This window comes from Heptranchias perlo, chromosome 3 (assembly GCF_035084215.1).
Source record: "Heptranchias perlo isolate sHepPer1 chromosome 3, sHepPer1.hap1, whole genome shotgun sequence".
NCBI classification, from domain to species: Eukaryota; Metazoa; Chordata; class Chondrichthyes; order Hexanchiformes; family Hexanchidae; genus Heptranchias; species Heptranchias perlo.
This window is the reverse complement of record NC_090327.1, coordinates 141,042,312-141,604,812: the sequence shown is the minus strand read 5'-3', so window position 1 is coordinate 141,604,812 and position 562,501 is coordinate 141,042,312. Positions and strand designations below refer to the sequence as shown.

The window sequence follows — 562,501 nt, the reverse complement described above, 5'->3', positions numbered from 1 at the left end:
AGACAGATTCAGACTGAATCCCACACTCGCATACAGTACGAGAGATGCACATATAGAATTAATCCCACATTCGTACACAGCACCAGTGACTGATATACAAACTGAATCCCACACTCACATACAGTACGATAGACTACACATATAGAATTAATCCCACATTGATACACAGTACCAGTGACTGACAGATACAGTTTGAATCCCACACTCACACACAGTACAAGAGATTGACAGAAACAGAATGAACCCCGAATTCAGAGACAGTACAAGAGATTGACAGATACAGAATGAATCCCACACTCACACACAGTACCAGAGACTGAGAGATAGAGAATGAATCTCACACGCTCTTGTCCTTTCCACCGAGACACGTTTTTTGGACAGTGATCTTGCGATGAGGGCCTGACGAATGATGGAACCAAAAGTACATAAAGGGCAAAAGAGTAACTAGGGAGAGAGTAGGGCCTCTTAAGGATCAACAAGGTCATCTATGTGCGGAACCACAAGAGATGGGTGAGATCCTGAATGAATATTTCACATCGGTATTTATGGTTGAGAAAGGCATGGATGTTAGGGAACTTGAGAAATAAATAGCGATGTCTTGAGGAGTGTACATATTACAGAGAGGGGGGTGCTGGAAGTCTTAACACGCATCAAGGTAGATAAATCTCCGGGACCTGATGAAATGTATCCCAGGACGTTATGGGAGGTTAGGGAGGAAATTGCGGGTCCCCTAGCAGAGATATTTGAATCATCGACAGCGACAGGGGAGGTGCCTGAAGATTGGAGGGCAGCAAATGTTGTGCCTTTGTTTAAGAAGGGCGGCAGGGAAAAGCCTGGGAACTACAGACCGGTGAGCCTGACATCTGTAGTGGGTAAGTTGTTAGAGGGTATTCTGAGAGACAGGACTTACAGGCATTTGGAGAGGCAGGGACTGATTAGGAACAGTCAGCTTGGTTTTGTGAGAGGAAAATCATGTCTCACGAATTTGATTGAGTTTTTTGAAGCGTTAACCAAGAAGATAGATGAGGGCTGTGCAGTAGACGTGGTCTACATGGAGTTTAGCAAAGCCTTTGACAAGGTACCGCATGGTAGGTTGTTACGTAAGGTTAAATCTCACGGGATCCAAGGTGAGGTAGCCAATTGGATACAAAATTGGATTGACGACAGAAGACAGAGGGTGGTTGTAGAGGGTTGTTTTTCAGATTGGAGGCCTGTGACCAGCGGTGTGCCTCAGGGATCGGTGCTGGGTCCGCTGTTATTTGTTATTTATATTAATGATTTGGATGAGAATTTAGGAGGAATGGTTAGTAAGTTTGCAGATGACACCAAGATTGGTGGCATTGTGGACAGTGAAGAAGGTTATCTAGGATTGCAACGGGATCTTGATAAATTGGGCCAGTGGGCCGATGAATGGCAGATGGAGTTTAATTTAGATAAATGTGAGGTGATGCATTTTGGTAGATTGAATCAGACCAGGACCTACTCCGTTAATGGTAGGGCGTTGGAGAGAGTTATAGAACAAAGAGATCTAGGAGTACAGGTTCATAGCTCCTTGAAAGTGGAGTCACAGGTGGATAGGGTGTTGAAGAAGGCATTCGGCATGCTTGGTTTCATTGGTCAGAACATTGAATACAGGAGTTGGGATGTCTTGTTGAAGTTGTACAGGACATTAGTAAGGCCACACTTGGAATACTGTGTACAGTTCTGGTCACCCTATTATAGAAAGGATATTATTAAACTAGAAAGAGTGCAGAAAAGATTTACTAGGATGCTACCGGGACTTGATAGTTTGACTTATAGGGAGAGGTTAGATAGACTGGGACTTTTTTTCCCTGGAGAGTAGGAGGTTTAGGGGTGATCTTATAGAAGCCTATAAAATAATGAGGGGCATAGGTAAGGTAGATAGTCAAAATCTTTTCCCAAAGGTAGGGGAGTCTATAACGAGGGGGCATAGATTTAAGGTGAGAGGGGAGAGATACAAAAGGGTCCAGAGGGGCAATTTTTTCACTCAAAGGGTGGTGAGTGTCTGGAACGAGCTGCCAGAGGCAATAGTAGAGGCGGGTACAATTTTGTCTTTTAAAAAGCATTTGGACAGTTACATGGGTAAGATGGGTATAGAGGGATATGGGCCAAGTGCAGGCAATTGGGACTAGCTTAGAGGTATAAACTGGGCGACATGGACATGTTGGGCCGAAGGGCCTGTTTCCATGTTGTAAGCTTCTATGATTCTATGATTCTAAGCTGCGAGATTCAATTATGCAGCAGTGGAGATTTGGTGGAGCAGGTGAGGTCCCGCAAAGAGGTCTTTTTCCTCTCTGATGAAAGGAAGATGCCCAGGCAGAAACTACGCCAGGCCTGGAAGGAGGTGGCGCTCAATGTTAATGCCGGGAGTGAGGTTCTTAGGACAGGAGCGCAGTGTCGCAAGAAGTTCAATGACCTCACCCAAACTGCAATGATGAGTATGATGTCCTGCTACCTCCGGCTGTGCCTCCTCCTGCCAGTACTGAGAGACCGCTGCACGGTCCGAGATGCATTCTTTTGGATGAGACATTAAACCAAGCTCCCTGTCTGCCTTCTCCAGTGGATGTAAAAGATCCCACTACACTTTTCGAAGAAGAGTAGGGGGAAACAGTCCCTCCTTATTTTCTCAATCACAACCCCTCATAAATTTGAACACCTACATTAAATCTCCCCTAAAATGTCCTGCTCCAAAGAGAACAATCCCAGCTTCTCCAGTCTCTCCACAGAACTGAAGTCTCTGATCCCTGGTGCCATTCTAGTAAGTCTCCCCTTACCTTCTCTAATCCATAGAATCATAGAATGATAGAAATGTTACTGCACGGGGAAGGAGGCCATTCAGCCCATCAAGTCCATGCCGGCTCTACGCAAGAGCAATACAGCAAGTCCCACTCCCCCGCTCTATCCCCATAGCCCTGCAGTTTGTTTTCCTCTCAAGTGCTTATCCAGTTCCCTTTTAAAGGCCATGATTGAATTTGTCCCGACCACTCCTTCGAGCAGTGCATTCCAGATCCTAACAACTCACTGTGTAATTTTTTTTACTCATGTCACCTTTGGTTCTTCTGTCAATCAGCTCAAATCTATGACCTTTGGTTCTTGACCCTTCCACCAATGGGAACAGTTTCTCTCTACCTACTCTGTCTAGACCCTTCCTGATTTTGAATACCTCGATCAAATCTCCTCGCAACCTTCTCTCTTCCAAGGAGAACAACCCCGCCTTCTCCATTCTATCCACGTAACTAAATACCCTCATCCCTGGAATCATTCCAGTAAATTTCTTCTGCATCATCCCTAAGGCCTTCACATCATTCGTAAAGTGCGGTGCCCAGAACTGGATACAACACTCCAGTAGTGGCCGAGCCAGTGTTTTATGAATTTTCATCATGACTTCCTTACTTTTGTACTCTATGCCTCTATTTATAAAGCCCAGGACCCCATATGCTTTTTTAACCACTTTCACAACCTGCCCTGCCACCTTTAACGATTTGTGCACATATACCACCAGATCTCTCTGTTCCTTTACCCCTTTTACTATTGTGCTCTAGTTTATATTGCTTCGCCTCATTCTTCCTCCCGAAATGTATCACTTTGTATTTTTCTACATTAAATTTCATCTGCCTCGTGTCCGCCATTCCACCAGCCTGTCTATATCCTCTTGAAATCTATCACTATCCTCCTCACTGTTCACTACACTTCCAAGTTTTGTGTCATCCGCAAATTTGAAAATTGTGCCCTGTACCCAAGACAAGTCATTAATAAATATCAAGAACCAACCCCTGGGCTACACCACTGTACACTTCCCTCCAGTCTGAAAAAAGAGCCGTTCACCATTACTTTCTGTTTCCTGTTACTTAGCCAATTCTGTATCCATGCTGCTACTGCCCCTTTTATTCCATGGGGTTCAATCTTAATGACAAGTCTATTATGCGGTGCTTAATCAAATGCCTTTTGAAAGTCCATATACACATCAACTGCATTGCCCTCATCTACCCTCTCTGTTACCTCATCAAAAAATTCTATCAAGTTGGTTAAACACAATTTGCCTTGAACAAATCCGTGCTGGCTTTCCCTAATCAATCCACACTTGTCCAAGTGCCTGCTAACTCTGTCCTGGATTATCATTTCTAAAAGTTTTCCCACCACTGAGGTTAAACTGACTGGCTGATCGTTGCTGGGTTTATCCTTACACCCTTTTTTGAACAAGGGTGTAACATTTGCAATTCTCCTGTCCTCTGGCACCACCTCCACATATAAGGATGTTTGGCAGATTATGGCCAGTACCTCCACAATATCCGTGCTAACTTCCCTCAGCAACCTAGGATGCATCCCATCCGGACTGGGTGACTTATCAACTTTAACTACAGCTAGCCTTTACTGTACCTCCTCTTTACCAATTTTTAGCCCATCCAGTATCTCAACTACATCTTCCTTTACTGAGACTCTGGCATTATCTCCTTCCTTGGTAAAGACAGATGCAAAATATTCATTTAATACATCGGCTATGCCCTCTGCCTCAATGAGCAGACTTCCTTTTTGGTCTCTAATCGGCCCCACCCCTCCTCTTACCCGTTTACTTTTTACATGCCTATAGATGACTTTCGGATTCCATTTTATATTGGCCGCCAGTCTATTCTCATACTCTCTCTTTGATCCTCTTATTTCCTTTTTCACTTCCCCTCTGAACTTTCTATATTCAGCCTGGTTCTCACTTGTGTTATCATCCTGACATCTGTCATACGCCCCTTTTTTCTGCTTTATCTTACTCTCTATCTCTTTTGTCATCCAGGGAGCTCTGGCTTTAGTTGTCCTACCTTTCTCCCTCGTGGGAATGTAACTAGACTATACCTGAACAATCTCCTCCTTAATTCAGCCGATTGTTCGATTACTGATTTTCCTGCCAATCTTTGATTCCAATTTAGCCGGGTCAGATCTGTTCTCATCCCACTGAAATTGGCCCTCCTCCAATCGAGTATTTTTACTTTAGCGTGGTTCATGTCCTTTTCTATAGCTATTCTAAACCTCATGATACTATGATCGCTGTTCCCTACATATTCCCCCACTGGCACTTGTCCACTTGGCCCGTCTCATTCCTCAGAACCAAATCCAGCAATGCCTCCATCTTCATCGGGTTGGAAACATACTGGTCAAGAAAGTTCTCCTGAACACGCTTCAAAAATTCCTCCCCCTCTTTTCCCCTTATATTATTACTATCCCAGTCTACATTACGATAGTTGAAGTCCCCTGTTCTCACCACTCTATGACTGTTGCACCTTTCGGTAATTTCCCTGCAAATTTGCTCCGCTCTATCCTTCCCACTAGTTGGTGGCCTATAGAATACACCCAATAGTGTAATGGCACCTCTATTGTTTCGTAACTCTAACCAAATAGATTCTGTCCTTGACCCCTCCAGGACACCCTTTCTCTCCAGTACTGCAATATTCTCCTTAATCAATTCTGTCACCCATTCCTACCCCCTCCTTTCCTTCCTTCCCTGAACAACTTGTATCTAGGAATATGTACCCAATCCTGCCCTTTTTTGAGCCAGGTCTCCGTTATCGTCATGAGACCATATTGCCATGTGGCTTTTTGCGGCCTGCAGCTCACCAATCTTGTTTACCGTGCTTCGTGCACTGCACAAAGTGCGGTAAACACACACATGTACTATAAACCAATCTTAGACTTTCCTGAAAATCGTTTAGCCTTTTCCCACCTAATACCGTGCTTTTTCTTATTCTAGTGCTGTTTTTCTCTCCCAATCCTTTGTGCACCTTTTTTCTCCATTCCAATGCTACATCCTGGTGCCCATCCCCCCGCCAAACTAGTTTAACCCCTCCCTCACCACCCTGCCCCACCCCCCACAGCCCTAGTGAGCCTCTTCGCCAGGACTTTGGTCCCAGCTCCATTGAGGCTTGTACAGGTCCCACCTCCACCAGAACAGGTCCCAATGCCCCAGGAATCTGAAGACCTCACTCCTGCACCATCTCTCCAGCTACGCATTCAGCTGCTCTGTCCCCCTGTTTCTATACTCATTAACACTTGGCACCGGAGTAATCGGTAGATTACTACCTTTGAGGTCCTGCTTGGTAATCTATTTCCTAACTACTTAAAATCTGCCTGCAGGACCTCATCCCTCTTTCTAGCTAATTTGTTGGTCGCGAAATGGACCACGACCTATGGCTGTTCACCCGCCCCCTCCAGAAGGTTCTGCAGCCGCTTAGTAAAATCCTTGACCCTGGCACCCTGGACTCATGTCTGCGGCCACAGAAACGCTTGTATGTTCCTCCATCTATTGAAACCCCTATCATTATCGCTCTCCTGACCTTTCTCCTCCCCTCCTGTGCAGCTGAGCCATCCATAAAGACGGGTCTGATGTGCCCTGCCATGCCTCGATTTATTAGATTACCAACTCACTGAACAGAAATAAACTAAAGACTTAAAAAAACACTCACCAATCAGCTGCTCACCAATCCAAGGAGAACAATTCCAGCTTCTCAAGTCTCTCCTCATATCTGAATTCCTTATCCATGGTATCATTCTGGTACCTCTGCCGTTTGGTCAGTGGGCAGCACTCTCGCCTCTGATTGTAGGAGGTTCTGGGTTCAAGTCCACACTTCAGAGACTTGAGCATAAAATCTAGTCAGTCGCTCCCAGTGCAGTACTGAGTGGAGCACTGCACTGCTCGAGGTACTATCTTTCAGATGAAGCGTTAAATCGAAGCCCCGTCTCTCCTCCCAGGTGCAAGTAAATGACACTATTTCATGGAACAGCAGGGTAGTTCTCCCCGGTGCCCTGGCCAATATTTTTCTCTCAGCCAAAATCACTGAAACACAGTCGGAGCTTGCTATGGATAAATAGGCTGCCGCGTTTCCGACTTTGCAACATTAACGACATTTAAAAAGTACTTCATCGGTTGGGAAACACATTGGGAAGTCCTGAGGTCATAAAAGGCACTCTATAAATTTAAGTTCTTCCTATCTTTATATTTGAAGTCTAGTCACTGTCGTGGTGAATGGATTGTGGCAGCCAATTCGGACACAGCAAGCTCCCAAAAACAACAATGAGATGACGTTTCAATGGTATTGGTTCAGGCAAAAATATTGGCCAGGACACCACGAAGAACTCCTCTGCTCCTCTTCGAAATAATGGCCAATGGATCTTTTTCGTCAAACTGAATTTAACGTCTCGCCCGAAAGACGGCACCCCCGACAATGCAGCACTCACTCAGCACTGTACTGAGAGCTTCTGCCTAGATAATGGGATGAAATCTCTGGAGTGGGGCATGAACCCACCACCTTCTGAATCAGATGGGACTCACGGACTCTGTTTTTATCGCCGGATTTTCTTAGGATGATGATTATTAACAGAGAGGTTAAATTGATCGCTTTTGTATTTTCTACCTCATTTGTTCTTGAATTACAAGAGATACTTTTTCTTCCTACAGGCAAGCACTTGAAGAAACCTGAAGAAATGTGAAGTTTCCTCCACCCTAGGCTCAAGGAACAGTGCAGCCAGCTCCTTCTCACACACAGTAGGTACATTATCACCCACAGAGCACGGAGACACAGGCAGTTCATCAGTTCCACAGTCGCAGACAGCAAAAGCAGTCAGTCCCACACTGATCCCAAGCTCCGGAGACACATTTTCAACCCAACAGTCAAACAGAGCAGGAGAGATAGACATTGTTTTCATTTCACTCCATCTCAGTACCACTGACAGGTAGATACAAAAATCCCAGTCCAAAATCATGCCCACTATCAGGTGAAATACACTGTGCCAATCTCGCAATAGTGCAGCCTTAGATATATATTAAATACCAGACAGAACTGACACACGGTGCGGGATTCAAAGTTATAGAATGAATCCAATAATGCACCCCGACATTAAAATTAAATAACAACTAGTAACTCATACACATTACAAATATAAAAGATGCAATATCCATCCCAATAGTATATCCTGAGATACCAATTACATACTAGTCTAAAACTCACGAACAGTATCAGATTGAGAGATGCTGGAAGAAAGTGTAATCTGTGAAACATATTAGATACCAGTTGAGCACTCACCCTTATTATGAAACATATGAAAAGATCCAGTGTCAATTCCATTAGTGCAGACTGAGCTTCACATTACACACTAATCCAAAAATCTCATATAGCGTCAGACTGAGATAGATTATCAAATCCATTAGTTTTCACCGTGATACAGATTTAATACTGGTCCAAAAGGAGCACAGATTGTCTCATTAAAATCTACAGTAAGAAATATTGAAATCCATCCATATTTACAAATTAATTACTAGGCAGAAAACTATTTATACATTAATATATTAAAGATAGTTTCAAATACCATTCTATAAACTGAGATGCAAATTAAGTACAGATACAGAATGAATCCAGACTTGTGCACTGTCCCAGAGACTGGCAGATACAGAATGAATCCCACACTCACACACAGCACCAGAGGCTGACGGATACAGAATGAATCTCACACTCATATACAGTACCAGAGACTGACAGATACAGAATGAATCCCACACTCACACACAGCACCAGATACAGAATGAATCTCGCACTCGCATGCAGTACCAGAGATGGTTTTAAAAGGTAGTTAGAAAAGCCTATGAGGGAGAAAGGATTAGAAGGATATATTGATAGGGTGAGATGAATTCAGGTGGCAGGAGGCACGTGTGGAACCTATAACTGAACGCAGTACTCTACTGGGGACTAACCAGATCTCTGTATAACTGTGACATGACTTCCACTCCGTTTTATTCCAGGTCCCTTGAGATAAAGATCAAAATTCATTACCATTTTAACTTACTTTGTTGTACCTATCTGTTAGCTTTTACTGATTTCTGTACTTAGAACCCGAAATCTCTCTGTTCCCCTATAATTCCTATCTTCTCGCCATTCAGAAAATACTCTGATCTATCTTTTTGGGTCCAAAATGGATGACATCACACTTTCCTATATTGAACTCCATCTGCCACAATTTTGCCCACTCCCTTAAACTATCGATGTCACTGTTCCAATCTACGCTATATAGTGTGCCACCTAACTTAGTGTCATCATTCCTTCTATAGGGAAAAGAAATGAAGATTGAAAGTATTCTTTTATAAATTCTACCTGTTTATGTTTTGGAAACAAAATCCATCTGAACTGCATCAAATTCGATTTCAATCTTGTCCTTTCTGAAGTAAATGTATTAAAACGGATGAAATTGCAATGGCTGGGAATCAAACCTGGATCAATTAGCGTGGAAAGTAACTATGCTCACCACTATACCAACATCGCTCACTACCGAAGAAACTGAACCATAAGACCATAAGAGATGGGAGCAGGAGTAGGACATTCGGCCCCTCGAGCCTGCTCATCCATTTAATGAGATCATGGCTGATCTGATTTTTACCTCAACTCCAGTTTCCGCCCTTTCCCGTATCCTTTGACTCCCTTGCTGATCAAAAATGTGTCTAACTCAGCCTTGAATGTATTCAATGACTCAGCCTCCACAGCTTTTGGGGTAAAGAATTCCAAAGATTCACAACCCTCTGAGAGAAGAAATTCCTCCTCATTTCCATCTTAAACGGGCGACCCCTTATTCTGACCACTGGCTTTCATAGAATCTTAGAATGGTTACAGCACAGGAGGAGGCAATTCGGCCCATCGAGCCCGTGCGACTTTAACGACAGACAATAAAATAGTTGCCAAACATCAGACCCTGAACAGACACAGCAGACTGTTGGATTTTGTCCTTCATGATTTCTGACGGATCCTTTCTCGCTCTGTTGCAGTTCCCGTTTCCACACAGTAGATGTCGCCAACCCACGATCAACGGAAATCACACAACAGCCAATCATATTTCACCTTATAGTCGAGCAGAAATTGATAGCCAAGTTCCGCACCAATGAGGACGGCCTCAACCGGGATCTTGGGTTCATGTCACGCTCCACGTAACCCCACCAGCGGGAAAAAATAGTTATCTGTTTTTAATACAACTGGACATTCTCTCCCTCTGCCTTTCGGGTCTCTTTCTCTCCTTGCCTGTGTAATTTCACCCTTGTGTATTCAGCATACTGGGACATACTGTTTTCCGTGGCTAACCTGTCTGAACACCAACGACACCTTTGATTCCCAGCCGAATATAAGATATGCGATTTGAGAAACTCTCATTCACTCACTCACCTAACGAAGGAGATAATCTCCGAAAGCTTGTGATTTTCAAATAAAACCGTTGGACTATAACCTGGTGTTATAAGATTCCTTACATTCCTCCAGAAGGTATAAGAAAGTGTTTGTGAGATTGTGCAAATGTCTGGAAGAGAAAAAAAACGGCGGTAAAGCTCGGGCCAAGGCCAAGTCTCGCTCATCCCGGGCCGGACTGCAGTTCCCTGTGGGCTGTGTTTACAGGCTCCTGCGAAAGGGGAACTATGCTGAACGTGTGGGTGCCGGAGCCCCGGTCTATCTGGCTGCTGTGCTCGAGTATCTGACGGCTGAAATCCTCGAGCTGGTCGGTAACGCGGCCCGCGACAAGAAAAAGACCCGCATCATCCCCAGACACCTGCAGCTGGCCGTCCGCAACGACGAGGAGCTCAACAAGCTGCTGGGAGGGGTGACCATCGCTCAGGGCGGGGTGCTGCCTAATATCCAGGCCGTGCTGCTATGGAAGGAAAGCGCTGGGAGCACCAAGAGCAAGTAAAGCGACCAAGATCAAATCACTGACAGGAAGAGGACAGGACCAACCTTATTGAAATAAATGATGAAGTAACTGAAAGGGTAGACAAGATTAATGCAGCAAATGTAATATATTTGGATTTTCACAAGGCCTTCGATAAGGTACCGCATTTTAGACTGATGGCTAAGTTCAAAGCATGTGGAGTCAGGGTCAGGTGGCAGAATGGATAGCAAGCTGGCTCCAAAACAGGAAACAGAGAATAGGGGTTAATGGTAGTTACTCAGACTGGAAAGGACTGGGAAGTGGTGTTCCACAGGAAATGTTGCTGGGACCACTGTTGTTCACAGTTTACATTAACGGTTTGCATCCGTGAATCGGAAATACAATTTCAAAATTAGCTTACGACACCACATTGGGCGGTGTAGTTAATAGAAAGGAAGAATGTGTCAAAATGCAAGAGGATATTAATAAACTTACAGAATAAGAAGATCACTTACTGCTTGGATAATAAGAGTCGAAACGGGATAGAAGAGCAAAGGGATCTAGGGGTAAAGATACACAAACCACTGAAAGTAGCGACGCAGGTTAACAAGGCCATAAAAAGGCAAATCATGCACTGCGGTTCATTTCTAGAGGGATAGAATTGAAAAGCAAAGAAGTTATGTTAAACTTGTATAGAACATTTTTTAGGCCACAGTATTGCTTTAAGCTGCCTTTCTTTGGCTTGTTGCAGACGAGGGGGTATTAATGGGACTGGAGTCGGGCAGCGACCACAGACCGCTACTTTAAACAGTAACTTATGCACCCCAGTCCACACGTTACCACATTCATTGTATTTATTTACACTACTTACCATGTTGGGCTCTCAAAGCATCTCGATAACTGCTCGACTAACCTTTATACATCTGTGGAATTCAGCGCTTTGCTCCATTTCTGTTGAATTTTGTTGGATTATTTATATAATGCATCAAACACACTGGGGAATCACTGAAAAGTAACTCTGTACAGAAACAAGTAACAGTAAATTGCCTGATGCCCAGGAGATCAGAAATATTACTCGCCTTTCGTCTTGTTAACAAGTAAACCGTATTTAAAGTCCACCTGCCCGCTTTGGTTCCAGATGGGAGAAGAATCAGGGAGAGCAGGAAGGGAGGAGTCAGAGTGACGGACAGAGCGGAGAGCGGCCTCTGATCTTCCAGCTCCATCTCCAGCATTCTCCACCCGCCATTCCCTCTGACCTTTCCCCCAGACCCACTTCCTTTGCTCAGACTGAAAAATTCCAACTGGGGAAAGTTTCCATCGATTTTTGTATTCTGAATTAAACCTGATATCTGCGCATGCGTCCTTCAGCCCCGCCCCCAGCGCTCATTATAAGTGAACAGAAGAGCGCATGCGCGCTCCCCTCCCCCTGCTCGGCCTGTGGGGCCATTCCCTCAGTGAGTGGAAGAAGATGGTTTAAAACAGGCGGGAATGGAGAGATCACGGCCCCGGGGTAAGGGAGCAAACAGCAGCCTCGTTACAGCAGCTCATCGCTCCGGGACCGTGTCCGCAGATGGGCTCAGAGATCGGCATTGAGACCGGGGTAAGTTCAGGGGGAGTCCGGGGGCTGTTTGTAAGAGGCGGAGTGGATCAGGAACTGGTCCCGGAACATGGAGTGAGCGGGGAAGGGAGAGACCATTCTGGGGCTGTGTGTGTACAGGGTGTGTCCAGGGGAAGGGAGACAGAATGGGAAGAACCTGCTATTTAAAATCATTGCTGCTTTCTCTCCCCAAACCAGTAGTGAATGTTCCTGGTTTAGGTCCAGTCTCACCCTGTTTGTTGTTATTGGACAGTGAACAGTGGAAACAGAGCCGGACAGTAAGGATGTGGGGAGTTATACAAAGAGCATCTATTGCAGGCATCAGGTGAGAAGTGTGAAGGACACATTTTAAACAGCGGCTGTTTGGTTTTGGTTGAACGGTTAGTCCAATTGGAGAGGGGATTAGAAACCTGAAATGCACAAAGGTCACTGCCCCATCGGGTCGTCCCATTTATGGACCAGGACAGGGGGTTGCTTGTGTCTGGATGTCACTACATTGTTGTAAAACAGCCCAGCACACCTGGTATGCAGAAGCTGAGTGCTGCAGTACAGCAGTGGAGTCAGACACTGACACTGTATCGCTGGTTTTCATTTGTGAATATGAAAAATGATTATTAATAGATATTAAACTGATCACTTTTGTATTTTCTACCTCACCTGTTCTTGAGTTACAAGAGATACTTTTCTCCCTGCAGGCAAATCCTTGAATGACCCAGAATAAATGTGAAGTTTCCTCCACCTGAGGCACAAGGAACAGTGCAGCCAGCTCCTCCTCACACACAGTAGGTACATTATCACCCACAGAGCACGGAGACACAGACAGGTCATCAGTTCCACAGTCTCAGACAGCAGAAGTAGTCAGTCCCACGCTGATCCCAAATTCCAGAGACACATTTTCAATCCAATGGTCAAGCAGAGCAGGTGAGGCAGACACTGTTTCCAGTTCATCCCAACTCAGTACTGCTGACAGGTAGATAAAAAAAATCCCATTCCAAAATCACGCTTTCATGTTGAAAGACACTGTGTCAATCTCACAATAGGGCAACTTTAGCTACGAATTAAATACCTGATATAAATCACACATGGCACCTGATTGAAAGGTATAGAATGAATCCCAATAATGTACCTGGAGATTCCAATTGAATGCTAGCCCAAAACTCTCAAACATGTGAGTTTAATACATGCAGTATCGATCTGAATAGTGTATGCAATTTGAATGCCATTGCACAAGACAAAAATTCATGCAGAGTATCAAATTGAGAAATGCTGAAAGACAGTGTAACCTGAGAAACAAATTTGATACCAATTTCGAATGCACTCATAGCATGAGATTGTAAGATAGAATATCAGTTCTATTAGAACAGACTGAGATATACATTAAATACCAGACAAAAGTCTCATACAATATTGGATTGAAAGATACAGTATCAATTCCATTTGTAAAGATTGAGCTACACATTTTTGATCAATTCAAAAATATTACCCTAGTTTGAAAGATATATTATCATTCACAATAGTATTCACAGAGGTACAGATTTAATACTAGTCCAAAAAACACAGAAATTACCTGATTAAAACCTACAGCTTCAAATCCTAATGTGTATCCATATTTACCTATTAAATATTGAGAAAAACAATTTAAATGTTCAGATATTAAAGCTACAGTATTGAGTGCCATAATGTAGTCTGAGAGAATAATTACATACAATGAATCTCACACTCAGATACAGTACCAGAGACACACAGACACTGAATGAATTCCACAATCACATACCGTACCAGAAACTGACAGATGCAGAAGGAATCCCAAACTCTCATACAGTACTAGAGACTGACAGACGCAGAGTGAATCCCACATTCACGTATGGTACCAGAGATGACAAATACAGCATGAATCCCACACTGACATATAGTAACAAGGAGTGACACATACTGATTAAAACCCACAGTCTCATAAAGTATCAGAGATGAAAGGTAAAGTATGAAGCCCACACTAACACAGTACCAGAGACTGACAGATACAGAATGAATACTACCCTATCAGTATGAGAAACTGCATATATAGAATGAATTCAACACCCACACACTATTAAATACTGAATGATATGGAATGAATCCCACACTCACATGGAGTACCAGAGAGTGACAGATATAGAATGAATCCCACACTCATACAGTATAAGAGTCTGACAGATACAGAATGAATCCCACAATAACAGTACGAGAAACTGCATATATAGAATGAATTCAACACCCATATACAGTGTTAGTGACGAACAGACACATAAAAAACCTACACTCACAGTGTCAGAGACTGCCTATATAGAATGAATCGCAAACTCGCACACACACTACTGACAAGATACAGAATGAATCCCACGCTCACACACAATACCAGAGTCTGACAGATACAGAATGAATCCCACATTTAAACGCAGTACCAGAGACTGAGAGATACAAAATGAATCTCACAGTCACCTACATTAATGCTGGCTGAGTTACACATTACGTAGCAGTCCAAAAATCTCATCCTGTCAGATTTAAAGATACAGTATGAAGTCCATTAATGCAGACTGAGCTACACATTATATACTACTACAAAAAACTGATACAGATTCAGACTGAAATATGCAGTATTCCATTCATGCAGACTGAGCTACACTCCAAATACAAGTTCAAAAATGTCGTCATGACAGTTGGGTTCACTAAGATACAGATTTAATAGTACTCCAAAAGTGCACATGTTCTCTGATTATAAACTACAGCATTACATTTTCAAGTATATCATTACCAATTAAACACAGGGAAAAATTATTCATACATTAAGGAATTAAAGATACAGTTTTGAATGCCGTACTGTAAACAGAGGTACAAATTACATAGAGATAAAGAATGAATCTCTCCACTCAGAGTGCCAGAGTCTGACATATAGAATGAATCCCACACTCACACAATGTACCAGTGACTGACAGATACAGAATGAATCCCACAGTCACACAATATACCAGTGACTGACAGATACAGAATGAATCCCACACTCACACAATGTACCTGTGACTGACAGATTGAGAATGAATCACACACTTAAACAATGTACCAGTGACTGACAGATACAGAATTTATATCACTCACATACATCAGAGATTGAAGATCGATACATATGGAATGAATGTCTCACTCACGTACAGCAACAGGGACTGACAGGAACAGAATTAATCCCTCACTCACCCACAGTACCAGGGACTGACAGATAAAGAATAAATCTCAAATTTACACACGGTGCCAGAGACTGACAGGAACAGAATGAATCCCACACTCACACACAGTACCAGAGACTGACAGATACAGAATGAATCCCACACCCACACACAGTACCACATACTGACAGATACAGAATGAATCACACAGTACCACAGTCAGACAGATACATAATGAATCTCACAGTCACATTACTGCAGACAGTGTTACACATTACATAATAGTCCAAAAATCTCATGGCATCAGATTGAATGATACAATATCAATTCCATTAGTGCAGACTGAGCTACACATTGTTTACATTCCTAAATATTCATATCGTATAATACTGAAATATTTAGTATCAATTCTATTGGTACAGACTGAGCTACACCATTCATACGAGTCCAAAAATCTCATAAATGATCAGACTGGAAGATACAGTAGCAATTCTATTTGCACAGACTGTGTTACACATTACATACCAGTCCGAATATCTCATACAATGTTAGTCTGAGAGATACAGTATCAATTCCATTAGTGCAGACTGAGCCACACATTATATAGCAGTCCAACAATCTCATACGAAAAAAGACTCAATGACACAATACCAATTCCATTAGTACAGACTGAGCTACATGTTACACACCAGTCCAAAAATCTCATAAATGATCATAATGGAAGATACAGTATTAGCACAGCCTGAGCTACACATCACATTCCAATCCAAAAATCTCATACCATGTCAGACTGATAGATACAGTATCAATTCCATTAGAGCACAGTGAGCTACACATTACATATTATTCCAAAAATCTCATTAAGTATCAGACTGATAGATACATTATCAATTCCAATAGTGCAGACTGAGCTACATATTGCGAACCAGTCCAAAAATTTCACCGCGAACAGATTGAAAGGTACTGTCATTCACAATAGAGTTCAGCGATTAAGATGTAATACTACTCCAAAACTCACACGTTGTTTGATTAAAGAAAATCGAAAAGTGTATCCATATTTACAAATTAAATACTCGACGAAAAACTGTATATACGTTAAAATATTAAAGATACAGTTTCAAATACGATACTGTAAACTGAAATAAAAATACAGAATGAATCCAGCCTTTCACACTGTCTCAGAGACTTAATTACAGAATGAATCCCACACTGAGATAAAGTAGCAGAGAATGGCAGATACAGAATGAATCCCACACTCAGATGCAGCACCAGAGACTTACAGATACAGGATGAATCCCAAACTCAGACATGGTACCAGAGACTGACAGATACAGAATAAACCCCACTTTCATACACAGTACCAGAGACTGACTTCAACTGGACGTTAGCGAGAACTGTAAAAGAGCGGAACAAATTCACATTATCCGTCGTGGTTACAGAAACAGGACAATGTGCAATGTGAGGAAAGTTTCTGTCTGCAACTTTTACAATCGCATTTTTGCACATTTTGATAGTGAAAATAAAGACAATTGATTCATAATAAAGTTTATGTTTTGCTCATTCGATAGTTGTGAATTTGCTCCATTATATTTTACTGTACATTGCACAGTATTTCTCTCTGATTTCTCAGGACACGGTTTACATTGCTCCTCTACCCCATTTAGACTCTTATTTTCCAAGCAGTATGTGGCCTCCTTAGATATATTATCAAAGGCAAAATGCACCACCTCACACTTTTCTATACTAAAATTCAATGGACATTTACACGGCCATCCTGCAAATTTATTTTGTCGCAGTCTTCCTCAGTATTCATGATGTGGAGATGCCGGTGATGGACTGGGGTGGACAAATGTAAGGAATCTTACAACACCAGGTTATAGTCCAACAGTTTTATTTGAAAATCACAAGCTTTCGGAGATTATCTCCTTCGTCAGGTGAGTGAGTGAAAGGTTCTCAAATCGCATATCTTATATTACGCTGGGACACGATCACACCAATCAAATGTGTCGTTGGTGTTCAGACAGGTTAGCCACGGAAAACAGTACATCCCAGTATACTGATTACACAATGGGTCAGATTACACAGACAAAGAGAGAAAGAGACCCGAAAGGCTGAGAGAGAGAGAGAATGTCCAGTTGTATTAAAAACAGATGACTTTTTTTTTCCTGCTGGTGGGGTTACGTGTAGCGTGACATGAACCCAAGTACCCGGTTGAGGCCGTCCTCATGGGTGTGGAACTTGGCTATCAATTTCTGCTCGATGATTTTGCGTTGTCGTGTGTCTCGAAGACCGTCTTGGATAACGCCTACCCGAAGATCGGTGGCTGAATGTCCTTGACTGCTGAAGTGTTCCCCGACTGGGAGGGAACCCTCCTGTCTGGTGATTGTTGCGCGGTGTCCGTTCATCTGTTGTCGCAGTGTCTGCATGGTCTCGCCAATGTACCATGCTCCTGGGCAGGAAAGGATGCTCCCAGTTGGGTGTTGTAAGATTCCTTACATTCCTCCGTATTGACTATATACCCTAAATCAATTACTAGAATTTTAAACAATGTTACAACTAATGCTTGGTCTAACAAAATGTACTTGCAGCTCGTCTCCATTCGCATTTTTTTCTAATCCCACTCGTGCAATATCATGTGAAGAATTCGTTTCTCTTCTGTCCCTCCCTCATCTGCAAACTTCAGTGTCCCGGGGTTTGGGGACATCTACTGGCCTGAAGCAGAACTGCAACAGTTCAGAACAAATTGCTCAAACCGGACAATGTGCAGCGTGAGCGTGTTTGTGATTGGCGGCAGGTACTAAATCTGATTGGATATCGTCAGAAACCAATCGGACCGTTTAATGAAACAGTATTGTGACGTCACTCGCGCTCGTCCAATCACAATCATTGCCTTCACCCATCCCTCATTAGCATGGGGCGATGACGTCAGCCTATTTAATCCGAGCTCGGAGCGGATTTGGTTCATTTCTGGATCTGAAATTGAGTTTGGAAAATGCCTGAGGACAAGAAAGCAGCTCCCAAGAAGGGCGCCAAGAAAACCCTGAATAAAGCACCAGCCAAGGGCGGCAAGAAGCGGAGAAAGTCGAGGAAGGAGAGTTATGGCATCTACATCTACAAAGTGATGAAGCAGGTTCACCCCGACACCGGCATCTCCTCCAAGGCCATGAGCATCATGAACTCCTTTGTGAACGATATTTTCGAGCGTATCGCGGGTGAGGCTTCCCGCCTGGCCCATTATAATAAACGCCACACCATCAGTTCCCGGGAGATCCAGACGGCCGTGCGCCTGCTGCTGCCCGGAGAACTGGCCAAGCACGCCGTGTCGGAAGGGACAAAGGCGGTGACCAAGTACACCAGCTCCAAGTAAAACTCCACCATCAACTGATAAAAACCCTGAACACAAAGGCTCTTTTAAGAGCCACCCACAGTCTCTCTGAAGACGCTGTATCGATATCTGTATGGAAACATTTTGCTTTAGATAGTTTGATACTAACTGTCTTATTACAACCCTCGTGCTTTTGTCATTGGTGTTGATATATGGAAGATTCTCATAATCACTGTCTGGTTTAATGTATGTGTCGCTGTTCAATTGAGTCCCAATAACAAAGACGTGGCCCTGATCCTCTCATTCCCGTTCGTATTGCGCCCATCCTCCGCATCTGCGCCTTCAGAGCCGCCTTATGGGCGGTGGATTAGACATCAGTCATTTCTTTCTCCTTTTCACGTTTGTTTGTTCATTATTCAGGAATATCAGTTTATGAACCGCAACCCTGTGTAATATAGCAACACCGAAAGTGAGTTCATAACGAGAACAGAATAGTTTAAAGACTGTCTCTGTTCGACTATTACACCTGGAGTCTCGGCTCCGACTTAAAACCCGCAGCAATTCCTGTGAACTGGGATCAATCCACTATCTGTGTTTATTTTTTTTACAAAGATATATCAGGAATCTGACCCTCTACTAATTGGGGCTTTATTCCCGCCCGATTGAAAGCAAAGGGAGAATGATGCCGAATTTTAACCAGGTTGTGAAAGAGTATCAAAGTTGTGACAGGAAATGTGGAATAACAGATTAAAAGGAGAGAGATTTTTAAACCTTTGCATTAACGCGACATTATTTACTAAATCTGCTTCTTGTGTTACAAATATATTGGCGGGCTTTTTAGATTTCAAAAACCGTTTCAGGTCTGATAATTGGGGCCAGTATTTCCGCCCTTTTCTCATTGTCGTCGATGGATTGGCGAATTCAACAGCTCTCTGGTTGAACGAAGGGCCCAATGAAATTGAAAACAGATGGGCCAATCACAATTGCTCCCACTGTATTCCTCCAGAAGGTATAAGAAGGGCGAGTGCGGACGATTTTTTTTCATTCTTTGTAAAAGTGTTCGTGGTGTTTGTGCAAATGTTTGGAAGAGGAAAAACCGGCGGTAAAGCTCGGGCCAAGGCCAAGTCTCGCTCATTCCGGGCCGGACTGCAGTTCTCTGTGGGCCGTGTTCACAGCCTCCTGCGAAAGGATAACGATGCTGAATGTGTGGGTGCTGTGCTCGAGTATCGAACGGCTGAAATCCTCGAGTTGGTCGGTAACGCGGCCCGCGACAAGAAGACCCGCATCATTCCCAGACACCTGCAGCTGGCCGTCCGCAACGACGAGGAGCTCAACAAGCTGCTGGGAGGGGTGCTGCTGAATATCCAGGTCGTGCTGCTGCCGAAGAAGTCCAGCACTGAGCTCCAAGAGCAAGTAAAGCGACCAAAATCTGATAACACACAGGCTCTTTTTAGGGCCACCCACTGTATCTATGAAAGGGCTTCAATTTGACAATAAGACGACATGTTTCAGATCTGGACATTTCACTCTCCCTGTCTCGATTTCATGCCCCTGTGACTCAGAAGACCTGATTCCAATTCTGGAACTAACTGCCTCCCGTCAGTTCGAAACGAACAATAAATACCTTGTTAAACATGACTAATCCATATCGGTCTGTTACAGTACTCGTTTCCTGACACTAGATGTCGCCAACCTCCAATAGTTTGAAATTTGCAGCTTTTACAGGAAATGAGGCCAAAATAATCATAATTGTCAGTGAACTGGGCGGGTGGGATACAGAAATACCAGGGACGTTTGACCATCGTCTATAAGATGCTTTCTATTGTGTTCTGGCCATTTTCGTTAGTGTTATTTACAGTAACATCATCGGACAACACTCACTCGGTGTGTCTTCTGTTACCCAGATTTGTATAACAGAAGCTGGTTGTCTCAGCGATTGCTGAATCAGGGTGAGTGAAATGTGTCTGTTATTGGATGTGAGTGAGGGATTTATTCTGTCCCTGAGCCTGTTCCTGTGTCAGTTCCGAGTACCGCAGTGAATGTGACACTAATGTGTCCCACTGCTTCTGATTCTGGCGCTGAGTGAAAGAACCAAACACTTTAAACGGATTTCTCAGGCTTTAATATCTCATGGAATATAGGTTTTAATCATCAGCCTTTGGATCTATTATTGCGAGTTCCAGTGAAACAGTCTCTGTGAGTACAGCTGGAGAGTGACAATGAACTGAAACTTCATTTGATCCGCGTGAGCATTACATCCACCCTGGGTTTTACATCCCACCGATTGAGGCTCACCCTCAGTGCTGGAGTTAGTTAAATGCACTGTTAGTGCCTCGGACATCAATGGTAGAACGGCCAGTGTCCATCACACTACGCTCATACAGCTAAAAACCGTTCGATCTTAATCTGTGATTGAGTGTTTCACTCTGATTAAATTAATCTGGGACTGTTGCTGTCTGATATTAATCCTACACTGTCCTAGTAAACACACCCGACTCCACTTCCCAACGTTTCTCCGGGATTGGGTTGAGAACACCCCTCTCCATTTCGGAGTCACACGTTCAGTTTATCAGTAAAGGTGCCATTAATGAACAGAACCCATTGGCTCATTTTACAGCCGCCCACTTTATCATCAAAAGATACCGAGAGAAACAGCAGGGATGGAAACATCTGATTTAATAGTTACAGATTGTAAAGTCAGTCTGGATTACAGCGTTAGGCACTGGTGGAGTCCCATCTATTTTACAATCCCTGACCTGTTCCTGGGTCAGAAATGAGTTCCCCATTCTCTCTCCAGTCGCACCGACTCCCTCTGCTGCCCTCGGTTTCTGTAGGATCGGTTCAGTCCGGATCAGAGCAATTACAAAAATCCCACGAGCCAACAAACCAGTCTGATCTAGACGGCTTCCTGGCGCGGGGCAGTCTGGTCAAACTGGCTTGCTGGCCTTGGGACCAGTCTGGTCCAGCCGTCGTCCTGGCCTCTGGGCAGTCTGGTCTAGCCGGCTTCCTGGCCCCTGAGCAGCCTTGTTTTGGCGACTTCTTGGCCCCGGGGCAGACTGGTCTAACCGCTTCCTGGCCCCGGGGCAGTCTGGTCTCGTCGACTTCTTGAACTCGAGGCAGACTGGTCGAGCCGCTTCTTGGCCCCGGAGCAGACTGGTTCAGTCGACTTCCTGGCTCCGGGGCAATCTGGTCTAGCCGCTTCTTGGCCCCGGGGCAATCTGGTTCAGTCGACTTCCTGGCCCCGGAGCAATCTGGTCGAGCCGCTTCCTGGCTCCGGAGCAATCTGGTCGAGCCGCTTCCTGGCTCCGGGGCAATCTGGTCGAGCCGCTTCTTGGCCCCTGGGCAGACTGCTCTAGTCGACTTCTTGGCACCTGGGCTGTCGGGTCTTGCTGGCTTCCTGGCCCTGGAGCAGTCGGAGTTTGAGGGGGTTGGGACGGAGCAGATGTGTTGTCGTGCTGAGAGAGGGCAGCATGTGCCACTCCCGCTGTGCCACTGCCACCTGGCCGTGACTCGGCGCTGTCACTCAGCTGTGGGAGAGCAGATTGTAGGAGGTCTGAGACATGACTGAAGCCCCTATCAATACATCACCCCAGCCTTTCCAAGCCGGATGAGATGGTACGGGCCAGGGCCTGAATGGCAGCAGTCTGAGCCTCCATCAATGATGCCAGTGCTGGTGCCACAGGCTCCTGAACAGAGGCCCTGATTGCAGTGTCCGGAGTGCTGCCCACACGCTCCATGGTAGAATGCACATTGGTGAGGCCTTGAGGCAGAACGCCCAGCAATATGGAAGCGGACTCTTCCATACTTTCAGACAGGGTGAGGCAGCTCCCAGACAGGCTGTCCAATGACTCGAGCAATTGATGATGCACATGGAAGATCTTCCATTTAAAGGCTGGGCCGTTGAAATCTCCATCTTTGTCTTCTTCGGCACAGCTAGAATCTGAACTGGCCCTTTGGTCATCCATCTCCGGCACTGTCCTTTCCTAAATGGCCAGCTCCTGCTCTCTATTGGTGAATGATTCACCCTGTGTCGATCCTTCGAACTGAACATCTCTCCCACCGCACATGCTGATTCCTGTGCTGTGCATTGGAAGGATGGACTTGGTGACGAAACATCGTCTGTACGGTGGTCCCCCTCCATCACTTGCAGAGCAGGGCCCAAGTAATGAGATAGACCTGGAAAAAAGTGTGAGTGACAATCAAGTACTGGGACGGTTAGGCAGTAGCAGGCGAGTGGCAGCGCAATACAGCTCCAGGGTGCCACACTGCCTATGTGATTGCTTAAAGAAAGAGAGGATAAGAGAAATAGGCCTCCATTTTGTGGTATTTGGCCTCGAGCCTTGTCATTCTTCATTCTTCTCCTGCGGGCTATTCCAATGATATCCAGGACATCCTGCTCCATCTGGGTGAGGTCTTGAGTGCAGGTCCTCTTCCGTGGTTTGTGTGCAGACTTGTCCTGCACAAAGAGTGGGAATGAGTTAATGTGTAGTTGCTGTAATGGCATTGTGCAGATGGAGTGAGGCAGCTCCATATAAAGAAAAGAAGAACGAACGCATTTTACAATCTTAAGACATCCCAAAGTGCTTCACGGTAAATGAAGTGCTTTCTAACTGTTGTAACGTCCGAATATATTATTAAGGGCGTAGTAACAGGGCGCTTAGAAAATCAGAACATGATTAAGCCGAATCAACACGGTTTTACGTAAGGGAAATCGTGTTGGAAAATCTAATAGAGGTTTTTGAGGGCCTAACGAGCAGGGTAGATTATGGGGAACCAGTGGATGTAGTATGTTTGGATTTTCTAAAGACATTGGATAAGGTGCCACACAAGAGGTTGTTACACAAGATTAGGGCTCATGGGATTAGGGGTAATATATTGGCATGGATTAAGGATTGCTAAACAGATATAAAACAGAGAGTAGGGATAAACGGGTCATTTTCGGGTTGGCAGGTTGTAACTAGGAGGGTGCCACAGGGATTGGTGGTTGGGCCTCAGCTATTTCCAATCTATTTTAATGATTAGATGATGGGACCAATTGCATGTGTCCAAGTTTGCTGACGATACATCGCCACATGCGAAAGTAAGTTGTGAGGTGGACACAAAGAGTCTGCAAAGGAATTTTGACAGATTACGTGAGTGGGCAAGAAGGTGGCAGATGGAGTATAATATGGGAAATGTGAGGTTATTCACTTTGATAGGAAAAATAGAACAACAGTATATTTTTAAATGGTGAGTAACTATTGGTGTTCAGTGGCATTTAGGTGTCCTTGTACATGAAAAAGAAAATGATAACATGCAGGTACAGCAAGCAATTAGGAAGGTAAATGACATGTTGGCTTTTATTGCAATGGGTGGGGGGCGGGGGGTGGAGTATAAAAGTAGGGAATTCGCTCTGCAATTGTACAGGGTTTTGGTGAGGCCTCACCAAGAGTACTATGTACAGTTTTGGTCTCCTTATCTATGGAATTATATACTTCCATTGGAGGTGGTACAATGAAGGTTCACTAGATTGATTCCTGGGATGAGAGGATTGAACTATGAGGGACGATTGAGTAGAATGGGGCTATACTCTCTGGAGTTTAGAAGAATGAGAGGTGATCTCATTGAAAGATATAAGATTCTGAGGGGGCTTGACAGGGTAGATGCTGAAAGGGGACATAGAGAGGGGAACTAGGGGATAAGGGGTCGGATATTTAGGACTGAGTTGAGGAGGAATTTCTTCACTAAGAGGGTTGTGAATCTTTGGAATTCTTTGCACCAGAGGGTTGTGAATGCTGAGTCGTTGAGTATATTCAAGACTGACTTAGACAGATTTTTGGACTCTAGGGGAATCAAGGGATATGGGGATCGGGAGAGAAAGTGGACTTAAGGTCGATGATCAGCCACGATCATATTGAATGGCAGAGCAGGCTCGAGGGAATGCATGGCCTACTCCTGCTCCTATTTCTTATGTTCTTATGTAGCAAACCCCACAGCCAGTTGTCACCTAGCCATCTCCTACTATGTTTTAGTGGTGTTGGTTGATAGATAAATATTGGCCGGAAAACCTGCTCTTCTTTGAAATACTGTGATGGGATCATTTATGTCCACCTGAGAGGGCAGATGGGGTCTTGATTTGACATCTCATCAAAAAGATGTCTCCTCCGACAGTCCAGCGCTCCCTCAGTGCTGCAATGGGAGCATCAGCCTAGATTTTATGCTCAAGTCCATGGAGTGGGGATTTGAAACCACATCCCTCTGACTCAGAGGTGAGAATGCTACCACTGACCAACGGCAGATATACCAGAATGATCCCAGGGATGAGGGACTTCAGTTATGTGGAGAAACCAAGAAACCTGGAATTCTTCTCCTCAGAGCAGAGAAGGATAAGGGGAAATTTGCAAGAATGGTACCACGAATGAGGGACTTCAGTTATGTGGAGAGACCAGAGAAGCTGGGATTGTTCTTCTTGGAGCAGAGAAGGTTAAGAGGAGATTTACTAGAGGTGTTGATAGGGGATTTGATAGAGTAAATAAGGATAAAATGTTTCCACTGTTCATTTTCCAATTGTGCTGTGGGATCTTTTATATCCATTGGAGAGGGCAGATGGGAGCTGGGTTCAATGTCTCATCCGAAAGATGGCACCTCAGATCGTGCAGCGGTCCCTCAGTGCAGGCAGCGGGAGTCACAGTCCAGAGGTAGCAGGACACCATACTCACTTTTGCAGTCCGAGTAAGGTCGTTGGACTTCTTGCGACACTGCACTCCTGTCCTGAGAACCTGACTCCCGGCATTCACATTGAGTGCCACCACCTGGCCTGGCGTAGTGTCTACCTGGGCATCTTCCTTCCATCCGAGGGAAAAAGACCTCCTTGCGGGTCCTCACCCAAAACCTCCACTGCTGCATCACTGAATCTCAGATCTTTTGGTTCTGACATTCCTCAGGGTCAAGTCCCAAAATCGCCATCCAAAAAATGTGTCTCGGTGGAAAGTACAAGAGGGCGGTTTAAAAAGCGCTGGGCCCGCCGGAAATCCCGGCCGCCTGAAATTGCCGGCCTTACAAATCGGCGAGCCGCCCATCAATGATGCAATACACATGGGAAGCCCAGCAATCAGATTCGAAGTTGGCCGGTCCATCAAAAAGATTCGGGCCTATCACGACTCTTCCGATTCTCCCGCACAAGATCCGCCGGCAGTGAAAATGTCCCCTTAGGCTGACCGCAAACCGTGGCGTTAGACCGAGTGGAGGCACAGAGAAATACCAGGAATGTTTGAAATGCAACCACCAGCTATTATTTAATATGGAATTCATTGTTTTAATATTTACAGTTCATCAATCAGACAACGTTCTCTCAGCCTGCATTTCTGTTACACGGGTCAATCTCCAACACAAGCTGACTGATTGATTGTTACTTCAATAGTTGCTAAATGCACTATACAGAGTGTGGGATTCATTTTGTAACTGTAAGTATTTGGTACTTAAAGGGAGTGTGGGATTATTTAAATATATACAGTCTCTGGTATTGTGTGTGAATGAGATTAATTCTGTATCTGTCAGTCCCTCGTACTGTCTGTGAGTGTGGGATTCATTCTGTATCTGTCAGTCTCTGGTACTGTGTGTGAGTGTGGGATTCATTCTGTATCTGTCAGTCTCTGGTACTGTGTGTGAGTGTGGGATTCATTCTGTATCTGTCAGTCTCTGGTACTGTGTGTGAGTGTGGGATTCATTCTGTATCTGTCAGTCCCTCGCACTGTGTGTGAGTGTGGGATTCATTCTGTATCTGTCTGTCTCTGGTACTGTGTGTGAGTGTGGGATTCATTCCGTATCTGTCAGTCCCTCGTACTGTGTGTGAGTGTGGGATTCAATCTGTATCTGTCTGTCTCTGGTATTGTGTGTGAGTGTGTGATTCATTCTGTATCTGTCTGTCTCTGGTACTGTGTGTGAGTGTGGGATTCAATCTGTATCTGTCAGTTGCTGGTGCTGTGTCAGTGTGGGAATCATTATGTACCTGTCAGCCTCTGGTACCGTATATGCATTTGGGATTAAATACTTATCTGTCACCCTCTGGTACTGTGTGAGTGTGATATTCATTCTGCACCTAAGAATCTTTGGTACTGTATGTGGGTTTTGGATTCATTGTCCATCTGTGAACATCTCATACTGTGTGAGAATGTGGGATTCATTCTGCATCTATCAGTCCCTGGTGCTGTGGTGAGAATGGGATTCATTGTGTTCATATCAGTCTCCAGTGCTGTGTGTGTGTGTGGGTTTCATTCCGCATCATGTGAGTGTGAGATTCATTCTGTATCTGTCAGTCTCTGGATCTTTGTTAGCGTTGTATTCATACTGTATCTGTCAGCCCCTGGTACTGCATGTGTGTGTGAGGTTCTCACTATATCCGTCAGTCTCTGATACTGTGTGTGAGCATAGGATTCAATCCATAAATGCAGTCTCTCATACTGAGTGACCGTGTGATTCATTCTGCATCTGCCAGTCTCCAGTGCTGTGTATGTGTGTGGGGTTCATTCCGCATCTGTCAGTCTCTGGTACTGTGTGTGAGTGTGGGATTGATTCTGTATCTGTCACTCTCTGGTACTGTGTGTGAGTGTGGGATTGATTCTGTATCTGTCAGTCTCTGGTTCTGTGTGTGAGTGTGGGATTGATTCTGTATCTGTCAGTCTCTGGTTCTGTGTGTGAGTGTGGGATTGATTCTGCATCTGTCAGTCTCTGGTACTTTATCTCAGTGTGGGATTGATTCTGCATCTGTCAGTCTCTGGTACTTTATCTCAGTGTGGAATTCATTCTGTATCTGTCAGTCTTCGGCACTGTCTGTGAGTGTGGGGTTCATTCTGTATCTGTCAGTACCTGGATCCGTGTGAGGATGGGAGTCATTCTGCATCTATCAGTCTCTGGAACAGTATGTGTGTGTGTGAGGTTCTTACAATATCTGTCAGTCTCTGATATTGTGTGTGTGTGTAGGATTCAATCAATAAATGCAGTCTCTCATACTGTGTGAGTGTGTGATTCATTCTGCGTCTGTCTGTTTCTGGCACTGTGTGTGAGTGTGGAATTCATTCTGTTTCTATAAATCTCTGGTGTTTTGTGTGAGTGTGGGATTCAATCTGTTTCTGTCAGTCTCTGTTGCTGTGTGTCAGTGTGGGGCTCGTTCTGTATCTATCAGCCTCTAGTGCTCTGTGTGAGTGTGGGATTCATTGTATTGCTGTCAGTCACCAGTACTGTGTATGAGTGTGAGATTGATTCTGCATCTCTCAGTCTCTAGTGCTGTGTGAGTGTGGGATACATTCTCAATCTGTCAGTCTCTGGTACTGTGTGTGAGTGTGGGATTCATTGTGTTTCTGTCAGTCTCTGGAACAGTGCACAAGTCAGGAATAATTCCATATCTGAGTTTTAATTGGAACTCAGTTTACAATTTTGTGTTTGAAACTCTATCTTTAATATATGAACGTATAAGTGGTTTTCCACCTTGTAATTAATTTGTAAATATGATGCACTTCAGAATTTCTTGCTGTAGGTTTTAATGAGACAACCTGTGTGCCTTTTGTACCAGTATTAAACCTGTTGAAGGCTAAAAAGGCAAGGGAGTACACAAAAAATGGGAGGATACTGAGGGGTGTAGAGGAAGTGAGGGACCTTGGAGTGCATGTCCACAGATCCCTGAAGGTAGCAGGACAGGTAGATAAGGTGGTTAAGAAGGCATATGAAATACTTTCCTTTATTAGCTGAGGCATAGAATATAGAATATATGTATAAATGCGTAGGCTTCAAGGAGATCTTGAAACATTTGCCTGAGGAAGGAGAAAATCTCCGAAAGCTTGTGAATTTAAAATAAAATTGCTGGACTATAACTTGGTGTTGTAAAATTGTTTACAATAGAATATAAGAGCAGGGAGGTTATGCTGGAACTGTATAAAACACGAGTTATGTCACAGCTTGAGTACTGTGGACAGTTCGGGTCATCACATTACAGGAAGGATGTAATTGCACTAGACAGGATACAGAGGAGATTGATGAAGATGTTGCCAGGACTGGAGGAATTTAGCTATATGGAAAGATTGCATAGGCTGCAGTTGTTCTCTTTGGAACAGAGGGGTGATTCAATTGAGGTGTACAAAATTATGAGGTGGGGAGATGGAATGGATAGGAAGAACCTATTTCCCTTAGCAGAGAGGTCAATAACCAGGGGGCATAGATTTAAAGTGATTGGTAGAAGGATTAGAGGGGAGCTGAGGAGAATTGTTTTCACCCAGAGGGTGGTGGTGGTCTGGAACTCACTGCCTGAAAGGGTGGTAGAGGCAGAAACCCTCATCGCATTTAAAAAGTACCTGGATGTTCACCTGAAGTGCTGTGACTTACAAGGCTACGGACCAAATGCTGGAAAGTGGAATTAGGCTGGGTCACTCATTTTCGGGCTGAGTGGACATGGTGGGCCGAATGGCCTCCTTCTGTGCCATAAATTTTCTATGATGTTATGTATCACAGTGAACACGAATGGAATTGATGCTGTAGCTCAGTCTGATGCTGTATGAGATTATTGGACCGGTATGTAATGTGTAGTTCAGTCTCCACTAATGGAACTGATAGTGTATCTTTCAGGTGTCACTGTACGAGATGTTTGCAGTTATGTAATGTGTTGCTCTGGGTCTAATCGAAAAGATATTGTAACTTTCATTTTCATAATATGAGTGATTTCTGAACTGGTATCTAATTTTGTATCTTAGGTTATACTATCTTTCAGCATCTCTCACTGATACTGTACGTGAATTTTGAACTGGTATGTAATTTGTATCTCAGGTTACAGAATTGGGATGAATTCAGCATCTTTTAAACTCATAACGTGTGTAAGGTCTGCTCGCTATTTAAGTTGAATCTCGGGTTATATTATTGGGGCTAATGCTGTATCTTTCAATCGGGTGCCGCGTGTCAGTTCCATCTACGATTTTGTTTGTAGCTAAGGCTGCAATATTTTGAGATTGACGCAGTGCATTTCAAGCAACAGTGGGTGTGATTTTGGACTGGGATTTATGTATCTACCTGTCGGTGGTACTGAGTTGAGGTGAAATGGAATCATCTGGATCTCCGCCTCTGACCATTGAATTGATTGTGCATATTTGGTACTTGGGATCAGTATTGGAGTGACTACTTCTGCTGTCTGAGATTGTGGAATTGATGACCTGTCTGTGTCTCTGTGCTCTGCGAGTGACAATGTACATACTGTGAGTGAGAAGGAGCTGGCTGCACTGTTCCTCGTGCCTCGAGTGGAGGAAGCATCACATTTATTCTGGGTCCTTCAAGTATTTGCCTGTAGGAAGAAAAGTATCTCTTGTAACTCAAGAACAGGTCATGTAGAAAATACAAAAGTGATCAGTTTAATATCTCTGTTAATGATCATTTTGAATATCCACAAATGAAAACCAGCGATACAGTGTCAGTGTTTGACTCAACTGCAGTGCTGCAGCACTCAGTTTCAGCATACCAGGTGTGTAGGGCAGTTTTACAACAATTTAGTGACATCCAGACACAACCCAACCCTGTCCTGGTCCATGAATGGGACTACCCGATGGGGCAGGGACCTTTGTACAGGTCAGATTTCTAATCCCCACTCCTATTGGACTAACCGTTCAAAGGAAACCAAACAGCCGCTGTTTAAAATGTGTCCTTCACACTTCTCAGCAATAGATGATCTTTGTATAACTCCCCACATCCTTACTGTCCGGCTCTGTTTCCACTGTTCACTGTCCAATAACAACAAACAAGGTGAGACTGGACCTAAACCAGGAACATTCACTACTGGTTTGGGGAGAGAAAGCAGCAATGATTTTAAATAGCAGGTTCTTCCCATTCTGTCTCCCTTACCCTGGACACACCCTGTACACACACAGCCCCAGAATGGTCTCTCCCTTCCCCGCTCACTCCATGTTCCGGGACCAGTTCCTGATCCACTCCGCCTCTTACAAACAGCCCCCGGACTCCCCCTGAACTTACCCCGGTCTCAATGCCGATCTCTGAGCCCATCTGCGGACACGGTCCCGGAGCGATGAGCTGCTGTAACGAGGCTGCTGTTTGCTCCCTTACCCCGGGGCCGTGATCTCTCCATTCCCGCCTGTTTTAAACCATCTTCTTCCACTCACTGAGGGAATGGCCCCACAGGCCGAGCAGGGGGAGGGGAGCGCGCATGCGCTCTTCTGCTCACCAACAATCCGCGCTGGTGCAGGGCTGAATGACGCATGCGCAGATATCAGGTTTAATTCTGAATACAAAAATCGATGGAAACTTTCCCCAGTTGGAATTTTTCAGTCTGAGCAAAGGAAGTGGGTCTGGGGGAAAGGTCAGAGGGAATGGGGTCTACAGGCAGAGCAGGAACAGGCACCAGAATGGAAAACAGATGGGATTCCACCAGTGCCTAACGCTGGAATCCAGACTGACTTTAAAATCTCCAACTATTAAACCAGATGTTTCCATCCCTGCTGTTTCTCTCGGTATGTTTTGATGGTAAAGAGTCTTTCACAGATAAAGTGGACGGCTGTGAAATGAGCCAATGTACTCTGTTCATTCTTGGTCCCTTCACTGATAAAGTAACGTGTGACTCCGAAACTGGAGTGTGGATTACTCAAACTAATCCCGGAGAAACGTGGGAGGAAAGTGGGAGTCGGTGTATTTGCTGGGACCGTGTAGGATTAATATCTGACAGCAACAGTCCCAGTTTATTTCAATCGGAGTGAAACTCTCGGTCACTGAGAATAATACCGAACGGCCCTGAGCTGCAAGATTGCAGCGGGTATAACATGCAAAACAGGGTTACATCTGTGACACTGTCCCTGAGAGTGTGATTAATAACGTATCTGTCTCTGAAATAATATCAGTGAGAGATGAGACTGTATCTTCTGTCACTCCAATGTGGAATATCAATTGGAACGGAATAATTCCCATTTGTTACTGGGCGAAAACGGGACATTACAGGTCAGTTTCTCGCTCTCCTTTGTACTGTATATGAAGGTGGGATACTGTTATTGAGCGTGATACAGACACACTGATAGGAATTGTAAGGCTGATACTGTGCCTGTCTGTATCTCTCTATCCATGTACATGAAGGTGGTATACTGTATACGGAATGTGCATCGGACACACAGATCGGAATTGTGAGACTGATACTGTGTCCGTCTGTTTGTGTCTCTGTCTATCTGTCTGTCTGTATCTCTCTCCAGCGCTGCACATGACAGTGGGATACTGTTACTTAGCGTTAAACGGTCATACGGTCAACGGCCAGCGTGAGATTGATACTCTGTGTCACTGTCTGTGTGTTTTTCTGTATCTCTCGCTCTCTCTCTCTCTAGTCTGTACACGAAGACGAGATACTGTTACTCAGCGTAATATGGACACACTGATAGATAGTGAAAGACTGATTCTGTGTCTGTGTGCTGTTGGTGAGACGGTCACTGTCCCTTCTATTATGAATGAGCCGGTCTGACGGTGCGTTTATCTGTCTCCAGTCCTGAAAGGAAAGGTTGACAAAAACAGTCTGTAACTCTCTGACACTGTCTGTGTGTTGAATTTATTCAGTAACCAGCCGTCTCTGGGTGTTGAGAATGGGATCGATAGGACACCAGTTACTGTTATCTGTCAGTTAGTTTAGGAGGAGAGAGAAACACAAAGAGACTGGAGGAACCCAGAGCGGATAATTTGAATTTTAATCTTAACTAAACATATTTCAGTGTGCGAACAATATAATAATTTAAAACCAGATATGGATTATCACAGCCACAGCTGGGATTGACTCCTGTCCCTGAATGTGGGACCAGACACTGTGAGGAGCGCCGGCCTCAGAGTGTTTAACAGTTACTGAGCTGGGAAACTACAACTAACCCCCGAGAATCCGCAGCACAGGCCGAGCGGGGAGGAAAGCCTGTCCCGGGAATTGTCAATCAGGCGAACAGTTTATCCCGTAAATGTGCGGATGTGAACTTTGTGTCAGAGAGAGTGTTAAAGGGGCGGGCGGGTGAGATTGATGTCACTGTGTTTGTGTGTCCGGCCTCATCGCCGGATTTCCGAGTCCGTTTTGAGCAAACTTTTTAAAAACCCTGTCAAACAATCGCCCTCCTCCCCTGCCGAGCTCAGGAGTCGAAATTTAACGTAAAGTTTTAGTTCACTTCAAGATTTCAGCAGAAAAACAGAGATCAGGTCAGCGATCGGGTGAGAATGGGATGTCCGGGCCGGGTCTCACTGTATCTCGTGGTTTGTTCGGCTCCAGTCCCAGTTCATTCTTTTTCCACAGATTCGGGGCCAGAGTCTCTGTGAGACGGTAAAACTGGCGGAGATCCGCCGCTATCACAATTTAAACTCCAACACACGAGATTCTCCAAATCAGCTGGAATAAGGTGTTTGTGAACTGCTGAACCGGTCTGGGAGGGGATACAATCGAGTCTGGGATTGAAATGGAAGGTGGCGGGTTGACTTGTTACAGAAGGGACTGTGTAGGTCACGAATATTACTGACTGTTCATTGTAACGGGGCTTATTTAAAACTCCGGCTTTCTGGAAATCCTTGAATATGAAGCCCGAGTGTGTAAGGTTTTGTGCGGAGCGCTGTGTTTCGGTTTTATTATCGATAAACGGTTTGAAATTGGCGGGTGGAGAGGACTGGAGGTGGAGCTGGAAGATCAGAGGCCGCTCTCCGCTCTGTCCGTCACTCTGACTGTCTCCTCCCCTCTCTGTTTAATATCTCACTCTGTCTCCTCCCCTCTCTGTTTAATATCTCACTCTATCTCCTCCCCTCTCTGTTTAATATCTCACTCTGTCTCTTCCCCTCTCTGTTTAATATCTCACTCTGTCTCCTCCCCTCTCTGTTTAATGTCTCACTCAGTCTCCTCCCCTCTCTGTTTAATATCTCACTCTGTCTCCTCCCCTCTCTGTTTAATGTCTCACTCAGTCTCCTCCCCTCTGTTTAATATCTCACTCTGTCTCCTCCCCTCTCTGTTTAATATCTCACTCTATCTCCTCCCCTCTCTGTTTAATATCTCACTATGTCTCCTCCCCTCTGTTTAATATTTCACTCTGTCTCCTCCCCTCTCTGTTTAATATCTCACTCTGTCTCCTCCCCTCTCTGTTTAATATCTCACTCTGTCTCCTCCCCTCTCTGTTTAATATCTCACTCTGTCTCCTCCCCTCTGTTTAATATTTCACTCTGTCTCCTCCCCTCTCTGTTTAATATCTCACTCTGTCTCCTCCCCTCTCTGTTTAATATCACACTCTGTCTCCTCCCCTCTCTGTTTAATATCTCACTCTATCTCCTCCCCTCTCTGTTTAATATCTCACTCTGTCTCCTCCCCTCTCTGTTTAATATCACACTCTGTCTCCTCCCCTCTCTGTTTAATATCTCACTCTGTCTCCTCCCCTCTCTGTTTACTATCTCACTCTGTCTCCTCCCCTCTCTGTTTAATATCTCACTCTGTCTCCTCCCCTCTCTGTTTAATATCTCACTCTGTCTCCTCCCTTCTGTTTAATATCTCACTCTGTCTCCTCCCCTCTCTGTTTAATATCTCACTCTATCTCCTCTCCTCTCTGTTTAATATCTCACTCCGTCTCCTCCCCTCTGAGGGAGATCCGCCGCTACCAGAAATCCACCGAGCTGCTGATCCGCAAACTGCCCTTCCAGCGCCTGGTGCGAGAGATCGCTCAGGACTTCAGGACAGACCTGCGCTTCCAGAGCTCGGCCGTCATGGCCCTGCAGGAGGCCAGCGAGGCTTACCTGGTGGGGCTGTTTGAGGACACCAACCTGTGCGCCATCCACGCCAAGCGAGTCACTATCATGCCCAAAGACATCCAGCTGGCCCGCCGCATCCGCGGGGAGCGCGCCTAAACCCGACCCGGCTTCAGCATCAAGTGCAACAAAGGCTCTTTTCAGAGCCACCAAATCGGCGATGGAAAGAGCTCTGATCTCGCGCGCAGTTCATAGTAACGTATTTACACGGGAAATTCATAAAGAGAAGTTAGCTGTTAATTTTACACTGAGAATCAATCTCCGGGGTTGAAATCGCGCTATCGCGCAGTTCTCAGACATTTACTTAAACTGGAAATTTAGAAAGGGAGGGAGTGGCTGTCAGGCGGGGCAGGACTCATAGAATCATAGAATCATAGAAGTTACAACATGGAAACAGGCCCTTCGGCCCAACATGTCCATGTCGCCCAGTTTATACCACTAAGCTAGTCCCAATTTCCTGCACTTGGCCCATATCCCTCTATACCCATCTTACCCATGTAACTGTCTAAAATAGACTCATGTTTATAAACTATCCATTTCAACACCGGGAGATGGGAGTAGTTCTGAGCTGTACATCTTATGGCAGAAACAGTAGCTGTTAATTTTACACTAAGAATCAACAGCAGACAGACAAGCGTACCAATTCCAGACTAACCAATATGAGGAATTTGAAACAGAGACAGTTTCATTTCCATACGCAAGAATGGAGGGAATTGAATTCCACCAGACTGACTCTCTTCGCCTTCATTGCCATACCCGGACAGAGAAAGTACAAACAGGTACAGAAATTTCGGATTTCGATCCCACTCTTTCACATGAGGTACGTACACCCCAGTATCAATTTAACTGGACGTATTTCCAGAGATGGGTTCGCGCACCCGCGGAAAGTGCAAGAGATACAAGCTCTTATTTCCAATATAGTGTCAGCTTGGCTCGGTTGGAAACACTCGAATCAGGGTCAGGGTTTTTAGGTTCGAGCCTCACTCCAACACTTTACCGGATATTTGAATCTCGCACTGGTGCAATCGGACGGGAGCTGAAACCTATGCTGGATGTGAAGAACCAGACTCGGATGAAGTGAATTTTCAGTCTATTTTCCCTCTACAGGTATAGTGAAAGGCCCTTTCAATGCAACTCGCACTAATAGATCCAAAGGCAAAGTGTGTCTTGCTCTTTCACTCAGCGCTAGAATCAGAAGCAGAATCAGAAGCAGTGTAAAACATTAGTATCACATTCACTGCGGTACTCGGAACTGACACAGGAACAGACTGACAGAGGCAGAATAAATCACTCACTCATCCAATAATACAGGCACATTTCACTCACCTGATTCAGCAATCGTTGACACAATAATCAACACATCGAATCATAGAAAGGCTACAGCACGGAAGGAGGCCATTCGCCCCATCGAATCCGTGCCGGCTCTATGCATTCCTTCTATAGGGAAAAGAAATGAAGTTTGAAAGTATTCTTTTATAAATTCTACCTGTTTATGTTTTGGAAACAAAATCCATCTGAACTGCATCAAATTCGATTTCAATCTTGTCCTTTCTGAAGTAAATGTATTAAAACGGATTAAATTGCAATGGCTGGGAATCAAACCTGGGTCAATTAGCGTGGAAAGTAACTATGCTCACCACTATACCAACATCGCTCACTACTGAAGAAACTGAACCATAAGACCATAAGAGATGGGAGCAGGAGTAGGCCTTTCGGCCCCTCGAGCCTGCTCCGCCATTTAATGAGACCATGGCTGATCTGATTTTTACCTCAACTCCACTTTCCGCCCTTTCCCCATATCCTTTGACTCCCTTGCTGATCAAAAATGTGTCTAACTCAGCCTTGAATGTATTCAATGACTCAGCCTCCACAGCTTTTAGGGTAAAGAATTCCAAAGATTCACAACCCTCTGAGAGAAGAAATTCCTCCTCATTTCCATCTTAAACGGGCGACCCCTTATTCTGACCACTGGCTTTCATAGAATCTTAGAATGGTTACAGCACAGGAGGAGGCAATTCGGCCCATCGAGCCCGTGCGACTTTAACTACAGACAATAAAATAGTTGCCAAACATCAGACCCTGAACAGACAAAGCAGACTGTTGGATTTTGGCCTTCATGATTTCTGACGGATCCTTTCTCGCTCTGTTGCAGTTCCAGTTACCACACAGTAGATGTCACCAACCCACGATCAACGGAAATGACACAACAGCCAATCATATTTCACCTTATAGTCGAGCAGAAATTGATAGCCAAGTTCTGCACCAATGAGGACGGCCTCAACCGGGATCTTGGGTTCATGTCACGCTCCACGTAACCCCACCAGCGGGAAAAAAAAGTTATCTGTTTTTAATACAACTGGACATTCTCTCCCTCTGCCTTTCGGGTCTCTTTCTCTCCTTGCCTGTGTAATTTGACCCTTGTGTATTCAGCATACTGGGACATACTGTTTTCCGAGGCTAACCTGTCTGAACACCAACGACACCTTTGATTCCCAGCCTAATATAAGATATGCGATTTGAGAACCTTTCATTCACTCACTCACCTGACGAAGGAGATAATCTCCGAAAGCTTGTGATTTTCAAATAAAACCGTTGGACTATAACCTGGTGTTGTAAGATTCCTTACATTCCTCCAGAAGGTATAAGAAGGGCGAGTGCGGGAAGATTTCTTCATTCTTTGTGAAAGTGTTTCTGAGATTGTGGAAATGTCTGGAAGAGAAAAAAACCAGCGGTAAAGCTCGGGCCAAGGTCAAGTCTCGCTCATCCCGGGCCAGACTGCAGTTCCCTGTGGGCCGTGTTTACAGGCTCCTGCGAAAGGGGAACTATGCTGAACGTGTGGGTGCCGGAGCCCCGGTCTATCTGGCTGCTGTGCTCGAGTATCTGACGGCTGAAATCCTCGAGCTGGCCGGTAACGCGGCCCGTGACAACAAGAAGACCCGCATCATCCCCAGACACCTGCAGCTGGCCGTCCGCAACGACGAGGAGCTCAACAAGCTGCTGGGGGGGGTGACCATCGCTCAGGGCGGGGGGCTGCCTAATATCCAGGCCGTGCTGCTATGGAAGGAAAGCGCTGGGAGCACCAAGAGCAAGTAAAGCGACCAAGATCAAATCACTAACAGGAAGAGGACAGGACCAACCTTATTGAAATAAATGATGAAGTAACTGAAAGGGTAGACAAGATTAATGCAGCAAATGTAATATATTTGGATTTTCATAAGGCCTTCGATAAGGTACCGCATTTTAGACTGATGGCTAAGTTCAAAGCATGTGGAGTCAGGGTCAGGTGGCAGAATGGATAGCAAGCTGGCTCCAAAACATAAAACAGGGAATAGGGGTTAAGGGAAGGTACTCAGACTGGAAAGGACTTGGAAGTGGTTTACCACAAGGATCGTGCTGGGACCACTGTTGTTCACAGTTTACATTAACGGTTTGCATCCGTGAATCGGAAATACAATTTCAAAATTAGCTTACGACACCACATTGGGCGGTGTAGTTAATAGAAAGGAAGAATGTGTCAAAATGCAAGAGGATATTAATAAACTTGCAGAATAAGAAGATCACTTACTGCTTGGATAATAAGAGTCGAAACGGGATAGAAGAGCAAAGGGATCTTGGGGTAAAGATACACAAACCACTGAAAGTAGCGACGCAGGTTAACAAGGCCATAAAAAGGCAAATCATGCACTGCGGTTCATTTCTAGAGGGATAGAATTGAAAAGCAAAGAAGTTATGTTAAACTTGTATAGAACATTTTTTAGGCCACAGTGTTGCTTTAAGCTGCCTTTCTTTGGCTTGTTGCAGACGTGGGGGTATTAATAGGACTGGAGTCGGGCAGCGACCACAGACCGGTACTTTAAACGGGAACTTCTGCACCCCAGTCCACACGTTACCACATTCATTGTATTTATTTACACTACTTACCATGTTGGGCTCTCAAAGCATCTCGATAACTGCTCGACTAACCTTTATACATCTGTGGAATTCAGCGCTTTGCTCCATTTCTGTTGAATTTTGTTGGATTATTTACATAACGCATCAAACACACTGGGGAATCACTGAAAAGTAACTCTGTACAGAAACAAGTAACAGTAAATTGCCTGATGCCCAGGAGATCAGAAATATTACTCGCCTTTCGCCTTGTTAACAAGTAAACCGTATTTAAAGTCCACCTGCCCGCTTTGGTTCCAGATGGGAGAAGAATCAGGGAGAGCAGGAAGGGAGGAGTCAGAGTGACGGACAGAGCGGAGAGCGGCCTCTGATCTTCCAGCTCCATCTCCAGCATTCTCCACCCGCCATTCCCTCTGACCTTTCCCCCAGACCCACTTCCTTTGCTCAGACTGAAAAATTCCAACTGGGGAAAGTTTCCATCGATTTTTGTATTCAGAATTAAACCTGATATCTGCGCATGCGTCCTTCAGCCCCGCCCCCAGCGCTCATTATAAGTGAACAGAAGAGCGCATGCGCGCTCCCCTCCCCCTGCTCGGCCTGTGGGGCCATTCCCTCAGTGAGTGGAAGAAGATGGTTTAAAACAGGCGGGAATGGAGAGATCACGGCCCCGGGGTAAGGGAGCAAACAGCAGCCTCGTTACAGCAGCTCATCGCTCCGGGACCGTGTCCGCAGATGGGCTCAGAGATCGGCATTGAGACCGGGGTAAGTTCAGGGGGAGTCCGGGGGCTGTTTGTAAGAGGCGGAGTGGATCAGAAACTGGTCCCGGAACATGGAGTGAGGGGGGAAGGGAGAGACCATTCTGGGGCTGTGTGTGTACAGGGTGTGTCCAGGGTAAGGGAGACAGAATGGGAAGAACCTGCTATTTAAAATCATTGCTGCTTTCTCTCCCCAAACCAGTAGTGAATGTTCCTGGTTTAGGTCCAGTCTCACCCTGTTTGTTGTTATTGGACAGTGAACAGTGGAAACAGAGCCGGACAGTGAGGATGTGGGGAGTTATACAAAGATCATCTATTGCAGGCATCAGGTGAGACATACGGAGGACACATTTTAAACAGCGACTGTTTGGTTTTGGTTGAACGGTTAGTCCAATTGGAGAGGGGATTAGAAACCTGAAATGCACAAAGGTCACTGCCCCATCGGGTTGTCACATTTATGGACCAGGACAGGGGGTTGCTTGTGTCTGGATGTCACTACATTGTTGTAGAACAGCCCAGCACACCTGGTATGCAGAAGCTGAGTGCTGCAGTACAGCAGTGGAGTCAGACACTGACACTGTATCGCTGGTTTTCATTTGTGAATATTAAAAATGATTATTAAACTGATCACTTTTGTATTTTCTACCTCACCTGTTCTTGAGTTACAAGAGATACTTTTCTCCCTGCAGGCAAATCCTTGAATGACCCAGAATAAATGTGATGTTTCCTCCACCTGAGGCACAAGGAACAGTGCAGCCAGCTCCTTCTCACTCACAGTAGGTACATTATCACCCACAGAGCACGGAGACACAGACAGGTCATCAGTTCCACAGTCTCAGACAGTAGAAGTAGTCAGTCCCACACTGATCCCAAATTCCAGAGACACATTTTCAATCCAATGGTCAAGCAGAGCAGGTGAGGCAGACACTGTTTCTATTTCACCCCAACTCAGTACTGCTGACAGGTAGATAAAAAAAATCCCAGTCCAAAATCACGCTTTCATGTTGAAAGACACTGTGTCAATCTCACAATAGGGCAACTTTAGCTATGAATTAGATACCAGATTTAAATCACACATGGCACCTGATTGAAAGGTACAGAATGAATCCCAATAATGTACCTGGAGATTCCAATTGAATGCTAGCCCAAAACTCTCAAACATGTGAGTTTAATACATGCAGTATCGATCTGAATAGTGTATGCAATTTGAATGTCATTGTACAAGTCAAAAATTCATGTAGAGTATCAAATTGAGAAATGCTGAAAGACAGTGTAACCTGAGAAACAAATTTGATACCAGTTTAGAATGCACTCATAGCATGAGATTGTAAGATAGAATATCAATTCTATTAGAACAGACTGAGATATACATTAAATACCAAACAAAAGTCTCATACAATATTGGATGGAATGATACAGTATCAATTCCATTTGTACAGATTGAGCTACACATTTTTGATCAATTCAAAAATATTACCCTAGTTTGAAAGATATATTATCATTCACAATAGTATTCACAGAGGTACAGATTTAATACTAGTCCAAAAAACACAGAAATTACCTGATTAAAACCTACAGCTTCAAATCCTAATGTGTATCCATATTTACCTATTAAATATTGAGAAAAACAATTTAAATGTTCATATATTAAAGCTACAGTATTGAGCGCCATAATGTAGTCTGAGAGAATAATTACATACAATGAATCTCACACTCAGATACAGTACCAGAGACACACAGACACTGAATGAATTCCACAATCACATACCGTACCAGAAACTGACAGATGCAGAAGGAATCCCAAACTCTCATACAGTACTAGAGACTGACAGACGCAGAGTGAATCCCACATTCACGTATGGTACCAGAGATGACAAATACAGCATGAATCCCACACTGACATATAGTAACAAGGAGTGACACATACTGATTAAATCCCACAGTCTCATAAAGTATCAGAGATGAAAGGTAAAGTATGAAGCCCACACTAACACAGTACCAGAGACTGACAGATACAGAATGAATACTACCCTATCAGTATGAGAAACTGCATATATAGAATGAATTCAACACCCACACACTATTAAATACTGAATGATATAGAATGAATCCCACACTCACATGGAGTACCAGAGAGTGACAGATATAGAATGAATCCCACACTCATACAGTATCAGAGTCTGACAGATACAGAATGAATCCCACAATAACAGTACGAGAAACTGCATATATAGAATGAATTCAACACCCATATACAGTATTAGTGACTAACAGACACATAAAAAACCTACACTCACAGTGTCAGAGACTGCATATATAGAATGAATCGCAAACTCGCACACACACTACTGACAAGATACAGAATGAATCCCACGCTCACACACAATACCAGAGTCTGACAGATACAGAATGAATCCCACATTTAAATGCAGTACCAGAGACTGAGAGATACAAAATGAATCTCACAGTCACCTACATTAATGCAGGCTGAGTTACACATTACGTACCAGTCCAAAAATCTCATCCTGTCAGATTTAAAGATACAGTATGAAGTCCATTAATGCAGACTGAGCTACACATTATATACTACTACAAAAAACTGATACAGATTCAGACTGAAATATGCAGTATTCCATTCATGCAGACTGAGCTACACTCTAAATACAAGTTCAAAAATGTCATCATGACAGTTGGGTTCACTAAGATACAGATTTAATAGTACTCCAAAAGTGCACATGTTCTCTGATTATAAACTACAGCATTACATTTTCAAGTATATCATTACCAATTAAACACAGGGAAAAATTATTTCTACATTAAGGAATTAAAGATACAGTTTTGAATGCCATACTGTAAACAGGGGTACAAATTACATAGAGATAAAGAATGAATCTCTCCACTCAGAGTGCCAGAGTCTGACATACAGAATGAATCCCACAGTCATAAAATATACCAGTGACTGACAGATACAGAATGAATCCCACACTCACACAATGTACCTGTGACTGACAGATACAGAATGAATCACACACTTAAACAATGTACCAGTGACTGACAGATACAGAATTTATATCACTCACATACATCAGAGATTGAAGATCGATACATATGGAATGAATGTCTCACTCACATACAGCAACAGGGACTGACAGGAACAGAATTAATCCCACACTCACACACAGTACCAGAGACTGACAGATGCAGAATGAATCCCACACCCACACACAGTACCACATACTGACAGATACAGAATGAATCACACAGTACCACAGTCAGACAGATACATAATGAATCTCACAGTCACATTACTGCAGACAGTGTTACACATTACATAATAGTCCAAAAATCTCATAGCATCAGATTGAATGATACAATATCAATTCCATTAGTGCAGACTGAGCTACACATTGTTTACATTCCTAAATATTCATATCGTATAATACTGAAATATTTAGTATCAATTCTATTGGTACAGACTGAGCTACACAATTCATACGAGTCCAAAAATCTCATAAATGATCAGACTGGAAGATACAGTAGCAATTCTATTAGCACAGACTGTGTTACACATTACATACCAGTCCGAATATCTCATACAATGTTAGTCTGAGAGATACAGTATCAATTCCATTAGTGCAGACTGAGCCACACATTATATAGCAGTCCAACAATCTCATATGATAAAAGACTCAATGACACAATACCAATTCCATTAGTACAGACTGAGCTACATGTTACACACCAGTCCAAAAATCTCATAAATGATCATAATGGAAGATACAGTATTAGCACAGCCTGAGCGACACATCACATTCCAATCCAAAAATCTCATACCATGTCAGACTGATAGATACAGTATCAATTCCATTAGAGCACAGTGAGCTACACATTACATATTATTCCAAAATTCTCATTAAGTATCAGACTGATAGATACATTATAGAATCATAGAATCATAGAAGTTACAACATGGAAACAGGCCCTTCGGCCCAACATGTCCATGTCGCCCAGTTTATACCTCTAAGCTAGTCCCAATTGCCTGCACTTGGCCCATATCCCTCGATACCCATCTTCCCCATGTAACTGTCCAAATGCTTTTTAAAAGACAAAATTGTACCCGCCTCTACTACTGCCTCTGGCAGCTCGTTCCAGACACTCACCACCCTTTGAGTGAAAAAATTGCCCCTCTGGATCCTTTTGTATCTCTCCCCTCTCACCTTAAATCTGTGCCCCCTCGTTATAGACTCCCCTACCTTTGGGAAAAGATTTTGACTATCGACCTTATCTATGCCCCTCATTATTTTATAGACTTCTATAAGATCACCCCTTAACCTCCTACTCTCCAGGGAATAAAGTCCCAGTCTGTCTAACCTCTCCCTGTAAGTCAAACCATCAAGTCCCGGTAGCATCCTAGTAAATCTTTTCTGCACTCTTTCTAGTTTAATAATATCCTTTCTATAATAGGGTGACCAGAACTGTACACAGTACTCCAAGTGTGGCCTCACCAATGCCCTGTACAACTTCAACAAGACATCCCAACTCCTGCATTCAATGTTCTGACCAATGAAACCAAGCATGCTGAATGCCTTCTTCACCACCCTATCCACCTGTGACTCCACTTTCAAGGAGCTATGAATCTGTACTCCTAGATCTCTTTGTTCTATAACTCTCCCCAATGCCCTACCATTAACGGAGTAGGTCCTGGCCCGATTTGATCTACCAAAATGCATCACCTCACATTTATCTAAATTAAACTCCATCTGCCATTCATCGGCCCACTGGCCCAATTTATCAAGATCCCGTTGCAATCCTAGATAACCTTCTTCACTGTCCACAATGCCACCAATCTTGGTGTCATCTGCAAACTTACTAACCATGCCTCCTAAATTCTCATCCAAATCATTAATATAAATAACAAATAACAGCGGACCCAGCACCGATCCCTGAGGCACACCGCTGGACACAGGCATCCAGTTTGAAAAACAACCCTCGACAACCACCCTCTGTCTTCTGTCGTCAAGCCAATTTTGTATCCAATTGGCTACCTCACCTTGGATCCCATGAGATTTAACCTTATGTAACAACCTACCATGCGGTACCTTGTCAAATGCTTTGCTGAAGTCCATGTAGACCATGTCTACTGCACAGCCCTCATCTATCTTCTTGGTTACCCCTTCAAAAAACTCAATCAAATTCGTGAGACATGATTTTCCTCTCACAAAACCATGCTGACTGTTCCTAATTAGTCCCTGCCTCTCCAAATGCCTGTAGATTCTGTCCCTCAGAATACCCTCTAACAACTTACCCACTACAGATGTCAGGCTCACTGGTCTGTAGTTCCCAGGCTTTTCCCTGCCGCCCTTCTTAAACAAAGGCACAACATTTGCTACCCTCCAATCTTCAGGCACCTCACCTGTAGCGGTGGATGATTCAAATATCTCTGCTAGGGGACCCGCAATTTCCTCCCTAACCTCCCATAACGTCCTGGGATACATTTCATCAGGTCCCGGAGATTTATCTACCTTGATGCGCGTTAAGACTTCCAGCACCTCCCTCTCTGTAATATGTACACTCCTCAAGACATCACTATTTATTTCCCCAAGTTCCCTAACATCCATGCCTTTCTCAACCGTAAATACCGATGTGAAATATTCATTCAGGATCTCACCCATCTCTTGTGGTTCCGCACATAGATGACCTTGTTGATCCTTAAGAGGCCCTACTCTCTCCCTAGTTACCCTTTTGCCCTTTATGTATTTGTAGAAGCTCTTTGGATTCACCTTTGCCTGATCTGCCAAAGCAATCTCATATCCCCTTTTTGCCCTCCTGATTTCTCTCTTAACTCTACTCCGGCAATCTCTATACTCTTCAAGGGATCCACTTGATCCCAGCTGCCTATGCATGTCATATGCCTCCTTCTTATTTTTGACTAGTGCCTCAATCTCCCGAGTCATCCAAGGTTCCCTACTTCTACCAGCCTTGCCCTTCACTTTATAAGGAATGTGCTTACACTGAACCCTGGTTAACACACTTTTGAAAGCCTCCCACTTACCAGACGTCCCTTTGCCTGCCAACAGACTCTCCCAATCAACTTCTGAAAGTTCCTGTCTAATACCATCAAAATTGGCCTTTCCCCAATTTAGAATTTTAACTTTTGGGCCAGACCTATCCTTCTCCATAGCTATCTTAAAACTAATGGAATTATGATCACTGGTCCCAAAGTGATCCCTCACTAACACTTCTGTCACCTGCCCTTCCTTATTTCCCAAGAGGAGGTCAAGTTTTGCCCCCTCTCTAGTCGGGCCATCCACATACTGAATGAGAAATTCCTCCTGAATACACTCAACAAATTTCTCTCCATCCAAGCCCCTAATGCTATGGCTGTCCCAGTCAATGTTGGGAAAGTTAAAGTCCCCTACTATTACCACCCTATTTTTCTTGCAGCTGTCTGTAATCTCCTTACATATTTGCTCCTCAATTTCCCGTTGACTATTTGGGGGTCTGTAGTACAATCCTATCAAAGTGATCTCTCCCTTCTTATTTTTCAGTTCTACCCATATGGACTCAGTGGGCGAACCCTCGGATATATCCCCTCTCACTACTGCCGTGATGTTCTCCCTAATCAAGAACGCAACTCCCCCTCCTCTCTTACCTCCTGCTCTATCTTTCCTATAGCATCTGTACCCTGGAACATTGAGCTGCCAGTCCTGCCCCTCCCTTAGCCATGTTTCAGTAATAGCTATAACATCCCAGTCCCATGTACCCATCCATGCCCTGAGTTCATCTGCCTTGCCCATCAGACTTCTTGCATTGAAATAAATGCAGTTTAATCTAGTCTTCCCTTGGTCTTTGCCCTGCTTTCTCAGACCATCTGTCCGGTCATGTTCTGTACACTCTCCCTTACTGCCTTTTGTTTCTGTCACCACTTTATTTCCCACTGACTTCCTGCATCGGTTCCCATCCCCCTGCCACATTAGTTTAAACCCTCCCCAACAGCACTGGCAAACACTCCCCCTAGGACATTGGTTCCAGTCCTGCCCAGATGCAGACCGTCCAATTTGTACTGGTCCCACCTCCCCCAGAACCGGTTCCAATGGCCCAGGAATTTGAATCCCTCCCTCTTGCACCATCTCTCAAGCCACGTATTCATCTTAGCTATCCTGTCATTCCTACTCTGACTAGCCCGTGGCACTGGTAGCAATCCTGAGATTACTACCTTTGAGGTCCTACTCTTTAGTTTAACTCCTAACTCCCTAAATTCAGCTTGTAGGACCTCATCCTGTTTTTTACCTATATCGTTGGTGCCTATATGCACCACGACAACTGGCTGTTCACCCTCCCCCTCCAGAATGTCCTGCAGCCGCTCCGAGACATCCTTGACCCTTGCACCAGGGAGGCAACATACCATCCTGGAGTCTCGGTTGCGTCCGCAGAAACGCCTGTCTATTCCCCTTACAATCGAGTCCCCTATCACTATAGCTCTGCCACTCTTTTTCCTGCCCTCCTGTGCAGCAGAGCCAGCCACGGTGCCATGAACCTGGCCACTGCCACCTTCCCCTGGTGAGCCATCTCCGCCAACAGTATCCAAAACGGTATACCTGTTTTGGAGGGAGATGACCGCAGGGGACCTCTGCACTGCCTTCCTACTCTTCTTCTGTCTGTTGGTCACCCATTCACTATCTCCCTCAGTAATTTTTATCTGCGGTGTGACCAACTCACTGAACGTGCTATCCACGACTTTCTCAGCATCGCGGATGCTCCAAAGTGAGTCCATCCGCAGCTCCAGAGCCGTCAAGCGGTCAAACAATAGCTGCAGCTGGACACACTTCCCGCAGGTGAAGGAATCAGGGATACAGGAAGGAGCCCTGAATTCCCACATCCCACAAGAGGAACATGACACGGCGCTGGGATCTCCTGCCATGACTTAACCCTTAAATTAGCTTAAAAACAACTACAATGTCAAGAGAAAAAAAAAGGAAAGAAAAACTACTTACCACTCCCTTTAAGGAGTTTACTCCTTTAAATTGTTCTCAATTTGGAGAATGTTAACTACACTAGGGACCTTGATTCACTAAAAAATAAACGCTACTTCCTATAAGACCTGCAGACCTTCCCTTTCCTTTTACTTCAGTTACTGTCGATAAGTAGAAATACTCACCTGAACCTACTCACCAATCAGGTGCCTCCCCTGTGTCGCGTCCCGATCTGATTCCTGACGTCACTTCGAACTCGGTCGCAGCTCCGCTCAGCTCGGCTCCTCTCAGCTGTTCTCAGCGCTCTGAAATCCCGCCTTTTATCGGACGCTCCCTCCGCTCCGCTCGGCTCCTCTCAGCTGTCTCAGCGCTCTGAAATCCCGCCTTTTATCGGACGCTCCCTCCGCTCCGCTCGGCTCCTCTCAGCTGTTCTCAGCGCTCTGAAATCCCGCCTTTTATCGGACGCTCCCTCCGCTCAGCTCGGCTCCTCTCAGCTGTTCTCAGCGCTCTGAAATCCCGCCTTTTATCGGACGCTCCCTCCGCTCGGCTCGGCTCCTCTCAGCTGTTCTCAGCGCTCTGAAATCCCGCCTTTTATGGGACGCTCCCTCCGCTCGGCTCGGCTCCTCTCAGCTGTTCTCAGCGCTCTGAAATCCCGCCTTTTATCGGACGCTCCCTCCGCTCGGCTCGGCTCCTCTCAGCTGTTCTCAGCGCTCTGAAATCCCGCCTTTTATGGGACGCTCCCTCCGCTCGGCTCGGCTCCTCTCAGCTGTTCTCAGCGCTCTGAAATCCCGCCTTTTATGGGACGCTCCCTCCGCTCGGCTCGGCTCCTCACAGCTGTTCTCAGCGCTCTGAAATCCCGCCTTTTATGGGACGCTCCCTCCGCTCGGCTCGGCTCCTCTCAGCTGTTCTCAGCGCTCTGAAATCCCGCCTTTTATCGGACGCTCCCTCCGCAGACTGAGCTACATATTGCGAACCAGTCCAAAAATTTCACCGCGAACAGATTGAAAGGTACTGTCATTCACAATAGAGTTCAGCGATTAAGATGTAATACTACTCCAAAACTCACACACATTGTTTGATTAAAGAAAATCGAAAAGTGTATCCATATTTACAAATTAAATACTCGACGAAAAACTGTATATACGTTAAAATATTAAAGATACAGTTTCAAATACGATACCGTAAACTGAAATAAAAATACAGAATGAATCCAGCCTTTCACACTGTCTCAGAGACTTAATTACAGATTGAATCCCACACTGAGATAAAGTAGCAGAGAATGGCAGATACAGAATGAATCCCACACTCAGATGCAGCACCAGAGACTTACAGATACAGATGAATCCCAAACTCAGACATAGTACCAGAGACTGACAGATACAGAATAAACCCCACTTTCATACACAGTACCAGAGACTGACTTCAACTGGACGTTAGCGAGAACTGTAAAAGAGCGGAACAAATTCACATTATCCGTCGTGGTTACAGAAACAGGACAATGTGCAATGTGAGGAAAGTTTCTGTCTGCAACTTTTACAATCGCATTTTTGCACATTTTGATAGTGAAAATAAAGACAATTGATTCATAATAAAGTTTATGTTTTGCTCATTCGATAGTTGTGAATTTGCTCCATTATATTTTACTGTACATTGCACAGTATTTCTCTCTGATTTCTCAGGACATGGTTTACATTGCTCCTCTACCCCATTTAGACTCTTATTTTCCAAGCAGTATGTGGCCTCCTTAGATACATTATCAAAGGCAAAATGCACCACCTCACACTTTTCTATACTAAAATTCAATGGACATTTACACGGCCATCCTGCAAATTTATTTTGTCGCAGTCTTCCTCAGTATTCATGATGTGGAGATGCCGGTGATGGACTGGGGTGGACAAATGTAAGGAATCTTACAACACCAGGTTATAGTCCAACAGTTTTATTTGAAAATCACAAGCTTTCGGAGATTATCTCCTTCGTCAGGTGAGTGAGTGAAAGGTTCTCAAATCGCATATCTTATATTACGCTGGGACACGATCACACCAATCAAATGTGTCGTTGGTGTTCAGACAGGTTAGCCACGGAAAACAGTACATCCCAGTATACTGATTACACAATGGGTCAGATTACACAGACAAAGAGAGAAAGAGACCCGAAAGGCTGAGAGAGAGAGAAAATGTCCAGTTGTATTAAAAACAGATGACTTTTTTTTTCCTGCTGGTGGGGTTACGTGTAGCGTGACATGAAACCAAGTTCCCGGTTGAGGACGTCCTCATGGGTGTGGAACTTGGCTATCAATTTCTGCTCGATGATTTTGCGTTGTCGTGTGTCTCGAAGGCCGCCTTGGAGAACGCCTACCCGAAGATCGGTGGCTGAATGTCCTTGACTGCTGAAGTGTTCCCCGACTGGGAGGGAACCCTCCTGTCTGGCGATTGTTGCGCGGTGTCCGTTCATCTGTTGTCGCAGTGTCTGCATGGTCTCGCCAATGTACCATGCTCCTGGGCAGGAAAGGATGCTCCCAATTGGGGAGCACTTTAGCAGTCAAGTGCATTCAGCCACCGATCTTCGGGTGAGCGTTCTCCAAGGTGGCCTTTGAGACACACGACAACACAAAATCGTCGAGCAGAAATTGATAGCCAAGTTCCGCACCCATGAGGATGGCCTCAACTGGGATCTTGGGTTCATGTCACGCTACACATAACCCCACCAGCAGGAAAAAAAATTTAATCTGTTTTTAATACAACTGGACATTCTCTCTCTCTCTCTGCCTTTCAGGTCTCTTTCTCTCTTTGTCTGTGTAATCCGACCCATTGTGTATTCAGTATACTGGGATGTACTGTTTTCCGTGGCTAACCTGTCTGATTGGTGTGATCGTGTCCCAGCCTAATATAAGATATGCGACTTGAGAACCTTTCACACATCTGACGAAAGAGATAATCTCCGAAAGCTTGTGATTTTCAAATGTGTTGAACTATAACCTGGTGTTGTACGATTCCTTACATTCCTCAGTATTGACTATATACCCTAAATCAATTACTAGAATTTTAAAATTGTAAACAATTTTACAACACCAAGTTGTAGTCCAACAATTTTTATTTGAAATCTACAAGCTTTCGGAGGCTTCCTCCTTCGTCAGGTAATTTTAAACAATGTTACAACTAATGCTTGGTCTAACAAAATGTATTTGCAGCTCGTCTCCATTCGCATTTTTTTCTGATCCCACTCGTGCAATATCATGTGAAGAATTCGTTTCTCTTCTGTCCCTCCCTCATCTGCAAACTTCAGTGTCCCAGGGTTTGGGGACATCTACTGGCCTGAAGCAGAACTGCAACAGTTCAGAACAAATTGCTCAAACCGGACAATGTGCAGCGTGAGCGTGTTTGTGATTGGCGGCAGGTACTAAATCTGATTGGATATCGTCAGAAACCAATCGGACCGTTTAATGAAACAGTATTGTGACGTCACTCGCGCTCGTCCAATCACAATCATTGCCTTCACCCATTCCTCATTAGCATGGGGCGATGACGTCAGCCTATTTAATCCGAGCTCGGAGCGGATTTGGTTCATTTCTGGATCTGAAATTGAGTTTGGAAAATGCCTGAGGACAAGAAAGCAGCTCCCAAGAAGGGCGCCAAGAAAACCCTGAATAAAGCACCAGCCAAGGGCGGGAAGAAGCGGAGAAAGTCGAGGAAGGAGAGTTATGGCATCTACATCTACAAAGTGATGAAGCAGGTTCACCCCGACACCGGCATCTCCTCCAAGGCCATGAGCATCATGAACTCCTTTGTGAACGATATTTTCGAGCGTATCGCGGGAGAGGCTTCCCGCCTGGCCCATTATAATAAACGCCACACCATCAGTTCCCGGGAGATCCAGACCGCCGTGCGCCTGCTGCTGCCCGGAGAACTGGCCAAGCACGCCGTGTCGGAAGGGACAAAGGCGGTGACCAAGTACACCAGCTCCAAGTAAAGCTCCACCGTCAACTGATAAAAACCCTGAACACAAAGGCTCTTTTAAGAGCCACCCACAGTCTCTCTGAAGACGCTGTACCGACATCTGTATGGAATCATTTTGCTGCAGATCGTTTGATACTAACTGTCTTATTACAACTCTCGTACTTTTGTCATTGGTGTTGAAATATGGAAGATTCTCATAATCACTGTCTGGTTTAATGTATGTGTCGCTGTTCAATTGAGTCCCAATAACAAAAAACGTGGCCCTGATCCCCTCATTCCCGTTCGTATTGCGCCCATCCCCCGCATCTGCGCCTTCAGAGCCGCTTTATGGGCGGTGGATTAGACATCAGTCATTTCTTTCTCCTTTTCACGTTTGTTTGTTCATTATTCAGGAATATCAGTTTATGAATCGCAATCCTGTGTAATATAGCAACACCGAAAGGGAGTTCATAACGAGAACAGAATAGTTTAAAGACTGTCTCTGTTCGACTATTACACCTGGAGTCTCGGCTCCGACTTAAAACCCGCAGCAATTCATGTGAACTGGGATCAATCCACTATCTGTTTATTTTTTTTACAAAGATAGATCAGGAATCTGACCCTCTACTAATTGGGGCTTTATTCCCGCCCGATTGAAAGCAAAGGGAGAATGATGCCGAATTTTAACCAGGTTGTGAAAGAGTATCAAAGTTGTGACAGGAAATGTGGAATAACAGATTAAAAGGAGAGAGATTTTTAAATATTTGTTTTAACGCGACATTATTTAATAAACCCGCTTATTGTGTTACAAATATATTGGCGGGCTTTTTAGATTTCAAAAACCGTTTCAGGTCTGATAATTGGGGCCAGTATTTCCGCCCTTTTCTCATTGTCGTCTATGGATTGGCGAATTCAACAGCTCTCTGGTTGAACGAAGGGCCCAATGAAATTGAAAACAGATGGGCCAATCACAATTGCTCCCACTGTATTCCTCCAGAAGGTATAAGAAGGGCGAGTGCGGACGATTTTTTTTCATTCTTTGTAAAAGTGTTCGTGGTGTTTGTGCAAATGTTTGGAAGAGGAAAAACCGGCGGTAAAGCTCGGGCCAAGGCCAAGTCTCGCTCATTCTGGGTCGGACTGCAGTTCTCTGTGGGCCGTGTTCACAGCCTCCTGCGAAAGGGGAACGATGCTGAATGTGTGGGTGCTGTGCTCGAGTATCGAACGGCTGAAATCCTCGAGTTGGCGGGTAACGCGGCCCGCGACAAGAAGACCCGCATCATCCCCAGACACCTGCAGCTGGCCCTCCGCAACGACGAGGAGCTCAACAAGCTGCTGGGAGGGGTGCTGCCCAATATCCAGGTCGTGCTGCTGCCGAAGAAGTCCAGCACTGAGCTCCAAGAGCAAGTAAAGCGACCAAAATCTGATAACACACAGGCTCTTTTTAGGGCCACCCACTGTATCTATGAAAGGGCTTCAATTTGACAATAAGACGACATGTTTCAGATCTGGACATTTCACTCTCCCTGTCTCGATTTCATGCCCCTGTGACTCAGAAGACCTGATTCCAATTCTGGAACTAACTGCCTCCCGTCAGTTCGAAACGAACAATAAATACCTTGTTAAACATGACTAATCCATATCGGTCTGTTACAGTACTCGTTTCCTGACACCAGATGTCGCCAACCTCCAATAGTTTGAAATTTGCAGCTTGTGCAGGAAATGAGGCCAAAATAATCATAATTGTCAGTGAACTGGGCGGGTGGGATACAGAAATACCAGGGACGTTTGACCATCGTCTATAAGATGCTTTCTATTGTGTTCTGGCCATTTTCGTAAGTGTTATTTACAGTAACATCATCGGACAACACTCACTCGGTGTGTCTTCTGTTACCCAGATTTGTATAACAGAAGCTGGTTGTCTCAGCGATTGCTGAATCAGGGTGAGTGAAATGTGTCTGTTATTGGATGTGAGTGAGGGATTTATTCTGTCCCTGAGCCTGTTCCTGTGTCAGTTCCGAGTACCGCAGTGAATGTGACACTAATGTGTCCCACTGCTTCTGATTCTGGCGCTGAGTGAAAGAACCAAACACTTTAAACGGATTTCTCAGGCTTTAATATCTCATGGAATATAGGTTTTAATCATCAGCCTTTGGATCTATTATTGCGAGTTCCAGTGAAACAGTCTCTGTGAGTACAGCTGGAGAGGGACAATGAACTGAAACTTCATTTGATCCGAGTGAGCATTACATCCACCCTGGGTTTTACATCCCACCGATTGAGGCTCAGCCTCAGTGCTGGAGTTAGTTAAATGCACTGTTAGTGCCTCGGACATCAATGATAGAACGGCCAGTGTCCATCACACTACGCTCTTACAGCTAAAAACCGTTCGATCTTAATCTGTGATTGAGTGTTTCACTATGATTAAATTAATCTGGGACTGTTGCTGTCTGATATTAATCCTACACTGTCCTAGTAAACACACCCGACTCCACTTCCCAACGTTTCTCCGGGATTGGGTTGAGAACACCCCTCTCCATTTCGGAGTCACACGTTCAGTTTATCAGTAAAGGTGCCATTAATGAACAGAATCCATTGGCACATTTTACAGCCGCCCACTTCATCATCAAAAGATAGCGAGAGAAACAGCAGGGATGGAAACATCTGATTTAATAGTTACAGATTGTAAAGTCAGACTGGATTACAGCTTTAGGCACTGGTGGAGTCCCATCTATTTTACAATCCCTGACCTGTTCCTGGGTCAGAAATGAGTTCCCCATTCTCTCTCCAGTTGCACCGACTCATTCTGCTGCCCTCGGTTTCTGCAGGATCGGTTCAGTCAGGATCAGAGCAATTACAAAAATCCCACTAGCCAACAAACCAGTCTGATCTAGACGGCTTCCTGGCGCGGGGCAGTCTGGTCAAACTGGCTTGCTGGCCTTGGGACCAGTCTGGTCCAGCCGTCGTCCTGGCCTCTGGGCAGTCTGGTCCAGCCGGCTTCCTGGCCCCTGAGCAGCCTTGTTTTGGCGACTTCTTGGCCCCGGAGCAGACTGGTCTAGCCGCTTCCTGGCCCCGGGGCAGTCTGGTCTCGTCGACTTCTTGACCTCGGGGCAGACTGGTCTAGCCGCTTCTTGGCCCCGGAGCAGACTGGTCGAGCCACTTCCTGGCTCCGGGGCAATCTGGTCGAGCCGCTTCTTGGCCTTGGGGCAATCTGGTTCAGTCGACTTCCTGGCCCCGGAGCAATCTGGTCCAGCCGCTTCCTGGCTCCGGAGCAATCTGGTCGAGCCGCTTCCTGGCTCCGGGGCAATCTGGTCTAGCCGCTTCTTGGCCCCTGGGCAGACTGCTCTCGTCGACTTCTTGGCACCTGGGCTGTCGGGTCTTGCTGGCTTCCTGGCCCTGGAGCAGTCGGAGTTTGAGGGGGTTGGGACGGAGCAGATGTGTTGTCGTGCTGAGAGAGGGCAGCATGTGCCACTCCCGCTGTGCCACTGCCACCTGGCCGTGACTCGGCGCTGTCACTCAGCTGTGGGAGAGCAGATTGTAGGAGGTCTGAGACATGACTGAAGCCCCTATCAATACATCACCCCAACCTTTCCAAGCCGGATGAGATGGTACGGGCCAGGGCCTGAATGGCAGCAGTCTGAGTCTCGATCAGTGATGCCAGTGCTGGTGCCACAGGCTCCTGAACAGAGGGCCTGATTGCAGTGTCCGGAATGCTGCCCACACGCTCCATGGTAGAATGCACATTGGTGAGGCCTTGAGGCAGAGCGCCCAACAATATGGAAGCGGACTCTTCCATACTTTCAGACAGGGTGAGGCAGCTCCCAGACAGGCTGTCCAATGACTCGAGCAATTGATGATGCACATGCAAGATCTTCCTTTTAAAGGCTGGGCCGTTGAAATCTCCATCTTTGTCTTCTTCGGCACAGCTAGAATCTGAGCTGGCCCTTTGGTCATCCATCTCCGGCACTGTCCTTTCCTAAATGGCCAGCTCCTGCTCTCTATTGGTGAATGATTCACTCTGTGTAGATCCTTCGAACTGAACATCTCTCCCACCGCACATGCTGATTCCTGTGCTGTGCATTGGAAGGATGGACTTGGTGACGGTGCATCGTCTGTACGGTGGTCCCCCTCCATCACTTGCAGAGCAGGGCCCAAGTAATGAGATAGACCTGGAAAAAAGTGTGAGTGACAATCAAGTACTGGGACGGTTAGGCAGTAGCAGGCGAGTGGCAGCGCAATACAGCTCCAGGGTGCCACACTGCCTATGTGATTGCTTAAAGAAAGAGAGGATAAGAGAAATAGGCCTCCATTTTGTGGTATTTGGCCTCGAGCCTTGTCATTCTTCATTCTTCTCCTGCGGGCTATTCCAATGATATCCAGGACATCCTGCTCCATCTGGGTGAGGTCGTGAGTGCAGGTCCTCTTCCGTGGTTTGTGTGCAGACTTGCCCTGCACAAAGAGTGGGAATGAATTAATGTGTAGTTGCTGTAATGGCATTGTGCAGATGGAGTGAGGCAGCTCCATATAAAGAAAAGAAGAACGAACGCATTTTACAATCTCAAGACATCCCAAAGTGCTTCACGGTAAATGAAGTGCTTTCTAACTGTTGTAACGTCCGAATATATTATTAAGGGCGTAGTAACAGGGCGCTTAGAAAATCAGAACATGATTAAGCCGAATCAACACGGTTTTACGTAAGGGAAATCGTGTTGGAAAATCTAATAGAGGTTTTTGAGGGCCTAACGAGCAGGGTAGATTATGGGGAACCAGTGGATGTAGTATGTTTGGATTTTCTAAAGACATTGGATAAGGTGCCACACAAGAGGTTGTTACACGAGATTAGGGCTCATGGGATTAGGGGTAATATATTGGCATGGATTAAGGATTGCTAAACAGACAGAAAACAGAGAGTAGGGATAAACGGGTCATTTTCGGGTTGGCAGGTTGTAACTAGTAGGGTGCCACAGGGATTGGTGGTTGGGCCTCAGCTATTTACAATCTATTTTAATGACTTAGATGAAGGGACCAATTGTATGTGTCCAAGTTTGCTGACGATACAACGCCACATGCGAAAGTAAGTTGTGAGGTGGACACAAAGAGTCTGCAAAGGAATTTTGACAGATTACGTGAGTGGGCAAGAAGGTGGCAGATGGAGTATAATATGGGAAATGTGAGGTTATTCACTTTGATAGGAAAAATAGAACAACAGTATATTTTTAAATGGTGAGTAACTATTGGTGTTCAGTGGCATTTAGGTGTCCTTGTACATGAAACAGAAAATGATAACATGCAGGTACAGCAAGCAATTAGGAAGGTAAATGACATGTTGGCTTTTATTGCAATGGGTGGGGGGCGGGGGTGGAGTATAAAAGTAGGGAATTCGCTCTGCAATTGTACAGGGTTTTGGTGAGGCCTCACCAAGAGTACTATGTACACTTTTGGTCTCCTTATCTAAGGAATGATATACTTCCATTGGAGGTGGTACAATGAAGGTTCACTAGATTGATTCCTGGGATGAGAGGATTGAACTATGAGGGACGATTGAGTAGAATGGGGCTATACTCTCTGGAGTTTAGAAGAATGAGAGGTGATCTCATTGAAAGATATAAGATTCTGAGGGGGCTTGACAGGGTAGATGCTGAAAGGGGACATAGAGAGGGGAACTAGGGGATAAGGGGTCGGATATTTAGGACTGAGTTGAGGAGGAATTTCTTCACTAAGAGGGTTGTGAATCTTTGGAATTCTTTGCACCAGAGGGTTGTGAATGCTGAGTCGTTGAGTATATTCAAGACTGACTTAGACAGATTTTTGGACGCATGGGGAATCAAGGGATATGGGGATCGGGAGAGAAAGTGGACTTAAGGTCGATGATCAGCCACGATCATATTGAATGGCGGAGCAGGCTCGAGGGAATGCATGGCCTACTCCTGCTCCTATTTCTTATGTTCTTATGTAGCAAACCCCACAGCCAGTTGTCACCTAGCCATCTCCTACTATGTTTTAGTGGTGTTGGTTGATAGATAAATATTGACCGGAAAACCTGCTCTTCTTTGAAATACTGTGATGGGATCATTTATGTCCACCTGAGAGGGCAGATGGGGTCTTGATTTGACATCTCATCAAAAAGATGTCTCCTCCGACAGTCCAGCACTCCCTCAGTGCTGCAATGGGAGCAACAGCCTAGATTTTATGCTCAAGTCCCTGGAGTGGGGATTTGAAACCACATCCCTCTGACTCAGAGGTGAGAATGCTACCACTGACCAACGGCAGATATACCAGAATGATCCCAGGGATGAGGGACTTCAGTTATGTGGAGAAACCAAGAAACCTGGAATTCTTCTCCTCAGAGCAGAGAAGGATAAGGGGAAATTTGCAAGAATGGTACCACGAATGAGGGACTTCAGTTATGTGGAGAGACCAGAGAAGCTGGGATTGTTCTTCTTGGAGCAGAGAAGGTTAAGAGGAGATTTACTAGAGGTGTTGATAGGGGATTTGATAGAGTAAATAAGGATAAAATGTTTCCACTGTTCATTTTCCAATTGTGCTGTGGGATCTTTTATATCCATTGGAGAGGGCAGATGGGAGCTGGGTTCAATGTCTCATCCGAAAGATGGCACCTCAGATCGTGCAGCGGTCCCTCAGTGCTGGCAGCGGGAGTCACAGTCCAGAGGTAGCAGGACACCATACTCACTTTTGCAGTCCGAGTAAGGTCGTTGGACTTCTTGCGACACTGCACTCCTGTCCTGAGAACCTCACTCCCGGCATTCACATTGAGTGCCACCACCTGGCCTGGCGTAGTGTCTACCTGGGCATCTTCCTTCCATCCGAGGGAAAAAGACCTCCTTGCGGGTCCTCACCCAAAACCTCCACTGCTGCATCACTGAATCTCAGATCTTTTGGTTCTGACATTCCTCAGGGTCAAGTCCCAAAATCGCCATCCAAAAAATGTGTCTCGGTGGAAAGTACAAGAGGGCGGTTTAAAAAGCGCTGGGCCCGCCGGAAATCCCGGCCGCCTGAAATTGCCGGCCTTACAAATCGGCGAGCCGCCCATCAATGATGCAATACACATGGGAAGCCCAGCAATCAGATTCGAAGTTGGCCGGTCCATCAAAAAGATTCGGGCCTATCACGACTCTTCCGATTCTCCCGCACAAGATCCGCCGGCAGTGAAAATGTCCCCTTAGGCTGACCGCAAACCGTGGCGTTAGACGGAGTGGAGGCACAGAGAAATACCAGGAATGTTTGAAATGCAACCACCAGCTATTATTTAATATGGAATTCATTGTTTTAATATTTACAGTTCATCAATCAGACAACGTTCTCTCAGCCTGCATTTCTGTTACACGGGTCAATCTCCAACACAAGCTGACTGATTGATTGTTACTTCAATAGTTGCTAAATGCACGATACAGAGTGTGGGATTCATTTTGTAACTGTAAGTAATTGGTACTTAAAGGGAGTGTGGGATTATTTAAATATATACAGTCTCTGGTATTGTGTGTGAATGAGATTAATTCTGTATCTGTCAGTCCCTCGTACTGTATGCGAGTGTGGGATTCATTCTGTATCTGTCAGTCTCTGGTACTGTGTGTGAGTGTGGGATTCATTCTGTATCCGTCAGTCTCTGGTACTGTGTGTGAGTGTGGGATTCATTCTGTATCTGTCAGTCTCTGGTACTGTGTGTGAGTGTGGGATTCATTCTGTATCTGTCAGTCTCTGGTACTGTGTGTGAGTGTGGGATTCATTCTGTATCTGTCAGTCCCGCGTACTGTGTGTGAGTGTGGGATTCATTCTGTATCTGTCTGTCTCTGGTATTGTGTGTGAGTGTGGGATTCATTCTGTATCTGTCAGTCCCTCGTACTGTATGCGGGTGTGGGATTCAATCTGTATCTATCAGTTGCTGGTGCTGTGTCAGTGTGGGAATCATTATGTACCTGTCAGCCTCTGGTACCGTATATGCATTTGGGATTAAATACTTATCTGTCAGCCTCTGGTACTGTGTGAGTGTGATATTCATTCTGCACCTAAGAATCTTTGGTACTGTATGTGGGTTTTGGATTCATTGTCCATCTGTGAACATCTCGTACTGTGTGAGAATGTGGGATTCATTCTGCATCTATCAGTCCCTGGTGCTGTGGTGAGAATGGGATTCATTGTGTTCATATCAGTCTGCAGTGCTGTGTGTGTGTGTGTGGGTTTCATTCCGCATCATGTGAGTGTGAGATTCATTCTGTATCTGTCAGTCTCTGGATCTTTGTTCGCGTTGTATTCATACTGTATCTGTCAGCCCCTGGTACTGCATGTGTGTGTGAGGTTCTCGCTATATCCGTCAGTCTCTGATACTGTGTGTGAGCATAGGATTCAATCTATAAATGCAGTCTCTCATACTGAGTGACCGTGTGATTCATTCTGCATCTGCCAGTCTCCAGTGCTGTGTATGTGTGTGGGGTTCATTCCGCATCTGTCAGTCTCTGGTACTGTGTGTGAGTGTGGGATTGATTCTGTATCTGTCACTCTCTGGTACTGTGTGTGAGTGTGGGATTGATTCTGTATCTGTCACTCTCTGGTACTGTGTGTGAGTGTGGGATTGATTCTGTATCTGTCACTCTCTAGTACTGTGTGTGAGTGTGGGATTGATTCTGTATCTGTCACTCTCTGGTACTGTGTGTGAGTGTGGGATTGATTCTGTATCTGTCAGTCTCTGGTACTTTATCTCAGTGTGGAATTCATTCTGTATCTGTCAGTCTTCGGCACTGTCTGTGAGTGTGGGGTTCATTCTGTATCTGTCAGTACCTGGATCCGTGTGAGGATGGGAGTCATTCTGCATCTATCAGTCTCTGGAACAGTATGTGTGTGTGTGAGGTTCTTACAATATCTGTCAGTCTCTGATACTGTGTGTGTGTGTGGGATTCAATCAATAAATGCAGTCTCTCGTACTGTGTGAGTGTGTGATTCATTCTGCATCTGTCTGTTTCTGGCACTGTGTGTGAGTGTGGAATTAATTCTGTTTCTATAAATCTCTGGTGTTTTGTGTGAGTGTGGGATTCAATCTGTTTCTGTCAGTCTCTGTTACTGTGTGTCAGTGTGGGGCTCGTTCTGTATCTATCAGCCTCTAGTGCTCTGTGTGAGTGTGGGATTCATTGCATTGCTGTCAGTCACCAGTACTGTGTATGAGTGTGAGATTGATTCTGCATCTCTCAGTCTCTAGTGCTGTGTGAGTGTGGGATACATTTTCAATTCTGTCAGTCTCTGGTACTGTGTGTGAGTGTGGGATTCATTCTGTATCTGTTAGTCCCTCGCACTGTGTGTGAGTGTGGGATTCATTCTGTATCTGTCTGTCTCTGGTACTGTGTGTGAGTGTGGGATTCATTCCGTATCTGTCAGTCCCTCGTACTGTGTGTGAGTGTGGGATGCAATCTGTATCTGTCTGTCTCTGGTATTGTGTGTGAGTGTGGGATTCATTCTGTATCTGTCTGTCTCTGGTACTGTGTGTGAGTGTGGGATTCAATCTGTATCTGTCAGTTGCTGGTGCTGTGTCAGTGTGGGGATCATTATGTACCTGTCAGCCTCTGGTACCGTATATGCATTTGGGATTAAATACTTATCTGTCAGCCTCTGGTACTGTGTGAGTGTGATATTCATTCTGCACCTAAGAATCTTTGGTACTGTATGTGGGTTTTGGATTCATTGTCCATCTGTGAACATCCCGTACTGTGTGAGAATGTGGGATTCATTCTGCATCTATCAGTCCCTGGTGCTGTGGTGAGAATGGGATTCATTGTGTTCATATCAGTCTCCAGTGCTGTGTGTGTGTGTGTGGGTTTCATTCCGCATCATGTGAGTGTGAGATTCATTCTGTATCTGTCAGTCTCTGGATCTTTGTTAGCGTTGTATTCATACTGTATCTGTCAGACCCTGGTACTGCATGTGTGTGTGAGGTTCTCACTATATCCGTCAGTCTCTGATACTGTGTGTGAGCATCGGATTCAATCTATAAATGCAGTCTCTCATACTGAGTGACCGTGTGATTCATTCTGCATCTGTCAGTCTCCAGTGCTGTGTATGTGTGTGGGGTTCATTCCGCATCTGTCAGTCTCTGGTACTGTGTGTGAGTGTGGGATTGATTCTGTATCTGTCACTCTCTGGTACTGTGTGTGAGTGTGGGATTGATTCTGTATCTGTCAGTCTCTGGTTCTGTGTGTGAGTGTGGGATTGATTCTGTATCTGTCAGTCTCTGGTTCTGTGTGTGAGTGTGGGATTGATTCTGCATCTGTCAGTCTCTGGTACTTTATCTCAGTGTGGGATTGATTCTGCATCTGTCAGTCTCTGGTACTTTATCTCAGTGTGGAATTCATTCTGTATCTGTCAGTCTTCGGCACTGTCTGTGAGTGTGGGGTTCATTCTGTATCTGTCAGTACCTGGATCCGTGTGAGGATGGGAGTCATTCTGCATCTATCAGTCTCTGGAACAGTATGTGTGTGTGTGAGGTTCTTACAATATCTGTCAGTCTCTGATATTGTGTGTGTGTGTAGGATTCAATCAATAAATGCAGTCTCTCATACTGTGTGAGTGTGTGATTCATTCTGCATCTGTCTGTTTCTGGCACTGTGTGAGTGTGGAATTCATTCTCTTTCTATAAATCTCTGGTACTATGTGTGAGTTTGGGATTCGTTCTGTTTCTGTCTTTCTTTCGTACAGTGTATGATTGTGGGATTCATTGTTACGTGCCAGTCTCTTCTACTGTGTGAGCATGTGATTCATTCTGCACCTGTCTGTTTCTGGCACTGTGTGTGAATGTAGAATTAATTCTGTTTCTATAAATCTCTGGTGTTTTGTGTGAGTGTGGGATTCAATCTGTTTCTGTCAGTCTCTGTTACTGTGTGTCAGTGTGGGGCTCGTTCTGTATCTATCAGCCTCTAGTGCTCTGTGCGAGTGTGGGATTCATTGTATTGCTGTCAGTCACCAGTACTGTGTATGAGTGTGAGATTGATTCTGCATCTCTCAGTCTCTAGTGCTGTGTGAGTGTGGGATACATTCTCAATCTGTCAGTCTCTGGTACTGTGTGTGAGTGTGGGATTCATTGTGTTTCTGTCAGTCTCTGGAACAGTGCACAAGTCAGGAATAATTCCATATCTGAGTTTTAATTGGAACTCAGTTTACAATTTTGTGTTTGAAACTCTATCTTTAATATATGAACGTATAATTGGTTTTCCACCTTGTAATTAATTTGTAAATATGATGCACTTTAGAATTTCTTGCTGTAGGTTTTAATGAGACAACCTGTGTGCCTTTTGTACCAGTATTAAACCTGGTGAAGGCTAAAAAGGCAAGGGAGTACATTAAAAATGGGAGGATACTGAGGGGTGTAGAGGAAGTGAGGGACCTTGGAGTGCATGTCCACAGATCCCTGAAGGTAGCAGGACAGGTAGATAAGGTGGTTAAGAAGGCATATGAAATACTTTCCTTTATTAGCTGAGGCATAGAATATAAGAGCAGGGAGGTTATGCTGGAACTGTATAAAACACGAGTTATGTCACAGCTTGAGTACTGTGGACAGTTCGGGTCATCACATTGCAGGAAGGATGTAATTGCACTAGAGAGGATACAGAGGAGATTGATGAAGATGTTGCCAGGACTGGAGGAATTTAGCTATATGGAAAGATTGCATAGGCTGCAGTTGTTCTCTTTGGAACAGAGGGGTGATTCAATTGATGTGTACAAAATTATGAGGTGGGGAGATAGAATGGATAGGAAGAACCGAGATCCCTCAGCAGAGAGGTCAATAACCAGGGGGCATAGATTTAAAGTGATTGGTAGAAGGATTAGAGGGGAGCTGAGGAGAATTGTTTTCACCCAGAGGGTGGTGGGGGTCTGGAACTCACTGCCTGAAAGGGTGGTAGAGGCAGAAACCCTCATCGCATTTAAAAAGTACTTGGATGTTCACCTGAAGTGCTGTGACCTACAAGGCTACGGACCAAATGCTGGAAAGTGGAATTAGGCTGGGTCACTCACTTTCGGGCTGAGTGGACATGGTGGGCCGAATGGCCACCTTCTGTGCCATAAATTTTCTATGATGTTATGTATCACAGTGAACACGAATGGAATTGATGCTGTAGCTCAGTCTGATGCTGTATGAGATTATTGGACCGGTATGTAATGTGTCGTTCAGTCTCCACTAATGGAATTGATAGTGTATCTTTCAGGTGTCACTGTACGAGATGTTTGCAGTTATGTAATGTGTTGCTCTGGGTCTAATCGAAAAGATATTGTAACTTTCATTTTCATAATATGAGTGAGTTCTGAACTGGTATCTAATTTTGTATCTTAGGTTATACTATCTTTCAGCATCTCTCACTGATACTCTACGTGAATTTTGAACTGGTATGTAATTTGTATCTCAGGTTACAGAATTGGGATGAATTCAGCATCTTTTAAACTCATAACGTGTGTGAGGTCTGCTCGCTATTTAAGTTGAATCTCGGGTTATATTATTGGGGCTAATGCTGTATCTTTCAATCGGGTGCCGCGTGTCAGTTCCATCTGCGATTTTGTTTGTAGCTAAGGCTGCAATATTTTGAGATTGACGCAGTGCATTTCAAGCAACAGTGGGTGTGATTTTGGACTGGGATTTATGTATCTACCTGTCGGTGGTACTGAGTTGAGGTGAAATGGAATCATCTGGATCTCCGCCTCTGACCATTAAATTGATCGTGCATCTTTGGTACTTGGGATCAGTATTGGAGTGACTACTTCTGCTGTCTGAGATTGTGGAATTGATGACCTGTCTGTGTCTCTGTGCTCTGCGAGTGACAATGTACGTACTGTGAGTGAGAAGGAGCTGGCTGCACTGTTCCTCGTGCCTCGAGTGGAGGAAACTTCACATTTATTCTGGGTCCTTCAAGTATTTGCCTGTAGGAAAAAAAGTATCTCTTGTAACTCAAGAGCAGGTCATGTAGAAAATACAAAAGTGATCAGTTTAATATCTCTGTTAATGATCATTTTGAATATCCACAAATGAAAACCAGCGATACAGTGTCAGTGTTTGACTCAACTGCAGTGCTGCAGCACTCAGTTTCAGCATAGCAGGTGTGTAGGGCAGTTTTACAACAATTTAGTGACATCCAGACACAACCCAACCCTGTCCTGGTCCATGAATGGGACTACCCGATGGGGCAGGGAACTTTGTACAGGTCAGGTTTCTAATCCCCTCTCCCATGGGACTAACCGTTCAAACAAAACCAAACAGTCGCTGTTTAAAATGTGTCCTTCACACTTCTCACCTGATGCCTGCAATAGATGATCTTTGTATAACTCCCCACATCCTTACTGTCCGGCTCTGTTTCCACTGTTCACTGTCCAATAACAACAAACAGGGTGAGACTGGACCTAAACCAGGAACATTCACTACTGGTTTGGGGAGAGAAAGCAGCAATGATTTTCAATAGCAGGTTCTTCTCATTCTGTCTCCCTTACCCTGGACACACCCTGTGCACACTCAGCCTGACAATGGCCTCTCCCTTCCCCCCTCACTCCATGTTCCGGGACCAGTTTCTGATCCACTCCGCCTCTTACAAATCACTGGATTGGGGGTAATATTCTGGCATGGGTGGAGGATTGGTTATCTAACAGGAAGCAGACAGTTGGGATCAATGGTTCATTCTCGGACTGGCAACCAGTGGCCTGTGGTGTTCCGCAGGGGTTGCTGCTGAGTCCCCAACTCTTTACAATCTATATTAACGATTTGGAGGAGGGGACCGAGTGTAACGTATCAAAGTTTGGAGATGATACAAAGATGGGAGGGAAAGTGGAAAGTGAGGAGGATATAAAAAATCTACAGGGGGATATAGACAGGCTGGGTGAGTGGGCGGTGGTTTGGCAGATGCAATACAATATTGGAAAATGTGAGGTTATGCACTTTGGCAGGAAAAATCAGAGAGCAAGTTATTATCTTAAAGGCGAGAAACTGGAAAGTACTGCAGTACAAAGGGATCTGGGGGTCCTAGTGCAAGAAGATCAAAAAGTTAGTATGCAGGTGCAGCAGGTGATCAAGAAGGCCAACGGAATGTTGGCTTTTATTGCTAGGGGGATAGAATATAAAAACAGGGAGGTATTGCTGCAGTTATATAAGGTATTGGTGAGACCGCACCTGGAATACTGCATACAGTTTTGGTCTCCATACTTAAGAAAAGACATACTTGCTCTCGAGGCAGTACAAAGAAGGTTCACTCGGTTAATCCCGGGGATGAGGGGGTGGACATATGAGGAGAGGTTGAGTAGATTGGGACTCTACTCATTGGAGTTCAGAAGAATGAGAGGCGATCTTATTGAAACATATAAGATTGTGAAGGGGCTTGATCGGGTGGATGCGGTAAGGATGTTCCCAAGGATGGGTGAAACTAGAACTAGGGGGCATAATCTTAGAATAAGGGGCTGCTCTTTCAAAACTGAGATGAGGAGAAACTTCTTCACTCAGAGGGTAGTAGGTCTGTGGAATTTGCTGCCCCAGGAAGCTGTGGAAGCTACATCATTAGATAAATTTAAAACAGAAATAGACAGTTTCCTAGAAGTAAAGGGAATTAGGGGTTACGGGGAGCGGGCAGGAAATTGGACATGAATTTAGATTTGAGGTTAGGATCAGATCAGCCATGATCTTATTGAATGGCGGAGCAGGCTCGAGGGGCCGATTGGCCTACTCCTGCTCCTATTTCTTATGTTCTTATGTTTACAAACAGCCCCCGGACTCCCCCTGAACTTACCCCGGTCTCAATGCCGATCTCTGAGCCCATCTGCGGACACGGTCCCGGAGCGATGAGCTGCTGTAACGAGGCTGCTGTTTGCTCCCTTACCCCGGGGCCGTGATCTCTCCATTCCCGCCTGTTTTAAACCATCTTCTTCCACTCACTGAGGGAATGGCCCCACAGGCCGAGCAGGGGGAGGGGAGCGCGCATGCGCTCTTCTGCTCACCAACAACCAGCTCTGGGGGCGGGGCTGAATGACGCATGCGCAGATATCAGGTTTAATTCAGAATAAAAAAATCGATGGAAACTTTCCCCAGTTGGAATTTTTCAGTCTGAGCAAAGGAAGTGGGTCTGGGGGAAAGGTCAGAGGGAATGGGGTCTACAGGCAGAGCAGGAACAGGCACCAGAATGGAAAACAGATGGGATTCCACCAGTGCCTAACGCTGGAATCCAGACTGACTTTACAATCTCCAACTATTAAACCAGATGTTTCCATCCCTGCTGTTTCTCTCGGTATGGTTTGATGGTAAAGAGTCTTTCATAGATAAAGTGGACGGCTGTGAAATGAGCCAATGTACTCTGTTCATTCTTGGTCCCTTCACTGATAAAGTAACGTGTGACATCGAAACTGGAGTGTGGATTACTCAAACTAATCCTGGAGAAACGTGGGAGTGAAGTGGGAGTCGGTGTATTTGCTGGGACCGTGTAGGATTAATATCTGACAGCAACAGTCCCAGTTTATTTCAATCGGAGTGAAACTCTCGGTCACTGAGAATAATACCGAACGGCCCTGAGCTGCAAGATTGCAGCGGGTATAACATGCAAAACAGGGTTACATATGTGACACTGTCCCTGAGAGTGTGATTAATAACGTGTCTGTCGCTGAAATAATATCAGTGAGAGATGAGACTGTATCTTCTGTCACTCCAATGTGGAATATCAATTGGAACGGAATAATTCCCATTTGTTACTGGGCGAAAACAGGACATTACAGGTCAGTTTCTCGCTCTCCTTTGTACTGTATATGAAGGTGGGATACTGTTATTGAGCGTGATACAGACACACTGATAGGAATTGTAAGGCTGATACTGTGCCTGTCTGTATCTCTCTATCCATGTACATGAAGGTGGGATACTGTATACGGAATGTGCATCGGACACACAGATCGGAATTGTGAGACTGATACTGTGTCCGTCTGTTTGTGTCTCTGTCTATCTGTCTGTCTGTATCTCTCTCCAGCGCTGCACATGAAAGTGGGATACTGTTACTTAGCGTTAAACGGTCATACGGTCAACGGCCAGTGTGAGATTGATACTCTGTGTCACTGTCTGTGTGTTTTTCTGTATCTCTCGCTCTCTCTCTCTCTAGTCTGTACATGAAGACGAGATACTGTTACTGAGCGTAATATGGACACACTGATAGAAAGTGAAAGACTGATTCTGTGTCTGTGTGCTGTTGGTGAGACGGTCACTGTCCCTTCTATTATGTATGAGCCGGTCTGACGGTGCGTTTATCTGTCTCCAGTCCTGAAAGGAAAGGTTGACAAAAACAGTCTGTAACTCTCTGACACTGTCTGTGTGTTGAATTTATTCAGTAACCAGCCGTCTCTGGTTGTTGAGAATGGGATCGATAGGACACCAGTTACTGTTATCTGTCAGTTAGTTTAGGAGGAGAGAGAAACACAAAGAGACTGGAGGAACCCAGAGCGGATAATTTGAATTTTAATCTTAACTAAACATATTTCTGTGTGCGAACAATATAATAATTTAAAACCAGATATGGATTATCACAGCCACAGCTGGGATTGGCTCCTCCCCCTGAATGTGGGACCAGACACTGTGAGGAGCGCCGGCCTCAGAGTGTTTAACAGTTACTGAGCTGGGAAACTACAACTAACCCCCGAGAATCCGCAGCACAGGCCGAGCGGGGAGGAAAGCCTGTCCCGGGAATTGTCAATCAGGCGAACAGTTTATCCCGTAAATGTGCGGATGTGAACTTTGTGTCAGAGAGAGTGTTAAAGGGGCGGGCGGGTGAGATTAATGTCACTGTGTTTGTGTGTCCGGCCTCATCGCCGGATTTCCGAGTCCGTTTTGAGCAAACTTTTTAAAAACCCTGTCAAACAATCGCCCTCCTCCCCTGCCGAGCTCAGGAGTCGAAATTTAACGTAAAGTTTTAGTTCACTTCAAGATTTCAGCAGAAAAACAGAGATCAGGTCAGCGATCGGGTGAGAATGGGATGTCCGGGCCGGGCCTCACTGTATCTCGTGGTTTGTTCGGCTCCAGTCCCAGTTCATTCTTTTTCCACAGATTCGGGGCCAGAGTCTCTGTGAGACGGTAAAACTGGCGGAGATCCGCCGCTATCACAATTTAAACTCCAACACACGAGATTCTCCAAATCAGCTGGAATAAGGTGTTTGTAAACTGCTGAACCGGTCTGGGAGGGGATAGAATCGAGTCTGGGATTGAAATGGAAGGTGGCGGGTTGACTTGTTAGAGAAGGGACTGAATAGGACAGGAATATTACTGACTGTTCATTGTAACGGGGCTTATTTAAAAGTCCGGCTTTCTGGAAATCCTTGAATATGAAGCCCGAGTGTGTAAGGTTTTGTGCGGAGCGCTGTGTTTCGGTTTTGTTATCGATAAACGGTTTGAAATTGGCGGGTGGAGAGGACTGGAGGTGGAGCTGGAAGATCAGAGGCCGCTCTCCGCTCTGTCCGTCACTCTGACTGTCTCCTCCCCTCTCTGTTTAATATCTCACTCTGTCTCCTCCCCTCTCTGTTTAATATCTCACTCTGTCTCCTCCCCTCTCTGTTTAATATCTCACTCTATCTCCTCCCCTCTCTGTTTAATATCTCACTCTGTCTCCTCCCCTCTCTGTTTAATATCTCACTCTGTCTCCTCCCCTCTCTGTTTAATATCTCATTCTGTCTCCTCCCCTCTATGTTTAATATCTCACTGTGTCTCCTCTCCTCTGTTTAATATCTCACTCGGTCTCCTCCCCTCTCTGTTTAATGTCTCACTCTGTCTCCTCCCCTCTCTGTTTAATATCTCACTCTGTCTCCTCTCCTCTCTGTTTAATATCTCACTCTGTCTCCTCCCCTCTCTGTTTAATATCTCACTCTATCTCCTCCCCTCTCTGTTCAATATCTCACTCTGTCTCCTCCCCTCTCTGTTTAACATCTCACTCTGTCTCCTCCCCTCTCTGTTTAATATCTCACTCTGTCTCCTCCCCTCTCTGTTTAATATCTCACTCTGTCTCCTCTCCTCTCTGTTTAATATCTCACTCTGTCTCCTCCCCTCTCTGTTTAATATCTCACTCTATCTCCTCCCCTCTCTGTTTAATATCTCACTCTATCTCCTCCCCTCTATGTGTAATATCTCACTCTGTCTCCTCCCCTCTCTGTTTAATATCTCACTCTGTCTCCTCTCCACTCTGTTTAATATCTCACTCTGTCTCCACCCCTCTGTTTAATATCTCACTCTGTCTCCTCCCCTCTCTGTTTAACATCACACTCTGTCTCCTCCCCTCTCTGTTTAATATCTCACTCTGTCTCCTCCCCTCTGTTTAATATCTCACTCTGTCTCCTCCCCTCTCTGTTTAACATCACACTCTGTCTCCTCCCCTCTCTGTTTAATATCTCACTCTGTCCCCTCCCCTCTCTGTTTAATATCTCACTCTGTCTCCTCCCCTCTGTTTAATATTTCACTCTGTCTCCTCCCCTCTCTGTTTAATATCTCACTCTGTCTCCTCTCCTCTCTGTTTAATATCTCACTCTGTCTCCTCTCCTCTCTGTTTAATATTTCACTCTGTCTCCTCCCCTCTCTGTTTAATATCTCACTCTGTCTCCTCTCCTCTCTGTTTAATATCTCACTCTGTCTCCTCTCCTCTCTGTTTAATATCTCACTCTGTCTCCTCCCCTCTGTTTAATATCTCACTCTGTCTCCTCCCCTCTCTGTTTAATATCTCACTCTGTCTCCTCCCCTCTCTGTTTAATATCTCACTTTGTCTCCTCCCCTCTCTGTTTAACATCACACTCTGTCTCCTCCCCTCTCTGTTTAATATCTCACTCTGTCTCCTCTCCACTCTGTTTAATATCTCACTCTGTCCCCTCCACTCTCTGTTTAACATCACACTCTGTCTCCTCCCCTCTCTGTTTAATATCTCACTCTGTCTCCTCTCCACTCTGTTTAATATCTCACTCTGTCTCCTCCCCTCTCTGTTTAATATCTCACTCTGTCTCCTCTCCACTCTGTTTAATATCTCACTCTGTCTCCTCCCCTCTCTGTTTAATATCTCACTCTGTCTCCTCTCCACTCTGTTTAATATCTCACTCTGTCTCCTCCCCTCTCTGTTTAACATCACACTCTGTCTCCTCTCCTCTCTGTTTAATATCTCACTCTGTCTCCTCCCCTCTCTGTTTAATATCTCACTCCGTCTCCTCCCCTCTGAGCTTCCAGAGCTCGGCCGTCATGGCCCTGCAGGAGGCCAGCGAGGCTTACCTGGTGGGGCTGTTTGAGGACACCAACCTGTGCGACATCCACGCCAAGGGAGTCACTATCATGCCCAAAGACATCCAGCTGGCCCGCCGCATCCGCGGGGAGCGCGCCTAAACCCGACCCGGCTTCAGCATCAAGTGCAACAAAGGCTCTTTTCAGAACCACCAAATCGGCAATGGAAAGAGCTCTGATCTCGCGCGCAGTTCATAGTAACGTATTTACACGGGAAATTCATAAAGAGAAGTTAGCTGTTAATTTTACACTGAGAATCAATCTCCGGGGTTGAAATCGCGCTGTCGCGCAGTTCTCAGACATTTACTTAAACTGGAAATTTAGAAAGGGAGGGAGTGGCTGTCAGGCGGGGCAGGACTCATAGAATCATAGAATCATAGAAGTTACAACATGGAAACAGGCCCTTCGGCCCAACATGTCCATGTTGCCCAGTTTATACCACTAAGCTAGTCCCAATTTCCTGCACTTGGCCCATATCCCTCTATACCCATCTTACCCATGTAACTGTCTAAAATAGACTCATGTTTATAAACTATCCATTTCAACAGCGGGGAGATGGGAGTAGTTCTGAGCTGTACGTCTTATGGCAGAAACAGCAGCTGTTAATTTTACACTAAGAATCAACAGCAGACAGACAAGCGTCCCAATTCCAGACTAACCAATATGAGGAATTTGAAACAGAGACAGTTTCATTTCCATACGCAAGAATGGAGGGAATTTAATTCCACCAGACTGACTCTCTTCGCCTTCATTGCCATACCCGGACAGAGAAAGTACAAACAGGTACAGAAATTTCGGATTTCGATCCCACTCTTTCACATGAGGTACGTACACCCCAGTATCAATTTAACTGGACGTATTTCCAGAGAGGGGTTCGCGCACCCGCGGAAAGTGCAAGAGATACAAGCTCTTATTTCCAATATAGTGTCAGCTTGGCTCGGTTGGAAACACTCGAATCAGGGTCAGGGTTTTTAGGTTCGAGCCTCACTCCAACACTTTACCGGATATTTGAATCTAGCACTGGTGCAATCGGACGGGAGCTGAAACCTATGCTGGATGTGAAGAACCAGACTCGGATGAAGTGAATTTTCAGTCTATTTTCCGTCTACAGGTATAGTGAAAGGCCCTTTCAATGTAACTCGCACTAATAGATCCAAAGGCAAAGTGTGTCTTGCTCTTTCACTCAGCGCTAGAATCAGAAGCAGTGTAAAACATTAGTATCACATTCACTGCGGTACTCGGAACTGACACAGGAACAGACTGACAGAGGCAGAATAAATCACTCACTCATCCAATAATACAGGCACATTTCACTCACCTGATTCAGCAATCGTTGACACAATAATCAACACATCGAATCATAGAAAGGCTACAGCACGGAAGGAGGCCATTCGCCCCATCGAATCCGTGCCGGCTCTATGCATTCCTTCTATAGGGAAAAGAAATGAAGTTTGAAAGTATTCTTTTATAAATTCTACCTGTTTATGTTTTGGAAACAAAATCCATCTGAACTGCATCAAATTCGATTTCAATCTTGTCCTTTCTGAAGTAAATGTATTAAAACGGATTAAATTGCAATGGCTGGGAATCAAACCTGGGTCAATTAGCGTGGAAAGTAACTATGCTCACCACTATACCAACATCGCTCACTACTGAAGAAACTGAACCATAAGACCATAAGAGATGGGAGCAGGAGTAGGACATTCGGCCCCTCGAGCCTGCTCCGCCATTTAATGAGACCATGGCTGATCTGATTTTTACCTCAACTCCACTTTCCGCCCTTTCCCCATATCCTTTGACTCCCTTGCTGATCAAAAATGTGTCTAACTCAGCCTTGAATGTATTCAATGACTCAGCCTCCACAGCTTTTGAGGGTAAAGAATTCCAAAGATTCACAACCCTCTGAGAGAAGAAATTCCTCCTCATTTCCATCTTAAACGGGCGACCCCTTATTCTGACCACTGGCTTTCATAGAATCTTAGAATGGTTACAGCACAGGAGGAGGCAATTCGGCCCATCGAGCCCGTGCGACTTTAACTACAGACAATAAAATAGTTGCCAAACATCAGACCCTGAACAGACACAGCAGACTGTTGGATTTTGGCCTTCATGATTTCTGACGGATCCTTTCTCGCTCTGTTGCAGTTCCCGTTTCCACACAGTAGATGTCACCAACCCACGATCAACGGAAATGACACAACAGCCAATCATATTTCACCTTATAGTCGAGCAGAAATTGATAGCCAAGTTCCGCACCAATGAGGACGGCCTCAACCGGGATCTTGGGTTCATGTCACGCTCCACGTCACCCCACCAGCGGGAAAAAAAAGTTATCTGTTTTTAATACAACTGGACATTCTCTCCCTCTGCCTTTCGGGTCTCTTTCTCTCCTTGCCTGTGTAATTTGACCCTTGTGTATTCAGCATACTGGGACATACTGTTTTCCGAGGCTAACCTGTCTGAACACCAACGACACCTTTGATTCCCAGCCTAATATAAGATATGCGATTTGAGAACCTTTCATTCACTCACTCACCTGACGAAGGAGATAATCTCCGAAAGCTTGTGATTTTCAAATAAAACCGTTGGACTATAACCTGGTGTTGTAAGATTCCTTACATTCCTCCAGAAGGTATAAGAAGGGCGAGTGCGGGACGATTTCTTCATTCTTTTTGAAAGTGTTTCTGAGATTGTGGAAATGTCTGGAAGAGAAAAAAACCGGCGGTAAAGCTCGGGCCAAGGCCAAGTCTCGCTCATCCCGGGCCGGAGTGCAGTTCCCTGTGGGCCGTGTTTACAGGCTCCTGCGAAAGGGGAAATATGCTGAACGTGTGGGTGCCGGAGCCCCGGTCTATCTGGCTGCTGTGCTCGAGTATCTGACGGCTGAAATCCTCGAGCTGGCCGGTAACGCGGCCCGTGACAACAAGAAGACCCGCATCATCCCCAGACACCTGCAGCTGGCCGTCCGCAACGACGAGGAGCTCAACAAGCTGCTGGGAGGGGTGACCATCGCTCAGGGCGGGGTGCTGCCTAATATCCAGGCCGTGCTGCTATGGAAGGAAAGCGCTGGGAGCACCAAGAGCAAGTAAAGCGACCAAGATCAAATCACTAACAGGAAGAGGACAGGACCAACCTTATTGAAATAAATGATGAAGTAACTGAAAGGGTAGACAAGATTAATGCAGCAAATGTAATATATTTGGATTTTCATAAGGCCTTCGATAAGGTACCGCATTTTAGACTGATGGCTAAGTTCAAAGCATGTGGAGTCAGGGTCAGGTGGCAGAATGGATAGCAAGCTGGCTCCAAAACATAAAACAGGGAATAGGGGTTAAGGGAAGTTACTCAGACTGGAAAGGACTTGGAAGTGGTTTACCACAAGGATCGTGCTGGGACCACTGTTGTTCACAGTTTACATTAACGGTTTGCATCCGTGAATCGGAAATACAATTTCAAAATTAGCTTACGACACCACATTGGGCGGTGTAGTTAATAGAAAGGAAGAATGTGTCAAAATGCAAGAGGATATTAATAAACTTGCAGAATAAGAAGATCACTTACTGCTTGGATAATAAGAGTCGAAACGGGATGGAAGAGCAAAGGGATCTAGGGGTAAAGATACACAAACCACTGAAAGTAGCGACGCAGGTTAACAAGGCCATAAAAAGGCAAATCATGCACTGCGGTTCATTTCTAGAGGGATAGAGTTGAAAAGCAAAGAAGTTATGTTAAACTTGTATAGAACATTTTTTAGGCCACAGTGTTGCTTTAAGCTGCCTTTCTTTGGCTTGTTGCAGACGAGGGGGTATTAATGGGACTGGAGTCGGGCAGCGACCACAGACCGGTACTTTAAACGGGAACTTATGCACCCCAGTCCACACGTTACCACATTCATTGTATTTATTTACACTACTTACCATGTTGGGCTCTCAAAGCATCTCGATAACTGCTCGACTAACCTTTATACATCTGTGGAATTCAGCGCTTTGCTCCATTTCTGTTGAATTTTGTTGGATTATTTACATAACGCATCAAACACACTGGGGAATCACTGAAAAGTAACTCTGTACAGAAACAAGTAACAGTAAATTGCCTGATGCCCAGGAGATCAGAAATATTACTCGCCTTTCGTCTTGTTAACAAGTAAACCGTATTTAAAGTCCACCTGCCCGCTTTGGTTCCAGATGGGAGAAAAATCAGGGAGAGCAGGAAGGGAGGAGTCAGAGTGACGGACAGAGCGGAGAGCGGCCTCTGATCTTCCAGCTCCATCTCCAGCATTCTCCACCCGCCATTCCCTCTGACCTTTCCCCCAGACCCACTTCCTTTGCTCAGACTGAAAAATTCCAACTGGGGAAAGTTTCCATCGATTTTTGTATTCTGAATTAAACCTGATATCTGCGCATGCGTCCTTCAGCCCCGCCCCCAGCGCTCATTATAAGTGAACAGAAGAGCGCATGCGCGCTCCCCTCCCCCTGCTCGGCCTGTGGGGCCATTCCCTCAGTGAGTGGAAGAAGATGGTTTAAAACAGGCGGGAATGGAGAGATCACGGCCCCGGGGTAAGGGAGCAAACAGCAGCCTCGTTACAGCAGCTCATCGCTCCGGGACCGTGTCCGCAGATGGGCTCAGAGATCGGCATTGAGACCGGGGTAAGTTCAGGGGGAGTCCGGGGGCTGTTTGTAAGAGGCGGAGTGGATCAGAAACTGGTCCCGGAACATGGAGTGAGGGGGGAAGGGAGAGACCATTCTGGGGCTGTGTGTGTACAGGGTGTGTCCAGGGTAAGGGGGACAGAATGGGAAGAACCTGCTATTTAAAATCATTGCTGCTTTCTCTCCCCAAACCAGTAGTGAATGTTCCTGGTTTAGGTCCAGTCTCACCCTGTTTGTTGTTATTGGACAGTGAACAGTGGAAACAGAGCCGGACAGTAAGGATGTGGGGAGTTATACAAAGATCATCTATTGCAGGCATCAGGTGAGACGTGCGGAGGACACATTTTAAACAGCGACTGTTTGGTTTTGGTTGAACGGTTAGTCCAATTGGAGAGGGGATTAGAAACCTGAAATGCACAAAGGTCACTGCCCCATCGGGTCGTCCCATTTATGGACCAGGACAGGGGGTTGCTTGTGTCTGGATGTCACGACATTGTTGTAAAACAGCCCAGCACACCTGGTATGCAGAAGCTGAGTGCTGCAGTACAGCAGTGGAGTCAGACACTGACACTGTATCGCTGGTTTTCATTTGTGAATATGAAAAATGATTATTAAACTGATCACTTTTGTATTTTCTACCTCACCTGTTCTTGAGTTACAAGAGATACTTTTCTCCCTGCAGGCAATTCCTTGAATGACCCAGAATAAATGTGATGTTTCCTCCACCTGAGGCACAAGGAACAGTGCAGCCAGCTCCTTCTCATACACAGTAGGTACATTATCACCCACTGAGCACGGAGACACAGACAGGTCATCAGTTCCACAGTCTCAGACAGCAGAAGTAGTCAGTCCCACACTGATCCCAAATTCCAGAGACACATTTTCAATCCAATGGTCAAGCAGAGCAGGTGAGGCAGACACTGTTTCCAGTTCATCCCAACTCAGTACTGCTGACAGGTAGATAAAAAAAATCCCAGTCCAAAATCACGCTTTCATGTTGAAAGACACTGTGTCAATCTCACAATAGGGCAACTTTAGCTATGAATTAGATACCAGATTTAAATCACACATGGCACCTGATTGAAAGGTACAGAATGAATCCCAATAATGTACCTGGAGATTCCAATTGAATGCTAGCCCAAAACTCTCAAACATGTGAGTTTAATACATGCAGTATCGATCTGAATAGTGTATGCAATTTGAATGTCATTGTACAAGTCAAAAATTCATGTAGAGTATCAAATTGAGAAATGCTGAAAGAAAGTGTAACCTGAGAAACAAATTTGATACCAGTTTAGAATGCACTCATAGCATGAGATTGTAAGATAGAATATCAATTCTATTAGAACAGACTGAGATATACATTAAATACCAAACAAAAGTCTCATACAATATTGGATGGAATGATACAGTATCAATTCCATTTGTACAGATTGAGCTACACATTTTTGATCAATTCAAAAATATTACCCTAGTTTGAAAGATATATTATCATTCACAATAGTATTCACAGAGGTACAGATTTAATACTAGTCCAAAAAACACAGAAATTACCTGATTAAAACCTACAGCTTCAAATCCTAATGTGTATCCATATTTACCTATTAAATATTGAGAAAAACAATTTAAATGTTCATATATTAAAGCTACAGTATTGAGCGCCATAATGTAGTCTGAGAGAATAATTACATACAATGAATCTCACACTCAGATACAGTACCAGAGACACACAGACACTGAATGAATTCCACAATCACATACCGTACCAGAAACTGACAGATGCAGAAGGAATCCCAAACTCTCATACAGTACTAGAGACTGACAGACGTAGAGTGAATCCCACATTCACGTATGGTACCAGAGATGACAAATACAGCATGTATTTGTCATCTCTGACATATAGTAACAAGGAGTGACACATACTGATTAAATCCCACAGTCTCATAAAGTATCAGAGATGAAAGGTAAAGTATGAAGCCCACACTAACACAGTACCAGAGACTGACAGATACAGAATGAATACTACCCTATCAGTATGAGAAACTGCATATATAGAATGAATTCAACACCCACACACTATTAAATACTGAATGATATAGAATGAATCCCACACTCACATGGAGTACCAGAGAGTGACAGATATAGAATGAATCCCACACTCATACAGTATCAGAGTCTGACAGATACAGAATGAATCCCACAATAACAGTACGAGAAACTGCATATATAGAATGAATTCAACACCCATATACAGTATTAGTGACTAACAGACACATAAAAAACCTACACTCACAGTGTCAGAGACTGCATATATAGAATGAATCGCAAACTCGCACACACACTACTGACAAGATACAGAATGAATCCCACGCTCACACACAATACCAGAGTCTGACAGATACAGAATGAATCCCACATTTAAATGCAGTACCAGAGACTGAGAGATACAAAATGAATCTCACAGTCACCTACATTAATGCTGGCTGAGTTACACATTACGTAGCAGTCCAAAAATCTCATCCTGTCAGATTTAAAGATACAGTATGAAGTCCATTAATGCAGACTGAGCTACACATTATATACTACTACAAAAAACTGATACAGATTCAGACTGAAATATGCAGTATTCCATTCATGCAGACTGAGCTACACTCTAAATACAAGTTCAAAAATGTCATCATGACAGTTGGGTTCACTAAGATACAGATTTAATAGTACTCCAAAAGTGCACATGTTCTCTGATTATAAACTACAGCATTACATTTTCAAGTATATCATTACCAATTAAACACAGGGAAAAATTATTTCTACATTAAGGAATTAAAGATACAGTTTTGAATGCCATACTGTAAACAGGGGTACAAATTACATAGAGATAAAGAATGAATCTCTCCACTCAGAGTGCCAGAGTCTGACATATAGAATGAATCCCACACTCACACAATGTACCAGTGACTGACAGATACAGAATGAATCCCACAGTCATAAAATATACCAGTGACTGACAGATACAGAATGAATCCCACACTCACACAATGTACCTGTGACTGACAGATTGAGAATGAATCACACACTTAAACAATGTACCAGTGACTGACAGATACAGAATTTATATCACTCACATACATCAGAGATTGAAGATCGATACATATGGAATGAATGTCTCACTCACGTACAGCAACAGGGACTGACAGGAACAGAATGAATCCCACACTCACACACAGTACCAGAGACTGACAGATGCAGAATGAATCCCACACCCACACACAGTACCACATACTGACAGATACAGAATGAATCACACAGTACCACAGTCAGACAGATACATAATGAATCTCACAGTCACATTACTGCAGACAGTGTTACACATTACATAATAGTCCAAAAATCTCATAGCATCAGATTGAATGATACAATATCAATTCCATTAGTGCAGACTGAGCTACACATTGTTTACATTCCTAAATATTCATATCGTATAATACTGAAATATTTAGTATCAATTCTATTGGTACAGACTGAGCTACACAATTCATACGAGTCCAAAAATCTCATAAATGATCAGACTGGAAGATACAGTAGCAATTCTATTAGCACAGACTGTGTTACACATTACATACCAGTCCGAATATCTCATACAATGTTAGTCTGAGAGATACAGTATCAATTCCATTAGTGCAGACTGAGCCACACATTATATAGCAGTCCAACAATCTCATACGATAAAAGACTCAATGACACAATACCAATTCCATTAGTACAGACTGAGCTACATGTTACACACCAGTCCAAAAATCTCATAAATGATCATAATGGAAGATACAGTATTAGCACAGCCTGAGCTACACATCACATTCCAATCCAAAAATCTCATACCATGTCAGACTGATAGATACAGTATCAATTCCATTAGAGCACAGTGAGCTACACATTACATATTATTCCAAAAATCTCATTAAGTATCAGACTGATAGATACATTATCAATTCCAATAGTACAGACTGAGCTACATATTGCGAACCAGTCCAAAAATTTCACCGCGAACAGATTGAAAGGTACTGTCATTCACAATAGAGTTCAGCGATTAAGATGTAATACTACTCCAAAACTCACACACGTTGTTTGATTAAAGAAAATCGAAAAGTGTATCCATATTTACAAATTAAATACTCGACGAAAAACTGTATATACGTTAAAATATTAAAGATACAGTTTCAAATACGATACTGTAAACTGAAATAAAAATACAGAATGAATCCAGCCTTTCACACTGTCTCAGAGACTTAATTACAGAATGAATCCCACACTGAGATAAAGTAGCAGAGAATGGCAGATACAGAATGAATCCCACACTCAGATGCAGCACCAGAGACTTACAGATACAGGATGAATCCCAAACTCAGACATAGTACGAGAGACTGACAGATACAGAATAAACCCCACTTTCATACACAGTACCAGAGACTGACTTCAACTGGACGTTAGCGAGAACTGTAAAAGAGCGGAACAAATTCACATTATCCGTCGTGGTTACAGAAACAGGACAATGTGCAATGTGAGGAAAGTTTCTGTCTGCAACTTTTACAATCGCATTTTTGCACATTTTGATAGTGAAAATAAAGACAATTGATTCATAATAAAGTTTATGTTTTGCTCATTCGATAGTTGTGAATTTGCTCCATTATATTTTACTGTACATTGCACAGTATTTCTCTCTGATTTCTCAGGACACGGTTTACATTGCTCCTCTACCCCATTTAGACTCTTATTTTCCAAGCAGTATGTGGCCTCCTTAGATACATTATCAAAGGCAAAATGCACCACCTCACACTTTTCTTTACTAAAATTCAATGGACATTTACACGGCCATCCTGCAAATTTATTTTGTCGCAGTCTTCCTCAGTATTCATGATGTGGAGATGCCGGTGATGGACTGGGGTGGACAAATGTAAGGAATCTTACAACACCAGGTTATAGTCCAACAGTTTTATTTGAAAATCACAAGCTTTCGGAGATTATCTCCTTCGTCAGGTGAGTGAGTGAAAGGTTCTCAAATCGCATATCTTATATTACGCTGGGACAAGATCACACCAATCAAATGTGTCGTTGGTGTTCAGACAGGTTAGCCACGGAAAACAGTACATCCCAGTATACTGATTACACAATGGGTCAGATTACACAGACAAAGAGAGAAAGAGACCCGAAAGGCTGAGAGAGAGAGAATGTCCAGTTGTATTAAAAACAGATGACTTTTTTTTCCCCTGCTGGTGGGGTTACATGTAGCGTGACATGAAAACAAGTTCCCGGTTGAGGACGTCGTCATGGGTATGGAACTTGGCTATCAATTTCTGCTCGATGATTTTGCGTTGTCGTGTGTCTCGAAGGCCGCCTTGGAGAACGCCTACCCGAAGATCGGTGGCTGAATGTCCTTGACTGCTGAAGTGTTCCCCGACTGGGAGGGAACCCTCCTGCCTGGCGATTGTTGCGCGGTGTCCGTTCATCTGTTGTCGCAGTGTCTGCATGGTCTCGCCAATGTACCATGCTCCTGGGCAGGAAAGGATGCTCCCAATTGGGGAGCACTTTAGCAGTCAAGTACATTCAGCCACCGATCTTCGGGTAAGCGTTCTCCAAGGTGGCCTTTGAGACACACGACAACACAAAATCGTCGAGCAGAAATTGATAGCCAAGTTCCGCACCCATGAGGATGGCCTCAACTGGGATCTTGGGTTCATGTCACGCTACACATAACCCCACCAGCAGGAAAAAATTTTTAATCTGTTTTTAATACAACTGGACATTCTCTCTCTCTCTCTGCCTTTCAGGTGTCTTTCTCTCTTTGTCTGTGTAATCCGACCCATTGTGTATTCAGTATACTGGGATGTACTGTTTTCCGTGGCTAACCTGTCTGATTGGTGTGATCGTGTCCCAGCCTAATATAAGATATGCGACTTGAGAACCTTTCACACATCTGACGAAAGAGATAATCTCCGAAAGCTTGTGATTTTCAAATGTGTTGAACTATAACCTGGTGTTGTCCGATTCCTTACATTCCTCAGTATTGACTATATACCCTAAATCAATTGCTAGAATTTTAAAATTGTAAACAATTTTACAACACCAAGTTGTAGTCCAACAATTTTTATTTGAAATCTACAAGCTTTCGGAGGCTTCCTCCTTCGTCAGGTAATTTTAAACAATGTTACAACTAATGCTTGGTCTAACAAAATGTACTTGCAGCTCGTCTCCATTCGCATTTTTTTCTAATCCCACTCGTGCAATATCATGTGAAGAATTCGTTTCTCTTCTGTCCCTCCCTCATCTGCAAACTTCAGTGTCCCGGGGTTTGGGGACATCTACTGGCCTGAAGCAGAACTGCAACAGTTCAGAACAAATTGCTCAAACCGGACAATGTGCAGCGTGAGCGTGTTTGTGATTGGCGGCAGGTACTAAATCTGATTGGATATCGTCAGAAACCAATCGGACCGTTTAATGAAACAGTATTGTGACGTCACTCGCGCTCGTCCAATCACAATCATTGCCTTCACCCATTCCTCATTAGCATGGGGCGATGACGTCAGCCTATTTAATCCGAGCTCGGAGCGGATTCGGTTCATTTCTGGATCTGAAATTGAGTTTGGAAAATGCCTGAGGACAAGAAAGCAGCTCCCAAGAAGGGCGCCAAGAAAACCCTGAATAAAGCACCAGCCAAGAGCGGGAAGAAGCGGAGAAAGTCGAGGAAGGAGAGTTATGGCATCTACATCTACAAAGTGATGAAGCAGGTTCACCCCGACACCGGCATCTCCTCCAAGGCCATGAGCATCATGAACTCCTTTGTGAACGATATTTTCGAGCGTATCGCGGGAGAGGCTTCCCGCCTGGCTCATTATAATAAACGCCACACCATCAGTTCCCGGGAGATCCAGACCGCCGTGCGCCTGCTGCTGCCCGGAGAACTGGCCAAGCACGCCGTGTCGGAAGGGACAAAGGCGGTGACCAAGTACACCAGCTCCAAGTAAAGCTCCACCGTCAACTGATAAAAACCCTGAACACAAAGGCTCTTTTAAGAGCCACCCACAGTCTCTCTGAAGACGCTGTACCGACATCTGTATGGAATCATTTTGCTGCAGATCGTTTGATACTAACTGTCTTATTACAACTCTCGTACTTTTGTCATTGGTGTTGATATATGGAAGATTCTCATAATCACTGTCTGGTTTAATGTATGTGTCGCTGTTCAATTGAGTCCCAATAACAAAAAACGTGGCCCTGATCCCCTCATTCCCGTTCGTATTGCGCCCATCCCCCGCATCTGCGCCTTCAGAGCCGCTTTATGGGCGGTGGATTAGACATCAGTCATTTCTTTCTCCTTTTCACGTTTGTTTGTTCATTATTCAGGAATATCAGTTTATGAACCGCAATCCTGTGTAATATAGCAACACCGAAAGGGAGTTCATAACGAGAACAGAATAGTTTAAAGACTGTCTCTGTTCGACTATTACACCTGGAGTCTCGGCTCCGACTTAAAACCCGCAGCAATTCCTGTGAACTGGGATCAATCCACTATCTGTTTATTTTTTTTACAAAGATATATCAGGAATCTGACCCTCTACTAATTGGGGCTTTATTCCCACCCGATTGAAAGCAAAGGGAGAATGATGCCGAATTTTAACCAGGTTGTGAAAGAGTATCAAAGTTGTGACAGGAAATGTGGAATAACAGATTAAAAGGAGAGAGATTTTTAAATATTTGTTTTAACGCGACATTACTTACTAAACCCGCTTATTGTGTTACAAATATATTGGCGGGCTTTTTAGATTTCAAAAACCGTTTCAGGTCTGATAATTGGGGCCAGTATTTCCGCCCTTTTCTCATTGTCGTCTATGGATTGGCGAATTCAACAGCTCTCTGGTTGAACGAAGGGCCCAATGAAATTGAAAACAGATGGGCCAATCACAATTGCTCCCACTGTATTCCTCCAGAAGGTATAAGAAGGGCGAGTGCGGACGATTTTTTTTCATTCTTTGTAAAAGTGTTCGTGGTGTTTGTGCAAATGTTTGGAAGAGGAAAAACCGGCGGTAAAGCTCGTCCAAGGCCAAGTCTCGCTCATTCCGGGCCGGACTGCAGTTCTCTGTGGGCCGTGTTAACAGGCTCCTGTGAAAGGGGAACCATGCTGAACGTGTGGGTGCCGGAGTCCCGGTCAAACGGCTGAAATCCTCGAGTTGGCCGGTAACGCGGCCCGCGGCAACAAGAAGACCTGCATCATCCCCAGACACCTGCAGCTGGCCGTCCGCAACGACGAGGAGCTCAACAAGCTGCTGGGAGGGGTGACCATCGCTCAGGTCGGGGTGCTGCCTAATATCCAGGCCGTGCTGCTGACGAAGAAGTCCAGCACTGAGCTCCAAGAGCAAGTAAAGCGACCAAAATCTGATAACACACAGGCTCTTTTTAGGGCCACCCACTGTATCTATGAAAGGGCTTCAATTTGACAATAAGACGACATGTTTCAGATCTGGACATTTCACTCTCCCGGTCTCGATTTCATGCCCCTGTGACTCAGAAGACCTGATTCCAATTCTGGAACTAACTGCCTCCCGTCAGTTCGAAACGAACAATAAATACCTTGTTAAACATGACTAATCCATATCGGTCTGTTACAGTACTCGTTTCCTGACACTAGATGTCGCCAACCTCCAATAGTTTGAAATTTGCAGCTTTTACAGGAAAATAATCATAATTGTCAGTGAACTGGGCGGGTGGGATACAGAAATACCAGGGACGTTTGACCATCGTCTATAAGATGCTTTCTATTGTGTTCTGGCCATTTTCGTTAGTGTTATTTACAGTAACATCATCGGACAACACTCACTCGGTGTGTCTTCTGTTACCCAGATTTGTATAACAGAAGCTGGTTGTCTCAGCGATTGCTGAATCAGGGTGAGTGAAATGTGTCTGTTATTGGATGTGAGTGAGGGATTTATTCTGTCCCTGAGCCTGTTCCTGTGTCAGTTCCGAGTACCGCAGTGAATGTGACACTAATGTGTCCCACTGCTTCTGATTCTGGCGCTGACTGAAAGAACCAAACACTTTAAACGGATTTCTCAGGCTTTAATATCTCATGGAATATAGGTTTTAATCATCAGCCTTTGGATCTATTATTGCGAGTTCCAGTGAAACAGTCTCTGCGAGTACAGCTGGAGAGGGACAATGAACTGAAACTTCATTTGATCCGCGTGAGCATTACATCCACCCTGGGTTTTACATCCCACCGATTGAGGCTCACCCTCAGTGCTGGAGTTAGTTAAATGCACTGTTAGTGCCTCGGACATCAATGATAGAACGGCCAGTGTCCATCACACTACGCTCATACAGCTAAAAACCGTTCGATCTTAATCTGTGATTGAGTGTTTCACTCTGATTAAATTAATCTGGGACTGTTGCTGTCTGATATTAATCCTACACTGTCCTAGTAAACACACCCGACTCCACTTCCCAACGTTTCTCCGGGATTGGGTTGAGAACACCCCTCTCCATTTCGGAGTCACACGTTCAGTTTATCAGTAAAGGTGCCATTAATGAACAGAACCCATTGGCTCATTTTACAGCCGCCCACTTTATCATCAAAAGATAGCGAGAGAAACAGCAGGGATGGAAACATCTGATTTAATAGTTACAGATTGTAAAGTCAGTCTGGATTACAGCGTTAGGCACTGGTGGAGTCCCATCTATTTTACAATCCCTGACCTGTTCCTGGGTCAGAAATGAGTTCCCCATTCTCTCTCCAGTAGCACCGACTCCCTCTGCTGCCCTCGGTTTCTGCAGGATCGGTTCAGTCAGGATCAGAGCAATTACAAAAATCCCACTAGCCAACAAACCAGTCTGATCTAGACGGCTTCCTGGCGCGGGGCAGTCTGGTCAAACTGGCTTGCTGGCCTTGGGACCAGTCTGGTCCAGCCGTCGTCCTGGCCTCTGGGCAGTCTGGTCCAGCCGGCTTCCTGGCCCCTGAGCAGCCTTGTTTTGGCGACTTCTTGGCCCCGGAGCAGACTGGTCTAGCCGCTTCCTGGCCCCGGGGCAGTCTGGTCTCGTCGACTTCTTGAACTCGAGGCAGACTGGTCTAGCCGCTTCTTGGCCCCGGAGCAGACTGGTCTAGCCGCTTCCTGGCTCCGGGGCAATCTGATTCAGTCGACTTCCTGGCCCCGGAGCAATCTGGTCGAGCCGCTTCCTGGCTCCGGGGCAATCTGGTCTAGCCGCTTCTTGGTCCCTGGGCAGACTGCTCTAGTCGACTTCTTGGCACCTGGGCTGTCGGGTCTTGCTGGCTTCCTGGCCCTGGAGCAGTCGGAGTTTGAGGGGGTTGGGACGGAGCAGATGTGTTGTCGTGCTGAGAGAGGGCAGCATGTGCCACTCCCGCTGTGCCACTGCCACCTGGCCGTGACTCGGCGCTGTCACTCAGCTGTGGGAGAGCAGATTGTAGGAGGTCTGAGACATGACTGAAGCCCCTATCAATACATCACCCCAGCCTTTCCAAGCCGGATGAGATGGTACGGGCCAGGGCCTGAATGGCAGCAGTCTGAGCCTCCATCAATGATGCCAGTGCTGGTGCCACAGGCTCCTGAACAGAGGGCCTGATTGCAGTGTCCGGAGTGCTGCCCACACGCTCCATGGTAGAATGCACATTGGTGAGGCCTTGAGGCAGAACGCCCAGCAATATGGAAGCGGACTCTTCCATACTTTCAGACAGGGTGAGGCAGCTCCCAGACAGGCTGTCCAATGACTCGAGCAATTGATGATGCACATGGAAGATCTTCCTTTTAAAGGCTGGGCCGTTGAAATCTCCATCTTTGTCTTCTTCGGCACAGCTAGAATCTGAGCTGGCCCTTTGGTCATCCATCTCCGGCACTGTCCTTTCCTAAATGGCCAGCTCCTGCTCTCTATTGGTGAATGATTCACCCTGTGTCGATCCTTCGAACTGAACATCTCTCCCACCGCACATGCTGATTCCTGTGCTGGTGCATTGGAAGGATGGACTTGGTGACGAAACATCGTCTGTACGGTGGTCCCCCTCCATCACTTGCAGAGCAGGGCCCAAGTAATGAGATAGACCTGGAAAAAAGTGTGAGTGACAATCAAGTACTGGGACGGTTAGGCAGTAGCAGGCGAGTGGCAGCGCAATACAGCTCTAGGGTGCCACACTGCCTATGTGATTGCTTAAAGAAAGAGAGGATAAGAGAAATAGGCCTCCATTTTGTGGTATTTGGCCTCGAGCCTTGTCATTCTTCATTCTTCTCCTGCGGGCTATTCCAATGATATCCAGGACATCCTGCTCCATCTGGGTGAGGTCTTGAGTGCAGGTCCTCTTCCGTGGTTTGTGTGCAGACTTGTCCTGCACAAAGAGTGGGAATGAGTTAATGTGTAGTTGCTGTAATGGCATTGTGCAGATGGAGTGAGGCAGCTCCATATAAAGAAAAGAAGAACGAACGCATTTTACAATCTCAAGACATCCCAAAGTGCTTCACGGTAAATGAAGTGCTTTCTAACTGTTGTAACGTCCGAATATATTATTAAGGGCGTAGTAACAGGGCGCTTAGAAAATCAGAACATGATTAAGCCGAATCAACACGGTTTTACGTAAGGGAAATCGTGTTGGAAAATCTAATGGAGGTTTTTGAGGGCCTAACGAGCAGGGTAGATTATGGGGAACCAGTGGATGTAGTATGTTTGGATTTTCTAAAGACATTGGATAAGGTGCCACACAAGAGGTTGTTACACAAGATTAGGGCTCATGGGATTAGGGGTAATATATTGGCATGGATTAAGGATTGCTAAACAGACAGAAAACAGAGAGTAGGGATAAACGGGTCATTTTCGGGTTGGCAGGTTGTAACTAGTAGGGTGCCACAGGGATTGGTGGTTGGGCCTCAGCTATTTACAATCTATTTTAATGACTTAGATGAAGGGACCAATTGTATGTGTCCAAGTTTGCTGATGATACAACGCCACATGCGAAAGTAAGTTGTGAGGTGGACACAAAGAGTCTCCAAAGGAATTTTGACAGATTACGTGAGTGGGCAAGAAGGTGGCAGATGGAGTATAATATGGGAAATGTGAGGTTATTCACTTTGATAGGAAAAATAGAACAACAGTATATTTTTAAATGGTGAGAAACTATTGGTGTTCAGTGGCATTTAGGTGTCCTTGTACATGAAACAGAAAATGATAACATGCAGGTACAGCAAGCAATTAGGAAGGTAAATGACATGTTGGCTTTTATTGCAATGGGTGGGGGGCGGGGGGTGGAGTATAAAAGTAGGGAATTCGCTCTGCAATTGTACAGGGTTTTGGTGAGGCCTCACCAAGAGTACTATGTACAGTTTTGGTCTCCTTATCTATGGAATTATATACTTCCATTGGAGGTGGTACAATGAAGGTTCACGAGATTGATTCCTGGGATGAGAGGATTGAACTATGAGGGACGATTGAGTAGAATGGGGCTATACTCTCTGGAGTTTAGAAGAATGAGAGGTGATCTCATTGAAAGATACAAGATTCTGAGGGGGCTTGACAGGGGAGATGCTGAAAGGGGACATAGAGAGGGGAACTAGGGGATAAGGGGTCGGATATTTAGGACTGAGTTGAGGAGGAATTTCTTCACTAACAGGGTTGTGAATCTTTGGAATTCTTTGCACCAGAGGGTTGTGAATGCTGAGTCGTTGAGTATATTCAAGACTGACTTAGACAGATTTTTGGACGCTAGGGGAATCAAGGGATATGGGGATCGAGAGAGAAAGTGGACTTAAGGTCGATGATCAGCCACGATCATATTGAACGGCGGAGCAGGCTCGAGGGAATGCATGGCCTACTCCTGCTCCTATTTCTTATGTTCTTATGTAGCAAACCCCACAGCCAGTTGTCACCTAGCCATCTCCTACTATGTTTTAGTGGTGTTGGTTGATGGATAAATATTGGCCAGGACACCGGGGAGGAAAACCTGCTTCTTTGAAATACTGTGATGGGATCATTTATGTCCACCTGAGAGGGCAGATGGGGTCTTGATTTAACATCTCATCGAAAAGATGTCTCCTCCAACAGTCCAGCACTCCCTCAGTGCTGCAATGGGAGCATCAGCCTAGATTTTATGCTCAAGTCCCTGGAGTGGGGATTTGAAACCACATCCCTCTGACTCAGAGGTGAGAATGCTACCACTGACCAACGGCAGATATACCAGAATGATCCCAGGGATGAGGGACTTCAGTTATGTGGAGAAACCAAGAAACCTGGAATTCTTCTCCTCAGAGCAGAGAAGGATAAGGGGAAATTTGCAAGAATGGTACCACGAATGAGGGACTTCAGTTATGTGGAGAGACCAGAGAAGCTGGGATTGTTCTTCTTGGAGCAGAGAAGGTTAAGAGGAGATTTACTAGAGGTGTTGATAGGGGATTTGATAGAGTAAATAAGGATAAAATGTTTCCACTGTTCATTTTCCAATTGTGCTGTGGGAACTTTTATATCCATTGGAGAGGGCAGATGGGAGCTGGGTTCAATGTCTCATCCGAAAGATGGCACCTCAGATCGTGCAGCGGCCCCTCAGTGCTGGCAGCGGGAGTCACAGTCCAGAGGTAGCAGGACACCATACTCACTTTTGCAGTCCGAGTAAGGTCGTTGGACTTCTTGCGACACTGCACTCCTGTCCTGAGAACCTGACTCCCGGCATTCACATTGAGTGCCACCACCTGGCCTGGCGTAGTGTCTACCTGGGCATCTTCCTTCCATCCGAGGGAAAAAGACCTCCTTGCGGGTCCTCACCCAAAACCTCCACTGCTGCATCACTGAATCTCAGATCTTTTGGTTCTGACATTCCTCAGGGTCAAGTCCCAAAATCGCCATCCAAAAAATGTGTCTCGGTGGAAAGTACAAGAGGGCGGTTTAAAAAGCGCTGGGCCCGCCGGAAATCCCGGCCGCCTGAAATTGCCGGCCTTACAAATCGGCGAGCCGCCCATCAATGATGCAATACACATGGGAAGCCCAGCAATCAGATTCGAAGTTGGCCGGTCCATCAAAAAGATTCGGGCCTATCACGACTCTTCCGATTCTCCCGCACAAGATCCGCCGGCAGTGAAAATGTCCCCTTAGGCTGACCGCAAACCGTGGCGTTAGACGGAGTGGAGGCACAGAGAAATACCAGGAATGTTTGAAATGCAACCACCAGCTATTATTTAATATGGAATTCATTGTTTTAATATTTACAGTTCATCAATCAGACAACGTTCTCTCAGCCTGCATTTCTGTTACACGGGTCAATCTCCAACACAAGCTGACTGATTGATTGTTACTTCAATAGTTGCTAAATGCACTATACAGAGTGTGGGATTCATTTTGTAACCGTAAGTATTTGGTACTTAAAGGGAGTGTGGGATTATTTAAATATATACAGTCTCTGGTATTGTGTGTGAATGAGATTAATTCTGTATCTGTCAGTCCCTCGTACTGTCTGTGAGTGTGGGATTCATTCTGTATCTGTCAGTCTCTGGTACTGTGTGTGAGTGTGGGATTCATTCTGTATCCGTCAGTCTCTGGTACTGTGTGTGAGTGTGGGATTCATTCTGTATCTGTCAGTCCCTCGTACTGTATGCGAGTGTGGGATTAAATCTGTATCTGTCTGTCTCTGGTACTGTGTGTGAGTGTGGGATTCAATCTGTATCTATCAGTTGCTGGTGCTGTGTCAGTGTGGGAATCATTATGTACCTGTCAGCCTCTGGTACCGTATATGCATTTTGGATTAAATACTTATCTGTCACCCTCTGGTACTGTGTGAGTGTGATATTCATTCTGCACGAAAGAATCTTTGGTACTGTATGTGGGTTTTGGATTCATTGTCCATCTGTGAACATCTCGTACTGTGTGAGAATGTGGGATTCATTCTGCATCTATCAGTCCCTGGTGCTGTCTGTGAGAATGGGATTCATTGTGTTCATGTCAGTGTGTGAGTGTGGGATTCATTCTCCGTCTGTCTGTTTCTGGCACTGTGTGAGTGTGGAATTAATTCTGTTTCTATAAATCTCTGGTACTATGTGTGAGTTTGGGATTCGTTCTGTTTCTGTCTTTCTTTCATACAGTGTATGATTGTGGGATTCATTGTTACGTGTCAGTCTCTTCTACTGTGTGAGCATGTGATTCATTCTGCACCTGTCTGTTTCTGGCACTGTGTGTGAATGTAGAATTAATTCTGTTTCTATAAATCTCTGGTGTTTTGTGTGAGTGTGGGATTCAATCTGTTTCTGTCAGTCTCTGTTACTGTGTGTCAGTGTGGGGCTCGTTCTGTATCTATCAGCCTCTAGTGCTCTGTGTGAGTGTGGGATTCATTGTATTGCTGTCAGTCACCAGTACTGTGTATGAGTGTGAGATTGATTCTGCATCTCTCAGTCTCTAGTGCTGTGTGAGTGTGGGATACATTCTCAATCTGTCAGTCTCTGGTACTGTGTGTGAGTGTGGGATTCATTGTGTTTCTGTCAGTCTCTGGAACAGTGCACAAGTCAGGAATAATTCCATATCTGAGTTTTAATTGGAACTCAGTTTACAATTTTGTGTTTGAAACTCTGTCTTTCATATATGAACGTAGAAGTGGTTTTCCACTTTGTAATTCATTTGTAAATATGATGCACTTCAGAATTTCTTGCTGTAGGTTTTAATGAGACAAACTGTGTGCCTTTTGTACCAGTATTAAACCTGGTGAAGGCAAAAAAGGCAAGGGAGCACACATAAAATGGGAGCAAACTGAGGGGTGTAGAGAACTTAAAAGAACATAAGAAATACGAGCAGGAGTATGCCAATCGGCCCCTCGAGCCTGCTCCGCCATTCAATAAGATCATGGCTGATCTGATCCTAATCTCAAATCTAAATTCATGTCCAATTTCCTGCCCACTCCCCATAACCCCTAATTCCCTTTACTTCTAGGAAACTGTCTATTTCTGTTTCAAATTTATTTAATGATGTAGCTTCCACAGCTTCCTGGGGCAGCAAATTCCACAGACCTACTACCCTCTGAGTGAAGAAGTTTCTCCTCATCTCAGTTTTGAAAGAGCAGCCCCTTATTCTAAGATTATGCCCCCTAGTTCTAGTTTCACCCATCCTTGGGAACATCCTTACCGCATCCACCCGATCAAGCCCCTTCACAATCTGAAATGTTTCAAGTAGATCGCCTCTCATTCTTCTGAACTCCAATGAGTAGAGTCCCAATCTACTCAACCTCTCCTCATATGTCCACCCTCTCATCCCCGGGATTAACCGAGTGAACCTTCTTTGTACTGCCTCGAGAGCAAGTATGTCTTTTCTTAAGTATGGAGACCAAAACTGTATGCAGTATTCCAGGTGCGGTCTCACCAATACCTTATATAACTGCAGCAATACCTCCCTGTTTTTATATTCTATCCCCCTAGCAATAAAAGCCAACATTCCGTTGGCCTTCTTGATCACCTGCTGCACCTGCATACTAACTTTTAGATTTTCTTGCACTAGGACCCCCAGATCCCTTTGTACTGCAGTACTTTCCAGTTTCTCGCCATTAAGATAATAACTTGCTCTCTGATTTTTCCTGCCAAAGTGCATAACCTCACATTTTCCAATATTGTATTGCATCTGCCAAATCTCCGCCCACTCACCCAGCCTGTCTATAGCCCCTGTAGGTTTTTATGTCCTCCTCACTCTCTACTTTCACTCCCATCTTTGTATCATCTGCAAACTTTGATATGTTACACTCGGTCCCCTCCTCCAAATCGTTAATATAGATTGTAAAGAGTTGGGGACCCAGCACCGACCCCTGCGGAACACCACTGGCGACTGGTTGCGAGTCCGAGAATGAACCATTTATCCCAACTCTCTGCTTCCTGTTAGATAACCAATCCTCCACCCATGCCAGAATATTACCCCCAATCCAGTGATTCTTTATCTTGAGCAATAATCTTTTATGTGGCAGCTTGTCGAATGTCTTCTGGAAGTCTAAGTACACTACGTCCACTGGTTCCCCTTTATCCACCTTGTACGTTATATCCTCAAAGAACTCAAGCAAATTTGTCAGACATGACTTCCCCTTTGTAAAGCCATGCTGACTTTGTCCTATTAAATTATGCTTATCTAAATGTTCCGCTGCTGTCTCCTTAATAATAGACTCCAAAATTTTACCCACCACAGATGTTAGGCGAACTGGTCTATAATTTCCAGCCTTCTGCCAACGACCCTTTTTAAATAAGGGTGTTACATTAGCAGTTTTCCAATCTGCCAGGACCTTTGCCGAGTCCAGAGAATTTTGGAAAATTATTACCAAAGCATCCACAATCCCTACTGCCACTTCACTCAAGACCCTAGGATGTAAGCCATCAGGTCCAGGGGATTTATCCGCCTTGAGTCCCATCAATTTACTGAGTACCAATTCCTTCGTGATTTTAATTGTATTTAGCTCCTCCCCCCCTAGAGCCCCCTGTTTGTCCAGTGTTGGGATATTCTTAGTGTCCTCTACCGTAAAGACTGAAACAAAATATTTGTTCAGCATTTTTGCCATCTCCATGTTGCCCACCATTAATTTCCCGGTCTCATCCTCTAAGGGACCTACGTTTGCATTAGCCACCCTTTTTCTTTTTATATAACTACAGAATCTCTTGCTATCTGATTTTATATTTTTTGGTAATTTATTTTCATAATCTATCTTCCCTTTCTTAATCAAGGAAGTGAGGGACCTTGGAGTGCATGTCCACAGATCCCTGAAGGTAGCAGGACAGGTAGATAAGATGGTTAAGAAGGCATATGAAATACTTTCCTTTATCAGCTGAGGCATAGAATATAAGAGCAGGGAGGTTATGCTGGAACTGTATAAAACACTAGTTATGTCACAGCTTGAGTACTGTGGACAGTTCGGGTCATCACATTGCAGGAAGGATGTAATTGCACTCGAGAGGATACAGAGGAGATTGATGAAGATGTTGCCAGGACTGGAGGAATTTAGCTATATGGAAAGATTGCATAGGCTGCAGTTGTTCTCTTTGGAACAGAGGGGTGATTCAATTGAGGTGTACAAAATTATGAGGTGGGGAGATGGAATGGATAGGAAGAACCTTTTTCCCTTAGCAGAGAGGTCAATAACCAGGGGGCATAGATTTAAAGTGATTGGTAGAAGGATTAGAGGGGAGCTGAGGAGAATTGTTTTCACCCAGAGGGTGGTGGGGGTCTGGAACTCACTGCCTGAAAGGGTGGTAGAGGCAGAAACCCTCATCGCATTTAAAAAGTACCTGGATGTTCACCTGAAGTGCTGTGACCTACAAGGCTACGGACCAAATGCTGGAAAGTGGAATTAGGCTGGGTCACTCACTTTCGGGCTGAGTGGACATGGTGGGCCGAATGGCCACCTTCTGTGCCATAAATTTTCTATGATGTTATGTATCACAGTGAACACGAATGGAATTGATGCTGTAGCTCAGTCTGATGCTGTATGAGATTATTGGACCGGTATATAATGTGTAGTTCAGTCTCCACTAATGGAATTGATAGTGTATCTTTCAGGTGTCACTGTACGAGATGTTTGCAGTTATGTAATGTGTTGCTCTGGGTCTAATCGAAAAGATATTGTAACTTTCATTTTCATAATATGAGTGAGTTCTGAACTGGTATCTAATTTTGTATCTTAGGTTATACTATCTTTCAGCATCTCTCACTGATACTGTACGTGAATTTTGAACTGGTATGTAATTTGTATCTCAGGTTACAGAATTGGGATGAATTCAGCAACTTTTAAACTCATAACGTGTGTGAGGTCTGCTCGCTATTTAAGTTGAATCTCGGGTTATATTATTGGGGCTAATGCTGTATCTTTCAATCGGGTGCCGCGTGTCAGTTCCATCTGCGATTTTGTTTGTAGCTAAGGCTGCAATATTTTGAGATTGACGCAGTGCATTTCAAGCAATAGTGGGTGTGATTTTGGACTGGGATTTATGTATCTACCTGTCAGTGGTACTGAGTTGAGGTGAAATTGAATCATCTGGATCTCCGCCTCTGACCATTGAATTGATCGTGCATATTTGGTACTTGGGATCAGTATTGGAGTGACTACTTCTGCTGTCTGAGATTGTGGAATTGATGACCTGTCTGTGTCTCTGTGCTCTGCGAGTGACAATGTACATACTGTGAGTGAGAAGGAGCTGGCTGCACTGTTCCTCGTGCCTCGAGTGGAGGAAGCATCACATTTATTCTGGGTCCTTCAAGTATTTGCCTGTAGGAAGAAAAGTATCTCTTGTAACTCAAGAACAGGTCATGTCGAAAATACAAAAGTGATCAGTTTAATATCTCTGTTAATGATCATTTTGAATATCCACAAATGAAAACCAGCGATACAGTGTCAGTGTTTGACTGAACTGCAGTGCTGCAGCACTCAGTTTCAGCATACCAGGTGTGTAGGGCAGTTTTACAACAATTTAGTGACATCCACACACAACACAACCCCTGTCCTGGTCCATGAATAGGACTACCCATGGGACTAACCGTTCAAACAAAACCAAACAGCCGCTGTTTAAAATGTGTCCTTCACACTTCTCACCTGATGCCTGCAATAGATGCTCTTTGTATAACTCCCCACATCCTTACTCTCCGGCTCTGTTTCCACTGTTCACTGTCCAATAACAACAAACAGGGTGAGACTGGACCTAAACCAGGAACATTCACTACTGGTTTGGGGAGAGAAAGCAGCAATGATTTTCAATAGCAGGTTCTTCTCATTCTGTCTCCCTTATCCTGGACACACCCTGTACACACTCAGCCCGACAATGGCCTCTCCCTTCCCCCCTCACTCCATGTTCCGGGACCAGTTTCTGATCCACTCCGCCTCTTACAAATCACTGGATTGGGGGTAATATTCTGGCATGGGTGGAGGATTGGTTATCAAACAGGAAGCAGAGATTTGGGATAAATGGTTCAATCTCGGACTGGCAACCAGTGGCCTGTGGTGTTCCGCAGGGGTCGGTGCTGAGTCCCCAACTCTTAATAATCTATATTAACGATTTGGAGGAGGGGACCGAGTGTAACGTATCAAAGTTTGCAGATGATGCAAAGATGGGAGGGAAAGTGGAGAGTGAGGAGGACATAAAAAACCTACAAGGGGATATAGACAGGCTGGGTGAGTGGGCGGAGATTTGGCAGATGCAATACAATCTTGGAAAATGTGAGGTTATGCACTTTGGCAGGAAAAATCAGAGAGCAAGTTATTATCTTAATGGCGAGAAACTGGAAAGTACTGCAGTACAAAGGGATCTGGGGGTCCTTGTGCAATAAGATCAAAAAGTTAGTATGCATGTGCAGCAGGTGATCAAGATGGCCAACGGAATGTTGGCTTTTATTGCTCAGGGGATAGAATATAAAAACAGGGAGGTATTGCTGCAGTTATATAAGGTATTGGTGAGACCACACCTGGAATACTGCATACAGTTTTGGTCTCCATACTTAAGAAAAGACTTACTTACTCTTGAGGCAGTACAAAGAAGGTTCACTCGGTTAATCCCGGGGATGAGGGGGCGGACATATGAGGAGAGGTTGAGTAGATTGGGACTCTACTCATTGGAGTTCAGAAGAATGAGAGGCGATCTTATTGAAACATATAAGATTGTGAAGGGACGTGATCGGGTGGATGCGGTAAGGATGTTCCCAAGGATGGGTGAAACTAGAACTAGGGGGCATAATCTTAGAATAAGGGGCTGCTCTTTCAAAACTGAGATGAGGAGAAACTTCTTCACTCAGAGGGTGGTCGGTCTGTGGAATTTGCTGCCCCAGGAAGCTGTGGAAGCTACATCATTAAATGAATTTAAAATAGAAATCGACAGTTTCCTAGAAGTAAAGGGAATTAGGGGTTACGGGGAGCGGGCAGGAAATTGGACATGAATTTAGATTTGAGGTTAGGATCAGATCAGCCATGATCTTATTGAATGGCGGAGCAGGCTCGAGGGGCCGATTGGCCGACTCCTGCTCCTATTTCTTATGTTCTTATGTTTACAAACAGCCCCCGGACTCCCCCTGAACTTACCCCGGTCTCAATGCCGATCTCTGAGCCCATCTGCGGACACGGTCCCGGAGCGATGAGCTGCTGTAACGAGGCTGCTGTTTGCTCCCTTACCCCGGGGCCGTGATCTCTCCATTCCCGCCTGTTTTAAACCATCTTCTTCCACTCACTGAGGGAATGGCCCCACAGGCCGAGCAGGGGGAGGGGAGCGCGCATGCGCTCTTCTGCTCACCAACAACCAGCTATGGGGGCAGGGCTGAATGACGCATGCGCAGATATCAGGTTTAATTCTGAATACAAAAATCGATGGAAACTTTCCCCAGTTGGAATTTTTCAGTCTGAGCAAAGGAAGTGGGTCTGGGGGAAAGGTCAGAGGGAATGGGGTCTACAGGCAGAGCAGGAACAGGCACCAGAATGGAAAACAGATGGGATTCCACCAGTGCCTAACGCTGGAATCCAGACTGACTTTACAATCTCCAACTATTAAACCAGATGTTTCCATCCCTGCTGTTTCTCTCGGTATGGTTTGATGGTAAAGAGTCTTTCATAGATAAAGTGGACGGCTGTGAAATGAGCCAATGTACTCTGTTCATTCTTGGTCCCTTCACTGATAAAGTAACGTGTGACATCGAAACTGGAGTGTGGATTTCTCAAACCAATCCTGGAGAAACGTGGGAGGAAAGTGGGAGTCGGTGTATTTGCTGGGACCGTGTAGGATTAATATCTGACAGAACAGTCCCAGTTTATGTCAATCGGAGTGAAACTCTCGGTCACTGAGAGAAATACCGAACGGCCCTGAGCTGCAAGATTACCGAGGGTACAACATGCAAAAGCAGTCTGACACTGTCCCTGAGAGTGTGATTAATAACGTGTCTGACTCTGAAATAATATCAGTTAGTGATGAGACTGTATCTTCTGACACTCCAATGTGGAATATCAATTGGAACGGAATAATTCCCATTTGTTACTGGGTGAAAACGGGACATTACAGGTCAGTTTCTCGCTCTCCTTTGTACTGTATATGAAGGTGGGATACTGTTATTGAGCGTGATACAGACACACTGATAGGAATTGTAAGGCTGATACTGTGCCTGTCTGTATCTCTCTATCCATGTACATGAAGGTGGGATACTGTATACGGAATGTGCATCGGACACAGATCGGAATTGTGAGACTGATACTGTGTCCGTCTGTTTGTGTCTCTGTCTCTCTGTCTGTCTGTATCTCTCTCCAGCGCTGCACATGAAAGTGGGATACTGTTACTTAGCGTTAAACGGTCATACGGTCAACGGCCAGTGTGAGATTGATACTCTGTGTCACTGTCTGTGTGTTTTTCTGTATCTCTCGCTCTCTCTCTCTCCAGTCTGTACACGAAGACGAGATACTGTTACTCAGCGTAATATGGACACACTGATAGATAGTGAAAGACTGATTCTGTGTCTGTGTGCTGTTGGTGAGACGGTCACTGTCCCTTCTATTATGTATGAGCCGGTCTGACGGTGCGTTTATCTGTCTCCAGCCCTGTAAGGAAAGGTTGACAAAAACAGTCTGTAACTCTCTGACACTGTCTGTGAGTGTTGACTTTATTCAGTAACCAGCCGTCTCTGGTTGTTGAGAATGGGATCGATAGGACACCAGTTACTGTTATCTGTCAGTTAGTTTAGGAGGAGAGAGAAACACAAAGAGACTGGAGGAACCCAGAGCGGATAATTTGAATTTTAATCTTAACTAAACATATTTCAGTGTGCGAACAATATAATAATATAAAATCAGATATGGATTATCGCAGCCACAGCTGGGATTGACTCCTGTCCCTGAATGCGGGACCAGACACTGTGAGGAGCGCCGGCCTCAGAGTGTTTAACAGTTACTGAGCTGGGAAACTACAACTAACCCCCGAGAATCCGCAGCACAGGCCGAGCGGGGAGGAAAGCCTGTCCCGGGAATTGTCAATCAGGCGAACAGTTTATCCCGTAAATGTGCGGATGTGAACTTTGTGTCAGAGAGAGTGTTAAAGGGGCGGGCGGGTGAGATTAATGTCACTGTGTTTGTGTGTCCGGCCTCATCGCCGGATTTCCGAGTCCGTTTTGAGCAAACTTTTTAAAAACCCTGTCAAACAATCGCCCTCCTCCCCTGCCGAGCTCAGGAGTCGAAATTTAACGTAAATTTTTAGTTCAATTCAAGATTTCAGCAGAAAAACAGAGATCAGGTCAGCGATCGGGTGAGAATGGGATGTCCGGGCCGGGTCTCACTGTATCTCGTGGTTTGTTCGGCTCCAGTCCCAGTTCATTCTTTTTCCACAGATTCGGGGCCAGAGTCTCCGTGAGACGGTAAAACTGGCGGAGATCCGCCGCTATCACAATTTAAACTCCAACACACGAGATTCTCCAAATCAGCAGGAATAAGGTGTTTGTGAACTGCTGAACCGGTCTGAGAGGGGATAGAATCGAGTCTGGGACTGAAATGGAAGGTGGCGGGTTGACTCTGTCCAAAAGGGACTGTGTAGGACAGGAATATTACTGACTGTTCATTGTAACGGGGCTTATTTAAAACTCCGGCTTTCTGGAAATCCTTGAATATGAAGCCCGAGTCTGTAAGGGGTTTGTGCGGAGCGATGTGTTTCGGTTCTATTATCGATAAACGGTTTGAAATTGGCGGGTGGAGAGGACTGGAGGTGGAGCTGGAAGATCAAAGGCCGCTCTCCGCTCTGTCCGTCAATCTGACTGTCTCCTCCCCTCTCTGTTTAATATCTCACTCTGTCTCCTCCCGCCTCTGTTGAATGTCTCACTCTGTCTCCTCCCCTCTCTGTTTAATATCTCACTCTGTCTCCTCCCCTCTCTGTTTAATATCTCACTCTGTCTCCTCCCCTCTCTGTTTAATATCTCACTCTCTCTCCTCCCCTCTCTGTTTAATATCTCACTCTGTCTCCTCCCCTCTCTGTTTAATATCTCACTCTGTCTCCTCCCCTCTCTGTTGAATATCTCACACTGTCTCCTCCCCTCTGTTTAATATCTCACTCTGTCTCCTCCCCTCTGTTTAATGTCTCACTCTGTCTCCTCCCCTCTCTGTTTAATATCTCACTCTGTCTCCTCCCCTCTGTTTAATATCTCACTCTGTCTCCTCCCCTCTCTGTTTAATGTCTCACTCTGTCTCCTCCCCTCTCTATTTAATATCTCACTCTGTCTCCTCCCCTCACCGTTTAATATCTCACTCTGTCTCCTCCCCTCTCTTTAATATCTCACTCTGTCTCCTCCCCTCTGTTTAATATCTCACTCTGTCTCCTCCCCTCTCTGTTTAATATCTCACTCTGTCTCCTCCCCTCTCTGTTTAATATCTCACTCTATCTCCTCCCCTCTCTGTTTAATGTCTCACTCTGTCTCCTCCCCTCTGTGTTTAATATCTCACTCTCTCTCCTCCCCTCTCTGTTTAATGTCTCACTCTGTCTCCTCCCCTCTGTTTAATATCTCACTCTGTCTCCTCCCCTCTCTGTTTAATGTCTCACTCTGTCTCCTCCCCTCTCTGTTTAATATCTCACTCTGTCTCCTCCCCTCTGTTTAATATCTCACTCAGTCTCCTCCCCTCTCTGTTTAATATCTCACCCTGTCTCCTCCCCTCTGTTTAATATCTCACTCTGTCTCCTCCCCTCTCTCTTTAATATCTCACTCTGTCTCCTCCCCTCTCTGTTTAATATCTCACTCTGTCTCCTCCCCTCTCTGTTTAATATCTCACTCCGTCTCCTCCCCTCTGTTTAATATCTCACTCTATCTCCTCCCCTCTCTGTTTAATATCTCACTCTGTCTCCTCCCCTCTGTTTAATATCTCACTCCGTCTCCTCCCCTCTGAGCTTCCAGAGCTCGGCCGTCATGGCCCTGCAGGAGGCCAGCGAGGCTTACCTGGTGGGGCTGTTTGAGGACACCAACCTGTGCGACATCCACGCCAAGCGAGTCACTATCATGCCCAAAGACATCCAGCTGGCCCGCCGCATCCGCGGGGAGCGCGCCTAAACCCGACCCGGCTTCAGCACCAAGTGCAACAAAGGCTCTTTTCAGAACCACCAAATCGGCGATGGAAAGAGCTCTGATCTCGCGCGCAGTTCATAGTAACGTATTTACACGGGAAATTCATAAAGAGAAGTTAGCTGTTAATTTTACACTGAGAATCAATCTCCGGGGTTGAAATCGCGCTGCCGCGCAGTTCTCAGACATTTACTTAAACTGGAAATTTAGAAAGGGAGGGAGTGGCTGTCAGGCGGGACAGGACTCATAGAATCATAGAATCATAGAAGTTACAACATGGAAACAGGCCCTTCGGCCCAACATGTCCATGTCGCCCAGTTTATACCACGAAGCTAGTCCCAATTTCCTGCACTTGGCCCATATCCCTCTATATCCATCTTACCCATGTAACTGTCTAAAATAGACTCATGTTTATAAACTATCCATTTCAACAGCGGGGAGATGGGAGTAGTTCTGAGCTGTACGTCTTATGGCAGAAACAGCAGCTGTTAATTTTACACTAAGAATCAACAGCAGACAGACAAGCGTACCAATTCCAGACTAACCAATATGAGGAATTTGAAACAGAGACAGTTTCATTTCCATACGCAAGAATGGAGGGAATTGAATTCCACCAGACTGACTCTCTTCGCCTTCATTGCCATACCCGGACAGAGAAAGTACAAACAGGTACAGAAATTTCGGATTTCGATCCCACTCTTTCACATGAGGTACGTACACCCCAGTATCAATTTAACTGGACGTATTTCCAGAGAGGGGTTCGCGCACCCGCGGAAAGTGCAAGAGATACAAGCTCTTATTTCCAATATAGTGTCAGCTTGGCTCGGTTGGAAACACTCGAATCAGGGTCAGGGTTTTTAGGTTCGAGCCTCACTCCAACACTTTACCGGATATTTGAATCTAGCACTGGTGCAATCGGACGGGAGCTGAAACCTATGCTGGATGTGAAGAACCAGTCTCGGATGAAGTGAATTTTCAGTCTATTTTCCCTCTACAGGTATAGTGAAAGGCCCTTTCAATGTAACTCGCACTAATAGATCCAAAGGCAAAGTGTGTCTTGCTCTTTCACTCAGCGCTAGAATCAGAAGCAGAATCAGAAGCAGTGTAAAACATTAGTATCACATTCACTGCGGTACTCGGAACTGACACAGGAACAGACTGACAGAGGCAGAATAAATCACTCACTCATCCAATAATACAGGCACATTTCACTCACCTGATTCAGCAATCGTTGACACAATAATCAACACATCGAATCATAGAAAGGCTACAGCACGGAAGGAGGCCATTCGCCCCATCGAATCTGCGCCGGCTCTATGCAAGAGCAATCCAGCTCGTCCCACACCCCAGCCCTATTCCCGTAGCACTGCATTTTTTTTCCTTTCAAGTACTTATCCAGTTCCTTTTTGAAGGCCAGGATTGAATCTGCCTCCACCTCCCCCTCGGGCAGTGCATTCCAGATCCTAACCACTCGCTATGTAAAAAAGTTTTTCCTCATGTCAACTTTGGTTCTTTTGCCAATCACCTTAAGTCTATGTCCTCTGGTCCTTGACCCTTCCATCAATGGGAACAGTTTCTCTCTATCTACTCTGTCTAGGCCCTTCATGATTTTGAACACCTCTAACAAATCTCTTCTCAACCTTCTCTGCTCTTAGGAGAACAAACCCAGCTTCTCCAGTCTATCCATGTAACTAAAGTCCCTAATCTCTGGAATCATTCTCGTGAATCTTTTCTGCACCCTTTCTAAGGCCTTTACATCCTTCTTAAAGTGCGGTGCCTAGAACTGGACACAATGCTCCAGTTGTGGCTGAACCAGTGTTTTATAAAGGTTCATCATGACTTCCATACTTTTGTACCCTATTTATAAAGCCCAGGATCCTGTATGCTTTTTTAACCACCCTCTCAACCTGCCCTGTCACCTTCAACGATTTGTGCATATATACCCCCAGATCTCTTTGTTTCTGTACCCCTTTTAGAGTTGTGCCCTTTAGTTATTTATTGCCTCTCCTCATTCTTCCTACCGATATGTATCACTTCACATTTTTCTGTATTAAATTTCACCTGACTCGTGTCCGCCCATTCCAACAGCCTGTCTATATCCTCTTGAAATCTATCACTATCCTCCTCACTGTTTACTCCACCTCCAAATTTTGCATCATCTGCAAATTTTGAAATTGTGCCCTGTACACCCAAGTCTAAGTCATTAATACATATCAAGAAAAGCAGTGGTCCCAGCACTGACCCCTGGGAAACACCACTGTACACCTCCCTCCAGTCCGAAAAACAACCGTTCACCACTGCTCTCTGTTTCCTGTCATTTAGCCAAATCTGTATCCATGTTGCTACTGCCCCCTTTATTTGAAGGGCCACCATCTTGATGAAAAACCTATTATGCGGCACGTTATCAAGCGCCTTTTGAAAGTCCATATACACCACATCAACTGCATTGCTCTCATCTACTCTCTATGTTACCTCATCACAAAATCTATCAGGTTAGCTAAACACGATATGCCTTTAACAAATCCGTGCTGGCTTTCCCTAATCAATCCAAACTCATCCAAGTGACTGTTAATTCTGTCCCGGATTATTGTCTCTAAAAGTTTCCCTGCCACTGAGGTGAAACTGACTGGCCTATAGTTGTTGGTTTATCCTTACACCATTTTTTGAACAAGGGTTTGCAATTCTCCAGTCCTCTGACTGCCGTATCTACGGATGTTTGCAAGATAATGGCCAGTAGCTCCACAACTTCTACCTTCAGCAACCTAGGATGCACCCCATTCAGATCGAGTGACTTATCTACTTTAAGTACAGCTAGCCTTTCAAGTATCTCTTCTTTATAATTTTATAGCCCATCCAGTTTCTCAACTAAATCTTCCTTTATGGAGACTCTGGCAGCATCTTCTTCTTTGGTAAAGATAGATTCAAAGTACTCATTTGGTACCTGGGCCATCCCCTATGCCTCAATGAGTAGATCTCCTTCATGGTCGCTAATTGGCCCCACCCCTCCTCTTACTACCTGTTTACATGCCTGTAGAAGACTTTCAGATTCCCTTTATATTGATGGCCAATCTACTCTCATATTCTCTTTGCCCCTCTTATTCCTTTTTCACTTCCCCTCTGAACTTTCTATATTCTGCCTAGTTCTCAGTTGTGTTACCAACCTGACATCTGTCATACGGCCCTTTTTTTCCATATCATCTTACTCGCTATCTCTTTTGTTATTCAGGGGGCTCTGGCTTTATTTGCCCTACCTTTCTGCTTCGTGGGAATGTACTTAGACTGTACCGGAACCGTTTCATCCTTAAAGGCTTCCCGCTGTTCAATTACAGTTTTTCCTGCCAATCTTTGATTCCAATTTACCCAGCCCAGATCTGTTCTCATCCCACTGAAATTGGCCCTCCTCCAATTGAGTATTTTTACTTTAGAGTGGTCTGTGTCCTTTTCCATAGCTATTCTAAACCTTATGATATTATGATCTCTGCTCCCTAAATGTTCCCCCACTGATGCTTCCTTCACTTGGCCTGAGAATACCTACGAGGTGCCCCTCTAATGAAATGCATATGTAGTAAGCTTTCAGTAGCTCAATAAGATGCCTCCATAACAAAATGGCAGTATGGTAAACCAGGGGTTAATATAAGTGGCCCATTTTGCTAGCTAGAATTAGAACAATGAGCTTTTCAATGAGCTTTTCTTTGATCATTCGTTTATGTTATTAATTTCCTGTATGAAAATGTATGCTTTATGATGAATCAAGCAAAGCGATATGATAAGCTGAATTCTGGGGTAAGCAGGTGTAGGGAGTGTTGTTTTGCAGCTACCTAATGAATGGATCCTTATTTCGGACAAGGTCGAAAAACATCCCAGGCCTGAGATAAGCGAGACTCCCTTTCCTGTGACCGACGCATAAACAGGTATCACCTGTGAGTGGTCGGTCATTATGTCAGTTCGTATGGCTTGCCCAGACTCAGCTTATGATTGGTTTTAACCCCTTGCTAATCATGTCCCTCCCCACTCTGAAAATGTATAATTGTGTGAACTTTGACTGTGTAATTTGCCTGCTCTATGTGATTGACCAGACTCTGTCAAGAGTTGAAATCAATTCTATAGATAGGTCAGCTGCAGCTAATAAAATTGTGTTAAACTCTCAAGTGTATTCTCTTTCAGTTTTTGCTGAACCAGACTAAGAGTAAAGAAATCCGGTATCGTCAGGCCCACCTCATTCGCTAGAACCAAGTCCACCAATGCCTCCTTCCTCGTTGGGCCGGAAACGTACTGATTAAGAAAGTTATCCTGAATGCATTTAATAAATTCCTCCCCCTCTGTGCCCCCTTTATTATTATTGTTATCGCAGTCTATATTCGGATAGTTGATGTCCCCATTTATCACTAGATTATTGCTTTCCATCTCTCTTTAATTTCCCTGCAAATTTGCTCCTCTATCTCCTTCCCACTAATTGGTGGCCTATAGAATACACCCAGTAGTGTAATGGCACCTGTTTTATTTCTTAACTCTAAACAAATAGATTCTGTCCTTGACCCCTCCAGGACATCCTCTCTCTCCATTACTGCAATATTCTCCATAATCAATAATGCCATCTCCTCCTTTCTTTACATCCCTATCTTTCCTGAACAACTTGTATCCAAGAATATTTAGTACCCAATCCTGCCCTTTTTTGAGCCAGGTCTCCGTTATCGCCACATCGTATTCCCATGTGACTATTTGTGCCTGCAGCTCACCAACCTTATTTACCACATTTCGTGTGTTTACACACTTGCACTGTAAACCAGTCTTAGACGTTCTTGTAATCTCTCTCAGTCTGATCCCACATAATACTGTACTATTACTTGCTCTAGTGCTATCATTCTCCCCCGATCCTTTGTATCCCTTGTTTCTCCTTTCTATGTCTATACCCTGGTGCCCATCCCCCTGACAAGTTAATTTAACCCCCCACAGCACTAGTGAACCTCCCCGCGAGGGCATTGGTCCCAGCTCCATTCAGGTGCAAACCAGCCAGCCTGTACAGTTCCCTTCCCCAGAACTGGTCCCAATGTCCCAGAAATCTAAAGCCGATGCCCCTGCACCATCTCTCCATCCACACATTCATCTGCTCTATCCTCCTATTTCTATATTCACTAGCGCATGGCACCGGGAGTAATCCAGAGAATATTACGTTTGAGGTCCTGCTTCTTAATCTCTTTCCTAATTACTTAAAATCTGCCTGCAGGACCTCATCCCTCTTTCTACCTATGTTGTTGCTACCGATATAGACCACGACCCCTGGCTGTTCACCCTACCTCCCCCCCCCCCCCGAATGTTCTGCAGCCGGTCAGCGACATCCTTCACCCTGGCACGAGGGAGGCAACATATCATCCTGGAATCACGTCTGCAGCCGCAGAAACGCTTGTCTGCTCATTAACTATAGAATCCCTGATCACTTTTGCTCTCCTGAGCTTACTTTCTCCTCCCTCCCCGCACCCCCCCCCCCCCCTCCACAACTGAGCCATCCACCATGCTGTGGACTTGGCTCTGGCTGCACTCCACAGAGGAACCCTTTTCCTCACCAGTATTCAGAACGGAATTATGGTTAGAGAGTGAGGTGCACACAAGGCACTCCTGCACTACCTGCCCGGTCCTCCTTGTCTGTATGGCGGTCACCCAGTCCCTCTCTGCCTCCACTCTCAAGCTGCGGGGTGACGACCTCCTGAAACGTAGCTCTCAGCCTCCCGGATGCACTGCAGTGACGCCAGCTGATGCTCAAGCTCCGAAATCCGGAGCTGACGATTCTTCCTGCACCTGTGGTTGTCTAGGCATTAGTGGTCGTTCCTTCAACTGTCTAAGCTCTGGAATTCCCTCCCTAAGCCTCTCCATCGCTTCACGCTGTGATCTCCTGGGTTGAAATGGTGGTACTGTTGAAAAATTTAATTCCACGGGAAATTCATAAAGGGAGGGAGCGGATGTCAGTTGGGGCAAGACTAGAATTTAGAAACTCTCCATCTCATCGCCCATCATAATACAAGAGAGAGTTTGAGTAGAGCTGATCTGTGAAGTTTAGGGCAGATCCAGTAGCAGTGTTAATTTTACACTAACACCAGACACAGGCTGACAAAAGGTGTCAATTCCAGTCAAACCAACATCAGGTATTTGAAACGGAGTCAGTTTAATTTCCACACCCATGATTGGAGAGAGGCGAATTGCACTCATACAGCGCAGACTGAGTGCCATCTCACATGCAGTGCCACATTCGGACAGAGAAAGTACAGGCAAACAGATACGGAAAGATCTGATTTCGATCCCACTCGCACTAATAGATCTAAAAACTCTCATTCAGCGCTAGAATCAGAAGCAGTGTAAAACATTAGTGTCACATTCACATCGCTACTTGTGACTGACACAGGAACAGACTGACAGGGACAGAATAAATGCCCCCACTCACCTACAATAAGAGACTAATTTAATTCACTGATTCAGCAATCGCTAATACAATAATCAACACATCAGTCACCTTCTGGCGTACAAATTTGGGTAATGGAAGACAGACCGAGTAAGTGTTGATGTGGCGATGCCGGTGATGGACTGGGGTTGACAATTGTAAACAATTTTACAACACCAAGTTATAGTCCAACAATTTTATTTGAAATTCACAAGCTTTCGGAGGCTTCCTCCTTCCTCAGGTGAATGTTGTGGAAATGAAATCCTCGAATCCTTCGAGTAAGTGTTGTGAGAGGATGAGACTGTAATAATAATAGCCGGGTCAGAAATAAACGTCTCTTGTGCCGATGATCAAATATCACTGGTGTTTCTGTATCCCACCCGCCCAGTTTAATGACCTGATTATTTTGGCCTCATTTCCTCGACAATCTGTAAAATTTCAACCTATTGACGATTGGCGCCATCTACTGTCCGGAAGCGAGTATTGTAACAGACCGATATGGATCATTTGTATTTCACAAATTATTGTTCACTCTAGTATCTGAATCAGGTCCATATTCCCCCACCCCCACCCATTCTTATAAAAGGGGGGCCTAAAACACAAAAAAAAGAAAAAGTCCTTATTGAATTAGTTTCTGACTCCCTTCAGACAGTAACCAGCCCTTTCATCGATACAGTGGGTGGTTCTGAAAAGTGCCTTTGGATTATCAGATTCAGTCTTGGAGCTCACAGTGCTGGATTTCTTCGGCAACACCCCGCCCTGAGCGATGGTCACCCCTCCCAGCAGCTTGTTGAGCTCCTCGTCGTTGCGGACGGCCAGCTGCAGGTGTCTGGGGATGATGCGGGTCTTCTTGTTGTCGCGGGTCGCGTTACCGACCAGCTCGAGGATTTCAGCCGTCAGATGCTCGAGCACAGCAGCCAGATAGACCGGGGCTCCTGCACACACACGTTCAGCATAGTTCCCCTTTCGCAGGAGCCTGTGAACACGGCCCACAGGGAACTGCAGTCCGGCCCGGATGAGCGAGACTTGGCCTTGGCCCGAGCTTCACCGCCGGTTTTTCCTCTTCCAGACATTTCCACAATCTCACAAACACTTTCACAAAGAATGAAGAAATCCTCCCGCACTCGCCCTTATTCCTTCTGGAGGAATACAGTGGGGGCAATTGTGATTGGTCCATCTGTTCTCAATCTTATTTGGCTGTTCGTTGAACCACTGAATAGTCGGAAATGAGAAAAGGGCGGAAAATACAGGCCTCAATTATCAGACATTACACGGTTTTTGAAATTTGAAAAGCCCGCCAATATATTTGTAACACAAGAATCGGATTTAGTAAATAATGTCACTTTAAGACAAAGATTTAAAATTCTCTCTCCTTATATTCTGTTATTCCACATTTTCCCATCACACATTCGAGATTCTTATAAATTCCGTATCATTCTCCGTTCGCTTTCAAACGGGCGGGAATGAAGCCCCATTCACAGCATTTTGTAACGGGACAGATTCCAGCTCAATCTTTGTAAAAGAACAAGCCACAGATTGTAGATTGATCCCTGGTCACAGGAGCTGCTGCCGGATCTATACCGGAGCCGAGACTTCTGGTTTATGAAGTCGAACAGTGACAGGGCCTTTAGACTATTCTGTCCTCGGTGTGAAGTCCCTTTCAAGTTTGGCACATTACAAAGGGTTTCGGTTCATAAACTGATACTGAATAGTATAGAAACAAACGTGAAAAGGAGAGAAAGAAATGACTGATGTCTGATCCACCACCTTTAAAACTGCTCTGAAGGGGCAGATGTGGGGGAGGACGCAGCGCGATCAGGAATGAGGGGATCAGGGACACGTTTCTGGTTACTGGGACAACATTCAACAGCGACACACAGATTATACCTGGCAGTGATTATGAGAATTTTCAGATTTCAAGAGAAATTATAAAATAAATAGTTACTGAAAAAGTTATCTATTAAAATGATCCGATGGAGCGAGGTCGGTACAGCGTCTTCAGAGAGACTGTGGGTGGCTCTTAAAAGAGCCTTTGTGTTCAGGGGTTTCTTCAGTTGATGGTGGAGCTTTACTTGGAGCTGGTGTACTTGGTCACCGCCTTTGTCCCTTCCGACACGGCGTGCTTGGCCAGTTCTCCGGGCAGCAGCAGGCGCACGGCGGTCTGGATCTCCCGGGAACTGATGGTCGCCCGCTTGTTGTAATGGGCCAGGCGAGAAGCCTCACCCGCGATGCGCTCGAAAATATCGTTCACAAAGGAGTTCATGATGCCCATGGCCTTGGAGGAGATGCCGGTGTCGGGGTGAACCTGCTTCATCACTTTGTAGATGTAGATGGAATAACTCTCCTTCCTCGACTTTCTCCGCTTCTTCCCGCCCTTGGCTGGTGCTTTATTCAGGGTTTTCTTGGCGCCCTTCTTGGCAGCTGCTTTCTTGTCCTCAGGCATTTTCCAAACTCAATTTCAGATCCAGAAATGAACCAAATCCGCTCCGAGCTCGGATTAAATAGGCTGACGTCATCGCCCCATGCTAATGAGGAATGGGTGAAGACAATGATTGTGATTGGACCGCGAGTAATGTCACGATATTTTTTTCATTTAACGCTCTAATTGGATGCCTGCCACCAATCACAAACATGCTCACACTGCACCGCCCCACTGCGCTATGCTAATGAGGGATGGGTGAAAGCAATGATTGTGATTGGGTCAGTGGGAGTGATGTCACAATGCTTTTTAATTCTAACTCTCTGATTGGTGCCGTTATATATCCAATCAGATTTAGTGTCTGCCACCAATCACGCGCCCCCTCCCTGTAATCCGGAAGTTCATTTCCCAAAGCCTCTCTCCAGCCCCAGTTTATATTGAAAGAGCCGCTCACTGTGTAAAGATCCACCGGGAAATGTCACCTGTCTGGCGGTGAGAAGGGCCCTTCTTCTCAGGGGATTCCCACACACATGGGATTACCCCGAGCTTTGATTTTGTCCCTTTCTATTGATAATTATTATTTACTCTGATCTGTACCGTGGAGCGGGACAAAATTACTCGGATTCAGTGAAATTCATTGATTTTCTGAAGCTTTTCCCTCTGCTGATTCCTGCTCCTTATTTAAACGTCTATTTAAGCCTATTGTTATGATTGTCCGATTTGTTGAATGGTTGGATTTGAACCCTGATATTCTTGTCCAATCGAATAACCACTATAGTCCCGTGTTCGGCATTAAACGCTTTGTTAGGCAGTAATCTTCAGTCTGGTGGCTTCAACAGCTCAGAGCCGGCACTGAACTCGAAACCAGAAATGGGAGAGCATTTCAGGGGATTCAGAAACCGTCTTCTAGCTTGATTGAGTTCTTCCATGAAATAACGTTAATGAAGATAGTGCAGTTGATATGTGTATGGATTTTCAAAAGGAGTTTCATAAAGTACCTCATAATAGACTGCTTAGCAAAATTGAATTCCCTTTTCGATTAAAGGGGCAGTGGCAGCGTGGATACAAAGTCTGCTCAGGGACAGAAAGCAGAGTGTGGTGGTGAACGAATGTTTTTCAGACTGAGTGAAGTTTGCAGTGGTGTCCCCCAGGAGTCGGTATTAGGACCACTGCTTTTGTTGATACATATTAACGACATGGACTCGGATATGCTAGGCATAATTTCAAAGTTTGCAGAGGAAACAAACTTTAAAATGTAGCAAAAAGTGAGGATTGTAGCAGAATTCAGGATGACATAGACAGACATGTGAGATGGACAAACACATGGCAGCTGAAATTTAATGCAGAAAAATGTAAAGTAATGCAATTTAGAAGGAAGAACGAGAAGAGGCAATATAAAATATATTGCACAATTTTAACGATGGTGCAGGAACAGAGATTTGGGGTTTCACATCTACAATTTTGACAGAACAATGTGATAAAGCTGTTAAAAAAGCTTACCGAATCATTGGCTTTAGAAGCATAGAGTACAAAAGCTCAATCTTTATAAATTACTGATTAGGCCTAAACTGCAGTATTGGTTCCCATTCTGGGCACCACATTTTAAGAAGGATGTCAAGGCCTTGGAGAGATTGTAGAGGAGATCTACTAGAATGGTACCAGAGATGAGGGACTTCAGTTATGTGGCGGGACTTGAAAAAAATTCCGTCAGAGACTAGTTCAAATAAAGGACAAAATCCAACAGCCCGCTGTGTCTGTTCAGGGGTTGATGTTCGGGAACTGTTATATTGAGGATGATTAAAGCGGTTCAGTCCCCAAATCCAGAGAAACGCTCCATTTCTCTCCTGCAATGAGCAATGGTGGTAAATTGGTGAGAATAGCTGACTTTGATTCCTGGCGATCGCAGTTTGGTGCTTTTAATTCTAATCTATTTACTTCAGAGTCCCCAGGATTGAATACTGAATTTGATGATCAGGGGTATTTTGATTCCAAAACAAAAAGGGAAATCAGTTACATAAAAAATACTTTCAACATTAATTTCTTTTCCCTATACCGGCGAATTTAACTCCAATTTTGTTCCTTTTTATTGATAATTATTACTTGCCCTGAATTGCGTGGATCCGAGACAGAATTAGTAGAATTTCAATGGCAGCGCAGGAACAGAGAGACCTGGGAGTTTACGTACTCAGATGTTTGAAGGTGACAAGTGGATCAGACTGTTAAAAAAGCAGACGGGATCCTTGGTTTTATAAACAGGTATGGAGTGAATTAACAAGGAGGTTATGCTAAACCTTTACAAATGGCTAGTTCGGTCCCAGCTGGAGTATTGTGTCCAATTCCGGGCACCACAGTTTAGGAAGAATATCAAGGCCTTAGAGAGAGTGCAGAGGGGAGTTTACTAGAATGAAACCAAGGATGTGGAACTTCAGTTAGGTGGAGAGACCGGAGAAGCTGGGATGGTTTTCCTTCGAGCAGAGAAGGATATGGGAAGATTTAATAGAGATGTTCAAAATCAGGAAAGAGTAAATAAGGAGAAACTGTTTCCAGAGGCAGAAGGTTTGGAAACTAAAGGACACAGATTTAAGATAATTGGCAAAAGAACCAGATGTGAGATAAGAACTTTTCAATGCAGCGAGTTGTTATGATCTGCAATGGTGGTTGAAGCAGATTCAATAATAACTTTCAAAAGGGAATTGGATAAATATTGAAGGGGAAAAATTGGAGGATTATGGGGAAAGAGCAGGGGAATGGGACTAATTGGATAGATCTTTCAAATAGCCAGCAGACAGAAGGGCCAAATGGCTTCCTCTGTTTTGTATCAGTATTTGATTCAGTGAAATTTCTGAATCTTTTCCCTCCGCTGCTTCCGGTTCCTTATTCAAATTTCAATTCCCTTCAGTGAATTAATTTATTGTTTCAAAGAGGAACATCCTGTAGATGCTGAAAATCGGAAATATAAAACGAAAATGCTGGAAAGCCTCAACAGGTCGGGCAGCATCTGTGGAGAGAGGGAGGTAGGATTAACCTTTCAGGTCTACAGAAGGGTCATTGACCTGAACTGTTAAACCGAGCTTCCCTTCTCCATAGATGCTGCCGGACCTGCTGAGTCTTTCCAGCATTTTCGGGTTTTATTTTTGCTTTATTCCTTCTGTATTCCATCCATTTCCCTTTCGGTTGTTTCCTGTGAAACTTTCAGCATTGTGCTCAGTATTTATCCGTATTTTTGTTTGGTTTATTTGAAGTAATGTAAATAGTGTCCAGAGAAATCAGGCAGAAATACTGCTTAATGTACAGTGAAATATTGGGGGGACTATTGATAACAATCGAATGAGTAAAAAAAAACGTTAATGTGAACCCTTTTTTTTCATTCTCAAAATGTGAAACAATACGAGAGTGGAACTTACAGACAAACTATTTCCTCACATTGCTCACTGTCCTGTTTCTGTCACCCTGACACAGAATGTGAATTTGTTCCGCTCTGTTCCAGTTCTCGCTTCCAGCCAGCAGATGTCACCACATTCCGGTCCATTGAAGTTTACCGATCACAGAGGGTCACAGCGGACAATAATGTTCATATTATATTGGACAGTGGGATCTAGAAATAGTGGGAATGGAGACGAGTTGTAAGCACATTTTGTTAAACGGAACAACGGTTGTCAAGTTGTATTAAACTCCTCCCACTGATTTACATTATTTTCCTCTCTGTCTCTCTTGTTACACAATTTTGTACAACAAAATCGGACTGATTCAGAGATTATGATTTCAATCAATATTGAATAATGTTAATACAGATTGTCTGTGTGAGCAACATTCGTTCAGTCTGTGTGTGAGATGCAATCTGTTTCTGTCAGTCTCTGGTACTGTGTGTGAGTTTGGGATTCAATCTGTACTTGTCAGTCTCTGGTACTGTGTGTGAGTGTGATGTGCATTCTGTATCTCTCAGTCTCTGGTACCGTGTGTGTGAGGGATTCATTCTGTATCTGTCAGTTTCTAGTACCGTGTGTAAGTGAAGGATTCATTCTGTATCTGTCAGTCTCTGGTAATGTGTGCGACTGTGGGATTCATTCTGTATCTGCCAGTCTGTGGCACTGTATCTGAGTGTGGGTTTGATTCTGTATCTGTCAGTTTCTGGTACCCTGTGTGAGTGTGGGATTAATTCTATATCTATGATTCCCTGGTACTGTGTGTCTGTTTGGGATTCATTCTGTATCTGTCAGTATCTGCTGCTGTGTGTAAGTTTGGGATTCATTCTAGAGCTGTCAGTCCCTGGTGCTATATGTGAGGGAGAGATTCATTCTGCATCTGTCAGTTTCTGGTACTGTGTATCAATGTGAGATTCATTCTGTATCTATCAGTCTCGGGTACTGTGTGTGAGTCTGGGCTTCTGTCCGTGTCTCTCTGTCTCTGGTACTGTATCTGATTGTGGGATTCATTCTGGGTCTAAATTTGATTTGTATCTCAGGTGACAGCATGGTGTTCACAACTGTATCGTTGGTATATTAATGTAAAAATAGATTTTGCTGACCATTTAATTGCTAAAAATGGATAAACTTTAGGATTTGGTACTCTAGATTTTATTCGGATAATGTGTGTGCTTTTATCTCTTAACACAATTTTGAATAATAATGTATCTGTCAAAATGATATGGTGACATTTTGAACTGGTATATAAGGTTTATCTCAGTCTGCAATAATGAAATTGATACTGTATCTTTCAGTCTCATACTATGAGTGAGTTATGAACTGGTATCTAATTTGTTTCTCAGGTTACAGCTTCTTTTAGCATCTTTAATCTGATATTGTACGTGAGGGATTTTGATACAGCGACGATGAAGGAACGGCGATATATTTCCAAGTCGGGATGGTGTGTGACTTGGAGGGGAACGTGCAGGTGGTGTTGTTCCCATGTGCCTGCTGCCCTTGTCCTTCTAGGTAGTAGAGGTCGTGGGTTTGGGAGGTGCTGTCGAAGAAGCCTTGGCGAGTTGCTGCAGTGCATCCTGTGGATGGTACACACTGCAGCCACAGTGCACTGGTGGTGAAGGGAGTGAATGTTTAGGGTGGTGGATGGGGTGCCAATCAAACGGGCTGCTTTGTCCTGGATGGTGTCGAGCTTCTTGAGTGTTGTTGGGGCTGCACTCATCCAGGCAAGTGGAGAGTATTCCATCACACTCCTGACTTGTGCCTTGCAGATGGTGGAAAGGCTTTGGGGAGTCAGGAGGTGAGTTACTCGCCGCAAAATAACCAGCCTCTGACCTGCTCTTGTAGCCACATTATTTATGTGGCTGGTCCAGTTAAGTTTCTGGTCAATGATGACCCCCACGATGTTGATGGTGGGGGATTGATGGTAATGTTGTTGAATGTCAAAGGGAGGTGGTTAGACTCTCTCTTGTTGGAGATGGTCATTGCCTGGCACTTGTCTGGCACGAATGTTACTTGCCATTTATCAGCCCAAGCCTGGATGTTGTCCAGTTCTTGCTGCATGCGGGCATGGACTGCTTCGTTATCTGAGGGGTTGCGAATGCAACTGAACACTGTGCAATCATCAGCGAACACCCCCATTTCTGACCTTATGATGGAGGGAAGGTCATTGATGAAGCAGCTCAAGATGGTTGGGTCTAGGGCACTGCCCTGAGGAAATCCTGCAGCAATGTCCTGGGGCTGAGATGATTGGCCTCCAACAACCACTACCTTTGTGCTAGGTACAATTCCACCACTGGAGAGTTTTCCCCCTGATTCCCATTGACTTCAATTTTACTAGGGCTCCTTGGTGCCACACTCGGTCAAATGCTGCCATGATGGCAAGGGCAGTCACTCCCTCCTCACCTCTGGAATTCAGCTCTTTTGGCCATATTTTGACCAAGGCTGTACTGAGGTCTGTAGCCCAGTGGTCCTGGCAGAACACAAATTGAGCATCAGTGAGCAGGTTATTGGTGAGTAAGTGCCACTTGATAGCACTGTCGACAACACCTTCCATCACTTTGCTGATTATTGAGAGTAGTGTGATGGGGCAGTAACTGGCCAGATTGGATTTGTCCTGCTTTTTGTGGACTGGATATACATGGGCAATTTTCCACATTGTCGGTTGATGCCAGTGTTCAAGCTGTACTGGAACAGTTTGGCTAGAGGCGTGGCTAGTTCTGGAACACAAGTCTTTAGACTATTGCCGGGATGTTGTCAGGGTCCTTACGTTTTGCTGTATTCAGTGCACTCAGCCGTTTCTTGGTATCACGTGGAGTGAATCGGCTTGGCTGAAGACTGACTTCTACGATGGTGGGGATATCGGGAGGAGGCCGAGATGGATCATCCACTCGGCACTTCTGGCTGAAGATGGTTGCAAACGCTTCAGCCTTGTCTTTTGCGCTCACGTGCTGGACTCCGCCATCATTGAGGATGGGAATGTTTACAGAGCCTCCTCCTCCCGTTATTTGCTTAATTGTCCACCACCATTCACGACTGGATGTGGCAGGACAGCAGAGCTTTGATCTGATCCGTTGGTTCTTGAATTGCTTAGCTGTCTATAGCATGTTGCTTCCACTGTTTAGCATGCATGTAGTCCTGTGTTGTAGCTTCACCAGGTTTGCACCTCATTTTTAGGTACGCCTGGTGCTGCTCCTGGCATGCTCTTCAACACACCTCATTGAACCAGGGTTGATCTTCTGCTTTGTTGGTAATGGTAGAGTGAGGAATATGCCGGGCCATGAGGTTACAGATTGTGCTGGAATACAATTCTGCTGCTGCTGATGGCCCACAGCACCTCATGGATGCCCAGTTTTGAGCTGCTAGTTCTGTTCTGAATCTATCCCATTTAGCACGGTGGTAGTGCCACACAACACGTTGGATGATGCCCTCAGTGTGAAGATGGGACTTCGTCTCCACGAGGACTGTGTGATGGTCACTCCTACCAATACTGTCATGGACAGATGCTTCTGCGACAGGTAGATTGGTGAGGACGAGGTCAAGTAGATTGTTCCCTTGTGTTGGTTCGCTCACTACCTGCCGCAGGCCCAGTTTGGCAGCTATATCCTTCAGGACTCGGCCAGCTCGGTCAGTAGTGGTGCTACCGAGCCACTCTTGGTGATGGACATTGAAATCCCCCACCCAGAGTACATTCTGTGCCCTTGTTCCAAGTGGTGCTCAAGATGGAGGACGACTGATTGACTGTAATTTGTATCTCATAGTACTCTATTGGGATGGATACTGCATCTTTTAAACTCACATGTGTGAGAGTTCTGGTCCAGTATTTAATTTTAGTCTTTGGGTAAATTATTGGTAATAATTCTATACCTTTCAAACGGGTACCATGTGTGACTTCTATTCTGGCATTTAATTTGTAGCAAAGCAGCACAATTGTGAGATTGACACAGGGCCTTTCAATCTGATAGTGGGTGTGATTTTGGACTTGGATTTACATATCTACCTGTCAGTGGTACTGAGCTGTGGTGATCTGGAAATAACGGCTGTCTCTCCTGCTCTGTTTGAATGTTGGAGTGAACATGTATTTCTGGAACTTGGGATCAGTGTGGGATTGACTGCTTCTGCTTTCTGAGATTGTGGAACTGATGACCTGTCTGTGTCTCTGTGCTCTGTGGGTGATAATGTACCTACTGTGAGTGAGAAGGAGCTGGCTGCACTGTCCCTCGTGCCTCGAGTGGAGGAAGCATCACATTTATTCTGGTTTCTTCAAGTATTTGCCTGTAGGAAGAAAACATATCTCTCATACCTCAAGAACCAGTGAGGTAGAAAAGACAAGTGGTCAGTTTAATATCTCTGTTAATAATCATTGTAACATCTGCAAATTAAAACAAGCGATACAAACAGTTTCAGCATTTTACACAACTGCAGCACTCAGCTTCTGCATACCAGGGGTGTTGGATGGTATAAAACAACTCAATGACACCCAAACACAACCCAATCCCTGAACTGATCCATAAATGGGACTATCCGATTGGGAGGGGACCTTTGCAGGGGTCAGGTTTCTAATCCACTCTCTCATGGGACTAACTGTTCAAACGAAACCAAACAGCCGCTGTTTAAAATGTGTCCTTCACACTTCTCAGCAATAGATGATCTTTGTATAACTCCCCACATCCTTACTGTCCGGCTCTGTTTCCACTGTTCACTGTCCAATAACAACAAACAGGGTGAGACTGGACCTAAACCAGGAACATTCACTACTGGTTTGGGGAGAGAAAGCAGCAATGATTTTAAATAGCAGGTTCTTCCCATTCTGTCTCCCTTCCCCTGGACACACCCTGTACACACACAGCCCCAGAATGGTCTCTCCCTTCCCCGCTCACTCCATGTTCCGGGACCAGTTTCTGATCCACTCCGCCTCTTACAAACAGCCCCCGGACTCCCCCTGAACTTACCCCGGTCTCAATGCCGATCTCTGAGCCCATCTGCGGACACGGTCCCGGAGCGATGAGCTGCTGTAACGAGGCTGCTGTTTGCTCCCTTACCCCGGGGCCGTGATCTCTCCATTCCCGGATGTTTTAAACCAACTTCTTTCCCTCACTGAGGGAATTGTGCCCAGCGGAAGAGCTGGTGTGTGTGTGTGGTGGGGGGAGGGGGCGACGTGTGGGGGGTCGCACATGCGCTGTGTTGCTCATTAAGTAACTGAACTGGGGGCGGGACTGAATCACTCATGCGCAGATTTCGGCCTTAATTCAGAACACAAAAATCAATGGCAACTTTCCTCAATTCACTTTTATCAGAGTGTGAACACGGGAATGGTAGCTGGGGAAAAGGACAGACGACATTTAAAGATGGGGGTTTGTCCCTTTAAGAAGCTCCATTTGGGAAATAATGTGAGAATGTATTTGAGAATGAATCAGAGACTGACACACAGCACCAGAGACTGACAGATTCAGAATGATTCCCACACTCACACACAGTACCAGAGACCGACAGATACAGAATGAATCCCACACTCGCATACAGTACCAGAGGGTGACAGATACAGAATGAATCCCACACTCACACACAGTACCAGAGGGTGACAGATACAGAATGAATCCCACACTCACACACAGCACCAGAGGGTGACAGATTCAGAATGATTCCCACACTCACACACAGTACCAGAGACCGACAGATACAGAATGAATCCCACACTCGCATACAGTACCAGAGGGTGACAGATACAGAATGAATCCCACACTCACACACAGTACCAGAGGGTGACAGATACAGAATGAATCCCACACTCACACACAGTACCAGAGACTGACAGATACAGAATGAATCCCACACTCACACACAGTACCAGAGACCGACAGATTCAGAATGATTCCCACACTCACACACAGTACCAGAGACTGACAGATACAGAATGAAACATTGAAACATAGAAAATAGGAGCAAGAGTCGGCCATTCGGCCCTTCGGGCCTGCTCCGCCATTCAAAATGATCATGGCTGATCGTCTAACTCAGTACCCTGTTCTCGCTTTCCCCCATATCCCTTGATTCCTTTAGCATTAAGAAATATATCTATCGCCTTCTTGAATACATCTAATGACTCGGCCTCCACTGCCTTCTGTGGTAGAGAATTCCACGGGTTCACCACCTTCTGAGTGAAGAAATTTCTCCTCATCTCGGTTCTAAATGGCATACCCCGTATCCTGAGACTGTGACCCTTGGTTCTGGACTCCCCAGCCATTGAGAACATCTTGATGGCCGGCGTGGACACGATGGGCCGAAGGGCCTCTATCCGTGCTGTATAACTCTATGACTCTATGACTCTATAACATCCTCCCTGCATCTAGTCTGTCTCGTCCTGTTAGAATTTTATATGTTTCGATGAGATCACCTCTCATTCTTCAGAACTCGAGTGAATATCGGCCTCGTCGACCCAATCTCTCCTCATACGTCAGGCCTGCCATCCAAGGAATCAGTCTGGTAAACCTTTGTTGCACTCCCTCCATGGCTAGGACATCCTTCCTCAGATAAGCAGACCAAAACTGCACACAGTACTCCAGATGTGGTCTCACCAAGGCCCTGTATAACTGCAGTAAAATCTTGACATATTCATAGAAGCTTGTGCTCAAGCTTGCAATGAAGGCCAACATTCCATTCGCCTTCCTAACTGCTTGCTGCACCTGAATGCTTACTTTCAGCGACTGGTGTACAAGGACACCCAGGTCTCGTTGCACCTCCCCTTTTCCCAATCTATCACCATTCAGGTAATAATCTGCCTTTCTGTTTTTACAACCAAAGTGGATAACCTCACATTTATCCACATTATACTGCATCTGCCATGTTCTTGCCCACTCACCCAACTTGTCTAAATCACATTGGAGCCTCTTTGCATCCTCCTCACAGCTCGCATTCCACCCCAGCTTTGTGTCGTCTGCAAACTTGGAAATGTTACATCTAGTTCCCTCATGCAAATCATTGATATATATTGTGAATAGCTGGGGCCCAAGCACTGACCCCTACAGTACCCCACGAGTCACTGCCTGCCACCCATAAAAAGATCCGTTTATTCCTACTCACTGTTTCCTGTCTGTCAACCAATTCTCAATCCATGCCAGTGTATTCCCCCCAATCCCATGTGCTTTAATTTTGCACACTAACCTCTTGTGTGGGACCTTATCAAAAGCCTTCTGAAAATCCAAATGCACCACATCCACTGGTTCTCCCCTATCTATTCTCCTAGTTACATCTTCAAAAAACTCCAGTAGATTTGTTAAGCATGATTTCCCTTTCATAAACCCAAGCTGACTTTGCCCAATCCCGTCACATATTTTATAATAGACTCGAGCATTTTCCCCACTACTGATGTTAGGGTAACTGGTCTGTAATTCTCTGTTTTTTTCTCTCCCTCCTTTTTTAAATAGTGGGGTTACATTTGCCACCCTCCAATCTGTCGGAACTGTTCCAGATTCTATAGAATTTTGGAAGATGATCACCAATGCATCCATTATTTCCAGGGCCACTTCCTTTAGTACTCTGGGGTGTAGATTATCAGGCCCTGGGGATTTGTCAGCCTTTAGCCCCATTAATTTCCCTAGCACTATTTTCTTACTAATACTGGTTTCCTTCAGTTCCTCCCTCTCACTGGATCCTTGGTTTCCTAACATTTCTGGGAGGTTATTTGTGTCCTCCTTTGTGAAGACAGAACCAAAATATGTGTTTAATTGTTCTGCCATTTCCTTGTTCCCTATTATAATTTCCACCATTTCTGTCTGTAAGGGACCTACATTTGTCTTCACTAATCTTTTTCTCTTGACATATTTATAGAAGCTTTTACAGTCAGTTTTTATGTTCCCTGCTAGTTTACTCTCATACTCTATTTTTCCCCTCTTAATCAATCTCTTTGTCCTCCTTTACTGAATTCTGAACTGTTCCCAATCCTCAGGTTTGCCGCTTTTTCTGGCAATTTTATATGTCCCCTCTTTGGATCTAATACTATCCCTAATTTCTTTTGTGAGCCACGGTTGAGCCACCTTACCTGTTTTCTTTTTGCGCCAGACAGGAATGAATAATTGTTGTAATTCCTGCACACATTCTTTAAATATTAGCCATTGCCCATCCACCGTCATCACTTTTAGTAAAGTTGCCCAATCTATCATAGCCAATTCACACCTCATACTTTCATAATTTCCTTTTGAACCCCTCACTCACACACAGTACCAGAGAGGGAGAGAGATGGAATATATCCCACATTCACTTACAGTACAAGAGATTGACAGACACAGGATGAAACTCATATCGCGCTCTTGTCCTTTCCACAGAGAAACGTTTTTTGGACAGTGATCTCATGATGTGGGCCTGAGGAATGACGGAATCACAAGCTGCAAATTGAATTATGCAGCAGTGGAGATTTGGTGGAGCAGGTGAGGTCCCGCAAGGAGGTCTTTTTCCTTTCTGATGGAAGGAAGATGCCCAGGCGGAAACTACGCCAGGCCTGGAAGGAGGTGGCGCTCAATGCGAATGCCGGGAGTGAGGTTCTCAGGACAGGAGCGCAGTGTCGCAAGAAGTTCAACGACCTCACTCGGACTGCAACACCTCCTGCCAGCACTGAGAGACTGCTGCACGGTCCGAGATGCCTTCTTTCGGATAAGACATTTAACCAAGCTCCCTGTCTGCCTTCTCCAGTCGATGTCAAAGATCCCACTGCACTTTTCGAAGAAGAGTAGGGGGAAACAGTTGCTGTTTATTTTCTCAATCAAAACCCCCACTAATTTTGAACACCTACATTACATCTCCCCTAAAATGCCCTGCTCCAAAGAGAACAATCCCAGCTTCTCAAGTCTCTCCACATAACTGAAGTCCTTTATCCCTGATGCCATTCTAGTAATTCTCCCCTTAACCTTCTCTGCTCCATAGAATCATAGAACGATAGAAAGGCTACAGCACGGAAGGAGGACATTCGGCCCATCGAGTCCAATACAGCTCGTCCCACTCCCATGCCCCATCCTTGTAGCCCTGCATTTTCTCCGTTCAAGAGTACAGTAGCATAGTGGTTATGTTACTGGACTAGTAATCCAGAGGCCTGGCCTAACAATCGGGAGCTTCATGAGTTCAAATCCCACCACAGCAGCTGGGGAATTGAAATTCAATAAATTAAATTAAATCTGGAATAATAAAAACTAGTATCAGTAATGATGGCCATGAACCTACCGGATCGTCGTAAAAACCCATCTGGTTCACTAATGTCATTTGGGGAAGGAAACCTGCCGACCTTACCTGGTCTGGCCTATATATGACTCCAGACACACAGCAATGTGGTTGATTCTTAATCGCCCTCTGAGATGGCCTAGCAAGACACTCAGTTGTAAAATCTCGCTTAAAAATAAGAATAAAACCAGACGGACCACTAGGCACCGGACACGACAAAGGAAAACCAAGCCCAGTCGACCCTGCAAAGTCCTCCTCACTAATATCTGGGGGCTTGTGCCAAAATTGGGAGAGCTGTCCCATAGACGAGTCAAGCAACAACCTGACATAGCCATACTCACAGAATCATACCTTTCAGCCAACATCCCAGACTCTCCCATCACCATCCCTGGGTATGTCCTGTCCCGCCTGCAGCGCAGATCGACCAGAGGTGGTGGTACAGTGATATACAGTCAGGAGGGAGTGGACCTGGGAGTCCTCAACATTGACTCCAGGCCCCATGAAATCTCATGACATCAGGTCAAACATGGGTAAGGTAACCTCCTGCTGATGATTCATGTTGAGGAAGCACTGAGGGCAGCAAGGGCACCGAATGTACTCTGGGTGGGGGACTTCAATGTCCATCACCATGAACCAAGAATGGCTCGGTAGCACCACTACTGGCCGAGTCCTGAAGGACATAGCTGCCAGACTGGGCTTGAGTGAAACAACACGAGGAAAAAACCTACTTGACCTCCTCCTCACCAATTTAGCTGTTGCAGATGCATCATTCCACGACAGTATTGGTAGGAGTGACCACCGCACAGTCCTCGTGGAGATGAAGTCCCGTCTTCGCACTGAGGACACCATCCAACGTGTTGTGTGGCACTACCACCGTGCTAAATGGGATAGATTCAGAACAGATCTAGCAGCTCAAAACTGGGCATCCATGAGGTGATGTGGGCCATCAGCAGCAGCAGTATTGTATTCCAGCACAATCTGTAACCTCATGGCCCGGCATATTCCTCACTCTAACATTACCAACAAACCAGAAGATCAATCCTGGTTCAATGAGGTGCGTTGAAGAGCATGTCAGGAGCAGCACCAGGCGTACCTAAAAATACCAACCTGGTGAAGCTACAACACAGGACGACATGCATGCTAAACAGTGGAAGCAACATGCTATAGACAGAGCTAAGCGATTCCACAACCAACAGATCAGATCAAAGCTCTGCAGTCCTGCCACATCCAGTCGTGAATGGTAGTGGACAATTAAACAACTAACGGGAGAAGGAGGCTCTGCAAACATCCCCATCCTCAATGATGGTGGAGTGCAGCACGTGAGTGCAAAAGACAAGGCTGAATCATTTGCAACCATCTTCAGCCAGAAGTGCCGAGTGGATGATCCATCTCGGCCTCCTCCACGATATCCCCGCTATCATAGAAGCCAGTCTTCAGCCAATTCGATTCACTCCACATGATATCAAGAAACGGCTGAGTTCACTGAATACAGCAAAGGCTATGGGCCCCTGAACTAGCAGCACCACTAGCCAAACTATTCCAGTAGAGAGGCAACACTGGCATCTACCCGACAATGTGGACAATTTCCCAGATATGTCCTGTGCACAAAAAGCAGGACAAATCGAATCCAGCCAATTACCACCCCATCAGTCTACTCTCAATCATCAGCAAAGTGATGTAAGGTGTCGTCGACAGTGCTATCAATGGGCACTTACTCACCAATAACCTGCTCACCGATGCTCAGTTTGGGTTCCACCAGGACCACTCGGCTCCAGACCTCATTACAGCCTTGGTCCAAACATGAACAAAAGAGCTGAATTCCAGATGTGAGGTGAGAGTGACTTCCCTTGATATCAAGGCAGCATTTGACCGAGTGTGGCACCAAGGAGCCCTAGTAAAATTGAAGTCAATGGGAATCAGAGGGAAAACTCTCCAGTGGCTGGAGTCATACCTCGCACAATGGAAGATGGTAGTGGCTGTTGGAGGCCAGTCATCTCAGCCCCAGGACATTGATGCAGGAGTTCCTCAGGGCTGTGTCCTAGGCCCAACCATCTTCAGCAGCTTCATCAATGACATCCCCTCCATCTTAAGGTCAAAAATGGGGATGTTCGCTGATGATTGCACAGTGTTCAGTTCCATTCGCAACCCCTCAGATAATGAAGCAGTCCATGCCCACACGCAGCAAGACCTGGACAACATACAGGCTTGGGCTGATAAGTGGCAAGTTACATTCGTGCTAGACAAGTGCCAGGCAATGACCATCTCCAACAAGAGAGAGCCTAACCACTTCCCCTTGACATTCTACTGCATTACCATCGCCGAATCCCTCACCATCAACATCCTGGGTGTCATCTTTGACCAGAAACTTAACTGGACCAGCCACATAAATACTGTGGCTAAAAGAGCAGGTCAGAGGCTGGGTATTCTGCGGTGAATGACTCATCTCCTGACTCCCCGAAGCCTTTCCACCACCTGCAAGGCACAAATCAAGAGTGTGATGGAATACTCTCCACTTGCCTGGATGAATGCAGCTCCAACAACAATCAAGAAGGTCGACACCATCCAGGACAAAGCAGCCCGCTTGATTGGCACCCCATCCACCACCCTAAACATTCACTCCCTTCACCACCGGCGCACCATGGCTGCATTGTGTACTGACCACAGGATGCACTGCAGCAACTCGCCAAGACTTCTCCGATAGCATCTCCCAAACCCACGACCTCTACCACCTAGATGGACAACGGCAGCAGGCACATGGGAACAACACCACCTGCATGTTCCCCTTCAAATCACACACCATCCCGACTTGGAAATATATCGCCGTTCCTTCATCGTCGCTGGGTCAAAATCCTGGAACTCCCTGTTGAACAGCACTGTGGGAGAACCTTCACCACACGGACTGCAGCGGTTCAAGAAGGTGGCTCACCACCACCTTCTCAAGGGCAATAAATGCTGGCCTTGCCAGCGACGCCTACATCCCATGAACAAATTAATAAGAACTTATCCGGTTCCCTTTTGAAAGCCATGATTGAGTCTGCCTCCACTATCCCCTCGGGCAATGCATTCCAGATCCTAACCACTCGCTGTTTTAAAAAGTTTTTCCTTATATCACCTTTGGTTCTTTTTTTCAATCACGTTAAATCTATGTACTTTGGTTCTTCAACCTTCCGCCAACCTTATCTACTCTGTCTAGACCCTTCCTGATTTTGAAAACGTCTATCAAATATCCTCTCAACGTCCTCTATTCTACGTAGATCAAACCCAACGTCTTCAGTCTATCCACCTAACTAACGTCCCTCATCCCTGGAATCATGATAGTAAGTCTCTTCTGCATCCTCTCTAACGCCTTCACATCTTTCCTAAAGTTCAGTTCCCAGAATTAGACACAATGCTCCAGTTGTAGCCGAACCAGTGTTTTATAAAGGTTCGTCATGACTTCTTTGCTTTTGTACACTATGCCTCCACTTATAAAGCCAATGATCCCAAGTGTTTTTTTAACCAAATTCTAAACCTTCCCTGACACCTTCAGCGAATTGTGTACATATACCCACAGATCTCTCTGTTCCTTTACCACCTTTTAGAATTGTGTTCTTTAGCTTATATTGCCTTACCTCATTCTTCCTACCGTAATGTATTACCTCGCATTTTTCTGCGTTAAATTTCATCTGCTGCATGTCCGCCCATGCATCGAGCCTGTCTATATCCTCTTCAAGTCTATCACTATGCTCCTCACTGTTCACTACCAAGTTTTATGTCATCCGCAAAATTAGAAAGTGTGCCCTGTACACCCAAGTCCCCGGTCATTAATATGTATCAATAAAAGCAGTTGTCCTACTACCGACCCCTGGGGAACACCGCTGTACACCCCATTACAGTCCAAAAAACAGCCGTTCACCAATACTGCCTGTTTCCTGTTACTTAGCCAATTCTATATCCATGTTGTTACTGCCCCTTTTATTCCATGAGCTTCAATCTTGATGACAAGCCTATTATGCGGCACTTGAAACAGCTTTTGGAAGTCCATATACGCCACATCAACTGCATTGTCCTCATATACCCTCTCTATTACCTCGTCAAAAAAATCTATCAAGTTGGTTAAACACGATTTGCCTTTTAGAAATCCGTGCTGGCTTTCCCTAATCAATCCACACTTGTTCAAGTGACTGTTAATTCTGTCCCGGATTATAGTTTCTAAAAGTTTCTCCAACACCGAGGTTAAATTGACTGGCCTGTACTTGCTGGGTTTATCCTTACACACTTTTTTGAACAAGGGTGTAACACTTTCAGTTCTCCAGTCCTCTGGCACCACCCCTGTATCTATGGATGTTTGGAAGATTATGGCCAGTACCTCTGCAATTTCCACCCTTACTTCTTCCAGCAACCTAGATATATCCCATCCGGACCAGGTGACTTATCTACTTTAACTACAGCTATCCTTTCCTGTACCTTCTCTTCATCAACTTTTAGCCCATCTTGTATCACAACAACATCTTCCTTTACTGAAACTCTGGCAGCATCTCCTCCCTTGATAAGGACAGATGCAAAGTACTCATTTAGTACCTCCGCCATGCCCTCTGCCTCAATGAGTAGATCCCCTTTTTGGTCCCTAATTGTCCCCAACCCTCCTCTTACCCATTTACTGTTTACATCCCTATAGAAGACTTTTGGATTCCCTTTTATGCCAATCTACTCTCATACTCTCTCTTTGCCCATCTTATTTACGTTTTCACTTCCCCTCTGAACTTTCTATATTCAGCCTGGTTCTCACTTGTATTATCAACCTGACATCGGTCATACGCCACTTTTTCTGCTTCATCTTACTGTATATTTCTTTTGTCATCCAAGGAGCTCTGGCTCCAGTTGCCCTACCCTTCTCTCTCGTAGGAATGTACCTTGACTACACCTGAACAATCTCCTTCTTAATGGCCACCCATTGTTCAATTAAGGTTTTGCCTCCCAAGCTTTGATTCCAATTTACCCGGGCCAGATCTGTTCTCGTCCCAGCGAAATTGGTCCTCCTCGAATTGGGTATTTTTACTTTAGAATCGTCCATGTCCTCTTCCATAGCTATTCTAAAACTCATGACACTATGATCGTTGTTCCTTAAATATTCCCCCACTGACACTTATCCACTTGACCCGCCTCATTCCCCAGAAGCAAATCCTGCAATGCTTCATTCCTTGTTGTGTTGGAAACATACTGGTCAAGAAAGTTATCCTGAACAAACTTCAAAAATTCCTCCCCCTTTTTGCCCCTTATATTTTTAGTAACCCAGTCTATATTAGGATAAAGTCCCCCATTATCACTACTCTATGGCTGTTGCACCTCTCTGTAATTTCACTGAAAATTTGTTCCTCTCCATCCTTCCCCCTCGTTGGTGGCCTATAGAATACATCCAGTAGTGTAATGGCACCTCTATTGTTTCTTAACTCAAAGCAAATAGATTCTGCCCTTGTCCCCTTCAGGATATCCTCTCTCTCCAGCACTGCAATGTTCTCCTTAATCAATACTGGCACCCCACCCCCATGCCCCTCCTCTCCTTCGTTCCCTATCTTTCCTGAACACCTTGTATCCAGGAATATTTAGTACCCAATCCTGCCCTTTTTTGAGCCAGTTCTCCGTTATCGTCACGACATCATATTCCCATATGGCTATTTGCGCCTGCAACTCACCGACCTTGTTTACCAGGCTTTGTGTGTTTACACACATGCACTGTAAACCAATCTTAGACGTTCTTGTACTCTCTCTCAGTCTTATCCCACCTAATACCATACTATTTCTTATTCTAGTGCTATCTTTCTCTCCCAATCCTTTGTGCACATTTCTTCACCTTTGCAATGCTACATCCTGGCTCCCATCACCCTGCCAAATTAGTTTAAACACCCTCCCCAACCCATAGCCCTAGTGAACCTACCTGCCAGGACTTTGGTCCCAGCTCCGTTGAGCTGCAACCCGTCTGGCTTTTACGGGTCCCACCTCCCCCAGAACTGGTCCCAATGCCACAGGAATCTAAAGTCCTCCCTCCTGCACCCTCTCCTGCCACCCATTCATCTGCTCTATCCTCCTATTTCTATACTTACAAATGTGTGACACTGGGAGTAATCCGAAGATTACTACCTTTGAGGGCCTGCTTGATTATCTCTTTCCTAACTCCTCAATATCTACCTGCATTACCTCATCCCTCTTGCTACCTATGTTGTTGGTACCGATATGGACCATGACATCTCGCTGCTCATGTTCCCTCTCCAGAATGTTCTGCAGCTGCTCAGTGACATCCTTGATCCTGGCACCAAGTAAGCAACATGCCATCCAGGAATCACATCTGCGGCGGAAGAAATACCTGTCTGTTCCCCTAACTATTGAAACACTGATCACTACTGCACTTCTGACCTTTCTCCACCCCTCCTGTTAGCTGAACCACCCATGGTGCTATGGTCTTGGCTCTGGCTGCATTCCGCAGGTGAACCCCTCCCTCACCAGTATTCAGAACTGGATACCAGTTAGAGAGTGAGGTGCACTCAGGGGTCTCCTGCACTACCTGCCTGGTCCTCCTTGTCTGTCTAGCGGTCACCCGGTCCCTCTATGCCTGCACTCTCTTTAACTGTGGGATGACCACTTCCTGAAACGTGTTATGCACGTAGATCTAAGCCTGGCGGATTCACTACAGTGACGTCAACTGCTGCTGAAGCTCCGAAACCCAGAGCTCGAGTTCCTCCAGCTGGCGACACTTTCTCCACCTTTGGTTGTCCAGGACACAGGAAGCACCTTAGAGTCCCTGCATGGCACAGGCCGTGCATTCGATGGGTCTGATGTGCCCTACCATGCCTCGATTTATTAGATTACTCACTCACTTAACAGAAATAAACTAACGACTTAAAAAAACACTCACCAATTAGCTAGTCAACAATCAGCTGCTCACCAATCCAAGGAGAACAATTCCAGCTTCTCAAGTCTCTCCACATAACTGAATTCCATAACCCTGGTGTCATTCTGGTACCTCTGCCCGTTGGTCAGTGGGCAGCACTCTCGCTTCTCAAGCAGGGGCTGTGGTTTCAAGTCCCCACATCAGAAACTTGAGCATAAAACCTAGTCAGTCACTCCCAGTGCAGTACTGAGGAAGTGCTGCACTGCTCGAGGTACTATCTTTCACATAAGACGTTAAACCGAAGCCCCGTCTATCCTCTCAGGTGCACGTAAATGACACTATTTCATGGAACAGCAGAGTAGTTCTCCCTAGTGTCCTGGCCAATACTTATCCCTAAACCAAAATCACTAAAACGTTGTAGGAGCTTGCTGTGCACAAATAGGCTGCCGCGTTTCCTACTTTGCAACATTAAATTCATTTTAAAAATACTTCATCGGTTGTGAAACATACTGGGAAGTCCTGAGGTCATAAAAGGCGCTCTATAAATGCAAGTTCTTCCTATCTTTATATTTGAAGTGTAGTCACTATTGTAATGAATGAATAGTGGCAGCCAATTCGCATTAAACAAGCTCCCAAAAACAACAATGTGATGATGTTTTAGCGGTATTGGTTCAGACATAAATATTGGCCAGGACACCGGGAAGAACTCTCCTGCTGTTCTTCGAAATAATGGCCAATGAATCTTTTTTGTCTAACTGAATTTAACGTCTAGACCAAAAGACGGCACCTCCGACAATGCAGCACTCCCTCAGCACTGTACTGAGAGCGTCTGCCTAGATAATGGGATGAAATCTCAGGAGTGGGCATGAACCCACCACCTTCTGACTCAGATGGGACTCACGGACTCTGTTTTTATCGCTGGATTTTCTTAGGATGATGATTATTAACAGAGAGATTAAATTGATCGCTTTTGTATTTTCTACCTCAACTGTTCTTGAATTACAAGAGATACTTTTTCTTCTTACAGGCAAATACTTGAAGAAACCATTTACTAGAATGATTCCAGGGATGAGGGACTTTATTTACGTGGGTAGACTGGAAAAGTTGGGGTTGTCCTCCCTGAAACAGTGACGGGGGCGAGGAGATTTGATTGAGGTGTCCAAAATCAAGAAGGCTCCAGGCAGAGTAGATAGAGAGAAACGGATCCCATTGGCGGAATGGTCAAGGACCAGAGGACATAGATTTAAGGTGATTGGCAAAAGAACCAAAGGTGACATGAGGATAAACCTTTTTACACAGCGAGTAGTTATGATTTGGAATGCACTGCCCGAGGGGATGGTGGAAGCAGATTCAATCATGGCCTTCAAAAGAGAAATGGATAGGTACTTGGAAGGAAGAAAATTTGCAGGGCTACGGGGTAAGAGTGGGGGAGTGGGACTAGCTGGATTATCCTTGCATAGAGCAGGTGCGGACTTGATGGGCCGAATGGCCTCCTTCCATGCTGTAACCTTACTATGATTCTATGATTCTAACCAGAATAAATGTGATGTTTCCTCCACTCGAGACACAAGGAACAGTGCAGCCAGCTCCTTCTCACACACAGTAGGTACATTATCACCCACAGAGCACGGAGACACAAGCAGTTCATCAGTTCCACAGTCGCAGACAGCAAAAGCAGTCAGTCCCACACTGATCCCAAGCTCCACAGACACATTTTCAATTCAACAGTCAAACAGAGCAGGAGAGATAGACGTTATATCCATTTCACTCCATCTCAGTACCGCTGACAGGTAGATACAAAAATCCCAGTCCAAAATCATGCCCACTATCAGGTGAAATACACTGTGCCAATCTCGCAATAGTGCAGCCTTAAATATATATTAAATACCAGACAGAACTGACACACGGTGCGGGATTAAAAGTTATAGAATGAATCCAATAATGCACCCCGACATTAAAATTAAATAACAACTAGTAACTCATACACATTACGAATATAAAAGATGCAATATCCATCCCAATAGTATATCCTGAGATATCAATTACATACTAGTCTAAAACTCACGAACAGTATCAGATTGAGAGATGCTGGAAGAAAGTGTAATCTGTGAAACATATTAGATACCAGTTGAGCACTCACCCTTATTATGAAACATATGAAAAGATCCAGTGTCAATTCCATTAGTGCAGACTGAGCTTCACATTACACACTAATCCAAAAATCTCATATAGCGTCAGACTGAGATAGATTATCAAATCCATTAGTTTTCACCGTGATACAGATTTAATACTGGTCCAAAAGGAGCACATATTGTCTCATTAAAATCTACAGCAAGAAATACTGAAGTCCATCCATATTTACAAATTAATTACTAGGCAGAAAACTATTTATACATTAATATATTAAAGATAGTTTCAAACACCATTCTATAAACTGAGGTGCAAATTAAATGCAGATACAGAATGAATCCTGACTTGTGCACTGTCCCAGAGACTGACAGATACAGAATGAATCCCACACTGACACACAGCACCAGAGACTGACAGATACAGAATGAATCCCACACTGACACACAGCACCAGAGGCTGACGGATACAGAATGAACCTCGCACTCGCATGCGGTACCAGAGATGGATTTAAACGTTAGTTAGATAAGGGCATGAGGGAGAAAGGATTAGAAGGATATATTGATAGGGTGAGATGAATTCAGGTGGGAGGAGACTCGTGCGGCACCCATAACCGAACCCAATACTCTACTGTGGACCAACCAGAAATCTGTATAACTGTGACATGACTTCCACTCCTTTTTATTCCAGTTCCCTTAAGATAAAAATCAAAATTCCATTACCATTTTAGCTTTTGTTTAGCTATCTATTAGCTTTTACTGATTTCTGTACTTCGACCCCAAAATCTCTCCGTCCCCTACAGTTCCTAGCTTCTCAACATTTTGAAAATACTCTGATCTATCTGTTTTAGGTCCAAAGTGGATGACCTCATAATTTCCTACATTGAACGCCATCTGCCACAGTGTTGCCCACTCACTTAATCTCTTCAGCCGGATATCAGGTGAAGAATTACTTTCTGTTGTGTAATATCCATTCATTGTGGGTTGGCGACTTCTACTGGGCGGAAACGGGAACTGCAACAGAGCGAGACAGGATCCGTCAGAAACCAGTTTAAGTGAAGGACAAAATCCAACAGCCTGCTGTGTCCATTCAGGGTCTGATCAATGTCACTTTGCAACTTTCTGCTCCCATCTAAACGATTTAGTGTGCCACTTAACTTAGTGTCGTCAGCAAACTTGGATATATGGCTCATTATTCCTGCTATAGAGCTCCCAATAAGGAAAATGTAGGTTGAAAGGATTCTTTTATAAGTTATACAAAGCTATTTTTTTTGAAACAAAATCCACTTTAACTGTATCAAATTAGATTCCAATCTTGCAGTTTCTGAAAGAAGTGGATTCAAACTGAATTGCGATGGCCGGGAATCGAACCCGGGTCAACTGCTTGGAAGGCAGCTAGGCTCACCACTATACCACCATCGCTAACCGCTGATTATATGCTATTTCCTTGAAATTGGTAACTGAACCAATTTCAAACGCATTCATAGAATCTTAGAATAGTTATTGCACAGAATGAGGCTATTTGGCCCATCGAGCCCGTGCCGGGATGACTGCGACTTTAATTACTGACAATAAAATAGTTGCCAAACATCAGACCCTGAAGGGACACAGCAGACTGTTGGATTTTGTCCTTCATTTAAACTGGTTTCTAACGGATCCTTTCTCGCTCTGTTGTAGTTCCCGTTTCTGCCCAATAGATGTCGCCAACCCACAATCAATGGAAATTACACAACAGCCAATCATTCTTCACCTTATATCGGACTGAAGAGACAGTCGATACCTGAAATACTTGACCAGCTGGAAATACATTTTGCCGCAGCTCACATCAGCCATTGAGTAAAGTTAAATAATTACATTAAATCATTACAGAGACCTGACTACCAGCTGGGCACGAATGGCAGATTAATATCCAAGTCTATAAGATCTGTAGAAAGGACAGGGAAATAGAGAAAGGAGGAGGAGTAGCAGTATTACTAAAGGGTAATATTACAGCAGTGGAAAGATAGAATATCAGTGAGAGTAAGCGGGCAATGCGAACAATCTGAGTGTGACCAATCACAATTGGCCCCACTGTATTCCTCCAGAAGGAATAAGGGCGAGTGCGGGACGATTTCTTCATTCTTTGTGAAAGTGTTTGTGAGATTGTAGAAATGTCTGGAAGAGGAAAAACCGGCGGTAAAGCTCGGGCCAAGGCCAAGTCTCGCTCATCCCGGGCCGGACTGCAATTCCCTGTGGGCCGTGTTCACAGGCTCCTGTGAAAGGGGAACTATGCTGAACGCATGGGTGCCGGAGCCCCGGTCTATCTGGCTGCTGTGCTCGAGTATCTGACGGCTGAAATCCTCGAGCTGGTCGGTAACGCGGCCCGCGACAACAAGAAGACCCGCATCATCCCCAGACACCTGCAGCTGGCCGTCCGCAACGACGAGGAGCTCAATAACCTGCTGGGAGGGGTGACCATCGCTCAGGGCGGGGTGCTGCCTAATATCCAGGCCATGCTGCTGCCGAAGAAACAGGAAAAGGACAGGACCAACTTGATTAAATCCTGTGAAGAAGTAACAGCAAGAATAGACAAGGTTAATGTGGTGGATGTAATATATTTGCATTTTCAGAAAGTCCGCATTTTAGACTGATGGCTAAGTTCAAAGCATGTGGAATCAGGGTCAGGTGGCAGAATGGATAGCAAGCTGGCTCCAAAACATAAAACAGGGAATAGGGGTTAAGGGTAGTTACTCAGACTGGAATGGACTGGGAAGTGGTGTTCCACAGGGAATGGTGCTGGGACCACTGTTGTTCACAGTTTACATTAACGGTTTGCATCCAGGAATCGGAAATACAATTTCAAAATTAGCTTACGACACCACATTGGGCGGTGTAGTTAATAGAAAGGAAGAATGTGTCAAAATGCAAGAGGATATTAATAAACTTGAAGAATAAGAAGATCACTTACTGCTTGGATAATAAGAGTCTCAACGGGATAGAAGAGCAAAGGGATCTCGGGGTAAAGACACACAAACCACTGAAAGTAGCGACGCAGGTTAACAAGGCCATAAAAAGGCAGATCAAGCACTGGGGTTCATTTCTAGAGGGATAGAATCGAAAAGCAAAAAAGTTATGTTAAACTTGTATAGAACCTTGTTTAGACCACACTTGGAGTATTGTGCACAGTTCCAGTCTCCACATTATAGAAGGAGAATGTGCAAAAAAAGATTCACAGGGATGATATCAGAAATGAAAGAATATTCTTATCAGGAAAGGCTGAAAAAGTTGCGGCACTTTTCTCGAGAAAAGAGAAGGCTGTGGGGTGACCTGATAGAGGTCTTTAAGATAATGATAGACTTTGATAGGGTAGATGTAGGGAAAATGTTTCTTCATGTGGGGAGTTCAAAGCTACAGGGAACAAATATAAAATAGTCGCCAATAGGGAATTCGGGAGAAACATATTTACCCAATATTAGAATGTTGAACGCGCTACCACAGGATTAGTTGAGGCAAATAGCACAGCTGCGTTTAAGGAATAGAAGGATATCCTGATAGGGTTAGATGAAATAGGGTGGGAGGAGTCTCGTGTGGAGTATAAATGCCGGCACAGAACAGTTGGGCCGAAAGGTCTGTTTCTGTGCTGTAGTTTTGATGTAATTCGATGTAAAGGCTCTTTTCTGAGCCACCCGCTGTATGTGTGACAGGGCTGGTTACCGTATGAAGAGAGACGCTGATATCATGCTACCAGTGTTGCTTTGAGCTGCCTTTGGCTCGTTGTAGACGAGGGGGTATTAATGGGACTGGAGTCGGGCAGCGACCAAGACCAGTACTTTAAAAGGTGACTTATGGACCCCAGTCCACACATCACCAGATTTCTTATATTTATTTACACTACTTGCCATGCTGGGCTCAAAAAGCATCTCGATAACTGCTCGACTTTATACATCTGTGGAATTCAGCGCTTTGCTCCATTTCTGTTCTATTTTGTTGGATTATTTACATAACGCATCAAACACACTGGGGAATCACTGAAATGTAACTCTGTAGAGAAATGAAAAACAGTGAATTGCCTGATGCCCAGGAGATCAGAAATATTACTCGTCTTTCGTCTTGTTAACAAGTAAACCGTATTTAAAGTCCACCTGCCCGCTTTGGTTCCACATGGGAGATTAATCAGGGAGAGCAGGAAGGGAGGAGTCAGAGTGACGGACAGAGCGGAGAGCGGCCTCTGATCTTCCAGCTCCATCTCCAGTTCTCTCCAACCGCCAATTCCAAACCGTTTATCGATAATGAAACCGGAACACAGCGCTCCCTACAAACCCTTACAGACTCGGCCTTCATATTCAAGGTATTACAGAAATCCGAAACTTTCAAATAAGAGAGGGAGACAGACACGGTGACGGAGAGAGTGGAGAGACACAGTGACAGACGTACGCAGTAGCAGTTCCAGACTGACCTGTAAAGTTCGTTTTTATCCAGAAAGATCTCCTTGAAGAAACAGAAGATGCAATCTCATCTCTCACTGATATTGTACCAGAGACAAACACACTCAGGGACAGTGTAGAGTGACAAAAACAATGGGCCACATTTAACCCTCTCTTGCCTGTTGTACTATATTCGGGTTTGCAGCTCTGGCCCATTCGGTATTACGTTTAGTGATCAAGAGTTTAACTCTGATTAAATTATTCTGGGACGGTTCTGTCAGATATTAATCCTACACGGTCCCAACAAACACACCGACTCCCACTTCCCTCCCACCTTTCTCCAGGATTGGTTTGAGAAATCCGCTCTCCAGTTTCTTCCTCACGCGTCAGTTTTATCAGTAAAGGTTCCAAGAATGAACAGAATCTATTGGCTCATTTCAGAGCCGTCCACTTTATCTATGAAAGAATCTTTACGCCAAAAGATACCGCGAGAAACAGCAGGGATGGAAACATCTGGTTTAATAGTTGGAGATTGTAAAGTCAGTCTGGATTCCAGCGTTAGGCACTGGTGGAATCCCATCTGTTTTCCATTCTGGTGCCTGTTCCTGCTCTGCCTGTAGACCCCATTCCCTCTGACCTTTCCCCCAGACCCACTTCCTTTGCTCAGACTGAAAAATTCCAACTGGGGAAAGTTTCCATCGATTTTTGTATTCAGAATTAAACCTGATATCTGCGCATGCGTCATTCAGCCCCGCCCCCAGAGCTGGTTGTTGGTGAGCAGAAGAGCGCATGCGCGCTCCCCTCCCCCTGCTCGGCCTGTGGGGCCATTCCCTCAGTGAGTGGAAGAAGATGGTTTAAAACAGGCGGGAATGGAGAGATCACGGCCCCGGGGTAAGGGAGCAAACAGCAGCCTCGTTACAGCAGCTCATCGCTCCGGGACCGTGTCCGCAGATGGGCTCAGAGATCGGCATTGAGACCGGGGTAAGTTCAGGGGGAGTCCGGGGGCTGTTTGTAAGAGGCGGAGTGGATCAGGAACTGGTCCCGGAACATGGAGTGAGCGGGGAAGGGAGAGACCATTCTGGGGCTGTGTGTGTACAGGGTGTGTCCAGGGTAAGGGAGACAGAATGAGAAGAACCTGCTATTTAAAATCATTGCTGCTTTCTCTCCCCAAACCAGTAGTGAATGTTCCTGGTTTAGTTCCAGTCTCACCCTGTTTGTTGTTATTGGACAGTGAACAGTGGAAACAGAGCCGGACAGTAAGGATGTGGGGAGTTATACAAAGATCATCTATTGCAGGCATCAGGTGAGAAGCGTGAAGGCCACATTTTAAACAGCGACTGTTTGGTATTGGATGAACGGTTCGTCCAATGGGAGTGGGGATTAGAAAACTGACCTGCACAAAGGTCCCTGCCCCATCGGGTAGTCCCATTTATGGACCAGGACAGGGTTGGGTTGTGTCTGGATGTCACTAAATTGTTATGTAACAGCCCAACACCCCTGGTATGCAGAAGCTGAGTGCTGCAGCACTGCAGTGGAGTCAGACACTGACACTGTATCGCTGGTTTTCATTTATGGATATTCAAAATGATGATTAACAGAGATATTAAACTGATCACTTTTGTATTTTCTACCTCACCTGTTCTTGAGTTACAAGAGATATTTTTTCTTCCTACAGGCGAATCCTTGAACGACCAGAATAAATGTGAAGTTTCCTCCACTCGAGGCACAAGGAACAGTGCAGCCAGCTCCTTCTCACACACAGTAGGTACATTATCACTCACAGAGCACAGAGACACAGACAGGTCATCAGTTCCACAGTTTCAGGCAGCAGATGTCGTCAGTCCCAAACTGATCTTAAGTTCCAGAGACACACAGAATCATAGAAAGGTTACAGCACGGAAGGTCCATTGAGTCCGCGCCAGCTCCTCGCAAGAGCAATCCAGCTAGACCCTATCCACGTAGCCTTGCAATTTTTCTTTCCTTTCAAGTACTTATCCAATTCGCTTTTGAAGGCCATGATTGAATCTGCCTCCACCACCCCCTTGGGCAGATCCTTACCACTCCCTTTGTAAAAACGTTTTTCCTCATATGTCAACTTTGGTTCTTTTGCCAATCACCTTAAATCTATGTCCTCTGGTCCTTGACCCTTCCGCCAATGGGAAACAGTTTCTCTCTATCTCCTCTGTCTAGACCCTTCATGATTTTGAATACCTCTATCAAATCTCCTCTCAACATTCTCTGTTCCAAGGAGAACAATCCCAGCTTCTCCAGTCTATCCACCGTCAGAGGGAATGGCATCTACAGGCAGTGCAGGAACAGGCACCAGAATCTAAAACAGATGGGATTCCACCAGTGCCTAATGCTGTAATCCAGACTGACTTTACAATCTATAACTATTAAAGTCCCTCATCCATGGAATCATTCCAGTAAATCTCTTCTGCACCATTTCTAAGGCCTTCACATGTTTCCTGAAGTGTGGTGCCCAGAACTGGAGACAATCCTCCAATTGTGGCTGAACCAGTGTTTTATAAATGTTCATCATGACTTCCATACTTTTGTACTCTATGCCTCTATTTACAAAGCCCTGGATCCTGTATGCTTTTTTAACCACGTTCTCAACCTGCCCTGCCAACTTCAATGATTTGTGCATATATACCCCCAGATCTCTCTGTTCCTGTACCCCTTTTAGAGTTGCACCCTCTAGTTTCTATTGCCTCTCCTTGTCCTTTCTAGCAAAATATATTACTTCGCATTTTTCTGCGTTAAATTTCACCTGCCATGTGTCCGCCCATGCCAGCAGCCTGTATATATCCTCTTGAAGCCTATCACTAACCTCCTTACTGTTTACTGCCCTTCCAAGAAAAGCAGTGGTCCGAGCACTGACCCCTGGGGAACACCACTGTACACCTCCCTCCAGTCGGAAAAACAACCGTTCACCCCTACACTCTATTTCCTGTCCCTTAGCCAATTCAATATCCATGGGCCATAATCTTGGTGATCAGCTTACCAGGCGGCACTTTATCAAATGGCATTTGAAAATCGATATACACCACATCAACTGCATTGCCCTCATCTATCCTCTCTGTTACCTCTCAAATAACTCTATCAAGTTAGTTAAACATGATTTGCCTTTAACAAATCCATGCTGGCTTTCCCTAATCAATGCACCCTCGTCCATTTTCAATCCAACAGTCCAACAGACCAAGTGAGGCAGACGCTGTTTCCAATTCACCCTAATTAAGTGCCGCTAACAGGTAGTTACAAAAATCCCAGCCCAAAATCACGCTTTCAGATTGAAAGCTACAGTGTCAATCTCACAAGAGGGAAACATTAGCTATGAATTAAATACCAGATAGAAATACATATGGTACCCAGTTGCAAGGTATAGAATAAATCCCAATAATGTACCTCGAGATTCAAATTGTATACTAGCCCAGAATGCACACAGATGTGAGTTTAATACATACAGCAGCCATCCAAATAGTGTACTATGAGATACAAATTGCATATAAGTCCAAAACCCATGTACAGTAACGGAAACGTCGAAAGATAGTGTAACCCAAGAAACAAATTAAATACCAGTTCAGGATGCACTCATAGTATGAGGTTTAATGATGCAGTATCAATTCTATTAGTGCAGACTAAGCTACACATTACATACCAGACAAAAATCTAATAGTGTCACACTGAAAGATACAGAATCAATCAGTTTCAAAGAAACATTATCATTCAGAATTGTATTCACAGAGATGCAGATTTAATAGTAGTCCAAAAAGTGTGCACATTGTCTGATTAAAACTTACAGCATCATATTGTAGATTGTATTCATATTTCCCAAATAAATAATAAGAAACTATGTAAACATTAAGATATTAAAGCTACAGATTTGAACAACATAACATGAGAGAAAAATTACAGACAGATACCGAGTGAATCTCACAGACAGATACAGATTGATTGATACAGAATAATTCCCACACTGGCATACATTATCAGGGACTGACAAATACCAAGTTAATTCCACACTCACATAAAGTACCAGGGTTGGAAAGATACAGAATGAATCCCACACTCACATAAATTACCAGAGACTGAAAGATACAGAATAAATCTTACAGTTACCTACATTAATGCAGACTGAGTTACATACTAAATAACACTCCAAAAATCTCAGTGTCAGATTGAAAGATAGTGTGTTAATTCTGAGACAAATTCAGCCTGAAATAAACAGTAGTCCATTAGTACAGACTGAACTACACATTACATACCAATTCAAAAATGTCACCATATCAGTTTGAAAGATAACTTAGCATTCAAAATTGTACTCACAGCAATACTGATTTAATACTAGTCCAAAAAGTGCACACTTCATCTGATTAAAACCTACAGCATCAAATCCAAAATTGTATCCATATTTACCAATTTAAGCTATTTAAACATTAAGATAATAAAGCTACAGTTTCAAATGTCATAATGTAATCTGAAAGAAACATTACATAAAGATACAGAATGTATCTCACTCTCAGATACAGTACTAGACAGTGACAGATGCAGAATGAACCCCACACTCACATACAGTATCAGGGACTGACAGATTCTAAATTAATCCCACTCCCCTATAAAGTACCAAAGACGGAAAGATACAGAATGAATCCCACAATCACACAATGTCAGGGACTGCATATTTTGATGAATCCCACACTCTAATAAAGTACCAGAGACTGACAGGTAAAGTATGAATCCCACACACACACACACAGTACAAGAGACATTGTGTACAGAATGAATCCTACACTCACATAGAGTACCAGAGACTGACAGATACAGAATGAATCCCACACTATCATACAGTATGAGAAACTGCATATACAGAATGAATCCCACAGTCACACCCAGTAACAAAGTCTGACAGGTACATGATGAATTCCACAGTCACATATTACTGGAGACTGCATGTACAAAATGAATCTCAGACTCACATAGAGTACCATGAATCCCACATTCACACACAGTACCAGAGACAGAGCTACAGGATGAATCTCACAGTCACCTACAGTAGTGCAGACTGAGCTACACATTATATACAAGTCCAAAAAACTGATACAGAATCAGACTGAAATATACAATACTCCATTCATGCAGACTGAGCTACACATTATATAAAAGTTCAAAAATGTCACCATGTCAGTTTGAAAGATAAATTGTAATGCACAATTGTGTTCACAGAGATACAGATTTAGTACTAGTCCAAAAAGCACACACATTATCTGATTCAAAGTTACAGCATCAAGTTTTAAATTTTATACATATCTACCAATTAAGCACTTGGAAAAAAATTAATACATTAAGGTATTAAACATACATTTTTGAATGTCATACTATAAACTGAGATACAAATTACATACAGGTAAAGAATGAATCTCACACTCAGATACAGTGCCAGAGACTGACAGGTATAGAATGAATCCCACACTCACACAATGTAACAGAGACTGACAGATACAAAATGAATTCCAAACTCACATATAGTACCAGAGAATGACAGATAAAGAATGAATCTCACACTCTCACACAGTACCAGGGACTAACATATGAACATAAGAAATAGTAGCAGGACTAGGTCATATGGCCGTTCGAGCCTGCTCTGCCATTCAATAAGATCATGGCTGATCTTCGACCTCAACTGACAGATACGGAATGAATCTCATATTCACATACAGTACCAGAGACTGACAGATACAGAATGAATCCCACACTCACACACAGTACCAGAGACTGACAGATACAGAATGAATCCCACACTCACACACAGTACCAGAGACTGACAGATACAGAATGAATCCCACACTCACATAGAGTATCAAAGACTGACAGGTACAGATTGTATCTCACTCACACACAGTAATACAGACTGAACGAATGTTGCTCACATACAGTAACACAGACAATCTGTATTAACATTATTCAATATTGATTGAAATCATAATCTCTAAATCAGTCCGATTTTGTGGTACTAAATTGTGTAACAAGAGAGACAGAGAGGAAAATACTGTAAAATAGTGAGAGGAATTTAATACAACTTGACAACCGTTGTTTGGTCTAATGAAATGTACTCAAAGCTCGTCTCCATTCCCACTATTTCTAGATCCCACCGTCCAATATAATATGAACATTATTGTCCGCTGTGACCCTCTGTGATCGGTAAACTTCAATGGACCGAAATGTGGTGACATCTGCTGGCAGGAAGCGAGAACTGGAACAGAGCGGAACAAATTCACATTCTGTGTCAGGGTGACAGAAACAGGACAGTGAGCAATGTGAGGAAATAGTTTGTCTGTAAGTTCCACTCTCGTATTGTTTCACATTTTGAGAGTTGAAAATTAAAATAATCGGTTCTTAATAACATATTTTTCTACTCATTCGATTCTTGTAAATATTCCCCCCGATATTTCACTGTACATTGAGCAGTATTTTTGCCTGATTTCTCAGGACACTATTTACATTACTTCAAATAAACCAAACAAAAATGTGGAAAAATAGTGAGCGCCATGTTGAAAATTTCACAGGAAAGAATCGAAAGGGAAAGTGATGGAATACAGAAAGAATAAACATAAGAAAATAAGAAATAGGAGCAGGAGTAGGCCACACGTCTCCTCGATCCTGCGTTCGATAAGATCATGCCTCATCTTCGACCTCAACTCCACTTTCCTGCCCTATCCCAATATCCTATCCTTCGCCTAGAGTCCAAAAAATTATCTCAGCTTTGAATATACTCAACGATCATCATCCACAGCCCTCTGTGGTAGAGAATTCCAAAGATTGACAGCCCTCTGAGTTAAGAAATTCCTTCTCCTCTCTGTCTCAAACGGCAGGCCCGTTATCTTGAGACTACACCCCAACTTCCAGACTCTCCAGCCAGGGGAAACAACCTCTCAGCATCTACCCTGAGAAGCCCCCTCAGAATCTTGTATGTTTCAATGAGATTATTTCAGTCTTCTAAACACCAGAGAGTATAGGCCCATTCTATTCAATCTACCAGAGCAAAAATAAAACCCGGAAATGCTGGAAAGACTCTACAGGTCCGGCAGCATCTGTGGAGAAGGGAAGCTCGGGATAACGGTTCAGGTCAATGACTCTTCTGTAGACCTGAAAGGTTAATCCTACCTCCCTCTCTCCACAGATGCTTCCGGGCCTGTTGAGGCTTTCCAGCATTTTCTATTTATATTTCCGATTTCCAGCATTTACTTACTCTTTGAAGGGAATCGAAATTTAAATAAGAAACTGGAAGCAGTGGAGGGAAAAAGCTTCAGCAAGTTAATGAATTTCACTGAATCAAAGACTGATACAGCGCAGAGAAAGCCATTCGGCCCATCATTTATTAGAAAGATCTATCCAATTAGTCCCACTCCCCTGCTCTTTCCCCAAAGTCCTGCAATTTTCCCCTTCAAGTATTTATCCAATTCCATTTGAAAGTTATTATTCAATCTGCTTCCACCACCATTCCTAGTCGTAACAACTCACTGTGTAAAAAAGTTCTGCTTATCTCACCTCTAGTTTTTTTGCCAATTACCTTAAATCTGTGTCCTCTGGTTACCAAACCTTCTGCCTCTGGAAACTGTTTCTCCGTATTTACTCTATCAAAACTTTTCCTCATTTTGAACACGTCTATTAAATCTTCCTATAACCTTCTCCGCTCTAAGGGAAGCATTCCAGATTCACTAGTCTCTCCACCTAACTGAAGTTCCACATCCCTGGTTCCATTCTAGTAAATCTCCTCTGCAATCTCTCTACTGCCTTGATATTCTGCTGCCCAGAATTGGACTCAATACTCCAGCTGGGACCTAACCAGTTATTTATGAAGGTTTAGCATAACTTCCTTGTTAACTAATTTACTCAATGCCTCTATTTTCTGTTGTGCACTCTGCCTCGATTTATAAAACCTTAGATCTGGTAAGCTTTTTAACAGCTTTATCAAATTGTCCTGTCAAATTGTATATGTGAACTCCCAAATCTCTCTGTTCCTGCAGCATCGTTAAAATTGTACCGTTTAGTTTATATTGTCTCTCCTCGTTCTTCCTTGCTTCCAAATTGCATCTCTGCATTAAATTTCATTCGCCATGTGTCCGTCCATCTCACCAGTCTGTTTATGTCCTCCTGACAACTACTATCATCCTCCTCACTACTTACTGCATTTCCAAGTTTTGTTTCATCTGCAAACTTTGAAATTATGCTCGGTGTACCCAAGTCCAAGTCATTAATATATATCAACAAGAGCAGTGATCCCAAGACCTACACTGATGGACACCACTGCACACTTCCTTGCAGCCTGAAAAATAACGGTTCATCACTAATCTCTGCTATCTGTCCCTTCGCCAATTTCGTGTTCACGATGCCACTGCCCCTTTAATCCCACGGGTTTCAATTTTGCGAACCAGTCTATTACCTGGCAGTTTATCAAATGACATTTGAAAATCCTTATACATAACATCAACTGCACTACCTCCATCGGCTTTCTCCATTATTTTATCGAAGAACTCAATCAAGTTAGATGGAAGTTTCTGAGCCTCCCATTTCTGGTTTCTAGTTCAGTGCGGGTTCTGAGCTGTGGAAGCCACCAGACTGAAGATTGCTGCCTAACAAAGTGTTTAAAGGCCGAGTAAGGGACTTTAGTTGTTATTAGGCTGGACAAGAATCCTCGGGATCTAATCCCACCATTCACCAAATCTAGCAATGATAATGGTCGGCATAAATATACATTCAAATGAGGAGCAGGAATCAGCAGAGGGAAAAGCTTCAGAAAATCAATGAATTTCACTGAATCCGGGTAATTCTGTCCCGGATCCACGATACAGATCAGAGTAAATAATAATTATTAATAGAAAGGGGCAAAATCAAAGCTCGGGGTAATCCCATGTGTGTGGGAATCCCCTGAGAAGAAGGGCCCTTCTCACCGCCAGACAGGCGACATTTCCCGGTGGATCTTTACACAGTGAGCGGCTCTTTCAATATAAACTGGAGACAGACAGGTGTTACCTGCAAGGTCACCTGTCTGTCTGCACACTGATTGCCTTGGCAACGGGCAGTTGAAAAAACTGTCTGTAATCACCGAGCATTGTTCTGTGAATTATAAATGCGATTTCATTTCGAGGATTTCATTTCGTTCACCTGAGGAAGGAGGTAGCCTCCGAAAGCTTGTGAATTTAAAATAAAATTGCTGGACTATAACTTGGTGTTGTAAAATTGTTTACAATTGTCAACCCCAGTCCATCACCGGCATCTCCACAATATAAACTGGGGCTGGAGAGAGGCTTTGGGAAATGAACTGCAGGGAGGGGGCCTTCTTAAAGTGTGGTGCCCGAATGGGCCTAACCAGTAATTTATAAAGATTGAGCAGAACTTCCTTGCTTTTGTACTCTATGCCTCTATTTATAAAGCCAATGATCTGGTAAGCTTTTTAACAGCGTTATCAAATTGTCCTGTCACAATTGTATATGTGAACCCCCCAATATCTCTGTTCCTGCACCATCGTTAAAATTGTACCATTTTGTTTATATTGCCTCCCCTCGTTCTTCCTTCCAAATTACATTACTTTACACTTTTTTGCACTAAATTTCACCTGCCATGTGTCTCCCCATCTCACCAGTCGGTCTATGTCGTGCTGAAATCTGCTACCAATGTCCTCACTGTTTAATTCATTTCCAAGCTTTGTTCACTTTGCAAGCTTTGAAATTATGCCTAGTATACCCAAGTCCTGTTCATTAATATATATTAACAAGAGCAGTGGTCTTACTACCAACCCTTGGGGGACAGCACTGCACACTTCCCTCAGTCTGAAAAACAACTTTTCACCACTGCTCTCTGCTCTGTCCCTGAGCCAATCTCGTATCCTCGCTGCCACTGCCCTTTAATCTTCAATTTTGCGAACCAGTGGCTCTTTATCAAACGCCTTTTGAAAATACATATAGGTAACATTAACTGCACTACCTTCATCAACTTTTTCCGTTATTTCATCCAAGAACTCAATTAAGTTAGAAGGAGGTTTCTGAGCTTCAGTGGGCCACACTCACATTTCTGGTTTATAATTCAGTGGCGGCTCTGAGCTGGTGAAGCCGCCAGACTGAAGATTATGAACTAACAATGTGTTCAAAGGCCGAGTACGGGATTGGTTATGGGATTGGACAAGAATCCTAGGGTTCAAATCCCATCATTCACCAAATCTGGCAATGATAATGATAGTTAATGATAGCATAATGATAATATACATTTAAATAAGGAGCAGAGGGAAAAGCTTCAGAAAATCAATGGCTTTCACTGAATCCGGGTAATTCTGTCCTGGATCCACGATACAGATCAGAGTAAATAATAATTATCAATAGAAAGGGGCAAAATCAAAGCTCGGGGTAATCCCATGTGTGTGGGAATCCCCTGAGAAGAAGGGCCCTTCTCACCGCCAGACAGGTGACATTTCCCGGTGGATCTTTACACAGTGAGCGGCTCTTTCAATATAAACTGGGGCTGGAGAGAGGCTTTGGGAAATGAACTTCCGGATTACAGGGAGGGGGCGCGTGATTGGTGGCAGACACTAAATCTGATTGGATATTTAAAGGGACCAGAGAGTTCGAGTTAAAAACTATTGTGACATCACTCCCACTGACCCAATCACAATGATCGCCTTCACCCATCCCTCATTAGCATAGGGCTAATTCAACGGCTCTTTGAAGAATCACCCACAACATCTCGGAAAGAGCTGCATTTCCTACTTATTTGCTTCGAATAATTTTAATGCAGCAATATTATTCCAATCTAATAATAAACCGGTAACTGCCCCTTGAAATCCCTGGCCCACAAAATGAACACGAGTTTCTCATCCGCTCCTTCCCTTTCCCTTTGATCTTAAAGCGTTGCTATTCTGTCCTCTTCTTCCCTAAATGACCCATTCAGCAGTTCCTTTCTCTTTATGAATCCAATCTCCTAATAGGTTGAAATTTGCAGATTGTATAGGAAATGAGACAAAATAATCAGGTCATTAAACTGGGCGGGTGGGATACAGAAACACCAGGGGCGTTTGATCATCGGCAACAAGAGGCATTCTGTTGTGTTCCGGCCATTACTGTAAGTTTTATTTACAGCCTCATTCTCCGACAACACTTACTCTGTCCCAGTTTTGTACGCCAGAAGGTGACTGATGTGTTGATTATCGTCTCACTACAGCTCGAGAGGGACAATAGACTGAAACTGGTTCTTTAGAGATTATAGCATCTCCAACCCAGCCAAGTTAACCCTATATTGGAAATGAGAACTTGCATCTCTTGTACTTGTATATATGTCCGAGGTAGATACCTCATGTAAAAAAATAGGGTCCCAATCAGATCGTTCTGTGACTATTTGCCAGATCTTTGTCCAAATGTGGCACTGGATGTGATGATTGGACTCAGTCCGCGCTGTATGAGTCGAATTCACCTCCCTCCAGTCCAGGCTGTGGTGTGGAAATTAAGTTGCCTCCGTTCAAATACATGACATTGGTTAGTCTGGAATTGACACCCTAGTCTGTCTGTGTCTGGTGTTTGTGTAAAATTAACGCTGCTACTGTACCTACCCTAAACTTCACACATCAGCTCTACTCCGAACTCTGTCTGGTGTTATGAAGGGCTACGATATGGACAGTTTATAAATTCTAAGTTGTGCCCCGCCTGACATCCACTCCCTCCCCTTATGAATTTCCTGTTTAAGTAAAGTTTGCAACTGCACAGTACCACCATTTCAACCCACGACATCAGAGCTCTTTCCATTGCCGATTTGGTGGCTCTGAAAAGAGCCTTTGTTGCACTTGTTGCTGAAGCCGGGTCGGGTTTAGGCGCGCTCCCCGCGGATGCGGCGCGCCAGCTGGATGTCTTTGGGCATGATAGTGACTCGCTTGGCGTGGATAGCGCACAGGTTGGTGTCCTCAAACAGCCCCACCAGGTAAGCCTCGCTGGCCTCCTGCAGGGCCATGACGGCCGAGCTCTGGAAGCGCAGGTCTGTCTTGAAATCCTGAGCGATCTCTCGCACCAAGCGCTGGAAGGGCAGTTTGCGGATGAGCAGCTCGGTGGATTTCTGGTAGCGGCGGATCTCCCTCAGAGCCACAGTGCCGGGTCTGTAGCGATGAGGCTTCTTCACTCCGCCCGTGGCTGGAGCGCTCTTCCGGGCCGCTTTGGTAGCCAGCTGTTTGCGAGGAGCTTTCCCTCCGGTCGACTTGCGCGCTGTCTGCTTGGTCCTGGCCATTTTCTGAACTAATCCAAACACAATTTCGGATTCAGAGAGTCTTGATACGGAGCCGGTGCTGGGTCCGTCTTTTAAAAGGTCTGTGAGGGACCGCCCCGGGCCTGTGATTGGCTGCAGTCCGTTCACAATTCAGGGGCCGACCGCCCCGGGCCTGTTGGTTTGAACCGATCTGACAGTCAGAACGAAACGGCGGGAAATTTTGCCCCCCGATTGGCTGAGCTGAAATTATTCATCAATTTGAAAAAGCCCGCCAATTTTAGAGCATCAAGTAACAGTAAAAATCTAATTTCCCTCCAGCAATTTAATAATCCCTCTCTTTATCATCTCTATTTCGTACCGAGCTCAAATCCCGGGCTGTTTCACATTCCGCTTCATTCTCTGATCTATCTGTTAGCGGGCGGGAATAAAGCCTCGGTCATTCCTTTCCGGAAAGGGACAAATCCCGCTTCAATTTCAAAAATCCCGCCAGTTCCGACCCGGTGAACCGCTCCTCACACAGAAACCTCACTTCTAACTGAGAATTGAATGAGGGCAGGAAATGAACACCGAGCAGAGAGGACACAGCAGGAGAGGGAGTGAGGCGGGATTTTACTCTGAGGGGAGAATGTAATGTCTGGGGAAAGACTCTGTATCCCCGCTTGTTCATTTATACCGTGAAACCGCAATAGGCGAGAACACAGGCCGTTATTTTTGATCTCCCTGTATGGAGTGTTGGGGAAATCTCCCCATATCAATTAAATATCTGAAACTAATTCCCCACCACCATATGTTTCCTCCCCCGTTCCCAGGTCAGTGTTCTCTCTGTGAGACGGTGGGTGGCTCTTAGAAGAGCCTTTGTTTTGTGTTTGGTTCGAGTGGGTCGAGTTGTTCAGCCGCCAAATCCATAGAGAGTGCGGCCCTGCCGTTTCAGAGCGTAAACCACATCCATGGCAGTGACTGTCTTGCGCTTGGCGTGTTCAGTGTAGGTGACCGCGTCCCTGATCACATTCTCCAGGAAGACCTTCAGCACCCCGCGGGTTTCCTCGTAGATCAGACCCGAGATCCGCTTAACACCGCCACGGCGAGCCAGGCGGCGGATGGCTGGTTTAGTGATTCCCTGGATATTGTCACGAAGCACTTTACGGTGCCGCTTCGCTCCGCCTTTGCCCAGTCCCTTACCGCCTTTACCTCTTCCAGACATGATGGTTCTTCACTCAGATCGCTGCTAAATGAAAAACGAAGTTATGCTTGTTCCCTTTTTATGCAGCTCAGCCCGACCTGACTGAGAAAGCCACAGGGTGAGAGAGAGGGGAGGAGACAAAGTGAGATATTAAACAGAGAGGAGAGGAGACAGAGTGAGATATAAACAGAGAGGAGAGGAGACAGAGTGAGATATTAAACAGAGAGGGGAGGAGACAGAGTGAGATACTAAACAGAGAGGAGAGGAGACAGAGTGAGATATTACACAGAGAGGGGAGGAGACAGAGTGAGATACTAAACAGAGAGGAGAGGAGACAGAGTGAGACATTACACAGAGAGGAGAGGAGACAGTCAGAGTGACGGACAGAGCGGAGAGCGGCCTCTGATCTTCCAGCTCCACCTCCAGTCCTCTCCACCCGCCAATTTCAAACCGTTTATCGATAATAGAACCGAAACACAGCGCTCCGCACAAAACCTTACAGACTCGGGCTTCATATTCAAGGATTTCCAGAAAGCCGGAGTTTTAAATAAGCCCCGTTACAATGAACAGTCAGTAATATTCCTGTCCATACACAGTCCCTTCTGTACCGAGTCAACCCGCCACCTTCCATTTCAGTCCAAGACTCGATTCTATCCCCTCCCAGACCGGTTCAGCAGTTTACAAACACCTTATTCCAGCTGATTTGGAGAATCTCATGTGTTGGTGTGCGGCGGATCTCCGCCAGTTTTACCGTCTCACAGAGACTCTGGCCCCGAATCTGTGGAAAAAGCTTGAACTGGGACTGGAGCCGAACAAACCACGAGATACAGTGAGACCCGGCCCGGACATCCCATTCTCTCTATTTTATTGCAGACAGTGGGGAATGTCAGCGAGTCACCAGGAACCCTGGGTTTACTTTAAATTATTTCTATCAAATGAGCGCGGCCCCGGGACAGGAATCATGATTCCGGGATCAGCTCTTTCCTGAGAGACGTGGTGGCTCTGAGAAGAGCCGTTGGGTTCAGATGTTTACAAATTCCACTTGATTTTTTACTTCTTTTTGCCCGCTGCTTTCTTTGGCTTTGCTGACTTCAGCTTGGGCTTGGCCCTCGGATTTTGTACCTTCTTCGCCTTCACCTTTACGGCTTTGGCTGAGTTGGGGGTCTTGGGCTTCTTAACAGCCGCTTTCTTTTTAATAAGTGGTGATTTCACCGCCTTGGTGGTCGATTTCTTGGTCGCTGATTTCTTGACGGCAGTTTTTTTGACCGCTGGTTTCTTGTCGAAAGATTTCTTGATGTGGAGATGCCGGTGATGGACTGGGGTTGACAATTGTAAACAATTTTACAACACCAAGTTATAGTCCAGCAATTTTATTTTAAATTCACAAGCTTTCGGAGGCTTCCTCCTTCGTCAGGTGAACGTCACATCGTTCACCTGACGAAGGGGGAAGCCTCCGAAAGCTTGTGAATTTAAAATAAAATTGCTGGACTATAACTTGGTGTTGTAAAATTGTTTACGGAAGATTTCTTGGTTGCTTGTTTCTTCACCTTCTTCACCACTTTTGTCTGTGCTTCCTTCTTAGCGACTTTGAAGGAGCCCGAGGCGCCCGTGCCCTTGATCTGGACCAGGGAGCCTTTTTCCACATGTTTGTTGATATTTAATTTGATCGGGGTCCGGAGCTTCTCCACATCCAGGCCGTTGGTGGCCAGAACCTTCTTTATCGCGGCCAGGGAGATCCCCTTGCGATCCTTACAATCCGCCACAATCTTGAGGATCTGTTCGCCCAACCTGGGACCGGATGTCTTGGGTCGGGGAACCGCCTTCTTCTTCTTGGGAGCATTGGTTTGAGCGGCGGCGGCGGTAGGAGGGGCCGTTTCGGCGGCTGCAGTGTCTGTCATGTCCCGGACTCTGTAAAAAAAATTATCTCCGATAGCCAGAGCTGGGTCAGAAATGAAACGAGAGGCGGCGGCACAGAGCAACTTAAAGGCACAGAGCGGATCGGGAGGAGATATCCTGCTGTCAGCTCCCGGCCCCTCCAGCCTCTCTGTGTTTCTCTCTCCTCTTAAACTCCCCGATTCCAATTAAAATCGGGCACTCCAGAGTCCCAGACTAGCCCCTTCCTACTTCTAAGACCGGAATGTTTGCTGTCGAAAAACTTTGACCGGAATTAAAAGCACCAGTTTCGATTTAAAACCATTTCATCGGGCTCTCTCACCCTGTCGCAGAAATTATCTACATTTTTCGGCTGAAATCTTGAATTGAACTCAAACTTTATGTTAAATTTCCACTCCTGAGCTTGGCAGGGGAGGAGGGCGATCCTTTGACCGGGATTTTTTTTTTAAATAGTCAAAAACGGACTCGGAAATCCGGCGATGAGGCCGGACACACAAACACAGTGACATTAATCTAACCCGCCCGCCCCTTTAACACATTCTCTCTGACACAAAGTTCACATCTGTACATTGACAGGACAAACTGTTCGCCAGGTTGACAATTCCCGGGACAGGCTTTCCTCCCTCTCGGCCTGTGCTGCGGATTCTCGGGGGTTAGTTGTAGTTTCCCAGCTCAGTAACTGTTAAACACTCTGAGGCCGGCGCTCCTCACAGTGTCTGGTCCCACATTCAGGGACAGGAGCCAATCACAGCTGTGGCTGTGATAATCCATATCTCGTTTTAAATTATTATATTGTTCGCAGAAATATGTTTAGTTAAGATGAAAATTCAGATTATCCGCTCCAGGTTTCTCCAGTCTCTCTGTGTTCCTCTCTCCTCCTAAACTGACTGACAGATAATAGTAACTGGTGTCCTATCGATCCCATTCTCAACACCCAGAGACGGCTGGTGACTGAATACACTTACAGACAGTGTCAGACTGTTTTTGTCAACCTTTCCTTACAGATAAACGCACCGTCAGACCGGCATAATAGAAGGGACAGTGACCGTCTCACCAACAGCACACAGACACAGAATCAGTCTTTCACTTTCTATCAGTGAGTCCGTATTCCGCTCAGTAACAGTATCCTGCCTTCACGTACAGACGAGAGAAACAAACAGACAGACAGACAGACAGATAAACAGACAGACAGAGACGCACAGACACACAGTATTACCTCACATTTCCCATCAATGAGTCCGTTTCACGCTCAGTAACACTATTCCGCCTTCAGAAATAGACAGTTTCCTCGAAGTAAAGGGAATTAGGGGTTATGGGGAGCGGGCAGGAAATTGGACATGAAGCTGAGTTCGGATCGGTCAATGCCCTGTGGGTGGCGGAGAGGGCCCAGGGGCTATGTGGCCGGGTCCTGCTCCGACTTCTTGTGTTCTTTAGATTTGTGGTTGGGATCAGATCAGCCATGATCTTATTAAATGGCGGAGCAGGCTCGAGGGGCCGATTGGCCTACTCCTGCTCCAATTTCTTATGTTCTTATGTTCTTATGTTCATGTACAGGGCCAGAGAGAGATAGATACAAGCAGACAGACAGGCAGAGACACAGTATCAGTCTCACAGCTTATCTGTGTGTCCGTTTCACGCTCAGAAACAGTATCCCACCTTCATGTACATGGATAGAGAGATACAGACAGGCACAGTATCAGCCTTACAATTCCTATCAGTGTGTCTGTATCACGCTCAATAACAGTATCCCACCTTCATATACAGTACAAAGGAGAGCGAGAAACTGACCTGTAATGTCCCGTTTTCACCCAGTAACAAATCGGGAAACATTCCAATCCAATTGGTATTGTGGAGTGAAAGAAGATACAGTCTCATCTCTCACTGATATTATTTCAGAGACAGACACGTTATTAATCCCACTCTCAGGGACAGTGTCACACATTTAACCCTCTTTTGCATGTTGTACCCTCTACAATCTTGCAGCTCAGTGACCGAGAGTTTAGCTCCGATTGAAATAAACTGGGACTGTTGCTGTCAGATATTAATCCTACACGGTCCCAGCAAATACACCGACTCCCACTTCCCTCCCACGTTTCTCCAGGATTAGTTTGAGAAATCCGCCCTCCAGTTTCGGAGTCACACGTTACTTTATCAGTGAAGGGACCAAGAATGAACAGAGGACATTGGCTCATTTCACAGCCGTCCACTTTATCTATGAAAGACTCTTTACCATCAAAACATACCGAGAGAAACAGCAGGGATGGAAACATCTGGTTTAATAGTTGGAGATTGTAAAGTCAGTCTGGATTCCAGCGTTAGGCACTGGTGGAATCCCATCTGTTTTCCATTCTGGTGCCTGTTCCTGCTCTGCCTGTAGACCCCATTCCCTCTGACCTTTCCCCCAGACCCACTTCCTTTGCTCAGACTGAAAAATTCCAACTGGGGAAAGTTTCCATCGATTTTTGTATTCAGAATTAAACCTGATATCTGCGCATGCGTCCTTCAGCCCCGCCCCCATAGCTGGTTGTTGGTGAGCAGAAGAGCGCATGCGCGCTCCCCTCCCCCTGCTCGGCCTGTGGGGCCATTCCCTCAGTGAGTGGAAGAAGATGGTTTAAAACAGGCGGGAATGGAGAGATCACGGCCCCGGGGTAAGGGAGCAAACAGCAGCCTCGTTACAGCAGCTCATCGCTCCGGGACCGTGTCCGCAGATGGGCTCAGAGATCGGCATTGAGACCGGGGTAAGTTCAGGGGGAGTCCGGGGGCTGTTTGTAAGAGGCGGAGTGGATCAGGAACTGGTCCCGGAACATGGAGTGAGGGGGGAAGGGAGAGACCATTCTGGGGCTGTGTGTGTACAGGGTGTGTCCAGGGTAAGGGAGACAGAATGGGAAGAACCTGCTATTTAAAATCATTGCTGCTTTCTCTCCCCAAACCAGTAGTGAATGTTCCTGGTTTAGTTCCAGTCTCACTGTGTTTAGGAACATAATTAGGTCATTCAGCCCCTCAAGCCCGTTCCGCCATTCAATTAGACTACGCCTGATCTTGTATCTTAACTCTGTTTACACGCCATGTTTCTGTAACCCTTAATACCCTTGCCTAACACAAATCTATCAATCTCAATTTTGAAATTTTCAATTAATCCCCAGCCTCAACAACATTTTGGGAGGAGATTTCCTGATTTCCACTACCCATTGTATGAAGAAGTGCTTCTTGATCTCATCCCTGAAAGGCCTAGCTCTAATTTCAAGATAACGCCCTCTTGTTCTCGATTCTCCCACCAGATTAAATAGTTTATTTCTACCTATCAAATCCTATAGTTATCTTAAATACCTCAATTTGGTCACCAATTAATCTTCTATATTCAAAATAATACCAGCCTCGTCTATTCAACGTGTCCTCATAATTTAACCCCTTTAGGCCCGTTATCATACTGGTGAATCTACGCTGCAACCCCTCCAAGGCCAGTATATTCTTCCAAAGGTGCCTTGTCCAGAACTGAACACAGTACTCCAGATGAGGTCTAATTAGGGATCTGTACAGCTGTAACATAACTTTCACCCATTTGTATTCCAGCCCTCTTGAGACAAAGGCCGACATTCCATTAACCATTTAAATTATTTCTTGTCCCTGTCCACTAACTTTTAGTAATTGTTATGGAACAGTGGAAACAGAGCCGGACAGTAAGGATGTGGGGAGTTATACAAAGAGCATCTGTTGCAGGCATCAGGTGAGAAGTGCGAAGGACACAATTTAAACAGCGGCACTTTGGTTTCGGTTGAACGGTTAGGAGAGGAAAATAGAAATCTGATCCGTGCAGATGTCCCTGATCCACCGGGTAGTCCTATTCATGGTCCAGTGCAGGGGTTGGGTTTTGTCTGGATGTCACTAAATTGTTGTAAAACAGCCCAACACACCTGGTATGCAGAAGCTGAGTGCTGCAGCACTGCAGTGGAGTCAGACACTGACACTGCTTGTATCGCTGGTTTTCATTTGTGGATATTCAAAATGATCATTAACAGAGATATTAAACTGATCACTTTTGAATTTTCTACCTGACCTGTTCTTGAGTTACAGAAGATCCTTTTTTGTCCTACAGGCAAATACTTGAAGGACCCAGAATAAATGTGATGTTTCCTCCACTCAAGGCACGAGGAACAGTGCAGCCAGCTCCTTCTCACTCACAGTATGTACATTGTCACTCGCAGAGCACAGAGACACAGACAGGTCATCAGTTCCACAGTCTCAGACAGCAGAAATAGTCAGTCCCACACTGATCCCAATCCAACAGTCAAACAGAGCACGAGAGACAGACGGAATTTCCATTTCACCATGACTCAGTACCACTGACCGGCAGATAAATAAATGCCCATCCAAAATCACACCCACTATCAGATTGAAAGACACTGTGTCAATCTCACATTAGTTCAGCCTTAGCTACAAATTAGATTCCAGATAGAACTGACACGTGGTACTGATTGAAAGGTACAGAATGATTCCTAATAATATACCCCAAGATTCAAGTTAAATACCAGCCCACTACTCACACACATTGTGAGTGTAAAAGATGCAGTATCCATGCCAATAGTGCAAGCTGAGATTAGATACCAGTTCCGAAGTTACCTGTATTTGACTCACATATCCAAAAACAATTTAGTTTCAGAATAAAATATACAGCTTGAATTTAATTACTGCGGACTGAGGTCCACATTAAATACCAGTCCAAAAAACTCATAAATCAGGCTGAAAGATATATCAACTCCCTGAGTGCAGACTGAACTACATATTATATACAGTCCAAACTTCGCATACAGGAACATACTGAAAGATACTGTGTCAATTCCATTAGTGCAGAGTGAGCGACACATTACATACCAGTCCAGAAAAATCACAGTGTCAGCTTAAAAGATACAACATCAATTCTATTTGTGCAGACTGAGCTATACCTTACACACCAGTCCAAATATATCGCACAGTATCAGAGTGAAAGGCACAGTATCAATTCCATTAGCACTGACTGAGCTACACATTACATACCAGTCCAAACATCGCATACACTGTCAGACTGGAAGATACAGTTCAATTCCATTAATTCAGATTGTGTTACATAGGAATAAAGGACCAGGAGTAGGCCATTCAGCCTCTCGTGCCTGCTCTGCCATTTGATAAGATCATGGCTGATCTGTGATCTAACTCCATATACCTGCCTTTGGCCCATATCCCTTAATACTTTTGGTTGCCAAAAAGCTATCTATCTCAGATTTGAATTTAGCAATTGAGCTGGTATCAATTGCCATTTGCGGAAGAGAGTTCCAAACTTCTACCACCCTTTGTGTGTAGAAATGTTTTCTAATCTCACTCCTGAAAGTTCTGGCTCTAATTTTTCGACTGTGCCCCCTACTCCTAGAATCCCCAACCAGCGGAAATAGTTTCTCTCTATCCACCCTATCCGTTCCCCTTAATATCTTATAAACTTCGATCAGATCATCCCTTAACCTTCCAAACTCAAGAGAGTACAACCTCAATTTGTGTAATCTCTCCTCGTAACTTAACCCTTGAAGTCCGGGTATCATTCTAGTAAACCTACGCTGCACTCCCTCCAAGGCCAATATGTCCTTCCGAAGGTGCGGTGCCCAGAACTGCTCACAGTACTCCAGGTGTGGTCTGACCAGGGTTTTGTATAGCTGCAGCATAACTTCTGCCCCCTTGTACTCTAGTCCTCTAGTTATAAACGCCAGCATTCCATTAGCCTTATTGATTATTTTCTGCACCTGTTCATGACACATCAATGATCTATGTACCAGAACCCCTAGGTCCCTTTGGACATCCACTGTTTTTAATTTTTTACCATTTAGAAAGTGCCCTGTTCTATCCTTTTTTGAACCAAAGTGGATGACACATTACATACCAGTCCAAAAATCTCATACAGTATCATACTAAAAGATATATCAATTCCATTAGTGCAGGATGAGCGACAAATCATATAAAATCCAAAATTCACATGCCATATCAGAATGAAAGATGCACTATCAATTTCGTTAGTACAGGCAGACCTACGCATTACATACAGTCCAAAAATCTCACACAGTATCAGGCTGACAGATACAGCATCGATTCCATTCATGCAGACTGAGGAACACATTACAATGCAGTCAAATAATCTCATACAGTATCTGACTGAAAGATAAAGTATCAATTCCATTAGTGTAGAGTGAGCTACACATTGCATTCAAAAATCTCACAGTGTCAGATTGAAAGGTAGGGTATGAATTCCATGGGTGTAGGCTGAGCTACATTACAGTCCCAAACTCACTCACTGTACCAGAGACTGACAGACACTGATTGAATCTCACAATCACAGACAGTACCGAGGACTGACAGATACAGAATGGATCCCACACTCTCATACAGTACCGGAGACTGACAGATACAGAATGGATCCCACACTCTAATAAGAACATAAGAACATAAGAAATAGGAGCAGGAGTAGGCCAATCGGCCCCTCGAGCTGCTCCGCCATTCAATAAGATCATGGATGATCTGATCCTAACCTCAAATCTAAATTCATGTCCAATTTCCTGCCCGCTCCCCGTAACCCCTAATTCCCTTTACTTCTAGGAAACTGTCTATTTCTGTTTTAAATTTATTTAATGATGTAGCTTCCACAGCTTCCTGGGGCAGCAAATTCCACAGACCTACTACCCTCTGAGTGAAGAAGTTTCTCCTCATCTCAGTTTTGAAAGAGCAGCCCCTTATTCTAAGATTATGCCCCCTAGTTCTAGTTTCACCCATCCTTGGGAACATCCTTACCGCATCCACCCGATCAAGCCCCTTCACAATCTTATATGTTTCAAGTAGATCGCCTCTCATTCTTCTGAACTCCAATGAGTAGAGTCCCAATCTACTCAACCTCTCCTCATATGTCCACCCCCTCATCCCCGGGATTAACCGAGTGAACCTTCTTTGTACTGCCTCGAGAGCAAGTATGTTTTTTCTTAAGTATGGAGACCAAAACTGTATGCAGTATTCCAGGTGCAGTCTCACCAATACCTTATATAACTGCAGCAATACCTCCCTGTTTTTATATTCTATCCCCCTAGCAATAAAAGTCAACATTCCGTTGGCCTTCTTGATCACCTGCTGCACCTGCAAACTAACTTTTTGATTTTCTTGCACTAGGACCCCCAGATCCCTTTGTACTGCAGTACTTTCCAGTTTCTCACCATTAAGATAATAACTTGCTCTCCGATTTTTCCTGCCAAAGTGCATAACCTCACATTTTCCAATATTGCATTGCATCTGCCAAATTTCCACCCACTCACCCAGCCTGTCTATATCCCCTTGTAGGTTTTTTATGTCCTCCTCACTCTCTACTTTCCCTCCCATCTTTGTATCATCTGCAAACTTTGATATGTTACACTCGGTCCCCTCCTCCAAATCGTTAATATAGATTGTAAAGAGTTGGGGACCCAGCACCGACCCCTGCGGAACACCACTGGCTACAGGTTGCCAGTCCGAGAATGTACCATTTATCCCAACTCTCTGCTTCCTGTTAGATAACCAATCCTCCACCCATGCCAGAATATTACCCCCAATCCAGTGATTCTTTATCTTGAGCAATAATCTTTTATGTGGCACCTTGTCGAATGCCTTCTGGAAGTCCAAATACACTACGTCCACTGGTTCCCCTTTATCCACCCTGTACGTTATATCCTCAAAGAACTCAAGCAAATTTGTCAGACATGACTTCCCCTTTATAAAGCCATGCTGACTTTGTCCTATTAAATTATGTTTATCCAAATGTTCTGCTACTGTCTCTTTAATAATAGACTCCAAAATTTTACCCACCACAGATGTTAAGCTAACTGGTCTATAATTTCCAGCCTTCTGCCTACTACCCTTTTTAAATAAGGGTGTTACATTGGCAGTTTTCCAATCTGCCGGGACCTTTGCCGAGTCCAGAGAATTTTGGAAAATTATTACCAAAGCATCCACAATCCCTACTGCCACTTCCCTCAAGACCCTAGGATGTAAGCCATCAGGTCCAGGGGATTTATCCGCCTTGAGTCCCATCAATTTACTGAGTACCAATTCCTTAGTGATTTTAATCGTATTTAGCTCCTCCCCCCCGAGAGCCCCCTGTTTGTCCAGTGTTGGGATATTCTTAGTGTCCTCTACCATAAAGACTGAAACAAAATATTTGTTCAGCATTTTTGCCATCTCCATGTTTCCCACCATTAATTTCCCGGTCTCATCCTCTAAAGGACCTACGTTTGCCTTAGCCACCCTTTTTCTCTTTATATAACTGTAGAAACTCTTGCTATCTGTTTTTATATTTTTTGCTAATTTATTTTCATAATCTATCTTCCCTTTCTTAATCAATCCTTTCGTTACTTTTTGCTGTCTTTTGAAGACTTCCCCATCTTCTATCCTCCCACTAAGTTTGGCTACCTTATATGTCCTTGTTTTTAGTCGGATACTATCCTTAATTTCTTTACTTAGCCACGGATGGCTGTCATTTCCTTTACACCCTTTTTTCCTCAGTGGAATATATATTTTTTGAAAGTTGTAAAATAACTCCTTGAATGAACACCACTGCTCATGTACCGTCTTACCCTTTAATCTATTTTCCCAGTCCACTTTAATCAATTCTGCTCTCATACCATCATAGTCTCCTTTATTCAAGCTCAGTACGCTTGTTTGAGAACCAATCTTCTCACCCTCTAATTGGATGTGGAATGTAACCATGTTATGGTCACTCATTCCAAGGGGATCCTTAACTAGGACATTATTAATTAATCCTGGCTCATTACACAGGACCAGGTCCAAGGTTGCTTGCCCCCTTGTAGGTTCAGTTACATACTGCTCAAGAAATCCATCCCTAATACACTCAATGAACTCTTCCTCAAGGCTACCCTGCCCAATTTGATTTGTCCAGTTAATATGATAGTTAAAATCCCCCATAATTATAGCTGTTCCCTTATTACATGCCCCGACTATTTCCTGATTAATACTTCTTCCAGCAGAGTTGCAACTATTAGGAGGCCTATATACTACGCCCACGAGTGTTTTTTGCCCCTTATTATTCCTTATCTCTACCCAAACTGTTTCATTATCCTGATCCTTTGTCCCAATATCTTTTCTCTGTATTACAGTGATTCCTTCCCTTATTAACATAGCCACCCCACCTCCCCTTCCTTCCTGCCTGTCCTTCCTGATTGTTAAATACCCTGGCATATTTAATTCCCAGTCGTTGTCACCCTGCAGCCATGTTTCTGTAATGGCCACAAGATCATACCCATACGTTGTTATTTGTGCCGTTAACTCATCCATTTTGTTACGAATGCTACGTGCATTCAGATAAAGAACTTTCAAATATGTTTTGTGACACTTAGTTCCTGCTTTTTCCTTTTTTAACACTTTACCTTTTTCTCCATACCTTCTGTCACTTCCTGATACGCTTTCCTCTGTCTCCCTGCTCAGGTTCCCAACCCCCTGCCACAGCTTTGATGCTGGGTTAATCGCCTTACGCCTTCTAGTTTTCATTTTATCTCTCGTACCTAAAGTACACTTTCTTTCTACTGCTCTATGCTTTTCCCTTTCACTTGTTCTTGAACAACTGTTTGTAATATTTGTATTGTAAATTTCCCCTGGGTCTTCCCCTCTCTTGCTGCTCTCAACTTTATTCCCTTCTGACTCCCCGCTCAGGTTCCCATTCCCCTGCCACTCTAGTTTAAACCTTCCCCAACGGTACTTGCAAACACCCCCGCGAGGACATTTGTCCCGGTCCTGCTCGGGTGTAACCCGTCACGCTTGTACAGGTCCCACCTTCCCCAGAACCGGTCCCAATGTCCCAGGAATCTAAATCCCTCCCTCCTACACCATCCCTGCAGCCACGCATTCATCCTGTCTATTCTCCTGTTCCTATACTCACTAGCACGTGGCACCGGTAGTAATCCTGAGATCACTACCTTTGAAGTCCTGCTTTTTAATTTATCTCCTAACTCCTTAAATTCACCTTGCAGGACCTCATCCCTTTTCTTACCGATGTCGTTGGTACCGATATGGACCACGACTACTGGCTGTTCACCCTCCCCCTCCAGAATGCCCTGCAGCCGCTCCGTGACATCCTTGACCCAAGCACCAGGGAGGCAACATACCATCCTGGAGTCACGTTTGCGGCCGCAGAAACGCCTATCTGTTCCCCCTACAATGGAATCCCCTATCACTATAGCCCTGCCACTCTTCTTCCTCCCCTCCTGTGCAGCAGAGCCACCCGTGGTGCCCCGAACCTGGCTCTTGCTGCTTTCTCCTGATGAACCATCTCCCCCAACAGTATCCAAAGCAGAATATCTGTTTGAGAGGGAGATGGCCCCAGGGGACTCCTGCTCTACCTGCCTAGTCCTTTTACTCTGCCTGGCGGTCACCCATTTCCTTTCTGCCTGCATATTCTTTACCTGCAGTGTGACCACCTCACTGAACATGCTATCCACGATAATCTCAGCATCGCGGATGCTCCACAGTGAATCCACCCGCAGCTCCAGCTCCGAAATACGGTTAGCCAATAGCTGCAGCTGGACACACCTCCTGCACACATGGTCGCCAGGGACACTGGTAGTGTCCATGACTTCCCACATAGTGCAGGAGGCGCATATCACGGGTGCGAGCAGTGCTGCCATGACTTGCCTTCGACTCTGAGACTCTCTTCCCGCTCTAGGTCTCTCCTTTTATACTCTGCTCACCTCTCGGACTCTCCTGCCTCACCTGTGACGTCACACAGTAGTTGTCTCTTGTTGCAGGTCTGCTGCTGCTTTTATTCCACAATCTCAGTCTTCTACTCTCAGGTCCACTGCCGCTCTGGGGAAAAGTTTGGAAAAGCAAGGCAAAGCAGCACCTCCTTCCCCCACTTCACCGAACTCCCACACTTACCGAACTCTCCGTTCACACTCTCATACAGTACCGGAGACTGACAGATACAGAATGGATCTCACACTCTCCTATAGTACCGGGGAATGACAGATACAGAATGGATCTCACACTCTCCTATAGTACCGGGGAATGACAGATACAGAATGGATCTCACACTCTCCTATAGTACCGGGGAATGACAGATACAGAATGGATCTCACACTCTCCTATAGTACCGGGCAATGACAGATACAGAATGGATCTCACACTCTCCTATAGTACCGGGGAATGACAGATACAGAATGGATCTCACACTCTCATACAGTACCGGAGACTGACAGATACAGAATGGATCTCACACTCTCCTATAGTACCGGGGAATGACAGATACAGAATGGATCTCACACTCTCCTATAGTACCGGGGAATGACAGATACAGAATGGATCTCACACTCTCCTATAGTACCGGGGAATGACAGATACAGAATGGATCTCACACTCTGCTATAGTACCGGAGACTGACAGATAAAGAATGGATCTCACACTCTCCTATCGTACCGGGGACTGACAGATACAGAATGGATCCCGCACTCACGTACAGTACCGGGGACTGACAGATACAGAATGGATCCCGCACTCACAGACAGTACCGGGGACTGACAGATACAGAATGGATCCCACACTCACATACAGTACCAGAGACTGACTCTATTGGCAGGAAGAGAGACCTGTAACAGAGCGGAACAAATTCACATTGTGTACCAGGGTTACAGAAACAGGACACTGAGCAATATGAGTAAATAGTTTCTGTCTGTAAGTTCTACTCTCGTATTTTTTTATATTTTGACAGTGAAAAATTAAGACAATTGATTCATAATAAAGCTTGATTTATTCATTCGATAGTCGTGAGTTTATATTTCACTGTACATTGCACGGTATTTCTGTCTGATTTCTCAGGACACGACTTACATTACTTCAAATAAATCGAACTAAAACACAAATAAAAACCGAGCGCAAAGCTGAAAGTTTCAATGACAATCGTCAAAAGGCAAGCGGATAAAATACAGAAAGAATTAAAACCGAAAATGCTGGAAAGACTCAGCATCTGTGGAGAAGAGAAGCTCGAGTTAACAGTTCAGGTCAATGTCTCATCTGCAAATTTCAATGTCCCGGGGTTTGGGGACATCTACTGGCCGTAAGCAGAACTGCAACAAATTGCTGAAACCGGACAATGTTTGTGATTGGTGGCAGTACTAAATCTGATTGGATATCTGAAGTAACCAATCAGAGCGTTAAAGGAAAATGTAATATGAAATTACTCCCACTGACCCAATCACAATCATTGCCTTCACCCATTCCTCATTAGCATGGGGCGATGACGTCTGCCTATTTAATCCGAGCTCGGAGCGGATTTGGTTCATTTCTGGATCTGAAATTGAGTTTGGAAAATGCCTGAGGACAAGAAAGCAGCTCCCAAGAAGGGCGCCAAGAAAACCCTGAATAAAGCACCAGCCAAGGGCGGGAAGAAGCGGAGAAAGTCGAGGAAGGAGAGTTATTCCATCTACATCTACAAAGTGATGAAGCAGGTTCACCCCGACACCGGCATCTCCTCCAAGGCCATGGGCATCATGAACTCCTTTGTGAACGATATTTTCGAGCGCATCGCGAGTGAGGCTTCCCGCCTGGCCCATTACAACAAGCGGGCGACCATCAGTTCCCGGGAGATCCAGACCTCCGTGCGCCTGCTGCTGCCCGGAGAACTGGCCAAGCACGCCGTGTCGGAAGGGACAAAGGCGGTGACCAAGTACACCAGCTCCAAGTAAAGCTCCACCATCAACTGAAAAAACTAAACACAAAGGCTCTTTTAAGAGCCACCCACAGTCTCTCTGAAGACGCTGTACCAACACCGCTGTATGGAAACGGTTTAATGTAGAAAATGTTATACTGTTTCTGTAACTAATTGTTATGAAATATCTCGAAATCTGGAAGATTCTCTTGATCACTGCCCGGTATAATGTGTGTGTCGCTGTTCAGTTTAGTCCCAATGACCAAGAACGTGTCTCTGACCCTCATTCCTGTGTATATTCCGCCCTTTCCCCCACTTCTGCCCCTTCAGAGCCGTTTTAAAGGCGATGGGTCAGACTTCAAACATTTCTTCCTCCTTTTCACATTCGTTTATTCACTTTTCGGGAATATCAGTTTATGAACCGCAACCCTTTGTAATATGGCAAATCTGAAAGGGACTTCAAACCGAGGACAGAATAGTTCTAAAAGTTTTGTCACTGTTCGACTTCTTACACTTGGAGTCTCGGCTCCGGTTTAGATCCCGCAGCAGCTCCTGTGAACAGGGATCAATCCACAATCTGTGGTTTGTTATTTTTGCAAAGATTGAGCTGGAATCTGGACCCGTTACCAAATGCTGTGAATGGGGCTTCATTCCCGCCCGTTTGAAAGCGAACGGAGAATGATACGGAATTTAAGAATGTCAAATTTGTGACGGGAAATGTGGAATAACAGAATATAAGGAGAGAGAATTTTAAATCTTTGTCTTGAGGTGAAACTATTTACTAAATCCTTTTCTCATGTTACAAATACATTGGCGGGCTTTTCAAATTTCAATAAAACGATTCGGTTCTGACTATTGATTGGTGAATGAAACCGTTCTCTGGTTCAACGAACAGCCCAATGAGATTGAGAACAGATGGGCCAATCACAATTGCCCCCACTGTATTCCTCCAAGAGGTATAAGGGCGAGTGCTGGAGGATTTCTTCATTCTTTGTAAACAATTTTACAACACCAAGTTATAGTCCAGCAATTTTATTTTAAATTCACAAGCTTTCAGAGGCTTCCCCCTTCGTCAGGTGAACGATGTGAAATGAAATCCTCGAAATGAAATCGCATTTATAATTCACAGAACAATGCTTGGTGAGTACAGACAGTTTTTTCAACTGCCCGTTGCCAAGGCAATCAGTGTGCAGACAGACAGGTGTTACCTGCCAGGTCTCACAGAATATACAAATCACCAAAAAAAAAACAACAAACAAAAAGAAACAGAGATAGAGAGGTAGAAACATAGAAAAGACAGCAACTGACCCGTTATATTAAAAACAGATAACATTTGTTCGCTGGTGGGGTAACGTGTAGTGTGACATGAACCCAAGATCCCGGTTGAGGCCGTCCTCATGGGTGCGGAACTTGGCTATCAATTTCTGCTCGACGATTTTGCGTTGTCGTGTGTCTCGAAGGCCGCCTTGGAGAACGCTTACCCGAAGGTCGGTGGATGAATGTCCATGACTGCTGAAGTGTTCCCCGACTGGGAGGGAACCCTCCTGTTTGGCGATTGTTGCGCGGTGTCCGTTCATCCGTTGTCGCAGCGTCTGCATGGTCTCGCCAATGTACCATGCTCTGGGGCATCCTTTCCTGCAACGTATGAGGTAGACAACGTTGGCCGAGTCACAGGAGTATGAACCATGCACCTGGTGGGTGGTGTCCTCTCGTGTGATGGTGGTATCTGTGTCGATGATCTGGCATGTCTTGCAGAGGTTACCGTGGCAGGGTTGTGTGGTGTCGTGGATGCTGTTCTCTTGAAAGCTAGGTAATTTGCTGCGAACGATGGTCTGTTTGAGGTTGGGTGGCTGTTTAAAGGCGAGTAGTCGAGGTGTGGGGATGGCCATAGCGAGGTGTTTGTCCTCATTGATGACATGTTGAAGGCTGCAGAGAACATGGCGTAGTTTCTCCGCTCCGGGGAAGTACTGGACGACAAAGGGTACTCTGTTGGTTGCGTCCCGTGTTAGTCTCCTGAGGAGGTCTATGCGATTTTTTGCTGTGGCCCGTCGGAACTGTCGATCGATGAGTCGAGCGTCATATCCCGTTCTTACTAGGGCGTCTTTCAGCGTCTGTAGGTGTCCATCGCGTTCCTCCTCGTCTGAGCAGACCCTGTGTATTCGCAGGGCCTGTCCATAGGGGATGGCCTCTTTGACGTGGTTAGGGTGGAAGCTGGAAAAGTGGAGCATCGTGAGGTTGTCCGTGGGCTTGCGGTAGAGTGAGGTGCTGAGGTGCCCGTCTTTGATGGAGATTCGTGTGTCCAAGAAAGAAACTGATTCTGAGGAGTAGTCCATGGTGAGCTTGATGGTGGGATGGAACTTGTTGATGTTATCGTGTAGTCTCTTTAGTGATTCCTTGCCGTGGGTCCATAGAAAGAAAATGTCGTCGATGTATCTGGTGTATAGTGTTGGTTGGAGGTCTTGTGCAGTGAAGAAGTCCTGCTCGAACTTGTGCATGAAAATGTTGGCGTATTGGGGTGCGAATTTGGTCCCCATGGCTGTTCCGTGTGTTTGGGTAAAGAACTGGTTATCGAAGGTGAAGACATTGTGATCCAGGATGAAACGGATGAGTTGTAGGATGGCGTCTGTAGATTGGCTGTTGTTGGTGTTGAGTATTGATGCTGTCGCAGCGATGCCGTCATCGTGGGGGATACTGGTGTAGAGTGCCGAGACGTCCATCGTGGTGAGAAGTGTTCCTGGTTCAACTGGTCCGTGGGTACTGAGTTTTTGTAGGAAGTCTGTAGTGTCGCAACAGAAGCTGGGGGTTCCCTGTACGATGGGTTTCAGGATGCCCTCGATGTATCCAGAGAGGTTCTCACACAGGGTTCCGTTGCCTGATACGATAGGACGTCCGGGTGTGTTGGCTTTGTGTATCTTTGGGAGGCAGTAGAAGTCTCCCACGCGGGGAGTACGTGGGATGAGAGTGCGTAGGATGTTTTGAAGGTCTGGATCGAAGGTCTTGATCAGTTTGTTGAGCTGGTGGGTGTGTTCTTTGGTCGGGTCTGCGGGTAACCGTCTGTAGTGTTCCTGGTTGTCCAGTTGTCGGTATGCTTCTTTGCAATAGTCCGTTCTGTTCTGTATGACGATGGCTCCTCCTTTGTCCGCTGGTTTGATGACGATGTTGCGGTTGGTCTTGAGAGCGTTGATGGCGTTGCGTTGTGCTCGGGTGACATTCTGGACTGTCTTCTGAGTGCGGCTGATGAATCTGGCATTGACGCATTTCCTGATAGCTTGAGCATACATGTCAAGCTGAGGGCAGCGACCCTCCGGAGGAGTCCAGTTTGACTCTTTCCTCTTCGGTTGCTGTACCGCGGATCCCTCTGTCTGCTGTTCCGGATCGTCGATTGTCTCATTGGGTTCGCTGCTGAAATCTTGGGGTTTGTGGTAGAATTCCCGGAGCCTCATTCTCCTGATGAATTCCTCTGTGTCAGTTGCTGTCTTTTCTATGTTTCTACCTCTCTATCTCTGTTTTTTTTTGTTTGTTGTTTTTTTTTTGGTGATTTGTATATTCTGTGAGACCCGGCAGGTAACACCTGTCTGTCTGCACACTGATTGCCTTGGCAACGGGCAGTTGAAAAAACTGTCTGTACTCACCAAGCATTGTTCTGTGAATTATAAATGCGATTTCATTTCGAGGATTTCATTTCACATTGTTCACCTGATGAAGGGGGAAGCCTCCGAAAGCTTGTGAATTTAAAATAAAATTGCTGGACTATAACTTGGTGTTGTAAAATTGTTTACAATTGTCAACCCCAGTCCATCACCGGCATCTCCACTTCATTCTTTGTGAAAGTGTTTGTCAGATTGTGGAATTGTCTGGAAGAGGAAAAATCGGCGGTAAAACTCGGGCCAAGGCCAAGTCTCGCTCATCCCGGGCTGGATTGCAGTTCCTGCTATTGTATACCGAGGGGCTGCAACCAGGGAAACCCACCCCTGGCAAAATGTAAAATTCAAACTGATGTAATGTAGCTGTAATGTACCTGTAACGAATCTGTAATCAATAATCTGTATTGAGTGTCATGCAATGAGACACCCCAGAGTGTCATGAACTGTAATTATGTACAATGTGTTCATTGAACTGTACTTGATGTAACCTGCAAATTGTATAATCTGTATTGGGTATGTTTTGCTGCAAATTTTATGAATGAAGTATATTTTATGAAAAAAAATGTCTGGATGAGGAAAAACCGGCGCTGAAGCTCGGGGCAAGGCCAAGTCCGGACTGCAGTTCCCTGTGGGCCGTGTTCACAGGCTCCTGCGAAAGGGGAACTACAGGGGAACGATGCTGAACGTGTGGGTGCCGGAGCCCCGGTCTATCTGGCTGCTGTGCTCGAGTATCTGACGGCTGAAATCCTCGAGCTGGCCGGTAACGCGGCCCGGGACAACAAGAAGACCCGCATCATCCCCAGACACCTGCAGCTGGCCGTCCGCAACGACGAGGGGTGACCATCGCTCAGGGCGGGGGGCTGCCTAATATCCAGGCCGTGCTGCTGCCGAAGAAATCCAGCACTGTGAGCTCCAAGAGCAAGTAAAGTGACCAGGATTTAAGCTAATAATCCAAAGGCTCTTTTCAGAGCCCCCCACTGTATCCATGAAAGGGCTGGTTACTGTCTGCAGGGAGTCAGAAATTCATTTACTAAGGACTTGATTCCGATTCTAGAACTAAAAATAACTTGTTAAATACAAATGATCCATATCGGTCTGTTGCAGTACTCGCTTCCGGACAGTAGATGTCACCAACCTCCAATAGGTTGAAATTTACAATTTGTGTGGGAAATGAGACAAAATATCATAATTTTCGTTAAATTGGGTGGGCGGGGTACAGAAATACCAGGGGCGTTTGATTATCGGCCTCAAGATGCATTTTGTTGTGTTCCACCCATTATTATTTAACAGTCTCATCATCCGACAACACTTGCTCGGTCTATTATTTTACCCAGATTTGAATAACAGAAGCTGACTGATTAATAAGATAAAGAGAGAATGGTCATTCACATAAGAACAGAGGATTTGCTGGATGAAAAATAGACCAAGGTCCATCTAGTTCGCCTTCTACCATCGTGGTAGTCACAGGATCCAATGATAACGGCGCTGTTCACTAATCATAGCAAAGATTTCTTGTTCGTCAAGAGCCAGTGAGGCCATTCACTCAACTGCCACGTTTTCCTTACTTACCAAGCCAAAGCTTCCATCGTCCCCACTCTTCGCCCTGAACTCCTTCTGGCTAGTTTATTTCCAATTCACTCTCCTCACTCAACGTATCCATCAGAATCACCTCCTGCTCACTTAATCTCATTCCCACTAACCTCTGCCGATCCAACTTCTCTTCCTGCTCTCATGCTCACATTCATTGTAAATGGTTCCATTTCGAGGCTTCAAACAGCATCCCTCTCCCGAAAACACCCTCCTTTGGCCCTTCTGCCCTTAAAGGACGAGAGAGATGTGAAGCAATGGAGAGGCTGAGGGAAGGAATTCCAGAGCTTAGGAACGAGACAGTTGAAGGCATGACCACCAATGACTGGATGACCACTGGAAGTGTCGCCAGCTGGAGGAGCTCGAGCTCAGGATTTCAGAGCTTGAGCAGCAGCTGGTGTCACTGCAGTGTATCCGCGAGGCTGAGAGCTACGTGGATAGCACGTTTCAGGAGGTGGTCAGCCCACAGTTTAAGAGAGTGCAGGCAGACAGGGACTGGGTGACCACCAGACAGACAAGGAGGACCAGGCAGGTCGTGCAGAAGTCCCCTGAGTGCATCTCGCTCTCTAACCTGGTGAGGAAGACACTTCCTCTGCGGAGTGCAGCCAGAACCGAGTCCACTGCATCATGGATGGCTCAGCTGTACGGGGCGGGGGGAGGGAGAGGAGAAAGGTCAGCAGAGTGATAGTGATAGGGGATTCTATAGTTAGGGGAACAGACAGGCATGTCTGCGGCCGCAGATGTGATTCCAGGATGGTATGTTGCCTTCCTGGTGCCAGGTTCTAGGATGTCACTGACCGGCTGCAGAACAGTCTGGGGGTGGATGTGGGAAGGGAGAACATCCAGAGGTTGTGGTCCATTTTGGTACCAAAGACATAGGTAGAAAGAGGGATGAGGTACTACAGGCAGATCTTAAGGAGTTAGGAAAGAGATTAAGATGCAGAATCTCAAAGGTAGTAATCTCCAGATTACTCCTGGTGCCATGCGCTAGCGAATATAGAAATAGGGGGAAAGAGCAGATAAACGCAGGGTTAGAGAGATGATGCAGGGGGGAGGGCTTTAGATTCCTGGGGCATTGGGGCCTGTACAAGCCGGACAGGTTGCACCTCAATGGAGCTGGGACCAATATCCTCGTGGGGAAGTTCGCCAGTGCTGTGGGGGGGGGTTTAAGCTAATTTGTCAGGGGGATGGGCACCAGGATGTATCATTAGAAAGGAGAAACAAGGGATACAAAGTATCGGGGGAGAATGATAGCACTAGAGCAAGTAATAGTACAGTAGTAGGTGGGATCAGACTAAAAGATATTACAAGATCATCTAAAACTGGTTTGCGGTGCATGTGTGTAAACGCACGAAGTGTGGTAAACAGGGTTGGTGAGCTGAAGGTGCAAATAGTCACATGGGAATACGACGTCCTGGCGATAATGGAGGTCTGGCTCAAAAAAGGGCAGAATTGGGTTGTAAATATTCCTGGATACAAGATGTTCAGGAAAGATAGGGAGGGAAAGAAAGGAGGGGGTGACAGTATTAAGGAGAATATTGCAGCACTGGAAAGAGAGGATGTCCTGGAGGGGTCAAGGACAGAATCTTTTTGGTTAGAGTTAAGAAATAAAAGAGGTGCCATTACACTACTGGGTGTATTCTATAGGCCACCAACAAGTCGGAAGGATATAGAGGAACAAATTTGCCGGGTAATTACAGGGAGGCGCAAAAGCTGTATAGTAGTGATAGCTGGAGACTTCAACTATCCGAATATAGACTGGGATAATAATAATAATAAAGGGGGCACAGAGGGGGAGGAATTTATGAAATGCATTCAGGATAACTTTCTTAATCAGTACGTTTCCGGCCCAACGAGGAAGGAGGCATTGGTGGACTTGGTTCTAGGGAATGAGATGGGCCAAGTGTCAGCGGAGGAACATTTAGGGAGCAGCGATCATAGAGTCATAAGGTTTAGAAGAGCTATGGAAAAGGACACAGATCATTCTAAGGTAAAAATATTCAATTGGAGGAGGGCCAATTTCAATGGGATGAGAGCAGATCTCGGCCTGGGTAAATTGGAATCAAAGATTCGCAGGCAAAACTGTAATTGGACAGTGGGCGTCTTTTAAGGATGAGATGGTTCAGGTACATTCCCACGAGGCAGAAAGGTAGGGCAACTAAAGCCAGAGCTCCCTTGACAAAAAAAGAGATTGTAAATAAGATGAAACAGAATAAAAAGGGGCATATAACAGATGTCAGGTTGATAACACAAGTGAGAACCAGGCAAAATATAGAAAGTTCAGAGGGGAAGTGAAAAAGGAAATAAGAGGGGCAAAGAGAGAATAGGAGAATAGACTGGCGGTTAACATAAAAGGGAATCTAGAAGTCTTCTACAGGCATGTAAACAACAAACGGGTAGTAAGAAGAGGAGGGGTGGGGCCAATTAGCGACTATGAAGGAGATCTACCCATGGAGGCAGAGGGCATGGCTGAGTTACTAAATGAGTACTTTGCATCGGTCTTTACCAAGGAAGAAGTTGCTACCAGAGTCTCAGTAAAGGAAGATATAGTTGAGATACTGGATGTGCTAAAAATTGATAAAGAGGAGGCACTTGAAAGGCGAGTTGTATTTAAATTGGTAAGTTACCCGATCCAGATGGGATGCATCCTAGGTTGCTGAAGGAAGTAAGGGTGGAAATTGCAGAGGTACTTTCTGTAATCTTCCAAACATCCATAGATGTGGGGGTCAGAGGACTGGAGAATTGCAAACCCTTGTTCAAAGAAGGGTGTAAGGATAAACCTAGCAACCACAGGCCAATCAGTTTAACCTCACTGGTGGGGAAACTTATAATGTGGAGATGCCGGTGATGGACTGGGGTGGACAAATGCAAGGAATCTTACAACACCAGGTTATAGTCCAACAATTTTATTTTAAAATCACAAGCTTTCGGAGATTATCCCCTAAATAAAATTGTTGGACTATAACCTGGTGTTGTGGGAAACTTATAGACACAATAATCCAGGACAGAATTAACAATCACTTGGACGAGTTTGGATTGATTAGGGAAAGCCAGCACGGATTTGTCAAAGGCAAATGGTGTTTAACTAATCTGAGCGTTTTTGAGTAACATTAAGAGGGTCGATGAGGGCAATGCAGTTAATGTGGTGTATATGGACTTTCAAAAGGTGTTTGATAAAGTGCCGCATGGTAGGCTTATTTTCAAGATTGCAGCACATGGAATAAATGGGACAGTAGCAACATGGATACAGAATTGGCTAAGGGACAGGGAACAGAGATTAGTGGTGAACGGTTGTTTTATGGACTGGAGGGAGGTGTACAGTGGTGTTCCCCAGGGGTCAGTGCTGGGACCACTGCTTGTCTTGATATATATTAATGACTTGGACTTGAGTGTACAGGGCACAATTTCAAAATTTGCTGATGACACAAAACGTGGAAGGGGAATAAACAGTGAGGAGGATAGTGATAGATTTCAAGAGGATAGAAACAGACTGGTGGAATGGGCGGACACGTGGCAGATGAAATTTAACGCAGAAAAATGCGAAATGATACATTTCGGTAGGAAGAACTAGGAGAAGCAATATAAACTAGAGGGCACAACTCTAAAAATGGTACAGGAACAGAGAGATCTGGGTGTAATGTGCACAAATCGTTGAAGGTGGCAGGGCAGGTTGAGAAAGCGGTTAATAAAAGCATACAGGATCCTGGGCTTTATAAATAGAGGCACAGAGTACAAAAGCAAGGAAGTTATGATGAACCTTTATAAAGCATTGGTTCATCCACAACTGGAGTATTGTGTCCAGTTCTGGGCACCGCACTTTAGGAAAGATGTGAAGGCCTTTGAGAGGGTGCAGAGGAGATTTACTAGAATGATTCCAGGGATGAGGGACTTTAGTTACGTGGATAGACGGGAGAAGCTGGAGTTGTTCTCCTTGGGACAGAGACTGTTGCGAGGAGATTTGATCGAGGTATTCAAAATCATGAAGGGTCTAGACAGAATAGATAGAGAGAAACTGTTCCCATTGGCGGAAGGGTCAAGGACCAGAGGACATAGATTTAAGGTGATTGGCAAAAGAACAAAAGGTGATATGAGGAAAAACTTTTTTATACAGCGAGTGGTTAGGATCTGGAATGTACTGCCCGAGGGGGTGGTGGAGGCAGATTCAATCATGGCCTTCAAAAGGGAATAAGTACTTGAAAGGAAAAAAATTACAGGGCTACGGGGATAGGGCGGGAGAATGATTTGGTGGTTCTGAAAAGAGCCTTTGTTGCACTTGGTGCTGAAGCCGGGTTGGGTTTAGGCGCGCTCCCCGCGGATGCGGCGCGCCAGCTCGATGTCTTTGGGCATGATAGTGACTCGCTTGGCGTGGATGGCGCACAGGTTGGTGTCCTCAAACAGCCCCACCAGGTAAGCCTCGCTGGCCTCCTGCAGGGCCATGACGGCCGAGCTCTGGAAGCGCAGGTCTGTCCTGAAGTCCTGAGCGATCTCTCGCACCAGGCGCTGGAAGGGCAGTTTGCGGATGAGCAGCTCGGTGGATTTCTGGTAGCGGCGGATCTCCCTCAGAGCCACAGTGCCGGGTCTGTAGCGATGAGGCTTCTTCACTCCGCCCGCCGCTGGAGCGCTTTTCCCGCTTTGGTAGCCAGCTGTTTGCGAGGAGCTTTCCCTCGCGTCGACTTGCGCGCTGTCTGCTTGGTCCTGGCCATTTTCTGGAGCGCTTCTCAGCTCAATGTGGAACACACAGACTATTAATACGGAGTCTGCTGTACGGCCGCCTATTTAAGCCCTGTGAGAGACCGGCCCGAGCATTAATTGTCTGGAGCCCGACACCCAGTCAGTTTTAAACTGAACACTGGGAACTGCTGATTCCGATTGGCTGAGCTGTAATTAATGCTCAATTTCAAGAAGTCCGCTAATTATTTCAGGAGAGGAAATAACCGATTTGTCAAAAGAAAATCTGCTTTCTTTCTTTACATTTTAAAATGATCCTTACCAGACACATTTAACATTTTGATCCCTATTTCCCTCCGCACCCGTTCCCCAGTTATCTCACACACAACAGGTACTCTCTCAAACACAGAGAGCGGAGACATAGACTTGTCATTAATTTAACAATTGTAAACAATTTTACAACACCAAGTTATAGTCCAACAATTTTATTTGAAATTCACAAGCTTTCGGAGGCTTCCTCCTTCCTCAGGTGAATGCTGTGGAAATGAAATCCTCGAACCTCTCCCATTTATAAATCACAGAACAATGCCTGGTGATTACAGACAGTCTTTCCAACTGCCCGTTGCCACGGCAATCACAGTGTGCAGGCAGAGAGGTGTTACCTAAAAGGCCACCGAATATACAAACCACCAAAAAAAAACAGAGAGAGGCAGAGACATAGAAAAGACAGCAAATTACCCGTTATATTAAAAACAGATAACATATGTTCGCTGGTGGGGTTACGTGTATCGTGACATGAACCCAAGATCCCGGTTGAGGCCGTCCACATCATTAATTTAACAGCAGGAGTCGTCAGTCCCGCGGTGATCCGAGCTCCCCAATGGATTTTCAATCCCACCGTCATATCGAACAGTGGAGACAAAGGCTGTTTCCATTCCTCAATCAGTCCTTTACCGTTAACAATTCGATACAATTCTCACTCTCATTGAAAACTTATTAAACTCAAGCGGATACAAGTTTATGCCACCTGCCCGCTGAATTTAACCCTTTAAGCCCGATGTATTTTTGGTGAACCTGCTCACTTATTTGGGGAGCAAACTTCAATCTGCTGTTTGAACTGCTCAACGTCATCACTGCCTGAGGCCTGTAACTGTTAACAGAATGAAACCGGTGTTTGATGTTTTAGGCCCCTTCCCATTCCCCGCACTCTGCTAACAAGAGCGGGGAAAGGGACCCACGCGAATCTCCCGCTGTTTCACTCAATTCCTTGCCCGTTCATATCTCCCCTCCCTTTTCCGATTGTGACATTAGCACCGCTTTCAGGGAGAAGATCAGAAATCAGTCGCTTCTCTCTGTCGCAGTGAAGTCGGTTAGAAGGGGTTGGCCGATAATGTGTCATTTGTTACTTTTACAGAGTAAGCTGATAATTTTTTTTTATTCGTTCATGGGATGTGGGCGTCGCTGGCAAGGCCGGCATTTATTGCCCATCCCTAATTGCCCTCGGGAAGGTGGTGGTGAGCCGCCTTCTTGAACCGCTGCAGTCCGTGTGGTGAAGGTTCTCCCACAGTGCTGTTAGGAAGGGAGTTCCAGGATTTTGTCCTGTTTGAAGATTGATGAATTGGGTCTTATTGCCGTCCGTCACAGATCATTATAGTCTGTCACAGATCATTGAATCATTGCAGTCCGTCACAGATCATTAAAGTCTGTCACAGATCATTAAAGTCTGTCACAGATCATTGAATCATTGCAGTCCGTTACAGGTAAGTTGTTAAGTTGTTCCTAAAATCGCACCACGAATTTGTGACGGCAAATATAGACTAAAACAAGGGGAGAGATTTTAATATCGTTACCTGGAAAAGAGGCTTTCGATTAATTCGCTCCTTTCCTACTCTGAAATTGGCGGGTCTTTTCAATATCAACACAGGAAATAAGCGTCGGGTGAAATAGTATCAGAAGATGCACTCTTCACAATGACCTATTCAATGGCTCTTTGCACATAAAGCGCCGGATACCGTTATTCCAGCTGACTAATTATTACATTATAACAAGACAATGAACGAACGTGTAGGAGTGATGTGGCTTTTCACTTTGAGGGGAGAATATACAGTCTCGGAAAATAGGTAACTGCGTAACTTAACCTGCGCATTTACTCTGTCGGCTGCGTTTAGGAATTCTCTCCCCCACAAAAAGATGGCTCCCTCCACGCACGGCTGTAAACAGGTTTAATCTCAGTCACTCCCTCCAGGCACGGCTGTAAACAGGTTTAATCTCAGTCACTCCCTCCAGGCACGGCTGTAAACAGGTTTAATCTCAGTCACTCCCTCCAGGCACGGCTGTAAACAGGTTTAATCTCAGTCACTCCCTCCAGGCACGGCAATAAACAGGTTTAATCTCAGTCGCTCCCTCCAGGCACGGCTGTAAACAGGTTTAATCTCGGTAGCTCTGTCCAGGCACGGCGGTAAACAGGTTTAATCTCGGTAGCTCTGTCCAGGCACGGTAGTAAACAGGTTTAATCTCAGTCGCTCCCTCCAGGCACGGCAGTAAACAGGTTTAATCTCAGTCGCTCCCTCCAGGCACGGCTGTAAACAAGTTTAATCTCAGTCGCTCTGTCCAGGCACGGCTGTGAACAGGTTTAATCTCAGAACACCAGGTTATAGTCCAACAGCTTTATTTTAAATCACAAGCTTTCGGAGCTTAGCTCGTTCTTCAGGTGAGTGAAGAAGGATTTCCATAAAAGCATCGCATATATAGTCAGAGAACAATGTCTGGTGATTACAGATAATCTTTCCAACTGCCCGTTATCACCCCTCGGCAGAGACATAATCACAGCAATCAAAGGAGTGGATGGTGTTCAGACAGGTTTAGTCTGGGACACCTGACATTCAAGAATACTGAATACAGACGGGGTCAGATAACAAAGGCAGAGAGAGAGAGAGGAACCCGAAAGGCAGAGAGAGAATGACCCGTTGTATTAAAAACAGATAACTTTTTTTCGCTGGTGGGGTTACATGCAGCGTGACATGAACCCAAGATCCCGGTTGAGGCCGTCCTCATGGGTGCGGAACTTGGCTATCAATTTCTGCTCGACGATTTTGCGTTGTCGTGTGTCTCGAAGGCCGCCTTGGAGAACACTTACCCGAAGATCGGAGGCTGAATGTCCTTGACTGCTGAAGTGTTCCCTGACTGGGAGGGAACCCTCCTGTCTGACGATTGTTGTACGGTGTCCGTTCATCCATTGTCGCAGTGTCTGCATGGTCTCGCCAATGTACCATGCTCTGGGGCATCCTTTCCTGCAACGTATGAGGTAGACAACGTTGGCCGAGTCACAGGAGTATGAACCATGTACCTGGTGGGTGGTGTCCGCTCGTGTGATGGTGGTATCTGTGTCGATGATCTGGCCTGTCTTGCAGAGGTTACCGTGGCAGGGTTGTGTGGTGTCGTGGACGCTGTTCTCCTGAAAGCTGGGTAATTTGCTGCGAACGATGGTCTGTTTGACGTTAGGTGGCTGTTTGAAAGCGAGTAGTGGAGGTGTGGGGATGGCGTTAGCGAGGTGTTCGTCGTCATTGATGAGTGATAATGGGCAGTTGGAAAGATTATCTGTAATCACCAGACATTGTTCTCTGACTATATATGCGCTGCTTTTATGGAAACCCTTCTTCACTCACCTGACGAAGGAGGAAAGCTCCGAAAGGTTGTGATTTAAAATAAAGCTGTTGGACTATAACCTGGTGTTGTACGACTCTGTACATTTGTCCACCCCAGTCCATCACCGGCATCTCCACATTAGGTTTAATCTCAGTCGCTCTGTCCAGGCACGGCACGCTTCCAGCGGCGGTGATACAACCGCGCATGCGCGAACCAAGGCCGCCAGTCCTGGGTCTGCAGTGTGAGCATGCGCAGTGAGATATGGACTCTGTGTTCATCACTGTGACCCAATTCACAGTGTTGTTGGTGAACAGAAGAGCGCATGCGTGCTCCTCTCCCTCCCCCTGCTCGGCCTGTGGGGCCATTCCCTCAGTGAGTGGAAGAAGATGGTTTAAAACAGGCGGGAATGGAGAGATCACGGCCCCGGGGTAAGGGAGCAAACAGCAGCCTTGTTACAGCAGCTCATCGCTCCGGGACCGTGTCCGCAGATGGGCTCAGAGATCGGCATTGAGACCGGGGTAAGTTCAGGGGGAGTCCGGGGGCTGTTTGTAAGAGGCGGAGTGGATCAGAAACTGGTCCCGGAACATGGAGTGAGGGGGGAAGGGAGAGACCATTCTGGGGCTGTGTGTGTACAGGGTGTGTCCAGGGGAAGGGAGACAGAATGGGAAGAACCTGCTATTTAAAATCATTGCTGCTTTCTCTCCCCAAACCAGTAGTGAATGTTCCTGGTTTAGGTCCAGTCTCACCCTGTTTGTTGTTATTGGACAGTGAACAGTGGAAACAGAGCCGGACAGTAAGGATGTGGGGAGTTATACAAAGAGCATCTATTGCAGGCATCAGGTGAGAAGTGTGAAGGACACATTTTAAACAGCGACTGTTTGGTTTTGGTTGATCGGTTAGTCCCATGAGAGAGTGGATTAGAAACCTGACCTGTACAAAGGTCCCTGCCCCATCGGGTAGTCCCATTCATGGACCAGAACAGGGGTTGGGTTGTGTCTGGATGTCACTAAATTGTAGTAAAACTGCCGAACACACCTGGTATGCAGAAGCTGAGTGTTGCAGTGGAGTCAGACACTGACACTGTTTGCATCGCTGGTTTTCATTTGTGGATATTCAAAATGATGATTAACAGAGATATTGAACTGATCACTTTTGTATTTTCTACCTCACCTATTCTTGAGTTACAAGAGATACTTTTCTTCCTACAGGCAAATCCTTGAAGGACTCAGGAGAAATGTGATGTTTCCTCCACTCGAGACACACAGTAGGTACATTATCACTCACAGAGCACAGAGACACAGACAGGTCATCAGTTCCATAGTCTCAGACTGCAGAAGTAGTCAGTCCCACACTGATCCCAAGTTCCAGAGACACACTTTCAATCCAACAGTCATGCAGAGCAGGTGAGACAGACACTGTTTCCAGTTCACCCTAACTCAGTACTGCTGACAGGTAGATACAAAATCCCAGTCCAAAATTACACTTTCAGGTTGAAAGCCACTGTGTTAATCTCACAATAGTGCAACATACAAATTAAGTACCAGATAGAAATCACACATGGTACCTGAATGAAAGGTTATAAATGAATCCCATTAATGTCATGTACCCTGAGATTCAAATTCAATACTAGCCCAGAAGTCTCACACAAAATGAATTACAAACTCACATATAGTTCCTGAGACTGACAGTTACACAATGAATACTTGCAGTATCCATCTGAAACTTTACAATGAGATACAAATTGCATTACAAGTCCAAAGCTCATATACAATATCAGATTCAGAGATGCTGAAAGATAGTGTACTCTGAGAAACAAATTAGATACCAGTTCAGAACGCACTCATAGTATGAGATTGAAAGATGCAGATTCAATTCTGTTCGTGCAGACTGAGATACACATTACGTACCAGACAAAAATCTAATAGTGTCACACTGAAAGATACAGTATCAATTCTATTAGTATAGACCGAGGTATACGTTATATATTAATTCAAAAAGGTCACCATTTCAGTTTGAAAGATACATTATCATTCACAGAGATACAGGTTCAAGAGTAGCCCTAAAAGCGCATACATTATCTGATTAAAACCTACAGCATCAAATCCTTAAGTGTATCCATATTTACCAATTAAATAATGAGAAAAACTATTTAAACATTCAGATATTAAAGCGACAGTTTCAAACACTGAAAGGAATCAGAGAAAAATTACATAAAGATACAGAATGACTCTTAGACTCAGATACAGTACCAGAGACAGAGACACGGAATGAATCCCACACTGACATACAGTGTCGGGGCGGAAACATACAGAATGAATCCCACACTCACACAATGTCAGAGACTGCATATTTGAATGAATCCCACTCCCACACCAGAGACTGACAAGTAACATATGAATCCCACACACACACGACCAGAGACAGGATATACAGAATGAACACCACACTCACATAGAATACTGGAGAATGACAGATACAGAATTAATCCCACACTGACACCGTATCAGAGACTGACAGGTACAGAATGAATTATAAACTCACATACAGTACCAGAGACTGATAGTTACACAATGAATTCTACACTCACAGAGCACTAGAGACTGCATGCAGATAATGAATTGCATAGTCACGTACAGTACCAGAGAATGCATATATAATATGAATCGCACACGCACACACCGTACTGACAAGATAGAGAAAGAATGAATCCCACACTCCCATACATTACCAGAGACTGACAGATATAGAATGAACCCCACACTCAAAATGTACCAGTGACTGACAGATACAGAATGAATCCTACACTCTGACACTGTACCACAGACTGACAGATACAGAATTTATATCACTCATATATAGTATCAGTGATTGACAGATACGGAATGAATACCACACTCACATACACTACCACAGACTGACAGACACAGATTGAATCCCACACTCATATATAGTACCAGAGAGTGAAAGATACAGAATTAATCCCACACCCACAGAAAGTACCAGATGGATAGATACAGAATGTATCACAAACTCACATACAGTACCAGAGAATGACAGATATAGAATGAATCCCACACTCATATAGTACTGGAGACTGACAGATACACAATTAATTTCACTCACATACATTACCAGAGACTGACAGATACAGAATGAATCTCACAGTCACCTACATTCGTGCAGTCCGAGTTACACTTTATATACCCATCCAAAAATCTCATGCAGTGTCAGTCTGAAAGATTAAGTATCAATTCCAGTAGTGCAGACTGAGCTAAACATTACAAAGCAATCCAAAAATCACCTGTAGTATTAGACTGAAATTATACAGCATTCCATTAGACTGAGTACACATTACATACCAGACCAAAAATCTAATAGTGCCAGACTGAAAGGTACAGTATCAATTCCATTAGTATGGAATAAACGACACATCATAGACCAACTCAAAAATATCACCATATCAATTTGAAAGATGCATTATCATTCACAATTGTGTTCACAGAGATACAGATTTAACAATAATTTAAAGAGTGTTACCTTATTAAAACCAACAGCATCATATCCTAAAGTGTATCCATATTTATCAATTAAACACTGAGCAAAAAACTATTTATATATTAAGAAATTAAAGCTGCAGTTCCAACACGATAATGTAGCCTTAGAGAAAAATTACATACAGATGTGGAATGGATCTCAAACTCAGATAAAGTACCAGAGACAGAAAGACATAGAACAAATCCAACAATCTTATGGTACCAGAGACACAGACACAGAAAGTATCCAAGAATCACACAGTACCAGCGACTGAAAGATGCTGAATTTATATCTCTCACATACTGAACCAGAGATTGAGAGATACAGTGCAAATCCCACACTCACATATTGTATCAGAGATTGAGAGAGAAAGAGTAAACCCCACAATCACATATTGTACCAGAGATTGAGAGATACAGAGTAAATCCCACACTCACATATTGTACCAGAGATTGAGAGAGAAAGAGTAAACCCCACAATCACATATTGTACCTGAGATTGAGAGATACAGAGTAAATCCCACAATCACATATTGTACCAGAGATTGAGAGATACAGAGTAAATCCCACACTCTCACACTGTACCAGAGATTGAGAGATACAGAGTAAATTCCACACTCACATACTGTACCAGTGATTGAAAGATACAGAGTAAATCCCAAAATCACATATTGTACGAGAGAATGAAAGATACAGAGTAATTCCCACCCTCACATATTGTACCAGAGATTGAGATACAGAGTAAATCCCACACTCACATATTGTACCAGAGATTGAGATACAGAGTAAATCCCACCCTCACATATTGTACCAGATATTGAGAGATACAGAGTAAATTCCACACTCACATATTGTACCAGAGATTGAGAGATACAGAGTAATTCCCACACTCACATATTGTACCAGAGATTGAAAGATACAGAGTGAATCGCACACTCACATATTGTACCAGAGAATGAGAGATACAGAGTAAATCCCACCCTCACATATTGTACCAGAGATTTAAAGATACAGAGTAAATCCCACACTCGCATATTGTACCAGAGATTGAAAGATACAGAGTGAATCCCACACTCATATATTGTACCAGAGATTGAGAGATACTGAGTAAATCCCACACTCACATATTGTACCAGAGATTTAAAGATCCAGAGTAAATCCCACAATCACATATTGTACCAGAGATTGAGAGATACAGAGTAAATCCCACACTTACATATTGTACCAGAGATTTAAAGATACAGAGTAAATCCCACACTCGCATATTGTACCAGAGATTTAAAGATAGAGAGTAAATCCCACACTCTTATATTGTATCAGATATTGAGAGATACAGAATAAATCCCACACTCACGTACTGTACCACAGATTGAAAGACAGAGTAAATCCCACACTCACATATTGTACCAGAGATTGAAAGATACAGAGTGAATCCCACACTCACATACTGTACTGGAGATTGAAAGATACAGAGTAAATCCCACCCTCACATATTGTACCAGAGATTGAGAGATACAGAGTAAATCCCACACTCACATACTGTACTGGAGATTGAAAGATACAGATTAATTCCCACACTCACATATTGTACCAGAGATTGAAAGATACAGAGTAAATCCCACACTCACATATTGTACCAGACATTGAAAGATACAGAGTAAATCCCACACTCACATATTGTACCGGAGATTGAGAGATACAGAGTAAATCCCACACTCACATATTGTACCAGAGATTGAAAGATACAGAGTAAATCCCACACTCACATATTGTACCGGGGATTGAGAGATACAGAGTAAATCCCACACTCACATATTGTACCGGAGATTGAAAGATACAGAGTGAATCGCACACTCACATATTGTACCAGAGATTGAGAGATACAGAGTAAATCCCACACTCACATATTGTACCGGAGATTGAAAGATACAGAGTGAATCGCACACTCACATATTGTACCAGAGATTCAAAGATACAGATTAAATCCCAGACTCACATACTCTACCAGAAATTGAGAGATATAAAGTAAATCCCACACTCACATCCTATACCACAGATTGAGAGAAACAGAGTACTAAAGAAGTAGCCCTGGAAATAGTGGATACATTGGTGATCATCTTCCAAAATTCTATAGACTCTGGAACAGTTCCTACGGATTGGAGGGTGGCAAATGTAACTCCACTATTTAAAAAAGGAGGGAGAGAAAAAACAGGGAATTACAGACCAGGTAGCCTAACATCAGTAGTGGGGAAAATGCTGGAGTCTGTTATAAAAGATGTGATAACAAAACACTTGGAGGGCATTAATGGTATTGGACAAAGTTAGCATGGGTTTATGAAAGGGAAATCATGCTTAACAAATTTACTGGAGTTTTTTGAGGATGTAACTGTCGAATAGATAGGGGAGAACCAATGGATGAGGTGTATTTGGATTTTGAGAAGGCTTTTGATAAGGTCCTACAGAAGAGATTAGTGTGCAAAATTAAAGCACGTGGGATTGGGTGGAATATACTGGCATGGATTGAGAATTGGTTGACAGACAGGAAACAGAGAGTAGGAATAAATGGGTCTTTTTCTGGGCGGCAGGCAGTGACTAGTGGGGTACCGCAGGGATCAGTGCTTGGGCCCCAGCTATTCACAATATATATCAATGATTTGGATGAGGGAACTGAATGCAACATTTCCAAGTTTGCAGACGACATAAAGCTGGGGTGGAATGTGAGCTGTGAGGAGGATGCAAAGAGGCTGCAATGTGACTTGGACAAGTTGGGTGAGTGGGCAATAACTTGGCAGATGCAGTATAACGTGGATAAATGTGAGGTTATCCACTTTGGTTGTAAAAGCAGAAAGGCAGATTATTATCTGAATGGTGATAGATTGGGAAAAGGGGAGGTGCAACAAGACCTGGGTGTCCTTGTACACCAGTCACTGAAAGCGAGCATTCAGGTGCAGCAAGCAGTTTGGAAGGCGAATGGTATGTTGGCCTTCATTGCAAGTGGATTTGAGTACAGGAGCAGGGATGTCTTACTGCAGTTATACAGGGCCTTGGTGAGACCACATCTGGAGTATTGTGTGCAGTTTTGGTCTCCATGGAGTGAGTGCAACGAAGGTTCACCAGACTGATTCCTGGGATGGCAGGACTGACGTATGAGGAGAGATTGGGTCGACTAGGCCTATATTCACTGGAGTTTAGAATAATGAGAGGCGATCTCATCAAAACATATAAAATTCTAACAGGACTGGACAGACTAGATGCAGGGAGGATGTTCCCGATGGCTGGGGAGTCCAGAATCAGGGGTCACAGTCTCAGGATACGGGGTATGCCATTTAGAACCGAGATGAGGAGAAATTTCTTCACTCAGATGGTGGTGAACCTGTGGAATTTTCTACCAAAGAAGGCAGTGGAGGCCAAGTCATTAGATGTATTCAAGAAGGAGATAGATATATTTCTTAATGCTAAAGGGATCAAGGGATATGGGGAAAAAGCGGGAACAGGGTACTGAGTTAGACGATCAGCCATGATCATTTTGAATGGTACAGCAGGCCCGAAGGGCCGAATGGCCTACTCTTGCTCCTATTTTCTATGTTTCTATGTAAATCCCACACTCACATATACATCAGAGACTGAGATACAGAATGAATCACAGACACATACATTCGTGCAGACTGAATGACACATTACATGCCAGTCCAAAAATCACTTACCCTATCAGTTTGCAATAAACTGTCTCAATTCCATTTGTGTAGACTGAGCTGCACATTATATACCAGTAGAAAAATGTCACCATAACAATGCAAAAGATACAGTGTAATTCAAATTTTTGGTCACAGAGATAGAGACTTAATAGTAGTCCAAAAAGCACTAACATTACCTGACTAAAACCTACAGCATCAAATTTTAAATTATATCTACCAATTAAATACTGTGTGAAAAATAATTTATACATTAAGATATTAATAACGTTTTGAACGCCATACTATAAATGGAGATAAAAATTACATACAGATACAGAATGAATTCCACACTGAGATAAAGTACCAGAGACTGACAGATACAGAATGAATCCCACACTCACATACAGTACGAGACACTGACGCATACAGATTGAATCCCACACTCACATAGAATATCAGAGACTGACAGATACAGAATGAATCCGACACTCACTCACAGTACCTCAGACAGACAGATTCAGAAATTTATATCACTCACATACATTACCAGACACTAACAAATACAGTACCAGGGAATGACAGATACAGAATGAATCGGACAGTACCACAGTCTGACAGATACATAATTAATCCCACACCCACACATTAGACCAGAGGCTGACAGATACAGAATGAATCTCAGTCACAGAGAGCACCAGAGAAGGACATAAAAAGAATGAATTCCACACTGAGATAAAGTACCAGAGATTGGAAGATACTGATTGAATTCCAGCTAGAGATAATGCACCAGAGACCAGGAGATACAGAATGAATCCTACACTCACAGACAGTACCAGAGACTGACAGATACAGAATGAATCTCAGTCACATTATGGCAGACTGAGCTACATATTATATACCTGTCCAAAAATCTCATGCAATATCAGACTGAGATATAGAATTAATTTTGCTTTTGCAGACTGAGCTACAGATTATAAACCAGTCCAATAATTTCACCATGAACTGACTGAAAGATACATTATCATTCACAACAGTGTTCAGAGATTAAGATGTAATGCTACTCCAAAACTCTCACACATTGTTTGAATAGATAAAGTCCAAAAGTGTATCCATACTTACAAACTAAATACTCGACAGAAAACTATTTATACTTTTTAGTATTAAAGATAGTTTCAAATATGATACTGTAAACTGAAATATGAATCCAGAATGAATCCTAGACTTGCACATTGTCTCAGAGATTGAGTTACAGAATGAATCCCACACTCAGATAAATTTCAAGAGACTGGCAGATACAGAATGAATCCCACAGTCACAGACAGCACCAGACACTGATGCAAAATTAAACCAACACTGAGTTAAAGTACCAGAGAATGATAGATACAGAATGAATTCCACACTGAGACTGGCAGATAAGGAACGTACCAGAGACTGGCAGATGAGGAATGAATTCCATACTGAGCAAAAGTACCAGAGAACAGCAGATACAAAATGAATCCCACACTGACATAAAGTACCATAGAACGGCAGGTACAGAATGAATTCCACACTGAGACAAAGTACCAGGGACTGACAGATATAGAATGAATCCCACACTGAGATAAAGTACCAGAGACTGGCAGATGCTGAATGAATCAAACAATGAGATAAAGTTTCAGAGACAGGCAGATATAGAATGAATCCCACACTGAGATAAATTACCAGAGACTGGCAGATGCTGAATGAATCCGACACTGAGATAAATTACCAGAGACTGGCAGATGCTGAATGAATCCGACGTTCACTGACAGCACCGGAGACTGCCAGAAACAGAAGGAATCACACGGTCATGTATGGAACCAGCGGCTGGCAGAAACGGAATGAATCTCAGTCACAGAGAGCACCAGAGATGGACATAAAAATAATGTGTCCCAAACTGAGATAAATTACCAGAAACTGACAGATACTGAATGAATTCCACACTGAGATAAAGTACCAGAGACTGACAGGTACAGAATCAATCCCACACTCACACACAGTACCAGAGAGTGACAGATACAGAATGAATCCCTCACTCACACACAGTACCAGAGAGTGACAGATACAGAATGAATTCCACACTGAGATAATGTACAGAGACTGGCAGATACAGAATGAATCCCACACTCACACACAGTACCAGAGACTGACAGATACAGAATCAATCGCACACTCACAGACAGTACCAGAGACTGACATAAAAGGAATGAATTCCACACTGAGATAAAGTACCAGAGAGTGGAAGATACTGATTGAATTCCAGCTAGTGATAAAGTACCAGAGACCAGGAGATACAGAATGAATGCGACACTCACAGGCAGTACCAGAGACTGACAGATAGGGAATGAATCTCAGTCACATTATTTCAGACTGAGCTACATATTACATACCAGTCCAAAAATCTCAAGCAATGTCAGACTGAGATACAGAATTAATTTCACTTTTGTAGACTGAGCTACAGATTACAAACCAGTCCAATAATTTCACCATGAACTGACTGAAAGATACATTATCATTCACAACAGTGTTCAGAGATTAAGATGTAATGCTACTCCAAAACTCACACACGTTGTTTGAATAGATAAAGTCCAAAAGTGTATCCATATTTACAGACTAAATACTCGGCGGAAAACTATTTATTCTTTAAAGTATTAAAGATAGTTTCAAATACGATACTGTAACAACACCACCTGCACGTTCCCCTCCAAGTCACACACCGTCCCGATTTGGAAATATATCGCCGTTCCTTCATCGTCGCTGGGTCAAAATCCTGGAACTCCCTTCCTAACAGCACTATGGGAGAACCGTCACCACACGGACTGCAGCGGTTCAAGAAGGCGGCTCACCACCACCTTCTAAATGGCGAATAGGGATGGGTAATTAATGCTGGCCTTGCCGGCGACGCCCACATCCCATGAACGAATAAAAAAAGACTAAATTACAGAATTAATCCCACACTGAGATAAAGTACCAGAGAATGGCAGTTACAGAATGAATCCCACACTCACAGGCAGCACCAGAGATTGGCAGATACAGAATGAACCCCACATTGAGATAAAATGCCATAGACTGGCAGATACAGAATGGATCCCACACTCACGCACAGTACCAGGGCCTGACAAATACAGAATGAATCCCACAGTACCACAGTTTGACAGATACATAATTAATCCCACACTCACACATTGTACCTGAGATTGACAGATTAAGAATGAGTCTAACTCACACACATTACTGAGACTTACAGATATAGAATGAATCCTACACTCACAGACAGTACCAGAGACTGACAGATACAGAATGAATCTCGCAGTCACATTATTGCAGAATGAGCTACATATTACATACCAGTCCAAAAATCTCATTCAATGTCAGACTGAGATACAGAATTAATTCCACTTTTGCAGACTGAGCTACACATTACAAACCAGTCCAATAATTTCACCATGAACTGATTGAAAGATACATTATCATTCACAATAGTGTTCAGAGATTAAGATGTAATGCTACTCCAAAACTCACACACATTGTTTGATTAGAAAAAATCCAAAAGTGTATCCATATTTACAAACCAAATACTCGATGAAAAACTATTTATACTTAATAGTATTAAAGGTAGTTTCAAATATGATACTGTAAACTGAAATAATCCAGGCTTGCACATTTTCTCAGAGTTTCAGTTTACAGAATGAATCCCACACTGAGATAAAGTACCAGAGACTGGCAGTTACAGAATGAATCCCACACTGAGATAAAGTACCAGAGACTGGCAGATACAGAAAGAATTCCGTACTCACAGACAATACCAGAGACTAGCAGATTCAGAATGAATCTCACACTGAATTAAAGTAGCAGAGACTGGGAGAGAAAGAATGAATCCCACACTGAGATAAAGTACCGGAGACTGGCCGATACTGAATGAATCCCATACTGGGATAAAGAACTAGAGATGGGCAGATACTGAATGAACCCAACACTCACACACAGTACCAGAAACTAACAGGCACAGAATGAATCCCACAGTCACATACAGCACCAGAGACTAACAGGCACAGAATGAGTCCCACACTCATACAGTACAAGAGAGTGACAGTCACAGATTGATTCCCACACACATACATGACCAGAGAATGAGAGATGCAGAAAGACTTCCACCCTGAGATAAAGTGCCAGAAACTGGCAGATACAGAATGAATTCCACACTGAGATAAAGTAGCAGAGACTGGCAGATACAGAATGAATCCCATACCCACAGATAGTACCAGAGACTGGCAGATACAGAATGAATCCTACACTAAGATAAAGCACCAGAGATTGGCAGATATGGAATGAATTCCGCACTCAGACAATACCAGAGACTAGCAGATACAGAATGAATCCCACACTGACATAAATACCAGAGACTGGCCGATACTGAATGAATCCCATACCCACAGATAGTACCAGAGACTGACAGATACAGAATGAATCCCAAACTGTGATAAAGTACCAGAGCTTGCCAGAAACAGAATGAAATCCAAACTGAGATAAATTACCAGCGACTGGCAGATACAGAATGAATCCAACACTCACACACAGTACCAGAGACTGGCCGATACTGAATGAATCCCATATTCACAGATAGTACCAGAGACCATAAGTAAAACAACAGTAATGAAGAAAATTATAGCTCCATAGAGTGACCAGATGGTTTCCATCCCAGGGTTTTAAAGGAAGTAGGTGAGCACATTGCAGATGCCCTAACTATAATCTTTCAAAGTTCTCTAGATTCAGGAACTGTCCCTCCAGATTAGAAAATTGCACATGTCACTCTGCTTTTTAAGAAAGGAGAGAGAGGGAAACCAGGGAATTATAGACCAGTCAGCCTAACATCTGTTGTGGGGAAAATGCTGGAGTCTATAATTAAGGATAGGGTGACTGAACACCTCGAGAATTTTCAGTTAATCAGAGAGAGCCAGCATGGATTTGTGAAAGGTAGGTCGTACCTGACAAACCTGATTGAATTTTTTGAAGAGGTGACTAAAGTAGTGGACAGGGGAATGTCAATGGATGTTATTTATATGGACTTCCAGAAGGCATTTGATAAGGTCCCACATGAGAGACTGTTAGCTAAGATAGAAGCCCATGGAATCGAGGGAAAAGTACGGACTTGGTTAGGAAGTTGGCTGAGCGAAAGGCGAAAGAGAGTAGGGATAATGGGTAAGTATTCACATTTGCAGGATGTGACTAGTGGAGTCCCACAGGGATCTGTCTTGGGGCCTCAATTATTCACAATATTTATTAACGACTTAGATGAAGGCATAGAAAGTCTCATATCTAAGTTTGCCAATGACACAAAGATTGGTGGCATTGTAAGCAGTGTAGATGAAAACATAAAATTACAAAGGGATATTGATAGATTAGGTGAATGGGCAAAACTGTGGCAAATGGAATTCAATGTAGACAAATGTGAGGTCATCCACTTTGGATCAAAAAAGGATCGAACAGGGTACTTTCAAAATGGTAAAAAGTTAAAAACAGTGGATATCCAAAGGGACTTAGGGGTTCAGGTACATCGATCATTGAAGTGTCATGAACAGGTGCAGAAAATAATCAAGAAGGCTAATGGAATGCTGGCCTTTATATCTAGAGGATTAGAGTACAAGGGGGCAGAAGTTATGCTGCAGCTATACAAAACCCTGGTTAGACTGCACCTGGACTACTGTGAGCAGTTCTGGGCACCGCACCTTCGGAAGGACATATTGGCCTTGGAGGGAGTGCAGCGTAGGTTTACTAGAATGATACCCGGACTTCAAGGGTTAAGGTACGAGGAGAGATTACACAAATTGGGGTTGTATTCTCTAGAGTTTGGAAGGTTAAGGGGTGATCTGATGGAAGTTTATAAGATATTAAGGGGAACAGATAGGGTGGATAGAGAGAAACTATTTCCACTGGTTAGGGATTCTAGGAGTAGGGGGCACAGTCTAAAAATTAGAGCCAGACCTTTCAGGAGTGAGATTAGAAAACATTTCTACACACAAAGGGTGGTAGAAGTTTGGAACTCTCTTCTGCAAACGGCAGTTGATACTAACTCAATTGCTAAATTTAAATCTGAGATAGATAGCTTTTTGGCAACCAAAGGTATTAAGGGATATGGGCCAAAGGCAGGTATATGGAGTTAGATCACAGATCAGCCATGATCTTATCAAATGGCGGAGCAGGCACGAGGGGCTGAATGGCCTACTCCTGTTCCTATATTCCTATGTTCTTATGAGACAGACAGATTCAGAATGAATCCCAAACTGTGATAAAGTACCAGAGACTGGCCGATACTGAATGAATCCGATACTCACAGATAGTACCAGAGACTGACAGATACAGAACGAATCCCACACTGAGATAAAGTACAAGGGACTGCCAGAAACAGAATGAAATCCAAACTGAGATAAATTACCAGCGACTGGCAGATACAGAATGAATCCAACACTCACACACAATACCGGAGACTGACAGATACAGAATGAATCCAACACTCACACACAGTACCGGAGACTGACAGATACAGAATGAATCCTTCACTCACACACTTTCAGAGACTGACAAATACCGAATGAATCCCACACTCGCACACAGAATCAGGGATGGACAGATACAGAATTAATCCCACACTCGCACACAGAATCAGGGATGGACAGATACAGAATTAATCCCACACTCGCACACAGTGATAGAGACTGACAGATGAAGAATGTATCCCACATTCGCACACAGTACCAGACAGTGACAGACACAGAATGAGACCGACACTAACACAGTACCAAAGATTGACAGACAGAACAAATCCCACACTCATACAGTACCAGAGAGCGACAGACACAAAATGAGACCCACACTCATACAGTTTTAGAGAGTGACATAGAAACATAGAAAATAGGAGCAAGCGTAGGCCATTCGGCCCTTCGGGCCTGCTGTGCCATTCAAAATGATCATGGCTGATCGTCTAACTCAGTACCCTGTTCCCACTTTTTCCCCATATCCGTTGATCCCTTTAGCATTAAGAAATATATCTATCTCCTTCAAATGACTTGGCCTCCACTGCCTTCTGTGGTAGAGAATTCCACAGGTTCACCACCCTCTGAGTGAAGAAATTTCTCCTCATCTCCGTTCTAAATGGCATACCCCGTATCCTGAGACTGTGACCCCTGGTTCTGGACTCCCCAGCCATCGGGAACATCCTCCCTGCATCTACTCTGTCTAGTCCTGTTAGAATTTTATATGTTTCAATGAGATTACCTCACATTCTTCTAAACTGTAGTGAATATAATAGTGAATATAACTCTAGTGATAGACACAGAATGTGTCCCGAACTCTCATACTGCACCAGAGAGTGACAGACACAGACTGAGTCCCACATTCATACAGTACAAGAGTGTGACAGACACAGAATGAGTTCCACACTTATACAATATCAGAGAATGACAGATACACAATGAACCCCACACTCACAGACAGTGCCGAAGATTGACAGATACAGAATGAATTCCACATTGAGATAAAGTTCCAGAGACTGACAGATACAGAATGAATTCCACACTGAGATAAAGTTCCAGAGACTGACAGATACAGAATGAATTCCACACTGAGAGAAAGTACCAGAGGCTGACAGAAACAGAATGAAATCCACACTGAGATAAAGTTCCAGCGACTGATGGATACAGAATGAATCCCTCATTCACGCACAGTACCAGGGACTGACAAATACAGAATTAATCCCACATTCACATACACTACCAGAGACTTTCAAATACAGAATGAGTTCCTCGTTTACACAGAACCAGACAAATCACAGCTAAAGAATGAATCTCACACTCAGGTACAGTGTCAGAGACTGAGAGGTACAGAATGAATCCCACACTCACAAACAGTACGCCAATCTGGCAGGTACAAAATTCATATCAGGCACATACAAATCCATATACGCACATATGGTACCAGAGACTGACAGATACAGAATGAATCCCACACTCACACACAGTACCAGAGACTGACAGATACAGAATGAATCCCACACTCACACGCAGTACCAGAGACTGACAGATACAGAATGAATCCCACACTCACACACAGTACCAGGGACTGTCAAATACAGTATTAATCCCACTCTCGAACATGGAACCAGAGACTGACAGATGAAGAATGGATCACACACTCACACTCAGTACCACTGAGAGACAGATACAGAATGAATCCCACACTGACACAATAGAAGAGATTAACTGATAAAGAATGAATCCCACTCTCACATACAATACCAGACACTGACAGATACACAATGAATCCTATACTCAGACAGTACCAGAGACTGACAGATGCAGACTGAATCTCACAGTCACATTATGGCAGACTGAGCCACATATTACATACCAGACCAAAAATCTCATGTAATATCAGACTGAGATACAGAATTAATTCCACTTTTGCAGACTGAGCTACATATTACAAACCAGTCTGATAATTTCACCATGAACTGATTGAAATATACATTATCATTCACCATAGAGTACAGAGATTAAGATGTAATGTTACTCCAAAACCCACACACGTTGTTTGGTTAGAAAAAGTCCAAAAGTGTATCCATACTTACAAACTAAGTGCTCGATGGAAAACTATTTATTCTTTAAAGTATTAAAGTCAGTTTCGAATACAATACTGTAAACTGAAATATGAATCCTGACTTGCACATTGTCTCAGAGATTGAGTTACAGAATGAATCCCATACTGAGATAAAGTATCAGAGAATGGCAGATACAGAATGAATCCCACACTCACAGCCAGCACCAGAGGCTGACAGATACAGAATGAATTCCACGCTGAGATAAAGTACCAGAGACCAGCAGATTCAGAATGAATCCGACACACACACACAGTACCAGAGACTGCTGGATACAGAATGAATCTCAGTCACATTATTGCAGACTGAGCTACATATTACATAATGTATACCACACTGATACATATTACATAATTCATAATGAATTCCACACTGAGACAAATTTCCAGAGACTAGCAGATACATAATGAATCCCACACTCACAGACAGCACCAGACACTGGCATATGCAGAATTGAACCCACACTGAGATAAAGTATCAGAGACTGACATAAACAGAATGAATTCCACATTGAAAAAAGTACCAGCGACTGGCAGATAAAGAATGAATTCCACACTGAACAAAAGTTCCAGAGAACAGCAGATACAGAATGAAACCCACACTCACACAGTACCAGACACTGACAGATACAGAATGAATCTCACAGTCACATTATGGCAGACTGATCGACATATTACAAACCAGTCCAAAAATCTCATGCAATGTCAGACTGAGATACAGAATCAATTTCACTTTTGCAGACTGAACTACACATTACAAACCAGTCCGATAATTTCACCATGAACTGATTGAAAGATACATTATCATTCACAATAGTGTTCAGAGATTAAGATGTAATGCTACTCCAAAACTCACACACGTTGTTTGAATAGATAAAGTCCAAAAGTGTATCCATACTTACAAACTAAATACTCGATGGAAAACTATTTATACTTTAAAGTATTAAAGATAGTTTCAAATACAATACTGTAAACTGAAATATGAATCCAGAATGAATCCCAGACTTGCACATTGTCTCAGAGATTGAGTTACAGAATGAATCCCACACTCAGATAAAGTACCAGAGACTGACAGATACAGAATGAATCCCACACTCACAGCCAGCACCAGAAACTGACAGATGCAGAATGAATCCCACACTCACACATTGTACCAGAGACTGGCAGATACAGAATGAATCCCACACTCACACACAGTACCAGAGACTGGCAGATACAGAATGAATCCCACACTCACACACAGTACCAGAGACTGGCAGATACAGAATGAATCCCACACTCACACACAGTACCAGAGACTGGCAGATACAGAATGAATCCCACACTCACACACAGTACCAGAGACTGACAGATACAGAATGAATCCCACACTCACACACAGTACCAGAGACTGCTGGATACAGAATGAATCTGACAGTCACGTTATTGCAGACTGAGCTATATATTACATGGTGTAAAATGGTTCTGTATCACGTTCAATTCTTTTTTGAACACCTCCCACTGATCTTCTGCCCATTAACAGTTTTGCCCAGTTTACTGTGGACAGTCTCTATCTCATCCCGTTGAAATCAGCCTTACCCGAATTTAGAACCTTAGTAGCTGATATGTGTTTCTCCCTTTAAACACAAGGTCGAACTCGATCATATTATGACCGGTATTAGATAAATGTTCATGCACCGTTAGGGTGTTAACTAAATCTGGCTCATTACTCATTATTAAATCTAATGTAGCCTGCCCACTGTTGGTTCTAGGACATATTGTTGCAGAAAGCTGTCCTTAACATACCAAAGAAATTCGCTACCTTTCTGACATGAGCTGTTCTGCTTATCCCAATCAATATGGAAGTTAAAATCCCCCATTAAAACCACTCTGCCTTCGCTACATGCTTCTCTAATCACTGCATTTATACATTGTGCCATTTCACAGTTGCTACCAGGGGAGTGGGACCTATACACAACTCCCACTACAGACTTAAATCCTTTTCTATTTCTTAATTCTACCCATTAAATCTCGACTGCCTGCTTACCTCTCGTTATATCCACTATTATCATTGAAGTAATTTCATACTTAATTAGTAAGGTTATTCCTCCCCCTCTACCAGTTTTCCTATCCTTCCTGTAGATCTTATAACCTGGTTTATTCCGTTCCCAGTCCTGACCATCTTGCAGCCATGTCTCAGTAATGGCTACCAAGTCGTACCCTTTAAGTTGAATTTGCGCCTGCAATTCATTAAATTTGTTCCTTTATACTCCGTACATTCGTATAAAGAACGCTTATTTGGGCCACACATCCTAATCTGCCCTCCTAATTTTTTTCTCACACATTTCTTATTTCTCTCGCCTAATTTAATTAATTTACATCTTTTAGTTTTCTCTTTACAATGTAGTGCCTAAAGCATAATTTCTGACTCTACTCGCTTCCTGTTCGGTTGTCCTGGAATTATTATTTATACAACCTTTTCCACCTGAGCCCTCACCCCTCACATTTAGTTTGAAGTCCTTGTGACCGATCGTTCGGGGTCAGAGAGGGGAAGGTCAGGGAGCCTGGTGAAATCACGACAAAGGGTGAGATTGGAGGGAGGGTTGGGTCAGAGGAAAGTGATGGGGAAGAAGGATTAGAAGAGTCGCTGGTATCTAAGAGTTGTTGCAGCTTGCGATCCCGGATACCTGAAAGGAAGAAAACAAGTTTTTTTGTTAAAACGCCAGAGGAGGCGAAGGATGAAATGGAACTGTGGACCAGGACAGTTCTGAAATAGAATGAGTCGGTGCTGCTGGAGAGAGAGGTCGAGAGCGTGCATGACATGGAGAGTTGGTCACAGGAAGCGGCTAGAGCAGTGTTTGGAGGAACGCTGAATATCATGGAGAGATCTGTAATCGCGGGTGGATCCGAAATATGACGGGTGGAATTTAAATTGGAAACCATGTGGAATAACTCGGAGCCGGAGATAGTTGATGAGTAAAGAAATGTGGCTGTGAAAGTGAGTTTTCGTATAAACCTGACGCCGCTTCTAATGTTTGGCCACTGAACTGAGTTTACTGCTGACTCTTTCACATCTCCTTCTCTGCTTCACCGTGGATAAATTCACTGTCACTGGACTTCATTGTAAAATGAAATGTTTTGATGTTATGTTGTTTCAGTTTGCACTGTATCTGTTGGAATCAGGAACCCTTCTATTTATCTGTAGATTATAAGTATAAAGAATCTTACAACACCAGGTTATAGTCCAACAATTTTATTTGAAAATAAAATTATAAGTATGACTTTAGCATTTTGTTAATTGGACAGTCCCGCCATCTGTCGCTTTATTTTTAATTACAGGAGAAGGAATCTCAATTATTGTGAGATCTGTCTGGAATAGGCTTTTGATTCTGTTTATTCCATGATTTGTAGATGAAGTGAACAGTGTCGGTGAACAGGTGGAGACTTGGATGATCTGTAGAAACATTAAACTATTCCACAGAGGCTTCACTATTTAACAAACTGACACTGAGAATAGGATCGGTGGGACACGGGTCTGGTGAACAGAATGCAGGCGCAGGATGATAGGATTTAATCAGATATAAAAATGGACTTGAGAAAGAGAGTAGAGTGAGTGATAGAGAGGGTGAGTGAGAGGGAAAGCGAGAGGCTGTGGTGTGAATAATTCATCAGAATGAACTGCTGAACCTTCCAGTACAATTAAACATAGAAAATGTGATTTGAAGGTTTTATTATGATGTGGTCAGATTGGGGGAGTTTTTATTGTGGGACTCACTCCTCATGTTTATATCCTGTCAGGTCCTCAGTCTGTTTTTGTGAATGTTCCTTGTTTTCCAACTAAAACTAAATATAAATAAAATTTACTTAAACAATAGAATAAGTAATTTCTTGATCGTGAAGAATTATTCGGATATTGTACTTTTAAAATTCGGCTGAATTCAATAACTAGGAGGTTGATTTAATTAACACTTAAAATTAATTTTAATTGAATGAGCGAAGTAAATTTATTGAACACATTTTATACCGACCACAGGTTCCCTGACACCAAGAACCCCAGAAATGAACTATTGAGTGTATCAGTTGGATTGTGTTAGTGGGACCGAGAGATTAGATTCCCTCTAACACTCTGCTGCATTCTCTCCCTGTGAATCCCAGCCTCTCCTCCCACTGCATTGAATCCTCTGTCTCATCATCCCTTGCTTCAGTTTGTCTGTTTTCCCAAACCATCTGCTCCTGACGCCCCTCCAGCTACTACGTGTCCTTTTCCATATCTCCCTCCTAATCTCATTCACTGGCTCAGCCTCCAGCTGCCTTTCCTGTTTTTTTTTCCAAAAAGTATACTTTATTCATAAAATTTCTAGCAAAACATACATTACAGTTGTCATATCACATTTCAAATGTACACAATACAGATTATACAATTTGCAGGTTACATCAAGTACAGTTCAATGAACACATTGTACATAATTACAGTTCATGACACTCTGGGGTGTCTCATTGCATTATACTCAATACAGATTATTGATTACAGATTCATTACAGGTACATTACAGATTCATTACAGGTACATTACAGCAATTTGAATTTTACATTCTGCCCGAGGGGGTTTTTCCCTGATTGCAGGAAGGCTCTAAACGGTTGCCTTTCCCCACAGAGCCTTTGCGGCGGCTGCACCCATCCTCAGTGCGTCCCTGAGCACGTAGTCCTGGACCTTGGAATGTGCCAGTCTGCAACACTCGGTCGAGGACAGCTCCTTGCACTGGAAGACCAGCAGGTTTCGGGCAGACCAAAGGGCGTCTTTCACCGAGTTAATGGTCTTCCAGCAGCAGTTGATGTCTGTCTCAGTGTGCGTCCCCGGGAACAGCCCACAAAGCACAGAGTCCTGTGTTACGGAACTGCTCGGGACGAACCTCGACAGATACCACTGCATCTCTCTCCAGACCTTCCTTGCAAAGGCGCATTCCAGAAGGAGATGGGTGATGGTCTCGTCTGCACCGCAGCTTCCTTGGGGACAATGTGCGGTGGCGCTGAGAGTCCGGGTGTGCATGAAGGACCTGACAGGAAGGGCCCTTCTCACCACCGGCCAAGTTGTGTCTTGGTGCTTGTTTGAAAGTTCTGGCGATGAGGCGTTCTGCCAAATGACATTGACAGTCTGCTCGGGGAACCAACTAACAGGATCATTTGCTGTGAGATACTGAAAACTAAATATTGCATGGAAAAAACGGTGGTTCTAGGAACAATGAGTGTGTTGGGCTGTTTCCAGAGTGTCCGCTTGTACTTTGTACATGAACCTGGATATGCAAGTGATAACGTTCCCTGGGGTTGAAGCACTAAACCGAGCTTCTTTACTTCCCCCACATGGACCGCATTTGAGATATTTCACCACATTTTAACACCTTATGTCCCATTCTTCCTGATTTTATTGTTCAATATTCTGACGGTCAGGCATACTTTAGTGTGTAATCGAGTCCGGAGGGGACTCCAGTGCCGCAGCAATGGAGAGAATCACAAGGACCCAGAGATGGAGAACAGAAAGAAATCCATCATTTTACTCTTCAGTATATCGGGCAGTTTTATATTGTTATGGGTGACACATGTTGTATTTATCTGTATCTGCGAATTACAGACATTCGGTATTATTACTGTTACACTGACCCTCGTTATATCACACAACAAACATCAAAGATGCTGCAGCTTCTCAGTTCCTGCACAAACACGTGTATTTATGTCCTGAACCAGACTAAATTCAGAGAGGAGCTGAAGAACGGGGTGAAATACCCACTCAATCTAATTATTAAATTAGTGAAATCATAAAAAGAGCGGAAGGGTTTCAAGCACTGGAACTAAATCCAATTTCATTCCTACACTTCCCCGGGGACAGAAAGTAAATTTTATATTAGCAACAGGGAACCCAAAAATGATCAGGGAACCCAAAAATGATCGTAAATCTCGTTCTCGTGTTATTTTTATTGATAGTCTGACCTATTGAGGCAGGACTGCAGACGTCACGTAAATTGTTGCTCAAAAAGGCAGAACTAAAGAGCTCAGCCGGATTTCAATTTAATGGCTGCCCTGCAAAATAGGCAAACCTGCCAATCAAAGTAGCTGTTGTGGGCCTGATCAGAATGGGTGCACTCCACATAAGTGGAGAGCGACAGAGAGTGAGACAGAGAGAGATACAGACATTCAGATAGAGGGAGAGAAACACGCACAGAGGGAGGGAGAGAGAGAGACAGACAGACAGACAGACAGATAAAGAAAGAGAGGCAGAGTCAGAGAGAGAAACCGACACACACACACAGAGAAAGGAAGGAAGAAAGGACGAGAAAGAGACAGTGAAACAAAAAGCGAAAAACAGAAGAAAGCAGAGCTAGAATGAGAGAGAGAGGGGAAGAGCAATAAACAGCGAGATAGTGAGAGAGGTGGGAGAGAAAGAAATAATTAAACCAAGAGCGAAATCAGAGTTAGAGAAGAGAGAGAGAAAAAAACCCAGAGGGGCAGAGGCGGAGGCCAAAAGAGAAATGAAGAGTTCCAGGTATTGCATAATTCTTCCAAGTATAATCACTGTTATAATCTCCCGATATAGAATTCCCCTTCTATAATTTTCACTCTAAATTTCCCCGACCAGTGTATGGTGAGGTGGACTGCGTACGGTGAGGTGGACAGCGTACGGTGAGGTGGACAGCGTATGGTGAGGTGGACAGCGTATGGTGAGGTGGACAGCGTACGGTGAGGTGGACAGCGTACGGTGAGGTGGACTGCGTACGGTGAGGTGGACAGCGTACGGTGAGGTGGACAGCGTACGGTGAGGTGGACAGCGTACGGTGAGGTGGACAGCGTACGGTGAGGTGGACTGCGTACGGTGAGGTGGACTGTGTACGGTGAGGTGGACTGTGTACGGTGAGGTGGACAGCGTACGGTGAGGTGGACAGCGTACGGTGAGGTAGACAGCGTACGGTGAGGTGGACTGTGTACGGTGAGGTGGACTGTGTACGGTGAGGTGGACAGCGTACGGTGAGGTGGACAGCGTACGGTGAGGTGGACAGCGTACGGTGAGGTGGACTGCGTACGGTGAGGTGGACAGCGTACGGTGAGGTGGACAGCGTACGGTGAGGTGGACAGCGTACGGTGAGGTGGACTGCGTACGGTGAGGTGGACAGCGTACGGTGAGGTGGACAGCGTACGGTGAGGTGGACAGCGTACGGTGAGGTGGACAGCGTACGGTGAGGTGGACAGCGTACGGTGAGGTGGACAGCGTACGGTGAGGTGGACTGTGTACGGTGAGGTGGACAGCGTACGGTGAGGTGGACAGCGTACGGTGAGGTGGACAGCGTACGGTGAGGTGGACTGTGTACGGTGAGGTGGACTGCGTACGGTGAGGTGGACAGCGTACGGTGAGGTGGACAGCGTACGGTGAGGTGGACAGCGTACGGTGAGGTGGACAGCGTACGGTGAGGTGGACTGCGTACGGTGAGGTGGACAGCGTACGGTGAGGTGGACAGCGTACGGTGAGGTGGACAGCGTACGGTGAGGTGGACTGCGTACGGTGAGGTGGACTGCGTACGGTGAGGTGGACAGCGTACGGTGAGGTGGACAGCGTACGGTGAGGTGGACAGCGTACGGTGAGGTGGACAGCGTACGGTGAGGTGGAAAGCGTACGGTGAGGTGGACTGCGTACGGTGAGGTGGACTGTGTACGGTGAGGTGGACTGTGTACGGTGAGGTGGACAGCGTACGGTGAGGTGGACAGCGTACGGTGAGGTGGACAGCGTACGGTGAGGTGGACTGCGTACGGTGAGGTGGACTGTGTACGGTGAGGTGGACTGTGTACGGTGAGGTGGACAGCGTACGGTGAGGTGGACAGCGTACGGTGAGGTGGACAGCGTACGGTGAGGTGGACAGCGTACGGTGAGGTGGACAGCGTACGGTGAGGTGGACAGCGTACGGTGAGGTGGACTGCGTACGGTGAGGTGGACTGTGTACGGTGAGGTGGACTGTGTACGGTGAGGTGGACTGTGTACGGTGAGGTGGACAGCGTACGGTGAGGTGGACAGCGTACGGTGAGGTGGACAGCGTACGGTGAGGTGGACAGCGTACGGTGAGGTGGACTGCGTACGGTGAGGTGGACAGCGTACGGTGAGGTGGACAGCGTACGGTGAGGTGGACTGTGTACGGTGAGGTGGACAGCGTACGGTGAGGTGGACAGCGTACGGTGAGGTGGACAGCGTACGGTGAGGTGGACAGCGTACGGTGAGGTGGACTGTGTACGGTGAGGTGGACAGCGTACGGTGAGGTGGACAGCGTACGGTGAGGTGGACAGCGTACGGTGAGGTGGACAGCGTACGGTGAGGTGGACAGCGTACGGTGAGGTGGACAGCGTACGGTGAGGTGGACAGCGTACGGTGAGGTGGACTGGGTACGGTGAGGTGGACAGCGTACGGTGAGGTGGACAGCGTACGGTGAGGTGGACTGCGTACGGTGAGGTGGACAGCGTACGGTGAGGTAGACAGCGTACGGTGAGGTGGACAGCGTACGGTGAGGTGGACTGCGTACGGTGAGGTGGACAGCGTACGGTGAGGTGGACAGCGTACGGTGAGGTGGACAGCGTACGGTGAGGTGGACAGCGTACGGTGAGGTGGACTGCGTACGGTGAGGTGGACAGCGTACGGTGAGGTGGACAGCGTACGGTGAGGTGGACAGCGTACGGTGAGGTGGACAGCGTACGGTGAGGTGGACAGCGTACGGTGAGGTGGACAGCGTACGGTGAGGTGGACTGCGTACGGTGAGGTGGACAGCGTACGGTGAGGTGGACAGCGTACGGTGAGGTGGACAGCGTACGGTGAGGTGGACAGCGTACGGTGAGGTGGACAGCGTACGGTGAGGTGGACTGCGTACGGTGAGGTGGACTGTGTACGGTGAGGTGGACTGTGTACGGTGAGGTGGACAGCGTACGGTGAGGTGGACTGTGTACGGTGAGGTGGACAGCGTACGGTGAGGTGGACAGCGTACGGTGAGGTGGACAGCGTACGGTGAGGTGGACTGCGTACGGTGAGGTGGACTGCGTACGGTGAGGTGGACTGCGTACGGTGAGGTGGACTGCGTACGGTGAGGTGGACTGCGTACGGTGAGGTGGACTGCGTACGGTGAGGTGGACAGCGTACGGTGAGGTGGACAGCGTACGGTGAGGTGGACAGCGTACGGTGAGGTGGACAGCGTACGGTGAGGTGGACAGCGTACGGTGAGGTGGACTGCGTACGGTGAGGTGGACAGCGTACGGTGAGGTGGACAGCGTACGGTGAGGTGGACAGCGTACGGTGAGGTGGACAGCGTACGGTGAGGTGGACAGCGTACGGTGAGGTGGACAGCGTACGGTGAGGTGGACTGTGTACGGTGAGGTGGACTGTGTACGGTGAGGTGGACTGTGTACGGTGAGGTGGACTGTGTACGGTGAGGTGGACAGCGTACGGTGAGGTGGACAGCGTACGGTGAGGTGGACTGCGTACGGTGAGGTGGACAGCGTACGGTGAGGTGGACAGCGTACGGTGAGGTGGACAGCGTACGGTGAGGTGGACAGCGTACGGTGAGGTGGACAGCGTACGGTGAGGTGGACAGCGTACGGTGAGGTGGACTGTGTACGGTGAGGTGGACAGCGTACGGTGAGGTGGACAGCGTACGGTGAGGTGGACTGCGTACGGTGAGGTGGACAGCGTACGGTGAGGTGGACAGCGTACGGTGAGGTGGACAGCGTACGGTGAGGTGGACTGTGTACGGTGAGGTGGACAGCGTACGGTGAGGTGGACAGCGTACGGTGAGGTGGACTGTGTACGGTGAGGTGGACAGCGTACGGTGAGGTGGACAGCGTACGGTGAGGTGGACAGCGTACGGTGAGGTGGACTGCGTACGGTGAGGTGGACTGCGTACGGTGAGGTGGACTGTGTACGGTGAGGTGGACAGTGTACGGTGAGGTGGACAGCGTACGGTGAGGTGGACAGCGTACGGTGAGGTGGACAGCGTACGGTGAGGTGGACAGCGTACGGTGAGGTGGACTGCGTACGGTGAGGTGGACTGTGTACGGTGAGGTGGACAGCGTACGGTGAGGTGGACAGCGTACGGTGAGGTGGACTGCGTACGGTGAGGTGGACAGCGTACGGTGAGGTGGACAGCGTACGGTGAGGTGGACAGCGTACGGTGAGGTGGACTGTGTACGGTGAGGTGGACAGCGTACGGTGAGGTGGACAGCGTACGGTGAGGTGGACTGTGTACGGTGAGGTGGACTGTGTATGGTGAGGTGGACAGTGTACGGTGAGGTGGACTGCGTACGGTGAGGTGGACAGCGTACGGTGAGGTGGACAGCGTACGGTGAGGTGGACAGCGTACGGTGAGGTGGACTGTGTACGGTGAGGTGGACTGTGTACGGTGAGGTGGACTGTGTACGGTGAGGTGGACTGTGTACGGTGAGGTGGACAGCGTACGGTGAGGTGGACTGTGTACGGTGAGGTGGACAGCGTACGGTGAGGTGGACTGTGTACGGTGAGGTGGACAGTGTACGGTGAGGTGGACTGTGTACGGTGAGGTGGACTGCGTACGGTGAGGTGGACTGTGTACGGTGAGGTGGACTGTGTACGGTGAGGTGGACTGTGTACGGTGAGGTGGACTGTGTACGGTGAGGTGGACAGCGTACGGTGAGGTGGACTGCGTACGGTGAGGTGGACTGTGTACGGTGAGGTGGACAGCGTACGGTGAGGTGGACTGTGTACGGTGAGGTGGACAGCGTACGGTGAGGTGGACTGTGTACGGTGAGGTGGACAGCGTACGGTGAGGTGGACTGTGTACGGTGAGGTGGACAGCGTACGGTGAGGTGGACAGCGTACGGTGAGGTGGACTGTGTACGGTGAGGTGGACAGCGTACGGTGAGGTGGACAGCGTACGGTGAGGTGGACAGCGTACGGTGAGGTGGACTGTGTACGGTGAGGTGGACAGCGTACGGTGAGGTGGACAGCGTACGGTGAGGTGGACTGTGTACGGTGAGGTGGACTGTGTACGGTGAGGTGGACAGCGTACGGTGAGGTGGACAGCGTACGGTGAGGTGGACTGCGTACGGTGAGGTGGACAGCGTACGGTGAGGTGGACTGTGTACGGTGAGGTGGACAGCGTACGGTGAGGTGGACTGTGTACGGTGAGGTGGACAGCGTACGGTGAGGTGGACTGTGTACGGTGAGGTGGACAGCGTACGGTGAGGTGGACTGTGTACGGTGAGGTGGACAGCGTACGGTGAGGTGGACTGTGTACGGTGAGGTGGACAGCGTACGGTGAGGTGGACAGCGTACGGTGAGGTTGACAGCGTACGGTGAGGTGGACTGTGTACGGTGAGGTGGACAGCGTACGGTGAGGTGGACTGTGTACGGTGAGGTGGACAGCGTACGGTGAGGTGGACTGCGTACGGTGAGGTGGACAGCGTACGGTGAGGTGGACTGTGTACGGTGAGGTGGACAGCGTACGGTGAGGTGGACTGTGTACGGTGAGGTGGACAGCGTACGGTGAGGTGGACTGTGTACGGTGAGGTGGACAGCGTACGGTGAGGTGGACTGTGTACGGTGAGGTGGACAGCGTACGGTGAGGTGGACAGCGTACGGTGAGGTGGACTGTGTACGGTGAGGTGGACAGCGTACGGTGAGGTGGACAGTGTACGGTGAGGTGGACTGTGTACGGTGAGGTGGACAGCGTACGGTGAGGTGGACTGTGTACGGTGAGGTGGACTGTGTACGGTGAGGTGGACAGCGTACGGTGAGGTGGACTGTGTACGGTGAGGTGGACAGCGTACGGTGAGGTGGACAGCGTACGGTGAGGTGGACTGCGTACGGTGAGGTGGACTGTGTACGGTGAGGTGGACTGCGTACGGTGAGGTGGACTGTGTACGGTGAGGTGGACTGTGTACGGTGAGGTGGACTGTGTACGGTGAGGTGGACTGTGTACGGTGAGGTGGACTGTGTATATACAGTACAGGCTTCAGTTGCTCTTCTGACAGTTGGGTCAACGACATTATCTTCTCCTTTACCCAGGGCAGCAAAGGGTTAACATGATGATCAGTAACAGGATCTACGAGGTCACGATGCAAATGATTGGTTGCAAAACAATATTCCAAACTCCAGTGTGGACTGATTGTGACCACAGTAGCAACGGCTCCCACCCTAGCAACGGCTCCCACCCTAGCAACGGCTCCCACCCTAGCAACGGCTCCCACCCTAGCAACGGCTCCCACCCTAGTAACGGCTCCCACCCTAGCAACGGCTCCCACCCTAGTAATGACTCACACCAACAATGCTTAAAGTCACCTCCCATCCTCCATTGGTTCACCTGTATCTAATCCAGGTAGCCTTCAGTTTCCAAATGTAACTTCAAATTACTATCTTTCAACATAATCAAATACCTCTTCACATGCTCATTATCTATTAATTGTCCACTTTTCTTGATATTAAGTCCTATATCAATATTACTAATGGAATAGTTAAACTCTCCGACAGTCCTATCTCAGTTATACCATTGTGAAGCAGTTAATGAAGAACCCTCACAAATAGACATCGATCGAGCACCGTGTACACAAAACAATATCTGCGATATAGTCTGACAATCGATCACAACAATAGTTACATCCTTACACTTATTTCTAAAACATAACAGTCCACGTTCAGCATAAAATAACATGGGCCTCACACGTTTCCGAGCATGGGTTACAATCACCCGAGTTAGGTTCTTTCTAGTAGGCTGAATGAGTGGAAAGTATATCCATCTAAACTCATTATCCAAGCAAATTGTTACATGATACTGCAGGAAGCTGCCTGTTGTGGTATCAAAGTTTGATCCCCAGCCTTTTTGGTCAGTAGAAACAATTTGGAAACCCTCTATCATCAGTCCCACATCAAAGTATGGGTAAAGTAATACCCGTGTATCATTCATTGGGATTCACCAGAACTATTGGTAACCTGTTTCAGTGCACATTCCGGACAGTAGGACCCAGGAACGTGAGTTATCATTAACAAACTGGCTAAGATTACTGAAAAGTTGACTCCGAGCCCAATAGGGTAGGTGAGTGTTTATGGTCTGTTGTAGCAACATTTTGCAGCCATCCATGACAGCTTGAACATCGAGACAAACCACAGTCCAAGATACCTTTAAAGAATCTGGAGTAAATGATCTCCATTTTATCCCATAAAACCCTGTGATTCAGTAATTGCCATTTTTACAAGCTCATGAGCCAATCCTGATTCAGCCCCGAGCTCATCTTCAATGCGGGGGTGGGGGGCGTTGCTTGTACATCTTTACCCAATGCTTGTAGTTTGTTCACTAGGACCTCATTACTCTGCATTAAGGGAGGCCGCTCCCATTCCTACTCCAGCCGCTTGGGTATCTAGAAGGTCACATTTTACCCTAATTTGGAAACTGGACAAGAACGGTGAACAATTATTATACTTCCACAACACATCAAACAAAGAAGATGGATTAGAAACATGCATTACTTTCCAACTCATAATCTGATCCAATGTACGATTCAGGTGGAGCATCGGAACAATAGGACCTGCCCTGATCTGGGGCAGCGCACACATCATGCAGTGATATTGTGGTGTCACTTCCTGGTACAGGAGTGGTTTCGGTCTCCACAATGGGGCAGGGCAAAGGGGTTCATCCTTTTCGAATCCGACATCCTTTAACCTGCTGCCCCACACAACGCGTCAGGACGGTGGGAGCGTTAAATATAACCTCCCGATATTGCCTGCGCGCGTATGTGAAGTATGTACACAGATGTTCACGGCAATTTTTTGTTCAAAAAGGTTTAGGTGTAAGAGCTTTCATTATCATGCCAACAGGATGGTTCCATCATCAGCCAGTCATCCCAGACCACTGATTTTTTTTTAAAATATTCTTTACTCATAAAATTTGCAGCAAAACATACAATACAGTTGTCATATCACATTCCAAACATACACAATACAGATTATACAATTTGAAGGTTACATCAAGTACAGTTCAATGAACACATTGTACATAATTACAGTTTATGACACTCTAGAGTGCCTAATTGCATTACACTCAATACAGATGTTTGATTACAGATTCATTACAGGTACATTACAGATTCATTACAGGTACATTACATAAGTTTGAATTTTACATTCTGCCCGGGGCGGGGGGTTTCCCGGATTGCAGCCCCTCGGTATACAATGGCGAGAAGGCTCTAAACGGTTGCCTTTCCCCACAGAACCTTTGCGGCGGCCGCACCCATCCTCAGTGCGTCCCTGAGCACGTAGTCCTGGACCTTGGAATGTGCCAGTCTGCAACACTCGGTCGAGGACAACTCCTTGCACTGGAAGACCAGCAAGTTTCGGGAAGACCAAAGAGCGTCTTTCACCGAGATACCACTGCATCTCTCTCCAGACCTTCTTTGCAAAGGCACATTCCAGAAGGAGATGGGAGACGGTCTCGTCTCCACCGCAGCCTCCTCTGGGACAGCGCGCGGTGGCGCTGAGAGTCCGGGAGTACATGAAGGATCTGACGGGAAGGGCCCTTCTCACCACCGGCCAAGCTAGGTCTTGATGCTTGTTTGAAAGCTCTGGCGATGAGGCGTTCTGCCAAATGACATTGACAGTCTGTTCGGGGAACCAACCGACAGGATCCACCATCTCCTTTTCCCGCAGGGTCTCGAGGACGTTACGTGCGGACCACTTGCTGATCGCCTTGTGGTCAAAGGTGTTTTTCTGCACAAACCTTTCCACGAAGGACAGGTGGGGCGGAACGGTCCAACTGGACGGAGCGTTCCGTGGCAGCGTGGCCAGGCCCATCCTTCTCAACACCGGGGACAGGTAGAACCTCAGCACGTAGTGACACTTTTTGTTTGTGTACCGAGGGTCCATCCACAGCTTGATGCAGCCGCACACAAAGGTGGCCATCAGGATGAGGGCCACGTTGGGCACGCCTTTTCCCCCCTTTCTCCAGAGATTTGTACATCGTGTCCCTGCAGACACGGTCCATTTTTGATCTCCAGATAAAGCGGAAGATGGCTCGGGTGACTGTCACGGCGCAGGAGCGAGGTATGGGCCAGACCTGTGCCACGTACAGCAACACCGAGAGCACCCCGCACCTGATGACCAGGTTCTTGCCCACGATCGAGAGGGATCATCGATCCCACAGTCCCAATTTCTGCTTCACCTTGGAAATACGTTCCCCCCAGTTTTTGGTGCACGCACCAGCCCCCCCGAACCAGATCCCCAGCACCTTCAGGTAATCCGACCTGACGGTGAAGGGGACAAAGGATCGGTCGGTCCTGTTCCCAAAGAACATGGCCTCGCTCTTGCTACGATTTACCCTGGCCCCCGAGGCCAGTTTGAACTGGTCGCAGATGCTCATCAATCTGCGGACCGAGAGCTGATCCGAGCAAAAGACAGCGACGTCGTCCATGTACAGGGAGGCCTTGACCTGAGTGCCTCCGCTGCCTGGGATCGTCACCCCTCTTATGCCCGCATCCCTCCTGATGGACTCAACAAACCCCATTGTGGAAAGCACGTCCATCATGTACGTGTGGGATATTCTGTCAAAGGCCTTCTCCTGGTCCAGGCTGATCAGGCAGGTGTTCATCCCCCTGTCCTGTACGTAGGCGATCATATCTCTGAGTAGCGCCAGGCTGTCGGAGATCTTCCTGCCAGGTACGGCGCAGGTCTGATCGGGGTGGATCACCACCTCCAGGGCTGACTTGACCCGATTGGCGATGACCTTGGACAGAATTTTGTAGTCCACCGGTAAGCCGTCGCTTCCGGGAGACTTACTCTTCTCAAAGGAACGGACGGCCTTTGTCAGTTCGTCCAGAGTTAGCGGGTGATCCAGACTCTCCCGCTTGCTGTCGTCTAGAACCTCCGTGATAGACGACAAGAAGGAGTGGGAGGCCGCGCTGTCTGTGGGCTTCGCGTCGTACAGTCCGGCTTAAAAGGATTTGCAGATCCTCAGTATGTCGGGCTGCGAGGACGTGACCGAGCCGTCCTCTTCCTTCAGGCTGCTGATCACAGAGCTCTCTCTGTGCACCTTTTGGAAGAAGAAGTGCGAGCAAGTCTCGTCCTGCTCCACGGAGCGGACTCTGGACCAGAAGATGATCTTGGAGGCCTCGGAGGCAAAGAGCGAGGCTTGCTGGTCCTTCACCTCTCTGAGTTCCTCCCCGACATCGATCCCCATCGACTGCAGCAGGAGAAGATTCTGCATGCTTTTCTGGAGTGGGCCGTTTCCCTCTGCCTCTCTCTCACCTTCTGAACACCTTTGAGGATGACGAACCTCTTGATGTTCGCCTTGATGGCTTCCCACCAGTGCACTGGGGAATCAAAGAGGGGCTTTACGGTTCTCCAACCTTTGTAATCCCTCTTCAGTTCCTCAATGTTTCCCGGGGTCAATAGTTTCACCTTCAGCTTCCATGTGCCCCTGCCCACTCTCTGATCGTCCTGTAGGTGACAGTCGGCCAGGAGGAGGCAGTGGTCAGAGAAGAACACCGGTGTGACCTTGGTGGATCTGACCTTGAGCTTCGGGGATACAAACAGGAAGTCTATCCTGGAACGGACGGACCCGTCTGGTCTGGACCAGGTGTATTGACACACCGCTCCGTCTGCAGGGTTGCTGAAGACGTCGCACAGCTTGGCGTCTTTCACCACTTCCATCAGGAGTTTGGACGTGGCGTCCAGTTTGCTGTCGGCTCTGCCGGATCGTCCAGCCGCATCGATGATGCAGTTGAAGTCATCGCCGAGAATGAGCGGCCTGGACGTCGCCAGCAGCAGTGGGAGCTGCTGGAAGACGGCCAGCCGCTCGCCCTTCAGAGCCGGGGCGTACACGTTGATCAGCCGGAGCGGAGCGTTTTTGTACATTACGTCTGCTACGAGGAGGCGGCCCCCCACCACCTCCTTTACTTCAGTGATGGTGACGTTGCCTCCTCGCAGCAGAATCCCCAGGCCAGAGGCACGGCTGTGATTGCCTCCCGACCAGTTCGACGGCCCGTGAGCCCACAGCTGCGACCATTGCCGGTAGTTGATGAGGTGCGGCAAGAAGAGCAGGTCGCTCTTGACCTTGGCCAGGTCGTCCAAGGTCGACACACATCGCGTAGTGCATTTAATGCTACGCACGTTAATGGATGCGACTTTCAGACCCATTTTAACAACAGTTTAAAGTCTCACCCGACAGTCCGTTTGCTGTTTCCAGCTCTTGGTCATGTCCCTGCATCCCGGTGATCTGTGCAAAGTGTTCCACGCTCCCTGAGCTGAGGTACGAGTTCTGTTCTGCCTCAGAGAGGGGGTCGTCGTTCCGCCGGGGTGACATCAGTGGCGTGGTGTCGGGTGAAGAGTCCGTGCGATCCTCGATCGGTTGGGGCTCCTCGTTGTTGCTGCTCCCGGTTTCCCGGAGCTGTTCTTCGCTCTCTGCGGTGCTGCTCCCGGTTTCCCGGAGCTGTTCGTCGCTCTCTGCGGTGCTGCTCCCGGTTTCCCGGAGCTGTTCGTCGCTCTCTGCGGTGCTGCTCCCGGTTTCCCGGAGCTGTTCGTCGCTCTCTGCGGTGCTGCTCCCGGTTTCCCGGAGCCATTCTTCGCTCTCTGCGGTGCTGCTCCCGGTTTCCCGGAGCTGTTCGTCGCTCTCTGCGGTGCTGCTCCCGGTTTCCCGGAGCCATTCTTCGCTCTCTGCGGTGCTGCTCCCGGTTTCCCGGAGCTGTTCGTCGCTCTCTGCGGTGCTGCTCCCGGTTTCCCGGAGCTGTTCGTCGCTCTCTGCGGTGCTGCTCCCGGTTTCCCGGAGCTGTTCGTCGCTCTCTGCGGTGCTGCTCCCGGTTTCCCGGAGCCGTTCTTCGCTCTCTGCGGTGCTGCTCCCGGTTTCCCGGAGCTGTTCGTCGCTCTCTGCGGTGCTGCTCCCGGTTTCCCGGAGCTGTTCGTCGCTCTCTGCGGTGCTGCTCCCGGTTTCCCGGAGCTGTTCGTCGCTCTCTGCGGTGCTGCTCCCGGTTTCCCGGAGCTGTTCGTCGCTCTCTGCGGTGCTGCTCCCGGTTTCCTGGAGCCGTTCTTCGCTCTCTGCGGTGCTGCTCCCGGTTTCCCGGAGCCGTTCTTCGCTCTCTGCGGTGCTGCTCCCGGTTTCCTGGAGCCGTTCTTCGCTCTCTGCGGTGCTGCTCCCGGTTTCCCGGAGCTGTTCGTCGCTCTCTGCGGTGCTGCTCCCGGTTTCCTGGAGCCATTCTTCGCTCTCTGCGGTGCTGCTCCCGGTTTCCTGGAGCTGTTCGTCGCTCTCTGCGGTGCTGCTCCCGGTTTCCTGGAGCCATTCTTCGCTCTCTGCGGTGCTGCTCCCGGTTTCCTGGAGCTGTTCGTCGCTCTCTGCGGTGCTGCTCCCGGTTTCCCGGAGCTGTTCGTCGCTCTCTGCGGTGCTGCTCCCGGTTTCCCGGAGCTGGTGTGCGCTGGGCACTACGATGCTGCCGGTGTCCCGGAGCTGGAGGGTGCTGGAGGCGTTGTCGCTCCCAGTGTTCTGGAGATGGGGGCTGTCGATCGCGTCGGTGTCACCTTGGGTATTTTGACGCTTTCGGTGGGACGTCTGACCGCTTCGCTCCTGTCGTCCCTCCTCGTCAGACGCGGGGTAGTCGCTGCAGTCCGACTGCGACTCGAGCGCTCTTTTACCCCTGGTTGCAGTGTTGGCAGGAGCTCGTTTGCTTTTCTCTGGCTTCCTCTTTCTGTTTTTTTTTGCTCACCAGCTGCCATTCTCCCTCTGCTGCCTCCTCGTCCATGGACTCTGTCGTCTGGTGGGGAGGCTCGGAGCTGGGTGTCGGGGTCTGGCAGTTTTCGGCTTGACCCTTTCCTCGCTCTTTGTCTTCCTGGGTCAGGGTCTTCTCGGGGGGGAGGCCGCGGCCGGGCGAGGACTCTTGGCCTTCTTTGGGGCGGCCTTGCTTGTTGCACCCTCCTCCTCCGCTGAGTTGCTCTTGGCCGCCTGGGCGTAGCTGAAGCTGCGTTCGGGGCAGACCCTGTAGAGATGACCATCCTCCCCGCACAGGTTGCAGCGCTTGCTCTCCTTGCAGTCCTTAGTCTGGTGTCCTTCCTGCTTGCAGTTCTTGCAGACGGTTGCAGTGCAGGAGGCCGCCACGTGGCCGGATTTGCCGCAGGTGCAACAGACTCTGGGTTGCCCCACGTACATGATGTACCCTCGACTTCCTCCGATGGCGAAGCTGGAGGATGTTGCCTTGGGCATCCACTCTCAACGTTGCCGTGACCTCCCTCTTGCTGGTCCAGATCCCGAACTGGTCGGCTACGTCCACGCTGTTCTCCGCCCCGTTGTCATATCTGGCGAGGAACGACAGCACATCGGCGACTGGGACGTGTGGGTTGTACATGTGGACAATCAGCTTCCGATTCCTCTGCGTTGGGAGGGTGAAGAGCGGCTCCGCAGTGAGGATCGCCAGCGGTCCTTCACTCCCCTTCTCCTTGAACACCTGAAGAAACTTCAGGCATCCAGCGACGGTCTTAAAGGTGACGTCAAAGTATCCGCTTCGAGGGAAATCCTGTAGGCAGAAGATGTCCGCTGCTTTGAATCCACAGCACTCGACCAAAACTCGTCTCCCAAAAACCGCACGATCCATCGGCGTAACACATTGAACCGTCGTTACCGTCACTCTGACGGTGTTTGGCACGCCATGGCCGAGTGCCCGGGTGCCCTTCCCTGCCATTGCAGTATTGATGTTGTCCCTATGCAAATTTAGGGGCGGAGCCAGCACACGAATCGACCAATCGCAGCAAAGTCCGCACTTTGCGAGCGCATGAGGTCACAGCCAGCGTTCCAATCCGCTCAGATCCAAATAAGTCCGAATAGGAACACACTTGATCTTAGCCAAAAGGCCGAGAAGCGATCAAATACCACTATTGAATTACCCTGTAACCTCCTCTCCTCGAAAACAAACCCAATTTTTCAAGTCTTCTTATTTCTATTTCCTCACACCTGGCAGCATCCGAGTGAATCTGGGATATTACCTCAACTTCCTTCCTATAGTCAGGAGTAGATCCTTTAATCGTGAGGGGAAAAACAGAGCGACAGCCAATAGCTTCGAAACATTGACACCGGCTTTTTGAAGAGACAGGACCATTCATGCAGACTTTTTATAGAGGAAGTACACTGAAAGCAAAAGATCTTCTGCCATAGATTATATCCCAAATGGTTTACTTGCGTTACATGCTTCCATCAGGCGCCCGATTACCCCATGTTGACAGCGTATAAAGAGGGGCCCAGTCTGTCACGGATCTTTCCATTTTGTGGAACCAAAAGGTGCCATGGGCCCTGGATCCAGGACCATAACCTTCAGAATAACTCCCATTTCAGAAATACCTGACCGATCACCGCACCATCCAAACCTACGGACAAGGTTAGTCTCACCTAAGGATACCTTTTACCGCAGCCCCGACAATGAGGATCTATTATCAGAATCCACTATCCGAGGGATCCCACCCAGTAATGACACCATAAACAAGTTTAGTAGCGGTAGTTTCAGCTGTCTGATTGCGGGTAGGAAAAGCCTGAACTCATAGAATCATAGAATTATAGAAATGTTATAGCACGGAAGGAGGCCATTCAGCCCATCGAGTCCATGCCGGCTCTATGCAAGAGCAATCCAGCTAATCCCACTCTCCCGCCCTATCACCGTAGCCTTGCAAATGTTTTCCTTTCAAGTACTTATCCAGTTCCCTTTTGAAGGCCATGATTGAATCTGCCTCCACCACCCCCTCAGGCAGTGCATCCCAGATCCTAACCACTCGCTGTGTAAAAAAGTTTTTCCTCATATCACCTTTGGTTCTTTTGCCAATCACCTTAAATCTATGCCCTCTGGTTCTTGACCCTTCCACCAATGGGAACAGTTTCTCTCTATCTACTCTGTCTAGACCCTTCATGATTTTGAATACCTCGATCAAATCTCCTCGCAACCTTCTCTGTCCCAAGGAGAACAACCCCAGCTTCTCCCATCTATCCACGTAACTAAAGTCCCTCATCCCTGGAATCATTCTAGTAAATCTCTTCTGCACCCTCTCTAAGGCTTTCACATCATAGCTCCCCCCCTCCCCTGCTGTTTGTTTTTCCTTACCAGGTCAAATCTAGAAATCTAGTGCAAATCACACAACCTGCCACAAAATCTTTAATATCCTGTCTCATACCAGGCCACCATCCATTTTTTCATAAATTTTCCCCATTATCTTCCCATTTACGGTGTTCCATCTGCGTTCGAGCCATGGATCCACCTCATTCAATCTTTCCCAATTGAATTGGAAACCACCCACAATGTAACTCCATCCTGTACATGGAAAAGGTGGTTCATTTATACGTTGATTAATAGACATCAGAGGCATCAGCAGCTCATCCTGACATTAAGTCACGGAGTAAACCGGGCGGAGCAGACAATTTACTCTCTTTTTAATTCGTCCATGGGATGTGGGCGTCGCTGGTGAGGCCGGCATTTATTGCCCATCCCTAATTGCCCTTGAGAAGGTGGTGGTGAGCCGCCTTCTTGAACCGCTGCAGTCCGTGTGGTGAAGGTTCTCCCACAGTGCTGTTCGGTAGAGAATTCCAGAGCGACGATGAAGGAACGGCGATATATTTCCAAGTCGGGATGATGTGTGACTTGGAGGGGAACGTGCAGGTGGTGTTGTTCCTATCTGCCTGCTGCCCTTGTCCTTCTTTGTTCGAGTCACCACACAGCCACAGGTAACGCTGCAAAAGTGGGGCACGGAGGGGCTTCCAGAGCTGCTGTTTTGTTGCCTTGTCTGCCAACTTATTCCCCATGCCAGCCACCTTTTTGTCCTATGTAAATCGCCCTTCACAGTTCCCATTTCACACTCACCTCCAGGCAACGCCACGACCAGCAGAGAAATCTTGCCTTGGATTGGCCCCTCCCTGAATACAGTCAATACTTTGCTCCAATCGGCGATATCGAGCATCAGCAAGTGAGCAACAACAGGCGGGAAGCCACAGTAATCATGAATGATGCTGAGAGGAGCCTGAGCCTGGGGAAGGCAGACGAGGTCATCAGAAAGGAACAGTCGCCCCGAGCTTGAGGGAGCAGCGAGAGCCCTGACTGATGACTGATAGAAGACTGTGCCTGAAAGTGAGTGCGGCTTGAAGTGTTGTTCTCAAAGGCACTCCCTGCCTGTGAGCAGAGAGCAATACTCGAGCAAAACAGTCGTGTTCGGTCAGACACAGAAAGATTTAAGGTTTGAGAAAGGCAACATGTTAAGCTGTAGGTAAAGTTAAGAGAACGACCTTGAGCTAACTGCTGTTTACACTAACAGCACGCTCGCTCCTTCGAGCCCAAAGTGAACGAACGACCTAAGAATGACTTTGCTTTGTTTTGACCACTACAGTCCTCTGCTCTAGCTGTGCTATCAAAGGGAAGCAGTAAAGGTGCCTCTCCTTGACGATTGCTCAGCGTGCACCTTTTGACTCTCCCGGGCTGGTGGAGTTGCGTGGGCGTGACGGAGACGGACTCAATACCTACTCATAACGTAACGCTGTGGGACTGTGAGCTACTGCTTACTCTAAGCAACCTGGATTACTGGAGCAATGGCTGACATGTCTGATGACGCATCAGACGATTTTAGGTTCGATTCCTACCTGGTGGGGTGGTTTTGGCAAACTGTGCATTGCTTTATGACTTTAGATGCTTACAAACTGTCCTATTTGTCAGTGCTGCCTGGTTACTTTTTGGCAAGTGCCATCTAAGCGCAGCAGGCAGCGTGTCAGACTGATAGTCTGAAGACCCATTCCTCAGAAAAAACATCAAGACTTGCGAAGCTATTTTTCCACCGCTCACCTCATCTTTCGATCTTTGCTGGATTCTAAAATCAAGAAATTTTGCTTCCTGCAGTGCACCAAAAGATTTGCTGCCCCTTAACATCTCTGTACCATAGCGAAGCTTAGGAAGTACGTGGGTTATGGACTGGCTGACAACTGACGCCACTTCTGCCCCTGGACAATTGCCCCAAGGCAAAAGGTGAGTGGAGAAGACAGGCATGGATCCCCTCTCGCTCGCACATGCTACGCAAGCACTGCACCATTTGAGCTACCTCTCCAGTTACTGCCTGTTAATTCACAGATAAGCCACTTCACACTCGCCTCTAAGCTGCTCCAGGACCAGCAGAGAAATCTTGCCTTGGGATGGCCCACTCCCTAAATACATTAAATCATTTGCTTCAATCATCGGTACCGAGTAAGCGAGCAACAGCAGAACGGGAAGCCACAGTAATCATGGATGATGCTGTGAAGAACCCGAGCCTACAGAAGGCAGACGAGGTAACAAGAAATAAGAGCAGGAGTAGGCCATATGGCCCCTCGAGCCTGCTCCGCCATTCAACAAGATCATGGCTGATCATCGACGTTAACTCCACTTTCCTGTCCAATCCCCATATCTCTTGATTCCCCTAGAGTCCAAAAATCTATCAATCTCAGCCTTGAATATACTCAATGACTGAGCATCCACAGCCCTCTGGGGTAGAGAATTCCAAAGATTCACAACCCTCTGAGTGAAGAAATTCATCCTCATCTCAGTCTTAAATGGCCGACCCCTTACCCTGAGACTATACCCCTTAGTTCTAGACTCTCCTGCCAGGGGAAACAGCCTCTCAGCATCTACCCTGTCAAGCCCCCTCAGTATCTTACGTGTTTCAATGAGATCACCTCTCATTCTACTAAACTCCAGAGAGTATAGGCCCATTCTACTCAACCTCTCTTCATAGGACAACCCTCTGATCCCAGGAATCAATCTAATGAACCTTCGCTGGACTGCCTCTAAGGCAACTATATCCATTCTTAGATAAGGAAACCAAAGCTGTATGCAGCATTCCAGGTGATGTCTCACCAAAGCCCTGTACAATTGTAGTAAGACTTCCTTACTCTTGTACTCCAGCTCCCTTGCAACAAAGGCCAAAATGTCATTTGCTTTCCTAATTGCTTGTTTTATCCACATGCTAACTTTTTGTGTTTCTTGTACGAGTATACCCAAGTCTCTCTGAACACCAACATTTAATAGTTTCTCATCATTTAAAAGTATTCTGTTTTTCTATTCCTCCAACCAAAGTGAATAACCTCACATTTCCCCATATTATACTCCATCTGCCACCTTCTTGCCCATTCACTTAACCCGTCGATATCCCTTTGCAGACTCTTAGTGTCCTCATTACAACTTATTTTCCCACCTAGCTTTGTATCATCAGCAAACATTACACTTGGTCCTTTCATCTAAGTTATTAATATAGATTGTAACTAGCTGAAGCCCAAGTACTGATCCTTGCAGCACACCACTAATTACAGCCTGTCAACCTAAAAATGACCCGTTTATCCCTACTCTCTGTTTCCTGTCCGTTAACCAATCCTCTATTGATCCTAATATATTACCCCCAACACCATGAGCCTTTTGAAAATCCAAATGTACGACATTCACTGGTTCCCCTTTATCCACCCTGCTAGTTACATCCGCAAAAAAACTCTTAGAAATTTGTCAAACACAATTTCCCTTTCATAAAACCATGTTAACTCTGCCTAATCACATTATGATGTTCTAAGTGTCCTGTTACCACTTCCATAATAATGGATTCGAGCATTTTCCCGACGGAAAGGAACAGCTGCTTGAAGGAGCAGCGAGAGCCCTGATTGACTTCAAGAAGATGTTTTTGCCTCTGAATGAGTGCAGTTTGAAGTGTTGTTGTTCAAAAGCACTCCCTGCCGGTGAGCAGAGGCAAATGCTTAAACAGCCGTGTTCGGAGAGACACGGAAAGCTTTACGGTTTGAGAAAGGAAAAGTGGTGCCCTATGCCAACATGTTAAGCTGTTTGTAAAGTTATGAGAGCGGCCTTGAGCTAATTGTTGTTCACTCCTATAACACACTCACCCATTCCAGCCAGAATTGAACCAGCAACCTGACTTTGATTTGTTTTGTCTTATGTTTTCTACTCTTAACAGCTGAGCTTTCGAAGGGAAGCAGCGAAGGTGCTGCTCTTTGGTGATTGCTCACCATGCGTCTTTTGACACTCCTGGACTCGTGGAGTCGCGTGGGCATGACCGAGACTGACTCGGTACCTGCTCATACCGCAGTACTGTAAGAGGGTGGGCTGCTACTTGTGTACCATAATCTGGGCCAGTGGTACAATGGATAATGTGTCTGATTACAGATTAAATGATTGCAATTTGATTCATACCTGGCTCAAAAATTTCTGTAAACTTTCTTTTAAAATTCAAAGTATAATTTATTCCATAAACTATCACAATTTCAAAGCAATACAACTCAAAACAATACAATACAGGTCATACACAATACGATCCCATTATTACAATTCAAACACAGTACATATATTATAATACATTGTGAGCAATACAATGAAGGAATGGCCTTACGCGGTGGCCTTTCCCCATAGAGCCTTTGTGGAGACCACACCTCGTTTCAGTGTGTCCCGCAGCACGTGCTCCTGGACCTTGGAGTGTGCCAGTCGGCAAAACTCGGTCGTGGACAGCTCCTGCAGCTGGAAGACCAGTAGGCTTCGGGAGGACCAAAGGGCCTCCTTCACCCAGTTGATGGTCTTCCAGCAGCAGTTGATATCTGTCTTGGTGTGTGTCCCGGGGAATAGCCCGTAAAGCACAGCGCCCTGTATTACCGAGGTGTTGGGGATGTATTAGAACAAATGCCAACCCATCTCTCTCCACATCTTCTGTATGAAGGGGCAGTCCACCAGGAGATGGACGATGGTCTCCTCTCCACAAGAGCCTCGAGGCCAGCTCGCGGTGGTGCTGAGATTCCGTGCATGTTGGAAAGACCGCACTGGGAGGGCCCTTCTCGTCACCATCCGGGCTACATCCTGGTGTCTGTTGGTCAGTTCCGGTGACGAGACGTTCTGCCAAATGATTTCAACCATCTCTTCAGGGAACCGCCCAATCGGATCCACCCTCTCCGTTCCCTGCAGGACTCCTAGAATGTTCCATGTCGACCACTGTCGACAGCATTTTGGTTGAAAGGGTTCCTCTTCAGGAATTTCTCCGCCTGGGACAGGTGGGGGAGGCGATAGTCCAGCTGGTCGGGATGTCCGCGTCTGCTCAGCCAGTGTAGTCATAACCAACCTTCTCAATGTGATGGACAGGTAGAAACTCAGCACGCAGTGATTTCTCTGCAGGCTCGAGCTCTTCTCCGCGTCATTCACGATTATTTTAGCTTCCTGTTCTGCTATTCTGGGGAATGAGGTGTGTCAAGTGGAACAAATGTCAGTAGGGGAACATTTAGTGAACAGTGATCATAGTATGATAAGGATTAGATTAATTATAGAAAAGGGAAAGGAGCAATCTAGAGTTAAAATACTTAATTGGAGGAGGGCCAATTTCAGTTGGTTGAGAACAGATCTGGCCCGGGTAAATTGGAATCAAAGATTGGCAGGCAAAACTGTAATCAAACACTGGGCGGCCTTTAAAGAGGAGATGGTTCAGGTACAGTCTTGGTACATTCCCAGGAGGGGCAACCAAAGCCAGAGCTCCCTGGATAATGAAAGAGATAGTGAGTAAGATGAAGTAGAAAAAGGGGGCGTATGACAGAACTCAGGTTGATAATACAAGTAAGAACTAAGCTGGATATAGAATGTACAGAGGAGAAGTGAAAAAGGAAATGAGAGGATCAAAGAGAGAGTATGGGAATAGACTGATGGCTAACACAAAAGGAAATACAATAGTCTTCTATAGACGCGGGTAGTAAGAGGAGGGGTGGGGCCGACTAGGGACCTAAAAGGAGATCTACTCATGGAGGCAGAGGGCCTTGCTGAGGTACTAAATGAGTACTTTGCATCTGTCTTTACCAAGGAAGAAGATGGTGCTAAAGTCACAGTAAAAGAGCATAATTGAGATGCTGGATGGGCTGGATGTGGACTTTCAAAAGGCGTTTGATAAAGTACCACATAAAAGGCTTGTCAGCAAAATTGAAGCCCATGGAATAAAAGGGGCAGTGGCAGTTTGCATATAAAATTGGCTAAGTGACAGGAAACAGAGAGTAATGGAGAATGGCTGTTTCTCAGACTGGAGGGAGGTGTACAGTGGTGTTCCCCAGGGGTCGGTACAAGGACCACTGCTTGTCTTGATATATATTAATGACATGGACTTGGGTGTACAGGGCACAATTTCAAAATTTGCAAATTAAACAAAACTTGGAAGTGTGGTAAACAGTGAGGAGGATAGAGGATATAAACAGGCAGCTGGAATGGGCGGACACATGGCAGATGAAATTTAACGCACAGAAATGCGAAGTAATACATTTTGGCAGGAAGGTCGAGGGGAGGCATTATAAATTAAATGGTAAAATTCTAAAGGGGGGAGGTGCAGGAGCAGAGAGATCTGGGGGTATATGTGCACAAATCTTTGAAGGTGACAGGACAGGCTGAGAAAGCGGTTAAAAATCATACAGAATCCTGGGCTGTATAAATAGAGGCATGGAGTACAAAAGCAAGGAAGTTATGTTGAACCTTCATAAAACACTGGTTCAGCCACGACTGGTGCATTGTGTCCAGTTCTGGGCACCGCACTTTAGGAAGGATGTGAAGGCCTTAGAGAGGGTGCAGAAAAGGTTTAATGGTTCCAGGGATGAGGGACTTTAGTTACATCGATAGACTGCAGAAGTTGGTATTGTTCTCCTTAGAGCAGAGGAGGTTGAGAGGAGATTTGATAGAAATGTTCAAAATCATGAAGGGTTTAGATAAAGTAAATAAAGAGAAATTGTTCCCATTGGCGGAAGGGTCGTGAATCTGCAGGCACAGATTTAAGGTGATTGGCAAAAGAACCAAAGGCGACATGAGGAAAAGCTTTTTAAGCAGATCTAGTTATGATCAGGAATGCGCTGATTGAAAGGATGGTGGAAGCAGATTCAATCGTGGCTTTCAAAAAGGAATTTTATAGATACTTGAAGGGAAAAAATTTCAGTGCTGTGGGGAAAGAGCGTGGGAATGGGACTAACTGGATTTCTCGTACAAAGAGCCAGCAGGGGGTCGGTGGGCCGAATGGCACCTTCTGTGCTGTAACCATTCTATGACTCTGTGATCCCATGTTCTTTAATGGCATGTTCTTAACAACATTGGCTTATCAGAGCACTGCTTTCGGCGAATTGAATCCTGTGAGAAAAAAATATACAATTTCAAAGCTAAGCGACATGTTCAAGATTGGAAGGAGAGTGCGACTGGAGATATTGGGCCGGGGGCAGTGAGAACATCTCTTGAGCAGTAAGATATTCAGTATCTGAAAGAAGCTGGAAGATGGGATCGCTGTATCTATTTATCCTGCTACCCGCAAAATCCATTGTCTCCCCCTGCTTTCCAGGTAAGGCGTGGTTTCATTAAGCCGCTGTGTTTGCATCAAGCAGCTCATCCATGATGGCACGTGATGGCAGAATCTTGTGTGCCAGTTGCTTCAAATGAGATATAACAGCCCTGCGTTCCTTCACCTTTCCAATGTGCTGCATTGATCAGGTGCGTACGTTTTGGAAATGGAAAGAGTTACACCAGCAGTTTGTGGTAGTATTTCCCCTCGCTGTCCATTTCATGTGCCTGCCGACCCGCACTTGGTGCTGACATTGTCTGAATGAGTCTTTCGTGTTGGTGCTGGGTCCGCTGTTATTTGTTATTTATATTAATGATTTGGATGAGAATTTAGGAGGCATGGTTAGTAAGTTTGCAGATGACACCAAGATTGGTGGCATTGTGGACAGTGAAGAAGGTTATCTAGGATTGCAACGGGATCTTGATAAATTGGGCCAGTGGGCTGATGAATGGCAGATGGAGTTTAATTTAGATAAATGTGAGGTGATGCATTTTGGTAGATCAAATCGGGCCAGGACCTACTCCGTTAATGGTAGGGCGTTGGGGAGAGTTATAGAACAAAGAGTTCTGGGAGTACAGGTTCATAGCTCCTTGAAAGTGGAGTCACAGGTGGATAGGGTAGTGAAGAAGGCATTCAGCATGCTTGGTTTCATTGGTCAGAACGTTGAATACAGGAGTTGGGATGTCTTGTTGAAGTTGTACAAGACATGAGTTAGGCCACACTTGGAATACTGTGTACAGTTCTGGTCACCCTATTATAGAAAGGATATTATTAAACTAGAAAGAGTGCAGAAAAGATTTACTAGGATGCTACCGGGACTTGATGGTTTGACTTATAGGGAGAGGTTGGATAGACTGAGACTTTTTTCCCTGGAGAGTAGGAGGTTTAGGGGTGATCTTATACAAGTCTATAAAATAATGAGGGGCATAGATAAGGTAGATAGTCAAAATCTTTTCCCAAAGGTAGGGGAGTCTATAACGAGGGGGCATAGATTTAAGGTGAGAGGGGAGAGATACAAAAGGGTCCAGAGGGGCAATTTTTTCACTCAAAGGGTGGTGAGTGTCTGGAACGAGCTGCCAGAGGCAGTAGTAGAGGCGGGTACAATTTTGTCTTTTAAAAAGCATTTGGACAGTTACATGGGTAAGATGGGTATAGAGGGATATGGGCCAAGTGCAGGCAATTGGGACTAGCTTAGTGGTATAAACTGGGCGACATGGACATGTTGGGCCGAAGGGCCTGTTTCCATGTTGTAAACTTCTATGATTCTATGATTCTATAAGAGAAAATGCCATTTTGTGCGAACAGCTTGACTGGGGTGAAAGTGACCTGAATTTCAATGGAACAAGTAGCACTGGTCTACTTGCTTGTAGAAGAATTGCAGCAGATCCCTGGTGGTCTAATGGTTCAGATTCAGTGCTTTCACTCCTGCGGCTTGGGTTTGATGCCCTTTCAGGAAACGTGACTTTCTTGGCGCTGTTCGAACTGGCACCAACCAAAATCCACCTCCTGAAAGCAAACTGGCTCCCGATCAACATCAGCCTTTTCACTACCACTGCTCCTGCCTGAACAGCGGGCAGCCCATCATTCTTTAATCTTACAGCCCATTATAGCGATACACAATGCACTTGCTTGCCTTTTGTAAGATGCCTGTTTTTTTAAAGCCGTGACGCTAATCAAAGTCTGCGTGAAATTTTCTTTCCATTTCTGTGAAGATTTTGAAAATATCTGCTGCCTGACACTTTAAATATTACCAACCTTGAACTGTAGCTCACAGTGTCCGAACCGTCACTGTTATCATTTGCCTTTTATGTATCATCTTGTACTCCATCTCCTTAACAAAACTAGCTTATCACAACATCACTTTCTTCAAATTGAATCCCAGTGTGAAAAATGCACAATTTCAAAGCGAAGCAATGTGTGCAGGATTGGAAGGAAAGTGTGAGTGGGGATATTGTACCTGGACAGTGAGAACACCTCCTGAACATTAAGACATTCAGTATCTGAAAGATGCAGGGAGATGAGATCTTTGAGTCTATTTATTCTGGTATCTGCAAAATCCATCATCTCTCAATGCCCAGCATCTTTCTTCCCCTCTCCTGCTTTCCAAGTAAGGTTTTTTTTTGGTTAAGTCGTATATTTGCATTGAACATCTAATTCACCGGCATCTGGAGGAGCAGAGAAAGCTGGAGGAAAAATGCAGAAACAGAACGAGATGGCCCATGAAACTGTAAGAATCTCGTGTGTACCAGTTGCTTAAAATGAGACATGACAGCCCTGCGTTGCCTTGCACCATTTGGAGGTGCTGCATTGATCAGGTGCGTGCGTTTTGGAAATGGAAACAGTTTACACCAGCAGCTTGTGGTAGTATTTCCCTCACTGCCCATTTCATGTGCCTGCCGACCTGCACTTGGTGCTGTCATTGTCTGAACGAGTCATTCGTGTTCTAACAGAAAATGTCATTTTGTGCCAGCCGCTTGTCTGGGGTGAAAGTGAATTTCAATGAGACAAGTAGGAAGGGCAGCGTTGGTCTGCTTGCTTACAGGAAACTTGCAGCAGATTCCCTGGTGGTCTAATGTTTAGGATTCAGTGCTTTCACTGTCGCGGCCTGGGTTCTCACAGAAACTCTGAACCCGCCCCCTCAACACTGCCCTCTTGATAAATGTCTGGGGCGCTATGTGAGCAAAGCAAGATGGGATACTTGACGATCTCTAGTTGAAAACCACATTCTTACAAGGGGTATGATTCTCGCTTAGGGGGTTTCATGTATGATATGTGAGAAATCCCGGCTTCAAATCCCGGACGAGCTCCGCTGTGTCACCGCTTTTAGTGAAAAATCACCAAATGGCTTATAACATCTTTCAGTGTTGCAGCTGGTGGAATTGAATCAGATCCGGAGCATGTTTGAGATCCAGAGGACAGAATGCAGAATTTTCTACTGCGCAACACACGCGGAGTAAATAAAATGTCTCAAGATGGTGTGGAGATTGAAGCTTAATGTGAATTTATCCCCATTTAGACGATCTGATTGGTACAGAATGTACAGAGAGCCTGCATTGAGCCAGGAACCAAACACCAGATCGCCTACACGGTAAACGAGAATTCCACCCCTGAAGCGTCAATACTCACATTGCTGTTGGCTGCATGTGTCCATTTGGAATTCTGTCTGAAAGAACATGCGGTCTGACAGAGCTCCTGTGATAAACACACAGTCTGGTTGAGGACCGTGTAGGAAATGCGATGGCCGAGTCATTAAAGCAATGGAGTCGAAATTCAACTGGGTTTTTTCTGCACAGATTCAAATTCTGCTCGCTGAACTATTGTTTAAAGATCTGTTCAGTGCTCAAATGAATAAACTGGAATGAATTGAATGCATTTACCAATCTCAGAGCATGAGAGATTCTCCAGCGCGGGCGGCACTTTAAGTTGGGCGCCCAATGTTCTTTTGCAAAGATTTCAAGACAGGAGAAGGAATCTCTTCCAATCTGCAACTTAAATTCTGCTAGTTTGTGGGACCTTACATTTGTACTCTTCCTGTTCTCTGACATTTATACTCTTTGATTTATTTGCATCCCTCTATCTCTCCCTGTCTCTGTTTCTTGTCTCTCTGTGCTGTCCTCTTGTGGGCTGCTCAGGCTCCCTTGAACGGCGAAGGCTGATCGAACCTGCAACATCAGCAGAGAAAGGTAAAGAAAGAAAGGACTGAGGCGGTAGGAAAAGTAAAGTTGCAGCCCAGCTGATGAATTCGCAGCCAATCTCTTCACATTTATGCAGCCTCGGAGCAATACATCCTGCAAAGTGTTTCTTCATAATGCAAGTCGTTCATTCAAAACGAATTTGGTAAAGAGAGGCTCATATTGTTGAGTTGAAATAATTAGTGTAGAACCTGATATTGCTTTCACCTTACACTGTACAAGAAAACGAGATTGGATGGACATAGCGTTCTGAAATTTGACAGTGGCTGCACGGCTCTGTTGCCAGTTGGTCTTTGGGTCTGATTCTTGCTCAGGAAGTTTCACTGATTGAAATCCCAGATGAGCAAAGTTGTTTCCCCATTTTTCGTCAAAAATCACCAGCTGGTTCTCACATCTTTTCAGCAGTGCAGAAGACAGGATTGACTTATCTCCAGCAGAGCATGTTTGAGCACCAGAGGGTTTATCGACACAACACGTGTAGACGAAATGAAGATAATCTTTGAAGAAGTTGCACAGATTGAAGCTGGCATGTGAATTTATCGCAATTCAGGTGATCTCATGGGTACAGAATAAAAAAGGATTCTGCCTCGGGCAGGAACCAAACCCCTGGTCTGCCACTTAGCAGGCGAGAATTCTACCACTCAACCACTAATGCACACACAGCTGCAGGCTGCATGTCTCCCGTTTGCAGCATGTCCAGAACATGCAGTCTGCAGAGTTCCTCTGATAACTCTGAGCAGTCTGCTCTATAGCCGTGCTGTACCAGCAAATGGGTAACACGTTGGACTTGAACTTTCAATGGGAGATCAAATCCAGCTCGACACCGCTACTGTTGAATTCTCAATAAATAAGAGCCATGATGTGGAGATGCCGGTGATGGACTGGGGTGGACAAATAAGAACATAAGAACATAAGAAATAGGAGCAGGAGTAGCCCAATCGGCCCCTCGAGCCTGCTCCGCCATTCAATAAGATCATGGCTGATCTGATCCTAACCTTAAATCTAAATTCATGTCCAATTTCCTGCCAGCTCCCCGTAACCCCTAATTCCCTTTACTTCTAGGAAACTGTCGATTTCAAATGTAAGGAGTCGTACAACACCAGGTTATAGTCCAACAGCTTTATTTGAAATCACAAGCTTTCGGAGCTTTGTTCCTTCGTCAGGTGAAGTGAAGAGATGCATATAGGCACAGCTTATATAGTCAGAGAACAATGCCTGGTGATTACAGATAATCTTTCTAACTGCCCTTTATCACACCTCGGCAGAGAGATAATCACAGCAATCAAAGGAGTGAATGGTGTTCAAACAAGTTAGTCAGGGAAACATTACATCCAAGAACACTGAGGTGGGGTCACAAGTGGTCAAATGTAGCAGATGCTGGGGTTTGTATTGAAAACAGATAACTTTTTTTTTGCTGGAAATCGCAGCAGGTCCGGCCGCATCTGTGTATGGACAACAAGCCAACTACGACTTGAGTCTGGATGACTCTACGTCAGGTGGGGTTACATGTAGCGTGTCATGAACCCAAGATCCCAGTTGAGGCCGTCCTCATGGGTGCGGAACTTGGCTATCAATTTCTGCTCGACGATTTTGAGTTGTCGTGTGTCTCGAAGGCCGCCTTGGAGAACGCTGACCCGAAGATCGGAGGCTGAATGTCCTTGACTGCTGAAGTGTTCCCCGACTGGGAGGGAACCCTCCTGTCTGGCGATTGTTGCGCGGTGTCCGTTCATCCGTTGTCGCAGTGTCTGCATGGTCTCGCCAATGTACCATGCTCTGGGGCATCCTTTCCTGCAACGTATGAGGTAGACAACGTTGGCCGAGTCACAGGAGTATGAACCATGCACCTGGTGGGTGGTGTCCTCTCGTGTGATGGTGGTAGCTGTGTCGATGATCTGGCATGTCTTGCAGAGGTTACCGTGGCAGGGTTGTGTGGTGTCGTGGACGCTGTTCTCCTGAGAGCTGGGCAATTTGCTGCGAACGATGGTCTGTTTGAGGTTGGGTGGCTGTTTAAAGGCGAGTAGTGGAGGTGTGGGGATGGCCATAGCGAGGTGTTCGTCGTCATCGATGACATGCTGAAGGCTGCGAAGAACATGGCGTAGTTTCTCCGCTCCGGGGAAGTACTGGACGATGAAGGGTACTCTGTTGGTTGCGTCCCGTGTTAGTCTCCTGAGGAGGTCTATGCGATTTTTCGCTGTGGCCTGTCGGAACTGTCGATCGATGAGTCGAGCGTCATATCCCGTTCTAACGAGGGCGTCTTTCAGCCTCTGTAGGTGTCCATCGCGTTCCTCCTCGTCTGAGCAGATCCTGTGTATTCGCAGGGCCTGTCCATAGGGGATGGCTGTCGAAAACTTAATTATCTATTATACACAATGCATTAACTCCAAACACTTAATTCAGACAAGTAAGAATTTATTAAGAAACTTGTACAAGTTGGAAGCTGTGTCCAAGCAATGGTTGGAACCACCTCTTCGCTGAGCAGATGAAATGGCTAACTTTTATACGGTTCAATTAGTAATGTCTGTCCATCATAGAATATGGGTGTACATGTACACTCTCATTGGTCAAGTGGTTAGTCAATCAAAAATAGGGAACCCAACCTTTTTTGGTTCCCATGCCTGTTCAACATCACGAGACAATGTCTAGGGGAAAGTGGCTTTCCCCTAAGAAAGTGTTTTTATTATCAGTTTTGTACTCAGTCTCAAGGCTATATGGTCATTCATTTCTGCTAGTCAGACAGTTATCTCATAAGCAGACAATAGCTCTTCTGTGTGTCTTTGCTGGGAACCGAACATAAGCGTTCTATTGTATTCAGCTGGTCAGCTAACATGGTCAACTTATTCCATCATGCTTTGCTTCTTTTATGGTTCAGTATTTCTACATTAATATGGTCAGCTTTATGGTTTAAGTGTATTAGAAAGTCAATTTAGTCAGGCAAAGCTTATAGTTTTCCACATCCCCACCTTTTGTCCTATATATATATATATATAAAAGGACAACACTTTAATAAGGCATTATTCCACCCAGACGTTCAAACTCCTCCTGTGTCACCTCATCCTGTGTCACCCCTACTTGCACCATCAAATTTGTGGGTGCTATATGTGTACCCAGGTTGGACATCATAACACAGCAGCATTTGACAAAGCAATAGGCTATAAGAATTATAACAATAAATATGACTAGTCCCTGAACTAGAGAAGTCCCAATAGAACCCAGCCATCCTGTTGCCCAGCCCCAAAGAGTGAATGAAGGGGGCTGCTTGAATTTCTCAACTTCCCTTTGGATGTGATTGGCCAAATTAGTAATATTCTCTGAACTATCAGGTATGTAGGTACAACATTCAGATCCAATTAGTGCGCATGTTCCTCCTTTCTCTGCCAACAGGTAATCAAGGGCTATACGGTTTTGTAAGGTGACCGTACGAATGGCTATCATTTCTGCGCTTATTTCCTTTAAGGCTTCTGCCGTATCATTAGCAACTATTTCCCAGATATTGGCTAATTTAATAATTTCTCTGGTGGCCATGCTCACTCCCCACCGAGGGAAAGCAATGGCCCAGAATCGGTCAGCCTCAGTACTCGTTGCCCAGTAGGATATTGAGGCAGGGATGATGAGTGTCGGACATATGGGATCACATATCCGACTTGGGATATGTGATCCCATATACATGATCCTGTCCATCTTTGAGGCGACCATGGGTATGCCTTGTGGCCACAAATAAAGTAGGTTTCATTATATGCCGTAATTGCAGGGGAATTCTTTATGTTTATTCTATCTATGTAAATTTGGCCACCTGTGCAAGGCTTCCATCTGATGGTACTACTGATGCTGGTTACTGTCATAATTAAATACTGAGTGCAATTACTCCATCCCATTACATCACCCCCTACTGAATTCTTACTCAAACATATTGCTCCATTAGTTCTTGGTGTATTTGTAAGGATTAGAAAAGGAGGTTTATGGGTCTGATCGTAATTAGGTTGGTACCACCCCCGAAATCTGGTTTCACATTTTGTTGTGATTGTGTACTCCTTCCATTGCTTTCTCACAAACATTGTCTTATTTGTTCTCGCACTCATCCAGCCACTATCTCGCATTCTGTTCCCATTAATTTCAATTTGACTTATTACCCACTCTGCTATTTCTTGGGAAGTTAGGGGGACTGGTCTGAGGGGAATGCCTCCCTTGGATTGAATTGGGATATGTGAGCACACCCAGCAACTAGAGATACCTTGACATTTTGCATACATATATGACATGTATAAAAAAGTATTGACATGCAGTTCCCTTGAAACATGATTGAGTCTGCTTGCAGCAGGGGTTGTAGCAGGTTTTATGCCAGTTTCCACCCACACGATCAGGCATGCCGAGCCAATTATTCTCATATGATTTAAAAGTTTAGGACATGCCATGCTGCAACAGTCTCTTATAACAGTTTAATTAATCAGTCAGGTTTTTTTTGTACGCCACCGCCGGGGTCCTTGTATGGGGATTTATGGGTTAATTAATCAACTACTAGGCCTGACCTTTGAACTCGAGATTGGGACCCTCCCATTTATATCCCTTAATCCAAATTTTATCCCTACAATATCCCGTTAGATGCTGTACCTCATCTTAACCAGGTTCCCTTCGTGTTGGCCACCAGTCCGGGTGGAAGAGAGGCAGAGCATCTGATAATCCTATCAAACTATGATTGTCTCCCCTTTTACATGCACCTTACCCCAGCGGGTGCTACTCCCGGTACCATTAAGATGTTTTCTTAGTTGAAATCACAGAGACAATGGGGACATTCTCACCCAGGCTCTGTTTTACTACCTTTGCCAAACCCTTCATCTTCTGCTTACATTTATTACTTGTAAACAATTTTACAATTTTACAACACCAAGTTATAGTCCAACAAATTTATTTTAAATTCCACAAGCTTTCGGAGGCTTCCTCCTTCGTCAGGTGAACGGTGTGGAAGGAGGAAGCCTCCGAAAGCTTGTGGAATTTAAAATAAATTTGTTGGACTATAACTTGGTGTTGTAAAATTGTTTACAATTGTCAACCCCAGTCCATCACCGGCATCTCCACAGACATTTATTACATGCAATGAAAATCAAGATGGACATTACAACAAACTGCACTACGACTAATACATGTGACATTAATCTAATCCAAGGATGGATCTGTATATTCAGTCCCAAATTCCAGAGGTCATCCCACCAAGTGGTGACTTTAATTTGGTCATTGTCATGCTTAATGTTTTTATTGTCCTGTTGTAGGTTATAATAAACCTTCTGGGAGAGGCGTATCTCCATTCGCAATGCTTTCAAGTATTCAGGCAACAGGGGTGTTAAATACCCAAATGTGTCCTGATATTCTTTTAAGTCCTTTTTTGACATCCTCAGAAACTTGTAAGGTGGTGAGGTTATGCCGTTGTATCTCTACCAGTTCCTCGGGTCCAATCCGAACCAGGACTTCAGGAATGGAGTAGAATTCTGGACTTAAAATATCACAAGTTAGATTGGCATATTTAAATGTTTTCAAATTAGTTGTAACACAGTATTCGTCCTCTCCGGCATATGCCACTTGAGTGGGTTTTAGATCCGCCTCTAGGGCTTCCATGGTACCGGTATTGTTAAACCCACACTGTGTTCTGGGCTGTGTCCTACACTATGTGGACATACAGTGATAGCATGTCTAGTAACACATCCCTTTAATTTTGTTTCAGCCAAATTCCCTTTAAAAAAAATTTTTTCAGCATATGGTAACATATTGTGATGGGATATGTGCATTCTGTCCTTCACTACCCCAATATTCTGTACTTGGTACACCTCTCGTCCCTGGGTTTCGGGTGCCATCACCAGTATTACTAGTACCAACCCTAGGAGCCCTCCTCCATCAGGTTTACACTCCACTTGAGTGGGGTACACCCCCACCATTGCCCTGAATTGGCAAGGGGTGATGTTCTTGTTTGCTAGCAGCCGCTTGGAGGTACCACCTCCATCATGCCCACAGGTCAGGTTCACCCTCAGTTTGTTGATTCGTTGTTCATAAGGGTACTTCCCCTGCCTGTATCTGGGCTAGGTTCTCTCGTGTCTATTCCACAATCCAGTTACCATATGTACTGCAGATGTCATTAGCAGCCGCCTGCTAAGATACATTATATTCCTCTTTTATTAATTTATTAATGGTTTGGGCATGTGTTTCTAGCACTGTAGCTATCTTTTGCAAATGTATGGTCAGCATTTGATCCTCAGACAATTCCTTATCTGTATTTTCATTTATTTTTAAATATATCTTTAATGCGAGACCCTAAATCTCTGACCTTTTGATCTAATGTTGCCAAATCAATGTTACTGTCCGATACAATATTTACAGTCAGCTCCAATATCCCAAAATTTGTTTATTTTACGTAATTTCTTCTTGAACCGCTTTTCATTTCCCAAAATATCCCATTACATTGTGCCCGAGTTCCTTCTATCATTTCACAATTATCCCAACTTGAGAGCAGTATTGTTGGACTGACAGGACTTGTCAATGTAAAATGTTCTTCCCTCTCGAAAAGAATTCTTCCTTGATACACAGCATTCAATGGGAACCATTAAGACTGGACTTCTTTTATTTTTAAATATAATTTGATTATCCCCTTAAATTACAAGTAAATTTTTCCTTTCTCGAGTGCTTGAATAGCAACTCATATAAATTTTTCTTATCAATTCCAATTTCAGAAACATATTATGTCCAGACTTTGTGGTTTTATAGTAGAGACAGAAGTACTTGTAATTACTTTTGGATGTAACTCCCAAATCTTCCCACCTCGAGCACTCTGTCTCGGAAGACAATAAATGGGTTAAAACAAAACAAATCAAAATGTTTTCAAAAGAAGAGAATCAGGTTGATATCACCACGCTGTGACATTTGGTATCTGCTGATGTCTGCAGCTAAAGTCTTAAATTTTTAACACCACTGGATCGTTTCCTGCACCAAATTTCTCCAGCAAAGGTTGCACGGTAACTTTGTAAAGCCATTTTATGTCAATCCTGCACCATCAACACTCACGTGGTCCCAAAAACCAGGGTCACCTGTTTTAAAAGAAACACAGAAAATCCATTGTGGCTCTTCTTGAGAGCCCAAGGGGTTAATTTGTCAAATCATCATTTATTATTTAATCCTTTTATCCGAAACAAATCCAGAAAATAAAACAGGAGAGAGAATTTGCCTAGTCCCTCTCTCTCTCTCTCTCTCTGGAGCATGCAGCCTGTCTGAAATAAACACTGTCTCTTCCACATACAGATGTACGTAGGACTGCAGACTGTAATTTCTAACTCCAAGTCCTAATCTCTGTGTTTTCAAGATGTACAAATCTATCTCTTTTACGATGTCCACCTCCATTCCATGTCTCGCTTTGTTTTAACACTTGAGTTAGGAGGTGTTGATATAATTGCTGAGTTTTCTTAGCATACTCAATGCGAGTTATATAATTTGTCAGGGAAGGTCTCCCCTCTTTGGTCAGATCTTGTATTGTATCTACTATTCGTGAATAGCCCCCGAACTTGTCGAACTTCGTTATCATATTGTGGCGGGGTAAAACTGATAGGCGTTTAGTACCCTGTGTCAGTACATAGCTCAAGTAATGGACTTCCAATTCTAACCTATACCAATTGTTACCTCATGTTCATCTGTGTAATGGTTAGCCTCAGACAGTTCTCAACCGACTGGGTCATTTCTATCTGTTTGAACTGCTCTTGGCATGATGGTCTGGCTTCTTGGGATGGAAGGGGTTAACATTAACTGGCTCTCGTGGTAGGAGTAATTTGATACTACTCCCTCTGAGATTAAGTTTCCACAATCAAAATTTCTCTTCACACAGGTTTGACTGATTTTTTTTTCACATTTATGGATTGCTTTTACACTATATATTTGCACACTATTTTTGAGATTTATTTTAATCATAGTGTTTAATCAATCACAATAGCACAAAATGCTTCGAAGATCAGTTTAATTTATAACTAGAGATCATCCTGCAACTGTAACTTGTAATTCTTTAAATCTGCACTTTGTCTTTTCTTTACAATTAAACCTCATTTTGTCTTGGTGAATTGAAAACAGATATCGGTGTCCTTGGAAAGGTTAAACTTTTCTAACAAACCGACGGAGTCAGATATCAGATTCACGCAGCGTTCTCAGCATACGTCAACGTAATTCTCACATAAATTCTTTTGTTTAGAAAAAATTCATACCGGGAAATAACATCTTCCATCATACATTTTAGTTTATAGTTAGTCGTCGTAAGTTTTATAATTTGCTCGTCATACACAACTATAGCTTTCCAATTCATTTTTTTTTCACATAGTTTTAGTGGGTTTGATTATAACCAACTCTCCAAGCTGTTCCAGGTTTCCGACTTTTCCTATCACGGTGATACCAGATAGCTTTTTTTTCTGTCCCGTTAATTTTTTAAACCTTTTTTAAACCACAGCCAATCACAAAAATAAAAATTCAAAATGCCAATTTTTTAGAAGATCCCATGTCTGGAATTTAACATGCCCACATTTTATAAGAACCAGAATTTAATAGGTCACTTAACCTCAATAACTCCAATTTTAATTCAGCAATATCAGAATTAAACACAAGACAAAACACACACAAAAGAAGAAAACACGTAAGACGCAGTAAGAAGGGGGCGTGGCCCACAACACCGAAAAAAACACTCACAATCAGGACAGGCTTTTTTAAAGAGACAGTACACCAAAACAAAAGGACCCTTTCTTTTCCGGGTCTCTGTCTTTTAAACATTTTTCTAGTCACTTAATTCTATCCATATTAAATGTACCGTCTTTGGGAAAGGATATTTCTTAGTCCTGGTCCATTTGGACCAAACTATCAACTCGTCAGTTGATTCTTTTCCAAAGTTTCTGTACATGTGAGCAGCAGGTGTTCCCTTTGGAGGGATTCTGCTTATAGTTTATACAATCCTCCACACTGTAATTACACAACAATCAAGGCCTATCTTAACTATGACAATTCTATACTTGATAATTCAGCTGATTGGACAAGACGTCATGTGTTCTCCACACCCACTCCAGGGTCCTGGCCCCAATAACCAGCCCAGGCTAGGTGCATGAGAGAAACGTCTGCACTTAGTTGAATCAGCTGACTTACGCAAGATTTTTTTTAAAAAGTGCTCCTTCACTTGAGCACTATCAGTGTTTCTACCTAAACACTAATTCAGGTAAACCAGAATTTCTCACTTTTCCGAATCCACGACATCCACACCAGTCTGCGTTTGTCGCCACTACAGACTTGCAAATTTTGCACTTTTCCGAATTACGCAACATCTAGTCTGCGCTTATCCAATTATAACTTTACACTAAAAAATTTTAAAAAAAAAACAAGTCTTTAACTGGTTACCTCTTTTCCTGGCGCCTCTATTCACTAGGAGGTGACAGTCTATCGGTCCCATACAGCAACCTCAACTTCACTCCTAGTATCACCGGTATTCACAGATCTACTCTGTTATTGCTCTCTCTCAGCCCGTTACTACAACACCGCAGCTGACAATATTGAGTAATCTGTCGCGCGTCACACTCTGTCCCCTTTTTCTTTCCTTGTCTATACGAAACACATTTCCTATGATCGCCTTCCAATTCCTAAAGGCAAACAGAAGAATTAGTCACGTCAGTTAATGCATTCATTTATCCAATCGCTGTGTGTCTGGGTTCATACAGACAACTTGTGTCCGTAGTTACCGGAGATCACAAGCGATCTCGGTGGGACCTCCAAGAAACTGTCGAAAACTTAATTATCTATTATACACAATGCATTAACTCCAAACACTTAATTCAGACAAGTAAGAATTTATTAAGAAACTTGTACAAGTTGGAAGCTGTGTCCAAGCAATGGTTGGAACCACTTCTTCGCTGAGCAGATGAAATGGTTAACTTTTATATGGTTCAATTAGTAATGTCTGTCCATCATAGAATATGGGTGTACATGTACACTCTCATTGGTCAAGTGGTTAGTCAATCAAAAATAGGGAACCCAACCTTTTTTGGTTCCCATGCCTGTTCAACATCACGAGACAATGTCTAGGGGAAAGTGGCTTTCCCCTAAGAAAGTGTTTTTATTATCAGTTTTGTACTCAGTCTCAAGGCTATATGGTCATTCATTTCTGCTAGTCAGACAGTTATCTCATAAGCAGACAATAGCTCTTCTGTGTGTCTTTGCTGGGAACCGAACATAAGCGTTCTATTGTATTCAGCTGGTCAGCTAACATGGTCAACTTATTCCATCATGCTTTGCTTCTTTTATGGTTCAGTATTTCTACATTAATATGGTCAGATTTATGGTTTAAGTGTATTAGAAAGTCAATTTAGTCAGGCAAAGCTTATAGTTTTCCACATGGCCTCTTTGACGTGGTTAGGGTGGAAGCTGGAGAAGTGGAGCATTGTGAGGTTGTCCTTGGGCTTGCGGTAGAGTGAATTGCTGAGGTGCCCGTCTTTGATGGAGATTCGTGTGTCCTAGAATGAAACCGATTCTGAGGAGTAGTCCATGGTGTTTTTGCTATAACATGTTATAAACTCTTCAATGTATTTCTCTCCCTGATGAACACTGTGAGATCTGCCCTGGTGTGTCAGCTTTCAGTGTTTATAAAGTGTAATTAATTGCATTTTCTCTTGGATCACAGGGGTTGACAGATGGGGTTTGTGTGCAGAGGGTTTGGGGGTGAGCTCTTATTCCCACCCCCTTAAGGGGTGACAGACAGGGTCTGTGTGCATAGGGTTTGGGGTTGAGCTCTGATTCCTGCCCCCTTATGGGTGAAAGGAGGAACTAATCAACAAAAGGTTTGGTTAACCAACAAAACCAACCTTTTGAATTCTTTGAAGAAGAAATAGAAAGCATAGATAATAACGTAGTTGATGTAATATATTTGGATTTTCAAAAGGCTTTCGAAAAGGTCCCGCATTGTAGACTCATAGCTAAGATCAAAGCATGTGGGGTCAGTGGACAGGCAGCAGAATGAATAGCAAGCTGGCTACAAAACAGAAAACAGAGAGGAGGGGTTAAGGGTAGCTACTCAGACTGACAAAGGGTGGGAAGTGGTGTTCCAGAGGGATCGGTGCTGGGACCATTGTTATTCACAATTTACATTAACGATTTGGATTCGGGAATCAGAAGTACAATTTCAAAATTTGAGGACAACACCAAATTGGAGGGTATAGTTAATACAAAGGAAGAATGTGTCAAAATTGCAAGAGGACGTTAATAAACTTGAAGAATGAGCATGTAATTGACAAATGAATTTCAATGTAGATAAGTGTGAAGTGGTGCATTTTGGTAGGAAGAATAAGGAAGTCACATACTGCTTGGATAATAAAAATCTAAACAGGATAATGGTGCAAAAGGACCTAGGGGTACAAGTACATAAATCACTAAATGTAGCTACGCAGGTTAATAATTCCATCAAAAAGGCAAATCAAGCACTGGGGTTCATTTTCAGAGAGATAGAATTCAAAAGCAAAGAAGTTATGTTAAGCTGCATAGAACCTTGGTTAGACCATAGATTTGAGTTGTGCTGACCATTGTGTCTGTCGGCCTGTACGTGACGAGGTTCAGGTTGGTATCATCATTCATTTTTTAAATTTCAGAAGAACGCCCGGAGTAAACAAGAACTGCAATTCGAATTGTCCCTGTAAGTGATGAATTGAAGGAAATTGTGCTCCAAGAAGATCTGTAAAATGTGCAATGCAGACGTACAGAAGTTCCACATCCACCCTCTAACCACTCGGCAATCATTAACTGACCTTTACTCTGGCCTGGTGTCACCGCTCTGAAACTGTCTTTCGCGGCATATGTTTTTTTATGAGTGCAAAGTGTCCCCCGCTTCACTCAAGGTGCAATTGACATTTTTTCCAGATGTTGTGTCGTGGGCCAAGTAAAACAAATTAAAAAGTAGCACAAGTTCACTTGCACCAGTGAAAATCCTGGGTGGGGGTTTAGAGGATGCGATTTTGGGAAGGGTTGTATTGCGATTCTCAGGTCACCCCCGAACTAATTAAATGGAACAGCAGGTTTGAGGGGCTGAATGGTCTGTTCCTGTTCATATGTTCCGAAAATTCTCAGCACGGGGCTGGATAACAAGTTTCATTATTAAATTCGGACAAAGGGTCATCGACCTGTAACATTAACCTGTTCCTTTCTCCACAGATGCTGCCTGACTTGCTGAGTATTTCCAGCATTTTCTGTTTTTAGTGCAGACATTAGTTTATTCAAGGGGACAAGATCCGTTTTCAGAGTTAAGGGCCTCTCACCTTAAAATTCCTTCCACCAGAGTGAGACAGGTGAGCAAAGTGACTGGACTCTATCGGTGTAATCGGTCAGTGTGCTGTATTTATTTAACAGTACAGCTTCGGGAGGTTGTTAGTTCGAATCTCACCTAGAACAACTAATCCTATTACTTGTGAACATTTCGACCGGAGTTGTAGGTATACTTGATGTGTTCTAAAATGCATCTACTTATTGGTGTTGCCACGAGGCTCCTCCTGCCTACTGTGCTCCAATAGCAGATAAGAGGTTTAAAGCAGCTCTTTAGTATTGTTTGTTTACAGTAGGGAGGCTGTGGTTTTGGAGCCTCAAGCTCTGAAATTGAGAGTGTTTCGTTTATCCAGCCCAGAGGGGAAGTTAGGAAATGCTTCTAGGCGCAAATGGTGGGAGAAGTTTGGAAAGCTCTTCTGCAAATGGCAGTTGATGCTAGCTCAATTGAGAATTCTAAATCTGAGATTGATAGATTTCTGTGAACCAAGGTTAGTAATGGATATGGGACTAAGGCGGATATATGGAGTTAGGTCACAGATCGGCCATGATCTCATTGAATGGCGGAACAGGCTCGCGGGGCTAAATGCCACCGCCACTTGCTGCCTCCTTGTATGTGCCAGCTTCTCCTGCAAGAAAGTGGGACGTGTGTCTGGGTGATGTGCCTATCATGGTTGAATAGCTGCCTGTGTGTGTGGCCTGTGAGTTGTGGGTGGGTGCGGCTTGCAACAGTGGTAATATGTACGGGAGAGTGGGTTGAATATTGATGGAAAGAGTTGTTTGGTAGGTGGGTGATGGGAGGTGTAGTGCGTGGAGCAACGGATGAAGCTGGCAGTGCAGTTGGTAGGAGATGCCACTTGACAGTTGGCCTCACTCACCTTAACCACTCATGCCAAAGCATTGAATTTCGTCCTGCACTGCATCCATGTTCATGATGCTGTGCGCCTGGCATTGATTTCACCCCCTACTGCCTCCCACTACCTTTTGGATGTAAGTCTGGAGGGCCTCTTGCTCTCGCCCCCCACCCCCGCGGATATAGGATGACCCTCCTTTTGTCCACCTGCTGCACCAAGGCCTCTGGTGCATCATCAGAGAGCCTTGGTGCATGGAGTCTCAGATCAGCAGATTGGAGGATGTGGGATTTAGTGGTGCACAACCTTTATTCAATGTTTTAACATAACTCATCAGTGTGTAAAAATAGGAATGGGACCTGCATCTGTGCTTTACATGTGTGATGTCTGATCTCCGTTCAGACTCCATGCAGACGGCAGGCTGTTATATTCAGCAAATAACAGGCACCAGCTACCTTTAAGTGATTTCACACAGACAGCCTGCCTTTAAGAGATCGGAGCTCCCCCTGCTGGTGGAAAGTGCGATTTGCTGGAATCCTCGTTCAACGTTGATTTCCAACGCAGATTGCAAGTGAGTCGTCAGGCCTGACGAAAATCTCATCATGCCTGCGCAGGGACCATTGGGCAAAGAAGGCCCTATCCAATTTCCCCCCTTATGTGTTCAAATCCCGCCGGGGTAACCGTTGCTTTTAGAGCTGGTAGGATTCTGGATTGCTGCAAAATCAATGTTTTACTTGCTTTTTTTCAATAAACAGAACCTTGCTCTGAAGTCCACTTTCTTAGTTCCCCGGTTTCAGGGAGGCCTCTCATTCTGCTCTCGACTTTTAATCTTGACCTGCAGTTGAAACTTTTGCAAAGAGGGAAAAGACACATTGGGGGACAAGTTGGATAAGGTTCCGTTCTGGGCGATGGTACCCTGCGCCTGACGGACCCTGGGCAGGCAGAAGATGCAAGTTTGGACCCAAGGGAGCACTGACCTGCAATCAGCCTTCCTTTAAGACCTTGCACGTGGAATCAATGCAATTCGCACTTTCCACCACCAGAGGGAGCTGAATCTCTTCAAGGGAAGATGTTTCTGAGAAATCTCTTAAAGGGAGCTGGTCCCTATTATTTGCTGAAAATAACAGTCTACTGTCTGTACGGAGTCTGAACGGAGATCAGACATCGCACACATAAAACGCAGATGCAGGTCCCATCCCTATGTTGACACAATGATGAGTTATTTTAAAACATTGAATAAAGGTTGTGCACCACTAAATCCCACATCCTCCAATCTGCACACCAGACCTCACCAATCTGCCGATCTGAGTTGGTACCAGGCCTGGGAGAGTGCGGGGACCAAGGTTCCCTGCTGATGCACTAGAGACCTTGGGTGCTAGCGATGGACAGGAGGAGGGACATCCCATATCTGCGGGGGGGCGGGGAGGGGAGGGTGAGGGAGCAAGAGGCCCTCCAGACATATACTCAAAAGGCAGTGGGAGGCAGTGGGGGATGAGGTCAATGCCAGGCTCACAGCATCATGAACATGAATGCGGTGCAGTAAGTGGTCAAGGTGAGTGAGGTCCACTGTCAAGTGGTGTCTCCTACCAACTGCACCACACACTACACCCCCATCACCCACATACCAACAAGCTCTTGGCATCAGTACACAACTCTTCCAATCAGATGCTTCCTCTCACCCTTACACATTACCACTGTTTCAAGCCATATACCCACAACTCACAAACTAGGGGATCAACCCTGGTTCAATGAGGAGTACAGAAGAGCATGCCAGGAGCAGCACCAGGCGTACCTCAAAATGAGGTGCCAACCTGGTGAAGCTACAACTCAGGACTACATGCATGCTAAACAGCGGAAGCAACGTGCTATAGACAGAGCGAAGCGATTCCACAACCAACGGATCAGATCAAAGCTCTGCAGTCCTGCCACATCCAGTCGTGAATGGAGGTGGACAATTAAACAACTAACAGGAGCAGGAGGCTCTGTAAACATCCCCATCCTCAATGATGGTGGAGTCCAGCACATGAGTGAAAAAGACAAGGCTGAAGCATTTGCAACCATCTTCAGCCAGAAGTGCCGAGTGGATGATCCATCTCAGCCTCCTCCCAATATCCCCACCATCACGGAAGCCAGTCTTCAGCCAATTCATAGAATCATAGAATCATAGAATCATAGAAGTTACAACATGGAAACAGGCCCTTCGGCCCAACATGTCCATGTCGCCCAGTTTATACCACTAAGCTAGTCCCAATTGCCTGCACTTGGCCCATATCCCTCGATACCCATCTTCCCCATGTAACTGTCCAAATGCTTTTTAAAAGACAAAATTGTACCCGCCTCTACTACTGCCTCTGATATCAAGAAAAGGCTGAGTGCACTGGATACAGCAAAGGCTATGGGCCCCGACAACATCCCGGCTGTAGTGCTGAAGATTTGTGCTCCAGAACTAGATGCGCCTCCAGCAAAGCTGTTCCAGTACAGCTACAACACTGGCATCTACCCAACAATGTGGAAAATTGCCCAGGTATGTCCTGTCCACAAAAAGCAGAACAAATCCAATCTGGCCAATTACCGCCCCATCAGTCTACTCTCAATCATCAGCAAAGTGATGGAAGGTGTCGTCGACAGTGCTATCAAGCGGCACTTACTCACCAATAACCTGCTCACCGATGCTCAGTTTGAGTTCCACCAGGACCACTCAGCTCCAGACCTCATTACAGCCTTGGTCCAAACATGGACAAAAGAGTTGAATTCCAGATGTGAGGTGAGAGTGACTGCCCTTGACATCAAGGCAGCATTTGACTGAGTGTGGCACCAAGGAGCCCTAGTAAAATTGAAGTCAATGGGAATCAGAGGGAAAACTCTCCAGTGGCTGGAGTCATACCAAGCACAAAGGAAGATGGTAGTGGTTGTTGGAGGCCAATCATCTCAGCCCCAGGACATTGCTGCAGGTGTTCCTCTGGGCAGTGTCCTCGGCCAAACCATCTTCAGCTGCTTCATCAATGACCTACCCTCCATCATAAGGTCAGAAATGGGGATGTTCGCTGATGACTGCACAGTGTCCAGTTCCATTCGCAACCCCTCAGATAATGAAGCAGTCCAAGCCCGCATGCAGCAAGACCTGGACAACATCCAGGCTTGGGCTCATAAATGGCAAGTAAAATCCGCGTCAGACAAGTGCCAGGAAATGACCATCTCCAGCAAGAGAGAGTCTAACCACTTCTCCTTGACATTCAACAGCATTACCATCGCCGAATCCCCCACCATCAACATCCTGGGGGTCACCATTGACCAGAAACTTAACTGGACCAGCCATATAAATACTGTGGCTACAAGAGCAGGTCAGAGGCTGGGTATTCTGCGGCGTGTGACTCACCTCCTGACTCCCCAAAGCCTTTCCACCATCTACAAGGCACAAGTCAGGAGTGTGATGGAATACTCTCCACTTGCCTGGATGAGTGCAGCTCCAAAAACACTCAAGAAGCTCGACATGATCCAGGACAAAGCAGCCCGCTTGATTGGCACCCCTTCCACCACCCTAAACATTCATTCCCTTCACCACCGGCGCACTGTGGCTGCAGTGTGTACCATCCACAGGATGCACTGCAGCAACTCGCCAAGGCTTCTTCGACAGCACCTCCCAAAACCGCGACCTCTACCACCCCGAAGGACAAGGGCAGCAGGCACATGGGAACAACACCACCTGCAAATTCCCCTCCAAGTCACACACCATCCCGACTTGGAAATATACCGCCGTTCCTTCATCGTCGCTGGGTCAAAATCCTGGAACTCCCTTCCTAACAGCACTGTGGGAGAACTGTCACCACACGGACTGCAGCGGTTCAAGAAGGCGGCTCACCACCACCTTCTCAAGGGCAATTAGGGATGGACAATAAATGCTGGCCTCGCCAGCGACGCCCACATCCCGTGAACGAATAAAAAAAAAATCTATATATCTATAAACATAAACTGTACTGTGTATTAATACAATATGAACCAAGTAACGTGTATTTAATAAGGAAGTGCTGGTGGGCCAAGAATGATGCATGATGGTTATTATAGTCAAGTTTGCAGTTGAAACTAACAGAATGCTGACAACATTAAAGTGGGAATTAACAGACCTTGGGGAAAATCACAGGCACTAAGGGAGGATGTGCTGTGATGGCATAATGTCTAAAAGACATGTAGATAGAGGGACTGACGGTGAAATGAAACAGGGAGTCAGCCAGGCTCAGGCCTCTCTATCTCGAGCCCCCGCAAGCTAGTGAATAGAAGTCTGTTTATACAAACGGTTCTGTGAAGTCTGGCAATGTAAACTCTAAGATAAGGTACCGTTCAGTCCGTAATAACAAGGCACGGATGGTACCAGGAGTTGCTTGGAATGTAACTTCTAAAGGGTGAGAGACATGACTAATGGTAAGGCTGAGATGTGGATGTGATAGTGAACGGCCACATAGACTGAAACAGGGTATAAGAAGAGACCTCAAAAGCTGAGGAAGGCACGCAAGATTCTGGTGAGGAAGAGGAGAGCTCTTCAGTCAACAGAACACAGAGAGAGAGAGAGAGAGAGAGAGACCGAGCCGCAGTCACTCGGAGGGATAGAGAGAGAGAGAGAGAGAGAGACCGAGCCGCAGTCACCTGGAGGGATAGAGAGAGAGAGAGAGAGAGAGAGAGACCGAGCCGCAGTCACCTGGAGGGATAGAGAGAGAGAGAGAGAGAGAGAGACCGAGCCGCAGTCACCTGGAGGGATAGAGAGAGAGAGAGAGAGAGACACCGAGCCACAGTCACTTGGAGAGATAGAGAGAGAGAGAGAGAGAGAGAGACCGAGCCGCAGTCACCTGGAGGGATAGAGAGAGGGAGAGAGAGACTGTGTCACAGTCACTCGGAGAGATACTTCCAAGGTTTCAAGGAACAGACTGTGACTATTTCTCTTTGTTAAGTATTATGTTTTTGTACTAATTGTGATATGCTTAATAAATCTGTTTTGCCTTTAACCATAATACCAGGATCGTGGTGATCTTGTTGTCACGAACCAGTCCTTGGATTGGATTAAATTATAATCCTGAAAGTAGGGGTTTAAATCCTACAACAGGGGAGTAAAGTTACAGTTAATTGTTAAATTGAATATGAAAACCAATTTCAGTTGATTGATCAATTCTATATATGAACCAATGCACAGGGTGTAGAAATGCATAAAGAGTTACTTGACCATGTTAATGTAGAAATGCATGAACAGTTTCTTGACCATAGTAAAGAAGAAATGCATGATGGATATTTGACCAATGTTAACTCCTTGGCTCACATAATGGGGTAGCTACAGCACACACACAGAAAGACACAATTGTGTAATTACGTTTAAGCCTTGGTATGTTGATAATTAAGTTGGCTGTCCAGGTGCTTGGTACTGTCTGCCCCCCCCCCCCCCCCACCCACCCCGAGCAGATAAGGGTATTGCTGACTATAAAATATAATGAGAATACAGTTTCTTGAGAGGCCATGTGGCCTTGAGACTGACTTCAGTCCTACTGATAACCAGCTTTAGAATGTAGAAAGGATAAATGTGCTTGGGCCTACGAGGCATACGTGCCAAAACAGAAATGAGCTATGGATGTCCAGAGGGGGCAGGCTCACTACTTGATTGACCAACTACCTGAACCAATAAAGAATGTAAATGTACGCCCATATTCTATAACAGGTGGGCATTGCTAATTACACTGTATAAATGTGAACTGTGTCCTTTGTTCAGGGAAGAGGTTATTCTGACCATTGTTCAGAATACAGCTTCCCTTGTATACAAGTCAATTAAAGTAAAACTTTTCCCTTCGTGATACTGGTCTGAGTGTGTTAGTGCATTGGTATAGTGTTAAGTTTCGACAAGGGAATAAAGTCACTGATAATTATGAGATTGAACAAGATATGCAACATATATTTTAACATTTGCAATTAAATAAATCTACAGTTTATTGTTAAATTGAACATGATACCTATTACACAGACGAATAAAGCTACAGTTAACTGTTAAATTGGATATGATAACTTATACACAGGCGAATAAAGTCACAGTTAGTTGTTAAATTGGACATGGTAACTAATACACAGTATATAAAGTTAGAAATGCTTGCTAAAGTGGGTATGGTATCTGATACAAATGGGAATAAAGTTACAGTTGATTGTCCAATCGTATGTATGAACCAATACACAGACAATACACAGTCATAGAATCATAGAACCATAGAATCATAGAAAGGTTACAAAATGGAAGGTGGCCATTGGGCCCATCGAGTCTGTGCCAGCACTATGCAAGAGAAATCCAGCTAGTCTCATTGCCCTACTCTATCCCTGCAGCCTTGCAATTTTTTTTCCTTTCAAGTACTTATTCACCCCTTTTGAAGGCCATAATTGAATCTGCCTCCACCACCCCCTCAGGCAATGCATTCCAGATCCTAACCACTGGCTGTGTGAAAAAGTTTTTCCTCATATCACCTTTGGTTCTTTTGCCAATCACCTTAAATCTATGCCCTCTGGTTCTTGACCATTCTGCCAATGGGAACAGTTTCTCTCTATCTACTCTGTCTAGACCCTTCCTGATTTTGAATACCTCTATCAAATCTCCTCTCAACCTTCTCTGTTCCAATGAGAACAACCCCAGCTTCTCCAGTCTATCCATGTAACTAAAGACCCTCATCCCTGGAATCATTCGAGTAAATCTCTTCTGCACTCTCTGTAAGGCCTTCACATCTTTCCTAAAGTGTGGTGCCCAGGACTGGACACAGTAGCCCACTTTTGGCTGAACCAGAGTTTTATAAAGGTTCATCATGACTTCCTTGCTTTTGTACTCTATGCCTCTATGTATAAAGCCCAAGATCCCATATGTGTTTTTAACCGCTTTCTCAACCTGCCCTGCCAATGTCAACGATTTGTGTACATATAATCCCAGATCTGTCTGTTCCTGTACCCCTTTTAGATTTGTGCTCTGGTAACTCTTTTACACAGTGAGTGGTTATGATCTGGAATGCACTGCCCGAGGAGGTGGTGGAGGCAGATTCAATCATGGCCTTCAAAAGGGAACTGGAAAAGCACTCGAAAGGAAAGAAAAATTGCAGCACTACAGGGATAGGGCGGGGGAGTGGGACTAGCTGGATTGCTCTTGCACAGAGTCACTGATAATTGTTAGATTGCAAAAGTTAATCAACATATGTGATAAACAAAAAGTAAGGAATTTAGGCTACAGTTAATTGTTAAATTGAATATGATAACTAATACACAGGGGAATAAAGTTACAGTTAACTGTAAAATTGGATATGATAACTAATACAGGGGAGAATAAGGTAACAAATAATTGTTGAATTGGACATTATAACCAATACACTGGGAAAACAGTCACTGATAATTGTTAGATTGAACAAGATAATCAACATATATGATAAACAATGTACAAAGAATTCAGGCTAGAGTTAATTGATAAATTGATTACTCACACTTGGAGTATTGTGCACAGTTCTGGTCTCCACATCATAGAAGGGAGTAACAGGCATTAGAGAGGGTGCAAAAAGATTTACAGGGATGATACCAGAACTGAGCGGATGTCCTTATCAGGGAAGGCTGAACAGACTGGGGCTTTTTCTCCAGAAAAGAGAAGGTTGAGGATAACCTGATAGAGGTCTCTAAGATAATGATAGGCTTTGATAGAGTAGGCGTAGAGATAATGTTTCCACTTGTAGGAGAGTCCAAATCTACAGGTCATAAATATTAAATAGTTGCTAATAAATCCAACAGGGAATTCAGGAGAAACTTCTTTACCGAATGAGTGGCAAGAATGCGGAACGCGCTACCACGAAGATTAATTGAGTCAAATAGCATAGATGCATTTAAGGGGAAGGTAGATACGCACATGAGGGAGAAAGGAATAGAAGGGTATCCTGATAGGGTTTGATGAAGGTGGGAGGAGGCTCGTGTGGAGCATAAACGCCGGCATAGACCAATTGGGACAAATGGCCTATTTCTCTACTGTAGTTTCGATGTAACTTAATGATTATGATAAATAATACACAGTGGAATAAAGGAATGGTTAATGGTTAACTTGGATATGATAACTAATACACGGGAATAACATTACAGTTAATTGTTAAATTGGACATAATAACCGATACACAGGGGACTAAAGTTACAGTTAATGATTAACTTAAATATGATAACCAATACACAGGGAGATAAAGTTACAGTTGATTGCTGCATCATATACATGAACCAATACACAGGGAGTAAAGTCATTGATAATTAGTGGATTGAACAAGATAATCATCATGTATGTTAACCAATAAACAATTAATTAAGGTTACAGTTAATTGTTAAATTGAATGTGCTATCTATTACACAGGGAATGAAACTACAGTCAGTTGTTAAATTGGTTCTGCTAACTATTTCACAGGAGATAAAGTTAGAGTTGATTGCTGAAGTGGACACGGTATCTAATACACAGGGCTATAAAGTTACAGTTAATTGTTGAATCGTATATGTGAAAAAATACACAGGCAATACAGTCACTGATAACTGTCAGATTGCAAAAGATAATCAAAATATATGATAACCAATATACAAGGAATTAAGTCCACAGTATATTGTTAAATTCAATACGATAACTAACACACAGGAGATAAAGTTACAGTCAACTGTAAAATTGATCATGATAACCAATACACAGGGAAATAAGGTAACAGATAATTGCTAAATTGAACATTATAACTAATACACAGGGAATAAAATTACAGTTATTTTTTAAATTGGACTTGATAACCAGTGTTTACGGGATAAGGTGACAGTTAATAGTTAATAAAAACAGAAAATTCTGGAATAGCTCAGCAAGTGAGGTACCAAGTTTCAGGTCGAAGGCCTTCCAAATGTTAACTCTGTTTCCTTCTCCACAGATGCTGCCTCACATCCTGAGCTTTTTCAGTATTTTCTGTTTTTATTTCAGATTTCTAGCACCTGCAGTAATTTGATTTTGAGTTAATAGTTAAATTGGGCATGATAACTTATAAACAGAGTAATAGAGTTACAGTAATTATTAAATTGGGCATGATAACTAATAAACAGAGTAATAGAGTTACAGTAATTATTAAATTGCACATGAAAACTTATAAACAGAGTAATAGAGTTACAATAATTATTAAATTGGGCATGATAACTAATAAACAGAGTAATAGAGTTACAGTAATTATTAAATTGGGCATGATAACTTATAAACAGAGTAATAGAGTTACAGTAATTATTAAATTGGACATGATAACCAATACACAGGGGACTAAAGTTATGGTTAATTTTTAATTTAGGCATGATAACCAATACACAGGGAATTTTTTAAAATTATTCATTCAGGGGACATGGGCGTCGCTGGAAAGGCCGGCATTTATTGCCCATCCTTAATTGCCCTTGAGAAGGTGGTGGTGAGCCGCCTTCTTGAACCGCTGCAGTCCGTGTGGTAAAGGTTCTACCAGTGCTGTTAGGAAGGGAGTTCTAGGATTTTGACCCAGCGACGATGAAGGAACGGCGATATATTTCCAAGTCGGGATGGTCTGTGACTTGGAGGGGAACATGCAGGTGGTGGTGTTCACATGTGCCTGCTGCCCTTGCCCTTCTAGGTGGTAGATGTTGCTGGTTTCAGAGGTGCTGTCGAAGAAGCCTTGGCGAGTTGCTGCAGTGCATCCTGTGGATGGTACACACTGCAGCCACGGTGCGCCAGTGGTGAAGGGAGTGAATGTTTAAGATGCTGGATGGGGTGCCAATCAAGCGGGCTGCTTTGTCCTGGATGGTGTCGAGCTTCTTGAGTGTTCCTGGAGCTGCACTCATCCAGGCAAGTGGAGAGTATTCCATCACACTCCTGACTTGTGCCTTGCAGATGGTGGAAAGGCTTTAGGGAGTCAGGAGGTGAGTCACTCGCCGCAGAATACCCAGCCTCTGACCTGCTCTCATAGCCACATTATTTATGTGGCTGGTCCAGTTAAGTTTCTGGTCAATGGTGACCCCCAGGATGTTGATGGTGGGGGATTTGGCGATGGTAATGCCGTTGAATGTCAAGCCAAGGTTGTTAGATACTCTCTTGATACTCTCATTGCCTGGCACTTGTCTGGGGCGAATGGTACTTGCCAGTTATCAGCCCAAGACTGTATGTTACTTACAGGTCTTGCTGCATGTGGGCACGGACTGCTTCAGTATCTGAGGGGTTGCGAATGGAACTGAACACTGTGCAATCATCAGCAAACATCCCCATTTTTGACTTATGATGGAGGGAAGGTCATTGATGAATCAGCTCAAGATGGTTGGGTCTAGGGCACTGCCCTGAGGAACTTCTGCAGCAATGTCCTGGGGTTGAGATGATTGGCCTCCAACAGGCACTACCATCTTCCTTTGTGCTGGGTATGACTCCAGCCACTGGAGAGCTTTCCCCTGATTTCCATTGGCTTCAATTTTACTAGGGCTGCTTAATTCTGTCAAATGCTGCCTTGATGTCAAGGGCAGTCGCTTTCACCTCACCTCTGGAATTCAGCTCTTTTGTCCCTGTTTGGACCCCAGTGGTCCTGGTGGAACCCAAACTGAGCATCGGTAAGCAGGTTATTGGTGAGTAAGTGCCACTTGATAGCACTGTCGATGACACCTTCCATCACTTTGCTGATGATTGAGAGTAGGCTGATGGGGTGGTAATTGGCCAGATTGGATTTGTCCTGCTTTTACTGGACAAGAAATGCCTGTGCAATTTTCCACATTGTCGGGTAGATGCCAGTGTTGTAGCTGTACTGGAACAGTTTGGCTAGAGGCACGGCTAGTTCTGGAGCACAAGTCTTCAGCACTACAGCTGGGATGCTGTTGGGGCCCATAGCCTGTGCAGTTTGCAGTGCACTCAGCCGTTTCTTGATATCACGTGGAGTGAATCTAATTGGCTGAAGACTGGCTTCTATGATGGTGGGGAACTTGGGAGGAGACCAATTTTTTGGCCTTTATTTCAAGAGGGCTGGATTATAAAGGGGTGAACAATATGTTACAGCTGTACAAAGCTCTGGTTAGACCCGATCTGGAGTACTGCGTTCAGTTCTGGGCTCGACACCTCAGGAAGGATATATTGGCCTTGAGGGGATGAATCGCAGATTCACCAGAATGACACCGGGGCTAAAAGGATTAAATTATTAGGACGGGACCCATACACGAGGCTTGTTTTCCCTCGAGTATAGAAGGTTAAGAGTTGATCCAATTTTGATAATTAAGATGATTAAATGATTTTATAGGGTAGATAGAGAGAAACTATTTCCCCTGGTGCGGGAATCCAGAACAAGGAGGCATAACCTTAAAATTAGAGCTATGCCATTCAGGGGTGATGTCAGGAAGCACTTCTTCACAAAAAGAGTAGTGAAAATCTGAAGCTCTCCCCGAAAAAGCTGTTGAGGCTGGGGGTCAATTGGAAATTTTGTTAGGCAATGTTATTAATGTTTACAGAACCAAGGCAGGTAGATGGAGTTAAGATACAGATCAGCCCATAATGTAACTGAATAGCGGATCAGGCTCAAGGTGCTGAATGGTCCCTTCCCGTCCCTATGTAACAGGATCGAGGGGCTGAATGGTCCCTTCCCGTCCCTATGTAACAGGATCGAGGGGCTGAATGGCCCCCTCCTGTTCCCATGTAACAGGATCGAGGGACTGAATGACTTCCTCCTGTTCCCATGTAACAGGATCGAGGGACTGAATGGCCCCCTCCTGTTCCTGGGTAACAGGATCGAGGGACTGAATGGTCCCTTCCCGTCCCTATGTAACAGGATCGAGGGGCTGAATGGCCCCCTCCTGTTCCTGGGTAACAGGATCGAGGGACTGAATGGCCCCCTCCTGTTCCCGTGTAACAGAATCGAGGGGCTGAATGGCCCCCTCCTGTTCCTGGGTAACAGGATCGAGGGACTGAATGGTCCCTTCCCGTCCCTATGTAACAGGATCGAGGGGCTGAATGGCCCCCTCCTGTTCCCATGTAACAGGATCGAGGGGCTGAATGGCCTCCTCCTGTTCCTGGGTAACAGGATCGAGGGGCTGAATGGCCCCCTCCTGTTGCCGTGTAACAGGATCGAGGGACTGAATGGCCCCCTCCTGTTCCCGTGTAACAGGATCGAGGGGCTGAATGGCCCCCTCCTGTTCCTATGTAACAGGATCGAGGGACTGAATGGCCCCCTCCTGTTCCTGGGTAACAGGATCGAGGGGCTGAATGGCCTCCTCCTGTTCCTGGGTAACAGGATCGAGGGGCTGAATGGCCCCCTCCTGTTCCTATGTAACAGGATCGAGGGACTGAATGGCCCCCTCCTGTTCCTGGGTAACAGGATCGAGGGACTGAATGGCCTCCTCCTGTTCCTGGGTAACAGGATCGAGGGGCTGAATGGCCCCCTCCTGTTCCCATGTAACAGGATCGAGGGGCTGAATGGCCCCCTCCTGTTCCTATGTAACAGGCTCGAGGGGCTGAATGGCCCCCTCCTGTTCCCGTGTAACAGGATCGAGGGGCTGAATGGCCCCCTCCTGTTCCTGGGTAACAGGATCGAGGGACTGAATGGCCCCCTCCTGTTCCTGGGTAACAGGATCGAGGGGCTGAATGGCCCCCTCCTGTTCCTGGGTAACAGGATCGAGGGGCTGAATGGCCCCCTCCTGTTGCAGTGTAACAGGATCGAGGGGCTGAATGGCCTCCTCCTTTTGCTGTATAAGAGGCTCGGGGGCTGATTGGCCCCCTCCTACTCCTAAGTAGCAGGCTCCAGGGGCAGAATAGCCTTCTCCTGCTCCTACATAGGGGAATAATCGAAAATAATAACTAATACACAAGAGAATAAAGTTATAGTTGATTGTTAAATTGCGTATGTGAACCAAACACAATTGAATAATGTTACATTTAATTGTTAAATTGGAGCTGATAACCAATGCATGGGGTGTAAAGTTACAATTGATTGTGAAATGGAACATAAAAATAAATACACATGGAATAAAGTCAGAGGTGATTGTTAAATTGGGCATGATAACCAATACAGTGGAGAGTAAAGTTATAAATAACTGTAAAAGTGGCCATGTTAACCAACACACAGGGGGATAAGGAAACAGATAATTGTTAAACTGTAAATTATAACCAATATATAGTGAATACAGTCACTGATAATTGTTAGATTGGACAAGATAATCAAAATATATGATAAACAATATACAAGGAATTAAGGCTGCAGTTAATTGTGAAATTGAATATGAAAGCTAATACACAGGGAATAACGTTAAAGTTAATTGTTAAGTTGGACATTATAACCAATACACAGGGAATAAAGTTACAGCTGATTGTTCAATCATATATATGGACCAAAACACGAGGAATTATGTCACTGTTAATCGTTAGATTGAACAAAATAATCAGCATATATGTTTACCAATATACAATTAATTAAGGCTATGGTTAATTGCTAAATTGATTATGATAACTATTACACAGGGGATAAAGTTACAGTTAATTGTTCATTTGATTATGATAACCAGTATACAGGGGAATTGGACAAGATAACCAATACAATGTTGCTTATTAATTTGGTCATGATAACCAATAGATAGCGGAACAAATTTGCAGTTAATTGTTACATTACACATGATAACTAATACACAGGAATTAAGATTCAGTTAATTGTTCAATTGGACACAATAACTAATATACAGGGGATAAAGTTACACTGATTTGTTAATTTGATCATGATAACCAATACACGGGGAATAAAGGGACAGTTAATTGTTAAACTGGACATTGTAATTAAAACACGGGGGACAACAACAACTTATATTTTTATTGCGCCTTTAACGTAGTAAAACGTCCCAAGGGGCTTCTCATTATCCAACAAAATTTGACACCGAGCCACATAAGGAGGTATTAGAACAGGTAACTAAAAACTTGGTCACAGAGGTAGGATTTAAGGAGCGTCTTAAAGGAGGAGAGAGAGGTAGAGAGGCGGGCAGGTTTAGTGAGGGAATTCCAGAGTTTCGGGACTAGGCAGCTGAAGGCACGGCCGCCAGTGGTGGTGTGATTAAAATTGGGGATGTGGAAGAGGCCAGAATTGGAGGAGTGCAGAGATCGCGGAGGGTTGTAGGGCTGGAGGAGGTTACAGAGATAGGGAGGGGCGAGGCCCTGGAGGGATTTGAAAACAAGGATGAGAATTTTAAAATCGAGGCGTTCCTGGACCAGAAGCCAATGTATGGCAGCGAGCACGGAGGTGATGTTTGAACGGGACTTGGTGCGAGTTAGGATATGGGCAGCAGAGTTTTGGATGAGCTCAAGTTTATGGAGGGTGGAAGATGGGAGGCCGGCCAGGATACCCATTGGAATATTCCAGCTTGGATGTAACAAAGGCATGGATGAGGGTTTCAGCAACAGATGAGCTAAGGCAGGGGCAGAGACCGTCGATGTCACGAAGGTGGAAGTAGGCAGTCATGATGATGTGATTAGAAGCTCATCTCAGGGTCAAATAGGACGCCAAGCTTGCGAATGTCCTGGTTCAACCTTAAGCAGTGGCCAGGGAGATGGTTGGAGCCGGTGGCTAGGGAATGGAGTTTGTGTCAAGGACCGAAGACAATGGCTTCAGTCTTCCCAATATTTAGTTGGAGGAACATTTTGCTCATCCAGTACTGAATGTCGGACAACCAATGTGACAAATGAGAGTCAGCGGAGGGGTCGAGGGAGATGGTGGTGAGGTAGAGCTGGGTGTCGTCAGCCTGCATGTGGAAGCTGATGTTGTGTTTTTGGACGATGTCACTGAGTGGTACCATGTAGATGAGAAATAGGAGGGGGGCAAGGATAGATCCTTAGAGGACTCCAGAGGTTACGGTGTAGGAGTGGGAAGAGAAACCATTGTAGGTGATTCTCAGGCTACGACTAGATAGATAAGAATGGAACCAGGCAAGCGCAGTCTCACCCAGCTGGACGATGGAGGAGAGGAATAGGAGGAAGATGGTGTGGTCAACCGTGCCAAAGGCTGCAAACAGGTCGAGAAGGAAGACGAGGGATAGTTTACCATCGTCACAGTCACAAAGGATATCATTTGTGACTTTGATAAGGGCCTTTTCAGCACTGTTTCAGAAAAAGAGAAATGGACTGGTACAAACTTGGATTGGCAGATTAGTCGGGTCTGGTCTGCAGATTGGAGGATGTGGGATGTAGTTTTGGGAAACTTTTATTCAATATTTTAAAATAAAACAACAGTTTTTAAACAGAACAACAAGATCTGCATCTGTGTTTCACTTGTGCAATTTCTGATCTCCGTTCAGTCCTGTACTTGTGTTTCACTTTGTATTTCGTGTCCCTCTGTACAGTGAGTGTCTTTCCCAGTGAGGAGAGGTACTCTGTAATTAATGCTTCAGTGCTGGGTTAACACAAATCAATGGCCCTGAACAAACACAAAATTGAGGCCTGCACCTGGATCAAAATCACTGCCTTTTCATTTAAACAAATTGTCCCTCTCAGTCGGTATATCCTTCTCTCTACTGTACGGCCCTTGTGTATCTCAGTGTCAGTACACAACGTGTAAAAGGGAATGATTCACTCCCATATGCTACTGTATGATCCATGTGTGTCACAGTGTCAGCTCCTGTACATATACAGTACACAGTGGGTACAAGAGAATTATTCACTCCTGTCTGGTACTGTACGGTCCATGTGTGTCTCAGTGTCAGCTCCTGTACATGTAAAGCACACAGTGGGTAAAAAGGAATGATTCACTCCCGTCTTGTACTGTACGGTCCGTGTGTGTTTCAGTGTCAGCCCCTGTATTTGTACAGTACACAGATAGAATGAGATAAGGAGAGATAGAGAGAGAAAGACAGAGAGAAAATGAGTGACAGAGAAAGAGGCAGAGAGAGAATGAGACAGAAAAAAGAGAGATTGAGACAGATAGACGGATGGAGTGAGGATGGGAGAGAGAGAAAGAGACAATGAGGACAGTGTAAGAGAAAGTGAGACAGAGTGAAAGAGGCACAGAGCAAGATACACAGAGTGAGAAAGACAGATGCATAGATAATGGCAGAGGGCGAGAGATAGAAAAGCAGATAGGGATTCAAAGAGTCAGGGAAAAGAGAGAAAGATAAAGAAAGTCAGAGGGAGAGAGAAACGGAGAGATGGAAAAAATGAGAAAGAGAGCAGGACTGAATGAGACGGGGGTGTGAGAGAGAGACAAAGAGTGAAACAGAAACAGAGAAATGGACTGGTACAAACTCAGATCGGCAGAATGGTCGGGTCTGGTCTGCAGATTGGTGGATATGGGATATAGTTTTGAGAAACCTTTATTCAATATTTTAAACTAAAACAACAGTTTTTAAACATAACGATGAAATCTACTCCTGTGTTTTACTTGTGAAATTTCTGATCTGGTGGATGCAATTTAGTGCGGGTAAGTATGAAGTGATGCACTTTGAGTGGAACAACATGGAGAGACAGTATCATCTAAATTGTGCCATTTTGAGGCAGGTGGAAGAGCAGAGGGACCTGGGGGTAAATAGTCACAAATGTTTGAAGGTGGCAGGGCAAGTTGATGAGACGGTTAAGAAAGCGAATGGGATTCTTGGCTTTGCAAATCGTGGCATTGAATACAAAAACAAGGAAGTCATGCCAGACCTTTATAAATCACTGGTTAGGCCTCAGCTGGAGTATTGTGTACAATTCTGGGCATCACACTTTAGGAAGGATGTCAAGGCCTTGGAGAGAGAACAGAGGAGGTTTACCAGGATAATACCAGGATGAGGGATTTCAGTTATGTGCAGGGATTGGAGAAGGCGGGATCATTCTCCTTAGAGGAAAGACGGTAAAGGGGAGACCTAAAGGAGGTATTCAAAATTATGAGTAGTTTTGATAGAGCAAATAGGGAAAAACTGTTCCCTTTAGCAAGTGGGTCAGTAACCAGAGGTCATAGATTTAAAATAATTGGCAAAAGAACTAGAGGGGAAATGAGGGGAAATCTTTTCACACCGAGGGTTGTTATGATCTGGAACACACTACCTGAAAGGGTGGTGGAATCAGATTCCATCGGAACTTTCAAAAAGCAATTGGACATGTGCTTGAAGAGGATTAATTTGCAGGGTTATGGGGAAAAAGCTGGAGTGTGGGATTAAATTGGACAGCTCTTTCAAAGAGCCGGCACAGGCACGATGGGCTGAATAGACTCCTTCTGTGCTGTAAATTTCAATGATCCGATGATTCTGTACCTGTGTTTCACTTTGTATTACCTACTCTCTGTACAGTGTGTGTCTTTCCCAGTGAGGAGATGTAATCTCTAATAAATGTCACAGTGATGGTGAACACAAAATGGTGGCCCTAAATAAACACTAAAATGAGGCCTGTAACTGAATCAAAAACGCTGCCTTTTCATTTAAACAAAATCTCTCCCTCGGTCTGTATCTCCCTCTCTGTACTATACGGCCCGTGTGTCTCAGTGTTAGCTCCTGTACAAGTAGAGTACACTGTGGGTAAAAGGGAATGAGTCACTTCCGTCTGGGACTGTACAGCCCGTGTGTGTCTCAGTGTTAGCTCCTGTACATGTAGAGTACACAGTGGGTAAAAGGGAATGAGTCATTTCCGTCTTGGACTGTGCAGTCCATGTGTTGTTGGGTTCAAAACTCCTTTAACAAAAGACATTTGAAGGAAAGGGTTAACTGTACCCCTTCTAAACAAAGACATTTGAAAATCTGCAAACACTGTAATGTAATAAACTGTGTTCTTGCAAATCCTGTCTTTCTCTCACTGACTCTGATGGCTTTGGAGAAGTATAAGTTTCAAGATCTATGACTCTGTACGATGATAGATATCGAGGTTATTAAACAAATGAGTTAGATGGATCATATTGAGCTTAAAGCATTGTTAAGCTTTCAAAACAGGTAGGCTGCTACATTGTGCTGTATAGCCGGGATATTGTCGGGGTCCATAGCCTTTGCTGTATCCAGTGCGCTCAGCTGCTTCTTGATATCACATGGAGTGAATCAAATTGGCTGAAGACTGGCTTCTGTGATGGTGGGGATATCGGGAGGAGGCCGAGATGGATCATCCACTCGGCACGTTTCACTGAAGATGGTTGCAAACGCTTCAGCCTTGTCTTTTGCACTCACGTGCTGGACTCCGCCATCATTGATGATAGGGACATTCATGGAGCCTCCTCCTCCCATTAGTTGTTTAATTGTCCACCATCATTCACGACTGGATGTGGCAGGACTGCAGAGCTTTGATCTGATCCGTTGGTTGTGGAATAGCTTAGCTCTGTCTATAGCACGTTGCTTCCGCTGTAGTCCTGAGTTGTAGCTTCACCAGGTTGGCACCTCATTTTTAGGTATGCCTGGTGCTGCTCCTGGCATGCTCTTTTACACTCCTCATTGAACCAGGGTTGATCCCCTGGCTTGTTGGTAATGGTAGAGTGAGGAATATACCAGGCCATGAGGTTACAGATTGTGCTGGAATACAATTCTACTGCTGTTGATGGCCCACAGGATGCCCAGTTTTTAGCAGCTAGATCTGTTCTGAATCTTTTTTTTCTTCATTCATTGGATCCCTTTCATGTTTCACAGCCATCGGATGCACTGATTTTCACTCAGGTTGAGGGAAGAGAATTAATTTCTGAAGACCCTCATTGGATATGGCCCCTCTGCTCAGTGCCCTCCACCTCCTCCTCCTCCTCCTCTCTCTCTCCTCGCATCTTGACATGCTCTGCATGGCCCCTCTGCATGCTCCTAGTCATGTTCAATGCCTAGCAGGGCATGGTTGCCAGAAATCTTTCTCAGCACACTGTTGTAAATGGCACCAACAGTAAAGGAGGACCTGCCAAACCACTCTTTATATAGTATAGCAACTCTATCCAAGTATAGGAAGCTTCAACAAACACATGCAATTGTACCAGCAGCCAGTAGCAGTAGCCCAGCAAATAACCTGTAAATCCTGCATGATCCCTTTAAATAGAACTGGTGGGGATCCTCCAGGCTGTCTAAGCTGTTCATGGTTAACACAGTGCCTTGGTTGGATCGTTGAGTGCCAAAATGGCATCTGTCCCTTTAAATCAGCGTTGCACACTGATCAAATGCGTATTCTCCTTACTGTACATGCTGCCAGCGCTCGTTATCTGTGCGTGCGCAAACGCCTTTACCAAGGTGACATCCAGCACACGTCACGCTAGAAGGGTGCAGGTGCATTCCATGCGTCACTTAGTGCCTAAAGAATGGGCACTATATGGCCCAAGTTACAGCCCAAAGAGTCAGGGAAAATAGAGAAAGTCAGAGGGAGAGAGACACAGAGAGAGAGAAACGATGAGAAACAGAGCAGGACTGAATGAGACAGAGGGTGTGTGAGAGAGAGAGAGAGAGAGAGAGAGACTGAAACAGAAACAGAGAAATGGACTGGTACAAACTCATCAACAGATTGTCCGGGCCTGGTATGTAGATTGGAGGATGTGGGATGTAGTTTTCAGAAACCTTTATTCAATATTTTAAAATAAAACAATAATTTTTGAACATAACAGCGAGAATTTGCATCTGTGTTTCACTTGTGCAATTTCTGAGCTGGCAAATGGAATTTAATACGGATCAGTGTGAACTTTGGGTGGAACAACTTGGAGAGACAGTATACCACGTTTAGGGAGGTGGAAGATGAGAGGGACCTGGGGGTACATATATACACAAATCTTTGAAGGTGTCAGGGGAAGTTGATAAGATGGTTAAGAAAGTGAATGAGATACTTTGCTTTGTAAATAGGACATTGAATATACAAACAAGGAAGTCATGCTAAACCTTTACAAATCACTGCATAGGCCTGAGCTGGAGTAGTGTGTACAATTCTGGGCACCACACTTCAGGAAGCATATCAAGGCCTTGGAGATGGTACAGAAGCAGTTTACCAGGATGATACCAGGGATGAGGGTTATTATGATCTGGAACACACTACCTGAAAGGGTGGTGGGATCACATTCCATCGGAACTTTCAAAAGGCAGTTGGACATGTACTTGAAGAGGATTAATTTGCAGGGTTGTGGGGAAAAAGCTGGGGTGTGGGACTAAATTGGACAGCTCTATCAAAGAGCTGGCACAGGCACAATGGGCCGAATGGCCCCTTCTGTGCAGTAAAATACTATGGTTCTGTGATTCTGTACCTGTGTTTCACTTTGTATTTTGTTTCCCTCTGTATGGTGTGTGTCTTTCCCACTGAGGAGAGGTACTCTGTAATAAATGTCCCAGCGCTGTGTTAACACAAAACAATGGCCCTGAACAAACACAAAATTGAGGCCTGCATCTGAATCAATTTGCTACCATTCCATTTAAACAAAATGTCTCTCTCAGTCTACATATCCTTGTCTGAACTGTGTGGCCCGTGTGTGTCTCAGTGTCAGCTCCTGTACACGTACAGCACACAGTTGGTAAAAGGGAATGATTCACTCTCGTCTTTTTTTTATTCGTTCATGGGATGTGGGCATCACTGGCGAGGCTGGCATTTATTGCCCATCCTTAATTGCCCTTGAGAAGGTGGTGGTGAGCCGTCTTCTTGAATCGCTGCAGTCCGTGTGGTGAAGGTTCTCCCACAGTGCTGTTAGGAAGGGAGTTCCAGGATTTTGACCCAGCGACGATGAAGAAACAGCAATATATTTCCAAGTCGGGATGGTGTGTGACTTGGAGGGGAACGTGCAGGTGGTGTTGTTCCCATGTGCCTGCTGCCCTTGTCCTTCTAGGTGGTAGAGGTCGCGGGTTTGGGAGGTGCTGTCAAAGAAGCCTTGGCGAGTTGCTTCAGTGCATCCTGTGGATGGTACACACTGCAGCCACAGTGCGCATTGCTGAAGGGAGTGAATGTTTAGGGTGGTGGATGGGGTGCCAATCAAGCCGGCTGCTTTGTCCTGGATGGTGTCGAGCTTCTTGAGTGTTGTTGGAGCTGCACTCATCCAGGCAAGTGGAGAGTATTCCATCACACTCCTGACTTGTGCCTTGTAGATGTTGATGGTGGGGGATTCGGTGATGGTAATGCCGTTGAATGTCTGGTACTGTTCGGCCTGTGTGTGTCTCAGTGTCAGCTCATGTACACGTACAGTACACAGCAGGTAAAAGGGAACAATTCACTTCCATCTAGTACTGTACAGCCCGTGTGTGTCTTAGTGTCAGTTCCTCCACATGTTCTGTCTCCTGTGGATAAAATATAAGGATTCATTCCTATCTGGCACTGTACTGCTCATGGTTGGTTTAGGGTCAGCTCCTGTGCATGTACAGTACACAACGGGTAAAAGGGAAACATTCGCTCCTATCTGGCACTGTATGGTCCGTGTTTGTCCCAGTTTCAGCTCCTGTAGATGTACAGTGCACAGCGGGTAAAAGGGCAAGATGACAAATGAATTACAATATAGAAAAGTGAGAGATGGTGCATTTTGGAGGCCACATACTGCTTGGACAATGAAATTCTAAATGGGACAGAGGACCAAAGGGATCGAGGGGTACAGATAAACAAATCACTAGAAGTACCGATGCTGGTTATTAAGGCCATAAAAAGGACAAATCAAGCACTGGGGTTCATTTCCAGAGGGATAGAATTGAATGGCAAAGAAGTTTATGTTAAACTTGTATATAAACTTGGTTACACAACACTTGGAGTACTGGGCACAGTCCTGGTCTCCATATTATAGAAAGGCTATAGATGCATTGGAGAGGGTGCAATAAAGATTCACAAGGATGATACCAGAACTGAGAGGATATACTTATCGGGAAGGGCTGAACAGGCTGGGGCTCTTTTATCTGGAAAAGAGAAGGCTGAGGGGTGACCTGATCGAGGTCTTTAAGATAATGAAAGGGTTTGATAGGGTAGACGGAGAGAAGATGTTTCTACTTGTGGAGGAGACCAAAGCCATAGATCATAAATATAAAATAGTCGCTAATAAATCCAATCTAGAATTCAGGAGCAACTTCTTTACCCAAAGAGTGGTGAGAATGTGGAACTCGCTACCACAAGGAGTAGTTGAGGCGAATAACATTGATGCATTTAAGGGGAAACTAGATAAACACATGAGGGAAAAAGGAATAGAAGCATTTGCTGATAGGGTGAGATGAAGCAGGGAGGGAGGAGGCTCGTGTGGAGCATAAACACCGGCATGGACCAGTTGGGCCGAATGGCCTGTTTCTGTACTGCAGGTTCAATGTAACTCGATATAACTGCCGTCTAGTACTGTACCGTCCGTGTGTATCTCAGTGTCAGCTCCTATACATGTACAGTACACAGTGGGTAAAAGGGAACGATTCACTCCTGTCTGGTACTGTACGGCTCGTGTGTGTCTCAGTGTCAGCTCCTGTACATGTACAGTACACAGTGGGTAAAAGGGAACGATTCACTCCTGTCTGCTACTGTACGGCTCGTGTGTGTCTCAGTGTCAGCTCCTCTACATGTACAGTACACAGTGGGTAAAAGGGAACGATTCACTCCTGTCTAGTACTGTATGGTCGTTTTGTGTCTGTCAGCTCCTGTACATGTGAGTGAGCAAAGAGCACTGTTACAAGAGGAATAAGAAAAAGCTTTCTCTCTGTACCATGTGACATTTCAAGTTTCTAGAACTCCACTTCTTGGCGTGTTCTTAATGATCAAAGTAATCATTTTTAATAAAAAACAAAGTACAGTACACTGCGGATAAAAGGGAAGGATTCACTCCTGTCTGGTACTGTACGGTCCGTATGTGTCTCAGTGTCAGCTCCTGTACACGTAGAGCACAAACTGGGTAAAAGGGAATGATTCATTCCCGATTGGTACTGTTACGGCCTGTGTGTATCTTAGTGTCAGCTCCTGTACATGTAGAGCATGCAGCGGGTAAAAGGAACGATTCACTCCCGCTCTGAACTTGTGACAAAATGTCCACCAGCAAGGCAGCCATCTCACTGAGGGACAAGGTCATAAAAATGCAAACAAAGCACTGGGGTTCATTTCTAGAGGAATAGAATTGAAAAGCAGAGATGTTACGTTAAGCTTATATTGGAACTTGGTTAGACCAGACTTAGAATACTCCAATAAAAACAGAAGATGCTGCAAACACTCAGCAGGTCAGGCAGTATCTGCAGAGGGAAAAACAGAGTTAATGTTACAGGTCTGTTCACAGTTCTGGTCTCCATATTATTAAGAGGATAAAGAGGCACTGGAGAAGGTGCTAAAAAGATTCCCAAGATTGATATCAGAACTGAGAAGTTAGAACTATCAGGAAAGACTGAACAGGCTGGAGCTTTTTTTGATAGAAAAGAGAAGGCTGAGGGGTGATGTGATAGACGTCTTTACAATTATAAAGTGGTTTGATAGGGTAGAGGCAGGGAAGATATTTCCAATTATGACAGAGTCCAAAACTTAGGATCATCAATATAAAATAGCCACTAATAAACCCTATAAGGAACATAGAAGAAACTTTTTTTACCAAGAGAGTGGTTCGAATTTTGGAACTTGCTACCACATGAAGTATTTGAGGCGAATGGCATAGATGCATTTAAGGGAAAGCTCGATAAGCACATAAGGCAGAAAGAAATAGAAAGATAGGCTGATAGGGGAGGAATCTCGTGCAGAGCACAAACACCGGCACAGACCAGTTGGACCAAATGGCCTGTTTCTGTTAAAAACTTAAGTCTGCTCTTCTTTATTCCCGTGGAAATAATTCTGGCTTTTCAAGTGTTTCCAAATAAGTTTCCGTCCTCTGGCCTCAGTCGAGTGGATCTATATCGTGCTCTCTCTAAGGCTTTAATGTTGTTTCTATAATGGGGCACTAAAACTGCACACAGTACTCTGGAACTATGAGTTTAACCAATTAAAAATTAATAATAAAGCTTCTTCCTAGTCACCAATCCCAGAGTGCAGTAAAATGGGTTATAATCAAAGAGTAAAAAGACCAATAACTAATAAATCTTCATCCCAGTCACTGTTGCTCATCTCCTATTGTAAACAATTTTACAACACCAAGTTATAGTCCAGCAATTTTATTTTAAATTCACAAGCTTTCGGAGATTTTCTCCTTCCTCAGGCAAATGTTTCAAGAGCTCCTTGAAGCCTACGCATTTATACATATAGAACAATACATGGTGTTTACAGACTGCCCCTGCAACTGCCCGTTGCCAAGGCAATCACCGTGTTCAGACAGAGAGGTGTCACCTGCAGAACCCCCGAATACACATTCAACAAAAAAACAAACAGGGAAAAAAAACAGAGAAAAAAAACACAGAGAGAGGCAGAAACATCCGGAAGGCAGAGAGAGCCAGCAAATGACCCATTATATTAAAAACAGATAACATTTGTTCGATGGTGGGGTAACGTGTAGCGTGACATGAACCCAAGATCCCGGTTGAGGCCGTCCTCATGGGTGCGGAACTTGGCTATCAATTTCTGCTCGACGATTTTGCGTTGTCGTGTGTCTCGAAGGCCGCCTTGGAGTACGCTTACCCGAAGGTCGGTGGATGAATGTCCATGACTGCTGAAGTGTTCCCCGACTGGGAGGGAACCCTCCTGTTTGGCGATTGTTGCGCGGTGTCCGTTCATCCGTTGTCGCAGCGTCTGCATGGTCTCGCCAATGTACCATGCTCTGGGGCATCCTTTCCTGCAACGTATGAGGTAGACAACGTTGGCCGAGTCGCAGGAGTATGAACCATGCACCTGGTGGGTGGTGTCCTCTCGTGTGATGGTGGTATCTGTGTCGATGATCTGGCATGTCTTGCAGAGGTTACCGTGGCAGGGTTGTGTGGCGTCGTGGACGCTGTTCTCTTGAAAGCTAGGTAGTTTGCTGCGAACGATGGTCTGTTTGAGGTTGGGTGGCTGTTTAAAGGCGAGTAGTGGAGGTGTGGGGATGGCCATAGCGAGGTGTTTGTCCTCATTGATGACATGTTGAAGGCTGCGGAGAACATGGCGTAGTTTCTCCGCTCCGGGGAAGTACTGGACGACAAAGGGTACTCTGTTGGTTGCGTCCCGTGTTAGTCTCCTGAGGAGGTCTATGCGATTTTTTGCTGTGGCCCGTCGGAACTGTCGATCGATGAGTCGAGCGTCATATCCCGTTCTTACTAGGGCGTCTTTCAGCGTCTGTAGGTGTCCATCGCGTTCCTCCTCGTCTGAGCAGACCCTGTGTATTCGCAGGGCCTGTCCATAGGGGATGGCCTCTTTGACGTGGTTAGGGTGGAAGCTGGAAAAGTGGAGCATCGTGAGGTTGTCCGTGGGCTTGCGGTAGAGTGAGGTGCTGAGGTGCCCGGCTTTGATGGAGATTCGTGTGTCCAAGAAAGAAACTGATTCTGAGGAGTAGTCCATGGTGAGCTTGATGGTGGGATGGAACTTGTTGATGTTATCGTGTAGTCTCTTTAGTGATTCCTTGCCGTGGGTCCGTAGAAAGAAAATGTCGTCGATGTATCTGGTGTATAGTGTTGGTTGGAGGTCTTGTGCAGTGAAGAAGTCCTGCTCGAACTTGTGCATGAAAATGTTGGCGTATTGGGGTGCGAATTTGGTCCCCATGGCTGTTCCGTGTGTTTGGGTAAAGAACTGGTTATCGAAGGTGAAGACATTGTGATCCAGGATGAAGCGGATGAGTTGTAGGATGGCTTCCGGAGATTGGCTGTTGTTGGTGTTGAGTATTGATGCTGTCGCAGCGATGCCGTCATCGTGGGGGATACTGGTGTATAGTGCCGAGACGTCCATCGTGGTGAGAAGTGTTCCTGGTTCAACTGGTCCGTGGGTACTGAGTTTTTGTAGGAAGTCTGTAGTGTCACGACAGAAGCTGGGGGTTCCCTGTACGATGGGTTTCAGGATGCCCTCGATGTATCCAGAGAGGTTCTCACACAGGGTTCCGTTGCCTGATACGATGGGACGTCCGGGTGTGTTGGCTTTGTGTATCTTTGGGAGGCAGTAGAAGTCTCCCACGCGGGGATTACGTGGGATGAGAATGCGTAGGATGCTTTGAAGGTCTGGATCGAAGGTCTTGATCAGTTTGTTGAGCTGGTGGGTGTGTTCTTTGGTCGGATCTGCGGGTAACCGTCTGTAGTGTTCCTGGTTGTCCAGTTGTCGGTATGCTTCTTTGCAATAGTCTGTTCTGTTCTGTATGACTATGGCTCCTCCTTTGTCCGCTGGTTTGATGACGATGTTGCGGTTGGTCTTGAGAGCGTTGATGGCGTTGCGTTGTGCTCGGGTGACATTCTGGACTGTCTTCTGAGTGCGGCTGATGAATCTGGCATTGACGCATTTCCTGACAGCTTGAGCATACATGTCCAGCTGAGGGCAGCGACCCTCCGGAGGAGTCCAGTTTGACTCTTTCCTCTTCGGTTGCTGTACCGCGGATCCCTCTGTCTGCTGTTCCGGATCGTCGATTGTCTCATTGGGTTCGCTGCTGAAATCTTGGGGTTTGTGGTAGAATTCCCGGAGCCTCATTCTCCTGATGAATTCCTCTGTGTCCGCCGCGAGACTAGTGGGGTCCATTTTGGTAGTGGGGCAGAAATTGAGCCCTCGGCTGAGAACTTCGATTTCGTCTGGTTGAAGGGTGTGGTCGGATAAATTGACAATAGACTTCCCTGTGGTTGCAACCGTGGTACCAGGGGAAGCTTGGTCGTTGCTGGTGGTGATGCCGAGTTTCTCAAGCTTCCTGCTCTTGGTTTTCATGTAGGCAGCGTAGTTCCGTTGCCTCGTCTGTTTGGCGGTATAACGTAGCTGGTCTGCTGTGTCCTGAGTACAGGTTGAGAGTATGGACTCTATCTTGGTTTCGAGGTTGTGGCGTCTGCTGTAGAGTTGGTGTATGAGATGGTTGCGGAGTGTGCGAGAGGTACGGCGGCAGAGTCTCTCAGCGTAATCCGAGTTGTATCCCTCCATCAACAAGTTCCATCCCACCATCAAGCTCACCATGGACTACTCCTCAGAATCAGTTTCTTTCTTGGACACACGAATCTCCATCAAAGCCGGGCACCTCAGCACCTCACTCTACCGCAAGCCCACGGACAACCTCACGATGCTCCACTTTTCCAGCTTCCACCCTAACCACGTCAAAGAGGCCATCCCCTATGGACAGGCCCTGCGAATACACAGGGTCTGCTCAGACGAGGAGGAACGCGATGGACACCTACAGACGCTGAAAGACGCCCTAGTAAGAACGGGATATGACGCTCGACTCATCGATCGACAGTTCCGACGGGCCACAGCAAAAAATCGCATAGACCTCCTCAGGAGACTAACACGGGACGCAACCAACAGAGTACCCTTTGTCGTCCAGTACTTCCCCGGAGCGGAGAAACTACGCCATGTTCTCCGCAGCCTTCAACATGTCATCAATGAGGACAAACACCTCGCTATGGCCATCCCCACACCTCCACTACTCGCCTTTAAACAGCCACCCAACCTCAAACAGACCATCGTTCGCAGCAAACTACCTAGCTTTCAAGAGAACAGCGTCCACGACGCCACACAACCCTGCCACGGTAACCTCTGCAAGACATGCCAGATCATCGACACAGATACCACCATCACACGAGAGGACACCACCCACCAGGTGCATGGTTCATACTCCTGCGACTCGGCCAACGTTGTCTACCTCATACGTTGCAGGAAAGGATGCCCCAGAGCATGGTACATTGGCGAGACCATGCAGACGCTGCGACAACGGATGAACGGACACCGCGCAACAATCGCCAAACAGGAGGGTTCCCTCCCAGTCGGGGAACACTTCAGCAGTCATGGACATTCATCCACCGACCTTCGGGTAAGCGTACTCCAAGGCGGCCTTCGAGACACACGACAACGCAAAATCGTCGAGCAGAAATTGATAGCCAAGTTCCGCACCCATGAGGACGGCCTCAACCGGGATCTTGGGTTCATGTCACGCTACACGTTACCCCACCATCGAACAAATGTTATCTGTTTTTAATATAATGGGTCATTTGCTGGCTCTCTCTGCCTTCCGGATGTTTCTGCCTCTCTCTGTGTTTTTTTTCTCTGTTTTTTTTCCCTGTTTGTTTTTTTGTTGAATGTGTATTCGGGGGTTCTGCAGGTGACACCTCTCTGTCTGAACACGGTGATTGCCTTGGCAACGGGCAGTTGCAGGGGCAGTCTGTAAACACCATGTATTGTTCTATATGTATAAATGCGTAGGCTTCAAGGAGCTCTTGAAACATTTGCCTGAGGAAGGAGAAAATCTCCGAAAGCTTGTGAATTTAAAATAAAATTGCTGGACTATAACTTGGTGTTGTAAAATTGTTTACAATTGTCAACCCCAGTCCATCACCGGCATCTCCACATCATCTCCTATTAGATAGAGGACCCCCTAAAGGCTGCATCACCGTTGGACAAACCTATTTCAATATAATGTCTCTACATAAACCAAGTTATGTTGTTCTAACAAAATGGTGTCCACGAAAATTCGCCAATGTTAATTTATCTCAACAAGTCCGTCTTTGAATTAAATCTCTATCTGGTGCAAGAATGTTAGCCCAAAAATTACTTTTGCTCATACAATGAACAACTAATGAATACATTCCAATGAAAGTCAACATCAACTTGAATTCATAGACAGTCTTTAATGTTATAAACAAAGAGATTCATGGAGGAGTGAGGGAAAACAGGGACAAAAGGAATAATAAACTATCAGGAGAACTGGTGAAAACCTTGGTCAAAGAGTGGGTTTAAGGAGAGTGTAAAAGGAGGAGAAGTAAATGGAGAGTCGAGGGGACATGATTGGTTTTCAAGAGCAGAATTTAGATGCCTGAAGGACAAAATGGACCCCCGGCCAAAGGAGGGGATAGGGCGGGGGAGTGTGACGAGCTGGATTGCTCTTGCATAGAGCTGGCACTGTCTCGATGGGCCAAATGGCCTCCTTCCATGCTGTTACCTTTCTATGATTCTATGAAGGAGATATTATGAGGGATGACTAAAACTTGAAGCAAGAGATGGGTTTCATGGAAGGTCTGAATGAAGGAAAGAGCTTGCCTTTATATAACGCCTTTCAAGACCTCAGGATGTCGCAAAGCAGTCAATCAAGTACATTTTGAAGTGCAGTCACTGTGGTAATGTAGGAAACTTGGCAGCCAATTTGAACACAGCAAGCTCCCACACGCTGCAATGAGATTATGACCAGAAAATTAGTTTTAGTAATATTGGTTGAGGGATAAATATTGGCCAGGACACCGGGAAAAGCTCCCCTGCACTTTTTCCAATATTGCCGGGTGATTTCTTATATCTACCTGAGAGGGCAGACATCTACTACGAAAGTCAGTTTTGCACTTTCTCAGTACTGACCCTCTGACAGTACAGCACTCCCTCAATACTACACTGCAGTGTCAGCCTGGATTGTGTGTTCAAGTCTCTGAAGTGGGACTTGAACACACAACCATCTGACTCAGAGGCGAGACTGCTACCAATAAGCCACGGCTAACACTTGAAAGGGGCAGAGGGAGATGAAGGAGCTAATGGAGGGCATTCTGGAGTGTGGATATGACTGAAGGTACGGCTGTCAAAAGTGGGGCAAAGGGACTGTGGATGCACAAGCGACCAGAGATGTAGGAGCAGAGTGTTTGGCAGGTGCTGTAGGGTTTGGAGGAGGGAAGTTACAGATAGAGAGGGGTGAGTGTAAGAAAAAATAAAAATAAACTGCAGGCTTAGGAGGCTGGAATCCAATTCAGGTCAGTTAGGGTTAGGGTGAGGGACTCAACAATCAAAAACTCAGGGATTGGGATGGAATCCGTGTCAAGGATGTGGAGATTGTGGGGCCAAAGATCATGATTTCCCAATTTTTAACTGGAGGAAATTGTGGCTCATATCAAACAGGATATCGGTCTGACCACACAAAGACATTGGAATGGTTAAGAGGGGCAGTGGGTTTTGTCAGCGTCCATCTGAAAGCTGGTCCATGACTGCGGACAATGTCACCAAAGGGCAGCATGTAGATGAGGAAGAGGAGGGAGCCAAGGATTGAACCTTTAGAAACATCAGAGATAACGGTGATGGGGTGGGAAGAGAAGCTGCACCTGGCTCTGATCAGAGAGGTGAGTGAAACCCAGCGAGGGGAGACCCACCACAAGAGGCCAGTGTCCGATGAATGAGGAGGTCATGGGTGGGTTTGATGGAGGTGTGGAGATGGGGAGGGGTGGGCCATGGAGCGATTTAAACCCAAGGATGAAAATTTTTAATTAAGAGATATGGAACTGGGAGCCAGTGAGGGTCAGTGAGGCCGAGCAGGGCCTGATGCTGGTTGGACACGGACAACAGAGTTTTGGACGAGCTCCCATTTCTGGAAGGTGGAGGTTGGGTGGCTTGTCAGGAGTGCATTGGAGGAGTGGATTCTGGAGGGGACAGAGGCACTGATGAGGGTTTCAATGGCGATGGGCTGAGGGAGGAATGGAGGCGGGTGAGGGAATCACAGGGACTTTGTGATGGAGGTCAAATCGGGTCATGAGCTCAGCTCGGTGTTACACGGGACTAATTTTACTGGAGCCGTTAACCATTGTAGTATAAACAGGTAAACATCTACATTAAAATAGCGGAGAGGGGAATGTCAATGGGACACGTTCAATGTCCGTCCCCTGATATCACCCACAGTCATTTCTAGTCTGCAATCCTCAACCTGCCCTTTAACTGTCCCCGTGTCAGAGACTCAATATTTATATTTTAACTGGGAAACAGCAGGAACAGAGTGAAACGGGTTTGCTCTGTCCCTGGATTCAGTCTGCACTGCGGAGAATCGGTAACATGTATAACTGAATCTCCAGGAATGAACACGGTCAATACAATAATATGGAAACTGTAATGAAACCGCTCATTATTATTCGATCAGTCCTGTGTGAGTGCAGATCTTAATTTTATTCGCGAGAGGTCTAATTAAGATAATGTCCTGGACTTTGAGATGTCTGTGTTATATTCACCCACATTATTTACATCAGAGTCAAAGCTGCTGATATAATGTGTTTGTTCCAGTGACTGTAACTAATAGCAATGATCAGGAGTATAACCGTGTCAGTGGAGACTTGTCCCCTGTATAAATCAGGGCTCATTGAAATGGATCAGCTCAGAGTCCCTGCCGGAGCTGTGGTTTGCAGGCCAACAGAAGTCACTGATTCTCACAGAAATGGGATATCCCGTAATCCATCAGATAGAAGAGATTTATTATCCTGTTCTTGCAGCCTTTGGCGTTCCGGGTAAGCCATTATCTCAGCTGTTAATGGTATATATCGGTGTTAACTGTGCTGCGGTACTTGGCAGATTATTTTTTCTCCCACCATGTTTTACACAGTCACCTGTTCTGTTCCATCGGTTGAATGATGGAATGTTTAAAGTCTCTGCTCTTTCAGTCTTGTAGGAGCTGCATTATATCCATAATGATCTTTGTTTATCCAACCCTGACATTATTACTGAATAATTCTCTGAACTTAATGTACTGTCGAATAATGGTCTCTCCTAAACTTCGAAACGTTTGATCTTGTAGCAATTCCATTGTATCTGTAGTGACCTTTGTGTATCCAACCCTGACATTGTTACTGGATTATTCTCTGTACTGAATGTATTGGAATCAGGTGTCTGGGCTAAGAGCTGGTATCAGACCATCAGGAGCTGTGATCAGTTTCATGTTGTGGAACTAACCTGTCCTGGAATATATTTTCATCAATGTGTTTTCAGTGATTGATAATGAGACAGCTCACGGTCTCAGTGTTACAAGGAGGCAGCTCAATGTCCTCCCTCCCCAATAACATGCTCCAGTTTAACTGGGATTACAATGTATTTCTTGGTTATCACTGTTGTGAAATATTATTCCATTATGTGTGTATCTGACGCCGCTTCAGATATCAGGCAACTGAACTGAGTTTACTGCTGATTCTTTCACATCTCCTTCTCTGTTTCACTGTGGATGAATTCACTGACTGTCACTGGACTTCATCGTGAAATGAAATGTTTTGATGTTATGTTGTATCAGTTCGCACTGTGTCTGTGGAATCAGGAACCCTTCTATTTATCTCTAGATTATAAGTATGAAGTTGGTGTTTTGTTAATTGAACAATCCCGTCATCTATCGCTTTACTTTATAATTACAGGAGAAAAAATCTCAATTATTGTGAGATCTGTCTGGAAGAGGCATTTGATTCAGTTTTTTCCATGATTAGATAAAGTGAACAGTGACGGTGAACAGGTGGAGGTTTGGATGATCTGTAGAAACATTAAACTATTCATCAGAGGCTTCACTATTTAACAAACTGAGACTGAGAATAGGATCGGTGGGACACGGGGCTGGTGAACAGAATGCAGGCGCAGGATGATAGGATTTAATTGGATATGAAAATGGACTTGAGAAAGAGAGTAGAGTGAGTGATAGAGAGGGTGAGTGAGAGGGAAAGCGAGAGGCTGTGGAGTGAATAATTCATCAGAATGAACTGCTGAAACTTCCAGTGGAATTAAACATAGAAAATGTGATTTGAAGGTTTTATTATGATGTGATCAGATTGGGGGAGTTTTTATTGTGGGACTCACTCCTCATGTTTATATCCCTGTCAGGTCCTCAGTCTGTTTTTGTGAATGTTCCTTGTTTTCCAACATAACATTAAACATAATTAAAATTTACTTCAAGAATAGAATCAGTATCTTCTTGATGGTGGTGATTTATTCGGATACTGTATTTTTAAAGCTCGGCTGAATTCAATAAACAACGAGGTTGATTTAATTAAAATTGTTAAATTTAATTTTAATTGAATGTACAAAGTAAATTTATTGAACACATTTTATACCGACCACAGGTTCCCTGACACCAATAACCCCAGAAATGAACTATTGAATGTATCAGTTGGATTGTGTTAGTGGGACCGAGAGATTAGATTTCCTCTAACACTCTGCTGCATTCTCTCCCTGTGAATCCCAGCCTCTCCTCCCACTGCAATGAATCCTCTGTCTCATCATCCGTTGCTTCAGTTTATCCTCTTTCCCAAACCATCTGCTCCTGACTCCCCTCCAGCTCCTCCATGTCCTTTTTCTGGTCTCCCTCGTAATCTCATTCACTGGCTCGGTCTCCAGCTGCCTTTTCCGTTTAGTGCCAGCTCCTGTCGGGTCTCTTACCCCAGAGAAATTAACCAGTTGCTCCCCACCCGCACCCCCCACCCCCATCCCCTCAATTTTCGGAACCTTCGCGCTCTTTTCCTTCTGTCTGGAGCCCAAATCCGGCTTTAATCTCCTGGATTCCCGGTGTGTAAATCCCCTTCTCCCTTCCCCACCGGCACTGCGCCCTCACTCAGCCCTTCCAGTGGATCCGGTGCTCACTTTATTCACTGTCTGTATCCATCTCCCAATTCATTGTTTATCATTGTGTTTAAAAACATTTCTCTGCCTGAAAGCGCTGCCCAGGTCAATGAATCACTTTCCGCCCTTCGATGCAGCAACAAAGCTGGAAATTTCACTCCAGATCCTCTCAAACTGCTGCCTTGTCTCCAGGTCTGAGCAGTAATTTCTCTGCTTCCCTTTCTCTCTCTTACAGAGGTGGCGATTGTGATCCTGTCCCGAGGAAAGTGCGGTCTCTCCAAATGTATCAGTGTCTACCTGGTGGGAATGGCAGTGGCCGATCTCCTGGTCGTTATCTTTAATGTGATATTGGGGTGGATTGGCGGGATTTATTTCCCGTTGTCATTCCTGGACATTACTCCCGTGTGTATTTTGATTATCTTCTTGAGTGCTGCAGCCACGGGGCTTTCCGTTTGGTTCACAGTCGCTTTCACCTTTGATCGATTTGTGGCCATTTGTTGTGAGAAGCTGAAAATTAAATATTGCACCGAGAGAACGGGGACTGTGGTTCTGGGAACAGTGAGTGTGCTGGGCTGTTTAGAGCGTGTCCCCTGGTACTTTATTTATAAACCTCGAGATATAATTGATAATGTTCCCTGGTATTGTAAGGTTAAACCGAGCTTCTTTACTTCCTCCGCATGGGCCGCATTTGACTTGTTTGACCTCATTTTAACCCCTTGTGTCCCGGTTTGTCTGATTTTGCTGCTCAATGTTCTGACGGTCAGACGTATTTTAGTGTCCAGCCAAGTCCGGAGGGGTCTCCGGGGCCGCAGCAATGGAGAGAATCTCAAGGACCCAGAGATGGAGAACCGAAAGAAATCCATCATTTTACTCTTCAGTATATCGAGCACTTTTATATTGTTATGGGTGACAAAGATTGTCTTTTACATCTATGTGCGAATTACACACACTCAGTCTTATTACTCCTACACTGACCCTATTTATCTCACAGAACAAATATCAAAGATGCTGCAGCTTCTCAGTTCCTGCACAAACACGTGTATTTATGTCCTGACCCAGACTAAATTCAGAGAGGAGCTGAAGAACGGGGTGAAATACCCACTCAATCTAATTATTAAATTAGTGAAATCATAGAAAGAGGGGAAGGGTTTCAAACACTGGAACTAAATCACATTTCATTCTCCATCCCCTACACTTCCCAGGGGATGGAAAGTACATTTTATATTAACAGCATAGAGCCCTGAAATGATCTTAAATCTGATTATGATCTATATTTTATTGATAATCTGACCTATTGAGGCAGGATTTGCTCTGCAGACGACAAATGAATTGTTGCTTAAAATGGAGGCACTAAAGAGCTCAGCTGGACTTTAACTAAATGTCCGGCGAGCAGAATGGGCAAAGCTGGTAATCAAAGTAGCTGCTGTAGGTCTGATCAGAATGGGTGCACTCCACATAAATGGAGAGGGGGGAGAGAGGGAGGGAGAGAGAGCGAGCGAGAGAGAGAAAGACAGAGAGATATAGAAAGGGGAGAGAAGGAGGCAGATTGACAGAGAGACAGAGAGACAGGAGAGACAGAGACGGAGAGAGAGACACACACAGAGATAGAGAGAGCGAGATAGTGATACAGAAAGATAGAAACAGTGAGAGAGAAACAGAGGGTGAGAGACAGAGAGCGAGACAGTGAGAGAGACAGACTGAGAGACTGTGAGAGAGGCAGGGAGAGAGGGAGACAGAAAGAGGGAGATTGAGAGGGAGAGACAGAGAGAGACACACAGACAGCTAGAGTGAGAGAGAACGAGATAGTGATACAGAACGATAAAGAGAGAGACAGAGAGTGAGAGCGAGAAAAAGAGTGAGAGGCAGAGAGAGAGACAGAGAGAATGGGGGACAAATAGAGGCAGACAGACGGAGAGAGAACACAGGGACAAAATAAATATAACAATTAAAAAAGCGCAGAAAATGAAGATAGATTCACATAAAAGAGAGGGAATGTGTGTAAGAGAGATAGAAAAAAGAGGGTCAGAGAGAGTTACTCAGAGACAGAGAAATAAAGAGAGTTCGTAAGGAAGGAGAGAACAATAAAGAGAGAAAGAAAGCAGATATATATCCCTTATATATACCTTTATATATTGAGAGAGAACAAGCAGACATGGACGGAACGAGAAAGAGAGACTGAAAAAGAACTACAAAGTGATAGAAGTAGAAGTGGAAAAAATAGAAAAGCACACAGAAAATAAAGAGATAAACGGTCTACACAGAGAACAGACACAATGAAAGACGGTCATACATATAAAGTGACAAGAGGGCCGAGACAGGACTGAGAATAGAACACAGAAATCAATAAATAACCAAACAAACTGTGTGATCAGCCTGGAGTGTGTGAGAGCGCTGACCAGCAGAACAGCAGCGGATGGAGCAGGCCAGACAGTTCATGTCTGTTCCGGGGTAACACTCTAGTGGATTTAATTTTGATGCCTGGAGTCTACACAATAAAGTCCCTCAGTCTTGTGTACCTGACCCTGACCATTACTCACTGCAGGAGTTTCCCAGCTGCTCTGTGTAGTAAAAATTCATCTGATAAACGAAAGCCTGAGACTAAATCGGCTTCAGCATGTCTGAAGGAAAATGACTCTTAAAAGGATTGTTAATGACACATTGTAAAAGATCACACAGCACAGCATAGATCACCATAGCAACAGGAACGATTCCAGGAGGGCTCGAGGTGGTTTGAACACCTGTCGACTGAACTTGGTTACGTTGTGGACACTGAGAGAAAACAAGTGAATCGTGGGCTGTATTTGCAGGAACCTATTGTTGACAAACCACCGCCCCAGAGGTGTGATTCTGTGTTTAAAATGACCTTTAAAAGCTGGGCAGAACCTGAGTGGGGAGAGACACAGATCCACCACGACAGCTCCAACCTCGCCTTTCGCTTCCTGGCAGCACCACCTCACCTGGAATCTTCCTGACTGCTCGCTACCTCCCAGCTTGATGTCTCGATGCACGTTTACAGATTGCCTGTGAAGCAGATGACCAGTGATCCGGCTATAAGAGAAAGCCACGCTACACTACAACAGTATCCATCAAAATACCTGGAATCATCCCGGCAAGCTTGAGCCAACTGTGAGAATATAACTTTCGTCATGGCTTAGTCTTAGATAGACATTGGGTTTCCAAACTGTTATGCGTTTTGGGAATTCAGAATGTTTTTTATTGTTGTTAAAGCAGTTCTAAATCGGACATAAGTCCAAGATATTGTTTAAATTCTAATGTCAATTTTTCTAGTGTATTAATAATAAATGATTGTTGTTTTTATAAAGCCACGGTTTGTGCCTGAAGTTTCTTTAGGAAAAAGAGCCCATTAAGTTAAATTTATAATTAAACCTCGTGGAGATAAAAAAAAACATTGCCCCAAATGAAAGTGTAAAATCACTTTGCTCCTTTTTGCTCCAACCTCTCTACCATGTGTAACTTCCCCAGTGAGCTGCTGGATTCTGTAATAAATCACAATGTACTCTTCCCCTTCTGCTATGTTACTAAACTGGACAGGGTCCAGCAGCACTCTCCTGCTCTGTCACTGTTAAAATACAGTTATTGTTTCAGATTAAAGAAAAACATGAATAATGGAGAAATAAACCAAATTCAGATCAGAACTACATTCAGATTGAGCCCAATTTTACTCTGATTTATTTAACAGAAGCTAGAATTACATTCTCTACACAAAATGGCTAATTTGCCCTTTCCTCAGAATATCTGGTCTTTCCTTCTCCATAAGTATTACGTCTAAATAACTAAATGTTAATTCATTTTTTTGCAGAAGTTCGCAATTTGGTGTTTAATTCCCTCACTGCACCGCTGACTTTGTGCTAAACATTGGCTTATGCCAGTCTCCCTCAATTCGTATTTTTAATTATAGGGCAATAATGATTTAACAGGAACAGCAAACATCTCCGTGTCTCTCACCATAACAAGCTCTCCCTTGCCCCTCAGTAAGATGGCTGCCATAATGGTGGCCATTTTGTTTCAAATTCAGAGTTGCCATTTTGATTGAACTTCACGGCGACCTTGCCCCTCAGGACGATAGCCGCCCTACCCCTCAGTAATGTGGCTGCCTTAATGGTGGCCATTTTATTTCAGGATCAGGGTGGCCATTTTGTTTAAGCTATATGGTGGCCAATTTGTTTAACATGACCATCTTGCCCCTCCCACCCCCCCAGTAAGTTGGCCGTCTTGCCCCTCATTAAGATGGCTGCCTTAGTGGCAGACATTTTGTTTGAGGTTCATGGCATTGAAGTTATTGTTCATAGTTTCATAGTTAGGTACGGCACAAGAGGAGGCCATTCAGCCCACTTTCCCTGTGCTGGCTCTTTGAAAGAGGTATCCAAATTAGTCTCATTGCCCCCACTGCTCTTTCCCCACAGCCCTTATGGGAGCTTTGTAGTAGTAGTTGTAATATGTAAATATATAATTATTTATAAATATATAATTTTGTATATATATACACACACAAGTTGCTGTTGTAATTGCTGTAATGTATAAATACAAGTTATTGTTGCCTATAAAGATTGTCTCTCAATCTTTTAATCTTTAGATTTTCCTCCTTTATAAACTGTAAACAATCCTACAACACCAAGTTATAGTCCAACAATTTTATTTGAAAATCACAAGCTTTCGGAGGCTTCCTCCTTTGTCAGGTGTTTAGAAAGACCACTTTATAAACTGGGCTTTGTTTCTGTGCAAATGAATGTCGCCGAGAGGTTAATCCTGTAACTGAGTGAGGGATCTTGCTGTGTATTAGGTTTTTTGTCTAAACTTCCTTCCTTTGGCTCTTTTAAATGTCATGAATTTGGTTTAAATCTTTCGCTAACTAGAAAAAGCCACAAACTGTAAGTTGGCCATAAACTACAGGCTTTTTGTCCACTGCTAATTAAAACAAGAGAAAAGAGCAAAGGTAAAGATCGTTCACCTTTGCAAACTGGAACAAAAAGGGGTGAAGTAGCGAGAAATATCCGAGCTTCTTGTCCCCGGTCCAGGAACAGAAGAGAAATCAAACACAGGGGCAGTTTGGACCCTGCACCAAACACTAACCAGGACAGACAGACAGAACGACACCTGTTAGGGGGAATGAGTGAGTGGTAAAGCAGGAGAGGAAACCCTGAAAACTTGTATCATAGAGAGAGAAGCAACACGTGCTCTTCAGTCTGTCCTGAGGGTCTTTCTTTCTCCCAACTTTTCTCTCCTCTTTAGATTCTCTGCTTTGTAACTGGGGATTGTGTTTGCCCATGGTGCTTGCTGAGAGATTGCCTCTGTAACGGAATGAGTGTGTGAATGAGTGAGCGTGAAGCATCTGTGGGCTCTTGCAATGCCTTCAAAATTGCTTGCTTTATTTTTAATCAATTCCTTTTCTCTCTCTCTCTCCAGAGGAATGTTTTTGTGGAAATGCTGCAAAACGAAGATGTGGAAAGAGGAATTTTGGGAGGAGGAGGAACCGTTGGACAAGAAGCTTTATCTCCAGTGGGGACTGAGCGAGGCCTTCACCACAGGCTGCAGCCAATGGGGCTCACGTTAGTTGTGTCTGAGTCACTGTGGGATCACTGGATCACTGTGGGATCATTGGGATCATTGTGAGATCACTTAATCGCTGTGGGATCTTTGAGAAACTGGGATACTATGGGATCACTGCAACACTGGTGGATAACTGGCACACTGGGATTACTCATACTCTTTGAGACACTCTGGGATCACTGGGACACTATAGAATCAATGGGACACTCTGGGATCACTGTAGGATCACTGGGACACTGGTGGATTACTGGGTGAACTGTGGGATTACTCATACTCTTTGAGACACTCTGGAATTACTGGGACACTATGGAATCAATGGGACACTCTGGGATGACTATGGAGTCACTGGGACACGCTGGGATCACTGGGACACTGTGAATCACTGGGTGCATTGTGGATTAGTGTTGGATCACTGTGGGATACTACTTTAGCCAGTTAGGCCAAACGACCCCTGTTTCTCCGCTGTAAATTCTATGTAATATACAAATATATAGAATGTTGTTGTTGCTGTCGTAAAACAGGGAATCCCAGAGAAACTTCTTTACCCAGATGGTCCGAATGGCCGGTTTCTGTGACATACTGTATTCTATGTAATTGATATATATATATAGATAGATAGAGAGATAGATAGAGAGATAAGTGCTGACATACCAGGTGAGTCCTCACAGTGTTGGGCACGGAGTGAAATGCCTGAATTGTTTATAAGCACAGAAACCTGACATAAAGGGTAGACCTCACAGTGTTGGACTTGCAGTGAAATACATTTAACTATCTATAAACCCAGAAAGCTTACACGTAGGGGAGATCTCACATTGTTGGAGAAGGAGTGAAATAAAATGAAGTGTTTATAAACGCAGAAAGCTGATACACCATTGGAGACCTCATAGTGTTGGATACGTAGTGAAATACACTGAAGTGAATATAAACACTGAAAGCTGACAGACCATGGGAGAACTCACAGTGTTGGACATGGAGTGAAATACACAGACGTGTTTATAATCACAGCAAGCTGATACACCAGGAGAGACCTCACGGTGTTGGAAATGCACTGAAATAAACTGAAGTGTTTATAAACACAGAAAGCTGACACACCAGACGAGAACTCGCAGTGTTGCACAAGGAGTGAAACATATTGAGGTGTTTATAAGCACAGAAAGCTGACACACCAGGGGATGCTTCACAGCGTGGGAAACGGATTGAAATATATTAAAGTTTTTACAAACACTTCCAGCTGACACACCAGGGGAGACCTCACATTGTTGGAAACGGTGTGAAATACACTGAAGTGTTTGTAAACACAGAAAGCTGACACATAGGTACATAGTTACATAGGAACATTGAAACAGGAGTCGGCCATTCAATGAGATCATGGCTGATCTGTGACCTAACTCCATATACCTGCCTTAGCTCCATATTCCTTAATACATTTGGTTAACATAATTTTAAATCTGAGATTGATAGATTTAACAATTGAACTGGCATGAACTGCCACTTGCGGAAGAGAGTTCCAAACTTCGACCACCTTTGTGTGTAGAAGTGTTTCCTAACTTCACTCCTGAAAGTCCTGGCTCTAATTTTTCAGGTTATGTTCCCTAATCCTAGACTCCCCAATCAGTGGAAATAGTTTCTCACAATCTACCCTATCAGTTCCCCTTAATATCTTGGAAACTTCGATCAAATCACGCCTTAACCTTCTAAATCCCAGGGTATGCAACCCTAGTTTGTGTAATCTCTCCTTACAATTTAACCCTTGGAATCCAAGTATCATTCTAGTAAATCTACGCTGCACTCCTTCCTAAGGTGCGGTGCCCAGAACTGAACACAGTACCCCAGGTGTGGTCTAACCAGAGCTTTGTATATCTGTAGTATAACCTCTACCCCCTTGTATTCTAGTCCTCTAGACAGAAAGGCCAACATTCCATTAGCCTTTTTGATGATTTTCTGTACCTGTCCATGACATTTAATGATCTATGTACATGGACCCCTAAGTCTCTTGTGATTTTGTGATTTCCGTTCCCACTGCTATTTTCCTGCTCCAGTTACAAAGTACAGACCTGGTCCCACTGCTGCTCAGATCCTGATCTGAGCTTCTGCCATCTCAAGTCTTCATTTCTCCAACATTCTCGCCACCTCACATATTTAAATTAGCCGAGTGAGGAAATCCCACCGAGAATCATAGAATCATACAGCACAGAAGGGGGCCATTCGGCCCATCGTGCCTGTGCCAGCTCTTTGAAAGAACTCTCCAATTAGTCCCACTCCCCCGCTCTTTCCCCATCAGCCTGGAAATGTCTCCTTTACAAGTATATTGCCAATTCCCTTCTGGAAGTTACCACCTGGGCCAGTGTCAGGAGCAGTGGGGCAAGTCCCAAGCTCAGTCAACGCAGTTCCAGTGGGGTGATTGCTGAGGGGGAACATCCAGCCCTAAGTTTCCACTTGGGGTCCCAATAAATATCAGTAACCGCACTCCAGGCCTCGGCCTACCTGTGGGTAAAGTCACAGGAGATCTCTCCGTGACATCAAATGAATCACTCGACCCTGCTGTGCCTCAGTGTTACTGGATCTGTTCAAATGTTCACACAGTAGAATCTGCTCGATTTGCCCACTAGACCAAATGATGACTGTAGCCCACTGACCATTCCAGCCCATTCCCCATCTACTGCTGCTCAATTACAATACAGAAGGAGACACTTTAGATTGTCCAGCTGTGTCCAGTGCAAGCTCATGGTGTGATCCATCCAGTTAAAGGGGCCTCACGATTTGATCGAATAGTGTGACCCGTCCAGTTAAAGGGGCCTCACCCCTGTGATCTCACGGTATGACCTGTCCAGTTAAAGGGGCCTCACCCTGAGGTGAAACAGTGTTGGCGACTCTTGGGCTTCATGCAGGTCACAATGACTTGAGGCAACAGGACGCATCAAGTCAAAGATGTTCAGAAGGCGAGAGAGAGAGACAGAGGGAATTGTCCCAGCTCCAGAAAAGCAAGCAGGATCTGCACCATCGGCAGTTGATGGGGGTCGATTTCGAGGTGACATTCAGAGAGGTGAAGGGCCAGCAAGCCTCGCTCTTCACCTCCGAGGCCTCAAAGATCATCTTCCAGACCAGAGTCCGCTCTGTGGAGCAGGGCGAGAACTGCTCGCACTTCTTCTTCCAGAAGATGCACAGAGAGGCTGCTGTGATCAGCAGCTTGAAGGAGGACGTCTTCACAGGCCGATATTCTGAGGATCAGCAAGTCCTTTCATGCTGGGCTGTATGACGTGAAACCCACAGCCCCACATGTGGCCTCCCAGTCCTTCCTGTCATCTATCACAGAGGTCTTAGAGGACAGCGAGCGGGAGCGTGGATCGGCCACTGACTTTGGATGAGCAGACCAAGGCCGTCTGGTCGAGAACAGTAGAACTCCTGGAAGCGATGGTTTACTGGTCGAGTTGTACTCGGCTCTGTGGGACTGGATAGGCCCAGACCTACTGGAAGAGTACGGGGGTTTGCTTCTGGCAAGCAGCATGTCAGAGCACCAAGAGGAATGGCATCATCACCCTCATCTATCAGCGGAAGGGGGAGTGGGAAGAAACCAGAAATTGGCGATTCATTTCCTTACTAAATATCGACTACAAAATTCTGTCTAAGCTCATCGCCAACAAGCTCAAATCTGCTCTGGAGCGGGCGATCCATCCGGACCAGACCTGTACTGTACCCAGCAGGAAGATCTCTGATAGCCTTGCGCTGCTCACGGATACGATCGCCTACGTGCAGGACAGGGGGTGAACAACTGCCTCATCAGCTTGAACCAGGAGAAGGCCTTTGACAGAATATCCCACACGTACATGATGGACTTGCTCTCCAAAATGGGCTTTGGGGAGAGAATCCGCAATGCGATCCAAATGCTCTAATTGGACATCCGTAGCACAGTCCTAATCAACGGATGGAAGTCGGAGACCTTAACGATCAAATCTGCTGTCAGGCAGGGCCGTCCACTCTCTGTGGTCTTGTTCATATGTTGTATCGAGCCGTTTGCCACGTCCATCAGGAAGGACGTGGGTAATTGGGGGGTGATGATCCCAGGCAGCGGAGGATCTCAGGTTAAGGCCTCTCTGTACATGAACAAAGTCACCATCTTCTGCTCTGATCAGCAGTTGGTCCACAGACTGATGGGCATCTGTGACGGGACAGTGCTATACAGTCAGGAGGGAGTGGCCCTGGGAGTCCTCAACATTGACTCCGGACCCCATGAAATCTCATGGCATCAGGTCAAACATGGGCAAGGAAACCTCCTGCTGATTACCACCTACCGCCCTCCCTCAGCTGATGAATCGGTCCTCCTCCATGTTGAACACCACTTGGAGGAAGCACTGAGGGTAGCAAGGGCACAGAATGTACTCTGGGTGGCGGACTTCAATGTCCATCACCAAGAGTGGCTCGGAAGAACCACTACTGACCAAGCTGGCCGAGTCCTGAAGGACATAACTGCCAGGCTGGGCCTGCGGCAGGTGGTGAGCGAACCAACGCGAGGGAAAAACTTACTTGACCTCGTCCTCACCAAACTACCTGTCGCAAATGCATCTGTCCATGACAGTATTGGTAGGAGTGACCACCGCACAGTCCTCGTGGAGATGAAGTCCCATCTTCGCACTGAGGACACCATCCAACGTGTTGTGTGGCACTACCACTGTGCTAAATGGGATAGATTCAGAACAGATCTAGCAGCTCAAAACTGGGCATCCATGAGGCATTGTGGGCCATCAGCAGCAGCAGAATTGTATTCCAGCACAATCTGTAACCTCATGGCCCGACATATTCCTCACTCTACCATTACCAACAAGCCAGGGGATCAACCCTGGTTCAATGAAGAGTGTAGAAGAGCATACCAGGAGCAGCACCAGGCGTACCGAAAAATGAGGTGCCAACCTGGTGAAGCTACAACTCAGGACTACATGCATGCTAAACAGCGGAAGCAACGTGCTATAGACAGAGCTAAGCGATTCCACAACCAACGGATCAGATCAAAGCTCTGCAGTCCTGCCACATCCAGTCGTGAATGGTGGTTGACAATTAAACAACTAACGGGAGGAGGAGGCTCTGCAAACATCCCCATCTTCAATGATGGCGGAGTCCAGCACGTGAGTGCAAAAGACAAGGCTGAAGCGTTTGCAACCATCTTCAGCCAGAAGTGCCGAGTGGATGATCCATCTCAGCCTCCTCCCAATATCCCCACCATCACGGAAGCCAGTCTTCAGCCAATTCGAATCACTCCACGTGATATCAAGAAACGGCTGAGTGCACTGGATACAGCAAAGGCTGTGGGCCCCGACAATATCCTAGCTGTAGTGCTGAAGACTTGTGCTCCAGAACTAGCTGCGCCTCTAGCCAAGCTGTTCCAGTACAGCGACAACACTGGCATCAACCCGACAATGTGGAAAATTGCCCAGGTATGTCCTGTCCACAAAAAGCAGGACAAATCCAATCTGGCCAATTACCGCCCCATCAGTCCACTCTCAATCATCAGCAAAGTGATGGAAGGTGTCGTCAACAGTGCTATCAAGTGGCACTTACTCACCAATAATCTGCTCACCGATGCTCAGTTTGGGTTCCGCCAGGACCACTCGGCTCCAGACCTCATTACAGCCTTGTCCAAACATGGACAAAAGAGCTGAATTCCAGAGGTGAGGTGAGAGTGACTGCCCTTGACATCAGGGCAGCATTTGACCAAGTGTGGCACCAAGGAGCCCTCGTAAAATTGAAATCAATGGGAATCAGGGGGAAAACTCTCCAGTGGCTGGAGTCATACCTAGCACAAAGGAAGATGGTAGTGGTTGTTGGTGGCCAATCATTTCAGCCCCAGGACATTACCAGGAGTTCCTCAAGGTAATGTCCTAGGCCCAACCATCTTCAGCTGCTTCATCAATGACCTACCCTCCATCATAAGGTCAGAAATGGGGATGTTTGCTGATGATTGCACAGTGTTCAGTTCCATTCGCAACCACTCAGATAATGAAGCAGTCCGAGCCTGCATGCGGCAAGACCTGGACAACATCCAGGCTTGGGCTCATAAGTGGCAAGTAACATTCGCACCAGACAAGTGCCAGGCAATGACCATCTCGAACAAGAGTGAGTCTAACCACCTCCCCTTGACATTCAACGGCATTACCATCGCCGAATCCCCCACCATCAACATCCTGGGGGGTCACCATTGACCAGAAACTTAACTGGACCAGTCATATAAATACTGTCGCTACAAGAGCAGGTCAGAGGCTGGGTATTCTGCGGCGAGTGACTCACCTCCTGACTCCCCAAAGCCTTTCCACCATCTACAAGGCTCAAGTCAGGATTGTGATGGAATACTCTCCACTTGCCTGGATGAGTGCAGCTCCAACAACACTCAAGAAGCTCAACACCATCCAGGACAAAGCAGCCCACTTGATTGGCACCCCATCCACCACCCTAAACATTCACTCCCTTCACCACCGGCGCACAGTGGCTGCAGTGTGTACCATCCACAGGATGCACTGCAGCAACTCGCCAAGGCTTCTTCGACAGCACCTCCCAAACCCGCAACCTCTACCACCCAGAAGGACAAGGGCAGCAGGCACATGGAACAACACCACCTGCACGTTCCCCTCCAAGTCACACATCATCCTGACTTGGAAATATATCACCGTTCCTTCATCGTCGCTGGGTCAAAATCCTGGAACTCCCTTCCGAACAGCACTGTGGGAGAACCGTCACCACACGGACTGCAGCGGTTCAAGAAGGCGACTCACCACCACCTTCTCAAGGGCAATTAGGGATGGGCGATAAATGCTGGCCTCGCCAGCGACGCCCACATCTGATGAACGAATAAAAAAAAGAGTTGGCCTCAGGGGCCAGAGTGAACCAGAGTAAGAGTTAAGCCATGTTCTTTAGCAGGTGGGAGACCCGACCCTTTGTCCCCTTCACCGCCAGGTCTGACCACCTGAAGGTGCTGGTGATCTAGTTTGGGTACCCCAGGCTTGCACCAAGAACTGGGTGGAGCGGGTCGCCAAGGCCAAACAGAAGCTTGGTATGTGGGTGGGGCTCCATCTCCATAACCGGCAGGAAACTGGTGATAATGTGTGAGGTACTCAAGGTGTTGCTCTACATGGCCAAGTTCTGACCCATTCCTCACCTCTCCGCCATCACAGTCACCCGAGCTATCTTCCACCTTGTCTGGAGGTCCAAGTTGGAACGCGTCCGCAGGGACACCATGTACAAGCCCCCAGACAAAGGGGGGAAGAGCGTCCCCAGTGCTGCTCTGATCCTGATGGCCACCTTTCTGCCTCAGAATTTGTGTACAGCCCCAGTACACAAACACCAAGTGTTACCACATGCTGAATTTCTACCTGTCCAACACTCTGAGAAGGTTGGGTCTGGCCTCGCTGGCTGAGCAGACACAGGACGTCCAGTTCAGCTGGACCGTTCCCCCTCCAACTGGTCCCAGGTGGGGAAGTTGCTGAAGAGGAACTCGTTCGACTACAAGACCGTCAGACAGTGGCTGACACGGAACATTCTGGGGTTCCTGGAAGGAAAGGAGAGGGTGGATCCGATTGAGCTGTACACCGACCAGACGGTTGATGCCATTTGGCAGAACCTGTCATCACCAAAACTGAACAACAGTCAGCAGGATGTAGCCTAGATGGTGGTGAGAAGGGTCCTCCCAGTGCGGTCCTTCCAACATGCACGGAATCTCAGCATCACCACGAGCTGGCCTCGAGGCAGCAGCGGGGAGGAGACCATTGTCCATCCTGATGGACTGCTCCTTCACGCAGAAGGTGTGGAGAGAGATATGTTGGTATCTGTCCAAGTTCATTGCCAACAGCTCAGTAACTGTGGTCTACGGGCTGTTACCCGGGACGCACACCGAGACAGATATCAACTGCGGCTTGAAGATCATCAACTCAGTGAAGGAGGTCCGTTTGTTCGCCCGAAACCTGTTGGTCTTCCACCTGAAGAAGCTGTCCGCGACCGACTGGCACACTCCAAGGTCCACGAGTACGTGCTGCGGGACGCACTGAAGCGAGGTGTGGCCTATGTAAAGGCTGTATGGGGAAAGGCCATCAAGTAAGGCCATCATATCAAGCCATCCTACTTTGCATTGTACAGAATGTATTAAAGATATATACAGTGCTTTGAATTGTAATAATGGGACTGTACAATCTGTATTGTATTGTTTTCAATTGTAGTTGTGATATTTACTTGGAATGACGTGCATCCTTAAATTTTATGAAATAAAGTGTATTTTGAAATTTTTAAAAAAGGAAGTGAGTGCAGTTTGAAGTGTTGTTGCTCAAAGACACTCCCTGCTGGTGAGCAGAGGGAAATGATCGAACAAAACAACCGAGTTCGGGCAGACACAGAAAGCTTTAAGGTTTGAGAAAGGAAAAACGGTGAGGTGCCCTGTGCCTCAGCGCCAATGTGTTAAGCTGCAAGCTGCCTGTAAAGTTAAGAGAGCGGCCTTGAGCTAATTGCTGCTTACTGCTAAAACACGCTTGCTTCTTGGAGGCAGAATTGAACTAGTGACTAAAAATGACTTTGCTTTGTTTTCTCAGTATCGTCTCCTCCTCAACCAGCTGAGCAATCGAAAGGAAGCAGAAAAGGTGCAGCTCTTTGGTGATTGTTCACTGTGCACCTTTTGACTCTCCCAGACTCGTGGAGTCACAGTGGGCCTCATCGAGACTGACTCGGTATCTGCTCATACCGCAGCGCTGCGGGAGTGTGAGCTACTACTTACTGTCTGCAACCTGGGTCAGTGGAGCAATGGATAACATGTCTGAGATCAGATCAGAAGATTGTAGTGTCGACTCCTACCTGGCTGGATGGTTTTTACAAACATTTTATTGCTTTCTGATGTTTGCTGCATGGCAAGTGCTTTTTTCACACAGCAGGCAGCGCATCAGTCTCATAATCTGAAGGTCCTAAATTCAATCCTCAGAGAAGGCATCAGGGCTTATGAAGCTGTTTTTCCCTCTGTCACCTCATCCTTCGATCTTTGCTGGATACCAAAGTCAAGATCTTTTGCTTACTGCAGCACACTGAAAGATTTGCTGATCCTTGACCTCTCCATACTGTAGTACACAACAAAGCTTAGGAATATTAATAGTACATGCATTATGGACTGGTTTACAACACTTCTGCTTCTGGACAATTGCCCCAAAGCAAATGTTGAGAATGTGGGTATCGATCCTATCATGCTAAGCAAGCGCTCCACCATTTGAGCTAATTCCCTGTGGCTACTTGTAAATCGCCCTTCACAGTACCCATTTCACACTCGCCTCCAGGCAGCTCCACGACCAGCAGAGAAATCTTGCTCCAATCGGCCGGATCGAGCCTCAGCAAGTGAGCAACAACAGGCGGGAAGCCACAGTAATCATGAATGATGCTGAGAGGAGCCTGAGCCTGGGGAAGGCAGACGAGGTCATCAGAAAGGAACAGTCGCCCCGAGCTTGAGGGAGCAGCGAGAGCCCTGACTGATGACTGATAGAAGACTGTGCCTGAAAGTGAGTGTGGCTTGAAGTGTTGTTGCTCAAAGGCGCTCTCTGCTGGTGAACAGAGGCAATGCTCGAGCAAAACAGCTGTGTTCGGGCAGACACAGAAAGATTTAAGGTTTGAAAAAGGAAAAGAGGTGTCCTGTGCCTCAGTGGCAACATGTTATAAGAACATAAGAACATAAGGAATAGGAGCAGGAGCAGGCCATACCGCCCCTCGAGCCCAATCCACCATTCAATAAGGTCATGGCTGATCTTTGGCCTCAACTCCACTTTCCAGCCCGATCCCCTTATCCCTTGATTCCGGTAGAGTCCAAAAACTTATCTATCTCAGCCTTGAATATATTCATTGACTCAACATCCACAGCCCTCTGGGGTAGGGAATTCCAAATATTCACATCCATCTGAGTGAAGAAACTCCTCCTCATCTCAGTCTTGAATGGCCGATCCCTTGTCTTCAGACGATGCCCCTTAGTTCTAGACTCTTCAGCCAGGGGAAACAGCCTCTCAGCATCTACCCTGTCAAGCCCACTCAGAATCTTATATGTTTCAATGAGATCACCTCTCATTCTTCTAAACTCCAGAGAATATAGGCCCATTCTACTCAATCTCTCCTCATAGGACAACCCTCTCATCCCAGGAATCAATCTGGTGAATCTTCATGGCAACCCCTCTAAGGCAAGTATATCCTTCCTTAGGTAAGGAGACCAAAACTGTACCCCGTACTCCTGATGAGTTCTCTGCAGAGCCCTGTATAATTGTGGTAAGACCTCCTTACTCTTGTACTGCATCCCCCTTGCAATAAAGTCCAACATTTGCCTTACTAATTGCTTGCTGTGCCTGCATGCTAACTGTCTGTGTTTCTTGTACAAGGACACTCAAATCTCTCTGAACACCAACATTTAATAGTTTCTCACCATTTAAAACATATTCTGTTTCTTCTGTTCTTCCTACCAAAGTGAATAACCTCACATTTCCCCACATTATATTCCATCTGCCACCTTCTTTCCCACTCACTTAACCTGCCGATATCCCTTTGCAAACTCTTTGTGTCCTCCTCACAGCTTATTTTCCCACCTAGCTTTGCATCATCAGCAAACTTGGAAACATTACACTCAGTCCCTTCATTTAAGTCATTAATATAGATTGTAAATAGCTGAGGCCCCAGCACTGATACATGCAGCACCCCACGAGTTACAGCCTGCCAACCTGAAAATGACCCGTTTATCCCCACTCTCTCTTTTCTGTCCATTAACCAATCCTCTATCCATGCTAATATATTACCCCCAACCCCATGAGCCCTTATCTTGTGTAACAACCTTTCATGTGGCACCTTATCGAATGCCTTTTGAAAATCCAAATCTACTACATCCACTGGTTCCCCTTTATCTACCCTGCTAGTTACATCCCCAGGAAACTCTAATAAATTTGTCAAACACGCTTTCCCTTTCATAAAACCATGTTGACTCTGCCTAATCATATTATGATTTTCTATGAGCCCTGTTACCACTTCCGAAATAATGGATTCCAACATTTTCCTGACGAGTGATGTCAGGCTAACTCGCCTGTAGTTCCCTGTTTTCTCTCTCCCTCCTTTCTTGAATAGCAGGGTTACATTTGCTGCCTGCCAATCCGCTGGGACCGTTGTAGAATCTAGGGAATTCTGGAAGATCATAACCAATGCACCCACTATCTCTGCAGCCACCTCTTTTAGAACCCGAGGATGTAGGTCATCGGGTCCAGGGCATTTATTGGCTTTTAGTCCCATTAGTTTCTCCAGTACTTTTTCTCCACTGATATTACTTACTTTAAGTTCCTCACTCTCATTAGCCCCTTGGTTCCCCATTATTTCTGTTATGCTTTTTGTGTCTTCTACTGTGAAGATAGATACAAAATATTTGTTCAACGTCTCTGCCATTTCCTTATTCCCCATTATAATTTTTCCTGTCTCAGCCTCTAAGGGACCAACGTTTACTTTTGCTACTCTCTTCCTTTGTACATACTTGTACGAGCTCTTTTGATCTGTTTTTATGTTTCTTATGTTCAGTTGTAAGTTGCCTGTAAAATTAAGAAAGCGGCCTTGAGCTAATTGCTGCTTACTTCAAAAGCACACTCGCTCCTTCGAGCCAGAATTTAAACGGCAAACTAAGGACAATTTTACTTTATTGATTACTACAGTCCACTGCTTTACCAGCTGAGCTATCAAAAGGAAGCAGCAAAGGAGGGGTTCTGGTGATTGTTCACCGTGCGCCTTTTGACACTCCCAGACTCGTGGAGTCATGTGGCATGACCGAGACTGAATCGGTACCTGCCGATACCACAGCACTGTGGGAGTGTGAACTGTTACTTACTGTCCATAACTTGGGACAGTGGAGCAATGGATAACGTGTCTTACTCCCGATTAGAAAATTGTAGGTTTGATTCTCACCTGGCTCGAAAGTTTTTGCAAACTTTTTATTATTTCAAAATATATTATATTTCATGAAATTTAAGAATACACACAGTTCAAAGTAAGTATCACAATTCCAAAGCAATACAATTCGAAACAATGCAATACAGATCGTAAACAATACGATCCCAGTATTACAATTGAAGCACAGTACATACCTTATAATACATGCTGTAGAGTACAAAGGTGAGAAGGCCTTACACAATGGCCTTTCCCCATACAGCCTTTGCATAGGCCGCACCTCGCTTCAGTGCGTCCCGCAGCACATACTCCTGGACCTTGGAGTGTGCCAATCGGCAACACTTGGTCGCGGACAGCTCCTTCAGCTGGAAAACCAGCAGGTTTTGGGCGGACCAAAGGGTCTCCTTACAGCTGCAGGTGACATCTGTCTCGGTTTGCATCCAAGGGAACAGCCTGTAGAGCACAGCATCCTGTGTTACTGAGCTGTTGGGGATGAACTGGGACAGATACCAACGCATCTCTCTCCACACCTTCTGCGCGAAGGGGCAGTCCACCAAGAGATACACGGCAGTCTCCTCCCCACTGCAGCCTCGAGGGCAGTGGCGCTGAGATTCCTTGCGTATTGGAAGGACCGCACTTGCATGGCCCTTCTCACCACCATCCAAGCTAATTCCTGGTGCCTGTTGGTCAGTTCCACCGATGAGACTTTCTGCCAATGGCATCGACAGTCTGGATGAGGAAAGGCCTGCAGGACCCCCAGAATGTTCCAAGTCGACTATTATCTGTGGGTCTTGTGGTCAAAGGGGTTTCCTCCTCAGGAACTTCTCCACCTGGGACAGGTGGTGGGGTACGGTCCAGCTGGACGGGAAGTCCTGTGTCTGCTCGGCCAGCGTGGCAGGAGCCAGCTTCTCAGTGTGGGGAACAGGTATCGGACCACTGGGCTCCGGACACGAGAAAGGCAAACCAAGCCCAGTCGAACCTGCAAAATCCTCCTCACTAACATCTGGGGACTTGTGCCAAAATTGACAGAGCTGTCCCACAGACTAGTCAAGCAACAGCCTTACATAGCCATACTCACAGAATCATACCTTTCAGCCAACGTCCCAGACATTTCCATCACCATCCCTGGGTATGTCCTGTCCCATCGGCAGGTCAGACCCACCAGAGGTGGCGGTACAGTGATATACAGTCAGGAGGGAGTGGCCCTGGGAGTCCTCAACATTGACTCTGGACCCCATGAAATCTCATGGCATCAGGTCAAACATGAGCTAGGAAACCTTCTGCTGATTACCACCTACCGCCCTCCCTCAGCTGATGAATCAGTCCTCCTCCATGTTGAGCACCACTTGGAGGAGGCACTGAGGGTAGAAAGGGCACAGAATGTACTCTGGGTGGGGGACTTCAATGTCCATCTCAAAGAATGGCTTGGTAACACCACTACTGACCGAGCTGGCCGAGTCCTGAAGGAAACAGTTGCCAGACTGGGCTTGCGGCAGATGGTGAGTGAACAAACACAAGGGAAAAACCTACTTGACCTCGTCCTCACCAATCTACCTGTCACAGATGCATCTGTCCATGACAGTATTGGTAGGAGTGACCACCGCACGGTCCTCGTGGAGACGAAGTCATGTCTTTGCACTGGGGACACCATCCAACGTGTTGTGTGGCACTACCACCGTGCTAAATGGGATAGATTCAGAACAGATCTAGCAGCTGAAACTTGGGCATCCATGAGGCGCTGTGGGCCATCAGCAGCAGCAGACTTGTATTCCAGCACAATCTGTAACCTCATGGCCCAGCATATTCCTCACTCTACCATTACCAACAAGCAAGGGAATCAACCCTGGTTCAATGAGGAGTAGAGAAGAGCATGCCAGGAGCAGCACCAGGCGTACCTAAAAATGAGGTGCCAACCTGGTGAAGCTACAACTCAGGACTACATGCATGCTAAACAGCGGAAGCAACATGATATAGACAAAGCTAAGCAATTCTACAACCAACGGATCAGATCAAAGCTCTGCAGTCCTGCTACACCCAGTCGTGAATGGTGGTGGACAATAAAACAACTAACGGGAGGAGGAGGCTCTGTAAACATCCCCATCCTCAATGATGGTGGAGTCCAGCACGTGAGTGCAAAAGACAAGTCAGAAGCGTTTGCAACCATCTTCAGCCAGAAGTGTCGAGTGGATGATCCATCTCGGCCTCCTCCCGATATCCCCGCTATCATAGAAGCCAGTCTTCAGCCAATTCGATTCACTCCACATGATATCAAGAAACGGCTGAGTGCACTGGATACAGCAAAGATTATAGGCCCTGACAACATCCCGGCTGTAGTGCTGAAGACTTGTGCTCCAGAACTAGTCGCGCCTCTAGCCAAACTGTTCAAGTACAGCTACAACACTGGCATCTTCCCGACAATGTGGAAAATTGCTCAGGTATGTCCTGTCCACAAAAAGCAGGACAAATCCAATCCGGCCAATTACCGCCCCATCAGTCTACTCTCAATCATCAGCAAAGTGATGGAAGGTGTCATCGACAGTGCTATCAAGCAACACTTACTCACCAATAACCTGCTCACCAATGCTCAGTTTGAGTTCCGCCAGGACCACTCGGCTCCAGACCTCATTACAGCCTTGTTCCAAATATGGACTTTGTAACTGGTGCAGCAAAACAGCAATGGGAAAGGAAATCACAAAACCACAAGAGAGTTAGGGGTCCATGTACAAAGATCATTAAAACGTCATGGTACAGGAAATAATCAAAAAATGCAAAATTGAATGCTAGCCTTTATATCTAGAGGACTAGAATACAAGGAGGTAGAAGTTATGCTACAGCTATACAAAGACCTGGTTAGACCACATCTAGAACATTGTGTTCAGTTCTGGACACCGCAACTTGGGAAGGATATGTTGATATTGTAGGGAGTGCATCGTAGATTCACTAGAATGATACCTGGACTCCAAGGGTTAAATTACGAGCAGTGATTACACAAATTAGGGTTGTATTCCCTGGAATTTAAAAGATTAAGGGGTGATTTGATCGAAGTTTTCATGATATTAAGGGGAACCGATAGGGTAGATAGAGATAAAGCATTTCTGCTGGTTGGGGAGTCTAGGACTACGGGACATAATCTGAAAATTAGAGCCAGGACTTTCACGAGTGAAGTTAGGAAACACTTCTACACGCAAAGGGTGGTAGAAGTTTGGAACTCTATTCCGCACATGGCAGTTGATGCTAGCTCAATTGTTAATTTTAAATCAGACATCGAAAGACTTTTGTTAACAAAAGTTATTAAGAGATATGGGGCTCAGGCGGGTATGTGGATTAGGTCACAGATCAGCCATCATTTCACTGAATGGCGAAACAGTGTCGAGGGGCTATATGGCCTACTCCAGTTCCTATCTTCCTGTGTGTCTATGTGTCCGTTTTCTGTGTTTGTAATCACATCAATGTATTTCATTCCGTGTCCAACACTGTGAGTACTCCCCCGGTGTGTCAGCTTACTATGTTTATGAACTCTTCATTGTATTTCACCCCATATCCAACAATGTGAGGTCTCCATGGTCTGTCAGCTTTCTATGTTTATAAAATGTTTAATGCATTCACTCCATGTCCAAAGCTATGAGGTCTCCCATGGTGTTTCAGCTTTCTATGCTTATAAAAACTTCAGTGCATTTCACTCCGTGTGCAACACTGTGTGGTCTCCTCTGGTGTATCAGCTTTCTGTGTTTATAAACAATTCAATGTATTTCACTCCGGGTCCAAGACTTTGTGGTCTCCCCTGGTGTGTCAGCTTTCTGTGTTTATAAACACTTCAGTGTATTTCACTCCGTGTGCAACACTGCGAGGTCTCCCCTGGTGTATCAGCTTTCTGTGTTTATAAACACTTGTGTATTTCATTCTGTTTCCAACACTGTGAGGTCCACCTGTTGTGTCAGCTCTCTGTATTTATAAACACTTCAGTGTATTTCACTCCGTATCCAACACTGTGAGGCCTCTTTCGGAGTGTCATCTTTCTGTGTTTATAAGCAATTCAGCGTATTTCGTTCTGTGTCCAACACTGTGAGGTTTCCCTGGTGTGTCAGCTCCCTGTGTTTATAAACACACGTGTATTTCACTTCGTGTCTGACTGTGTGAAGTCTCCCCGGTCTGTCAGCTTGCTGTGTTTATAAACACTTCAATGTATTTCACATGGTCTCAAATACTGTGAGATCTCCCCTGGTCAGTCAGATTTCTGTATTTATAAAATGTTAAATGTATTTCACACCGTACCAAACACTCTGAGGTCTCCCTTAGTCTGTCAGCTTACTGTTTTTATAAACTCTTCACTGCATTTCATTCCGTGTCCAACATTGTGAGATCTCGCTGGAGTGTCATTGTTCTGTGTTTATAAGCACTTCATTTCATTTCACTCCATGTCCAACGGTGTGAAGTTTCCCCTGGTGTGTCAGCTTTCTGAGTTAATAAACACTTCAATGTCTTTCATTCAATGTCCAACACTGTGAGTACTCCCCCGGTGTGTCTGCTTTCTGTGTTTATAAATGCTTCAATGTATTTCACACAATCTCAAATGCTGTGAGGTCTCCCCTGGTCTTTCAGCTTTCTGTGTTTATAAACACTTCAGTGTTTTTCTCCAGGTCCAGCTCTGCGATCTCACCTCGTGTGTCAGCTGTCTGTATTTATAAACACTTCAATGTATATCACTCCGTGTCCAACACTGTGAGGTCTCCCCTGTCCTGTCAGCTTTCTGTGTTTTTAAACAATTCAGTGTAATTTACTCCATCTCCAACACTGTGAGGACTCCCCTTGCCTGTCAGCTTCCTGTGTTTATAAACAATTCAGTGTAATTTACTCCATCTCCAACACTGTGAGATCTCCCATGGTCAGTCAGCTTTCTGTGTTTGTAAAACGTTAAATGTATTTCACACCGTGTCCAACACTCTGAGGTCTCCCCTAGTTTGCCAGCTTCCTTGTTTTATAAACTCTTCACTGTATTTCACTTTGTGTCCAACACTGTGAGGTCTCACCTAGCGTGTCAGCTTTCTGTGTTTATAAGCACATCAATGTATTTTATTCCGTGACCATCATGGTGAGTTCTCCCCTGGGGTGACAGCCCTCTGTGTTTAAAAACGCACTTGCGTTACACGTCGTGTTCAACAGTGTGAGGTCTCCCCTGGTGTGTCAGCTTTCTGTGTTTATAAGCAATTCAGTGTATTTCATTCTGTGACCAACACTGTGAGGTCAACCGTGTGCTGTTATCTTTCTGTGTTTATAAACAATTCAGAATATTTTACTCTGTGTCCAACTCTCTGAGGTCTCCCCTGGAGCATTTGCTTTCTTTTTTCATAAAAACTTCTGTTTATTTCACTCCATGTCCAATAGTGTGAGCTCTCCCCTAGTGTGTCAGCTTACTGTGTTTATAAACACAGAAAGAGCCACGAGCAAATGTGCATAGGGTAAATAAGATTACAGAGTTAAATTCATGGCTCAAAGAATGATTTGGGAGAAATGGGTTTCGATTCATGGGGCACTGGTACCAATACTGGGGAAAGTGGGAGCTGTACCGTTGGGACGGGCTTCAACTGAACCGTACTGGGGCCAGTGATCTGGCAAATCGTATAACTAGGGCGGTAGAGAGGGCTTTAAACTAAATAACGGTGAGCGAGGGATCGAGTAAGTGAAGATGTGATAAATTAAAGAAAGAAGACAAGGCAAAAGAGCAAGGTAGCAATAAGGGAAATAATAATCAGAGAGTGGCAGGAAGGAACAGAGCATGCAAACTTGAGAGTGCGCCAGCAGATAACACGAGAGGTTGCAAAAATAGTAAAAAGACAGCACTAAGGGCTTTGTATCTGAATGAGCGTAGCATTCGTAACAAAATGGATGAATTGACAGCTCAAATAGAAATAAATATGTACGATCTGAGAGCCATTACAGAGACATGGCTGTAGGATGGCAAAGGCTGGAACCTGAATATTCAAGGGGACTTGACATTTTGGAAGGACAGGAAGCTCGGAAAAGGTGGAGGGGTAGCTCTTTTAATTAAGGATGACATGAGTATAATAGGGAGAAATGACCTGAGTTCTAAAGACCAAGATTTAGAATCAGTTTGGGTAGAGATAAGAAATAGTAAAAGCAAGAAGTCACCTGTGGGAGTAGTTTATAGGCCCCCTAACAGTAACAGGACAGTAGTAGGACAGGGTATTCAGGAAGAAATAATGGGGGCTTGCCAGAAAGGAACAGCGATGATCATGGGTGATTTTAATCTACATATAGATTGGAAGAATCTGCTTGGCAAAGGTAGCCTGGAAGATGAGTTCATAGAGTGCTTTCGGGACAGTTTCTTAGAGCAGCATGTTCCAGAGCCAACCAGAGAGCAGGCTATTCTAGATCTGGTAATGTGTAATGAGACAGGATTAATTAATCAGCTCATTGTAAAGGAGCCTCTAGGCTGCAGTGATCACAATATGATTGAATTTCGCATTCAGTTTGAGGGAGTGAAGATTAAGTCTAAGACAAGTGTTTTAAACTTAAATAAGGGCAATTATGAGGGCATAAAGGCAGAGCTGGCTAAAGTGAACTTAGGTTAAGGGATAGGTCAGTCAAGATGCAATGGCAGACATTTAATGAGATATTTCGTAACACTCAGCAAAGATACATTCCAGTGAGAAAGAAAGACTCCAGGGGAAGGACGTACCATCCGTGGCTAACTAAGGAAGTTAAAGATAGTATCAAATTGAAAGAAAAAGCATAGAATTCCGTGAAGATTAGTGGCAGGTCAGAAGATTGGACAGAATATAAAAAACAGCAAAGAATGACTAAAAGAATAATAAGGAGGGAGAAATTAGAGTACAAGAGAAAGCTAGCAAGAAATATAAAAACAGATAGTAAGAGTTTCTACAGGTATTTAAAAAGGAAAAGAGTAAGTAAAGTGAGCATTGATCCTGTAGAGAGTGAGTCTGGGGAATTAATAATGGAGAAAAAGGAAATGGTGGATGAATTGAACAGATATTTTGCGTCCGTCTTCACTGTAGAGGATACAAATAACATGCCAGAAATAATTGTGAATCAAAAAGTGAAAGGGAGGGAGGAACTTAAAACATTTACAATCACCAGGGAAAGGGTTTTGAAAAAAATATTGGAACTAAAAGCTGACAAGTCCCCAGGTCTAGACGGATAGTAGATAGGCCCATAGTAGATGCATTGGTATTAATTTTCCAAAATTCCCTAGATTCTGGAAGAGTCCCATCAGATTGGAAAATAGCAAATGTTACGCCTCTATTCAAGAAAGGAAAGAGACAGAAAGCAGGAAATTACAGGACAGTTAGCTTAACATCTGTCATAGGGAAAATGCTAGAATCTATTATTGAGGTGGTTATAGCAGGGCACTTAGAAAATCTCAATGCAATCGGGCCGGGTCAACATGGCTTTGTGAAAGGGAAATCGTGTTTGACTAATTTATCAGAGTTCTTTGAGGAAGTAACAAGCAACGTGGATAAAGGGGATCCTGTGGATGTGGTGGACTTGGATTTCCAGAAGGCTTTTGACAAGGTGTCACATCAAAGGATACTTCACAAAATAAGAGCTCATGGTGTAAGGGGGTAACATATTAGCATGGATAAAGAATTGGTTAGCTAACAGGAAACAGAGAGTAGGCATAAATGGGTCATTTTCAGGTTGGCAAGATGTAACGAGTGGAGTGCCACAGAGATCAGTGCTGGGGCCTCAACTATTTACAATCTATATCAATGACTTGGATGAAGGGACCGAATGTATGGTTGCTAAATTTGCTGATGACACAAAGGTAGGAAGGAAAGTAAGTTGTGAAGAGGACATAAGGAGTCTGCAAAGGGATATAGATAGGTTAAGTGAGTGGGCAAAAATTTGGTCGATGGAGTATAATGTGGGAAAATATGAACTTGTCCACTTTGGCAGGAGGAATAGAAAAGCAGAATATTATTTAAATGGAGAGAGATTGCAGAACTCTGAGGTACAGACGATCTGGGTGTCCTAGTACATGAATCACAAAAAGTTAGTATGCAGGTATAGCAAGTGATCAGGAAGGCAAATGGAATGTTGTCATTTATTGCAAGGGGAATGGAATATAAAAGTAGAGATGTTTTGCTACAGTTGTACAGGACATTGATGAGACCACATCTAGAATACTGTGTGCAGTTTTGGTCTCCTTATGTAAGAAAGGACATAATTGCTTTAGAGGTGGTTCAGAGAAGGTTCACTCGACTGATTTCTGGGATGAGGGGGTTATCTTATGAGGAAAGGTTGGACAAGTTGGGCCTGTATACACTGGAGTTTAGAAGAATGAGAGGTGATCTTACTGAAACATATAAGATTCTGAGGGGACCAGAAGGGGTTGATGCTGAGAGGATGTTTCCCTTGTGGGAGAGACTAGAACTAGGGGCCACAGTTTAAAAATAAGGGGTCTCCCATTTAAGTCGGAGATGAGGAGAATTTTTTTCTCTCAGAGGGTGGTGAGTCTGTGGAACTCCCTCCCCCAGAGAGCGGTGGTGGCAGGGTCATTGAATATTTTTAAGGCTGAGTTAGATAGATTCCTGATTAACAAGGGAGTCACAGGTTATAGTAGGTAGATGGGAAAGTAGGCTTGAGGTCACAATCAGATCAGCCATGATCTTATCAAACGGCAGAGCAGGCTCGAGGGGCCGAATGGCCTACTCTTGCTCTTAATTCGTATGTTCGTATGTTGTTCGTACTGTGAGGTCGCCCCTGGCCTGACAGCTTCCTGTTTCTATAAACTCTTTAATGTATTTCATTCTGTGTCCAACACTGAGGGGTCTGCCTGGAATATCAGCGTTGTGTGTTTCTAAACAGTTCAGTGTATTTCACTCCATGCCAACAATGTGAGGTCTCCACATGTTTGTCAGCTTTCTGTGTTTGTAAAGACTTCAATGTATTTCACTCTTTGTCCAAAACTGTGAGATCTCCCCTTGTGGCAGCTTTCTGTGTTTATAATCAATGGGGCTAATATCCAACAAATCTCCCCTTAACCTTCTCTGTTCTAAGGAGAACAATCCAGCTTCTCCAGTCTCTCCGCATAACTGAAGTCCCTCATCCCTGGTACCTCATTCTAGTAAATCTCTTCTGCACCCCCTCTAGGGCCTTGACATCAATATTCCAGCTGAGGCCGAAACAGTGTTTTGTAAAGTTTTAGCATAACTTCCTTGCTTTTGAACTCTATGCCTCTATTAATGAAGCCCAGGATCCAATATGCTTTTTTAACAGTCTTTTCAGCTTGTCTTACCACCTTCAAAGACACAGCGAGTTGTAATGATCTGGAATGCACTGAAAGGCTGGTGAAAGCAGATTCAATAGTAACATACAAAAGGGTATTGAATAAATACAAGGGAGATTCAACAGGTAACTATAATCTTACAGGGGTGGCAAGGAAAGATTCACAGTGGGTGGGCTCCTATGTCGTTGAATGGTGCCAGGCGGGTACCACAGTGTTACTTTTTAACCTCACATTCATTGACGTTGAGCTCCATCTGCCAATCCCCGTCCCACCATTTTATTAATGTCTCTTTGCAGTTTCCTTTGGGCTGCACATCATGATTTTCTGCCACTGGACCAATTAGTTTGCTTCTCAAAGAATCAAACAAACCCGAGAAGCCCCATGTTTACATTTTCACCAAGTTTTCACCATTTGTTCCGTTAAAGTTCAACTGTTCGTCCTTCCTATGGAGACAAATATTAAATCTTGAGGGAGCGGAAAAGAGGTCCCTTCCTGTTTTAAGCACATGATCTCTCTCATTGTCAACGATTTCCTGTTCTGAACTAGAATCCCACCCATTGCTCTGTTACCAGTAACTGCTGCAGAGATTTAAGACATCCTGTCCCTCCTGCATTTTACCATCTCCCCATTCTCTGTTCGGACATTGCAACAAGTCCTGACTTGAAATCCCCAACACACGGTCTGTCGATCCCATTCCGTGGATTGAAATCCCCAACACACGGTCTGTCGATCCCATTCCGTGGATTGAAATCCCCAACACACGGTCTGTCGATCCCATTCCGTGGTGTTTCTTGTTAATGGAAGAAGCGGATTGAAATCCAGTCAGCCGTCTGTTTTCTGTTCTCTCTCGATGTTTCTAAAAGATGAGACACAGTTTGGATCAGGAATCGATTCGGATCAGCCCTGTGACGGACCGTCACTGAAACCCCGAGACACAGGGAATGCTGTTAAACCTGCTCCAGCAACACTGTCACAAGACATTCAAATTTCTTTTCACAAGCAGAAGGAGGGATGTGTATCTTAATGACCGGACACTGTAGTTCATCGAAGAGTGTGTTCCCATGGTCGATGGGTTCCTGTGTAACGCCGTAAGCAGTTTGGTTTTCTCCCTTAAACTTTGAACTTTCAGTTCCTTCTTTGTGTTCAGCTGTTTTTGGTTTTGCTGTTGCAGCAGAAATGTTGGTCAGAATGTTCTATCCATGCACTTGACTGACGGAAAACGACAAGCTTTGATGTTTCCCACGGGAAGCTGGGGAACGACTAACAATGTTTGACAAATAGTTCGAAATTTCAGTTGGAGTTAGGGAGTCGAGGGGCTCAGAATCAACTACTGAGAAATGTAGGCAATTACAGTTTATGTTTGGTCAATACACAGAGCTATATCTCTCCCTCTCTCTGTAACTAGGTCTAAAGATACGTAGTGCCAATTGGGAGGACCCAAGGCTTTGGGACCCAGAATGTCTGCAGGGATAGAACTACAGTTTAACCAACTAAAGACACACAGGAACCAGCACACAGCACAGGTAAACTTGTCATCAACTGTATGCTGTGGGCACCGTGACTCAATGGTTAAAGCAGCTGTCTCATAAACAGGGGATCCTGGTTACAAATCCCAGAGGTGCTTTCTGCACATGTTGTCGATCGTCACCAGGTTTTGTTGCTCCATTTTTTCCATGCGTTGTGGTTCAGAGAACAGCGAGAGCACCGTTTCCTCCTCCTCATTTGCTGCTTGCAGAAGCCCTTGGTTTGTTCTCCAGCCCCACTATGTCAACTGTCGAATTAAATTTGTTCTCGTGATTCCCATCCAAGAGTTTTCAATTGTAAAGTGGCTTCTTCGTGAGGACAAAGCATCTACAGCTCCTTTGTATTTCGGGGTCAGAGGTCTCCAAAGTGATCTTACCTGGTACTCTTTCCCCCCCTCCGATACGTCTCAAGATTTTAAACTCAGTTTAATTAAACCGACTTGTTATTTTCTCCTTTCTCTCGATTCCTCCTTTCCTCTCTGTCTGTATCTAAAGCAGAATCCTCACGTGTTACACCACCCCCCCTCTGCCCCGGCACTCCATCCGTCTCGGTGTTCAGACAAATAAGCTGGGTGAAGTGTCAGATGATCCCAGGTGGGTTTTAGTTGGTGAGTGAGGCTTGCACGGGCACATGGTCCCATTCATAGAATCATAGAATGCCTACGGCACAGAAGGAGGCCATTCGGCCCATCAAGCGTGGTCCAGCTAGTCACACTCCCCCTCTCTTTCCCCGTGTAGCCCTGTAAATTTTTCTCCTTCAGGTACCTATCTAATTCCTTTTTGAAAGCCACAATTGACCCTGCTTCCACCACCCTTTCAGGCCGTGCATTCCAGGTCCTAACCACTCGCTGCGTAAAAAAGCTTTTCCTCATGTCGCCTTTGGTTCTTTTGCCGATCGTAACTGAAGTCCATCATCCCTGGAACCATTCTAGTAAATCTTTTCTGAACCTGCTCTAAGGCCTTCACATCTTTCCTAAAGTGCGGTGCCCAGAATTGGACATAATACTCCAATTGTGGGTGAACCAGTGTTTTACAAAGGTTCAACATGACATCCTCAATTTTGTACTCTATGCCTCTATTTATAAAGCCCAGGATCCCATCAGCTTTCTTAACCGCTTTCTCAACCTGCCCTGCCACCTTTAACGATTTGTGCACATACACCCAGAGATCTCTCTGTTCCTGTGCCACTTTTAGAGTTGTGCCCTCTGGTTTATATTGCCTCTCCTCGTTCTTCCTACCAAAATGTATCACCGCGCATTTTTCTGCGTTAAATTTCATTTGCCACGTGTCCGCCCATTCCACCAGCCTGTTTCTATCCTCTTGAAATCTATCACTATCCTCCTCACTGTTTACTACCCTTCCAAGTTTTGTGTCATCTGCAAATTTTGAAATTGTGCCCTGTACACCCAAGTCCATGTCATTAATATATATCAAGACAAGCAGTGGTGCTAGTACTGACCCCTGGGGAACACCACTGCACACCTCCCTCCAGTCCGAAAAACAACCGTTCACCTCTACTCTCTGTTTCCTGTCACTTAGCCAATACTGTATCCATGCTGCCGCTGCCGCTGCCCCTTTTATTCCATGGGCTTCAATTTTGCTCACAAGCCTATTATGCGGCACTTTATCAAAAGCCTTTTGTAAGTCCATATAAACCACATCAACTGCATTGCCCTCACCTACCCTCTCTGTTACCTCATCAAAAAACTCAATCAGGTTAGTTAAACACAATTTACCTTTAACAAATCCGTGCTGGCTTTCCCGAATCAATCCACACTTGTCCAAGTGACTGTTAATTCTGTCCTGGATTATCGTTTCTAAAAGTTTCCCCACCACTGAGCCTAAACTGACTGGCCTGTTGTTTGCTGTGTTTATCCTGACCGCCCACGTTACTGACGTCACACGCACGCGCGGGCTGTTGCCGGGTTACTGACGTCACACACTGAATCGGTTTAACGGCCGCCCGGGTTTAAATCAGGAGGCGCGAGAGCCGGAGCCGGAGCTGCCCCCCCCCGCGCGGTGGGAGAGATGTTGATCTGCCCTTTTTAACCGGTGGACGAGGCGGGGCGGCCTCACCGCGGGGGGCTGTTCATTTAAACACAGTGCGCGGGCCCCGCCCCGCCCCGCCCGGCCCGCCCGGCCCGGCCCGCAATACTCGGATGGGGCGCCGGATCGCGCGCAGTTTCCGGTACGGTTCGGTTGAAGGGAAATAGGCGGCGGGACGGAGAGGGCGAGTGATGGGCGCGGAGGATCACAGCGAGCTCCACGGACTCGGACGGTGCGGGTGAGTGTCCCGGGACTGTAGGCCGCTCGGAGGAGGGAGCGGGAGCCGGGTCTGAGCCGCCCCGCCCCACCCCACCCTGCTCCACGCGGATGTGGCGGGCGGCTCCTCATTGAAGATTTCTCCCTCCCGCCCCGGAGCCGCTCCATGTTCCCGGGCCCAGGGAGAAGGACTAGGGGCTGATTCACATCCCCCGGCACCGAGTTGTGGGGCTGGGGTCCCGGCGCGCGCCCTCAACACTTTCCACAAAAGTTTCGGTTCTAATTAGGGGGTGATTTTAACCCTCGGGGCGGGCGGGATTGAAAATAGTCGTTTATTTCCGGACTTTATGTTCCCAGTGCCTGTACTTTTAGGCGCCGACGTTAAACCCGGAAATAAAGCCAGGTTGCGGTCGCGACCCAGAAAACAACTCTTTTCAACTCTCTCCCGTTCTTGGGGTTAAAGTCACTCTCCCCCCCCGCCCCCCAGACACTGCTTTCAGACCCGGACCTGTGACCGTCCGGTGCTCTGGTTACAGACCTCAACAAATCTTGGTCATTCCTGTAATACTTCACAGTAATACGGTAGACCGAGATGTGATGTGGAGATGCCGGTGATGGACTGGGGTGGACAAATGTAAGGAATCTTACAACACCAGGTTATAGTCCAACAATTTTATTTTAAAATCACAAGCTTTCGGAGATTATCCCCTTCACCTGACGAAGGGGATAATCTCCGAAAGCTTGTGATTTTAAAATAAATTTGTTGGACTATAACCTGGTGTTGTAAGATTCCTTACATTTTACCATATTACTGTATCATTGGGTATTACTGCCTTTTCTGCTTAAAATGGTAATTAAACCCTTTAAATATTCCACTAAATAGTTCAGAAATCATATTTAAATTTATAATTTCTCAACTTCAGTTTTTAGGTAAATGTTACACAAGGTATTTTTATTAACACGTTGGCATTTCATGGTATATTTCAAACTGAAGTGTATGGTCTGATTTGTAACTTCTGTAGATGTTAATTTCTAAACTCTCAATTAAAGCTAAACAAGTCTCAAAACAAATGTCCTTTTTTATGTTCATTATTTTGAAGGAAAGTTTGGAAAACTGCTGAATAGTTTTGCATTGATCAGTAAAGATGGTTTCTGTAGTTGAACTCTGAGTAACTTATTTAACTAAACCTTCCCATTTATAGAAGATATCTTCTGGCAACATGTAAAGAGTGAAGGAATTGTGTCCTTTACTAGTGTATTTTTTAAGCTATTTTTTGGTTATGAGTTGCATGCAGCTTGTAGAAACAATATTGATCTGAAGCCTCAAATGTATAGTTGTTAAACGTGCAGTTTATTGGGAAAACACACTGCAGCAGTTCGGTGATATTTTCTTTTCCAGCCAAAGTTTGAATCCTTCGATCACATCCATTGTGTCTGGAAAGTGGCCCTGATAAATCTTTAAACTCCAATTCCCCATCTACTATTTATATTTTTAGAGATTGTTTTAGGATAAATCAAAATACTAAGTGGGCCATATTTGAGTAGATATTCTACTTTAAATCATTTGGTTTCTGATTTTCTCTAATCAGATATTTTATTACAGGCATGAAAATGAGCTGTATTATATAGTCCAGTTGTGTACATAAATTACCATTTATAGCAAAAGAGAAATAAGTTATAAGCTGATAGGTTCTATTTTCTCTTGTTCTCAAATATGGTGACAGTTCCACATGGAGATACAGTTAATACCTATCTTGACTGTTAAATATTCTTAAGAGTCTCACTTGTGGTGAGAAATGTTCCTTTCCCCACTCCCACATGCCAGAACTTTGGAGTTTGCAGCTAACTGGAGACACATCCAGCCTCTGAGTTAGGAACTGTCAATGCAAGATGGTTAGAAACCCTGTCCACAGCTGCTAACGGGACTCTTCCTCATCAGAGTGTCCACACTGAACAGTAACACCCACAGCAAGGAAAATCTCTTGTTTCTGTGATAAATCAGTCCCGTGTTATGTTACATTATGTGACTATTCAGTGAAGTGAATTCGCTCCAATAGTCACACCTCCCAGTCACGGCGTTGGGGCAGCACAGCTGCCTTTTGTAGGTAGAACCATGTTGCTGAGGATATTGTCCCATCAACTCCCCCTGTTTGTTGATGATGCCATTTGGAATACACTTGGAAACTGGGAGTCTGGCCTCTGGATGGAGTTGGGTCAGAAAATGTAAAGGAATGGCAAATGTGATCCCAAAAACAGAGGCAGGAAATGGAGAATGAACTGCCTCTAGCCGGGAGCTGAAGGATGAAACTATCACATATTGTGGCTGCAGCTGTAAAGAGATGTGAAATGATGGAGCATAGCTCCTCAACAGCATGTTTATTCAAGCAAATGTTTGTTGTTTTTCAAATTAAGTTTCAATTACTTTTATTGTTAAACATTAGAGGAAAAGTGTACGTTGCAATATTTCTCATTTTCTGTCCTGCCATTATTAGATCTCCCGGTGAATGACGGAGTAATTGAGAAATGTCCACAGCTGTAAGTAAAGAGGGATTGTAGACTGAGGAACAACAGCAGGTGAACCAGCACAGGATTGTGAGAACAGCAACTAGTGAGAACCCTTCTGATTCAAAGAGCTTCCATAGATCGACTGGGGGGAAAGGTAAGAGAAAATCCCATTGACTCAGATACATACTGGTCCTGTAGACAGTCCACAAAAGTTACAAGGTAAGGGGGGAAAAGGTGAGAATGAGACTGGGAGAGTCTGATCACCAAGTACAATTATCCAGCATGAGGCTCTGCAATAAAATGTGAAGTGAGATCAGTTTCTGACTGAAAACACGCAGTCACAAATGAATCTTGTGTGTGTTTTAGAGTAAAGGGATTTAATCTAAGAGGTGCCTCCAGTCTGAGCAGAGCCCTGCAGATATACAGTGTCTCTCCGCCCCCCAGCACCAACTCTGAAAGAACCAACCTTTATGGTCCCCATAATATTGATATATACTGCGTGTTAAGGTAGTACTGGACGATGCTGCCGAATTCAAATATATTTCATATCCAACTATCAAAATAAATAATCTTACAATTCTGAACTGGATGCTGGGATTTACTTAGCTATTTCCTATCAGTAAATCTATAACTGGATTTCACAAATTCAGTTGAATTAAATGATTATCATTCAAATATAAACTGGTGATAAAATGATATGTAAATCTTTTTTTAATCATGATTTTGTAACAGGTTTAGATGATTTAAGACAATCAGATTTTCAGAACAGACGGGGCTTATTTCTAACAATGACTATTTTATCGATGTCCTTCTGTAGATGTAGTGCTGCTTAATGTCCTGCACAGCTGGAACTGATGGTGCATTCAGTAAATCTCCAGTATCAGGTCTTGTGTAAAAAAAAAATAATCCATTATTGGAATCGTGGCTTCATGGTTAGAAAAACTGTCTGAATGTTCAGGGTTAATCTTCGTCTTAACTAAACTCCCAACACGTGATGTTGGTTTTGTTATTTCCATTTCAGTTATTTTCAGTGAGTGATTTCCTCTATTGCCATGGTAACAATCTGTCAGATCTCAGCACAAGAGGCGATGGTTCCAATTTATATCTGAAAGACCATGAAACGTTCAGTGTAAATTCCTATCTATATATTCAGACCAAAACACATTCAGTGTAAACTCCTATCTATATATTCAGACCAAAACACATTCAGTGTAAATTCCTATCTATATATTCAGACCAAAACACATTCAGTGTAAACTCCTATCTATATATTCGGCAGACCAGCAGTAGGAACATCTTCTGGATATGGGGAACAAATTTTTAATACAATTTCTGCTCAGCCTGAAAAATAAGATTATAATTGATTATAATAAGATTGTGCAGATGCATGTAATTCATAAGACTTCCTGTTGCCATGGTTTAATAAAACTTTTCTAAAATTGATAATGCCTGTTTGCACATTCACAAGTGTCCGTCTTCCATTCTGGGCTGTTTCAACAAAAAGTTGGAACACATTCCAGTTCATCTAATTGTGAGCAAGGCCATCGGGATTCACTAGTAATGAATTAAAAGTCTTATTTATAACGCTGACTTTCTGTAAGCGTCAGACTGACTGCTCTTGTTTCCTGTCACGTTCATTTCCTGCTACACAATAAACTTCACGATTCAGACATTAAATTTGGAGTGTAACCTCACTCCCTGTTACTGGGACGTCGGTGTAGGGCGGGGTCGGCTGTAGGGTGGGGTCAGCGGGACATCGGTGAGGGGCCTGGTCGGTGTAGGGCTGAGTTGGTTTGGGGTATCTGTGTGGGACCGGGTCAATGAGACGGAGGAACAACAACACATGAACTGTACAGGGTCGGTGCGAAGACAAGCTCCAGGTTACAGAGCTTCACTGCTTTAAAAAAAAAAGGATGCATTTAAGGGGAAGCTAGATAAACATGAGAGAGAAAGGAATAGAAAGTTATGCTGATTGGGTTAGATGATGAGGGCTGGAGGGAGGCTTGTGTGGAGCATGAATACTGGCATAGACCAGTTGGACTGAATGGCCTGTTCCTGTGCTGTACATTCTATGTAAAAAGGGATGCTGCATTTTTTTGAAGCAGTTTTATAATAGAGAATACCAGAAGCCTTGTGTAGGATTTAAACCCCTACTTTCAGGATTATAATTTAATCCAATCCAAGGACTGGTTCGTGACGACAAGATCACCACGATCCTGGTATTATGGTTAAAGGCAAAACAGATTTATTAAGCGTATCACAATTAGTACAAAAACATAATACTTAACAAAGAGAAATAGTCACAGTCTGTTCCTTGAAACCTTGGAAGTATCTCTCCGAGTGACTGCGGCACAGTCTCTCTCTGGCTGTGTTCTGTTGACTGAAGAGCTCTCCTCTTCCTCGCCAGAATCTTGTGTGCCTTCCTCAGCTTTTGAGGTCTGTTCTTATACCCTGTTTCAGTCTATGTGGCAGTTCACTATCACATCCACATCTCAGCCTTACCATTAATCATGTCTCTCAACCTTCAGAAGTTACATCCCAAGCATAACTCCTGGTACCATCCGTGCCTTGTTATTACGGACTGAACGGTACCTTATCTTAGAGTTTACATTGCCAGCCTTCACAGAACCGTTTGTATAAACAGACTTCTATTCACTAGCTTGCGGAGGCTCGAGATAGAGAGGCCTAAGCCTGCGTGGCTCCTTGAGTTAATTAACCTTTAGTCCCTTTATCTACATGTCTTTTAGACATTATGCTATTCTAGCACGTTCCTCCCTTAGCGCCTGTGATTTCCCCAAGGTCTGTTAATTCCCACTTTAATGTTGTCTGCATTCTCTTGGTTATTATAGTCAAGTTTTCAGTTAAAACTATTATGCATCATTCTCAGCCCACCAGCACTTTCTTATTGAATACACATTACATGGTTCATATTATATTAATACACAGTACAGTTTACATTTATAGATACATAGATTCATAGTACATTTCATTCTATTTCTACTATTGATTATAATTATACTAAATTTTATCCGTTATTGGCTTAATTCTTACACTTGCTCTAATTCTGTAGCCTACAACAAGTGAACTGCTCCGGTGGAACTGGGAGATTCCAGTCGCCCAGTCAGAGCATATTGAATGTCATGTTAGTGAAATGCGTGTAACTTATTCGATAACATTAAACCACAAATGAGACTTGTGTATTTCTGAAGAAAGTGATGTGCCCAGTTTGACACATGGGTGAATACATGGACACGTGGATCTCCATCTCCAGCCTCCCTTTCCTCTCAATGTTTTGTTGCCTCCCGAATCTCTGCCCATCTTTCTCACAACTCCATGTTTGAATCTCTCCAATCAGGTTTCCACTGATGCCATAGCACTGAAATGGCAATATTCAAAGTTAAATATGACATCTTCTGTGACTGTGACCGTGGTAAATTGTCCCTGCTCATTCTTCTCCACCTCTGCAGTCTTTGACACTGTCGATCACGATATCCTCCTCCAACGCCTCTCCTCCATTGTCCGGCTCAATGGGACTGCCCTCGCTTGGTTCCACTTTTACCTTCCAGTCATAGCCGAAAAATCTTCATCAATGGCTTCCCTTCCCGCTCCCGCTCTGGAGTCTCCTATGGATCTATCCTCACCCCCTCCTATTTTTCATCTACATGCTGTCCCTTGGAGACATTATCCGAAGACAAGGAGTCAGTTTTCACATGTAAGCTGACTACGCTCTGCTCTACCTCTCCAACACCTCTCTCGACTCCGCCACTGCCTCTGCTTTATCACGCTGCTCGTCTGATATCCATTCTTAGATGAGCTACATACTTCTCCAATTAAACATCGAGAAGACCGAGGACATCGTCATCGGCCCTCGCCATGAATTCTGTTCCCTCGGCAGTGATTCCATCCCCCGTCCCAGCCATCCCCCGTCCCAGCCAATGTCTCCAATTGAATCAGACTGTTCGCAACCTCAGTGTCCTATTTGACGCCAAGCTGAGCTTCCAACCCGATATTCTCTCTATCGCAAAGACCGCCTACTTCCACCTCCATAACATCGCCCATCTTCATCCCTGCTTCAGCCCAACTGCTGCTGAAACCCTCATCCATGCTTTTATCACCTACAGACTGGATGTTTCCAATATTCTCCAGGCTGACTTTGCTCATTTCATCCTCCATAAACTTAGGTGCATCCAAAACCCTGCTCACCGATCACCCCTGTCCTTGTGATCCTACATTGGTTCCTGGTCCCCCGCACCTCCAAATTAAAACTCTCAGCCCAGTGTTTAAATCCTTTCATAGTCTCGTCCCTCCCGGTCTCTGTAACCTGCTTCAGCCCTACAAACCTGCACCACCAATACCTCTCTGTTCCTCTGACTCTGGCCTCTTGTGCATTTCACTCTGTCCTCACCCCATCTACAACGGCCATTCCTTCTGCTGTTCCGGCTCTGTGCTCCACAATTCTCTCCCTAAACCTCTCCACCACCCTCTCCTCCTTTTTAAGACCCTCCTAAAGCCCACTTTTTCGACCAACCTCTTGGCCACCCCTCCTTTTAACTCCTTTATTCAGTGCCCATCTTTTGTCTGATTTGGCTTCTGTGAAGTGCCCTGGGATGTTGTTCGATGTTAAAAGCGCTGTGGAAATGCAAGTTGTTTTTGCCGTGTGTTTATTATACTAGTGTCTGCGTGAATGAAACAGCAGATAACTGTGTTTGACAAGGTCTCAAACTTGGTTATAAATTAATGCCGGAGGATAATTTCAACTATAGTTTGGAGAAATTACTGATCCGAGACTTGATCGCTTTTACATTTCTACAGTGGGGAAAGGAAAAGACGCTTCCTGATAGCTCGATTGGACGGACATGCGTGGGAACATACACACAAACAGCGAGACACACTCACAAGTGGAGAATATTCATTGTGAAACAGCTGTCAAATCTACCAGTTGTGTATTAATACCGTTTTGAGATTGTAAGACCCCTAAAGATATTCGAAACATAAATTCCGTGCACCATCTAACTGTTTAAAGTTACATGATAACATTATACACTAGTATTAATATTAGAACTGGTAAATATCCTCACCTACAGTGCTCATAAGTCAGGTGCTGACTCCGAGATATCAATATATGCAAATAGAAGCACCAACTAGGACACACCTCCACAGACAATGTCACTGTCCATAGAGACCAGAGGAATCGCACTCAACTATATATAGTTTATGTGGCTGATATTGTGTTCGTAGAGTACCAGAATTTAATATCAAAACTCAAAATCAAAAGTATTCAATATAAAATCTGTGAATAAAAATAATACAATAGCTCCAGACTGTGTAAAACCAAGTGAAGGGTCATTTAATTCATCAATGATCACCCCGCTCCATATTTCCCACCAGAATATTCACTACCTCAGGAATAAGGCTGGTGCTGGCCTGCACTGAGAGTAAATCTTACCAATGGGCGCTCCCAGTGCAGCGTCTCGGCCGATGGGAACCTGTCTGGAACTGGGTTGTGGAGATCAGCGGGACTCTCAGGATTTCATTGGGCAGCTGGCTGTGTCACACTTGATGTGGAGTGTTGATCATAATACTCGGGAAATGCTCAATCCGACAGTTAACAGCTGTTTTACTGATGGGGGAGGAGGGACTTGATATCATGGTCAACAAGGCAATGTTTTGCTCATATTTTAATATTTGTCTAACCCTCCTATAACTTTATATTTATTACAGAGCATTGAAATCTTGGCATAGCTGTCACTGCCATGGCTGAAGGTCCAAACAGGGGAGAAGATCTAATAGCTTCAAGCAGAATGAGAAAGGACACAGGTAGATTCAGAAAATTCTTTAAAATATAATTTCTCTCACGATAAAGGGTCCAGATCTCATGCAAGAACCTGCAGCTCACACAGGAAGAGGAAACAGCACAGGACCTGTGAATATAGATGGAAGTGAGTGACCATCTAGAGGGACAGTGCAGTCACAGGTGGAGGGATCTCCTGAGTACTGGAACTGTCCAATAGATATCTGGTACTGGGGACTGTAAGATGGATGGAGATAGTGACTCAGAGGATGGTCTTCCTGAATAACAGTGTGAGACAAGGGAGTAGGGGGACACCCAGAGTGGGGATGGGGTGAAAGACAGGAGGGGCACAGGAGTAGGAGAGCGATAGTAGTGGGAAATTCTATAGTCAGGGGAATAGACAGTCTCTTCTGCAGCCCTGAGCAGGTCCCAAATGGTAAGTTGCCTCCTGGTGCCAGAGGGAAGAACATCCTGGAATGGGTGGGACCATCTCTGAGAAGGGAAGGAGAGTAAAGAAAGTCATGGTCAGAACCAGTAACACAGATAGAAATAAGTTTATAGAGGGAATATTAAGACTGAAGCACTAGACTAAAAAAAACAAGGCCTCAAGGTGATCTCCAGATTGTTTTACACTGGGCCACTTAAGGAGGGAAATATGAGGCAGGTCAATGTGTGGCTGCAGGGCTGGAGCAGGAGGGAAGAGTTCACGGTCTTGGGACACTAGAGTGAGTTCAGGGAGAAGGGAAGAGACGGTCACAGTCTGAACCGACCAACAATGGTTTTACAGTCTGGCTGAATGGAGGAGTGGGAAGGGTATCAGCTGAAATGACTGGAGGGTGGGAAATTTCTGGACCTGAGACCAGAGTGGAATTCATAAAATTGTTGGAGCTGAAACTGAAGATTTATGAAGTAGTTAAAAGTTATTAGCAGGAAAAAAGGAAAGGGGCTTTGAAGTATTGAGAGCCATTTGGTATTTTTTTTAAAAAACCAAAATGAAAACACGTTTACGTTCCAGAAAATTATAGTTAGCATTGAGTGCTATGTCTGAATCTACAAATCCAACACATTTGGAAAGCCAGAATCATGAAATGTGATCTATTATCTATAAAATGGAGTCTGAGTTTTCACAGGACTCAGAGCGAAATGCGCCTGGTTATAACATTTTGAGGGGAGAGAAGAATAGTTGTGGACGCCCATATTAATAAATGGTTCTATGACAGTGCTAGAACAACAAACATGCATTTATATAGCGCCTTTAATGTAGTAGAACATCCCAGGATGCTTCACCAGAGCATTAGCAAACACAATTTGACACAGAGCCACATAAGGAGATATTAGGTCAGGTGTCAAAAAGCTTAGTCAAAGAGGTAGGTTTTAAGGAGCGTCTTAAAGGAGAACAGAGGTAGAGCGGCGGAGAGGTTTAGAACATAAGGCTGTTCCAGGCAGCTATGTTAAGATAGAATCCATCGGTGCACAGTTAAGCAATAGGAAGGGAAATAGCGCAATTCTCGGTGGGTTTTGCAGGCCAGCAAGCAGTGGAGGTGTGATAGAGAGGGAACTGGGGGAAGCTAGTTGTGGAGGATGAAGTTTTGGGGAGATTCAAAATATTTCCTATAGTTTCTAAAAATAATGGTGGAAGTGAGACTGTTGGTATAATAGAGAAGGATGTGGGACCATAGTTATATCTAACTGTAGAGAAGGATTTGGATCTGAGAAACATCGCCGAGGTGGATAAGTCATTGGGTCCAGAGATAACACATCCGAGGCTGTCAAAGAAAGCCTGAGAGGAGATAGGAGGGACCACAATTTTCAATCCTCGTTTTATCAAAAATATACAGGCGGACTGAAGGAGTCCAAGTAATTTCTGTGTTCAAATAGGGAGAGGATCAACCGGGTAACTAGAAACCAATTAATCTGTCAGTGGTGGTCAAACTCCTCGAGTCTGTTATTCCAGGGCAAATTAATGAGCATTTAGAGATACAGGGCACGATGAGGGGAGAAATGATTAGCTGTAGACAAGTCGTATTTGAAAAATTTGATACAGCTTTGCTGAGAGGTGACTATATAGATCGATGGAATGTAGCACCTGCGGTGTATAGAGGTTTTCAGAAGGTATTTGATAACGTGGCTCACAGGAGGCTTCAGCCGATCGGTATAAGAGGAAATGTAACTGCCCGGATAGAAAGTCGATAATGTGTTTAGTTTTCTCCATTTTTGTTCACAGATCCGAACACTGCAATCACTGAGTATCTGACAAAATGCAACGATTACCAGCTGTTCCAGTTGACAAAATTCTACCGGGACAGACTAGAACAGGCGGTTGAAGAAGGGGTGGATGGAGTCAGCTTGTTGTTAACATACGCGAGGCATTTCAGTGGACATGAACATCGGGTAAGTGGGAGGGACACAATGAAATAAAAATAGAAATTGCTGGAAATACTCAGTGAGGCAGCATCTATGGAGAAAGAAACAGAGTTGACGCTTCAGGTCGAAGACCTTTTGTCAGAACTGGAAAATGTTAAAGTTTTTAAGCAGGTACAGAGCCAGGGAAAGGGGGGAGGGGAGGAAAGAACAAAAGGGAAGGTCTGTGATAGGGTAGAGGGCAGGAGTGATTAATTGACAAAATGGATGATGGTGCAAAGATGGGTCTAGAGGAGCTGTAAATGGCAACAGCAGAACCATTACCAGCAGCTATCGTCCCACAAAAAAAATGGGAGCAGTGGTTATGATCTGAAGTTATTGAAATCAGGGTTGAGCCCGGAAGGTTGTAACGTGCCTAAATGAAAGATGAGGTGCTGTTCCTCGAGCTTACGTTGAGCTTCATTGGAACAATTTAAGAGGCTAAGGACAGAGGTCAGAGTGGGATGGGGAATTAAAATGACAAGCGTCCAGCAGGTCAGCATCTCACTAGTGGACTGAGCGGAGGTGTTCAGCAAAGCAATCACCCAATCTGTGTCTCCCCATTGTAGAGGGGACCACATTGTGAGCAGCGAATACAGTACACTAAATTGAAAGAAGTATAAGTAAATCGCTGTTTCACCTGGAAGGAGTGTTTGGGGCCCTGGACGGTGGAAACGGAAAAGGTGAAGGGGCAGGTGTTGCATCTCCTGTGGTAGCACTGGAAGGTGCCATGGGGTGGAGAGTGGGTGTTGGGGGTGATGGAGGAGAGGACCAGGGTGTCGCGGAGGGAGCAGCCCCTTCGGAATACTGAAAAGGGAGGGGAAGATGTGTTTGGTGGTGGGATCGTGCTGGAAATAGTGGAGGAAGATATGTTGAATGCAGAGGCTGGTGAGGACAAGGGGGATCCTATCATGGTTCTGGGAGGGAGGGGAATGGGTGAGGGCAGAAATGCGGGGAATAGGACAGACACGAGGGCCCTGTCACCTGCAGTGGAGGGGAATCCTCGATTTTGAGGAAAAAGGAAGACATATCGGAAGCACTAGTGTGGATGGTGGCATCGTCAGAACATTGATGACTATCGGTGTTGTTGCCTGCTCTCGCCCTGAACTGGAAAATTTCATCAACTTTACTTCCGTATTCCACCCTTCCCTCGCTTTCACATGGTCCATCTCCGACTCTTCCCTTCCTCGACTTCTCTATCTCCATTTCTGGGGATTGATTGTCTACCAATATCTATTGTAAGCCCACCGACTCCCACAGCTACCTTGATTACACTTCCTCGCATCCCACTTCCTGTAAGGGACTCCATTCCCTTCTCCCAGTCCTTCCGTCTCATCTGTTCTGACTCTTCCACCTTCCACACCAGTGCTTCCGATATGCCTTCCTTTTTCCTCAACCGAGGATTCCCCTCCACTATAGTTGACAGGGCCCTCGACCGTGTCCGTCCTATTCCCCGCGTTTCTGCCCTTGCCCGTTCCCCTCCCTCCCAGAGCCATGATTGGGTCCCTCTTGTCCTCACCTTCCACCCGAGCAGCCTCCACATTCAACGTATTCCGATACCTCCAGTGCGATCCCGCCACCAAACACGTATTCCCCTCTCTTTCAGTATTCTGAAGGGACCGCTCCCTCCACGATACCCTGGTCCACTCTTCCATCACCCCCAACACCCGCTCTCCTCCCTGCCGCACCTTCCCATGCGAGCTCAGGAGATGCGACACCTTCCCTTTCACCTCCTCCCTTCCCATTGTCCAGGGCCCCAAACACTCCTTCCAGGCGAAAGAGCATTTACTTATACTTTCAAGTTAGTATAATGTATTCACTGCTTACGATGTGGTCTCCTCTACATTAAGTAGACCAAATGCAGATTGGGTGATCGCTTTGCTAAACACCTGCGCTTAGTTCGTAAGCATGACCCTGACCTGCTGGTCGCTTGCCATTTTAATTCCCTGTCCCACTCACGCTCTGACTCCTCTGACCTCGGCCTCTTATACTGTTCAATGAAGCTCGAGGAACAGAGTGTCATTTTTCGTTTAGGCACTTTACAACCTTCCGGACTCAACATCGATTTCAATAACTCCAGATCATAACCACTGCTCCCGTTTTTTTTTGTGGGATTACTGCTGCTGGTAATGATTCTGCTGTTGCCATTTCCAGCTACTCTTGACCAATCTTTTGTTTCTTTACTTGTCCCATTCCCACCCTCCTTGCCTTGCACCATCATCCCTTATGTCATTTAATCACTCTTGCCCTTCGCCCTATCAGAGACCTTCCCTTTTTGTTCTTTCCTCCCCTCCCTCCCCCCTTTCCCTGGTTCTGTACTTGCTTAACAACTGTTAACTCCTTAACATCTTCCAGTTCTGACGAAAGGTCTTTGACCTGAAACGTTAACTCTGTTTCTTTCTCCACAGATGCTGCCTCACTTGCTGAGCTTTTCCAGCACTTCGTTTTTATTTCAGATTTCCAGCATCCGCAGTATTTTGCTTTTGATTTAGGGACACAGGAGGAGTTTGGATTATTTAAACATCACAGAACTAACAGAATATTGATAGAATCATAGAATGTTACAGAAGAGAAACAGGCCAAATAGGAAAGAAATGGATAAAACTGAAAATACTGTGAATCTGAAACAATGATACAAAGAGGTGTAAATACCCACTGGATCGGTCAGTGACAGGGGAACGGTTCAGGTATAACTCTTGCGTGGTCTGAAATCAAAGGGAAACAGTTTTAATATGACTGGGAAAAGGAGAGACCAATATATTCATTATTATTATTTACAGAAAGTCACCGAGCTCGTGGAGAAGGGAAACCGGGCGGACAGTTCCAAACTTCTCCTAAATCTGGTGATGGAGAAAGGCTCTCGGGCCCGAAGGGAGATGTGGGAATCCTTTGTGAAAATGCACCATGCGGTACCAAAGTTGGACAAAATACTGAAAGAAGTACAGGAACTTGGTATGGTAAAATCACACACTGAATTCAAATTCAGATTGAAACTGCAGAATTTACTATAATAATACACAGATCTGATTTCATGAAAGCTAATTGATTTTATCAGGTTCTGATCAATTTGATTATATGGACATCGGACGAGGTTTATCTGAAATACCCAGTCACCTGAAAGGTAAGTGATGAAATGGAGATTTCAAGTCGGCTAGCTCACCAATGAGAATCAGAATGAACGACTGTAGCCGTTGGTTTAGAGATTGTCAGAATCTGGGAATCAAGTTCAAAGGCTGGGGAAACAGAAATTAACCTCGTTTGGATTTGTCATCAATCCCCAACTATTCTGCGTAGATTCAAATTACAATTCACATGATTGCTAACATATCCTGTAAATGTGCAGACATTGCATTATTTCACTTAATCCAGCTGCTCATCGCTATCGTTTGTGAATCCCCGTACACACCTGGCAGGGTCCTGGTGCACTGTGAATCCCCGTACACACCTGGAATGCAAAGATAACCCCTGGCTTCTCTTCCCTACAAACCGTCTTCTTAAATCCTTCTCCTCTGTCCCCTCCAACCTTACCGCCAACGAAAAGTGTGAGGAGTTCATGGACTTTTGTCACTAAGATTGAGACCTGTACAGTTGCCTCTGCCGCTTCCCTCCCTTCCCACTAAGCCAAATTTCCCCCAAGGTTCCCCCCCTGCACTAGTCTTGAACTTGCATCTTTCTCTAGTTTCTCTTCTATCTCCCCTCATGCCCTCTCCGAACTCATCTCGACCATGAGACCCACCGCCTGCTCCCTCGACCCTATTCCCACTAAACTGCTGACTGCCCAACTTCCCTTCCTGGCCACCATGTTAGCTGATATTGTTAAAAGTTGCCTCTCCTCAGGCACTGTCCCCTCCCCTTTTAAATCTGTCGTCATCACCCTCTCCTCAAAATACCCACTCTTGATCCCCACCTTGCAAACTACCGGCCCATCTCCAACCTTCCTTTCCTGTCAAGTCCTTGTACGTGTTGTTGCCTCCCAAATCCGTGCCCATCTTTCCCGCAATTCTGTTTGAATCCCTTCAATCAGGTTTCCACCCCTTCCACAGTACTGAAACGGCCCATTTCAAAGTCACAAATGACATCCTTTGTGACTGTGATAATCTATCCGTCCTCAGCCTTCTTGACCTGTCTGCAGCCTTTGACACGGTTGACCATACCATCCTCCTCCAACATATCTCCTCCATTGTCCAGCTGGGTGGGACTGCGCTCTCCTGGTTCCATTCTCATCTATCCAGTTGCAGCCAGAGAATTACCTGCAATGGATACTCTTCCCGCTCCTGCGCCATTACCTCTGGAGTCCCCCAAGTATTTATCCTTGGCCCCCTCCTATTTCTCAGGTACATGCTGCCCCTTGGCGACATCATCCGAAAACAGGACATCAGATTCCATACGTACACTAATAACACCCAGCTCTACCTCCGCACTGGCGCTCATTTGTCACACTGCTTGTCCGACATCCAGTACTGGATGAGCAAAAATTTCCTCTAACTAAATATTGGGAAGACCAAAGCCATTGTCTTTGGTCCTCACCGCAAACTCCATTCCCTGGTCATCGACTCCATCTCTCTCCCTGACCACTGTCTGAGACTGAACCTGACAATTCGCAACCTTGGCGTCCTATTTGACCCTGAGCTGAGCTTCCGACCACATATCCGCTCCATCACCAAGTCCGCCTACTTCCACCTCCAAAAAATCGCCCGTCTCTGCCCCTGCATCGGCTCATCTGCTAAAGCCCTCATCCATGCCTTTGTTACCTCTAGTCTCAACTATTCCAATGCTTTCCTGGCCAGCCTCTCATCTTCCACCCTTAATAAACTTGAGCTCACTGACCTACATTGGCTCCCTGTCCGAGAAAACATCAATTTTATAACTCTCATCCTTGTTTTCAAATCCCTCCATGATCTTGCCCCTTCCTATCTCTGTAACCACCTCCAGCCCAACAACTCACTAAGATCTCTGCTCTCCTCCAATTCTGGCACTTGCGCGTCCCCCATTTTAATCGCTCCACTATTGGCGGCCGTGCCTTCAGCTGCCTAGGCCCTAAGCTCTGGAATTCTCTCCCTAAACCTCTCTACCCCTCTCGCCTTTTAAGATGGTCCTTACAACCTATTTCTTTGACCAAGCTTTTGGCCACCTGTTCTAGTATCTCCTTATGTGGCTCGGTGGCAAATTTTGTTTGCTGTACCTGTGAAGCGCCCTGGGACGTTTTACTATGTTCAAAGCACTATATAAATGCACCCTGTTGTTGATATGCATCCCCAGACACACCTGGCAGGATCCAGATATTCTGTGAATAGAAACATAGAAAATAGGAGCAGGAGGAGGCCATTCGGCCCTTTGAGCCTGCTGCGCGATTCAATACGATCATGGCTGATCATCTACCTCAATACCATATTCCTGCTCACTCCCCATACCCCTTGATGCCTTTTGTATCTAGAAATCTATCTATCTCCTTCTTAAATATATTCAGTGACTTGGCCTCCACAGCCCTCTGCAGCAGAGAATTCCCTAGGTTCACCACCCTCAGATTGAAGAAATTTCTCTTCATCTCGGTCCTAAATGTCCTACCCCGCATCCTGAGACTGTGACCGCTCGTTTTGGACCCCCCCCAGGCAGGGGAAACTCCCTACCTGCATCCGGTCTGTCTAGCCCTGTTGGAATTTTATGTTTCAATGAGATCCCCTCTCATTCTTCTAAACTCGTGAATACAAGCCAAGTCGACCCAATCTCTCCTCATACGACAGTTGTGCAATCCCAGAAATCAGTCTGGTGAGCCTTCGCTGCACTCCCTCTAGGGCAAGTATATCCTTTCTTAGGTAAGGAGACCAAAACTGCACACAATACTCCAGGTGTGGTCTCACCAAGGTCCTGTATAACTGCAGTAAGACATCCCTGCTCCTGTACTCAAATCCTCTTGCAATGAAGGCCAACATACCATTTGCCTTCTTAACTGCTTGCTGCACCTGCATGTTTGCTTTGTGACTGGTATGCAAGGACACCCAGGTCTCTGGGGTATCTCAACATTTCCCAATCTATCACCATTTAAATAATACTCTGCCTTTCTGTTTTTCCTTCCAAAGTGGATAACTTCACATTTATCCACATTATACTGCATCTGCCATGTATTTGCCCACTCACTCAACTCGTCCAAATCGCCCTGAAGCCTCTTTGCATCCACCTCACAACTCACAATCCCACCTAGTTTTGCGTCGTCAGCAAACGTGGAAATATTACATTTAGTTCCCTCATCCAAATCATTGATATATATTGTGAATAGCTGGGGCTCAAGCACTGATCCCTGCAGTACCCCACTAGTCACTGCCTGCCAACTCGAAAAAGACCTGTTTATTCCTACTGTTCCCTGTCTGTTAACCAATTTTCAATCCATGCCAGTATATTACCACCAATCCCATGTGCTTTAATTTTGCACACTAACCTCTTATGTGGGACGTACACACCTGGCAGGATCCTGGTACACAGTGAGTCCCCATACACAGCTGGCTGGACCCTGGCACGCCGTGAGTCCCCATACACAGCTGGTTGGACCCTGGCACGCCGTGAGTCCCCGTACACAGCTGGTTGGACCCTGGCACGCCGTGAGCCCCCATACACAGCTGGCTGGACCCTGGCACGCCGTGAGCCCCCATACACAGCTGACTGGACCCTGGCACGCCGTGAGCCCCCATACACAGCTGGCTGGACCCTCGCACGCCGTGAGCCCCCATACGCTGCTGGCTGTACCCTGGCACGCCGTGAGCCCCCATACGCTGCTGGCTGGACCCTGGCACGCCGTGAGCCCCCATACGCAGCTGGCTGGACCCTGGCACGCCGTGAGCCCCCATACGCAGCTGGCTGGACCCTGGCACGCCGTGAGCCCCCATACGCAGCTGGCTGGACCCTGGCACGCCGTGAGCCCCCATACGCAGCTGGCTGGACCCTGGCACGCCGTGAGCCCCCATACGCAGCTGGCTGGACCCTGGCACGCCGTGAGCCCCCATACGCTGCTGGCTGGAACTAATGCAATATGTGGTCCCATGCATTCTCGACATGGTTCTGTTACCCTGTGAATCCAGTCACTCTGGGCTCACAAAGAGCTGTGCCTTGAGCCAGATGTTAACGGTTTGCCGCACCTCTAGAAATCTGGCTCATCATAAACCGTAGGGAAAGAGGTGGAGAAATGCGAAACATTAAAATGTTGTGTGCACTGAGAAGGACAGACTATGATTAGACAGGAGTTAAATGCTATTGTTTCAGGACTCGGGCTGGTTATCTGGGGTATTACCTGCTCTTTGATAGTCACATGATCAGAGGTAAAGGTTACTGCCATTCTGATGGTATGGATGCGAATAAGAATTTAAGGTATTAAGAGCTTAGGGTGAGGGGTTTTGATGTATTTTATTTGGAACTTCTGTTAAGAGACTGGTTTAGGGAGGGAATACCAGTACTTAAGACCTAGGCCGCTGAAGGCACAGCCGCCAATGCTGGAGCAAAGAAAATAGGGGATGCTCAAGGCCAGAATTGGAGGAGTGCAGAGATCTCTGAGGGTTGTAGGGCTGGAGGAGGTTACAGAGATAGGGAGGGGTGAGGCCATGGAGGGATTTGAAAAGGAGGACGAGAATTTTAAAATCAAGGCTTTGCCGAACCGGGAGCCAATGTAGGTCAGCGAGCACAGGGGTGATGGGAGAATGGGACTTGCTGCGAGTTAGAATACTAGTTTTGGATGAGCTCAAGTTTACGGAAGGTGGAAGATGGGAGGCCAATCAAGAGAACATTGGAATAGTCGAGTTTAGAGGTAACAAAGGCATTGATGAGGGTTTCAGCAGCAGACGAGCTGAGGCAGGGATGGAGATGGGCGATATTACGGAGGTGGAAGTAGGTGGTCTCAGTGATGGAGAGGCTATGGGGTCGGAAGCTCAGCTCAGGATCAAATAGGACGCCAAGTGAAACTTCTGTCCATTCACAGTCTGTCTCTCTTCCGGTGATACCCAATACCTTATTTCCCGTTTCTGCAGAACGTAAGCACCACTGACAATATCAAAGATTGATCCACTGGAACCTCTACTATGGTATAACCAGAATCATGTGTGGAATTTTAATGATGTCTAGTGGGCAGGGCTGTTAGTATTAATCATCAGAGGGAAAATATCACCTTCATAGAAATCTCCATGTTCAGTAAATATTAGGATCAAGTGAGGATTTGAAACTTTTCTCGGCCATTGTTCACTTTCAAGTGAAGTTTCCATTAACAAAATTGAATTTTTTACACACATCTATTGAAGCTGTGAATTAAATCTTGCAATCTTATTACTGAATAGTAAAATGGCATTGAGAAGTTTTATTTATGTCATTGCAACTAATATTGAGAGCCACTTTCTGTCTATTTCAATTGAAGATGTTCAACAGAAACACAAGGAAACACTCCGGGTGCAAACTGAAACACTGAGAGTGCACACGATCCTAATAAAGCAGGAGGTTAAGATTTTCCAGCTGATTGATCGATATGCTGAGCTCACTGTTATTTCTACTGTTCGAGATCGGACACTTGTCGAACATGAACTGCTGGTAAGAGGCAGAGATCATGAAAAGTGGAGAGAGCAACTTCTCCGGAGAGAGCTGGAAAAAATCCGAACTGATCAATTGTTCCAGAGCAGTTTTTCCTGGGGGGGCAGTTTGCGCCAGAAAGTACAAAGTTTCTTCCAGCGATCCAATTCTGGGAGTTCAGCAGCAGTGAGCGGAGTCCCGGGGATTGGAAAAACAACAATGGTACAAAAGATTGTTTATGACTGGGCCACTGGGAAAATATACCCACAGTTTCAATTTGTTTTCAGTTTTAAATTCCGGGATTTGAACGCTATTGACTGTAGTATAAACCTGAAGAATCTGATACTAACTTTTTATCCTTACTTGCGGAATGTTCTGGAAGATGTCTGGAAGAATCCAAAGAAATTGCTGTTTATATTTGATGGTTTGGATGAATTCAAGGGAAGTATTGATTTTGACAGTCGAAAAAATACAGAGGCTGATTACGTGTGCACGGAACCAGAAGACTGGTGTGAAGTGTCTGACATTGTGTACAGTTTAATACAACACAGTCTGCTCCCAGGATGCTCAGTGCTAGTGACCAGCCGCCCCACTGCATTACATTTATTGGAAAAGGCTGAGATCGGTGTCTGGGCTGAAATCATGGGATTTGTTGGTAAGGAACGGAAGGAATATTTCAATAAGTTTTTTGAAGATCAGAAGGTGGCAACAGCTGTTTTCAAACATGTGGAGGAGAACGAGATCCTGTACACCATGTGTTACAACCCTTCCTACTGCTGGATCCTCGGTCTGTCACTGGGTCCCTTCTTCACACAAAGAGACAAGAAACAGCAGCAAGTTCCCAGGACCATCACCCAACTATATTCCTACTATATTTACAACATCCTGAAGAACCATGGTCGAGAGATTGAATCCCTCCGTGATGTGTTACTGAAGGTGGGTGAGATGGCCTTCGCAGGAGTCTCCGAGAAGAAGATTGTGTTTAGAAATGGAGATTTGATCAAGTACAGTCTGCAACCTTCCCAGTTCCTGTCTGGATTCATGATGGAACTTTTGGAGAGAGATGAATCTGCCCAGAGCGTGGTGTACACATTCCCTCACCTCACAATCCAAGAGTTTGTAGCCGCACTCGCACAATTCCTGACTCCAGATCCAGGGGACATCGGGAAACTCCTCAGTGAAGCCTATAGCAAGGAAGATGGGCGATTTGAGATATTTCTCCGTTTTGTTGCTGGTCTCTCCTCCACACAGTCAGCTTGGCCCCTGGAGAAGTTTCTGGGTCCATTTGTTCATCAAACAATCTGCAGTGTGATTGACTGGGTGAAGGAGAAGGTTGAAAGACAGATTGGAAAGACAGCGAGTATTACTGATAAAAGGAACTACCTGAACACATTGCATTACTTGTTTGAGTCTCAGAATAAAGTACTGGCTCGTGCAACAGTGGGGTCTGTAGAAACACTTACATTTAATGAATTGGGACTGACCCCGATTGACTGTGCGGTGCTGTCTCATGTCATTGCGCCCTGTGATACAATAAAAGAACTCAATCTACAGAACTGCAACATTCAGCATGAAGGATTCCAGCGGCTGGGACCTGTACTGTACAAATGTCAGGGGTTGAGGTAACTGTCATAGTATCATCATAGTAGTGTACCTAGGAGAACACCATCGTGCCTGTGCCGGCTCTTTGAAAGAGCTATCCAATTAGTCCCATTGCCCTGCTCTTTCCCTACAGCCCTGTAAATTTTTTCCCTTCAAATATTTATCCAATTCCCTTATGAAAGTTACTATTGATTCTGCTTCCACCACCCTTTCAGTATTATGAACCTTACATTCATCGTAATCCTCCTTTTTCTGTTTCATTTAATCTCTATATCTTTAGTCATCCAGGGAGCTCTAACTTTGGATGCCCTTCCTTTCCCCTTCATAGGAATGTGTCTACTCTGTACCATCTCCTCTTTGAAGGCCACCTATTGTTCAATTACTGTTTTGCCAGCCAATTTTTGATTCAAATCCACCTGGGCAAGATCCCTTTTTAACATGAAATTTGCCCCCCTCCAGTTAAGCATTTTCACATTTGATCCTAGTTATTTTCCGTAACTATTCTAAACCTAATATGATCACTGTTCCCTAAATGTTCCCCCAGTGAAACATGCTCCACCTACCCCACTTCATTCCCCAGAACTAGATCCAGCACTGTTTCCTTCCTGGTTGGGCTGGAAACACACTGTTCCAGAAAGTTCTCTTGTACACATTTCAGGAATTCCTCCCCCTCTTTGCCCTTTACACTGTCACTGTCCCAGTCTATATTGGGATAATTGAAGTCTATCACTCTAGTTCCTAAAAAAAAAGTTCTCTTTCCCACTATTTGGTGGCCTATATTATACACCCAGTAGCTCCTCTATTGTTCCTTAATTCTAATCAAATAGATACTGTCTTTGACCTCTCAACTACATCATCTATTTCCAGTGCTATAATAGTTTCTTTGATCAATACTGCCACCCCCCTCCTTTCTTTCCTTCCCTACCTTTGCTGAATACTTTGTAGCCGGGAATATTAAGTACCCAATCCTCCCCTTTGAACCAGGTCTCTGTTATTGTCACTATCTCATAGTCCCATGTGGTGATTTGAGCCTGCAGCTCACCATCCTTATTTACCACACCATGTGCGTGAACACACATGCACTCTAAACTCATCTTAGATGGCCTCACATTTGCCCCCTGTTGGATCTTTCCAATTTCTGAACTATTCTTTTCTCTAGTGCTACTTGTCCCTCCCAGTCCTCTGTGCATCCTCTTTCTCCTCTAATGTTTCATCCTGGTGCCCATCCCTCTGCCAAATTAGTTTAAACCCTCCTCCGCAGCTCCAATTAACCTCCCCGCAAGGACATTGGTCCCAGCTCAGTTCAGGTGCAATCCATCCATAATGAACAGATCCCTCCTGCCCCGGAACTGATCCCAATATCCCAGGAATCTGAAGCCCTCGCTCCTGCACCATTCCTCCCGCCATGTATTAACCTGTCTTATCCTACTATTCCTATACTCACTAGTGTGTGGCACTGGGAGTAATCCTGAGATTACTACTTTTGAGGTCCTGCTTTTTAACTTCCTTCCTAGCTCCTGAAACTGACTGCAGGACCTTGATTCTATTCCTTCCTGTGTCATTGGTTCCCACATGGACCACGACTTCTGGCTGTTCCCCTTCCCCCCCACCCCCCTCAGTGTTCTGCACCCTCTGTGTTTTTGTCTCTAACTGTTAGGCGAATTGTAGAACAGTCATGGATTGTGTTATTGCTCCGTATTACAAGAAATACAGTCCAGTTAAACCAGAAAGAAACATTCAACACAAATATGACATGAGGATCGGTTAGTAATTCCCTAAGGACTGGAGTATCTAAAATGGATCCTTATGAACCAGTAGGGATTTTACATTCTTTATCGGATCAGTAAATACAGATCACTGAAAGAGTCTGCTAATTTAATTACAATAAATCATATTTAATAAGGCTGGACAGCGGAATGCAAATATAAAATATAAGCCGGCAGAACAGATAATTAATTTAAAATATTATCCACATCCACCATTTCAACTAGAAGCAGGACAGGAAAGGAATTAGGAAAGCAGAGAGGGCATGAAAAAATATTGGCAAGTAAAATTAAAGAAGTTTTATAAATACATAAAGGGCCAAAAAATAACTGAGGAAAGAGTAGGGCCTATTAGAGACCAAAATAGTAACCTATGTGTGGAGAAGGATGATGTGGGTATGGTTCTTAATGAATACTTTGCATCTGTCTTCACAAAAGAGCAAGGTGATGCAGACATTGTAGTTAAGGAGGAGGAGTGTGAAATATTGGATGGGTTAAACATAGTGAGGGAGGAAATATTAAGGGGTTTAGCATCTTTGAAAGTAGATAAATCGCCAGGCCCGGATGAAATGTATCCCAGGCTGTTAGGAGAAGCAAGGGAGGAAATACCGGAGGCTCTGACCATCATTTTCCAATCCTCACTGGATACAGGCGCGGTGCTGGAGGATTGGAGGACTGCTAACATACTGTTGTTTAAAAAGGGAGAAAAGGATAGAGTAATTACAGGCCAGTCAGCCTAACTTCGGTGGTGGGAAAATTATTGGAAACAATCGGACGGACTGTATTAATCATTACTTAGAAAGGCATGGATTAATCAAGGACAGTCAGCGTGAATTTGCTAAGGGAAGGTTGTGTCTGACTAACTTGATTGAATTTTTTGAGGAGGCAACAAGGAGGGTTGATGAGGTTAGCGAGCTTTATGTAGTCTACATGAATTTTAGCAAGGCTTTTGTCACAGTCCCACATGGCAGACTGGTCAGAAAAATAATTCCCTCAGGACTGGAGTATCTAAAATGGATCCTTGTGAACCAGTAGGGATTTTACATTCTTTATCGGATCAGTAAATACAGGTCAGTGAGAGTCTGTGAATTTAATTACAATAAATCATATTTAATAAGGCTGGACAGCGGAATGCAAATATAAAATATAAGCAAGGGACCCAAGGGAGAGTGGCAAGTGGGATCCAAAATGTGTTCATTGGCAGGAAGCAAAGGGTAATGGTTGATGGGTGTTTTTGTGATTGGAAGGCTGTTTCCAGTGGGGTTCCACAGGACTCAGTACTAGGTCCCTTGCTTTTTGTGGTGTATATTAATGATTTAGACTTAAATGTAATGATTAAGAAGTTTGCAGATGATACAAAAATTGGCCATCTGATTCATAGTGAGGAGGAAAGCTGTAGACTGCAGGAAGCTATCATGGACTGGTCAGGTGGGCAGAAAGGTGGCAAATGGAATTCAATCTGGAAGTGTGAGGTAATGCATTTGGGGAGGGCAAATAAGGCAAGGGAATACACAATAAATGGGAAGATACTGAGAGGTGTAGAGGGAGAGAGGGACCTTGGAGTGCATGTCCACAGATCCCTGAAGGTAGCAGGACAGGTCGATAAGGTGGTTAAGAAGGCATACGGGATACTTTCCTTTATTAGCCAAGGCATAGAATATAAGAGCAGGGAGGTCATGCTAGAACTGCATAAAACACTAGTTAGGCCACAGCTTGAGTACTGCATACAGTTCTGGTCACTACATTACAGGAAAGATGTGATTGCACTAGAGAGGGTGCAGTGGAGATTTACGAGGATGTTGCCAGGACTGGAGAATTTTAGCTATGAGGAACGATTGGATAAGCTGGGGTTGTTTTCTTTGGGACAGAGGAGGCAGAGGGGAGATTTAATTGAGATGTATAAAATTATGAGGGGCCTATTTCCCTTAGAGAGGTCAGTAACCAGGGGACATTGATTTTAAAGTAATTGGTAGAAGGATTAGAGGGGAGCTGAGGAGAAATATTTTCACCCAGAGGGTGATGTGGAACTTGCTGCCTGAAAGGGGCTAGAGGCATCGCATTTAAAAAGTACTTGGATATGCAAATAGGGTGCTGTAACCTGCAAGGCTACGGACCAAGTGCTGGGAAGTGAGATTAGGCTGGATAGCTTTTTTTTGGCCGGCACAGACACGATGGGCTGAATGGCCTCCTTCTGTTGCTGTAAATTTCTATGAACATGTGTTTAAATAACTAACAGTATATTTAATCCAATACTGTGCAAGGTGTCTTGTTGAGGGAGAAGTTTCCTGGATTGGGAATATTGGGGAAATGGGAATTCTTTCAGCTGTAAATGTTTAGAATTATTCACAGTCCTGAACACTAAGTAAAGAATGACATTTAGAATCTTAAATCTGCCGGTCAAAAGGTTCAAATCTAACAGGTCATGAGGTATTAGCCTAGGAGTGCAGACACCAGCCAGTGGTGGGGCCTTGCACACAGCAGGAGGCTCCTGGGTAAACCCGGGAATTTGCGGGAATCTGCCCCTTGTGTGAGGCTCTGCTCGGGGAGGGAACTTCTGAAAGTTCGCCAAAAACTGTTGGGCTTATTACACCTAAAATAAATGTAGAGCCAGTTTAAAGGGGAATAAAGAGAGAGGCTCCCCTCCCCTATAAATGAGGAGTACAGGGACGTTTAAGACTTGTAACGGGAAAGAATAAACTCTCCTTGTTACATAAAATCTTGTGGGATGGATTTTACAGCAGTAGTTAGTGCCGTTTTACAATATAACTCACTCCAAGCTATTATACAGACTAATATACACAACTATATAAAGTGCTGGAAATCACCGCTTTATCATTTAATTCAGCGAAAATCTCCCCATTCCCGTCAAATCTGGCAGAATAAGGAGCAGCAGAAATGAGACATGTTTCTCCAAACAGGACAAGGCCGGTCACTGACATCCAGGAGGGTAATTCTGATCATGGTAGAATGAGACTGGACTGATGGACATTTAAAGGCTTCACACAGACAGCACTTTATTTAATAAATACATTTATTAACAGTCCCTGAATATATGGGGAGTTGGAACAGTGAGAGTCATTGTCAGTGACAGAAAAATCTGGTTATTAATTTGCTGAAGTGTTTTCAGTGTTTCCTGTAATATCAGATAGAAAAATAGTATCTGATCCCTGGTTTGATTCAATTTGTTTCTCACTCTCTGTCTGTTTGTGTTTAGACTAAGTTACAATAAACTGGGAGATTCAGGAATGGAACTACTGTCTGCGGCTCTGAGGAACCCAGACTGTAAAATACAGGAGCTGTGGTAAGTACAGATTGTGTTTATAATAACTGGATGTCTAGCACTTATGATCAGTAATAGTGTTATTAATAAACACTACATTAGTATCAGTAATGGTGTTACTAATGTAATGTATACTGTGTTATCAGCAATAGTGTTACAAATAATGTACATTGTTTATTAATATCAGTAATGGTGTTATTAATAAGCACTGAGGATTTACTCTGATTCCTGTGATTTCTCTGATCCCCAGTTTGGCTGATGTTGGTCTCACAGATTCTTGTACCGAGAATCTTGCCTCCGCTCTCAGTACCAATGAATCGCTGAAGGTTTTGTCCCTGAGATTAAACTCTCTTACAGACCGATCTGTCCCCACTCTCCGCAGCCTCATAGAGAACTGCAAAAGTCTGGAGTGGATCTGGTAAGTGTTTGTTAATGTTTAATGTAACAAAATATCAATGGGATTCAGTCACATGGGTAATATTTGCCTGTAATTATTAGTAAAATATTAACTCCAGTCTCCGTTATTTACACTGTTGTTCAATCTGTTTATTTCCTGTTTGTTTCAGGCTATTGGGGAATCAGTTCAGTTCAACTGGACAGAACGAGTTGGAGGTTTTTGGGGAATCCAGACCCAGACCGAAAGTGGAGTTTACATAATTCAGCTTATAAGCGATATTGGTCTCATTATATGAACATTTTTGGTCGATTTTCTGTCCCTCCCCTTTAACTGGCCACGCTCCAAGTTTAATTCCTAATGGCCCTTTAACAGTTTCCAGCTCGAGCTGAGTGAGCGTTGTCTCCCATTGTGATGTCAGAGGCCCAGCAACAGGGTCACGAGACCCACTCACCCAGTCCCACAGTGCTGATTCTGCAGGATGTCCAGGGCTGGGTGATCCCCAATGAGGCACTAGGTCAGTGTACAGACAGGAAGGGTCCAGGGTGGAGTTCAGTATGGGCTGTAGTGGGACACTAATAATTGGACTCCATATTCCTATGTTTGGGGGTTACATTACCCAGTGTTCCTACTCACTATCAGTGCGCAGTGACTCTCCTGGAAAGTTCACCCTGTCAGTTCAGGCTGGGGACAGAATCCCTGTTCAGCTGGGATGGGCCCCACCATCCAATAGGGACCAACAACCACTGTCTAGAATCTTCCATGGATTGCGTCCTACTTGGAGGAATGGTGCACCTGTGGAATCGGACTGAAATTTCAATGTGTTTTTGCCTTCCCAAAGTGGAAACTAATCTGTTTCTGAAATAATTTCATCAGTGCAGATGCTGCCCCATTGATATTCCTGTCATTTTTGCACACTTGTGGAAATGCATAAAGAGATACCTGACCATATTAACTCTCTAATACACCTAACCCACGAATGTAGAAATGCATGATTGATATTTGACCATATTAACTGACCAGCTAATTCAATTTAAAGCTCACATAATAGTTACTCACGAAACATACACAGAAGCACAATTGTGTAGCTTTCATGTGCTGATAACTGTCTGACTAACAGAAATGAATGACCATATAGCCTTGAGACTAGGTACAGACCTACTGATAATAAAGACCGTTCCTTAGGGAAAAGCACTTTCCCAGGCCTGTGTCCAAAATATCGAGACGGCCATGGGAACCAGAGGATGGGTTCCCTATTTTGATTGACTAACTGCCTGAACCAATAAAGAATGTACGTGTACGCTCATATTCTATGACAGGTGGGCGTTGTTAATGAACTGTATAAACGTGAGCTGTTTCTTGAACTCAACGAAGACGTAGCCTCAACCATTGTTTGGGGTACACTTCCACTTGTACAAGTTTCTTAATAAACTCTTGCTTGTCTGAATTAAGTGTTTGGGAGTTAATGCATTGTATATAATAGGTAATATTAAGTTTAAGTTTTCGACACACTGAAGGGTAAATTTTTAAAACAGCTGCAACTACGCACAGGGACTGGAGAAAATCAGATAGAAGAACTTGCCATGGTAAATTCACTCACCTGCTCATAAAGTAACAAGTTGTGAAAGTGCAATGAGCCAGTGGAAACTACACTGGTAAATGGACAGGACCCATGTAGGGCCCTGCAGTCTGAACTACTCTGGGCCTAAAACAAAAATAGAAGTTGGTCTAAATATAGAACAGGATCATCAGCATTTGAGAAGAGAGAAGATTGTTTGCTGTTCCGGGTCCTGTTGCTTGTGATGTAACTCTTCTGAAAGGAAACTATTTTCAGATACTGATGGGCCTGCTGTAAAGTTATATATTTTTTATTTTAAATTCCCCACTCTATGCACCTTATCTCCTCTCCCCCACTCTGGTATAAAAAAAACAAAGTTTCACTGTCTTCATGAGTCAAAAATCATAGGATGGGAACCAATCATGATCAGATTAGAACAACAAACACATACAAGGAGGATGAACGGGTGTTAGATATCACCTGGGACCACAGACTGACCAATCGAGGGCCTGAGGGACTTGACTCTGGCTTAATGCAACTATTACAAGTCAGATTTGTCCTATTAATCACTATATACTAAGTAGGAGACAATACAGATATAGTGGGAGGGACAGGGAATCGGAGGAAGGAAAGTACTTGCATTTTTAACACCTTTCACGTACTTTTGAGATGAGGCACTGTTATAGGAAACATAGGAACAGGAGTAGGCCATTCAGCCCCTCGTGCCTGCTCTGCCATTTGATAAGATCATGGCTGATCTGCGATCTAACTCCATATACCTGCCTTTGGCCCATATCCCTTAATACCTTTGGTTGCCAAAAAGCCATCTATCTCAGATTTAAATTTAGCAATTGAGCTAGTATCAATTGCTAAATTTATTAGTTAGTATCAATTGTTGTAATGTAAGCAAACCAGGCAACCAATTAGTGCTGATATCCCACAAATTGCAATGAGATAATTAACCATTTAATGGACTAGATTTCAACCATCAGCGTAGTGTAGTGGTTATGTTACTGGACTGATAACCCAGCGGCTGTGCTAATGACCCAAAGAACATGAGTTCAAATAGCAATTTAAGAATTTAAATTCAGTTTAATAGAAACTGGATTTTTTTTAAAAATGGTATCAGTGACCAGCGTTTCATGTAAAAACATAGGCATGCAGGAAGAGCAGTAGGTCGTTCAGCCCTTCGAGTCATTTCCACCATTCAATTATGTGCATCTTAACTCCATTTCCCCGCCTTGCTTCTGTAACCCTTAATACCCTTGCCTAACAAAAATCTATCAATCTCAGTTTTAAAATTTTCAATTGATCCCCCCCCCCCTGCCTCAGTTTTTTGGGGGGAAGAGAGTTCCAGATTTCCACTACCCTTTGTGTGAAGAAGTTCTTTCTGGCATCACCCCTGAATGGCCTAGCTCTAATTTTAAGGTTATGCTCCATTGTTCTGGACTCCCCCACCAGAGGAAATAGTTTCTCTCTATCTATCCTATTAAATCCTTTAATCATTTTAAACACTCAATTAGATCACCCCTTAATCTTCCGTGGGATACAAGCCTAGTCTATGCAACCTGTACTCATAATGTAATCTTTTAGCCCTGGTATCATTCTGGTGAATCTGAGCCGCACCCCCTCCAACGCCAGTATATCCTTCCTGAGGTGCGGTGCCCAGAACTGAACGCAGTACTCCAGATGGGGTCTATCTAGAGCTCTGTACGACCCTCTCGAGATAAAGGTCAACATTCTATTAGCCTATTTAATTATTTTTGGACCTGTCCACTAGCTTTTATTGATTTATGTACGTGGACCCCTAAATCTCTGACAATCCTCAGTGCTGAGCTTCTCGCCAGGTTTCCCAATGGTTTTGGGAAGGAAACCTGCCGTCTTTACCGAGTCTGACCTATATATGCCTCCAGTCCCTCGCCAATGTGGTTGACTATTAGGTTTCCTGCCCTCTGAAGTGCCTAGTAAGCCACTCAGTTGAATCAAACAGCGACATCAATGGTTGAAGAAGTTCCACCAACACCTTCTCAGGGTAATTGGAGTGGGCAATTAATGTGGCTTTACCAGCGACACCCACAGCTCGAGAATGAATGAACAAAAAGCTTACCACTTGGGCATAAAACTAGTGTTTCCGATCATTGAAATGAAAATCGAACGGTTTCTTTGAGGCTTCGATTTCTACCGCCAGTTTCACACCCGAGCAGCAAGTTGAGGGATAGATGGTCATCGGAACACTAGGGGTCTCCCCATCTCTTCTTGCATCAGTGCTGTTGGATCTGTTATGTCCACTGAAATAGACAAAGGGGGCCCTGGTTTAATATCTCATGGGTGAAAGCAACAGTTAATGGAAAATAAAATCAGGCTAGGTTCAGAAGCGATTGTGTTCCCACTGAGCCACAGCTAACATTAGTATGGAAATAAATCTAAATCCACCTGTATGAATGAGCCACGCTACAGATGTCAAGATATGAATAGGATTGAAGGTACAGTATACATGAAGATCTCAGAGTGACGGCATCTGGTCTCAGGGAAGCCCTAGTTTCGGTACTGATTATTAACTCTCTAAGAAGTGCACCTTAATGATAAGGGACAGAATAGGTAAAGCTGAATCTGTAGAGGTACAAACCCAGGATCAGTCTGTCCAGTGAGGGAAGGACACAGCTCCACGTCTCCAAGTTATCCAAACCTCCATTGCCATCATTTACTCAACCTCAATATTTCTGGATCAATTTCTAAAAATGTTATCTGCTAAAAATGGAGGGCAAATACCATATCTGGTTATCAAATTGTACCCACCCCACCCACCCCCAACGATAGAAAGAGAGCCTCTGCCTGATCTAACCGTGTACTTTGATCCACAGTTATGCCGCGATAGAAGCAGTCTTCACTTTCTAGAGAGCCATGCGGAGGGAGAGGTGAACAGTTTTCTGTTTCCCTTTTGCTCTATCGGAATCCTTCCCTTCTCTTTCATATCTCTCTCTGCCTGTTTCTCCCGACGTGTCTGTCTCTCTCTCTCTCTCTCTCTCGGACAGTTATTCCTTTTCTCTTTGTCCATAAGAACAAGAAATAGGAGCAGGAAAGGCCATATGCCCCCCCGAGCCTGCTCTGCCATTCAATCAGATCGTGGCTGATCCTCAACCTCAACTCCACTCTTTATCTTTCCATTCCTCTGTCTATCATTGTATCTCTATCTCTCTCTCTAGCAAAGGAACAAGAGTAGGCCATTCAGCCCCTTGAGCCTGTTCCGCCATTCAATGAGATCATGGCTGACCTGTATCTTAACTCCATCGAGTTGCCTTGGTTCCTTAACCCTTAAGACCCTTACCTAACAAAAATCTATCAATCTTAATTTTAAAATTTTCAATTGACCCCCCAGCCTTAACTGCTTATTGTGGGAGATTTCCACTACCCTTTGTGTGAAAAAATGCTTCCTGATATCACCCCTGAACGACCTAACTCTAATTTTAATGTTAAGTCCCCTTGTTCTGCATTCTCCCACCAGAGGAAAAACAGTCAAAACAGCCTTAACAAAGCCACAGTGCCTCCAAAAGGCAATGTTGTGGCAGTGAGAGAATGTTACTTTTTTTATTCATTCATGGGTTGTGGGCGTCGCTGGCGAGGCCGGCATTTATTGCCCATCCCTAATTGCCCTTGAGAAGGTGGTGGTGAGCCGCCTTCTTGAACCGCTGCAGTCCGTGTGGTGAAGGTTCTCCCACAGTGCTGTTAGGAAGGGAGTTCCAGGATTTTGACCCAGCGACGATGAAGGAATGACAATATATTTCCAAGTCGGGATGGTATGTGACATGGAGGGAAACGTGAAGGTGGTGTTGTTCCCATGTACCTTCTGCCCTTGTCCTTCTAGGTGGTAGAGATCCGGGTTTGGGAGGTGCTGTCGAAGAAGTCGTGGCGAGTTGCTGCAGTGCATCCTGTGGATGGTACACACTGCAGCCACAGTGCGTCGGTGGTGAAGGGAGTGAATGTTTAGGGTGGTGGATGGGGTCCCAATCAAGCAGGCTGCTTTGTCCTGGATGGTGTCTAGCATCTTGAGTGTTGTTGGAGCTGCACTCATCCAGGCAAGTGGAGAGTATTCCATCACACTCTTGACTTGTGCCTTGTAGATGGTGGAAAGGCTTTGGGGAGTCAGGAAGTGAGTCATTCACCGCAGAATACCCAGCCTCTGACCTGCTCTTGTCACAGTATTTATGTGGCTGATCCAGCTAAGTTTCTGGAGAATGGTGGCCCCAGGATTTTCATGGTGGGGGATTCGGCGATGGTAATGCTGTTGACTGTCAAGGGGAGGTGGTTAGACTCTCTTGTTGGAGATGGTCATTGCCTGGCACTTGTCAGGCGCGAATGTTACTTGCCACTTATCAGCCCAAGCCTGGATGTTGTCCAGGTCTTGCTGCATGCGAGCACGGACTGCACTCATCAGCAAACATCCCCATTTCTGACCTTATGATGGAGGGAAGGTCATTGATGAAGCAGCTGAAGATGGTTGGGCCTAGGACACTGCCCTGAGGAACTCCTACAGCAATGTCCTGGGGCTGAGATGATTGGCCTCCAACAACCTCTACCTTCTTCCTTTGTGCTAGGCATGACTCCACCCACTGGAGGGTTTTCCCCCTGATTCTCATTGACTTCAATTTTACTAGGGCTTCTTGGTGTCACACTTGGTCAAATGCTGCCTTGATGTCAAGGGCAGTCAATCTCATCTATGGACTTCAGCTCTTCTATCCATGTTTGGACCAAGGCTGTAATGAGGTCTGGAGCCGAGTGGTCCTGATAGAACCCACACTGAGCATTGGTGAGTAAGTGGCACTTGATAGCACTGTCGCGACACCTTCCATCACTTTGCAGGTGATTGAGAGTGGACTGATGGGGTGGTAATAGGCCGGATCGGATTTCTCCTGCTTTTTGTGGACAGGACATACCTGGACAATTTACTGAATCCAGAATAATACATCCAATTACTGAATCGACAAAAAGCAAACCACCTCTCTATGTCTGCCCCTCGCTTTTTGATGAATTTCTCTACGTTTTACTTGATCAAAGTCACTTGGATGTTAACCATCTCTATTACTTCTCTTTTTGAGTTTATTTTTGGCTGGGTTTGTGAAAAGATCCTCAGTTTCTCGAGTCTGTCTTTATAACTAAAGCCTTGCATTCTTGTTATCTCAGCTGTTTCAGGTTTTTGGGGGAGGGATGCTGTGTCAGATTTTGGGGTGAGGGGACTGTTAGATTTTGGGGAAGGGGGGGTTGTGTTAGATTTTGGGGGGAGTGGTCTGTGTCAGATTTTTGGGGTGAGTGGTCTGTGTCAGATTTTTGGGGGGAGTAGTCTGTCGTATTTTTGGGGGGAGTAGTCTGTGTTGTATTTTTGCGGGGAGGAGGTCTGTCAGATTTTGTGGGGATGGGAATTTTCAGATTTTGGGCGAGGTGACTGTCAAATTTTGGGGGATGGGGACTGTGTCATATTTTCCTTGGGAATGGACTGTCAGATTTTTGGGGAGGGGGTGCTTTCAGATTTTTGGAGAGGGGAGATTTGTTGGATTTTCGGGGAGGGGACTGTCAGTTTTTGAGGAGGGGACCGTATGTCCTTTAATTCACTGGGATTTGGTCCCATGTCTTTAATATATTGGGATCTGATCCCATGCCTTTTGAACGTGCTGTGCTCAGTTGATTAAAATTCAGTTACTCAGCCAGCAGTGATTGGATGAAACATCAGCTCCAAAACATTGATGGGCAGAATGTGAATCTAATCGTCGCAATGTATTGGCACAAATTGTCTGGGAAAATCACTTAAAGCTTGACCTGCTTTTAAAGACAATTTTTTCGATATCCTAACTTTGCAGGGCACGCTACATGTTTTTCCCCTCCCTCCCTGGCTCCCCAGCAGTGTTAACTTTTAGCACACCACAGAACTCAGTTTGTTGACAACCAAAGGCAACCCAGAACAAGGAAAAGAAACAGACCAAACATTCCCCACATGGCCCCAAGAGACGAGCAGGTGGAAAATGCCATGTTACTCGAAGAATGAAGAGGAGTTTACAAGGGAGCGGTTAACAAGGGAGCTGATCTTCATTCAAGCATTTTGCACTCACTGCTGGGAACTAACCAACTAGTGAGGACAAGGAGGATGGAGGTACCTGCATGGGAACTGCGACTTAAGTGACCAGGACAGACATGATAAAGTGAACATTATCCATGAATTCCAGTCTGAACAGTGATGCCTGGTGGAGATATGATGATGACTCCATGTTGCAGGTGTTTTTGGGACACAAGTAGTGTGTCCGCCACAGTCGATATCACGCTGCTGATAAACCCTAATCTGATCGGCATTTCATTTTAACAGCCAGGCCATCAATCAGAAGCTGGCAGGATCTAGGTCCAAACCCTGACTGTTCAGCTTCCTGTTTGGATCCAGCGCCCGTAACTAACACTCACTTTGATCGATTTGTCCTGGAAGCCAGAGTCTGTTCCCTTGCACGGCTAGTCCTTCTCACCCTGAGTACCAGTTGGACAGTGTCCAGAAGTGTGTGGAGGATGTCAGAATGAAGTATAAAGATTGCCTAAAAAAGTAGGATGGTCTTTACGCTTCAAATGACTTGGCGTTCTCCAGTTGGCTCCTGAAGTCAAACTGGCAGCATTCAACACCAGGGGGCCTGAAAAGCACAGTTTGTGAGCCAGAAAAGAACAGAAGGAATAGGAGCAGGGGTAGGCCATACAGCTCTTCAAGCCTGCTCCACCATTCAATAAGATCATGGCTGATCTTCGACCTCAACTCCACTTTCCCGCCTGATCCCCATATCCCTTGATTCTCTGAGATTCCAAAAATCTATCGATCTCAGCCTTGAACATATTCAACGACTGAGCATCCGCAGCCCTCTGGGATAGAGAATTCTAAAGATTCACAACCCTCTGAATGAAGAATTTCCTCCTCATCTCAGGCTTAAATGTCTGACCCCTTATCCTGCGACTATGCCCCCTAGTTCTAGATTCTCCAGCCATGGGAAACATGCTCTCAGCATCTACCCAGTCAAGCCCCTTCAGAATCTTATATGTTTCAATGAGATCACCTCTCATTCTTCTAATCTCGTGAGAGTATAGGCCCATTCTACTCAATGGGTTAACCAAAACCACTTTCTGGTCCAATTTTCTGTAGCATCCTGGAGATGGGCAAAGCTGAGCAATAGAATCTAGAAACAAAAGAATGAAAGACTGTCCCAGCCTCCACCTTGACTGTCTGAGGTCCTCGAGAAGATTGGTGATGGTCCAGTGATGTGAACAAATCAATCAATTTGGTCACCCCCCAAGTGCTGAAGATATACTGGGCTCCCTCAGTGTGGATCATCTACACGTCAGGGTGGGCTGAAGAGCAGCTGAGTGTGCTGACCATCCCGGCCAAATGTGGCACCAAGAATGTCACCCCATGGTTCAAGCACCAATTGGAAGCAACGCGTCATCTTGACAGAGGGACACGGGAGTGGGTTCCCACCCACCCCCCGCCTTTGTAGACAGACCAGACAAGTGTCATGTTGTCTGTCTGGAGACACCCTGACTTACCCCACACCGAGCCTGAAAGTGGATATTGTCCTATTGTACCATTCACACCTCGATCCTGTTGAAATGCCAAGTGAACCCATCCATATCCACTGGCCTAGAAGCCCATCGATCCTGAATGCGGCCCCCAACCATTTGTCAAAGTATTAGCTGAAGAGCCTGATGGCTGCAGCAGCAACCCCAGGAGAACACTGTGCTCCCAGGACCACCAGCTCTAGTTCAGATGCTGTGACAAAGGAGACCTGAAAGGGACCCGTGGAAACTTTACTGGTGGAGCAAGGTTCAACTGGGGAAATAGCCCCATTAGTTGGTCCTTCTGGATGAGGAAACTGACTGTGACTCTCTCTCACTCACTCTCAGTGTGGATGGGGGAAGATGCTGGTCTCACCTGCCAGTATGCCCACTAGTAGATAGTTCCTTTGATGATCAAACCAAACCACGTTGCGAAAACATGGAGGCTCAAGTTACAAATGCGGAGGATTCTCACTACTGGTCCCCTGGACCTGAGGGTCCAGAGTGATCCACTTCCACATGGAAGGACTGGAAATGGCCCACCCATCCAGAACTGTGGTGGGCTATCACAGGCAGGAATTATTGCTAGGAGGTGGAGCTGGACAAGGTCTCGAAGGTGACTTGTTGTGATCTCCCTACATTCCAGGTCTTAATCTGGAATGATGGCATGGCATGGTACAAAGGACATTGCAGTCTGGTTAAAGCCTTGAAATGGCAGTTTTCCCTGAAGGGGCCTATAGATGGGGGGTGGCCAAAACAATATCTCCCCTTAGGTGCCAATCTTGGAATGCCTGAGGTTCTGCTGGAGATGCTTGTAGCCCTGCAGCAGCTTCTCCACTTCTCACCACAGAAGCCCTCAGCACCAAACGGCAGCTGCAGTAGTTGCTGCTGCAGTTCCTGAAGGAACTCCAACATGTGCAGCCAAGCTTAAGGGGTGATGCAAGACCCACTGGACGATAGACCCTGATCCTACAGTCTGCAACAGTGGATGCTCTCTGATGGTGGTCCTCACTCTGTGAAGGGATTGCTCCCTCAACTCACCTGCAATGCATTAGCCTGATGATAAGTGAAGCCAGCCCTAGTGGGTTTGGTGACAAAGGGAATATGGGATATGTGCCAATCCCTGCAAGAAGATCCACCAGACACACATGTCCCACCATTTGGATTGTGGTGGGTGGAACATGACTAGTTTCCCAGATGGTGACCTTCCCCCTGATGCTTTCATGACTGAAGTTCACCAGCTGGATCAGCGAATTGAAAGGTGTGAAGCAGGGTGGTGGAGGCACAATGGACACTGTCTACCTTGGCCATAACCCGAGGGTGCTTATCAAGTCCACGCAAACTGCCCTGGAGATTGTTAGGACAACACCAGAAAATGTCAATGCCTGAGGCCTTTGCAAGACCCCAAGTAAAGACTCAAACCCCTCGGTTCCGGGAATACTGGAACCGACAGTTTCAGACTCTGGGTCCCCCTTGTGTTGAAGACATGAATGAGACTCAGCAACTGGACATTGCAGTACGACTCAGGCTCCCAACTGGGCTTCCAAAGGTGGGAAGCCTCCGGGCAGCTTCCTCGGGCTAAACCAACAAGGAAGGTTGCTAGTTAACCCCTGGGACAGGGATGAGGGTGGCTGTAACAGCAACCAGCTCATGAATACAAGCACCAATCAAGTTAAACCCTTGAGACATGAGCCTCTGCCACTCGGGGGCGGTGTCACTGAGGCACACGTAACCTCCCTGGGAGTGAGAGCCCTTGGAACCTGGATGCTCCTCAGGAATTGGAGGGAGCGGCTGCAGATGGCTCCACAGTGGTGGGGGCGGGGGGGGGGTGGGGGGTGAGACACATATCTATAAAAAGTTTACCGGAGACCTGTGACTGTCCTCACCGAAGTGGAACTCACCCGCAGCATAGGTGACCCTGAGTGAGGTCGAGTCCTTCGAGGGTGGTGCCCACAAATGAGAATGCACCAACTGGAGACCAATGTCACGGGGCTGGTTTGGGGTCACCAGCGGGCACAATGGATGCCTCTGGTAAAGGACTCGCCAACGGTAGCTGGCGGCGCTTGGGGGAACCAGCCTGATTGTGGCACCAGTAGGCATGGACACCTCAGAGCCAGCTGTTTCCAGAGGAGGAATTTGTTTTTTATTCGTTCATGGGATGTGGACGTCGCAGGCGAGGCCGGCATTTATTGCCCATCCCTAATTGCCCTTGAGAAGGTGGTGGTGAGCCGCCTTCTTGAACCGCTGCAGTCCGTGTGGTGACGGTTCTCCCACAGTGCTGTTAGGAAGGGAGTTCCAGGATTTTGACCCAGCGACGATGAAGGAACGGCGATATATTTCCAAGTCGGGATGGTGTGTGACTTGGAGGGGAACGTGCAGGTGGTGTTGTTCCCATGTGCCTGCTGCCCTTGTCCTTCTAGGTGATAGAGGTCGCGGGTTTGGGAGGTGCTGTCGAAGAAGCCTTGACGAGTTGCTGCAGTGCATCCTGTGGATGGTACACACTGCAGCCACTGTGCGCCGGTGGTGAAGGGAGTGAATGTTTAGGGTGGTGGATGGGGTGCCAATCAAGTGGGCTGCTTTGTCCTGGATGGTGTTGAGCTTCTTGAGTGTTGTTGGAGCTGCACTCATCCAAGCAAGTGGAGAGTATTCCATTACACTCCTGACTTGTGCCTTGTAGATGGTGGAAAGGCTTTGGGGAGTCAGGAGGTGAGTCACTCGCCACAGAATACCCAGCCTCTGACCTGCTCTTGTAGCCACAGTATTTATATGGCTGGTCCAGTTAAATTTCTGGTCAATGGTGACCCCCAGGATGTTGATTGTGGGGGATTCGGCGATGGTAATGCCGTTGAATATCAAAGGGAGGTGGTTAGACTCTCTCTTGTTGGAGATGGTCATTGCCTGGCACTTATCTGGTGCCAATGTTACTTGCCACTTATGAGCCCAAGCCTGGATGTTGTCCAGGTCTTGCTGCATGCGGGCTCGGACTGCTTCATTATTTGAGGGGTTGCGAATGGAACTGAACACTGTGCAATCATCAGCGAACATCCCCATTTCTGACCTTATGATGGAGGGAAGGTCATCGATGAAGCAGCTGAAGATGGTTGGGCCTAGGACACTGCCCTGAGGAACTCCTGCAGCAATGTCCTGGGGCTGAGATGATTGGCCTCCAACAACCACTACCTTTGTGCTAGGTATGACTCCAGCCACTGGAGAGTTTTCCCCCTGATTCCCATTGACTTCAATTTTACTCGGGCTCCTTGGTGCCACACTCGGTCAAATGCTGCCTTGATGTGAAGGGCAGTCACTCTCACCTCACCTGTGGAATTCAGCTCTTCTGTCCATGTTTGTTTCAAGGCTGTAATGAGGTCTGGAGCCGAGTGGTCCTGGCGGAACCCAAACTGAGCATCAGTGAGCAGATTATTGGTGAGTAAGTGCCGCTTGATAGCACTGTCGACGACACCTTCCATCACTTTGCTGATGATTGAGAGTAGACTGATGGGGCGGTAATTGGCCGGATTGGATTTGTCCTGCTTTTTGTGGACAGGACATACCTGGGCAATTTTCCACATTGTCGGGTAGATGCCAGTGTTGTAGCTGTACTGGAACAGCTTGGCTAGAGGCGCAGCTAGTTCTGGAGCACAAGTGTTCAGCACTACAGCTGGGATGTTGTCGGGGCCAATGTATCCAGTGCATTCAGCCATTTCTTGATATCACGTGGAGTGAATCGAATTGGCTGTAGACTGGCTTCTGTGATGGTGGGGATATCGGGAGGAGGCCGAGATGGATCATCCACTCGGCACTTCTGGCTGAATCTTCCTCTATATCCCAGGAGGCCTCAGTACAAGTTGGTACTGGGGCATCACCCAGTGGTGTGGACTGGGATAGCAGGGACTGGTTGGCGAGTGGCCTTAACCAGCCTGTCCCACTCTCCACCATCGAGACAACAACCGGAGCGACCCCCCTCGAGACTTTCCTGTTCAGTCCCAAGGTAGATCTCCAGCCGACATCAGTTGGAGGTGGCTGTATGAATTGAGCCCTAGCCAGTGTTAGTGTAGTTAATCCCGAGCAGTGCCAAACTCTAGCTGACATCAGAAGGTCAATTTCAAAATTTGCAGATGACAGAAAACTTGGAAGTGTAGTGAACAGTGAGGAGGATAGTGATAGACTTTAAGAGGACATAGACAGGTTGGTGGAATGGGCAGACACGTGGGAGATGAAATTTAACGCGGAAAAGTGCGAAGTGATACATTATGACAAGAAGAACGAGGAGAGACAATATAAGCTTAAAGGTACAATCCTAAAAGGGGTGCAGGAACAGAGAGACCTGGGGGCATCTGTGTATAAATCTTTGAAGGTTGCAGGACAGGTTGAGAAAGCGGTTAAAAAAGCATACGGGATCCTGGGCTTTATCAATAGAGGCATAGAGTACAAAAGCAAGGAAGTCATGATGAACCTTTATAAAACACTGGTTCGGCCACAACTGGAGTTTTGTGTCCAATTCTGGGCACCATACTTTAGGAAAGATGTGAAGGCCTTAGAGAGGGTGCAGATGAGATTTTACAAGAATGATTCCAGGGATGAGGGACTTCAGTTACTTGGCTGGACTGGAGAAGCTGGGGTTGTTCTCTTTAGAGCAGAAAAGGTTGAGTGGAGATTTGACAGAGATGTTCAAATCATGAGGGATCTAGGCAGAGTAGATAGAGAGAAACTTGTTCCCATTGTTGGAAGGTTCAAGAACAAGATTTAAGGTGGTTGGCAAAACCACCTAGGGCTATATGAGGAAAATCTTTTTTATGCATTGAGTGGTTATGATCTGGAATGCACTGCCAGAGATGGTGTTGGAGGCAGATTCAATCGTGGCTTTCGAAAGGGAATTGGATAAGTGCTTGAAGGGAAAATTTGCAGGGCTATGTGGAAAGGGTGGGGTGGGACTAGCTGAATTGCTTTTGCAGAGAGACGGCAAGGACTCGACCGGCCGAATGGCTCCTTCTCCGCTCTTACCATTCTATGATTCCATGAGTCTATGATTCTGCATCAATAAGGTGATTCAGGAAAGACTCGGGGGTGGTTTGGAATCTCTGTCAAGGATGTGGAAATTGCAAGACCAAAGCTCGTGACTTCCCAATTTTTAACTGGAGGAAATTGTGGCTCATCTCAAACAGAATGTGGGTCTGACAACACAAAGACATTGGAATGGTCAAGAGGGGCAGTGGTTTTTTCAGCGTCCACCTGAAAGCTGGTCCATGTCTGTGGACAATGTCACCAAAGGGCAGCATGTAGATGAGGAAGAGGAGGGAGCCAAGGATTGAACCTTTAGAAACATCAGAGATAACGGTGATAGGGTGGGAAGAGAAGCTGCACCTGGCTCTGATCAGATAGATGAGTGGAACCCAGCGAGGGGAGACCCACCACAAGAGGCCAGTGTCTGATGAAAGAGGAGTTGACAGGTGGGTTTGCTGTAGGTATGGAGATGGGGTGGGGTGGGCCATGGAGGGATTTAAAACCAAGGATGAGAATTCTAAGTTAAAGTGATATGGAACTGGGAGCCAGTGAGTGTAGGTGACGTGAAGCAGGACCTGGTGCTGGTTGGACACGGCCAACAGAATTTTGGAAAGCTGCAGGAACAGAGTGAAACGGGTCTGCTTGTGTCCCTGGATTCAGTTTACACTGCGGAGAATCCATATAAATTATAAATGAATCGCCAGGAGTGAACATGGTCAATACAGTTATATGGAAACTGTAAATGAAACCGTTCATTATTATTGGATCAGTCCTGTATGAGCACAATTTTTAAGTTTATTGCTGAGAGAGGTTTGATTAAGATAACGTCCTGGACTTTGAGAGGTTTGTGTTATATTCACCACATTATTTGCATTGGTGTCAAAGCTGCTGATGTTTGTTCGAGTGACTGTAACTAATAGCCATGGTCAGGAGTATAACCGTGTCAGTGGAGACTTGTCCCCTGAATAAATTGGGGATTGTTGGAATGGATCAACACAGAGTGCCTGCCGCACCTGTGGTTTCCAGGGGAACAGACGCCACTGGTCCTTGCAGAAATTGGACATCCAGTAATGATTCAGATAGAACTCATTTATTATCTTGTTCTTGCAGCTGTTGGAGTTCCGGGTAAGCCGTTATCTCATGTGTTAACTGTGCTGCTGTACTTGGCATAGTATTTTTTCTCCCACCATGTTTTCCACAGTCGCCTGTTCTGTTCCATCGATTGAATGGTGGAATGGTCTCTGCTCTTTTGATCTTGTAGGAGCTGCATTATATCTGTAATGAACTTTGTATATCCAAATTTGGCATTGTTACTGGATAATTCTCTGTACTGAATGTATTGTTGAATAATGGTATCTCCTTAACGTCTAAACATTCTGTCTTGTAGAAATTGCATTATATCTGTAGTGACCTTTGTATATCCAACCCTGGCATTTTTATCCAGTAACAATACCAAGGTTGGAATTACAAAGTTCATTACAGATATAATGCAGCTCCTGCAAGATTGAAAAGGCAGAGACTTAACTCATTCCATCATTCATCCTGGCATTTTTACTGGATTATTCTCTCTAATGAATATATTGGAATCAGGTGTCTGGGCTAAGATTTCATATCAGACCATCAGGAGCTGTGATCAGTTTCATGTTGTGGAACTAACCTGTCCTGGAATATATTTTCATCAATGTGTTTTCAGTGATTGATAATGAGACAGCTCACGGTCTCAGTGTTACAAGGAGGCAGCTCAATGTCCTCCCTCCCCAATAACATGCTCCAGTTTAATTGGGATTACAATGTATTTATTGGTTATCACTGTTATAAAATATTATTCCATTATGTGTGTATCTGACGCCGCTTCAGATATCAGGCTACTGAATTGAGTTTACTGCTGATTCTTTCACATCTCCTTCTCTGCTTCACTGTGGGTGAAATAAGTGACTGTCATTGGACTTCATTGTAAAATGAAATGTTTTGATGTTATGTTGTCTCAGTTTTCACTGTATCTGTGGAATCAGGAGCCCTTCTGTTTATCTGTAGATTATGAGTATGATGTTGGCCTTTTATTAATTGAACAATCCCGCCATCTATCGCTTTATTTTATAATTACAGGGGAAGGAATCTCAATTTTTGGTGAGGTTTGTCTGGAAGAGGCATTTGATTCTGTTTATTCCATGATTTGCAGATGAAGTGAACAGTGTAGGTGAATTGATAGAGACTTGATGATATGTACAAACATTAAACTATTTCAAAGGAGCTTCACTATTTAACAAACTGAGACTGAGAATAGGATCGGTGGGACACGGGGCTGGTGAACAGAATGCAGGCGCAGGATGATAGGATTTAATCAGATATGAAAATGGACTTGAGAAAGAGAGTAGAGTGAGTGATAGAGAGGGTGACTGAGAGGGAAAGCGAGAGGCTGTGGTGTGAATAATTCATCAGAATAAACTGCTGAACCTTCCAGTGGAATTAAACATAGAAAATGTGATTTCAAGGTGTTATTATGATGTGGTCAGATTGGGGGAGTTTTTATTGTGGGACTCACTCCTCATGTTTATATCCCTGTCAGGTCCTCAGTCTGTTTTTGTGAATGTTCCTTGTTTTCCAATTTAACAGTAAACATAATTAAAATTTACTTAAAATATAGAGTTAGTAATTTTTTGATTGTAATGAATTATTCGGATAATTCTTCGTACTTTTAAAGCTCGGCTGAATTCAATAAACTAGGAGGATGATTTAATTAATACTTCTCAATTTAATTTTAATTGAATATACAAAGTAAATTTATTGAACACATTTTATGCCCAACAGGATCCCTGAAACCAGTAACCACAGAAATGAAGCATTGAGTGTATTAGTTGGATTGTGTTAGTGGGACCGATAGATTAGATTTCATCTAACATTCTGCTATAGGTTCTCCCTGTGAATCCCAGCCTCTCCTCCCACTTCATTGAATTCTATGTCTCCTCATCCCTTGCTTCAGTTCATAAGTGGCAAGTAACATTCACGCCAGACAAGTGCCAGGCAATGACCATCTCCAACAAGAGAGAGTCCAACCACCTCTCCTTGACATTCAACAGCATTACCATCACCGAATCCCCCACCATCAACATCCTGGGGGTCAGCTTTGACCAGAAACTTAACTGGACCAGCCACATAAATACTGTGGCTACGAGAGCAGGTCAGAGGCTGGGTATTCTGTGGCGAGTGACTCACCTCCTGACTCCCAAAAGCCTTTCCACCATCTACAAGGCACAAGTCAGGAGTGTGATGGAATACTCTCCACTTGCCTGGATGAGTGCAGCTCCAACAACACTCAAGAAGCTCGACACCAAGAAGCAGCCCGCTTGATTGGCACCCCATCCACCACCCTAAACTTTCACTCCCTTCAACAACGCGCACAGTGGCTGCAGTGTGTACCATCCACAGGATGCACTGCAGCAACTTGCCAAGGCTTCTTCGACAGCACCTCCCAAACCCTCGACCTCTACCACCTAGAAGGACAAGGACAGCAGGCACATGGGAACAACACCACCTGCACGTTCCCCTCCAAGTCACACACCATCCCGACTTGGAAATATATCGCCGTTCCTTCATCGTCGCTGGGTCAAAATCCTGGAACTCCCTTCCTAACAGCACTGTGGGAGAACCGTCACCACACGGACTGCAGCGGTTCAAGAAGGCGGCTCACCACCACCTTCTCAAGGGCAATTAGGGATGGGCAATAAATGCCGGCCTCGCCAGCGACGCCCACATCCCATGAACGAATAAAAAAAAGTTTATCCTCTTTCCTAAGCCATCTGTTCCTGACTCCCCTCCAGCTCCTACATGTCCTTTTCCTTGTCTCGCTCCCAATCTCACTCACTGGCTCGGTCTCTAGCTGCTTTTCCCGTTTAGTCCCAGCCCGTGTCGGCTCCCTTAATCAAGAGCAACAAACCAGCTGCACCTCCCCCTGTCCCCTCACCTCCCCGTCCGTCTCGATCCCAAATCTGTCTTTAATCCGCTGGATTCCCGGTGTGTAAAACCCTTTCTCCTTTCCCCACCGGCACTGCGCCCTCACTCAGCCCTTCCAGTGGATCCGGTGCTCACTTTATTCACTGTCTGTATCCATCTCACAATTCATTGTTTATCATTGTGTTTAAAAACATTTCTCTGCCTGAAAGCGCTGCCCAGGTCAGTGAATCACTTTCCGCCCTTCGATGCAGCAACAAAGCTGGAAATTTCACCCCAGATCCTCTCAAACTGCTGCCTTGTCTCCAGGTCTGAGCAGTAATTTCTCTGCTTCCCTTTCTCTCTCTTACAGTTAACTTGGTGGCGATTGTGATCCTGTCCCGAGGAAAGTGCGGTCTCTCCAAATGTATCAGTGTCTACCTGGTGGGAATGGCAGTGGCCGATCTCCTGGTCGTTATTGTTCGTGTGATTTTGGGGTGGATTATTCCGATTTATCTCCCAGGATCATTCCTGAGCATTACTCCCGTGTGCACTATTATTTACTTCTTGGGTGCTGCAGCCACGGGGATTTCTGTCTGGTCCACAGTCGTTTTCACCTTTGATCGATTTGTGGCCATTTGTTGTGAGAAGCTGAAAATTAAATATTGTACCGAGAGAACGGGGACTGTGGTTCTGGGAACAGTGAGTGTGCTGGGCTGTTTAGAGAGTCTCCCCTGGTGCTTTACAATTAAACCTTACTATATAATTGATAATATTCCCTGGTATTGTGTGCCTAAAACGAGCTTCCGCGCTTCCCCCACATGGGCTGCATTTGAGATGTTTGACCTCATTTTAACCCCTTGTGTCCCGATCTGTCTGATTTTGCTGCTCAATGTCCTGACGGTCAGACGTATTTTAGTGTCCAGCCGAGTCCGGAGGGGTCTCCGGGGCCGAAGCAATGGCGAGAATCTCAAGGACCCAGAGATGGAGAACCGAAATAAATCCATCATTTTACTCTTCAGTATATCGGGCACTTTTATACTGTTATGGGTGACAAAGGTTGTACTTTACATCTATGTGCGAATTACACACACTCAGTCTTATTACTCCTACACTGACCCTAACTATATCTCAGAACAGACATCAAAGATGCTACAGCTTCTCAGTTCCTGCACAAATACGTGTATTTATGTCCTGACCCAGACTAAATTCAGAGAGGAGCTGAAGAACGCGGTGAAATACCCACTCAATCTAATTACTAAATTAGTGAAATCATAGAAAGAGGGGAAGGGTTTCAAACACTGGAACTAAATCCCATTTAATCCTCCATCCCCTACACTTCCCAGGGGATGGAAAGTACATTTTATATTAACAGCATAGAGCCCTGAAATGATCTTAAATCTGATTTTGATGATATATTTTATTGATCATCTGACCTATTGAGGCAGGATTTGCTCTGCAGACGACAAATGAATTGTTGCTCGAAATGGAGGCACTAAAGAGCTCAGCTGGACTTTAACTAAATGGCCGCAGGGCAAAATGACTGCTGGTAATCAAAGTGACTGCTGTGGGCCTGATCAGAATGGGTGCACTCCACATAATTGGTGAGAGAGAGGGAGGGAGAGAGAAAGAAAGAGAGATGGAGAGAGAGGGAGAGCGAGAGAGGGAGAGAGTCAGAGAGAGAAAGCAGAGAGTTGGGATAAATGGTTCATTCTCGGACTGGCAACCAGTAGCCAGTGGTGTTCCGCAGGGGTCGGTGCTGGGTCCCCAACTCTTTACAATCTATATTAACGATTTGGAGGAGGGGACCGAGTGTAACATATCAAAGTTTGCAGATGATACAAAGATGGGAGGGAAAGTGGAGAGTGAGGAGGACATAATAAACCTACAGGGGGGTATAGACAGGCTGGGTGAGTGGGCGGAGATTTGGCAGATGCAAAACAATATTGGAAAATGTGAGGTTATGCACTTTGGCAGGAAAAAATCAGAGAGCAGGTTATTATCTTACTGGCGAGAAACTGGAAAGTACTGCAGTACAATGGGATCTGGGGGTCCTAGTGCAAGAAAATCAAAAAGTTAGTATGCAGTTGCAGCTGGAGATCAAGAAGGCCAACGGAATGTTGGCTTTTATTGCTAGGGGGATAGAATATAAAAACAGGGAGGTATTGCTGCAGTTATATAAGGTATTGGTGAGACCGCACCTGGAATACTGCATACAGTTTTGGTCTCCATACTTAAGAAAAGACATACTTGCTCTCGAGGCAGTACAAAGAAGGTTCACTCGGTTAATCCCGGGGATGAGGGGGTGGACATATGAGGAGAGGTTGAGTAGATTGGGACTCTACTCATTGGAGTTCAGAAGAATGAGAGGCGATCTTATTGAAACATATAAGATTGTGAGGGGGCTTGATCGCGTGGATGCGGTAAGGATGTTCCCAAGGATGGGTGAAACTAGAACTAGGGGGCATAATCTTAGAATAAGGGGCTGCTCTTTCAAAACTGAGATGAGGAGAAACTTCTTCACTCAGAGGGTGGTAGGTCTGTGGAATTTGCTGCCCCAGGAAGCTGTGGAAGCTACATCATTAAATAAATTTAAAACAGAAATAGACAGTTTCCTTGAAGTAAAGGGAATTAGGGGTTACGGGGAGCGGGCAGGAAATTGGACATGAATTTAGATTTGAGATTAGGATCAGATCAGCCATGATCTTATTGAATGGCGGAGCAGGCTCGAGGGGCTGATTGGCCTACTCCTGCTCCTATTTCTTATGTTCTTATGTTCTTATGAGACACATACAGAGATAGAGAGTGAGAGCGAGATAGCGATACAGAGAGATAGAGAGAGGCAGAGAGCGAGACAGTGAGAGAGACAGAGAAAGAGGGGGAGAGGGACAAAGACAGAAACAGCAAGCAAGAGAGGCAGAGAGAGAGAATGGGTGAGAGAAAAAAGAGAGTGAGAAAGGGAGAGAGTGATAGTGAGACAGAGAGAGAGTCAGAGAGACACACATAGAGATAGAGAGTGAGAGAGCGAGATAGTGATACAGAGAGATAGAGCGAGACAGAGAGAAAGAGATAGATAGATAGGGAGAGAGACAGAGAGCGAGACAGTGAGAGAGACAGAGAGGGGGAAAAAAGAGAGAGAGAGGGACAGTGACAGAGACAAAGAAGCAACAAGAAAAAGAGGCAGAGAGAGAGAGACAGAGAGAGAGGCAGGGTGACAAAGAGACAGAGAGAGCGATAGGGAGTGAGAGAGACAGAGGGAGACAGCGGGAGAGAGAGACAGAGAGGCACAGATAGGATGGATACTAAGGAGCTTTTTCCCTTCGTTGAGGGTTCTATAACAAGGGGACATAGATTCAAGGTAAAAGGCGGGAGGTTTAGAGGGGATTTGAGAAAGAACTTTTTCACCCAGAGGGTGGTTGGAGTCTGGAACTCACTGCCTGAAAGGGTTGTGGAGGCAGGAACCCTCACAACATTCAAGAAGCATTTGGATGAGCACTTGAAATGCCATAGCATACAAGGCTACGGACCAAATGCTGGAATATGGGATTAGAGTAGACAGGGCTGATGGCCGGCGCGGACACGATGGACCGAAGGGCCTCTCTCCGTGCTGTATAACTCTATGACTCTATGAGAGAGAGGGGACAGAAAGAGAGACAGACAGACAGACGGAGAGTGAACACAGAGACAAAATAAATATAATGATTAAAAAAGCGCAGAAAATTAAGACAGATTCACATAAAAGGGAGGGAGTGTGTGTGAGAGAGATAGAAAAAAAAGGAGGGGCAGAGACAGAGTTACTCGGAGACGGAGAGAAATAAAGAGTGCGTTATTAAGACAGGAGAGAAAAAATAAAGAGAGAAAGAAAGAGAAAGAAAACACATATGTATATATATATAATCAGAGAGAAAGCAAGTTGACATGGATGGAACGAGAGAGAGACTTGCAAAGAATCACAAGTGATAGAAGTAGAAGTGGAAATAACAAGATAGAAAAACACACAGAAAATAAACGGAGATAAATGATATAAACAGAGAACAGACACAATGAAAGACGGACAAACATATAAAGTGACAAGAACGTCGAGACAGGAGTGATAATAAAACACAGAAAACATTAAATAACCAAACAAACTGTGTAATCAGCCTGGAGTGTGTGAGAGCGCTGACCAGCAGAACAGCAGCGGATGGAGCAGGCCGGACAGTTCATGTCTGTTCCGGGGTAACACTCCAGTGGATTTAATTTTGATGCCTGGAGGCTGCACAATAAAGTCCCTCAGTCTTGTGTACCTGACCCTGACCATTACTTACTGCAGGAGTTTCCCAGCTGCTCTGTGTAGTAAACATTCATCTGAAAAACGAAAGCCTGAGACTAAATCGGCTTCAGCATGTCTGAAGGAAAATGACTCTTAAAAGGATTGTTAATGACACATTGTAAAAGATCACACAGCAGAGGACAAATCACCAGAGCAATAAGAACGATTCCAGGAGGGCTAGAGGAAGTTTGAACACCTGCCGACTGAACTTGGTTACCTTGTGGACACTGAAAAAAAACAAGTGAAGTGTCAATCAATCGTGGGTTGTATTTGCAGGAACCTATTGTTGACAAACCACCGCCCCAGAGGTGTGATTCTGTGTTTAAAAGGCCTTTAAAAGCTGGGCGGATGTTGAGTGGGGAGAGACACAGATCCACCACGACTGCTCGAACCTCGCCTTTCGCTTCCTGGCAGCACCACCTCACCTGAAATCTTCCTGACTGCTCGCCACCTCCCATCTTGAATCCTCGATGCAGGTTTACAGATTGCCTGTGAAGCAAATGACCTGGTTACAAGAGAAAGCCACGCTACACTACAACAGTATCCACCAAAATACCTGGAATCTTCCCGGCAAGCTTGAGCCAACCATAATAATATAACTTTCGTTATGGGCTTAGTCTAAGATAGACACTGGATTTCCAAACGATTATTCATTTTGGGAATTCAGAATGTTTTTTTATTGTTGTTAAACTAATCCTAAATCGGACATAAACCCAAGGTGTTGTTTAAATTCTAATGGCAATTTTAAAGTTTATTAATAATAATAAATGATTGTTGTTTTTATAAAGCCACGCTTTGTGCCCAAAGTTTCTTTAGGAAAAAGAGCCCATTACGTTAAGTTTTGCAGATAAAAATACATTGCCCCAAATGAAAGTGTAAAATCACTTTGCACCTTTTTTTGCTCCTCCATCTGTACCATGTGTAACTTTCCCTGTGACCTGCTGGATTCTGTAATAAATCACAACGTACTCTTACCCCTTCTGCCTGGACAGGGTCTCGCAGCACTCTCCTGCTCTGTTACTGTTAAAAATACTGTTATTGTTTCAGATTAAAGAAAAACATGAATAATGGAGAAATAAACCAAATCCCAGATCAGAACTACATTCAGATTGAGTCCAATTTTACTCCGATTTATTTAATATAATCTAGAATTACATTCTGTACACAAAATGGCTAATTTGCCCTTTCCTCAGAATGTCTGGTCTTTCCTTCTCTGTAAGCATTACTTCCAAATAATCAAATGATAGTCCTTTTTTTGCAGAAGTTCACATTTTGTGTTTAATCCCCTCACTGCACCGCTGTCTTTGTGTTAAACACCAGCTAGTTCCATTCTCACTCAGTTTGTATCTTTAACTACACTGCAACAGTGATTTAACAGGAACAGCAAATGGACCCTCTCCATGTCTCTCACCATGGTTCATTGTTGCCCAGGTCGAAATTGTTGCCCATAGTATCATAGTATCACAGGGGGAAGCCACTCGGCCCATTGTGCCTGTGCCGGCACTTTGAAAGAGCTGTCCAATTTCACCTGCCTCCTGCTCTTTCTCCACAGCCATTATGGGAGTTTTGTAGTAGTTGTTGCAATCTAGAAAATTATGTATAACTATATATTATATATATAAGTTGTTATTATTGTTGTATAATAGTGAATTCAGGAAAATCTTCCTTACACCTGTTGGGCCGAATGGCCTGTTTCAGTGCTGTGCTGTATTATATGTAATATATAAATATACATTATGTATCCAAGTTGTTGTAATATATACGTACAAGTTATTGTTGCCTATAAAGGTTGTCTCTCAATCTTTTACTCTTTAGATTCTACTCCTTTATAAACTGGGCTTTGTTTCTGTGTAAATGAATGTCGCCGAGAGGTTGATCCTGTAACTGAGTGAGGGATCTTGCTGTGTATTTTTAAAACTTCTTTGCTTTGGCTCTTTTAAATGTCATGAACTTGTTTGAATTTGTCTAAAGCCACAATATGTAAGTTGACCACAAACTACAGGCTTTTTGTCCGCTGATAATTAAAATAAGAGAAAAGAGCAAAGGTAAAGATCGTTCACCTTTGCAAACTGCAACAAAAAGGGGTGAAGTAGCGAGAAATATCCGGGCTTCTTGTTCCCGCTCCAGGAACAGAAGAGAAAACCAACTCAGCGACAGTTTGGACGCTGCAGTAAACACTGACCAGGACAGATAGACAGACAGAAGCAGACCGGTAACATTGAGGGTGTTGGAGGGAGGGAGGAGCGGTAAATCAGGAGAGAAAACCCTGCAAACTGTCCCGAGTGTCTTCCTGTCTCTCTCTCTCTCCCAACTTATCTCTTCTCTTTAGATTCTCTCCTTTGTAACTGGGAATTTTGTTTGTCGATGGTGTTTGCTGAGAGTTTGCCTGTGTAACAGAATGAGTGAGTGAGGGAGCTCTGGGCTTTTGATGTGCCTTTTTAACCCCTTGCTTTGTTTTTAATCAATTCCTTTTCTCTCTCTCTATCCAGAGGAACGTTTTTGTGGAAAGAGGAATTTTGGGAGGAGGAGGAATCCTTGGACAAGAAGCTTTCTCTCCAGAGGGGACTGAGCGAGGCCTTCACCACAGGCTGCATTGAATGGGGATCACGTGAGTTGTTTCTGGGTTACTGTGGGATCACTGGGAGCACTGTGGGATGACTGGATCGCCAGGGGATCACTGTGGGATCAATGGGAGCACTGTAGGATAACTGGGATTTTGTGGGATCACTGTGGGGATCACTGGGTCACTGTGGGATCACAGGGACACTGAGACCACTGGGACAATGAGAGATCACTGAGACACCCAGGGATCACTGAGTCACTATGGGGTTACTGGGACACTGTAGGATCACCGTGGGATTACTCCCAAAGTGATTCCAGTGTGTCCCAGTGATCGTTGTGGGATTGCTTGGACACTCTGGGATTATTGTGGGATTACTGGGACACTGTGGTAACTGGGAAACTTTGGGATCACTGGGACACTCTGGGATCACCGGGATCACTGGGACACTCTGGGATCATCGGGATCACTGGGACACTCTGGGATCATCGGGATCACTGGGACACTCTGGGATCACCGGGATCACTGGGACACTCTGGGATCATCGGGATCACTGGGACACTCTCGGATCATCGGGATCACTGGGACACTCTGGGATCACCGGGATCATTGGGACACTCTGGGATCAACGGGATCACTGGGACACTCTGGGATTATTGTGGGATTACTGGGACACTGTGGTAACTGGGAAACTTTGGGATCACTGGGACACTCTGGGATCACCGGGATCACTGGGACACTCTGGGATCACCGGGATCACTGGGACACTCTGGGATCATCGGGATCACTGGGACACTCTGGGATCATCGGGATCACTGGGACACTCTGGGATCACCGTGGGACACTGTGGGATCACTGGGACACTGTGGGATAATTGGTATCACTGTATGATCACTGGGTTTCTGTGTAATCACTGTGGGCTAGCTGGGAAACTCTGAGTTCACTGTGGGATCACTCGGGGTCGTGTGGAATAACTATGGAACGCTGTGAGATCGCTGTGGGATCGTTGGGTGCATTGTAGCATCACTAGGGCACTGTGGGATCATTGGGTGTTCTGTGGGATCACTGGCTGCACTGTTGATCACAGGGTCACTGTGGAATCACTGAGACACTGGGTGCGCTGTGGGACTGCTGGGTGCACTACAGATCATAGGGTCACTGTGGGATCACTGGGACACTGGGGGTTCACTGTGCGATGTTTCTGTATCCAGTTAGATCGAACGGCCCCAGTTTCTCATCTGTACATTCTATGTAATTCTATGTAGTATCCAAATATATATATAATGTTGTTGTTGTAGTAAAACAGGGAATCCCGGAGAGACTTCTTTACCCAGATGGGCCCAATGGCCTTTTTTGTGCTGTACCGTATTTTATAATATATATATATATATTTTCAAGAAGTAGTAGTTGTAAAATAGAAATAGCAGGATTTCTTTCAATCAATCCTTGTGTCAGTTACTAACCCAGATCATTTTTACCTCTTTCGGGTCCGTCCATCCATCCGTTCTTCAGCCAGGTTCAATCAGCAAATTATCGCTGGCGTCTCGTCTGGTCTCGTGTCGGACTGGCTGCACACTCCCTCCCTCCCTCACCAAATGTACCGCTCGCTCGCTCGTTCTTTAAACTTTGCCTCTTTGTATTTAGTCTGTTATCATTGTATTCTTGTATGTATATTTGAACATATTGACTACTTTCTTAATAAAGCTTTTTCATACTTTGGAACAAAACACCCAGCCTCTTAAAATCATTCACTTTCCTTAAACACCGGCAAAAAATGACTGACTGAATGGTTCCATCTAGTTCTCCTTCTGCCCTCCCTGGGAGGGAGAGAGGGAATGCCATCATAAAACTGTCGATAATGGAGTTCTTAACTAATCATAACAACCCGTCTCTGATCAATTCAAAGAATTAACTTGCATTCATCACGCACCTTCCTTACATCGCCTCACCACATCCCTCCCAAAGCGCTTTACAGACAATCGTGTACTTTTCCAAGTGTAGTCACTGTTGTAATGTAGGGAAACGCTGCTGGCAATTTGTGCACAACAAGATCCCACAAACAGCAATAATCTGAGAATGAATGAGCAGATCATCTCTTTATTTAGTCATGTTGGTTAAGGGATAAATGTTGGTCCCACCCTGGATTCCGCGGAGGGAGGCAGGGAGGGAGAACATAAGAACATAAGAAATAGGAGCAGGAGTAGGCCAGTCGGCCCCTCGAGCCTGCTCCGCCATTCAATAAGATCATGGCTGATCTGATCCTAACCTCAAATCTAAATTCATGTCCAATTTCCTGCCCGCTCCCCGATAAGAGAGGGAGGGAGAACTCCCCTGGTCTTCTTCCGATTGTGAGTGGCCGTCCGTGTGATCTTTTATGTTCACCCAACCGAAAGGGCACATTCGGCCTCCCTTGGATACATCTCATCAGAAAGACTGGGCTTTGTTTCTGTGATTTAACAGGAACAGCAAATGAACCCTCTCCATGTCTCTCACCATAACAAGCTCCGCCTTGCCCCTCAGTAAGATGGCCGACTTGTCCCTCGGTAAGATGGCTGCCTTACTGTCGGTCATTTTTTTTCAGGGAGGCCATTTACTTTCAGGTTCATGGCGTCGAAGTTGTTGTCTGTAGTATCCTAATATCGCAGGAGGTGGAGGCCATTCGGCCCATCGTGCCTGTGCCACCTTTTTGAAAGAGCTACCCAATTAGTACCATTTCCACCTCTGCTCTTTCCCCATAGCCCTTGTGGGGTAATTATAATAGTTATAATAATTGTTGTAATCCATATATATATATATATATATATATATTATATACACAAGTTATGTTGTGTGTATAATATATACACATGTTGGAAAATAAGGCATTCAGGAGACGCGCCCTTACCTGCTGTGCCAAATGGCTGTGCTGTATTCTATGTAATATACAAATATATTATATATAGAAGATTGTTGTTGTTGTAACATATAAATACAAGTTGTTGTCTATAAAAGTTGTCTTTCAATCTTTTAGTTTTTAGATTAATCTGCATTATAAATTGGACTTTGTTTCGGTGTAAATGGATGTTGCTGAGAGATTGTCCCTGTAACTGAGTGAGGGGTATTACTGTGTATTTGGTTTCTTTATACGTTCTTTGTTTTGGCTGTTTTAAATGTCATGAATTTATTTGAATTCTTTGGCTAATTGGAAAAAGCCACAAACTGTAAGTTGACCGCAAACTACAGGTATTTTGTCCACTGTCAATTAAAACAAGAGAAAAGAGCAAAGGTAAAGTTCGTTCATCTTTTGCAAACTGCAACAAAAGTGGTGAAGTTGCAAGAAATGGCCAGGCTTTTTGTCCATTGCTCCAGGAACTGAAAAGAAAACAAACCCAGGGGCAGTTTGGACCCTGCAGCAAACACTGACCGGCACAGAAAGGTACAGGTGCTGCACTTCTCTCAGATATGTGTGATACACGGGTTCCTCCAGGCCGCAGAACTGACCAGTAGGCCGGAGTATCGGTGAACTGGCACCAAACAGCCACTGCTCCGGGCAATGCTCTCAAGCCCAGGTCCGCAATGGTGCAGGGGAGGATCACAGAACACAAAGCCGGAATAAACAGAAAGGAGGCTCATGTTCTGCAACGCTCGGTTGTATTTGATGTTTATATGGGCTTTCAAAAGCCTTTTGATAAAATAACACATAACAGACTTGTTAGCAAAATTAAAGGGACAGTGTCAGTGTGGATAGGAAATTGGCTAGGGGACAGAGTGTGTAGAGTAATAGTGAACGGTTGGTTTTCTGTTTGGAGGGAGGTATACAGTGGTGTTCCCCAGGGGTCAGTATTAGGACCACTGCTCTTTTTGATATATTAATGACCTGGACTTGGGTAAACGGGGCATAGTTTAAAAATTTCCAGATGACACGAAACTAGGAAATGTAGTAAACAGTGAGGAGGATAGTGGCAGACATCAGGAGGAAGCAAGGAAGGTATGCTAAAATTTTATAAAACACTGGTTGGGCTTCAAATGGAGGACTGTGTCCAGTTGTGGGCACCACACTTCAGGAAGGATGTCAAGGCCTTGGAGAGGATGCAAAGGAGATTTATTAGAATGGTTCGAGGGGTGAAGGACTTCAGTTACGAGAAGCTGCGATTGTTCTCCTTAAAGCAGAGAAGGTTAAGGGGAGATTTGATATAGACGTTCAAAATCACGAGGGTTTTTGATAGTGTAAATAAGGAGAAGACTTCAAGAGGATATAGAGAGACTGGTGGAATGGGCGGACACATGGCAGATGAAATTTAACGCACATAAATGCGAGGTGATACATTTCGGTAGGAAGAATGAGGAGATGCAATATAAACTAGAGGGCACAATTTTAAAAGGGGTACATGGACAGAGAGATCTGGGGGTATATGTGACAAATCGTTGAAGATGGCAGGGCAGGTTGAGAAAGCGGTTAAAAAAGCATGCAGGATGCTGGGCTCTATAAATAGAGGCATAGAGTTCAAATGCAAGGAAGTCATGATGAACCTTTATGAAACACTGGTTCGGCCACAACTGGATTATTGTGTCCTGTTCCAGGCACCGCACTTTAGGAAAGATGTGAAGGCCTCAGAGATGGTGCAAAAAAGATTTACTAGAATTATTCCAGGGATGAGGGACTTTAGTTATGTGGATAGACTGGAGAAGCTAGGATTGTTCTCCTTGGATCAGAGAAGGTTGAGAGGAGATTTGATAGAGGCATTCAAATTTATGAAAGGTCTAGACAGAGTAGCTAGAGAGAAACAGTTCCCATTGGCGGAAGGGTCAAGAACCAGAGGACATAGATTTAAGGTGATTGGCAAAAGAACCAAAGACGACATGAGGAAAAAAAATACTTACCAAGTGGCAATGATCTGGAATGCACTGCCTGAAAGGGTGGTGGAAGCAGATTCATTAGTAACCTTCAAAAGGGAATTGGATAAATACTTGAAGTTGAAAAAAAATCAGGTGTATGGGGAAAGGACAGGGGAGTGGGACTAATTGGGTCGCTCTTTCAAAGTGCTGGCACAGGCACGATGGGTCGAATCTATGATGCTATCATTTGGGTTTTTTAGTGGCAATATTGCAGGAGCAGTAAAGGGAGATGTTCAGCCTGTGGGAGTCAACTTGTGACTATCATATTCAGGCCTAAATGACCTTATGACATCGAAAACATTTTAAAATGTGATCATTTTGTGAGTCCCGTCATACAGCGGACATGCAAGTAGCAGATGAATGGCCTCCTCTCACCTTACAAATCCTTTCATTTTTCAAACTGGTGCAGGTCAGTCCAGTGCTTTATTATTCGCCAGGTGGCACTCCCAGCTTACCAGACTCCCCAACTGATGGCAGTGTTTTTAAGGGCAGCCAGCAGTCCTTTAATAGCTGCTGACACCTGACATTCGTCCAATTTGGTGTACAGCAACCCTTTTTGATAAATTGGCCTTCAGGGGCTAAAGAATTGGAACAGAGAAAGGAATGTCAGCTCTCTGTGAAGGAGAAGGCCATGAAAATATTTAAATGAGCTGACCTCGCCTTAGTGGGTGAGGTCATAAGTGTCCATGGTTCACGGTACCTGAGGAACAGCCCTAAAGAAAGAACTTATATAGTGTCTGTCACGGCCTCAGGATGTCCCAAAGTGCTTTACCATGAAGTATTATTTGAAGTGTAGTCACTGTTGTAATGTAGAAAACGCAGATGCCAATTTTCAGACAGCAAGGTCCCACAAATAGCAATGTAATAATGACCCAATTATCTGTTTTGGAGATGTTAGTTGAGGGATAAATATTAACCAGGATACCAGGGAGAACTCCCCTACTCTTCTTCAAAATAATGTCACAGGATCTTTTACATCCACTTGAGAGGGCAGACTTGGTTTAATGTCTCATTCAAAAGACTGCACCTTCGACAGTGCAGCATTCCTTCAGTACTGCACTGGAAATATCAGCCTAGATTTTGTGCTCAAGTCTCTAGAGTGGGATTTTGAACCTACAATCTTCTGACTCAGAGGCGAGAGTGTTACCAACTGAGCAATCCACAAAGCCTGGCATGAAGTTCCGCTGATACTCCATCAAATCAAGGAATGTCCGTAGAGTTGTTTTGGAGATGGTCAATGGCAGTCGCTGTACAATCTCCATCTTGTGGGGGTCAGGGGACAATCTAGCGGGACAAATGGACACTCCCAGAAAGGTGACCCATTCCTTTACCAACTGGACCTTGCGGGGATTCACTTTTAGTCCTGTTTGGGTCAACAATGTTAATAGTTTGTGTAAGAGGGCCAAATGCTCTTCCATACTTGTGGTTGCCAGCAATATATAGCAAGCAGATAGGCCGGGAAAAATTCTTTAGAACTGCAGCCATTCGTTTGTGGAAGATCGTGGCAGCATTATGGAACCCAGGTATAACTCTGGTCCTCAAATGTGAACTCAAATTTGTACTGGTCTTCCCTTTTAACAGGAATACTCCAGAACCATTAGCGATGTCGAGGGTTGAGAAGTACTTGGAATCATCAGGAATTTGGGATAGTATGGTAGGAGCTTTTTTTACTACCAGACAACAGGCTGGCAATATGGAATATAACTTCTGATCTTCAATAATCGGTCGCCAGCTGCCACCAGACTTCTTATCTGGCCAGTGGGTGAATTGGTCGTGAAAGTGCCTGTCGTAACAATACCCTGTTTGACTAGGGATCCTATGATGTCTCAGACGTAGGGATGGCTTTCCCTTGGGATGGGGTATTGCTTAGTAAGGGGGGGGGGGAGGGTGACGGGGACCATAGAGTCATAGAGTCATAGAGTTATACGGCACGGGTAGAGGCCCTTCGGCCCATCGTGTTCGCGCCGGCCATCAAGCCCTGTCTACTCTAATCCCATATTCCAGCATTTGGTCCGTAGCCTTGTATGCTATGGCATTTCAAGTGCTCATCCAAATGCTTCTTGAATGTTGTGAGGGTTCCTGCCTCCACAACCCTTTCAGGCAGTGAGTTCCAGACTCCAACCACCCTCTGGGTGAAAAAGTTCTTTCTCAAATCCCCTCTAAACCTCCCGCCTTTTACCTTAAATCTATGTCCCCTTGTTATGGAACCCTCAACGAAGGGAAAAAGCTCCTTAGTATCCATCCTATCTGTGCCCCTCATAATTTTGTACACCTCAATCATGTCCCCCCTCAGCCTCCTCTGCTCCAAGGAAAACAAACCCAATCTTCCCAGTCTCTCTTCATAGCTGAAGCGCTCCAGCCCTGGTAACATCCTGGTGAATCTCCTCTGCACCCTCTCCAAAGCGATCACATCCTTCCTGTAGTGTGGCGACCAGAACTGCACACAGTACTCCAGCTGTGGCCTAACCAGTGTTTTATACAGCTCCATCAATAGACTCCTCGCCCACCATTCTCCCACAATAATGCTTACACATGGCGAACACCACGAGGTGTCTCTGAATCAATTCGAACACATTTTCGTTTTCGCTTTCCGGAGGGTCGTATCTGGATGGTGTTTTAATAGCAAAGACCAAGTGAGCATCTGAAATTTCTACAACACGTTCCTTATTCCTTAATTCCATCCATATACAGTCCCAATTATAATCAATCACCGTGCCATCCTGAACCAACATATCATTGCCTAAAATTCCCCTACCATCGGGGATGGTCATCAGCATCAGCGCCATTACTTTACAGGCGAGACTTCCCAACCAAAGTTCAGAGGTCTTTCCTGTGTACACGATGGCCATGTCACCATTAAACCCTTTAAGGAGCGAACAACCCTTGCCCACCGCTGCATGGTGTTCAGGGTATGGGGTGTGGATGATGGTAACGGCTGAGCCAGTATCAACGAGCATTGTCTGCTGCCAGCCTCCTTGTAGGACAGCATGAATTACTGGTCTCCCATTCCCATCATGTCGGAACCCCACTTCCGACAATTTTTTGGGGCCAAACCTCTTCATAGGGACCCTATCGGAGATGCACGAGCCTCAGGGACTGTGCACACCGATGGGTAATTTTGCCCTCCCCCGTGGTACTTGGAGTTTTCAACAATGTTACCAACTGAGCTAATTGTTGTTCTATCCCTGAGGGCTTGGGGTCATCCCTCAGGACGTATATAGATGCATCATTATGTGGCGCACGTCTGGGTCCTCCACAGTCTTTGGCTAAGTGACCGTTCTTCCCACGATTATAACATGGTCCCATGGTAGGGTAATGCCTACTGGTCGTGCTCCACCACTGCTACTGTCTTCTTTGAGGTGGGCGATCCTTCGGGATTTGGGACTTTAACTGGTCCATTACCATCTCCCAGGCTCTGTGAGCGTTAGCCTCTACCTCTGTCCACTGATCGGTGGCTCTTATGGCCATACTCAGGGTGGCTCTAACTCAAGGGTAGAGCTAGGTCAGGAATATTGTTTTAAATTGATCCTGATTCTTCCCTGGAGTATTGTGTGCAGTTTTGGTCTCCTTATCTGAGGAAGGATGTCCTTGCCATGGAGGGTGTGCAACGAAGGTATACCAGACCGATTCCTGGGATGGCAGGACTGACGTATGAGGAGAGATTGGGTCGACTAGGCCTATATTCACTAGAGTTCAGAAGAATGAGAGGTGATCTCATCGAAACATAAAATTGTAACAGGACTAGACAGACTAGATGCAGGGAGGATGTTCCTGATGGCTGGGGAGTCCAGAACCAGGGGTCACAGTCTCAGGATACGGGATACGCCATTTTGAACTGAGATGAGGAGAAATTTCTTCACTCAGAGGGTGGTGAACCTGTGGAATTCTCTATCGCAGAAGGCAGTGGAGGCTAAGTCATTAGATGTATTCAAGAAGGAGATAGATATATTTCTTAATGCTGAAGGGATCAAGGGATATGTGGAAAAAGTGGGAACAGGTACGATCATTTTGAATGGCGGAGCAGGCTCGATGGGCCGAATGGCCTACTCTTGCTCTTATTTTCTATGTTTCTATGTTTCTTCCCTGCTGAGGTACTTTCGGGTGCCTGGTTCTGGGTTCTTTCATATAAATCGTACAGGCAATTTCTGAAGGCTCTAGGGGTCTCGTCTGGGAGCTGCCTTACCTGATCAACATGGTTGCTAAATTTAAGTTTTGGATTCCTAAGTGATTTAGAATCTCGGTCACAATTACATCGGGTGCTACATTACGCTGGACGACGGGGTCTGGCAGATTACTTTTTATAGAAGTGGAACAGGCCAAGAAGAGGACCCATGTTAAGTCCCCTTCTTCTAACTCGGGGTGGCCCCTTCTGAAGTCTGCCCACCTCCTATTAACTTCCAGTGGGCAGTCCCCATCAGTGATGGTCCCTAACTCATTACTGCACGCCATGGCGTCAGCACCAGATATGGGCCGTGTGTCGATATAGTTGCTGGTGATAGCACCCTGTGCATTACACCATACAGCAGTGGTCACTACTTCTACTGATGGCCCTTGTACCTCCAGTGGATCCCATGGTTCATCACCCTTCCGGGAATCATACTGACTGACCTCTTCTTTGAGTGCTTCCCAATTTACCTCTTCCTTATCCTCATTGGTTACCCCTCTCACTACCCCTGCTGTGACCGCTGATACCAGAGCCTGTTGTCGCCCTAATCTACCTTCTAGCTCCATGTGGATGGCCCGACTAGAGAGGGGGCAAAACTTGACCTCCTCTTGGGAAATAAGGAAGGGCAGGTGACAGAAGTGTTAGTGAGGGATCACTTTGGGACCAGTGATCATAATTCCATTAGTTTTAAGATAGCTATGGAGAAGGATAGGTCTGGCCCAAAAGTTAAAATTCTAAATTGGGGAAAGGCCAATTTTGATGGTATTAGACAGGAACTTTCAGAAGTTGATTGGGAGAGTCTGTTGGCAGGCAAAGGGACGTTTGGTAAGTGGGAGGCTTTCAAAAGTGTGTTAACCAGGGTTCAGGGTAAGCACATTCCTTATAAAGTGAAGGGCAAGGCTGGTAGAAGTAGGGAACCTTGGATGACTCGGGAGATTGAGGCACTAGTCAAAAAGAAGAAGGAGGCATATGACATGCATAGGCAGCTGGGATCAAGTGGATCCCTTGAAGAGTATAGAGATTGCCGGAGTAGAGTTAAGAGAGAAATCAGGAGGGCAAAAAGGGGATATGAGATTGCTTTGGCAGATCAGGCAAAGGTGAATCCAAAGAGCTTCTACAAATACATAAAGGGCAAAAGGGTAACTAGGGAGAGAGTAGGGCCTCTTAAGGATCAACAAGGTCATCTATGTGCGGAACCACAAGAGATGGGTGAGATCCTAAATGAATATTTCACATCGGTATTTACGGTTAAGAAAGGCATGGATGTTAGGGAACTTGGGGAAATAAATAGTGATGTCTTGAGGAGTGTACATATTACAGAGAGGGAGGTGCTGGAAGTCTTAACGCGCATCAAGGTAGATAAATCTCCGGGACCTGATGAAATGTATCCCAGGACGTTATGGGAGGTTAGGGAGGAAATTGCGGGTCCCCTAGCAGAGATATTTGAATCATCCACCGCTACAGGTGAGGTGCCTGAAGATTGGAGGGTAGCAAATGTTGTGCCTTTGTTTAAGAAGGGCGGCAGGGAAAAGGCTGGGAACTACAGACCAGTGAGCCTGACATCTGTAGTGGGTAAGTTGTTAGAGGGTATTCTGAGGGACAGTATCTACAGGCATTTGGAGAGGCAGGGACTAATTAGGAACAGTCAGCATGGTTTTGTGAGAGGAAAATCATGTCTCACGAATTTGATTGAGTTTTTTGAGGGGGTAACCAAGAAGATAGATGAGGGCTGTGCAGTAGACGTGGTCTACATGGACTTCAGCAAAGCATTTGATAAGGTACCGCATGGTAGGTTGTTACATAAGGTTAAATCTCATGGGATCCAAGGTGAGGTAGCCAATTGGATACAAAATTGGCTTGACGACAGAAGACAGAGGGTGGTTGTAGAGGGTTGTTTTTCAAACTGGATGCCTGTGTCCAGCGGTGTGCCTCAGGGATCGGTGCTGGGTCCACTGTTATTTGTTATTTATATTAATGATTTGGATGAGAATTTAGGAGGCATGGTTAGTAAGTTTGCAGATGACACCAAGATTGGTGGCATTGTGGACAGTGAAGAAGGTTATCTGGGATTGCAACGGGATCTTGATAAATTGAGCCAGTGGGCCGATGAATGGCAGATGGAGTTTAATTTAGATAAATGTGAGGTGATGCATTTTGGTCGATCGAATCGGGCCAGGACCTACTCCGTTAATGGTAGGGCGTTGGGGAGAGTTATAGAACAAAGAGATCTGGGAGTACAGATTCATAGCTCCTTGAAAGTGGAGTCACAGGTGGATAGGGTGGTGAAGAAGGCATTCAGCATGCTTGGTTTCATTGGTCAGAACATTGAATGCAGGAGTTGGGATGTCTTGTTGAAGTTGTACAGGGCATTGGTGAGGCCACACTTGGAGTACTGTGTACAGTTCTGGTCACCCTATTATAGAAAGGATATTATTAAACTAGAAAGAGTGCAGAAAAGATTTACTAGGATGCTACCGGGACTTGATGGTTTGACTTACAGGGAGAGGTTAGACAGACTGGGACTTTTTTCCCTGGAGAGTAGGAGGTTAAGGGGTGATCTTATAGAAGTCTATAAAATAATGAGGGGCATAGATAAGGTCGATAGTCAAAATCTTTTCCCAAAGGTAGGGGAGTCTATAACGAGGGGGCACAGATTTAAGGTGAGAGGGGAGAGATACAAAAGGGTCCAGAGGGGCAATTTTTTCACTCAAAGGGTGGTGAGTGTCTGGAACGAGCTGCCAGAGGCAGTAGTAGAGGCGGGTACAATTTTGTCTTTTAAAAAGCATTTGGACAGTTACATGGGGAAGATGGGTATGGAGGGATATGGGCCAAGTGCAGGCAATTGGGACTAGCTTAGTGGTATAAACTGGGCGACATGGACATGTTGGGCCGAAGGGCCTGTTTCCATGTTGTAACTTCTATGATTCTATGATTCTTAACTGGCACAGGGAGTGGTCCGCCTCTTTAGGTGGCCGCCTGACTGCTTCCCTCAAGGCTCCCCAAGCATCTTCCAACCCCTGTTTGAGTTCCTGGTTTTCAATGTTATACTTTGAGTTTCCGTCAAGTGTCAGTGACGTTGGCGACAGCTGTGCTCACATTTAAAGTTAACGGGTTTTGCTGCTGCAATAACGGAGCTGACTGTTGTACCCCTCTCTCCAGCCGCCTCACTTTCTGATCTTTTTGGGTTCGTACCTCCGGCAATTGTTGTTTTAGATTTTTGATCTCTTCTTCCTTTTCTCTTATTAATTTGTCATCTCTTCAGGCACAGTAATGTGTCCCGTAAGCCAGAAGACCATTTGCCTTCTTGCTTTTTAAATTTTTCTGTTCTTTTCATTCCTGGATAAGCCTTACGACCTCTCCAAAAGGTGTACGCTCACACCTAGTGAGACACCACGTTAGTAACTCATACAAGTTGCGAACCGGTAACTTCTCTAGTTTCTCTTTATGAGCTACAGCCACATCTTTCGATACCTTCCTGCACATCCCAAGTAATTTCATTTCTGCGTCTTTCAATTACTGGCGGCTCTCCTTGAGTCTCCGCACTCCCTTCAACAGTTTCCCTTCCCAGACCGCGTGTTGGGCAAACTCGCAACTCCCGAGATTATAGTTGTTTTAAAGAATAATCTAAACAATCTTTGCCAGTCCGCCGCCTGTCGCCAATTCTGTAATAATTTTACTTACTTTACTTTTAAGGTTGCGACTGGCACAAATCGACGGTAAGAACAATTCGTTCAAAATAACTTTAAAATATTTATTAAACACATGCATCCATATAGTTTAACAAACAAGACAGTAATGTACAGACATGGGGGTCACCATTGACCAGAAACTTAACTGGACCAGCCATATAAATACTGTGGCTACGAGAGCAGGTCAGAGGCTGGGTATTCTGCGGCGAGTGACTCACCTCCTGACTCCCCAAAGCCTTTCCACCATCTACAAGGCACAAGTCAGGAGTGTGATGGAATACTCTCCACTTGCCTGGATGGGTGCAGCTCCAACAACACTCAAGAAGCTCGACACCAACCAGGACAAAGCAGCCCGCTTGATTGGCACCCCATCCACCACCCTAAACATTCACTCCCTTCACCACCGGCGCACTGTGGCTGCAGTGTGTACCATCCACAGGATGCACTGCAGCAACTCACCAAGGCTGCTTCGACAGCACCTCCCAAACCCGCGACCTCTATCACCTAGAAGGACAAGGGCAGCAGGCACATGGGAACAACACCACCTGCACGTTCCCCTCCAAGTCACACACCATCCCGACTTGGAAATATATCGCCGTTCCTTCATCGTCGCTGGGTCAAAATCCTGGAACTCCCTTCCTAACAGCACTGTGGGAGAACCTTCACCACACGGACTGCAGCGGTTCAAGAAGGCGGCTCACCACCACCTTCTCAAGGGCAATTAGGGATGGGCAATAAATGCCGGCCTCGCCAGCGACGCCCACATCCCATGAACGAATATAAAAAAAATTCACCCTCTCCCCCCCGGGGTTTATTAACCCTCTCTTCCCTCTCCCGGGGTTTATTCACCCTCTTCCCCCCTTCCCCGGGGTTTATTAAACCTCTCCCCCTCCCCCGGGGTTTATTCACCCTCTCCCCCCTCCCCCGGGGTTTATTCACCCTCTCCCCCTCTCCCGGGGTTTATTCACCCTCTCCCCCCTCCCCTAGGGTTTATTCACCCTCTCCCCCTTCCCCGGGGTTTATTAACCCTCTCCGCCTCTCCCGGGGTTTATTCACCCTCTCCCCCCTCCCCTAGGGTTTATTCACCCTCTCCCCCTTCCCCGGGGTTTATTAACCCTCTCCCCCTCTCCTAGGGTTTATTAACCCTCTCCCCTCTCCCCCGGGGTTTATTCACCCTCTCCCCCGGGGTGTATTAACCCTCTCCCCCCCGGGGTTTATTAACCCTCCCCCAGGGTTTATTCACCCTCTCCCCCCTCCCCCAGGGTTTATTCACCCTCTCCCCCCTCCCCTAGGGTTTATTCACCCTCTCCCCCTTCCCCGGGGTTTATTAACCCTCTCCCCCTCTCAAGGGTTTATTAACCCTCTCCCCTCTCCCCCGGGGTTTATTCACCCTCTCCCCCGGGGTGTATTAACCCTCTCCCCCCCGGGGTTTATTAACCCTCCCCCAGGGTTTATTCACCCTCTCCCCCCTCCCCTAGGGTTTATTAACCCTCTCCCCCCTCTCCCGGGGTTTATTCACCCTCTCCCCCTCCCCCAGGGTTTATTCACCCTCTCCCCCCTCCCCTAGGGTTTATTCACCCTCTCCCCCTTCCCCGGGGTTTATTAACCCTCTCCCCCTCTCCTAGGGTTTATTAACCCTCTCCCCTCTCCCCCGGGGTTTATTCACCCTCTCCCCCGGGGTGTATTAACCCTCTCCCCCCCGGGGTTTATTAACCCTCCCCCAGGGTTTATTCACCCTCTCCCCCCTCCCCTAGGGTTTATTAACCCTCCCCCCCTCTCCCGGGGTTTATTCACCCTCTCCCCCTCCTCCAGGGTTTATTCACCCTCTCCCCCCTCTCCCGGGGTTTATTAACCCTCTCCCCCCTCCCCCGGGGTTTATTAACCCTCTCCCCCTCCCCCGGGGTTTATTCACCCTCTCCCCCGGGGTTTATTCACCCTCTCCCCCGGGGTTTATTAACCCTCTCCCCCTCCCCCGGGGTTTATTCACCCTCTCCCCCGGGGTTTATTCACCCTCTCCCCCGGGGTTTATTCACCCTCTCCCCCAGCCATTGAGAGGAGCCGAGCCGAGCGGAGGGAGCGTCCGATAAAAGGCGGGATTTCAGAGCGCTGAGAACAGCTGAGAGGAGCCGAGCCGAGCGGAGGGAGCTTCCGATAAAAGGCGGGATTTCAGAGCGCTGAGAACAGCTGAGAGGAGCCGAGCCGAGCGGAGGGAGCGTCCGATAAAAGGCGGGATTTCAGAGCGCTGAAAACAGCTGAGAGGAGCCGAGCCGAGCGGAGGGAGCGTCCGATAAAAGGCGGGATTTCAGAGCGCTGAGAACAGCTGAGAGGAGCCGAGCCGAGCGGAGGGAGCGTCCGATAAAAGGCGGGATTTCAGAGCGCTGAGAACAGCTGAGAGGAGCCGAGCTGAGCGGAGCTGCGACCGAGTTCGAAGTGACGTCAGGAATCAGATCGAGACGCGACACAGGGGAGGCACCTGATTGGGGAGTAGGTTCAGGTGAGTATTTCTACTTATCGACAGTAACTGAAGTAAAAGGAAAGGGAAGGTCTGCAGGTCTTATAGGAAGTAGCGTTTATTTTTTAGTGAATCAAGGTCCCTAGTGTAGTTAACATTCTCTAAATTGAGAACAATTTAAAGGAGTAAACTCCTTAAAGGGAGTGGTAAGTAGTTTTTCTTTCCTTTTTTTTCTCTTGACATTGCAGTTGTTGTTAAGCTAATTTAAGGGTTAAGTCATGGCAGGAGATCCCAGAGCCGTGTCATGTTCCTCTTGTGAGATGTGGGAATTCAGGGCTCCTTCCTGTATCCCTGATTCCTTCACCTGCGGAAAGTGTGTCCAGCTGCAGCTATTGTTTGACCGCTTGACGGCTCTGGAGCTGCGGATGGACTCACTTTGGAGCATCCGCGATGCTGAGAAAGTCGTGGATAGCACGTTCAGTGAGTTGGTCACACCACAGATAAAAATTACTGAGGGAGATAGTGAATGGGTGACCAACAGACAGAGGAAGAGTAGGAAGGCAGTGCAGGGGTCCCCTGCAGTCATCTCCCTCCAAAACAGGTATACCGTTTTGGATACTGTTGGGGGAGATGGCTCACCAGGGGAAGGTGGCAGTGGCCAGGTTCATGGCACCGTGGCTGGCTCTGCTGCACAGGAGGGCAGGAAAAAGAGTGGCAGAGCTATAGTGATAGGGGACTCGATTGTAAGGGGAATAGACAGGCGTTTCTGTGGACGCAACCGAGACTCCAGGATGGAATGTTGCCTCCCTGGTGCAAGGGTCAGGGATGTCTCGGAGCGGCTGCAGGACATTCTGGAGGGGGAGGGTAAACAGCCAGTTGTCGTGGTGCATATAGGCACCAACGATATCGGTAAAAAACAGGATGAGGTCCTACAAGCTGAATTTAGGGAGTTAGGAGTTAAACTAAAGAGTAGGACCTCAAAGGTAGTAATCTCAGGATTGCTACCAGTGCCACGGGCAAGTCAGAGTAGGAATGACAGGATAGCTAAGATGAATACGTGGCTTGAGAGATGGTGCAAGAGGGAGGGATTCAAATTCCTGGGCCATTGGAACCGGTTCTGGGGGAGGTGGGACCAGTACAAATTGGACGGTCTGCATCTGGGCAGGACTGGAACCAATGTCCTAGGGGGAGTGTTTGCCAGTGCTGTTGGGGAGGGTTTAAACTAATGTGGCAGGGGGATGGGAACCGATGCAGGAAGTCAGTGGGAAATAAAATGGTGACAGAAACAAAAGGCAGTAAGGGAGAGTGTACAGAACATGATCGGACAGATGGTCTGAGAAAGCAGGGCAAAGACCAAGGGAAGTCTAGATTAAACTGCATTTATTTCAATGCAAGAAGTCTGATGGGCAAGGCAGATGAACTCAGGGCATGGATGGGTACATGGGACTGGGATGTTATAGCTATTACTGAAACATGGATAAGGGAGGGGCAGGACTGGCAGCTCAATGTTCCAGGGTACAGATGCTATAGGAAAGATAGAGCAGGAGGTAAGAGAGGAGGGGGAGTTGCTTTCTTGATTAGGGAAAACATCACGGCAGCAGTGAGAGGGGATATATCCGAGGGTTCGCCCACTGAGTCGATATGGGTAGAACTGAAAAATAAGAAGGGAGAGATCACTTTGATAGGATTGTACTACAGACCCCCAAATAGTCAACGGGAAATTGAGGAGCAAATATGTAAGGAGATTACAGACAGCTGCAAGAAAAATAGGGTGGTAATAGTAGGGGACTTTAACTTTCCCAACATTGACTGGGACAGCGATAGCATTAGGGGCTTGGATGGAGAGAAATTTGTTGAGTGTATTCAGGAGGAATTTCTCATTCAGTATGTGGATGGCCCGACTAGAGAGGGGGCAAAACTTGACCTCCTCTTGGGAAATAAGGAAGGGCAGGTGACAGAAGTGTTAGTGAGGGATCACTTTGGGACAAGTGATCATAATTCCATTAGTTTTAAGATAGCGATGGAGAATGATAGGTCTGGCCCAAAAGTTAAAATTCTAAATTGGGGAAAGGCCAATTTTGATGGTATTAGACAGGAACTTTCAGAAGTTGATTGGGAGAGTCTGTTGGCAGGCAAAGGGACGTCTGGTAAGTGGGAGGCTTTCAAAAGTGTGTTAACCAGGGTTCAGGGTAAGCACATTCCTTATAAAGTGAAGGGCAAGGCTGGTCGAAGTAGGGAACCTTGGATGACTCGGGAGATTGAGGCACTAGTCAAAAAGAAGAAGGAGGCATATGACATGCATAGGCAGCTGGGATCAAGTGGATCCCTTGAAGAGTATAGAGATTGCCGGAGTAGAGTTAAGAGAGAAATCAGGAGGGCAAAAAGGGGATATGAGATTGCTTTGGCAGATCAGGCAAAGGTGAATCCAAAGAGCTTCTACAAATACATAAAGGGCAAAAGGGTAACTAGGGAGAGAGTAGGGCCTCTTAAGGATCAACAAGGTCATCTATGTGCGGAACCACAAGAGATGGGTGAGATCCTGAATGAATATTTCACATCGGTATTTACGGTTGAGAAAGGCATGGATGTTAGGGAACTTGGGGAAATAAATAGTGATGTCTTGAGGAGTGTACATATTACAGAGAGGGAGGTGCTGGAAGTCTTAACGCGCATCAAGGTAGATAAATCTCCGGGACCTGATGAAATGTATCCCAGGACGTTATGGGAGGTTAGGGAGGAAATTGCGGGTCCCCTAGCAGAGATATTTGAATCATCCACCGCTACAGGTGAGGTGCCTGAAGATTGGAGGGTAGCAAATGTTGTGCCTTTGTTTAAGAAGGGCAGCAGGGAAAAGCCTGGGAACTACAGACCAGTGAGCCTGACATCTGTAGTGGGTAAGTTGTTAGAGGGTATTCTGAGAGACAGGATCTACAGGCATTTGGAGAGGCAGGGACTAATTAGGAACAGTCAGCATGGTTTTGTGAGAGGAAAATCATGTCTCACGAATTTGATTGAGTTTTTTGAAGGGGTAACCAAGAAGATAGATGAGGGCTGTGCAGTAGACGTGGTCTACATGGACTTCAGCAAAGCATTTGACAAGGTACCGCATGGTAGGTTGTTACATAAGGTTAAATCTCATGGGATCCAAGGTGAGGTAGCCAATTGGATACAAAATTGGCTTGACGACAGAAGACAGAGGGTGGTTGTAGAGGGTTGTTTTTCAAACTGGATGCCTGTGTCCAGCGGTATGCCTCAGGGATCGGTGCTGGGTCCGCTGTTATTTGTTATTTATATTAATGATTTGGATGAGAATTTAGGAGGCATGGTTAGTAAGTTTGCAGATGACACCAAGATTGGTGGCATTGTGGACAGTGAAGAAGGTTATCTGGGATTGCAACGGGATCTTGATCAATTGGGCCAGTGGGCCGATGAATGGCAGATGGAGTTTAATTTAGATAAATGTGAGGTGATGCATTTTGGTAGATCGAATCGGGCCAGGACCTACTCCGTTAATGGTAGGGCGTTGGGGAGAGTTATAGAACAAAGAGATCTGGGAGTACAGATTCATAGCTCCTTGAAAGTGGAGTCACAGGTGGATAGGGTGGTGAAGAAGGCATTCGGCATGCTTGGTTTCATTGGTCAGAACATTGAATGCAGGAGTTGGGATGTCTTGTTGAAGTTGTACAGGGCATTGGTGAGGCCACACTTGGAGTACTGTGTACAGTTCTGGTCACCCTATTATAGAAAGGATATTATTAAACTAGAAAGAGTGCAGAAAAGATTTACTAGGATGCTACCGGGACTTGATGGTTTGACTTACAGGGAGAGGTTAGACAGACTGGGACTTTTTTCCCTGGAGAGTAGGAGGTTAAGGGGTGATCTTATAGAAGTCTATAAAATAATGAGGGGCATAGATAAGGTCGATAGTCAAAATCTTTTCCCAAAGGTAGGGGAGTCTATAACGAGGGGGCATAGATTTAAGGTGAGAGGGGAGAGATACAAAAGGGTCCAGAGGGGCAATTTTTTCACTCAAAGGGTGGTGAGTGTCTGGAACGAGCTGCCAGAGGCAGTAGTAGAGGCGGGTACAATTTTGTCTTTTAAAAAGCATTTGGACAGTTACATGGGTAAGATGGGTATAGAGGGATATGGGCCAAGTGCAGGCAATTGGGACTAGCTTAGTGGTATAAACTGGGCGACATGGACATGTTGGGCCGAAGGGCCTGTTTCCATGTTGTAACTTCTATGATTCTATGATTCCACGATGTCTTGGCCATTTAGCCCCCGAGCCTGCTCTGCCATTCAATTGGATCAGGACTAATCTGTACCACAAATCCATTTACTCGCCTTTGCTCCATATCCCTTGCAACCCTCGCATTATAAAAATCTATCATAGAGTCATAGAGTTATACAGGACGGATAGAGGCCCTTCGGCCCATCGTGTCCGCGCCGGCCATCAGCCCTGTCTACTCTAATCCCATATTCCAGCATTTGGTCCGTAGCCTTGTATGCTATGGCATTTCAAGTGCTCATCCAAATGCTTCTTGAATGTTGTGAGGGTTCCTGCCTCCACAACCCTTTCAGGCAGTGAGTTCCAGACTCCAACCACCCTCTGGGTGAAAAAGTTCTTTCTCAAATCCCCTCTAAACCTCCCGCCTTTTACCTTGAATCTATGTCCCCTTGTTATAGAACCCTCAACGAAGGGAAAAAGCTCCTTAGTATCCATCCTATCTGTGCCCCTCATAATTTTGTACACCTCAATCATGTCCCCCCTCAGCCTCCTCTGCTCCAAGGAAAACAAACCCAATCTTCCCAGTCTCTCTTCATAGCTGAAGCGCTCCAGCCCTGGTAACATCCTGGTGAATCTCCTCTGCACCCTCTCCAAAGCGATCACATCCTTCCTGTAGTGTGGCGACCAGAACTGCACACAGTACTCCAGCTGTGGCCTAACCAGTGTTTTATACAGCTCCATCATAACCTCCTTGCTCTTATATTCTATGCCTCGGCTAAAAAAGGCAAGTATCCCATATGCCTTCTTTACCACCTTATCTACCTGTTCCGCCGCCTTCAGGGATCTGTGAACTTGCACACCAAGATCCCTCTGACCCTCTGTCTTGCCTAGGGTCCTCCCATTCATTGTGTATTCCCTTGCCTTGTTAGTCCCTCCAAAGTGCATCACCTCGCACTTTTCCGGGTTAAATTCCATTTGCCACTGTTCCGCCCATCTGACCAACCCATCTATATCGTCCTGCAGACTGAGGCTATCCTCCTCGCTATTTACCACCCTACCAAATTTTGTATCGATCTCAGTTTGAAAATTTCAATTGACCCCAGCATCTACAGCCTTGCGGGCAAACAAGTTCTAGATTTCCACTACCCTTCGTGTAAAAAATTGCTACCTTATTTTCTCAGAAATGACCTAGTTCTAATTTTAAGATTGTCAAGAAGGTGGCAGATGGAGTATAATATGGGGTAATGTGAAATTATCCACTTTGTTAGGAAGAATAGAAAAGCAGAATATTTTTTAAAGGTGAGAACTAGTAAATGTTGGTGATCAGAGGCATTTGGGTGGCCTTGTACAAGAATCACAGAAAGCTAACATGCAGGTACAGCAAGCAATTAGGAAGGCAAATTGTATGTTGGCCTTTATTGCAAGGGGTTTGGAGTACAAGAGTAAGGAAGTCTTGCTGCAATTATCTAGGGCTTTGGTGAGACCATACCTTAAGTACCGTATACAGTTTTGGTCTCCTTACCTGAGGAAGGATATATTCGCCTTAGAGGCGGTGCAACGAAGGTTAACTAGATTGATTCCTGGGATGAGAGGGTTGTCCTTTGAGAAGAGATTGGGTAGAATGGACCTACCTACTCTGGAGTTTAGAAGAATGAGAGGTGATCTCATTGAAACGTCTAAAATTATTTGAGGGCTTGACAGGGTAGATGCTGAGAGGTTGCTTTCCCTGGCTGGAGAGTCTAGAACCAAGGAACATGGTCTCAGGATAACTAGTCGGCCATTTAGGACTGAGATACAGAAAAAATTCTTCCCTTAGAGGGTGATGCATCTTTAGAATTCTCTAACCCAAAGGGCTGTGGCTGCTCTGTCATTGAATATCTACAAGACTGAAATCGAAAGATTTTTGGACTCTAGGAAAATCAAGGGATATGGGGATTGGGTGGGAAAGTGGAGTTCAGGTCGAAGATCAGCCATGATCTTATTAAATGGCAGAGCAGGCTCAAGGGGCCATATGGCCCACTCCTGCTCCTATTTCTTATGGTTCTTATGCCCTCTTGTTCTGGATGCCCCCTCCAGAAGAAATCATTTCTCTGTATCTACCTTATTGAATCCCTTTATTATTTTAAACATCTCAATGAGATCACATTTCAATGTTCTAAACTCATGGGAATAAAAATCAAGTTTATGCAACCTGACCTCATAACTTAATACTTTTAGCCACGGCATCATTCTGGTGAATCTGCACTGTACCTTTCCCAAGGACAATTGACCTCTCCTGAAGTTCGGTGTCCTGTACTCCAGGTAGGGTCTGACCAAAGCTCTGTACAAATGAAGCATCACTTCTGTATTTCAACCCCACTCGAGATAAAGGCCAACATTCAATTAAACTTATTGATTACTGTCAAGATTTGTAAGGTATTTGCAAAGGATTCGAGGGGATCTTTGAGTTGGGATTTTTCTTTATTTTGCCCACTCAAGGAGTTAGATAACAGACTCACTCCTTTGAATTTAGTGCTGGATTACTGAGCCCTGATGCGTTTACTTGTTCATATTTTGTTAAAAAAAATTGCTGAATGGATTTGAATTAAAAACCGGGTTTGCAGGCGCGATGCTGTATTCACACATCGAAAGTGAGAGAGATGCCGTGGGACACACGCTAAGTCCAGTAGTTGCAAGTGATTCATAGACTGGGTTTTGTGTTTTGTGATCCTGGGCGTGTTACCGATACCTTCCCTGGATCCCAAGGCCAGGAGAGGCAGTCTGAAATGTATGGGGAGCTGGAACTTGTCCATGAGAGTAACTGAAGATATGAGAAGTGAAATAATCTAGAGTGAGAAAGCAGAAAAGGCATAAAAATCGGTAACTATGACATCAATTAGTCTCTTGTCTTGACGACATCAAGTAATTGACCCAGTCTGTTCAAAGCAAAGTTGATTTATTTGAAATATCTATCCAGAACATTGAATTTCAGCCCGGTTACACGGTTTATTAAAATTAGCAGAAGCTAACCTTATTATCCCTAAACTACCTGTCTACTATCAATTGTGTTATTTCTTATAGTTTCACAATCATAGATATAAACAGAATACATTAGAATTATAGAATGGTTGCAGCGCATCGAGGCCATTCGGCCCGTCGAGCCCGTGCCGGATCTCTGCAAGAGCAATCCAGCTAGTCCCACTCCCCCACTCTTTCCACGTAGCCCTGCAAATGTTTTCTCTTCAAGTACTTACCCAATTCTCTTTTGAAAGCCACGATTGAATCTGACTCCACCACCCTTTCAGGCAGCGCTTTCCAGGTCATAACCACTCGCTCCATTTATAAACCCAGGACCCCGTATGCTTTTTTAACTGCTTTCTCAACCTGCCCAGCTACCTTCAGTGATTTGTGCACATATGCCCCCAGGCCTCTCTGTTTCTGCACCACCTTTAGAATTGTACCCTTTTGTTTATATTGCCTCTCCTCGTTCTTCCTACCAAAATGTATCACTTCGCACTTCTCTGTGTTAAATTTCATCTGCCACATTTTTGCCTATTCCACCAGCCTCTCTTGAAGTCAATCACTATCCTCCTCGCTGTTCACTACAATTCCAAGCTTTGTGTCAACCACAAATTTTGAAATTATGCCCTTTCTACCCAAGTCCAAGTCATTAATATATATCAAGCAAAGCAGTGGACCCAGTACCGACCCCTGGGGAACACCACTGTACACCTTCCTCCAATCCGAAAAACAACCGTTCACCACTACTCGGTTAGTGGGCATAAATGGATCTTTTCAGGTTGGCAAGATGTAACAAGTGGAGTGTCACAGGGATCAGTGCTGGGGCCTCAATTATTTACAATCGATATCAAAGACTAGGGTGAAGGGACAGAATGTGTGATTGCTAAATTTGCTGATGACACAAAGGAAGTAAGTTATGAAGAGGACATAAGGAGTCTGCAAAGAGATATCGATAGGATAAGTGAGTGGGTAAAAATTTGGCAGATGGATTATAATGTGGGAAAATGTGAACTTGTCCACTTTGGCAGAAGGAATAGAAAAGTAGTATATCATTTAAATGGAGAGTCATTGCAGAACTCTGAGGTACAGAGTGATCTGGGTGTCCGAGTACATGAATCAAAAAAGTTAGTATGCAGGTACAGCAAGTGATTAGGAAGGCAAATGGAATGTTATCATTTATTACAAGGGGAATGGAATATAAAAGTAGAGATGTTTTGCTACAGTTGTACAGGGAATTGGTGAGACCATGTCTAGAATAGTGTGATGTGGAGATGCCGGTGATGGACTGGGGTTGACAATTGTAAACAATTTTACAACACCAAGTTATAGTCCAGCAATTTTATTTTAAATTCACAAGCTTTCGGAGGCTTCCTCCTTCCTCAGGTAAACATTTACCTGAGGAAGTAGGAAGCCTCCGAAAGCTTGTGAATTTAAAATAAAATTGCTGGACTATAACTTGGTGTTGTAAAATTGTTTACAATTAGAATAGTGTGTGCAGTTTTGGACTCCTTATTTAAGAAAGGACATAATTGCTTTGGAGACGGTTCAGAGAAGGTTCACTCGACTGATTCCTGGGATGAAGGGGTTATCTTATGAGGAAAGGTTGGACAAGTTGGGCCTGTATACACTGGAGTTTTTAAGAAAGAGAGGTGATCTTATTGAAACATATAAGATCCTGAGGGGACTTGAAGGAATAGATGCTGAGAGGTTGTTTCCCCTGTGGGAGACTCTAGAACTAGGGGACACAGTTTAAAAATAGGGGGTCGCCAATTCAAGATGGAGATGAGAAGAATTTTTTTCTCTGAGGGTCGTGAGTCTGTGGAACTCCCTTCCCCAGAGAGTGGTGGAGGGAGGGTCATTGAATATTTTTAAGGCTGAGTTAGATAGATTCCTGATTAACAAGGGAGTCATAGGTTATAGCAGGCAGACGGGAAAGTAGGGTTGAGGTCACAATCAGATCAAATGGCAGACCAGGCTCGAGGGGCCGAATGGCCTACTCCTGCTCTTAATTCGTATGTACGCACTCTCTATTTCCTGTCAGTTAGTCTTGATCGGGTGGATGCAGTAAGGATGTTCCCAAAGATGGGTGAAACTAGAACTAGGGGGCATAATCTTAGAATAAGGGGCTGCTCTTTCAAAACTGAGATGAGGAGAAACTTCTTCACTCAGAGGGTGGTCGGTCTGTGGAATTTGCTGCCCCAGGAAGCTGTGGAAGCTACATCATTAGATAAATTTAAAACAGAAATAGACAGTTTCCTAGAAGTAAAGGGAATTAGGGGTTATGGGGAGCGGGCAGGAAATTGGACATGAAGCTGAGTTCGGATCGGTCAATGCCCTGTGGGTGGAGGAGAGGGCCCAGGGGCTATGTGGCCGGGTCCTGCTCCGACTTCTTGTGTTCTTTAGATTTGTGGTTGGGATCAGATCAGCCATGATCTTATTGAATGGCGGAGCAGGCTCGAGGGGCCGATTGGCCTACTCCTGCTCCAATTTCTTATGTTCTTATGTTCTTATGTATCCATGCTGCCACTGTCCCTTTTATTCCGTGGGTTTAACTTTGCTGACAAGCCTAGTATGTGGCACTTTATCAAACGCCTTTTGGAAGTCCACATACACCATATCAACCTCATTGTCCTCATCAAGCCTCTCTGTTACCTCATCAAAAAATTCAAGCATTTTAGTTAAACATGATTTGCCTTTAACAAATCCGTGCTGGATTTCCTTTATTAATCCACACTTGTTCAAGTGACCGTTAATTTTGTCCCGGATTATCGTTTCTAAATGTTTCCCCACCACCGAAATTAAACTAACTGGCCTATATTGCTGGGTTTATCCTTACACCCTTTTTTGAACAAGCGTGTAACATTTGCAATTCTCCAGTCCTCTGGCACCACCCTCGTATCTAAGGATGTTTGGAAGATTATGGCCAGCACCTCTGCAATTTCCACCCTTACTTCCCTCAGCAACCTAGGATGCATCCCATCCGGACCTGGTGACTTAACTATTTTAAGTACAGCCAGTCTTTCTAGTACCTCCTCTTTATCAATTTTCACCCATCCAGTATCTCAACTACTTCCCCTTTTACTGTGACTTTGGCAGCATCTTCTTCCTTGTAAAGACAGATACAAATTATTCATTCAGTACCTCAGCCATGCCCTCTGCCTCCATGTTAGTTCTGCTTTTTGGCCGCTAATCATCCTCACCCCTCCTCTTACTACCCTTTTAGTATTTATATGCCTATAGAAGACTTTTGGATTCCCTTTTATGTTAGTTGCCAGTCTATTCTCATACTCTTTCCTTGCCCCTCTTATTTCCTTTTCACTTCCCCTCTGAACTTGCTATATTCAGCCTGGTTCTCAATTGTATTATCAACCTGACATCTGTCATACGCCCCCTTTCTCTGCTTCATCTTACGCTCTATGTCATTCGTCATCCAGGGAGCTCTGGCTTTGGTTGCCCTACGTTTCCCACTCGTGGGAATGTACCTAGACTGTACCCGAACCATCTGCTCTTTAAAGGCCGCCCATTGTTCCATTAAAGTTTTGCCTGCCAATCTTTGATTCTAAATTACCCGGGCCAGATCCGTTCTCAACCCACTGAATTTGGCCCTCCTCCAATTAAATATTTTTTACTTTAGATTGCTCCTTTTCCTTTTCCATAGCTAATCTAAACCTTATCATACTATGATCACTATTCCCTAAATGTCCACCTACCAAAACTTGCTCCACTTGACCCACCTCATTCCCCAGAACCAGATCCAGCAATGCCTCCTTCCTAGTTGGGCGGAAAACATACTGATCAAGGAAGTTCTCCTGAACACACTTCAGAAATTCTTCCCCCTCTCTATTACTATCCCAGTCTACATTAGGATAATGAAATCCCCCGTTAATACCACTCGATGGCTTTTGCACCTTTCTGTAATTTCACTGCAAATTTGCTCCTCTCTATCCTTCCCATTAGTTGTTGATTCGATTATGGAATATAGGTTATAGGTCAGAATTAATCTAACCTATTCTATTACTCACCCTGGCTTAAGCTTAAATTATGGTTAATAACAGACAAATCGCTGTTCTTTCCCTTTATCTGATTAGAATTTCAAACTCGCCGATTCTGTTGCCATTGTGACCTGTCTGCAGTGAAACACCTCTTTGAGTTTCTAACTCAGATGTAACTTTTCTTTCCCATAATACATACTATAGTGGGAAGAATGAGGAGATGCAATATAGCCTACATGGTACAATTTTAAAGGGGGTGCAGGAACAGAGACACCTGGGGGTGCACATACACAAATCTTTGAAGGTGGCAGGACAAGTTGAGAAGGCTGTTAAAATAGAATATTGGATCCTGAGATTTATTGATAGAGGCACAGAGTTCAAAAGCAAGGAAGTTATGCTAAACCTTTATAAAAGACTGGTTAGACCTCAGCTGGAATATTGATGTCAAGGCCCTAGAGAGGGTACTGAAGAGATTTACTAGAATTGTACCAGGGATGAGGGACTTTAGTTATGTGGAGAGATTGGAGAAGCTGGGATTGTTCTCCTTAGAACAGAGAAGGTTAAGGGGAGATTTGATAGAGGAGATCAAAATCATGAATGGTTTTGATAGTGTAAATAATGAGATACTGTTTACAATGGCAGGAGGGTCGGTAATCAGAGGACACAGATATAAAGTCATCAGCAAAAAAGACAGTGGCGACAGGAGGGAATATTTTTTGGTGCAGCGAGTTGTAATGATCTGGAATGCACTGCCTGAAAGGGCGGTGGAAGCAGATTCAATAGTAACTTTCAAAAGGGTATTGAATAAATACTTCAAGGGAAAAATTTACAGAGCAAGGGGGAAAGAGCAGGGGAATGAGACTAATTGGATAGCTCTATCCAAGCGCTGGCACTGGCACGATGGGCCGAATGGCCTCATCCGGTGCTGTACCTACTATGATATTATGTTATGTCAATATATTTTAGTATGTTATGTTAATATCTCTACAACCTACAGAAGTTCAGACTCACAAATCCTTAAACGTGGGCGGTTAAGTTGATACAGTGGTTGAAAAACATGGGATCCTCGGTTTTACAAATATGGGTATAGAGTACAAAAGGACAGAGGTCATGTAAACCAATACAAATCATTGTTAGGCGGCAGTGAGAATATCGTGTCAAGTTTTGGGTATCTTATGCTAGGAAGGATGTCAAGGCCATGGAGAGAGTGCAGATGAGATTCACTGAGATGATACCAGGGACGAGAAGCTTTAGTTATGAGGCGACTTTAGAGAAACCGGGGCTCTTTTCATTAGAACAAAGAAGAGTAAGGGGATCTGAGGGAGGTGTTCAAAATTTGATCAGGTAAAAACTATTTCCACTAATCGATAAGTCAGTAACTGGAGGGAATCAGATTCAAATGATGAACAAAATATTCAGATTATTGGATGAAATATCGAGCACAATGTGCAAAAATGTTAGGGACACTCACTGTCCTTCCAGATCTGGGGGAGAAACTGATGGGTTTATATCATGTTTGGGTTAAATGTGGTTCTCATCGAGGTGATGGATGTCAGTGCCGGAGAATGGGGCATTCTGAGCACCCACTGTCAGCTTGAAACAATCTCCACACAGGCACAGCATGGGTTGATACAGAGTAAAGCTCCATCTACACGATCCCATCAAACACTCCCAGGTCAGGAACAGCGTGGTTTAGATACAGAGTAAAACTCCCTCTACACTGTCCCATCAAACATTCCCAGCCCATAATGAGCAGGGCTCAGGGAGGTCAATTGCTGGGCACTGCAGTGATGTCATAAAGCAGTTCCATTCAGCCCATCTGGTCCTCTCCTTGTCCCTTTAAAGGTGGAGAACTGGGACATCCTGTCTCCAAACAAATCCCACCTGTACATAGTGAGAATCCCAGGGGAAAGGTCAAGGTCCAGAGTGTGGAACACAACTAAGGGTGAAACGAGGAGGGAAGATGGTGCACTGTGTTCAAAATCATGATGGGTTTAGTTAAAGTAAATAAAGAGAAACTGTTCCCATTGGCGGAACGGTCTAGAACCAGAGGACACAGATTTAAGGCGATTGGCAGAAGAAGCAAAGGCATTGTGGGGAAAAACTTTTTTACGCAGCGAGTAGTTATGATCTGGAATGCATTGCCTGAAAGGGCGGTGGAAGCAGATTCAAAAAAAGAGTTGGATAAATAATTGAAGGGAAAAATTTGCAGGGCTATGGGGAAAGAGCGGGGGAGTGAGACATATGGATTGCTCTTGCAGGTAGCCAGCACAGGCTCGATGGGCTGAATGGCCTCCTTTTGTGCGATAACTATTCTCTGATTGTGAGAGATGAGGGAGGAGTCTGCTAATTACCAGGGAGATCAGACAAAGTGCTTTGAATGTTGGGTCCACCAGTGAAATCGAAACCAAACCAAAGGGAACAAGTAAAGATCCAATCCAAGGGAACAAACAACGGGACAATGGAAAGAAACCACAAGCGGCTCAAAAGTGGGGCTAATTTATTAACTTCTCCCCTGCATGTTTATTAACCCGCACCCCGGGTGTTTATTAACCCGCACCCCCGGGTGTTTATTAACCCGCACCCCCGGGTGTTTATTAACCCGCACCCCCGGGTGTTTATTAACCCCTTCCCGGGTGTTTATTAACCCGCACCCCCGGGTGTTTATTAACCCGCACCCCCGGGTGTTTATTAACCCCTTCCCCGGGTGTTTATTAACCCGCACCCCCGGGTGTTTATTAACCCGCACCCCCGGGTGTTTATTAACCCGCACCCCCGGGTGTTTATTAACCCGCACCCCCGGGTGTTTATTAACCCGCACCCCCGGGTGTTTATTAACCCCTTCCCGGGTGTTTATTAACCCGCACCCCCGGGTGTTTATTAACCCGCACCCCCGGGTGTTTATTAACCCCTTCCCGGGTGTTTATTAACCCGCACCCCCGGGTGTTTATTAACCCGCACCCCCGGGTGTTTATTAACCCCTTCCCCGGGTGTTTATTAACCCGCACCCCCGGGTGTTTATTAACCCCTTCCCGGGTGTTTATTAACCCGCACCCCCGGGTGTTTATTAACCCCTTCCCCGGGTGTTTATTAACCCGCACCCCGGGTGTTTATTAACCCCTTCCCCGGGTGTTTATTAACACACTTACTCTCACCTGCTCCGAATGATGCCACTCCCAATACACAACAATGGCCTCTCCCGCGCCTGCGCACTGGGCTACTTATATACAGATAGGGTGCATTCTGCCTCACGGTGCATGGTGGGTGGACGCAGGCGCCATTAAAGGTCCCAATCACCGGTCATAGAATCATAGAATGGTTACAGCACAGAAGGAGGCCATTCGGCCGGTCGAGCCCCTGCCTGCTCTCTACAAGAGCAATCCAGCCAGTCCCACTACCCCACAGCTCTGCAATTTTTTCCCTTCAAGTACTTATCCAATTCCCTTTTCAAAGCCAGGATTGAATCTGCCTCCAACATCTGCTCAGGCAGAGCATTCCAGATCATAATCACTCTCTGAGTAAAAAAGTTTTTCCTCATATCGCCTTTGGTTCTTTTGTCAATCACCTTAATTCTGGGTCCTTTTGGTTCTTGACCCTTCCACCAATGGGAACAGTTTCTCTCCATCTACTCTGTCTAGACCCTTCATGATTTTGAATACCTCTATCAAATCTCCTCTCAATCTTCTCTGCTCTAAGGAGAAAAGCCCCTGCTATCCAGTCTATCCAAGTAACTGAAGTCCTTCATCCCTGGAAACAATCTTGTAAATCTTTTCTGCACCCTCTCCAAGGCCTTCCCATCCTTCCTAAAGTGCGGTGCCCAGAACTGGACACTATACTCCAGTTGTGGCTGATCCAGTGTTTTATAAAGGTTCATCGTAACTTCCTTGCTTTTGTACTCTATGTCTCCATTTCTAAAGCCCGGGATCAGAAACAGTTTACTCTGACAGGATGGAGATTGAGGTGAGGAAAAATGCATTTTCAGCAGCGAAGGGCGGGCGAGGATATGAAATAAACTCACGGCTTCATATTGCTGCTGACGTCTTGCATCAGTGTGTGCGCAGCCAGCGGAGCAAGGGGACTGGAGCTTGTTGTAAAATGGGATGGAGACGATGGACGATGAACCCAATATTCAACATCAAGCCATCATTTCCCAGACTGTTACTGACCTCATCTCTTCTGGATGTGAAGCTGGTTAGACCACACCTGGAGGACTGTGTTCAGTTCTGGGCACCGCACCTTAGGAAGGATATATTGGCCTTGGAGGGAGTGCCGCGTAGATTCACTATAATGACACCTGGACTCCAAGGGCTAAATCACGAGGAAAGATTACACAAACTAGGGTTGCATTCTCTGGAACTTAGAAGATTAAGGGGTGATTTTATCGAAGCTTTCAAGATTTTGAGGGGAACTCATGGGCTGGATAGAGAGAAAATAATTCTGCTGGTTGGGAACTCTAGGACCAGGGGACATAAATTTAAAAATTAAAGCCAGGACTTTCAGCAGTGAAGTTAGGAAACACTTCTACAAGCAAAGGTGGTAGAAGTTTGTAACAGTCTTCCCCAAACGGCAGTTAATAATTGCTCAATTGTTAAATTTAAATCTGAAGTTGATCGATTTTTGTTAACCAAAGGTATTAAGGGAGATGGAGCAAAGGCGGGTATATGGAGTTAGGTCGCAGATCTCATTGAGTTGCGGAACAGGCTCGTGGGGCGAAATGGCCGACTCCTGTACATATATTCTGACAGCGGATGAAGTACCATTAAACGGTCACAAACACTCACAGCGCTGGCACTCTCAACCTCGCTTTTTGAAAACTTTCGAGAATATTTGATTCCAAAATTTTTATCAATTTAGTTTAATTACATATTGTAACTGAAGGGTTGGATTGATGTTTATATTAAATATTGTAACTGACGGGTTGGATTGATGTTTACATTAAATATTGTAACTGAAGGGTTGGATTGATGTTTATATTAAATATTGTAACTGACGGGTTGGATTGATGTTTACATTAAATATTGTAACTGACGGGTTGGATTGAAGTTTACATAAAATATTGTAACTGACGGGTTGGATTGATGTTTATATTAAATATTTTAACCGACGGGTTGGATTGATGTTTGTATTAAATATTGTAACTGACGGGTTGGATTGATGTTTATATTAAATATTGTAGCTGACGGGTTGGATTGAGGTTTATTTTAAATATTGTAACTGACGGGTTGGATTGATGTTTGGATTAAATATTGTAACTGACGGGTTGGATTGATGTTTATATTAAATATTGTAGCTGACGGGTTGGATTGAGGTTTATTTTAAATATTGTAACTGAAGGGTTGGATTGATGTTTGTATTAAATATTGTAACTGACGGGTGAGATTGATGTTTGTATTAAATATTGTAACTGATGGGTTGGGTTGATGTTTATATTAAATATTGCAAATGACGGGTTGGATTGATGTTTATATTAAATATTTTAACCGACGGGTTGCATTGATGTTTGTATCAAAAATTGTAGCTGACGGGTTGGATTGAGGTTTATTATAAATATTGTAACTGAAGGGTTGGATTGATGTTTGTATTAAATATTGTAACTGACGGGTTGGATTGATGTTTATATTAAATATTGTAACTGACGGGTTGGATTGATGTTTATATTAAATATTGTAACTGACGGGTTGGATTGATGTTTGTATTAAATATTGTAACTGACGGGTTGGATTGATGTTTATATTAAATATTGTAACTGACGGGTTGGATTGATGTTTATATTAAATATTGTAACTGATGGGTTGGATTGATGTTTACATTAAATATTGTAACTGACGGGTTGGATTGATGTTTATATTAAATATTGTAGCTGACGAGTTGGATTGAGGTTTATTTTAAATATTGTAACTGAAGGGTTGGATTGATGTTTGTATTAAATATTGTAACTGATGGGTTGGATTGATGTTTGTATTAAATATTGTAACTGACGGGTTGGATTGATGTTTGTGTTAAATATTGTAACTGAAGGGTTGGATTGATGTTTGTATTAAATATTGTAACTGAATGGTTGGATTGATGTTTGTAATAAATATTGTAACTGACGGGTTGGATTGATGTTTGTGTTAAATATTGTAACTGACGGGGTGGATTGATGATGTTTGTATTAAATATTGTAACTGACGGGTTGGATTGATGTTTGTATTAAATATTGTAACTGACGGGTTGGATTAATGTTTGTATTAAATATTGTAACTGACGGGTTGGATTGATGTTTGTATGAAATATTGTAACTGACGGGTTGGATTGATGTTTGTATGAAATATTGTAACTGACGGGTTGGATTGACGTTTATGTTAAATATTGTAACTGACGGGTTGGATTGATGTTTGTATTAAATATTGTAACTGACGGGTTGGATTGATGTTTGTATTAAATATTGTAACTGACGGGTTGGATTGATGTTTGTATTAAATATTGTAACTGACGGGTTGGATTAATGTTTGTATTAAATATTGTAACTGACGGGTGAGATTGATGTTTGTACTAAACTTTGTAACTGACGGGTTGGATTGATGTTTGTATTAAATATTGTAACTGAAGGGTTGGATTGATGTTTATATTAAATATTGTAACTGACGGGTTGGATTGATGTTTGTGTTAAATATTGTAACTGACGGGTTGGATTGATGTTTGTATTAAATATTGTAACTGAAGGGTTGGATTGATGTTTATATTAAATATTGTAACTGAAGGGTTGGATTGATGTTTGTATTAAATATTGTAACTGACGGGTTGGATTGATGTTTATATTAAATATTGTAACTGACGGGTTGGATTGATGTTTGTATTAAATATTGTAATTGAAGGGTTGCATTGATGTTTGTATTAAATATTGTAACTGACGGGTTGGATTGATGATTGTGTTAAATATTGTAACTGAAGGGTTGGATTGATGATTGTGTTAAATATTGTAACTGACGGGTTGGATTGATGATTGTGTTAAATATTGTAACTGAAGGGTTGGATTGATGATTGTGTTAAATATTGTAACTGACGGGTTGGATTAATGTTTGTATTAAATATTGTAACTGACGGGTTGGATTGATGTTTGTGTTTAATATTGTAACTGACGGGTTGGATTGATGTTTGTATTAAATATTGTAACTGACGGGTTGGATTGATGTTTATATTAAATATTGTAACTGAAGGGGTGGATTGATGTTTGTATTAAATATTGTAACTGACGAGTTGGATTGATGTTTATATTAAATATTGTAACTGACGGGTTGGATTGATGTTTGTATTAAATATTGTAACTGACGGGTAGGATTAATGTTTGTATTAAATATTGTAACTGAAGGGTTGGATTGATGTTTGTATTAAATATTGTAACTGAAGGGTTGGATTAATGTTTGTATTAAATATTGTAACTGACGGGTTGGATTGATGTTTTTATTAAATATTGTAACTGACGAGTTGGATTGATGTTTATATTAAATATTGTAACTGAAGGGTTGGATTGATGTTTGTATTAAATATTGTAACTGACAAGTTGGATTGATGTTTATATTAAATATTGTAACTGACGGGTTGGATTGATGTTTGTATTAAATATTGTAACTGACGGGTAGGATTAATGTTTGTATTAAATATTGTAACTGAAGGGTTGGATTGATGTTTGTATTAAATATTGTAACTGAAGGGTTGGATTAATGTTTGTATTAAATATTGTAACTGACGGGTTGGATTGATGTTTTTATTAAATATTGTAACTGAAGGGTTGGATTGATGTTTGTATTAAATATTGTAACTGACGGGTTGGATTGATGTTTTTATTAAATATTGTAACTGACGGGTTGGATTGATGTTTTTATTAAATATTGTAACTGAAGGGTTGGATTGATGTTTTTATTAAATATTGTAACTGACGGGTTGGATTGATGTTCATGTTAAATATTGTAACTGACGGATTGGATTGATATTTGCATTAAATATTGCAACTGAAGGGTTGGATTGATGTTTGTGTTAAATATTGTAACTGAAGGGTTGGATTGATGTTTGTATTAAATATTGTAACTGAAGGGTTGGATTGATGTTTGTGTTAAACATTGTAACTGACGGGTTGGATTGATGTTTATATTAAATATTGTAACTGAAGGGTAGGATTAATGTTTGTATTAAATATTGTAACTGACGGGTTGGATTGATGTTTGTGTTAAATATTGTAACTGACGGGTTGGATTGATGTTTGTATTAAATATTGTAACTGACGGGTTGGATTGATGTTTGTATTAAATATTGTAATTGACGGGTTGGATTGATGTTTGTGTTAAATATTGTAACTGACGGGTTGGATTGATGTTTGTATTAAATATTGTAACTGACGGGTTGGATTGATGTTTGTATTAAATATTGTAACTGAAGGGTTGGATTGATGTTTATATTAAATATTGTAACTGAAGGGTTGGATTGATGTTTGCATTAAATATTGTAACTGAAGGGTTGGATTGATGTTTGTATTAAATATTGTAACTGAAGGGTTGGATTAATATTTGTATTAAATATTGTAACTGAAGGGTTGGATTGATGTTTTTATTAAATATTGTAACTGAAGGGTTGGATCGATGTTTGTAATATATATTGTAACTGACGGGTTGGATTGATGTTCATGTTAAATATTGTAACTGACGGATTGGATTGATATTTGCATTAAATATTGCAAACTGAAGGGTTGGATTGATGTTTGTGTTAAATATTGTAACTGAAGGGTTGGATTGATGTTTGTATTAAATATTGTAACTGAAGGGTTGGATTAATATTTGTATTAAATATTGTAACTGAAGGGTTGGATTGATGTTTTTATTAAATATTGTAACTGAAGGGTTGGATCGATGTTTGTAATATATATTGTAACTGACGGGTTGGATTGATGTTCATGTTAAATATTGTAACTGACGGATTGGATTGATATTTGCATTAAATATTGCAAACTGAAGGGTTGGATTGATGTTTGTGTTAAATATTGTAACTGAAGGGTTGGATTGATGTTTGTATTAAATATTGTAACTGAAGGGTTGGATTGATGTTTGTGTTAAACATTGTAACTGACGGGTTGGATTGATGTTTATATTAAATATTGTAACTGAAGGGTTGGATTGATGTTTGTATTAAATATTGTAACTGAAGGGTTGGATTGATGTTTTGATGAAATATTGTAAGTGACGGGTTGGATTGATGTTTATATTAAATATTGTAACTGACGGGTTGGATTGATGTTTGTGTTAAATATTGTAACTGACGAGTTGGATTAATGTTTATATTAAATATTGTAACTAACGAGTTGGATTGATGTTTGTATTAAATATTGTAACTGACGGATTGGATTGATATTTGCATTAAATATTGCAAACTGAAGGGTTGGATTGATGTTTGTGTTAAATATTGTAACTGAAGGGTTGGATTGATGTTTGTATTAAATATTGTAACTGAAGGGTTGGATTGATGTTTGTGTTAAACATTGTAACTGACGGGTTGGATTGATGTTTATATTAAATATTGTAACTGAAGGGTTGGATTGATGTTTGTATTAAATATTGTAACTGAAGGGTTGGATTGATGTTTTGATTAAATATTGTAAGTGACGGGTTGGATTGATGTTTATATTAAATATTGTAACTGACGGGTTGGATTGATGTTTGTGTTAAATATTGTAACTGACGAGTTGGATTAATGTTTATATTAAATATTGTAACTAACGAGTTGGATTGATGTTTGTATTAAATATTGTAACTGACGGGTTGGATTGATGTTTGTGTTAAATATTGTAACTGACGAGTTGGATTAATGTTTGTATTAAATATTGTAACTGAAGGGTTGGATTGATGTTTATATTAAATATTGTAACTGAAGGGTTGGATTGATGTTTGTATTAAATATTGTAACTGAAGGGTTGGATTGATGTTTTTATTTGATATTGTAACGGAAGGGTTGGATCGATGTTTGTAATAAATATTGTAACTGACGGGTTGGGTTGATGTTCATATTAAATATTGTAACTGACGGGTTGGATTGATATTTACATTAATTATTGCAACTGAAGGGTTGGATTGATGTTCATATTAAATATTGTAACTGAAGGGTTGGATTGAGGTTTGTATTAAATATTGTAACTGAAGGGTTGGATTGATGTTTATATTAAATATTGTAACTGAAGGGTTGGATTGATGTTTATATTAAATATTGTAACTGAAGGGTTGGATTGATGTTTATATTAAATATTGTAACTGAAGGGTTGGATTGATGTTTATATTAAATATTGTAACTGAAGGGTTGGATTGATGTTTGTATTAAATATTGTAACTGAAGGGTTGGATTGATGTTTATATTAAATATTGTAACTGAAGGGTTGGATTGATGTTTATATTAAATATTGTAACTGAAGGGTTGGATTGATGTTTATATTAAATATTGTAACTGAAGGGTTGGATTGATGTTTTTATTAAATATTGTAACTGAAGGGTTGGATCGATGTTTGTAATAAATATTGTAACTGACGGGTTGGATTGATGTTCATATTAAATATTGTAACTGAGGGATTGGATTGCTATTTGCATTAAATATTGCAACTGAAGGGTTGGATTGATGTTCATATTAAATATTGTAACTGAAGGGTTGGATTGAGGTTTGTATTAAATATTGTAACTGAAGGGTTGGATTGATGTTTTTATTAAATATTGTAACTGAAGGGTTGGATCGATGTTTGTATTAAATATTGTAACTGACGGGTTGGATTGATGTTCATATTAAATATTGTAACTGACGGATTGGATTGATATTTGCATTAAATATTGCAACTGAAGGGTTGGATTGTTGTTTGTGTTAAACATTGTAACTGACGGGTTGGATTGATGTTTATATTAAATATTGTAACTGAAGGGTTGGATTGATGTTTGTATTAAATATTGTAACTGAAGGGTTGGATTGATTTTTTGATTAAATATTGTAACTGAAGGGTTGGATTGATGTTTATATTAAATATTGTAACTGAAGGGGTGGATTGATGTTTATATTAAATATTGTAACTGAAGGGTTGGATTGATGTTTATATTAAATATTGTAACTGAAGGGTTGGATTGATGTTTGTGTTAAATATTGCAACTGAAGGGGTGGATTGATGTTTATATTAAATATTGTAACTGAAGGGTTGGATTGATGTTTGTGTTAAACATTGTAACTGACGGGTTGGATTGATGTTTATATTAAATATTGTAACTGAAGGGTTGGATTGATGTTTGTATTAAATATTGTAACTGAAGGGTTGGATTGATGTTTTGATTAAATATTGTAAGTGAAGGGTTGGATTGATGTTTGTGTTAAATATTGTAACTGACGAGTTGGATTAATGTTTGTATTAAATATTGTAACTGAAGGGTTGGATTGATGTTTATATTAAATATTGTAACTGAAGGGTTGGATTGATGTTTGTAATAAATATTGTAACTGAAGGGTTGGATTGATGTTTATATTAAATATTGTAACTGAAGGGTTGGATTGATGTTTGTAATAAATATTGTAACTGACGGGCTGGGTTGATGTTCATATTAAATATTGTAACTGAAGGGTTGGATTGATGTTTATATTAAATATTGTAACTGAAGGGTTGGATTGATGTTTGTATTAAATATTGTAACTGAAGGGTTGGATTGATGTTTGTATTAAATATTGTAACTGACGAGTTGGATTAATGTTTGTATTAAATATTGTAACTGAAGGGTTGGATTGATGTTTATATTAAATATTGTAACTGACAGGTTGGATTGATGTTTGTATTAAATATTGTAACTGAAGGGTTGGATTGATGTTTTTATTAAATATTGTAACTGAAGGGTTGGATCGATGTTTGTAATAAATATTGAAACTGATGGGTTGGGTTGATGTTCATATTAAATATTGTAACTGACGGGTTGGATTGATATTTACATTAATTATTGCAACTGAAGGGTTGGATTGAGGTTTGTATTAAATATTGTAACTGAAGGGTTGGATTGAGGTTTGTATTAAATATTGTAACTGAAGGGTTGGATTGATGTTTTTATTAAATATTGTAACTGACGGGTTGGATTGATGTTCATATTAAATATTGTAACTGAAGGGTTGGATTGAGGTTTGTATTAAATATTGTAACTGAAGGGTTGGATTGATGTTTTTATTAAATATTGTAACTGAAGGGTTGGATTGATGTTTTTATTAAATATTGTAACTGACGGGTTGGATTGATGTTCATATTAAATATTGTAACTGACGGATTGGATTGATATTTGCATTAAATATTGCAACTGAAGGGTTGGATTGATGTTTGTGTTAAATATTGTAACTGAAGGGTTGGATTGATGTTGGTATTAAATATTGTAACTGAAGGGTTGGATTGATGTTTATATTAAATATTGTAACTGACGGGTTGGATTGATGTTTATATTAAATATTGTAACTGAAGGGTTGGATTGATGTTTGTATTAAATATTGTAAATGAAGGGTTGGATTGATGTTAGTATTAAATATTGTAACTGAAGGGTTGGATTGATGTTTATATTAAATATTGTAACTGACGGGTTGGATTGATGTTTATATTAAATATTGTAACTGAAGGGTTGGATTGATATTTTGATTAAATATTGTAAGTGAAGGGTTGGATTGATGTTTGTGTTAAATATTGTAACTGACGGGTTGGATTAATGTTTTGATTAAATATTGTAAGTGAAGGGTTGGATTGATGTTTGTGTTAAATATTGTAACTGACGGGTTGGATTGATGTTTTGATTAAATATTGTAAGTGAAGGGTTGGATTGATGTTTGTGTTAAATATTGTAACTGACGGGTTGGATTAATGTTTGTATTAAATATTGTAACTGAAGGGTTGGATTGATGTTTTGATTAAATATTGTAAGTGAAGGGTTGGATTGATGTTTGTGTTAAATATTGTAACTGACGGGTTGGATTAATGTTTGTATTAAATATTGTAACTGAAGGGTTGGATTGATGTTTGTATTAAATATTGTAACTGAAGGGTTGGATTCATGTTTGTGTTAAATACTGTAACTGAAGGGTTGGATTGATGTTTATATTAAATATTGTAACTGACGGGTTGGATTGATGTTTATATTAAATATTGTAACTGAAGGGTTGGATTGATGTTTTGATTAAATATTGTAAGTGAAGGGTTGGATTGATGTTTGTGTTAAATATTGTAACTGACGGGTTGGATTAATGTTTGTATTAAATATTGTAACTGACGAGTTGGATTGATGTTTATATTAAATATTGTAACTGAAGGGTTGGATTCATGTTTGTGTTAAATACTGTAACTGAAGGGTTGGATTGATGTTTATATTAAATATTGTAACTGACGGGTTGGATTGATGTTTATATTAAATATTGTAACTGAAGGGTTGGATTGATGTTTATATTAAATATTGTAACTGAAGGGTTGGATTGATGTTTGTGTTAAATATTGCAACTGAAGGGTTGGATTGATGTTTGTGTTAAATACTGTAACTGACGGGTTGGATTGATGTTTATATTAAATATTGTAACTGACGGGTTGGATTGATGTTTATATTAAATATTGTAACTGAAGGGTTGGATTGATGTTTGTGTTAAATATTGCAACTGAAGGGTTGGATTGATGTTTGTGTTAAATATTGTAACTGACGGGTTGGATTGATGTTTATATTAAATATTGTAACTGAAGGGTTGGATTGATGTTTGTGTTAAATATTGTAACTGAAGGGTTGGATTGATGTTTGTGTTAAATATTGTAACTGACGGGTTGGATTGATGTTTATATTAAATATTGTAACTGACGGGTTGGATTGATGTTTATATTAAATATTGTAACTGAAGGGTTGGATTGATGTTTGTGTTAAATATTGCAACTGAAGGGTTGGATTGATGTTTGTGTTAAATATTGCAACTGAAGGGTTGGATTGATGTTTGTGTTAAATATTGTAACTGAAGGGTTGGATTGATGTTTATGTTAAATATTGTAACTGAAGGGTTGGATTGATGTTTGTATTAAATATTGTAATTGATGGGTTGGATTGATGTTTGTATTAAATATTGTTACTGACGGGTGAGATTGATGTTTGTACTAAACTTTGAAACTGAAGGAGTGGATTGATGTTTGTGTTAAATATTGTAACTGACGGGTTGGATTGATGTTTGTATTAAATATTGTAACTGAAGTGTTCGATTGATGTTTGTATTAAATATTGTAACTGAAGGGTTGGATTGATGTTTGTATTAAATATTGTAACTGACGAGTTGGATTGATGTTTATATTAAATATTGTAACTGACGGGTTGGATTGATGTTTATATTAAATATTGTAACTGACGGGGTGGATTGATGTTTGTATTAAATATTGTAACTGAAGGGTTGGATTGATGTTTGTATTAAATATTGTAACTGAAATGTTGGATTGATGTTTATATTAAATATTGTAACTGAAGGGGTGGATTGATGTTTGTGTTAAATATTGTAACTGACGGGTTGGATTGACGTTTGGATTAAATATTGTAACTGAAGTGTTGGATTGATGTTTGTAATAAATATTGTAACTGACGGGTTGGATTGATGTTTGTATTAAATATTGTAACTGAAGGGTTGGATTGATGTTTGTGTTAAACATTGTAATTGAAGGGTTGCATTGATGTTTGTATTAAATATTGTAACGGACGGGTTGGATTAATGTTTGTATTAAATATTGTAACTGAAGTGTTGGATTGATGTTTGTGTTAAATATTGTAACTGAAGGGTTGGATTGATGTTTTGATTAAATATTGTAAGTGAAGGGTTGGATTGATGTTTGTGTTAAATATTGTAACTGACGGGTTGGATTAATGTTTGTATTAAATATTGTAACTGAAGGGTTGGATCGATGTTTGTAATAAATATTGTAACTGAAGGGTTCGATTGATATTTGTGTTAAATATTGTAACTGAAGTGTTGGATTGATGTTTGTATTAAATATTGTAACTGACGGGTTTGATTAATGTTTGTATTAAATATTGTAACTGAAGTGTTGGATTGATGTTTGTATTAAATATTGTAATTGACGGGTTGGATTGATGTTTGCATTAAATATTATAACTGAAGTGTTGGATTGATGTTTGTATTAAATATTGTAACTGACGGGTTTGATTAATGTTTGTATTAAATATTGTAAGTGAAGGGTTGGATTGATGTTTGTATTAAATATTGTAAGTGACGGGTTGGATTGATGTTTGTATTAAATATTGTAACTGAAGGGTTGGATTGATGTTTGTATTAAATATTGTAACGGAAGGGTTGGATTGATGTTTTTATTAAATATTGTAACTGAAGGTTTGGATCGATGTTTGTAATAAATATTGTAACTGAAGGGTTGGATTGATGTTTATATTAAATATTGTAACTGAAGGGTTGGATTGATGTTTGTGTTAAATATTGTAACTGACGGGTTGGATTGATGTTTGCATTAAATATTATAACTGAAGGGTTGGATTGATGTTTGTATTAAATATTGTAACGGAAGGGTTGGATTGATGTTTTTATTAAATATTGTAACTGAAGGTTTGGATCGATGTTTGTAATAAATATTGTAACTGAAGGGTTGGATTGATGTTTGTGTTAAATATTGTAACTGACGGGTTGGATTGATGTTCATGTTAAATATTGTAACTGACGGTTTGGATTGATGTTTGTATTAAATATTGTAACTGACGAGTTGGATTGATGTTTGTATTAAATATTGTAACTGACGGGTTGGATTGATGTTTATATTAAATATTGTAACTGACGGGTTGGATTGATATTTGCATTAAATATTGCAACTGACGGTTTGGATTGATGTTTGTATTAAATATTGTAACTGAAGGGTTGGATTAATGTTTGTATTAAATATTGTAACTGACGGGTTGGATTGATATTTGCATTAAATATTGCAACTGACGGTTTGGATTGATGTTTGTATTAAATATTGTAACTGAAGGGTTGGATTAATGTTTGTATTAAATATTGTAACTGACGGGTTGGATTGATGTTTTTATTAAATTTTGTAACTGAAGGGTTGGATCGATGTTTGTAACAAATATTGTAACTGAAGCGTTCGATTGATGTTTGTGTTAAATATTGTAACTGAAGGGTTGGATTGATGTTTGTGTTAAACATTGTAACTGAAGGGTTGGATTGATGTTTGTGTTAAATATTGTAACTGAAGGGTTGGATTGATGTTTGTGTTAAATATTGTAACTGAAGGGTTGGATTGATGTTTGTGTTAAATATTGTAACTGAAGGGTTGGATTGATGTTTGTGTTAAATATTGTAACTGAAGGGTTGGATTGATGTTTGTGTTAAATATTGTAACTGAAGGGTTGGATTGATGTTTGTGTTAAATATTGTAACTGAAGGGTTGGATTGATGTTTGTGTTAAATATTGTAACTGAAGTGTTGGATTGATGTTTGTGTTAAATATTGTAACTGACGGGTTGGATTGATGTTTGTGTTAAATATTGTAACTGACGAGTTGGATTGATGTTTTTATTAAATTTTGTAACTGAAGGGTTGGATTGATGTTTGTGTTAAATATTGTAACTGAAGGGTTGGATTGATGTTTGTGTTAAATATTGTAACTGACGAGTTGGATTGATATTTGTATTAAATATTGTAACTGAAGTGTTGGATTGATGTTTTTATTAAATATTGTAACTGACGAGTTGGATTGATGTTTGTATTAAATATTGTAACTGACGGGTTGGATTGATGTTTGTGTTAAATATTGTAACTGACGGGTTGGATTGATGTTTGTATTAAATATTGTAACTGATGTGTTGGATTGATGTTTTTATTAAATATTGTAACTGAAGGGTTGGATCGATGTTTGTAACAAATATTGTAACTGAAGCGTTCGATTGATGTTTGTGTTAAATATTGTAACTGAAGGGTTGGATTGATGTTTGTATTAAATATTGTAACTGAAGGGTTGGATTGATGTTTGTGTTAAACATTGCAATTGAAGGCTTGGATTGATGTTTGTATTAAATATTATAACTGAAGGGTTGGATTGATGTTTGTGTTAAACATTGCAATTGAAGGGTTGGATTGATGTTTGTATTAAATATTATAACTGAAGGGTTGGATTGATGTTTGTATTAAATATTGCAACGGAAGGGTTGTATTGATGTTTTTATTAAATATTGTAACTGAAGGTTGGATCGATGTTTGTAATAAATATTGTAACTGAAGGGTTGAATTGATGTTTGTGTTAAATATTGTAACTGACGGGTTGGATTGATGTTCATGTTAAATATTGTAACTGACGGGTTGGATTGATATTTGCATTAAATATTGCAACTGAAGGGTTGGATTGATGTTTGTGTTAAATATTGTAACTGACGGGTTGGATTGATGTTTGGGTTAAATATTGTAACTGAAGGGTTGGAATAATGTTTGTATTAAGTATTGTAACTAACGAGTTGGATTGATGTTTGTATTAAATATTGTAACTGACGGGTTGGATTGATGTTTGTATTAAATATTGTAACTGACGGGTGAGATTGATGTTTGTACTAAACTTTGTAACTGACGGGTTGGATTGATGTTTGAATTAAATATTGTAACTGAAGTGTTGGATTGATGTTTGTATTAAATATTGTAACTGAAGGGTTGGATTGATGTTTTTATTAAATATTGTAACTGAAGGGTTGGATTGATGTTTTTATTAAATATTGTAACTGACGGGTTGGATTGATGTTTGTATTAAATATTGTAACTGACGGGTTGGATTGATGTTTGTATTAAATATTGTAACTGAAGGGTTGGATTGATGTTTTTATTAAATATTGTAACTGAAGGGTTGGATCGATGTTTGTATTAAATATTGTAACTGAAGGGTTGGATTGATGTTTGTATTAAATATTGTAACTGAAGGGTTGGATTGATGTTTTTATTAAATATTGTAACTGAAGGGTTGGATCGATGTTTGTATTAAATATTGTAACTGAAGGGTTGGATTGATGTTTGTATTAAATATTGTAACTGAAGGGTTGGATCGATGTTTGTAATAAATATTGTAACTGAAGGGTTGGATTGATGTTTATATTAAATATTGTAACTGACGGGTTGGATTGATGTTTGTATTAAATATTGCAACTGAAGGGTTGGATTGATGTTTGTATTAAATATTGTAACTGACGGGTTGGATTGATGTTTATATTAAATATTGTAACTGACGGGTTGGATTGATATTTGCATTAAATATTGCAACTGAAGGGTTGGATTGATGTTTGTATTAAATATTGTAACTGACGGGTTGGATTGATGTTTGTGTTAAATATTGTAACTGAAGGGTTGGATTAATGTTTGTATTAAATGTTGTAACTGACGAGTTGGATTGATGTTTATATTAAATATTGTAACTGACGGGTAGGATTGATGTTTGTATTAAATATTGTAACTGAAGGGTTGGATTGATGTTTGTATTAAATATTGTAACTGAAGGGTTGGATTGATGTTTGTATTAAATATTGTAACTGAAGGGTTGGATTGATGTTTGTATTAAATATTGTAACTGAAGGGTTGGATTGATGTTTGTATTATATATTGTAACTGAAGGGTAGGATTGATGTTTTTATTAAATATTGGAACTGAAGGGTAGGATTGATGTTTTTATTAAATATTGTAACTGAAGGGTTGGATTGATGTTTGTATTAAATATTGTAACTGAAGGGTTGGATTGATGTTTGTATTAAATATTGTAACTGACGGGTTGGATTGATGTTTGTATTAAATATTGTAACTGAAGGGTTGGATTGATGTTTGTATTAAATATTGTAACTGAAGGGTTGGATTGATGTTTGTATTAAATATTGTAACTGAAGGGTTGGATTGATGTTTGTATTAAATATTGTAACTGAAGGGTTGGATTGATGTTTGTATTAAATATTGTAACTGAAGGGTTGGATTGATGTTTGTATTAAATATTGTAACTGACGGGTTGGATTGATGTTTGTATTAAATATTGTAACTGAAGGGTTGGATTGATGTTTGTATTAAATATTGTAACTGAAGGGTTGGATTGATGTTTGTATTAAATATTGTAACTGAAGGGTTGGATTGATGTTTGTATTAAATATTGTAACTGAAGTGTTGGATTGATGTTTGTATTAAATATTGTAACTGAAGGGTTGGATTGATGTTTGTATTAAATATTGTAACTGACGGGTTGGATTGATGTTTGTATTAAATATTGTAACTGAAGGGTTGGATTGATGTTTGTATTAAATATTGTAACTGAAGGGTTGGATTGATGTTTGTATTAAATATTGTAACTGAAGGGTTGGATTGATGTTTGTATTAAATATTGTAACTGACGGGTTGGATTGATGTTTGTATTAAATATTGTAACTGAAGGGTTAGATTGATGTTTGTGTTAAATATTGTAACTGATGGGTTGGATTGATGTTCATATTAAATATTGTAATTGATGGGTTGGATTGATGTTTGTATTAAATATTGTTACTGACGGGTTGGATTGATGTTTGTATTAAATATTGTAATTGATGGGTTGGATTGATGTTTGTGTTAAATATTGTAACTGACGGGTTGGATTGATGTTTATATTAAATATTGTAACTGAAGGGTTGGATTGATGTTTGTGTTAAATATTGTAACTGAAGGGTTGGATTGATGTTTGTGTTAAATATTGCAACTGAAGGGTTGGATTGATGTTTTGATTCAATATTGTAAGTGAAGGGTTGGATTGATGTTTATATTAAATATTGTAACTGAAGGGTTGGATTGATGTTTGTGTTAAATATTGCAACTGAAGGGTTGGATTGATGTTTTGATTCAATATTGTAAGTGAAGGGTTGGATTGATGTTTGTATTAAATATTGTAACTGAAGGGTTGGATTGATGTTTTGATTAAATATTGTAAGTGAAGGGTTGGATTGATGTTTGTATTAAATATTGTAACTGACGGGTTGGATTGATGTTTGTGTTAAATATTGTAACTGACGGGTTGGATTGATGTTTATATTAAATATTGTAACTGAAGGGTTGGATTGATGTTTGTGTTAAATATTGCAACTGAAGGGTTGGATTGATGTTTGTGTTAAATATTGTAACTGATGGGTTGGATTGATGTTCATATTAAATATTGTAATTGATGGGTTGGATTGATGTTTGTATTAAATATTGTTACTGACGGGTTGGATTGATGTTTGTATTAAATATTGTAATTGATGGGTTGGATTGATGTTTGTATTAAATATTGTTACTGACGGGTTGGATTGATGTTTGTATTAAATATTGTAACTGAAGGGTTGGATTGATGTTTGTATTAAATATTGTAACTGAAGGGTTGGATTGATGTTTATATTAAATATTGTAACTGAAGGGTTGGATTGATGTTTGTATTAAATATTGTAATTGATGGGTTGGATTGATGTTTGTATTAAATATTGTTACTGACGGGTTGGATTGATGTTTGTATTAAATATTGTAACTGAAGGGTTGGATTGATGTTTGTATTAAATATTGTAACTGAAGGGTTGGATTGATGTTTATATTAAATATTGTAACTGAAGGGGTGGATTGATGATTGTGTTAAATATTGTAACTGAAGTGTTGGATTGATGTATGTAATAAATATTGTAACTGACGGGTTGGATTGATGTTTGTATTAAATATTGTAACTGAAGGGTTGGATTGATGTTTATATTAAATATTGTAACTGAAGGGTTGGATTGATGTTTGTAATAAATATTGTAACTGACGGGTTGGATTGATGTTTGTATTAAATATTGTAACTGACGGGTTGGATTAATGTTTGTATTAAATATTGTAACTGACGGGTTGGATTAATGTTTGTATTAAATATTGTAACTGAAGTGTTGGATTGATGTTTGTAATAAATATTGTAACTGACGGGTTGGATTGATGTTTGTATTAAATATTGTAACTGATGGGTTGGATTAATGTTTGTATTAAATATTGTAACTGAAGGGTTCGATTGATATTTGTGTTAAATATTGTAACTGAAATGTTGGATTGATGTTTGTATTAAATATTGTCATTGAAGGGTTGGATTGATGTTTGCATTGAATATTATAACTGAAGGGTTGGATTGATGTTTGTATTAAATATTGTAACTGAAGGGTTGGATTGATGTTTCTAATAAATATTGTAACTGAGGGGTTGGATTGATGTTTGTGTTAAATATTGTAACTGACGGGTTGGATTGATGTTCATGTTAAATATTGTAACTGACGGGTTGGATTGATATTTGCATTAAATATTGCAACTGACGGGTTGGATTGATGTTTGTATTAAATATTGTAACTGACGAGTTGGATTGATGTTTGTATTAAATATTGTAACTGACGGGTTGGATTAATGTTTGTATTAAATATTGTAATTGAAGGGTTGGATTGATGTTTGTGTTAAATATTGTAACTGAAGGGTTGGATTGATGTTTTTATTAAATTTTGTAACTGAAGGGTTGGATCGATGTTTGTAATAAATATTGTAACTGAAGCGTTCGATTGATGATTGTGTTAAATATTGTAACTGAAGGGTTGGATCGATGTTTGTAATAAATATTGTAACTGAAGCGTTCGATTGATGTTTGTGTTAAATATTGTAACTGAAGGGTTGGATTGATGTTTTTATTAAATATTGTAACTGAAGGTTGGATCGATGTTTGTGTTAAATATTGTAACTGACGGGTTGGATTGATGTTCATGTTAAATATTGTAACTGACGGGTTGGATTGATGTTTGGGTTAAATATTGTAACTGAAGGGTTGGATTAATGTTTGTATTAAATATTGTAACTAACGAGTTGGATTGATGTTTGTATTAAATATTGTAACTGACGGGTTGGATTGATGTTTGTATTAAATATTGTAACTGACGGGTGAGATTGATGTTTGTATTAAATATTGTAACTGAAGGTATGGATTGATGTTTGTATTAAATATTGTAACTGAAGGGTGGGATTGATGTTTGTATTAAATATTGTAACTGAAGGGTTGGATTGATGTTTTTATTAAATATTGTAACTGAAGGGTTGGATCGATGTTTGTAATAAATATTGTAACTGATGGGTTGGATTGATGTTTGTATTAAATATTGTAACTGACGGGTGAGATTGATGTTTGTATTAAATATTGTAACTGAAGGGTTGGATTGATGTTTGTATTAAATATTGTAACTGAAGGGTGGGATTGATGTTTGTATTAAATATTGTAACTGAAGGGTTGGATTGATGTTTATATTAAATATTGTAACTGAAGGGTTGGATTGATGTTTGTATTAAATATTGTAACTGAAGGGTGGGATTGATGTTTGTATTAAATATTGTAACTGAAGGGTTGGATTGATGTTTATATTAAATATTGTAACTGAAGTGTTGGATTGATGTTTATATTAAATATTGTAACTGACGGGTTGGATTGATGTTTATATTAAATATTGTAACTGACGGGTTGGATTGATATTTGCATTAAATATTGCAACTGAAGGGTTGGATTGATGTTTGTATTAAATATTGTAACTGACGGGTTGGATTGATGTTTGTGTTAAATATTGTAACTGAAGGGTTGGATTAATGTTTGTATTAAATGTTGTAACTGACGAGTTGGATTGATGTTTATATTAAATATTGTAACTGACGGGTAGGATTGATGTTTGTATTAAATATTGTAACTGAAGGGTTGGATTGATGTTTGTATTAAATATTGTAACTGAAGGGTTGGATTGATGTTTGTATTAAATATTGTAACTGAAGGGTTGGATTGATGTTTGTATTAAATATTGTAACTGAAGGGTTGGATTGATGTTTGTATTATATATTGTAACTGAAGGGTAGGATTGATGTTTTTATTAAATATTGGAACTGAAGGGTAGGATTGATGTTTTTATTAAATATTGTAACTGAAGGGTTGGATTGATGTTTGTATTAAATATTGTAACTGAAGGGTTGGATTGATGTTTGTATTAAATATTGTAACTGACGGGTTGGATTGATGTTTGTATTAAATATTGTAACTGAAGGGTTGGATTGATGTTTGTATTAAATATTGTAACTGAAGGGTTGGATTGATGTTTGTATTAAATATTGTAACTGAAGGGTTGGATTGATGTTTGTATTAAATATTGTAACTGAAGGGTTGGATTGATGTTTGTATTAAATATTGTAACTGAAGGGTTGGATTGATGTTTGTATTAAATATTGTAACTGACGGGTTGGATTGATGTTTGTATTAAATATTGTAACTGAAGGGTTGGATTGATGTTTGTATTAAATATTGTAACTGAAGGGTTGGATTGATGTTTGTATTAAATATTGTAACTGAAGGGTTGGATTGATGTTTGTATTAAATATTGTAACTGAAGTGTTGGATTGATGTTTGTATTAAATATTGTAACTGAAGGGTTGGATTGATGTTTGTATTAAATATTGTAACTGACGGGTTGGATTGATGTTTGTATTAAATATTGTAACTGAAGGGTTGGATTGATGTTTGTATTAAATATTGTAACTGAAGGGTTGGATTGATGTTTGTATTAAATATTGTAACTGAAGGGTTGGATTGATGTTTGTATTAAATATTGTAACTGACGGGTTGGATTGATGTTTGTATTAAATATTGTAACTGAAGGGTTGGATTGATGTTTTGATTAAATATTGTAACTGAAGGGTTGGATTGATGTTTGTATTAAATATTGTAACTGACGGGTTGGATTGATGTTTGTATTAAATATTGTAACTGAAGGGTTGGATTGATGTTTTGATTAAATATTGTAACTGAAGGGTTGGATTGATGTTTGTATTAAATATTGTAACTGAAGGGTTGGATTGATGTTTGTGTTAAATATTGTAACTGACGGGTTGGATTGATGTTTATATTAAATATTGTAACTGAAGGGTTGGATTGATGTTTGTGTTAAATATTGCAACTGAAGGGTTGGATTGATGTTTGTGTTAAATATTGTAACTGAAGGGTTGGATTGATGTTTGTATTAAATATTGTAATTGATGGGTTGGATTGATGTTTGTATTAAATATTGTTACTGACGGGTTGGATTGATGTTTGTATTAAATATTGTAACTGAAGGGTTGGATTGATGTTTGTATTAAATATTGTAACTGAAGGGTTGGATTGATGTTTATATTAAATATTGTAACTGAAGGGGTGGATTGATGATTGTGTTAAATATTGTAACTGAAGTGTTGGATTGATGTATGTAATAAATATTGTAACTGACGGGTTGGATTGATGTTTGTATTAAATATTGTAACTGAAGGGTTGGATTGATGTTTATATTAAATATTGTAACTGAAGGGTTGGATTGATGTTTGTAATAAATATTGTAACTGACGGGTTGGATTGATGTTTGTATTAAATATTGTAACTGACGGGTTCGATTAATGTTTGTATTAAATATTGTAACTGACGGGTTGGATTAATGTTTGTATTAAATATTGTAACTGAAGTGTTGGATTGATGTTTGTAATAAATATTGTAACTGACGGGTTGGATTGATGTTTGTATTAAATATTGTAACTGATGGGTTGGATTAATGTTTGTATTAAATATTGTAACTGAAGTGTTGGATTGATGTTTGTGTTAAATATTGTAACTGACGGGTTGGATTGATGTTTTTATTAAATATTGTAACTGAAGGGTTGGATCGATGTTTGTAATAAATATTGTAACTGAAGGGTTCGATTGATGTTTGTATTAAATATTGTAACTGACGGGTGAGATTGATGTTTGTATTAAATATTGTAACTGAAGGGTTGGATTGATGTTTGTATTAAATATTGTAACTGAAGGGTGGGATTGATGTTTGTATTAAATATTGTAACTGAAGGGTTGGATTGATGTTTATATTAAATATTGTAACTGAAGGGTTGGATTGATGTTTGTATTAAATATTGTAACTGAAGGGTGGGATTGATGTTTGTATTAAATATTGTAACTGAAGGGTTGGATTGATGTTTATATTAAATATTGTAACTGAAGTGTTGGATTGATGTTTGTATTAAATATTGTAACTGACGGGTTGGATTGATGTTTATATTAAATATTGTAACTGACGGGTTGGATTGATGTTTGTATTAAATATTGTAACTAAAGGGTTGGATTGATGTTTGTATTAAATATTGTAACTGAAGCGTTGGATTGATGTTTATATTAAATATTGTAACTGAAGTGTTGGATTGATGTTTATATTAAATATTGTAACTAAAGGGTTGGATTGATGTTTGTATTAAATATTGTAACTGAAGGGTTGGATTGATGTTTGTATTAAATATTGTAACTAAAGGGTTGGATTGATGTTTGTATTAAATATTGTAACTGAAGCGTTGGATTGATGTTTATATTAAATATTGTAACTGAAGTGTTGGATTGATGTTTATATTAAATATTGTAACTAAAGGGTTGGATTGATGTTTGTATTAAATATTGTAACTAAAGGGTTGGATTGATGTTTGTATTAAATATTGTAACTGAAGGGTGGGATTGATGTTTGTATTAAATATTGTAACTGAAGGGTTGGATTGATGTTTTTATTAAATATTGTAACTGAAGGGTTGGATCGATGTTTGTAATAAATATTGTAACTGAAGGGTTGGATTGATGTTTATATTAAATATTGTAACTGACGAGTTGGATTGATGTTTGTATTAAATATTGTAACTGAAGGGTTGGATTGATGTTTGTATTAAATATTGCAACTGACGGGTTGGATTGATGTTTATATTAAATATTGTAACTGACGGGTTGGATTGATATTTGCATTAAATATTGTAACTGAAGGGTTGGATTGATGTTTGTGTTAAATATTGTAACTGACGAGTTGGATTGATATTTGTATTAAATATTGTAACTGAAGTGTTGGATTGATGTTTTTATTAAATATTGTAACTGACGAGTTGGATCGATGTTTGTATTAAATATTGTAACTGAAGGGTTGGATTGATGTTTGTGTTAAATATTGTAACTGAAGGGTTGGATTGATGTTTTTATTAAATTTTGTAACTGAAGGGTTGGATCGATGTTTGTAATAAATATTGTAACTGAAGCGTTCGATTGATGATTGTGTTAAATATTGTAACTGAAGGGTTGGATCGATGTTTGTAATAAATATTGTAACTGAAGCGTTCGATTGATGTTTGTGTTAAATATTGTAACTGAAGGGTTGGATTGATGTTTTTATTAAATATTGTAACTGAAGGTTGGATCGATGTTTGTGTTAAATATTGTAACTGACGGGTTGGATTGATGTTCATGTTAAATATTGTAACTGACGGGTTGGATTGATGTTTGGGTTAAATATTGTAACTGAAGGGTTGGATTAATGTTTGTATTAAATATTGTAACTAACGAGTTGGATTGATGTTTGTATTAAATATTGTAACTGACGGGTTGGATTGATGTTTGTATTAAATATTGTAACTGACGGGTGAGATTGATGTTTGTATTAAATATTGTAACTGAAGGTATGGATTGATGTTTGTATTAAATATTGTAACTGAAGGGTGGGATTGATGTTTGTATTAAATATTGTAACTGAAGGGTTGGATTGATGTTTGTATTAAATATTGTAACTGACGGGTGAGATTGATGTTTGTATTAAATATTGTAACTGAAGGGTTGGATTGATGTTTGTATTAAATATTGTAACTGACGGGTTGGATTGATGTTTGTATTAAATATTGTAACTGACGGGTGAGATTGATGTTTGTATTAAATATTGTAACTGAAGGGTTGGATTGATGTTTGTATTAAATATTGTAACTGAAGCGTGGGATTGATGTTTGTATTAAATATTGTAACTGAAGGGTTGGATTGATGTTTATATTAAATATTGTAACTGAAGGGTGGGATTGATGTTTGTATTAAATATTGTAACTGAAGCGTGGGATTGATGTTTGTATTAAATATTGTAACTGAAGGGTTGGATTGATGTTTGTATTAAATATTGTAACTGAAGGGTGGGATTGATGTTTGTATTAAATATTGTAACTGAAGGGTTGGATTGATGTTTATATTAAATATTGTAACTGAAGTGTTGGATTGATGTTTGTATTAAATATTGTAACTGACGGGTTGGATTGATGTTTATATTAAATATTGTAACTGAAGGGTTGGATTGATGTTTGTATTAAATATTGTAACTAAAGGGTTGGATTGATGTTTGTATTAAATATTGTAACTGAAGCGTTGGATTGATGTTTATATTAAATATTGTAACTGAAGTGTTGGATTGATGTTTATATTAAATATTGTAACTAAAGGGTTGGATTGATGTTTGTATTAAATATTGTAACTAAAGGGTTGGATTGATGTTTGTATTAAATATTGTAACTGAAGGGTGGGATTGATGTTTGTATTAAATATTGTAACTGAAGGGTTGGATTGATGTTTTTATTAAATATTGTAACTGAAGGGTTGGATCGATGTTTGTAATAAATATTGTAACTGAAGGGTTGGATTGATGTTTATATTAAATATTGTAACTGACGGGTTGGATTGATGTTTGTATTAAATATTGTAACTGAAGGGTTGGATTGATGTTTGTATTAAATATTGCAACTGACGGGTTGGATTGATGTTTATATTAAATATTGTAACTGACGGGTTGGATTGATATTTGCATTAAATATTGTAACTGAAGGGTTGGATTGATGTTTGTGTTAAATATTGTAACTGACGAGTTGGATTGATATTTGTATTAAATATTGTAACTGAAGTGTTGGATTGATGTTTTTATTAAATATTGTAACTGACGAGTTGGATTGATGTTTGTATTAAATATTGTAACTGAAGGGTTGGATTGATGTTTGTGTTAAATATTGTAACTGAAGGGTTGGATTGATGTTTTTATTAAATTTTGTAACTGAAGGGTTGGATCGATGTTTGTAATAAATATTGTAACTGAAGCGTTCGATTGATGATTGTGTTAAATATTGTAACTGAAGGGTTGGATCGATGTTTGTAATAAATATTGTAACTGAAGCGTTCGATTGATGTTTGTGTTAAATATTGTAACTGAAGGGTTGGATTGATGTTTGTAATAAATATTGTAACTGAAGGTTGGATCGATGTTTGTGTTAAATATTGTAACTGACGGGTTGGATTGATGTTCATGTTAAATATTGTAACTGACGGGTTGGATTGATGTTTGGGTTAAATATTGTAACTGAAGGGTTGGATTAATGTTTGTATTAAATATTGTAACTAACGAGTTGGATTGATGTTTGTATTAAATATTGTAACTGACGGGTTGGATTGATGTTTGTATTAAATATTGTAACTGACGGGTGAGATTGATGTTTGTATTAAATATTGTAACTGAAGGTATGGATTGATGTTTGTATTAAATATTGTAACTGAAGGGTGGGATTGATGTTTGTATTAAATATTGTAACTGAAGGGTTGGATTGATGTTTTTATTAAATATTGTAACTGAAGGGTTGGATCGATGTTTGTAATAAATATTGTAACTGATGGGTTGGATTGATGTTTGTATTAAATATTGTAACTGACGGGTGAGATTGATGTTTGTATTAAATATTGTAACTGAAGGGTGGATTGATGTTTGCATTAAATATTATAACTGAAGGGTTGGATTGATGTTTGTATTAAATATTGTAACGGAAGGGTTGGATTGATGTTTTTATTAAATATTGTAACTGAAGGTTTGGATCGATGTTTGTAATAAATATTGTAACTGAAGGGTTGGATTGATGTTTGTGTTAAATATTGTAACTGACGGGTTGGATTGATGTTCATGTTAAATATTGTAACTGACGGGTTGGATTGATATTTGCATTAAATATTGCAACTGACGGTTTGGATTGATGTTTGTATTAAATATTGTAACTGACGAGTTGGATTGATGTTTGTATTAAATATTGTAACTGACGGGTTGGATTGATGTTTATATTAAATATTGTAACTGACGGGTTGGATTGATATTTGCATTAAATATTGCAACTGACGGTTTGGATTGATGTTTGTATTAAATATTGTAACTGAAGGGTTGGATTAATGTTTGTATTAAATATTGTAACTGACGGGTTGGATTGATATTTGCATTAAATATTGCAACTGACGGTTTGGATTGATGTTTGTATTAAATATTGTAACTGAAGGGTTGGATTAATGTTTGTATTAAATATTGTAACTGACGGGTTGGATTGATGTTTTTATTAAATTTTGTAACTGAAGGGTTGGATCGATGTTTGTAACAAATATTGTAACTGAAGCGTTCGATTGATGTTTGTGTTAAATATTGTAACTGAAGGGTTGGATTGATGTTTGTGTTAAACATTGTAACTGAAGGGTTGGATTGATGTTTGTGTTAAATATTGTAACTGAAGGGTTGGATTGATGTTTGTGTTAAATATTGTAACTGAAGGGTTGGATTGATGTTTGTGTTAAATATTGTAACTGAAGGGTTGGATTGATGTTTGTGTTAAATATTGTAACTGAAGGGTTGGATTGATGTTTGTGTTAAATATTGTAACTGAAGGGTTGGATTGATGTTTGTGTTAAATATTGTAACTGAAGGGTTGGATTGATGTTTGTGTTAAATATTGTAACTGAAGTGTTGGATTGATGTTTGTGTTAAATATTGTAACTGACGGGTTGGATTGATGTTTGTGTTAAATATTGTAACTGACGAGTTGGATTGATGTTTTTATTAAATTTTGTAACTGAAGGGTTGGATTGATGTTTGTGTTAAATATTGTAACTGAAGGGTTGGATTGATGTTTGTGTTAAATATTGTAACTGACGAGTTGGATTGATATTTGTATTAAATATTGTAACTGAAGTGTTGGATTGATGTTTTTATTAAATATTGTAACTGACGAGTTGGATTGATGTTTGTATTAAATATTGTAACTGACGGGTTGGATTGATGTTTGTGTTAAATATTGTAACTGACGGGTTGGATTGATGTTTGTATTAAATATTGTAACTGATGTGTTGGATTGATGTTTTTATTAAATATTGTAACTGAAGGGTTGGATCGATGTTTGTAACAAATATTGTAACTGAAGCGTTCGATTGATGTTTGTGTTAAATATTGTAACTGAAGGGTTGGATTGATGTTTGTATTAAATATTGTAACTGAAGGGTTGGATTGATGTTTGTGTTAAACATTGCAATTGAAGGCTTGGATTGATGTTTGTATTAAATATTATAACTGAAGGGTTGGATTGATGTTTGTGTTAAACATTGCAATTGAAGGGTTGGATTGATGTTTGTATTAAATATTATAACTGAAGGGTTGGATTGATGTTTGTATTAAATATTGCAACGGAAGGGTTGTATTGATGTTTTTATTAAATATTGTAACTGAAGGTTGGATCGATGTTTGTAATAAATATTGTAACTGAAGGGTTGAATTGATGTTTGTGTTAAATATTGTAACTGACGGGTTGGATTGATGTTCATGTTAAATATTGTAACTGACGGGTTGGATTGATATTTGCATTAAATATTGCAACTGAAGGGTTGGATTGATGTTTGTGTTAAATATTGTAACTGACGGGTTGGATTGATGTTTGGGTTAAATATTGTAACTGAAGGGTTGGAATAATGTTTGTATTAAGTATTGTAACTAACGAGTTGGATTGATGTTTCTATTAAATATTGTAACTGACGAGTTGGATTGATGTTTCTATTAAATATTGTAACTGACGGGTGAGATTGATGTTTGTACTAAACTTTGTAACTGACGGGTTGGATTGATGTTTGAATTAAATATTGTAACTGAAGTGTTGGATTGATGTTTGTATTAAATATTGTAACTGAAGGGTTGGATTGATGTTTTTATTAAATATTGTAACTGAAGGGTTGGATTGATGTTTTTATTAAATATTGTAACTGAAGGGTTGGATTGATGTTTGTATTAAATATTGTAACTGAAGGGTTGGATTGATGTTTATATTAAATATTGTAACTGACGGGTTGGATTGATGTTTGTATTAAATATTGCAACTGAAGGGTTGGATTGATGTTTGTATTAAATATTGCAACTGAAGGGTTGGATTGATGTTTGTATTAAATATTGTAACTGACGGGTTGGATTGATGTTTATATTAAATATTGTAACTGACGGGTTGGATTGATATTTGCATTAAATATTGCAACTGAAGGGTTGGATTGATGTTTGTATTAAATATTGTAACTGACGGGTTGGATTGATGTTTGTATTAAATATTGCAACTGAAGGGTTGGATTGATGTTTGTATTAAATATTGTAACTGACGGGTTGGATTGATGTTTGTATTAAATATTGCAACTGAAGGGTTGGATTGATGTTTGTATTAAATATTGTAACTGACGGGTTGGATTGATGTTTATATTAAATATTGTAACTGACGGGTTGGATTGATATTTGCATTAAATATTGCAACTGAAGGGTTGGATTGATGTTTGTATTAAATATTGTAACTGACGGGTTGGATTGATGTTTGTGTTAAATATTGTAACTGAAGGGTTGGATTAATGTTTGTATTAAATGTTGTAACTGACGAGTTGGATTGATGTTTATATTAAATATTGTAACTGACGGGTTGGATTGATGTTTGTGTTAAATATTGTAACTGAAGGGTTGGATTAATGTTTGTATTAAATATTGTAACTGAAGGGTTGGATTGATGTTTGTATTAAATGTTGTAACTGACGAGTTGGATTGATGTTTATATTAAATATTGTAACTGACGGGTTGGATTGATGTTTGTGTTAAATATTGTAACTGAAGGGTTGGATTAATGTTTGTATTAAATATTGTAACTGACGGGTTGGATTGATGTTTGTATTAAATATTGTAACTGACGGGTTGGATTGATGTTTGTATTAAATATTGTAACTGAAGGGTTGGATTGATGTTTATATTAAATATTGTAACTGACGGGTTGGATTGATGTTTGTATTAAATATTGCAACTGAAGGGTTGGATTGATGTTTGTATTAAATATTGTAACTGACGGGTTGGATTGATGTTTATATTAAATATTGTAACTGACGGGTTGGATTGATATTTGCATTAAATATTGCAACTGAAGGGTTGGATTGATGTTTGTATTAAATATTGTAACTGACGGGTTGGATTGATGTTTGTGTTAAATATTGTAACTGAAGGGTTGGATTAATGTTTGTATTAAATATTGTAACTGACGGGTTGGATTGATGTTTGTATTAAATATTGTAACTGAAGGGTTGGATTGATGTTTATATTAAATATTGTAACTGACGGGTTGGATTGATGTTTGTATTAAATATTGCAACTGAAGGGTTGGATTGATGTTTGTATTAAATATTGTAACTGACGGGTTGGATTGATGTTTATATTAAATATTGTAACTGACGGGTTGGATTGATATTTGCATTAAATATTGCAACTGAAGGGTTGGATTGATGTTTGTATTAAATATTGTAACTGACGGGTTGGATTGATGTTTGTGTTAAATATTGTAACTGAAGGGTTGGATTAATGTTTGTATTAAATGTTGTAACTGACGAGTTGGATTGATGTTTATATTAAATATTGTAACTGACGGGTAGGATTGATGTTTGTATTAAATATTGTAACTGAAGGGTTGGATTGATGTTTGTATTAAATATTATAACTGAAGGGTTGGATTGATGTTTGTATTAAATATTGTAACGGAAGGGTTGGATTGATGTTTTTATTAAATATTGTAACTGAAGGTTTGGATCGATGTTTGTAATAAATATTGTAACTGAAGGGTTGGATTGATGTTTGTGTTAAATATTGTAACTGACGGGTTGGATTGATGTTCATGTTAAATATTGTAACTGACGGGTTGGATTGATATTTGCATTAAATATTGCAACTGACGGTTTGGATTGATGTTTGTATTAAATATTGTAACTGACGAGTTGGATTGATGTTTGTATTAAATATTGTAACTGACGGGTTGGATTGATGTTTATATTAAATATTGTAACTGACGGGTTGGATTGATATTTGCATTAAATATTGCAACTGACGGTTTGGATTGATGTTTGTATTAAATATTGTAACTGAAGGGTTGGATTAATGTTTGTATTAAATATTGTAACTGACGGGTTGGATTGATATTTGCATTAAATATTGCAACTGACGGTTTGGATTGATGTTTGTATTAAATATTGTAACTGAAGGGTTGGATTAATGTTTGTATTAAATATTGTAACTGACGGGTTGGATTGATGTTTTTATTAAATTTTGTAACTGAAGGGTTGGATCGATGTTTGTAACAAATATTGTAACTGAAGCGTTCGATTGATGTTTGTGTTAAATATTGTAACTGAAGGGTTGGATTGATGTTTGTGTTAAACATTGTAACTGAAGGGTTGGATTGATGTTTGTGTTAAATATTGTAACTGAAGGGTTGGATTGATGTTTATATTAAATATTGTAACTGACGGGTTGGATTGATGTTTGTATTAAATATTGTAACTGAAGGGTTGGATTGATGTTTGTGTTAAATATTGTAACTGAAGGGTTGGATTGATGTTTGTATCAAATATTGTAACTGACGGGTTGGATTGATGTTTGTATTAAATATTGTAACTGAAGGGTTGGATTGATGTTTGTATTAAATATTGTAAATGAAGGGTTGGATTGATGTTTGTATTAAATATTGTAACTGAAGGGTTGGATTGATGTTTATGTTAAATATTGTAACGGACGGGGTGGATTGATGTTTGTATTAAATATTGTAAATGACGGGTTGGATTGATGTTTGTATTAAATATTGTAACTGAAGGGTTGGATTGATGTTTATATTAAATATTGTAACTGACGGGTTGGATTGATGTTTATATTAAATATTGTAACTGAAGGGTTGGATTGATGTTTATATTAAATATTGTAACTGAAGGGTTGGATTGATGTTTATATTAAATATTGTAACTGAAGGGTTGGATTGATGTTTATATTAAATATTGTAACTGACGGGTTGGATTGATGTTTATATTAAATATTGTAAATGAAGGTTTGGATTGATGTTTGTATTAAATATTGTAACTGAAGGGTTGGATTGATGTTTGTATTAAATATTGTAACTGAAGGGTTGGATTGATGTTTGTATTAAATATTGTAACTGACGGGTTGGATTGATGTTTGTATTAAATATTGTAACTGAAGGGGTGGATCGATGTTTGTATTCAATATTGTAACTGACGGGTTGGATTGATGTTTGCATTAAATATTGTAACTGACGGGTTGGATTGATGTTTATATTAAATATTGTAACTGAAGGGGTGGATTGATGTTTATATTAAATATTGTAAATGACGGGTTGGATTGATGTTTGTGTTAAATATTGTAACTGATGGGTTGGATTGATGTTTGTATTAAATATTGTAACTGAAGGGTTGGATTGATGTTTGTATTAAATATTGTAACTGACGGGGTGGATTGATGTTTATATTCAATATTGTAAATGAAGGGTTGGATTGATGTTTGTATTAAATATTGTAACTGAAGGGGTGGATTGATGTTTATATTAAATATTGTAACTGAAGGGTTGGATTGATGTTTGTATTAAATATTGTAACTGAAGGGTTGGATTGATGTTTGTATCAAATATTGTAACTGACGGGTTGGATTGATGTTTGTATTAAATATTGTAACTGAAGGGTTGGATTGATGTTTGTATTAAATATTGTAAATGAAGGGTTGGATTGATGTTTGTATTAAATATTGTAACTGAAGGGTTGGATTGATGTTTATGTTAAATATTGTAACGGACGGGGTGGATTGATGTTTGTATTAAATATTGTAAATGACGGGTTGGATTGATGTTTGTATTAAATATTGTAACTGAAGGGTTGGATTGATGTTTATATTAAATATTGTAACTGACGGGTTGGATTGATGTTTATATTAAATATTGTAACTGAAGGGTTGGATTGATGTTTATATTAAATATTGTAACTGAAGGGTTGGATTGATGTTTATATTAAATATTGTAACTGAAGGGTTGGATTGATGTTTATATTAAATATTGTAACTGACGGGTTGGAGTGATGTTTATATTAAATATTGTAAATGACGGGTTGGATTGATGTTTGTATTAAATATTGTAACTGAAGGGTTGGATTGATGTTTATGTTAAATATTGTAACGGACGGGGTGGATTGATGTTTGTATTAAATATTGTAAATGACGGGTTGGATTGATGTTTGTATTAAATATTGTAACTGAAGGGTTGGATTGATGTTTATATTAAATATTGTAACTGACGGGTTGGATTGATGTTTATATTAAATATTGTAACTGACGGGTTGGATTGATGTTTATATTAAATATTGTAACTGAAGGGTTGGATTGATGTTTGTATTAAATATTGTAACTGAAGGGTTGGATTGATGTTTGTATTAAATATTGTAACTGAAGGGTTGGATTGATGTTTGTATTAAATATTGTAACTGACGGGTTGGATTGATGTTTTTATTAAATATTGTAACTGAATGGTTGGATCGATGTTTGTAATAAATATTGTAACTGAAGGGTTGGATTGATGTTTGTATTAAATATTGTAACTGAAGGGTTGGATCGATGTTTGTAATAAATATTGTAACTGAAGGGTTGGATTGATGTTTATATTAAATATTGTAACTGACGGGTTGGATTGATGTTTGTATTAAATATTGTAACTGAAGGGTTGGATTGATGTTTGTATTAAATATTGTAAATTAAGGGTTGGATTGATGTTTATATTAAATATTGTAACTGACGGGTTGGATTGATATTTGCATTAAATATTGTAACTGAAGGGTTGGATTGATGTTTGTGTTAAATATTGTAACTGACGGGTTGGATTGATGTTTGTATTAAATATTGTAACTGAAGGGGTGGATTGATGTTTATATTAAATATTGTAACTGAAGGGGTGGATTGATGTTTGTATTAAATATTGTAACTGAAGGGTTGGATTGATGTTTGTATTAAATATTGTAACTGACGGGTTGGATTGATGTTTATATTAAATATTGTAACTGAAGGGTTGGATTGATGTTTGTATTAAATATTGTAACTGACGGGTTGGATTGATGTTTGTATTAAATATTGTAACTGACGGGTTGGATTGAAGTTTATATTAAATATTGTAACTGACGGGGTGGATTGATGTTTGTATTAAATATTGTAACTGACGGGTTGGATTGATGTTTGTATTAAAAATTGTAACTGAAGGGTTGGATTGATGTTTTTATTAAATATTGTACCTGAAGGGTTGGATTGATGTTTTTATTAAATATTGTAACTGAAGGGTTGGATCGATGTTTGTAATAAATATTGTAACTGAAGGGTTGGATTGATGTTTATATTAAATATTGTAACTGAAGGGTTGGATTGATGTTTGTATTAAATATTGTAACTGACGGGTTGGATTGATGTTTATATTAAATATTGTAACTGAAGGGGTGGATTGATGTTTGTATTAAATATTGTAACTGACGGGTTGGATTGATGTTTGTATTAAATATTGTAACTGAAGGGTTGGATTGATGTTTGTATTAAATATTGTAACTGACGGGTTGGATTGATGTTTGTATTAAATATTGTAACTGACGGGTTGGATTGATGTTTATATTAAATATTGTAACTGACGGGTTGGATTGATGTTTGTTTTAAATATTGTAACTGACGAGTTGGATTGATGTTTGTATTAAATATTGTAACTTAAGGGTTGGATTGATGTTTGTATTAAATATTGTAACTGAAGGGTTGGACTGATGTTTGTATTAAATATTGTAAATTAAGGGTTGGATTGATGTTTATATTAAATATTGTAACTGAAGGGTTGGATTGATGTTTGTATTAAATATTGTAACTGAAGGGTTGGATTGATGTTTGTATTAAATATTGTAACTGACGGGTTGGATTGATGTTTGTATTAAATATTGTAACTGAAGGGGTGGATCGATGTTTGTATTCAATATTGTAACTGACGGGTTGGATTGATGTTTGCATTAAATATTGTAACTGACGGGTTGGATTGATGTTTATATTAAATATTGTAACTGAAGGGTTGGATTGATGTTTGTATTAAATATTGTAAATGACGGGTTGGATTGATGTTTGTGTTAAATATTGTAACTGACGGGTTGGATTGATGTTTGTATTAAAAATTGTAACTGAAGGGTTGGATTGATGTTTGTATTAAATATTGTAACTGACGGGGTGGATTGATGTTTAGATTCAATATTGTAAATGAAGGGTTGGATTGATGTTTGTATTAAATATTGTAACTGAAGGGGTGGATTGATGTTTATATTAAATATTGTAACTGAAGGGTTGGATTGATGTTTGTATTAAATATTGTAACTGAAGGGTTGGATTGATGTTTGTATTAAATATTGTAACTGAAGGGTTGGATTGATGTTTGTATTAAATATTGTAAATGAAGGGTTGGATTGATGTTTGTATTAAATATTGTAACTGAAGGGTTGGATTGATGTTTGTATTAAATATTGTAACTGAAGGGTTGGATTGATGTTTATGTTAAATATTGTAACGGACGGGGTGGATTGATGTTTGTATTAAATATTGTAAATGACGGGTTGGATTGATGTTTGTATTAAATATTGTAACTGAAGGGTTGGATTGATGTTTATATTAAATATTGTAACTGACGGGTTGGATTGATGTTTATATTAAATATTGTAACTGAAGGGTTGGATTGATGTTTATATTAAATATTGTAACTGAAGGGTTGGATTGATGTTTATATTAAATATTGTAACTGAAGGGTTGGATTGATGTTTATATTAAATATTGTAACTGAAGGGTTGGATTGATGTTTATATTAAATATTGTAACTGAAGGGTTGGATTGATGTTTATATTAAATATTGTAACTGAAGGGTTGGATTGATGTTTATATTAAATATTGTAACTGAAGGGTTGGATTGATGTTTATATTAAATATTGTAACTGAAGGGTTGGATTGATGTTTATATTAAATATTGTAACTGAAGGGTTGGATTGATGTTTATATTAAATATTGTAACTGAAGGGTTGGATTGATGTTTATATTAAATATTGTAACTGAAGGGTTGGATTGATGTTTATATTAAATATTGTAACTGACGGGTTGGATTGATGTTTATATTAAATATTGTAAATGAAGGGTTGGATTGATGTTTGTATTAAATATTGTAACTGAAGGGTTGGATTGATGTTTGTATTAAATATTGTAAATGAAGGGTTGGATTGATGTTTGTATTAAATATTGTAACTGACGGGTTGGATTGATGTTTATATTAAATATTGTAACTGACGGGTTGGATTGATGTTTATATTAAATATTGTAACTGAAGGGTTGGATTGATGTTTGTATTAAATATTGTAACTGACGGGTTGGATTGATGTTTGTATTAAATATTGTAACTGAAGGGGTGGATCGATGTTTGTATTCAATATTGTAACTGACGGGTTGGATTGATGTTTGCATTAAATATTGTAACTGACGGGTTGGATTGATGTTTATATTAAATATTGTAAATGAAGGGTTGGATTGATGTTTGTATTAAATATTGTAAATGACGGGTTGGATTGATGTTTGTGTTAAATATTGTAACTGACGGGTTGGATTGATGTTTGTATTAAATATTGTAAATGACGGGTTGGATTGATGTTTGTGTTAAATATTGTAACTGACGGGTTGGATTGATGTTTTTATTAAATATTGTAACTGAAGGGTTGGATTGATGTTTGTATTAAATATTGTAAATGACGGGTTGGATTGATGTTTGTGTTAAATATTGTAACTGACGGGTTGGATTGATGTTTGTATTAAATATTGTAACTGAAGGGTTGGATTGATGTTTGTATTAAATATTGTAACTGACGGGGTGGATTGATGTTTATATTCAATATTGTAAATGAAGGGTTGGATTGATGTTTGTATTAAATATTGTAACTGAAGGGGTGGATTGATGTTTATATTAAATATTGTAACTGAAGGGTTGGATTGATGTTTGTATTAAATATTGTAACTGAAGGGTTGGATTGATGTTTGTATCAAATATTGTAACTGACGGGTTGGATTGATGTTTGTATTAAATATTGTAACTGAAGGGTTGGATTGATGTTTGTATCAAATATTGTAACTGACGGGTTGGATTGATGTTTGTATTAAATATTGTAAATGAAGGGTTGGATTGATGTTTGTATTAAATATTGTAACTGAAGGGTTGGATTGATGTTTATGTTAAATATTGTAACGGACGGGGTGGATTGATGTTTGTATTAAATATTGTAAATGACGGGTTGGATTGATGTTTGTATTAAATATTGTAACTGAAGGGTTGGATTGATGTTTATATTAAATATTGTAACTGACGGGTTGGATTGATGTTTATATTAAATATTGTAACTGAAGGGTTGGATTGATGTTTATATTAAATATTGTAACTGAAGGGTTGGATTGATGTTTATATTAAATATTGTAACTGAAGGGTTGGATTGATGTTTATATTAAATATTGTAACTGACGGGTTGGATTGATGTTTATATTAAATATTGTAAATGAAGGGTTGGATTGATGTTTGTATTAAATATTGTAACTGAAGGGTTGGATTGATGTTTATGTTAAATATTGTAACGGACGGGGTGGATTGATGTTTGTATTAAATATTGTAAATGACGGGTTGAATTGATGTTTGTATTAAATATTGTAACTGAAGGGTTGGATTGATGTTTATATTAAATATTGTAACTGACGGGTTGGATTGATGTTTATATTAAATATTGTAACTGACGGGTTGGATTGATGTTTATATTAAATATTGTAACTGAAGGGTTGGATTGATGTTTGTATTAAATATTGTAACTGAAGGGTTGGATTGATGTTTGTATTAAATATTGTAACTGAAGGGTTGGATTGATGTTTGTATTAAATATTGTAACTGCAGGGTTGGATTGATGTTTGTATTAAATATTGTAACTGAAGGGGTGGATTGATGTTTATATTAAATATTGTAACTGACGGGTTGGATTGATGTTTGTATTAAATATTGTAACTGAAGGGTTGGATTGATGTTTGTATTAAATATTGTAACTGAAGGGGTGGATTGATGTTTATATTAAATATTGTAACTGATGGGTTGGATTGATGTTTGTATTAAATATTGTAACTGAAGGGTTGGATTGATGTTTGTATTAAATATTGTAACTGACGGGTTGGATTGATGTTTATATTAAATATTGTAACTGAAGGGGTGGATTGATGTTTGTATTAAATATAGTAACTGACGGGTTGGATTGATGTTTATATTAAATATTGTAACTGAAGGGGTGGATTGATGTTTGTATTAAATATTGTAACTGACGGGTTGGATTGATGTTTGTATTAAATATTGTAACTGAAGGGGTGGATTGATGTTTGTATTAAATATAGTAACTGACGGGTTGGATTGATGTTTATATTAAATATTGTAACTGACGGGTTGGATTGCTGTTTGTATTAAATATTGTAACTGACGGGTTGGATTGATGTTTATATTAAATATTGTAACTGAAGGGTTGGATTGATGTTTATATTAAATATTGTAAGTGAAGGGTTGGATTGATGTTTATATTAAATATTGTAAGTGAAGGGTTGGATTGATGTTTATATTAAATATTGTAACTGACGGGTTGGATTGATGTTTGTATTAAATATTGTAACTGAAGGGTTGGATTGATGTTTATATTAAATATTGTAAATGAAGGGTTGGATTGATGTTTGTATTAAATATTGTAACTGACGGGTTGGATTGATGTTTATATTAAATATTGTAACTGAAGGGTTGGATTGATGTTTATATTAAATATTGTAACTGACGGGTTGGATTGATGTTTATATTAAATATTGTAAGTGAAGGGGTGGATTGATGTTTGTATTAAATATTGTAACTGAAGGGTTGGATTGATGTTTATATTAAATATTGTAACTGACGGGTTGGATTGCTGTTTGTATTAAATATTGTAACTGACGGGTTGGATTGATGTTTATATTAAATATTGTAACTGAAGGGTTGGATTGATGTTTATATTAAATATTGTAAGTGAAGGGTTGGATTGATGTTTATATTAAATATTGTAACTGAAGGGTTGGATTGATGTTTATATTAAATATTGTAACTGAAGGGTTGGATTGATGTTTATATTAAATATTGTAACTGACGGGTTGGATTGATGTTTATATTAAATATTGTAAGTGAAGGGGTGGATTGATGTTTGTATTAAATATTGTAACTGACGGGTTGGATTGATGTTTGTATTAAATATTGTAACTGACGGGTTGGATTGATGTTTATATTAAATATTGTAAGTGAAGGGTTGGATTGATGTTTATATTAAATATTGTAACTGACGGGTTGGATTGATGTTTATATTAAATATTGTAAGTGAAGGGTTGGATTGATGTTTATATTAAATATTGTAAGTGAAGGGGTGGATTGATGTTTGTATTAAATATTGTAACTGACGGGTTGGATTGATGTTTATATTAAATATTGTAAGTGAAGGGGTGGATTGATGTTTGTATTAAATATTGTAACTGACGGGTTGGATTGATGTTTGTATTAAATATTGTAACTGACGGGGTGGATTGATGTTTATATTAAATATTGTAACTGACGGGTTGGATTGATGTTTATATTAAATATTGTAACTGAAGGGTTGGATTGATGTTTATATTAAATATTGTAACTGACGGGTTGGATTGATGTTTATATTAAATATTGTAAGTGACGGGTTGGATTGATGTTTATATTAAATATTGTAACTGAAGGGTTGGATTGATGTTTATATTAAATATTGTAACTGAAGGGTTGGATTGATGTTTATATTAAATATTGTAACTGACGGGTTGGATTGATGTTTGTATTAAATATTGTAACTGACGGGTTGGATTGATGTTTATATTAAATATTGTAACTGAAGGGTTGGATTGATGTTTATATTAAATATTGTAACTGACGGGTTGGATTGATGTTTATATTAAATATTGTAAGTGAAGGGGTGGATTGATGTTTGTATTAAATATTGTAACTGACGGGTTGGATTGATGTTTATATTAAATATTGTAACTGAAGGGGTGGATTGATGTTTGTATTAAATATTGTAACTGACGGGTTGGATTGATGTTTATATTAAATATTGTAACTGAAGGGGTGGATTGATGTTTGTATTAAATATTGTAACTGACGGGTTGGATTGATGTTTATATTAAATATTGTAACTGACGGGTTGGATTGATGTTTGTATTAAATATTGTAACTGACGGGTTGGATTGATGTTTGTATTAAATATTGTAACTGACGGGTTGGATTGATGTTTATATTAAATATTGTAACTGAAGGGGTGGATTGATGTTTGTATTAAATATTGTAACTGACGGGTTGGATTGATGTTTATATTAAATATTGTAACTGAAGGGTTGGATTGATGTTTATATTAAATATTGTAACTGACGGGTTGGATTGATGTTTATATTAAATATTGTAACTGAAGGGGTGGATTGATGTTTGTATTAAATATTGTAACTGACGGGTTGGATTGATGTTTATATTAAATATTGTAACTGACGGGTTGGATTGATGTTTGTATTAAATATTGTAACTGACGGGTTGGATTGCTGTTTGTATTAAATATTGTAACTGACGGGTTGGATTGAAGTTCATATTAAATATTGTAACTGACGGGTTGGATTGCTGTTTGTATTAAATATTGTAACTGACGGGTTGGATTGATGTTTGTATTAAATATTGTAACTGAAGGGGTGGATTGCTGTTTGTATTAAATATTGTAACTGACGGGTTGGATTGATGTTTGTATTAAATATTGTAACTGACGGGTTGGATTGATGTTTGTATTAAATATTGTATCTGACGGGTTGGATTGAAGTTCATATTAAATATTGTAACTGACGGGTTGGATTGCTGTTTGTATTAAATATTGTAACTGACGGGTTGGATTGATGTTTGTATTAAATATTGTAACTGACGGGTTGGATTGATGTTTGTATTAAATATTGTATCTGACGGGTTGGATTGATGTTTGTATTAAATATTGTAACTGACGGGTTGGATTGCTGTTTGTATTAAATATTGTAACTGACGGGTTGGATTGATGTTTGTATTAAATATTGTAACTGACGGGTTGGATTGATGTTTGTATTAAATATTGTAACTGACGGGTTGGATTGATGTTTGTAATAAATATTGTAACTGACGGGTTGGATTGAAGTTCATATTAAATATTGTAACTGAAGGGTTGGATTGATGTTTGTATTAAATATTGTAACTGACGGGTTGGATTGATGTTTGTATTAAATATTGTAACTGAAGGGGTGGATTGAAGTTCATATTAAATATTGTAACTGACGGGTTGGATTGATGTTTATATTAAATATTGTAACTGACGGGTTGGATTGATGTTTGTATTCAATATTGTATCTGACGAGTTGGATTGATGTTTATATTAAATATTGTAACTGACGGGTTGGATTGATGTTTTTATTAAATATTGTAACTGACGGGTTGGATTGATGTTTGTATTAAATATTGTAACTGAAGGGTTGGATTGATTTTTATATTAAATATTGTAACTGACGGGTTGGATTGAAGTTCATATTAAATATTGTAACTGACGGGTTGGATTGATGTTTATATTAAATATTGTAACTGACGGGTTGGATTGATGTTTTTATTAAATATTGTAACTGACGGGTTGGATTGATGTTTTTATTAAATATTGTAACTGACGGGTTGGATTGATGTTTGTATTAAATATTGTAACTGACGGGTTGGATTGATGTTTATATTAAATATTGTAAATGAAGGGTTGGATTGATGTTTTTATTAAATATTGTAAATGAAGGGTTGGATTGAAGTTTGTATTAAATATTGTAACTGACGGGTTGGATTGATGTTTATATTAAATATTGTAACTGACGGGTTGGATTGATGTTTGTATTAAATATTGTAACTGACGGGTTGGATTGATGTTTATATTAAATATTGTAAATGAAGGGTTGGATTGATGTTTTTATTAAATATTGTAAATGAAGGGTTGGATTGATGTTTATATTAAATATTGTAAATGACGGGGTGGATTGATGTTTGTATTAAATATTGTAAATGAAGGGTTGGATTGATGTTTATATTAAATATTGTAAATGAAGGGTTGGATTGATGTTTTTATTAAATATTGTAAATGAAGGGTTGGATTGATGTTTATATTAAATATTGTAACTGACGGGTTGGATTGATGTTTGTATTAAATATTGTAACTGACGGGTTGGATTGATGTTTATATTAAATATTGTAAATGAAGGGTTGGATTGATGTTTTTATTAAATATTGTAAATGAAGGGTTGGATTGATGTTTATATTAAATATTGTAACTGACGGGTTGGATTGATGTTTGTATTAAATATTGTAACTGACGGGTTGGATTGATGTTTATATTAAATATTGTAACTGACGGGTTGGATTGATGTTTGTATTAAATATTGTAAATGAAGGGTTGGATTGATGTTTATATTAAATATTGTAAATGACGGGGTGGATTGATGTTTATATTAAATATTGTATCTGACGGGTTGGATTGAAGTTTATATTAAATATTGTAACTGACGGGTTGGATTGATGTTTGTATTAAATATTGTAAATGAAGGGTTGGATTGATGTTTATATTAAATATTGTAAATGAAGGGTTGGATTGAAGTTCATATTAAATATTGTATCTGACGAGTTGGATTGATGTTTATATTAAATATTGTAACTGAAGGGGTGGATTGATGTTTTTATTAAATATTGTAACTGAAGGGTTGGATTGAAGTTCATATTAAATATTGTAACTGACGAGTTGGATTGATGTTTGTATTAAATATTGTAACTGACGGGTTGGATTGATGTTTGTATTAAATATTGTAACTGAAGGGTTGGATTGATGTTTATATTAAATATTGTAACTGACGGGTTGGATTGATGTTTTTATTAAATATTGTAACTGATGGGTTGGATTGATGTTTGTATTAAATATTGTAACTGAAGGGGTGGATTGATGTTTTTATTAAATATTGTAACTGAAGGGTTGGATTGATGTTTATATTAAATATTGTAACTGACGGGTTGGATTGATGTTTATATTAAATATTGTAAATGAAGGGTTGGATTGATGTTTGTATTAAATATTGTAACTGAAGGGTTGGATTGATGTTTATGTTAAATATTGTAACGGACGGGGTGGATTGATGTTTGTATTAAATATTGTAAATGACGGGTTGAATTGATGTTTGTATTAAATATTGTAACTGAAGGGTTGGATTGATGTTTATATTAAATATTGTAACTGACGGGTTGGATTGATGTTTATATTAAATATTGTAACTGACGGGTTGGATTGATGTTTATATTAAATATTGTAACTGAAGGGTTGGATTGATGTTTGTATTAAATATTGTAACTGAAGGGTTGGATTGATGTTTGTATTAAATATTGTAACTGAAGGGTTGGATTGATGTTTGTATTAAATATTGTAACTGCAGGGTTGGATTGATGTTTGTATTAAATATTGTAACTGAAGGGGTGGATTGATGTTTATATTAAATATTGTAACTGACGGGTTGGATTGATGTTTGTATTAAATATTGTAACTGAAGGGTTGGATTGATGTTTGTATTAAATATTGTAACTGAAGGGGTGGATTGATGTTTATATTAAATATTGTAACTGATGGGTTGGATTGATGTTTGTATTAAATATTGTAACTGAAGGGTTGGATTGATGTTTGTATTAAATATTGTAACTGACGGGTTGGATTGATGTTTATATTAAATATTGTAACTGAAGGGGTGGATTGATGTTTGTATTAAATATAGTAACTGACGGGTTGGATTGATGTTTATATTAAATATTGTAACTGAAGGGGTGGATTGATGTTTGTATTAAATATTGTAACTGACGGGTTGGATTGATGTTTGTATTAAATATTGTAACTGAAGGGGTGGATTGATGTTTGTATTAAATATAGTAACTGACGGGTTGGATTGATGTTTATATTAAATATTGTAACTGACGGGTTGGATTGCTGTTTGTATTAAATATTGTAACTGACGGGTTGGATTGATGTTTATATTAAATATTGTAACTGAAGGGTTGGATTGATGTTTATATTAAATATTGTAAGTGAAGGGTTGGATTGATGTTTATATTAAATATTGTAAGTGAAGGGTTGGATTGATGTTTATATTAAATATTGTAACTGACGGGTTGGATTGATGTTTGTATTAAATATTGTAACTGAAGGGTTGGATTGATGTTTATATTAAATATTGTAAATGAAGGGTTGGATTGATGTTTGTATTAAATATTGTAACTGACGGGTTGGATTGATGTTTATATTAAATATTGTAACTGAAGGGTTGGATTGATGTTTATATTAAATATTGTAACTGACGGGTTGGATTGATGTTTATATTAAATATTGTAAGTGAAGGGGTGGATTGATGTTTGTATTAAATATTGTAACTGAAGGGTTGGATTGATGTTTATATTAAATATTGTAACTGACGGGTTGGATTGCTGTTTGTATTAAATATTGTAACTGACGGGTTGGATTGATGTTTATATTAAATATTGTAACTGAAGGGTTGGATTGATGTTTATATTAAATATTGTAAGTGAAGGGTTGGATTGATGTTTATATTAAATATTGTAACTGAAGGGTTGGATTGATGTTTATATTAAATATTGTAACTGAAGGGTTGGATTGATGTTTATATTAAATATTGTAACTGACGGGTTGGATTGATGTTTATATTAAATATTGTAAGTGAAGGGGTGGATTGATGTTTGTATTAAATATTGTAACTGACGGGTTGGATTGATGTTTGTATTAAATATTGTAACTGACGGGTTGGATTGATGTTTATATTAAATATTGTAAGTGAAGGGTTGGATTGATGTTTATATTAAATATTGTAACTGACGGGTTGGATTGATGTTTATATTAAATATTGTAAGTGAAGGGTTGGATTGATGTTTATATTAAATATTGTAAGTGAAGGGGTGGATTGATGTTTGTATTAAATATTGTAACTGACGGGTTGGATTGATGTTTATATTAAATATTGTAAGTGAAGGGGTGGATTGATGTTTGTATTAAATATTGTAACTGACGGGTTGGATTGATGTTTGTATTAAATATTGTAACTGACGGGGTGGATTGATGTTTATATTAAATATTGTAACTGACGGGTTGGATTGATGTTTATATTAAATATTGTAACTGAAGGGTTGGATTGATGTTTATATTAAATATTGTAACTGACGGGTTGGATTGATGTTTATATTAAATATTGTAAGTGACGGGTTGGATTGATGTTTATATTAAATATTGTAACTGAAGGGTTGGATTGATGTTTATATTAAATATTGTAACTGAAGGGTTGGATTGATGTTTATATTAAATATTGTAACTGACGGGTTGGATTGATGTTTGTATTAAATATTGTAACTGACGGGTTGGATTGATGTTTATATTAAATATTGTAACTGAAGGGTTGGATTGATGTTTATATTAAATATTGTAACTGACGGGTTGGATTGATGTTTATATTAAATATTGTAAGTGAAGGGGTGGATTGATGTTTGTATTAAATATTGTAACTGACGGGTTGGATTGATGTTTATATTAAATATTGTAACTGAAGGGGTGGATTGATGTTTGTATTAAATATTGTAACTGACGGGTTGGATTGATGTTTATATTAAATATTGTAACTGAAGGGGTGGATTGATGTTTGTATTAAATATTGTAACTGACGGGTTGGATTGATGTTTATATTAAATATTGTAACTGACGGGTTGGATTGATGTTTGTATTAAATATTGTAACTGACGGGTTGGATTGATGTTTGTATTAAATATTGTAACTGACGGGTTGGATTGATGTTTATATTAAATATTGTAACTGAAGGGGTGGATTGATGTTTGTATTAAATATTGTAACTGACGGGTTGGATTGATGTTTATATTAAATATTGTAACTGAAGGGTTGGATTGATGTTTATATTAAATATTGTAACTGACGGGTTGGATTGATGTTTATATTAAATATTGTAACTGACGGGTTGGATTGATGTTTGTATTAAATATTGTAACTGACGGGTTGGATTGATGTTTGTATTAAATATTGTAACTGAAGGGGTGGATTGATGTTTGTATTAAATATTGTAACTGACGGGTTGGATTGATGTTTATATTAAATATTGTAACTGACGGGTTGGATTGATGTTTATATTAAATATTGTAACTGAAGGGTTGGATTGATGTTTATATTAAATATTGTAACTGACGGGTTGGATTGATGTTTATATTAAATATTGTAACTGACGGGTTGGATTGATGTTTGTATTAAATATTGTAACTGACGGGTTGGATTGATGTTTGTATTAAATATTGTAACTGAAGGGGTGGATTGATGTTTGTATTAAATATTGTAACTGACGGGTTGGATTGATGTTTATATTAAATATTGTAACTGACGGGTTGGATTGATGTTTGTATTAAATATTGTAACTGACGGGTTGGATTGCTGTTTGTATTAAATATTGTAACTGACGGGTTGGATTGAAGTTCATATTAAATATTGTAACTGACGGGTTGGATTGCTGTTTGTATTAAATATTGTAACTGACGGGTTGGATTGATGTTTGTATTAAATATTGTAACTGAAGGGGTGGATTGCTGTTTGTATTAAATATTGTAACTGACGGGTTGGATTGATGTTTGTATTAAATATTGTAACTGACGGGTTGGATTGATGTTTGTATTAAATATTGTATCTGACGGGTTGGATTGAAGTTCATATTAAATATTGTAACTGACGGGTTGGATTGCTGTTTGTATTAAATATTGTAACTGACGGGTTGGATTGATGTTTGTATTAAATATTGTAACTGACGGGTTGGATTGATGTTTGTATTAAATATTGTATCTGACGGGTTGGATTGATGTTTGTATTAAATATTGTAACTGACGGGTTGGATTGCTGTTTGTATTAAATATTGTAACTGACGGGTTGGATTGATGTTTGTATTAAATATTGTAACTGACGGGTTGGATTGATGTTTGTATTAAATATTGTAACTGACGGGTTGGATTGATGTTTGTAATAAATATTGTAACTGACGGGTTGGATTGAAGTTCATATTAAATATTGTAACTGAAGGGTTGGATTGATGTTTGTATTAAATATTGTAACTGACGGGTTGGATTGATGTTTGTATTAAATATTGTAACTGAAGGGGTGGATTGAAGTTCATATTAAATATTGTAACTGACGGGTTGGATTGATGTTTATATTAAATATTGTAACTGACGGGTTGGATTGATGTTTGTATTCAATATTGTATCTGACGAGTTGGATTGATGTTTATATTAAATATTGTAACTGACGGGTTGGATTGATGTTTTTATTAAATATTGTAACTGACGGGTTGGATTGATGTTTGTATTAAATATTGTAACTGAAGGGTTGGATTGATGTTTATATTAAATATTGTAACTGACGGGTTGGATTGAAGTTCATATTAAATATTGTAACTGACGGGTTGGATTGATGTTTATATTAAATATTGTAACTGACGGGTTGGATTGATGTTTTTATTAAATATTGTAACTGACGGGTTGGATTGATGTTTTTATTAAATATTGTAACTGACGGGTTGGATTGATGTTTGTATTAAATATTGTAACTGACGGGTTGGATTGATGTTTATATTAAATATTGTAAATGAAGGGTTGGATTGATGTTTTTATTAAATATTGTAAATGAAGGGTTGGATTGAAGTTTGTATTAAATATTGTAACTGACGGGTTGGATTGATGTTTATATTAAATATTGTAACTGACGGGTTGGATTGATGTTTGTATTAAATATTGTAACTGACGGGTTGGATTGATGTTTATATTAAATATTGTAAATGAAGGGTTGGATTGATGTTTTTATTAAATATTGTAAATGAAGGGTTGGATTGATGTTTATATTAAATATTGTAAATGACGGGGTGGATTGATGTTTGTATTAAATATTGTAAATGAAGGGTTGGATTGATGTTTATATTAAATATTGTAAATGAAGGGTTGGATTGATGTTTTTATTAAATATTGTAAATGAAGGGTTGGATTGATGTTTATATTAAATATTGTAACTGACGGGTTGGATTGATGTTTGTATTAAATATTGTAACTGACGGGTTGGATTGATGTTTATATTAAATATTGTAAATGAAGGGTTGGATTGATGTTTTTATTAAATATTGTAAATGAAGGGTTGGATTGATGTTTATATTAAATATTGTAACTGACGGGTTGGATTGATGTTTGTATTAAATATTGTAACTGACGGGTTGGATTGATGTTTATATTAAATATTGTAACTGACGGGTTGGATTGATGTTTGTATTAAATATTGTAAATGAAGGGTTGGATTGATGTTTATATTAAATATTGTAAATGACGGGGTGGATTGATGTTTATATTAAATATTGTATCTGACGGGTTGGATTGAAGTTTATATTAAATATTGTAACTGACGGGTTGGATTGATGTTTGTATTAAATATTGTAAATGAAGGGTTGGATTGATGTTTATATTAAATATTGTAAATGAAGGGTTGGATTGAAGTTCATATTAAATATTGTATCTGACGAGTTGGATTGATGTTTATATTAAATATTGTAACTGAAGGGGTGGATTGATGTTTTTATTAAATATTGTAACTGAAGGGTTGGATTGAAGTTCATATTAAATATTGTAACTGACGAGTTGGATTGATGTTTGTATTAAATATTGTAACTGACGGGTTGGATTGATGTTTGTATTAAATATTGTAACTGAAGGGTTGGATTGATGTTTATATTAAATATTGTAACTGACGGGTTGGATTGATGTTTTTATTAAATATTGTAACTGATGGGTTGGATTGATGTTTGTATTAAATATTGTAACTGAAGGGGTGGATTGATGTTTTTATTAAATATTGTAACTGAAGGGTTGGATTGAAGTTCATATTAAATATTGTATCTGACGAGTTGGATTGATGTTTATATTAAATATTGTAACTGACGGGTTGGATTGATGTTTTTATTAAATATTGTAACTGATGGGTTGGATTGATGTTTGTATTAAATATTGTATCTGACGAGTTGGATTGATGTTTATATTAAATATTGTAACTGAAGGGGTGGATTGATGTTTTTATTAAATATTGTAACTGAAGGGTTGGATTGAAGTTCATATTAAATATTGTATCTGACGAGTTGGATTGATGTTTATATTAAATATTGTAACTGACGGGTTGGATTGATGTTTTTATTAAATATTGTAACTGAAGGGGTGGATTGATGTTTTTATTAAATATTGTAACTGAAGGGTTGGATTGAAGTTCATATTAAATATTGTATCTGACGAGTTGGATTGATGTTTGTATTAAATATTGTAACTGACGGGTTGGATTGAAGTTCATATTAAATATTGTAACTGAAGGGTTGGATTGATGTTTATATTAAATATTGTATCTGACGAGTTGGATTGATGTTTGTATTAAATATTGTAACTGAAGGGTTGGATTGATGTTTATATTAAATATTGTATCTGACGGGTTGGATTGATGTTTATATTAAATATTGTAACTGAAGGGTTGGATTGATGTTTATATTAAATATTGTATCTGACGAGTTGGATTGATGTTTGTATTAAATATTGTAACTGAAGGGTTGGATTGAAGTTCATATTAAATATTGTATCTGACGGGTTGGATTGATGTTTGTATTAAATATTGGAACTGAAGGGTTGGATTGATGTTTGTATTAAATATTGTAACTGAAGGGTTGGATTGATGTTTATATTAAATATTGTAACTGAAGGGTTGGATTGATGTTTGTATTAAATATTGTAACTGACGGGTTGGATTGATGTTTGTATTAAATATTGTAACTGACGGGTTGGATTGATGTTTATATTAAATATTGTAACTGAAGGGTTGGATTGATGTTTGTATTAAATATTGTATCTGACGGGGTGGATTGATGTTTGTATTAAATATTGTATCTGACGGGTTGGATTGATGTTTGTATTAAATATTGGAACTGAAGGGTTGGATTGATGTTTATATTAAATATTGTAACTGAAGGGTTGGATTGATGTTTGTATTAAATATTGTATCTGACGGGGTGGATTGATGTTTGTATTAAATATTGTATCTGACGGGTTGGATTGATGTTTGTATTAAATATTGTAACTGACGGGTTGGATTGATGTTTGTATTAAATATTGTAACTGACGGGTTGGATTGATGTTTATATTAAATATTGTAACTGACGGGTTGGATTGATGTTTGTATTAAATATTGTAACTGAAGGGTTGGATTGATGTTTGCATTAAATATTGTATCTGACGGGTTGGATTGATGTTTGTATTAAATATTGTAACTGAAGGGGTGGATTGATGTTTGTATTAAATATTGTAACTGACGGGTTGGATTGATATTTGTATTAAATATTGTAACTGACGGGTTGGATTGATATTTGTATTAAATATTGTAACTGAAGGGGTGGATTGATGTTTGTATTAAATATTGTAACTGACGGGTTGGATTGAAGTTTGTATTAAATATTGTAACTGACGGGTTGGATTGATGTTTGTATTAAATATTGTAAATGAAGGGTTGGATTGAAGTTTGTATTAAATATTGTAAATGAAGGGTTGGATTGATGTTTGTATTAAATATTGTAACTGACGGGTTGGATTGAAGTTTGTATTAAATATTGTAACTGACGGGTTGGATTGATGTTTGTATTAAATATTGTAACTGACGAGTTGGATTGATGTTTGTATTAAATATTGTAACTGAAGGGGTGGATTGATGTTTGTATTAAATATTGTAACTGACGGGTTGGATTGAAGTTTGTATTAAATATTGTAACTGACGGGTTGGATTGATGTTTGTATTAAATATTGTAACTGACGGGTTGGATTGATGTTTATTTTAAATATTGTAAATGAAGGGTTGGATTGATGTTTGTATTAAATATTGTAACTGACGGGTTGGATTGATGTTTTTATTAAATATTGTAACTGAAGGGTGGGATTGATGTTTGTATTAAATATTGTAACTGAAGGGTTGGATTGAAGTTCATATTAAATATTGTAACTGACGGGTTGGATTGATGTTTATATTAAATATTGTAACTGACGGGTTGGATTGATGTTTGTATTAAATATTGTAACTGAAGGGGTGGATTGATGTTTGTATTAAATATTGTAACTGACGGGTTGGATTGAAGTTTGTATTAAATATTGTAACTGACGGGTTGGATTGATGTTTGTATTAAATATTGTAACTGACGGGTTGGATTGATGTTTGTATTAAATATTGTAACTGACGGGTTGGATTGATGTTTGTATTAAATATTGTAACTGAAGGGTTGGATTGATGTTTGTATTAAATATTGTAACTGAAGGGTTGGATTGATGTTTGTATTATATATTGTAACTGAAGGGTTGGATTGATGTTTGTATTAAATATTGTAACTGACGGGTTGGATTGATGTTTGTATTAAATATTGTAACTGACGGGTTGGATTGATGTTTGTATTAAATATTGTAACTGAAGGGTTGGATTGATGTTTGTATTAAATATTGTAACTGACGGGTTGGATTGATGTTTGTATTAAATATTGTAACTGACGGGTTGGATTGATGTTTGTATTAAATATTGTAACTGAAGGGTTGGATTGATGTTTGTATTAAATATTGTAACTGACGGGTTGGATTGATGTTTATATTAAATATTGTAACTGAAGGGTTGGATTGATGTTTATATTAAATATTGTAACTGAAGGGTTGGATTGATGTTTGTATTAAATATTGTAAATGACGGGTTGGATTGAAGTTCATATTAAATATTGTAACTGACGGGTTGGATTGATGTTTATATTAAATATTGTAACTGAAGGGTTGGATTGATGTTTGTATTAAATATTGTAACTGAAGGGTTGGATTGATGTTTATTTTAAATATTGTAAATGACGGGTTGGATTGATGTTTGTATTAAATATTGTAACTGAAGGGTTGGATTGATGTTTGTATTAAATATTGTAACTGAAGGGTTGGATTGATGTTTGTATTAAATATTGTAACTGAAGGGTTGGATTGATGTTTGTATTAAATATTGTAACTGAAGGGTTGGATTGATGTTTATATTAAATATTGTAACTGAAGGGTTGGATTGATGTTTGTATTAAATATTGTAACTGAAGGGTTGGATTGATGTTTGTATTAAATATTGTAACTGAAGGGTTGGATTGATGTTTATTTTAAATATTGTAAATGAAGGGTTGGATTGATGTTTGTATTAAATATTGTAACTGAAGGGTTGGATTGATGTTTATTTTAAATATTGTAAATGAAGGGTTGGATTGATGTTTGTATTAAATATTGTAACTGAAGGGTTGGATTGATGTTTGTATTAAATATTGTAACTGACGGGTTGGATTGATGTTTGTATTAAATATTGTAACTGAAGGGTTGGATTGATGTTTGTATTAAATATTGTAACTGAAGGGTTGGATTGATGTTTGTATTAAATATTGTAACTGAAGGGTTGGATTGATGTTTGTATTAAATATTGTAACTGAAGGGTTGGATTGATGTTTGTATTAAATATTGTAACTGAAGGGTTGGATTGATGTTTATTTTAAATATTGTAAATGAAGGGTTGGATTGATGTTTGTATTAAATATTGTAACTGACAGGTTGGATTGAAGTTCATATTAAATATTGTAACTGACGGGTTGGATTGATGTTTATATTAAATATTGTAACTGAAGGGTTGGATTGATGTTTGTATTAAATATTGTAACTGAAGGGGTGGATTGATGTTTGTATTAAATATTGTAACTGACGGGTTGGATTGATGTTTGTATTAAATATTGTAACTGAAGGGGTGGATTGATGTTTGTATTAAATATTGTAACTGAAGGGTTGGATTGATGTTTGTATTAAATATTGTAACTGAAGGGTTGGATTGAAGTTCATATTAAATATTGTAACTGACGGGTTGGATTGATGTTTATATTAAATATTGTAACTGAAGGGGTGGATTGATGTTTGTATTAAATATTGTAACTGAAGGGGTGGATTGATGTTTGTATTAAATATTGTAACTGACGGGTTGGATTGATGTTTGTATTAAATATTGTAACTGAAGGGGTGGATTGATGTTTGTATTAAATATTGTAACTGAAGGGGTGGATTGATGTTTGTATTAAATATTGTAACTGACGGGTTGGATTGATGTTTGTATTAAATATTGTAACTGAAGGGGTGGATTGATGTTTGTATTAAATATTGTAACTGACGGGTTGGATTGAAGTTCATATTAAATATTGTAACTGACGGGTTGGATTGATGTTTGTATTAAATATTGTAACTGAAGGGTTGGATTGATGTTTGTATTAAATATTGTAACTGACGGGTTGGATTGATGTTTGTATTAAATATTGTAACTGAAGGGGTGGATTGATGTTTGTATTAAATATTGTAAATGAAGGGTTGGATTGATGTTTGTGTTAAATACTGTAACTGAAGGGTTGGATTGAAGTTTGTATTAAATATTGTAACTGACGGGTTGGATTGATGTTTGTATTAAATATTGTAACTGACGGGTTGGATTGATGTTTGTATTAAATATTGTAACTGACGGGTTGGATTGATGTTTGTATTAAATATTGTAACTGAAGGGGTGGATTGATGTTTGTATTAAATATTGTAAATGAAGGGTTGGATTGATGTTTGTATTAAATATTGTAACTGACGGGTTGGATTGATGTTTGTATTAAATATTGTAACTGAAGGGGTGGATTGATGTTTGTATTAAATATTGTAACTGAAGGGGTGGATTGATGTTTGTGTTAAATACTGTAACTGAAGGGTTGGATTGAAGTTTGTATTAAATATTGTAACTGACGGGTTGGATTGATGTTTGTATTAAATATTGTAACTGACGGGTTGGATTGATGTTTGTATTAAATATTGTAACTGACGGGTTGGATTGATGTTTGTATTAAATATTGTAACTGAAGGGGTGGATTGATGTTTGTATTAAATATTGTAAATGAAGGGTTGGATTGATGTTTGTATTAAATATTGTAACTGACGGGTTGGATTGATGTTTGTATTAAATATTGTAACTGAAGGGGTGGATTGATGTTTGTATTAAATATTGTAACTGAAGGGGTGGATTGATGTTTGTGTTAAATACTGTAACTGAAGGGTTGGATTGAAGTTCATATTAAATATTGTAACTGACGGGTTGGATTGATGTTTGTATTAAATATTGTAACTGAAGGGGTGGATTGATGTTTGTATTAAATATTGTAACTGAAGGGTTGGATTGATGTTCATATTAAATATTGTATCTGACGGGTTGGATTGATGTTTGTATTAAATATTGTAACTGAAGGGGTGGATTGATGTTTGTATTAAATATTGTAACTGAAGGGTTGGATTGAAGTTCATATTAAATATTGTATCTGACGGGTTGGATTGATGTTTGTATTAAATATTGTAACTGAAGGGGTGGATTGATGTTTGTATTAAATATTGTAACTGAAGGGGTGGATTGATGTTTGTATTAAATATTGTAACTGAAGGGGTGGATTGATGTTTGTATTAAATATTGTAACTGACGGGTTGGATTGATGTTTGTTTTAAATATTGTAACTGAAGGGTTGGATTGATGTTTATATTAAATATTGTAACTGAAGGGGTGGATTGATGTTTGTATTAAATATTGTAACTGACGGGTTGGATTGATGTTTATATTAAATATTGTAACTGAAGGGGTGGATTGATGTTTGTATTAAATATTGTAACTGACGGGTTGGATTGATGTTTATATTAAATATTGTAACTGAAGGGGTGGATTGATGTTTGTATTAAATATTGTAACTGACGGGTTGGATTGATGTTTGTATTAAATGTTGTAAATGACGGGTTGGATTGATGTTTGTATTAAATATTGTAACTGAAGTGTTGGATTGATGTTTGTATTAAATATTGTAACTGAAGGGTTGGATTGATGTTTGTATTAAATATTGTAACTGCAGGGTTGGATTGATGTTTGTATTAAATATTGTAACTGCAGGGTTGGATTGATGTTTGTATTAAATATTGTAACTGCAGGGTTGGATTGATGTTTGTATTAAATATTGTAACTGACGGGGTGGATTGATGTTTATATTCAATATTGTAAATGAAGGGTTGGATTGATGTTTGTATTAAATATTGTGACTGACGGGTTCGATTGATGTTTGTATTAAATATTGTAACTGAAGGGTTGGATTGATGTTGTATTACATATTGTAACTGAAGCGTTGGATTGATGTTTGTATTAAATATTGTAACTGACGGGTTGGATTGATGTTTGTATTAAATATTGTAACTGAAGGGTTGGATTGATGTTTGTATTAAATATTGTAACTGAAGGGGTGGATTGATGTTTGTATTAAATATTGTAACTGACGGGTTGGATTGATGTTTATATTAAATATTGTAACTGAAGGGGTGGATTGATGTTTGTATTAAATATTGTAACTGACGGGTTGGATTGATGTTTGTATTAAATATTGTAACTGACGGGTTGGATTGATGTTTGTATTAAATATTGTAACTGAAGGGGTGGATTGATGTTTGTATTAAATATTGTAAATGAAGGGTTGGATTGATGTTTGTATTAAATATTGTAACTGACGGGTTGGATTGATGTTTGTATTAAATATTGTAACTGAAGGGGTGGATTGATGTTTGTATTAAATATTGTAACTGAAGGGGTGGATTGATGTTTGTGTTAAATACTGTAACTGAAGGGTTGGATTGAAGTTCATATTAAATATTGTAACTGACGGGTTGGATTGATGTTTGTATTAAATATTGTAACTGAAGGGGTGGATTGATGTTTGTATTAAATATTGTAACTGAAGGGTTGGATTGATGTTCATATTAAATATTGTATCTGACGGGTTGGATTGATGTTTGTATTAAATATTGTAACTGAAGGGGTGGATTGATGTTTGTATTAAATATTGTAACTGAAGGGTTGGATTGAAGTTCATATTAAATATTGTATCTGACGGGTTGGATTGATGTTTGTATTAAATATTGTAACTGAAGGGGTGGATTGATGTTTGTATTAAATATTGTAACTGAAGGGGTGGATTGATGTTTGTATTAAATATTGTAACTGAAGGGGTGGATTGATGTTTGTATTAAATATTGTAACTGACGGGTTGGATTGATGTTTGTTTTAAATATTGTAACTGAAGGGTTGGATTGATGTTTATATTAAATATTGTAACTGAAGGGGTGGATTGATGTTTGTATTAAATATTGTAACTGACGGGTTGGATTGATGTTTATATTAAATATTGTAACTGAAGGGGTGGATTGATGTTTGTATTAAATATTGTAACTGACGGGTTGGATTGATGTTTATATTAAATATTGTAACTGAAGGGGTGGATTGATGTTTGTATTAAATATTGTAACTGACGGGTTGGATTGATGTTTGTATTAAATGTTGTAAATGACGGGTTGGATTGATGTTTGTATTAAATATTGTAACTGAAGTGTTGGATTGATGTTTGTATTAAATATTGTAACTGAAGGGTTGGATTGATGTTTGTATTAAATATTGTAACTGCAGGGTTGGATTGATGTTTGTATTAAATATTGTAACTGCAGGGTTGGATTGATGTTTGTATTAAATATTGTAACTGCAGGGTTGGATTGATGTTTGTATTAAATATTGTAACTGACGGGGTGGATTGATGTTTATATTCAATATTGTAAATGAAGGGTTGGATTGATGTTTGTATTAAATATTGTGACTGACGGGTTCGATTGATGTTTGTATTAAATATTGTAACTGAAGGGTTGGATTGATGTTGTATTACATATTGTAACTGAAGCGTTGGATTGATGTTTGTATTAAATATTGTAACTGACGGGTTGGATTGATGTTTGTATTAAATATTGTAACTGAAGGGTTGGATTGATGTTTGTATTAAATATTGTAACTGAAGGGGTGGATTGATGTTTGTATTAAATATTGTAACTGACGGGTTGGATTGATGTTTATATTAAATATTGTAACTGAAGGGGTGGATTGATGTTTGTATTAAATATTGCAACTGAAGGGTTGGATTGATGTTTGTATTAAATATTGTAACTGAAGGGGTGGATTGATGTTTGTATTAAATATTGTAACTGACGGGTTGGATTGATGTTTGTATTAAATATTGTAACTGAAGGGTTGGATTGATGTTTGTATTAAATATTGTAACTGAAGGGTTGGATTGATGTTTGTATTAAATATTGTAACTGACGGGTTGGACTGATGTTTGTATTAAATATTGTAACTGCAGGGTTGGATTGATGTTTGTATTAAATATTGTAACTGACGGGGTGGATTGATGTTTATATTCAATATTGTAAATGAAGGGTTGGATTGATGTTTGTATTAAATATTGTGACTGACGGGTTCGATTGATGTTTGTATTAAATATTGTAACTGAAGGGTTGGATTGATGTTGTATTACATATTGTAACTGAAGCGTTGGATTGATGTTTGTATTAAATATTGTAACTGACGGGTTGGATTGATGTTTGTATTAAATATTGTAACTGAAGGGTTGGATTGATGTTTGTATTAAATATTGTAACTGAAGGGGTGGATTGATGTTTGTATTAAATATTGTAACTGACGGGTTGGATTGATGTTTATATTAAATATTGTAACTGAAGGGGTGGATTGATGTTTGTATTAAATATTGCAACTGAAGGGTTGGATTGATGTTTGTATTAAATATTGTAACTGAAGGGGTGGATTGATGTTTGTATTAAATATTGTAACTGACGGGTTGGATTGATGTTTGTATTAAATATTGTAACTGAAGGGTTGGATTGATGTTTGTATTAAATATTGTAACTGAAGGGTTGGATTGATGTTTGTATTAAATATTGTAACTGACGGGTTGGACTGATGTTTGTATTAAATATTGTAAACTAAGGGTTGGATTGATGTTTGTATTAAATATTGTAACTGAAGGGGTGGATTGATGTTTATATTAAATATTGTAACTGCAGGGTTGGATTGATGTTTGTATTAAATATTGTAACTGCAGGGTTGGATTGATGTTTGTATTAAATATTGTAACTGCAGGGTTGGATTGATGTTTGTATTAAATATTGTAACTGACGTGGTGGATTGATGTTTATATTCAATATTGTAAATGAAGGGTTGGATTGATGTTGTATTAAATATTGTAACTGAAGGGTTGGATTGATGTTTGTATTAAATATTGTGAATGACGGGTTCGATTGATGTTTGTATTAAATATTGTAACTGAAGGGTTGGATTGATGTTGTATTAAATATTGTAACTGAAGGGTTGGATTGATGTTTGTATTAAATATTGTAACTGACGGGTTGGATTGATGTTTGTACTAAATATTGTAACTGAAGGGTTGGATGATTGTGTTAAATATTGTAACTGAAGGGTTGGATTGATGTTTGTATTAAATATTGTAACTGACGGGTTGGATTGATGTTTGTATTAAATATTGTAACTGAAGGGTTGGATTGATGTTTATATTCAATATTGTAAATGAAGGGTTGGATTGATGTTTGTATTAAATATTGTGACTGACGGGTTCGATTGATGTTTGTATTAAATATTGTAACTGAAGGGTTGGATTGATGTTGTATTAAATATTGTAACTGAAGCGTTGGATTGATGTTTGTATTAAATATTGTAACTGAAGGGTTGGATTGATGTTTGTATTAAATATTGTAACTGAAGGGGTGGATTGATGTTTGTATTAAATATTGTAACTGACGGGTTGGATTGATGTTTATATTAAATATTGTAACTGAAGGGGTGGATTGATGTTTGTATTAAATATTGCAACTGAAGGGTTGGATTGATGTTTGTATTAAATATTGTAACTGAAGGGGTGGATTGATGTTTGTATTAAATATTGTAACTGACGGGTTGGATTGATGTTTGTATTAAATATTGTAACTGAAGGGGTGGATTGATGTTTGTATTAAATATTGTAACTGAAGGGTTGGATTGATGTTTGTATTAAATATTGTAACTGACGGGTTGGACTGATGTTTGTATTAAATATTGTAAACTAAGGGTTGGATTGATGTTTGTATTAAATATTGTAACTGAAGGGGTGGATTGATGTTTGTATTAAATATTGTAACTGAAGGGTTGGATTGATGTTTGTATTAAATATTGTAACTGCAGGGTTGGATTGATGTTTGTATTAAATATTGTAACTGCAGGGTTGGATTGATGTTTGTATTAAATATTGTAACTGCAGGGTTGGATTGATGTTTGTATTAAATATTGTAACTGACGTGGTGGATTGATGTTTATATTCAATATTGTAAATGAAGGGTTGGATTGATGTTGTATTAAATATTGTAACTGAAGGGTTGGATTGATGTTTGTACTAAATATTGTAAATGACGGGTTCGATTGATGTTTGTATTAAATATTGTAACTGAAGGGTTGGATTGATGTTTATATTAAATATTGTAACTGAAGGGTTGGATTGATGTTGTATTAAATATTGTAACTGAAGGGTTGGATTGATGTTTGTATTAAATATTGTAACTGACGGGTTGGATTGATGTTTGTACTAAATATTGTAACTGAAGGGTTGGATGATTGTGTTAAATATTGTAACTGAAGGGTTGGATTGATGTTTGTATTAAATATTGTAACTGACGGGTTGGATTGATGTTTGTATTAAATATTGTAACTGAAGGGTTGGATTGATGTTTGTATTAAATATTGTAACTGACGGGTTGGATTGATGTTTATATTAAATATTGTAACTGAAGGGGTGGATTGATGTTTGTATTAAATATTGTAACTGACGGGTTGGATTGATGTTTGTATTAAATATTGTAACTGACGAGTTGGATTGATGTTTGTATTAAATATTGTAACTGACGGGTTGGATTGATGTTTGTATTAAATATTGTAACTGAAGGGGTGGATTGATGTTTGTATTAAATATTGTAACTGAAGGGGTGGATTGATGTTTGTATTAAATATTGTAACTGAAGGGTTGGATTGATGTTTGCATTAAATATTGTAACTGACGGGTTGGATTGATGTTTATATTAAATATTGTAACTGAAGGGTTGGATTGATGTTTGTATTAAATATTGTAAATGACGGGTTGGATTGATGTTTGTGTTAAATATTGTAACTGAAGGGTTGGATTGATGTTTGCATTAAATATTGTAACTGACGGGTTGGATTGATGTTTGTATTAAATATTGTAAGTGAAGGGTTGGATTGATGTTTGTATTAAATATTGTAACTGAAGGGGTGGATTGATGTTTGTATTAAATATTGTAACTGAAGGGGTGGATTGATGTTTATATTAAATATTGTAACTGACGGGGTGGATTGATGTTTGCATTAAATATTGTAAATGAGGGGGTGGATTGATGTTTGTATTAAATATTGTAACTGACGGGTTGGATTGATGTTTGTATTAAATATTGTAACTGAAGGGTTGGATTGATGTTTATATTAAATATTGTAACTGACGGGTTGGATTGATGTTTGTATTAAATATTGTAACTGAAGGGGTGGATTGATGTTTATATTAAATATTGTAACTGAAGGGTTGGATTGATGTTTATGTTAAATATTGTAACGGACGGGGTGGATTGATGTTTGTATTAAATATTGTAACTGAAGGTTTGGATTGATGTTTTTTATTCAATATTGTAAATGATGGGTTGGATTGATGTTGTATTAAATATTGTAACTGACGAGTTGGATTGATGTTTGTATTAAATATTGTAAATGACGGGTTGGATTGATGTTTGTATTAAATATTGTAACTGACGGGTTGGATTGATGTTTGTATTAAATATTGTAAATGAAGGGTTGGATTGATGTTTGTATTAAATATTGTAAATGAAGGGTTGGATTGATGTTTGTATTAAATATTGTAAATGAAGGGTTGGATTGATGTTTGTATTAAATATTGTAACTGAAGGGTTGGATTGATGTTTGTATTAAATATTGTAACTGACGGGTTGGATTGATGTTTGTATTAAATATTGTAACTGAAGGGTTGGATTGATGTTTGTATTAAATATTGTAACTGACGGGTTGGATTGATGTTTATATTAAATATTGTAACTGAAGGGGTGGATTGATGTTTGTATTAAATATTGTAACTGACGGGTTGGATTGATGTTTGTATTAAATATTGTAACTGACGAGTTGGATTGATGTTTGTATTAAATATTGTAACTGAAGGGTTGGATTGATGTTTGTATTAAATATTGTAACTGAAGGGGTGGATTGATGTTTGTATTAAATATTGTAACTGAAGGGTTGGATTGATGTTTGTATTAAATATTGTAACTGAAGGGGTGGATTGATGTTTGTATTAAATATTGTAACTGAAGGGGTGGATTGATGTTTGTATTAAATATTGTAACTGAAGGGGTGGATTGATGTTTATATTAAATATTGTAACTGAAGGGGTGGGTTGATGTTTATATTAAATATTGTAACTGAAGGGTTGGATTGATGTTTGCATTAAATATTGTAACTGACGGGTTGGATTGATGTTTATATTAAATATTGTAACTGAAGGGTTGGATTGATGTTTGTATTAAATATTGTAACTGACAGGTTGGATTGATGTTTGTATTAAATATTGTAAATGACGGGTTGGATTGATGTTTGTGTTAAATATTGTAACTGAAGGGTTGGATTGATGTTTGCATTAAATATTGTAACTGACGGGTTGGATTGATGTTTGTATTAAATATTGTAACTGAAGGTTTGGATTGATGTTTTTTATTCAATATTGTAAATGATGGGTTGGATTGATGTTTGTATTAAATATTGTAACTGAAGGGTTGGATCGATGTTTGTATTAAATATTGTAAATGACGGGGTGGATTGATGTTTGTATTAAATATTGTAACTGAAGGGTTGGATTGATGTTTGTATTAAATATTGTAAATGATGGGTTGGATGGATGTTTGTATTAAATATTGTAACTGAAGGGTTGGATTGATGTTTGTATTAAATATTGTAACTGAAGGGTTGGATTGATGTTTGTATTAAATATTGTAACTGAGGGGTTGGATTGATGTTTGTATTAAATATTGTCACTGAAGGGTTGGATTGATGTTTGTATTAAATATTGTCACTGACGAGTTGGATTGATGTTTGTATTAAATATTGTAACTGACGAGTTGGATTGATGTTTGTATTAAATATTGTAACTGAAGGGTTGGATTGATGGTTGTGTTAAATATTGTAACTGAAGGGTTGGATTGATGTTTGTATTAAATATTGTAAGTGAAGGGTTGGATTGATGTTTGTATTAAATATTGTAACTGAAGGGGTGGATTGATGTTTGTATTAAATATTGTAACTGAAGGGGTGGATTGATGTTTATATTAAATATTGTAACTGACGGGGTGGATTGATGTTTGCATTAAATATTGTAAATGAAGGGGTGGATTGATGTTTGTATTAAATATTGTAACTGACGGGTTGGATTGATGTTTGTATTAAATATTGTAACTGAAGGGTTGGATTGATGTTTATATTAAATATTGTAACTGACGGGTTGGATTGATGTTTGTATTAAATATTGTAACTGAAGGGTTGGATTGATGTTTATGTTAAATATTGTAACGGACGGGGTGGATTGATGTTTGTATTAAATATTGTAACTGAAGGTTTGGATTGATGTTTTTTATTCAATATTGTAAATGATGGGTTGGATTGATGTTGTATTAAATATTGTAACTGACGAGTTGGATTGATGTTTGTATTAAATATTGTAAATGACGGGTTGGATTGATGTTTGTATTAAATATTGTAACTGACGGGTTGGATTGATGTTTGTATTAAATATTGTAAATGAAGGGTTGGATTGATGTTTGTATTAAATATTGTAAATGAAGGGTTGGATTGATGTTTGTATTAAATATTGTAAATGAAGGGTTGGATTGATGTTTGTATTAAATATTGTAACTGAAGGGTTGGATTGATGTTTGTATTAAATATTGTAACTGACGGGTTGGATTGATGTTTGTATTAAATATTGTAACTGAAGGGTTGGATTGATGTTTGTATTAAATATTGTAACTGACGGGTTGGATTGATGTTTATATTAAATATTGTAACTGAAGGGGTGGATTGATGTTTGTATTAAATATTGTAACTGACGGGTTGGATTGATGTTTGTATTAAATATTGTAACTGACGAGTTGGATTGATGTTTGTATTAAATATTGTAACTGAAGGGTTGGATTGATGTTTGTATTAAATATTGTAACTGAAGGGGTGGATTGATGTTTGTATTAAATATTGTAACTGAAGGGTTGGATTGATGTTTGTATTAAATATTGTAACTGAAGGGGTGGATTGATGTTTGTATTAAATATTGTAACTGAAGGGGTGGATTGATGTTTGTATTAAATATTGTAACTGAAGGGGTGGATTGATGTTTATATTAAATATTGTAACTGAAGGGGTGGATTGATGTTTGTATTAAATATTGTAACTGAAGGGTTGGATTGATGTTTGCATTAAATATTGTAAATGACGGGTTGGATTGATGTTTGTGTTAAATATTGTAACTGAAGGGTTGGATTGATGTTTGCATTAAATATTGTAACTGACGGGTTGGATTGATGTTTGTATTAAATATTGTAACTGAAGGTTTGGATTGATGTTTTTTATTCAATATTGTAAATGATGGGTTGGATTGATGTTTGTATTAAATATTGTAACTGAAGGGTTGGATCGATGTTTGTATTAAATATTGTAAATGACGGGGTGGATTGATGTTTGTATTAAATATTGTAACTGAAGGGTTGGATTGATGTTTGTATTAAATATTGTAAATGAAGGGTTGGATCGATGTTTGTATTAAATATTGTAACTGAAGGGTTGGATGGATGTTTGTATTAAATATTGTAACTGAAGGGTTGGATTGATGTTTGTATTAAATATTGTAACTGAAGGGTTGGATTGATGTTTGTATTAAATATTGTAACTGAGGGGTTGGATTGATGTTTGTGTTAAATATTGTAACTGACGAGTTGGATTGATGTTTGTATTAAATATTGTAACTGACGAGTTGGATTGATGTTTGTATTAAATATTGTCACTGAAGGGTTGGATTGATGTTTGTATTAAATATTGTCACTGACGAGTTGGATTGATGTTTGTATTAAATATTGTAACTGACGAGTTGGATTGATGTTTGTATTAAATATTGTAACTGAAGGGTTGGATTGATGTTTGTATTAAATATTGTAACTGACGAGTTGGATTGATGTTTGTATTAAATATTGTAACTGACGAGTTGGATTGATGTTTGTATTAAATATTGTAACTGACGGGGTGGATTGATGTTTGTATTAAATATTGTAACTGACGGGGTGGATTGATGTTTGTGTTAAATATTGTAACTGACGAGTTGGATTGATGTTTGTATTAAATATTGTAACTGACGAGTTGGATTGATGTTTGTATTAAATATTGTAACTGAAGGGTTGGATTGATGTTTATATTAAATATTGTAACTGACGGGGTGGATTGATGTTTATATTAAATATTGTAAATGAAGGGTTGGATTGATGTTTGTATTAAATATTGTAACTGACGAGTTGGATTGATGTTTGTGTTAAATATTGTAAATGACGGGGTGGATTGATGTTTATATTAAATATTGTAAATTAAGGGTTGGATTGATGTTTATATTAAATATTGTAAATGAAGTGTTGGATTGATGTTTATATTAAATATTGTAAATGAAGGGTTGGATTGATGTTTATATTAAATATTGTAAATGAAGGGTTGGATTGATGTTTATATTAAATATTGTAAATGAAGGGTTGGATTGATGTTTATATTAAATATTGTAAATGAAGTGTTGGATTGATGTTTATATTAAATATTGTAAATGAAGGGTTGGATTGATGTTTATATTAAATATTGTAAATGAAGTGTTGGATTGATGTTTATATTAAATATTGTAAATGAAGGGTTGGATTGATGTTTATATTAAATATTGTAAATGAAGTGTTGGATTGATGTTTATATTAAATATTGTAAATGAAGGGTTGGATTGATGTTTATATTAAATATTGTAAATGAAGGGTTGGATTGATGTTTATATTAAATATTGTAAATGAAGGGTTGGATTGATGTTTATATTAAATATTGTAAATGAAGGGTTGGATTGATGTTTGTATTAAATATTGTAAATGAAGGGTTGGATTGATGTTTATGTTAAATATTGTAACTGACGGGTTGGATTGATGTTTATATTAAATATTGTAAATGAAGGGTTGGATTGATGTTTATATTAAATATTGTAAATGAAGGGTTGGATTGATGTTTATATTAAATATTGTAACTGACGGGTTGGATTGATGTTTATATTAAATATTGTAAATGAAGGGTTGGATTGATGTTTATATTAAATATTGTAACTGACGGGTTGGATTGATGTTTATATTAAATATTGTAAATGAAGGGTTGGATTGATGTTTATATTAAATATTGTAACTGACGGGTTGGATTGATGTTTATATTAAATATTGTAAATGAAGGGTTGGATTGATGTTTGTATTAAATATTGTAAATGAAGGGTTGGATTGATGTTTATGTTAAATATTGTAAATGAAGGGTTGGATTGATGTTTATATTAAATATTGTAAATGAAGGGTTGGATTGATGTTTGTATTAAATATTGTAAATGAAGGGTTGGATTGATGTTTATATTAAATATTGTAAATGAAGGGTTGGATTGATGTTTGTATTAAATATTGTAAATGAAGGGTTGGATTGATGTTTATATTAAATATTGTAAATGAAGGGTTGGATTGATGTTTATGTTAAATATTGTAAATGAAGGGTTGGATTGATGTTTATATTAAATATTGTAAATGAAGGGTTGGATTGATGTTTATGTTAAATATTGTAAATGAAGGGTTGGATTGATGTTTATATTAAATATTGTAAATGAAGGGTTGGATTGATGTTTATGTTAAATATTGTAAATGAAGGGTTGGATTGATGTTTATATTAAATATTGTAAATGAAGGGTTGGATTGATGTTTATATTAAATATTGTAAATGAAGGGTTGGATTGATGTTTGTATTAAATATTGTAAATGAAGGGTTGGATTGATGTTTATATTAAATATTGTAAATGACGGGGTGGATTGATGTTTGTATTAAATATTGTAAATGAAGGGTTGGATTGATGTTTGTATTAAATATTGTAAATGAAGGGTTGGATTGATGTTTATATTAAATATTGTAAATGAAGGGTTGGATTGATGTTTATATTAAATATTGTAAATGACGGGGTGGATTGATGTTTATATTAAATATTGTAAATGAAGGGTTGGATTGATGTTTGTATTAAATATTGTAAATGAAGGGTTGGATTGATGTTTATATTAAATATTGTAAATGAAGGGTTGGATTGATGTTTATATTAAATATTGTAAATGACGGGGTGGATTGATGTTTATATTAAATATTGTAAATGAAGGGTTGGATTGATGTTTGTATTAAATATTGTAAATGAAGGGTTGGATTGATGTTTATATTAAATATTGTAAATGACGGGGTGGATTGATGTTTGTATTAAATATTGTAAATGAAGGGTTGGATTGATGTTTATATTAAATATTGTAAATGACGGGGTGGATTGATGTTTGTATTAAATATTGTAAATGACGGGGTGGATTGATGTTTGTATTAAATATTGTAAATGAAGGGGTGGATTGATGTTTGTATTAAATATTGTAACTGAAGGGTTGGATTGATGTTTGTATTAAATATTGTAACTGAAGGGTTGGATTGATGTTTGTATTAAATATTGTAACTGAAGGGTTGGATTGATGTTTGTATTAAATATTGTAAATGAAGGGTTGGATTGATGTTTGTATTAAATATTGTAACTGAAGGGTTGGATTGATGTTTGTATTAAATATTGTAACTGAAGGGTTGGATTGATGTTTGTATTAAATATTGTAAATGAAGGGTTGGATTGATGTTTGTATTAAATATTGTAACTGACGGGTTGGATTGATGTTTGTATTAAATATTGTAACTGACGGGTTGGATTGATGTTTGTATTAAATATTGTAACTGAAGGGTTGGATTGATGTTTGTATTAAATATTGTAAATGACGGGTTGGATTGATGTTTGTATTAAATATTGTAACTGACGGGTTGGATTGATGTTTATATTAAATATTGTAACTGAAGGGTTGGATTGATGTTTGTATTAAATATTGTAAATGAAGGGTTGGATTGATGTTTGTATTAAATATTGTAACTGAAGGGTTGGATTGATGTTTGTATTAAATATTGTAAATGACGGGTTGGATTGATGTTTGTATTAAATATTGTAACTGACGGGTTGGATTGATGTTTGTATTAAATATTGTAACTGAAGGGTTGGATTGATGTTTGTATTAAATATTGTAACTGAAGGGTTGGATTGATGTTTGTAATAAATATTGTAACTGACGGGTTGGATTGATGTTTATATTAAATATTGTAACTGAAGGGTTGGATTGATGTTTGTGTTAAATATTGTAAATGAAGGGTTGGATTGATGTATGTATTAAATATTGTAACTGAAGGGTTGGATTGATGTTTGTATTAAATATTGTAAATGAAGGGTTGGATTGATGTTTGTATTAAATATTGTAACTGAAGGGTTGGATTGATGTTTGTATTAAATATTGTAAATGAAGGGTTGGATTGATGTTTGTATTAAATATTGTAACTGAAGGGTTGGATTGATGTTTGTATTAAATATTGTAAATGAAGGGTTGGATTGATGTTTGTATTAAATATTGTAACTGACGGGTTGGATTGATGTTTGTATTAAATATTGTAACTGAAGGGTTGGATTGATGTTTGTATTAAATATTGTAACTGAAGGGTTGGATTGATGTTTGTATTAAATATTGTAAATGAAGGGTTGGATTGATGTTTGTATTAAATATTGTAACTGACGGGTTGGATTGATGTTTGTATTAAATATTGTAACTGAAGGGTTGGATTGATGTTTGTATTAAATATTGTAAATGAAGGGTTGGATTGATGTTTGTATTAAATATTGTAACTGACGGGTTGGATTGATGTTTGTATTAAATATTGTAACTGAAGGGTTGGATTGATGTTTGTATTAAATATTGTAAATGAAGGGTTGGATTGATGTTTGTATTAAATATTGTAAATGAAGGGTTGGATTGATGTTTGTATTAAATATTGTAACTGAAGGGTTGGATTGATGTTTGTATTAAATATTGTAAATGACGGGTTGGATTGATGTTTATATTAAATATTGTAACTGAAGGGTTGGATTGATGTTTGTGTTAAATATTGTAAATGAAGGGTTGGATTGATGTATGTATTAAATATTGTAAATGAAGGGTTGGATTGATGTTTATATTAAATATTGTAAATGACGGGGTGGATTGATGTTTATATTAAATATTGTAAATGACGGGGTGGATTGATGTTTATATTAAATATTGTAAATGACGGGGTGGATTGATGTTTGTATTAAATATTGTAAATGACGGGTTGGATTGATGTTTATATTAAATATTGTAAATGACGGGGTGGATTGATGTTTATATTAAATATTGTAAATGACGGGGTGGATTGATGTTTATATTAAATATTGTAAATGACGGGGTGGATTGATGTTTATATTAAATATTGTAAATGACGGGGTGGATTGATGTTTATATTAAATATTGTAAATGACGGGGTGGATTGATGTTTATATTAAATATTGTAAATGACGGGGTGGATTGATGTTTATATTAAATATTGTAAATGACGGGGTGGATTGATGTTTATATTAAATATTGTAACTGAAGGGTTGGATTGATGTTTATATTAAATATTGTAAATGACGGGGTGGATTGATGTTTGTATTAAATATTGTAAATGACGGGTTGGATTGATGTTTATATTAAATATTGTAAATGACGGGGTGGATTGATGTTTATATTAAATATTGTAAATGACGGGGTGGATTGATGTTTATATTAAATATTGTAAATGACGGGGTGGATTGATGTTTGTATTAAATATTGTAAATGAAGGGTTGGATTGATGTTTATATTAAATATTGTAAATGACGGGGTGGATTGATGTTTATATTAAATATTGTAAATGACGGGGTGGATTGATGTTTATATTAAATATTGTAAATGACGGGGTGGATTGATGTTTGTGTTAAATATTGTAAATGAAGGGTTGGATTGATGTTTATATTAAATATTGTAAATGACGGGGTGGATTGATGTTTATATTAAATATTGTAAATGACGGGGTGGATTGATGTTTATATTAAATATTGTAAATGACGGGGTGGATTGATGTTTGTATTAAATGTTGTAAATGAAGGGTTGGATTGATGTTTATATTAAATATTGTAAATGACGGGGTGGATTGATGTTTATATTAAATATTGTAAATGACGGGGTGGATTGATGTTTATATTAAATATTGTAAATGACGGGGTGGATTGATGTTTGTGTTAAATATTGTAAATGAAGGGTTGGATTGATGTTTGTATTAAATATTGTAAATGAAGGGTTGGATTGATGTTTGTATTAAATATTGTAAATGAAGGGTTGGATTGATGTTTGTATTAAATATTGTAAATGAAGGGTTGGATTGATGTTTGTATTAAATATTGTAAATGAAGGGTTGGATTGATGTTTGTATTAAATATTGTAAATGACGGGGTGGATTGATGTTTATATTAAATATTGTAAATGACGGGGTGGATTGATGTTTATATTAAATATTGTAAATGACGGGGTGGATTGATGTTTATATTAAATATTGTAAATGACGGGGTGGATTGATGTTTCTCAACTGCAGTTCGAATAAAATCATCAGTCTCACGTTTAATCCCCTCCTGGTGATTGACGTGACCTCCGGGCCAATAGGAAGACTGGGGAGGGTCTGGCGGATCGATCAGTTGGGTCGTCCTCCAGCCAATGGGAGTGTGTGAGGGGCGGGGCTTGCGGCACCGAGTGGGCGGGGCTGAGCCCGGATCTCCCTCATTGTCTGAAACTGCATCATTTTTAAACCTGATTGATCTCAAACTCCAGGAGAAAAATGTACCTTTCTGTTGTGTCTTTAAACAGATGAAACCCTGCGGTGTGCAGCAAACAATTCATCATTTGTTAGTCAGTGAATTAATTCAGGACTGTCAGCAGGGATTATTTGATGAAATAGCACAGTGTAGTGATAAAATGCAGTGGATGTTTTGTAGATGGATCGTCAAATGATGTTTCATAAGGTGCCATAAAGGAGGCTTGTTGATACAATTATGGCTCACGTATTAAAGGGAGTGGGGCAGCGTTGAAAGGAAGTTGGATTCAGGGCAGAAAAGAGAGTGGTGATTAATGGATGTTGTTCAGACTGGAGGGATGTGAACAGTATTGTGTTCCAGGGTCTGTGTTTGTCGTGCTGTCCTTACTGCCCCTTTGTAACTTGCTGCTTCCACCTGCACTACTTCCTGCCCTTTCTAATTTAGTGTCACCTGAAAACTTGGATATAAAATTCTTTGTTTCGTCATCCATGCCATTGATAAATATGGTGAAAAGTTGAGGCCCCAGAACAGATCCCTGGGGGACACCACTTGTCACATCCAGCCAATCTGAGTCCGTACCTTTCTTCCCTATTCTCTGGCCCCTATCTCCTGACCAATTCCCTACCCGTCAACAGGTTGCCTCCAATTCTGTGCACTCTCATTTTTGCCAATAATCTTTTGTGCAAAATCTTTTGGAACACCTTCTGGAACTCCCTGTAGACAACATCCATTGACAATCCCTTATCCATCTTATTAGTGAAACCAAATCATGGAATTATACAGCAGAGGAGGCCATTCGGCCCATCGTGTTTGTGCCAGCTCTTTGAAAGAGCTATCCATTTCGTCCCACTCCCCTGCACTTTCCCCATAACCCTGCACATTTCTCCTTTTCAAATATATATCCAATTCCCTTTGAAAGTAACTACTGTATCTGCTTCCATCACATTTTTTGGCAGTGCATTCCAGATCATAATAATGTGCTTAGGAAGTCTGGTAAAGGGCAGGAAACAGATAGTAGTCATTAATGGATGGTCTTTCGACAAGAGGGATGTAAACAGTGGTGTCCCCCAGGGCCAGTGTTGGGACTATTGCTCTTCTCAATATAAAGAAATGATCTGGGCTTGGGTTTATGGGGCACAAGATGAAAATCTGTAGATAATGCCGAAAAGTGACCAGGGCAAACTGTAAGTGACTTCATGTGTGACACCCGCAGGTTAGCAAATGGGGCAGGTGGATGTTAGACGAAATTTATCGCAGAGAAATACGAGGTGATAGATTTTGGGAGGAAGGAAAAGAGATGAAATTTACATTAAATGGTAAAACTTTAAAAGGTGTAAAGGAACAGAGAGATTTAGGGGTGTAAGATTCTAGCTAAAGCCTTGTCTTATTAATTAGCAGGTCCGAGAGTCTAGTGTTAGCAACTTTAATACTTTATTAAGAAATACAAGATGAGCAGATTCTCTGTCCTCTACTGTATCTTATATTGATCCATCAATCAGAGTAAACATACAAGTCCCGTGTGTCCACAGTAACTTACACGAGGTCAGCCCACTGGATGGAACCTCGGGCACCCTGAGCTTGTTCTCCGGTGTCTCCACTCCCGACTGCCCCCTTACATCAGTATCCCTTCACTTTTATACCCTGTTGTGATTCATCTCTGTCACCTGACTCTTCTTTGTCTTCTCTGCTGAGTTTAGGCAGGAAGTGAGGAAAAAGCAGCTGGAATTTCCCTAATCTGTGATTTACAAGGACACGTTCCTTGGTTCCCAGCAGTTACTTTTCTTCAATAATTTTCTCATTATCCCTAAACTACCCTGCCTTAATGTTAATTATGTTATTTCTTAGACTTTCACAATTATAGGTACAAGCATCCAACATTCTAATCTATTCCATTACTCACTCTGGTTTAAGTTTCTATTGTGGTTAATAACAGACAAACTCCTGTTCTTTCTCCTTATCTGATCAGAGTTTCCAACTAACCGACTGTGGAATGGAATGTCTTATCGGTGTTGCCATGGTGACCTGTCTGCAGCGAAGTGCCTGTTTGAGTCTCTAACTCAGACTAAACTTCTCTTTCCCATAATACACATTGTATCAGATATGTTATGTATTTTAGTCATGTTATGTTAATATGTCTAAAACTTACAAAGTGTTCAGAGACACAAATCTTTAAAAGTGGGAGGACAAGTTGATAAAGTGGTTTAAAAAAGCACATGGGATCCTCAGTTTTACAAGTAGGGGTATAGTTAGTACAAAAGGTCAGAAGTCATGTAAACCTGGACAAATCATTGTTAGGCTGCAGTTGGAATATTTTCAAGTTTTGGGTATCTTACATTAGGAAGGATGTCAAGGCCATGGAGAGGCTGCAGAAGAGATTCACTGAGATGATACCAGGGATGAGAAGCTTTAATTATGAGGAGAGACTAGAGAAACTGGGGCTCTTTTCATTAGAACAAAGAAGGGTAAGAGGATCAGAGGGAGGTGCATAAAATTTGATTCTGGACACTGTCTAAATGTGTTAGAGACACTCACTGTCCCCCAGGATCTGTGTCCTCGGAAGGAGCTGAGAGTTTTATCTTATCATCTTCAGGTTAAATGTTGTGCACATCGAGGTGAGCACCCAGTGTCAACATTCTCCAGTAAGGTACAGCACGGGTTACATACAGAGTAAAGTTCCCTCTACACTGTCCCATCAAACACTCCCAGGGCAGGTACAGCACGGGTTACATACAGAGTAAAGTTCCCTCTACACTGTCCCATCAAACAATTACAGGGTAGATACAGCACGGGTTGGATACAGAGTAAATCTCCCTCTGCACTTTCCCATCAAACAATCCCAGGGCAGGTACTGCACAGGTTAGATACAGAGTAAATCTCCCTCTGCACTTTCCCATCAAACAATCCCAGGGCAGGTACTGCACAGGTTAGATACAGAGTAAAGCTCCCTCTACACTGTCCCATCAAACACTCCAGGGCAGGTAGAGGGAGCTTTACTCAGTATCTTTCCCATAGTACACATTATATGAGCCATTTTATGTCAATGTATTTTTGCCATTTTATGTTGATATATATCAGTCTTTTAACATTCTTGCCCTCAAGAGTGGTGGAAGGAGATTCAATAGTAAATTTCAAAAGGGAATTGGATGAATACTTGAAGGTAAAAAATTTGCAGCGCTATGGCAAAAGAACGGGGGACTGGGAATAATTGGATAGCTCTTTCAAAGAGCCAGCACAGGCACGATGGGCCGAATGGCCTCCTTCTGTGCTGTAATATACTGTGATATTGTGAAAACCTATTCAGAGTTAATTCCATCTGTGGCAGTTTTCAGAATTTGAAGAGATCCCTTTAAAGAGTGAGATATTTGGCAAAAGTAAAAATAAACTTCACTGGAGACAAACAATCAGCAGTATTTTTACTCCCCCTTCATGGACAAGTGTGAATTTGACCCTGCACCCTTTGATTTATTTGACATTTATCCAGAATATTAACTCCAGCCCAATTATAAGGGTTATTCACATCAGCAGAAACAAATCCCAACTGCCAGAATGAACATGGTTCAGTCCTGAATGTGATTAACAGCAGGAATAACAGTAGAATCCAACCCCTGCAGTCACATGTGAACTCGCTGGTGTGTCAGCAGGTTGGATGACTGAGTGAATCCCTTACCACACACGGAGCAGGTGAACGGTCTCTCTCCAGTGTGAACTCCCTGGTGTGTCAGCAGGTTGGATGACTGAGTGAATCCCTTTCCACACACGGAGCAGGTGAACGGTCTCTCTCCAGTGTGAACTCGCTGGTGTGTCAGCAGGTTGGATGACTGAGTGAATCCCTTCCCACACACGGAGCAGGTGAACGGCCTCTCCCCAGTGTGAACTCGCTGGTGTATCAGCAGGTTGGATGACTGAGTGAATCCCTTCTCACACACCGAGCAGGTGAATGGCCTATCCCCAGTGTGAACTCGTTGATGTGTAAGCAGGTGGGATGAACGAGTGAATCCCTTCCCACACACGGAGCAGGAGAATGGCTTCTCCCCAGTGTGAGTGCACTGGTGTCTCAGCAGATCATTTCTGCTTTTAAAACTCTTCTCACAGTCAGAACATTTAAAAGGTCTCTCATCAGTGTGAACAAGTTGGTGTTCAAGCAAATGGGATAATTGACTGAATCGCTTCCCACAAATGGAGCAGGTGAACGGCTTCTCCCCAGTGTGAACACGCTGGTGTGTCACAAGGTTGGATGAACAAGTGAATCCCTTCCCACACACGGGGCAGGTGAATGGCCTCTCCCCAGTGTGAGTGCGTTGGTGTTCCAGCAGATCATTTGTCCTTTTGAAACTCTTCCCACAGTCAGAACATTTAAAAGGTCTCTCATCAGTATGAACTCGCTGGTGTGTCAGAAGGTGGGATGACTGAGTGAATCCCTTCCCACACACGGAGCAAGTGAATGGCCTCTCCCCAGCGTGAACTCGCTGGTGTGTAATAAGGGTGGATGACTGCCTGAACCTCTTCTTGCAGTCAGAGCAACTGAACGGTCGCTCGTCAGTGTGAATTTGTTGGTGTTTAATCATTTCTTTAGAGCTTTTAAATCTGTTCCCACAGTCCGAGCATTTAAAAGGTCTCTCCCCAGTGTGAACTCGCCGGTGTTTAATCAGTTCTTCAGAGCTTTTAAAGCTATTCCCACAGTCCGAGCATTTAAAAGGTCTCTCCCCAGTGTGAACTCGCTGGTGTCTCCTCAGGCTGGACAACAGAGTGAATCCCTTCCCACACACGGAGCAGGTGAACGGCCTCTCCCCAGTGTGACTGCGTCGATGAGTTTCCAGATGGGACGGGTAATTGAATCCCTTCCCACAGTCTCCACATTTCCACGGTTTCTCCGTGGTCCGGGTGTCCTTGTGTTTCTCCAGGTTGGACGATCAGTTGAAGCCTCGTCCACACACAGAACACGTGTACGGTTTCTCCCTGTGAATGGTGCGATGTTTTTTCAGGCTGTGTAACTGGTTAAATCTCTTTCCACAGTCAGTGCACTGGAACACTGTCACTCGGGTGTGTGGGTCTCAGTGCTTTTCCAGTCACACTGATGTTTTAAATCTTTTCCCACAGACAGAACAGACAAACATTTCTCCTCCCACATTCAAAGGCCAATGATATTCAGGTCCTGATGATTTGAGTGACTCTGTCAGATCTTGATGTGATGTTTGGTTTGAGCTTCCAGTCTGCAAATTCTCCCCTTCTAAAAGGAGTTTACAAAATTCATCACTGTAAGTACAGGATAGAAATTCAGAACAGACACATCTTGTTTCTATAAAACATTTTTTCCTCTCTTGTTCCTCCAAAGCTATAAATCCCTGTCCCACACTCTCCCTCCTCCCTGTGCTGAAATCAAAACACATTGCTCCATTTCCAACTTTTTCCCTCTATTGAAGGTGCTGACTCTGACTGGGTTCACTTCTACAGTCACTGGTTCCCCTCTCTCTCCCCCCCTGAAGGTCCTGACTCTGACTGGGTTCACTTCTACAGTCACTGGTTCCCCTCTCTCCTCCCCTGAAGGTGCTGACTCTGACTGGGTTCAGTTCTACTCTCATTGGTTGCCCTCCCTCTCTCTCCTCCTCTGAAGGTGCTGACTCTGGCTGGGTTCAGTTCTACACTCACTGGTTCCCCTCTCTCTCCTTCCCTGACGTTGTTGACTCTGGCTGGGTTCAGTTCTACACTCACTGGTTCCCCTCTCTCTCCTTCCCTGACGTTGTTGACTCTGGCTGGGTTCAGTTCTACACTCATTGCTTCCCCTCTCTCTCCACACCTGAAGGTCCTGACTCTGACTGGGTTCAGTTCTACACTCACTTATTCCCCTCTCTCCCTCCCCCTGAAGTGTTGACTCTGGCTGGGTTCAGTTCGACACTTCCAGGTTACCCTCCAGAAGAGATGAGGTCAGTGACAGTCTGGGATATAAAGGTTTGATGTTCAATATTGGGATCATTGCCCGGGGATGGCAGGATGCGCTCAATGACCCATCACCATTTCTCCTTCATTTACAGATGTTCCCTGACCGATCACCATTTCTCCATCTTCTACAGACGCTCCCTGACAGATCCCCAATTCTCCTTCATTTACAGATGCTCTCTAACCGATCACAATTTCTCCTTCATTTACAGACGCTCCCTGACCGATCAACATTTCTCCTTCATTTACAGACGCTCCCTGACCGATCAACATTTCTCGTTCATTTACAGACGCTCCCTGACCGATCACCATTTCTCCTTCATTTACAGACGCTCCCTGACCGATCACCATTTCTCCTTCATTTACAGATGCTCCCTGACCGATCACCATTTCTCCTTCATTTACAGACGCTCCCTGACCGATCACCATTTCGCCTTCATTTACAGACGCTCCCTGACCGATCAACACATCTCCTTCATTTACAGACGCTCCCTGACCGATCAACATTTCTCCTTCATTTACAGACGCTCCCTGACCGATCACCGTTTCTCCTTCATTTACAGACGCTCCCTGACCGATCACCGTTTCTCCTTCATTGACAGACGCTCCCTGCGAATTACCAGTTGTACCCCGCATCCGCGGGCCTTTTGTTGTGGCCGGAACGAAATGCGAAAAACCAGAACTCGGCGCGGGTGGGTGAGGATAATGTTCACTGCTTTATATCCGTGCCCGGGCCGCACTCGGTGTTTGTAAACCCTGAGCCCGGTCCCCGGGGTTTATTAACCCGCTCTCTCCGGTCCTCTCTCCTGCACCGACCGCTCCGATTCCCGCAGCCTCCACTAACCGCGCATGCTCAGGACACACTGCCCAACAATGAGCTTCTACTGCGCCTGCGCTCTGGGCTCCTCTGATTCAGATAGGGCACATTCTGAACCGCGCTGCATGCTGGGTGATATAGCCGCCATTGATGACCTTAATCTCCTGTCTGGCCGCAAGAGAATGGAAGCAGGGAGAAAGCGTTTGGACCGACGAAAATGAAATGAACCAGAATCCCATCGTTTGGTGCCATTAAAACCGTCATAAGCACTCAGCGTAGACGCGCCCCTGCTTTGGTGAACTCCGGAAAGATTTTTTTCCGGTAACTTTTATTAATTTTGTTTTATTAAATGTTGTAACTGACGGGTTCACTTAATGTTTATCTTCCATCTCCACACCAGGACCGCCAGTCTCACCATTAACCCCGCCCTGGTGGTTAAGGAGAGTTCTGGACCAATAGGAGGAACAGAAATCGACTGGCGGACCGAGCGGGTGGTTGACCCTCAATAGAGTAAAGATCCTCTCCACTCTCCCATCAAACAGTCAAAGGGCAGGTACAGCACGGGTTTGATACAGAGATATTTGTGTGTATATATATATATATATATCAGTATCGAAACGAAGCAGGGTGTCTATTCATTCCGCTCTCTACAAATTCCATCGTCTCTCAATGCCCAGCATCTTTCTTTCCCTCTGCACGCGATGGCCCGTGAAGCTGGCAGAATCTTGTCTACCAGTTGCTTCAAATTAGACATGACAGCCCTGCGTTCCGTGTGCCTTTCCCCGGAGCTGCACTGATCAGGTGCGTAAATTTTGGAAATGGAAACAGTTACACCAGCAGCTTGTGGTCGTATTTCCCCTCACTCTCCATTTCATGTGTCTGCCTACCCGCACTTCGTGCTGTCATTGTCTGAACAAGTCTTTGGTGTTCTAACAGTAAATGCCATTTTGTGCGAGCAGCTTCTCTGGGGCGAAAGTGACCTGAATTTGAAAGAGACACGTGAAAAAGACAGCGTTGGTCTGCTAGCTTGCAGTAACATTGCGGCAATTTCCCTGGTGGTCTTTTCGTTAGCATTCGGCGCTTTCACTTCCGTTCATCTGGATTCGAAAACGTGATTTCCTTCGTGCAGTTCAAACTGGCACCAACCAAACTTCCCCTACTGAGAAATGTTACCATCTTTGAACTGTAGCTCCTGGTGCCAGAACAGTCACTGTTATCATTAGCCTTTGACATATCTCCTTGTACTCCATCTCCTTAACAACACTAGATGGTCAGATCACCGCTTTCATCAAAGTGAATCCCAGTGTGAAAAAAATGCACAATTTCAAAGCTAAGCAACGTGTGCAGGATTGGAAGGAGAGTGCGAGTGGGGATATTGGGCCTGGGGAGTGAGAACATCTCTTGAGCATTAAGACATTCAAAGAAGCAGGGAGATGAGATCTTTGAGTATATTTATCCGGGCATCTGCAAAATTGTCTCTCCATGCCCAGTATTTTTCTTCCGCTCTCTTGCTTTCCAGGTAAGGTTTTTTTTTATCGTTAAGTCGCTGTGTTTGCATTAGATATCTAATTCACCGGTATCTGGAGGAGCAGAGGAAGCTGGAGGAAAAGACGTGACAGAAGCAGAAGGTGAAGGCATGTGAAGCGGGCAGAATCTTGTGTGTGCCAATTGCTTCAAATGAGGAATGACAACCTTGCACCTTTCCAAGGTGCTGCCCTGATTAGATGCGTGCGTTTTCTAAATGGATACAATTACAGCATCAGTTTCTGGCAGTATTTCCCCTCACTGTCCATTTCATGTGCCTGCCGTCCCGCAATTGGTGCTGTTCTTGTCTGAACAAGTCTTTCTTGTTCTTTCATGGCCGGCACTGACACGATGGGCCGAATGGCCTCCTTCTGCACCGTGAATTTTCTATGCTTCTATGTTCTAAAAGAAAATGCCATTTTGTGCGAGCAGCTTGCCTGGGGAGACCTCAATTTCGAAGACACAAGTAGGAAAGGCCGGGTTGGTCTCCGTGCTTGCAAGAGCCAGGTCGCAGTTGCCATAGTGATCCAGTGGTTAAGATTTGGCGCTTTCACCGACTGTGGTCTAGGTTCGATTCACGGTCAGTAGAACATGACTTTCTTTCGCGCTGTTTGATCTGGCACCAACTAATGTCCCTCTAAAGAGCACAAGGCTCGCTCCCGACCACCATCAGCCTTTTCGGTAGCCGATCATTCTTTAATCTTACAACCCATTAGTGCGACACACAATGCACTTTCTTGCCTTGTATAAAGTGCCTATTTTAAAAAAAAAGTCGTGCCGCTGATCAAAGTCTCTGTGAAGTTTTCTTGCCATTTCTGTCAAGATTTGGAAAAGACCCGCTGCCTGATACTTTAATTGTCGCCAACCTTCAACTGTATCTTACAGTGTCAGAACAGTCACTGTTCTCATTAACCTTTGATGTTTCTTTTTGCATTACAACCCCTTAACATCACCAGTTTATCACATCACTGCTTTCTTCAAATTGAATCCCAATGTAAAAAAAAAGCACGGTTTCAAAGCTAAAGAAGGTGGAAAATATTGGAAGGAGAGTGTGACTGGAGATAATGGGCCTGGGATAGTGAGAGCATCTCTTGAGCATTAAGATAGTATTTGAAAGACGCCAAACCAATCAAATCCCTCTAATCATCATCAGCCTTTTCACCACCACTGCTCCTGCCTTAACAGCCAGCAGCCGATCATTCATTAATCTTACAATCCATTATAGCGATATACAATGCACTTTCTAGCCTTTTGAAAAATGCCTGCTTTTTCAAAGTCTGTATGAAGTTTTCTTGCCATTTCTGTCAAGATTTGGAAGAGACCTGCTGTCTGACACTTTAAATGTTACCAACCTTTAATTGTAGCTCACACCAGTGTCCGAACAGTCACTGTTATCATTATCGTTTTATGTGTCTCGCTGCACTATACCTCCAGAACAACACAAACTTATCGCTGCACCGCTTTCTTCAAATTGAATCCCAGTGTGAAAGAATGGACGGCTTTAAAGCTAAGCAACGCGTGCAAGATTGGAAGGAGAGTGCGAATGGGGATAATTGGCTTGGAACACTAATCTCTTGAGCATAAAGGTTTTCATTATCTGGAAGAAGAACAGAGATGAGATCTTTGTGTATAATTATCAGTATCGAAAAGAAGCAGAGTGTCTATTCATTCTTCTACCTACAAACTCCATCGTCTCTCAATGCCCAGAATCTTTCTTTCCCACTCACTGCTCTGCAGGTAAGGATTGGTTTCATTAATTTTCTGTGATTGCATCAAACATCTAATTCACCTGGCAGATATGGCCTTGCCTTCGAGTCACAAGTCATTCCACCATGCTGACACCATGTTAACAACTCAAGATAAGCTGTTTTATGTTCATGGAAAGCATTCAAGACAGTTTTCTAGAGCAATATTTTGAGGAACCAACTAGGGAACAGACTATTTTAGATCTAGTATTGTGTAATGAGACAGGGTTAATTAGTAATCTTATAGTAAAGGATTCTCTGGGGAAGAGTGATCACAATATGATAGAATTTTATATTGAGTTTGAGGGTGATGCAGTTAAGTCCGAAACTTGGGTCTTAAATTTAAACAAAGCCAATTACGTAGGTATGAGGGGCGAGTTGTGTAAGGTAGATTGGGAAATTAGATTGGATGATATGATGGTAGATAAGCAATGGTAAACATTTTAAGAAATAATTCTTAATTCTCATTGAATATACATTCGCTTGAGGATTAAAAACTCTACTGGAAAACTGGTCTAACCGTGGCTAACTAGAGAAGTTAATGATAGCATTAGGTTAAAAGAGGCTTACAATATTGCCAAAAAGAGTAGTAAGCCTGAGGATCGGGATTGATTTATAAATCACCAAGACACTTATAAAGAGAGAGAAAATGGAATATGAGAGTAAACTAGTGAGAAATATAAAATAGATTGTAAGAGCTTCTACAAGCATGTAAAAAGGAAGAGATTAGTGAAAATAAATGTGGGTCCATTGGAGGCAGAGACAGGAGAAATTATATTGGGGAATAAGGAAATGGCAGAGACAATAAACAAATAGTTTGTATTTGTCTTCACAGTAGGAGACTCAAAAACATACAGGAAATAGTGGGGAACCAAGGGCCTAATGAGAGTTAGGAAATTAAACTAATTAAGATTAGTAAAGAAAAAGCACTGGAGAAATTAATGGGACTAAAAGCCAACAAATCCTCTGGACCTGATGGCCTACATGGTAGGGTTTTAAAAGAGATGGCTGCAGAGATAGGGGATGCATTGGTTTTGATGTTCCAGAATTCCCTAGGTTCTAGAAAGTTCCCCATGGATTGGAAGGTGCCAAATGTAACCACGCTATTCAAGAAAGGAAAGAAAGAAAGCAGGGAACTATAGACCAGTTACCCTGACATCAGTTGTAGGGGAAATGCTAGAATCTATTACTAGAGATATGGCAACAGAACACTTAGAAAATCATAATATGATTAGGCAGAGTCAACATGGTTTTATGAAAGGGAAATCGTGTTTGACAAATTTATTCGAGCTTTTGAGGGTGTAACTGGCAAGGTAGATAAGAGGGAACCATTGGATGTAGTTTATTTGGACTTTCAGCAGGCATTCAATAAGGTGCCACACAAGAGGTTGTTATGGGATTGTGGGTAATATTGTGGGTAGCATGGTTTGTGGATTGGTTGACGGACAGAGAACAGAAAGTCGGAATAAACGGGTCATTTTCGGGTTGGCACATTGTAATTAGTGGGGTGCCATGAGGATCAATGCTTGGGCCTCAGCTATTTACAATCTATATCAATGACTTAGATGAGGGGACCGAGTGTAATGTATCCAAGTTTGCTGACGATACAAAGCTAGGTAGGAAAGTAAGCTGTGAGGAGGACGCTAAGAGGATGCAAAGTGATATAGACAGGTTAAGTGAGTGGGTGAGAAGTTGGCAGATAGAGTATAATGTGGAAAAAAGTGAAATTATTCATTTTGGTAGGAAGAATAGAAAAGCAGAATATTTTTTAAAAGGTGAGAGACTTAGAAATGTTGGTAGTCAGAGGGATTTGGTTGTCCTTGTACACCGATCACAGAAAGTTAACATGCAGGTACCACAAGCAATTAGGAAAGCAAATAGCATGTTGGCCTTTGTTGCAAGGGGGTTGGAGCCCAAGAGTAAGAATGTCTTGCTGCAATTATATTGGGTTTTGGTGAGACACACCTGGAGTACTGTGTACAGTTTTGGCCTCCTTATCTAAGGAAGGATATACTTGCCTTAGAGGGGGTGCAACGAAGGTTCACTAGATTGAATCCTGGGATGAGAGGGTTGTCTTATGAGGAAAGATTGAGTACAATGGACCTATATTCTCTGGACTTTACAAGAAAGAGAGGTGATTATCATTGAAACCTATAAAATTCTTAGAGGGCTTGACAGGGTAGATGCAAGGAGGCTGTTTCGCCTAGCTGGAGAGTTTAGAACTACAGGTCATAGTCTCAAGATAAGGGGTCGGCCATTTACGGCCGAGATAACGAAAAAAATTCTTTACTCAGCAGGTTGTGACTCTTTGGAATTTTCAGTATATTCGAAACTGAGATCGCTTGATTTTTGGAAACTAAGGGAACATGAGGTAGGAAAGTGGAGTTGAGGTCGAAGATTGCCCATGATGTTATTAAATGGCAGAAGCAAGCTCAGAGGGACCGTACGGCCTACTCTTACTCTTACGTTGGTCTGCTGGAAAGACATAACTGTCCAGCTGTTTTAAAGTTTTTAACCTAACAAGTGTTTTGAACTTTAGTCTAAAACAAGGATTTGAATTCTGGGTCCTCCGATCGCTACCATGTTTTAAAACTCTGACGCTCTACCAAATAAGCTGCCTAGGGTCTCGATTGCGCAAGCTTCCATCACGCAAATTCATGGTAGGACTCTGAATTATTCCTTGTAGACGTCTAACTAGGGTGAAGGTCCCTTTTATAAAATTCTCAGCAACGTGTTGAGGAGAATCCTTGTTTCTGTTGAATCTGATGTAAGAAACATGGACAGAGAACTCGTGAGTTTACAATTCTTCTTGTTTGTGCCAAATGTCTTGTCATTCGTTAGCACCAATTAAAATAAACACTTTACCCAATGGCTCAAAGTTAAACATGTCCCATCGGGAGCTGGAGAAGGCCTCTCGAACGTTCAGCCGATCAACAACCGAGAGCTGGATAATTTCACCCGTTACACAGTGACACCAGGCAGCAGATTTCCCTTCCGAATTGTCCCTACACGACACTTCAAACCGATGAGTACCTGCTTCACGGAAATAAGAATTGTGTGCTTGGTTTTTAGATTTAAAGATTTCGTACTGGCCCCTTTGCCATATCAGCTGTCGCCAATCGTCCCCTCTCCCTCCTATAAACAAGTAAACTGGGTGGACCAGAGGAACCTTAGTGTTAACATGGGAATACGAAGAAGTCGATGCGTTATGGAATATACCGGTTGTACCTTGAACTCTGATTAAAATGTTCAGAAGCTGAACTGCTATAGGTGAGGCGCGAACCCACAATCTCGGCATTTACAAGTATAAGAACCAGGATACCAACCGATTCCGCCACTAAAGTCGCGTATGAGCTACACTATCAGTGGTCCCGCCAAACAGTTTAATTTTCGGTCTCTCAATTATTGCTTCGTGATTCTTCTCAAACAGAAGCTTCCAACCAAGAGGCGCTTCGTTAAACATCCGCAGTGACCTTTAAAAGCCGTGGAATCTGAAACAAAACACCAGACGATAAGAACTTTTATTTATATTATTAGCTTAAGGACAATATTTTTCATGGAACTTTAAGGAGGATTTGGGGAACGTGGGAGCTGAAACTAAGAAACTCTTTCTCGGCTGTCGGTGTCTGACGAAATGGACGTTATATCATTTGGAAACCGAGGCTCAGAACTTTCTCCTGGAGAAGTGTGACAGGAGATTGTGATCAGTGGCAGTTGCCGGGGAGATCCAGAGGAGAGGGAGAAAATTCAAAGTCACAGCTGTGACAGATCACGTGCTCCGCTTATCTGTAATATTTAAAAAGTAATGTACAGTACAGGGCAAATCGATTTGTTATCGGCTATCAAAAATACCAAAAGACACGGGTTCACAGGCAGATTTCTAAAGAGGGAACGGATTTAACCGCCAGACCGAAATCATTCCACATGATTCTGAAGCGCCTTGGGGAAAACGGCAGTGCGAACTGTTATGTTCGTGTCATGACTTGAAAGACCCTCCAATTACCGACAGTATCTTTCAACGAGTTGTGCAGCAAATCCGCGATTGAAGCCGCTTTGCAGTTGCCAAACGTGTAGGTGACGATATTGAGATTGATAAGGATCGATTACAATTATTTAAAATTTCACCGTGTGTACCGAAAATTGACCGCAGAATCGAGTTTTTCCCACAAGTGATGAATTGAAGGGAAAGGCGCAACAAGCAGGTCGGAGAAATGAAAACGTGGATGAAATTTGCACGAGTGAAAATCCCGTATGTTGGAAGACTCAGTCCCCAGTGGTAGAGAGGATTGGTATTTCGAGCTGTTTTACAGCTCACACACACACCATTGGCTCATTTTATCATCTTCAACACCTGATTCACATCACCACTTAATCTTCGATAAACAAGAAAATACAAACCTTGTCTGTGCAACCTGTCCGCATAATTTAACCATTTTAGCCGCGGTATCATTCTGGTGAATCTGTGCTGCCCCCCGTCAAGGCCAATATATCCTCCCGGAGGTGTGGTGCCCAGAACTGAATGCAGTACTGTAAATGTGGTCTCAGCAGAGTTTTATATAACTGTAACGCAACTTCCACCCCTTTGAACTCCAGCTCCCTTGAGATAAAGGTCAACATTCCATTCGCCTTTTAAATTATTTTTTGTACCTATCCAAGAACTTTTAGTGATTTTTGCACTTGGCCTCTGAATATCTCCGCTCCTCGCTTCTCACCATTTAGAAAATACTCTGATCTATCTCGCTTACGACCAAAGCGGACGACCTCAAACTTCCCAATATTGAAAGTTTGAACGGTCTGGGGCTCTTTTCTACAGAAAAGAGAAGGCTGAGGGGTGACAAGTATAGGACTTCAATATTATGCAAGGGTTTGATCGGTTAGACATAGAAAAGATGTTTGCACTTTTGGGGTGGAGACTCCAAAACTTGGGGCCATGAATAGAAGATAGTCACTAATAAATCCAATATGGCATTCGAGAGAAACATATTTACCCAGGAAGTCTTTGCAACTCGCGAGCACAAGGAATAGTTAAGGCGAATAGCATGGATGCATTTACGAGGAAGCCAGATAAAGACATGGAGGAGAAAGGAATATAAAGGGTTTGCTCATACGGTTAGATGAAGAGGGGTTGGAGGAGGCTTGTCTGCAGCATAAACACCAGCACAGTCTAGTTGGACCGAATTGTCTGTTTCTGTGATGTACATTCGATGTAAGCTACATCTGCCACAGTTTTACTAACTCACTTATTCTATCAATTTCCCTTTGCAGATTTATGCTCCCATCTACAATACTTACTGTGCCATCTAACTTGGTGTCATCGATAAACTCGGATAGACGGCTCTCTATTCCTTCATCTACGTCATTTATACATATAGTAAATAGCTGATGCCCCGGTACAGATCCCTGGGGGACATCACTAATCACATCCTGCCAATTTGAGCACAGACCCATTATCCCTACTCTGTCTCCTATCTCCTAACCAACTCCGTACCCATGTCAAGAGGTTGCTTGAAATTCCATGTGCTCTCATTTCTGTTAGCAGTCCCTTATGTGGTACCTTATCGAATGCCTCTGGAAGTCAATATACATTTAACATCCATAATCTACCACATTAGTTGCATCTTCAAAAAGTTCAGCTAATTTCGTTAGACTTGATTTACCCTTTATAAATCGATGCTGGTTCTCTCTGATCAATTCATATGTATCCAAGTGCTCACTCATTCTTTCACTAATAACAGATACTGGTAACTTCCCCACAGCCGTCACACTAATAGGTCTATCATTTCCAACTTTATCTCTCCTGCCCTTCCGAAATAATGGAGTGACATTGGCAACTTTTCAATCCATGGAACAATTCCAGAATCATGAGAGTTTTAAAGATCGTGAATAAAGCACGTACAATTTCCTCACCTGCTGCTTATAATCCCCAGGGGTGGTACCCATTAGTTCCTGGAGATTTGTCTATTTTTAGTCTAATTATTTTCTCCATTACTATTATTTTACTTATACGGAATCCCCTTGGTTTATTTTCAGTTTTACTCGTGTCTCTGGTACATTATCCTCATCCTTTTCTGTGAGTATTTAGCAAGTCTGCTGTTTCCAGATTTATAATTACAATATCACCTCCATCTGCCTGCAAGCGGCCCACTTTACTCTTAGCCACCCTTCTTTCTCTTAATATACTTGTAAAAGCCTTGAGAGTTTTCCTTAATATCTCTCACAAGTTTTTCTCGTTGTCCCTTTCTGCACCTATTAAAATTGTTTAGTTCCAGCACCACATTAAAAAACACTTCGCTGTGAAATTTGCTTAATTAATTCTTCAGTGCCAGCGCGAGAATTGTCTGATCCCCTAATGTATTTAATGTAACAAACACCAACACACACATAGTCATCCGTGTATCAACCCACTGATGGACACAAAGATAAACACAGCCAGAAACACAGTCAGTATCGGGATTCACAGGTAAAGGGGGAAGCGAAATAAACAAAGATAAAACAATCTGAACCCGCAACAGAATGTGACGTGTACCTGATAGATATTAATAAGAGAGGTGGGGAATGATATCGTGAATTGGCTCTGTGGCTTAGTTAGTGAACGTGCCTATATAATGGACAGGAAATTTTGCATACAACTCCCAGCAGTGCCTTTGTGTAATTTATGATATTTACCTAATTTGAGAATTTAAGTAACAAAAAAAAACACAATGCGGGATTTGTATTTATTCAGGAGCCAGCAGGGAACTGATATCAGAATGACTCTTTAAAAATGACATTTCTTTATACAGACAGACCTCTCAGAGAATGTGTCTGTAACACGTTAATGTAAGGACGCGTTCTTGTTTCTGGGCTCGTTGGGGTCGGGTTCGATTCGAGGAGAAGCCCTTGAACTTCGGTTCAAATTGTTTACCTGTTTCGGTGGCACAATCGATTAGTGCGAAAGTTTGATGGTTCGAGCCCTTTTAAAATTTTTCCTTGGGATTCATTGCCTCAAACTTCCATGGTTTCAATGTGTGTTTTCTCTGCAAGAAAATGTGCCGGAATCATTATCAACTTAGCTCGGCTGATATTCCTCCATTCACCCTGCGGCCGGAGAGCAGGCACATGAATCATATAAAGGAATGGAACATCGGCTTCACAGAAATCAGAATTCTTCTTGACAGACAAGGCTCCGAAAGGCCCGACGGGAGGCCGCATTGGCTGCAGGAGAGCTGGTTCGCTGTGACATGGAGATTGCTGTAGTGAGCGAGACCAGACTGTTTCTATGTTCAGAGAATAAATATCACAACCTTTATTTTGGAGAAGCAAAACGGTAGTGATTTTTGTCCTGGCCCGATGCTTTTCGTTTTGAGTCAGATGTTTCTCGTTGCGTCATTTTCATCCTGATCGCAGAACCGGATAGAGCGTTCCTGTGATAAACCGCGACATTTGCCTGTTTCTGATAAATTTAACAACGGCTGCACCAGATTCCTGGCGTCATAAGCGCTGAACTTTTAATCAACTCTTAAGATACAGCCTGTAAAATGATGAAATTTCATCACAAACAAAGCAGAACAATCTTATCAAAGTTTTGACTCTCTCTTGGTAACAATGTCAGCATCTCCTTCAGTCTGAAATAGAAAGTTATCGGTTGATTAATGCTGATTAAAACAATGATTCAACTATCAACAGGGTTTAATTAGCTTCATGGATTTAAATTAATAATTTCATAACTCTTGTTAAGGTTAGTTCCCTGACCGAGAATCAAACGAGGCGGCGGTGAAAGCACCGAATCCTAACCACCAACCCACCGGGGAGCTCCCGAGATTGCGACCAGGCACAATGGAACTGATAACATATATTTTTCTTTCACTTAGGAACATAGGAATATAGGAGCAGGAATAGGCCATTCAGCCCCTCGTGCCTGCTCCCCCATTTGATAAGATCATGGCTGATCTGTGAAATCGCTCCATATACCTGCATTTGGCCCATATCCCTTAATGCCTTTGGTTGCCAAAAAGCTATCTATCTCACATTTACATTTAGCAATTGAGCTAGTATCAATTGTCGTTTGCGGAAGAGAGTTCCAAATTTCTACCACCCTTTGTGTGCAGAAATGTTTTCTAATCTCGCTCCTGAAAGGTCTGGCTCTAATTTTTAGACTGTGCCCCCTACTCCTAAAATCCCCAACCAGCGGAAATAGTTTCTCTCTATCCACTCTATCTGTTCCCCTTAATATCTGATAAACTTCGATCAGACCACCCCTTAACCTTCTAAATTCTAGAGAATACAACCCCAATTTGTGTAATCTCTCCTCGTAACTTAACCCTTGAAGTCCGGGTATCATTCTAGTAAACCTACGCTGCACTCCCTCCAAGGCCAATATGTCCTTCCGAAGGTGCGGTGCCCAGAACTGCTCACAGTACTCCAGATATGGTCTAACCAGGGTTTTGTATAGCTGCAGCATAACTTCTGCCCCCTTGTACTCTAGTCCTCGAGATATAAAGGCCAGCATTCCATTAGCCTTCTTGATTATTTTCTGCACCTGTTCATGACACTTCAATGATCTATGTACCTGAACCCCTAAGTCTCTTTGGACATCCACTGTTTTTAACTTTTTACCATTTAGAAAGTATCCTGTTCTATCCTTTTTTGATCCAAAGTAGATGACCCCACATTTGTCCGCATTGAATTCCATTTGACACAGTTTTGCCCATTCACTTAATTTATCGATATCTCTTTGTAATTTTATGTTTTCATCTACACTGCTTACAATGCCAACAATCTTTGTGTCATCGGCAAACTTAGATATGAAACTTTCTATGCCTTCATCTAAGTCGTTAATAAATATTGTGAATAATTGAGGCCCCAGGACAGATCCCTGCGGGACTCCACTAGTCACATCCTGCCAATGTGAATACTTACCCATTATCCGTACTCTCTGTCGCCTTTCGCTCAGCCAACTTCCTAACCAAGTCCGTACTTTTCCCTCGATTCCATGGGCTTCTATCTTAGCTAACAGTCTCTTATGTGGGACCTTATCAGATGCCTTCTGGAAGACCATATAAATAATATCCATTGACATTCCCCTGTCCACTACTTTAGTCACCTCTTCAAAAAATTCAATCAGGTTTGTCAGGCACGACCTACCTTTCACAAATCCATGCTGGCTCTCTCTGATTAACTGAAAATTCTCGAGGTGTTCAGTCATCCTATCCTTAATTATCGACTCTAGCATTTTCCTCACAACAGATGTTAGGCTGACTGGTCTATAATTCCCTGGTTTCCCTCTCTCTCCTTTCTTAAAAAGTGGAGTGACATGTGTAATTTTCCAATCTAGAGGGACAGTTCCTGAATCTAGAGAACTTTGAAAGATTATAGTTAGGGCATCTGCAATGTGCTCACCTACTTCCTTTAAAACTCTGGGATGGAAACCATCTGGTCCTGGGGATTTGTCACTCTTTAGTGCTGTTATTTTCTTCATTACTGTTGCTTTACTTATGTTAATTTTATCGAGTCCCCGATTCAATATTAGTTTTCTTGGGATTTCCGGCATGCTATCCTCTTTTTTGACTGTAAATACTGACGCAAAGTAATCGTTCAACATGTCCACCATTTCCCCATTGTCAATGACAATATCACCACTTTCAGTTTTTAAGGGGCCAACACTGCTCCTGACCACCCTCTTTTTCCTAATGTAACAATAAAAGTTCTTCGTATTGGTTTTGATATCCCTTGCAAGTTTCTTTTCATACTCTCTTTTTGTAGCTCTTACTATCTGTTTTGTGACCCTTTGTTGATCTTTGTATCTTTCCCATTTGCCAGGATCTGTGCCATTTTTTGCCTTTTTGTATGCCCTTTCCTTATGTCTTTTACTGTCCCTTACCTCTTTAGTTGTCCATGGCTGTTTTTTTTTTTGGCAAGTAGAGTTCTTGCCCCTCAGGGGTATAAACCGATTCTGTATCACGTTAAATGTTTCTTTAAACATTTCCCACTGATCATCAGTCGTTTTACCCATTAACAGATTTGCCCAGTTTACTGCGGACAGTCTCTGTCTCATCCCATTGAAGTCGGCCTTACCCAAGTCTAGAATCTTAGCAGCTGATTCACTTTTTTCCCTTTCAAAAACTACATTGAACTCGATCACGTTGTGATCATTTTTGGATAGATGTTCACGCACAGTTAAGCCGTTAACTGAATCTGTTCATTCCTCATTACTAAATCTAGTATGGCTTGCCCCCTTGTTGTCTCCAGGACATACTGCTGCAGAAAATTATCCCGGACACACTCAAGAACTTGTTCGTGATCCATTCAGTTCTGTGTTTATTCTCAGGCCTCTTATCTCCGTTCTTTTCAGCTTCTGGCTGTGGATATTCCTGTGGTTAAATCTGAATACTTTCAATAACTCACAGCCCAGGGATATTTTCTCTTTCTCTGTACAGTTATGTACAAATTCTGTACGCAGATACCGACAGTGTCTCTCCCTCACTCCCCAGGGGAGCAGCAGGAGATGCCCCTTTAAACTGCCAGTTGCTTCAAATGATTGATGACCGACCTGCGTTGCCTTGCAGCTTTCCCAGGAGCTGCATTGATTCGGTGCGTGAATTTTGGAAATGGAAACATGTCCATCAGCATCCTGTGGTAGTATTTTACCTCACTTCCCATTCCATGTACATGCCTACTTGTACTTGGTGCTGTCATTGCCTGAACATCACCTTCTGTCGCGAGAGTCGTTCGGACAGAAAATGCCACTTTGTGCGAGCAGCTGGTCTGGCACGAAAATGACCGAATTACAAAGAGGCCAATAGGAAAGGCCGTGTTGGTCTGCTCGCTCGCAGCAAATAATTTTCAGCGTTACCTTGTCCTCTATTGGTTAGAATTCGGCACTTTCATCCCCATGGAAACGGTTCGATTATTGTCTGTCTCGGCATCCGCATATTATACACTTTACTATAAGTATACTGGACTCAAATTGCTGCTTTTTCCCTTTGAGGGCGAAGAGACATAAATGTGGAGACATCAGCTGCGAATTCATCAGCTGGGTCACACCTTTGCTTTTCCTACCGTCTCAGTCTTTCTATTTTTACCATTTTCTGTCGGTGTTGCAGTTTGGACAAGCCTTAGCCGTTCAAGAAAGCCTGAGAAGTCCATCAGGGGAAAACACAGAAAGTCAAGAGACAGAGACAGGGAGAGATTGAAGTATAGAAAAAATAGTATAAATGTCAAGTTCTGCGAACGGGCAGAATTTAAAATGGAGCGGTGCTTGTGACCAGATCCCCCAGGTCGTAACTCCCTTTCTGCCGCAAGGTGCAGCAGCTCCCCTCGCTATAAGTGTTAGTTATACCCCTGGGATAACTAACACTTCCTCCACCTTCTTGGAACCCCCTGCTCCCCACAGGCAGTGGTTCCGGAGATCCACTATTATCTGGGGGGCTAACATGAAGTCAGCCCCTAGGACTCCTGACCCTGGCTGTTCCCATTTTATTAGAACACATTTCCACCTGGTGTGTAGGGATCCAAACTCTATGGCCAGGGGTTTTGAGATTGCCCCAGCCAGGCTCGTTCCCCGTGAACCCCACGAGACAGAATGGGGCCTTGCTAGACCACGGTGAACTGATCGGGTCGCTTGCATGGATCACCGTGCTCGAAGCTCCGGTGTCCACCAAATACCCCCATCTTCACACAAGGTCTACCCCACTTATCGTACGTGAGTGCACACAGGTACTCAGGCTGGGCGCGCAAGTCAGGGTGATGGGCATAAGGGAGCGGTTGGGATCACACTGCTCACGGCAGCGTCTACCCTCCCTTTCTCCTGCACATAAACCGTGCGAAGGGCGGCTACCAGAACGTCAAACAGTGCCCGGTCGCCCCCTTCACTTCGACGGCTTGTGGCCTCTGCATTGGAGGTTCCCCTCGGCCTGGCCCTTCCTTCTGGGCCGGGCACTCTCGCCTCCAGTGTCCCGTCTTCCCACACCCGAAACATGTCCTGGACTTGTTAATACGAACTCCTCCCTGTCGCCATTCCTTCCTATTACTCTCACTGGCTTTCGTTTCATGGACCCTCCCCTTTGGTTTGACCTTTAAAGGCCAGGTTCATCTTACGGAGCACGCCGGCCTTCGTATTCACAAGGACCTCGGAGTCAAAACAGGCTTCTGCCATGGCCCTGATTTTGGGCAAACTCTTTGCCACGAGGGTCCTGAGCCAGTGATCCCTGGGCACCCCTTGCAACTGTAGCCTGTCCAGCACCCTACCCATGGCCTTTTCCTGTACAGGCCATAGCCTGTCTGTGAATGCCTGTGGTGCTTCACCCACCAGATGCAGCGTTCTCTCCACTCGAGAGAACGGACTACCCTGGATATGACCCATCACTCTCAGGATTTCTTCCCTTAAACCTTCCGTGGTTCTGTGTCCCAGCCGAGTGGCTACGGACAGAGCCTAGTACAACTTTTCGTCCAGGGAAAACAGTAACAGCATGTGAAGCTCTCCCTCACTACACCCATTGATCCCCCCGACTTGCTCTACTTCCCTGAAGTGAACGGAGGGGTCCCCTTCCTTCTTGAGCTTGGGCATGCTCGCTGTCATAGCCTGTAGTTGTGGGGTGTGGAATGGGACCACGGAATCACTCTGCAGCGGACCCTGCGCACCGTCTGGTGCGGGTCGACCGTACTTTTGCTGCCGTGGAGGAAACATCGGTCCCGGCGGAGCTTCCGATGCCGATCCGGCCCCGCTATCCTGGACCCAATCCTCAGTCTCCAGTCCCTCGTTTTCCCAAGGTCGCAAGGGCACAGAATGTACTCTGGGTGGGGGGCTTCAATGCCCATCACCAAGAGTGGCTCGGTAGCACCACTACTGACCGAGCTGGCCGAGTCCTGAAGGACATAGCTGCTAGACTGGGCCTGCGGCAGGTGGTGAGCGAACCAACACGAGGGAAAAACCTACTTGACCTCGTCCTCACCAATCTACCTGTCGCAAATGCATCTGTCCATGACAGTATTGGTAGGATTGACCACCGCACAGTCCTCGTGGAAATGAAGTCCCATCTTCGCACTGAGGACACCATCCAACGTGTTGTGTGGCACTATCACCATGCTAAATGGGATAGATTCAGAACAGATCTAGCAGCTCAAAACTGGACATCCATGAGGCGCTGTGGGCCATCAGCAGCAGCAGAATTGTATTCCAGCGCAATCAGTAACCTCATGGCCCGGCAAATTCCTCTCTCTACCATTACCAACAAGCCAGGGGATCAACCCTGGTTCAATGAGGAGTGTAGAAGAGCATGCCAGGAGCAGCACCAGGCGTACCTAAAAATGAGGTGCCAACCTGGTGAAGCCTCAAATCAGGACTACGTGCATGCTAAACAGGGGAAGCAACATGCTATAGACAGAGCTAAGTGATTCCACAACCAACGGATCAGATCAAAGCTCTGCAGTCCTGCCACATCCAGCCGTGAGTGGACAATTAAACAACTAACGGGAGGAGGACGCTCTGTAAACATCCCCATCCTCAATGATGGCGGAGTCCATCACGTGAGTGCAAAAGACAAGGCTGAAGCGTTTGCAACCATCTTCAGCCAGAAGTGCCGAGTGGATGATCTAACTCGGCCACCTCCCGATATCCCCACCTTCACAGAAGCCAGTCTTCAGCCAATTCGATTCACTCCACGAAACGGATGAGTGCACAGGATACAGCAAAGGCTATGTGCCCCGACAACATCCTGGCTGTAGTGCTGAAGATTTGTGCTCCAGAACTGACTGCGCCTCCAGCCAAGCTGTTCCAGTACAGCTACAACACAGGCATCTACCCGACAATGTGGAAAATTGCCCATGTATGTCGTGTCCACAAAAAGCAGGACAAATCCGATCCAGCCAATTACCACCCCATCAGTCTACTCTCAATCATCAGCAAAGTGATGGAAGGTGCCATCGACAGTGCTATCAAGCGGCACTTAATCACCAATAACCTGCTCACCGGTGCTCAGTTTGGGATCCACCAGAACCACTCGTCTCCAGACCTCATTATAGCCTTGGTGCAAACATGGACAAAAGAGCTAAATTCCAGAGGTGAGGTGAGAGTGACTGCCCTTGACATCAAGGCTGCATTTGACCGAGTGTGGCAACAAGGAGCCCAAGTAAAATTGAAGTCAGTGGGAATCAGGGGGAAAACTCTCCAGTGGCTGGAATCATACCTAGCACAAAGAAAGATGGTAGTGGTTGTTGGAGGCCAATCATCTCAGCCCCAGGACTTTGCTACAGGAGTTCCTTAGGGCAGTGTCCTAGGCCCAAACATCTTCAGCTGCTTCATCAATGACCTTCCCTCCATCATAAGGTCAGAAATGGGGATGTTCGCTGATAACTGCACAGTGTTCAGTTTCATTCGCAACCCCTCAAATAATGAAGCAGTCAGAGCCCGCATGCAGCAAGACCTGGACAAATCAAGGCTTGGGCTCATAAATGGCAAGTAACATTCGCGCCAGACAAGTGCCAGGCAATAAACATCTCCAACGAAAGAGGGTCTAACCACCTCCCCTTGACATTCAACGGCATTACCATAGCCGAATCCCCCACCATCAACATCCTGGGGTCACCATTGACCAGAAACTTAACTGGACCAGCCATATAAATACTGTGGCTACAAAAGCAGGTCAGAGGCTGGGTATTTTGCGGCGAATGACTCACCTCCTGACTCCCCAAAGCCTTTCCACCATCTACAAGACACAAGTCAGGAGTGTGATGGAATACTCTCCACTTGCCTGGATGAGTGCAGCTCCAACAACACTCAAGCAGCTCGACACCATCCAGGACAAAGCAGCCGGCATGATTGGCACCCCATCCACCACCCTAAACATTCACTCCCTTCACCACCAGCACACTGTGGCTGCAGTGTGTACCATCCACAGAATGCACTGCAGCAACTCGCCAAGGCTTCTTCGATAGCACCTCCCAAACACGTGACCTCTACCACCTAGAAGGACAAGAGCAGCAGGTACATGGGAACAACACCACCTGCACGTTCCCCTCCAAGTCACACACCATCCCGACTTGGAAATATATCGCAGTTCCTTCATCGTCGCTGGTTCAAAATCCTGGAACTCCCTTCCTAACAGCACTGTGGGAGAACCTTCACCACATGGACTGCAGCGGTTCAAGAAGGCGGCTCACCACCACCTTCTCAAGGGCAATTAGGGATGGGCAATAAATGCCGACCTCGCCAGTGACGCCCACATCCCATGAACGAATAAAAACAAAGAATAAAAAAAAGTGTCCCTGCACTGACTGTGTGTATAACAGGACTGAGTGTCCCAGCACTGACTTTGTTTATAGAAAGTAGGACTGACTGTCCCAATATTTATCAAAAAAGCAATGGTCCTTTTACTGACCCCTGGGGAACGTCACTATATACCTCCCTCCAGTCTGAAAAACAACCATTCACCACTACTCTCTCTTTCCTGTCACTTACCCAATTCTGTATCCATGTTGCCACTGTCCCTTTTATTCCATGGGCTTCATATTCCACGTGCTTCAACTTTGATGACAAGCCTATTATGTGGCACTTTATCAATCGCCTTTTGGAAGTCCATATATACAACATCAGCCTCATTGCCCTCGCTGACCCTCTCTGTTACCTCATCAAAAATCTCAATCAAGTTGGTTAAACACGATTTGCCTTTAACAAATCTGTGCTGCCTTCCCTTAATTAATCCACACTTGTGACTGTTAATTGTGTCCCAGATTATGGTTTCTAAAAGTTTTCCCACTACAGAGATTAAACTGACTGGCCTGTAGTTGCTGGGTTTATCCGTACACCCTTTTTGAACAAGGGTGTAACATTTGCAATTCTCCAGTCCTCTGGCACATCCCCGTGTCTAAGGATGATTGGAAGTGCCTCAGTAATTTCCACCTTTACTTCCCTCAGTAACCTAGGATGCATCCCATCTGGATCGGGTGACTTATCTACTTTAAGTACAGCTAGCCTTTCTAGTACCTCCTCTTTATCAATTTTAGCCCATCCAGTATCTCAACTACCTCTTCACTTGCTGTGACTTTGGCAGCATCTTCTTCCTTGGTAAAGACAAATGCAAAGTATTCATTCAGTACCTCAGCCATGCCCTCTGCCTCCATGAGTAGATCTCCTTTTTGGTACATAATCAATCACCCCTCCTCTTACTACCCATTTACTGTTTACATACTATAGAAGACTTTTGGATTCCCTTTTATGTTGGCTGCCAATCTATTCTCATACCCGCTCTTTGCTCCTCTTATTTCCTTTTTCGCTTCCACTCTGATCTTTCTATATTCAGCATGGTTCTCACTTGTGTTGTCAACCTGACATCTCTCATACACCCATTTTTTCTGCTTCATCTTACTCTTTATCTCTTTTGTCATTAAGGGAGCTCTGGCTTTAGTTGCCCTATCTGTCTCCCACGTGGGACTGTATCTAGCCTGTACTCGAACCATCTCCTCCTTAAATAACCTTGCCTTTATTCCAGTCCACAGACCGGGACCCTGCCTCTAGGATGACACCAAAGAACTTGACCTGAGGTTTCATCAACTGCAGGTTAGTAACATTGACCTTAAGTCCAGAGGACTCCAGTCGATGCAAAACCTCACTCACCATTTGCAGGTGCTCTCCCCGTGTCTCGGTATGTATTAGGATCTCATCCACATATTGGATGACAGCCTCTGGATTCACAGCCCTGTCAAAGCTCCTTTCATGTGAGCAGGGAAAATAACGGGGCTGTTGAGGGAACCTTGAGGGAGGACGGTGCTAGTGTACCGCTGTCCATCAAAAATAAAGGCAAATTTATGAGAACATGAGAACCTAAGAATTAGCAGCTGGAGTAGACCATGCAGCCACTCGAGCCTGCTCCACCATTCAATCAGATCATGGCTGATCATCGATGTTAACTCCACTTTCCTGCCCGATCCCCGTATCCCATGATTCCCATAGAGTCCAAAAATCTATCCATCTCAACCTTAAATATACTCAATGGCTCAGCATCCACAGCCCTCTGGGGTAGAGATTTCCAAAGTGTCACAACCCTCTGAGTGAAGAAATTCCTCCTCATTTCAGTCTTAAATGGCCGACCCCTTATCCTGTTAGTATGCCACCTAGTTCTAGACTCGCTAGCCACGGGAAACAACCTCTCAGCAAACAAACACTGTCAAGCCATATCAGAATCTTACATGTTTCAATGAGATCATCTCTCATTGTTCTAAATTCCGGAAAGTATAGACTCATTTTACTTAATCTTTCCTCATAGGACAACCCTCTCATCCCAGGAATCAAACAAGCAAACATTTCTTGCACTGCCTCTAAGGCAAGTATATCCTTCCTCAGATAAGGAAACCAAAACTGTACACAGTACTCCGTGATCTCACCATAGCCCTGTATAATTGTAGCAAGACTTCCTTAGTCTTGTACTCCAACCCCCTTGCAATAAAGGCCAAAATGCCATTTGCCTTCCTAATTGCTTGCCCATTCACTTAAACTGTCTATATTCATTTGCAGACACTTTGTGTCCTCCTCTCAGCTTACTTTCCCACCTAGCTTTGTATCGTCAGCAAACTTGGATACATTACACTCGGTCCCTGCATCTCAGTCATTAATATAGATTGTAAATAGCTGAGGCCCAAACACTGATCCTTATGGCACCCCACTAGTTACAATCTGCCATCCACCCTGCTAGTGAAATCCTCAAAGAACTCTAATAAATTTGTTAAACATGATTTCCCTTTCATAAAGCCATATTGATTCTGCCTAATCATATTATGATTTTCTAAGTGCCCTGTTACCACTTCCTTAATAATGGATTCCAGCATTTTCCCGATGACTGATGTCAAGCTAACTCGCCTGTAGTTCCCTGTTTTCTCTCTCCCTCTTTCTTGAACAGCAGGGTTACATTTGCTACTTTCCAATCCGCTGGGACCGTTCCAGAATCTAGGGAATTCTGGAAGCTCAAAACCATTGCATCCACTATCTTTGCAGCCACCTCTTTTAGAATCCTCGGATATAGGCCATCAGGTCAGGGGATTTATCGGCTTTTAGTCCCATTAGTTTCTCCAGTACTTTTCCTGTACTGATATTAATTATTTTAAGTTCCTCACTCGCATTAGCCCCTTGGTTCCCCATTATTTCTGTTATGCTTTTTGTGTCTTCTACTGTGAAGACAGATACAAAATATTTGTTTAACGTCTCTGCCATTTCCTTATTCCCCATTATAATTTCTCCTGTCTCAGTCTCTAAGGGACCAACATTTACTTTTGCTACTCTCTTCCTTTGTACATACTTGTAGAAGCTTTTAAAATCCATTTTTATATTTCTTGTTAGTTTGCTTTCATATTCTATTTTCTTGCATTTTATCATTTTTTGGTCATCCTTTGCCGGTTTCTAAATCCATCCCAATCCTCAGGCTTAATTCTGTCTTGACAACATTATGGGCTTGATATTAGGAGGGAGGCGGGTTGGCAGCGGCGGGGTGGGGGGTGGGTCGACTGGGCGCTTGGGTAATCCGCCCAGTAAAATCGATGGGTTCCCCATGTGATCGCAGCCTAATTGAAGCCACTTACCTTGGCTTCCGGGTTTCGCGCTGGAAAGCTGCACAGCGGGCGGACTGCGCACCCGCATCATAGGCTGTCAGCTGGAGGAGCCCTATTTAAAGGGGCAGTCCTCCACTGACTGATGCTGCAGAAAGGAGCCAAAATTACAGCATGGAGCATCCCAGGGCGAAGGCTGCTCCCAGGTTTAATGATGTCTCACTCCTGGTCTTACTGGATGGGGAGAAGAGGAGGAGGAGGAGGAGGAGGGAGATCTTCCACCCGGCGGACGGGAGGAAGTGGCCTGCCTCTGCCACCACAAAGGCCTGGCTCGAGGAGGCAGAGGAGGTCACCAGCACCACCAACATACCACGCACCTGCATACAGTGCAGGAGGCGCTTCAATGAACTAAGTAGGTCAGCCGAAGTGAGTACACTTACTCATTCCCCTACACTCCGTCTGCCACATCACTGCCCCCACCCCACATCTCCTTCTGCTCTGCCAACACTACTCTGTCACATCACCCCTCACACCCACTCAAACCTCATCCTCATCTTACCTGCATTAACTCACCTCCCCAGCACTCATTCCACCACTACCACTCAACCCAATCCTCATACAATCTCATGGCTCTATCTCATACTCACCCTCTCATGCATCTCTTTCACGGTCAGCCTCACCCAGCCTGCCACTACCTGTGCTGCAGCCACAGGGCATGCGTCACATATGTGCAGTAGGAAGCGTAAGGCAAACATGTCGTTAGCATGAAGGGGTTGCACAAGGGTGTTTGAGGGCTTGTCATGGCTTTTACTTATATTTGATTTCTGATCAACTCACATTACATATTATATTGTCACCACTACTGCCACGTCTTTGCAAATCTTGTCCGGTTTGTGCAATAATGCCCTTTCTTGAGGATCACCATGAAGACCCACAACTGATGCCACCCAGTGTGTCACTGCAGAGTGGGTATAGGTGTATTTTCATGGCTCTTTTGTGCAGATGACTTAGAGACACCGGCGATGTCCCTGGTGGCACCCTGGAAGGATGCGGAGGAGAAGATGTTGAGGGCAGTGGTGACTTTGACAGTGATAGGTAAGAAGATGGTGCTCGGGCCAGCCAGGAGCAGCTCGGCATGAAGGAGGCTGCAGATGTCCACAACGACATGTCAAGTGACTCTGAGCCTGCCCAGAGAGGTCCAGGTAGTTGAGTCTCGGTCTGTGGACCCTGTGGTGAGGATAGTGCCTTCTGAGATGCATCTCTCTCTGCAGTTGCCCTCCCTCCTGCTGTGCAGGTGGATGTGTCACAGCACTGTGTTGTGGATCTCCACGTGTCTGAGGTGGATGGCGTGGCTGGCGAGGCTGGTGATGCTGGTCATGACTGCAGCGATGGCGGCCCCCATCCAGAAGATATACATTTGAGGGGGTCCGCAAGGTCGGTAAATGTGTCTGCACACCGGGGTTGAGGTTGCAAGTTTGTGAATTTGATTGTTAGGAGGGTGTTGGAGGCCAAACTTTGTCCAAAGTGACAGAGTGGTCTCCTGCAATGAGTGAGGGTCTCCCCCCCAACCTGTCAAATGGAACTTTGCAGCTGCCACAGGCTGGTGGCTGCAACTCATCCATTTCAACTGAGAGTGTTTCCCCCAGTACGGGAAACAGTCCTAGTTTGGATGAAAGTCCCACCCCTCCTGAAATATCCTACAAATCAGGTCTCCTAACGATCTGAACTATTGCATTAATTGCCTTAAGTGGGATCCCGCCTTTAATTGCCAGCAGGAGTCCCGCATGCATGGGCTGCGCGCGCATCTAAGCTCATCACTGGGGAACCCGGAAGTGGGCGGGTTGGAGCCGGGCTCCGGACCCGCCCGGGGTATCCCCGAATTTCGGAGCCCCCCCCCTCCCCCACCGCCACGAACCCGCCAGCTCCGACATCCAAAAATCGAGCCCATTGATGTCAATGAATAGTAAAATCAGGCGCGGTGAATATCGGGCGCCTGATCCGCTCCTGCCCGTCTCACGTCAACGCCAAACGTGAAAATCTCCTCCAATTGACTTTTTATTTAATTTCGGATGAAAAGTCGTGAGATGTTTCTATGATTTAATTAATGTAACAATTAGATTCAGTGGGTATTTCACCCCGTTGTTCAGATCCTCTTAAATTTAGTCTGGATCACAGCATAAATACACGTGTTGGTGCAGGAACTGAGAATTTGAAGCATGAATCCAGTGTTACTGGCGGTAAAGCACTGGGCGTTTGATATTCGCAGAGCGATAACACAAAAACCCCTGTGCTCAATAATAATAAGACACTGCCTGATGTACTGAAAAGTCAGAGGATGGATTTCCTTCTGTTCTTCATCTCTGGATCCTTGTGATTCTCTCCATTGCTGCGGCTCTGAAGTCCCATGCGGACTTTACTGGCCGCTAAAATGTGCCTGGCGGTGAGAACATTGAACAGAAAAGTCAGAGTGAAGGGAAGACAAGGCATTTACACAAGATTAAACAATTCAAACACTGCCCATGCGGGTGTAGTGAAAAAGGCTCAGTTGCCAGACACAACCCCGCGGTACATTGTCCATTTTAAGTTCCGGGTCAAGAAAAAAGTCCCAGGGAATGTTTAGTGAACAGCTCAGTGCACTCACCACCCCGAGAACAACAGCCGCCGTTTTCTCGGTTGCAATATTTTGTTTTCAACTTTTGACAACTTATGGCCACAAATCGATCAAAGGTGAAAACCACTGTGAAGCAGACAGAGTCTGCTATGACTCCTGATTTCAGGATGTCAATGAGACGGTGCACGGGGATAATGGTCAAGGATGAAACTGGGAAGTGAATATCAACAATACAGCACATTATGACATTAATGATAACGACCAGGAGATCCCCGCCGCCATTCCCACCAGGTAGACACTGATACATTTGGAGAGTCCGCACTTTCCTCGGGACAGGATCACAATCGCCACCAAGTTAACTGTAAGAGAGAGAAAGGGAAGCAGAGAAATGACTGCTCAGACTGGGAGCCAGAACAACAGTTTAACAGGATCTGGGGTGAAATTTCCAGTTTTGCTGCTGCATCAAACGGTGGAAACGGATTCACTGACCTGGGCAGCGCTTTAGGGCAGAGAAATGTTTTTAAACACAATGATAAACAATGAATTGTGAGATGGATACAGAAAGTGAATAAAGTGAGCACCGGATCCACTGGAAGGGCTGAGTGAGGGCGCAGTGCCGGTGGGGAAGGGAGAAGGGGTTTTACACACCGGGAATGCAGCGGATTAAAGGCGGATTTGTGCTCCAGACGGACGGGAAAGAGAGCGAAGTGTCGGGAAGGTGAGGGGACAGGGGGAGGTGCAGCTGGTTTGTTGCTCTGGGTGAAGGGAGCCGACAGGGGCGGGAACTAAACGGGAAAGGCCCAGAGCCGCGGCGGTGAGTTTGAGGCTTCGCATCGAATTGGAAGAGGCGGCTGGAGGCTGAGCCAATGAGTGAGGTTGGGAGGGAGATAAGGAAAGGGGCTGGGGAGGCGGGGGAGTCAGGAGCAGATGGTTTGGGAAAGTGGAAAAACTGAAGCAAGGGATGAGGAGACAGAGGATTTAATGCAGTGGGAGGAGAGGCTGTGATTCACAGGGAGAGAATGCAGCAGAGTGTTAGAGGGAATCTAATCTAACACAACGCAATTAATGGATTCAACCTTTCATTTCTGTGGTTATTGGTGTCAGGGAACAGCACGTTGGTTATATAGTGTGTTCAATAAATTTACTTTGCACATTCAATTAAAATTAAATTAAAATTCATTCACTAAATTATCCTTGTTCTTTATTGAATTCTGTTGATACATAGATTCTAGAATACAATCTCCTAATAATTCAAGGCGATCAGCAAATCACTGATTTTATTCTTTAAATACATTTCAATTGTGTTTATATATTCAGTCAGTAAACAAGTTAAAGGAACATTCACATAAACTTTTTTATATTTCGAAATATTCTTTATTTCATAAAATTTAAAGACACACACAGTTCAATGTAAAAGGACACAATTTCAAACAGTATAATTCGAACCAATACAATGCAGATCGGACATACTATGATCTCATTATTACAATTCAAAACACAGGACATATCTTCTAAAACATTCTGTACAATACAAAGTTGTGTGGCCGCACACAGTGGCCTTTCCCCATAGAGCTTTTCCATAGACCGCACCTCACTTCAGTGCGTCCCGCAGCACATAGTCATGGACCTTGGAGTGTCCCAGTCGGCCACACTCGGTCGTGGACAGCCACTTCAGCTGGAAGACGAACATTCATATAAACAGACTGAGTGCCTGATAGCAATAAATACACCCGGTGTGAGTACAGTGAAACTCTCACAATCTGACAACATCCCAATATCACCTGAAAGTCACATTTCCTCTGAATAATTGTACTGGAAGTTTCAGCAGTTCATTCCGATGAATTATTCACACCGCTGCCGTCTGTCTCTCTTTCTTATTCTGTGCGAGTGTCTCTATCTCCGGCATTCACTTTCTCTCGTTCCTTCTCCCCCTCCCTCTCTTTTTCCTTCTCAGTTTCTTTCTCTGTCGCTCCTCTCTTTCTCTCCACACTGTCTACCCACTTTCTCAATGCCGCTTTTCATATCCGAGTAAATCCTATCATCCTGCCCCTGCATTCTGTTCACCAGCCCCGTGTTCCACCGATCCTATTCTCAGTCTCAGTTTGTTAAATGGTGAAACTCTGTAAATGGTTTAATGTTTCTGCAGATCATCCAAGTCTCCACTTGTTCACCGACACTGTTCACTTCATCGACAATGCATGGAATGAACAGAATCAAAAGCCTCTTCCACACACACCTCACAATAATTGAAATTCCTTCTCCTGTAATTATAAAGTAGTGTTAGATGGCGGGACTGTTCAATTAACAAAACGCCAACATCTTTGCTGCTACTTATAATCCACAGATAAATAGAAGGGCTCATGATTCAAACATGTAAAGTGTAAACTGATACAACATAACCTCAAAACATTGCATTTTACAGTGAATTTATCCACGGTGAAGCAGAGAATGAGATGTGAAAGAATCAGCAGTAAACTCAGTTCAGTGGCCCGACCTCCGGAGCTGCGTCAGATACAAACGTAACGAAATAATATTTCATAACAGTGATAACCAATAAATACATTTTAATCCCAGTTAAACTGGAGCATGTTATTGGGGAGGGAGGACATTGAGCTGCCTCCTTGTAACACTGAGACCGTGAGCTGTCTCATTATCAATCACTGAAAACACATTGATGAAAATATATTCCAGGACAGGTTAGTTCCACAACATGAAACTGATCACAGCTCCTGATGGTCTGATACCAACTCTTAGCCCAGACACCTGATTCCAATACATTCAGTTCAGAGAATTATTCAGTAACAATGCCAGGCTTGGATTATATACAGAGGTCACTACAGATATAATGCAATTGCAACAGACCGAACGTTTCGAAGTTGAGCACATACCGTTATTCAACAGTACATTCAGGACAGTGAATAGTCCAGTAACAATGCCAGGGTTGGATATACATCGTTGTTTACACATATAATGCAGTTCCTACAAGACTGAAAGAGCAGAGACTTTAAACATTCCATCATTCAACCGATAGACCAGAACAGGCGGCTGTGTAAAACATGGTGGGAGAAGAAAATAATTTGCCAAGTACAGCAGGACAGTTAACACCGATTTACAATATTCACAGATGAGTTAATGGCTACCGGGAACTCCAATAACTGCAAGAACAGGATAGCAAATGAGTTCTAAATGAAACATTGCTGAATATCCCATTTCTGAGAGAAGCAGTGTCTTCTGTTGATCTGAAACCGCAGCTCCGGCAGGTACTCTGAGCTGATACATTGCAACGAGCTCTGATTTATACCGGGGATGAATCTCCACTGACACGGTTATAACCCCGATCATTGCTATTAGTTACAGTCACTTCAATAAACACATTGCATCAGCAGCTTTGTCTCCGATGTAAGTAATGACCTGGATATATCACAAACATCTCAAAGTCCAGGACATTATCCTCATCAGACCTCACTCAGAAATAAAGTTAAAATCCGTGCTCAGAAAGGATTGGCCCAACAATAATGAGCAGTTTCATTTACAGTTTTCATATAATTTTATTGACCAGGTTCACTCCTGCCGATTCATTGATAAATTTTACGATTTCTCCGTGTGTACACTGAATCCAGGAACACAAGCAGACTGGTTTTACTCTGTTCCTGCAGTTTACCAGTTAAAATATGAATATTGAGTCTCTGACACAGGAACAGTTATATACCACGTTGAGGATTGCAGCCGAGAAATGACTGTGGGTGATATCAGGGGTCGGACGCTGAACAAGCTTCATTGCTATTCCTCTCTCCATTATTTTACTGCAGATTATTTACCCGTTTATTTTACACTGCTTAACATCTCCAGTAAAAATGGTCCAGTGTGACCCCGAGCTGACTCATGACCCAATTTGACCTCCATCACAAAGGCGCCTCGCTTCCCTCACCCCCTCCATTCCTTCCTCAGCCCGTTGCCATTCAAACCCTCATCATTGCCTCTGTCCCCTCCAGACTCCATTCCTCCAATGCCCTCCGGTCTGGCCGCCCATCGTCCACCTTCCAATCAGCACCAAGTCCTGCGTGGCCTCTCTCCCTCACTGACTGTCAGTTCCCGATCGCCTAACATTTAAAATTTTCATCCAGGAGTTTAAATCCTACCATGACCCTCTCCTCCCCGTCTCCGCCGTTTCCTCTACAACCTGCAGGACTCCCACCCGTGACATAGAAACATAGAAAACAGGAGCAGGAGCAGGCCATTCGGCCCTTCGAGCCTGCTCCGCCATTCAGTCTGATCACGGCTGACCCTCTATCTCAATACCATATTCCCACTCTCTCCCCATACCTCTTCATGCCTTTTGTGTCTCGAAATTTATCAATCTCCTTCTTAAATATACCTCCTCATTCATTGGACACTGGACTCTTTTGATGAGATTACCCTGGCCTGGTTCCATTGACCTATCTGATCATAGTTAGGAGAAGTTTCACTTCCCAATCTATCTCCGAAATATATGATGTTTCTAAAGGTTCCCTCAGCTGCACACTGCCCCTTGGTGGCATCGTCCTCAGACATGGACCAGCTTTCAGATGTACGCCTGCAAAACCATTGCTTCTTTTGACTCTTCCAATGTCTTTGTGTTGTCAGACCGACATTCTGTTATAGATGGGCAACAATTTCCTCTTGTTAAAAATTGGGAAGTCAAAAACTTTGTCCCCACAATCTCCACATCCTGCCACTGATTCCACCCCCACCCCTCTCTTTTACATTAGTGAGTCCCTCACTGACCCGCATTTGCTTCCAGTCTCCTAAGGCTGTAGTTTGTTTTCATTCTTTTTTAAACTTAAATCCACCAGGGCCTCACCCTCCCTATCCCTGTAACCTCCTTCAGCCGAGCAGCCGCTGACTAACATTCCATTCATCAATCTCTGGCCGCTTGTGCATCTACAGTACATTTATCTTAACTGTCTTGATATCCTTTTTGATCTCTTCTTCTAATGTCATGTCCATATGTTTGTGCCCCTGGTAAAAATTCAAGCCAAGTAATTATTCAATATTTCTGCCATGTCGCTATCATTACCCGTGAGTTCATCCTGTGCATCCCTTAGTGTCCCCATCCCTATCTTAATATTCCGTTTGATATTCATGTGTCCATAGAACACTTAACTATTTCTTTTAATGTTCGTTGATAATTTCGTTATTACTCTTTTCCTTGCTAATTGTTTCTTTAATCTTACTTTATAAGCTCTTTGTATTCCTTTTTGTCGTAATCCCCTTTATTGTCTATATACTTACTGTATGCTGTTTTATTGTGATTCAATGTTAATCTTATCTCTTTATTCATCCATGTCTCATTATTGCCTAGTTTGTTCCCATAATTTAGCAGAATCTATTTCTGCAGAACTCTATTGATCACGTTTTAAAATATTTTCCACTGCTGTTCTACCTCTTTGTCTCTCAATATTTTTTCCAGTTTACCGACCCGAGTTCCATCATTGTCCCTTCACAATTCGCTTTTTTCACAATCTACTACTTTGGTCTTTGTCCCACTTAAGTCTCCTTCAATCATTATCTTAAACTTTTTTATGTTGTCATCGCTATTGCCTAAATGCTCCCCTACGTTTAATTCTATATCTGCTCTAGTTAATTTCCGATTACTAGATCCACCAGTGATTCCTCTCTTGTTGGGCTTCTTATCTATTGGGTAAGAAAAGAGTCCTGAACGCACTGTGAAAACTCCATTCCCTCTCCCTCCTTTCACTACCGCTTATTGCCAGTTTAATATAGGTTCGTTGAAAACTCCCATATTTGTTATTCTATGACGTTTATTTATTCATAGATTAGCCAACATATTCTCCCTCCACTTCCCTTCCACTATGAGACAATCTGCAGTGCAACCCAACGAGCGCAATTGACCCCTTCCTATAACTTTTAGCAATCCTTATGGATTCTGTTCCTTTCTTAATGTTAGTCATGTTCTGTTTTTAAAATCATAGAATCATAGTAATGTTACAGCAGGGAAGGACGAAATTTGGCCCATCGAGTCCGTGCCGGCTCGACGCAAGAGCAATCCAGCGTGTCCCACTCCCCCGCCCTTTCCCCGTAGCCCTCAATTTTTTTTTACTTTCAAGTATTTTGCCAGTTCCTTTTTCAAGGCCATAATTGAATCTGCTTCCACCAACGACTGGGGCAGCACATTGCAGATCCTAACCACTCGCTGTGAAAAAAAGCTTTTCCTTGTATTTATTCGTTGATGGGATGTGGGCGTCGCTGTCAAGGCCAGCATTTATTGCCCATCACTAATTACCCTTGAGAAGGTGGTGGTGAGCCGCTTTCTTGAACCGCTGCAGTCCGTGTGGTGAAGGTTCTCCCACAGTGCTGTTAGGTTGGGAGCTCCAGGATTTTGACTCAGCGACGATGAAGGAACGGCGATATATTTCCAAGTCAGGATGGTGTGTGACTTGGAGGGGAACGTGCAGGTGTTGTTGTTCCCATGTACCTGCTGCTCTCGTCCTTCTAGGTGTTAGAGGTCGCGGGTTTGGGAGGTGCTGTCGAAGAAGCCTTGGCGAGTTGCTGCAGTGCATCCTGTGGATGGTACACACTGCAGCCACAGTGCGCCGGTGGGGAAGGGAGTGAATGTTTAGGGTGGTGGATGGGGTGCCAACCAAGCGGGCTGCTTTGTCCTGGACGGTGTCGAGCTTCTTGAGTATTGTTGGATCTGCACTCATCCAGGCAAGTGGAGAGAATTCCATCACACTCCTGACTTGTGCCTTGTAGATGGTGGAAAGGCTTTGGGGAGTCAGGAGGTGAGTCACTCGCTGCAGAATTACCCAGCCTCTCACCTGCTCTTTTAGGTACTGTATTTATATGGCTGGTCCAGTTAAGTTTCTGGTCAATGGTGACCCCCAGGATATTGATGGTGGGGGATTCAGGGATGGTAATGCCGTTAAATGTCAAGGGGAGGTGGTTGACTCCCTCGTGTTGGAAATGATCATTGCCTGGCACTTGTCTGGGGTGAATGTTACTTGCCACTTATCACTGGATGTTCCCCAGGTCTTGCTGCATGCAGGCACGGACTGCTTCATTATCTGAGGGGTTACGAATGGAACTGAACACTGCGCAATCATCTGCGAACATCCCTATTTCTGACCATATGATGGAGGGAAATTCACTAATGAAGCAGTTGAAGATTGTTGGGCCTCGGAGACTGCTATTGGTCGTCCAGGAACTCATGGCCACCAATTAACATCTTCTTTTTGTCACCTTTGGTTCTTTTGCCAATCACCTTAAATCTCTGAGTCCGAGAGGTGAGCGCAGTGTAAATCGTGAGTCCAAGATGTGAGCGCAGTGTAAAACAGAGTCCGAGAGGTGAACGCAGTGTAAAAGGACAGTCCGAGAGTGAGATGAGAGTCCAAGAGCGGGAAGAGAGCCCGAGAGGTGAGCACAGTGTAAAAAGAGATTCCCGAGAGCGGGAAGAGAGTCCGAGAGGTGAAAGAAGTGTAAAAAGAGAGTCCCGAGAGCGGGAAGAGAGTCCGAGAGGTGAAAGCAATGTAAATCTAAGGCAAGGCATGGCAGCACAGCTCGCACCCTTGATATGCTCCTCCTGCACTATGTGGGAAATCATGGACACTATAGGTGTCCCTGGCGACCATGTATGCAGGAAATGTGTCCAGCTGCAGCTACTGGCTAACCTCATTTCGGAACTGGAGCTGTGGGTGGATTCACTGTGGAGCGATGCTGAGATTATCGTGGATAGCACGTTCAGTGATAGGGTCACACCTCAGGTAAAGCTTACGCAGTCAGGAAGGAAATGGGTGACCGCCAGGCAGAGTAAAAGGACTAGGCAGGTAGAGCAGAAGTCTCCTGGGGGCATCTCCCTCTCAAACAGATATTCTGCTTTGTATACTGTTGGGGGAGATGGCTTATCAGGGGAGAGCAGCAAGAGCCAGGTTCGGGGCACCATGGGTGGCTCTACTGCACAGAAGGGGAGGAATAAGAGTGGCAGGGCTATAGTGATAGGGGATTCAATTGTAAGGGGAACAGATAGGCGTTTCTGAGGCGGCAAACGTGACTCCAGGATGGTATGTTGCCTCCCTGGTGCTAGGGTCAAGGATGTCACGGAGTGGCTGCAGGGCATTCTGGAGGGGGAGGGTGAACAGCCAGTAGTCCTGGTCCATATCAGTAGCAACGACATTGGTAAAAAAGGGATGAGATCCTGCAAGTTGAATTTAAGGAGTTAGGAGATAATTTAAAAAGCAGGACCTCAAAGGCAGTGATCTCAGGATTACTACCAGTGCCACGTGCTATTGAACAGAGGAACAGCAGAATAGACTGGATGAATGCGTGGCTGCAGGGTTGGTGTAGGAGGGAGGGATTTAGATACCTGGGACATTGGGACCGGTTGTGGGGAAGGTGGGAGCTATACAAGCAGGACGAGTTACACCCGAGCAGGACTGGGACCAATGTCCTCGCGGGGGTGTTTGCTAGTGCTGTTGTGGAAGGTTTAGAATGGCAGGGGAAGGGAACCTGAGCAGGGAGACAGAGGAGGGGGAAACAAGGATAGATACAAAAGACAGAAAGGGAAGAAGCAAGAGTGGAAGGCAGAGAAATCAAGGGCGAAAAACAAATCGGGCCATAGTGCAAAATAATACTAAGGTGACTCGCAATCTTAAAAAGACAAAAGGCATTGCAACTTAATGCGCAGATCATTTGCAATAAGGAAGATTAATTAACAGCGCAGATAGATATTAATGGTTATGATATAGTTGCGATTACGGAGGCATGGCTGCAGGGTGACCAAGGATGGGAACTGAACATCCAGGTGTATTTAACATTTAGGAAGGACAGACAAAAAGGGAAAGGAGGTGGGGTAGCGTTGTTAGTAAAGGAGGAAATCAATGCAATAGTGAGGAAGGATATTGGCTCGGAAAATCACGATGTGGAATCTATATGGGTGGAGCTAAGAAACACCAAGGGGTAGAAAACGTTGGTGGGGATGTCTATAGGCCCCTAAACAGTAGTGGAGATGTAGGGGAGGGCAGTAAACAGGAAATTAGAGACGCATGCAAAAAAGGTAAACTATAATCATGGGTGACCTTAATCTACATGTAGGATGGTCAAACCAAATTAGCAATAATATAGTGGAGGAGGAATTCCTGGAGTGTGTACATGATGGTTTTCTGGACCAATACATTGAAGAACCAACTAGAGAACAGGCTATCCTAGACTGGGTATTGTGCAATGAGAAAGCATTAATTAACAATGTTGTTGTGCGGGGTCCCCAAGGGAAGAGTGACCATAACATGATAGAATTCCTCATTAAGATGGAGAGTGAAGTAGTTGAATCCGAAACTAGGGTCTTGAATCTAAATAAAGGAAATTACGAAAGTATGAGGTGCGAGTTGGCTAGGATAGATTGGAGAACTTTACTGAAAGGGATGATGGTGGATAGGCAATAGCTAATATTTAAAGAACGTGTGCAGGGATTACAACAATTACTCATTCCTGTCTGGTGCAAAAATAAAACAGGAAAGGATGCTCAACTGTGGCGTACAAAAGAAATTAGGGATCGTATTACATCCAAAGAGGAGACATATGAAATTGACAGAAAAAGCAGCAAGCCTGAGGATTGGGAGCAGTTTAGAATTCAGCAAAGAAGGACCAAAAGATTGATTAAGAGGGGAAAAATAGAGTTTGAGAGTAAACTAGCAGGGAACATAAAAACTGACTCTAAAAGCTTCTATAAATATATAAAGATGAAAAGGTTAGTGAAGACAAATGTAGGTCCCTTACAGTCATAAATCGGGGAAATGATAATGGGGAATCAAGAAATGGCAGAACAATTAAACACATACTTTGGTTCTGTCTTCACAAAGGAGGACACAAATAACCTCCCAGAAATGATAGGGAACCAAGGGTCTAGTGAGAGGGAGGCACTGAAGAAACCAGTATTAGTAAAAAAATAGTGCGAGGGAAATTAATGGGGATAAAGGCTGACAAATCCCCAGGGCCTGATAATCTGCATCCCAGAGTACTAAAGAGAAGTGGCCCTGGAAATAATGGATGCATTGGTGATCATCTTCAAAAAATCGATAGACTCTGGAACAGTTCCTACAGATTGGAGAGCCGCAAATATAACCCCACTATTTAAAAAAGGGAGGGAGAGAAAAAACAAGGAATTACAGACCAGTTAGCCTAACTTCAGTAGTGGGGAAAATGCTCGAGTCTATTGTAAAAGATGTGATAACAGAACACTTGGAAGACATTAACGGGATTGAACAAAGTCAGCATGGGTTTATGAAAGGGAAATCATGGTTAACAAATCTACTGGAGTTTTTTGAAGATGTAACTAGGAGAATAGATAGGGGAGAACCAGTGGATGTGGTGTATTTGTATTTTGAGAATGTTTTGATAAGGTCCCACACAAGAGGTTAGTGTGCAAAATTAAAGCACATGGGATTGGGGGGAATATACTGGCATGGATTGAGAATTGGTTAACAGACAGGAAACAGAGAGTAGGAATAAACGTGTCTTTTTCCGGGTGGCAGGCAGTGACTGGTGGGATACCGTAGGGATCAGTGCTTGGGCCCCAGCTATTCACAATATATATCAATGATTTGGATGAGGGAACTAAATGTCACATTTCCAAGTTTGCAGACAACACAAAGCTGGGGTGGAATGCGAGCTGTGAGGAGGATGCAAAGAGGCTTCAGTGTGATTTAGACAAGTTGGGTGAGTGGGCAAGAACATGGCAGATGCAGTAAAATGTGGATAAATGTGAGGTTATCCACATTGGTTGTAAAAAAGAAAGGCAAATTATTATCTGAATGGTGATAGTTTGGGAAAAGGGGATGTGCAACGAGACCTGGGTGTCCTTGTACACCAAACTCTGAAAGCGAGCATTCAGGTGCATCAAGCAGCTAGGAAGGCGAATGGAATGCCGGCCTTCATTGCAAGAGTATTTCAGTACATGAACAGGGATGTCTTCCTGTAGTTACACTGGGCCTTGGTGAGACCACATCTGGAGTATTGTGTGCAGTTTTGGTCTCCGTTTCTGAGGAAGGATGTCCTTGCCATGGAGGGAGTGCAACGAAAGTTCACCTGATTCCTGGGATGGCAGGAGTGACGTATGAGGAGAGATTGGGTCGACTAGGCCTATATTCACTCGAGTTTAGAAGAATGAGAGGTGATCTCATCGAAACACATAAAATTCTAACAGGACTAAATAAACTAGATGCAGGGAGGATGTTCCCGATGGCTGGGCAGTCCAGAATTGGGGCCCAAAGTCTCAGGATACGGGGTATGCCATTTAGAACCGAGATGAGGAGAAATTTCTTTATTCAGAGGGTGGTGAATCTGTGGAATTCTCTACCACAGAAGGCAGTGGAGGCCAAGTCATGATATGTATTCATGAAGGAGATAGATAATTTTTTTAATGCTAAAGGGAGCAAGTGAAATGGGGAAATAGCGGGAACAGGGGGTCCTGAGTTCGATGATCAGCCATGATCACTTTGAATGGTGGAGAAGGCCCAAAAGGCCGAATGGCCTGCTCTTTCTCCTATTTTCTATGTTTCTATGTTTCTTCTTGACCCTTCTGACAATGGGAACAGTTTCTCTCTATCTACTCTGTCCAGACCCTTCATGAATTTGAATCCCTCTATCAAAGTTCCTCTCAACCTTCTCTGTTCCAAGGAGAACAACCCCAGCTCCTCCAGTCTAACCACGTAACTAAAGTCCCTCATCCCTGGAATCATTCTAGTAAATCTCTTCTGCAACCTTTCTAAGGCCTTCACATCTTTCCTAAAGTGTGGTGCCCAGAACTGGACACAATACTCCAGTTGTGGCCGAACCTGTGTTTTATAAAGGTTCATCATGACTTCTATACTTTTGTACTCCCTGCCTCTGTTTATAAATCCAAGGATTCTCCACGCTTTTTTAACCATTTTATCTACCTGCCCTGTCACCTTCAATGATTTGTGTACATATACGCCCAGATCTCTCTGTTCCAAAACCCCCTTTTAGAGTTGTACCCTTTAGTTTATATTGCCTCTCCTCGTTCTTCCCACCGGGATGTACCACTTCGCATTTTTCTGTGTTAAATTTCATCTACCACGTGTCCGCCCATGCCACCAGCCTGTCTATATCATCTTGAAGTCTATCACTATCCTCCTCACTGTTTACTACACTTCCAAGTTTTGTTTCATCAGCAAAATTTGAAATTGTGCCCTGTACATCCAAGTCCAATTCTTTAATACATATCAAGAAAAGCAGCGGTCCCAGCACTGACCCTTGGGGAACAGCACTGTACACCTCCCTCCAGTCCGATAAACAGCCTTTCTCTACTACTACTCTGTTTCCTGTCCTTTAGCCAGTTCTGTATCCATGTTGCTACTGACTCCTTTTGTTCCATGGGCCACAATCTTGATGATAAGCCTACCATGCTACACTTTATACAATGCCTTTTGAAAGTCCATATACACCACATCAACTGAATTGCCCTCATCGACCCTCTCTGTTAGCTCGTCAAAAAACTCTATCAGGTTAGTCAAACACGATATACCTTTATCAAATCCGTGCTGGCTTTCTCTCATCAATCCACCCTCGTCCAAGTGATTGTTAATTCTGTCCTGGATTATTGTTTCTAAAAGTTTCCCCATCACTGAGGTTAAACTGACTGGTCTATAGTTGCTGGGTTTATCCTTAAACCCTTTTGATTTGATTTCAAATTACTTAGAAATTAATTACTCTGATTATTTAGGAATTAGTTCTTTATTGATTTACTATGTTAAAATAGCAACTTAACATCTTAAAAAAAGGTGCGAATAAATTAAAAAGCTGTAATTAAAATTAAAACACTGCACAGAACTGAACCCATCCCATAATCAGCACTTGTAAACAATTTTACAACACCAAGTTATAGTCCAACAATTTTATTTTTAATCCCACAAGCTTTCGGGGGCTTTCCCCTGAGGAAGGGGAAAGCCCTCGAAAGCTTGTGGGATTAAAAATAAAATGTTTTTGTAAAATGGTGTTGTAAAATTGTTTACAATTGTCAACCCCAGTCCATCACCGGCATCTCCACATCATAATCAGCACTGTTCAGGTCTACTGGTTGTTAGCGCCTGCAGTTTTCCTCGATTTTCACCTTGCCCTCCTGGCGGGGTCTGCTTCATGTCTGCCGCCCGTTTTGCACCACACTCGATTTTATACACCTTTGACATCAATGGAGAATAAAATGTGCAGAATGTTAAACGGGGGTCGACCCGATCCCGTCAGTGTCCCGCTGAGCGAGGGAAGTGAGAATTAAATGAAACTTGTCCCGGTTCATTATACTGAGGCTGTCAGCCAATTGAGAAACTGACACGTTTTGACCATTTCCTTGTGAATTTGACCAACAGTGTGATCGTCAACATTATGATATCCTCAGCTGGACTCCAGGGGGCTTGGCATTGCCTGTTCGGACATCAACACAAATATTGTTTTTCTTGAAATTGAGGCAGTTATATGAACGGCCAGGCCTAGAATACCGGGCATGACCGTGGCTTAAAGGAATAAGAGAGAAGTTGAGGTCAGTAAAGAAATGCTGACCTATTGAAAGCGAGCTTGGATTTTATTAACTGGTCGCGTAAAGCAGGGGACTGCTGTAGTTTGGGGTGCTGAGATCGAATGAATAGAAGACAGTGAAAGTGACCTTGTGTTGAATAAACTCCGGATGCAGAATGGAATGAAAGAGAAAATCAAAGCTGAGAGTAGGAGTGTTGATAAAATACGGTGAGGATTTCGTCCATGTGTTCCATTAATCCCATGGGGAAAGTCGCGGTGAGTCCATCTCTGCCTCTAATTTATTGTATTGATCACTTTGACCCGAACCACTCTGTTGAACTCCATCCTCTCCAAATCAGATATTATTGGACTGGAGATTCTGCAGTGATTGGAGCAGTTCTTTCCTTTTCACCTGATGCAACTGGAAGCACCAAAAATGCGGGATAAAATTTGTCACAAAATTCTCGGCCAAAATGATAGAATTTCTCCAGCTCTGGGTATTGGATTAATGAAGTAGTTCAATCCAAATTATGCAGGTTCGGTGCCAGAGGTAAGTTAACTTGTTTCCCCATTCACCCCTTTCCCATTCACCCCTTCCTCATTCACCCCTTCCCTATTCACCCCATTCCCAATTCGCCCCCTTCCCCATTCACCACTTCTCCATTTACCCTCTACCCCATTTGCCCCTTCCCCATTTACCCTCTTCCTCATTCGCCCCTTCCCCATTCACTTGCTGCCCATTCACCCTCTCCCCCATTTGCCGCTTCCTCATTCGCTTGCAGCCCATTCGCCCTCTCCCCCATTCGCTTGCTGCCCATTCACCCTCTCCCCATTCGCTCCCTTCCCCATTCGTCCCTTTCCACATTCTAGCCTTCGCCATTAACCCACTTCCCCATTCACCACATCCCATTTCGCACCCTTCCAATTCACCCCATCCCAATTTACCCCTTTCCCATTCGCCCATGACCCCATTCGCCCCCTTGCCCATTCACTCTCTTCCCCATTCGCCCCTTCCCTTGTTACCCCTTTCCGACTCACCCATTTCCCCATTCACCCCTTCCCCATTCGGTCCCTTCCCTATTCACCCCTTCCCCATTAGGCCCCTTCCCCTTTCACCCCTTTCCCTATCAGCCCATTTCCCCATTCGTCCATATCAGCATTCGACCCTGTCAGCATTCTCACTTTTCCCCTTTCGCCTCTTTCCCCATTTGCCCAAATTCCCCATTCGCCCCTTCCCCATTCGTCCCTTCCCAATTTGAGATCTTTCCTAATCGCCTACTTTCCCCATTCGCCCCTTCCCCATTCACCTCTTCCCCATTCGCTCCCTTCCCGATTTGCCTCATTCTCCATTTGCCCCATCCCCATTCGCCCATTTCCCCATTCGTCCCCTTCCCCATTCACTCTTTCCCCAGTTACCCCCTTCCTGAATCGTTCCTTTCACCATTCGTCCCTTCCCCTGTAGCCCCTTCTATCATTCGTTCCCTCCCCCATTCTTCCCTACTCTATTCGCTTATTCCCCATTCGCCACCTTCCCCAATCACCCCTTCCCCGCTCTCCCCTTCCACATCCAGCTCTTCCATTCACCCTCTTCCCCATTCTTTCCTTTCCCCTTGCCCCTTTCCCCATTTACGCCATTCCCCTCTCACTCCCTTCCCCGTTCACCCCATTCCCCATTCACCCTCATCCCCATCCCTATTCACCCCTTTCCCATTCACCCCCTTTTCCTTCGTCTCATCCCAATTCTCCTCCTTCCCCATTCGACCCTTCCCCATTCATACCTTCCCCATTCGCCCCTTTCTCAATTCACCCACATCTGCCATTCTCCCCCTTCCCCATTCGCCCTTTCACATTTGTTTCCTTCCCCAATAGTCCCTATCCCTATTCAGCACTTCCCCATTCGCCCCTTTCCCCATTCGCCCCTTTCCCCATTCGCTCCTTTCCTCATTCACCCCTTCCTCATTCACCCCTTCCTCATTCGCCCCTGCTCCATTCACCCCTTCTCCCTTCGTCCCCTTACCCATTTGCAATTCCCCATTCGCCTGTCGCCCATTTGCAACCTGCCCCATACGCCCCGTTTTCCATTGGCCCCTCTCCCAATTCGCCCCCTTCTAGATTCATCCCATCCCCATTTGCCCCTTCCCCATTCAGCCTCTTCCCCATTCACCCCCTTCTGCATAAACACCTTCCCCATCTGCTCATTCCTCATTCGCTCCCTCCCCATTTGCCCACTTCCACATTCGCTCCCTCCCCATTCGCCCACTTCCCCATTTGCTCGCTTCCCCTTTCATCCCTTCCCCATTCGCCCCTACCCCATTTGTCCCATCCCCATTCGTCCCATCCCCATTCGCTCCTCTCCACATTTGCCACTTTCCCTATTCGTCCTTTCCCATTCACCCATTTTCGCCATCTGTCCGTTCAAAATTCGCCCCTTCCCCATTCACCCCTACCCCATCCATCCCTTCCCCATTCACCCCTACCTCATCCATCCCTTCCCCATTCGCCCCTTCCCCATATGCCCCATTCTCTATTCGCCCATTTCTCCATTCACCCCTTTCCCATTCTCCCATTGCCCATTCACCCCCTCTCTTATTCACCACCTCCCCATTCACCCCTTCCCCACTCACCCCTTCCCCATTCACCCCTTCCCCAATCGCCCCCTACCCCATTCACCCCTTCCCCATTCGCACCTTCCCCACTCACCACTGCCCCATTCGCCCCTTCCCCATTCACCCCTTCCACAATCGGCCCTACCCCTTTTGTCCCCGTCCCCTTCGAAATTTGCGGATGACACAAAGATGGGCTGTGTGGTTGATAGTGAGGAGGAAAGCTGCAGACTGCAGGAAGATATCAATGAACTGGTCAGATGGGCAGAAAAGTGGCAAATGGAGTTCAATCCGGAAAAGTGTGAGGTAATGCATTTGGGGAGAGCAAACAAGGCAAGGGAATACACAATAAATGGGAGGATACTGAGAGGTGTGGAGGAAGTGAGGGACCTTGGATTGCATGTCCACAGATCCCTGAAGGTAGCAGAACAGGTAGATAAGGTGGTTAAGAAGGCATATGGAATGCTTTCCTTTATTAGCCGAGGCATAGAATATAAAAGCCAGGATGTTATGCTGAAACTGTATAAAACACTAGTTAGGCCACAGCTTGAGTACTGCGTACAGTTCTGGTCACCACATTACAGGAAGGATGTAATTGCACTGGAGAGGGGACAAATGAGATTTACGAGGATGTTGCCAGGACTGGAGAATTTTAGCTGTGATGACAGATTGGATAGGCTGGGGTTGTTTTTCTTGGAACAGAGGAGGCTGAGGGGTGATTTGATCGAGTTGTACAAAATTATGAGGGTCCTGGATAGAGTGAATAGGAAGGACCTATTTCCTTGAGTGGAGAGGTCAATAACCAGGGGGCATAGATTTAAAGTGATTGGTGGAAGGATTAGAGTGAAAATGAGGAAATTGTTTTTCACCCAGAGGATGGTGGGGGTCTGGAACTCACTGCCTGAGAGGGTGATAGAGGCAGAAACAGGCTGCTGTTTGCTCCCTTACCCCGGGGCCGTGATCTCTCCATTCCCGCCTGTTTTAAAACATCTTCTTCCACTCACTGAGGGAATGGCCCCACAGGCCGAGCAGGGGGAGGGGAGCGCGCATGCGCTCTTCTGCTCACCAACAACCCGCTATGGGGGCGGGGCTGAAGGACGCATGCGCAGATATCAGGTTTAATTCAGAATACAAAAATCGATGGAAACTTTCCCCAGTTGGAATTTTTCAGTCTGAGCAAAGGAAGTGGGTCTGGGGGAAAGGTCAGAGGGAATGGGGTCTACAGGCAGAGCAGGAACAGGCACCAGAATGGAAAACAGATGGGATTCCACCAGTGCCGAACGCTGGAATCCAGACTGACTTTACAATCTCCAACTATTAAACCAGATGTTTCCATCCCTGCTGTTTCTCTCGGTATCTTTTGATGGTAAAGAGTCTTTCAAAGATAATGTGGACGGCTGTGAAATGATCCAATGTCCTCTGTTCATTCTTGGTCCGTTCACTGATAAAGTAACGTGTGACATCGAAACTGGAGTGTGGATTTCTCAAACTAATCCTGGAGAAACGTGGGAGGAAAGTGGGAGTCGGTGTATTTGCTGGGACCGTGTAGGATTAATATCTGACAGCAACAGTCCCAGTTTATTTCAATCGGAGTGAAACTCTCGGTCACTGAGAATAATACCGAACGGCCCTGAGCTGCAAGATTGCAGCGGGTATAACATGCAAAACAGGGTTACATATGTGGCACTGTCCCTGAGAGCGTGATTAATAACGTGTCTGTCTCTGAAATAATATCAGTGAGAGATGAGACTGTATCTTCTGTCACTCCAATGTGGAATATCAATTGCAACAGAATATTTCCCAACTTTTTACAACGGGACATTACAGGTCAGTTTCTCGCGCTCCTTTGCTTTGTATATGAAGGTGGGATACTGTTATTGAGCGTGAAACGGACATACTGATAGGAATTGTGAGATTGACACTCCGTCTGTCTGTGTCTTGGTCTGTTTTACTGTTGGTCTGTCTGTCTCTCTAGTCTGTACATGAAGGCAGGACACTGTTACTGAGCGTAATATGGACACACTGATAGATAGTGAAAGACTGATTCTGTGTCTGTGTGCTGTTGGTGAGACGGTCACTGTCCCTTCTATTATGTATGAGCCGGTCTGACGGTGCGTTTATCTGTCTCCAGTCCTGAAAGGAAAGGTTGACAAAAACAGTCTAACTCTCTGACACTGTCTGTGAGTGTTGACTTTATTCAGTAACCAGCCGTCTCTGGGTGTTGAGAATGGGATCGATAGGACACCAGTTACTATTATCTGTCAGTCAGTTTAGGAGGAGAGAGAAACACAGAGAGACTGGAGGAGCCCAGAGCGGATAATTTGAATTTTGATCTTAACCAAACATATTTCTGTGTGCGAACAATATAATAATTTAAAACCAGATATGAATTATCACAGCCACAGCTGTGATTGGCTCCTGTCCCTGAATGTAGGACCAGACACTGTGAGGAGCGCCGGCCTCAGAGTGTTTAACAGTTACTGAGCTGGGAAACTACAACTAACCCCCGAGAATCCGCAGCACAGGCCGAGCGGGGAGGATGGCCTGTCCCGGGAATTGTCAATCAGGCGAACAGTTTGTCCTGTCAATGTGCAGATGTGAACATGGTGTCAGAGAGAGTGTGTGCTGTGAAACGGCAGGGCCGCACTCTCTATGGATTCGGCGGCTGAACAACTGGACCCATTCCAACTAAACACTAAACAAAGGCTCTCAGCCCTAGAATCAGAAGCAGTGTAAAACTTACTCGGCACTGATACAGGAACAGAGTGACACGGACAGAATAAATCCCGCACTCACATCCAATAACAGACACATTTCATTCACTGATTCCGCAATCGTTGACACAATAATCAACACACCAGTAACCTTCTGGCGTACAAATCTAGGAAATGGAAGACAGACCGAGTAAGTGTTGTTGGAGTTTGAGACTGTAAATAAAACTTACAATAATGGCCGGAACACAACAGAATGCCCCTTGTTGCCGATGATCAAACGCCCCTGGTGTTTCTGTATCCCACCCGCCCAGTTTAATGACCTGATTATTTTGTCTCATTTCCGATACAATCTGCAAATTTCAACCTATTGGAGGTTGGCGACATCTACTGTCCGAAAGCGGGTACTGCAACAAATTATTTGTAATTAACAAGATATTGATCGTTTCTAACTAACGGGAGGCAATTAGTTCCAGAATCGGAATCAAGTGTTCCGTGTAACAGAGGCATGAAATCGAGCCAAGGGACGTGTAATGACCAAATCTGAGACAGATCGTTTTATTATTAAATTAAGCTCTGACTTTTTTCAGTGGGTGGCTTTTCAGTGACAGTCGTTGGATTATCAGATTCAATCTTGGCCGATTTGCTTGCACTTGGAGCTCACAGTGCTGGCTTTTATCGGCAGCCCCCCTCCCTGAGCGATGGTCACCCCTCCCAGCAGCTTGTTGAGCTCCTCGTCGTTGCGGACGGCCAGCTGCAGGTGTCTGGGGATGATGCGGGTCTTCTTGTTGTCGCGGGCCGCGTTACCGGCCAGCTCGAGGATTTCAGCCGTCAGATACTCGAGCACAGCAGCCAGATAGACCGGGGCTCCGGCACCCACACGTTCAGCATAGTTCCCCTTTCACAGGAGCCTGTGAACACGGCCCACAGGGAACTGCAGTCCGGCCCGGGATGAGCGAGACTTGACCTTAACCAGTTTTTCCTCTTTCAGATTTTTTTTTTCCAAAAAATATACTTTATTCATAAAATTTGCAGCAGTTCATACAATACAGTTCTCATATCACATTCCAAACATACACAATATCGATTATGCAATTTGCAGGTTATATCAAGCACAGTTCAATGAAACACATTGGACATCATTACAGTTCATGACACTCTCGGATGCCTCATTGCATCACAATCAATACAGGTGATTCATTACAGATTCATTGCAGATTTATTGTGGGTACATTACATCAATTTGAGTTTTACATTCTGCCCAAGGGGGTTTTTCCCTGATTGCAGCCTCTCGGTTTGCAATGGCGGGAAGGCTCCAAACAGTTGCCTTTCCCCACAGAGCCTTTGCGGCGGCCGCACCCATCCTCAGTGCATCCCTCAGCATGTAGTCCTGGACCTTGGAATGTGCCAGTCTGCAAAACTCGGTCGAGGACAGCTCCTTGTACTGGAAGACCAGCAAGTTTCGGGCAGACCAAAGGGCGTCTTTCACCGAGTTAATGGTCTTCCAGCAGCAGCTGATGTCCGTCTCAGTGTGCGTTCCTGCGAACAGCCTGTAGAGCACAGAATCCTGTATTACAGAACTGCTCGGGATGAAACTGGACAGATACTACTGCATCTCTCTCCAGACCTTTTTTGCAAAGGCACATTCCAGAAGGAGGTGGCTGACGGTCTCGTCTCCACCGCAGCCTCCTCTGGGACAGCACACGGTGGTGCTGAGAGTCCGGGAGTACATGAAGGATCTGATGGGAAGGGCCCTTCTCACCACCAGCCAAGCTAGGTCTTGGTGCTTGTTTGAAAGCTCTGGTGATGAGGCGTTCTGCCAAATGACATTGACAGTCTGCTCGGGGAACCAACCGACAGGATCCATCATCTTCTGGAATCTCACAAACACTTGAAAGAATGAAGAAATCCTCCCGCACTCGTCCTTATAGCTTCTGGAGGAATACAGTGGGGCAATTGTGATTGGCTCATCTGTTCTCAATTTCATTGGGATGTTCGTTGAACCAATCAAAGAGCGGTTTCATTCACCAATCAATAGTCGACAATGACAAAAAGGGCGGAAAATACCGGCCCCAATGGTCAGACCTGAAACGGTTTTTGAAATTTGAAAAGCCCGCCAATATATTTGTAACACGAGTAGCGGATTTAGTAAATAATGTCACCTTAAGACAAAGATTTAAAATTCTCTCTCCTTATATTCTGTTATTCCACATTTTCCCGTCACACATTCGAGATTCTTATAAATTCCGTATGATTCTCGGTTCGCTTTCAAACGGGCGGGAATGAAGCCCCATTCACAGCATTTTGTAACGGGACAGATTCCAGCTCAATCTTTGTAAAAGTAACAAACCACAGATTGTGGATTGATCCCTGGTCATAGGAGCTGCTGCCGGACCTAAACCGGAGCCGAGACTCCAGGTGTAAGAAGTCGAACAGTGACAGGGCCTTTAGACTATTCTGTCCTCGGTGTGAAGTCCCTTTCAGGGTTGCTATATTACAAAGGGTTGCGGTTCATAAACTGATATTCCCGAATGGCGAGTAAACAAATGTGAAAAAATGACTGATGTCTGATGTACTATCGATGAAACGGCTCTGAAAGGGCGGAATATGAACGGGAATGAGTGGATCAGGGATACGTGTTTTGTTAGTTTGAGCAAATTGAACAGCAACACAGATTATACCGGGCAGTGATTATGAAAATCTTCCAGATTTCGAGAGAAATTACATAAGTAGAGTTACGGGAAAGTTAGTATCACAGTAGTTACAGTAAAATGATTCAATACAGCGAGGTCAGTATAGCGTCTTCAGAGAGACTGTGGGTGGCTCTTAAAAGAGCCTTTGTGTTCAGAGTTTTTTTCAGTTGATGGTGGAGCTTTACTTGGAGCTGGTGTACTTGGTCACCGCCTTTGTCCCTTCCGACACGGCGTGCTTGGCCAGTTCTCCGGGCAGCAGCAGGCGCACGGCGGTCTGGATCTCCCGGGAACTGATGGTCGCCCGCTTGTTGTAATGGGCCAGGCGAGAAGCCTCACCCGCGATGCGCTCGAAAATATCGTTCACAAAGGAGTTCATGATGCCCATGGCCTTGGAGGAGATGCCGGTGTCGGGGTGAACCTGCTTCATCACTTTGTAGATGTAGATGGAATAACTCTCCTTCCTCGACTTTCTCCGCTTCTTCCCGCCCTTGGCTGGTGCTTTATTCAGGGTTTTCTTGGCGCCCTTCTTGGCAGCTGCTTTCTTGTCCTCAGGCATTTTCCAAACTCAATTTCAGATCCAGAAATGAACCAAATCCGCTCCGAGCTCGGATTAAATAGGCTGACGTCATCGCCCCATGCTAATGAGGGATCGGTGAACTCTAACTTTCTGATTGGTCCCTTTAAATATCCAATCAGATTTAGTGTCTGCCACCAATCACGCGCCTCCTCCCTGTAATCCGGAAGTTCATTTCCCAAAGCCTCTCTCCAGCCCCAGTTTGTATTGAAAGAGCCGCTCACTGTGTAAAGATCCACCGGGAAATGTCACCTGTCTGGCGGTGAGAAGGGCCCTTCTTCTCAGGGGATTCCCACACACATGGGATTACCCCGAGCTTTGATTTTGCCCCTTTCTATTGATAATTATTATTTACTCTGATCTGTATCGTGGATCCGGGACAGAATTACCCGGATTCAGTGAAAGCCATTGATTTTCTGAAGCTTTTCCCTCTGCTCCTTATTTAAATGTATATTATCATTATGCTATCATTAACTATCATTATCATTGCCAGATTTGGTGAATGATGGGATTTGAATCCTAGGATTCTTGTCCAATCCCATAACCAATCCCGTACTCGGCCTTTGAACACATTGCTAGTTCATAATCTTCAGTCTGGCGCCTTCAACAGCTCAGAGCCGCCACTGAATTAGAAACCAGAAATGGGAGTGTGGCCCACTGAAGCTCAGAAACCTCCTTCTAACTTAATTGAGTTCTTGGATGAAATAACGGAAAAAGTTGATGAAGGTAGTGCAGTTAATGTTACCTATATGTATTTTCAAAAGGCGTTTGATAAAGAGCCACTGGTTAGCAAAATTGAAGATTAAAGGGCAGTGGCAGCGTGGATACGAGATTGGCTCAGGGACAGAGCAGAGAGCAGTGGTGAAAAGTTGTTTTTCAGACTGAGGGAAGTGTGCAGTGCTGTCCCCCAAGGGTTGGTAGCAAGACCACTGCTCTTGTTAATATATATTAATGAACAGGGCTTGGGTATACTAGGCATAATTTCAAAGCTTGCAAAGTGAACAAAGCTTGGAAATGAAGTAAACAGTGAGGACATTGGTAGCAGATTTCAGCAGGACATAGACCGACTGGTGAGATGGGGAGACACATGGCAGGTGAAATTTAATGCAGAAAAGTGTAAAGTAATGTAATTTGGAAGGAAGAACGAGGGGAGGCAATATAAACTAAATGGTACAATTTTAACGATGGTGCAGGAACAGAGAGATTGGGGGGTTCACATATACAATTGTGACAGGACAATTTGATAACGCTGGTGGGGTAACGTGTAGCGTGACATGAACCTAAGATCCCGGTTGAGGCCGTCCTCATGGGTGCGGAACTTGGCTATCAATTTCTGCTCGACGATTTTGCGTTGTCGTGTGTCTCGAAGGCCGCCTTGGAGTACGCTTACCCGAAGGTCGGTGGCTGAATGTCCTTGACTGCTGAAGTGTTCCCCGACCGGGAGGGAACCCTCCTGTTTGGCGATTGTTGCGCGGTGTCTGACACTGCGACAACGGATGAATGGACACAGCGAACAAATGTTATCTGTTTTTAATATAATGGGTCAGTTGCTGTCTTTTCTATGTTTCTACCTCTCTATCTCTGTTTTTTTTTGTTTGTTGTTTTTTTTGGTGATTTGTATATTCTGAGACCTGGCAGGTAACACCTGTCTGTCTGCACACTGATTGCCTTGGCAACAGGCAGTTGAAAAAACTGTCTGTTATCACCAAGCATTGTTCTGTGAATTATAAATGCAACTTCATTTCGAGGACTTCATTTCCACATCGTTCACCTGAGGAAGGAGGTAGCCTCCGAAAGCTTGTGAATTTAAAATAAAATTGCTGGACTATAACTTGGTGTTGTAAAATTGTTTACAATTTATAAATAGAGGCATAGAGTACAAAAGCAAGGAAGTTCTGCTCAATCTTTATAAATTACTGGTTAGGCCCAAACTGGAGTATTGTGTCCCATTCGGGCACCACACTTTAAGAAGGCCTTGGAGAGATTGTAGAGGAGATCTACTAGAATGGTACCAGAGATGAGTGACTTCGGTTATGTGGCGAGACTTGAGAAAAATTCCGTCGGAGACCAGTTCAAATCAAGGACAAAATCCAACAGCCTGCTGTGTCTGTTCAGGGGTTGATATTCGGGAACGGTTTTATTGCGGATGATTGAAGCGGGTCAGTCTCCAAATCCAGAGAAACACTCCATTTCTCTCCTGTAATGAGCGATGGTGGTAAATTAGTGAGAATAGCTGACTTTGATTCCTGGCGATCGCAGTTTGGTGCTTTTAATTCTAATCTATTTACTTCAGAGTCCCCAGGATTGAAAACTGAATTTGATGATCAGGGGTAATTTGATTCCAAAACAAAAAGGGAAATCAGTTACATAAAAATACTTTCAACATTAATTTGTTTTCCCTATAACGGTGAGTTAACTCTGATTTTGTTCCTTTTTATGATAATTATTATTTGCCCTGAACTGCACCGTAGATCCAGACAGAATTAGTACAATTTTAACGCGAGTGCAGGAACAGAGAGACCTGGGGGTTTACAGAGTCAAATGTTTGAAGGTGACAAGACAAGTGGATCAGGCTGTTAAAAAAGCAGACGGGATTCTTGGCTTTATAAACAGAGGTATAGAGTGGATTAGTTAGCAAGAAGGTTATGCTAAACCTTTAGAAATAACCAGTTAGGCCCCAGCTGGAGTATTGTGTCCAATTCTGGGCACCACAGTTTAGGAAGAATATCAAGGCCTTAGAGAGGGTGCAGAGGGGGTTTACTAGAATGGAACCAAGGATGTGGAACTTCAGTTAGGTGGAGAGACCGGAGAAGCTGGGATGGTTCTCCTTAGAGCAGAGAAGGATATGGGAAGATTTAATAGAGATGTTCAAAATCAGGAAAGGTTTTGTTACAGTAAATAAGGAGAAACTGTTTCCAGAAGCAGAAGGTCCAGTAACCAAAGGACACAAGTTTAAAATAATTGGCAAAAGAATCAGAGGTGAGATGAGGAGAACTTTTTTACCCAACGAGTTGCTATGATCTGGAATGGAGGTGGAAGCAGATTCAAGAGGTGATCTTATTGAAACATATAAGATTGTGAAGGGGCTTGATCGGGTGGATGCGGTAAGGATGTTCCCAAAGATGGTTGAAACTAGAACTAGGGGGCATAATCTTAGAATAAGGGGCTGCTCTTTCAAAACTGAGATGAGGAGAAACTTCTTCACACAGAGGGTAGTAGGTCTGTGGAATTTGCTGCCCCAGGAAGCTGTGGAAGCTACATCATTAGATAAATTTAAAACAGAAATAGACAGTTTCCTAGAAGTAAAGGGAATTAGGGGTTATGGGGAGCGGGCAGGAAATTGGACATGAAGCTGAGTTCGGATCGGTCAAGGCCCTGTGGGTGGCGGAGAGGGCCCAGGGGCTGAGTGGCCGGGTCCTGCTCCTACTTCTTGTGTTCTTTAGATTTGTGGTTGGGATCAGATCAGCCATGATCTTATTGAATGGCGGGGCAGGCTCGAGAGGCCGATTGGCCGACTCCTACTCCTATTTCTTATGTTCAATAATAACTTTCAAAAGGGAATTGGATAAATACTTGAAGGGGAAAAATTGCAGGACTATGGGGAAAGAAAAGGGGAGTGGGACTAATTGGATAGCTCTTTCAAAGAGCCGGCACAGACAGGAGGGCCGAATGGCTTTCTCTATGCCGTATCAGTCTTTAATTCAGTGAAATTCATTAACTTTCTGAAGCTTTTCCCTCCACTGCTTCCGGTTCCTTATTCAAATTTCAATTCCCTTCCGTGAATTAATTTATTGTTTCAAAGAGGAAAATTCTGTAGATGCTGGAAATCGGAGAGAGAAACAGAAAATGCTGGAAAGTCTCAACAGGTCGGGCAGCATCTGTGGAGAGAGGGAGGTAGGATTAACCTTTCAGGCCTACAGAAGGGTCAAACCTGAACCGTCAAACCGAGCTCAGTATTTATTCGTATTTTTGTTTGGTTTATTTGAAGTAATGTAAATAGTGTCCAGAGAAATCAGGCAGAAATACTGCTCAATGTACAGTGAAATATCAGGGGGAATATTTACAACAATCGAACGTTTAAAAATAAACGTTATTATGAACCGATTATTTTAATTTTCACTCTCAAAATGTGAAACAATACGAGAGTGGAACTTACAGACAAACTATTTCCTCACATTGCTCACTGTCCTGTTTCTGTCACCCTGACACAGAATGTGAATTTGTTCCGCTCTGTTCCAGTTCTCGCTTCCTGCCAGCAGATGTCACCACATTGAAGTTTACCGATCACAGAGGGTCACAGCGGACAATAATGTTCATATTATATTGGACGGTGGGATCCAGAAATAGTGGGAATGGAGACGAGCTTTGAGTACATTTCATTAGACCAAACAATGGCTGTCAAGTTGCATTAAATTCCTCTCACTATTTTACAGTATTTTCCTCTCTGTCTCTCTTGTTACACAATTTAGTACAACAAAATCGTACTGATTCAGAGATTATGATTTCAATCAATATTGAATAATATTAATACAGATTGTCTGTGTGAGCAACATTCATTCAGTCTGTGTGTGAGATGCAATCTGTTTCTGTCAGTCTCTGGTACTGTGTGTGAGGGATTGATTTTGTATCTGACAGTCTCTGGTACTGTGTGTGAGTGTGGGATTCAATCTGTATCGGTCAGTTTCTCTAACTCTATGTGAGTAAGGTATTTATTCTGTGTCTCTCAGTCTCTTATACTGTAAATGAATGAGGCATTCATCTTGTATCTGTCAGACTCTGGAACAACGTGTGAGTGAGGGATTCATTCTGTATCTGTCAGTCTCTGTCACTGTATCTGAGTCTGAGATTCATTGTGTTTCTCAAAGTCTCTGGTATTGTATGTGTGTGTGGGATTCATTCTGTATCATTATGTAATTTGTATTTCCATTTACAGTATGGCGTTCAAAACTGTAGCATTAATATCATAATGTATAAATTGTTTTTCGCACAGTATTTAATTGGTTGCTATGGATATACTATAAAATTTAACGCTTTAGGTTTTAATCAGATAATGTGTGTGCTTTTTGGACTACTATTAATTCTCTATCTGTGAACACAATTGTGAATTACACTGTATTTTTCAAACTGATATGGTGATATTTTTGTAGTGATATATAATGTGTAGCTCAGCCTGCACTAATGGAATTGATATCGTGGGCTCGATTTTCGGGTGAAGGAGCAGGTGCGTTGAGGGCTGGGGGGGGCTCCAAAAATCGCTGAAATCCCAAGCGGGTTCAGAGCCCAGATCCAACCCACCAACTTCCGGGTTCCCCATGGAGCGTCCAGGTGTGCGCGCCTCCCGAATGCAGAAGTCCCACCGGCAATTAAAGCCCGCGGGATGATAATTTGCATCGTTTGTCCAACAGTTGACCTATTTGATTGACTCGACCATTTGGCAGGGGTGCGATTTTGAAGGATCCTCAGCGTGTTTCCAGTGCTGTGGAAAACACTCCCTGTTGGAGCAGACGTGTTTCAGCCAGCAGCCAGTGGGAGATGCAAATGTTTATTTGACAGATGGGGAGAAAACCTCATTTATTGCAGCAGGGCACTCTGTCTCTTCAGACAAAGTTTTAGCTGCAAGACCTTTCTGATTTCACTCAAAATTCTCACTTTCCACCCAAAACTCTGCTGTTCAAACATATTTAACGACTTTGCGGACCCCCTCAAACTCATACCATCAGGATGGGGGGGCGCCATGGCTGCATTCACCACTACATCTGAGGACGAGCAACATCACCAGCCTTCCCAGGCACGGCGCCCACCTCCGCCACGTGGAGCTCCACAACACAGTGCTGCACCACAGGCACCTGCACAAGAGCACAGAGGGCAACAACAGAGAGAGTGACGTCACAGGAGGCATTACCCTAGCCACAGGGTCGACAGACCGAGGCTCAGCTTCCTGGACCTCTCTGAACGGCAGTGCATACGGAGGCTTAGAGACAGTCGCAAGGTAGTCGCAGACATCTGCAGCCTCCTTCATGTCGAACTGTTACCGGCTGGGTCTAGCAGCATCTCCTTACCTGTCACTGTCGAATTCATCATTGTCCTCAATTTCTTCGCCTCCGGATCATTCCTGGGTGCCGCTGGGGACATTGCCGGGGTGTCTCAGTCGCCTGCACACAAGTGCATAAGGCAGGTCACCAATGGCTTGTTTCGCAAGGCCTCGCACTACGTCAACTTCCCCATGGACAACCTCAGCCAGACAGAGAGGGCAGTGGGATTCCACGCTGTGTCTGGCTTCCCACAGGTGCAGTGTGTAATAATTTGCACACATATAGCAATACGAGCACCTCCACACAAGCCAGGACTGTTCATCAACAGGAAGGGCTATCACTCCATCAACACTCAGCTCATCTGTGACCACCACAAGAGATTCCTTCACGTGTGCGCCAGATACCCTGGCAGCTGCCACGATTCCTTCATCCTCCGGGAGTCCAACATCCCACCCCCTTCCACACACTGAACACCCGCAAGAGCTGGTTCCTTGGAGACAAGGGATACCCCGTACACACATGGCTCATGACACCTCTGAGGAACCCGAACACCGAGCAACAGCATCGAGATAACAACAACCACATCACTATCAGGCCTACAATTGAGCACGTTATAGGGCTGCTCAAGATGCGCTTCAAGTCCTTGATAATTCTGGGGAGCATACGAACATACGAATTAAGAGCAGGAGCAGGTCATTCGGCCCCTCGAACCTGCCCTGCCATTTGATAAGATCATGGCTGATCTGATTGTGACCTCAACCCTACTTTCCCATCTACCTACTATAACCTTTGACTCCCTTGTTAATCAGGAATCTATCTAACTCAGCCTTAAAAATATTCAATGACCCTGCCTCCACCACTCTCTGGGGAAGGGAGTTCCACAGACTCACGACCCTCAGAGAAAAAAATTCTCCTCATCTCCGTCTTAAATGGGAGACCCCTTATTTTTAATCTGTGGCCCCTAGTTCTAGTCTCTCCCACAAGGGGAAACATCCTCTCAGCATCTACCCCTTCTGGTCCCCTCAGGATCTTATATGTTTCAGTAAGATCACCTCTCATTCTTCTAAACTCCAGTGTATAGAGGCCCAACTTGTCCAACCTTTCCTCATAAGATAACCCCCTCATCCCAGGAATCAGTCGAGTGAACCTTCTCTGAACCGTCTCCAAAGCAATTATGTCCTTTCTGAAATAAGGAGACCAAATCTGCACACAGTATTCCAGCTGTGGTCTCATCAATGCCCTGTACAACTGTAGCAAAACATCTCTACTTTTATATTCCATTCCCCTTGCAATAAATGACAACATTCCATTTGCCTTCCTAATCACTTGCTGTACCTACATACTAACTTTTTATGTTTCATGTACTCGGACACCCAGATCGTCTGTACCTCAGAGTTCTGCAATCTCTCTCCATTTAAATAATATACTGATTTTCTATTCCTCCTGCCAAAGTGGACAAGTTCACATTTTCCCACATTATACTCCATCTGCCAAATTTTTGCCCACTCACTTAACCTATCGATATCCCTTTGCAGACTCCTTATGTCCTCTTCACAACTTACTTTCCTACCTACCTTTGTGTCATCAGCAAATTTAGCAACCATACATTCGGTCCCTTCATCCAAGTCATTGATATAGATTGTAAATATTTGAGGCCCCAGCACTGATCCCTGTGGCACTCCACTCGTTACATCTTGCCAACCTGAAAATGACCCATTTATGCCTACTCTCCGTTTCCTGTTAGCTAACCAATCCTTTATCCATGCTAATATGTTACCCCCTACACTATGAGCTCTTATTTTGTGTAGTATCCTTTGATGTGACACCTTGTCAAAAGCCTTCTGGAAATCCAAGTGCACCACATCCACAGGATCCCCTTTATCCACGTTGCTTGTTACTTCCTCAAAGAACTCTAATAAATTCGTCAAACACAATTTCCCTTTCACAAAGCCGTGTTGACTCTGCCTGATTGCATTGAGATTTTCTAAGTGCCCTGCTATAACCTCCTTACTAATAGATTCTAGCATTTTCCCTATGACAGATGCTAAGCTAACTGGCCTGTAGTTTCCTGCTTTTTGTCTCCCTCCTTTCTTGAAAGAGGAGTTACATTTGCTATTTTCCAATCTGATGGGAGCCTTCCAGAACCTAGGGAATTTTGGAAAATTAATACCAATCCATCTACTATCTCTGCAGCCACTTCTTTTAAGACCCGAGGATGAAGTCCGCAAGGACCTGGGGACTTGTCAGCTTCAATAAGCAACAGACAGAGTGGGATGCATTATAGTCATCTGTTGTGCCTTGCACAACATGGCACAACAGAGAGGGGTGCCACTTGAGGAGGCCCCATCCACATCTGCCACCCACAGTGAAGAGGAGGAGGCGGAGGAGGAGCAGGAACAACCCATTGGCAGAGCAGCAGCTCACCTGGCTGCTCGTGAGGCCAGGGAGTTACTGATATGTGAACGGTTCTCCTAACATCAGACAGTGTGAAGTGTCCAGTCCTCACACCACCTGGATAGAGCAGCGCCCACACCAGCTCCTACTCCCTGCACAAAACAGTCCTGTAACTACACATACACTCACTGTAGAGTGACCCAATGGGTGGCATCAAGTGTGGGCGGTCATGGTGAAGCTCATGAAAGGGCCTTATTACAGGAGCCAATCAAGAATGACCAAGACGTGGCAGTAGTGGTGACAATAATAATATTTAATGTGAGTTTAACAAAAAACAAAAATAAATAAAAAACATGACCAAATGTCAAACACTCTTGTGCATCCCCTTCGTGCTCACAAAACCTTCGCCGTTCGCTACTGACTACTTGTATGTGGTTCATTCCCTGTGGCTGCAGTAGAGGTAGTGGCAGGTTGCTCTTTTTCATGCCCTGACCGATTCGATGCTTTGGGCCTACGCCCTCTGGGATTTGGTGCCCGTGAGAGCCCCTCCAAATACTGCTCCACCTCCACCTGTGCAGGGGCAGACTCGGCCACCTGGAGAGGAGGCAGCATTGTGGTGACTGGTTGAGAGGGGGGCAACGGGTGAGACGTGGGAGCGCTTTGAGTGGCGTCCCCACTTCCATGTCCCCTTTCGCCATCATCCCTCTCCTGGGCCAGGCCCACACCACTCCTACCACACTGCTGCACAAGAGTTTGGTGGACATGTATGAAGCCTTGTAAGGCCAGTGCTAGTGTATCTATCAGCCTGTTTAAGGCGGCAGAAAGTTGTTCACCCAGAATCTGAATGACCTTTGTTATGGCCCGAATGGACTGATTTCTGAGCCATGCTTGAAGCTCAATGAAAGCTAGCCTTCCCTCCATCGCAGACATTCCCACACTTACCCACGACAGTATGTCAGAGATGTCCTCACGTCCCTGTGACAGTATCTCAGAGATTCCCTCCCGTACCTGTGACAGTATCTTAGAGATTCCCTCCCGTACCTGTGACAGTATCTCAGAGATTCCCTCCCGTACCTGTGACAGTATCTCAGAGATTCCCTCCCGTACCTGTGACAGTATCTCAGAGATTCCCTCCCGTACCTGTGGCAGTATCTCAGAGATTCCCTCCCGTACCTGTGCCACCATTCCACTCATGCAGGAGTTGGACTCCTCCATCCTCTGCGTGATTGTGGAGAGTGTGCGTGGCACCTGTTCCAGCACCTCACAAATGTGCTGCTGCCCCTCGATCATTCTCCTTTTAAAGGATGTCCCCCAGGGTTCAGCATCTGTGTCCAGCTGAGCAGAGCCTGGAGAGGAGTGCTCCCACTGACGCGGACTCTACACAGCTGCCCCTGCCACCAGTGTCTGCTCGTGCTCACATGCGTGTGGGGACTCACCATGTGCGACCCCAACTAGCTGCGGACTAGGACCCACCGAGGTGGGTATCTGCGCTGGTGGATGGCTCACTCAGATGTGACGCTGTGTCCTCAGAGGCCAGCAGGTCCTCCTAGGAATCACCCTCTGCCGTCACAGCGGTCACTGAAGTCCCTGTAAGAGAACAGAAGGCAATATTAAGCATAATCACAGATGCTGAGGTGCTGAAGATGGCAAGGCCTGCAAACATCAATTAATATTGTGTGTGCTGAATGTTAAAGTTCTGTCACCAGACGTTTATCGGGTGCCAGTCTCGGCATTCCCGACGGACAGGCACTCGAGGGTGCAGCTCAGCTCCAGCGCCTCCTGCTCCGCGTCTGTGAGGATGATGAATTGTTGCAGCCCCCCTCCAGTCCTCACCCTCTCCCGTGCATTCTGGACTCTCTACTCCTGCAAGGGGAGAAAGTACAGACACGTGAGTGAGTGATGGTGACGTGGCCAACCGACGAATGCATTGATTTGGGTGCAGCTGACCATGAAAGAGATGCATCAGAGGGTGAGTATGAGACAGTCATGATATTGTATGAAGATTGTGTTGAGTGGCAGTGGTGGGGTGAGTAATGGGGAGGTGAGTAAGTGGTGAGGAAGTGCAGGTAAGTTGAGGATGAGCTTTGAATGGATGTGAGGAGTGATGTGATAGAGTAGTGTTGGCAGTGCAGAATGAGTTGGGGGGTGGGGGCGGTGATGTGGAAGATGGAATGTCAGAGAATAAAAGAATAAAAGAATTAAACTGGACAGACCACCCGGCATCGGACCACTAGGCACCGGACACGACAAAGGCAAACCAAGCCCAGTCAACCCTGCAAAGTCCTCCTCACTAACATCTGGGGACTTGTGCAAAAATTGGGAGAGCTGTCCCACAGACTAGTCAAGCAACAGCCTGACATGGCCATACTCACAGAATCATATCTTTCAGCCAACGTCCCAGACTCTCCCATCACCATCCCTGGGTATGTCCTGTCCCACCGGCAGGACAGACCCACCAGAGGTGGCGGTACAGTGAGATACAGTCAGGAGGGAGTGGCCCTGGGAGTCCTCAACATTGACTCCGGACCCCATGAAATCTCATGGCATCACGTCAAACATGGTATGTTGCCTCCCTGGTGCTTGGGTCAAGGATGTCACGGAGCGGCTGCAGGGCATTCTGGAGGGGGAGGGTGAACAGCCAGTAGTCGTGGTCCATATTGGTACCATCAACATAGGTAAAAAAAGGGATGAGGTCCTGCAAGGTGAATTTAAGGAGTTAGGAGATAAATTAAAAAGCAGGACTTCAAAGGTAGTGATCTCAGGATTACTACCGGTGCCACGTGCTAGTGAGTATAGGAACAGGAGAATAGACAGGATGAATGCGTGGCTGCAGGGATGGTGTCGGAGGGAAGCATTTAGATTCCTGGGACATTGGGACCGGTTCTGGGGAAGGTGGGAGCTGGACAAGCGTGACGGGTTACACCCGAGCAGGACCGGGACCAATGTCCTCATGGGGGTGTTTGCTAGTGCTGTTAGGGAAGGTTTAAACTAGAGTGGCAGGGGGATGGGAACCTGAGCGGGGAGTCAGAAGGGAATAAAATTGAGAGCAGCAAGAGAGGGGAAGACCCAGGGGAAATCTACAATACAAATAGTACAAACAGTTGTTCAAGAACAAGTGAAAGGGAAAAGCGTAGAGCAGCGGAAAGAAAGTGTACTTTAGGCACGACAGATAAAATAAAAACTAGAAGGCGTAAGGCGATTAACCCAGCATCAAAGCTGTGGCAGGGGGTTGGGAACCTGAGCAGGGAGACAGAGGAAAGCGTGTCAGGAAGGGACAGAAGGTATGGAGAAAAAGGTAAAGTGTTAAAAAAGGAAAAAGCAGGAACTAAATGTCACAAAACATATTTGAAAGTTCTTTATCTGAATGCACATAGCATTCGTAACAAAATGGACGAGTTAACGGCACAAATAACTACGTATGGGTATGATCTTGTGGCCATTACAGAAACATGGCTGCACAGTGACAACGACTGGGAATTAAATATGCCAGGGTATTTAACAATCAGGAAGGACAGGCAGGAAGGAAGGGGAGGTGGGGTGGCTATGTTAATAAAGGAAGGAATCACTGTAATACAGAGAAATGATATTGGGACAAAGGATCAGGATAATGAAACCGTTTGGGTAGAGATAAGGAATAATAAGGGGAAAAAAACTAGTGGGCGTAGTATATAGGCCTCCTAATAGTTGCAACTCTGCTGGAAGAAGTAAAGACATACTTGCTCTCGAGGCAGTACAAAGAAGGTTCACTCAGTTAATCCCGGGGATGAGGGGGCGGACATATGAGGAGAGGTTGAGTAGATTGGGACTCTACTCATTGGAGTTCAGAAGAATGAGAGGCGAACTTATTGAAACATATAAGATTGTGAAGGGGCTTGATCGGGTGGATGCGGTCAGGATGTTCCCAAGGATGGGTGAAACTAGAACTAGGGGGCATAATCTTAGAATAAGGGGCTGCTCTTTCAAAACTGAGATGAGGAGAAACTTCTTCACTCAGAGGGTAGTAGGTCTGTGGAATTTGCTGCCCCAGGAAGCTGTGGAAGCTACATCATTAAATGAATTTAAAACAGAAATCGACAGTTTCCTAGAAGTAAAGGGAATTAGGGGTTACGGGGAGCGGGCAGGAAATTGGACATGAATTTAGATTTGAGGTTAGGATCAGATCAGCCATGATCTTATTGAATGGCGGAGCAGGCTTGATGGGGCCGATTGGCCTACTCCTGCTCCTATTTCTTATGTTCTTATGGGCAAGGAAATCTCCTGCTGATTACCACCTACCACCCTCCCTCCGCTGATGCATCAGTCCTCCTCCATGTTGAACACCACTTGGAGGAAGCACTGAGGGTAGCAAGGGCACAGAATGTACTCTGGATGGGGAACTTCAATTTCCATCACCAAGAGTGGTTCGGTAGCACCGCTACTGACTGAGCCGGCCGAGTCCCGAAGGAGATAGATGCCAGACTGGGCCTGCAGTAGGTGGTGAGCGAACCAACACGAGGGAAGAACTTACTTGACCTCGTCCTCACCAATCTACCTGTCGCAAATGCATCTGTCCATGACAGTATTGGTAGGAGTGACAACCGCACAGTCCTCGTGGAGACAAAGTCCCGTCTTCACACTGAGGACACCATCCAACGTGTTGTGTGGCACTATCACCGTGCTAAATGGGATAGATTCAGAACAGATCCAGCAGCTCAAAACTGGGCATCCATGAGGTGCTGTGGGCCATCAGCAGCAGCAGAATTATATTCCAGCACAATCTGTAACCTCATGGCCCGGTATATTCCTCACTCTACCATTACCAACAAGCAAGGGGATCAAACCTGGTTCAATGAGGAGTGCAGAAGAGCATGCCAGGAGCAGCACCAGGTGTACCAAAAAATGAGGTGCCAACCTGGTGAAGCGACAACTCAGGACTACATGCATGCTAAACAGCGGAAGCAACATGCGAAAGACAGAGCTAAGCAATTCCACAGCCAACGGATGAGTTCAAAGCTCTGCAGTCTTGCCACATCCAGTCGTGAATGGTGGTGGACAATTAAACAACTAACGGGAAGAGGAGGCTCTGCAAACATCCCAATCCTCAATGATGGGGGAGTCCAGCACGTGAGTGCAAAAGACAAGGCTGAAGCCATTTTCAGCCAGAAGTGAGAGTGGATGATCCATCTCGGCCTCCTCCCGATATCCCCACCATCACAGAAGCCAGTCTGCGGCCAATTCAATTCTCTCCACGTGATATCAAGAAACGGCTGAGTGCACTGTATACAGCAAAGGCCATGGGCCCCGACAACATCCCAGCTGTAGTGCTGAAGACTTGTGCTCCAGAACTAGCTGCGCCTCTAGCAAAGCTGTTCCAGTACAGCTACAACACTGGCATCTACCCGCCAATGTGGAAAATTGCCCAGGTATGTCCTGTCCACAAAAAGCAGGACAAATCCAATCCGGCCAATTACCGCCCCATCAGTCTACTCTCAATCATCAGCAAAGTGATGGAAGATGTCGTCGAACGTGCTATCAAGCGGCACCTGCTCACCAATAACCTGCTCACCGATGCTCAGTTTTGGTTCCGTCAGGACCACTCGGCTCCAGACCTCATTACAGCCTTGGTCCAAACATGGACAAAAGCGCTGAATTCCAGAGGTGAGGTGAGAGTGACTGCCCTTGACATCAAGGCATCATTTGACCGAGTGTGGCACCAAGGAGCCCTCGTAAAATTGAAATCAATGTGAATCAGGGGGAAAAATCTCCCGTGGCTGGAGTCATACCTGGCACAAAGGAAGATGGTAGTGGTTGTTGGAGGCCAATCATCTCAGCCCCAGGGTATTGCTGCAGGAGTTCCTCAGGGCAGTGTCCAAGGCCCAACCATCTTCAGCTGCTTCATCAATGACCTTCCCTCCATCACAAGGTCAGAAATGGGGATGTTCGCTGATGATTGCACAGTGTTCAGTTCCATTCGCAACCCCTCAAATAATGAAGCAGTCCGAGCCCGCATGCAGCAAGACCTGGACAACATCCACGCTTGGGCTCATAAGTGGCAAGTAACATTCACGCCAGACAAGTGCCAGGCAATGACCATCTCCAACAAGAGAGAGCCTAACCACCTCCCCTTGACATTCAACAGGATTACCATCGCCGAGTCCCCCACCATCAACATCCTGGGGGGTCACCATTGACCAGAAACTTAACTGGACCAGCCATATAAACACTGTGGCTACAAGAGCATGTCAGAGGCTGGGTATTCTGCGGTGAGTGATTCACCTCCTGACTCCCCAAAGCCTTTCCACCATCTGCAAGGCACAAGTCAGGAGTGTGATGGAATACTCTCCACTTGCCTGGAAGAGTGCAGCTCCAACAACACACAAGAAGCTCGACACCATCCAGGACAAAGCAGCCCGATGATTGGCACCCCATCCACCACCCTAAACATTCACTCCCTTCACCACCGGCGCACCGTGGCTGCAGTGTGGACCATACACAAGATGCACTGTAGCAACTCGCCAAGGCTTCTTCGACAGCACCTCCCAAACCCGCGACCTCTACCACCTGGAAGGACAAGGGCAGCAGGCACATGGGAACAACACCACCTGCACATTCCCCTCCAAGTCACACACCATCCTGACTTGGAAATATATCGCTGTTCCTTCATCGTCGCTGGGTCAAAATCCTGGAACTCTCTTCCTAACAGCACTGTGGGAGAACCTTCACCACACAGACTTCAGCGGTTCAAGAAGGCAGCTCACTACCACCTTCTCAAGGTCAATTAGGGATGGGCAATAAATGCTGGCCTCGCCAGCGACGCCCACATCCCATGAACGAATAAAAAAAATTTTCTCTCATACTGTATGTATGGTATTCATTCTGTATATTCACTCTCTGCTATGGTGTCAGTATGGGATTAATTCTCTTTCTGTCAGTCTCTGGTACTCTGTTTTTGTGGGATTCATACTTTGCCTGTCAGTCTCTGGTACTTTATGAGAGCGTGCGATTAACCACATATGCAATCTCAGACATTGTGGTGTGGGATTCATTCTGTATCTTTCTGACCCTGGTCCCTTACCTGAGTGTGGGATTAACTCGATATCTGTCAGTCCCTGGTACTGTATGTCAGTGTGGGATTCATTCCATATCTATCCTCTCTGGTGCCAGACATGAGTTTGGGATTGATTCTGTGTCGTGTCAATCTCCAATAACCTATGTGGGTGTGGGATTCATTCTGTATCTGTCAGTCTCTATTACGGTATCTGAGTTTAGGATTTAATTCTGTATCTGTATGTAATTATTCTCTCAGATTACGTTATGGTGATAGAAGCTGTAGCTTTAATAACAATGTTTATATTGTCTTTCTCATTATTTAATTGGTAAATATGGATAAATTAGGATTGGATGTAGGTTTTAATCAGATAATGTGTGCGCTTTTTGGATTACTCTTAAATCTGTATCATTGTGAATACAATTTTGAAGATAATGTATCTTCCCTCCTGATACGGTGACATTTTTGAATAGGCCTATAATGTGTAGCTCAGTCTGCACTAATGGAATTGATACAATATCATCAGTCTCATGGTGTGTGAGATTTTTGTCTGTTATGTAATGTGTATCTCAGTCTGCACTAACAGAATTGATACTGTATCATTAAACCTCATTCTATGAGCGTGTTCTGAACTGGTATCAGGTTACACCATCTTTCAGCATTTCTCAATCTGATACTGTACATGAGTTTTGGATTTGTATGCAATTTGTATCTCATGGTACGCTATTCAGATGGATACTGCATGTATTAAACTCGTGTGTGAGAGTTCTGGGCTCGTATTCGATTTGAATCTCAGGATACATTACATTATTGGGATTAATTCTGTACCTTTCAATTGGGTACCATGTGTGATTTCTATCTGGTATTTAATTCGGAGCTAAAGTTGCCCTATTGTGAAATTGGCACAGTGCCTTTCAACCTGGAAGTATGATTTTGGACTGGGATTTTTGTATCTACCTGTCAGCAGTACTGAGTTAGGGTGAACTGGAAACAGTGTCTGCCACACCTGCTCTGTATGACTGTTGGATTGAATTTGTGTCTCTGGAACTTGGGATCAGTGTGGGACTGACTACTTCTGCAGTCTGAGACTGTGGAACTGATAACCTGTCTGTGTCTCCGTGCTCAGTGGGTGATAATGTACCTACTGTGTGTGAGAAGGAGCTGGCTGCACTGTTCCTTGTGCCTCAGGTGGAGGAAACTTCACATTTATTCTGGGTCATTCAAGGAATTGCCTGAAGGGAGAAAAGTATCTCTTGTAACTCAAGAACATGTGAGGTAGAAAATACAAAAGTGATCAGTTTAATATCTCCATTAATCATCATTTTAATATCCACAAATGAAAACCAGTGTACAAGATGTGTCAGTGTCTGACTCCACTGCAGTGCTGCAGCACTCAGCTTCTGCATACCAGGTGTGTTGGGCTGTTTTACAACAATTTAGTGACATCCAGACAACACAACCCAACCCCTGCACTGGTCCATAAATGGGACTATCCGATTGGGAGGGGACCTTTGCAGGGGTCAGGTTTCTAATCCACTCTCTCATGGGACTAATTGTTCAAACGAAACCAAACAGCCGCTGTTTAAAATGTGTCCTTCACACTTCTCAGCAATAGATGATCTTTGTATAACCCCCCACATCCTTACTGTCCGGCTCTGTTTCCACTGTTCACTGTCCAATAACAACAAACAGGGTGAGACTGGATCTAAACCAGGAACATTCACTACTGGTTTGGGGAGAGAAAGGAGCAATGATTTTAAATAGCAGGTTCTTCCCATTCTGTCTCCCTTCCCCTGGACACACCCTGTACACACACAGCCCCAGAATGGTCTCTCCCTTCCCCGCTCACTCCATGTTCCGGGACCAGTTTCTGATCCACTCCGCCTCTTACAAACAGCCCCCGGACTCCCCCTGAACTTACCCCGGTCTCAATGCCGATCTCTGAGCCCATCTGCGGACACGGTCCCGGAGCGATGAGCTGCTGTAACGAGGCTGCTGTTTGCTCCCTTACCCCGGGGCCGTGATCTCTCCATTCCCGCCTGTTTTAAACCATCTTCTTCCACTCACTGAGGGAATGGCCCCACAGGCCGAGCAGGGGGAGGGGAGCGCGCATGCGCTCTTCTGTTCACCAACAACCAGCTATGGGGGCGGGGCTAAAGGACGCATGCGCAGATATCAGGTTTCATTCTGAATACAAAAATCGATGGAAACTTTCCCCAGTTGGAATTTTTCAGTCTGAGCAAAGGAAGTGGGTCTGGGGGAAAGGTCAGAGGGAATGGGGTCTACAGGCAGAGCAGGAACAGGCACCAGAATGGAAAACAGATGGGATTCCACCAGTGCCTAACGCTGGAATCCAGACTGACTTTACAATCTCCAACTATTAAACCAGATGTTTCCATCCCTGCTGTTTCTCTCGGTATGTTTTGATGGTAAAGAGTCTTTCATAGATAAAGTGGACGGCTGTGAAATGAGCCAATGTACTCTGTTCATTCTTGGTCCCTTCACTGATAAAGTAACGTGTGACATCGAAACTGGAGTGTGGATTACTCAAACTAATCCTGGAGAAACGTGGGAGGGAAGTGGGAGTCGGTGTGTTTGTTGGGACCGTGTAGGATTAATATCTGACAGAACCGTCCCAGATTAATTTAATCAGAGTGAAACTCTCGATCGCTGAGTGTGATACCGAATGGGCCAGAACAGCAAACCCGAATATAGTGGTCATGATGTGGAGATGCCGGTGATGGACTGGGGTTGACAATTGTAAACAATTTTAGGTAAATGAGGAAGGAGGAAGCCTCCGAAAGCTTGTGAATTTAAAATAAAATTGCTGGACTATAACTTGGTGTTGTAAAATTGTTTACGAATATAGTACAACAGGCAAGAGAGGGTTAAATGTGGCCCATTATTTTTGTCACCCTCTGCACTGTCCCTGAGTGTGTTTGTCTCTGGTACAATATCAGTGAGAGATGAGATTGCATCTTCTCTCTCTCCAACTGGATGTTTCTGTATTAAACGGAACTTTGCAGGTCATTTTGCAACTGATACTGTGTCTGTCTGTCTGTCTGTCACTGTGTCTCTCCGCCCTCTCTGTCTCTCTCACCGTGTCCGTCTCCCTCTCTCTCGTGATGGTCATGATGGTGGGATACTGTCTGAAATAAAGCGGAGGGAATGAGATGTCCGGGCCGGGCCTCGCTGTAACTGGAGATGTTTTCGGCTCCAGTCCCAGTTCATGGTCATTTTCTTTTCACAGATTCAGGGTGAGAATCTCTGTGAAACGGAAGCACTGGCGGATAAACCCCGCGTCACAACTCAAACCCCAACACGTAAGATTCTCCATATCAGCTGGAATTAGGTGTTTGTAAACTGCTGAACCGGTCTGGGAGGGGTGTGTGGCAGATAGAATCGAGTCTGGGACTGAAATGGAAGGAGGCGGGTTGATTTTTGATAGAAGGGATTGTATTTCGGCCGGAATATTGCTGACTGTTCATTGTAACACGGATTATTTGAAAGCTCCGCCTTTCTGGAAATCCTTGAATATGAAGCCCGAGTGTGTAAGGGGTTTGTGCGGAGCGCTGTGTTTCGGTTCTATTATCGATAAACGGTTTGAAATTGGCGGGTGGAGAGGACTGGAGGTGGAGCTGGAAGATCAGAGGCCGCTCTCCGCTCTGTCCGTCACTCTGACTGTCTCCTCCCCTCCCGCTTTCTCTGTTTAATCCCCCAAATGGAACTAAAACGGGTAGGTGGATTCTAAACGGTTTGCTAGTTAACAAGACGAAAGGCGAGTAATATTTCTGATCTCCTGGGCATCAGGCAGTTCACTGTTATTTGTTTCTGTACACAGTTACACTTCAGTGATTCCCCAGTGTGTTTGATGCGTAATGTAAATAATCCAACAAAATTGGAAAACAAATAGAAAAATTGCGATAACAATAGGGCAGTAATAGTAGGGGATTTCAACGACCCTAATATTAACTGGGATACAAACAGTGTGAATGGTACAGAGCGTGCAGAATTCTTAAATTGCATACAGGAGAATTTTTTAGCCATTATGTAGCAAGCCCAACGAGAGGGGGGCAATTCTGGATTTAATTCTAGGAAATGAAGAGGAGCAGGTGGAAGAAGTAGCAGTGAGAGAGCGTTTTGGTGGTAGTGGTCATAACTGTGCTAAAACTAACTGTATTATGAAAAAGGACAAAGACGGAGCAGGAGTTAAAGTTTTTAATTAGGGAAAGGCCAATTTTACTAAACTGAGAAGTGATTTAGCAGAAGTAAACCGGAAACAGCGACTTGAAGGTAAATCAGTGTCAGAGCAGTGGGAGACATTCAAAGGGGTGATTCAAGGGCTCAGGGAAAACATGTTCCCACAAAGAAAAAGGGAGAGGCTGCCAAATCTAGAGCCCCCTGGATGTCAAGAAGCATTCAGGCCAAGATAAGGCAGAAAAAGAAAGCCGATGATAGACACCGGGAACTCAATACTATGAAAAGCTTAGTGGAGTATAGAAAGTGCAGGGGTGAAGTTAAAAAGGAAATTAGAAAAGCAAAGAGAGGGAATGAAAAAATATTAGCAGGTAAAATCAAAGAAAACCCAAAGATGTTTTATAAATACATTAAGAACAAGAGGATAACTCAGGAAAGAGGAGGGTTTATTGGAGACCAAAAAGGTAAACTAAGTGTGGAGGTGGAAGATGAGGGTGTGGTTCTTAATGAATACTTTGCATCTGTCTTCACAAAGTAGAGGGATGATACAGGAATTGAAGTTAAGGAGGAGGAGTGTGAAGTATTGGATGGGATAAACATAGTGAGAGAGGAAGTAATAAGAGGATTAATATCTTTGAAAGTGGATAAATCACCAGGCCTGGATAAAATGTATCCCAGGCTGTTAAAAGAAGCCAGGGAGGAAATAGCAGAGGCTTTAACAATCATATTCCAAACTTCACTGGATACAGGCATAGTGCCGGAGGATTGGAGGACTGCTAACGTTGTACCATTGTTGTAAAAGGGAGTGAAGGATAGACCGAGTAATAACAAGCCAGTGAGTCAAACCTCGGTGGGTGAAGGATAGACCGAGTAATAACAAGCCAGTCAGTCTAACCTCGGTGGGTGAGGGATAGACAGAGTAATAACAAGCCAGTCAGTCTAACATCGGTGGGCGAAGGATAGACCGAGTAATAACAAGCCTGTGAGTCTAACATCGGTGGGCAGAGGATAGACCGAGTAATAACAAGCCTGTCAGTCTAACCTCGGTGGGCAGAGGATAGACCGAGTAATAACAAGCCTGTGAGTCTAACATCGGTGGGCAGAGGATAGACCGAGTAATAACAAGCCTGTCAGTCTAACCTCGGTGGGCTGAGGATAGACCGAGTAATAACAAGCCTGTCAGTCTAACCTCGGTGGGCTGAGGATAGACCGAGTAATAACAAACCTGTCAGTCTAACCTCGGTGGGTGACGGATAGACCGAGTAATAACAAGCCTGTCAGTCTAACCTCGGTGGGCGAGGGATAGACCAAGTAATAACAAGCCTGTCAGTCTAACCTCGGTGGGCAGAGGATAGACCGAGTAATAACAAGCCTGTCAGTCTCACCTCGGTGGGCTGAGGATAGACCGAGTAATAACAAGCCTGTCAGTCTAACATCGGTGGGTGAAGGATAGACCGAGTAATAACAAGCCTGTCAGTCTAACCTCGGTGGGCTGAGGATAGACCGAGTAATAACAAGCCTGTCAGTCTAACCTCGGTGGGCGAGGGATAGACCGAGTAATAACAAGCCTGTCAGTCTAACCTCGGTGGGTGAAGGATAGACCGAGTAATAACAAGCCTGTCAGTCTAACCTCGGTGGGCAGAGGATAGACCGAGTAATAACAAGCCTGTGAGTCTAACCTCGGTGGATGATGGTTGGACCGAGTAATAACAAGCCTGTCAGTCTAACCTCGATGGGTGACGGTTGGACCGAGTAATAACAAGCCTGTCAGTCTAACCTCGGTGGTGGGCAAATTACTGGAATCAATTCTGAGGGACAGGATAAACTGTCACTTAGAAAGACACGGACTAATCAAGGACAGTCAGCACGGATTTGTTAAGGGAAGGTCGTGTCTAACTAACTTGATTGAATTTTTTGAAGAGGTAACAAGGAGGATCGATGAGGGGAGCGCAATTGATATAGTCTACATGGATTTTAGCAAGGCTTTTGACAAGGTCCCACATGGTAGATTGGTCAAAAAGGTAAAGGCCCATGGGATCCAAGGGAATGTGGCAAATTGGATCCAAAATTGGCTCAGTGGCAGGAAGCAAAGGGTAATGGTCGACGGGTGTTATTGCAACTGGAAGGTTGTTTCCAGTGGGGTGCCACTGGGCTTGGTACTAGGTCCTCTGCTTTTTGTGGTATACATTAATACAGGGGCATGATTAAGAAATTTGCAGATGGCACAAAGATAGGCCGTGTGGTTGACAGTGAGGAGGAAAGCTGTCGACTCCAGTCCCATTAATACCCCCTCGTCTACAACGAACCAAAGGCAGCTCAAAGCAACACTGGTAGCATGATATCAGCGTCTCTCTTCATACGGTAATCAGCCCTTTCACACATACAGCGGGCGGCTCAGAAAAGAGCCTTTACATCGAATTACATCAAAACTACAGCACAGAAACAGACCTTTCGGCCCAACTGTTCTGTGCCGGCATTTATACTCCACACGAGACTCCTCCCACCCTATTTTATCTAACCCTATCAGGATATCCTTCTATTCCTTTCTCCCTCGTGCTAATCTAGCTTCTCCTTAAATGCAACCATGCTCTTCGCCACAATTAATCCTTGTGGTAGTGCGTTCCACATTCTTACCACTCTTTTGGTAAAGACAATTTTGGTGAATTCCTTATTGGATTCATTAGCGACTATTTTGTATTTATTACGTGTAGTTTTGTCTCCCCACAAGTGGAAACGTTTTATCTCCGTCTACCCTATCAAAGCCTATCATTATCTTAAAGATCTCTATCAAGTCACCCCCCAGCCTTCTCTTTTCTATAGAAAAGAGCCCCAGCTTTTTCAGCCTTTCCTGATAAGAATATCCTCTCACTTCTGATATGTGAATCTTTTTTCTACCCTCTCCAATGCCTCTATGTCCTTTCTGTAATATGGAGACCAGAACGGTTCAAAATAATCCAAGTGTGGTCCAAAAAATGTTCTTAACAAGTTTGACATAACTTCTTTGCTTTTCAATTCTATCCCTCTAGAAATGAACCCCAGTGCTTGATCTGCCTTTTTATGGCCTTACTTACCTGCATCGCTACTTTCAGTGATTTGTGTATCTTTACCCCTAGATCCCTTTGCTCCTCTATCCTGGTTTGACTCTTATTATCCAAGCAGTAAGTGATCTCCTTATTTTTCATTTTGCAAAGTAAATCGCACCAAGAGTGGGGAACTGGACCGACCGATCCTTTGACCCCTTCACCGTCAGGTCGGATTACCTGAAGGTGCTGGGGATCTGGTTCGGGGGGGCCAGGGTGTGCACCAAGAACTGGAAGGAGTGTATTTCCAAGGTGAAGCAGAAACTGGGACTGTGGGATCGACGATCCCTCTCGATCGTGGGCAAAAACCTAGTCATCAGGTGCAAGGTGCTCTCGGTGTTGCTGTACGTGGCACAGGTCTGGCCCATACCTCGCTCCTGTGCCGTGACAGTCACCCGAGCCATCTTTCGCTTTATCTGGAGATCAAAAATGGACCGTGTCTGCAGGGACACGATGTACAAATCTCTGGAGAAAGGGGGGAAAGGCGTGCCCAACGTGGCCCTCATCCTGATGGCCACTTTCGTGTGCGGCTGCATCAAGCTTTGCGTGGACCCTTGGTACGAAAACACAAAATGTCACTACGTGCTGAGGTTCTACCTGTCCCCGGTGCTGCGAAGGATGGGCCTGGCCACGCTGCCACGGAACACTCCGTCCAGTTGGACCGTTCCGCCCCACCTGTCCCTCGTCGAAAAGTTTATGCAAAAAAACACTTTTGACCTCAAGGCGATCAGTTAGTGGTCCTCACGTAACGTCCTCGAGACCCTGCGGGAAAAGGAGATGGTGGATCCTGTCAGTTGGTTCCCCGAGCAGACTGTCAATGTCATTTGGCAGAACGCCTCATCGCCAGAACTTTCAAACAAGCACCAAGACACAGCTTGGCCGGTGGTGAGAAGGGCCCTTCCTGTCAGGTCCTTCATGGACTCCCGGACTCTCAACACCACCGCACATTGTCCCCGAGGAGGCTGCGGTGCAGACAAAACCATCACCCATCTCCTTCTGGAATGCGCCTTTGCAAGGAGGGTCTGGAGAGAGATGCAGTGGTATCTGTCCAGGTTCGTCCTGAGCAGTTCTGTAACACAGGACTCTGTGCTCTACGGGCTGTTCCCAGGGATGCACACTGAGACGGACATCAACTGTTGCTGGAAGACCATTAACTCGGTGAAAGACACCCTTTGGTCTGCCCGAAACCTGCTGGTCTTCCAGTGCAAGGAGCTGTCCTCGACCGAGTGTTGCAGACTGGCACATTCCAAGGTCCAGGACTACGTGCTCAGGGACGCACTGAAGTAGGGTGCAGCCGCCGCAAAGGCTCTGTGGGGAAAGGCAACCCTTTAGAGCCTTCCCACCATTGTATACCGAGGGGCTGCAATCAGGGACCCCCCACTGGCAGAATGTAAAATTCAAATTACTGTAATGTACCTGTAATGAATATGTAATGTACCTGTAATGAATCTGTAATCAATAATCTGTATTGAGTATAATGCAATGAGACACCCCAGTGTGTCATGAACTGTAATTATGTAAAATGTGTTCATTGAACTGTACTTGATGTAACCTTCAAATTGTATAATCTGTATTGTGTATGTTTGGAATGTGCTATGACAACTGTATTATATGTTTTGCTGCAAATTTTATGAATAAAGTATATTTTTTGAAAAAAAAATTGCAAGTTTATTAATATCCTCTTGCATTTTGTCACATTCTTCCTTTCTATTAACTACACCGCCCAATGTGGTGTCGTAAGCTAATTTTGAAATTGTATTTCCGATTCCCGGATGCAAACCGTTAATGTAAACTGTAAACATCAGTGGTCCCAGCACCAATCCCTGTGGAACACCATTTCCCAGTCCCTTCCAGTCTGAGTAACTACCCTTAACCCCTATTCCCTGTTTTATGTTTTGGAGCCAGCTTGCTATCCATTCTGCCACCTGACCCTGACTCCACATGCTTTGAACTTAGCCATCAGTCCAAAGTGCGGACTTTCTGAAAATGCAAATATATTACATCTACCACATTAACCTTGTCTATTCTTGCTGTTACTTCTTCACAGGATTTAATCAAGTTGGTCCCGTCCTTTTCCTGTTTCTTCGGCAGCAGCACGGCCTGGATATTGGGCAGCACCCCGCCCTGAGCGATGGTCACCCCTCCCAGCAGCTTGTTGAGCTCCTCGTCGTTGCGGACGGCCAGCTGCAGGTGTCTGGGGATGATGCAGGTCTTCTTGTTGTCGCGGGCCGCGTTACCGGCCAGCTCGAGGATTTCAGCCGTCAGATACTCGAGCACAGCAGCCAGATAGACCGGGGCTCCGGCACCCACACGTTCAGCATAGTTCCCCTTTCACAGGAGCCTGTGAACACGGCCCACAGGGAACTGCAGTCCGGCCCGGGATGAGCGAGACTTGGCCTTGGCCCAAGCTTCACCGCCGGTTTTTCCTCTTCCAGACATTTCCACAATCTCACAAACACTTTCACAAAGAATGAAGAAATCCTCCCGCACTCGCCCTTATTCCTTCTGGAGGAGTACAGTGGGGCCAATTGTGATGGGTCTCTCTCAGAGTGTTTACACTGCCCGCTTACTCTCACTGATATTCTATCTTTCCACTGCTGTAATATTACCCTTTAGTAATACTGCTACTCCTCCTCCTTCCACTATTTCCCTGTCCTTTCTACAGATCTTATAAATTTAAGGAATCTTACTACACCAGGTTATAGTCCAACAGTTTTATTTGAAAATCACAAGCTTTCGGAGGCTTTCTCCTTCGTCAGGTGAGTGTCGAGATTCATTGAAAATTACCGCATATATAGTCATAGAACAATGCCTGGTAATTACAGATAATCTTTCCAACTGCCCGTTATCAAGGCCATCAATTGAATTGAATAGTGTTCAGACAGAGAAACTTTAGATACCCCAGACAACTGAATATACAAACGGACAGAACCAAAGAAAGAGAGGGAGAGAGAGAGAGAAACATCCGAAAGGTAGAGAAAGAGAGAGAATGACCAGTTGTATTAAAAACAGATAACTATTTTTTCCCCTGGTGGGGTTACGTGTAGCGCGACATGAACCCAAGATCCCGGTTGAGGCCGTCCTCATGGGTGCGGAACTTGGCTATCAATTTCTGCTCGACGATTTTGCGTTGTCTTGTGTCTCAAAGGCCGCCTTGGAGAACGTTTACCCGAAGGTCGGTGGCTGAATGTCCTTGACTGCTGAAGTGTTCCCCGACTGGGAGGGAACCCTCCTGTCTGGTGATTGTTGCGCGGTGTCCGTTCATCCGTTGTCGCAGTGTCTGCATGGTCTCGCCAATGTACCATGCTCCGGGGCATCCTTTCCTGCAACGTATGAGGTAGACAACGTTGGCCGAGTCACAGGAGTATGAACCATGTACCTGGTGGGTGGTGTCCTCTCGTGTGATGGTGGTATCTGTGTCGATGATCTGGCATGTCTTGCAGAGGTTGCCGTGGCAAGGTTTTGTGGTGTCGTGGACGCTGTTCTCCTGAAAGCTGGGTAATTTGCTGCGAACGATGGTCTGTTTGAGGTTGGGTGGCTGTTTGAAGGCGAGTAGTGGAGGTGTGGGGATGGCCTTAGCGAGGTGTTCATCGTCATCGATGACATGTTGAAGGCTGCGGAGAACATGGCGCAGTTTCTCCGCTCCGGGGAAGTACTGGACGACGAAGGGTATTCACGGGACGCAACCACCAGAGTACCCTCGCTAAGGCCATCCCCACACCTCCACTACTCGCAGCAAATTACATTGGCAAGACAATGCAGACACTGAGACAACGGATGAACGGACACCGCACAACAATCGCCAGGCAGGAGGGTTCCCTCCCAGTCGGGGAACACTTCAGCAGTCAAGGACATTCAGCCACCGATCTTCGGGTAAACGTTCTCCAAGGCTGTCTTTGAGACACAAGACAACGCAAAATCGTCGAGCAGAAATTGATAGCCAAGTTCCGCACCCATGAGGACGGCCTCAACCGGGATCTTGGGTTCATGTCACACTACACGTAACCCCACCAGGGGAAAAAAAAAGTTATCTTTTTAATACAATTGGTCATTCTCTCTCTTTCTCTTCCTTTTGGATGTTTCTCTCTCTCTCTCTTTCTTTGGTTCTGTCCGTTTGTATATTCAGTTGTCTGGGGTATCTAAGGTTTCTCTGTCTGAACACTATTCAATTCATTTGATGGCCTTGATAACGGGCAGTTGGAAAGCTTATCTGTAATCACCAGGCATTGTTCTATGACTATATATGCGGTAATTTTCAATGAATCTCGACACTCACCTGACGAAGGAGAAAGCCTCCGAAAGCTTGTGATTTTCAAACAAAACTGTTGGACTATAACCTGGTGTTGTAAGATTCCTTACATTTGTACACCCCAGTCCATTACCGGCATCTCCACATCACAGATCGGAAAGACTTGGATATTAATCTGCCATTCGTGCCCAGCTGGTAGTCAGGTCTCTGTAATGATTTAATGTAATTGTTTAACTTTACTCAATGGCTGATGTGAGCTGCGGCAAAATGTATTTCCAGCTGGTCAAGTATTTCAGGTATCGACTGTCTCTTCAGTCCGATATAAGGTGAAGAATGATTGGCTGTTGTGTAATTTCCATTGATTGTGGGTTGGCGACATCTATTGGGCCGAAACGGGAACTACAACAGAGCGAGAAAGGATCCGTCAGAAACCAGTTTAAATGAAGGACAAAATCCAACAGTCTGCTGTGTCCCTTCAGGGTCTGATGTTTGGCAACTATTTTTTTGCCTGCGAGTAAAGTCGCACTCTCCCAAAGCGAGCGGGTCAGCCCCCAATTCCAGAGAAATGTTTCTCTAATTGTTAGCGATGGTGGTATAGTGCTGAGCATAGCTGCCTTCCAAGTACTTTGAACCCGGGTTCGATTCCCGGCCATCGCAATTCAGTGCCTTTTAATCCACTTCCTTCAAAAACTCTAAGTTTGGAATCGAGTTTGATGCAGTTCAGATGGCTATTGTTACCCAAACATAAACGGGTACAATTTATAGTAAAATTTTCTCAACGTCATTTCTTTTCCCTATGGAAGGAATAGAGGAAAAACATATCGGAAATAATAAGTTACCAAGGGTTTAATGAGAGTGAGGAAGGCAAATTACATGTTCGCCTTTATTGCAAGGGAGGCGGAGTATAAGAGTAAGGAGGTCTTGCTGCAATTATATAGGGCTCTGGTGAGACCACACCTGGAGCACTGTGTACAGTTTTGTTCTCCTTACCTAAGGAAGGATATACTTGCCTTAGAGTGGGTGAAACAAAGGTTCAGCAGATTGATTGTTGAGATGAGATAGTTGTACTATGAGGAGATATTGTGTAAAATTGGCCTATATTCCCTCGAGTTTAGAAGAATGAGAGGTGATCACATTGAAACGTTTAACATTCTTAGAGGAGTTGACAGGGTAGATGCTGAGAGGCTGTTTCCCCTGGCTGGAGATTCTATAACTAGGGGCATAGTCTCAAGATAAAGAGTCGGCCATTTAGGATCGAGATAAGGAACAAATTCTTCACTCAGAGGGTTGTGAATCTTTGGAATTCTCTACCCAGAGGACTGTGGATGCTCAGTCGTTGAGTATGTTAAAGACTGGGATCGATAGACTTTTGAACATTGAGGGAATTGGGAGAAATGGGGTTTGGGCGGGAAAGTGGAGTTTGAGGTTGAAGATCTTATTGAATGCTGGAGTTGGCTCGAGGAGCTGTATGGCCTACTCCTGTTCTTATGTCTTGATGATGGAGTGGAATTGTGGACAGCAGGTTATCTCATGGTCAAACAGGAGTATATCAGAGAACATTACTTTGCAGCCCATATCTAGGAGTTTTAATGTGATCCTTACTCTATTCGTCCATCACCGTTTTATTAAATTGCAACCTTCCATCCTGACTAGATTCCTAAGGGTAGCTTTAAATCTTCTTTCCCTTTCCTACAATACAACAGTGACTACAATTCAAAAAGTGCTTAATTGCCTGTAAAGCATTTTGGGGCATCTTGAGGTCGTGAAAGGCCATCGAAATGCAAGTAACATTTTTTATCAATCCTTCTGAGCCCACCCATGTGGGGGAGTGGGCATTGCTATTTAGATATCACAGTGCTGGGTCACCCACCCACTGTGTGAATCAATGATCACAGTGTTTGGTCAACCACCCACTGACTGAATCAATGATCACAGTGCTGGATCACCAACCCATTGTATGAATCAATGATCACAGTGCTGGATCACCAAGCCACTGTGTGAATCAATGATCACAGTGCTGGATCATCAACCCACTGACTGAATCAATGATCACAGTGCTGGATCACCCACCCACTGACTGAATCAATGATCACAATGCTGGATCATGAACCCACTGTGTGAATCAATGATCACAGTGTTTGGTCAACCACACACTGTGTGAATCAATGATCACACTGCTGGATCACCAACCCACTGTCTGAATCAATGATCACAGTGCTGGATCACCAACCCACTGTGTGAATCAATGATCACAGTGCTGGGTCACCCACTCACTGTGTGAATCAATGATCACAGTGCTGGACCATCAACCCACTGTGTGAATCAATGATCACAGTGCTGGGTCACCCACTCACTGTGTGAATCAATGATCACAGTGCTGGATCACCAACCCACTGTGCGAATCAATGATCACAGTGCAGGATCACCAACCCACTGTGTGAATCAATGATCACAGTGCTGGGTCACACACCCACTATCTGAATCAATGGTCACAGTGCTGGATCACCAACCCACTGTGTGAATCAATAATCGCAGTGCTGGATCACCAACCCACTTTCTGAATCAATGATCACAGTGCTGGATCACCAACCCACTGTGTGAATCAATGATCACAGTGCTGGGTCACACACCCACTGTGTGAATCAATGATCACAGTGCTGGGTCACATACCCACTATCTGAATCAATGGTCACAGTGCTGGGTCACCAACCCACTGTCTGAATCAATGATGGAAGAGCTGGGTCACCAACCCACTGTCTGAATCAATGATGATGTGGAGATGCCGGTGATGGACTGGGGTGGACAAATGTAAGGAATCTTACAACACTAGGTTATTTAGAACCTTTTCATTCATTCATCTGACGAAGGAGATAATCTCCGAAAGCTTGTGATTTTAAAATAAATTTGTTGGACTATAACCTGGTGTTGTAAGATTCCTTACATTGAATCAATGATCACAGTGCTGGGTCACCCACCTACTGTGTGAATCAATGATCACAGTGCTGGGTCACCCACCTACTGTGTGAATCAATGATCACAGTGCAGGGTCACTCATGCAATGTGCGAATCAATGATCACAGTGGTGTGTCATCCACTGATTCAATCAATGAGATCAGTGTTGGTTCATTCCCCCACTGTGTGAATCAATGATCATAATGTTGACTCACGCACTCACTGTGTGAATCAGTGTTCACAGTGTTGGGTTATCCACCCTCTGTCTGAGTCAAGAGGGTTTGACAAGGTAGAGGCTAAGAGGCTGTCTTCCCTGTTAGTAGAGTCTAGAACTGGTTGGCATAGTCGCAAGGTAAGGGGTCGGCCATTCAAGACTGAGATGAGGAGGAAGTTCTTCACTAAGAGGTTGTGAATCTTTGGAATTCTCTACCCCAGGGGGCGGTGGATGCTCAATTGTTGTGTACAGTCAAGGCTGAGATCGATAGATTTTTGGACTCTCAGGGAATCAAGGGATATATGGGACACTCCTTGTTCCAGTCATATTCAGCTCCTCTCCCTCACCTCTTTTTCTGTTCCTTTGATGATTCTATTGGGGCTGCTTCCTGCTCTTTCCCCAAACTGGAAAATTTCATCAATTTTGCTACCAATATCCACCCTTCCCTTCCTTGACTTCTCCATCGCCATCTCTGGGGATAGTCCGTCAACCAATATCTATTATAAGCCCACCGACTCCCACAGCTACCTTGATTACGCTTCCTCCCAGCCCGCTTCCTGTTATGACTCTATTCCCTTCTCCCATTTTCTCAATCTCCATTGCATTTGTTCCGGTGATGTCACCTTCCACACCACTGCTTCCAATATGTCTTCCTTTTTCCTCAACCGAGGGTTCTCCTCCACTATAGTTGACAAGGCTCTCAACCGTGTAAGTCCTATTTTCCACACTTCTGCCCTCACCCCTTCCCCTCCATCCCAGAACCGTGATAGAGCCCCTCCTTGTCCTCATCTTACACCCCAACAGCCTTCACAGTCAAAGTATCATTCTCTGCCATTTCCATCACCTCCTGTGTGATCCCACCACCAAATATAACTTTCCCTCTCCTCCCCTTTCAGTATTCCGAAGGGACCACTCCCTCCGTGACACCCCTGGTCCACTCTTCCATCACCCCAAACACTCACTCTCCTCCCCACGGCACCTTGCGTGCGAGCACAGGAGATGCAACACCTGCCGCATCACCTCCTCCCTTCCCACTGTCCAGAACCTCAAACATTCCTTCCAGGTGAAACAGCAATTTACTTGTACTTCTTTCAATTTGGTATACTGTATTCACTGCTCACAATGTGGTCTCCTCTACATTGGGGAGGCCAAACGCAGGTTGGGTGATCACTTTGCTGATCACCTCCACTCTGTCCACAAATGTGACCATGACCCGCCGGTCCTTGCCATTTTAATTCCCCTTCCCACTCCTACTCTGACCTCTGTCCTTAGCGTCTTACACTGTTCCAATGAAGATCAACATAAGTTCGAGGAACATCACCTCATCTTTCATTTAGGCACTTTACAACCTTCCGGACTCAACATCCATTCAATAACTTCAGGTTATAACCACTTTTGATCGGACTGCAAGTGCTGGGAATGGTTCGGATATTGCCATTTCCAGCTACTCTTGACCCATCTTTTATTTCTTTACTTGTTCCATTCCCACTCTCCTTGCCTTGCACCATCATCCCTTTTTTCATTTAATCTCTCTTGCCCTCCACCTTATCAAAGACCTTCCCTTTTGTTCATTCCTACCACCCCCCCCCCCTCACCCACCTTCTCTGGCTCTGTACTTGCTTAAAAACTGTTTATATCTTCAACCTCTTCGAGTTGTGACGAAGGGTCATTGACTTGAAATGTGAACTCTGTTTCTTTCTCCACATATGCCTGACTGTGTATTTCCAGTATGTTTTGTGATTAACCGGCCACTCATCTCATTGCTGATTGTGGGATCTTGCTGTGCACAAACTGGCTGCCCCGTTACAACAGGGACTTCACTCGTCCTCGTGGGCCTGCTCCTGGGCCTGTCCAAGGTGGCCAACCACAGGTCCAGGTTAGATGTGGCCCGTGGGGGCGGTCGCTCTGACTGTCCGCCTCTCTTCTGCGGAATTCTCCGCGCCCGGGTGGCCCTGGAGAGGGACCACGCGGTGTCTTCCGGTACGCTTGAGGCTTTCCACGATCGGCAGGCGCCGCAGGGACTGGAGTGCATCCTGGACCGAGATAATAAAATTATAATTTGACACTTATTTGGGTTTTTTTCAAAAAAAGAAAAAAGAAAAAAAAGGAAAAACAGGGACTGCACTTCAAAAGAAATTGTCTTATCTTAAGAGACATTAAAAAGACTCAACACGCTGTGTATTCAACACAAAATTAATTAATTTGATATTTATCCAGAATATTAACCCCTAACACTGGGCTGGAGTTGATTAACATTAGCAGAAACAAACCCCAACTGCCAGAATGAACATCAGCAATAACAGCAGAATCCAACCCCTGCAGTCACACGTGAACTCGCTGGTGACTGAGCAAGTTGTTCTGATTGAGTGAATCCATTCCCACATACGGAGCAGGTGAATGGCCTCTCCCCAGTGTCAGTGTGCTGGTGTCTCAGGAGTTGGGATGACTGCTTCAACCCAGTCCGACAGCGAGAGCACCTGAACGGTCTCTCGTCAGTGTTACCGCGTTGATGGTACATCAGTTCTCTGGATCTTTTTAGCACTTAATGCAGTCCGGGCATCTAAAAGGCCTATCGTCGGGATGAACTCGCCGGTGCTTCAGCAGGACAGATAAACGAGTGACTCCCTTTCCACAAACGGAGCAGACGAATGGCCTCTCCCCGGTGTGACTGTGTCGGTGAGTTTCCAGCTCAGACGGGTAATTGAATCCCTTCCCACAGTCCCCATATTTACACGGTTTCTCCCCGATGTGACTGCGCTTGTGTTTCTGATGATCGGCTGAAGCCTCGACACACATAGGATACATGGACAGTTTCTCCCCGCTGTGATTGGTGCTTTCACCTTCCATATTCAAAGGTCGAAGATATTCCGGTCCTGGTGAATCGAGTGACTGTCAGATTTTCATGTGATGTTTGGTTTGAGTTTACTGTCTGCAAATCCTCCCCTTCCAAAACCCTGTAAAATTAATTTAAAACAGGAAGAATGGAGTGTGAGAGAAAACCCACAAAAAAACAAAGGCAGGTTGTGAAATTGAACTTAATGAATCTGGTAATTTCACAGTTGTCCTGGAGGGAAGGGAACCTACTACCCAGTCTGGGCCTAAACATGACTGGCCGCTATGGGAGGAGGGGAAGAGAGGAAGAAAAGAGGGGGAAGAGAGGAGGGAGGGGAAGAGAGGGGGGAAGAGAAGAGGGATTTATATATCTGCAACTCGACAAGGTTTTTTGAGAAAACCTTCGAAACCCGCAACCTCCAACGCCAAGAACAAGCGCACCAGGTGCATGGGAACACCATCATCTCCAAGTTCCCCTCCAAGTCACACACCATTCCGACTTGGACATATATCTCCGTTCCTTCATCGTCGGTGGGTCAAAATCCTGGAACTCCTTGTATTGTGGGAGTACGTTCACCGCACGAACTGCAGTGGTGCAAGAAGGCTTTCTCAAGGGGCAACTAGGGATTGGCAATATATACTGGCCTTGCTAGCGACGCCCATATCCCAAGAATTAATTTTTAAAGTCTGTGTATGTAAAATGGATTAAAAGTCTCGACAGAAATACGTGTTCCAATACTCTTCGACATTGTACGGTCAGTGTCTGTTCAGCAAACCCCGGCTCTGAATTCCTCAGTCTGTATTTCTGGACACGGTTCTGTGCGCGAAGCGGGAAACAAATCACTGACCAACAACCCGCGACTAATGGCGGCCGAAAGCCCCACAATCCCTCGCGCCCCAGAAACCCCTCTATCTCCCAAGGCGCTGTTTTCCCGGTCAGACTGCGCATGCTCCCCAGGCCCGCCCTGCATTCTGGGAGCGCCTCGGTCTTGTCTGTCGCGAGTCGGACTCGGTGGAAACGGGAGAAGAAACCGGGAATAAAGTGCGGGTAGGACGGGGGAGGCGCTGGGTGATGGGTTTAACGGTGCCCGGGACCCGCCTGTCCGCCGGCCCCTCCCCCCCCCCCGGCTCTGATTCGGGGCCTGCGCCCCATTCGGTGTGGCTGAAACTCCGCTCGGCACCGCGCATGCTCCGGACACCAGCCCCGCCCCCACTGAACCCCTTCTAATGGAGATAGACCGTATTCTACCGCGCGGGGCATTCTGGGTACGGTCATCCGCCATTGTCAACCCCACTTGCTGATATTTCTGTGATTGGTTCAGAAGGGCGATCAAAAGCAAAATACTGCGGATGCTGGAACCGTGAATTAAAAACAGAAAATGCTGGAAATACTCAGCAAGTGAGGTAGCATCTGTGGAGAAAGAAAACAGAGTTAACGTTTCAGGTCAGAATTAAGGTTTCGTCAGAACTGGAAGAAGTTAAAGATTTAACAGTTAAGCAAGTGGAGAGCCAGGGAAAGGGGGGAGAGAGGAAAGATCCGTGATAGGGTGGAGGGCAGGAGTGATAAAATGACAAAAGGGCTGTTGCTGCTGCAAGGCAAAGAGGGTGGTAATGGGTCAGTAAAGAAACAAAAGATGGATCTGGGTGAGCTGTAAATGGCTGCAGTCAGTTGGATGTGTCGGTGCTGCCCAGACATCACTTGTTTCCTACTTGCCGTGAAAGGAATATATTAATTACAACAATTCATGTTATTTGATTTTAAATAGTTTAGTTTATAAATTGAATCATGTTTCTCGAATTGTATTTCCCAATTCAGATTCAAGGCCTCATTTTTTTTCTTCCTCTGAGCCCCTCAACTTCACCCGGCAGTGTAATGTTGGTGATTGATAGCCCCGGGAACCAACAGGAAGAGAGCTCAGGCTGGAGGGCCAAGTGAGCAGCATGTTCTGCACCAATTGGTGCTTGAGGGGTAGAATCTGGGTCGGCGAGTCTGGTGAATTTGTGGAAACCCCTTTTAAACGATTTATCTTTTAAATCGAGGTTTCTTTTGTCAAGAAAGTAGTTTAACATTTATCAGTATTTTGTTTTCCTGGAGTTCCTATTATTAGTTTCAGACACTTCAGTGCCAAGTGGATCAGGTTTTTAAAGGTCATTCATTTCCCTCTTTCCATGTCACCTCCGAGAACTCTGCGTTCCTCCAACTTTGGCCCTGTGCATCCCCCACTTTCTTCGCTTCACCGTTAGTGGCCATGCCTTCAGTTGCCTCGGCCCTGAGCTCTTTGACCAAGCTTTTGATCAACAGTCCTGATGTCTCCTTCTTTGGCTTGGTGTCAATTTTTGTCTGATTCGGCTCTTGTGAAGCAGCTTGGAATGTTTTACTGCGTTAAAGTGGCGATGTAAATGCAATTGTTGCTATGCTACCGCTGGCCTCAGCTTTGGCAGATAGAATCAGGCAGGGACAGCGGCTGTGTTGCTCCCTGTGGTGAATATGCTGGCAGCTCACTGTACAGGCACACAAGTGCAGAATTACCATTTGACAGGGTACTGGAGGGCAAACAGTGCCTGGGGCCGAACCCCACCATCACGCAGCACCTTCAGGAGAGAAAGGGGGAAAAGTTAGAGCCTGCGATAAATCTGGATTTCAAATAGCGAGGACGTGTCAAGATAGGAGAGTGAGTGGGACGGGGGGTTTACAGTTTAATAGGGGCAAGGAGGGAGAGTGAGTGGGACGGGGGGTTTACAGTTTAATGGGGGCAAGGAGGGAGAGTGAGTGGGACGGGTGATTTACAGTTTAATGGGGGCAAGGAGGGAGAGTGAGTGGGACGGGGGATTTACAGTTTAATGGGGGCAAGGAGGGAGAGTGTGTGGGACGGGTGATTTACAGTTTAATGGGGGCAAGGAGGGTGAGTGAGTGGGACGGGGGATTTACAGTTTAATGGGGGCAAGGAGGGAGAGTGAGTGAGACGGGGGGTTTACAGTTTAATGGGGGCAAGGAGGGAGAGTGAGTGGGACGGGGGGTTTACAGTTTAATGGGGGCAAGGAGGGAGAGTGAGTGGGACGGGGGGTTTACAGTTTAATGGGGGCAAGGAGGGAGAGTGAGTGGGACGGGGGATTTACAGTTTAATGGGGGCAAGGAGGGAGAGTGAGTGGGACGGGGGGTTTACAGTTTAATAGGGGCAAGGAGGGAGAGTGAGTGGGACGAGGGATTTACAGTTTCGGAGGGAGAGTGAGTGGGACGAGGGATTTACAGTTTCGGAGGGAGAGTGAGTGGGACGGGGGATTTACAGTTTCGGAGGGAGAGTGAGTGGGACGGGGGATTTACAGTTTCGGAGGGAGAGTGAGTGGGACGGGGGATATACAGTTTCGGAGGGAGAGTGAGTGGGACGGGGGATTTACAGTTTCGGAGGGAGAGTGAGTGGGACGAGGGATTTACAGTTTCGGAGGGAGAGTGAGTGGGACGAGGGATTTACAGTTTCGGAGGGAGAGTGTGTGGGACGAGGGATTTACAGTTTCGGAGGGAGAGTGAGTGGGACGGGGGATTTACAGTTTCGGAGGGAGAGTGAGTGGGACGGGGGGATTTACAGTTTCAGAGGGAGAGTGAGTGGGATGGGGGGATTTACAGTTTCGGAGGGAGAGTGAGTGGGACGAGGGATTTACAGTTTCGGAGGGAGAGTGAGTGGGACGGGGGATATACAGTTTCGGAGGGAGAGTGAGTGGGACGGGGGATTTACAGTTTCGGAGGGAGAGTGAGTGGGACGGGGGATTTACAGTTTCGGAGGGAGAGTGAGTGGGACGGGGGATTTACAGTTTCGGAGGGAGAGTGAGTGGGACGGGGGATTTACAGTTTCGGAGGGAGAGTGAGTGGGACGAGGGATTTACAGTTTCGGAGGGAGAGTGAGTGGGACCGGGGATTTACAGTTTCGGAGGGAGAGTGAGTGGGACGGGGGATTTACAGTTTCGGAGGGAGAGTGAGTGGGACGGGGGATTTACAGTTTCGGAGGGAGAGTGAGTGGGACGGGGGATTTACAGTTTCGGAGGGAGAGTGTGTGGGACGAGGGATTTACAGTTTCGGAGGGAGAGTGAGTGGGACGGGGGATTTACAGTTTCGGAGGGAGAGTGAGTGGGACGAGGGATTTACAGTTTCGGAGGGAGAGTGAGTGGGACGGGGGATTTACAGTTTCGGAGGGAGAGTGAGTGGGACGGGGTGATTTACAGTTTCGGAGGGAGAGTGAGTGGGACGGGGGATTTACAGTTTCGGAGGGAGAGTGAGTGGGACGGGGGATTTACAGTTTCGGAGGGAGAGTGAGTGGGACGGGGGATTTACAGTTTCGGAGGGAGAGTGAGTGGGACGGGGGGATTTACAGTTTCGGAGGGAGAGTGACTGGGACGGGGGATTTACAGTTTAATGGGGGCAAGGGAGGAAATAATGTTCCAGAGAAACTAGAACTGTCTGATCTGAATTTCTATTCTGTACTTACCGTGATGATTTTTGTAAATTATGACGACAGGTTGCATGGACTCGGCTTGTATTCTCTTGAATATACAAAATTAATGAGTGATCTAATTGAGGTGTTTAAGATGATTAATGGATTTGATAGGGTCGATAGAGAGAAACTATTTCCTCTGGTGGGGGAGTCCAGAACAAGGGGGAATCACCTTAAAATTAGAGCTAGGCCGTTCAAAGGAGATGTCAGGAAGGACTTCTTCACACAAAGGGTAGTGGAAATCTGGAACTCTCTCCCTTAAAAAGCTGTTGAAGCTGGGGGATCAATTGAAAATTTCAAAAATGAGATTGATAGATTTTTGTTAGACAAGGGTATTAAGGGTTATGGTACCAAGATGGGAAAATGGAGTTAAAATACAGATCAGCCATGGTCTAATTGAATGACGGAACAGGCTCGTGGGGCTGAATGGCCTCCTCCTGTTCCTATGTTCCTAAATGCAGCCATCCGCAATAAGGTTATAGATGGCAAGGGCCTTGTTCACAAGTGAAAAGACATTTGGAGGGAGATACGGAGAGAGGGACGACTGGGTAGGGAGTGTCTGTAAATGAAGGAGAAATGGTGACGAGTCAGGGAGTGTCTGTAAATGAAGGAGAAATGGTGACGATTCAGGGAGTGTCTGTAAATGAGGTAGAAATGGTGACGGGTCAGGGTGTGTCTGTCAATGAAGGAGAAATAGTGACGAGTCAGGGAGTGTCTGTAAATGAGGTAGAAATGGTGACGGGTCAGGGAGTGTCTGTAAATGAAGGAGAAATGGTGACGGGTCAGGGAGTGTCTGTAAATGAAGGAGAAATGGTGACGAGTCAGGGAGTGTCTGTAAATGAGGTAGAAATGGTGATGGGTCAGGGTGTGTCTGTAAATGAAGCAGAAATGGTGACGGGTCAGGGTATGTCTGTAAATGAAGCAGAAATGGTGACGGGTCAGGGTGTGTCTGTAAATGAAGCAGAAATGGTGACGAGTCAGGGAGTGTTTGTAAATGAAGCAGAAATGGTGACAGGTCAGGGTGTGTCTGTAAATGAAGCAGAAATGGTGATGAGTCAGGGAGTGTCTGTAAATGAAGCAGAAATGGTGACGGGTCAGGGTGTGTCTGTAAATGAAGGACAAATGGTGACGAGTCAGGGTGTGTCTGTAAATGAAGCAGAAATGATGACGGGTCAGGGAGTGTCTATAAATGAAGCAGAAATGGTGACGGGTCAGGGAGTGTTTGTAAATGAAGCAGAAATGGTGACGAGTCAGGGAGTGTCTGTAAATGAAGGAGAAATGGTGACAGGCCAGGGAGTGTCTATAAATGAAGCAAAAATGGTGACAGGTCAGGGAGTGTCTGTAAATGACGATGAAATGGTGGCAAGTCGGGGAGTGTTTGTAAATGATGGAGAAATGGTGACGGGTCAGGGAGTGTTTGTAAATGAAGCAGAAATGGTGACGGGTCAGGGAGTGTCTGTAAATGCAGCAGAAATGGTGATGGGTCAGGGAGTGTCTATAAATGAGGTAGAAATGGTGACGAGTCAGGGAGTGTCTGTAAATGAAGCAGAAATGGTGACGGGTCAGGGAGTGTCTGTAAATGAAGCAGAAATGGTGACGGGTCAGGGAGTGCCTGTAAATGAAGGAGAAATGGTGACGGGTCAGGGAGTGTCTGTAAATGAAGGAGAAATGGTGACGAGTCAGGTTGTGTCTGTTAATGAAGCAGAAATGGTGACGAGTCAGGGAGTGTCTGTAAATGAAGCAGAAATGGTGACGGGTCAGGGAGTGTCTGTAAATGAGGTAGAAATGGTGACAGGTCAGGGGGTGTTTGTAAATGAAGGAGAAACGGTGACGGGTCAGGGAGCGTCTGTAAATGAGGTAGAAATGGTGACGGGTCAGGGAGTGTTTGTAAATGAGGTAGAAATTGTGACGGGTCAGGGAGTGTCTGTAAATGAGGTAGAAGTGGTGACGGTCAGGGAGTGTCTGTAAATGAAGCAGAAATGGTGACGAGTCAGGGAGTGTTTGTAAATGAAGCAGAAATGGTGACGGGTCAGGGTGTGTCTGTAAATGAGGAAGAAATAGTGACAGGTCAGGGTGTGTCTGTAAATGAAGGAGAAATGGTGACAGGTCAGGGAGTGTCTGTAAATGAAGGAGAAATGATGACAGTCAGGGAGTGTCTTTAACCGAAGGAGAAATGATGACAGTCAGGGAGCGTACATTGCCAAAAGTGGGAGATATCACAGATGGACAGCTTACAGGCAGCTTATAAGGAGAGATATAGTGTCGAAAAGAGGGGGAGAGCATATACACCCAGCTAAAGTCAGCATCTTCAGGGGAGGGAAAGGGAGGGGAACCAGTGAGTGTAGAACTGAACCCAGTCGGCGTCAGGACCTTCAGGGGAGGAGAGAGAGGGGAACCAGTGAGTGTAGAACTGAACCCAGTCAGAGTCAGGACCTTCAGCGAAGAGAGAAAACTTAAACAGAAGAAAAAATGTTGGAGATGTTGCGATGGGTTTGGATTTCAGCACAGGGAGGAGGGAGCGTGTGTGGGACGGGGATTCACACTCTGGGGGAATGAGCGGGAATAATGTTCAGTCGAAATTAGAATTGTCTGCTCTGAATTTCTATCCTGTGTTCACAGTGAGGAGTTTTGTAAACTCCTTTTACAGGGTATTAGACGGGGAGGATTTGCAGACTGGAAACTCAAACCAAATATCACGTCACTCGGTTGATGAGGACCTGAAGATCATTGGCCTTTGAATGTGGGAGGAGAAATGTTTGTCTGTTCTGTCTGTCGGAAAAGATTTCAAACATCAGTGTGACTGGAAAAGCACTGAGACCCACACACCCGAGTGAGAGTGTTCCAGTGCACTGACTGTGGAAAGAGCTTTAACCAGTTACACAGCCTGAAAAAACATCGCCCCATTCACAGGGAGAAACCGTACACGTGTTCTGTGTGTGGACGAGGCTTCAACTGATCGTCCAACCTGGAGAAACACAAGGACACCCGGACCACGGAGAAACCGTGGAAATGTGGAGACTGTGGGAAGGGATTCAATTACCCGTCCCATCTGGAAACTCATCGACGCAGTCATACTGGGGAGAGGCCGTTCACCTGCTCCGTGTGTGGGAAGGGATTCACTCATTCATCCCACTTGCTGACACACCAGCGAGTTCACACTGGGGAGAGGCCGTTCACCTGCACTGAATGTGGGAAGAGATTCACTCATTCATCCAACCTTGTGACACATGAACTTGTTCATAATGATAAGAGACCTTTTAAATGTTGTGACTGTGAGAAGAGCTTTAAAAGAAAAAACAATCTACTGACACACCAGCGAGTTCACACTGGGGAGAGACCTTTCAGCTGCACTGAGTGTGGGATGAGATTCACTCATTCATCCCACCTGCTGACACACCAGCGAGTTCACACTGGGGAGAGGCCGTTCACCTGCTCCGTGTGTGGGAAGGGATTCACTCAGTCATCCAACCTCATGAAACACCAATGTATTCACACTGGGGAGAGGCCGTTCACCTGCTCCGTGTGTGGGAAGAGATTCACCGAGTCATCCAGCCTAATGAAACACCAATGTATTCACACTGGGGAGAGGCCGTTCACCTGCTCCGTGTGTGGGAAGAGATTCACTCAGTCATCCAGCCTGCTGAAACACCAGCAAGTTCACACTGGGGAGATGCCGTTCACCTGCTCCGTGTGTGGGAAGAGATTCACTCATTCATCCAGCCTTGTGACACATCAACTTGTCCATAATGATAAGAGACCTTTTAAATGTTGTGACTGTGAGAAGAGCTTTAAAAGAAAAAAGGAGCTACTGACACACCAGCGAGTTCACACTGGGGAGAGACCTTTCACTTGCACTGAGTGTGGGACGAGATTCACTCAGTTATCCACCCTGCTGGCACACCAGCGAGTTCACACTGGAGAGAGGCCGTTCACCTGCTCCATGTGTGGGAAGGGATTCACTCAGTCATCCAACCTACTGAAACACCAGCGAGTTCACACTGGGGAGAGGCCGTTCACCTGCTCCGTGTGTGGGAAGGGATTCACTCAGTCATCCAGCCTACTGAGACACCAGCGAGTTCACATGTGACTGCAGGGGTTGGATTCTGATGTTCATCACATCCAAGACTGAACCATGTTCATTCTGAGACTTGGGGTTTGTTTCTGATGTTTGTTTAACTGGGCTGGAGTTTAATATTCTGTACAGGTGTCAAATAAATCAGCTTTCTTTCAAACACTGTGTGTCTAGTCCTCGATATCTCGATGATGAGACAAGCTGATTGAGGACTTATTACGAACTGAGCGGAATCCATCTTAGAAATGAGCTCCTCGAACTTTTTAAAAGATGGATCGCCAAGATGTGCAAGTCTGATCGGATTGAAAATTCTCTTCTATCACAGGGTCCACTTCAATCAGCCTGAGCAGATTTCCACTCCCCTTGTGTGAAAAAGCGCTTCCTGATTTCACTCCTGGATGCCCCAGCTCTAATTTTAAGGTCAGTCCCTCTTTTTCTGGATTCCTCCACCAGAGAAAATAGTTTCTATTTCTCCCCTATCGAATCCCTTTATAGTTTTAAATCCCTGGATCAGATCACCCCTCAACCTTCGAAACTCAAGGGAATACAAACCAAGTTTCTGCAACCTGTCCTCATAATGGAACCCTTCAAGCCCCAGTATCATTCTGGTGAATCTGCACTGTCCCCCCTCCAAGGCCAATATCTCCTTGTTGAGGATCAGTACTCCAGAGGGGCTCTGACCAAGGCTCTGGAGAACTGAAGAATCACTTCCTCCCATTTGTATTCCAGCCCTCGAGATAAAGGCCAAGATTCCATTGATCTGTGATTATTTTTGTATCTGTGCACTAGTCATAGAGTCATAGAGTCATACAGCACGGATAGAGGCCCTTCGGCCCATCGTGTCCGCGCCGGCCATCAGCCCTGTCTACTCTAATCCCATATTCCAGCATTTGGTCCGTAGCCTTGTATGCTATGGCATTTCAAGTGCTCATCCAAATGCTTCTTGAATGTTGTGAGGGTTCCTGCCTCCACAACCCTTTCAGGCAGTGAGTTCCAGACTCCAACCACCCTCTGGGTGAAAAAGTTCTTTCTCAAATCCCCTCTAAACCTCCCGCCTTTTACCTTGAATCTATGTCCCCTTGTTATAGAACCCTCAACGAAGGGAAAAAGCTCCTTAGTATCCATCCTATCTGTGCCCCTCATAATTTTGTACACCTCAATCATGTCCCCCCTCAGCCTCCTCTGCTCCAAGGAAAACAAACCCAATCTTCCCAGTCTCTCTTCATAGCTGAAGCGCTCCAGCCCTGGTAACATCCTGGTGAATCTCCTCTGCACCCTCTCCAAAGCGATCACATCCTTCCTGTAGTGTGGCGACCAGAACTGCACACAGTACTCCAGCTGTGGCCTAACCAGTGTTTTATACAGCTCCATCATAACCTCCTTGCTCTTATATTCTATGCCTCGGCTAATAAAGGCAAGTATCCCATATGCCTTCTTTACCACCTTATCTACCTGTTCCGCCGCCTTCAGGGATCTGTGAACTTGCACACCAAGATCCCTCTGACCCTCTGTCTTGCCTAGGGTCCTCCCATTCATTGTGTATTCCCTTGCCTTGTTAGTCCCTCCAAAGTGCATCACCTCACACTTTTCCGGGTTAAATTCCATTTGCCACTGTTCCGCCCATCTGACCAACCCATCTATATCGTCCTGCAGACTGAGGCTATCCTCCTCGCTATTTACCACCCTACCAATTTTTGTATCATCAGCGAACTTACTGATCATACCTTTTACATTCATATCCAAGTCATTAATGTAGACCACAAACAGCAAGGGTCCCAGCACCGATCCCTGTGGTACCCCACTGGCCACAGGCTTCCAGTCACAAAAACAACCTTCGACCATCACCCTCTGCCTTCTGCCACAAAGCCAGTTTTGTATCCAAAGTGCCAAGGCACCCTGGATTCCATGGGCTCGTACCTTCTTGACCTGTCTCCTGTGGGGGACTTTATCGAAGGCCTTACTGAAATCTATGTATAACACATCCACTGCGTTACCCTCATCCACACGCCGAGTCACCCCCTCAAAAAATTCAATCAAATTAGTCAGACATGATCTTCCCTTGACAAAGCCATGTTGACTATCCCTGATTAATCCTTGCTTCTCCAAGTGGAGACTAATTTTGTCCTTCAGAATTTTTTCCAATAATTTTCCTACCACTGATGTTAGGCTCACTGGCCTGTAGTTCCCCGGTTTTTCCCTACTCCCCTTCTTGAATAATGGTATTACATTAGCGGTTCTCCAGTCCTCTGGCACATCCCCTGTGGCCAGAGAGGTTCTGAATATATGTGTTAGAGCCCCCGCAATCTCCTCCTTTGCCTCACACAGTAGCCTGGGATACATTTCGTCCGGGCCTGGGGATTTATCCATTTTTAGGCCTGCTAAAACCGTCAATACCTCCTCCCGCTCGATGTTAATATGTTCGAGCATATCACAGTCCCCCTGCCGTATTTCTATGTCTACATCGTCCTTCTCCATAGTGAAAACAGATGCAAAAAATTCATTTAGAACCCCTCCTACATCTGCCGGCTCCACACACAGATTGCCATTTTTGTCCCTAATGGGCCCTATTTTTTCCCTAGTCATCCTCTTACCCTTAATATACTTATAAAACATCTTAGGATTTTCCTTTATTTTGCTCGCCAGTGTTATTTCATGGCCCCTCCTTGATCTCCTAATTTCTTTTTTAAGTATCCCCCTGCACTTTTTGTACTCCTCTAGGGCTTCCTCCGTCTTTAGCCTTTTGTATCTGCCAAAAGCCCTCCTTTTTTTCCTAATCCATTCTCGTATATCTAGCTTTTAGTAATTTGTGTACATGGACACCCAAATCCCTTTGCTCCTCCTCAGTGACACACACATTTTCAAAATCAACCTAACTGTACATGTGAAACATTACATCACAAACACCGGCATCTGACCTTCCGTTACAGAAGATGCTCTTTGGTCAAACTTTTGTCTACAGAGGATTGTACGAGCTTTTGGACTTTTCATTACAGAGAACTGAAAACCTTTAATTGCAGAGTTTAAAACAACTCATCATAGCTTGTCGTGCATCTCATGGGCTGTATATCGGAGCCCCGGAGGGTCTTTCCAGCAACTGGTCCCATCTGTGCCGGAGAATGTCTCGATTCCCCGTGCAAGCTTTTCGTATCAGGTACAGAACCATGAGAAGCTGTAACACAACTAGAACATGTGAAATTATTCGGATCCACGGTGGGATCTCTATATTTAAACCAAAGTCCCACCACGGTGGCGATACCACATCAGGATCGCTGTCCCTATCTCTCTACTGTGCTGTTCCAGTTTGTAAAAATGAGCCTGAACCAGTTCCACTGCTTTAACCAAGGCTGTGAGGCGATCAGGCAGAGGTGGGATGTCGTACCCAAACGTGGCCAGATACCTCTGCAAGTCCCCCACAGAATCATTGATTTCCAACTGTAACTGCTTCCCTGCGATCGGAAGCAGTTGCTCATTCCCAATCTGTACTTTGGTGCTGGGCTTAAAGCAGAAGGTGCTTTCGGTCCCAGGACACCATGTGTCCTTGTGAACCCTGTACCTGTCCACCCCCGTGGTGACACAATACGTGCCGTCCCCGGAGTATGCAACCTGAGGAGATACGTGATCCCCATCCATCGCCTCCATGGTACAACTCAACGGCTCAGTTCCCTCTGATTTAAACCCACACACCGGTTGATCAAACGGGTTCAGATGCTGAGGGCACAAGACAAGGTGTTCCCCATGCATCTGACATCCCTGCAGGTCACTCCCACCCATCCCGTGCTCCCACTGGATCACGTATGCTGGGACCTCCCAGTGCCGCACATGGACACCGTTCCTTATTATCCCAATGTTCTCAACTCGGTATACCGGCGCAGGCCTCTGACCCCTGCTGAGGACCGGTAACCGTAACACTATTCCCATAATTGTGTGGCTCGATTGGCCGCAGTCCATCGGAACAGGGAACGCTTCCGAGGCTGACCGAAGCTGACACAAACTCAGCTCATTGTGGTACGGACTGATCGCTGCGAGGTGCCTGTTCGTGACCCATGAAGCGACACGACCTTCCCTAAGGTCTTCCAAATTACTGCGTCCTTCATTTAACAGCCAGGCACTGTAAAACACGCATGTGTCGTTCCGCGCCGCCTGAGCAGAGGCATTCTTTTCTTCCATCATTAAAGTATTTATGGTACTAGCATGAGACTCAAGCTGGGCGATCACTTCACGCAAGTGGATGGTCATTGCTCGGCCCTCATGCAACTCATTCGTAACAATCTTGTTCCCGTCCCCCAGGACCTTTCACAACTGGTTCCTGAGGGTGTTTATCTGCACCTCGAACTCAGCATTATCCAGACTGTTAATCAGCGACGTTCCCTTACTGAACGCGGTTGCCGCATCGTTTATCAGTCCACGCTTGGACCTACTAGAACCGGTGCCTTCCTGGCGCTTCTCTCGATATTTGAGTGATCCTCACCGTAGCTTAATTCATAGAACTGATGATACGTGGTTCTGAGCAATGTCTCGTACAATTGCTCCGTTTCTACTGGGCACCATGACGGTAACTGGACTCGCGTGAGGATCAGAATCACTGAGGCGATCTGATGGTGTTCCTCGTGGTATAATACCCTTCCCATGGGGACTAACACTAACCCGTTCCCCGGACCTGGTGTGGTGTGCCGACAACCTATCTCATCTTCCCTAACTGGGTTGGCGGGGACCTCTTCTCCTGTGTCACAATCTCGGTGGCATTTATTGTGTTGTAGGGATCCAGGGACACACAGGAAATGTGACTCCTGTACCATCCCATACCTGTCCCTTCGTCCTGTCATTGCCTCCGGAAGGCAATCGACACACCCTTCAGACAGACCCACAACGATCCCCACACACATGAATCAATCCCTTGTCCCTCCATCCACCACTTGTTCCAACACACTTCTACACCCCCTTGTTTCCCTGTGATAGTCCAGTCGGTGTCGTTCCCAAGCCTCTCCCAGGCTGCTGGGGCGTTGCCCTTGTCCTGATCTAACTTCCTCAACCACCACCATCTTCCCAGGGAATTGTGTCCCACGGATCTGAGGCAGACGCGCTTGCCTTCAGCTACCCTGACCCTGTTGGTGACTATCCGAGTCCGGAGACATGGCACGGATGCTTCCCGGAAGGTGTACCCAGTCTCATTCAGGTAGCGCGTCGACTTCGACCCTACCCACCCAGGCCACCTCCCCACATGGGAATACTGACCCTGTCCGTCCCTGTAGTCACCGTCGGTCCGAGACCTCCAGTACATCTGTACACGAAGGTTGCTTCGGTATCTCCCCTCTACTTGCTCCCGGTCTGGAGCATTCCCAGGATGATTGCCATTGTCAATATGGTGCCGTGTGCTGCCCTTTACCCCTGGGCCTTCATGCTCTCTGAAACGCCAAAAAACAAACAAACTCCACCATAATCCTCGGTGTGAGGCGACTACCTCCACAGGTCTGTGATTATAAAACAAACATTATTGTGAAACTGTACAACACAAACTGAAACTACTATATACATGGTTGTCAACAAAGCCACCCACGACGCCAGGGAAACTAGCCGGAGTTTTTGCGAAGCCGCGGGGGTGAGTTTGGTGGCGTTCACCGCTCCGGGGGCCGACGCACCCAGTCGCTCCTTCTCACCCCTACCCTGGCCTCGTCCTCGTCATCCCACATGATCGGCGGGAGACCACGGCTCGCCAACGAGGGCACCTGACCTGTGCCGTCCTTCACCTTGGCTGCCCTTCTCTCCTCCCTTGGAGTATCTCACTTGCACTGATTGATGTGCAGCCATCTCGTCCTCATGGGGAGCTTCACTGCATAAACCATGGGGCTAGCCTTATCTACCATGTTAAATGGCCCCATGTACAGTGGCTCGAATGCCCCTCCGCGGGCGTAGTTACAAACCATCACCTGGTCCCTGACCTTCCATTCCTGGCAGTGCTGTGGCTCCAGCAGTAACTGATTCTGCCTGTGCTGCCTCCCTATATTACCCCAGCTTGCAGGTAAATCGCCCGCAGCATCTCGTGAAGGTTACTGACAAACCGGTCTCACTTCACCTCCCTGAGCTGCGTCTCATTCAAGCCTGGCGCTAACAAATGCGTGGGGGTCCTCATCTCTCTCCCCGTCATTAACTGGTGTGGGGAATACCCGGTGCTCCAGGACGGGTTGGCCCGTATCCCCATGAGGATCGTAGGAAGGGCCTCTTCCCACCGCTTGGGAAAAGCGCCAATCTCCTTCCTTAATCTCTCCTTCAGGGTCCGGTTCATACGTTCCACATTTCCCGACGACTGGGGATTGTGGGACACATGCCACTTCCCCTGTATCCCCGAAAGCTGAAGCGTGGCCTGCATTCCCCTTCCAGTAAAGTGGCTCCCCTGGTCAGACTCCACCACATGTGGTAACCCCCAAAGGGAGAACACCTCCCTCACCAGCAACCTCGCGGTTACTAATGCTGTGGCCGACCTGCAGGGGATCGCTTCTTAACCGGGAGGCAAAAACTTTGCACAATCCGGGAGTCAGTGATTCTGTACGGACCGGGAGTCAGTGGCTCTGCACAGACCTGATTCAGTGACTCGGTACTGAGCGAGATTCAGTGACACTGCACAGAACGGGAGTCAGTGACACTGTACAGACCGGGAGTCAGTGTCTCTGTGCAGACCGGGAGTCAGTGACACTGTACAGACCGGGAGTCAGTGACTCTGTGAAGACCGGGAGTCAGTGACTCTGTACAGACCGGGAGACGGTGACTCTGCACAGACCAGGAGTCAGTGACTCTGTACAGACCGGGAGTCAGTGACTCTGTACAGACCGGGAGACAGTGACTCTGTACAACCAGGAGTCAGGGACTCTGTACAACCAGGAGTCAGTGAGTCTGTACAGACCGGGAGTCAGTGACTCTGTACAACCAGGAGTCAGTGACTCTGTACAGACCGGGAGTCAGGGACTCTGTACAACCAGGAGTCAGTGACTCTGTACAGACCGGGAGTCAGTGACTCTGTACAACCAGGAGTCAGTGACTCTGTACAGACCGGGAGTCAGGGACTCTGTACAACCAGGAGTCAGTGACTCTGTACAGACCGGGAGTCAGTGACTCTGTACAACCAGGATACAGTGACTCTGTACAACCGGGAGTCAGTGACTCTGCACAGACCGGGAGTCAGTGATTCTGTACAGACCGGGAGTCAGTGACTCTGTACAGACCGGGAGACAGTGACACTGTACAGACCGGGAGTCAGTGACTCTGTACAGACCGGGAGTCAGTGACTCTGTACAGACCGGGAGTCAGTGACACTGTACAGACCGGGAGTCAGTGACTCTGTACAGACCAGGAGACGGTGACTCTGTGCAGACCGGGAGTCAGTGACACTGTACAGACCAGGAGTCAGTGACACTGTACAGACCAGGAGTCAGTGACTCTGTACAGACCGGGAGTCAGTGACTCTGTACAGACCAGGAGACGGTGACTCTATGCAGACCGGGAGTCAGTGACACTGTACAGACCAGGAGTCAGTGACACTGCACAGACCAGGAGTCAGTGACTCTGTACAGACCGGGAGTCAGTGAGTCTGTACAGACCGGGAGTCAGTGACTCTGTACAGACCGGGAGTCAGTGACTCTGTACAGACCAGGAGACGGTGACTCTATGCAGACCGGGAGTCAGTGACACTGTACAGACCAGGAGTCAGTGACACTGTACAGACCAGGAGTCAGTGACACTGTACAGACCGGGAGTCAGTGACTCTGTACAGACCAGGAGACGGTGACTCTGTGCAGACCGGGAGTCAGTGACTCTGTACAGACCGGGAGTCAGTGACTCTGTACAGACCGGGAGTCAGTGACTCTGTACAGACCGGGAGTCAGTGACTCTGTACAGACCGGGAGTCAGTGACACTGTACAGACCGGGAGTCAGTGACACTGTACAGACCAGGAGTCAGTGACACTGTACAGACCAGGAGTCAGTGACTCTGTACAGACCAGGAGTCAGTGACTCTGTACAGACAGGGAGTCAGTGACTCTGTACAGACCGGGAGTCAGTGACTCTGTACAGACCGGGAGTCAGTGACTCTGCACAGACCGGGAGTCAGTGACTCTGAGCAGACCGGGAGTCAGTGACTCTGTACAGACCGGGAGTCAGTGACTCTGTGCAGACCGGGAGTCAGTGACACTGTACAGACCGGGAGTCAGTGACTCTGTACAGACCGTGAGTCAGGGACTCTGTACAGACCAGGAGTCAGTGACTCTGTACAGACCAGCAGTCAGTGACTCTGTACAGACCGGGAGTCAGTGTCTCTGTGCAGACCGGGAGTCAGTGACTCTGCACAGACCGGGAGTCAGTGACTTTGCACAGACCGGGAGACGGTGACTCTGTACAGACCAGGAGTCAGTGACTCTGTACAGACCGGGAGTCAGTGACTCTGCACAGACCGGGAGTCAGTGACTCTGTACAGACCGGGAGTCAGTGACTCTGTACAGACCGGGAGATGGTGACTCTGTACAGACCGGGAGTCAGTGACTCTGTGCAGACCGGGAGTCAGTGACTCTGTACAGACCGGGAGTCAGTGACTCTGTACAGACCGGGAGTCAGTGACTCTGTACAGACCGGGAGTCAGTGACTCTGTACAGACCGGGAGTCAGTGACTCTGTACAGACCGGGAGACGGTGACTCTGTACAGACCGGGAGTCAGTGACTCTGTACAGACCGGGAGACGGTGACTCTGTACAGACCGGGAGACGGTGACTCTGTACAGACCGGGAGTCAGTGACTCTGTACAGACCGGGAGATGGTGACTCTGTACAGACCGGGAGATGGTGACTCTGTACAGACCGGGAGACGGTGAACTGTACAGACCGGGAGTCAGTGACTCTGTACAGACCGGCAGTCAGTGACTCTGTACAGACCGGGAGTCAGTGACTCTGTACAGACCGGGAGCCAGTGACTCTGCACAGACCGGCAGTCAGTGACTCTGTACAGACCGGGAGTCAGTGACACTGTACAGACCGGGAGTCAGTGACTCTGGACAGACCAGGAGTCAGTGACACTGCACAGACCGGGAGTCAGTGACTCTGTACAGACCGGGAGTCAGTGACTCTGTACAGACCGGGAGACGGTGACTCTGTACAGACCGGGAGTCAGTGACTCTGTACAGACCGGGAGTCAGTGACTCTGTACAGACCGGGAGACGGTGACTCTGTACAGACCAGGAGTCAGTGACACTGTACAGACCGGGAGTCAGTGACTCTGTACAGACCAGGAGACGGTGACTCTGTGCAGACCGGGAGTCAGTGACTCTGTACAGACCGGGAGTCAGTGACTCTGTACAGACCGGGAGTCAGTGACTCTGTACAGACCGGGAGTCAGTGACTCTGTACAGACCGGGAGTCAGTGACACTGTACAGACCGGGAGTCAGTGACACTGTACAGACCAGGAGTCAGTGACACTGTACAGACCAGGAGTCAGTGACTCTGTACAGACCAGGAGTCAGTGACTCTGTACAGACAGGGAGTCAGTGACTCTGTGCAGACCGGGAGTCAGTGACTCTGTACAGACCGGGAGTCAGTGACTCTGCACAGACCGGGAGTCAGTGACTCTGAGCAGACCGGGAGTCAGTGACTCTGTACAGACCGGGAGTCAGTGACTCTGTGCAGACCGGGAGTCAGTGACACTGTACAGACCGGGAGTCAGTGACTCTGTACAGACCGGGAGTCAGGGACTCTGTACAGACCAGGAGTCAGTGACTCTGTACAGACCAGCAGTCAGTGACTCTGTACAGACCGGGAGTCAGTGTCTCTGTGCAGACCGGGAGTCAGTGACTCTGCACAGACCGGGAGTCAGTGACTTTGCACAGACCGGGAGACGGTGACTCTGTACAGACCAGGAGTCAGTGACTCTGTACAGACCGGGAGTCAGTGACTCTGCACAGACCGGGAGTCAGTGACTCTGTACAGACCGGGAGTCAGTGACTCTGTACAGACCGGGAGATGGTGACTCTGTACAGACCGGGAGTCAGTGACTCTGTACAGACCGGGAGACGGTGACTCTGTACAGACCGGGAGTCAGTGACTCTGTACAGACCAGGAGACGTTGACTCTGTGCAGACCGGGAGTCAGTGACACTGTACAGACCAGGAGTCAGTGACACTGTACAGACCGGGAGTCAGTGACTCTGTACAGACCGGGAGTCAGTGACTCTGTACAGACCGGGAGTCAGTGACTCTGCACAGACCGGGAGTCAGTGAGTCTGTACAGACCGGGAGTCAGTGACTCTGTACAGACCGGGAGTCAGTGACTCTGTACAGACCAGGAGACGGTGACTCTATGCAGACCGGGAGTCAGTGACACTGTACAGACCAGGAGTCAGTGACACTGTACAGACCAGGAGTCAGTGACACTGCACAGACCGGGAGTCAGTGACTCTGTACAGACCAGGAGACGGTGACTCTGTGCAGACCGGGAGTCAGTGACTCTGTACAGACCGGGAGTCAGTGACTCTGTACAGACCAGGAGTCAGTGACACTGTACAGACCGGGAGTCAGTGACTCTGCACAGACCGGGAGTCAGTGACTCTGCGCAGACCGGGAGTCAGTGACTCTGTACAGACCGGGAGTCAGTGACTCTGTACAGACCAGGAGTCAGTGACACTGTACAGACCGGGAGTCAGTGACTCTGCACAGACCGGGAGTCAGTGACTCTGAGCAGACCGGGAGTCAGTGACTCTGTACAGACCGGGAGTCAGTGACGCTGTGCAGACCGGGAGTCATTGACACTGTCCCGACCGGGAGTAAGTAACTCTGTACAGACCGGGAGTCAGGGACTCTGTACAGACCAGGAGTCAGTGACTCTGTACAGACCAGGAGTCAGTGACTCTGTACAGACCGGGAGTCAGTGACTCTGTGCAGACCGGGAGTCAGTGACTCTGCACAGACCGGGAGTCAGTGACTTTGCACAGACCAGGAGACGGTGACTCTGTACAGACCAGGAGTCAGTGACTCTGTACAGACCGGGAGTCAGTGACTCTGTGCAGACCGGGATACGGTAACTCTGTACAGACCGGGAGTCAGTGACTCTGTACAGACCAGGAGTCAGTGACACTGTACAGACTGGGAGTCAGTGTATCTGTACAGACCTGGAGACGGTGACTCTGTGCAGACCGGGAGTCAGTGACTCTGTGCAGACCGGGAGTCAGTGACTCTGTACAGACCGGGAGTCAGTGACTCTGTACAGACCGGGAGTCAGTGACTCTGTACAGACCGGGAGTCAGTGACTCTGTACAGACCGGGAGTCAGTGACTCTGTACAGACCGGGAGACGGTGACTCTGTACAGACCGGGAGACGGTGACTCTGTACAGACCGGGAGACGGTGACTCTGTACAGACCGGGAGTCGGTGACTCTGTACAGACCGGGAGACGGTGACTCTGTACAGACCGGGAGATGGTGACTCTGTACAGACCGGGAGACGGTGACACTGTACAGACCGGGAGTCAGTGACTCTGTACAGACCGGCAGTCAGTGACTCTGTACAGACCGGGAGTCAGTGACTCTGTACAGACCGGGAGCCAGTGACTCTGCACAGACCGGCAGTCAGTGACTCTGTACAGACCGGGAGTCAGTGACACTGTACAGACCGGGAGTCAGTGACTCTGGACAGACCAGGAGTCAGTGACACTGCACAGACCGGGAGTCAGTGACTCTGTACAGACCGGGAGTCAGTGACTCTGTACAGACCGGGAGACGGTGACTCTGTACAGACCGGGAGTCAGTGACTCTGTACAGACCGGGAGTCAGTGACTCTGTACAGACCGGGAGACGGTGACTCTGTACAGACCAGGAGTCAGTGACACTGTACAGACCGGGAGTCAGTGACTCTGTACAGACCAGGAGACGGTGACTCTGTGCAGACCGGGAGTCAGTGACTCTGTACAGACCGGGAGTCAGTGACTCTGTACAGACCGGGAGTCAGTGACTCTGTACAGACCGGGAGTCAGTGTCTCTGTACAGACCGGGAGTCAGTGACACTGTACAGACCGGGAGTCAGTGACACTGTACAGACCAGGAGTCAGTGACACTGTACAGACCAGGAGTCAGTGACTCTGTACAGACCAGGAGTCAGTGACTCTGTACAGACAGGGAGTCAGTGACTCTGTACAGACCGGGAGTCAGTGACTCTGTACAGACCGGGAGTCAGTGACTCTGCACAGACCGGGAGTCAGTGACTCTGAGCAGACCGGGAGTCAGTGACTCTGTACAGACCGGGAGTCAGTGACTCTGTGCAGACCGGGAGTCAGTGACACTGTACAGACCGGGAGTCAGTGACTCTGTACAGACCGGGAGTCAGGGACTCTGTACAGACGAGGAGTCAGTGACTCTGTACAGACCAGCAGTCAGTGACTCTGTACAGACCGGGAGTCAGTGTCTCTGTGCAGACCGGGAGTCAGTGACTCTGCACAGACCGGGAGTCAGTGACTTTGCACAGACCGGGAGACGGTGACTCTGTACAGACCAGGAGTCAGTGACTCTGTACAGACCGGGAGTCAGTGACTCTGCACAGACCGGGAGTCAGTGACTCTGTACAGACCGGGAGTCAGTGACTCTGTACAGACCGGGAGATGGTGACTCTGTACAGACCGGGAGTCAGTGACTCTGTACAGACCGGGAGACGGTGACTCTGTACAGACCGGGAGTCAGTGACTCTGTACAGACCAGGAGACGTTGACTCTGTGCAGACCGGGAGTCAGTGACACTGTACAGACCAGGAGTCAGTGACACTGTACAGACCGGGAGTCAGTGACTCTGTACAGACCGGGAGTCAGTGACTCTGTACAGACCGGGAGTCAGTGACTCTGCACAGACCGGGAGTCAGTGAGTCTGTACAGACCGGGAGTCAGTGACTCTGTACAGACCGGGAGTCAGTGACTCTGTACAGACCAGGAGACGGTGACTCTATGCAGACCGGGAGTCAGTGACACTGTACAGACCAGGAGTCAGTGACACTGTACAGACCAGGAGTCAGTGACACTGCACAGACCGGGAGTCAGTGACTCTGTACAGACCAGGAGACGGTGACTCTGTGCAGACCGGGAGTCAGTGACTCTGTACAGACCGGGAGTCAGTGACTCTGTACAGACCAGGAGTCAGTGACACTGTACAGACCGGGAGTCAGTGACTCTGCACAGACCGGGAGTCAGTGACTCTGCGCAGACCGGGAGTCAGTGACTCTGTACAGACCGGGAGTCAGTGACTCTGTACAGACCAGGAGTCAGTGACACTGTACAGACCGGGAGTCAGTGACTCTGCACAGACCGGGAGTCAGTGACTCTGAGCAGACCGGGAGTCAGTGACTCTGTACAGACCGGGAGTCAGTGACGCTGTGCAGACCGGGAGTCAGTGACACTGTCCCGACCGGGAGTAAGTAACTCTGTACAGACCGGGAGTCAGGGACTCTGTACAGACCAGGAGTCAGTGACTCTGTACAGACCAGGAGTCAGTGACTCTGTACAGACCGGGAGTCAGTGACTCTGTGCAGACCGGGAGTCAATGACTCTGCACAGACCGGGAGTCAGTGACTTTGCACAGACCAGGAGACGGTGACTCTGTACAGACCAGGAGTCAGTGACTCTGTACAGACCGGGAGTCAGTGACTCTGTGCAGACCGGGATACGGTAACTCTGTACAGACCGGGAGTCAGTGACTCTGTACAGACCAGGAGTCAGTGACACTGTACAGACTGGGAGTCAGTGTATCTGTACAGACCTGGAGACGGTGACTCTGTGCAGACCGGGAGTCAGTGACTCTGTGCAGACCGGGAGTCAGTGACTCTGTACAGACCGGGAGTCAGTGACTCTGTACAGACCGGGAGTCAGTGACACTGTACAGACCGGGAGTCAGTGACTCTGTACAGACCGGGAGTCAGTGACTCTGTACAGACCGGGAGACGGTGACTCTGTACAGACCGGGAGACGGTGACTCTGTACAGACCGGGAGACGGTGACTCTGTACAGACCGGGAGTCGGTGACTCTGTACAGACCGGGAGACGGTGACTCTGTACAGACCGGGAGATGGTGACTCTGTACAGACCGGGAGACGGTGACACTGTACAGACCGGGAGTCAGTGACTCTGTACAGACCGGCAGTCAGTGACTCTGTACAGACCGGGAGTCAGTGACTCTGTACAGACCGGGAGCCAGTGACTCTGCACAGACCGGCAGTCAGTGACTCTGTACAGACCGGGAGTCAGTGACACTGTACAGACCGGGAGTCAGTGACTCTGTACAGACCGGGAGTCAGTGACTCTGTACAGACCGGGAGACGGTGACTCTGTACAGACCGGGAGTCGGTGACTCTGTACAGACCGGGAGACGGTGACTCTGTACAGACCGGGAGATGGTGACTCTGTACAGACCGGGAGACGGTGACACTGTACAGACCGGGAGTCAGTGACTCTGTACAGACCGGCAGTCAGTGACTCTGTACAGACCGGGAGTCAGTGACTCTGTACAGACCGGGAGCCAGTGACTCTGCACAGACCGGCAGTCAGTGACTCTGTACAGACCGGGAGTCAGTGACACTGTACAGACCGGGAGTCAGTGACTCTGGACAGACCAGGAGTCAGTGACACTGCACAGACCGGGAGTCAGTGACTCTGTACAGACCGGGAGTCAGTGACTCTGTACAGACCGGGAGACGGTGACTCTGTACAGACCGGGAGTCAGTGACTCTGTACAGACCGGGAGTCAGTGACTCTGTACAGACCGGGAGACGGTGACTCTGTACAGACCAGGAGTCTGTGACTCTGTACAAACCGGGAGACGGTGACTCTGTACAGACCAGGAGTCTGTGACTTTGTACAGACCAGGAGTCAGTGACACTGTACAGACCGGGAGTCAGTGACTCTGTACAGACCGGGAGTCAGTGAATCTGTACAGACCGGGAGACGGTGACTCTGTACAGACCGGGAGTCAGTGACTCTGTACAGACCGGGAGACGGTGACTCTGTACAGACCAGGAGTCTGTGACTCTGTACAGACCGGGAGACGGTGACTCTGTACAGACCGGGAGTCAGTGACTCTGTACAGACCGGGAGACGATGACTCTGTACAGACCGGGAGTCAGTGACTCTGTACAGACCGGGAGACGGTGACTCTGTACAGACCGGGAGACGGTGACTCTGTACAGACCGGGAGACGGTGACTCTGTACAGACCGGGAGACGGTGACTCTGTACAGACCGGGAGTCAGTGACACTGTACAGACCGGGAGTCAGTGACTCTGTACAGACCGGGAGTCAGTGACTCTGTACAGACCGGGAGACGGTGACTCTGTACAGATCAGGAGTCAGTGACACTGTACAGACCGGGAGTCAGTGACTCTGTCCAGACCGGGAGTCAGTGACTCTGTACAGACCGGGAGTCAGTGACACTGTACAGACCGGGAGTCAGTGACTCTGTACAGACCAGGAGTCAGTGACACTGTACAGACCGGGAGTCAGTGACTCTGTACAGACCGGGAGTCAGTGAATCTGTACAGACCGGGAGACGGTGACTCTGTACAGACCGGGAGTCAGTGACTCTGTACAGACCGGGAGTCAGTGACTCTGTACAGACCGGGAGACGGTGACTCTGTACAGACCAGGAGTCTGTGACTCTGTACAGACCGGGAGACGGTGACTCTGTACAGACCAGGAGTCTGTGACTTTGTACAGACCAGGAGTCAGTGACACTGTACAGACCGGGAGTCAGTGACTCTGTACAGACCGGGAGTCAGTGAATCTGTACAGACCGGGAGACGGTGACTCTGTACAGACCGGGAGTCAGTGACTCTGTACAGACCGGGAGTCAGTGACTCTGTACAGACCGGGAGACGGTGACTCTGTACAGACCAGGAGTCTGTGACTCTGTACAGACCGGGAGACGGTGACTCTGTACAGACCAGGAGTCTGTGACTTTGTACAGACCAGGAGTCTGTGACTCTGTACAGACCGGGAGTCAGTAATTCTGTACAGACCGGGTTCAGTGACTCTGTACAGACCGGGAGTCAGTGACTCTGTACAGACCGGGAGACGGTGACTCTGTACAGACCGGGAGTGAGTGCCTCAGTACAGACCGGGAGACGGTGACTCTGTACAGACCGGGAGACGGTGACTCTGTACAGACCGGGAGACGGTGACTCTGTACAGACCGGGAGAGGGTGACTCTGTACAGACCGGGAGTCAGTGACACTGTACAGACCGGGAGTCAGTGAGTCTGTACAGACCGGGAGTCAGTGACTCTGTACAGACCGGGAGTCAGTGACTCTGTACAGACCAGGAGACGGTGACTCTATGCAGACCGGGAGTCAGTGACACTGTACAGACCAGGAGTCAGTGACACTGTACAGACCAGGAGTCAGTGACACTGTACAGACCAGGAGTCAGTGACACTGTACAGACCGGGAGTCAGTGACTCTGTACAGACCAGGAGACGGTGACTCTGTGCAGACCGGGAGTCAGTGACTCTGTACAGACCGGGAGTCAGTGACTCTGTACAGACC

At 43.8% G+C, this 562,501-nt stretch overlaps 12 protein-coding genes, 6 long non-coding RNA genes, 1 other non-coding gene and 5 pseudogenes across 30 annotated transcripts; 12 read left to right on the top strand and 12 right to left on the bottom strand.

The window, feature by feature from the left end:
• The first annotated feature begins 18,326 nt into the window (after window positions 1-18,326).
• LOC137307889 (histone H2B 1/2-like) lies at window positions 18,327-19,563 on the top strand. Its single transcript, XM_067976944.1, has one exon. The coding sequence runs from the start codon at window positions 18,461-18,463 to the stop codon at window positions 18,833-18,835; it is 375 nt and encodes a 124-aa protein (XP_067833045.1). The 5' UTR covers window positions 18,327-18,460; the 3' UTR covers window positions 18,836-19,563.
• Window positions 19,564-19,714: 151 nt separating this feature from the next.
• Window positions 19,715-20,431, top strand: LOC137307877 (histone H2A-like). Its single transcript, XM_067976939.1, has one exon. The coding sequence runs from the start codon at window positions 19,871-19,873 to the stop codon at window positions 20,282-20,284; it is 414 nt and encodes a 137-aa protein (XP_067833040.1). The 5' UTR covers window positions 19,715-19,870; the 3' UTR covers window positions 20,285-20,431.
• A 1,021-nt stretch (window positions 20,432-21,452) lies between these two features.
• On the bottom strand, window positions 21,453-22,964 carry LOC137309114 (uncharacterized; annotated as a pseudogene).
• Window positions 22,965-22,975: 11 nt separating this feature from the next.
• LOC137320284 (uncharacterized) lies at window positions 22,976-30,982 on the bottom strand. The gene is made up of 3 exons (XR_010962446.1): window positions 30,776-30,982; window positions 30,006-30,092; window positions 22,976-23,249 (listed from the first exon to the last, which is right to left on the bottom strand). It is a non-coding gene; the product is annotated as an uncharacterized lncRNA (long non-coding RNA).
• A 6,216-nt stretch (window positions 30,983-37,198) lies between these two features.
• LOC137307862 (histone H2A-like) lies at window positions 37,199-37,719 on the top strand (the record flags this gene model as incomplete). Its single annotated transcript, XM_067976936.1, has 1 exon — window positions 37,199-37,719. A coding segment is annotated over one exon (441 nt), but the record flags the coding sequence as incomplete, so codon positions are not given.
• Window positions 37,720-38,992: 1,273 nt separating this feature from the next.
• Window positions 38,993-45,755, top strand: LOC137307847 (uncharacterized). Of its 2 annotated transcripts, none has more exons than XR_010959268.1 (3): window positions 38,993-39,196; window positions 39,879-39,965; window positions 45,738-45,755. It is a non-coding gene; the product is annotated as an uncharacterized lncRNA (long non-coding RNA). The 2 variants fall into 2 exon arrangements; XR_010959273.1 differs by having other exon boundaries at window positions 39,879-39,969; window positions 45,738-45,752.
• A 4,700-nt stretch (window positions 45,756-50,455) lies between these two features.
• Window positions 50,456-51,858, top strand: LOC137307833 (histone H2B 1/2-like). Its single transcript, XM_067976928.1, has one exon. The coding sequence runs from the start codon at window positions 50,757-50,759 to the stop codon at window positions 51,129-51,131; it is 375 nt and encodes a 124-aa protein (XP_067833029.1). The 5' UTR covers window positions 50,456-50,756; the 3' UTR covers window positions 51,132-51,858.
• Window positions 51,859-53,749: 1,891 nt separating this feature from the next.
• Window positions 53,750-62,774, bottom strand: LOC137320272 (uncharacterized; annotated as a pseudogene).
• Window positions 62,775-73,066: 10,292 nt separating this feature from the next.
• On the top strand, window positions 73,067-73,506 carry LOC137307819 (histone H2A-like; the record flags this gene model as incomplete). The annotated part of the gene is made up of 1 exon (XM_067976925.1): window positions 73,067-73,506. A coding segment is annotated over one exon (360 nt), but the record flags the coding sequence as incomplete, so codon positions are not given.
• An 8,106-nt stretch (window positions 73,507-81,612) lies between these two features.
• Window positions 81,613-83,616, top strand: LOC137307806 (histone H2B 1/2-like). Its single transcript, XM_067976923.1, has one exon. It carries the CDS (start codon window positions 81,625-81,627, stop codon window positions 81,997-81,999), a length of 375 nt encoding a protein of 124 aa, XP_067833024.1. The 5' UTR covers window positions 81,613-81,624; the 3' UTR covers window positions 82,000-83,616.
• Window positions 83,617-84,627: 1,011 nt separating this feature from the next.
• LOC137309101 (uncharacterized) lies at window positions 84,628-107,628 on the bottom strand (annotated as a pseudogene).
• On the bottom strand, window positions 106,160-108,970 carry LOC137307793 (histone H2B 1/2-like). Its single transcript, XM_067976915.1, has one exon. The coding sequence runs from the start codon at window positions 108,892-108,894 to the stop codon at window positions 108,520-108,522; it is 375 nt and encodes a 124-aa protein (XP_067833016.1). The 5' UTR covers window positions 108,895-108,970; the 3' UTR covers window positions 106,160-108,519.
• A 2,357-nt stretch (window positions 108,971-111,327) lies between these two features.
• On the bottom strand, window positions 111,328-522,014 carry LOC137320280 (uncharacterized). Of its 7 annotated transcripts, none has more exons than XR_010962430.1 (6): window positions 521,805-522,014; window positions 521,025-521,115; window positions 514,560-514,719; window positions 514,293-514,443; window positions 510,490-510,582; window positions 506,263-508,308 (listed from the first exon to the last, which is right to left on the bottom strand). It is a non-coding gene; the product is annotated as an uncharacterized lncRNA (long non-coding RNA). The 7 variants fall into 7 exon arrangements; XR_010962429.1 differs by having other exon boundaries at window positions 521,029-521,115; XR_010962432.1 differs by lacking the exon at window positions 514,560-514,719.
• trnag-ucc (transfer RNA glycine (anticodon UCC)) lies at window positions 131,832-131,903 on the bottom strand. The gene has a single exon. It is a non-coding gene; the product is annotated as a tRNA-Gly (tRNA).
• LOC137305780 (histone H2A-like) lies at window positions 132,632-133,111 on the top strand (annotated as a pseudogene).
• On the top strand, window positions 135,646-141,289 carry LOC137320279 (uncharacterized). The gene is made up of 3 exons (XR_010962427.1): window positions 135,646-135,865; window positions 136,560-136,645; window positions 141,030-141,289. It is a non-coding gene; the product is annotated as an uncharacterized lncRNA (long non-coding RNA).
• Window positions 148,014-148,329, bottom strand: LOC137307779 (histone H4). The gene has a single exon (XM_067976914.1). It carries the CDS (start codon window positions 148,323-148,325, stop codon window positions 148,014-148,016), a length of 312 nt encoding a protein of 103 aa, XP_067833015.1. The 5' UTR covers window positions 148,326-148,329.
• LOC137307769 (uncharacterized) lies at window positions 154,304-161,994 on the top strand. Its single transcript, XR_010959211.1, has 2 exons — window positions 154,304-154,377; window positions 161,036-161,994. It is a non-coding gene; the product is annotated as an uncharacterized lncRNA (long non-coding RNA).
• On the bottom strand, window positions 257,932-300,809 carry LOC137320271 (uncharacterized). Its single transcript, XR_010962425.1, has 3 exons — window positions 300,696-300,809; window positions 290,732-290,825; window positions 257,932-258,635 (listed from the first exon to the last, which is right to left on the bottom strand). It is a non-coding gene; the product is annotated as an uncharacterized lncRNA (long non-coding RNA).
• On the top strand, window positions 298,077-328,941 carry LOC137320270 (NACHT, LRR and PYD domains-containing protein 3-like). Of its 3 annotated transcripts, XM_067982058.1 has the most exons (11): window positions 298,077-298,524; window positions 298,842-298,959; window positions 303,714-303,880; window positions 309,448-309,543; window positions 311,742-311,908; window positions 314,698-314,869; window positions 314,973-315,038; window positions 320,307-322,077; window positions 327,035-327,121; window positions 327,351-327,518; window positions 327,667-328,941. In XM_067982058.1, exons 4-11 carry the CDS (start codon window positions 309,480-309,482, stop codon window positions 327,755-327,757), a joined length of 2,586 nt encoding a protein of 861 aa, XP_067838159.1. In that variant the 5' UTR covers window positions 298,077-298,524; window positions 298,842-298,959; window positions 303,714-303,880; window positions 309,448-309,479; the 3' UTR covers window positions 327,758-328,941. The 3 variants fall into 3 exon arrangements, with proteins under 3 accessions (XP_067838159.1, XP_067838158.1, XP_067838157.1); XM_067982057.1 differs by having other exon boundaries at window positions 298,077-298,959; XM_067982056.1 differs by lacking the exons at window positions 298,077-298,524; window positions 298,842-298,959 and adding an exon at window positions 300,887-301,243.
• LOC137320277 (zinc finger protein 436-like) lies at window positions 350,165-457,968 on the bottom strand. 2 transcript variants are annotated; one of them, XM_067982062.1, is made up of 3 exons: window positions 457,745-457,968; window positions 454,858-456,417; window positions 350,165-350,350 (listed from the first exon to the last, which is right to left on the bottom strand). In XM_067982062.1, the coding sequence occupies exons 2-3, from the start codon at window positions 455,753-455,755 to the stop codon at window positions 350,340-350,342; spliced, it is 909 nt and encodes a 302-aa protein (XP_067838163.1). In that variant the 5' UTR covers window positions 455,756-456,417; window positions 457,745-457,968; the 3' UTR covers window positions 350,165-350,339. The 2 variants fall into 2 exon arrangements, with proteins under 2 accessions (XP_067838163.1, XP_067838161.1); XM_067982060.1 differs by lacking the exon at window positions 350,165-350,350 and having other exon boundaries at window positions 452,613-456,417.
• Window positions 503,984-504,485, bottom strand: LOC137320278 (histone H2B 1/2-like). The gene has a single exon (XM_067982063.1). The coding sequence runs from the start codon at window positions 504,410-504,412 to the stop codon at window positions 504,038-504,040; it is 375 nt and encodes a 124-aa protein (XP_067838164.1). The 5' UTR covers window positions 504,413-504,485; the 3' UTR covers window positions 503,984-504,037.
• Window positions 522,015-529,119: 7,105 nt separating the features above from the next.
• On the bottom strand, window positions 529,120-529,665 carry LOC137309085 (histone H2A-like; annotated as a pseudogene).
• An 8,714-nt stretch (window positions 529,666-538,379) lies between these two features.
• Window positions 538,380-546,123, top strand: LOC137307742 (zinc finger protein 154-like). Of its 2 annotated transcripts, none has more exons than XM_067976905.1 (2): window positions 538,380-538,455; window positions 544,511-546,123. In XM_067976905.1, exon 2 carries the CDS (start codon window positions 545,253-545,255, stop codon window positions 545,976-545,978), a length of 726 nt encoding a protein of 241 aa, XP_067833006.1. In that variant the 5' UTR covers window positions 538,380-538,455; window positions 544,511-545,252; the 3' UTR covers window positions 545,979-546,123. The 2 variants fall into 2 exon arrangements, with proteins under 2 accessions (XP_067833006.1, XP_067833007.1); XM_067976906.1 differs by having other exon boundaries at window positions 538,393-538,455; window positions 544,539-546,123.
• The last annotated feature ends 16,378 nt before the right edge of the window (window positions 546,124-562,501 follow it).

Bases quoted from the DNA above. Each gene is read 5' to 3' on its own strand.
- LOC137307889 (XM_067976944.1), top strand. From the start codon at position 18,461: ATGCCTGAGGACAAGAAAGCAGCTCCCAAGAAGGGCGCCAAGAAAACC.
- LOC137307877 (XM_067976939.1), top strand. From the start codon at position 19,871: ATGTTTGGAAGAGGAAAAACCGGCGGTAAAGCTCGGGCCAAGGCCAAG.
- LOC137307833 (XM_067976928.1), top strand. From the start codon at position 50,757: ATGCCTGAGGACAAGAAAGCAGCTCCCAAGAAGGGCGCCAAGAAAACC.
- LOC137307806 (XM_067976923.1), top strand. From the start codon at position 81,625: ATGCCTGAGGACAAGAAAGCAGCTCCCAAGAAGGGCGCCAAGAAAACC.
- LOC137307793 (XM_067976915.1), bottom strand. From the start codon at position 108,894: ATGCCTGAGGACAAGAAAGCAGCTGCCAAGAAGGGCGCCAAGAAAACC.
- LOC137307779 (XM_067976914.1), bottom strand. From the start codon at position 148,325: ATGTCTGGAAGAGGTAAAGGCGGTAAGGGACTGGGCAAAGGCGGAGCG.
- LOC137320270 (XM_067982058.1), top strand. From the start codon at position 309,480: ATGGCTGAAGGTCCAAACAGGGGAGAAGATCTAATAGCTTCAAGCAGA. The intron at 314,870-314,972 runs GTATGGTAAAAT...TGATTTTATCAG, and splicing joins GAAAGAAGTACAGGAACTTG to GTTCTGATCAATTTGATTAT. The intron at 327,519-327,666 runs GTAAGTGTTTGT...TGTTTGTTTCAG, and splicing joins AAAAGTCTGGAGTGGATCTG to GCTATTGGGGAATCAGTTCA.
- LOC137320277 (XM_067982060.1), bottom strand. From the start codon at position 455,755: ATGATTAAACACCAACAAATTCACACTGACGAGCGACCGTTCAGTTGC.
- LOC137320278 (XM_067982063.1), bottom strand. From the start codon at position 504,412: ATGCCTGAGGACAAGAAAGCAGCTGCCAAGAAGGGCGCCAAGAAAACC.
- LOC137307742 (XM_067976905.1), top strand. From the start codon at position 545,253: ATGAGATTCACTCATTCATCCCACCTGCTGACACACCAGCGAGTTCAC.